At 43.4% G+C, this 576,716-nt stretch overlaps 1 protein-coding gene across 3 annotated transcripts; it reads left to right on the plus strand.

Annotated features, from left to right (window-relative positions):
* Positions 1–192,813: 192,813 nt before the first annotated feature.
* LOC144934341 (receptor tyrosine-protein kinase erbB-4-like) lies at positions 192,814–432,818 on the plus strand. Of its 3 annotated transcripts, XM_078860026.1 has the most exons (29): positions 192,814–193,220; positions 299,321–299,472; positions 314,616–314,808; positions 344,722–344,847; positions 346,724–346,789; positions 348,586–348,704; positions 349,151–349,292; positions 351,359–351,472; positions 353,002–353,128; positions 353,717–353,790; positions 354,042–354,132; positions 366,632–366,831; positions 369,071–369,203; positions 372,278–372,368; positions 373,123–373,280; positions 377,923–377,973; positions 385,577–385,715; positions 389,262–389,384; positions 391,327–391,425; positions 395,170–395,355; positions 406,092–406,247; positions 408,620–408,695; positions 409,713–409,859; positions 412,507–412,604; positions 417,319–417,483; positions 420,106–420,162; positions 427,904–427,951; positions 428,325–428,706; positions 430,638–432,818. In XM_078860026.1, exons 1-29 carry the CDS (start codon positions 193,151–193,153, stop codon positions 432,392–432,394), a joined length of 5,340 nt encoding a protein of 1,779 aa, XP_078716152.1. In that variant the 5' UTR covers positions 192,814–193,150; the 3' UTR covers positions 432,395–432,818. The 3 variants fall into 3 exon arrangements, with proteins under 3 accessions (XP_078716152.1, XP_078716158.1, XP_078716166.1); XM_078860032.1 differs by lacking the exon at positions 427,904–427,951; XM_078860040.1 differs by lacking the exon at positions 430,638–432,818 and having other exon boundaries at positions 428,325–428,854.
* The last annotated feature ends 143,898 nt before the right edge of the window (positions 432,819–576,716 follow it).

Genomic DNA, 576,716 nt, shown 5'->3' on the forward strand with positions numbered 1-576,716 from the left:
ACGTGGGAATGCTTGTGTCAATACATCAATACCATTACACAAGATGCAAATAATGAATGTGGATTGAATTTTAGAGTGTTAATGTCGTTAAGTTTAGGTAATTATCTATACACATGGGGTTATCATGATCATGTAATTATCACCTATCAATCTGCAGGAGTGGAACTTTCCAAAATTGGTAAAACACTATTTTTCAAATATCACACTTTTATACCTTTTCACAGCCTCATTGTTGTTTTAGTAAGATTTATAAACTACGTGAATAAAACAGTGTTTTGTATTTCTAAATTGGTATTTAAAATTCTGAAAGATAAATTTAAGATTTAAGGGAGCATTAATTACAACACTGTCTGCCGCATTCACATATTGAAAATGTTTGAGTGTGGCTTGTGGCATTTTGGAGTGTGGCTGTTGTGGCTGGTGGAAAGTGATCTGTTTTTGTTGTTGAAGATCACTGGACTGCCCTCTGGGAACGGCTTGTAGTCTGTCCCCACAAGGTGCGTGCTTAAGAAGGCATCCAATACTTGGATTTAAAATCTTTACCTAGGGAAGCCTCAATGGATGTCGGAAATTGTTTGGGGCCTTCTGCTTGGCAAGAATTGGCAATTTTTTATACTTCCAATGCAGCAAAGCCTATTGACTCTCATCATCGTCATTAATGTCCAAGTTTTTATCCATATACTACAGCAGGAAATATGCATTCATGTTAATAAAATCAAAACTTCCCAGGATAAACAGAAGTATGTAATAATACTAATTCAGGATTGTTCATCTTTTTTTGACATCTTATATGATAGTTTTAATTTTCAGTATGGGAAGAAACCAGATGTCCTTAAACAAAAAAACTCCTGACATGAGTTTAAGAACATTTCAAATATGCAGATTGGTCATCAACCTACTTTCTGTAGTAGCCCCTAGGAGTATTTAATTACCCAACATTACCTCCGGTATACCCAGACCACTGGACCTGTCTCGTACAACACGCATTGTATTGTGGAGAATTTTGGAAATGAAAAATGCGCCTAGAAGAGCTGTACATTCATCAATGTACCGCGCACTGTAATGCATTGACCTTAATAAGTACAGATCACATTTTATCCATTCTCTAACTCACCATGATACAATAAAGCCACCTCACGGTTGAAACTGCAGCTTGCACATTTTTTAAGTGTGATATTGCAAATCGTGAAAATTTCACATTTGTATTTGTTACACATAAAAACACGTGTATACTACTGTAGTGAGTTCAACTGAGTCGCAGATGCACTTCTTGTAGGCAACACATTTATTAATATCAACACATGGGGTAACTGCCCCTTAACAAGATAACAACCTACGGTGGTAACCACTAGGCTAACTACACTAATTACACCGTAACTAGCTACAACGGACCGGGCCACAGCTTTGGTCCAGGTCCACGTGTTGGTCACTCTGTAGGACGTAGAACGTAGATTTTTTCAGGATGAACAACAGCAGCCGGTCCCTCTCGGGGACCCGGCTTATATACTCTGTCGTGAGGCTGGCTCCGCCCTTAGCCACGACCACCTTCTAGAATCCTCGAGCAGGATCTCGACCCTGACACGTGACCACCCCTAGCCCCCACTTGGGGACCCTGTGTAGACTTAACAGGTCACGTGTCCTCTGAGGTCAACCAGAGTGCCATAGCCTATAGTAACCCCATTCCCGTGGCTGCCGACACTCTCACCCCCTATTATGTAGGGGCCGGCATTGCACGCAGAGCGTGGTGCCATCCAGCGCTGTCAGTCAGCACTCACCGAGCCCGTCTAGGGCTGGTACTGCACTCACATATAGGTGGTGTCCGCGATGTCAATATATCGCACGACGTGCCTCTCTAGGGCCGGCATTACACAGTGACATCCGCGATGTCACGACACTACCATTGTAAATGTGCGCAGTATCAGTCACCAACATTGCAATTGTATGCATTACAACGTGCCAAAAATCGTTGTTGTTGCAGTTAATCGCTGCAGAGGACGATGCTCTAAGGCAAATATTGAGCCTGGAGAATAATCACCCACAGAATGTAAATGTGTTTGGCACAAAAGTGATATCACATACGTATGTGGCTTGTTTTCCCATCCCTCAGTGTATCGATCTGGTGATGAGAGTCGAGGCAGTTTTGAGTGTCTGTGTTTCTAGGTAATAAGCAGGGGAAGCCAACTGCATTCTGCCTTCCCAGAGGAATCGTACCACAACCTCTGTTTAACCCATTACTTGCCAGATTTCTGGCCAACAATAAACGATGTTCAGCATCTGATATAAATAATCCATACTCTCTAAGCGTATTTTTTATTTAGTTGTTCATGTAATTAACACACGTTTGCTTGAATCATGTGCTTCCACTGTTTTTGTATGTAACGTTGAACACATAAAATGTAAAGAATGCTTTGGTCCACAAGAAGATATAGCACGACATGTATTGGGTGCATGAGCTGCTTGCCAAAGCGAATGGATTTGGGCTCATTGAGCTATAAAGGATTAATGTCCGTTATGGCTGAGGCTATTGTGGAGCATGACCTCGGGCTGTTGTCGATTAAAAAGGGGGAATTCTGAAATTTGTAGAGTCACAGGAAATGTCAAGTGTGAAAGAACACTGAGGTCAGGGCTGTTGTTTATAGGGCAAGAAAGTGCAGACCCACAGCAGTGCCGTGTCAAGCAAGTTCAATAGCTTCCTCGGCGACTTGTTTATATAAAACTAATTTTCTTTCACTTCTGAAATGCTGCACTTGAATATTCACCGGACCATTTAAATCCTATATTACATTATTTAAAGTTTAAAAATATCTATACTAATATAATTGCATAAACTTCTCAATTAATGACAAAATCACAAGCAGTTCCATATTTGCAATGTACTCCTGTACAGTTCACTGCATATCTAATAAATATTAACATTAATTCAATCGGCCATGTTTTTGTAATGAATAAAAAAACTGAAAAAATGTCCAACTCAAGCCTTAATATTATCCATAATTTATGTTCAAAGTATCAATGATCATCTGCAGGTGGAGTGGTGGTGCAGTAGTTTGCGCTCTTGGCTATGTCTAATTCTCAACCATGGTCAACATCAGCTTTAATACGTAAACTGGTTGTGGGCTCTCCCTTCATCAACTGACACTGACCCGCATGGTGACGTCTGGTAAAACAACCTTATGACCGAGAAGGTGTGGGGAGACCTTCATCCAGCTATGGATTTACAAAATGATTGTAGGTAAGTGATATAGTTATATATTGGATGACAGTGCGCACATTAAACATGACATATTAATGTTATCTGTAATAAACTTGAATACATATTTTATACACATTGTATTCATATATCGTGCATATGTGTGCAGTGGTTTCATGTTTGTCTTCGTGTTTTTTGTATGTAGAGTGGATATTCATACCTGTTTACCCTAGCAGCCCTTACAGACTGCCTTACAGACTGCGAGGGCAATGTTGTTTCAGAGTGCCTGCATAATCCATCACAGCGCATGATGGAGCTGTGCTGCCAGCAGGATGCATAGCTATTCTTTACCGTATTGATAATGACTCCCTTTAAAAGGTACTCACTTTACCCCTGCCAAGTTCCAAATACCGATAACAAATGGTGTGCAGCAGAACCACTTTTCCACTTCCCATATTTCTAGTGTTTATATAGAAAAACAGTATTTAATTTAAACTGTTTGCATAACATATATGATCTGGCTTGAGGTGTAAAGCAAACTACAATTTTTAACGCGAAAAAATGTTCGTCAAAATGCAACACAACAGAATAACAAAAAATGCATTCTAGAAAAGTGCAATAATAAATAAATAAAATCACAAGGTTGTTATTACAGCAGTGTGACCGTTGTATCCTGCCTGTGACTTTCAGCAGCACTGGAGCACGGCCATCTATCTTTGTCTGGAATGCCTTTCCCTCCGGACAAAACACTGGAAAAGCCATGACACCAGAAAATGTGGGCTAAACTCGCATCTCTGTTGGGGATTTGCATGTGAGATATATCCACACTGAAGGGAGTACTGGTGACTCTTAAAGCATCTAACTTCTTCCTACGTAATGTCTTCACCTGCCTGTGGCTATAATAATAATAAAACAATGCATAATACATACACTGTTCTTTTCAAATCCACTGATGAATGGAGGCCTCTTTCATAGGCGTTGTCTGACCATGATGGTCAGGATGGGTTGTAGGAAGGTGAAGACAATGACTGGTCCACATATCATTCACCACTGGTGGTAACTGGCAAGGAATCAAAATCAGGTCGTCGGGTCCGAATAACACAGTATGTGGCCCACTACCTCACTGCCTCACCTCTCACCTCTAGTCTCACTTTGTGTTCTCTAATCTGCTGGTTATATAACATGTACCATTACGTGTGCATTTCGATACATATGTAGTGTTTGCGGTGCTTGTCTATTTGTAACATGGCCTGCCCCTAAAAGTGTAAATATATGTATATTTGTTCTAAATGTGTCAGGGTAATGTACATTATTGTCTTCATTTTGTTCTGAAACCAACAGAGCAGAATGGCCGACAATGCCCTGGCCTCACTAGCCTGTTGTTTTCCTTTAAAAAGATGGTGCCATTCATGAGAACGCATTCAATGTTTTGTTTAATTGTTTTTAAATTTGCAACGTTTTGTTATTCGCATGCTCAAACCATTTTACAACATCATGTCAGTTAAGACTATACAAAAACAAATAAAATGCATGATTGCATCAGTAACTGTTCCAGTACAATGAGTGAATCAGTGTACGTAAGTCCTGAATCAAAACATTTTTTTTATTTTGTGTAGCATTTATATTCTATATTTATTCCGCATTGTGAATGCAGATTGTATCTTCTGAAAGCTGGCTACTGCATACAATTGGGGCTCACTTCTTAGCGACCATAATGATCGGAAGGACCATTTACTCTACCTATTTTTATCGTGCATTCATAGTAATTTCTTCAGTCAGAGAAATGTATAAATATTGCTCTGCTATTGTCTCCCATATCTCCATAGTCATTGACTTAATAGACACCAGCTCTTTACTCTTGTACACGTCTATGCAGTATTATCTTCGATTGATTTTAATTTTCTTCTGTTAAACAATACCAAAACTGAAGTCTTCTGCATCAGAAAATAATCTACACTAAACAAATATTCCAACTCGAGCATGTTGTTTGATCATCAAGCTGGCAATCAGTGTCCAAAACATTCAAGTCGCCATCAATCCTAAGGCATTGTCCTCCTAACTTATCTCTCAACTTAGCAGAACTTCCTCTCATCCCCTTGCAACATCTCCCAAATCCGCCACCCGCTTGCCACGATTCCTCAATTCCAATGTCAATTGATCCAAAATGCCACCGTTAGAATTAGCTCATGCACCCACAATCAAGACTGCATCAGTCTATCCTCGGATCCGTTTACTCCATCTAATCTAACACTGGATCATCCATCTCATTTGCCTTCATTATGTTTAAGATCCTCTGCAGATCATCCATGTCAATCAATCTCTGTTCATCTCTATCTACTTCTATTCATATGCTCTCCACTCCTACAATAAAATCATTCTGTCCCAACCTCCAATCAATATCCACTTAATGGGAGGTTGATCCTTCTCTGCTGTTCCCCTATTCTCCAGAACTCATTTTCATTGACTATCCTCCACATTGCTGACTTCCTTCCACTGTTTTTACGTCCAGGTTTAAGAATGTACACCATTCCATGACGATCTCCCCTTTCTCAATTTACTGTGCTATCTTTCACTCCTTACTTTCTTCCCTCCAAAAAACATTCTAATCAATACCCCTTCTTCAAATAATTTCAATGCACATATCCACCTCTTTGTGGATCACATCTTGACATGTTGTCACGAGTAGACACTGTACAAATCCAAATTGTATGTTATTGTATCTGGTCTTACGCACAAGGGGTTTGTCTTCATAGCCATCTCCTTCAAGGGAACTTCTGTGCACTTTGTTGTGTAACAATAAAACATTTCCTTTACCTGGCATGATGAATGAAAAGTGTATAACCTTAATTAAAGGCCACATTTAGTACAATATGTACAATATTGTACAAAATGTGGCCTTTCTTCACAGAAATGTCACTGAGTGCCTGAAGCAAGTCAGTGTTGACTTTTCTCTGGTGGAAGGGTTGGCCTCAGAACATTAATTAATCAGCATGCCATCTGCTCTAACTGTTGCGACATGCTCTGGTGTTCGACTGACCACAACGTTCTCATAGCTCTGGTGTGTCTATGAAACTCTTTGTTCATGGCTTATGGGGCACATTACATAGGGCACTGTACAAATATATAGGTGTACCACGGTGGCGAGATGTTAACTACCTCGCTTGGTATAGAGGAAGATCGTGGGTTCGATCCCGAGTCTGCCGCCTATATATTTGGAGTTTGCCTGTTCTCCCCGTGGTCGCGTCGATTTTTAACCGAGTCTTCCGGGTTTTCCCTCCACGTTTAGAATCAACATGCGTGTTTTAGTATTTGGCTTCTAAAAAGGTATACGTGATAAGATACTTTGTTGAGGTATCATTTGTTGACAGGTCGAATTTGAAAAATAGCTATATAGCTCAGTGGGCCTTACCTGGTAAAATAAAACAGTCTCGTTTATTGTGGAAAACAAGTAGAATTGTACAGCTTTATACAGAAATCACAGAAAGAGTTTTAAGACAAAAATAAGTTTAAATATATTTTCCCACGATAGTTTTTCTTTAAGGTTGCAGGATAAGTCATGCAGAAACTTGGAATGATTCTCCATGTATCTGCTGAAGGGCAGATGAAAATGAAATTCTGCTTTAGTCGTGCTTTACGCGAGTCAATTAAAGGATACACAATCCATCTTAAACCCTCTCTAAGATACCTGAGTGATATCCAAACCAGCTAGACGCCCCTATTCACCAACTCACACTGGTCAGCGTGGTGAGGTATGTCTAAACAACCACCCATGACAAACATGGCGTGGGGAGGTTTTCATCCAGCAGTGGGCTAAAATGCAATTTATTAAACTCATTAACTCACGAAAATATATACACCGAATAACTATAATACACTGATTTTTTTAAAATAGCGTTGTCATGTCTATGATAGTTTTGCATTGTTTTATGCCAGACCTTTTGTCAAACAGATAATATGTACCAGTGGCTTTCATTTTTAAATAAATAAAATATTAGGTGAAGTTCAATTTAGATATTTCTAAATTGCTTAACATACCCTGGACTATGTGTTATTTTAATCCAATAAACAAACTAAATAGTTTTTTTTTAAGGAAATGAAAATCGTGACAAATGGGAGTTGCAAAGCTTTTCATGCGACCGCGGACAGCCGTGTAGCCATGTTTAAGCTTTAAAGTCACATCAGTCTCAAACATGCGGCAAAGCTTTCAGTAAATAGAGCTAATACATTATGGAAGGGCTATGTGAGCAAACGGGATGGTTCAGTTTGTTCTTCAACCCTGTCAAAAATGATTCACATTATTATAAAAAAGCTAAAATTGTTTTTTCCGAGGTGGTACAATATACCAAATGTTTTACGTGTGTACAATAAAAATTGTGTGTACCAAAACAAATATTGCATTTGTATGTTTTTATTTAATTTCCCTTTAGATAGGAATTTGTAACAGCATTGATGGCAGGCTGGAGGTTTGAGATGTGAGGGTGCTTAAAGTGATTTGTGGCATCAACATGAAGAAGCACTGGCCAGAAAAGATAACTAATGGGAACATTAAGAACCAGTGGGGTGTAGGTGGTTGGGGACATGGATGCGAAAAGGGGAGATGGGGCCAGGATGGAAGCTATTACTGTCACAGGCTAAATTAAGAGGATGTTGGGTATCCGGGTTACTCATGAGGCCAGACTCCTGTGTCAGAGTTCTGAATCTCCCCCTCAGAGACCTGGTTTAGTTTCCAGCCGAGAAGGAAATTATTGGAACTCAATTCACTGAAATGAATCTTGACACATCTCATGAGCAATGTGGTTGACATTCCAAATCAGTTTGCCATAGTGACACTATCCACTATGGGCTTGCATTTCACATAGACTAATTATAGGTTATTGAATGTGCAGGACAATAGCATTTATTCTTCAGGTTGCATATATACTGATTCATATTAATGTGTCCGTAGTGGCTGTTACGTGATTTCAAATTGTATACATTTGGTTTGAAAAACGTTTAAAAATGTTCACCAAACTTTCAGGAAATCTTCAAATTGATTTAAGATCCATCCTCTGTACCAGGATGGAAATGTAAAGCAATTTTGATAATTAAAAGCACCATTTGCGATATAATAATTCTCAGAATAATTGTGTTTGCTGTTTCGTCAGCCATTACAAAATATCCGCTATCCTTCACGGTGGGAAATTCCTCCTGATGTTGACTCGTGGTGTCTGCAAGTGCATTGGCGTCGATGAGAGTGCTTGGCTTGTGTGCACAGTGTGGTGCAGTGTGAATCATGTGTTACCGTCAACATCATTAAGATGAATGGACGTCCCTGACCCCCATAATGAGTTTATCATCAACTGTGAAGGTAATATGAAAACGGCGTGAGGTCGCCATTACATTTAGTTCCCTGCTGACACATTCCAACTACTGCCTCCGCTTAATTCCTATTAGATTACAGCTATTTCTATCCCTTTATATCCCACCATATGATTCATCACAAGCGTAGCCAATCAATGTCTGGGAAAACGATTTAAACACTGCCGTGATGCGCAATTGTACGGCATATGAGCCAGTAAGGGGAATACTGTACTCTGTGTGGGAATGCCTTGACTGGAATGGTAATGGGACTGACTTCAAAGGCAATAGAATGTTTGAAAGCAATGGAATGAGTGAGTACAGGCCTCCTTTGAGAGCTTTCCGCATATAATGTGTTTCCTTTGTGTGACAACACATCGACAATATAGTAGCTCGTGATGTTATTGAATTTAAAATGACACAAATATGCCAGACTTTGTATGCATGGCCTTGTAGGTGAAGGTGTCCCTCCGTGGCTTAAAAAGGGAGCTTAGGATTGTTAATTTCTGAATGCATTGGAGTGTTTTGTTCGAGAAAAAAGGGTGTTTTGCATATTGTATGCTTCAGCTGCTCATTGTTTGGCTGAGTATGTATTGTTTATCATCTTAATATACCGTATTGTAATCCATAAATATGCTATACATGTGCTATACAGTGACAATTTTAACACAGATTTTTTCTGGGTGTCTCTTCCAAGAGAAATGTTGAAATTATCCTTGTGGATACTTACTGCTTTACAAACACAAATTCCATACATCTCAGTACAATTTTGAAGTTCTGCATTAAAAATTATGAACAATAACGATTGAATTCAAAGTATGGTTAAGTTAGAAAAAAGATAAAACATTTTTTACAATTAATAAGCACACTTAATTAAATGCACATGCAGCTCACAACTCCGCATACCCTAATACTTCATCATAATGGAAAATTTCAATGATGAATTCTGACTTAATTTACCTGATTGAGATTACTGGTGCACAGGGACATATGGTGAGGAGGGGGGGGGGTGAAGCCATGATGAGCCATGTATTTGAGACGGTACAATTGGATGCATTTTTCGATATTTTCATTGGCCCAACTCGCGAACATCTTTGCAGGGCAGTGGAACACATAAAAGGACAAACTTAGGTGGCCTCTTCAATCATGGTGTGTTGAGCGCTGCGATTTAGCAGGTGCTGCTCATTACTAATTAACCGCCCACCTGTCTCACTGTTCAAAGTCACTTAGGCTATCTTTCTTTGAATAATTACGGGGCTCTTTAAATTTTACAGCAATGACTGGCAATTGGGGCTGATTTGATGTTAAATTGTTACACACGGTAAATAAGCAGCACGTTTCCAACAGTGCATTATTATAGATTTTTAACCCCCCCCCCCGTTATATTACTTAAGTGTTAGGTCTTAAAACAGAAGGTGAATTTACATGACAACACTTTTTAAAGGTTATAATTTCAAAACTTCAGTTGACACTTTGTGGAAACGTCTTCACCAATCCAAAAATGCAATAACGTTGTCTTACTGCATGTGAATTTAAGGATGCTGATTGTATGTTTATAGTTATTGCATTTTCTGTTTATTATGCAGTTTATAAGGATCAGAGATTAGAAAACAAAACCCGAAACGTGGTAAATAATGAACAATTGGCAACCAAAGCTATAAGAAACGCATTTTAAATGGTTCTCTTTGTACAGAGGTCCGGTTTTATTGCACATACAGAGTGAATATATATATCAATAATACATCCTTTTCTATATGCTTACTGCAGTGCCTATGGAAACGTCTCATGGAGTATTTAAAAATGCCACTTTGTTTGACTTATGAGGAGCATTTAAATGTGTTGCACATTGTTCACGGAGATTAGATTAATTGAATAGTTTCATTTTGGCAATAAATTTCAAGCTTGTAAAAATATGACACTTTATTGTTAAAAATATTCAGACAATAAATGATGTCAAATTAACTATACCTCATGTCCTGTCTTCATGTATTTTCAATGCTCCAACAGCCATGTGAAATAACAAAAAACATTGCCTGAAGAAAATGTGGTGACATCTTTGTCTCAATCATGTAAAAGGCCCTAATGACATCTTCCATCACGACTTTGCGGTCACAGGAATTCACAACCAATATGTGCAGCAGTTTAATGACCCGTAAAATCATTGTGCATTGCATTTTAACCCCTTTAAAAGAGGGAGTAAGTCAATGTGTTATCACACCTTTGCAATACAATATTGTAACATGCATTATGCATTGTGAGTCCGAGGCACACAGAGATGGAAATGTATTATTGTAGTACAGTTCTTAGGATGTAGAGGACACCTGTGAGGTTTAGATAATGCAATTCAAGCTGAAAATGAATAATAGGTTTAAAATTTAATGAGAAAGGAGCTAAATTATTTGGATGTACGCTACATGTTAATATGTATTTTAAAAAAATTCCAGCATAAGACCAGAGGGATTATGTTGTGCAATTTAAACATTTGGGGCATTTACAGTTCTGTGTTAAGAACACTCTAAGTCACAGCCATTTTTGCTTGTGACCTATGACTACAGTTAAATACAAATGATGCCAAAATAATAAAATGTCAATTTTAGCAAAATCTCACCATTACAATGTACCACATTTAGTCCAGGCCGCGTAGAAGTCATTTTGAAAAAGAAAATCATATAACAAATGAGTAAGGAAATGTTTCTGTCAAGCCAAGTTTTTCCCTGCATTTGCATTAAATCCAGCTTGTGCATGCATGTCCCTAGTGGCCATTACTGCAGTGATATATTGGGTAATAATGATTTGTTAATTTAAAATTATTCTCCAGTGAATCATTTGGATTTATTCACAACTGAAAATGAATGGATAATAATAAAGGTTTTTGGGTTAGATTGCGTTATTTATAAATGTGTCGCAACCCTCCACCACCCGACATGGCCAATCAGTAAAAATGTGTCACGTTGACAAAAGAAAAATAGCTCACTACTTTAGCCCTCCGGTGTGTTGAAGAGTGAATCCACAACATAAAAAAAACTTTGAGTACGACGTTTCGCTGGTAATTACATCCAGCATCATCGGGCAATTTGTCAGAATAGTGAAGCCCTCCACAGGTGCAGAAATCAGATGTGGCGGAGGGGGGGGTATTGTTATTATATACTACGTTAGTAATCAGGCAATTAGTATGTGTTTCTCCTATAAGGAATTGTAATATGTATTATTTAATAATACGCTTCGAATGAATACATCACTTAATAATTCCAGCTGGTAAAGCTGTACACGAATTGTGGTTGACTTGCAAACTAGTCACAACATATTTTTTATTCATATATTTGTAGTGACATCGCGGGATGTCATTGTGTAATTCCGGCCCTAGAGAGGCACGGCGTGCGGTGTATTGACATCGCAGACACCACTAGGATGTGGGTGCAGTACCAGCCCTAGAGAGGCTCGGTGAGCGCCGATTGACAGTGCTGGATGGCACCACGTTCTGCGTGCAGTGCCGGCCCCTATAGGATAGGGTGTGAGAGTGCCGGCCACAAAAATGGGGTTACTAAGGGCCGTGGCACTCTGCTTGACCCCAGACGACACTTGACCGGTTAAGTCTACACAGGGGCCCTATGTGGGGGCTAGGGGTGGTCACTTGTCAGGGTCGAGATCCTGCTCGAGGATTCTAGAAGGTGGTCATGGCCAAGGGCCGAGCTAGCCACACCGCAGAGGATATAAGCCGGGTCCCCAAGAGAGACCGGCTGCTGTTGTTCATCCTGAAGAAACCTTCGTCTATGTTCTACGTCCTAAAGAGTCTCCAACACGTGGACCTGAACCCAAGTTGTGGTCCCGTCCATTGTAGCTAGTTACGGTGTAATTAGTGTAGTTAGCCTGGTGGTCACCACCATAGGTTGTTATCTTATTAAGGGGAAGTTACCCCATGTGTTGGTATTAATACATGTGTTGCCTCCAACGAGTACGTCTGCGACTCAGTTGAACCTACTACATATGTAACATCATAGAAATATATTATTCTATAAATGAAAGTATTTGCATCATCTTTAATATACCACATGTGTAATTACATAAGCCATGCTGTAAGAGCTTGTTGTTGCTATCATCAATATCCAAACTGAATATACAACTGGATAAAGGCCTCTCCAAGCCATCACTCCCTCTTTCTCCCTCTCGCGATTCTTCAATGCTAAATTAAATTAGCAGCTGCGCACGAATCAATTTCGTTGCTCCATCTTAGCGTTGAAGGCCCACTTGGTGCGTTTCCTCCCTGAGCTGCCATTCTAGTGTTAGTCCTGACCACCGGCCATCATCCCTTCTCGCGACCTGCTCTGTCTAACCCGTCATTTCTTAGGAGTTGAGAAATGTCTTTAACGTGTGTATGTTCTATATTACATCTGTTCCTCTTTCTGTCGATTAAATTTGAATCATGCATCTCTGCATGCTTTTCTGTATACTTTTTTGTTCCATTTTCACTAACAATGTCCATGTTTCTGACCCGTATGTCGTAGCAGGTAATATGCAGTACTTAAACACGTTCTTCTTTAGGCACATTGATATGCTTTAGAGTTCATTAGTATGCTTTAAGAGCACATTGTTAAGTGTTAGCACATGTTTTAGGGAACAAATTAAAACCCAAAAGTCCATTGATGGAAAGGACAACCAACCACATGAGCAAAGAATGTTCTACATTTGACCACAAACACGCACACTATCAGTCCGATTGTGGGAAGACAATTTAATTTCAAATGCTAGTGTGACTCCCTTTTGTCGACTATGAAAAGTATTCAACATTTTGGAAATTGATGCAGTCACCCAAGCTTTGTCACACCAATGCCTAAATGAAAAAAAATGGCGGTTTGATGCTTTGTCCCTTTGGTTGTGGTCGGCAACGGTGGTAAAATATATACTTACTAGCGGGAAGTACCCGGCGTTGCCCGGGCCAAAAAGACACACACACACATGGACCTACAGACACACACATAGACTCACTCACACACACACATCGACATACATGCACACACACATGGACTTACACACACACATGGACCCACGCACACACATCGACTTACACGCACATCGACTCACACACGCACATAGAGCCACACACACACATAGAGCCACACACACATCCACTTACATGCAGGCATATTGACGTACACACACACAGCGACTCACACACACATAGACTGACATACACATGGGCTTACACACACATGGACTTACACAAACCCTCTCCCCGTGAACTCCTTCAGCCACAAAAGCTCAATCATTGGAAGGACGTGATAAACCACGTCAAGTTTTAACTGCTGTGATTTTCACTCACCCACCCGTGCTGTTTTCGTTTACTAATTCAAGCTCATTGACATGCTAATTTCTCCAGCCCCCACCCATCCCTGCACACCACAAACCCTCCCCCTCTCTCCCCGTGAACTCCTGCCGACACGACTCTACAAAACCCCTCCACCCCCTCCCGTGCCTATTTAAAGCCACAACAGCAGATAATTCTTTCTCACCTGATGACAGACGCTTGTGTTGCGACGGAAACGTCATGTTCTTTAATTATTTTTTTCTATTCACGTGACTTTATCAAAATAACCAGAGAGTATAGACTCAATAAGTTTGTAAATAGTAGTTTTCTATGTAGGTAACTTTAGCGAAAGAAGCAAAGGAGAGGGGAAATGCACGCGTGTATAATAAGTAATTAGGAGCGACTGCGAGGGTGTTCCGCCATTTTGGTGCAAACATTTGCCGCGAGCAAGAGCGGCAAATTAATGAACGAATACAAAATGAACCTAAACTACCTGTAATAATGAGCAGATGCGCACCAATTAAGCGTTATTGACATAATGTTACTGCTCAACCCCCCTACTGAGGGGGCAAGTGTAAATATTATAATGAGTCCAACTGAGTCGCAGACATTATCTTGGGAGCAACACCTTTATTACATTAACACCAACACAACATAATGTAAATACACTCGGGTGTTGAATGCCCATCTAACCACGCTACGGCAGAACTAGACACGGTCCCGCTATCCCGGTCCGGACCACGAGCTGGGTCCCGGACCGCGTGGCTAGAGGCTTCTTCAACCCAACATGGATCTTCTCTCACCAACAGAAGAAGAACCCCGGGCCCCTGTTATATCGGCCCGGGCTGGGGCTGGCTCCGCCTCTCGCTCCGCCCACCTTCTAGATCTCTCGAGCTCTTTCCCGAAGGCTCCCGAGATCTCCTCTATACCACGTGACCACCCAGCGGCCCCTGTCCACCGGTGGTCCCCCTCCAATATCATCCGGTCACGTGTCGGCAGGTCAACTAGAGTATCATTCCCTAACGTAACCCTGGCTGGCTGACACTCGCTCTCGCTCCCTCACCGGGGCCCGCACCGCACACTGTACATGGTGGCCTCGTGCTAACCAGCGTTCACCCAAGACCCGCTAGGGCTGGTACTACGCCTAGTAACCCGGCTACACATACGACAACATAATACCCGCCGTGGCCTCGCAGGCCCGGCACCACACAGTGACATTCACAGTCACTACAATATGATAAAATGAAGACGTAATTGAGTATATTTATTGGTTTGCCCCTGTGCATTAAGTGATATTGTGTGGCTGCTTATGCCTCAAGAGTACAGAAAAAGGCTTTTCTTTCCCTAAACATATTTTATTTAGAGCAGGACAGTGATATTTAGAAATGTGCCTATTTTCAAAGAGAAAACGTGTGCATAAGTGTCATGGCCTCACATAAAGACGTGGTCGCTAGAGCAAAGATAGTGGTAGTCGGGTAAAAAAATCGTGTTACTTAGGGTAAAACATTGCCTAATCCCTGTCATTAAATGTAATCTATAAAAGCAATTTGTAATGAGTAAACAGTCATTTAAATAAATGTTTGATGGGAGCTGTAAATCTATGTGTGTTACCTTGCGGTGTCCACACGAAAGAGAATTCCCCCCTCATCCCCACCGAACGCGTGTGACTTGGTAGGGGCCCTCCCCCCCACCAAACGAACGCGTGTGAGTTGATAGGGTCGAGCACGTGCTAGCTAATAAATAATAACCAAAAACAGCACTAAATCTCTAATTGAACTACTTTAAAGGTGACGGACGCGAAATTGGAATAGCGCTGATTCAGCATGGGGATTATGGCATGGTACCTGGCTACTTTTTTTTTACATAAACCCCACGGTTTGTGAGTCAAATCCTTTGCAAGTTTCGACCACACACAGATACACAGACAAACAATGACATTTATAGGTATGATATAGAAAAAACATTCACAAAAATGGAACAGCTACACTGAGATTACATGTGTAGTGGAGTAACGCGCACGGGGGTTTGAAAACAGTGTGCACGCATGTGTGAGCTGCAGACAGTGAGGTCACGCCAGGGCGAACAGGTGCAGAGAGGACAGCAACCAGAAAGGGGCGACCAATTAAGATGCATAGCAGTGATTGGCTGACTGCAAATGCAGACGCGGAGTAGGCGCCATGGAGGCAAGTGATAGTGGCGATAAGGGGGGGAACATGTGCGGGAGGCGTCGGGATGATGCCGGTTTAATGAGGGCCATCTGAGGGCAATTAATGAGCGAGAGGATATAAGCAGATGTGCGGGGAAACGGGAGCAGAGTTGGTTGGGGTGAAGACAAGGGAGAAGTCAAGAGAAGTCTGGGACCCTGCTCTCCACACCTCGTCCTCTCCAGCTGTGTTGGCTGATCCCCCGCTGGATGCAAGGGCAAGATTGGAGGAGTGATGATAGATAGGCTAGCAGTAGAGAGGCTAGCGGAATCCTAAGTGTGAGTGTGAGTGTGAGACAGGATAGCAGTAGAGAGGCAAGTGGAATCCTAAGTGTGAGAAGGCTAGCAGTAGAGAAGCTAGCAGAGTGTATAGTAAGAGGCTAGCGGTAGAGAAGCTAGCAGAGTGTTTAGTAAGAGGCTAGCAGTGGAGGAGCTAGCAGAGTGCAACATAGCAGGCTAGTGGACCAATAGAGAGTGAGCGGAGCATGGCGGACGAGCAGGAAAAGAGGAAGAGTTGCGTGGTGTTGAACGCAAAGAGTTCTGTACAAATAAAGTGACACAGAAGAAAAAGAAGAAGTTGTCCATGTGAAATAACACCACTACACATGTAAAAAGTACCGAAATACATATTTAAAGCGGAGTTAGACAAGGTGACACACCAACGTTATTATTCACAGCGACATGAGACATTTTTTTCTTCTGAAAAATGGATTGGAGAAACAGAGGTGTAAATATAAATCGGAGAAGACCTTAACCATCTCTGGTTTACCGACAACATTGTTATTATAATAACAGACATGTTATAATAATTCATAGTAAAGTTTTTTGGGTTAGATTACGTGAGTATAAATGTGTAATGTAGCTCTCAGAGACACCATCTTGCTCTTTGATATATTTATTATGAATAAAGTCCACTGACAACTTAACAAGTAACCAAGAGTGACGATATACACTTGGGTAATTTAGATAACTCTATTCTGAGACAACGTATCTCCAGCCCTTCAAGACTACACGATGCCTATTCCAGGATAATGAGAATGATCCGTTCCAAGGGGACGACGGCGACGATGATTCCCCACAGCAACAGCCCCCAGATCCGGTACGAACCGGCTCTTATACCTCTCACGACCCGGCCACGCCCCTATTCCAGAACTCTCGCTCACCGCAACTGGCCCTGTCTCACTCTGCCCTTATTACCATTTACGCCCGTTGGGTCCCGTGCTTCCCCTCACGTGACCCTGTCAACGCTTGTCCCATCAATCAATATTAGCAACCACTTAGGCCCCACATTACCCTAACATGACCCTGTCTGTTCCCTTTACGATAATTAGTAACCATGGCCGTACTGTCCCTACATCACTCCGTATTCTCCTTACAAATGTGTCGTAACCCTCCACCACCCGGCACAGCCAGTAAGATTTGTCACGTAAGCAATGCGTCAATTAGTTACATTTACAATTTGAACACGACGTTTCACTGGTAATTGCATCCAGCATCATTGAGCGATTTGCCAGAATAATGAAGCAATTCACCTGCTTCCGGTCTTAAATAGAGCGAGATGACGTCATCACTATGAACCAAACCCTACTGGATGTGTCGGGTGGTGGAGGGTTACGACACATTTATATTTACGCGATATAACCCAAAAACCTTTCCTATTAATAATATTGGTCACGAAAGCCTACATGTTAAATGTTAAGATAACTTCAGAAAAAAGGTTGCAAAGTTGGGGCCAAGATGAAAATGGAAAAGTAACGTACAAGTTCACCAATCATCTGGATATATCTGTCAGAGAAACACACCTAGAAAACACAGCAGAATATGTGCACCTTCTTGGTTCTTTCGGTAAAGTCACGTAGAAGGGAAGTAATAAAATAATAAAAATAAAACATAATAAAATAATTCTCACGACGTTTCGGCCACAACACAAGCAGCCGTCCTCAGGTGAAGAACATGTCTGTCGATAAGACAGAGTCTGAATGACACGTCCTAGGCTTGTAGCGTCTATTTAAGCTGGGAGGGAGGAGGAAGAGCGCCTTGATGAAATAATTTGCATATGAAGAGGAATTTAGCATATTTATGGAAAATGCAGGAATGCGACTAGTGCTACTTGTGAAATGCGTAGGAGGTGGGCGGGGGGTTTTCAAAGTCATATTATGCCCATGCATTATGCAAGATTAGCAGCATCAAAGGGAGGGGATAGGGGTAGCATTAATAAAGGGAAGGAATGTTAATAGTATGTAGCTGCAGTAACTAAACAACCACGTAAAAAGCTAAAGTATAAACTACATAGTATCATCAGTATGTGCACATGCAGGTGTATAAAGTAGTTGAGAGTGCTTTGAAAATCTGTACTTGATCATTTAAATATACATGTGTATTGTTACATACGGATATGCAAATAATATATGTATGTATATTATGCTACTTAATGATACATCTTCTTCTTCTTTAATGCTGTCTAACGGCGTGTGCGACTTCACGATGATATTGGTCCCGGTCTAGCACGGCGTGTAGAGTTTGTGCTGTTGTTAATTGTTGCCATGTTTTGATGTTACTGAGCCATGTCGTTTTTGGCCGTCCTTGCAGAGTCAAGGTGCCTATATTATGAAGCTTATCCGTATCAAAGATGCACCATATTTTTTGTACATAGACAATTCCTCACGCATCTATTACTCCCAATTTGAAATTGGGTCAATGTTGTCCATTTGGTTGTCAAATTCCTCATCCGAAATATGATATGGATGTACACCTTTTATTGAAAAAAATTATGTCCAATCATGCCGATACAGTATGTGACAGAGCTGACTGAATGAAGGGATCTCCTATTGTACAGTACCTAGAAATACTATCATAACAAAGGACGAACGTCGTTTCAACTGTAGCCACTGACGATTATGAAGGTCCTGGTCTCATACTCAAACGAGGTCAGTGCATCAAACTCTTGGAGCCTCTAGCCACCGTCGAGGAAGTTTTTTTAAATTTATTTTTTAGTTTCCGTATTATGATACAGAAACACAGTTGTCGAAAAAGTAGACTTTATGGTTTGCTTAAATCATCTTTTATACTATTGACAGCATAATTCTCTAGTGGGTTTTTTCACAGTTGCAGATTGATAACATCCACATAAATGTATCTCAACAATCTATGTCAATTCTACAGAAGTTCCCATTTGGTATTTCAGATAATGAGCACACATGCCAAAAATAATTTAGATTTCTTACATTCTACTCAATATTGTGAAAAATATATAACCCTATAGTGTTCTTCCATGCGCTTGCTAAAATTACATGTAGTCAATTTGCAAAGCTGCTTTTACTCGGAATTTCTCCAGAGACATTGATAATGTTCCGCCAGACTGTAATAAACTTGCTGTGCAAATAAATAATTACGCGATTGTTCAATTCAAATGGTGCAAATAGACTGCAATATTACTGCTATACAACCACAATCTGGTTTGGATTAATTGACTCCAATACACTTTTATGAGCTATAAACATGCATACTCTTAACGGAAAAACCTGAATGCAGATTTTGTATACCTAAATAGAATGTTAAGGACACTGTAAAGGTTGTGTGAAAGCTACAATTAAGTAATGGGAAAGGAAAACGCAGACCAAGTGACTGTTGTTTACGAAAATCAATTAATTGTACATATATAATAGTCACTTGTACATGTAGAGTGGTAATAACTACTGTAATTATCTGATCTCGCTTCTGGACTGCATATAAAAACAAAATATCTGGCAAACTCCGATTGCAACCCAACCCAATGGTACACCCCTAGTATTCACTTTAGTTATGTTAGACATTTTTTGTTATAATATTTTAAAGTGCTTTATTTGCTTAAAAAAATATTTGATCAATAGACCACGCAAGCACATTTCATTGTCTAGATCCCCATTGGTTCAATAGAAATTTTGGGCTCGGATTTCCTGGAAAGAGGGGAGGGTAGATGAGTGAATTCGTCTTTGAAGACATAGACTGTGATTGATTTTAGTGGCTCAATAAAGTGTAACAAAGTTGGTGTGCATACATAAGATGCTTTACAACTTGTGAAGAACGCAGGGTAAGATACCCATTGCCTCAAGCGGACTTTTGTGTCAGGACGTTCTGGCATTCAGTCATTGAAAAATCATGCACAATATCACAGTTAAGCCTCATGCATGGAATTAAACCAATTTGACTCCTCTCTTTCGCACTATTGAAAAAGTCATGTAAGTCAATGGGTCAGTGGCTTATAATATTTGCAGTTAAAATGAAATGCATCATCTGTAATGGCGTTATATCTGTGCCCTTAAATGATGTAGTGATTGACCGTTAGAAGAGTCTATTAAAAATAAAATAAAGGTCAGTATTATATCTAGTGAAGGCGAGTGCACAACTTCCATAGCAATGCACTGCAGCAGTGCAGGGTGATCATTGACCTGAAAACAATGTGCGTGGTTCATAGCACACAGCTACGTAAACCTGCGAGCACTGCGTCGAACGCACGTGTTAATTTGCATTCGGATAATGTTTTAGGCATTTGGCCAAGTCGCGTAGGAAATAGGGAAAGTGGACCATTATTTTTTCCATACATTTTCACGAAAAATATATATATCGTTAGTCAAAGCCAAATTACACATTATAATAAATGAAAACCGATTATTGTTTTAGATTTTTATTATTTTATTGTTTCCCTTCTATGTGACTTTACCGAAAGAACCAAGAATATGATTTTACATTGCATAATATTCCAATTATTAATAGTATACAATTCATAATGAGTGATCCTATTATACGAATCACCTGGCTACATGTCAGCTCAACGCTAATCTCCAGAGTGCCTCGGCTGCGCAGTCTAAGATACGCCACATGGGGCTCTGTGTGCAACCACCCCAGAGGAATGACCCGAATCATGTGTCCATTGGATGGGTTACAAATTCGGACACTTGAGATGTTGACAGCGCTTTTGGTAGCCTTATCAACTTACTCGTAATTAAAAACATGCTTCTTTTTTACACACTTGTATTGTTTCATAATGAAAACAACAAATTAACAACTTGATTAGCTAAAGGTAAACTTGTGCTGAGGATAAGATTCTTTATGTTTTCATCTGGGTTTGCAGCTGCCAAACGAGTCGTAAAGTTGTTTTAATAGAAAAACTATACATATTAAGTGTCTCTAGTCTAATCAAGAATATTGCTTTTGTTTGAAAAAAATGCAATATTTTTGAACAAGCCAACATTTTGCATTGATAAATTACTTATGAGAAATTACCGAGCAATCATTAATGATTAGATAACATTGAGAGTCTATAACATAAAATACCATTGATTATTCTCTTCATGGTTTATTTATTTACAGTTCAAGATAAAGGTCTTGCCCTGCATTTATTTGTTCATGGCACCTCCGATTAGCACGGTTGGCTACGTACGGTGCGAAATATGTTCAACATACGTACATACATGCTGGCAGAAAAATCCCTACTCGACGAGCCCAAGAGAGCCTCTAGATTGCATGTGGCATACTCTTCTTCACTGTCCAGATATGTTGGTAGAGGTATCCCTACCCACACTTTTCCCCATCACACGCGATTTTGCCGATTGACTCACTGTGGTGTACCCGTTTACACTGCCGGGTGTGGACAGAGGTGGGCTGATTTGAGAAACTAGCACCCATTATTTCAACTGCAAATCCAGTGTGTCAACCATTACACCATGGAAGCCTGACAGCACACGCATGTGATTTTGATGCCACGTGCCGATCTGTGCACGGTTACCACCCCACTCTCTCCAAGCCCCGTTTTCACTCCCCCAGCGTACCAATCACAGATACACGACTGGTTTGGCATTCCTTCATTCAGGCAATGGCAGAATATTTTGTAGTATAATGAAGCAACGAGAGAGATTATATGAAGCACATGGGAATAACAGGTTAGGCATTAATGTGAATTCCCAATATAATGTAGGTGTTAATTACTACCTTTATCGGCATTCCTTAACTCTGCTACCCACATATGGTGAAACGATTTCTCGATGGGCTGAGGGCTAGGCATTCCCACTGCGTCACCGCAATTGGGGATATATTTAAAGCAGAGATCTCATTAAGGGCTTGGATTCGAAAATAATCTGGGATATGGGTCCAGTCAACCTTTTCGCACCTGAGCTGCCGTCCCTCCCCCTCCCCCCCAAAAAAATGTTGACGAATTCAACAGCTAGGGCGATTATATAGGAGCATACCACAAGTATTCAGTGACATGTAGAATGATCTACAATATATTGTTCGCATATTCGGGTCATCCATCTGACGAGAAGGTTACTCGTACACACCGTTCGTTCATTTCATGTAAATGTATCAGGTGGGCTTTGCTTTCTGCATTGGATCAGTTATGTGAAATGCATGATGGTAGCGCATATGCTATGTACTTAATATTAATTCTGAAAGCTCAATCCAACTGTGAATGTATTTGTTACTCAATTAAAACCGTAGCAAATAAATACCAATTAAATCATGAATTAATTTTAAATTATCTCCAGAATTTAATTAATTTATCATATTCGTTTTAACAACTTCGTCAAATATCAGAAAATGTTAATGCAAACTGAAGTTAATGAATTTTATAAAATCATGTTTATTTTTATAACGATTACAATAAAAAAATATATACAGTTCTTTACAGCGCATGACTGTGTAGAGTTTTTTTTTTATTTCGTCATTAAGTGAACCACAGTTGTTTAGCTTTTTTGTCTTGGATCAGTCCAATTTACTGGAGTATTTATGGATGAAAACACAAATTGGGATCGTAATATATGCCTCTACAACCAGCCAGGGGGCTCACCTGTAAAGCGAACAAGTTAAAATCCTGGTTGGAAGTTGACTCAGCCCATCATCATAATGGGGTTAATAAAATAAGTACAATTTAGTGGAGAGATCAACAGTGATTGTCCTTTGGATAGACTTGCTCCCACCATAGAAACACAGAGTTTCTGCCACGGGCCCAGGGCCGTGAACAGGAAATGAGCACCGTCTCATTGCTCAGCAAAAAAATCGCCGCACATTTTAAAATGAAGGGCGTGTACATTTTCGAAAATAAAGTATTCACATTAGGACGTGCACGCATTGCTGTGCAGTATTTACATATTTTCAATGCTTTCCAACTGAGGTTGACAGCGTTTCTGCATTGCCCCTGTACCGTTCACGTTCCATTGCACCAATGCCTACTTTACTGAGGGCGATATTAGCACGTAAAATAACGGTTGATTGAGAGTGTCTGTCTCTTTGCAATTTGGTTACTCATGTAAAGATGATCCAATATGAATGGAACTTTTGTATTAAGTTGTGTCGCTATTATTAACTTAACTGGTTAAAAAGTTTCCCTAAACTTGGAAACAAAGGAGTGTTAAAAGGACCCACCTCGACGTCCCATTTCTGCTGGCCGAGGCATATACAGTCCAGCAGAGACACTCTCTGAGCCTCGTTTTCTCATCTCGGTCTATGGACAATAACTATCATTTCATTTAGAGAACACAAGCAATACTTCAGTATGAAACGGTGTTGCTCTTAGGCATTTACCATGCAGAAAATCGGTAATCCAATGAGTTACTCAAAACTCGGAGACGAAAAATAACAGAGTTTTAGCGGTGTTTTAAACTTGAAGGCATTAGGAAAATTAACCATTCATTATTTGACTTTACTATATTCACCAACTTGCATTGACCAGCATGGATATATATACTTAGACAATAATCATTTATAGTTTATTGTAACTGTACTACATATTAATCTTGATTAGAAGCTTTCGTGACTGCAGGATTTCATACTCTTAGGTTCTTTCTTGTCACAGAGGCATGTTTCTCTCTTTCACCTGAGGACGATCACTTGTTGTTGCGATCGAAACGTCGTGATCAATTATTTATGTATTTCCCTATCTACGTGACTTTACCGAAAGAACCAAAGAGTATCTACTACACATTAATGACTAGTTTTTAGAATTTAAACATTATATTTCAGTTAATATTTTATCAATTCTTTAATACATAGAAAAACTCCCTCTCTCATTGAGGGTATAATCAGCTACTGTGCTAAGTATGTTCTGTATGTCAAAAGTTAGAATTATCACTATTTTATGCCATTAATAGTAATCCTTTTTTCATGAAATGTTTACAATGGCCAATGTCACCTTCCTTGAACATTGGAACAATGGTAGTGCCAGAAATGAAACAGATGGTACCATTTCCATTTCAAAAGTGTGTTCAATTAAATTAATCAATGAAAACTCCCATATAATTTAAGCTGTCAGCTGTAGCACTATTTTTCTATATTTTTCCTGGTCTTGTTCTGTACAATAAAATATACTTTAACATAGCTGTACTTCAATGGTAAAACAGATTAATTGCACGGAAATTAATGGGCACATTAGCTAAACCAGTGAGTGGCATACTCTGAATAACTCATTAGTAACACCACTCCAGTGCAATATAATGGCAGTGAAATGTTCTCTTTGTACCGGACATAAACACAATTCACTTGTTGGCAGAATGTTAATTTCTCAGGCTGGCCATTTAAACATATATTCAAAAGCAAGCCCTGCACCATTGCAATACATGCATAGTGTATAGCGGTCTCAAATCCTACGTTACTTATTGATAACAGCATGTGTTGTTGCACGTGAAACGGCGGGGAGCTAGAATTGGATCGTAGTGACTAGGGTTAGTGCAAACAGGGTAATTCATCTTGACACAGTAACTACTCAGTTGGGGCATTGCTCATTGCCGTCATGTATCATTTGGGTTCTGGTTAATTGAATTTTCATCGGCCGGGTATCCGTTGCTGCCAAAACCGATTTTCTAAATAGCGTAAAAATCTTTATCGTCTCTTGGCTCAATGCATAGTGGCACAAGAGAGTAGGCAATGGACAAGAGGTAATATGCTATCTGAGCCTCTTGTCATTTAAATACTGTACACACACGGTTAATTTTTTTATCATCCTAGAAAAAAAATGTCACTGTACATGATGTTAAAACCAATGGTTTGTAACACTGGAAACACTTCTTGAGGTCTGATGGCAGTTTAATATTCACTGTCACATATCAAGCACGAGATAAGGGACCGTCCATAAATGACATCACGCACCTAGATGGGGGGGGGGTCAGACATTTGTGACGATGTGTGACGAGGGAAGGGGGTTTGAGAAATGTGACGTTACATCAAAATGCGCAACTTTAAATAAATATAGACAACACGTTCTACTTAATTAAATATACTTTTAAAATAAATGTTTTCTCTTACAACATCAGAGTGCAGCGCCATATTAAATGCGCACTACAATGATAATAGTTTAAAGGGATTTGAAATATGTTTTATATATTTTTTTTTTGGTGGGGGCAGAACTTTGTGACGTCATTTGAGTAGGGGTCTGATTTTTTGTGACGCCGTGTGACGAAGGGGGGGGGGGTAAAAAATCGTCCAAAATCGCGTGACGTCATTTATGGATTTAGTCCCGTGTGTAACGGTGTAGCGTTGTGTTAATACAAGTTATTGCCTCCAACTAGTGTGTCTGCAAATGATAACACTACACTATTAATGTCAATGTTCCCACTCCCCTAAAGGCAGCCTGGGGTGATTCTGCCTGAGAAGATTCAAACAAGCACACCACACGGAACACTTGTTTCTGTGCTTCTTCGCACTTGCTGTTTCAGACTAATAAGCATTTCTTTTTGAAATTTCACAGTGTTTCGTGCTGCTTTTAAGGGAAAATTAACCACCTGCTTGAAGTTACGCACTGTACATTAGCCATTTGCGAGTACAACTGCTACTACGGCACTGCTCGGTCCTCCAGCACCAGTATTACATAATCAGCCTAGCTTTCAGTCAAGTTTCGACTGTTGACTAAAGTAGCAAATGCATTACACGTATTTATGGATCTCAGGAAATGCACACCAGTATGGATGCAAGCATGTGCTAATAACTGCTCTCCAGCTGTTCCCTATTTGCGTAAATATAAGCGTATCATGATAACGACCCACTTTTTTTCTGCTGGTTATTCATTTACATTTTTTTATCTGCAAATCCATTATTGCATATCCATATTTTTATTATGTAGTTTGTAAGAGTTCACAAGACAGCTCTCAACGCCAAGCTGAACACGTATTAATACTGGACAAGGACTTGCTTAAAAATGAATGAGAAAGTTAGCGTGTCTAATAATGGAACGGTTTAAGTCTTAATTGAATCTACATATGTATTCAAAACGCATTTTAAATTAAATAATATCTGAAAAAGATAGTATGTATGTATGTTGAATATCCTTTGCAGCTTATATCGCCAACCCTGCAGAAAGGTTTGAAAATTGAGAAAGTGCTTCATTTGAAAATGTTTTACAGTGCCTGCAGGTCAATAACTAGTGAGGGAAAAAGTATTTGATCCCCTGCTGATTTTGTACGTTTGCCCACAGACAAAGAAATGATCAGTCTATAATTTTAATGGTAGGTTTATTTGAACAGTGAGAGACAAAATAACAACAAAATCCAGAAAAACGCATGTCAAAAATGTTATAAATTGATTTGCATTTTAATGAGGGAAATAAGTATTTGACCCCCTCTCAATCAGAAATATTTCTGGCTCCCAGGTGTCTTTTATACAGGTAACGAGCTGAGATTAGTAGCACACTCTTAAAGGGAGTGCTCCTAATCTCAGCTTGTTACCTGTATAAAAGACACCTGTTCACAGAAGCAATCAATCAATAAGATTCCAAACTCTCCACCATGGCCAAGACCAAAGAGCTCTCCAAGGATGTCAGGGACAAGATTGTAGACCTACACAAGGCTGGAATGGGCTACAAGACCATCGCCAAGCAGCTTGGTGAGAAGGTGACAACAGTTGGTGCGATTATTCGCAAATGTAAGAAACACAAAAGAACTGTCAATCTCCCTCGGCCTGGGGCTCCATGCAAGATCTCACCTCATGGAGTAGCAATGATCATGAGAACGGTGAGGAATCAGCCCATAACTACACGGGAGGATCTTGTCAATGATCTCAAGGCAGCTGGGAGCATAGTCACCAAGAAAACAGTTGGTAACACACTACGCCGTGAAGGACTGAAATCCTGCAGCGCCCACAAGGTCCCCCTGCTCAAGAAAGCACATATACATGCCCGTCTGAAGTTTGCCAATGAACATCTGAATGATTCAGAGGAAAACTGGGTGAAAGTGTTGTGGTCAGATGAGACCAAAATGGAGCTCTTTGGTATCAACTCAACTCGCCATGTTTGGAGGAGGAGGAATGATGCCTATGACCCCAAGAACACCATCCCCACCGTCAAACATGGAGGTGGAAACATTATGCTTTGGCGGTGTTTTTCTGCTAAGGGGACAGGACAACTTCACCGCATCAAAGGGACGATGGATGGGGAAATGTACCATCAAATCTTGGGTGAGAACCTCCTTCCCTCAGCCAGGGCATTGAAAATGGGTCGTGGATGGGTATTCCAGCATGACAATGACCCAAAACACACGGCCAAGGCAACAAAGGAGTGGCTCAAGAAGAAGCACATTAAGGTCATGGAGTGGCCTAGCCAGTCTCCAGACCTTAATCCCATAGAAAATATGTGGAGGGAGCTGAAGGTTCGAGTTGCCAAACGTCAGCCTCGAAACCTTAATGACTTGGAGAAGATCTGCAAAGAGGAGTGGGACAACATCCCTCCTGAGATGTGTGCAAACCTGGTGGCCAACTACAAGAAACGTCTGACCTCTGTGATTGCCAACAAGCGTTTTGCCACCAAGTACTAAGTGATGTTTTGCAGAGGGGTCAAATACTTATTTCCCTCATTAAAATGCAAATCAATTCATAACATTTTTGACATGCGTTTTTCTGGATTTTGTTGTTATTTTGTCTCTCACTGTTCAAATAAAGCTACCATTAAAATTATAGACTGATCATTTCTTTGTCAGTGGGTAAACGTACAAAATCAGCAGGGGATAAAATACTTTTTTCCCTCACTGTAGCCAACGTGCTAATCGGAGGAGTGGCATCATCAGGTCATGCAGATACAGGATTATATTATATTATTACGTAGAATGAATATGGTTGGTAGAGTAAAAGTATTTTTTGCAAATGTATTATATATTTTGATGTTTTGCAACTTATGTTAAATGCGTGAATGCGTGTTGGTATAAGTTGTTTTAGACTCCTTGAAAGGTTTTTAAATGTCCATTCAATTGCTAAGGAAGGCACATTTTAAATCTACCGTTGTCCACTGCCTGTGCAAGGTGTATTTGCATTGCAGGACTCTCTAGCTGGGACTCCCTAAAGTATATTTAAACCTTCCTTAATCCACTCCGATGCTGCATGTATGATCATCTATATTTTGTGTAATATAATTTCAGAATTGAATCGTGAATAACCAAACCTAATCCATAATACAGTTTTTTTGGGTTATATCGCGTAAATATATAAATGTGTCGTTAAACCCACCACCACCCGACACGCGAAAGCCTACGGGTTAAACTAACCAAACCTAAGTTTGCATCTCACGTATTTTATTTTGCTAATTAGGGAATACATGATAATGTTAATCTTATCCCAATGAATCTCAATTAGATTGACCGATTTGATCCTAATTGGATCCACGGAATCATGGTTGGAATGTAGATTTGATACAATTTGATGGTGTGATCAGGTTTTATTCGACCATAACCATGCGTCCCTCAAGTTATTTTATTTTTACTCAAACTACTTGCTGTAGAGTCATCATGAACATCGTCATCCGCTCTCAGTGAACATCGATGATGTCATCCAAGCTCCTACAAACCAAGGCCTGAATAAAACTGGTCTATCTTCCTTGCCAAATGGAATGTTTATGGATCAAGCTCCATCCTGTCCCATATTGAGCTCTCTTCATTTCAATGCATGGTGCCCTTGTATTTAAACTGTCAAACATATTTTCCTACTTTTGCGTCTCACCCATTTTATACCAATATCTTTCCTTCATGAACTTCCTTCCCCCCGCAACATGTTTTGCATTTTCTAGATAAATTAACAAAGATGGAACTGCAATTTAGTAGTTAGCAGTAAAATATATATTCTTTGAGTCTTTCGGTAAAGTCACGTAGATAGGTTCAAAGAATGTTAAGACCCAAAGAATATGAATTCCTGCAGTCACGAAAGCTTTAAGTCAAGTAAAATAGAACTACATTTAATAACTTTATATAACTATATATTATATTTCGTTGAACCAATGTGTGAATTTTATTACGTGCAGAAGACGCATTTTTGAAACATCAACTGAATGGTATGGAACATCGAACAGCAGGTATTCCAATTGTTGGCGGATGCTAAAAAAGTAAGTACAGACCATGCTGTGTTGAAAAAATATAGCAGACCAATTAAATCTGTAAGCAAAACTGTGAGCGCGTTCTTGACAAGATAATTACCAGGTATAAATGTAATTGCAAACAGTATTCTAATGAAACACCTCTTCACGTGTGTAATACACCGTCTGTATCGTGTGCATAATCCAAGATGAGCGTATGCCCTCACCCTGGTGTAATGGGCTTTGCTTATACATCGTTTCACTGTTTTTTAGACTGATATATTGTATGGAATGCACTGCACAGTAATAAAGAAAAAACCGAGTTGATATTATAGGATGTAATAATTATTACTTTGATACAAAATGATAGTCTGCATAATGTGCAGCATTTAAAACAAAAATTTGTGTTGAAATTAAAAGATCACACGTTTGCCCCAAACCACAGTGAGTAAAGTCTAACATGAATTCCAATGGCGGAATGCAAAAGTTAATTAACAACCTAAATTTATAAAGTGGATGAACATTTTCTTGGTTCTTTCGGTAAAGTCACGTAGAAGGGAAGTAATAAAATAATAAAAATAAAACATAAAACAATAATTCTCACGACGTTTCGGCCACAACGCAAGCAGCCGTCCTCAGGTGAAACCAGCGTCTGTCGAGGCGACAGACGCTGGTTGCGTTGTGGCCGAAACGTCGTGAGAATTATTTTATTATGTTTTATTTTTATTATTTTATTACTTCCCTTCTACGTGACTTTACCGAAAGAACCAAGAAGATGAATCCCTGCAGTCACGAAAGCCTTAAATCGAAAAATGGATGAACATTAACATTAATGCTAATCTAGAACAGACCAGCCTCTGCTGAGGTGAACAAATATAATTACCTCAGACTTTTTATCTCACAAAGTTCAACAATTAGTAAGGTTAAACACCCACCTAAAAATGATAAATACTAATCCATTACAATATATACCGGTAACTCAGCAACTCAGCTCCATATATCCATGGTTGCACTTTGATCTGTCCACTGGGTCGTGGGTATTATGATTGACAAGAGACCTTTTTCATAAACCTGTACAACCATGAAACAAAATATAAAACTCATAACTCAAATTGTCTTCTGGACAAAGGATATACTTATATGGTAATATCTATGATTATTTCTAAATATTACAAAATCTGCAAAAAGATGTGTTATCCTTTAAACTTGAATAAAAAAACAAATTATTGCACAATGATATTACTGTACTCTGTTCCCTTTTGTATGAGCCTCAACTACAACATATCTATGTCTTTGACTTGTCTCTTCCATCTACATCGAGTTCCAATTTCATATTATACCCTACCACTAATGCTCCAGAAAACCCTACCTTCTTTGTAATCTTCCCACAAATCTCTGCAATTTGGTTACTTCTCCACAGATTTCATTGTGCATTTCACTCACGAATGGCACAATTCATGCACCGCAGAGACAGTGTGGTGCTTTGCGTAGACAGGGGCTGCATGGTGTCTGCAGGGTACAGCATAGTAAATAGGTTGCTCAGCTATGCATACATTGTTTTTAGTGTACGTCTTCTTAAGCCTTCTCTGTCCACTGATTTCCTTCCACGTAGAAAATACATTTTCTTGGTTCTTTCGGTAAAGTCACGTAGAAGGGAAGTAATAAAATAATAAAAATAAAACATAATAAAACAATTCTCACGACGTTTCGGCTACAACGCAAGCAGCCGTCTTCAGGTGAAGAATGAGACACTGCCAAGCTAGGAGCTTATATATAAGCTGAGTTGGAGGTGGAAGAAGAAGAGAGCCTTAACAAAAGAATGTGCATATCAAGAGGAATTTAGCATATTCATGGGAAATGCGTAGGAGGTGGGTGGGGGGGTTTCAAAGTCATATTATGCCCATGCATTATGCAGGATCAGCAGCACCAAAGGGAGGGGGGGGTAGCATTAACAAAGGGAGGGCATGTTAATAGTATGTAGAAGCAATGAAACATGTGAATGGGAAAACGGTGGCAGGAGATCCGCAGCGGAGCAAATAATGCATTCCCTGTGGAGAATACAAGCTTTAAATCGAAAAAGAAAATACATTATATGTAAGTACTATCCTGAAAAATTATGAATTATAGATTTGAGCCACTCAAACGTGCTCTTGTCCACCTCATTCGTTTTATTTTGGTCTGCTGTAAATAGCTGTCCTATGTACACACAAACTCAGCTGTGTTTTCCAGTTGTGTTCCTCTGACAGATATTTTCAATTGTTTAGGGGTAACAAGTAGTTACTGGTTGGCGTCGAATATTTTACGCGACGGCCTATGGCTTGGCCCCTCGCCAACCAGTCGACAGCAGCCGTCACCGAGGCCTTTGTCCAGGGCTATGTTCTCGACAAGGGTGCTCCTGAACAGCTGCTGACTGACCAGGGGAAGAACTTCTCTAGTTCATTCTACACGAGGTGTGAGCTCCTTGGTACAAAAAATAATTCGTACCTCCCCAAATCACCCACAAACTGATGGGATGGTGGAACGTCTTCATAAGACTATCACGTCCATGTTGTGTCACCAAGTGTCTGAATCCCAGACCGATTGGGACCTTCAGATTCCGGGGGTTTTAGCGGCTTAGAGGATGGCTCCTCATGCGGCAACCGGATTCTCGTCCTTTTTGATGTATGGCCGCGAGGTTGATCCATCTGTTGCGACCCAGCTGCGGGTCTCCAAGTCACACGCTAAATCTAAAATGGCCGACCACGTCAAATTTAATATCTTAAAATTGACCGAGGCACGGGAGGCGGCCGTCCAAAACTCAGATTTCCACCAAAAAGCGAACGAAAGGTTGAAATTGCGCCAGTCGCATACGCATGCATGGAACCCAGGCGACAGAGCTTGGTTACACTGTCCCCAGATGCCGTTGGAAACCTCATCCAAACTATTGCGGCCATGGAGGGGCCCCGTGGAAATTGTGCAAGTCATGTGGCCACAATGTGTTCGTATGAAATGGGGGAAACGTTGTTGGTACGTGCACCCCTCACGTCTGTAGCAGTTCGTTGCACGTGTTCCTTCTCCACATAACAATGGCCGAGCATGTGATGTGTCCGCCGACTCCTGGATGGCGACTTCGCCGGCTGCCCCTGATCTGCCACTGTTACGTCTTCAGGTATCTCGAGAATGACGCCCTCTCAACCGCCCGCTCCACCCGGAGAGGACGGCGGTTGCTCTTCCAGGAAGCCGGATGATCATGCGCCCGAACTGACTGCACCCACCACCGGCCTGACCGGTTTTGCCCCCTATGATGGACCCGCCACACGGACATGCGCCAAAACGCACCGGTTTTTGTAATGTTGCCCCTTTTGTGCTTGTTCCATTACCGCTGTATCCACTTACCTGTTGTGCGTTGTCTTGCTGCGGCCGGCGGCCATTGCCGTACTGACGGGTAAATCCGGTTGAAAGGGTGGGGGGGAGTGTATATTGTGTGCATAGTGTATATTTGTATAGGGGGTTTGGTTATTTATTGGGAGATATCGGTTGTTGTTGTTTTTATGGGGCACACACGGTTTTGGGTTTTGTTACATCTTTATTGTTAAATATTGTTGCAGCCGGGACGGCTGCGGGCTGTACAGGGGGGGGGGGGGGTGATGTCGGTGTACACAGGGGTGTCCACATCCACGTCCGCAAACGGTTACCACCCTGGGGGGCTGTGGGGGGAGGCTGTGATCTCACATAGCCCCACCCCTCGGTGGCAAATTTATATAAAAGGCGGGGAGCGAGAGGGCTTGGGTAGCAGTGTTGGGGAGCTAAGGAGTGAAGAACCAGTGAAGACTGAAGACCGGGCAGATAGGCCTAGGAACTCCTCTGACCCGCTGTCCTTCTCAGGACCGGGCAGAGCAAGCCAGTGGCACAGCCCCAGAGCCTCAGAGCCTCAGAGCCGATGTTCTTCTAAGAGCCGGGTCTGTCTGGCTGGGTGTCGTGACCTGTGCCTTGACCAGGGCCGGTTCAGATAGCCTCCCCTAGTACCCTTAGCGGAGGACCTGGGAGCAGAACAGTTAGGCAGATAGCCTAGGGGTGTATCCCAGTTCAGTACGGGTGAAGGGGCCGTTACCCATTCCATTGTAACCCTGTAAAGTTATAATAAATAGTGTGCCTCGACTACACCGTCTCTGTCGCTTGTGAACCCACTACACATGTGAGACTTTAGAGCCAGTTAACACCAACATATAAGTGTTATAGAGAACCAAAATGTATTTCACGCTTCCCTGCACGCTTATGAAAATTAAATCAGACTTGTCATAATACACCTGCTGCATCTCATGAGGTGTGTAAAATTACGTTGCAGAGTAGTCTTAAGATGCTTTGTCTCTCAATAAATCGCCTGCTATTATATAGCTCCATAACCCTTGCCATGTTTGTAACAATGTGTATCTCATTTTATTTGTATTCACTCATGTAAAACAAAGCATAATAAATACATTCGCTTAAAAACTCGATTCCTGTGCTCAGAATACAATAGTTCTATTTTTTGCAATACAAGTATCAGATTGAATTGTCTTATATTCTTGTATGTATGTCTAACTGTTTTTGCACAGTACGTAACCAACCGTGCTAATCACACGTGAAGTAAAGAAACATGCATATTCGTGTACGTTGATATTGTCGACCTAATAATACTCTATATCAAAGTAGCCATACATTTATATAAATTAATCTAGAAAGCTTTAGATAAAGGCAAAGTATTAACGAGAAATATTGCACATATTGTGACATTGGAGAATGAAATAGTAATTGAATGAAAGTGTCTAATTAGGTTGATAACATCAATGTATATATGTTTATCGAATTTTTAATGCAATCTTGTGGAAAAAAGAAAGACACTCACGGATGGATTATTGCTCATCCCTTGATGCATGCCCCACCAATTTTGTGAAGTCTTTTGGTGTAAATGTTGAAGATATGAACAAAAGGGTGTTGGCATGGTTTGGATAATGAATGGGATATTGGGGTACAGCATGTGCGAGGCTTATATCAATGTGGAATAACATTTTGACTGCACAGAAAGAATGTGCGACTGCCTGAGGTTTTGTATGCCCGTACAGTTTAATTCCACACGCTTTATAAAGCGGTCTCAACAGGGCCTGTCATTAAGTTGTTTGACTTTGACAGTTGCTGAAAATGACGTTTTCTTACTCATGGAAGAGGTGAAGAGGTGACAAAAAATGCAAGCTCCTTAACCTTCAATACGTTTTGCTTATCGTTATGCTGCTCAACATTGTTTGAAGAGAAGAAACGCACCACATCACACTAGAAAACCACCACGGCTATTTGTGCATATTTTGTTGGGCCAAGCATACATATTTAAATAGAGTACACAATTTAATTAAGGTACTGTATAACATGGACATTTAATTTATCACAGCATAGCGTACGTAAAAGTGACTAATACAATTATTTCAGTATCATCCGATGGGTTCGTTCATATTTAGCACCTCAAAAGCAAACTTTGAGTATATGAATGCATATGTAGATGTTCCACATTGTATGACACTTTTCACTATCACATTTAATCTTATGTAATAAAAGACTCCGTCAGGCACTGCTGGTCTCCGCTTGTCTTTTATTCAGGTTCTTCTCCACACCCCACTGGTCTCCTCAACGGACCAGCGTCGTCTCACACGTGCCCCGCGCACGCTCCCTCACGCGTGCCACGCACGCTCCTCCGTTAGCTCCTCTACTCCCGCACTCCGCACACTGCTGGCCGACGGCGTGCTAAGGTCCTTCGGCCACGTGGCCGATGGCGCGGATCTCTCTCTCACCACCCAACGTGGCTCAGACTCTTAACTTCCCCGACTGCCCCGATCTCTTCCGGGCTTCCACTTATATCCATTCCCCCCACGTGACCCTGACTCCTCCCCTTCCGGATCGTCAGATCCGGCCTTCCCATACTACCCCGCTGACTCCACCCCCATTCACCTCATCTCCCATTGGAGCCGAGGTGAACGGTGGCCCCTCCCACACGCCCCGAAGACCAGGCTCCGCCCCCCAATACCCCAGGCCGTGTGATTGGACCAGAGCCCAGCAGCAACCCCATTTACGCTCGCATTACACTTATAAAAGCCCGGGGTTCTGTGTGTCCGCTTGTCCATCAACTAAATAATTAGAGCCTTTCAGAAGGCCTGCATCAAACAGTTATAGAAAGTGGACCCCCCCCCCCAAAAGAAATGGATTTTGTAGGCATATATGACTACACACCTGACATACAATCGAGTGAGTAGTATCTACACACATTTGTGGGGGGGGGGGGGAATAGAGGACATCAGTGGGGGCGACAGACGAGACGCAAAACATTAAGAAGTCCTCCATAGGAACTAGAATAAGGCGGTCACAGGCCGCCGAAATTTTAGTTTGTACAAAAAACTGCCCCATGCTGCTGTAACTCACCTCTTAATTTCATCCTTAAATATTTACCTTAGATATACATTCCATACTGTTTTTATATTCCAGTTGTGTCCCTCCACACATTATTTCCTTTTTTTCAGTGAACATATTGTACGTGACTTATTTGTTTTCCTTATTTACATTGTGCTTCAATGTGTGTGGAGTAATGTGCCTAAAGACGAAATATTTCAATAGTTGCATATAATTACCTGCTATGATATATATATACACACATGTGTACTGACGTTAAGGGTGTCACATGGTGGTAGCGCCAGGCACTGTCATAAGAGTGCTACTGTGTGTCTGGAACCTCTCTCTGGGGCCAGAGTACTGTATGCAAACGGGCCCTAGGGGGCATATTCCTGGTGGCGGCCTGAGAGAGGGCAAGTCAGAACATGGTAGTCTGGGTGAACCCGAGAGGGCACGTGACCGGGACAAGGTAGTGTGGGGGGCCCGAGGGGGGCTTGAGGGACACGTGATGCTCCGTCGAGATCCTTCGGGAAAGGTCTCGAAGGGGGCGTGGCTGAAGGCGTAGTGAGGCCACGCACAGGAGCATAAAGGGGCAGTTCGGAGGGCGTTCGTGGCTTGTCTGTGGAATCATCCTGGGATCCCATGTCTCGTCGTCGTCTTCGAGTCTCCGGTCTTCGCTCGGCATCGTGGGTCAGGCAGCATGTACGCTGACTGAGGGGCCGTCCATAAATGACATCACGCGATTTTGGACGATTTTTGACCCCCCCCCCCCCCAAAAGAAATATAAAACATCCTTAAAATCGCTTTAAACTATTGTCATTGTAGTGCGTATTTAATGTAGCGCTGCACTCTGATGTTGTATGAGAAAACATTTATTAAAAAGTCTATTTAATTAAGTAGAACGTGTTGTCTATTTTTATTTTAAGTTGCGCATTTTGATGTGACGTCACATTTCCCAAACCCCCCCCCCCCCCATCGTCACACATCGTCACAAATGTCTGACCCCCCCCACCCTAGGTGCGTGACGTCATTTATGGACGGCCCCTTACCCGTTCGTGTTGTTAATCCGCTGCTCACATAGTTAACCATATAGTTATCACTTAGACGTTGAACCAATGTACGTTATGTAGTTAGCCCTGTTGGGATGTTGGAATAAACGTGTCGCCTCCAACTCCAGTGTGTGCCTCCGTACAACACACTACACATGGATCAGGGTCACTGACTCACGTTTCTATTAATACATGAACAAAAAGAACACGTAACAAATGATTAAACGTGTGCAGGAAGCATGCTGGGAACAGGAAGAGGAACACATGCACCGAAGAACACATGCGAATGAGAGACGTTGTAGGCACTTCGCAAAAGTAAGTTGGTTTGGGCAGAACACATCACAAGAGGATATGATTGATAAGACCGGTGATAGAATGGCTGCAGAGATGGAGCAATGAGACCAGCTCTTGCGCAGCAGCGGCATGGATTGATGGAATAGCAGGATGATGATGGAGAGCTACAACCAGCAGTGGATAAAACACGGTTGTTGATGAAGTTATGTTTCGACTCGGCCTGAAATAAGCACTCTTCAATGTGATTATAGGCATTAGAGTAGTGCCACATGGCACTAGACTTCTAAGCACTTGTGTGCTGGAGCATTATTATAGTGCTCACTAAGGACATATGTCCCTGTAGATCAATAATGACTCTGAACCCTTTTCAGCCCCACCCAAATTAGTCAGATGTTTCAGCTCTGGCATATGTAGATGTCCCATATCAGCTGTCAGGAATAGATTGAATGTAATTTGGATAGAAACCATTAATTATTCAATTGTACAGAGACAATTGGTAGAATGTGACTCATGCAGTCATGGAAGAATACGGAAAGGCTCAGTTTGTGCTTTGAAGTGTTAAACCCTTTAAGAGGGTTCTAGATCACATTGAAAAAAATAAATGGAGGTTTGGTTAAAAGGGATTACATTAGCAAAGAACATGATATAGGACCGAGGGCACTATGCAACATTACCATAAAAGATAACTATAATATGCTTTGTATTATAAAAAAAAAACTGCCGTGGGATGCATATTTTATAGAGCTATATGACTGTATTGTAGTTTGTAGGGATTGTCACCCATGCAATTGCATTCACATCTGGTTAAAAAGTAGCTGAAGACAGAGAACATTTTTGTTCATGTTTCTGGAAGGTAATTAAGCCTCCTGGCTCTGAATTCAAAAAATAACCAAAGACTCAGCAAAATACTGTATTTTATGAAACTACATGGCAAATCAAGTGTGATTAATTATGAACATTATTCTGTCAGAGATTGATTTTGTCATCTTGCTGTTTATCTTTACTAATACATCTGCAGCTGAGCCTGAATGTTTGATGCAATTAAAAATGAATTAGCTTTAGAACTTGTCACTACTAATGCGAAGTTAATATTTGCCATTCCTGGAACAATCAACGGCTGTTGAAACTCAAAACAATGCAGTTCAGAATATTGAAATGGACATCAATGTGGTGTAAACGTGAAATATGATTTATTTAATTAAAATCTAGTATACAGTAGTTGAAATAATCCACAAAAATACTCAAACATGTCAATGTTTAGCATCAAGCTCACCTAATAACATCCATCAATATCATGTATTTATTCCTAAAACTGCTGCAGTGTCATCTCCTCTTTTCACTGCATATTCATCCATTTAAATAATGGTTATAAATGTATAAAACTGCACATACTGTATTATATCATCGTGGCATGGTCATAGCATACCTATTTTCTCTGCATTACTCATGAGCAAATCTAATAGTTGCAGCTGTGCCTTCGTGGGTAAGCATCTGCAACAAGCAGTTTTACCTTGCAGTGAATACAAAAGAATAAATACATAATTTCTTAACAATATATAATTGTAAAGACCACTTAAAGGAGGATATTGGTAAATCCATAATTCTCCACAATGTTCAGCTAATTATATAAGTTAATTTCTTCGATAGCTTTATTCGAGGCTATGTGCTATTGGAAATATTGCCTGCTTCCTCACCTACAAATAAATATTTTTTTGTTATTTCAGAAACAACAATCATCCAAGCAGAGTGCATTTTCTACATAATCTCGAACACTAAAAATTATTTGATGCTTATGAGCTCGATTTTGTACAAATATAAAAAAAAGCTAATTCCCACCACAATCCTCACGCAGTCTTGCATACGTTTAGAATTCTTCAGGTCAAGCAGAAATATCTGAAGTCACTGTGTTATAATTATTGTTGAAAATCGAAATAGTGCCGAAAACCGTGAGTTTAAAATGCATTTTTCTTTAGATCTTGTTTTCATGCATTTATTAAAATTCACAGAGTAAAGCAATGGAGAGTTTATAAATATAATTATACTAATTGTTTTGACCATTTAAAACTCTTCACGCATTTCTTAAGAATGTGAATTAATACATATAAATACAAATAAAAACTTGCTGAGAGCTCAAGTGCACATGGCCCATATTCAAGACCTCTAGCTGGTGGAGGGCCTCAAGTTAAAGTTATTTGTTTTAACAGGTGAGAACTCAAGAGACCAGGATGAGATTCATTTTCAAGAGTGACTTGAGTCACCACCATGACAAAGACAATGCAATAAAGCGATGAAGCAAAGATAAATCAACGCAAAAACAACAGTGTAATATGAGAAATCGAAAATATTGCACAAACATATCAATGATCTGCAACAATAACCATGCTCACGCTGAATTATTGTGTTTGTTCAGCTGGAGTTCATTATGATCGCTTCCTTTTTCCCTGGTACATCCAGTCCCTACGGAGTATGAGAATAGGTGTTCCCCTTTTTTCTGGCAAAAAAAAAAACGTGGCAAGATCTGAAATTGCACCATCCTTAAAAATGCTAAGAAACCCATTTGTAACATCAGCAAAGACGAGCGCTCTGAACTCGCCAAATTGAAAAAGAGAGATGACATAGTCATCCTCTAGCGTCTAGCCGACAAGGGCAATGCAACTGCCATCAGGGATAAAACCACATACAACAACAAAATCCAGGAACTGCTTAATGATGGCAGTTACACTAAAATCAACAAAGATCCTACCAACCGCCTGTCTACAAAAACCAACAATAATATTACCAGTTCGACTTCTCAAATCGAACCATGCAAACGGCTCTCCCTAAAACCTTCTGCTACTAGACCACCCAGATTCTATGGTCGTCCAAAAATCCATAAAGAAGGCACTCCACTTCGACCCATCGTTTCCACTATCAACTCACCTACCTACAAACTGGCCCAATTTCTGTCTGATACATTGCTTCCATTCACGGGCAAGACTACCTCAGCAGTACGTAACTCAGCTCACTTGGTCTCTCTAATCAAGGGTATTTCACTGTCCCCAGATGATTTGCTCGTCAGCTTTGATGTAGTTTCTCTGTTCACCAAGGTTCCTGTACCTGACACCTGAGCAATAATTGAAGATTTAGTCCAACATGGGCTGAATCCTGATGTACCTACTCTGGTTTGGCACTGCCTTACCAACACCTGGAATGGTACTTTCTACAAAGAAAATGAAGGTACCCCCATGGGTTCCCCCTTATCACCAGTGATAGCGAATGTTTTCATAGAGAGATTTCAAAAAGATGCCATCCAGACATCCACTCTACGTCCTTCCTTGTGGAAAATATATGTAGATGACACTTTCGTCATTTCTCCACATGGCCTGCCAGCATTGAACCAATTTCTCAACCATATCAATTCCATACACCCATCCATCAAATTCACCATGGAAGTGGAGAAGGATGGTAAGCTACCATTCCTGGATGTTTTGTTTGAGAAGAGACCTGACAGCTCGTTGGGACGCTGTCTACAGGAAAGTCACCCACACAGATTCCTATCTGAAACCTGATTCCCACCACCATCCTGCACAGAAAAATTCCCTCATCAAAACACTACACCATAGGGCCCACTGAATTTCCGACCAACACCACCTAGCCAGTGAACTGGAACACGTACACCAGGCCCTCAAGATGAATAGGTACTCGGACTGCATTATTCGCAAAGCTGTTTCTCCAACCATGGAGAAACAACCCCCTGAGAAGCCGATCAAAACCATCACGTTACCATACATAGCAGGTGTTACCAAAAATATTTCCAAAATCTTAAACAAACACAAGATCCAGGTCCGATTCAATACAGTACACAAAATTCGTGATCTAATCCCATCTCTGCAGGATGTCATTCCTGACATGCAATACCCTGGAGTCTACAAACTAAGTTGTACCTGCGGTAGCAGTTGCATTGGGGAAACGAAACGACATGTCTTGGACTGTGTTCGCGAACACAAGGCACATCTGAAACACGGCAGAACCAATACCTCTGCCCGGGCTGACCATTGTTATAACGCTGTGGGCTCGCATGATATTGTTTTTTTCGAGACGAAGGTACTCTGCAAACCTTTGGGCTACTATCAAAGGTGTGTTCATGAAGCCATCCAGATATATAAACAGACATAATTTCAACCGAGAAGATGGATACAAATTGAGCAATCATTGGAAGGATGTTATTAACCAGGTAAACCCTTAACTGTTTATGGTTATTCCATTATATCTGCCGGGTACTAGTCTGTTTTTCCGAGTTAATTTCCCCCCCCCCCCGCATCCCCAGCGTTTGGTATTGATTCTGCATTGGCATTGTTGCTGTATTGGCACTCGTGCACCGCCCGTGCTTCTGCTGTAGTTGTTGATGCACTTGCGCTACACCCATCCCCAAACCCTTATAAACAGTTTGCCTTTAGAGGCTGACTCCTTTACTGGATGACGACCATTTGTGTTGCGATCGAAACGTCGTGATTTATTTTATTTTATTTCTCACTATGTGACTTTACCGAAAGAACCAAAGAGTACAAAACACGTGTTAAGATATTCTTGGTTCTTTCGGTAAAGTCACGTAGAATAGAAATAATAAAATAATACAAATACAACTATAAAAATTATCACGATGTTTCGACTGCAACACATGCAATCATCAGCAGGTGTGAAATCCACAGCAAGAAATTTTGAAAAAAGTGGCGGTTTGTCCTAACGTCAGCACCACAGACAGCGATTTGGCAGTTGGCCAGATGGACTCGTCCAGGACGACCCACACTTTTTTCTAATTTTCTTGCTGTGGATTTCACACCTGATGATGATTGCTTGTGTTGCAGTCGAAACGTCGTGAGAATTTTAATTGTTTTATTTGTATTATTTTATTATTTCTCTTCTACGTGAATTTCCTGAAAGAACCAATAATATGAATCCCTGCAGTCACGAAAGCTTTAAATCAAAATGTAGGTGTTAAGATGTTAAAACACCAAACTGAAACCTTTTACAAGGTATCATGTCTGCATTAACCACAATAGTGTGGTTAGAATGCAAACAAAAAACGTACCCTGATAATATATGCATTGTCTTTGGTGTGGACCAATCAGTTTCAGAGACAGCTTTCTTTTGAGCCTAGTCTCAAAACGGTTTTAGACCAAAAGGCACGCCCCTGCTCATAACACAGTTGCAGGCGTAGCTTGTCCTTGCAGAGGCGCTGTGGTCCATTCTAAAAAAAAAATAACCTCCATGTTTGGTGCTTCCATTACACAAGTTTTTTTTTTACATCTGCATGGACACATTTTTTTTGCTGCTGTAAACTAAGAAGCTGCAGCTGCTTAAATTACATGGGAAACAAAGGTCAAAAATCGCTCTAAATAGTAATCAGGGGTAATTAAATGGCATATACGGTTGTCCCAATTAATCGTATACAAATATAGTAAAGTAAAACAAATGGAAAAGAAAAAAGATATAAATTAACGTTCAACTTAGGTGTATGTAATTAAACACAAACGGTAAAAGTGCAGCCCTGCAATTCCTTCTTCGCACAACTACTGGCCAAACGGCCTTCACTATCTGGTATTTGGAACACTGGTCAGGTATCTTTAGAAGAGGTGGGAGCACCCACACACAACCCCACCACTCGTGACCTACCAATATACTTGGGGATGGACAGAGACAGGCAGAATTAATTACCTTGCTAATTGTTTCAAATACCGTGCCAGGATATTGAATAATAAACCTCTGTATTGCAAGTCCAGTGTGATAACCATCACACCACAACAGAAACCATGCTAATTAGCAGAGGTGTGGACTCGAGTCATGTGACTTGGACTCGAGTCAGACTCGAGTCATGAATTTGATGACTTGTGACTCGACTTGGACTTGCATAACAATGACTTTGTCCCACCTATGAGATGTGGACTCGAGTCATGTGACTTGGACTCGAGTCAGACTCGAGTCATGAATTTGATGACTTGCGACTCGACTTGGACTTGCATAACAATGACTTTGTCCCACCTCTGCTAATTAGTGACCTGAAAAAAAGCTATAGAGTACAGCACATACATATTAAGATCTATTGCAGTAGATAAAAGAGTATATTGTATTAACTGTTGAGTGATATAGTTACATATCTTTATTAGTATCATGTACGTCATAAAAAGCAGTGCTATCTACAGTATCTTCCACTTGCAAATTCATACTATAGGCATAAATGCACTGCGTAGAGGCTTACCATTATACTTCTCATGCACAGCATGTACACATAACTCAATCAACATCATGATTCTAATCTAAATTCACATCAAAAACAATTGGCAACACATAATAATCACACTTTAACGTGGAGCTGTGTTTGAGAATGAGAGCCCAAGTATGCATTACGCTATCTTATGTGGTATGCACGCATGTATATCAGTTGAGAGCTCATCTCCCAAAGCTACAAAATGTCTGGGAGGCTTAACCAGGACACATTTGCGAGTTGGCATCGTCTCTCCATCAGACCTGAACAGGTTTACATAGCCACACTCATTTTATGAATAGCCTCACTCACACAGTGAATGGCCTCACTCTTTCTGACGTTGAGCCTCCCTCCTGCTCATATTCGCTGCCCACCTCTCTGCCAACCTCACCTACGACTCAGGTTGCCCTGCGCTTTGATCGTATCACAAGTCGAGCGTGAGGCGAGGACTTTTGAACATGACCATTCTATTACGTGCATGTGCCTAAATATGAATATATAAAACGGCACGAGTGGCATTGGGATTTAACACCTACTATGATAATGTTCGGTACTATAAATTGCGTATTACTCAAGCAGGACATTTAAGGTCATTATCACGAAATCATAACATATCATCTTCCCAAGCCACGTGGATGACCCCCGATGTCTCCGACATCGCTGCGGTGAGCACGTGATGTGTCCCAGAGGGATGCACACAGCTTGGACCCAGGAGCCTACTTAACCTTTATATCCTCATCACTGTGCGAGAGACTTGATTATATTGCGGGGCAATGGCAAATCCCTGGACATAAGGCCACCGCTACACTGCCTATCAACCAGCTATCTCTATTAGTCATTTCGCTACTTCAACATGCGTGCTGCATTGTGTTGCGTTGTATGCAAGCCATTCTAGCATTCCTAGCCAGGTTTTCATTTTCAAATTTCATTCTTGAGATGAGAGCAAAGTAAAATAATAAATTCCTGTCTTGAAATATACAAACCTGCACATATTGCTTTGTAAGGTTTTAATTAATGTCGCTATTTAGGAAAACAATAACTAATATTTATTGGGGGGTTTTGTTGCTGTTGAATACAGTACAGTAATGGCATATTATGGTTTTACTGCAATGTCCAAAATTGTAGTGTCACTGAATAAACAGGTTGCACGGAAACGCCAGTTTAAACGCTGGTAAGCATCGTCCCTAGAATATTTGGTTGTAATGTAAAGAATTGAATTAAAATAGCCACAATGAAAGCTTTCAGATTTTACGTCTCACTGAAAAGAATTACAATCTCGTACGTTTCAAAAATGCACAGACAGTATACCAGGACGTGGTGGCTTTAGGAAACTGAGGAATACTGTATCCTTCCGTGGAGTTGCATTTCGGCCCTGTATGCTCCAAGGGAAGAAGCTGCCATCTCCAGATCAAAATTGATTCGCGTAGCTTGGCTCCGCCCTAGCCGCGCCTCCTTTCTTGAACCAACCAGAGGGTTCCAGGGGCCTCCCTATAAGGTCTACTGTAACCCTTGCCCCAGTTCCTCCGCCCTGCAGCCACATGCTCAACGGCGTGTGCGCTAAGTGTCCACTAAAGTTGCTGCTGGTGTACAGTAATTGGCGCTGTGTCACTACACCTATAATAATGTACCAATGCAATTGTGTGAAAAGTAATTTACAGTGTAATATTTAATATTTACTGTTGGACTATACGGTGTACTATTACTTTTACAAGTCCATTTAACCAGTAAGTATTACTGGATAAGTACTCTGGCACAGTGGCGTCACTAGGGTTGGTGTCACCCTGTGAGGTAACTCATGGTGTCACCTCTCATGGACCTCCACCCATACCATACCATACAGAATCCTTAGTAATGTTTGTTGTACTGTTACTCGTAAATCGTAATTCTCGTATATCACTGAATGTAATGGAAATAGTAGTGACATAAACAGCTAAAAAAATAAAAATTACACCTTTAAATTACAATATTTCCATTAATTACTACTTCAGCCTCAAAAAAGTTATTGATATAGGTTCACAAATACTAATTACCACAATACTGTAGCTAAAACACCCGAAAATTTGACAAAACCAGCGACTATAGAAACACCAGCAGCAACGAAAACAACAGCGCGTGCTTGTAGCGCGTGCAGACGAAACCACGTGATTCGAAGCGTCATTGTAATTGGGTAATAATGACAGCTCTGACCGGAGCGCATTAGAAGGTTCAAAAACTAAATTCGCATTGCGTTTTAGCCTTGTAGGTATATTGATACAGTACATGTAAGCTGGGCTTAAGAAAAATGTTTTTGTTATAACTAACTACAAGGATATTTTTATTTAAAAAAAAAATACATTTCTGCTGAAACACTTTACAAAAATTGTATAGACAGTCATTTTGGTGTCACCCCCTCTGATGGTGTCACCCGGTGCGGTCCGAACCCCCCGCATCTCCCTCGTGACGCCACTGTGTGGAGTGTCACATTAATTTTAGGATTATAATTCAGACGTGTATTCGTTATCTGGAGAGTCATATATTTTTAATAGCTGAATTGAATGTAAGTTTAGTGGATGCGTCATGTTATTCATGTTAAAGCGAGAATCGTAGACATAGTTACATGTTTTTGCAAAGATCAAAGAAAGTACTGTAATAGGATCCTCAAGCTGCCTATGGTACATGCGTTGCTTTAGTGTAACGAATGAAAGACCATTCGCAGCGTACAAAAGGCAGCAGTTGACACCAAAAATCATATCAATGTATAATTCACTGTCACTGATCAGCAGAGGTGTCACACATTTAAGAGACAGCGTTTCAAAATAACTGGATAATGTTTGAAGGATACAGATTTCTATATATGAATCAATACAATTCCACAGCCTCCCAGAGTGACTTACAAACACTCAGGAGGTAAGGGAAGAGATCACGGTAAGCAAGAGAACAAAGACACAAAATATAAACTGCAGAGGGATATGTCTGATGCAGGAACACAACATGGATTTAATTTAAACTGGACGTCATGTTAAATAGAGATGAAAAGCACACAGCATTGCGAGTGGTTAACACAAACTCAAGGCCAAAAGGAAAAACGAATCTTATCTCACAGATTATATTTTATCAGTAATAATTGAGGATTAGGGATACCTTTGATACCATGACAAGTGTTTGCAACTTTTATGAACTCGGATTTTTTTCAATCTCTGCAAAGCTTAGGTGTGATGTCTCCCAATATCAATACCGTCTAGTGTAGCGTTGTGTATTTACATTTTCATGCCTGTTACTTTTAAGTCTGAAAATATTTACAGTGATTTAAATATTCCATATTGATTACAAACAGTAGTCTGGAGGGGCAGAGCTGTGGCTGAAGAGCTTGAGTCACAATGCAGAGGCTGCGAGTTCAAATCTTGGTCAATTGCTGGCTCAGTTAATATTGCTTGTCTTGTGGTACAGATGATGTGAAACCTTCACCACTACCTCGCTGGGTGCTGCTGAATGCCTCTGAATTTCTCATTTGAGCCGCGAGACATTTTACTTGAATTACAGTTCAATTTGGTAACCCTATTTGATGACAATAATTACTTGAAATGCCTACAAATAATAGTAATTATTATTATAATGATTAAATAACATGATTATTATCTAACCTATATAATTCATTTTTTGTCTGTCCGTCTGTCTGTCCATCTGCGTACGCTCGCTTCCAGGGGATTTGGCTCTCGGACCGTGGGGTTCGCCGAGATAAAATTTTGCCAGTGGGCACACCCCCGGCCCCGCGGTGATCTTAAGCATTTCCGATTTTTCGTCTCTAAACTTTAAATCGGACCGATTATCGATTTAGTGCGATTTCTCTTTATTTATTTATTTTTGCCGACCGGCACGTGGCGAAGCACGCCGTTGCACATGCGCGAAGGCGGTTGCCCCTGGCAACGGGCGGTTGGCCCGTGGCAACGGGTGGTTGGCCCCTGGCAACGGGCAGCAACGCCGTCGCTGCGGGGTGGACGCCATTTTTAATTCCCGTTAAAAATATGCGCACGCATTAACACGCGATGCTGAGGTAAATTCATCAAAGTTTCACGTCCTCTTCACTCCCCCCCCACCCCAATGTGTGCAATTACTATCATAGGGTCGGTAGATAATAAAATTATAGCGATTAGACAGTATTATTGTAGCGCGGGGGGGGGGGGGGGGGGGGTAACGGCCACAGCACCCAGCCTCGGCCGGGTGGGCAATCTAGGCGAGGCCGGAGGTTCTGCACGGTACTAGGCCTCGACACCCCACACGTCTCAGGCGACGACTTGGTGGTATGAACTCGATATACCCAGCGTTGCCCGGGGGGAACATACATTTAAAATCTTCTGAAAACTTTAAAACATAACATACCAATGAAAATACAACTGTGTAATTAAAATTCTAAACCCGACCGCGCCAAGAATCGATTCTCTGAATCGTGAAAAGGAATCGAAGGTTGTAGATTCATTTAGAATCGCCCTGTTCCCGGTTAATATAAGTTTGTTATAGAGTAGATATAAACTGCTACGAATGGGAAATATCTGGCGTTGACCGGGGCAAAAATATAATTAAAAACTCCTGAAAACTTTAAAACAACATACCAATGAAAATAAAACTCTGTAATTAAAAATGGAAACCTCCTACGCGCCAGGAATCGATTCTTTGAATCGCGCAAAGGAATCATCGAAGGTTGTAGATTCCTTTAGAATCGCCCTATTCCCGTTTAATATACTTACGTGTCGCCACGTTTGCTTAACATTTCCGACACACACATTCACACATTTAGCCCTTACATTTAACATACAAAACGTCAGCATGTACTGCTGTCATCATAGGCAAAAATATATACATCCTCACCACTCTCCCTCACCACTCTCACTCAACCTCACCAATCACTATCACCTCACCACTCACTATCACTCACCACTCACTATCACTCACCACTCACACTCACCCTCACCACTCACTCACCCTCACTATTCACCCTCACCACCACTACTCACCCTGACCACCACCACCACTCACCCTCACCTCTCACTCACCCTCACCACTCACCTCTCACCACTCACCACTGACCCTCACCACTCACCCCCACCCCTCACACTCACCACAGACACCTCACCACTCACACCACAGACCCCTCACCACTCACACTCACCCTCACCACTCACTCTTACTCTCACCCTCACCACTCACCCTCACAACCTCACCATTCACTCACCACAGACCCCTCACCACTCACACTCACCCTCACCACTCACCCTCACCACTCACGCTCACCCCTCTCCCTCACCACTCACCCTCATCATTCCTCCTCACCACTCACCCTCACCACTCGCCACTCACCCTCACCTTCACCACTCACCCTTACCACCACCAAAGAGTGGTGAGGGTGAGTGGTGAAGGAGAGTGGTGAGGGTTAGTGGTGAGGGTGAGTGGTGAGGGTGAGTGGTGAGGGTAAGTGGTGAGGGTGAATGGTGAGGCTGAGTGGTGAGGGTGAGTGGTGAGGGTGAGTGGTGAGGGGGAGTGGCGGTTGTGAATGGTGATTAGTGAGGGGTTAGTGGTGAGGGTGAGCGTGAATGGTGAGCGTGAGTGGTGAGGGTGTGATTGGTGAGGATGAGTGGTGAGTAGTGAGGGTGAGTGGTGAGGGTGAGTGGCGGTTGTGAGTGGCGGTTGTGAGTGGTGATTAGTGAGTGGTCAGGGTGAGTGGTGAGGGTGAGTGGTGAGCGTGAATGGTGAGTGGTGAGGGTGAGTGGTGAGGGTGAGTGGTGGTTATGAGTGGTGATTAGTGAGGGGTGAGTGGTGAGGGTGAGCGTGAGTGGTGAGCGGTGTGGGTGAGCAGTGTGGGTGAATAGAGATTGATGAGGGTGTGATTGGTGAGGATGAGTGGCGAGTGGTGAGGGTGCGTGGTAAGGGTGAGTGGTGAGCAGTGAGGGTGAGTGGTTGTTGTGAGGGTGAGTGGTGAGGGTGAGTGGTGAGAGTGAGTGGTGAGAATGAGTGGTGAGGGTGAGTGGCGATTAGTGAGTGGTGAGGGTGAGTGGCGAGGGTGACTGGTGAGGGAGAGTGGTGAGTGTGGTGAGTGGTGAGGGTGAGTGGTTGTTGTGAGGGTGAGTGGTGAGGGTGAATGGTAAGGTTGAGTGGTGATGTTGAGTGGTGAGGGTTAGTGGAGAGTGGCGAGGGTGAGTGGTGAGTAGTGCGGGTGAGTGGTGAGGGTGAGTGGTGAGGGGTGAGAGATTGGTTAGTGGTGAGGGTGAGTGGTAAGGTTGAGTGGTGATGTTGAGTGGTGAGGGTTAGTGGAGAGTGGTGAGGGTGAGTGGTGAGTAGTGCGGGTGAGTGGTGATTGTGATGGTGAGTGGTGAGTGGTGAGGGTGAGTGGTGAGGCTGAATGGTGAGTTGAATGGTGAGAGGGAGTGGTGAGGGAGAGTGGGGAGGGTGAGTGGGGAGGGTGAGTGGTGAGGGTGAGTGGTGAATAGTGAGTGGTGAGGATAAGTGGTGATGGTGAGTAGTGAGGGTGAGTGGTTAGGGGTGAGTGGTGGGGATGAGTGGTGAGGGTGAGTGGTGAGCAGTGAGGGTGAGTGGCGATTGGTTAGGGTGTGATTGATGAGGATGAGTGGTGAGTGGTGAGGGTGAGTGGTTGTTGTGAGGGTGAGTGGTGAGGGGTGATTAGTGAGTGGTGAGGGTGAGTGGTGAACGTGAATGGTGAGTGGTGAGGGTGAGCGGTGAGGGTGACTGGTGAGTGGTGAGGGTGAGTGGCGAGGGTGAGTGGTGAGGTAGAGTGGTGAGGGTCAGTGGTGAGTGTGGGTGGTGAGGGTGAGTGGTGAGTGGTGAGGGTGAGTGGTAATGGTGAGTGGTGAGCGTGAGTGGTGAGGGTGAGTGGTGAGCGTGACTGGTGAGTGGTGAGGGTGAGTGGCGAGGGTGAGTGGTGAGGTAGAGTGGTGAGGGTCAGTGGTGAGTGTGGTGAGTGGTGAGGGTGAGTAGTGAGTGGTGAGCGTGAGTGGTGAGTGGTGAGGGTGAGTGGTGATTGGTGAGGATGAGTGGTGATTAGTGGGGGTGAGTGGTGAGTGGTGAGCGTGAGTGGTGAGGGTGAGTGGTGAAGGTGAGTGGCGGTTGTGAGTGGTGATTAGTGAGTGGTGATGGTGAGTGGTGAGCGTGAGTAGTGATTGGTGAGGGTGTGATTGGTGAGGATGAGTGGTGAGTAGTGAGGGTGAGTGGTGAGGGTGAGTGGTGTTGTGAGTGGTGATTAGTGAGTGGTGAGCGGTGAGGGTGAGCGGTGATTGGTGAGGGTGTGATTGGTTAGGATGAGTGGTAAGTAGTGAGGGTGAGTGGTGAAGGTGAGTGGTGAGGGCGAGTGGCGGTTGTGAGTGGTGAAGGTGAATGGTAATGGTGAGTGGTGAGTGGTGAGCGTGAGTGGTGAGTGGTGAGCGTGAGTGGTGAGGGTGAGTGGTGAGTGGTGAGGGTGAGTGCTGAGCGGTGAGGGTGAGCAGTGAGGGTGAGCAGTGAGGGTGAGTGGTGATTGGTGAGGGTGTGATTGGTGAGGGTGAGTGGTGAGCGGTGAGGGTGAGTGGTTGTTGTGAGGGTGAGTGGTGAGAGTGAGTGGTTAGGGTGAGTGGTTAGGGCAAGTGGTGAGGGTGAGTGGCTTTTGTGAGTGGTGATTAGTGAGTGGTGAGGGTGAGTTGTGAGCGTGAGTGGTAAGTGGTGAGGGTGAGTGGTGAGCGTGAGTGGTGAGGGTGTGTGGTGAGGTTGAGTTGTGAGTGTTGAGTGATGGGTGTTGAGGGTGAGGGGTGAGATCGTGGTTAGTGGTGAGGGTGAGTGGTGAGGGTGAGTGGTGAGGGTTAGTGGAGAGAGGTGAGGGTGAGTGGTGAGTGGTGATTGGTCAGTGGTGATTGGTGAGGATGAGTGGTGAGTAGTGAGGGTGAGTGGTGAGAGTGAGTGGTGGTTGTGACGGTGAGTGGTGAGTGGTGAGGGTGAGTAGTGAGGGTGAGTGGTGAGGGTGAGTGGTGAGGCTGAATGGTGAGTTGAATGGTGAGAGTGAGTGGTGAGGGAGAGTGGGGAGTGGTGAGGGTGAGTGGTGATGGTGAGTGGTGAGGGAGATTGGTGAGGGTGAGTGGTGAGGGTTAGTGGTGAGGGGTGATTGGTGGTGGTGAGGGTGAGTGGTGAGGGTGAGTGGTGAGGGTGAGTGGTGAGGGGTGAGCGGTGAGGGTGAGTGGTTGTTGTGAGGGTGAGTGGTGAGCGTGAGTGGTGAGGGTGTGTGGTGAGGCTGAATGGCGAGTTGAATGGTGAGAGTGAGTGGTGAGGGAGAGTGGTGAGCGTGAGTGGTGAGTGGTGAGCGGTGATTGGTGAGGGTGTGATTGGTGAGGATGAGTGGTGAGTAGTGAGGGTGAGTGGTGAAGGTGAGTGGTGAGGGTGAGTGGCGGTTGTGAGTGGTGATTAGTGAGTGGTGAGGGTGAGTGGCGAGGGTGAGTGGTGAGGTAGAGTGGTGAGGGTCAGTGGTGAGTGTGGTGAGTGGTGAGGGTGAGTAGTGAGTGGTGAGCGTGAGTGGTGAGTGGTGAGGGTGAGTGGTGATTGGTGAGGATGAGTGGTGATTAGTGGGGGTGAGTGGTGAGTGGTGAGCGTGAGTGGTGAGGGTGAGTGGTGAAGGTGAGTGGCGGTTGTGAGTGGTGATTAGTGAGTGGTGATGGTGAGTGGTGAGCGTGAGTAGTGATTGGTGAGGGTGTGATTGGTGAGGATGAGTGGTGAGTAGTGAGGGTGAGTGGTGAGGGTGAGTGGTGTTGTGAGTGGTGATTAGTGAGTGGTGAGCGTGAGTGGTGAGGGTGAGCGGTGATTGGTGAGGGTGTGATTGGTTAGGATGAGTGGTAAGTAGTGAGGGTGAGTGGTGAAGGTGAGTGGTGAGGGCGAGTGGCGGTTGTGAGTGGTGAAGGTGAATGGTAATGGTGAGTGGTGAGTGGTGAGCGTGAGTGGTGAGTGGTGAGCGTGAGTGGTGAGGGTGAGTGGTGAGTGGTGAGGGTGAGTGCTGAGCGGTGAGGGTGAGCAGTGAGGGTGAGCAGTGAGGGTGAGTGGTGATTGGTGAGGGTGTGATTGGTGAGGGTGAGTGGTGAGCGGTGAGGGTGAGTGGTTGTTGTGAGGGTGAGTGGTGAGAGTGAGTGGTTAGGGTGAGTGGTTAGGGCAAGTGGTGAGGGTGAGTGGCTTTTGTGAGTGGTGATTAGTGAGTGGTGAGGGTGAGTTGTGAGCGTGAGTGGTAAGTGGTGAGGGTGAGTGGTGAGCGTGAGTGGTGAGGGTGTGTGGTGAGGTTGAGTTGTGAGTGTTGAGTGATGGGTGTTGAGGGTGAGGGGTGAGATCGTGGTTAGTGGTGAGGGTGAGTGGTGAGGGTGAGTGGTGAGGGTTAGTGGAGAGAGGTGAGGGTGAGTGGTGAGTGGTGATTGGTCAGTGGTGATTGGTGAGGATGAGTGGTGAGTAGTGAGGGTGAGTGGTGAGAGTGAGTGGTGGTTGTGACGGTGAGTGGTGAGTGGTGAGGGTGAGTAGTGAGGGTGAGTGGTGAGGGTGAGTGGTGAGGCTGAATGGTGAGTTGAATGGTGAGAGTGAGTGGTGAGGGAGAGTGGGGAGTGGTGAGGGTGAGTGGTGATGGTGAGTGGTGAGGGAGATTGGTGAGGGTGAGTGGTGAGGGTTAGTGGTGAGGGGTGATTGGTGGTGGTGAGGGTGAGTGGTGAGGGTGAGTGGTGAGGGTGAGTGGTGAGGGGTGAGCGGTGAGGGTGAGTGGTTGTTGTGAGGGTGAGTGGTGAGCGTGAGTGGTGAGGGTGTGTGGTGAGGCTGAATGGCGAGTTGAATGGTGAGAGTGAGTGGTGAGGGAGAGTGGTGAGCGTGAGTGGTGAGTGGTGAGCGGTGATTGGTGAGGGTGTGATTGGTGAGGATGAGTGGTGAGTAGTGAGGGTGAGTGGTGAAGGTGAGTGGTGAGGGTGAGTGGCGGTTGTGAGTGGTGATTAGTGAGTGGTGAGGGTGAATGGTAATGGTGAGTGGTGAGTGGTGAGCGTGAGTGGTGAGTGGTGAGCGTGAGTGGTGAGGGTGAGTGCTGAGCGGTGAGGGTGAGCAGTGAGGGTGAGCAGTGAGGGTGAGTGGTGATTGGTGAGGGTGTGATTGGTGAGAATGAGTGGTGAGGGTGAGTGGTGAGGGTGAGTGGTGAGCGGTAAGGGTGAGTGGTTGTTGTGAGGGTGAGGGTGAGTGGTGAGAGTGAGTGGTTAGGGTGAGTGGTTAGGGCGAGTGGTGAGGGTGAGTGGCTTTTGTGAGTGGTGATTAGTGAGTGGTGAGGGTGAGGGTGAGTTGTGAGCGTGAGTGGTGAGTGGTGAGGGTGAGTGGTGAGGGTGTGTGGTGAGGTTGAGTTGTGAGTGTTGAGTGATGAGTGGTGAGGGTGAGGGGTGAGAGCGTGGTTAGTGGTGAGGGTGCGTGGTGAGGGTGAGGGTTAGTGGAGAGAGGTGAGGGTGAGTGGTGAGGGTGAGTGGTGATTGGTGAGGATGAGTGGTGAGTAGTGAGGGTGAGTGGTGAGAGTGAGTGGTGGTTGTGACGGTTAGTGGTGAGTGGTGAGGGTGAGTGGTGAGGGTGAGTGGTGAGGCTGAATGGTGAGTTGAATGGTGAGAGTGAGTGGTGAGGGAGAGTGGGGAGTGGTGAGGGTGAGTGGTGATGGTGAGTGGTGAGGGAGATTGGTGAGGGTGAGTGGTGAGGGTTAGTGGTGAGGGGTGATTGGTGGTGGCGAGGGTGAGTGGTGAGGGGTGAGGGGTGAGCGGTGAGGGTGAGTGGTTGTTGTGAGGGTGAGTGGTGAGCGTGAGTGGTGAGGGTGTGTGGTGAGGTTGAGTTGTGAGTGTTGAGTGATGAGTGGTGAGGGTGAGGGGTGAGAGCGTGGTTAGTGGTGAGGGTGAGTGGTGAGGGTGAGTGGTGAGGGTTAGTGGAGAGAGGTGAGGGTGAGTGGTGATTGGTCAGTGGTGATTGGTGAGGATGAGTGGTGAGTAGTGAGGGTGAGTGGTGAGAGTGAGTGGTGGTTGTGACGGTGAGTGGTGAGTGGTGAGGGTGAGTGGTGAGGCTGAATGTTGAGTTGAATGGTGAGAGTGAGTGGTGAGGGAGATTGGGGAGTGGTGAGGGTGAGTGGTGATGGTGAGTGGTGAGGGAGATTGGTGAGGGTGAGCAGTGAGGGTGAGTGGTGATTGGTGAGGGTGTGATTGGTGAGGATGAGTGGTGAGGGTGAGTGGTGAGGGTGAGTGGTGAGAGGTGAGGGTGAGTGGTTGTTGTGAGGGTTAGTGGAGAGAGGTCAAAGCCCGATGGGCTTTGACAATACTCACCACTTTTTCACCTGGGCAACGCCGGGTACTTCTGCTAGTAACATTATAAACTAACAGTAAACAAGCAATCAATAGGAATTGTGGGAAAATAATTTACAACACAATTAATTATATTTTCAACAATATACAAGTAGCAAACAGGGGGTAGTCCTTGTGCACTGTGCTCGGAGTGTGACTCCTGGCCATGGCAAACACGAGTTGTGAACGATATGTAGTGTTGTAAAGGACGGACTTCTAAACTTCTTTATGGCCACACTGTTTATTATCTTAACACACAGTCTCCTGACCCTGCACAGCTCACACTCACTCTTCGCTCTTATTCTACGAAGGTACAGCCTTCGGACTTGCTGTCTATCTAATCTTCCCGCTAGCCTAGCGTCCTCTGGCTGGGACCTAGGGGAGGCACACTGACCCGCCGCTGGCCCGGCGGGTCCCCGACCTCTGGTCGCTCAGGACCTTTGCCCTCACAAGGGTGGGAAGGCTAGGAGCCAGGGTCCTATCCAGGACCTATCTCCCCTGACCACTGGTTACACTGAGCCCCAGCCCTGACAAGGGCTGGAAGGCTTGGTCCAGGGTCCTAGCTGTCTTCAGCCGACTTGGGTCTTCGTGTGGCAGAACTCACCAAGAGCTCTCAGCCCTCTGGCTTTTATACCTGTTCGTGGCCGGGTTGTCCAATCCCCGGCCACCTTGTGGAACCCTCCGATTGGTCCTTCCCAATCTGGCGTTTGGATCCTACCTCACCCCATTTGACCCTGACCGTTTGATTGAGCGGGAAAACCTTAAATTTCGATTTAAAGCTTTCGTGACTGCAGGGATTCATCTTCTTGGTTCTTTCGGTAAAGTCACGTAGAAGGGAAGTAATAAAATAATAAAAATAAAACATAATAAAATAAAATAATTCTCACGACGTTTCGGCTACAACGCATTATTATGTTTTATTTTTATTATTTTATTACTTCCCTTCTACGTGACTTTACCGAAAGAACCAAGAAGACGGGAAAACCTTGTTTACGATCCGCTCTCTCAGTTTGCGAACAGCGAGTAGTTAACACCACTACAGATATTTTAATTAATTCTGCCACCCCTCCTCCACCCTCTCCCACCCTTAATCAACCCACACGTATGTGGCGAAGCATGGCAAAAACATGCAGCAGTGGCTTGTCAAAGGACTGCCAAGTAAAACATTGTAATTACCGCAGCATGCACGCACCATGTACCAAGAATGAAGAGGAAAATGCCCATAAAAGCAAGAACAAAAAACATGGTTTCTGAAATATTTTCAAAGCGATACATTCCATCCGGAATTAATTTAGATTTCAACACCAGACTGGATTAAGGGCTTAATAGCAATATCCATAAATATGTAATGCAATGTTGTCACTGAAAATATCAAACTGTCCTTTTGTTATATTTTGCCTATGTAGTAATTCAATAGATGTATAACACGTAGGCTTTCGTGACCAATATCCATAATATCGTTTTTTTGTTCTGATTACGTGACAAACCTTACCAATTGGCTGCTGGGTAGTGGCGGGTTTAACACCACATTAATATTTACGCGATCTAACCCAAAAAAACTATATAATGGATACATAAATGTAACTGAATTTCTCCATTGAATGTGTTATTTTTTTAAATTTTAATATTGACTATAATTATATGTTGATTATTATAATATTATAAAGCAACAGAATAACAAGCAATCAATAGGAATTGTGGGGAAAATATTTACGACACAATAATTATATTTTCAACCATGAACAAGTAACAAACATGAGTTGTGAATGATATTTGAATTCATTCTGCCACTTATTATAATTAACCCCCCCCCCCCTACAGTTTAAGTACAGTACTGTACAATTGGCACGAAACAAATGTGCGTGTATGTGTGGTGACATCGCGGATGTCACTGTATGGTGCCAGTCCTAGAGGGGCATGGCGTGCGATGTACTCACATTGCGGACATCACGTATGTAGCAGCATCGTGCATGTCACCGAGTAATTCCGGCTCTAGCGAGGCACGGCATACGATGCACCGTCATCGTGGACACCCCATAAGTGGGTGTAGTACCAGCCCTAGTGAGGGCTTGGTGAGCACTGGGAAAGCGCAATGGCACCACACATGGCGTGCAGTGCTATCTCCTACCGGAGGGAGTGGGAGAGTGTCAGCCCAGGGACAGGGTTACCCTGGCCCATGGCACTCTGGTTGACCCCGAGGGCACGTGACCGGTAAAATCTACAGGGGGGCCCCCAGGTGGGGGCTAAGGGGTGGTCACGTGTCCGGGGAATGTTGTCTCAAGAAGAGTCGAGAGAGCTAGAGCTCTCTCGAAGGTGGGCGGGGCCAAGGGCGGAGCCGACCCCAACCCGGGAGCATATAAGTCGGGTTCACGCAGGGACCGGGGTTCGTTGTTGCTACCGTCATCTGAAGATCTACGTTCTATGTCCAGAAGAGTCTCCAACACATGGTCCGGAACCCGAGCCGGGAGCTGGGCCATTGTAGCTTACTCCCAGTGTGTTAGTGTAGTTAGCCGAGTTCTCCACCACCCTAGGCTGCCCTCTGGTAAAGGGGTAGCTACACCTTTCTGTATTCGTGTTGGTGTAATAAATGTGTTGCCTCTGAGAAGTACGTCTGTGACTGAGTTGGTCCGACTCCCTATTTGAAATGTATCTTAATCCTTTTCCATGCAATCTCAGTGGAGCTGTTCCATCCCGCTAAAAATATAATCATAGAGAATTCAATATCATTGGGAACAATTGAATACAACTTTGAGGCCAACTAACCACATGTGCAAGCCAGGATTGTGAATTGTTTCCTGACCATACTATCTATAGGTTTTGAAAAATATAAATGAATATCAATTACCATCATCCCCTAACGTTTATTGGGATGATTTTATTTCCTCGTTGAGTCAAGAATACAACAACCAAGCTTGCTTTAATATTGTCAAAACCTCCTGAATGTGTGTGCCTTTAGAACACGATCAGTCATGTTCTTTAGTGGTTTAAATGCTTTACATGTTAAGAAGTGAGTGATCTAACTCGGGCAACTCACTGTAAGCATGAGCTTTTGACCCATTTTCACTTTTTAAGATATAATTGATAGGAGTTACCGTGACCAATACGCTACTATGGGTGGATTTCATCAGCTGCAAAGCGAGCTTCTGCAGCCTCTCTGATGCCGTTGAAACCACGACGTGTGTTCTCCTTCCTCATCATTCGTTCACCCTCTACAAAATTGGGGCTCATTTGATCATACATCACCACCGATGTTAGCCGTGGCCTGGAATCAAGCTCAGGTTGTCAGGTTCATAGTGCAGTGAGTCACCATTTTACTGCACCAGGCTACACTTTCCTTATAATGAGATTAATCTTGAACTCACTTTATGCCAAGTTTGAGGATTATTTATGCACTTTTACTGATCTATAACATTAATATAACGTGCCTTCTCACATATATTATTCCAAAATAAAATACAGTACCACGTTATAAAAGTAATATGTAATCTAAAATCAAATTTAGCTTTAGAGGAAGACCAAAGACAAAAAGCAAATTAGTTTGTTGTATTGTCACAACAGTGCTATAATGACATGCCTGACCTCATAAATGATGCTCAAAATGCATGGCCGTCAGCACAGCACCGTATAGCCTGTGACAGATGTGTAGGTTGAGAGGTTTTTGCTTTTTTGGGTTCCACCTCCCTTTAAGTTATTCATTGCTATAGTGTTACCCATTCACATGAAGATTGTTTCTGGCTTGAACAGTGGATGCTGATTATAATGATATCAGGTAACAATAGACCTTTCAGTTTCCATTGGTTGTCCTACATTATATTTTAAAGTTCTCCACTTGCAACGATCTCATTTTAGCGAATAGGCCACAATAGTCAGTATCATAAAATATACCTAATAACATATATACTGCCATCATACCAATATCTTCAATAGTTCCTGACATAGTCAATTCTATGTTTGGGTGTAAGCTTGAAATGTAGGAGTCAGTTGTTTTGGCAACAATTTCAATCACCAAGTTACTTATATCACAAGTCCATAAAGTACACATTATCAGCCTTTTCATGGCAATGTGGCAGCCTTCTCCATCATAACTATACCATTGTGTGAAAACTATATCTGTATGTTAGCCAAATCAATATTTTTCACTTTGAACATGGCTGTGGCCAATGACCTTGACTTAAATGTATCTAAAAACAATACATATACTTAGTTTAATCATATCCATACGTTTTACAGTTCACAAGATATTCAATTGTATGTTTTTTGAGCTACAGGGAAATTTGCCCACCCTGATCGTACTAAAGGCTCAGTGTTGGGGGTCTGGCTCATGGTCTACTATGCACATGCCTTTAAAGTGTTGATTTTGGACGCAATTTACATATGTAAATTATCTGGATGTGACGACCTTTTTATATTACTGGACTGTATAATATATGTTTTAACTATTTTATTTGTTCATAACACAGAGTCCCACCGAGGTTAACAGGTTAATCATTGATTCATAACAGATTTTTGGGTTCGGTCACATGGTGATCTGACCAATTATGTATTGTTAAGCTCCTCCACCACCAGACATAGCCAAAAAAAGTGAAATTGTCAAGTGTACAACCGTTTAACACACCATTATTGTGTGAGCTCACTGGCAAGTTGCAGAAACATTCTCACAACCAAATTGAGCAATTATGTACAACGTTTCATTTAAAATTGCATCAATGCAAACATAATCAAGAAAAGCTCTATGAAGGTACACTGATTCTGAAGTCAGAATGTTTCTGGCGTCCTGCATTTTTATTCTCCATTCTCTAATCTAGACATAGTTATGCTTGATGTAGTATTCATTGTGAGAATATTGGCTGTGAAAACCCAAGTGTCATGTTCATATTTGACATTGATATATGCTTTAGAGAAGGGTTGTGAATAATATAAACTTTGATATTTATTGTCATCATCAGCATCATGCTTGAGAAATAGAATTCAATATGTTCATAATGGTGTTTATGAGGTACAGGTTGTAGGTTATGGCAGGAGTATGTTTCTAAGCTTTATTGCAAATGAATCAATTTTCTCTGCACCTAGTGCTACTGATCAAACACTATATTGTGTTTTATTGCATTCCATGCAGCACTTGAACAAAATACCAAATGTATTGCCTATGAACCACAATACACCGGTATGTTCCTTTGCTTGTGTAGTAGAGTTAACTACTCGATGTTCACAAACTGGGAGAGCAAATCGTTAACAAGGTTTTCCCGCTCAAACTAACGGTCAGGGTCTCACAAGCTGTGAGAGCTGACCGTAAACAAGGTTTTCCCGCGCGACAAAACGGTCAGGGTCAGATAGGGTGGATTGGGATCCAAAAGCAGATTGGGAACGACCAATCACAGGGTTCCACAAGGTGGCCGGGGATTGGACAACCCGGCCACGAACAAGTATAAAGCCAGAGCGCTCAGAGCTCTGGGAGAGTTCGACTACACGAAGACCCAAGACGGCGGAAGAAGCCTAGGACCCTGGACCAAGCCCTCCAGCCCTTATAAGGGCTAGGGTTCAGTGTAACCAGTGGTCGGGGAGACATCCCCCTAGGTCCAGTCAGAGGACATTGGAAGAGCGGGATATTAAGTAGCCTGTAGGGTGCGGAGGCTTGTACGTTCTGAGTGTAACGGGTGAGGGGACCGTATACCCCTCAGTGCATCGGGACTGTGTTCATAAGACGAATAAAAGTGTGTGCTACAAAAGACGTTGAAGAGTCCGTCTGTACAACACTACACTTGCAACATCTACGATATAAAGTAGAATCTTGACTTAAAGCTTTCATGACTGCAGGAATTTATATTCTATGGGTCTTTCGGTAAAGCCACGTAGATAGAAAAAAAATATCACGACGCTTCGATCGCAACACAAGCAATCGTCATCAGGTGAAAAAATAGCGGGAGAGCGGCTGAGGCAGGATGTTATAAAGCAGTGGTTCTTAACCTTGTTGGAGGTACTGAACCCCACCAGTTTCATATGTGCATTCACCGAACCCTTCTTAATTGGAAAAATAAAATATGATTTTTTCACATTCAAAACATAGGTATGTGTTTTACTGGTGCACAAAATGAACCGTGCATCAACATCACTGTGTTCAAAGAACAAAACCAGCAAAACATGATTTTCACACAAAAACAAAAACGTATCAGTGTGACTTCTGCTGTTGCCTTTCAGAGACCAGTTCAGAAATGCGCGGCTTCACCTTGGCAAGTGCCACTCTCATGTAATTTTCGCAACAAAGTCTGTTCCTTTTCTTCGTTTTTATGTCCAGCATCCTCGAAAAGGATTGCTCGCAAAGATATGTTGTAACAAACGGTATGACAATCTCCAGGGCTTTCTTAGCAATAACAGGGTACGTTACCATTTGTTGACACCAAAACGTTGAGAGCTTGTTCTTCTGAAGAGTTGCTGTTGAACCTGGCTCTGCTGAATTTCAATGATTTCATCGAGGTATTCATCATTGACATCTGCCGTCTCAACACTAAACGTGAACGGCTGTCTCACCCATGCTGGATATGACTCTCTTGTAGGGAAGTATCCGTCGAGAGACTTTGCAAGCTCATCTAAGTGCGTGGCAATTGCTTGCTTCAGTTCCGCGGGTACAGAAATGTCTCCGATTCCAGATACATCTTCGATCTTACTTACATAGTCGTCCAGCAGGGGAAAGTTTGCAAAGTTATCGTTCTCTGTTCGTCGTTTCCATAACGGTAGATTTTTTTGAAAAGCCTTCAGGTTTTCTTCCGCTTCAATGATGTTGACTCCACCGCCCTGCATCTGCTGATTGAGATGATTGAGAGCTGCGAAGATATCAGCCATGTACGCTAAAATGAGAATGAACTCAGAATTTTTGAAGCAATCTGCATGACAATGTTGGTGCTCTTGCAAAAACAGGGCTAATTCCACACGCATGGCAAAAACACGATTCAGCACCTGTCCCCGGGATAACCACCGAACGTTAGAATGGTACAGAAGTACCTCGAATTCAGAGCCCATTTCTTTACACAGCTCACTGAAGATGCGGTGCCTCAGAGCACTATTTCGCATATATTTCACGCATTCCACTACAATTATTAATACTTCTGTCAGTTTTGGAGGCAAGGTTTTTGTTGCCAACGCATGCCTGTGCAGAATACAATGCGTAACAATGATGTGTGGTGCATCGGCTTTCACTAGCACACCAAAACCAGACTTTCTTCCCAGCATGACTGGAGCTCCGTCCGAACAAACTGCAGAAACCATATCCCACGAAAGATTGTTGTCTTTGAAGAAGTCATCCACAAGTTTCTTCACATCGGCTGCCTTAGTTGTTGTTGTAAGAGGCTTACAAAATAAAAAAAATCTTCCTTCATCACGTCGTCTTTCACATAGCGCACGAATACAGCAAGCTGGCTTAGATTGGAAACGTCTGTGGTCTCGTCGAGTTGCAGGCTGAATTTTGCCGGGCTTGAAATCAGATCTGCAACTACATGAGCCAAGATGTCTTTCCTCATGTCCTCTATTTTGTTGCTGATGGTGTCATTTGAAAGAGGAATTTGGAATAACTTAACTTCAGCCGCTTTTCCCAGCATGATATTCGCAATCTTCAACACAGCTGGTGTTATGAGTGTTTCACCAATGGTGTGTGGTTTGCCCTGCTTTGCGATCAGGTAAGCAACTTTGTACGATGCTGTGAGGATCGGTTTGTTGATGGGTACAATGCCGAGAACAGGCAGAGTAGCCTTTTCATCGAGTCTGGCTCCCTTCACCTTGAATTCAGCGAGCGTTGTGTTCTTGTATTCCCCATCTCCATGCAGCTTAAGGAAGTGTTCCTTCAGTTTTGCCGGTGCTAGACTATAATTGCTCAACTCGGCATTGCAAATCATGCAGTTAGGACGCTGACTCCCATCACGTTCCATTATACATGTGAATCCATATTGTACATATTCGTCCGACCACTTTCTTTTTTTGCTCGACATAGTTAGTATGAAGGGATTAAAATATTAAGAAACAAATCACACGACGTACCATCACGACAGTCACAAGTCGACTACCGAGCGCACCAAATTCCCTGCAGCACAGATAGGCCAAGCGATGTAGCGTGATCATTTGCAGCCAATGATGGCCAAGCCGGACGTGTCATCACGAATCATACGAGTCGGGTGTGTGTCTTAACCTCCGCCGAACCCCTGAGACTGACTCACCGAACCCCTGGGGTTCGATCGAACCCAGGTTAAGAACCACTGTTATAAAGGTTTGAGATGGGTGTAGCCCAAGGGTCATAAGCGAAGTGGGCGGGGCTAGTGATGGAATTTGCATGTAAATGTAAGATCGGGTAAATCGGAGAGCCACATCCACAACAACGAAGCTGCGGAAGTGGCCATTGTATTGTGAGAGATTAGCATGAGGTGGAAAAGGATGGCAAGTAACCATTCTTGGAATGGTTTAATCGAAAGAGACCAGATGGCTCAATGGCACACTGTCTACAGGAAAGCCACCCATACGGATACCTATCTAAAACCTGACTCCCACCACCATCCATCCCAGAAGAATTCCCTCGTAAAAACACTACACCATCGAGCTCGATGTATTTCCGACCATCACCACCTAGCCAGTGAACTGGAACACGTACACGAAGCCCTCAAGATGAATGGATATTCAGACTACACAATCCATAAAGATATCATCCCAACCGTTGGGAAAGAACCATCTGAGGACCAAATCAAAACCATCACCTTGCCATACATAGCAGGTGTCACTAAAAAGATTTCCAAAATCATGAGCAAACACAAGATCCAGGTTCGATTCAACAATGTACATAAAATTTGTGATCTGATCCCATCTGTGAAGGATGTGATCCCTGACATGCAATACCTCGGCGTCTACAAACTAAGCTGTGTCTGCGGCAGTAGTTACATTGGGGAAACTAAGCGACATGTCTTGGACCGTGTTCATGAACATAAGGCAGATCTGAAACACGGGAGGACCAATACCTCAGCCGTGGCTGATCATTGTTTAAATTCTGTGGGCACACACGAAATAGATTTTTCCCAGACGAAGGTGATCTGCAAACCCACTGGCTATCAGCAAAGATGTGTTCATGAAGCCATCCAGATATATAAACACGGACACAATTTCAACTGAGAAGATGGGTACAAACTGAGCAATCATTGGAAGGACGTTATTAACCAGTTTAAGTCATAACTGGCTGTGATGTTATCATCCTACCTGCCGATGTTAGTAGTTATTTTAGACTCTGGTGTTAGATTAACAGGTTAAATGTCTTTACATTAACAGGTTAAATGTCTCACTAACATAGCCACCGTTGCTCGTTTTCCTCGATGTGGCGGTGGCTCTTCGATCTTACATTAACATGCTAATCTCTATACAATACAATGGCCACCTCCACAGCTTCGTCGTCGTGGAGGTGGCTCTCTGATTTACCCAATCTTACATTTACATGCAAATTTCATCACTAGTCCCGCCCACTTCGCTTATCACCCTTGGGCTACACCCATCTCAAACCTTTATAACGTCCTGCCTCAGCAGCTCTCTCGCTATTTTTCACCTGATAACGGTTGCTTGTGTTGCGATCGAAACGTCGTGATATTTATCTAATTTTTTCTATCTACATGGCTTTACCAAAAGACCAAAAAAAGTGTATCAAGTAGTACTCTTTTGTTCTTTTGGTAAAGTCACATAGGTATAAAATAAAATAAATCACGACGTTTCGGGCGCAACACAAGCGTCCGTCATCAGGTGCAGTCACAAAAGCTTCAAATCAAGATTGGTATCAAGTAGCTTACATAAACAAATATACTGTTTCCTTTTTCTGTATTGAGTCGAGCTAGTTTTTTTTATATGTAATTGTATATTATTAATACACATCACTGTGTATCGATTTACACTGGGCCAATCCCATTGCAAATAATAATGTCATAATTTCATTAGATGCTAGCAAATTAGCTCATCACCACACATGTGGCTTGTGGCAGAAAACAGATGGGGTTTAAATATTTAGTAAAATTGCCAAAATTCCAAAATACAATTTTTCTAAGTCCAAAACCGCTATGAAAAAAATAGGCAACCAACATAAATATAATTATTAATTGAAACTATTCAACAACTCTAAAAATGCCACCTGCATTTCCTTAAACTTTTCCCAGAAAAGTGAATCAAGCACAGCTGTTGACAGAGGTTAGCTCTTGTAGCCTCTGTTTACACGACACAATAGAATGGTAACATCACTTCAATGATTCGTACAACTTTTTTGACCTTCGGTAAAAATAATATTTCAAAGGGAGTGAATCAGGATAATAGCCATAGGTTGGGTTGGCCTACGAAGAGGATCTGACACCTGCATGAATATGGAGTAGGGCTTCAAATAGAATGACAGAGGGAGTGTGACAGGTACTGACAGCATGACCTATGTCATAGTGGTGCCAATCAGTTGCCACATAAATGAAAATGCAGATGCTAATGCACATGCCAACACTTATAACAGTTTAGGAATATACGGACAGAAATATTAATTTTGTTTCAGTGCTGTTAGCATTATTGTGAAACTATACTGTCAGACCGAGTCTTCCTTGCTTTGATATTGACAGTGCCACTGCAAGGACATCACAACAACACACACGTGACACAGAACTAAATGCATATGGAAAGCAAAAAAAAAGTGATGGAAAATAAGTTGTCATTTTATATTACTATTCTAATTTTATGACCAGTCTTACATTTTTAATGACAGGGTGCCACCTGTCGACCTGAAGGGGTAATCGCGGTTATGGGTATGGGTACATTATGTAATGCCTAATTATGAGGAGAACGTATCTGGGGTAAATGTGGAAGGCGGAGTCAGCCGAGAAGCTCCGGGAACCTGCTCGAGGGTTCTAGAAGTGGGCGTGGCCAGAGGCGGGGCTTGGCCATGCTGTTGCGGGTCCTATGTCCTGGCTGCGTCGCTGCTCGCCGTCATCTCTCTACATCGTCCGACCACGTGGCCGATCTCCTGCAAGGGTCTCACCGTCGTCTTCACTGCACTCGTCGCGCAGCTGCATAGTTGGACGCCGATGATGGGGTTGTGTGTTAGGGTCGGCTATGTGTAGCTGTGTTACATAAATGTATCGCCCAGTGTGCTCTCAATAAATAAGAAGCCTTCTACACGTCGTGTCTCAGAAGTCGCTCTCTACACATTGAAGAGTAAAATTGTATTCTGGATATGAAAGCTGTTGATCAGTGCACATTGCCAAAAATAGCCGAGAAAATAATTTAAAGTATTAACTGCAAACATGTTGCCAATGATATCTAAATGACCTAGAAATGCCTGAGTATAATATACTAGCTTGTTTGCCCGTCCAAGGACGGGTGGATATTGCCGTAAATCTGAAATATTCAATAGAGAAATTGTTCAGCTCATGATTATTAATGAGGGGGGGGGGGGCTCATGTGGAGTGGTGTCACGCGCGGGACACACACATTCTTGGCTTATTATATTAGTAATTAAAGACGACAAGATAATCCCATGTGTTAGAAATCAAACATTATTATTACTATATTTTGTTATGAAGTAAACTAATTAATTGTGGCAGGATGTGCTTAATAATTACAACCATGGAGAAATAAGACAGGTGAATATATTATTTGTGGATCAGAAATCTTTAAAAAATATATTTAGTTTGCACAAGGTCGTAACTCACAATAACTTTGTCCTACTTACAAGTTATATTTGAAGACAGGCAGAAAAGTCAAGTGCTACAGTGCACGATGGGTCTCCCCACCAATACTAGTTTTACACTATAGCTGATGGATCTTTTGACACTGCCACTGTCACATAACATGCCAGTGATACATATGTAATGCGGGTGTAAATGGGCGGGCCGGATGTGACGATCCGAGAGGGAGGAGTCAGGGTCACGTCGGGGGAGATGGTATAGCGGGGAGACAGGAAGACATCTGGGTCAGTCGGGGGAGCGAAGAGTGGAGAACACGTTGGGTGGTCGCCGTGCATCAGCCTGGTGGCTGAGGGGCTCATGACGGCGCCAGCCAGCGGGGTGGAAGAGAGAGTTGGGGATAGAGACAGAGAGTGGCGAGATCGCCACAGAGGCCACGCAGGGCAGAGGTTGGAGAGTGGCGAGATCGCCACAGAGGCCACGCAGGGCTGAGGTTGGGGAGTGGCGAGATCGCCACACACGGTAAGACTTGGCACCGTCGGCCAGCGGTGACCAAGCACGGAGGAACGACGGGCAGCGGTGGAGCTGCAGTGAGTGCAGCCGGAGGACTGTACAGGAGTCTGCAGCGGAGCTGCAGAGGTGTGGAGGCTACGGGAGCGAGGGCAGCTATGGAGCTGCCAAGGGGAGAGCTCTGAGCGAGGGCCGTGTGGGAAAAGTGTAAGAACCCGAATAAAGGACAACGGAGACAGACCCAGGATCGAGTCCTTTATTACACTGGTATCAGAAGTAAAACGGCATGTCAAGACAGCTCAGAAGAAAGAATATTCCTGCGCCATCATCTGCTACATCACCCGACTTACGATTGAGACAGATGGTGGCGCAGCTGGAGACCTTGAAAATCGTGCTGGCGCAACTGTGTGAGCTCACCACGCCGAGGACGGCGGTGGGGAGAGCCGATGTTGGTCTGCAGGCCGCCGCCTTGCCTGCGCTGCCAGCGCCATCTGCCACGCGGCACGAAGACGCCATCTTGGGCGTGGCAGGGGAGAAACGGCGGGAAGCCGCCATCTTGTCTTCACCGCGGCGGGGAGACGCCGCCATCTTCAACATCGCGGCGGAGAGGCGGCCTTGCGCTGCCATCTGGAGGTGCCGCGGGGTGAGCAGCCTGCTGTGAGCTGCTGTTTTGCGAGGAGAGGACGACGACGCTGCAGCTGCTGGGGCGGGAGCTCTCCCGTCCTGGCTCGGGTGCGAGACAACGGAGCAGTCAAGTCATCGTTCGAGTTCTGCGAGGCATCTCAAGTTACCACCCTGCTGTCCTCTGCTTGCTGCAGCCCCGGGCAAGTCGTAACGATATGCACCTGGCCTTAACACACACCTCACCCATCTTTCGAGGGCCGGGGGGCGATTTTTCTCATGTCTCGAGTGTGCGGAGCGCGGTTCGGGCTGTGTGTATGTGTGTGTGTTGACGATGAACGCGCTATCTGCTTGTTGCTCGGTGTCAATTAGTGTGTGTGTGTGTTGAGGATGGACGGAGAGTCTGCTGTGCTTGCTGTGTGTCAAATAGTGTGTGTGCGCTGCGGTGTGGAGTTGCTATCTTGATGGCGAAGTTAATTATTAACTCGGGAGCGTCGGGTATCCTGCGCTGTACCATCTCGTGGGTTACCGTGTGCGATGGGCTTAATTGAAAAATATATATTTTTTTGGTGTATTGTGCTGCGAGGTGCTATGTGCGATGTGGTTGTTTGCAAGAGAGAGAATATTTGTGTTGTTGCTGCAATGTTACGACTGGATTAATGGTGTGTTGGTTGCCTGCAGATCTGCTTGCTATTGTGCTTAAATGTACGCGTGTGATCGCGATATGCTGACTGCATGTGCTGTTTACACCGTTCTGTACGGTTACGGGGTGCAATGCATTGGTTGACTATTGGGTTTGGGAGTGTTATTAATTGTGCGTACCTGTTGGAAAGTTGTAACAAATTCGAGGGGGACCCAAAAATTTGGTTGTATGGGTGTTTATGCACACGAGATTGCGTGTATATTAGAGGTAATTGCGCTTTTTGAGAGAGAGAGCGCGCGATGAGGGTGCGCGATGACGCCGTTGTGGGTGGCTCAGATGTCAGTGGTGATGGGGCCGTAAATTGGCGCCAAGTGGCGTCGCTCATTCGGTTGATTGCATGCAGCCAGGAGTTGCTTTGCGAGTTGGTCTGTGTAACCAATGTGTTTTGGTAAAATATTGGTTAAAATTTCACCGATACGACTGCTGTGCGCAGCAAGCTGGGGCTGTGCGTCTATCGTTGGTGGGGTGCACGCACAGGGAAAACTGGCCACGTGTTCGCACGTTGGGCCGCCATTTTGCGCGCACGTGGGGTATGGCGACCATGCGCTTTGCGCTAGGAGCCGCCATTTTGAGTGCGCGCGAGATATTGCGAGAACGCGCTTGGCGAAGGGGGCCGCCATTTTGAGCGCGTGGGAAAAACCTCGGTGGGGCAAATATTCCATCTGTTATGCCTGCCATTGTTGATTGGGTGATGCACGAGTTGTGGTCACATCGGCCTATGGCTGATGGCGGACCTGACAGCCCGGAGGCGAAACCTCTGTGGTATGTCTCAAACTAATGGGCCGTGTGCTCATATGGCTCGGGGAGTCATGGTTCAGTTGTGCGGTGGCACACTGAACCTGGTGTGCCGGGGGCTCACGGGATTTGGGTTAGGGCGTTATTGTCTCTATAAGAGAACATTACCCCGTGGGGGGGGTCGTTGGTGTCTGGCCTTGTCGAGGGATTGATCTTCCCTTGGCTATAAAGCGTTAGACTATAAGAGGCTGGTGTGTGTCCATCGCTGATGGGATAGTAAGGGAGGAGCAAGGCCGAGTGCTGCTCATCCCCGAAATTGCACTAGCCGAGAGTATGATCAGTGGATGTTGCTGTGGTTTGACGACCACGGTAAGGGTTAGGACGAGTTAAACGTTACCGCTGGGGAGCGTGGCTCTCTCCACGCGAGGGTGTGCGACTGGGGGTTTTGTTGAGAGTGACCGTGGGTACATGCTGTGTACGTGTGATGTCTGTGCTGGTCCTCAAGGGAGGACTGCTGGTGGGCAAGAGCAGAAATTTTTGTTGTTGTTGTTGTTGTTGTCACGTGTAAATAATATTGTTGTTAAAATGTAAATACTGGGGCATCCATCACGTTTATTTTGGGTAATTATTGGGGTTTTCTTAAACGGGCCGGAATTACATCATCTCCACTACCCTGGGGCCGGGTGGCTGTCGTGTACGACATGCGGATGTGCGTTGTTGTGCTGTGCCTCAGGGATTGGATTCTCCTTCTCGTCACAGATCTTCGGCGCCTGCCACACACTGGGTGTTACCTGGTGTGCTTACTGGATGATTACTTAGAGCAATTGAGCGCCCGTTCTTCATTCTGCTCTACCACTTGCTCTTTGATGTTGGACTTGAGCCGAGCGGATGGAACAACAACATGGACACGCTCTAAGACACCACATTTCTGGGTTGTGCGCGTGTGCCATTCTTGCGTGTCGGTTGCCGTTGTTGTGCTTTGTGCTATTATTATTCTTGTTGTTCTGTTCCTGTTCCTGATCCCTCCCCTTTCGTTACTTGTGTTGTTATAATCTCCGTTGTGTCTGGGGGACTCCTGTTTGTGATGCCTTCGCCCGCATTATTTTGTTCTGTTTCAGCCGAGGACGGCTGGAATTTTCTCTACGGGGGAGGGTGGTGTAATGCAGGCGTAAATGGGCGGGCCAGATGTGACGATCCGAGAGGGAGGAGTCAGGGTCACGTGGGGGGAGATGGTATAGCGGGGAGACAGGAAGACATCTGGGTCAGTCGGGGGAGCGAAGAGTGGAGAACACGTTGGGTGGTCGCCGTGCCTCAGCCTGGTGGCTGAGGGGCTCATGACGGCGCCAGCCAGCGGGGTGGAAGAGAGAGTTGGGGATAGAGACAGAGAGTGGCGAGATCGCCACAGAGGCCAGGCAGGGCAGAGGTTGGAGAGTGGCGAGATCGCCACAGAGGCCACGCAGGGCTGAGGTTGGGGAGTGGCGAGATCGCCACACACGGAAAGACTTGGCACCGTCGGCCAGCGGTGACCAAGCACGGAGGAACGACGGGCAGCAGTGGAGCTGCAGTGAGGGCAGCGGTGGAGCTGCAGTGAGTGCAGCCGGAGGACTGTACAGGAGTCTGCAGCGGAGCTGCAGAGGTGTGGAGGCTACGGGAGCGAGGGCAGCTATGGAGCTGCCAAGGGGAGAGCTCTGAGCGAGGGCCGTGTGGGAAAAGTGTAAGAACCCGAATAAAGGACAACGGAGACAGACCCAGGATCGAGTCCTTTATTACACATAGGCCAACAATTTTATTACAGAGTAACACAAATTCACCCTCCTAATTGTCGCGAATTATGTCATTTATGATGCCCTGCGGACTGTGGCAACTTAGAAATTCTGCGGAGTTGAAAAATTCCACATTTTTAAAATGTTCAAATGCGTGGATAAAACTCCTAAATCTCACAATACACAGTGAGGGCGCTAACAGCGTGCCATCGTAGGGATGCCTTTCATTTTTTCTTTGTTTTAGCCGCCCTGTTATGAGCTTGGATCGTTGCCAGTTCAGAGACGTTACCATGTCTCTTTTGATGCTAAACTTACTGTGGTCCGTATTTTTGTTGCAGCGCCTAACTAGTTACAGATAAATACTAGAAATATATTTAGACAACTATTGTATATACAGTATTGTCTTCTGGTAGGAGAAGCAAAAAAGGTATGTATATTATCTGTGTGAATTGCAATAATTACAGAAATAACCGGCAATTGTGTCGTTGTCTTTTTAACTTCTCTATATGAGTAACGTTGATTGTACATTGCAGTTGGCATCAAGCCTCAAGGAAAATGTGAAATGTTATGCCACTAAAGAACAGTCAAAGTGAGCATTCTACTCACTATGCCTCCACCCAGATAATATTTTATTTTGCCAACAATTGTGTTTCAAACGCATTATTGATTTACGTTTGTGTTAGAAGTATTGGAAAAATGGAACATGTTTAAGGTGCAACACATTTGAGAAGCCCAGTCAGTGATACCAGATCCAAATTCCTTACGTGTACAATATTTTCTTTACAAATGAAAAACCCAGTTGTAATGGCAAACAGCCAACATGTCACACGTGTTGAGTTTTTTTTTATAGTCAGTCACTTTATCACTAAAGGAACACTTTAATTACTGCAGTTTTACATGAATCTCAGCAAAGCTATTATGTCATAACCGAAACACGTGTAAAAACAATACAACTATCAAGTTACCCATTAATCAGACAGTCTGGAGAATTCAGCTGTGAGTTATATCCTGTTAATGATTTCATTTCCTGGCTTCAACATGGCCCTTTAAAAGATGCTTGCAAACAGCCATGGATAACACTTTTTTGTAATAGTAAAACAGATAAGCAATAATATAGAATAAGGATTGATGCATGACTGTGTTGCACAGTATTAATCGGCTCGTCTGATTAATTGTTATATGAAGGGGGTTACACATTTGAATATGTAATTATGGCACAATGTGTGCATGGGCACATATTCAATATATGAGCAGGGCTTCATGAGAAACTCATGTCAGAAAGAGTGGGAAGCGGTGGATCAGTATCTCAGCGGTTAGTGCATAGCTTGATGAACCCAGTCACCTGAGTTTGATTCCTGTTCAAAGCAAACACCAGTGGCGAGTGATATCTGAAATGGTCCCGGGAAGCCTTCCCCTTCGCCAGCATGCACTGGCCAGCGTGGTGGAGAATGGTAAATATCCCCTTGGATGACATGATGAGGGGGGGGGGCTTCCCCTTGCAATTGCTTTCGATGCAGCAATCCATGAGCTTCTTTCATCGCTCTATCTCCATGGTGTATGTATATTGAACTTATTTCACATCGTACGTAGCCAACCATGCTAATCGGAGATGCGGATGGTGAAAATTCTCTCAGGCATATTTCCTCCTCCTCTTAACTGCCTGCAATCATTGGCTAAGAAGCCTTCACGAAACTACTTAGAAATCATGCTTCAGATCATTTTGGCTAGCGCCTAAGACTGGAGCATTATTTTACACAAAACGTATTAAATGGCACACGAGAAATGTAAAGCTACAAAATCATTGCGAGCAATATGGCTGACATCAATGTACGTCATGCAGCTCTTACAATAATAACGTTGCAGACTGTAGTGAATAATGTTTCACACAAAAAAGTAGACAAACACTGTAATGCAGTGATAATGCACTGACACAATGGAAATTGCCAAAAGCTGGCAAGAAACGCCTTGAAAATGTAAAGAATAAAACAGGTGAACGAAAATTAACAACAGGGTTCTTTTATGTTACTTTTTCAGTGGACTGACGTTTGGCAAATATTTAGGTGTACAGAGGAAATGTTTTAAAATCTAAACACTTATACTGGAGAGGATGAGCAGGGGGTGGGTGGATAGTTGGGTGGCCAGTGAAGATTCGTGTACTTGTAAAACATTATTATTAACACGTTTATCAAGTGGTGAATATTACTTTCTTGTTCCTATTTACAATATTGTTTTCTTCTAAAATCTACAATGCAGTACCATGTTGCATATCCAACTCGCCGGAGACTGAAGAAAAAGTGGATATGTGAATAGTTTGCAAATGTGACAGAAAATGACAGTTAGACCATTCACATATAGGTGATCGGACAAACATGAAGCACAAACTGTATTAGACATTGGAAAATGGTTCACTTCACTTTGGAATTAAGCGAATGTATGCGAGATTAAGAATACGTTACTGTGTGTACAATGATTGGATTTGTGAATATGTATGGAACATGACAGTTACACCATGCACAAACGCAACGATGGGTGTGAAGCGGTTCATTGGTCAGGGCGCATACGTGAACATTTGATATGCGACATTGTACTAAAAAGATATCCATCGGGATTTTTGGTAGCAGCTTGGAGTCTGAAAATTTTAACATTAAGGGGCTAGATTCACATACAAAATAATAATCCCAAACAAACCACCGTGGTAATTATTCCCAGTGTTGGTAATGGAAACATCAGTAGTAACATTTCCTCCAATTTTTTTTTTAATGAGCATTCACAACATGTAAATTTGACTCTAGGTAATTTATAAACGCCAAACACATATGCTTGTACAATCACGGTCACACGTTCAATTGTCATCAAGAACATGCTTTTAAAAAATATATCTGGTATATTTATGCCATAAATGAAAAAAAAATACTGCTCTATAAATAAAATGACAAGTTGTGAATTGGTAATGATTTATGTAAATTGTAAAATGAATCTAGAACATAATGTGTTATCAAAACATACATTTACTCCGTGGTACAAACACATGATTTGTAATTATTATTCCACGCTATGTATGTGTTAACCATTCATGTTGGATACAATATCATTGCTAAATCCATTGAGAAGTTGGGAGAACATACAAGATTTGTCAGATGAAATTAAAATATTGCTTGGTGTGAAATAAGGACACATTATACCTCTTGTGTTGTGAATCGTTGCAGCCATGGCAAGCAATAACCATAACATTATCACTGAAGGAAACATTATCAATGTTGCAAGAATAGAAACATCTTATAGAGTAATACATATCCAGTATATAAATACTGTAGTACAGTAAACATGTGAAATATCCTTTAGATATACTATACAGGTGTAATGGGTATTCTATGGTTCTTTCGGTAATGTCACAGACAGAAAAAATAATAACAATTTAAAAAATATCACAACGTTTCGATCGCAACACAAGCAGTCGTCATCAGGAACAGGGAGAGGTGTAATGGGTTCAACTGAGTCACAGATGTAGACTTGGAGACAACACATTTATTTAACTCCTACACACGGGGTAACTTCCCCTTAACAGAATAACAACCTATGGTGGTGACCACCAGGCTAACTACACTGGTTACAGCATAACTGCTACTACAGACCGGTACCAACAGCTTGGATCTGGGTCCACGTGTTGAAGACTCGTTGAACGGAGAACGTAGATGAAGGTTTCTTCCAGGATGAACAACATCCTTGGTTCCTCTCGGGACCCGGCTTATAGGATCTGGGTTCCAATCACGTGACCACGCCTAGCCCCCTCTGGGGGCTCCTTTGTAGACTTAACTATTCACGTGTCCTCCTGGGTTAACCAGAGTGCCATGGCCTTGAGTAACCTCATCCTTCGGCCAGCACTCACACACTCTGTCCTGTAGGGTTGGCACTGCATGCTAAGCGTGGTGTCATCGAACTCTATCAATCAGTGCTTACCTGTCTCCTCTAGGGCCGGTACTACACCCACACCATTGTGGTATCCGCGATGTCGTGACACCGCACGCCGTGCCTCTCTAGGGCTGGCACTGCACGTTGACATCCCGCGATGTCATTACATCACCCCCCCCCCCCCTTTGTAGAACTCAGCTGTCCCGGCTGTCAACTTTCCCTCAACAAAACAAATAAAACACCTTCATGTGCCTCAACAAATAAATACCCCATCCCATATATATAATATATACAGAGACGAACGGGGGAAGGGGACAGAGGAACAACAATAGGCAAACACAAAGGAAGAGAGAGAGAGAGATTAGGAGAGAGAAAAAAACACGCAGTAACACACAAAACCTCAGGACCCCCTCCAGCACCAGTATCTCCCACCCTCACCGTGTAACAACACCCGAAAACACAATAAAGGCCAGGTTCAGCCAATGACCAATACGACATGCCCAGTGCGGTGTGGGAGTGTGTGTGTATGGGGATCACGAAAACTGAAGAGTCGTTGATCGAATCCTTGTGTGTAGCCTGGCCCTCTCCATCGTCATCAAGCACGTCGGGCAGCGCTCTCAGCACCTCCGCCTCCGTCCACCCCGCCAAGTCGCAGTTCGCATGGAACCGGTGCTTGAAGGCCACCCGGCTGAAAATAATTTAACAAAAGGTAGACATCGCCTGAGGGATGGAATCTCTACAGACGAACGCGGCACGGTCTCAGATTTAGCAGGCTCTCCAACCCGCTCCGCAAACAAAATGCCGGCCGCGTGTGCGGGTTGCGCTATGGAGCTTTCCCGCTGGCGGGAAACAGTGAAGGGATGCTCGACCCCACGCAGCTCTGGTGCTCTCTCCTCCACTGCTGGCTCTATGCGGTCGAGCTCCGCGACCATCGCAGTAACCACCTCCTCGAGGAGTTCCGCGTGGCGGGTGCGGAATGTGCGCTCTTTCCCTGACGGCGGTGAACTGTCGCTGAGATGGTCATCACGATGTTCCGCTGGCGGCGCCTCACTCCCTTTCTCCGGGGTCGCCATCCCCGGGGCTGTCTGAAGAATAACGCCTTCGTCGTCTTCGTCATCCGACAACGTTCTGGTATGGAGTCTGCGTCGTGTAAGCATAACCTGACTCGGCCTATCTTACTGACAAAAGAACGATTGGCCACTTCCGACACCAGTTGTAATGGGTTCAACCGAGTGGCAGACGTAGACTTGCAGGCAACACATTTATTTCACTCCAACACACGGGGTAACTTCCCCTATGGTGGTGACCACCAGGCTAACTACACTAGTTACAACGTAACTGCTACTACAACTTGGGTCCGGGTTCTCGTGTTGAAGACTGGTTGAACAGAGAACGTAGACTAAGGTTTCTTCCAGGATGAACAATAACCCTGGTTCCTCTTGGGACCCGGCTTATATTCTCTGCGGCGTGGTCGGCTCTGCCCTTGGTCACGACCACCTTCTAGAATCCTTGGGAAAGATCTGGGATCCAATCACGTGACCACCTCTAGCCCCCTCTGGGGGCCCCTTTGTAGATTTAACTGGCCACATGTCCTCCCGGGTCAACCAGAGTGCCATGGCCATGAGTAACCTCAATCTTTGGCCGATACTCACACACCCTGTCCTGTAGGGTTGGCACTGCATGCAAAGCGTGGTGCCATCTTTCGCTATCAATCAGCGCTCACCGGGCCCCTCTAGGGCCGGTACTACACCTACACCCTTGTGGTATCCGCGATGTCATTACACTGCACATCGTGCCTCTCTACATTGACATCTCGCGATGTCACTACACAGGTAATAATATAAAAAAATATATATATATATTTGGCATACACATATAGAATGATTCCCCAGCCTTGTTTGGCATGAGGGTTGCTTGACCATACCTCGCCAAGCTGGTGAGTCAGGGTTAGTGTAAGATGGGGAGGATGCCGGGACTGTTTGAGATATCACTCGGCAATTATATTATCCATGGCCAAGAATTCAACTCAAGTCACCGGGTGCACAGTGCTCCAACCAGTGCAACTGTGGGGGCTGACGCCCACCTCCCCGTTCCCCGTGAGCGGGCGGGGCGGGGCGTGACGTCCACCCCCTCCACTCCCCCCTCCTCCTCAGCCACTTCTCGCCGGGCCCCCGCCGATCGAGTGATCGCCCCCCCCCGCACCCTCTCTGAGGGACATGGCTAAGTGGCTGTCTCACCACCGCCCGGGGTTATCCCACACACTCCCCACGTACACCACAACTAATGCGGAGGTGGCTATGTGCACGTTGCCCATGATGGCTAGCACTAAAAATAGCCGTATGAATATGCACGTGCCCCTCCCTCCTCCTCGTGGCTAAGCCCTAATCTGCCTGCTGTGCAAACAGATACTACACGAAAAGAAGAAGATGACCTGCTGCACGTTTCACCGTTAAGGCTATTTCTACTGTGTAAACGCGCTGCATAAAGCATGCTGCGCAAACACGCACGCAAGCGGTCGTGGTCGTAGAGATGGTAATCTACGCGCAAACGGCAGGGAGTGGATTTAGCGCAACCCGACCCCCACCTTAATCACTCACGCAGCACAGCAGGTGCGCATTTTCTACACTCGAACGAAAACCCGCGTAAACAATGACGGTCGTATAGATAGTAATAGATTCGCACCTCACACACCTCACACACCAACCCCACGCTGACACCCTGCAGTCCCGCGCTCGCTCTCACGCACCCTGCCGCGCACGCAGTCGCTCCACTCAAAAATCAGACACCACGCCGAAGTTCACCCACACATACAGAAATCCCACTACACCGATCTTCTGAACTGAAGTTTATTAATGGCGCGTCTATAGAAACCCTGTGCGGCCCGGAGTAAATATTCTGCGAGCAGCGCCGAGCCTATCCCTATTCAATCCCTGGGTGTACCCTCACTCTACTTCTCACCTCCCAGATGCACTCACGGTGTCGCATGGACGCGGTGGGAGTCCGAGAGACGAAGATCCGAGAGGTGTCTGCCTGGGGTCGAGTCGTAGCAGCACTCGCCAGTGTCTCTTGGACGCTGCGAGACGCTGGGAGTCGGACCGGGCAGCTGAACGGCTGGAGGAGAACTCCTTAACGTTTTTCTGCTCCCTCCTTTTATGCCCTCAGAATCCAAAGATCCAGGGTCACGTGGTGTTATCTTGCGCGGCCAATCGGGCGCCTACCTTTTGATTTTAAACCAATGCCCTGCCCCTACCTGGAGCGTTGCTTTCCCATTACGCCTCGATCCATTGTCTACGCACCCGTCCTCCCCACCCCAGACTCAACCGGTTTGATCAGGGTGGCCGTCCCGTGGAATACACATCTGCAGTGGGTCCAGGAATTTCCCTCCCACCTCCTCATCTGCGCTGCCCGCATTATATTCCCCCCCCCTGGCCCCTTCCTCGTGCTGTGAGTGTCTCATTGCGGTTAGCCGGGTGAGCTTTGTCATGCCCATACAATTTTAAGCCAATTTACGGGGGCCGCAATGCAATTTGGCTTTGGGGGGATCGGCCAATCTCCTGGCACTGGGAAACCGTGGGACATCCCTGCTAGGTGCCCCTCGGGTAAAATCCCATGGTACCAGGTGACCCCCCCACGAGACCCTACGTCGGTGCGTGTGTGTTTAGTGGGGGTGTGCGTGCGTTCGTGTGGAGGGGTGCAAGGGGATGGCAGCACCGGTGGAGTTGCTCCGTTGCTGTGGCACCACACAACCACGAGATGTTATCTTCCTCGCCTGGTATACAGGAGACCATGGGTTAGACTTCGACCCTGACGCCTATATGTTTAGATTTTGCAATTTCTACCCGTGATCGCGTGGATTTTTGTCTGGGCCCTCCGGTTTTTCTCTCCACATTTAGAAACATGTGTTAGAGTACTTGGCTGCTATATATTTCCACGTGATAAACTACTTGGTTGAGCTATTTGTGGCCAGTTTGCTTCTGAAAAAAAGCTACATAGCTCAGTGGGCCTTACCTTGTAAAATAACATAAAAGTTTAGTTTTAAAAGTTTAGTATACAGGGTGATCTCTCCCCACATTACTTATTGTAATTAATTGAAGAAAACATGAATATCGTCTTTAATATACTCATTGATTGACGAGTTTATATATTTCGTTTCGTAAAAATAACATAAAAAATACCTTTGCTTTGTTATCCTTACGTGTAGAAGTATAGGTACTGCAATTTGGTTGGGAAGCAGTCGTACTGCGTGCCAAGTGTTTAAAATAATTGTTTGAACAAAACAGCTATTGTACAAGGTGATTAAGAGTTGGTGCTGGAGGGGCTTGGGGCACCCTGGAGTGAGACCCCCTCCACATCTCACAATTCTGAGTGGGGGAAAATGAAAGCTCCTAGTGGGGGGGGGGGGCGGTCTACTCAACATTAACTACAAACACATTAAAACGAGCACAGCTGTTGAAATTGAATGACACTTTTTTTTCTCACTTTTCAATGGAGATGTTCCGTTGATTGATTGTGACCCTTCTGATCCTGTGTATGTGTACACAGCACACAATCATTATTATCGTTCTTGTGGAGAATATAAGTCGCAAAAATAAATAAGCAGACAATCCTTAAAGTGTATGCGTGTCTATAGGCGGATTATACGTTATTTTCACGTGCTCTAATTGACTGCATATACGTGTCCTCATTTCATGTGTGTGTACTTTTGAAAGTGGGTAGCCATACGGTTAGAGCACTGCGCTCCAAACCTGGCAGCCCGAATTGAGTGGTGATCATCTGAACTAGTTCTGGGCCTTCCAAAGGTCGACTCAGTACCTGATGCATTGTGTAAAAATCAGCACTGGGAATACAAAGGCGGCAGAGTGTGGTGCTTGCCACACCAACCCCTCGTGTGCCATTCCGGCCTCAATGAGTGATCACTAACAGCACGTGCCCCAACAACCTGTGTAGGCTACATGGTGGAGAGCACACAAGTATAAAGATATGATGCAGGAGCATACTTCATTCGCCTCTAGTCCTTGCTTTAGATATTTATGCTTAAATAAAATGCACATACGAGTGCACGTAATTGTCTGCAATGAGCAAAAGTTGCAAGTCTCCTATTCAAATCTATGAGCATAAAGACATTTTTACATGCAATGTTGGGTTTGTTAGGAAATATGTTATGACTGTGATTCCCCACTCTGCTATATATAATCTGCAGATATGGATTCTCACATCTGCATTCAGCAATTGTGGGTTTGGAACTTCTCGCATGCAAATAATTTGTCGTGCAGCAGCTTTAACACCTGCTTGGATAAAAAAAAAATTCGGACTGTTTTATGAGTTTAAATCGCGATGGACTGTAATACATATGCATATATATGCCCCCATTTTTTCGCCGTTTTTGTTGTTAAACTATTGCCACAGATATTGTGTTGCATATCCAAAACAAAATAGTTGTTAGTTGATGGTATTTTTCACTTGAGTTGGTGGGTAAGAGGACGCTCACTGACAGCGTTTTCCCTAAGGGGATCTTTTTGTGTGTGCATGGGTGCATGTGCTTGCATGTGTGCATTAAAAAAAAACTTTAATTCTTCTCTCTCGGGTAAAACTTTGCCATGTAGGAATGTAAGCGTCAATATCAACAGTGTAGTGAATGGATGTGTCAAGTTGGCAGATACAGATTAATTATAAAAAGTGCAACTAATTTTTATGAATGCAATAATGAGGGTCTGATTGTTTGCACCTTGAAACGCATGCTGTTCCGCATCGACTACTCTATAACAAGTAAATTTACAACCTACAGCCTGGGAGGGTGAAAACACAACAACACACATGAGAAGTCTAATTTGTAATGAGAACACGTTTCTCTAATGACCTTATTGTACTTTGAGTTATTATTATGATTACTATTATTTTCCATGCAGTGAACCTTTATTGCCATTAGGTGTTCCAGTTCATATTTCTGACATTCGCAGCTGGGTATTTTATAGGCCAACGGTGCGAATTTATTTTGCATCAATCTCTTGGACAATTTTAAAAGGAAGTATTTCTCTGGTCAACACAGGAACATGTGCTGCATATCAAGAGAAGGATTTGCGCCCACATTATGTATCTCCAGACTCTATACTTTGTAATCCTAGGAGAGCTCTGTGACAACAAATTCATTCTGCAAGGGATACCTGGATGAAGTACAGTACAGAGTATTACAGTAAAATATATTAGCAAAACAAGGATGTCAACAGGGCAATTTCAGAATGGTATTTATTGTATTTAATATGAGCTTCAAAATTAGTTGCACAATGCTTTTAAAATAACGGATTATACATAGCAATCATCGCCTCCTATTGGCAGGTTAATGCCCAAGGTCAATATAGCAAACGTGACTATCCTAGTCTCTTGAGTTCTCACTAGCCATACAGTAAATGAAGTGCATTATTGAAAGTAATTGATCCAAAAACAAAGTTGTAAGTACATGCAGTAACGTGCACTAAAGACGAATTACCTAAATTATCAACAGAAGGTGTATATCGGATTAATTGTGTATGTGGCAGATGCTATATTGGACAGACAGGGCGTAACGTTAGTGTAAGACTAAAAGAACACCATAGAAATATTAAACTATCGCAAACACAACTGTCGGCAGTGGCAGAACATGCTTGCCAACAGGGACACTCAATTGATTTTGACAACGTTGAAGTGTTGTGTAAAACTAGTTACTACTGGCAAAGACTAATTAGAGAATCCATTGAGATTGAGAGAAACAGAAATAACTTTAATCGCTCAGACAGCTACAGGCTTAGTGCGGCCTGGAAGCGTATTATTAAATAAGATGCATTACAATTCCTTATAAGGGAAACAAGCACTAACTGATGATTAATGTAGCATAATCACAATAGAACACATTCCAAATGATTACTAATCTACAACTCGCATCGTAACAATAGCCTTATGACTGATCAAGTATATAATTACAATAACCCCCCCCCCCTCAAATCTTTGCACCTGATGAGTTAATGAGTTAATGATGACGTCACCCTGCTGCTGCTCTATATAAGAACGGGAGACACAGCAGAGCCTCACCATTCTGGCGAATTGCCCGATGATGCTGGATGCAATTACCAGCGAAACGTCGTACTCAAATTGTAAATGTTGTGGTTTCACGCTTCAACACACCGGTGGGCTAAAGCAGTGAACTATTTGTCTTTTGTCAACGTGACACTTTTTTTTATTGATTGGCCGTGTCGGGTGGTGGAGGGTTACGACACATTTATAAATAACGCGATCTAAACCCAAAAATCGTTGATTATGAACAATATTGGTCGCGAAAGCCTACGTGTTAAACTGACATGCAGTGAGGGAAAAAAGTATTTGATCCCCTGCTGATTTTGTACATTTGCCCACTGACAAAGAAATGATCATTCATAATATAGGTTTTTGGGTCAGATCGCGTTATTTATAAATGTGTCGTAACCCTCCACCACCCGACACGGCCAAACAGTAAAAAATGTGTCACGTTTTCAAAGGACAAAATAATTCACTTCTTTAGCCCACCGGTGTGCTGAAGAGAGGATCAACAGCATTTTAAATTTGAGTACGACGTTTCGCTGATAATTACAATCAGCTTCATCGGGCAAGAATGGTGAAGCTCTCCTGTTGCTTCCGTTCTTAAATAGAATAGCCTCAGGGTGACGTCATCATTTAATTCAATTGAATAACAATTGAATGATTACCAATCTATATAATTACAATACCCCCCCTCTCCTTGCCTCGAATCACTGCACCAGGGCATTGAAAATGGGTCGTGGATGGGTATTCCAGCATGACAATGACCCAAAACACACAGCCAAGGCAACAAAGGAGTGGCTCAAGAAGAAGCACATTAAGGTCCTGGAGTGGCCTAGCTAGTCTCCAGACCTTAATCCCATAGAAAATCTGTGGAGGGAGCTGAAGGTTCGAGTTGCCAAACGTCAGCCTCGAAACCTTAATGTCTTGGAGAAGATATGCAAAGAGGAGTGGGACAAAATCCCTCCTGAGATGTGTGCAAACCTGGTAGCCAACTACAAGAAACGTCTGACCTCTGTGATTGCCAACAAGGGTTTTGCCACCAAGTTCTAAGTCATATTTTGCAGAGGGGTCAAATACTTATTTCCCTCATTAAAATTAAAATCATTTTATAACATTTTTGACATGCGTTTTTCTGGATTTTTTGGTTGTTATTCTGTCTCTCACTGTTCAAATAAACCTACCATTAAAATTATAGACTGATCATTTCTTTGTCAGTGGGCAAACGTACAAAATCAGAAGGGGATCAAATACTTTTTTCCCTCACTGTATATGGGAAACCCAATACCAAAACATATTTAGAAAAACAAAAAACTTGACTGTAATATTACACACAATATCTTATATGCAGTGACAGTTTGATTCAAATATACTTGATGATATTCTTCCAAATTTTTATTTTTACCAGCATCGTTCATGATTAAATAAAAAAAAATTCCTCCACTATCGGGGGAGCAGTTGAAGCTTCAGCACAAGTATTATAATTAGTGAAAGTAAAAACCAGTTCGTGTCCACGTCAAACTGTTGTGTGATTTTTCCAGGCCCATTGCCCACGTGCGGTGACACGAAGTCAGGGCTGTCCTGTTTGGACACATCAAGTACACAGGTTAACTGCTGCGTGTTTGAACCTTGCTAAGGACGGATGTGTCATCTGGCTGCTGTGTAGTGTCTACACAGATCATCGATAATCCAGTGGGGAAGGGACTTGCCGGCCAAACACGAGCGCTCGGAAATTAGCGTCATGCTGGCAACATTCGGCTCGCAGCTCTTGCAAAATGCTAATGTGCTGTTCCTGTTGGGCACATTATACACGCAATTTGCATATGCTAAAGAAACAGTGTGAAGTAAAGTGGCTTCATCTGCTTTTGTTTTAACTTCTGCGGCCTTTTGTTTGAGCAGAACAATTGCTGAACAATGCATAATCTACATGATTTTCATTACCAAAATCAATTAGTCATTTCACAAAGTTTGACAAAAATGTAGGTCATAAAATGTTAGCTTTCATTTTTGTTACCTGCTGTGCTTGTACTAACATCGTGCTCATTAATTTACCATGTTACAAACGATTGTCTGTTTAACTGCAAAGCTCTCAATCTTTGATTCTACAAACTTGTATACTTGTCTCTCCCGCCATCTGCGTGATTTCGGCTGTCCTGGTATTCATCCTCTATATCAGAAATATAATCAAAATCTTTATTTATCCTGGAGAAATCCGATGAGCTATGAAGCTTTTTCTCCACAGATGTCCAGCTGTGTATGTATGTCCCTGTGCGTTGCCTCTTCAATCCTCATCATATATATCTGTGGAACTTACGGGCAATTAAACTAATAATTGATACATCCCGCGACAATCTTACTGTTTCGTCAGAATTGAGTCACAATTGTTCGTCCTATCTTGTCCACACTCTTCGTCATTAACTCCCCGCTTTTTGGGAAAAAAATCACCCTGCGCGGCAGGCTTCGTGGTACTATATTTTGGCTCGTTGTATTATACTTACATATAACAACGTGTGACAGTAACGCATTGTTACTGTCACACGCTTCTATTAAAATAATGAAAATGAGCACAGGGTTAGAATAGCTGTCATGAAGACTGCAGTGTTATAGGGTTTATAAAAAATACTTGTGGAAACTGATGATGGATAGAGTCCAGTGCATATGAAAGTGATTCTGTTTCACGCAGCAAGAAAAACCACTCCTACCTTTCTAATATAAATGACTCCCCTTTGCTAGCGTGGGGAGGCACCAAAAAACGTTAAAGCCAGATAAATCACGATGATGGAAATGCAACAATGCAATATTCACACTCCACGGGGAGTCCTCTTTTCATACAGAGCCTGCCTGTGTGGCCAGTGCAGTTGATAAAACTCCTCTATGCATTATACTTTCAGTTCATTACAAAGAAAAATTGTTCAGATCTTTTTTTTACAATAAACTTCAAATAGATTCTTGATCATTCTGATGAATGCTAATTTTTTTAAACTATGGACATTAAAGTACAATTTGAATTCCAAGTTTGGAGTACTGTATTGTATATCTAACTCACGCCGCTGCCTGTAATTGTTCCTCTTAAAGTTACAAAGTGTATTATTAAGTTCTGCTGTAATGGTAATAATACAAATTTCACCAGAAGATCCAGCTGTAAACTATTTTCCTGTGACTTTGAAAAAAAGGGAATAACATTTAAACAATAGCATCATCAGCTCTTCCATTATAATGTTAAGTGGTGTAGACACTGTCCTTGCTTATGATATACTAGCGGAAAGTACCCGGCGTTGCCCGGGTGAAAAAGACAAACACACACATCGACTTACACACACTTACAGACATCGATCCACACACACAAACACAGCGACTTACACACACACATATGGACTCACACACACAGACATCGATTTTAGCTACACATACATGGAGTTACACACACGTATCGACGTACACGCTTACAGCGACTCACACACACACATATATAGACAACCACACACATCGACCTAAACACACATATGGACTTACACACACACATATCCACTAAGACACGCACACATGGACTTACACGCGCACATGGAGCCATGCACACACATCGACTTAAACACACACAGACTCACACACACCTACACAGACTGACACAGACAATGCCCTACACACAAAGACACATCGACTCGCACACACACATCGACTTACAAACACATAAACATCGACTGAGATGCACACATGGACTCACATACACAAACACATCGACTCTGACACTCACACACATGAACTCACAAACACACATCGACTGACAGACACATCAACTGACATACACATTGACTCGCACACACACATGGACTAACGCACACACTTGGACTTAAACATACACATCGACACACAAACATCGACGCACACACAGACGCATCGACTCGCGCACACACAAACTCAAAGCGACCGTCGCTGGCACGCAGATGGATTCACATGGACACAAGGACATAGGCACACACGTAAAAAATGCAAGTAAAGTGTTGAAAAATTAGTTGTCTGCGCACAAACATAATTATTCGTATAAATGCAAGGTGATTATAAAAAAAAAAGTTTGAATGTATGTAAGTTTAGCGAAAGAAGAAAATGAAAGAATATTTTTATGCACACAAACAATATTATGTTAATATTTCCAAGGTTATGTAAATTATAGGTTTTTATGTACGTGCGTTTAGCAAAAGAAGCAAGAAAATGAAATAATATTTGTCTGCATGCAAAAAAGTAATGTATTATTTACAAGGTGATTAATTAAATAAAAGGTTTCCATCTACATGAGGTTAGCGAAAGAAGCAATAAAAAAAGTTGTCTGCACACAAACAAAATGATTATTATATTTACAAACCAATTGTTTTAATAGCATTTTTCTACGTACGTGAGTTTAGCTAAAGAAGCAATACAATTGTGCTTAACATTACCGTGGTGAGGCCTAGTCCCGTGCAGAACACGCAGCCTCGCCTAGATTGTGCAGCTGGCCGAGGTGACTCCCTGGCAGGCTGTGGGCTGGGCCAATCCCCCGCCCGCGCTGCAATAATTACTATCGAAGTGCTGTATAATATTAATGGAGGAACTCTATAGCAGTAACTGCACGCATTGGGGTGGGGGTACCTACGTGACTTTACCAAAAGAACCAAAGAGTATGGGTACATGACAAATAGAAGAATGTCAGCGTTTTGTGTGAAAATGCCCCCCTTACCCCGATCGACTTGGTAAAAGCCGTCCCCCCCCCCACCGAACGCGTGTGACTTGGAACGGTCGATCGCACGCCATTTAATAAATAAATAAGCACTAACTGCACAAAATCGCTAATTAAAGTTATTGAAAGTTGACGGATGTGAAAAAGGAATAGCGCTTGCTGACCGAGGGGCTTACGGCGTGGTGCCTGGCTATTTTTTTTTTATGTAGATGTAGTGGTGGTGTTGACGCGCGCCGACTGTGACAGTGATGGATCACGGGGCGGCACGGGGTGCGGGGTTGGGCACGCGTTGTGGGCGTGGTATGGACGCGCACGCCGGGAGTGACGGATGACGGGGCGGCGCGGCGTGGGTGGTGAGGCACGCTGAGATGTGGGAAAACAGGATCGTAGCCAGCGCCCAGTGATTGGTCAAATAGGATGGGTGCTCTCAGCGACGTCCGCAGGTGGGGTATAAAGGGGGACGCGCGAGAGCACTCGGGGTGGTTAACCAGTTGAAGATCGAAGACGGAGTTGAAGACATAGTGCCCCGAGACCCCTAGTCCTTGTAGGGACCGGGGCCCTGTGTGGCCCGGAGGCGAGACTGTGGGACCCGTGGTCCGACGCCCACGTGGGTCGGGGCTGGGGGACCCACAGTCGAGACGGACACCCTGGCAGAGTGTGTCTCGAGTAGCTCAGTGGGCGTTAGTCGCCAGAGAAGCTAAGTGGGTGTTGGTCACCCGAGTAGCTCAGTGGGCGTTAGTCGCCAGAGTAGCTAAGTGGGTGTTGGTCACCCGAGTAGCTCAGTGGGCGTTAGTCGCCAGAGTAGCTAAGTGGGTGTTGGTCACCCGAGTAGCTCAGTGGGCGTTAGTCGCCAGGGTAGCTAAGTGGGTGTTGGTCACCCGAGTAGCTCAGTGGGTGTTAGTCACCCGAGTAACCAAGTGGGTGTTAGTCACCCGAGTAACCAAGTGGGTGTTAGTCACCCGAGTAACCAGGTAGGTGTTAGTCACCCGAGATACTACAGTGGGTGTTAGTCGCCTGTGAACCGAAGTTGGTGAAATAAAGAGTGTGCTACCCGTGAAGTCGTCTCCCGCCGAGTTACTACATTACAACTGGCGTCAGAAGTAAACCTGTCTTCAAGAAGAATGGATACTAGGAAGACTACCCGTACCCACGAGCGAGATTGGGAAGACGACGGCGTACCGGAGACACCAACCTCGGGAGGAGAGGACGAGGAGTTGCCGCCAATGCAGCACTTCGCGGCGATGGCCGACGCTCAGCTCGCCTCCGACACCAGCCTACAGGACGCGCACTCCCGCCTGGCGGAGTTGCTGCTCGCCGCCGCTGCAGTTTTGGCGGAGATCTCCGTTCCAGCGGGCGGAGGGACGGCTGCGGGGTTGGAGGAGGCGGCGCAGCTGGAGGGTTCCCGCCAGAAGGCGCTTCGCGCCAAAAGTTTTGAGGTTGGCGCCGTTTTTGAGGGACCGCCATTGTTTGGCGGGAAGCGGGGACACCACGTGGCCGGAGATCTCCACTCAGCGCGGCCCGCGTCATCGGCGCGCGCCGGAGCTCTCCAGGGTGCGACTGCTGACAGAGCCGACATTTTGTACAACCACAGTGGCGCGGGCGTAAATCGTTCCGACGACGACGACGACCGAGTCCTCCAGCAACGATTGCCCGCGCTGTCGGCGTTCAAGGCAGACGGAGGCGACTGGGGAGCCTTCCACCGAAGGTTCCTCGCACATCAAGAAATGTCGGGGTGGTCCGACACCACTGCCCTGCGCGCTCTGCCAGCGATGCTCGACGACGACGCGCTTGCAGCCTTCACATCGGCCCCAAGGTCGTCTCGCTCAACGCTCCAGGCCGCGCTACACCTGATGGCTAAGGTGTTCGGCCCGCCCTCGACCTGCCGCCACCAATTCTACGATCGGCGGAAGGTGGTTGGGGAAACAACGCTCGCCTATCGAACGGCGCTGCTCGCCTTTGCGGACGCAGCTTTTCCCCGCATGGACAAGGAGGGGAAGGACGCCATGGTGACGGAGCAGCTGCTGGCGTTGGCCCACGAGTTGGGAGTCCCCATCAATGTGGCGGACGAAATGGATATCTGCTCCCTGGCGATCGCCACGAGTATTCACGCGTACGAGGTCCTCAAGCGAAAGCCGACGGTCGTCTGCAAATTGGCGGGGAACGCGGCATTGGCCGCCACGATCGCCGAGCCTCAGCCAGCTGCAGATCGGGAGCAGGCCTTCGCTGTATCGCGTCCGGGGGAGTGGAGAACGGGAGGTCGTTCACCCACACGTTCATCCCGCAAGCTGGAGCAACCGAAACCTACGACGTCCCTCGTCGTCTGCTACAACTGCGGCCTTCGGGGTCACGTTGCAGCCGGGTGCCGGGCCCCGCGTCAGCATGCCACGGGACCACGTCGGGACGACGACCAGGCCCACAAGTCATCCCAACTAAACCCGGCAAGTCGCGGCACCTCACACGCCCGGTCCACATACGCGGCACGTTCGGGTCGCCGCTTGGCGGTGGGGGGTCCGCGGCTGGGTGCCGGGGGTTCACTTCGGCGGGGGGGGTCCGTACACGGCCCGCAAGCAGTCGAATGGTCCGAATTGGCCCACAGGATAGTGGCTGCGTCGGCCGGGTCGTCCGTGGTAACGGGGTTTATTGACGGGGTTGAGGTCCGGGTGCTTGTGGACACGGGTGCGTCAGCCACTATCATTTCGGACCTTATTTATAACATTCTTCCCGTCCAAAGTCGACCCCTTCTGCCTGTGGACGTGCCATTTTATGCGGCGAATGGGGGATCCCTGGGGATCATCGGCCAGATTCGGGCGACTATTTGCATTGGTGACATCAAATTGGCGGGCCCTATTTTTGTATCATCATCGCTGGCCGTTCCTTGTTTGCTAGGTACGGACTTTTTGTCCAAAATGCCCATCAAAATTCTCATAGATCAGGCCTGCATTGAGCTTCCGTCGGGACGGCGGGTTGCGTTCTTGACAAGCCCTACCAAAATACGCACGGTTTGTGCGACGGTGCAGGCGCTGGCAACTCAGACTGTACGGGTGCCCCCGGGATCGCAAATGTTGGTACCCCTTCGGTTGAGGAAACCACTCGGGGTGGGTGCGGGGGCACAGGGAGTACTGTTGGGGCCGTCTAACAGGGCCAAAAGGGGCCTCGACTTGGCGGTAGCTCAAACCATGGTGAGAGGGGACAGTGAGCCGTTCGTAATGGTCCTGAATACGGGGTCGCGGCCGGCCATAATTGCGCAGGGAACGGTGCTGGCTCACGCCGCGTCGCTACCCGTTGAGGAACAGCTCGTTGCTCACGCCGATTTCAGTGTCGAGTCGCATCCTCCAAGTGATGAGGGGACAGAGTGGTTGGACTCGTTGTGTGCCGGGTCTGCTAACTTGTCCAAGGTGCAATTGGGAGCATTGAGGGGTTTGCTACTCGAGTTTGCTGACGTGTTCAGCAGACATAAGTACGATATCGGCTGCACAGACCTGTTGCGCCACCACATAGCTACGGGGGACGCGGCCCCTATTCGACAGAATCCCTTCCGGCTCAGTCCAGCCGAGAAGGAGCATGTGCAGTCGGCGGTTAATGATATGTTGGCGGCCGATATCATTTCGCCCTCTTCTAGTCCGTGGGGTGCTCCTATTGTCCTAGTTAAAAAACAGGACGGGTCTTTGCGGTTCTGTGTCGATTTCCGCCGCTTAAACAAAATCTCGATGGCGGATGCGTATCCGCTCCCCAGAATGGATGAGTCGCTGGATGCCTTGGCGGGAGCACAGTTTTTTTCCACACTCGATCTGCTTTCCGGATTTTGGCAATTGCCCCTCGATAACGAATCTAAACCTAAAACCGCTTTCCGGACACCTGGTGGCCTATTTGAATTCAACCGTTTGCCCATGGGCTTACATTCCGCTCCCGCCACGTTCCAGAGGCTCATGGAATTGGTTTTGTCGGGCCTCCAATGGGACACCTGTTTGATTTATCTCGACGATATCATCGTTTTCAGCCGGACTTTTAAGGAGCACCTCCAGCGACTGAGAGCGGTGTTCCTCAGGATGCGTTCCGCTAAGCTTAAATTTAAACCGGCTAAATGTTTTCTGCTTCGGGAATCGGTCAGGTATTTGGGCCATATCGTGAGTCGTTCAGGGATCTCGACAGACCCTGCTAAGATGCACTGCGTCAGCTCATGGCCAACGCCAACCTCGGTCACGGAGGTTCGCAGCTTTATTGGATTCGCCTCCTATTACCGTCGTTTTGTCAAGCAGTTTGCCACCATAGCCAGGCCCCTGCACGCTTTGACGGCTAAGGGTGTGCGGTTTCACTGGGGGGCGGAAGAGGAGGCTGCGTTCTGCTCCCTTCGTGACGCCTTGGTGCAGGCTCCCCCCTTGTGTTACCCCGATTTCACACAACCGTTTTTGCTTGACACGGATGCCAGCAACACGGGTATCGGGGGAGTGCTCTCACAGGTGGTCGGGGGGGTTGAACGGGTGGTCGCCTACGGTAGTAGAGTTCTGTCCCCCGCCGAACAACGCTATTACGTGACTCGCCGTGAATTGTTAGCGATTGTGTTTTTTACACAGCAATTCAGGCCGTATCTTTACGGCCGTCATTTTACGGTTTGTACGGACCATGCGGCTCTCCAATACGCTATGCGGGTGGCACAGCCATCGGGCCAATTGTCCCGATGGTTGGAGGTCCTTCAGGACTACCAATTCACGACGATTTACCGAAAGGGATTACGACACTCAAATGCGGACGCCTTGTCGCGGTTGCCACCGCGCACGGACTGCGCATGTTTGCTGGGATCGGCGCGGTGTAAACCCCCGGTCGCCGACCCCGCGGGAGTTGCGCTCGCCGCCACTGACACCGCGGGTGTCGACGCTCCCACGGGGAGGGACTCGCTGTTATCATTGCCCCTCATTGAGTGGGGCCGTCTCCAAATGTCCGACAGCTCCCTACTTACGCTACGTCGAAAAGTTGACGCTCCCGAGGGAGGGGATGCGCGGGTCGGTTCCTGGGTGTGCAGACAGGGCCTCTTGATGAAGTGGGACAACATGTCCCGGCGTCACGTGCTCGTTGTGCCTTTTGCTATGCGGGGTAGGGTCGTTCTGGCTGCTCATGAACGACTCATGCATCTGGGTTTTCACAAAACGCTCGCCCTAATCCAGCGAGACTATTATTGGCCGGGGATGGGTAACGACGTGGCGAACATTCTTAAGGGATGCGTAGGGTGCGCCCAAAGAAAACCGCCACCATTGGCGGCTAATCCACCGCTGCAATCCATTCAAGTTTCGCGCACAAACGAATTGGTTGCGCTAGACATCTTGGGGCCCTTTCCTGCTACACCGAGGGGAAATAGGTTCCTGCTGGTTGGCGTTGAGTACTTCACCCGATGGCCCATGGCATGGCCACTCGCCAATCAGTCGGCTGCAGCGGTGGCGGACGCCTTCGTCCAGGGTTATGTTTTGGACAAGGGCGCCCCCGAACGCTTGCTGACGGATCAAGGAAAGAATTTTTCGAGCGTTTTGTTGCGCGAGGTGTGCGACCTGTTGGGTACAAAGAAAGTGCGGACTTCCCCGTACCACCCGCAGACTGACGGGATGGTTGAGCGTCTGAACAGGACGATTACGTCTATGCTGTGCCAACAGGTCTGCGACGATCAGGTTGATTGGGACTTACAGGTGCCGGGGGTACTCGCGGCCTATCGAATGGCCCCTCATGCGGCGACGGGGTTTTCCCCATTTTTTCTTATGTATGGGCGGGAGGCCGATCCGGCCATGGACGTCCAACTGGGGATTTCCCAGCCACGTGCAAAATCAAAATTGGCAGACCACATCAAATTTAATATCGCCAAATTGGCTGAAGCGCGGGAGGCGGCGAGATTGAATTCGCGGTCTCGGCAAATCGCGAACGAGAGATTGCATGGACGGAGGGTGCATACGCACGATTGGAAACCAGGTGATAAGGCCTGGCTGCATTGTCCACATGCACCGTTGGCTACGTCCCCCAAATTGTTGAGACCTTGGAGGGGACCGGTGGAAATTGTGCGGGTTGCACGACCCCAGAGTATACAGATTAAATGGGGAAAACGCCGTTGGTACGTGCACCCCTCCCGACTGAAGCCCTATGCGGCACCGTGTGACCCCGTTCTGTGCCGTAACGACCGGGCATGTGATGTGACCGTCGACTCGGGGAGGGATGTGTCGCAGGCTGATCCTCACGTGTCTCCACCTGACCCTCCCCCAGGTGTCTCGGGCCTGACGGCTGCTGACCGTCGGGAACCGGAACCCCGCGGCACGCGCGGGTCCCCGATGCCTGGCCCGTGCCTTCCTGAACTGCCGGCACCACCGGACGGTCAACCGCGTCTGGTGCCGTACGACGGACCGGCAAGGCGGACTCGGGCTAGGGCACAACACTTTTCATGAAGACATTTTTCAACACCGAGCTCGCCCGGTGTTCCCCCTCTGCCGGGGTAATGTCCCGTTCTAGGGACGCTCGGAAAGAATGGGACGCTGCACGAGTCGGAAGAGAAGAAAAAAAAATGAATTTTTTTTTTTTTTTTCTGCATACACATTTGGTATTGTCACTCGCCGGATTATATATATTGTTCTGTTGTTGTAGTGGCATTGGTTGATGGTTGCGGATGGCAGTGTTCGCGTTGTGTTGTGTTGTTACGTTGGTTGTTGTTCTTGTTGTTGTGTTACGGGGCACACAGGGGGGAGGGGGTGTTGTATATTTTTATAGCAGCCGGGTCGGCTGCGAGCTATGTGGTAGGGGGTGATGTAGTGGTGGTGTTGACGCGCGTCGACTGTGACAGTGATGGATCACGGGGCGGCACGGGGTGCGGGGTTGGGCACGCGTTGTGGGCGTGGTATGGACGCGCGCGCCGGGAGTGACGGATGACGGGGCGGCGCGGCGTGGGTGGTGAGGCACGCTGAGATGTGGGAAAACAGGATCGTAGCCAGCGCCCAGTGATTGGTCAAATAGGATGGGTGCTCTCAGCGACGTCCGCAGGTGGGGTATAAAGGGGGACGCGCGAGAGCACTCGGGGTGGTTAACCAGTTGAAGATCGAAGACGGAGTTGAAGACATAGTGCCCCGAGACTCCTAGTCCTTGTAGGGACAGGGGCCCTGTGTGGCCCGGAGGCGAGACTGTGGGACCCGTGGTCCGACGCCCACGTGGGTCGGGGCTGGGGGACCCACAGTCGAGACGGACACCCTGGCAGAGTGTGTCTCGAGTAGCTCAGTGGGCGTTAGTCGCCAGAGTAGCTAAGTGGGTGTTGGTCACCCGAGTAGCTCAGTGGGCGTTAGTCGCCAGAGTAGCTAAGTGGGTGTTGGTCACCCGAGTAGCTCAGTGGGCGTTAGTCGCCAGAGTAGCTAAGTGGGTGTTGGTCACCCGAGTAGCTCAGTGGGCGTTAGTCGCCAGGGTAGCTAAGTGGGTGTTGGTCACCCGAGTAGCTCAGTGGGTGTTAGTCACCCGAGTAACCAAGTCGGTGTTAGTCACCCGAGTAACCAAGTGGGTGGTAGTCACCAGAGTAACCAGGTGGGTGTTAGTCACCCGAGATACTACAGTGGGTGTTAGTCGCCTGTGAACCGAAGTTGGTGAAATAAAGAGTGTGCTACCCGTGAAGTCGTCTCCCGCCGAGTTACTACATTACATAAACCAAAATTTTACACTGTTTAGGAAAAACAAATTAAATATTTAATTACCAATTGCTTAATACTGGCAGACAATCATCTGACCCATAGGTGGCAGCCATCTCAAGCCAGAGGACGAGAGGACTCTGGCCACCACGCATATAAAGGATTTATAGTGAAAAACTTAGTTTTTACTGGTTATACTTATTATAGCATTTTTAACGTGAAAGAAAATGTCCCTCTCACTCTCACCGAAGGTATGCGACTTGGCATGGGCCGTCCTCCCCACCAAAGGCGCGTGAGTTGGTATGGTCGTGCACGCGTCATAAATAAATGGTGAAGCGCACAAAATTCTCACTAAATCGCTAATTAAACTAATTTAAAGTGTGAGAAAGGAGTAGCGCTTGCTCACCGCGGGGCTTACGACATGGAACCTGGCTATTTTTTTTACGTCCACCCCACCATTGGAGAGCCAAGCACGCGACCACACAAACCCACACAGAAACCCACGCAAATTTTTTGACTTTTATAGAGATAGATAGAAGATATCACGATCGCTTGTGTTGTAATCGAAAAGTCGTCGTTTTTTGTTTATTTTATTTTTATTCATTTGAACCTATCTACGTGACTTTACCGAAAGACCCAAATAATATGAATTCCAGCAGTCACGAAAGCTTAAAGTTAATATTATTATGCTTGTTTACCCAGAAATGCCTCTAAATCTCTTGACTATTTTTCAAGAGAGTTCTGCCAAGTTGTTGTCGTAGGGGGCGTTTTTTCTACCTGTAATCAAAATTGAGTAATGTTAACATTATTTTCGTATTATGGATGTTTGGCCAATAATAATTGTGTGTGTTTGTATTTAGCTCTGGTAGAAAACCCCATTCAAAACAGAGGGAGAACATACAAAGTCCACGCAGATAGGTGCCCGAGTCAGGAATCAAACCCAAGTACTTATTGCTCCATGGCACGGGGGTTACCACTGCACTTCCCTACCACCCATCCAAACCGGTATTGTACTGCGCCCCTTCACCAACCTGCACTTCACCAAATCGCACTGATTAGTGTGATAAAGTGTTGTCAAACAACTTCCATCACCAAAGGCATAGCCAGATCTTAATCCCAAATTAAATTCACTGCACTACAGAAAGTACATGTTTTTTTATTGTGCCCATGATATGCTTACCTGAAATGGAAATTGATTGGGTGGAGGTAGGAAGAGTTGTCCTTTAAGAATATTCATATTCTTGTTTTTTTCAGTAAAGTCACATAGATAGAAAAAATTTAAGTCAATAAAATACAAATAAAATAAAAACTAAGATGTTTCAATCACAACACAAGTGATCGTCATCAGGAGGACAAAATAAGGGGTGTAATGCGGGCGTAAACGGCTTCGCGGATATGACGTCATGGGGGGGAGGAGTTAGGTCACGTGTGAGAGAGGGGTGAGGTCTTAAGGGAGAGATACCGGAAGAGACGGGAGAGTGTGGGAGATAGAGTAACAGTGAGGCCACACAGGGCGGAGGTCGAGGAGTGGCGAGATCGCCACACACACGGAGAGTAAGACTTGGCACCATCGGCCAGCGGTGACCAAGCACGGAGGAACGACGGGCAGCGGTGGAGCTGCAGTGAGGGCAGCGGTGGAGTTGCAGTGAGGGCAGCCGGAGGACTGCACAGGGGATCTGCAGCGGAGCTGCAGAGGTGTGGAGGCTACGGGAGCGAGGCAGCTATGGAGCTGCCAAGGGGAGAGCTCTGAGCGAGGGCCGTGTGGGAAAAGTGTAAGAACCCGAATAAAGAACAACGGAGACAGACCCAGGATCGAGTCCTTTATTACACTGCTGTCAGAAGTGAAACGACATGTCAAAACAGCTCAGAAGAAAGAATATTCCTGCGCCATCATCTGCTACGTCATCCGACGACGATGACCTTAATCGGGCGGTCGACCTGCCTGCGATGGAGGAGGAGATCCGCGCGAGAACAAGTGCGGGTCCGGGAGTCGCCGCGTCGGTGGACCCGTCTGCACCAGAGGACGCGGATTGGCGATGGACGCAGATGGCGGCGCAGCTGGAGACACTGAAAATCGTGCTCGCGCAATTGTGCGAGCTCGTCACGCCGAGGACGGCGTTGGGGAGAGCCGATGGAGGTCCGCAGGTCGCTGCCTTGCCTCCGCTGTCGGCGCCATTGGCCACGCGGCAAGAAGACGCCATCTTGGGTGTGGCAGGAGAAGAACGGCGGGAAGCCGCCATCTTGCGCTCTCCGCGGCGAGAGGCCGCCATCTTGAACACATTGCGATGCGACGCCATTTTGAATATGCCGCCTGGTGACTCATCGGCTGAGGATGGTGCAACAAGGAGTCGCAGTCGTCATCTCATGACCGTCAAAGAATTCTCCATCTGGGGCGATTGGAGTGCTTTCGCCTGCAGATTTCTGGTGGCGGTACGCTCAGCAAGATGGACGGACGCTGAGGCATTGGAGGTTTTACCGACTCTTTTCGATGACGAGTCGGTGAGATTCTTCCGCTCTATAAAGGCCGAGAAGAAGAAAACATTGAGAGGAGTTTTCGACGAGATGGCAGATGCATATGAGCCACCGGATGATGCTCATCGCCGGTTTGTTCAACGTCAGCGAGCACCCGAGGAGTCGCCGGTGGCATACAGGGGTGCAGTATTGGAGTTGGCCATGGCTGCATACCCGGAGACGGAGCCTGACCTGCTCGAACCTCTCATCTTGGGTAAGATGCTCGAGCTGTCCCGGGATTTGGGAATTCCTATGCCGGTGTGTGGTCATGAAAAGCTCACATCCCGGGCGGCCGCTAAATGTCTTGATGCCCAGTTCAACCTGCGCCGTTGGAAGCAAGTCACGGCGTGGACGGGGGGGCCAATCGTCGAAGGAGGTGCCGCGGGTTGGGATCCCAAGAAGGCGGTGTACGTTCCTGACGGGGGGGGCCCGCAGGAGCTGACAGCCGCCTCTGCTCAGTGGTCGGCCCGCAGTACGCCGGGGCCGCGATCTGCGCCGCCGCCACGGGAGCGTCGGGACGGGGTGCCTGCGGCGCGGCGCAACAACATCGACTGCTTCCGCTGCAGCCGTAAAGGCCATAACGCTAAGGACTGCTGAGCCCGAGTCCCGGGTCCGCCCCAGCAGGAGGCCTCGTCAGCGGACGTGCCACGGAAGGATCCTCCAGGACAGGCAAGTCGGTGCGCACCAGACACCCGGCAAGGCTTGACACCTCACTCATCACCGTTGTCGTGCGATCCGGCTGTTGTTAATAACGGGGGGAGGCCATCGACTGGGCCACGTCGCTCGGTAACGCAGTGGCGTAAATTGGCACGGCGGGTCGTCGCGGCCGCTACTGGTTCGTCCACTGTACCTGGTTCTATACAAGGGGTGGACGTACGTGTGTTAGTGGATTCAGGGGCGTCCGCGACCATTATATCGGATGTCATTTTCCATCTGTTGAACATCCCACCTGAGGCCGTGCGTCCGGTTTACGATTCCTGCGTCGCTGCCAACGGGGGTAGCATGGGCATTGTGGGCCAGGTGGATGCTACAATATCTATCGGGGGAGTGTTGGATTCGGGAATTGTTTTAATTTCGAGGTCCCTCGCGGTTCCTTGTGTGTTGGGAACTGACGTCCTGGCCAAGATGCCCATTCTAATTCGAATTAATCAAAACTGCATTGAATTACCGGGTGGGCGAAAAATTACATTTCTACCGTCGCCCTGGGGGCGACCTGCTCCGGTCGCTCAGGTGCAGGCGCTGTCCGAGGTATCTGTTGATATTCCACCTGGCTCACAGATGCTTATCCCCTTGCGATATCGGAAGCCTGTACCTGGTCGTCAGGGTGCAATTGGGATTTTGTTGTCGCCGTCCGCCACTATAACGGGTGGAGCGGCGCTCGTTGGGGCGCAAACTATTGTCCGGCATGACCAGCAGCCGTTTCTGCAGGTGCTTAATGCAAGTTCCGAAAATGTGTGTGTGCCGGCTGGTATGGTTGTGGCACATGCCACTACGGCGTTTACGGCACAAGATCATCTGGGCAGCCAGGTCGTGGTTGGTGGTGTTTCAGGTCCTGGTGCCGCTGATAATCGCTGGATCGCCGAATTGTGTGGGGAAAATTCTTCCCTTTCCGGTGAACAACGTTGTGCGCTTCGTAAATTATTATTGAGTTAATCTGACGTGTTTAGCTCCGACGATTTGGACTTGGGACGCACCTCATTGCTTTACCATCATATTTACACAGGGGACGCTGCCCCTATTCGGTTGAACTCGCATCGGATGAGTCCGGCGGAGCGAGATCAGGTTCGAGGGGCAGTGGATGACATGTTGGCAGCGGACATAATATCTCCATCTAACAGCCCATGGGGCGCGCCTGTTGTTTTGGTTAAAAAGAAGGATGGCAAATTGCGATTTTGTGTCGACTTTCCAAAATTGAATAAAGTGTCTGTGGCAGATGCGTACCCCCTGCCGCGTATGGACGACTCCCTCGATGCCTTGTCGGGGGCGAAGTTCTTTTCAACGCTAGATCTCTCTTCGGGATTCTGGCAGCTTCCCCTTGACGAGCCCTCGCGGGAGAAGACTGCTTTCCGTACGCCGCAGGGGTTATTCCAATTTAATTGTCTTCCAATGGGGCTGAATGCTGCCCCTGCCACATTTCAAAGGTTGATGGAGTTGGTGTTAACGGGGTTGCAGTGGGAGACATGTCTGATATATTTAGATGATATTATCGTCTTCAGCCGCACATTTGATGAGCATTTACTACGGTTGGAGGCGGTGTTCGCCAGGATGCGTTCCGCTAATTTGAAATTTAAGCCTAAGAAATGTCACCTACTGCAACGGTCCGTGCGCTATTTGGGGCATATCGTAAGTGCGGACGGGGTGGCCACGGATCCGGACAAGACAGCATGCGTCCATGACTGGCCAACCCCGGCCACGGTGGGGGATGTACGTCGCTTTTTGGGGTTTGCCTCATACTATCGGAGGTTTGTTCCGGATTTCGCGACGATCGCGAGGCCCTTGCACCTCCTTACGGGTAAAGGAAGGAAATTTACTTGGGGACCGCCGGAAGAGGCGGCGTTTCAGGGCCTGCGCGATCGACTGGCTACGGCACCGACGTTAGATTATCCTAATTTCGATCACCCCTTCATTCTGGATACGGATGCGAGTGACACGGGCATTGGGGCCGTGTTGTCTCAATCAAAAGGTGGTGTGGAACGCGTGGTGGCGTATGGTAGCCGGGTTTTGTCTCCGGCAGAAACTCGCTACTGCGTCACACGCAGGGAACTTTTGGCTATTGTTTTCTTTCTCCGCCAATTTCGACCGTATCTCTACGGTCGTTCGTTTATTGTTCGCACGGATCATGCGACCTTGCAGTATGCTCTTAAGATGGACCAGCCATCTGGCCAGTTGGCGCGGTGGTTGGACACGCTGCAAGAATTTTCCTTCCAAATTCACCATCGGAAGGGGGTGCGTCACGCGAATGCGGACGCGCTTTCTAGGTTGCCACAGCGATCCCCTTGCACGTGCGCATCGGGGACGCATAGATGTGCGCCGATTCAGCAACCCCCTCAGCCTGTTGCATTGGCGGTCGACGTGCCGGAAGCTCCAAAGGAGCCGGGACCGGCTGATGGGATTCTGAATCTTCCAAGGGCTGTGTGGATTCGGGAACAAATGTTGGATGGTTCATTGGTCTCGTTACGGAATCGGACTGCGAAGAAGAGTGGGGGACTGGGTACGGGGGGTATTCCAGAAACCGCTCTCCGCGATGGTCTGCTGATTTGGAGGGAAGGGTTACAGGAACGCTGGCGTCTGGTTGTACCGGCATCCTTGCGGTACGAGTTGATTAGGACTCTGCATGGGGACACGCTTTTACATCTGGGGGTGCGAAAACCACCTAAACAACCATATGTGCCGCCCATACAGTCTATTCAGGTGTCTAGAGTTAATGAATTGGTGGCGTTGGACATTTTGGGACCCTTCCCGCCATCCGCTAAGGGAAATAAATACTTGCTAGTTGGGGTAGAGTACCTCTCCCGCTGGCCGATGGCCTGGCCTTTGCCTGACCAGTCAGCGGCGTCTATCACAGACGCCTTTCTATTCGGGTACGTTATGGACAAGGGGGCGCCGGAGAGGCTCCTCACAGACCAAGGCCATAATTGTTCTTCTAAATTGTTGGGGGAGGTGTGCGCAGCTCTTGGAACTAAAAAGATACGGACATCTCCCTACCATCCACAAACGGATGGTATGGTCGAACGGCTAAATCGGACATTGTCCGCCATGTTGTGTCACACCGTGAGTGAAAAACAATCGGATTGGGATTTGCATATCCCTGGGGTACTTTCGGCATACCGAATGACGCCGCATGCGGCTACAGGATATTCGCCGTTTTTCCTTATGTACGGTCGCGAGAACGTGCCGCCAATGGATGTGCAGTTGGGAACTGGAGTGAGGGGACCTGCTAAGCCTCTTCCTGATTACATTTGGGATACCGTTCGCTGGGTTACTGAGGCACGGGAGGGGGCCCGCATGGCTACTGCCAAAGCCCAGGCCCGGAACGAGCGGTGTGCTCGACGCTCGAAGGGGGAGTGCCCCTGGAAGGTGGGGGGCATGGCCTGGCTCCATTGCCCGCAGGTGCAGCCAGGTACCTCTCCTAAATTACACAAACCATGGCAAGGGCCGGTCCGCCTCATCGAGGTTCCCAACCCACAGTCTGCACGTGTTCGGTTTGGATCTCGGCGTTGGTTCGTTCACACGTCGCGCTTGAAACCATATGTGTTCCCCTCGAGACGATGCGTCATCTCCCGATGTTGCCTTGCCGGGGTCTGTGGCTGCCGACTCATCCTTGCCTGTGCCTGTTGACCTTGCAAGAGCGTCTGCCGTGCCTTTTACAGACAAGCCGGCCGTGACATTGCTGGAGACAGGAGACTCTGCTCGGGGTGTGCCTACCACGGCTGCGGGGACTCCGAGCCCCGCCGCCCTTCCGACCCCGTCGCAGACACGATCGCGACGCACCCCCGACGCTGGGCCTTCAGGGACACGGGACCGGGACGTTGACGGGCCTCCCATAGCGACAGGAGGACTTCATCCTGTCGCTCCTAAAACCCCGTCACGTTCCCGGTCTGCAGGAGGGCCGCCGCCCGTCCGGGACGGACCGGCGACCCGAACGCGCTCAAAGTCCCTTACATTTCGTTAAATTTTACTCTTGTGTTTTGTTGTTGTTGTTGTTGTTGTTATATTTATTGTATGCTTCGTTGTCCTTGAATGTGTGATGGTGGTGTTCGCTCGCATTACTTGTCTCGTTATTGTTCAGCTGAGGTCGGCTGGATTTTCTCTACGGGGGAGGGTGGTGTAATGCGGGCGTAAACGGCTTCGCGGATATGACGTCATGGGGGGGAGGAGTTAGGTTATGTGTGAGAGAGGGGTGAGGTCTTAAGGGAGAGATACCGGAAGAGACGGGAGAGTGTGGGAGATAGAGTAACAGTGAGGCCACGCAGGGCGGAGGTCGAGGAGTGGCGAGATCGCCACACACACGGAGAGTAAGACTTGGCACCGTCGGCCAGCGGTGACCAAGCACGGAGGAACGACGGGCAGCGGTGGAGCTGCAGTGAGGGCAGCTGGAGGACTGCACAGGGGATCTGCAGCGGAGCTGCAGAGGTGTGGAGGCTACGGGAGCGAGGCAGCTATGGAGCTGCCAAGGGGAGAGCTCTGAGCGAGGGCCGTGTGGGAAAAGTGTAAGAACCCGAATAAAGGACAACGGAGACAGACCCAGGATCGAGTCCTTTATTACACTGGTTAAAGAACGAAGTGGGCTGGGCATATGTGCCTTGGGGTCATAAACCACCAAGGTGAAGCACAGAAGGTGACAAGAAAGGGATGGAAGCCTACAAGGAGGAAACATCACAACCAGTTATGACTTAAAGTGGTTGATGACGTCCTTCCTATGATTGCTGAGTTTGGACCCATCATCTCGGTTGAAATTGTGTCTGTGTCTGTATATATGTGGAGTTACATTGAATGAGTCACTGTAGCGCGTGGCGCTGGGAGATTGGTAGACAATGAAATTAGGAGTAGCAGTCTGTTCTACCAGTTGGACCCGTCGGCCAAGCCCGGAGCCTTCTGGGGGATCCAGAAGGGTGGGTGGCCGAGGGCGGAACCTGGCCATGCTGGGGAGAATAAAAAGCGAGCTCCAACTCACAGTCGGGGGCCGCTGCCATTGGGAATGGAACTCGTCATGCTGCTGTCGTCATGGTCTTCGCCTCTTCAAGCTGTGGGTCTGGAATAATGTTGGCTGTCCCAACCCGGTATAGAGTTATCCCCTATGCCTGTAAGAGCAGAAATAAACAAGAGAGATAACGCCTCCTACTAGTGTCTCTGAATTAGTACACTACATATGGATAGCTTCATGAACGAATCTTTGTTGATAGCCAGTGGGCTTGCAAAGTACCATTGTCTTACAAAAATCTATTTCGCGTGAGCCAACCGCATTAAAATAATGATCAGCCACGACAGAAGTGTTGGTCCTACCGTATTTTAAATCTGCCTTATGCTCACGAACCTGGTGATGACGATCGCTTGTGTTGTGATCGAAACGTCGTAGTTTTAATTTTATTTTTATTTTATTTACTTAAATTTTTTCTATCTATGTGACTTTACCGAAAGAAACAAGAATATGAATTCCTGCAGTCACGAAAGTTTTAAGTCAAAATGTGTCCTTTAAGAATGTCCTATGTGTAATTGTTTTTAACTATTATGAATCTATTTTTAACCAGGTAAGGCCCACTGAGCTATATAGCTATTTTTTAATAAGTGACCTGGCCATAAATGATAGCTCAACGAAGTGACTTGTCACGTGGAAATGTATTGCAGCCAAATACTTTGTTTATAAATGAGGAAGGAAAAACCGGAGGACCCGAAGAAAAATCCACGCGACCATGGGGAGAACATGCATATATACAGGCGTCAGGTTCGGGATCGAACCCACGACCTCCTGCATACTAGGGGAAGTAGTTAAAATTGACTTCATACTCATCATGTATAAAATGTATATGTTAATATAAAACCGGGACATATCATAGTAATACAAATCTTTCATAAAATCAGAAGATGTAGAGAACTACGCATACATGCATAATTTTGTGTGGTGTATTACACGCAACATACAAAAAAACAGGACAATTGGTGTCCCAGGAAGACTTCAAGCTTTCCTAGAATATCTGCCTCAAGACAGGTCGTGCCCCTACGAAAGAACCTGGGGTAGCAGACTTAATCCAAAATTGCAAACCCTACCGATGTAAGCGAGAGGCTGCTGATATAGAACCATTTTACCGCGTATTGATTTTCAAAGCGAATCATACTGCTGAAATATGTATGAATATTTGATGCAGCTTTTGCTTTGAACATCGGTATGTGGTAAAGGGTTTTGAAATCCGAAGCCTACCACTTAAATCTATAAGGTTGCCAAGCACGCTAATCGACAGCACACCTGTGGTACCATGAACTGAAGTCCCATGCAGTCAGGCAATGCTGGACTGTATACGTACAAAACTGAAAACCCACTTATTTGATAGTGGTAGATAAAGATACAATCACCACACAGGTCAAGTGAAGAAGAGACAAATAATGGACTTTGCCAAGGAGTAGGGCAAGCAAGAGCACAACATTTTCTGTACCTGACCTGTTTTCCTGTCTGAATATGTGTAAGCTAACACTTATATTGACATTTCAACTAATTTGAAATATTTTTTTCGTCTTTTATTTGTTTCTTATTTTTACTTAACCACACAGGTCAGTGTGGGTTGGCAGAGAGGGTAACCCACTGATGTTAGCCATGGTCACAAATGAACCCTGGGCTCAGGGCTCATTGTATAGCGCTCTACCACTTCGCCACCACTCAAGGTTTTGCATTCATAGCAGTCATCCAAGTCTGGCAATATTCAAGAAGACACAGGTGAGAGGAAGGGCATTTTTGTATCTAAGGTAGTCATGCATTTAATTCGGTTGATTTGCAAATTGCTGAGTTGGTTTTTTTGGTGTTTTATGAGTATCTCTATGACAAAGTTAATGATTCGTTATATCTTCCACAAATGACCGGTATTAGAGCTAGAAGCATGGTGAGGGCTTGAATGTTACTATTGACCAAACGTGCTGTTTAAAGTTAAGCTAATACAAACTGGTATGCTGTATGTAAGTCATCAGCTAAGGCTTTATAGCCGGGATGGTGAGACATTTTTTTTCCTTTGTTATTAAATGTATTTTTTCCCGCATGTGACGGATGAGCTAATATTGGCTGGTATTGACCATTGCAACAGTTTGTTCGCAGCAATATAAGTGTGTCTTTAATGAAACATCATAAGTGTGGGTGTTACATCTGAAAATGGATGATCCGAGTTAACAACGTACTCTCGTTTTTTCTGTGGCCTATCGACATTTCTACAGATTACATTTTCTAAAGGAATAAAATACAATATCAGTGCTCTAAGACTTGTTAAACATCTGTTTCTTTTATAGAAGCCTTTCAAAGGACTGTACGCATTTTTTTAGGTTGATTGTAATATTGAACTTTGTAATCTACTCATGAGCAAAATATTTGGGAAAATAGTTGATTCAAAACGATCGGAAACAACTGTAATTTGACACGAAGCATGTTTTTTCTGTCACCTAAGATGTTTCATTTGCGAATTTGGTTTTCAAAATGTCCGCTTAACATGAAGAACACGTCTGCTCGATCTTAGCATTCTATCTTCGTGTTATGACACATTCCCCCTTGAGTTTTTCAAACCGCACTTAATGCATTATATAACACACCATATGTAAATTTGGTGGTGCACTTTTTTCACCAATGAAACCTGTATCGCGATTACACTTGTAGAGTCATTGCCCACGTGTAATGTGATAGAAGCTCAAGTCCTCAAAATTGATTGCTTCTCCTTGAAAGCAAGCTTCATTGCAGTCTAATATCAAGGGTATTAGTCACACTTCAGACGTGTGCATTACTGAAACCTAATGGAGGCATCAGCACAGACTATTTCACATGCAGCGCAGTGCTCCGAATGTACTTTATTGCGGGCTCTAAAGTAACTGATTTGGAACAAATAAGATGCATGCCCAGCTGCCAGAAGCAACCCAGAAATTGATGTTGACAAGATGCCACACTACAATCCCTGACTACCCCATCCCTTATCAGTTTTAAGCATGCGTATGCTTGACTCAGCATATGCATTGGAGTGCACACTATAAAATACCGGTGTTTAGTTTGTAAAATCCTGTCATTTTACCATTTATTTCCACGTGTCAATTCCTTTTGATTTAAACATTTATAAAATGTGGGTCATATAAGTATTTGTTACATTTACAGCACGAATTATCAATTGTAGAATATACAAAACATCACAGTGTGTTGTATTATGGGATCCATTTCCCAGTGTTTGGAGGGTCGTTTTACGTATTCCGTATTATATAAATACTAGCTTTACTACCTGGCTTCGCCCGGGACTTGGATTCACCACGCCTGGTCGCTTTTATCTCCCTAGTGGCGATGTCCAAAATTCTAAACAAACATAAGATCCAAGTCCGATTCAGTACAGTGCATAAAATCCGTGATCTGATTCCATCTGTGAAGGATGTCGTTCCTGACTTACAGTATCCTGGAGTCTACAAGCTGAGTTGCAGTTGTGGTGATTGCTACATTGGAGAAACGAAACGTCATGTCTCTGATCGTGTCCGCGAGCACAAGTCAGATCTGAAACACGGCATAACTGATTCTTCGGCCGTTGCCGATCATTGCTACAACTCTGTGGGCTCTCATGAAATTGTCCTTTCCGAGACCAAGGTACTCTGCAAACCTCCTGGCTACCATCAAAGGTTTGTACACGAAGCCATACAAATATACAAACACAGACATAATTTCAACCGTGATGGTGGGTACAAACTGAGTAATCATTGGAAATATGTGATTAACCATGCAAAAAAGATTTAACTGCACATATTTGGACCATCTTATTTGACAGACAACTATTCTTGAGTTACTGTCACCTTACCATAATAAAGGCTCAGTCCTTTATGATGTAGACTAGTCGTAGTGTCAATCTGCACCTTACCATAATAAAGGCTCAGTCCTTTGTTATGTCGACTAGCCGTAGTGTCAAGCCGCACCTTACCATAATAAAGACTGAGTCCTTTGTTATGTAGACTAGCCGTAGTCTCAAGCCGCACCTTACCATAATAATAAAAGTGGGCCGGTCCTGGCCCATCCCCCTCCCCTAAACCAGTATATATACGGGGTAGTATCCCTTGGAATCTCTCATTTACTTGATTACAGCAAGCGTGCTGTGACGGTTCCACCTGAAGACGGAAGCTTGTGTTGCCTCCGAAACGTCGTGATTTTTATTTTATTTTATTAATTTAGATTTTTTTTTTACCTACGTGACTTTACCGAAAAAAACCTAAGAATATGAATACTTGCAGTCACGAAAGCTTCAAATCTAGAATATATGTAGATGTTCGTCATCAGCTTAATCAGCCATTCTCAATACATTCCTGATTGCAGAGCTTCTCATGACACAACTTATAGTGTGTTTCCGAAGTCCATATGATTTCCAAATGGGTATTTTTTTGATTTAATCATCTTACTTTTTTTTATTGTGACCAGTGTCAGGCCAAACAAGCTGCCAGTTTTGATGTTGGCGGAATAAATATTGGGTCACTGAGTACTTTCAAGCCAAGTGTGACTGGTGAGCCATCTGTTAAGTATATTTTAGTTTTATTGTTGTCAGCATGAAAACTGTTGAATAACGTTATATTATATTTCTATTTTAAAAGTAAGGCCAGATGTTTTTAAATATGCATAGAAATTAAATACTGAAAAACATGTTATATTAATATTTCATATTGAGTTCTGTTGTCCAAATAATACTCCATACTATGTGACACGAATGTGTTTACAATAGTTACATATTTGAAAAAGGTGGACAAACTTCGTTGTATGCCACTGCAATGATAAACCATTTTAGGAAGCCTAGCAGAAAAAATCTAGCTGAGAATTACAGACATTAACTGCTTTAAATTGCTTCCCATGAGAAATGTAATTTGCTTTTGGGAATTCATTGGTGTCCGTGCTCATAATTTGCCTTTGTATTCAAGCAGGGTGTGGCTTTGTGCTGTGCCTAATTGTAAGTTACGGTGCTTCTTGCCTCGGGGTTGCAGTGTCAGGCCATTGTTGGCTCTTTCCCAGGAAAGCACTGAAATATAGTGACTGCTGCTTTTACAGAGAGCGCATATCTAACGATAATGCCAGCAATTTCTCAATTTTTATGAAATTTGTTACGGTGACATTTTTTTTTTATCTCACAAATTTGAACTTGTTTCGGATAATGGTTAAGTTAAATAAAGTAATATGTTTTTACCCTTTCGACTGGTACAAAAACTGACACCTTTATACAAGGTATCATGTTTGCAATAACCACAACACAAGCAGTCAAAATGCAAACAAAAGGAAACAACTCTGATAATGATATGCACTGTCCTTGAAGTTGATTGGTCCACACCCGAGACAGCTTTTCTTAGAGCCTAGTCTCCATTGGTGTTGGACCAGATGACGCCAAAAGGTGTCAGTTTTTGTACCAGTCGAAAGGGTAAAAACCTATTACTATATTTTGCCACTGGTAAAGGAGATGTCTCATAGTAGTAAGTTAAATAATTTAATGTACAATTACTTTACAGGAAATAGGTTAAGTTTATTTTTAAAGATACAATATTCACTAAATTGTCTCTTTGTATTTTGCAGTATGCATGCAATAATTTTGATCCATTTACAGTTCATAATACTTATTTCCCTCATTAAAATGCAAATCAATTTATAACATTTTTGACATGCGTTTTTCTGGATTTTGTTGTTGTTATTCTGTCTCTCACTGTTCAAATAAACCTACCATTAAAATTATAGACTGATCATTTCGTTATCAGTGGGCAAACGTACAAAATCAGCAGGGGATAAAATACTTTTTTCCCTCACTATCTTGGTGGAGCTGTGAGGGATGAAGGCAAAATAACTAATCAGCCCACATTGTGACCGTTTGCATCTCCTTCGACATTTATGGCGTTCCAGAGATGAGCATACTATTCACACACAGGCGGTTATGATTCAGTTGAATGTAAAGAAGGCGCTCACTCTCAATGTTGGCATACTCATCGACAACATACTGCTGAAAGAGGTTGGCGCACCATAATATGTGGTTTCCTCCTCTGTCCATGATCATGAAGGAATAGAAGTGTTTTTTTGAGGAGACAGTTTTGTGAGGATGTCTTTGTCCTGCAGCTTTGTAATTGGAGGAATCTTTATGTGGTACCCATCTTGGCATTGCGACAGGAAAATGTGTTTATTGTAGGGCATCGTATGCTCTTTTAGTGTCAGGAAATCGTGCGATGGTGTTTTCTTGGTATGGAAGAACAATGTCTCTCTCACAATGTTCCTCATCCACCGTAAGAAAGCAAGGTCAACAATATTTGGGGCATTGAACCTCCCTGCGTGGTGGAAAGTAAAGGTGCGGTACGGCAAAATTTAAATGGGTGATGTTCCCACGAATGTAACAAAACGATAGACGAAATGCAATGGGCTGTAGCTAAGTAAGTCCAAGGTATTTAGCAGTATAACTTATTAATCAGCATCGCAGTACTACGTATCAGTAAATAGCGTGACGTGAACAATCGAAACAATAGATATGCATTGAAGAAATAAGCTGAAATAAGTGTACATTAAAGAGCAGCAATACACACAAGTAAGTTGAGAAGCAGGCTACAGTCTAGATTATAGACTGCCAATATGCCGACTCAATAACATAAGCATTGCTACAGTCGACATAAAAAGCTGGCAATACAGTCAGCAGCTGAAAAAGCAGGATACAGTCGATATGAAAGGCTGGCAGTACAATGAGTGAGGTAAAGAATCAGGCAACAGATTATAGACTGGCATACACTCATAATGGCCAGAAGCTAAATAAGCAGTGTAGATAATAGTGCCAGTGCACTGACGGTAATTAATCAGCAGGCAGCAAGCCACAACATAGCAGTACACCGTCGCAGCATCATAAAAACACACCTAAAAAAGTAAATATTTAGCAACCTAATATGAAAATTAGTTTTCTGCACACAAACATTATTCTTGTAATATTTGCCAACTTATTTGTTTCATAATAGTAAACAATGAACCTGAGTTCGTATCTGCATACAAACATTATTATTGTAATAATTGTCAACTTATTTGTTTCATAATAGTAAACAATGAACCTGAGTTCTTAGCGAAAGATTCAATAAAATTGTACTTTACATTGCTGTGGTGAGGCCTAGTCCCGTGCAGAGCCCGCGGCCTCGCCTAGATTGCCCAGCTGGAGGTGACACATTGCCAGGCTGGCGGTTGGGCCGCTACCCCCGCACCCCCCACCATCCCTCCGTCCGAGCTAGAATAATACTATCTACGCGCTATAATATTAGTATCTACTGACCCTATAGAAGTAAGTGCACACATTGGGGTGGGGGTGAGAGAAGAGGACATGACACTTTGATGAATTCACCTCAGCATTGTGTGTATTTTTTTTATTTTGAACGCGAAGGGGAAATCCCCCCCCCACCCTCAACCGATGACGCGTTGCTAGGGGCAACCCCCAGGTAGCTTTAGCGTCGCGATGAAATAATTAAATGATAATAATAAATTTCACTAAATTGTTCATTTAACTACTTTACAGTTGACGGACAGGAAAACGGAATAGCGCTGGCTCACCACGGGGCTTACGGCGTGGTACCCAGCAACTTTTTTTAAACATAAACCCCACGGTTCGGGATCCAAATCCTCTGCAAGTGTGCGTCCACACAGAAACGGACAGACGGACACACAGACAAAAAAAATGCCTTTTATAGGTAAGACTAGCGGAAGTACCCGGCGTTGCCCGGGTGAAAAATATATTTCTTAAAAACCTTACATATATATACACATATACTAAGGTATTGTGAAAGCCCGGTGGGCCGTTTATACATTTCTATACCAACAAATATATGAGAGGCTTGCACAAGTCCAAAAAGTTGTAGAAAGTGTGGGGTAAATAGTTGATGTAAAAGGTTTCCGAAAATTGTGGACCCCCCCCCTCAAAAAATATATTTACCACTCGTAGGTATATATACCTACACACCTTGCATACAACACAGTAAGTAGTATTTATTGACTCTAGTAGTATCTACTGACTGTACCGTAGTATCTACTGAGCCAGTAGTAGCTACTGACTGTGTCGTAGTATTTAGTGACTGTAGTAACTACTGACCATAGTAGTATTTACTGGGCCTACAGAAGTATTTACCGACTATATAATCGTAACGACTAACTGTATAGTATCTGCTGACTTTATACTTGTATCCACTGACTATAGTAGTAACTACTAAATCTATAGCAGTATCTACTCACTCTATAATAGTATCTACTGACTCTAGTAGCTACTCACCGTAGCAGTATGTACTGACTGTATAGTAGTATATACTGACTGTAGCAGTATTGACTGACTGTAGTGGTATATACTGACTGTTTTAGTATCTACTAACTCTATATAGCAGTATCTACCAACTCGATAGCAGTATCTACTATCACTACAGCAGTGTATACCGACTGAGGTGGTACCTGCTATCACTACAGCAGTGCATACTGACCGGTGGTACCTGCTATGATTATAGCAGTGCATAGTGACTGGTGGTACCTGCTATGATTACAGTAGTGCATATTGTGGTGGTACCTGCTATGATTACAGCAGTGCATATTGTGGTGGTACCTGCTATGATTACAACAGTGAATATTGTGGTGGTGCCTGCTATGATTACAGTAGTGCATATTGTGGTGGTACCTGCTATGATTACAGTAGTGCATATTGTGGTGGTACCTGCTACGATTACAGCAGTGCATATTGTGGTGGTACCTGCTATGATTACAGCAGTGCATATTGTGGTGGTACCTGATATGATTACAGCTGTGCATACTGACTGGTAGTACCTGCTATGATTACAGCAGTGCATACTGACTGGTGGTACCTGCTATGATTACAGCAGTGCATATTGTGGTGGAACCTGCTATGATTACAGCAGTGCATATTGTGGTGGAACCTGCTATGATTACAGCAGTGAATATTGTGGTGGTACCTGCTATGATTACAGCAGTGCTTATTGTGGTGGTACCTGCTATGATTACAGCAGTGCATATTGTGGTGGAACCTGCTATGATTACAGCAGTGCATATTGTGGTGGAACCTGCTATGATTACAGCAGTGCATATTGTGGTGGTACCTGCTATGATTACAGCAGTGCATACTGACTGTGGTGGTACCTGCTATGATTACAGCAGTGCATACTGACTGTGGTGGTATATACTATGATTGCAGCAGTGCATACTGCTGTGGTGGTATATACTATGATTACAGCATTGCATACTGCTGTGGTGGTACCTGCTATGATTACAGCAGTGCATATTGTGGTGGTATCTGCTATGATGAGAGGAGTACATATTGTGGTGGTGGAACCTGCTATGATGAGAGCAGTACGTACTGTGGTGGTGGTACCTGCTATGGTTACAGCAGTGCATATTGACTGTGCTCACCACTCACCCTCACCATTCACCACTCACAGCTCACCCTCACCACTCATCCTCACCACTCGCACTCACCACTCACTACTCACCACTCACCCTCACAACTCACCACTCACCAATCTCCCTCACCACTCACCCTCACCACTCACTCTCACCATTCAACTCGCCATTCAGCCTCAGGACTCACCCGCACCACTCACCCTCACCACTCACCACTCACCATCACAACCACCACTCACCCTCACCACTCACCCTCACTACTCACCACTCATCCTCACCAATCACCACTGACCAATCACCACTCACCCTCACCACTCTCCACTAACCCTCACCACTCAACCTCACCACTCAACCTCACCACTCACCCTCACCACTAACCACTCTCTCATCACTCACCACTCACCCTCAACACTCACCACTCACCCTCACCACTCACGCTCACCACTCACCTTCACCACTCACCCTCACCACTCACTAATAACCACTCACAACCGCCACTCACCCTCACCCTAACCACTCACCCTCACCACTCACTCTAACCACTCACCCTCACCCTCACAACAACCACTCACGCTCACCACTCACCCTCACCACTCACCTTCACCATTCATCCTCACCAATCACCACTCACCCTCACCGCTCACCCTCACTGCTCACCCTTACCGCTCAGCACTCACCCTTACCACTCACTAATCACCACTCACAACCGCCACTCACCCTCACCACTCACTCTCACCGCTCACCCTCACAACAACCACTTACCCTCACAACATCCACTCACCCTCACAGCTAAACCACTCACTCTTACCACTCACCCTCACCACTCACCACCCATCCTCACCAATCACACCCTCACCAATCACCACTCACCCTCACTGCTCACCCTCACCACTCACCCTCACCATTCACGCTCACCCTCACCATTCACCCCTCACTAATCACCATTCACAACCGCCACTCACCCTCACCACTCACCCACACTACTCACCACTGATCCTCACCAAATACACCCTCACCACTCACGCTCACCGCTCACCCTCACCACTCACGCTCACCACTTACCCTCACCATTCACCCTCACTACTCACCACTCATCCTCACCAATCACACCCTCACCAATCACCACTCACCCTCACCAATCACCACTCACCCTCACCACTCACGCTCACCACTCACCACCCATCCTCACCAATCACACCCTCACCAATCACCACTCACCCTCACTGCTCACCCTCACCACTCACCCTCACCAATCACCACTCACCCTCACTGCTCACGCTCACCACTCACCCTCACCACTCATGCTCACCCTCACCACTCACCCCTCATTAATCATCACTCACAACCGCCACTCACCCTCACCACTCACCACACTCAAAACTTACCCTCAACACTCTCCCTCACCACTCACCCTCACCACTCACCCTCACCACTCACCAGTCACGCTCAACACTCACCACTCACGCTCACCACTCACCCTCACTACTCACCCTCACTAATCACCACTCACAACCACCACTCACCCTCACTACTCACCCTCACCACTCACCCTCACTACTCACCACTCATCCTCACCAATCACACCCTCACCAATCACCACTCACCCTCACCACTCACGCTCACCGCTCACCCTCACCACTCACCACTCACGCTCACCACTCACCCTCACCACTCACAACCACCACTCACCCTCACCACTCACCCTCACCACTCACCCTCACCACTCACCCTCACTACTCACCACTCATCCTCACCAATCAAACCCTCACCAATCACCACTCACCCTCACCACTCACCCTCACCACTCACCCTCACCACTCACCCTCACCACTCACCCTCACTACTCACCACTCATCCTCACCAATCACACCCTCACCAATCACCACTCACCCTCACCACTCACGCTCACCACTCACCCTCACCACTCACGCTCACCACTCACCATTACCACTCACCCTCACCACTCACTAATCACCACTCACAACCGCCACTCACCCTCACCACTCACCCTCACCACTCACCCTCACCACTAACCCTCACCACTCACCCTTACCACTCACCCTCACCACTAACCCTCACCACTCACCCTTACTACTCACCACTCAACCTCACCACTCTTCGTCACCACTCACCCTGACCACTCACCCCTCTCCATCACCACTCACCCTCACCACTCACCACTCACCATCACCACTCACCTTCACTACTCACCATCACCCTCACCACTCACCCTCACCATTCACCACTCACGCTCACCACTCACCCTCACCACTAACCCTCACCACTCACCCTCACCACCACCAATCACCCCTCACCACTAACCCTCACCACTCACCCTCACCACTCACCTTTACCACTAACCTGCTATGATTACAGCAGTGCATACTGTGGTGGTAGATTCTATGATTACAGCAGTGCATACTGACTGTGGTGGTACCTGCTATGATTACAGCAGTGCAAACTGCTGTGGTGGTACATATGTAATAAAGGACTCGTTCACTGGGTCAGTCTCCGTTGTCCTTTATTCGGGTTCTTTACACTTGTCCCACACTGCCCTCGCTCAAAGCCTCCCCTGCTTGGCAGTTCGACCTCTGCCTTCGCTCCCGAAGCCTTTCTCGCTCCGGTGCAGCTCCGCTGCAGGTTCTCCTTGTGCAGTCCTCCGGCTGCTCTCACAGCAGCTCCACCGTTGCTCCCCGTTCCTCCGTGCTCAGTCACCGCTAGCCGATGGTGCCGAGTCTTACTGTGTGTGGCGATCTCGCCACTCTCCAACCTCCGCCCTGCGTGGCCTCTCCCTGTCTCTAGTCCCCAACTCTCCCCGTCTCTTCCGGTATCTCTCCCTTAAGACCTCACCCCTCTCTCCCACGTGACCTAACCCCGCCCCCCGTGACGTCATATCCGCGAGGCCGTTTACGCCCGCATTATACCACCCTCCCCCGTAGAGAAAATTCCAGCAGACCTCGGCTGAACAATAACAACTACAAGTAATGCGAGCGAACACAACCATCACACATGCAAGGACAACGAAGCATATGTAAAGTAGTAACTTGGCGGGAGACGACTTTACGGGTAGCACACTTTTATTAACACCGAACTTAGTTACACGTATGGCCACTGTAGCCTAAGTTGCGCGGGTTCCCCGGCTACATGGCTACGGGCTCTTCCGCCCCGTAGCTTCTCGGGAAACCACCCCAACGGGGGTATCAGTCTCGACCCCTGGGTCCCACAGTCTTGCCCCACATGGACGTCAAGACCGCGGGTCCCACAGTCTCGCCTCTGAGCCGCACAGGGCCCCGGCCCTTACAAGGACAGCGGGACTAGGGGTCCCAGGGCCCTATCTCTCCAACTCCGTCTTCGATCTTCACTGGTTAACAACTCCTCGAGTGCTCCCGCGCTACCCCCTTTATAGTCCTCCGCTCCCGGGGGAGGCGGAGCCCATGCGGACGTCGCTGAGAGCACCCACCCCAGTTGCCCAATCACCACGCGCTGTCCCATGATCCTGTTTCCCATCTTGTGTCAGCGCACACAACCCCGCACCACGCGCTGCCCCGTGATCCATCACTGTCAGCGCGCGTCACCGCTATACCATGCGATGTGACCACACCCGGCGCGCTCACACACGCGCCCCAGTTGTCAGCGCGTACCGCCACTACATCACCCCCTACCACATAGCAATAACAACAAGAACACAACAGTAAAATTCAACTAAATGTAAGGGACTTCGACCGCGTGCGGGTCGCCAGTCCGTCCTGGACGTGCGGCGGCCCTCCTGCAGACCGGGAACGTGACGGGGTTTTAGGAGCGACAGGATGAAGTCCTCCTGTCGCTATTGGAGGCCCGCCAACGTCCCGGTCCCGTATCCCTGAAGGCCCAGCGTCGGGGGTGTCCCGCAATCGTGTCTGTGGCGGGGTCGGAAGGGTGGCGGGGCTCAGAGTCCCCGTAGCCGTGGTAGGCACACCCCGAGCAGAGTCCCCTGTCTCCTGCAGTGTCACGGCCGGCTTGTCTGTAAAAGGCACGACAGGCGCTCTTGCAAGGGCAACAGGCACAGACAAGGGTGAGTCGGCAGCAACAGACCCCGGCAAGGCAACTTCAGGAGATGACGCATCAGTTCGAGGGGCCACATATGGTTTCAAGCGAGACGTGTGAACGAACCAACGCCGAGATCCAAACCGAACACGCGCAGACTGTGGGTTGGGAACCTCGATGAGGCGGACCGGCCCTTGCCATGGTTTATGTAATTTAGGAGAGGTACCTGGCCGCACCTGTGGACAGTGGAGCCAGGCCATGTCCCCCACCTTACAGGGGCAGTCCCCCTTAGAGCGTCGAGCACACCGCTCGTTCCGGGCCTGGGCTTTGGCCGTAGACACATGGGCCCCTTCCCGCGCCTCAGTAACACGGCGAACGGTGTCCTGAATGTAATCAGGAAGAGGCTTAGCAGGTCCCCTCACTCCAGTTCCCAACTGCACATCCATAGGCGGCACGTTTTCGCGACCGTACATAAGGAAAAACGGCGAATATCCTGTAGCCGCATGCGGCGTCATCCGGTATGCCGAAAGTACCCCAGGGATATGCAAATCCCAATCTGATTGTTTTTCACTCACTATGTGACACAACATGGCAGACAAAGTACGATTTAGCCGTTCGACCATACCATCCGTTTGTGGGTGGTAGGGAGATGTCCGTATCTTTTTAGTTCCAAGAGCCGCACACACTTCCCCCAACAATTTAGAAGAAAAATTCCGGCCTTGGTCTGTGAGGAGCCTCTCCGGTGCCCCCTTGTCCATAACATACCCAAATAGGAAGGCGTCTGTAATGGACGCCGCTGACTGATCGGGCAAGGGCCAGGCCATCGGCCAGCGGGAGAGGTACTCCACCCCAACCAGCAAGTATTTATTACCTTTAGCGAATGGCGGGAAGGGTCCCAAAATATCCAACGCCACCAATTAATTAACTCGAGACACCTGAATAGACTGTGGCGGCACATATGGGTGTTTAGGCGGCTTTCGCCGGGCACAATCAGGACACGCGCGAACGTGACCGACGACATCTGTTGTCATGCCGTGCCAAAAGTAATGACGCTGCAACGTCAATAGGGTCTTCTGCACCCCCAGATGTAAAAGCATGTCGCAATGCAGAGTCCTAATCAATTCGTACTGCAAGGATGCCGGTACAACCAGACGCCATCGTTCCTGTACCCCTTCTCTCCACATCAGCAGACCATCACGGAGAGCGGTTTCCGGCATACTCCCCATACCCGGTCCTCCACTCCCCTTCGCAGGCCGATCCCGTAAGGTCGCCAATGCAACAGGCTGAGGGGGATGCTGGATCGGCGCACATCTATGCGTCCCAGACGCGCACGCGCAAGGGGATCGCTGCGGCAACCTAGAAAGCGCGTCCGCATTCGCGTGACGCACCCCCTTCCGATGGTGAATTTGAAAGGAAAATTCTTGCAGCGTGTCCAACCACCGCGCCAACTGGCCGGATGGTTGGTCCATCTTGAGAGCATACTGCAAGGTCGCATGATCCGTGCGTACAATAAACGAACGACCGTAAAGATACAGTCGAAATTGGCGGAGAAAGAAAACAATAGTCAAGTTCCCTGCGAGTGACGCAGTAGCTGGTTTCTGCGGGAGAAAAAACCCGGCTACCGTACGCCACCACATGTTCCACACCACCTTTGGACTGAGACAACACGGCCCCAATGCCCGTGTCACTCGCGTCCGTATCCAGAATGAAGGGTTGATCAAAATATGGGTAATCCAATGTCGGCGCCGTAGCCAACAGATCGCGCAGGCCCTGAAACGCCGCCTCTTCTGGCGGTCCCCAAGCAAATTTACGTCCTTTACCCGTAAGGAGGTGCAAGGGCCTCGCGATCGTCGCAAAATTCGGAACAAATCTTCGATAATATTAGGCAAAACCCAAAAACCGACGCACATCCCCCACCATGGCCGGGGTTGGCCAGTCCCGGACGCACGCTGTCTTGTCCGGATCCATGGCCACCCTGTCCACACTAACGATATGCCCCAAATAGCACACGGACCGTTGCAGTAGGTGACATTTCTTAGGCTTAAATTTCAAATTAGCGGAACGCATCCTGCCTAACACAGCCTCCAACCTCAGTAAATGCTCGTCAAATGTGCGGCTGAAGACGATAATATTGTCTAAATATATCAGACATGTCTCCCACTGCAACCCCGTTAACACCAGCTCCATCAACCTTTGAAATGTGGCAGGGGCAGCATTCAACCCCATCCGAAGACAATTAAATTGAAATAACCCCTGCGGCGTACGGAAAGCGGTCTTCTCCCGCGAGGGCTCGTCAAGGGGATGCTGCCAGAATCCCGAAGAGAGATCTAGCGTTGAAAAAAACTTCGCCCCCGACAAGGCATCGAGGGAGTCGTCCATACGCGGCAGGGGGTACGCATCTGCCACAGATACTTTATTTAATTTCCGAAAATCTACACAAAATCGCAATTTGCCGTCTTTCTTTTTAACCAAAACAACAGGCGCGCCCCATGGGCTGTTAGATGGAGATATTATGTCCGCAGCCAACATGTCATCCACTGCCCCTCGAACCTGCTCTCGCTCCACCGGACTCATCCGATGCGAGTTTAACCGAATAGGGGCAGCGTCCCCTGTGTTAATATGATGGTAAAGCAACGAGGTGCGTCCCAAGTCCAAATCGTCGGAGCTAAACACGTCAGAATAACTCAATAGTAATTTACGAAGCGTGCAACGTTGTTCCCCGGATAGGGAAGGATTTTCCCCACACAATTCGGCGATCCAGCGATTATCTGCGGCCCCAGGGCCCGAAACACCACCAACCATGACCTGGCTGCCCAAATAATCCTGTGCCGTAAACGCCGTAGTGGCATGTGCCACAACCGTACCAGCCGGCACACACACATTTTCGGTACTTGCATTAAGCACCGGCAGAAATAGCTGCTGGTCCGGCCGGACAATAGTTTGCGCCCCGACGACCGCCGATCCGCCCGTTATGGTGGCGGACGGCGACAACAAAACCCCAATTGCACCTTGACGACCAGGCACAGGCTTCCGATATCGCAAGGGGATAAGCATTTGTGAGCCAGGTGGAATGTCAACAGATACCTCGGACAGCGCCTGCACCTGGGCGACCGGAGCAGGTCGCCCCGCGACGGCAGAAATGTAATTTTACGACCACCCGGTAATTCAATGCAGTTTTCATTAATTCTAATTAGAATGGGCATCTTGGCCAGAAAATCAGTTCCCAACAAACAAGGAACTGCAATGGACCTCGAAATTAACACAATTCCCGAGGCCGACACTCCCCCGATAGATATATTAGCGTCCACCTGGCCCACAATGCCCATGCTACCCCCGTTCGCAGCGACGCAGGAATCATAAACGGGACGCACGGCCTCTGGTGGGATGCCCAACAAATGGAAAATTACATCCGATATAATTGTCGCGGACGCTCCGGAATCCACTAAAATATGCACGTCCACCCCTTGTATAGAACCAGGTACAGTGGACGAACCAGTAGCGGCCGCGACGACCCGCCGTGCCAATTTACGCCACTGCATTACCAAGCGACGTGGCCCAGTCGATGGCCTCCCGTTATTAACAACACCCGGATCGCACGACAACGGTGATGAGTGAGGTGTCAAGCCTTGCCGGGTGTCTGGTGCGCACCGACTTGCCTGTCCTGGAGGATCCTTCCGCGGCGCGTCCGCTGTCGATGCCTCCTGCTGGGGCGGACCTGGGACACGGGCCCAGCAGTCCCTGGCATAATGGCCCTTACGATCGCAGCGGAAGCAGTCGATGTCGTTGCGCCGCGCCGCAGGCCCCCCGTCCCGACGCTCCCGTGTAGGCGGCGCAGATCGCGGCCCCGGCCTACTGCGGGCCGACCACTGAGCAAAGGCTCCTGCGGGCCCCCCCGTCAGGAACGTACACCGCCTTCTTGGGCTCCCAACCCACGGCACCTCCTTCCACGATGGGCCCCCCCGTCCACGCCGTGACTTGCTTCCAAAGGCGCAGGTTGAACTGGGCATCCAGACATTTAGCGGCCGCCCGGGATGTCAGCTTTTCGTGGCCACACACCAGCATAGGGATCCTCAAATGCCGGGACAGCTCGAGCATCTTACCCAAAATGAGAGGTTCGAGCATGTCAGGCTCCGTCTCCGGGTATGCGGCCATGGCCAACTCCACTACAGCACCCCTGTATGCCACCGGCGACTCCTCGGGTGCTCGCTAACGTTGAACAAACCGGCGATGAGCATCATCCGATGGCTCGTATGCATCTGCCATCTCGTCGAAAACTCCTCTCAATGTTTTCTTCTTTTCGGCCTTTATAGAACGGAAGAATCTCACCGACTCGTCGTCGAGAAGAGTCGGTAGAACCTCCAATGCCTCAGCGTCAGTTCACCTTGCAGAGCGTACCGCCGCCAAAAATCTGCAGGCGAAAGCACTCCAATCGCCACCGATGGAGAATTCTTTAACGGTTGTGAGATGACGAATGCGACTCCTTGTTGCGCCGTCCTCAGCCGATGACTCATCACGCGGCATATTCAAAATGGCGTCGCATCGCAACGTGTTCAAGATGGCGGCCTCCTGCCGCGGAGAGCACAAGATGGCGGCCTCCCGTTGTTCTTCCCCTGCCACGACCAAGATGGCGTCTTCGTGCAGCGTGGCAGATGGCACCGACAGCGCAGCCAAGGCGGCGGCCTGCAGACCACCATCGGCTCTCCCCAACCCCGTCCTCGGCGTGATGAGCTCGCACAATTGCACCAGCACGATTTTCAGTGTCTCCAGCTGCGCCGCCATCTGTCTCCATCGTAAGTCCGCGTCCTCCGGCGCAGACGGGTCCACCGACGCGGCAACATCTTGGACTCCCGGACCCGTACTCATTCCCGCACGGATCTCCTCCTCCATCGCAGGCAGATCTACCACCTGAGGAAGGTCGTCGTCGTCGGATGTAGCAGATGATGGCGCAGGAATATTCTTTCTTCTGAGCTGTTTTGACATGCCGTTTCACTTCTGACACCAGTGTAATAAAGGACTCGTTCACTGGGTCTGTCTCCGTTGTCCTTTATTTGGGTTCTTTACACTTGTCCCACACTGCCCTCGCTCAGAGCCTCCCCCGCTTGGCAGCTCGACCTCTGCCTCTGCCTTCGCTCCCGAAGCCTTTCTCGCTCCGGTGCAGCTCCGCTGCAGGTTCTCCTTGTGCAGTCCTCCGGCTGCTCTCACAGCAGCTCCACCGCTGCTCCCCGTTCCTCCGTGCTCGGTCACCGCTGGCCGACGGTGCCGAGTCTTACTGTGTGTGGCGATCTCGCCACTCTCCAACCTCCGCCCTGCGTGGCCTCTCCCTGTCTCTAGTCCCCAACTCTCCCCATCTCTTCCGGTATCTCTCCCTTAAGACCTCACCCCTCTCTCCCCCGTGACCTAATCCCGCCCCCCGTGACGTCATATCCACGAGGCCGTTTACGCCTGCATTACACATACTATGATTACAGCAGTGTTTACTGCTGTGGTGGTACCTATGATTACAGCAGTGAATACTGCTGTGGTGGTACCTGCTATGATTACAGCAGTGCATATTGTGGTGGTATCTGCTATGATGAGAGGAGTACATATTGTGGTGGTGGAACCTGCTATGATGACAGCAGTACATACCGAGTGTGGTGGTACCTGCGATGATGACATCAGTACATACTGTGGTGGTGGTGGTACCTGCTCTGATGAGAGCAGTACATACTGTGGTGGTGGTACCTGCTATGATTACAGCAGTGCATATTGACTGTACTCACCACTCACCCTCACCATTCACCACTCACAGCTCACCCTTACCACTCATCCTCACCACTCACCACTCACTACTCACCACTTACCCTCACCATTAACCCTCAAAACTCACCACTCACCAATCTCCCTCACCACTCACTCTCACCACTCACCCTCACCATTCACCCTCACCACTCACCACTCACCCTCACCACTCACCCTCACCACTAACCCTCACCACTCTCCAACACCACTCACTCTCACCATTCAACTCACCATTTAGCCTCACCACTCAACCTCACCACTCACACTCACCACTCACCGTCACAACCACCACTCATCCTCACCAACCACCACTGATCAATCATCACTCACCCTCACCACTCACTCTCACCATTCAACTCACCATTCAGCCTCACCACTCAACTTCACCACTCACCCTCACCACTCACTGTAACAACCACCACTCACCCTCACCACTCACCCTCACTACTCACCACTCATCCTAACAACTCATCCTAACCAATCACCACTGACCAATCACCACTCACCCTCACCACTCTCCACTAACCCTCACCACTAAACCTCACCACTCACCCTCACCACTCACCACTCACCCTCACCACTCACCCTCACCACTCACGCTCACCACTCACACTCACCACTCACCCTCACCCTCACTACTCACTAATCACCACTCACAACCGCAACTCACCCTCACCACTCACCCTAACCACTCACCCTCACCACTCACCCTAACCACTCACCCTCACCACTCATTCTCACCATTAACCCTCACCACTCACCCTCACAACAACCACTCACCCTCACCACTAACCCTCACCACTCACCCTCACCACTCATTCTCACCATTCACCCTCACCACTCACCCTCACAACAACCACTCACCCTCACCGCTCACAACTCTCCCTCACCACTCACTCTCACCATTCAACTGACCATTCAGCCTCACCACTCACCCTCACCACTCACCCTCACCACTCACCACTCACAGTCACAACCACCACTCACACTCACCACTCACCCTCACTACTCACCACTCATCCTCACCAATAACCACAGACCAATCACCACTCACCACTCACCCTCACCTCTCTCCACTAACCCTCACCACTCACCCTCACCACTCACACTCACCACTAACCACTCTCTCACCCCTCACCACTCATCACTCAACACTCACAACTCACCCTCACCACACACCCTCACCCCTCACCACAAACCCTCACCACTCACCCTTACCACTCACCCTCACCACTAACCCTCACCACTCACCCTCACCACTCATTCTCACCATTCACCCTCACCACTCACCCTCACAACAACCACTCACCCTCACCGCTCACAACTCACCCTCACCACTCACTCTCACCATTCAACTGACCATTCAGCCTCACCACTCACCCTCACCACTCACCCTCACCACTCACCCTCACCACTCACCATCACAACCACCACTCACACTCACCACTCACCCTCACTACTCACCACTCATCCTCACCAATCACCACAGACCAATCACCACTCACCACTCACCCTCACCTCTCTCCACTAACCCTCACCACTCACCCTCACCACTCACACTCACCACTAACCACTCTCTCACCCCTCACCACTCATCACTCAACACTCACAACTCACCCTCACCACACACCCTCACCACTCACGCTCACCACTCACCCTCTCTGTCTCCACTCACCCTCACCCTAACCACTCACCCTCACTACTCACTAATCACCCTCACCAATCACCACTCATCCTCACTACTCACTAATCACCCTCACCACTCACCACTCATCCTCACAACTCACTACTCACCTTCACCACTCACCCTCACCACTGACCCTCACCACTCACCCTCACCACTCATCCCCACCACTCACCCCTAACCACTCACCCTCACTACTCACCATCCCCACTTACCCTCACCACTCACTATTCACCACTCACCCTCACCACTCACCCTCACCACTCACCATCACCACAAACCATCACCACTCACCCTTACCACTCACCCTCACCACTAACCCTCACCACTCACCCTTACTACTCACCACTCAACCTCACCACTCTTCGTCACCACTCACCCTCACCACTCAACCCTCACCATCACCACTCACCCTCACCACTCACCACTCACCATCACCACTCACCCTCACTACTCATCATCACCCTCACCACTCACCCTCACCATTCACCACTCACGCTCACCACTCACCCTCACCACTCACCCTCACCACTCACCACCACCAATCACCCCTCACCACTAACCCTCACCACTCACCCTCACCACTAACCTGCTATGATTACAGCAGTGCCTACTGACTGTGGTGGTAGATACTATGATTACAGCAGTGCAAACTGACTATGGTGGTACCTGCTATGATTACAGCAGTGCATACTGCTGTGGTGGTACATACTATGATTACAGCAGTGTTTACTGCTGTGGTGGTACCTATGATTACAGCAGTGCATACTGCTGTGGTGGTACCTGCTATGATTACAGCAGTGCATATTGTGGTGGTATATGCTATTATGAGAGGAGTACATATTGTGGTGGTGGAACCTGCTATGATGACAGCAGTACATACCGAGTGTGGTGGTACCTGCTTTGATGAGAGCAGTACATACTGTGGTGGTGGTACCTGCTATGATTACAGCAGTGCATATTGACTGTACTCACAACTCACCACTCACCAATCTCCCTCACCACTCACTCTCACCACTCACCCTCACCACTCACCCTCACCACTCACCAATCACCACTCACCCTCACCACTAACCCTCACCACTCTCCCTCACCACTCACTCTCACCATTCAACTCACCATTCAGCCTCACCACTCAACCTCACAACTCACCCTCGCCACTCACCGTCACAACCACCACTAATCCTCACCAATCACCACTGACCAATCATCACTCACCCTCACCACTCACTCTCACCATTCAACTCACCATTCAGCCTCACCACTCAACCTCACCACTCACCCTCACCACTCACCGTAACAACCACCACTCACCCTCACCACTCACCCTCACTTCTCACCACTCATCCTAACCACTCATCACTGACCAATCACCACTCACCACTCACCCTCACCACTCTCCACTAACCCTCACCACTCAACCTCACCACTCACCCTCACCACTCATCACTCACCACTCACCCTCACCACTCACCCTCACCACTCACCACTCACCCTCACCACTCACCCTCACCCGCACCACTCACTAATCAACACTCACAACCGCAACTCACCATCATCACTCACCCTAACCACTCACCCTCACCACTCACGCTAACCACTCACCCTAACCACTCACCATCACCACTCATTCTCACCATTCACCCTCACCACTCACCCTCACAACAACCACTCACCCTCACCGCTCACCACTCACCCTCACCACTCACCCTCTCAACTCACCCTCAGCACTCACCATTCACCCTCACTACTCACCCTCACCACTAACCCTCACCAATCTCCCTCACCACTCACCCTCACCACTCACCCTCACCACTCCCCACTCTCCCTCACCACTCACTGTCACCATTCAACTGACCATTCAGCCTCACCACTCACCCTCACCACTCACCATCACAAACACCACTCACTCTCACCACTCACCCTCACTACTCACCACTCATCCTCACCAATCACCACAGTCCAATCACCACTCACCACTCACCCTCACCTCTCTCCACTAACCCTCACCACTCACCCTCACCACTCACCCTCACCACTAACCACTCTCTCACCCCTCACACTTAACACTCAACACTCACAACTCACCCTCACCACACACCCTCACCACTCACGCTCACCACTCACCCTCACCACTCACCACTCACGCTCATCACTCACCCTCACCACTCACTCTCACCATTCAATTCACCATTCAACCTCACCACTCACCCTCACCACTCACCGTAACAACCAGCACTCACCCTCACCACTCACCCTCACTACTCACCACTCATCCTAACCACTCATCCTAACCAATCACCACTGACCAATCACCACTCACCATTCCCCACTCACCCACACCACTCTCCACTAACCCTCACCACTCAACCTCACCACTCACCCTCACCACTAATCACTCACCACTCACCCTCACCACTCACCCTCACCACTCATGCTCACCACTCACCCTCACCACTCACCACTCACGCTCACCACTCACGCTCACCACTCACCCTCACCACACACCCTCACCCTCACCACTCACTAATCACCACTCACAACCGCAACTCACCCTAACCACTCACCCTCACCACTCACCCTAACCACTCACCCTCACCACTCATTCTCACCATTCACCCTCACCACTCACCCTCACAACAACCACTCACCCTCAGCACTCACCATTCACCCTCACCACTCACCCTCACCACTAACCCTCACCACTCACCCTCACCACTCACCCTCACCATTCACCCTCACCACTCACTCTCACCATTCAACTGACCATTCAGCCTCACCACTCACCCTCACCACTCACCCTCACCACTCATGCTCACCACTCAACCTCACCACTCACCCTCACCACTAATCACTCACCACTCACCCTCACCACTCACCCTCACCACTCATGCTCACCACTCACCCTCACCACTCACCACTCACGCTCACCACTCACGCTCACCACTCACCCTCACCACACACCCTCACACTCTCACCACTCACTAATCACCACTCACAACCGCAACTCACCCTAACCACTCACCCTCACCACTCACCCTAACCACTCACCCTCACCACTCATTCTCACCATTCACCCTCACCACTCACCCTCACAACAACCACTCACCCTCAGCAATCACCATTCACCCTCACCACTCACCCTCACCACTAACCCTCACCACTCACCCTCACCACTCACCCTCACCACTCACCCTCACCACTCACTCTCACCATTCAACTGACCATTCAGCCTCACCACTCACCCTCACCACTCACCCTCACCACTAACCACTCTCTCACCCCTCACCCTCACCACTCACCCTCAACACTCACTAATCACCACTCACAAAAGCCACTCACCCTCACCACTCACCCTCACCACTCATCCTCACCAATCACACCCTCACCAATTACCACTCACCCTCACTGCTCACCCTCACTGCTCACCCTCACCGCTCAGCACTCACCCTCACCACTCACCACTCACCCTCACCACTTATGCTCACCACTCACGCTCACCACTCACCATTACCATTCACCCTCACCACTCACTAATCACCACTCACAACCGCCACTCACCCTCACCACTCACCCTCACCACTCACTCTCACCCCTCACCACTCACCACTCACCCTCACAACAACCACTCACCCTCACCGCTCACCACTCACCCTTACCACTCACCCTCACCACTCACCACTCATCCTCACCAATCACACCCTCACCAATCACCACTCACCCTCACTGCTCACCCTCACTGCCCATCATCACTGCTCACCCTCAGCACTCAACCTCAGCACTCACCACTCACGTTCACCCTCACCACTCACCCCTCACTAATTACCACTCACAACCACCACTCACCCTCACCACTCACCCTCACTACTCACCACTCATCCTCACCAATCACCACAGACCAATCACCACTCATCACTCACCCTCACCTCTCTCCACTAACCCTCACCACTCACCCTCACCACTCACCCTCACCACTAACCACTCTCTCACCCCTCACCCTCACCACTCATCACTCAACACTCACAATTCACCCTCACCACACACCCTCACCACTCACGCTCACCACTCACCCTCTCTGTCTCCACTCACCCTCACCCTAACCACTCACCCTCACTACTCACTAATCACCCTCACCACTCACCACTCATCCTCACTACTCACTAATCACCCTCACCACTCACCACTCATCCTCACAACTCACTACTCACCTTCACCACTCACCTTCGCCACTGACCCTCACCACTCACCCTCACCAATCATCCCCACCACTCACCCCTAACCACTCACCCTCACTACTCATCATCCCCACTTACCCTCACCACTCACTGTTCACCACTCACCCTCACCACTCACCCTCACCCCTCACCATCACCACTCACCACTCACCATCACCACTCACCCTCACTACTCATCATCACCCTCACCACTCACCCTCACCATTCACCACTCACGCTCACCACTCACCCTCACCATTCACCCTCACCACTCACCCTCACCACCACCAATCACCCCTCACCACTAACCCTCACCACTTACCCTCACCACTCACCCTCACCACTAACCTGCTATGATTACAGCAGTGCATACTGACTGTGGTGGTAGATACTATGATTACAGCAGTGCATACTGACTGTGGTGGTACCTGCTATGATTACAGCAGTTCATACTGCTGTGGTGGTACATACTATGATTACAGCAGTGTTTACTGCTGTGGTGGTACCTATGATTACAGCAGTGCATACTGCTGTGGTGGTTCCTGCTATGATTACAGCAGTGCATATTGTGGTGGTATCTGCTATGATGAGAGGAGTACATATTGTATTGATGGAACCTGCTATGATGATAGCAGTACATACCGAGTGTGGTGGTACCTGCGATGATGACATCAGTACATACTGTGGTGGTGGTGGTACCTGCTCTGATGAGAGCAGTACATACTGTGGTGGTGGTACCTGCTATGATTACAGCAGTGCATATTGACTGTACTCACCACTCACCCTCACCACTCATCCTCACCACTCACACTCACCACTCACTACTCACCACTTACCCTCACCATTCACCCTCACAACTCACCACTCACCAATCTCCCTCACCACTCACTCTCACCACTCACCCTCACCACTCACCCTCACCACTCACCAATCACCACTCACCCTCACCACTAACCCTCACCACTCTCCCTCACCACTCACTCTCACCATTCAACTCACCATTCAGCCTCACCACTCAACCTCACCACTCACCCTCACCACTCACTGTCACAACCACCACTCATCCACACCAATCACCACTGACCAATCATCACTCACCCTCACCACTCACTCTCACCATTCAACTCACCATTCAGCCTCACCACTCAACCTCACCACTCACCCTCACCACTCACCGTAACAACCACCACTCACCCTCACCACTCACCCTCACCACTAACGACTCTCTCACCCCTCACCCTCACCAATCATCACTCAACACTCACAACTCACCCTCACCACACACCCTCACCACTCATGCTCACCACTCACCCTCTCTGTCTCCACTCACCCTCACCCTAGCCACTCACCCTCACTACTCACTAATCACCCTCAACACTCACCACTCATCCTCACTACTCACTAATTACCCTCACCACTCACCACTCATCCACACAACTCACTAATCACCTTCACCACTCACCTTCACCACTGACCCTCACCACTCACCCTCACCACTCATCCCCACCACTCACCCCTAACCACTCACCCTCACTACTCACCATCCCCACTTACCCTCACCACTCACAATTCACCACTCACCCTCTCCACTCACCCTCACCACTCACCATCACCACAAACCCTCACCACTCACCCTCACCACTAACCCTCACCACTCACCCTTACCACTCACCCTCACCACTAACCCTCACCACTCACCCTTACTACTCACCACTCAACCTCACCACTCTTCGTCACCACTCACCCTCACCACTCACCCCTCACCATCACCACTCACCCTCACCACTCACCACTCACCATCACCACTCACCCTCACTACTCACCACTCACCCTCACCATTCACCACTCATGCTCACCACTCACCCTCACCACTCACCCTCACCACTCACCCTCACCACCACCAATCACCCCTCACCACTAACCCTCACCACTCACCCTCACCACTCACCCTCACCACTAACCTGCTATGATTACAGCAGTGCATACTGACTGTGGTGGTAGATACTATGATTACAGCAGTGCATACTGACTGTCGTGGTACTTGCTATGATTACAGCAGTGCATACTGCTGTTGTGGTATATACTATGATTACAGCAGTGTTTACTGCTGTGGTGGTACCTATGATTACAGCAGTGCATACTCCTGTGGTGGTACCTGCTATGATTACAGCAGTGCATATTGTGGTGGTATCTGCTATGATGAGAGGAGTACATATTGTTGTGGTGGAACCTGCTATGATGATAGCAGTACATAGAGAGTGTGGTGGTACCTGCGATGATGACATCAGTACATACTGTGGTGGTGGTGGTACCTGCTCTGATGAGAGCAGTACATACTGTGGTGGTGGTACCTGCTATGATTACAGCAGTGCATATTGACTGTACTCACCACTCACCCTCACCACTCATCCTCACCACTCACACTCACCACTCACTACTCACCACTTACCCTCACCATTCACCCTCACAACTCACCACTCACCAATCTCCCTAACCACTCACTCTCACCACTCACCCTCACCACTCACCCTCACCACTCACCAATCACCACTCAACCTCACCACTAACCCTCATCACTCACCCTCACCACTCACTCTCACCATTCAACTCACCATTCAGCCTCACCACTCAACCTCACCACTCACCCTCACCACTCACTGTAACAACCACAACTCACCCTCACCACTCACCCTCACTACTCACCACTCATCCTAACCACTCATCACTGACCAATCACCACTCACCACTCACCCTCACCAATCTCCACTAACCCTCACCACTCAACCTCACCACTCACCCTCACCACTCATCACTCACCACTCACCCTCACCACTCACGCTCACCACTCACCCTCACCACTCACCACTCACCCTCACCACTCACCCTCACCACTCACTAATCACCACTCACAACCGCAACTCACCCTCACCACTCACCCTAACCACTCACCCTCACCACTCACCCTAACCACTCACCCTCACCACTCATTCTCACCATTCACCCTCACCACTCACCCTCACAACAACCACTCACCCTCACCGCTCACCACTCACCCTCACCACTCACCCTCTCCACTCACCCTCAGCACTCACCATTCACCCTCACCACTCACCCTCACCACTAACCCTCACCAATCTCCCTCACCACTCACCCTCACCACTCACCCTCACCACTCCCCACTCTCCCTCACCACTCACTCTCACCATTCAACTGACCATTCAGCCTCACCACTCACCACTCACCGCTCACCGTCACAAACACCACTGACTCTCACCACTCACCCTCACTACTCACCACTCTTCCTCACCAATCACCACAGACCAATCACCACTCACCACTCACCCTCACCTCTATCCACTAACCCTCACCACTCACCCTCACCACTCACCCTCACCACTAACCACTCTCTCACCCCTCACCCTCACCACTCAACACTCAACACTCACAACTCACCCTCACCACACACCCTCACCACTCACGCTCACCACTCACCCTCACCACTCACCACTCACGCTCATCACTCACCCTCACCACTCACTCTCACCATTCAATTCACCATTCAGCCTCACCACTCAACCTCACCACTCACCCTCACCACTCACCATAACAACCACCACTCACCCTCACGACTCACCCTCACTACTCACCACTCATCCTAACCACTCATCCTAACCACTCATCACTGACCAATCACCACTCACCACTCACCCTCACCAATCTCCACTAACCCTCACCACTCAACCTCACCACTCACCCTCACCACTCATCACTCACCACTCACGCTCACCACTCACCCTCACCACTCACCCTCACCACTCACCCTCACCCTCACCACTCACTAATCACCACTCACAACCGCAACTCACCCTCACCACTCACCCTAACCACTCACCCTCACCACTCACCCTAACCACTCACCCTCACCACTCATTCTCACCATTCACCCTCACCACTCACCCTCACAACAACCACTCACCCTCACCGCTCACCACTCACCCTCACCACTCACCCTCTCCACTCACCATTCACCCTCACCACTCACCCTCACCACTAACCCTCACCAATCTCCCTCACCACTCACCCTCACCACTCACCTTCACCACTCCCCACTCTCCCTCACCACTCACTCTCACCATTCAACTGACCATTCAGCCTCACCACTCACCCTCACCACTCACCGCTCACCGTCACAAACACCACTGACTCTCACCACTCACCCTCACTACTCACCACTCTTCCTCACCAATCACCACAGACCAATCACCACTCACCACTCACCCTCACCTCTATCCACTAACCCTCACCACTCACCCTCACCACTCACCCTCACCACTAACCACTCTCTCACCCCTCACCACTCAACACTCAACACTCACAACTCACCCTCACCACACACCCTCACCACTCACGCTCACCACTCACCTTCACCACTCACCACTCACGCTCATCACTCACCCTCACCACTCACTCTCACCATTCAATTCACCATTCAGCCTCACCACTCAACCTCACCACTCACCCTCACCACTCACCATAACAACCACCACTCACCCTCACGACTCACCCTCACTACTCACCACTCATCCTAACCACTCATCCTAACCAATCACCACTGACCAATCACCACTCACCACTCACTACTCACCCTCACCACTCTCCACTAACCCTCACCACTCAACCTCACCACTCACCCTCACCACTCATAACTCACCACTCACCCTCACCACTCATGCTCACCACTCACCCTCACCACTCACCACTCACGCTCACCACTCACCCTCACCACACACCCTCACCACTCACTAATCACCACTCACAACCACAACTCACCCTCACCACTCACCCTAACCACTCACCCTCACCACTCATAAGTCACCACTCACCCTCACCACTCACCCTCACCACTCATGCTCACCACTCACGTTCACCACTCACCCTCACCACACACCCTCACCCTCACCACTCACTAATCACCACTCACAACCGCAACTCACCCTCACCACTCACCCTAACCACTCACCCTCACCACTCACCCTCACCACTCACCCTCACCACTCACCTTCACCACTCCTCACTCTCCCTCACCACTCACTCTCACCATTCAACTGACCATTCAGCCTCACCACTCACCCTCACCACTCACCGCTCACCGTCACGAACACCACTCACTCTCACCACTCACCCTCACTACTCACCACTCATCCTCACCAATCACCACAGACCAATCACCACTCACCACTCACCCTCACCTCTCTCCACTAACCCTCACCACTCACCCTCACCACTAACCACTCTCTCACCCCTCACCCTCACCACTCAACACTCACAACTCACCCTCACCACACACCCTCACCACTCACGCTCACCACTCACCCTCACCACTCACCACTCACGCTCATCACTCACCCTCACCACTCACTCTCACCATTCAATTCACCATTCAGCCTCACCACTCAACCTCACCACTCACCCTCACCACTCACCCGCACTACTCACCACTCACCCTCACCACTCTCCACTAACCCTCACCACTCAACATCACCACTCAACCTCACCACTCACCCTCACCACTCACCCTCACCACTACCCAATCTCTCACCCCTCACCCTCACCCTCACCACTCACCCTCACAACAACCACTCACCCTCACCGCTCACCACTCACCCTTACCACTCACCCTCACCACTCACCACTCATCCTCACCAATCACACCCTCACCAATCACCACTCACCCTCACTGCTCACCCTCACCACTCACCCTCACCACTCACCACTCACGCTCACCCTCACCACTCAACCTCACTAATCACCACTCACAACCGCCACTCACCCTCACCACATACCCTCACTATTCACCACTCATCCTCACCAATCACACCCTCACCAATCACCACTCACCCTCACCACTCACGCTCACCGCTCACCACTCACTAATCACCACTTACAACCGCCACTCATAACCGCCACTCACCCTCACCACTCACCCTCACTACTCATCCTCACCAATCACACCCTCACCAATCACCACTCACCCTCAGCACTCACGCTCACCACCCACCCTCACTACTCACGCTCACCACTCACCATTACCACTCACCCTCACCACTCACTAATCACCACTCACAACCGCCACTCACCCTCACCACTTACTCTCACCACTCACCACTCATCCTCATCAACCACACCCTGACCAATCACCACTCACCCTCACTGCTCACCCTCACTGCTCACCACTCACCCTCACCACTCACCCTCACCACTCACCCCTCACTAACCACCACTCACAACCGCCACTCACCCTCACCACTCACCCTCACCACTCACCCTCACTACTCACCACTCACCCTCACTACTCACCACTCATCCTCACCAATCACACCCTCACCAATCACTACTCACCCTGACCACTCACCCTCACCACTCACGCTCACTACTCACCCTCACCACTCTCCACACCCACCCTCATCACTCTCCCTCACCACTCAACCTCACCACTCACCAGTCACGCTCACCACTCACCACTCACCCTCACCACTCACCCTCACCACTCACCCCTCACTAACCACCACTCACAACCGCCACTCACCCTCACCACTCACCCTCACCACTCACCCTCACTACTCACCACTCACCCTCACTACTCACCACTCATCCTCACCAATCACACCCTCACCAATCACTACTCACCCTGACCACTCACCCTCACCACTCACGCTCACTACTCACCCTCACCACTCTCCACACCCACCCTCATCACTCTCCCTCACCACTCAACCTCACCACTCACCAGTCACGCTCACCACTCACCACTCACCCTCACCACTCACCCTCACTACTCACCCTAACCACTCACTCACCCTCAACACCGTTTTAAAAAAAAACTTGCTTACGTGTCGCCAAGTATGCTTAACATTTCTTACAGTCACACACATTCACTCATTTAGCTTTTGACATTACACATGGAAAACGTCAGCTTGTACTACTGTCATGATAGCAGGTACCACCACCACCACCACAGTAATGGTGATTGGTGAGGGTGAGTGGTGAAGGTGAGTGGTGAGGATGAGTGGTGAGGGGTAAGTGGTGAGGGTGAATGGTGAGGGTGAGTGGTGAGGGTGAGTGGTGAGAGTGAGTGGTGAGTGGTGAGGGTGAGTGCTGAGGGTGAGTGGAGAGGGTGAGTGGAGAGGGTGAGTGGTGAGAGTGAGTGGTTAAGGTGAGGGTGAGTGATGAGGGAGAGTGGTGGTGGTGAGGGTGAGGATGGTTGGTGAGGGTGAGTAGTGGTGGTGAGGGTGAGTAGTGAGTGGTGAGGGTGAGTGGTGAGCGTGAGTGATGAGGAGTGAGGAAGAGTGGTGAGGGTGAGTGGTGAGCGTTAGTGGTGAGGGAGAGGGGTGAGGAAGAGTGGTGAGGGTGAGTGGTGAGCGTGAGTGGTGAGGGAGAGGGGTGAGTGGTGAGGGTGAGTAGAAAGGGTGAGTGGTGAGGGTTAGTGGTGAGAGTGAGTGGTGAAGGTGAGTGGTGAGTGGTGAGGGGTGAGTGGTGAGGGTGAATGGTGAGGGTGAGTGGTGAGGGTGAGTGGTGAGAGTGAGTGGTGAGTGGTGAGGGTGAGTGGTGAGTGCTGAGGGTGAGTGGAGAGGGTGAGTGGTGAGAGTGAGTGGTTAAGGTGAGGGTGAGTGGTGAGGGAGAGTGGTGGTGGTGAGGGTGAGGATGGTTGGTGAGGGTGAGTAGTGGTGGTGAGGGTGAGTAGTGAGTGGTGAGGGTGATTAGTGAGTGGTGAGGGTGAGTGGTGAGCGTGAGTGGTGAGGAGTGAGGAAGAGTGGTGAGGAAGAGTGGTGAGGGTGAGTGGTGAGCGTTAGTGGTGAGGGAGAGGGGTGAGTGGTGAAGGTGAGTGGTGAGGGAGAGGGTTGAGTGGTGAGGGTGAGTGGTGAGGGTGAATGGTGAGGGTGAGTGGTGAGGAGTGAGGAAGAGTGGTGAGGGTGAGTGGTGAGGGAGTGTGGTGGTGGTGAGGGTGAGGATGGTTGGTGAGGGTGAGTAGTGGTGGTGAGGGTGAGTAGTGAGTGGTGAGGGTGAGTGGTGAGGGTGAGTGGTGAGGAGTGAGAAAGAGTGGTGAGGAAGAGTGGTGAGGAAGAGTGGTGAGGGTGAGTGGGGAGCGTGAGTGGTGAGGGAGAGGGGTGAGTGGTGAGGGTGAGTAAAACGGGTGAGTGGTGAGGGTGAGTGGTGAAAGTGAGTGGTGAAGGTGAGTGGTGAGTGGTGAGGATGAGTGGTGAGGGTGAGTGGTAAGAGTGAGTGGTGAGTGGTGAGGGTGAGTGGTGAGTGCTGAGGGTGAGTGGAGAGGGTGAGTGGTGAGAGTGAGTGGTTAAGGTGAGGGTGAGTGGTGAGGGAGAGTGGTGGTGGTGAGGGTGAGGATGGTTGGTGAGGGTGAGTAGTGGTGGTGAGGGTGAGTAGTGAGTGGTGAGGGTGATTAGTGAGTGGTGAGGGTGAGTGGTGAGCGTGAGTGTTGAGGAGTGAGGAAGAGTGGTGAGGAAGAGTGGTGAGGGTGAGTGGTGAGCGTGAGTGGTGAGGGAGAGGGGTGAGGGTGAGTGGTGCGGGAGAGGGGTCGAGTGGTGAGGGTGATTGGTGAGGGTGAGTGGTGAGAGTGAGTGGTGAGGATGAGGGTGAGTGGTGAGTAGTGAGGATGATTGGTGAGGAAGAGGGTTTAGTGGTGAGGGTGAGTGTGAGTGGTGAGTGTAATTTGTGAGGGTGAGTGGTGAGCGGTGAGAGTGAGTGCTGAGGGTGAGTGGTGAGGGTGAGTGGTGGAACGGGTGAGCGGTGGTGGTGAGGGCGATGATGATTGGTGAGGGTGAGTGGTGAGGGTGAGGGAGAGTGGTGAGGGTGAGTAGTGGTGGTGAGGGTGAGTAGTGAGTGAGGGTGAGTGGTTAGGGTGAGTGTGAGTGATGGTGAATGGTGAGTGTGAGTGGTGAGTGATAGTGAGTGATAGTGAGTGGTGAGGGAGAGTGGTGATGAGGGAGGGAGAGTGGTGATGAGTGAGGGAGAGTGGTGAGGGAGAGTGTTGAGGGTGTATAAATGTTTTGCCTATGATGACAGTAGTACATCCTGACGTTTTTTATGTTAAATGTAAAAGCTAAATGTGTGAATGTGTGTGTCGGAAAAGGTAAGCAAACGTGGCGACACGTAAGTATATTAAACGGGAATAGGGCGATTCTAAAGGAATCTACAACCTTCGATGATTCCTTTGCGCGATTCAAAGAATCGATTCCTGGCGCATAGGAGGTTTACATTTTTAATTACAGAGTTTTATTTTCATTGATATGTTATGTTTTCAAGTTTTCAGGAGTTTTTAATTATATTTTGCCCCGGTCAACGCCGGATATTTCCCATTCGTAGCAGTTTATATCAACTCTATAACCAACTTATATTAAACGGGAACAGGGCGATTCTAAATGAATCTACAACCTTCGATTCATTTGCGCGATTCAGAGAATCGATTCTTGGCGCGGTCGGTTTTACATTTTAAATTACACAGTTGTATTTTCATTGGTATGTTATGTTTTAAAGTTTTCAGAAGATTTTAAATGTATTTCCCCCCCGGGCAATGCTGGGTATATCGAGTTTTTAGCACAAAGTCGTCGCCTGACAAGTGTGGGGTGTCGAGGCCTAGTATCGTACAGAGCCTCCGGCCTCGCCTAGATTGCCCACCCAGCTGAGGCTGGGTGCTTGGGCCGCTACCCGCCCCCCCCCCCCCCCCCGCGCTACAATAATACTGTCTAATCGCTATAATTTTATTATCTACCGACCCTATAATAGTAATTGCACACATTGGGGTGGTGGGAGAATGAAGAGGCCGTGAAACTTTGATGAATTTACCTCAGCGTCGCGTGTTAATGCGTGCGCATATTTTTAACGGGAATTAAAAATGGCGTCCACCCCGCAGCAACGGCGTTGCTGCCCGTTGCCAGGGGCCAACCGCCCGTTGCTAGGGGCCAACCGCCCATTGCCAGGGGCCAACCGCCCGTTGCCAGGGGCCAACCGCCCGTTGCCAGGGGCAACCGCCTTCGCGCATGCGCAACGGCGTGCTTCGCCAAGTGCCGGTCGGCAATAGTAAATAAATAAATAAAGAGAAATCGCACCAAATCGATAATCGGTCCGATTTAAAGTTTAGAGACGAAAAATCGGAAATGCCTAAGTTCACCGCGGGGCCGGGGGCGTGCCCACTGGCACAATTTTATCTCGGCGAACCCCGCGGTCCGAGAGCCAAATCCCCCGGAAGCGAGCGTATGCAGATGGACAGACGGACAGACAGACAGACAGACAAAAAATGAATTATATAGGTTAGATAAAGTGCAGGTAAACGGATGTTAAAATTGTCAATACAATCACAAAGGTAATTTGTTCATTTATGTAGTACCTGCTAAAAATGCGCATCTCCATAATGCGATTAGTCTAAGTGTGGGTAGAATGCCTATCAGAGTTTATATAACTGAAAGCTTACTGTCCTTCACGTCAACCATTCCCCAGTGGTCATATCCTTAGCTTGAGAAACTCCATTTCATGTCTCCTAAAACGTATGATCCACTGGGGAAGGGCATTCACCATTCACGACATATGTGATGGATATGGTTATGCACTATGTTTTTATTTCTGGGAAGGGATGGCGTACGCTGTAATCCAGTAACTGTGGAGGCGAGGGCTGGTGGATCACACAAATGTCGTGAAACTCCTTTCCCGTGGGCATTAAGGTACTATACCCTGGCTTGCCAGAAGGCAGCAATGCAAATGTAGACCCCCACCTCTTCTATTTGTATGGGATAGAGTGTTGCCCCTTCCTTCACATGTGCGGGGTTTCACCGGGTGCTCCAGTTTCCTCCCACATGCAGACACTCATTAATGTATAGAAGACCGCAGAGCTTGGCGTGACTGCCTTTCCAATCCGAGTTGTTATCTCTCTTTCAGAATGAACGAATACAGTACTGTGCATTAGAAGTTTAAATTATTATGATTGACCACATTAAAACAATTTAGTTCTACATGCCATTATTTTCAAGAAATACTTAGCTTAAGTATTATTTATTTATTTCATTTTCTGAGATTAAAAAAATATAACTGCATTTTCTAGGGGCAGTTGTATATTGCTATCTGATTTGAGTGCTTGCTTCACAATCAGAAGGTTGTAAATACAATTTTCGATTAAGTGTTGACTTCGCCATTCATTCCTATGGGGATGATAAAATGAGTACCACTTTGTACGAAGTCAGTAGTGTTCATCCTATGATAGACTGGTCCGCTCATGCCAATATGTAATTTACAGCTTTGGCTCGGGGCTGACATTGACAGTGAGTGCCATTCCATTGCTCATTTAAGTAGAAAGACACTTTGACTTTGACCAACTCTTGTTATTATCATTCCCTTAATGGACTGAGCTTTGAAATGTGTTTTTCCCACCATCACGCATGTACCAGAGCAATGAAGAATGATTAAATATTACTATATATAAGGCAAGATTTTTTTTGGCAGAAAACCCCCTTGATTTGTAAGGAATTAAGCATACAAAAACATTGTATGAAGCTGTGAGATATGTCTGTATTTCCCCATACATTATAAATCTGTAATCAATACTTTTATATGAAGTGCATATGAGAATATAGCCAAAGTAATTGGAAATTGTATGAACACATACATATGTTATACAAATCATAAATGTAATACTAACAATCGATCATCTTTTTATATATGATGTTATAATAATCGTGTATTAGTATTTTATAATTATATCATATGCAACCATTTATCAATCCACTGCTGGATAAATGCCTATCGCTATGCCATTGAATTTGGGGGGTTTCTGTGCCCTTGGTGAAGAGGAAGAGGCAAGACCGGTTCAGATGCCAATTGCCACAGATTTTAGCCCTTGGCTGCGAGTTGGACTTAGATTACTGGGACCATAGTGCATTGCGTGACCCGGTGTGCCGTTGCTCTTCCCCCAATATAACGTATCAAACAGTTACTTAAATTCTTAGGTTTTTTTCGGTAAAGTCACGTAGGTAAAACATCAAAATTAATGAAAATAAAATAAAACAAAAATCACGACGTTTCGGAGGCAACACAAGTCTCCGTCATCAGGTGGGACCGTCACAGCCGAATTAGCTGCATCAAGTGAGGCAATGATTCAAGATGTAATCCCTTATAAGCAAGTTGAAGGGGGGAGGAGAGGGGGGGGGAGCTCATCAGAATGTTAGTACAACGCATCGGGAGGGGGAGGGGGGGGGCGGGGCCAAAAAAATTGAACGACGGCTTGGACGCGATTGCTGCTGCACACGCCAACACAATGGACAGAGAGAGGGAGGGGAGGTCTGATACACATGATAGACAAAAGAACGAAAATGCCCATGTTTATACCAATGCTGGCTGAACAATGAAGAGAGTACTGTTAAAAAACAACTGGGGATGTTAACACTCGGTAAAGTAAAGTAAAATACTGCCTGTCAGATAAGATGGTCCAAAAAAGTGTAATTAAGTCTTTTTTTGGAACATCTTATCTGACAGGCACTATTTTACTTTACTTTACCGAGTGTTAACATCCCCAGTTGTTTTTTAACAGTACCCTCTTCATTGTTCAGCCAGCATTGGTATAAACATGGGCATTTTCGTTCTTTTGTCTATCATGTGTATCAGACCTCCCCTCCCACTCTCTGTCCATTGTGTTGGCGTGTGCAGCAGCAACCGCGTCCAAGCCGTCGTTCAATTTTTTTGGCCCCGCCCCCCCCCCTCCCGATGCGTTGTACTAACATTCTGATGAGCCCCCCCCTCTCCTCCCCCCTTCAACTTGCTTATAAGGGATTACATCTTGAATCATTGCCTCACTTGATGCAGCTAATTCGGCTGTGACGGTCCCACCTGATGACGGAGACTTGTGTTGCCTCCGAAAAACGTCGTGATTTTTGTTTTATTTTATTTTATTTTCATTAATTTTGATGTTTTACCTACGTGACTTTACCGAAAAAACCTAAGAATATGATCCCTTGCAGTCACGAAAGCTTCAAATCTAGAGTTACTTAAATATTTTAGTTTTTTTATTATTATGAATCGAATATAACCATTCCGCCGTTAACTTTTGGTGGCCTTCATTTTCCTTTTATGCTTCAACTTTGTTAGCATTTATGGCCATACATGTAGCCGCTTGAGATAAACTGGTTCTGATACTTGTAGTGTTCTCCTTAGGCTGACAGCAAATGAAAGCTGACAAAAGACCTTTTTTGTGCAGCTGCGTAGATAAGAAGCAAGGCAGCCACTACGCAGACCTTCTCCGACAGCCCCGCTTGTGACCACGGAAAGTGTAACGATAAACTATTAATCACTGGGGTCTTTCCTGTTCATCTGTCTGTCTCAGCTGTCACGTCTCGGCAGGTCATACCCCATCAGTTCAACATTGCTTATTCTGCAATAGTGTAACCATTTGCAACCTTTCCACAAGCACAGCCCTTCATAACAATGGTGTGGGTCTCCAAGGTCCAGCAGTCAGAGTCAACACAAGTCAAACTGATTCGAAAATTGCACTTGGGATTGTGTCAAAGGCTATTTGGCATGCCTCTGTGGGCTGATAACCAGCCATAATGTAGCATTGTAAGGTGAAGTGAATTCTACAGATTTTAGGCAGTGATTGAGCAGCGTATACTTGCATTTTATAGCACATGCGAGCTATTAGTACAGCTCTTGCTGGGAGTTTAAATGTATCTGAATCTTGTTTTGAACGCATCCAAAGTTTTCCTGGAAGAATATGTTTGAAACTGAAGCTGCAGCTCTATTGTCGGGCGTTATTCTACTCTTTGAATTGCCAAAAGAAAATGCGGCCCCTCAGCAAAACAAGTATTTGTGACATACTCTTTGGTTCTTTCGGTAAAGTCACGTAGGTATAAAATAAATTAAATCACAACGTTTCGATTGCAACACAAGCAATCATCATCAGGTGGAAAAAACACAGCAAAAATTTTCTTTTCAGCAAAAATAAATTACCGAAAGAACCAAAGAGTATGGATCCCTGCAGTCACGAAAACTTCAAATCGAGAAAGTATTTGTGAGTACAGCCATGATTATGTTTTTAAGGTATGTTTCAAACAACGGTGCTGGTTACAAAATGAAGAGTGTTATCCAAGATTACTATTTATACTCCACTGGCAAAATGCAGCCATCATGGCATCAAGGATTCTCCACTAAACTCTCCATCCGACATCTGTTACAGTGTCTCCCGTAGATTGCGATGAGCTAAAGTATTGATTATCCTCCAGCTCTTCAAACGTATCTGTGTCCAGAATATGGCAAATAGCAGATGTTTTTTGTGTAAGTAAAGGACTTCCCTATTACAAACATCATAAAGGAAAATACTTTTATTGTTTTATAAAATAAAAGTACAACATTCACTTATCTCTTGGAAACGTTGACTTTTGTTACGAAACAATGTGTAGATAAGTAATTAAATTAATATAATTGTGAACGCCTTTTGCTATGAATTCCATCACAGGAGTGAGGATATGTCTTTTTTATGTCACGGCCATGAAACGCTACTGTGGAAAACACCCTCGATGGAACTGCCTTACAGAGCCGTAGAAGTTGATTTTTGTGGATTTGAGTTGCCATTCCTCTTGTGTTCGTTTTTGAATATATATAACTACATACTTTTAATACCAGGAAATTATGTGTATGAAACAACATGTTAATTCCATCAGCAAAAGTACTGTGCAGTACTTTAATAAGCAAACTATTAACATGTTTTAGCTCCTTCACTCTCCTGTACCCACCAGCATAACCTTTTCCAAATATAATTTATGTGATAGGCAATGCAGTAACTGCATCTGTTGGATTATGAAATCACAGAGAAACAGATGAATTTAAATCTCATTGGCTTGTTATATTCTTCGATAAGAGCCAGTAGAACGTTTGAATATTGTAACCTAGGCAACCAGAGTAAAGTCAAATAGCGAAATTATTGATGCTACACTCGCACTGCAGTTAAATTAATGCACTAAGCAGGATGTCATATCTCTTACGACGAGACACAAGTTCAATTAATGTTCATTCTGATTAAATATGTTCAAATACCTACTATAATCACCCAGGAATGTCTGTCCTTAACGCTCGTGACGTCACTCCACATCGACCAGCCCCCCTCATTAATATTCATGAGCAGGTGACGTCCTCCAAATGGAGCCCCCCCCACCCCTCTTCATTTATAATCATAAGCGGGTGACGTCAATCAATATGGAGTACTCCCCCCCCCCCTCCATTAATAATCATGAACAGGTTACGTCCTCCACATGGACCTCTCCCTTATTAATCATGAGCATGTGACGTCCTCCAAATGAACACCCCCTCCATTATTATTACCTACTATAATGAGCCAACAATATCTGTGTGCAATGCTCGTGACGTCACTCCATGTCGACCAGCCCCCCTCATTGATAATTATGAACAGGTTACGTCCTCCACATGGACTCCCAGTCATTAATAATCATGAACACGTGATGTCACTCCACATCAAACAGCCGCCCTCATTAATAATCATTAACAGGTGACGTCCTCCAAATAGCGGCTGACGTCACTCCACATGGGGGGCCGAGCCGCCTCCTCCCCCCTCCTCGGCGTCAACTTACAACCCTCACAACAAAGGTGTTACGCGATCTCCGTAACGCTTTTGAGACATCAAAGTAAAAAGGACGCCATGATGAACAAGGGATTATAACCTTAAAATGAAATAGGTCTGTGTCACCGCGCCCTTACAAATTGCACACGCCGTGGTCTGCTTTTCGCATGCAAGTTTAAGATTTACAGCAATACACCCGTCCTTGGACGGGCAATAGGCTAGTATAATATATTTGTTCAATTATTGTTAAAATACCCTGTATGGAAGGTCATTGATTATTTCTGTAAGGATAGTTTAAAGCTATCCAGAAAGTGGATAACATTTCATTTAAACAGACAGAAGTATAGTTACGTAACCTTGCCTTCAATAACTTGCCATCGGTGACATTTTTTAATTGTTTAAATTGTGTGGTTCGATTCCCCCATAGTATCACCAACATAGGGAATAAAATCTCTGCAGGCAAAACAGCAGGCTATCGATCGTGAGATTGAGTTTACAATCAGGTCAGGCGTCTACTCACGCCTGGACCTCGAGGTGTGCTAGACACATTATCAACAAGTGTGCACTTTGTAATGGGAAGTCAACAGTGGTTGTCCTGTGGAGATATTTGGCCCTGTCAGAGAAATGTGGAATTAACACCACTTGCTTGAATGACAAATAAAGATGAGGATTATTCAATGCTCATTTGAGTGTTGTGGACATGGCATACATGTGTCCATTGTCAAATTAGCCCACATTTGACATTTTCTGCATTTAAAATAGACTATAGCAAATATATCACGCATGTGGATGATCAATAATGGTTACAAATTTCGATTTCAAAATTGTTTAATAATTATTTGACAAAGTGCTTATTGGTAAGCCAGCATTGCTGCCAATAATATGGAAATATAGCAATTGCCTCTCTTTACAAGATTAATTACAAAAACAACTTAATGTCCATCAACAGTGTCTGTCCTTGTGTACATTTTAACAACTTTTGGAAAATTACCAGTGAACATTAGTAATACTGGGCGGTTAACAAATCGATTGCTTCCTAAAATCACGTGAACCATTTTGCCACGTACTTTTTAAAACCAGCCAAATTGAACAGTGGCTGCAGTAATGTTCCCATTGCCATCAGTGGAGAAAAATGTTGAGGGGAAAAAAATTAACCCGTAAAAACAAAGTTTTTCACTATAAATCCTTTATATGCGTGGCATCGGTTTTATTTTATTATTCATTTCTGTTTTTCTTGAGTAAGAGTTCCATTTTTATCACATTGGTATTTTAAATTAAATATGAAATTTTTTTCCCCTAAAAAGTGGAAAATTTTGAAACATTTTTTTCACGAAAATAAATTGTCACGCACAACGAGTCTGTGTGCAAAATGTCAGCTCGATTGGATCACGGGAAGTGGGTTAAAAAACGATCGAAAGATGTGCACGGTCGTAAGCGCGCAAGCAACAAGTGAACTTAATATAAAGGATTTTAAAAGTCACCACAGCAAGTTACAGTGGCTGCAGTGCCTAGTTTGAGGAACAAGTGTTTCTTTGTCCAGTAACGATGAATGTGAATTGTACATGAATAACATTCATTCAAGACCTCTTCAGGAAAGTGACAGCCTTACTTTGACGACTCAACGGACTTTGTCACGGATATTGTTATCTTCAAAATAAAATGTTAAGAACAGTTTTTACACATTTGCTTTTGCGTGAAATCATATTGTACTTTATTCATATCGTGTGGTATTGATTCATATTGTGGTAAAAGGAAGTTACAGTATGTCGTTGGTGTTTAACATGCAAATACATTTCATTCCAAACATGTGTTTTATTGTTGGGTTTACTTTCTAACAGAAACCATAATAAACAAAGTAACCTCCATGGGTACAATTTAGACCATTCATTGATGTACAATTTTACTTATTTATTTGAAATACATTTTAATGTGTCATTGTATGTATGTATGTTGCACTTCTTTCGCACTGCAAGTCGCCAACCGAGCTAATCGGAGGTGCGGTTGAAGGACAACAAACTAAACATAACAAACAGTTCTAGAGGAATGAGTTTTTAAATATAGATTTAAAAGTGCATAGCTCCAGTGGTTTCCTAATACAGTATAGCAATATATTGTATTCAATGCATGAATACAATGTTACAGTATATTACTGTGAATCAAACATACAAAACGGAATATTTTACCTAGGCATGTAAAAAAGTCAAATTTGTAAATGTTGACATTTTAAAAGCCACATTTATCTGAGTGGTAACCCTACTCCAGACAAGGAACATGTTCCTTACCAAGCTGGAAAGTCAAAGCTCTATCAAAACACTTTAAATAGCACCCATCAAGATGAGCTTTAAAATGAAAAAATATATAATGAATACATGTTGTGAACGGCTGTGCTTTACAGTGGTAATTTTTAGCAGATTTTTCTTTTGCAAAGGGTATCTTTCGAATCTCAGAATATGTTGATTATAATGTACAGATTATCAAGGAGAAAATGTTCACTTTATTTCCATGTAAAATGTGGTAAAAATCTAATTGAATGACATTTTCCTTTGATTAATATTGTAAGGGTGCTGCATTGTATGCTTAGAGGTCGGCCTATGTGAATGATGTACATGCATTTACCCTGTTTTCTCATTTAACGTCACTGCTATATTCTACCAGGTTATAATTACTTGGATATTAGATAGCCACGTGGAATTTGATGCTAATTGGTATTTGACTGCATGTTCAGGGTATATCGAACCTCAGTATATTGCAGTCATTGGACATTTTGCATGGATTATTTTGTGTACATAGAGCAATCGGGTTTCTTGAAGGTACACGAATAAATTAATTTGAATAATTACATTTTCCAGGCACTGTTATAACAGTCACTGTTTTGTAGGATAGGAAATATATACCCCTGGCTTAGGGCCACAGTCGCAAACTTTCCCCTGCTCATTTGTACAGAGGGCCATAGCATTGCTTTAACAAGAAACACGTTTTGGCATTTTTATGATGCATATAGTCATATTTGAAATTTGCATTTGATAATTTATAAATGTTATATTTTTCATGAAGACTTCACACTTTGAGAGTTGAGAATGATAACCAGATGGTTGAGAGAATAAACACAAATCAGAGACATTATGGTGACTGTAGACAAGTAAATATGAAACAATTTTAACGATTTTTTTTATTTTACCAGCGAAGGCCCATTGAGATATTTTTCAGAAGCTCAACGAAGTGGCTAATCATGAGGAAATGCATAGCAGCCAAATACTCTGAATTCATGTTGATTCTTAATGTGCAGGGAAACACTGGAGGACTCGGAAAAAAATCCATAACCTACTGCATACCAGGCGAGGTAGTTAACATCTCGCCACCGTGGCGCCCCCAAGTGGGGTTTGGCAGGACACATCACGAGAAGGGTTGATTCCAAATTGACGAGACTGGCAATGGAGTGGAAGCTGGAGGAGGAATTGTGCCGAGAACATGGCCACCGTGGAGATGAAATTATGAGATCAGCTCATAATGAGTTGGATTGAAACATCACGGCACTTTAGGGAGTGGCTATGACATTGAAGCTTTAACCCAACAGGAGACAGAACATGGATGATTATGATACGATTTTGTTGTACTATATATGTGTTAAACTGAAATCTGTGTACGTTTTAAATCAAACAAGTGATAGCATTTCATGATTTTTACACAATATTCCAATTGAACAATATTTTGACTGTGCCGTACAGGTTTCACTTGGAATGGGCTTACAAAATATCCCTCATATGAAAAGGCAATAGAGTACCGTACAGTAATACCTCGCCACTTCGCGGTTCAAGTTTCGCGGCCTCAGTGCATCGCGGATTTTTCGAACTGATTTAAAGGCCTCATTATACCTGTGCAGTAACACCATCATCATCATCATTCATCATCACATTCATCGAACTGCACAGGTCTGTCATCGTCGTCATTGTCATCGTCATTGTCATCGTCGTCGTCGTCATTACTGGAGTCAAGTCTCAAGATACTACTGTCATTGGTGAGTGTAGAACACCATAATATGTATCGTATGAGAGAGAGAGTGAATGTATAATATTAAGGTTTTATAATTAAATAGATTTAAGTAAAATATATATATAAAGTATAAACATACATATTTTAAACATTCTTGTACCCACACACACATATACGGAAATTCCTAGGGGGCCAATCCTACTTCGCGGATTTTCACCTATCGCGAGGGGTTCCGGTCCCCATTAACCGCGATAAACGAGGGATCACTGTAGTTGATTTTTAATTAGTATTGATCTCAGGTCATCTCTATTCTCTTTTACACTGAAAATTGTTATTATGCATTTGTTGCTGCTATGATCTATACTGCTTGTGGTATTGTATGTATGTTGAAATTTTTTCGCACCTCACGTAGCCAACTGTGCAAATAGAAGGTGCATTAATAATATGTGTAAATGAATCCTATTCATGCATCAAATTGCAATGTGCATGGAATATCTCATCACATGTTTATTTTGTCAAAACCTTCAATCAATACCAGATTTAAGATGTGCATGTTGCTAAATGATGATGGTTTCACAACGAAAAATGGGGAATCGCTGCATAATAACTTCTGGTTGTCACCATTTCACCCTCAGGAATGCCTTCCCACCCAGTTCAGCCATAGCATCTTTTGTCACCGATGCCATTCATCGCAGGTGACACTGGATTCTTATTAGATTTGCACTCAATAATTGCTCACTCAAGTGAATTACTGTCAAATATTAACCCCTCTCTTGGTTTCGAAGTGAAATCTACCGTTGGTTGATGTAGCATTTAGGGAGTAAAGTAAATTAAGAGAACCTAGGTATTTAAATCTCACTGTCGTTAAAAACATAGTATTCGACGGTACCATTCTGAATTCACCACATGGAGCAGCAATGACATTATTACCAATACACAAGGAGTGTCAAGGTCAGGGGGAGAGGGCAACAGGGTGCTATAAAATGAAAACATAGAAATTAAGTTGCAACTTAAGGAGAGGCAGTGTGGATAGCCATGTATAGGAAGTAATAAGAAATGTGTTTGTTCAATATTCAATCCCCTTAAACCTGTTATTTGTTATTTAGACGTTTAAGAAAGTATGCTCTATATACTATACAGTGATTGCACATGGGCAATACAAGCAAGGTAAATGTGAATGTATAAAAGTGCAGCCCTCCAATTTCTTTCTTACACCATGGTTAGCAGAATGACTATAACTAGAGGGAGCTCTGGAGAGCCTCTTTAGATGCGACTCTGCCAGGCTGGTCACACACGACCTGCTGATCAACTAATTAAATTGCTCATCTGGGATTAAACATAGTACCACCTCCTCCTACTGTAACAATTGGCAGAAGCCTGAAAAAACAGCCATGTGACTCAATGAGGCTTTCGTGCATAAATAAGTGTCATAATAAGTATAAATAATAGCTGTAATGTATCCATTTATACTACTGGTTGGACAAAGGCAGGTGAATTTATATAAACTTGCCCATTCTTTTAACTGCTGTGCTACAGAATTGACCTGGCGATCTCTGTGTCATGGCGTAACGTGCGCAGGGTTTGCAAACAGCATTATGTACGGGGTTGCAGACAGTGGGGTCAGCTAAGGATAAGCAGATGCAGGCGGGTGGCCTTGGTGACAGCAGATAGAGAGATGCCAGCAATTAGGGAAAGAGGCAGTGATTGGCTGGCTGCAAATGCAAACGTGCAGTAGGTGCCATGGAGGTGAGAGATAGTGGCGATAAGGAGGAGAACACGTGCGTGAGGCGTGGGGAGGACGCCAGCTTAATGAGGGCCATCTGGGGGCACTTAATGAGGACGAGGATAAAAGGGGAACGTGTGAGGCAGAGGGGTTGAGTTGGTTGGAGTGAAGACAAGGGAGAATTGAAGAGAAGACCGGGACCCTGCTCTCCACACCTCGTCCTCTGCAGCGGTATTGGCTGATCCCCAACAATGAGAACAACAAGGAGGTTGTTCCCGCCATGGCTTCCGAGAATGTTGCTCAGCTGGCGGAACCAGAGGACCGGCTACCTTCGGTGCAAGTGAGTGAGCACGAAGAAACTCCGGCTAGCGCAACCAGACGGAGCTGGCGGGATGTTGCTGCACAATTGGAGACCACGCTGGCAGCAGTTACGTACTTGTTCATCATGCTGATAGCAGCAGGCCAGACGACATCTACGGAGGTGGCGACGGATGCGACTACTCTTCACATCGCGTCAACAACGCTGACCGAACAAGTGGGCACGGGACCCGCCGTTGCAGCGGCCGCATTGGACTCGACATCTACTTCGCCGACGGTGCGTACAGCTCCGTTACGCCGATTGCCACAGGGCCGCACATTCTCCGTGACCGAGGGCGACTGGACGGCAATTCATCGCCACTTTGAAGCACCATATCGCTCCGTTGACTAGTCGGAGCGCGAGGCGTTGCGTGTCCTGCCGAAGGCCCTCGATGACGACTCGTTGGCCACCTTCTACTCTATCCCCGAGGCCGATCGATCATTGCTCGCCAGCGCCTGCAATGCGATGGCGGCTATCTTTGAACCACCATCGACCATCCGGTGGAAGTTCCAGCTCAGAAAATGGGGAGACACGGAGTCACCCTTGGCGTTCTGCAGCGCTCTGTTAGCCCTTAGACGGGTGGCCTACCCCTCCATGGATCGGGCAGCTCTCGACTCGCTCGCCTTGGAGCGTCTCTTGACGGTGACAAAAGATTTAGGGGTCATCCTCTCCATCGCTGACGATGACGACCTCTTGTCCATCCAAGCTGCGAAGAACATTCAAGAGCATCTGGGCCTCAAGGACGAGTCAGCTGCGATGGCATGCATGACAGTGAAAGGGGACACGACGGCCAGCAACGGCGGCACGGGATACGCAGCCCGGTCCCCAAGTCCACAACATGCAGAGATGAACGGTGGTCGGTCGCCGGTTGGGTGGCCACCACATCGCGGACCGCCGAGGGGATACGCTTCATGCGGGTGCTACAACTGCGGACGGATGGGCCACATCACCAGGAACTGCTAGCTGCGCGTTGGCGGTCCGCCTGGAGCTCCGGCGACCTACAATGTTAACTTCTCCTCATTCCGAGGACCTCAAGCGAGTCGCGACGCATCATACACATGGCCATTCCATTCCCATCACCCATCCGCACCGCGTTGCCCTGTATCCGTTCATCCCGACGGGTTGTATGACAATGGTAAATGGTGTGCGTTGGCATATCGGGCGTTTGGTGCCGCGCTGGGTTCGTCGGACGTTATTGCGCTTATCCAGGGGGTAAAGGTCCAAGTGATAATCGACACGGGTGCTTCGGCTACCCTCATTTCGCTGTCGACTTTTCGATCATTGCCGGCCTCACCCCGGCCACTAGAGCAGGTGGACGGGCCATGAATTGTGGCAAATGGTGCTAGTCTTGGGATTGTGGGTCGCATGAGTGTTACAATACAAATAGGGGATGTAAGTATGGATGGTCCTGTGTTGGCTTCCACGACTTTGGCCATGCCGTGCTTATTGGGCATTAATTTATTGTGCAAGATGCCCCTTAACATCCGGCTGGATTAGGGCTGTATTGAGATGCCATCAGCGATCAATGCTGTTGTGCAGGCTATGGTTAGCCGTACGGTATACGTTCCACCAGCCACGCAGATGCTTGTGCGATTATGGCTGCATAAAAACTTGCCCTTGATGAACCCGGCGGAGTGAGTCTTGTTGACCCTCTCAAATGCGGTGTCGCGAATAGCCTCTTTGGTGGCGGCACTAACTGTGATGTCGGCAAATAGTGATCCCTTCATTTAAGTCATTAATGCGGGGCATACACCGATTGTCATTCAGAAAAGCACCGTGTTGGCACACGCAATGGCGTCCGCGGGTAAGGAACAGATGGCGTGCATGTCAGGGGAGTCAGCACAGATGTTGCCGGTATGCGATGATGAACCCGAGTGGCTGCGGCAGTTGTGTGAGGAAAATTGGGAATTAACATCTGAGCAACGGGCGCGACTTCGCCGGCTTTTGCATGAGTTTAAAGACATTTTTAGTAATGGCAAATATAATATAGGCCGGACAACCCTATTACAGCATCATATTGATACAGGGAACGCACCTCCGATTCGATTGAATTCCCACAGGATGAGTCGGCAGACGGTGGAGGAGATGTTGGCGCAAGACATTGTCTCTCCCTCCACCAGCCCTTGGGGGGTGCCCATTGTATTAGTCAAAAAGCATGGTGGCTTGTTGAGATTTTGCGTGGATTTCAGGAAACTTAATAAGGTTTCTGTTGCGGATGCATACCCGCTTCTGCGCATGAATGATTCTTTTGACACCTTGTCTGGTGCGCGATTCTTCTCAATTGCCTTTGGATGATGAGTCGAAAGCAGACGGCTTTTCGCACACCACAGGGGTTGTATCACTTCAATGTCCTTCAGATGGGACTCCACTCCACACCGGCCACCTTTCAGCGCCTTATGGAATTGGTTTTGTCTGGGTTGCAATGTGTATTGTGCCTTATTTATTTGGATGACGTCATTGTTTTCAGGCGAAATTTAGATGAGCACTTGCAGCGGCTGCGCTCTGTTTTTTCCCGGGTGCGGGATGCTAAATTGAAATTCAAACCACAAAAGTGTCACTTGCTTCAGACGTCAGTTAAGTATTTGGGTCGTGTGGTTAGCGCGTCGGGGGTCGCTACTGATCTGGAGAACAAGAGCTGCGTGTGCACGTGGCCAACCCTCAAATCAGTGTGGAGGTCCGCAGCTTTGTGTGGTTTGCCTCGTACTACTGCAGGTTCATTAAGAATTTCGCAATGATCGAGAAACCACTCCATGCATTAACAGCTAAAGGACACAAGTTCCATTGGAGCAAAGCACAGCAGGATTCTTTTGAAACGTTTCGTTACGCGCTCGCCGATGCGCCGTCACTCGTTTACCCACATTTCTCTAAGACGTTCATCCTCGACACTGACACTAGTGATACGGGCATAGGCGCTGTCTTGTCACAGGTGGTCGACGGAGTGAAGAGAGTGGTGGCGTATGGCAGCCGTGTTTTGTCCCCTGCTGAGCAGAGATATTGTGTTACACGCAGGGAGCTGCTTGCCATGGTCCACTTTAGACAGTTGTACCATCCGTATCTGTACGGCAGGAATTTCCTTGTCCGATCCGACCATGCTGCGCTTCAGTACTCTGCGTGTAGACCAACCCTCCGGCCAAATGGCCAGTTGGATGAACATTTTGCAAGGGTACCCCTTCACTGTGCGGTATACGAAGGGGACACACCACGTTAACGTGGATGCGCTGTTGCACCTGCCGCCGCCCGACTCGTGGAGGTGCGTGGCGGGCTCGTCGCGGTGCGGGCCACCCCTGCAGACGGTCCCTGATATGGTCACTGCAGCTGTTTCGAGCCCAGCAGGCGGGGTGCATGCGCCGAACGATCGCATTCTGGGGCTTGACCGAGTGAGCACTGTGGGAGCGGCATGGAACGAGAGTGCACAGTGTTGAGAGTTAGATGCTGCCCAATTCTACGTGCTATATAACATGTGTGGCTGATGTGGCAATGCTTTGGTTTGGCTGTACCGTGCCGAGGAAATTTGTTTGACGCAATTGTTGCAAAATGCATGCTAGTGCAACTACACTGATCCAAACAGAAAAAATAGGTCACTGTTAAAACTTTTACGTATGCTCCATGCTATGTCTCCACAATAATTGCATACACATTTTATGTCGGTTCACTACTGCATAAAAAACGCATATTAAATAGCCATAATTGCTTCACGAAGAATACCAAAGCTTGGAACAATTACATTGTTTAACACCAACATTTGTTCATGTTTTTCGTGGAAATTATTTTATAATGCAAGTAAATTTAGTTTGAGTAACATTTCCAGATATTTTTTATTTGCATTTGTGATGTAATGGTGAGCGTATTTTATTATGCTACCATTGCAACCCGAAGCGTCGTTGGCTGGATCAGCATGCGATGCCACTGTGCACTCTTTGAGTGGCTTTTGTGGAGGAAATTTGGAGTGCTGCCAAACTCATGCTGTCCAAAATAGTGTCACGACAGAGGGGCAACTAAGCTGTTGCAAACGCATAATTGCCTTTTACTCGATATAAAATGTATATTGCTCATTATTGCCACTGAAAATTGCTCAGGGCAGCAATCACATTTGCATGAAAGCCACTTGTCATAAAATTGCTCAGGTCAGACACGCACTTTCATAATGAAGCCATCAGAGTGAATATAAACACGCAAGGCACTGTTCTGTTTGATCACATAATGCAGAAATCGCAGTATAATTATAACAATATCGCATGCAAGCAGAAGTGTTCAGGACATCCAAATGCTGATCTTTAGAAACTATTGACAATACATTTCATGCAGGTCAATGGTATGTGTCGGATGAAGACCCAATCATGAAAGATCTGATCAGACCCTGATTTTATCTGAGTTTCTAAGATCTGCTGATTATATTGTATAACAAATTTGTATACATTGTTTTGTTCTTGGGTAGTAAGTGTTATTTCCTAATTGCTTATGCCTAAAAAGTACTGAAAATGGCTATTATTCCCCACAAACTTTGCTTTTGTGACCAGGACAGTGATATTTAGAAATTTACCTATTTTCCAGAACATTCCTGATAGATTCAGTGCTGAGTAAACTTGGAGTAACTTCTAGAACATTCAAGAACTTTCCAGTAATATAAATGCCTTAGGCCCACCAGTTCAGTTTAGTTCCAGCTGCCTACATGGATAAATATCTGCATTTTTCTGAGATGGCATCAAGAGGCTGCAAGGATCCGGCAGACGCATTATGCTATGTCTGCGGCCAATTTATCAAGACAAGAGCGAAAAAGTACCCTGTGGAAGCATCTGCTAAGATGTCTGAGGCCTACAAGGCATATTTCGGCATGCCTGTCAGGGATCAAGACAAACCCTGGGCACCTCATTTCACCTGCGAGCAATGGAAAAAAAACTCTGGAAGTTAAGATGGACAATTATTGCTCGAAATTTTATGTAAGAAAATGTATTCAAATGTATTTAATTGTAAAAGTTTCAAATGTTAAAATATTTTACAATTTTCAATGTTATTGAAAAAATATATCGTATATGAAAAATGTTGCGAGAATCTCATGGGTGAAATAAATGTCTTTTTGTAGGATAGAACAGAGGGGAACAGAGAGCCATGAAGTTCGCTATCCCAAGAGTTTGGTGGGAACCCACTGACCACTCAAGGAACTGCTACTTCTGCATGGTGGACCATTCCAAACGTCAGACTGGCAAGAATGCACCTGCTATCACGTATCCGGACCTTCCTTCATCCATCGCCCCGGTGCCACATTACCATGAGCTCTCCGTACCCACTCCTCCAGAGAGAAAGCAGCTGTCTTTAGAAGAGAGCAGCAAGTGAGAGAGCGAGGAAGACGTAGATCCAGATGACAATTTCGGAGGTGGAGCTGAGGAGAGAAACCCATACTACACCAAACAAAAAGACCTCAACGACTTGATCAGAGATCTTGGTCTAACCAAGTCCAATGCCGAACTTTTGACGTCTAGGCTCAAGTAGTGGAACTTGTTGGATGAAAGTGTTCAAGTCGCAGATCAGAGAAAGCGTCACCAACCTTTTTGCAGCTGCTTCACCCGTCAAGATGGGCTCTGCTTCTGCCACAATATAACCAGTCTGTTCGTCGCAATCGGAATCGCCTATAACCAGAATGAGTGGCTCCTCTTAATTGACAGCTCATCCAAGGAGCCTCAAAGCCGTGCTGCTCCATAATGGTAACAAGTACCCGTATTTTCCCCTAGCTCACTCAGTGCACCTCAAAGAGGATTACAACAGAATCCTTTCCAAGAAGAAGCCAGATCTATACGTTAAAAAGTTAGATGGTGACAAGATTGTTATCAATCAGAGCAACAGCCCAATTTACGATAGCCTAAAATCGGTTCTAGCTAAATGGTTGAATTCCACAGTCACCCCTAAACACATCCCAGTTGATGATATCATTGCCCAGGTCGACGCAGCCCTTAAGAGTTTAGGACACATTCCTGCAGACGTGGCAAGATCGGAAATCGCTGTAATCCTCAAAAACGCTAAGACACTTATTAGCAACATCCATAAAGATGAGCGCCTTGAGCTTTCTCAACTAAAAAAGAGAGATGACATAGTCATCCTCTCAGCTGACAAGGGCAATGCCACTGTCATCATGGATAAAACCACATACAATAACAAACTTCAGAACCTACTTAATGATGGCAGCTATACCAAAATCAATAGAGATCCTACCAACCGCCTGGTAACGAAAACCAACAACATCACTGATTCGACATATTTAATCAAACCAATCAAGCGGCTTTCCTTAAAACCCTCTGCTGCTAGACCACTCAGATTTTATGGCTTACCAAAAATCCATGAAGAAGGTACACCACTCCATCCTATCGTCTCCACGATTAGCTCAGCCACCTACAAACTGGCCAGACTTCTGTCTGAGACATTGCAACCATTCACTGGTAAGACCACCTCAGCTGTACTTAACTCAGCTCACTTGATATCTTCAATTAAGGAAATCTCACTATCTCCAGGTGATTTGCTTGTCAGTTTCGATGTGGTATCTTTGTTTACCAAAGTTCCTGTGCCTGACACCATTGCAATCATTGAAGATTTGGTCCAACAAGGACTGAATGCTGATTAGACACGCTGATTAGACACTGATTAGACTACACAATCTGTAAAGCTATCACCAATACTTACCTCACCTGGAATGGAACATTCTACAAACAAGTTGAAGGTATCCCAATGGGTTCTCCGTTATCTCCAATTGAAGCCAATGTTTTCATGGAGAAATTTAAGACAGATGCCATCCAGGTGAAGTATTGGAAATGACGGCAGGAAACTCCTTGACGGGTAACACACTTCTTTTATTAAATCTTCACTTATCTCGATACAACGTGTAGTCTCTATTCTTCCGCGTACGGTCACCAGACACCGGTACAACTCGTAACCTCTTCTCTTCTTATAACACACCGTACTGAACTCGTATAGACTCCAAGCCTCCAGCTACACACGCCTCACTCGTCTCGTGTAGACTCTTCTCGTGTAGACCCTATGCCTCTGGCTACACACACATCACTCGTCTCGTGTAGACTCTTCTCGTGTAGACTCTATGCCTCTGGCTACACACACATCACTCGTCTCGGGTAGACTCTTCTTGTGTAGACTCGTCTCGTGTAGACCCTACGCCTCTGGCTACACCCATATCACTCGTCTCGTGTAGACTCCAGGCCCCGGCTACACACTCGGCATGCTGACACTGCATGCTCACACTACCCCCGCCTCTGGGTTACACAGAGTCCCGGTCCTCGCAGGACAGCGGGACTAGGTACCGCAGGGCCCTGGCTCTTCTTCCCGTCTTCAGTCTTCGCTGGTTACACTCTCCCCGTGCGCCTGTGCGCATCCCCTTATATAGTCGTTCCTCCCGGGAGACGGAGCGGATGCGGACCTCGATGCGAGCATCGCTTGTTAGTGAACCAATCACAACGCGTTATCTGTACGATCCTTTTTCCCCAACGCGTGTTTCCACTCACCAACCAATCACGCCGTGCTGCCACTCGATCAAACCACACCAGCACGTCACCGGCACCCAGCCAATCAACACCACACAACCCACGATCCCGCGCTGACCCCTGATCCCTCACCGTCAGCGCGTGTCACCACCCACACATCCAATCACAACGCGCTGGCACCTGATCGCTACCCCAGCGCGTATCACCACTACATCACCCCCCCCCCCCCCCCCCACATAGCTTGCAGCCGTCCCGGCTGCTAACCAACAACCTCCCACATCGTTAACACAACAAAAACCCCCCCCAGTGTGCCCCGTAACACAACAGCAACCTATGTACAATTTGACAATAACCGCAAGAAAAGTTAACAATACCACACACAACACCTTATATATAAAAAACTATATACAGCCCGACGAACAACATAATACAAGCGATTTCTAGAAAACGAACGCGCTCCGCGTCTCTGCAACTAACGAAGTGACGAGGCGCTCCCACTGCCTCGACTCCTCACGTGGCAGGTCAAACAAAGTAGCGCGACCTGGCGCGAGTCCGTCTGGCTGGTCCGTCATACGGGACGGGACACTGACGACCGTCAGGCGGCTCCGGCTGCTCTAGACGGCGTGGAACGGGCCTGAAAGGCCCGGCCCCGCCGCGAAGATCCGGCCGCCGGTGGTCGGCAGCTGTCAGTTCCGAGACACCTGGGAGCAGATCAGGCGGAGACATGCGAGGATCAGGCAGAGACATTTCCCCCTTTGGGTCGTCGGTCACGTCACATGCTCGGCCCTCACGACACAATGGGAGGCCATATGGAGGCGAGAACGATTTCAGTCGGGAGGGGTGGACGTACCACCGTCGTTTTCCCCATTTTATCTGAACGCACTGGGGCTGTGCAACGCGCACGATCTCCACGGGCCCCCGCCATGGCCTCAACAATTTAGGCGACGTAGCCAAGGGCGCCTGAGGGCAATGCAGCCAGGCCCTGTCACCCGGTTTCCATTCGTGCACGGACATCTTCCGTGCCCGCAGTCGTTCGTTAGCAATTTGGCGAGCCCGCGAATTAAGCCGTGCGGCCTCCCTTGCCTCTGTTAGCTTGTGAATATTGAATTTAATATGTTCCGCCAATTTAGAATTGGTTCGTGGAGCGGACAGGCCAAGCTGCGTTTCCATGGGCGGATCGGCTTCCCGACCGTACATCAAATAGAATGGGGAAAACCCTGTCGCTGCATGGGGGGCCATTCTGTACGCGGCAAGGACCCCCGGGACCTGCAGGTCCCAATCTACATGTGCCTCACACACCTGCTGGCACAGCATAGAAGTCAAAGTCTTGTGAAGTCTTTCCACCATCCCGTCTGTCTGCGGGTGGTACGGGGAGGTACGCACCTTTTTAGTACCCAATAAATCGCACACCTCTTGCAACAATTTACTCGAAAATTTTTTACCTTGGTCGGTCAGCAAGCGTTCGGGAGCCCCCTTGTCCAGGACATAGCCCTGGACAAAGGCGTCCGTCACAGCCGCTGCCGACTGGTTGGCGAGAGGCCACGCCATAGGCCACCGGGTGAAATATTCGACCCCCACCAACAGGTATTTATTCCCTCTAGGCGTGACTGGAAAAGGCCCCAAAATATCGAGTGCAACGAGCTCGTTAGTGCGCGAGACCTGAATCGATTGCAGCGGTGGATTAGCTAGCACGGGCGGTGGTTTCCGTCTGGCGCACTCAACGCACCCCTTCAGAATATTTACCACGTCACTCCCCATTCCCGGCCAATAATAGTCACGCTGAAGCAGGGCAAGAGTTTTGTTTACTCCCAAATGCAAGAGGCGTTCGTGTGCGGCCAAAACAACTTTCCCCCTTACAGCAGAAGGCACCACCAGCGCGTGCCGCCGGGACAAACTGTCCCATCTCATCAACATGCCCTGTTTAAGTACATAGGAGCCAGTTCGCTCCTGGTCCTCTTTAGGACCACCCACCCTGCGGCGCAATGCTAGCAGGGAGCTGTCCGCCATTTGGAGGCGGCCCCACTCGCCCAGCGACAATGAGAGCAGCGAGTCCCGATCCTGACAAGTAGCGGGGACCTCCCCGATTGGCGCGCCCGCAGTCGCAGCCAATGTCCCCTTATCTTCCACAACCGGCGGTTTACAGCGCGCCGATCCCGATAGACACGCACATTTCTGACACGGCAACAATCGCGACAGGGCATCGGCATTTGTGTGTCGCAACCCCTTACGGTTTGTGGTCGTGAACTGATAGTCTTGGAGGACTTCCAACCACCGTGACAATTGGCCCGAGGGTTGGGCGACCCTCAATGAATACTGTAGCCCCGCGTGGTCCGTCCGGACCGTAAAGTGACGCCCATAGAGATACGGTCTGAACTGTTGTACAAAAAAAACAATGGCGAGCAGTTCACGACGGGTGACGCAGTAGCGCTGCTCAGCCGGAGACAACACCCTGCTACCATAAGCGACCACCCTTTCGACTCCCCCAACGACCTGGGACAGTACCGCCCCAATGCCCATGTTGCTAGCATCCGTGTCTAGCAAGAAGGGACTCGCAAAATCCGGATAACGCAAGGGTGGGGCGCCCACCAAGGCGTCCCGGAGGGCGCAGAACGCGGCCTCCTCTTCCGGTCCCCATTTGAACTTCACACCCTTCGCCGTGAGAGCGTGCAAGGGTTTTGCAATAGTGGCGAAGTGCTCAACAAATCGGCGATAATACGAAGCAAACCCAATGAAACTGCGCACGTCTGCAACCGACGTGGGTGTCGGCCATGAACTGACACACTCCGTCTTTGCGGGATCGGTAGAGATCCCCGAAGAGTCGACAATGTGACCCAAGTATCTAACGGACTTACGAAAAAGGTGGCATTTGGCCGGTTTAAATTTCAATTTAGCCGATCGCATTCGCAAGAACACCCCTCTCAATCGCTGGAGGTGTTCCTCAAATGTTTTACTGAAAACAATGACATCGTCAAGGTAAATCAAGCACGTCTCCCATTGCAAGCCTGACAAAAACAACTCCATAAGGCGCTGAAACGTCGCTGGAGAGGAGTGAAGTCCCATGGGCAACCGGTTAAACTGGAACAGGCCCCCTGGAGTCCGAAATGCTGTCTTAGGTTTAGACTCTTCGTCGAGCGGCAACTGCCAGAATCCCGATAACAAATCAAGAGTCGAAAAATATCGCGCACCAGACAATGCATCGAGGGACTCGTCCATCCTGGGGAGCGGATACGCGTCAGCCACAGAGATCTTATTCAGGCGACGGAAATCTACGCAAAATCGCAAGGAGCCGTCTTGCTTCTTAACCAGCACAATAGGTGCTCCCCACGGACTGGAGGAAGGCGAAATAATGTCGGCTTCAAGCATATCATTAACGGCCGACTGAACATGTTCCTTTTCGGCAGGACTCAGCCGGAAGGGATTTAACCTGACCGGTGCCGCATCGCCCATGTCAATGTGGTGGCGTGACAAATCCGTACACCCAATGTCATATTTATGCTTGCTGAACACATCAGAAAATTCCATTAGTAACTCGCGCAGCGCACCCAACTGCACCCCTGACAAATCGTCCGAGCCCGCGCACAGCGAATGGACCCATTCAAGGTCCTCCCTCGGTTCAATATTCTGCGTGGGGCTCGGATCAACATGCGCAACCAGCCGTTCCTCCGCAGGAACCCGCGCCGCGTGAGCCAGCACGGTACCCTGCTGAATGACGGCTGGCCGCGATCCAGCGTTTAAAACCATCACAAACGGATCCTTGTCCGCCCGAACCAAAGTGTGAGCCACCGACAAATCGACCCCTCCTACAGCCCTGTTAGAAGGACCCAAAAGCATGCCTTGTTCCGAAGTCCCCTCTACCCATGGTTTCCTTAACCGGAGGGGAATTAACATCTGTGAACCCGGGGGCACGTGCACGGTCTGCGTCGCCAATGCTTGTATCGTGGCGCACGCCGTCCGAATCTCAGTAGGGCTCGTCAAAAATGAAATGCGGCAACCCGAAGGTAGTTCAATGCAACGCTGATCGATTAGAATTTTAATGGGCATCTTAGCCAAAAAATCAGTGCCCAATAGACAAGGAACCGCCAAAGAAGACGAAACAAAAACGGGTCCCGACAATTTGATATCTCCAATGCAAATGGACGCCCTAATCTGACCGATAATGCCCAACGATCCCCCATTTGCGGCGAAAAACGGCACATCCACTGGGAGCAGTGGACGGCACTGGACGGGGAGAATGTTATAAATGAGGTCAGATATAATCGTCGCCGACGCCCCCGTGTCCACCAATACCCTGACCTCTACCCCATCAATAGAACCCGCAACGACGGATGAACCCGCTGAAGCAGCCACAATTCTATGTCCCAACTCCGACCACTCAATGTTTCTCTGGTCCCGGCCGAAACCCCCTCGCCGTACCGAATCCCCGAACCCTAACCGGCCCTCTTCCGTCGCTCCGCGACGGCCCATGCGTGTCGAGTGCGTGGGCCGAGCATGTGAGGTGCCGCGTCTTGCCGGGGTTTGTAGGGATGCCTTGGGGCCTTGGTCGTCGTCCAGCCGAGATCCCATGGCGCGCTGACGGGGCGCGCGGCAACCGGACGCCACGTGGCCCCGGAGGCCGCAGTTGTAGCACGTGATGAGGGTCGTCGGTGATCTCGGTTGCTCCAGCTTGCGGGTCGATCGCAGAGGCGACCGACCCCCCGACCTCCAGTCCCCCGGTCGTCCCGCGGTGAACGCCTCCTCTCGCGGACTGACGACTTGTAGTTCGGTGATCACCGAACCCGGAGTTGAGGCCACAGCAGCGTTGCAGACGACCCCCTGTTTGCGTTGAAGGGCCTCGTGCGCTTGTATACTCGTAGCGACCCGTAAGGAAGAAATGTCGATCTCGTCGGCCGTGTTGATGGGGACCCCCAGGTCCTGCGCCAACTTAAGCAGCTGCTCCAAAACCATCGCATCCTGGCCCTCCTCGTCCATCCGAGGGAATGCAGCATCGGCGAGAGCCAGCAACGCCGTGCGATAGGCGAGCGCGGTCTCCGTGTCCGCCTTCCGCCTCGCATAAAAATGATGGCGGCACGCCGAGGGAGGTCCGTAGACCCTGGCCATGAGACCCAGCGCTGCCTTAAGCGTGGCTCGGTCCGACCTCCGAGCTGACATGAAGGCCGCGAGCGCGTTGTCGTCCAACATGGCAGGCAATGCCCGCAGCGCCGTAGCATCGGACCAGGCCGACATCTCCTGATGCGCCAAAAATCTGCGCTGAAACTGGCCCCAGTCCCCGCCTTCCGCCTTGAAGGCTGACAATGCGGGGAGGCGCTGTTGAAAAATGAAGTCGTCCTCCGCGTCGTGGTTCCTTCCCGCCGCGCCGTCGGTGTGTAAGATGGCGGCTCCAATGGCGGACGCCTGATGGCGGTCCGCAGCGCGCGTCGATGACGTAAGATGGCGCGCTTGGAGACCCGCACCCACGTGGCGGTCGCCGTTCCCGCCAAAAGTCGCCGCCGATGAAATGGCGGGAATTGCCAAGTCATTTTGGCGGGAATCTGCAGGGCGACCCTGTAGAATGTCCGCTGCCGTCTCCGCTCCTGCCGACGAGCTGATCTCCGCCAGGATGGACGCGGCGGCGAGCAGCAGCTCCGCCAGACGAGAGTGCGCCTCCCGGAGCACGGCCTCGGTCCCCCGCCGCTCCTCCGGCGCCGCCGGCGGATCCTGCAGCGTGGGCCATTCTTCGTCCTCACCCCCCGACGGCAGCTGGCCCGGGTCGTCAAGGTTGTCCTCGCGGTCACTCCCGTGGGTCCGAACGGTCTTCCTCGTATCCATGCTTGGAAGACAGTTTCACTTCTGACGCCAGTTGAAGTATTGGAAATGACGGCAGGAAACTCCTTGACGGGTAACACACTTCTTTTATTAAATCTTCACTTATCTCGATACAACGTGTAGTCTCTATTCTTCCGCGTACGGTCACCAGACACCGGTACAACTCGTAACCTCTTCTCTTCTTATAACACACCGTACTGAACTCGTGTAGACTCCAAGCCTCCAGCTACACACGCCTCACTCGTCTCATGTAGACTCGCCTCGTGTAGACCCTATGCCTCTGGCTACACACACATCACTCGTCTCGTGTAGACTCTTCTCGTGTAGACCCTATGCCTCTGGCTACACACACATCACTCGTCTCGTGTAGACTCTTCTCGTGTAGACTCTATGCCTCTGGCTACACACACATCACTCGTCTCGGGTAGACTCTTCTTGTGTAGACTCGTCTCGTGTAGACCCTACGCCTCTGGCTACACCCATATCACTCGTCTCGTGTAGACTCCAGGCCCCGGCTACACACTCGGCATGCTGACACTGCATGCTCACACTACCCCCGCCTCTGGGTTACACAGAGTCCCGGTCCTCGCAGGACAGCGGGACTAGGTACCGCAGGGCCCTGGCTCTTCTTCCCGTCTTCAGTCTTCGCTGGTTACACTCTCCCCGTGCGCCTGTGCGCATCCCCTTATATAGTCGTTCCTCCCGGGAGACGGAGCGGATGCGGACCTCGATGCGAGCATCGCTTGTTAGTGAACCAATCACAACGCGTTATCTGTATGATCCTTTTTCCCCAACGCGTGTTTCCACTCACCAACCAATCACGCCGTGCTGCCACTCGATCACTCCCACACCAGCACGTCACCGGCACCCAGCCAATCAACACCACACAACCCACGATCCCGCGCTGACCCCTGATCCCTCACCGTCAGCGCGCGTCACCACCCACACATCCAATCACAACGCGCTGGCACCTGATCGCTACCCCAGCGCGTATCACCACTACACAGGCATCCACCCTACATCCTTCCGTGTGGAAGATATACGTAGATGATACGTTCGTCATCTGGCCACACGGCCTACCAGCTCTGGACCAATTCTTCAACCAGATCAATTACATACACCGAGCCATAAAATTCACCATGGTGGTGGAAAAGGATGGCAAGTTAGCATTCTTGGATGTTTTAATTGAAAAGAGACCTGATGGCTCAATGGGACACTGTCTACAGGAAAGCCACCCATATGGATGCCTACCTAAAACCTCACTCCCATCACCATCCATCCCAGAAGAATTCCCTCATCAAAACTTAGAGCTCGTTGTATTTCCGACCATCACCACCTAGCCAGTGAACTGGAGCACATACACCAAGCCCTCAAAAAGAATGGATATTCAGACTACACAATCCGTAAAGCTATCATCCCAACCGTTGGGAAAGAACCATCTGAGGACCAAATCAAAACCATCACCTTGCCATACATAGCAGGTGTCACTAAAAAGATTTCCAAAATCATGAGCAAACACAAGATCCAGGTACGATTCAACACGGTACGTAAATTCGTGATTTTATCCCATCTGTGAAGGATGTGAACCCTGACATGCAATACCCCGGTGTCTACAAACTAAGCTGTGTCTGCGGCAGCAGTTACATTGGGGAAACTAAGTGACATGTCACGGACCGGGTTCGTGAAACACGGTTGGACCAATACATCAGCCGTGGCTGATCATTAAGTTAATGCTGTGCGCACACAAAATAGATTTTGCCAAGACGAAGGTACTCTGCAAACCCACTGGCTATCAGAATAGATTCGTTCATGAAGCCATCCAGATATATAAACACAGACACAATTTCGACCGAGGAGATGGGTACAAACTGAGCAATCATTGGAAGGATGTTATTAACCAATTTAGATCATAACTGGATGTGATGTTCCTATCTTACATAGCAGTTATTTTCGACTCTCTGAGTTACATTCACTTACCGAGCCACCATTAGCTGTGTTAGTAAATGGCGGCTTGCCATTATTTTTCACCTCCATGTAGCTACTGCGCTGTCTTACATTGATATGCTAATCTTTCACAATACAATGGCCACCCCCACAGCTCCGTAGTACCTCCCCCATGTTGGCATTAGCTGCCCCGCCCATCTCTAAACCATTTGTAAACAACCTGCCTCGGCAGATTTCCCCCTCTCGTTTCACCTGAAGACGACCCAAAGAATATAAATTCCTGCACTCATGAAAGCTTTAAGTCAAGATTTAATAGGTTTTCCCCTTTTTTCTGGCAACAAAACAGGTGTTAAGATGTTAAAAGACCAAACTGAAACCTTTCACAAGGAATCATGTCTGCATAAACCACAATACTTGTGGTCAGAATGCAAATAAAAAACATACTCTGATAATATATGCATTGTCTTTGAAACTGATTGGTCCACACCAGACAGCTTTCTTTAGAGCCTATGGCATTAGACCAGAGGATGCCTTTTGGTGTTAGACCAGAGGACGCCTTTTGGCGTGGTAGTCAAATCGCGTTTTTACCAACCTGAGGGATGATTCCTCACCGCGCTGCGAGCGCCACATACTGTATAGACGTTTCCTTCAGCTATGTTTCTGAAAAAAACGTGAGATTGGTTTAAAATTCTGGATATAAAGTTGGCAGTAGATGAAAGCGAATGTAATTATTATGACATTTGTCAATTTGTTCTCTCAAGGCAACGTTTTTAATTAACGTAACCCTCAAATAAAAGTGAACTTTTCAAATGCCCACGGTTTAGAGTTTCATTTATCTATATATATATTTAAACGATCATAGCATATAGTTAAAAGGATGACATTTTTTAATTAAGGCAAAGGCGTTTCTGATCTTTGTCACCATACAGCATTCAACTTTTTATGCTCAAGTTGAAGGGGTAATTTGTAAAGTTGAAGGACAGAGTGAGCTGCCATTATTGGCCTCCAGCAGACACATCCAAATTTGTACAAGGAGTTTGTTTTTATTTTTTCCATTAACACATCAGTTGGTTCAATGGCAACTATAAACCTGCCAGCACCCTACCGCGTGTCTATATAGCCCCCCCCCCCCCCCCGGCAAGCCATGTGTGGTCATAAAATATCCAGATCCTAGTATGATGCAGGTTTTTTTTTTACAAACAGTGTGTCTGTTTTTTACATATGGTCAAGAGTGTATACACAAAATGTTTGTGTTTCTGTGTGGCATGGTTCACCTGTATCCCAATAAGACTGATTGCTCATACCTTAATTCGTTTTAATGTGTCTATGTATAATTCAACCGGCAAGGTGGCTCAGTGGTCACGTAAACAGCTCCCAATCGCAAAGTTGCAAGTTTAACTCCTGCTTGTAATTTGACTCAGCCTATCATCTCTCTGGAATCGATCAAAGTAGTACCACTTTGCAGGCAAGCCAACAGTGGTTTTCCTATGGAGAGACTCGCCCACCGTCATAGGAATGAGTATTCTCCATCACTGGCTCAGGTAAAGCCTATTTCAGAGTGCTGAGCCTCAGATTCAGGAAGAACAATGCAGATTCTGTCATGGTCGTGGAACAATGGACCAGCTCTTTTCCCACTCACAGATATTGGAGGGGCAATGGGAGTATACCTCTCCAGTCTACCTCTGCTTTGTAAACTTGTAAAAGACATATTAACATGTTCCCCGCAATGTCTTGTGGGAGGTGCTGTGGGAGTATAATGTACCAGTTCCGCGTGTGTGTGCTATCCGGCCCCTTCTATTCCCGGAGTAAGAGCTGTGCTTGTATTCTTGGTGTTAAATAAAAGTCGTTCATTGTGGGTGTTGGACTCTCCCAAGGGTGCGTCTTGTCGCCACTTCTGTTTGTTATTGTCATGGACAGGATATCAGGCCGCAGCCGAGTTATGGAGAATATCTAGTACGGGGGTATGGAGGTGGCATTGCTGCTTTTTAAATCCTTTATATTAAGTTCGCTTGCTTGCTTGCGTGCTTGCGTGCTTGCTTGCTTACGACCGTGCAAATCTTTCGGTCGTTTTTTAACCCACTTCCTGTGATCCAATCGAGCTGACATTTTGCACACAGACTCGTTGTGCGAGACAATTAATGTTCGTGAAATTTTTTTTTACACTTTTTAGGCAAAAAAAAATTATTTTACATTTATTCAAATAGAACTCATTCATGGCTTTGGCTGAACGTCACAGTGTAGAAGCCCAGAGCGTAACCCCTCCACAGGCCGTGGCGGAGTAGCGCAGTTGGTAGCGCCCTCGCTTCCCATGTCAAAGGTCGCGGGATCGATCCCCGCGTCCTCCACAGGCGAATATATTTTTAAATCCTTAAGTTCGCTTGCTTGCTTAGGACCGTGCAAATCTTTCGCTCGTTTTTAACCCACTTCCCGTGATCCAATCGAGCTGACATTTTCCACACAGACTCGTTGTGTGTGACAATTAATTTTCGTGAAAAATAATTTCCTAAATTTTACACTGTTTAGGGAAAACAAATTAAATATTTAATTACCAATTGCTTAATACTGGCAGACAATCATCTGACCCATAGGTGGCAGCCATCTCAAGCCAGAGGACGAGAGGACTCTAGCCGCCACGCATATAAAGGATTTAGAGTGAAAAACTATGTTTTTACGGGTTTACTTGTTACAAATCACGTTGTCCCCTTTGCCTCGTCAGTGCGTGAACTCCAGCGTGCACTCGAATGGTTTGATGTGAAGTGGCTGGGATGAAGATCAGTACCTCCAAATCTGAGGTCATGGTTCACTCCCGGCAGATGGTGGATTGTGCTCTCCAGGTGAGGAGGGTACAGCTGCCCTTTGTGGAGGCGTTTAAGTACCTCGGGATCTCTTTCACGAGTCATAGTAAGTGGGAGCGAGATATCGGCCGGCAGATCGGCGTGGCGTCTTCAGTGTTGTGGGAACTGTCAATTCCCCAGGAAGAGCTAGAGTCTGTCTCAAGGGAATGGGAGGTCTAGACCGCCACTACTCAAAATGTTGCCGCCTCGACCCTCTCCAGGACAAGAGGATTGAGAAACGAATGAATGAACGTTTTTTTTACATAACAACTCGAGTTATATAACTGTGTTCTTTGTTGGGTCATGTAACAAATATATTGATATCATTTCAAACTTTTACTTTAATTTTGAGTGCTTAGAAATTACATGTTTCTTTTAAATAAATAATAATTCTTAAGTTAAATCCCATTTAATATTCTATTAACTTCTCATGACACAGATTTATTCCTCAGCTAATTGAATTTGAAAGTTTAGATATTGTAAGTTATGGGAAAGTAGAACAATAATTGCTCTATCATGGTTTATTTCAGCAACTTGCAGCAATTATATTCTTAGGTTTTTTCGGTAAAGTCACGTAGGTAAAACATTAAAATTAATCAATGTGTCGACGATAAACTCTCCTACGTACAAACTAGCCCGTTTTCTATCAGATACTCAGCTTCCCTTCACAGGCAAGACCTCTTCGGCAGTACTCAACTCAACCTAATTAGTCTCTGGTTAAGGACATAGTACTCTCTCCTGATGACATCCTCGTCAGTTTTGATGTAGTATCTTTGTTTACCAAAGTCCCAGTACCAGACACCCTAACAATAATTGAGGACTTAGTCCAACATGGATTGAATTCTGATGCACCTGCGCTGGTTAGGCATTGCCTCACCAACACCTATTTTACCTCGAATGGCACCTTCTACAAACAGAATAAGGGTACCCCTATGGGCTCCCCCTTGTCACCAGTTATAGCCAACATGTTCATGAAAAAGTTTGAATCAGACGCCATCCAGACATCCACCCTGCGTCCTTCCCTGTGGAAGAGGTATGTGGATGACACTTTCGTCATCTGGCCACATGGCCTCCCAGCATTGAACTACTTCTTGGACCACATCAATTCTAGACACCCATCCATCAGATTCACCATGGAAGTGGAGAAAGATGGTAAACTACCATTCTTGGATATTCTGTTTGAGAGGAGGCCTGACGGATCCTTGGGACATTCTGTCTACAGGAAAGCCACCCACACAGATTCCTACTTGAAACCGGATTCCCACAACCACCCATCTCAAAAGAATTCTCTCATCAAAACGCTATACCACAGAGCCCATGGCATTTCTGACCAACACCACCTGGCCGGTGAATTAAGACTTGTACATCAGGCCCTCAGGATGAACGGATACTCTGACCGGACTATCCGCCAAGCTGTTTCTCCCACCACACAGAAACAGCCACATGAAACTCCGACCAAAACTATCACGTTACCATACATAGCAGGCGTGACCAAAAAGATCTCCAAAATTCTAAACAAACATAAGATCCAAGTCCGATTCAGTACGGGTGCATAAAATCCGTGATCTGATTCCATCTGTGAAGGATGTCGTTCCTGACTTACAGTATCCTGGAGTCTACAAGTTGAATTGCAGTTGTGGTGATTGCTACATTGGAGAAACGAAACGTCATGTTTCTGATCGTGTCCGCGAGCACAAGTCAGATCTGAAACACGGCAGAACTGATTCTTCGGCCGTTGCCGATCATTGCTACAACTCTGTGGACTCTCATGAAATTGTCTTTTCCGAGACCAAGGTGCTCTGCAAACCTCCTGGCTACCATCAAAGGTTTGTACACAAAGTCATACAAATATACAAACACAGACATAATTTCAACCGTGATGATGGTTACAAACTGAGTAATCATTGGAAAGATGTGATTAACCATCGCAAAAAAGATTTAACTACACTTATTTGGACCATCTTATTTGACAGACAACTATTACAGGTTATTGATAGACAGCCAGGCTTGTTTTACCATGTTTAGTTGTTTCCTTTTTTCACACTATTGTTATGTAGGCCAGGCTTAGTCACAAACCGTACCTCTCCATAACAAAGGCTCAGCCTTTTGTTATTCAGTCTATTCTTAGTCTTAAGCCTCACCTTACCATATTAATAAAAAGTGTACCATACTTGGCCCTTCCCCTCTCCAACCATTATATATACGGAGTGGTAGCTCTTGTAATCTCTCATTTACTTGATACAGCTGTCGTGGCTGTGACGGTTCCACCTGAAGACGGAAGCTTGTGTTGCCTCCGAAACGTCGTGATTTTTATTTTATTTTTATTTATTTTAATGTTTTACCTACGTGACTTTACCGAAAAAACCTAAGAATATGAATCCTTGCAGTCACGAAAGCTTCAAATCTAGAATTGCAGCAATTATGCTAGTTGCTGCAAAGGGCAGCCAAATATTAATACAAGGCACCGCAGTGCTGTCAAATGAAGGCCAAAACATTTACTTTCCTTTGTAAAAACACTTGGCATGCGCAGTGCTAGGCTGGCTATCAGTGTTGTATTGCAGTTGCTGAGAGGTCCTTTAAGTCTACCATGCCTCAGAGACTTGAAATGTGTCTGGCACCATAATCAGTCTTTTTACAAGTCACTCATGATTTGAGGTCCGATAGAGATTCAGTATAATTATTTTGACTCACAAACCTAGGCAAACAAATGCACGCATATATACATCCAGTAAATTAGGTAAAATGTGAGGTTTTTAGGTAAAAATGCACATATATATATAAATTGCAGTCGAAACGTCGTGAGAATTTTTTTTCTTTCTTATTTTATTATTTCCCTTCTACATGACTTTACCGAAAGAACCAAGAATAAGGATGTATATAATTACCTTTTTTAAACGTTGTATTTAAATATTAAAAATCGATCACAGGTGGACACTACATTGATTCACTATTTAATGCACATATCACATTGATTTACAGGTTAAACAAATATGCACTTTAATGTGATTTTTTTTTGTTATACAGCAGTAAGTTTTACGATTAAATCATAACTCATCCAGCCATTATTAGTATGTATGTGTGGAATGTACCATAGTGCCACCTGCTCGGAACAGAGAGCAGTAGTAGCATAATAATGGTCTGATGCTGTCCCTGCAATCAGGGTTTTGGTCTTATTCCCCATTAGAAACAATTTACTTCTAATTGGTTTCTTTATCCAGTGGGATATTTGGTGTGCATTTGTTAGCACTGTTGAATAAAACAAAGTCACATACCAATGAAATAAGGGCTTTCTGTCTTTAATTCCCTATGGTTATTCCATTCTTAGGAGACTCAGCCTTTACAAAGGTTATATCAGTGTAAGCTAGAACATGGGCTTTGTTTTACTCAGTGACTTGTCAAAGCAGGATATGGTTTATGTATTAGCTGCTATAATAAATGGTTTAGAAACATAGTCATTAACAAAAAAACGTTACAAAAACTCAAGCGTGTGCAACGAAATGTGTACAGATGCATACATGTGTAGTGTTGTAAAGGACGGACTTCTAAACTTATTTATGGCACACACTGTTTATTATCTTAATACACAGTCCCTATCACACAAAGGGGTATATGGTCCCCTCACCCGTTACCCTGAGGAGACACAGCCTCCGGACTTTGCAGGCTATCTAATCTCCCTGCTATCCCAGCGTCCTCTGGCTGGACCTAGGGGATATCTCCCCGACCACTGGTTACACTGAGCCCTAGCCCTGATAATAGCTGGAGGGCTTGGTCCAGGGTCCTAGATGTCTTCGGCCGACTTGGGTCTTCATGTAGCAGAACTGGCCAAGAGCTCTCAGTGCTCTGGCTTTTATACCTGTTCGTGGCCGGGTTGTCCAATCCCCGGCCACCTTGCGGAACCCTCCGATTGGTCCTTCCCAATCTGGCGTTTGGATCCTACCTCACCCCATTTGACCCTGACCGTTTGATTGAGCGGGAGAACCTTGTTTACGATCCGCTCTCACAGTTTGCGAACAGCGAGTAGTTAACACCACTACACATGTAAATACATTTAAATACAGAAAGAGGAACACGTGGAGAAGGGAACATACACAGGTTAAAGGCATCATTCAATTTGTTAATAAAAATAGGTGGACTTAGTGAGGACACATAGCTAATACGTAATATTAAAAATACTTTTTTTTTTAAACACGCTTTAATCAAATGTACCGTACAATTAAGGGAAGAACTCCACGACTCCAGGAAGTGACCCCGACGCTTGCCATAACGTAAGGGACCGTGGCGAATTACAGCCAACGTCAGTTGACCGTGGCAAATTACACCCAAGCCAAAACATAACATATAAAAAAAAATATGTTTAGATTGTTATTTATGATAGAATATAGTATTGTCATCAGTTAGACATAAGTATACCAAGTTTGCAGTCCATACCACATTGGGAAGTGGGTAAAAATTGAGTTACAAGATTTGAGGATACAACAGAGTGAGTTAATAAAAAGCATGTAAAAAAAGGAATGATCGCCGATGGTCAAGAAAAGCGATGGAGTGGCATATAAAGAATGGAACGTCCTCGAGATCATCAACTGAGGAGATGTAGTGATGGAATCAGCTGATATCCAGGTTTGAGGTGGGTTTCTCACATCGCAGAATCATGAAAGATGATGATGGCTGTAGGGAGGCCTTCATCCAATTGATCATGGCTGAAAATAATTTTTATACATTTTACTTTAATTAAAAAAAGACTGAGAGATATGGAATTCGCAAACAACGAGGCATTGTTTAAACTCATTCTTTTCATTAAAACGCTCCCAAGCATTAGTGGCCTCTGTGGTTGTCAAATCGCGTGTTTACCAACCTGAGGGATGATTTCCTCACTTCAGCTAAACGGTGTCTGAGGTTCTAAATTTGAAGCTTTTGTGACTGCAAGGATTCATACTCTTAGGTGTTTTCGGTAGTCACGTAGGTAAAAATAAATAAAAATAATAATAAATAAAAATAATATAAATAATACTTATTTTATTTCTATTATTATTTCTATCATTTTTATTTATTTTTATTATTTATTTTTTCCTACGTGAGTTTACCGAAAAAACCTAAGAGTATGGTGTCTGAGGTTGTATTTTGGAGAGCATGAGATGTAAAATCTGCACGTGAATCCCCATAGCAGGCAAATCCTGAGCACACGTACATTTCCCAGCAGCGTTTGAAGCTGTATGTTTATTCTTGTTGAAAGAAAAAGGCACAGTAAAAGTGCACCATCATTTTCACCGTGTGGTGGAGCTCACCATGTGTGTTGGCAGCCATCAGAGTGGAAATAATTTCATTGTATTTCTCCCCGGGCTATTTCCCATCTAAAGTAGCTCATTGATATAATAGTTTATCCAACCCTTGTCAAAATAGCTAATTAATTTTGTTTATAATTCCTCGTTCTATACTTTAGGAAATGTGTTATTCTTATTATTTACAGGATGTTCCACTCAGCTGATTAGTGACATACACGCACATATTTGGAAAGATGTACAATCCGTCTGCACATAATCAGATCCAAATGCATAGTTATGCAATACGTTTTTTAAACAAACACATTTAGCTTGCCCTATGACACAAGCTGCATTGCTCAGTGCCAACCTTTAAGCTGAACTCAGCCACCATGAAACTAGAGTACAGTCGGAGCCAAAATGCATTACACTTCAAATTGTCATGCCAATAGTTTTTTGAAACTTTGGAAAGTTATTTTGTGTGGAATAATGTGTTTTGATTTTAAGTAGAGTTCTAATAGTACATATACTGTACCCAAGACATGTTTTGTCAGAAGACTTACTGAAGAATGAAAAATCCACAAGTATATTTTGTGACGGTGATACATGAATTTTGATGAAAGTTTATTATATTTCTTCTGTTTGTAAGATAATTTCCATAGACTCATTTGCACTTATTTCAGAAGAAAGTTGTAATCATGGCTATACCTACTATGACACATGTATAATAAGCATGGACGCTGACAAAGACGATGAAAAAAAACAAAATTACAGTCGCATGGATTTAGTATTACATTGGGAGACAGAAAGAGGAACACATTTGTTTAAAGAACATTTTCAAGGGAAAGACTTCACTCTAACTGTTAATAAAAGTAAGTTATCTTGGGCATGTCGCTAGAAAGGATGTTGGCTGATGGTCAAGAACAATGCCAGTGTCAGCCAAGGGGTGAAAATGCATTGAATAGGAGAGACACCAAGGAGATGGAGTGATTCAATCAGATCTTTTGCAGGTGGAAGGTGGATTGTTACATCCCAGGAGTGTGAGAAATAGAAATGTCTTGGGGAGGCCTTCATCTAGCAGTGGATTGATCATGGTTAATGATGATGAATGCCTATTATACCATAATGGTAATCACAATTGAAAAGCTATATCATCTAGATCAGGGGCCGCACAGCAGCAGGAGGTGACAGCGGTGAGTCCGCACGTGGCCTGCCCATTGTTTTATTATTCATCACTTCCGTCCGCGCCTCTTTCCCGCACTTGTCACAGTTTTGGTAAGCCCACAAGCTAACCCCTATCCAAAATGAGTAAAAAAATTAGTAATATTCAAAATACTTTTTTAAAGAATACGCTTTAATGAAATGTACCGTACGAGTGATGGCAGAACTCCACGACTCCAGGAAGTGGCCCCGAAGCTTGTGCCATAACGTAAGGGGCCGTGGTGATTTACAGCCAACGTCAGTTGAGCGTGGACAATTAGAGCCAAGCCGAAACATAACATATCAACAAGATGGTTTAAAAATATTGTTTTAATGATAGAATATAGTATTGTCATCAGTATGAGTTAAGTATACCGAGTTTGCAGTCGATAGCACATTGGGAAGTGGGTTAAAATTGAGTTACAAGATTTGAGGATACGACAACAACAACAGACAGAGTTAGTTAATAGAAAGCGTGTAACAAACGTAGCTGGAGAGCTTCTTTGAAAAGGGGGAAAGACCCAATGATGACCCCCCCCCACGATCCGTGAAAAAAATTGTCTTCCACGAAACCGGTACCTGATGCCAAAAAGGTTGAGGACCGCTGATCTAGATAGTTACAACTTCTGCAAAGTTATTTGCAAAAGAAACCTAACAATCAAAAACAAATATAGAAAAATATATTTCATCAATTTTTCCCACACACTACTGGATGAAGGCCTCCTCACACTGTGTCAGTCATAACGGTTGTTTGACCATACTTCACCACACTGGTCAGTGCAAGTTGGCGAAGGGGGGACCGAGGACCAATTGATACATCCCTCTGATTTGATGTTAGCTGGAACTGCTCATGAAAATCTGCTTTCCAGGTTCATAGAGCAGTGTGTTAACCACTGGCCACCGCTCAACCATAGTAGAAATAACTATGCAATTTTTTTTAAATGAGCAAACAGCGTTTGCATTTATTTTCGTTGTCAGTAAAACATTTTAATTTATTTTCATATATTGAAGTGAATACCAATGCAGTGTTGGAGCAAGTGCCCGAGGCAATGGCTGTACCTACTGTACAGCCCCGCTGGAATGAATAAAAATGGCAACTTTGAAAATCCAAGGCTGATGCTCAGTCTGCTGAGAGGAGTGTATCTCCCGGTGGGCCCCCTTGGTTTCAGATTGAGCATGTTCTCTTTGGAGCAAAAGCATAAATAGGGTAATGTTTTGAAGATTGGACCTTGAAAACAATACGTGTCTGGGATTTAAATGCATATGAATACGGACTCAAATGCAACAACATTGTCATTCACCTGATCAATTTCAAGGAAATTAAATACAGATAAGTGAATCTGTATATGTCCTATCAAATGTAAAACGAATAATTAAATATGATAACATGTTAGAAAATGATAAATATCATTTGTAAAGGAAATCTGCGTAAACACAGGGCCTCTTTAATGATAACAGCCCGAGAGATAGGGTTGGTGGATTGTGCTGAGGTCATCTGCATGAGATACCCAGTGATGAATTTGTATGAATATGAACAGCAAGTAGATTAAGGGCAACCTCTGTGGTTATTGATTTTGCTTTCCTTGTGTATATAATATTCACGTGAATTAAGCATGCATAAACAGTCCAAATCATACTGGGGGTTTTGTAACAAACAAACAATTTGACACATTCATCAATAATCAGCAAAGTTTTGGGCAATGATCCTTCATATATGATTATTACAGGGCTCAGATAAATATATTTAAATGGCTTAAATTAATTTCCAACAAATAAAATATATACTATTTCCGCTTCATCTTACCTGTGGCCAAGATTATAATGCCATGGCACTTGCGTCTAAAATGGTTACCACAACATCCCAGGGTTGTGCCAATGCTCCAGCAAAAAAAAACACTCCTGGAGAACAGGGATTGGCTATTGGGCACATTGAATTTGTAATAGCTATGGCAGTGGTAGTGACATCTTCGGAACAAACGTGGGGACTCAGAATACTGAAATATCGACATGTAAAAAACACAACATAGTCTCATTGCAAGGTAATAGTGAACTTGTGAATACCCAGAAATATGTATTTATTTATTTTCCATGACAACATGTTTTTTTTAACCTAAATGGCAAGGAAAATATATTTTTTTATTCGAATTTTTAATAATCTACATGGTATGTTTTATCTGATGTCATGGAAAATTACTCGGAAATATGTGTGTAATTGATCTGTACTTTTGGTATATTATGTGATAAATATGTGAAGACAAAATTTTTATGGTACTCATCACTCCTGTCTGTCCACTGTTGCAGTAGTTAAAAAGAAAATCTTATTTTTTGCGTAATTGAATATATACAATGAATACATGTATGCGTTTTTTCACATTGTCATGTGACTGGGATGTTGGTTTTTCCAGCTGTTTAAATACAACCACATTGTGCTCCCTTTATCGGCAAACATTCACGCTTTGAATAGAGTGGTGAGAGCGTGTAACAAAAGGCTGATGTAATCACAGTAGACGGTCTCGATTCTCAGCTGAGTGTGATGTTGGCCATGTAAGACAGACAATGTGAGAGGCTCTGCTACGCTTTATATGTGGGTGTTGTGACTGCTTGTATGGTCAGATTTGAAAGGAAGGCTATGTTAACTGGATTTCTTTTCACTGGACAATTCAGATTGGCACAACTTTTGAAAAGATTTGCTCAATTTTTTTACAACCGTTGTCGAATTTAACAACACATGTTTTGATGTTTTTTTTACAATGGCAATGTGATTTATGGCAACAGTGCAGAGATTAAAATAAAGACTTGTATTCACACAGATGCTGTTTTAATACGATATCGTTTAAGTAAAACAAAGCACAGGCTAATTTTTGCTCATAAAACCTTAGGTGGACAGTTCTCTGTAAATAAGAAACACAAACATTGTATGATCAAACTCTTGTTTTCATTGCATTTTTCTGCGTTTCATTGTTTTGCTATTTAATAAATTAGCAGATCCTGTCAGATTGCTCATAATGGAAACATTAAGCTGCATGTTTAATTTAGATACATAGTAAGATATGACAGCAAGTGACATGTTGATGCCAAGCAGAATGCACTAAGGGATTTATGCAATAATTGCCTTGGAATTTCCAAAATTAAAGCCATTTATTTTTCTATTCTGATTCTAATCTGCTTAACATCAAACCCGTTTGACAACATGAACTATCCTGAATTGAACAATATGTACCTCCAGTGTACTTACAGGGTAGTGATGGAGGCCTGTTCTAATAATTCAGGTGAGAAGGATGTTTTATATACGTAGAGAGATTATATAAATGGATAACGAGAACAGTGCCAGGCTACGTACCCAGTGATTCCTTGAGGCAATTACCAAAGTCTACCGTTTATATGTGTAGTGACATCGCTGAATGTCAATATGCTGGGTGCAGTGCCGGCCCGAGAGGGGCACGGCGTGCGGTGTTGCGACATCGCGGATACCACAATGGTGTGGGTGTAGTACCGGCCCTAGAGGGGCCCGTTGAGCGCTGAATATATGTTTTCACTCAATGATAATCACTTGACTTTCCTAATAGTAAAAATTACTACATTTATGTATGTGCCTGATGCTGCAATTACATTAATTCCATTTATTTTAAATATATGTACCCATTTTTTAATAGAAATGTTAAGATAAAATTGCAACATTTGCAGAAGGGTGAATATGGAGCAAAAAAACGACTTGCTATGTTACGTTTTTTTATATCATCAAAAGCTGTGTTTTTTAGTTGAAATATATTTTATTAGTATTCTAAATATATCTATACAGGACATTAACAAACATTTAAATACTGGGAAAAAGTTTCCACTGACATTAAATTGCATATTAAAAATAGGAGAACTGAAATCACACAATGTCATGCAACATTGCATGCAGCAAGTGCTACCCACAATTAATATCTGCTTTGAAATGTATTGTATCACAGCAGGCAACTTCATAGCACTATAGCAGGTTTGTGTGGCTTGAAAATGGCATTCAACATGGATATATGGCTGCAAGAAGTGTTCACCCCTGGCAGGCTGAATGCACCTGGGATGTCTGGAGGGGCCATCCTCCCTCTCCTGCCATCAAGTGATTGCAGGGCTCATTAGCTGTGAGAGTCTGAGCTCATTAGTGAGGAAAAAAAGAAGCCACACTCGTGTTGCTGCATCCTGTCATAAATACAAACAAATTAGGAGGTTGGTTAAACAATAAACAATTTCATTAACCATTCGAGAGTAATAAAACAAATGCACCATTAGCATCACACTATTAAATATGATCACTTTCCTTAGATGTATAATGGAGAATCGTGAGAGCTGGGGACAACGTGTGGGGGGGAATTAATTGATCATTGCTGATGATTATCACAATGAACGAGATGCATACTTATGTTTAAATCAAGCAAGCCACATTTATATTGTAACCTCAGCTCTTGAGTGCAGAAACAATTTTCCTTTCACATTTTATGCTTTTAGCATGTGGAACCTTCACCCACTCCCCATTACAATCCTAGCACATGAACGCTCTATGGCTGCTGCCCCATTAGAACAGTATTTACACAAGTGATGTTGTAGTTATAACACCTAAACATTGGTATATATCATGTTGAAATCCTAGTTTGGATTTAACTGATCCTATTGTCCCCCTCAGGTCAATTGACTATGATAAATTGAAAATGTAATTTCTGCCACTGGCTCAGAGCCACCAATAGAGATCAGCACTGCCCATTCGCTTGTTTGATCAGTGAAACACTGATTTTTTTGTTATCATTTGAGAGTGCTCTAAAAATGGAAATACTAATCACATTGATGCACGTTTATTTTGGTGGTTATATTTACATTTAATTTTTGTGAAAATGTAATGTGCTCGCTCGAATGCGCGACAAACATAATCTGCTGGGTACATTCTACCTCAAAAGCACACAGATTGCCACTTGCCCCTCCTGTATGCTCATCAGTGTTTTCATGTTACCCTGGAACCTTCCCATGCCAGAAATGAACCACAATACCTTGCTGATCTCGTCAAGGAGCATAAACCATCACGCGAACTCCGGTCATCCTCACAGCAACTTTTGGCTGGCCATTGAACAAAGACAGTCACTGCATCGTGCGCAGAGGTGGGACAAAGTCATTGTTATGCAAGTCCAAGTCGAGTCGCAAGTCATCAAATTCATGACTCGAGTCTGACTCGAGTCCAAGTCACATGACTCGAGTCCACATCTCATAGGTGGGACAAAGTCATTGTTATGCAAGTCCAAGTCGAGTCGCAAGTCATCAAATTCATGACTCGAGTCTGACTCGAGTCCAAGTCACATGACTCGAGTCCACACCTCTGATCGTGCGCTTTCAGATGCGCTTCTACGGCCTTCTGGAACACTCTTTCTTTCGATATTAGGAAGCCAATGGAGCTGTGCACTTTTAGATCTAGATTAAAAACTAAATTCTTACAACTGCTTTTTGTGTTTAGTTTCTTGTCCTCCCCCACACACATCCGATTAGCACGGTTGGCTATGTCCGGTGCGAAATAAGTTCAACATACATACATACATTTCATAATACATACATTTCACAATTAACATGTCGCAAATATTTTTTTAAAAAAATGTTCGTATGGTTTTTGATGTAAGGTTTCTAAAAAAACACAGGAAACATTAGGGAGTACGTTCGAGAGCAGGATAAAGCAGTATAACGTTAAATTTGGCCAACAATGTAATTAACATTCATGAATGCACTCAGCAGCCATGCCGAGGGGCAGAACACTGTGATGTCACAATCTAAGTCTTGTGAGGCCACAGTAATATAAGGAGACACTTCTCGTGCCACTCTACCACCTTTGTTATTGCTAGGAGTCGGTTCACTTGGTTGAGTCTGTAGTTATGATTTGTTGGAGTCCCTGTTCTGCCATTGAAACATGTTGCAAAGAATTTCAAGGTGACATATCACTGTCAAGTATTCTGGAAGAGCAGGTGCTTGGAACAAATTTCAAGAGTCAAGGAAATATAGTAATAGCTCATTTAAGAAACCAAACACATGGGGATATCAAATGCCTCTTAATATTTTGCTGAGAAAATTATCAAAATTTTTGAATTTTTTTCCCAATTTATCCATATTTTAGTTTAATACTTTCCTGGGATTAAGATAATATATATGCAATAAGTACACAACACACTAAAAATGTATTGCTGAAGGAATTGTTGTGTACTGCATACCTATTATTCATGAAGAGATAGATGTAGTTGAGTGAAGGCTCATGCATTCATATTGTAGCTCAGAGCAGAGCGACTCATATGTTGTGTTGCTATATCGGAGTGTGGGCAGTGTTGTGATAGAATGTTCCACCATTGACTCCTTAACCCTGCATTATCCAGCTTCCACGGTCAACCCAAAGGTTTATATGAGATGGAGGCTGTTACTCTTCATGTTACTTTCAAATACGTCCAACCATCTAAAACGAAATTTTAATTTATTTATTTTACCACGGAAAGAGAGACATGCAAACTCCAAACTATACAGGCATCGGGGTTGGGATCGAACCCATGGCCTCCTGCATACCAGGTGAGGTAATTCTGAGCAACCGATTCTCACTTATTCTCTATGATGGTACTATCATTTATGAATGTGGGAACGGGAATCACGGATACGGGCACGGTTAAAGTAACAACCAATCAGAGAAGGAGAGTTATCTGGGGCAAAGGTAACAGGTAGGTTAGCCGAGATACTCCGGGAACCTGCTCTTAGGTTCCACGAGAGGGCGTTGCCAGAGGCGGGGCCTAGGCACGCCTGGGGGGGATATAAGGGGGAGTGGACCCGGGGCTCGGGTTTCGTGTGTGGGTTCTTGGGTCCTGGCTGCGTCGCTGCTCGCCGAAATCTCTCTCTGTCATCCTGCCATGTGGAAGATCTCCTGCGGGGTTTCCATCGCCATCATCATCACGCCACCAGCCAGCAGCGTAGACGAGTGTGGGCGGTGGGACCACGCCGAGTGATCGGCTGTGTGTAGCGAGTAGAGATATTCATATCTAAGTGTTGTACTCAGAGTGAGAAGAATAAGTGTTGGCCTATGTTGTGCCCAGTGTGAGAAATAAAAGAAGCACCCTCTCCATGATGTGTCATGGAAGTCGCTCATTACATTGGAGTTAGAAGTGGTTGAAAACATAACTTGTGTTCGACAGCGAAGAAAGCAGGATGTTAAAACCTCAGAAAAAACGGAACCCACCTGTGGCGTCTTTTGACGACTATGAAAATGCGACCTAAGACCTCCTACTGGCCCCGGGAACCGTGGTCCCGGTTATTGAAGCCAGAACAGGGGAGTTGGCTGCGCCAGAGATGGTGGATCCGGGAGCAGCAACTCCGCGCCAGCAGCCCGAAGATGGCTGGTGGAAGGTGTCGGAGCAGCTGGACCTGTTACGGGCGGTTGTCGTGCAGTTGGTGACACTCGTCACGGAGACTACAGTGGCTGGGCACTCTGCATTGACATCGCCAGGAAGGAACGACCAGGAGTCCGGAGTTGATGTCCTGGCGGGAACATCCGCAAGCGCGATGGCCGCCATTAGACGTGGCGAGGAGGACGCGCAGCTGGACGCCGCCATTACGGTCGGCCCGGGGGAGGCGCAGACGGAGCCCGCCATTTTACGAACCAAGCGTGATACGCAAGATCCGGCACCCACTGCTAGAAACGAGGAGAGAGGAACCGAACGTACACGCAGATTACCTCAGATTAAATCATTAATCGTGGCAGGAGGCAATTAGAGCGCCTTCACTTGGCGATTTGAAGCGGCTTTCCAATCAGTACATTGGACAGAAGATGAGGCACTAATTGCTCTGCCGACTGTTTTGGACGATGACGCTCTTGCTATCTTCAGGGCTATTCCCGCTGCCGAGAAGGCTTCACTTCAAGGTGCATATGCTGAGATGCCAGATGTGTACGAGTGTCTTCCGACACGTGCAGGAAGTTTCTTCAGCATAGTCGAGGGGAGGCTGAGATGCTTCTCGCCTACCGCAGCGCGCTGTTGGCGCTGGCGGGAGCAGCTTACCCCAGAGTGGATCCGAAAGCCCTCGACTCGCTCGTCATGGAAAGGATGTTGGGACTGGTGCGAGAAATAGGAGTTGTCTTACCTGTGTGTGATGAAGAAGTACAGACCTCCTGATGGGCCGCCAGGTGTCTTCAGGCCCACGAGAATCTGCAGCGATGGGCTCAAATGGTGGCGTGGACAGGGGACCCCAGCCAAGATGGGGACCCGAAGGGGTGGTCGCCACAGAAAGTCGTGGTGCTTCCGCCTGATGATGCGACTTCGGAGGAGGATGTCACTGCTGCGCTCCCGGTGTAGATTCAGAGGAGAGGAGATGCTGCGCGACGTCAGTGGAGCTGGAGACTATGTCAGCAGGAAGATTGGATGGCGCAGAGGCCCTCACTTACCTGCTTTCGCTGTGGCCAGCCGGGGCACTTCGCGCGAGGATGTCAGAACCGTCCTCGGACAGTGACCATGACTCCGGTGCCCACAGCTCCACCGACGGCTATCTTTCAACCCCAACAGGCGAGTCAAGACACATCAGACACCCGGCCCATATTGCAATTTCATACATCTAAGGATTCAGGGGTCATCTCCACCCAGCATGACACACACATTGACACCAGGCAGCGAAATCTTATTGTGCATGGGTGGCCTAGCTCAGGGACGCAGTGGAAGAAATTGGTGCGTCGAGTGGTCAAGGCGGCTGCGGGCTCCTCGGTAGTATCTAGCTCTATTCAGGGTGTTGAGGTTCGTGTCTTGATGGACACGGGAGCCTCGGCCACCATTATTTCCGATGTTATTTTTCAATTGTTGCCGATGTCTGCACGACAAGTGCGACCTGTCGTAAATGCTTGTGTTGTGGCGAACGGTGGGAGCATGGGTATCATTGGACAAGTGGAGGCCCGCATCGAAATTGGCGAGGTCGCTGTGGTTGGGCCCATACTAATCTCAAAAACGCTGGCAGTGCCCTGCCTTTTGGGTACCAATTTTCTATTTTAAAAATGCCTGTTAAGATCGTGGTCGATCAAGGTTGTGTGGAAATGCCACCGAGTCGCAAATAGTTTTTTTTTACATCTGCTCATGTGAGTACGGCAGCGTGTGTCATGGTCCAAGCCCTTAGGGACTCGGTGGAGATCCCACTGGGCTCAATGATGCTTGTACCATTACGCTATCGCAAACAGTTGGGAAAGGTTGATCCGAAGGCGGGCGTGCTTCTGACTTCATCGAATACGGCAACCCGTGGATTCGTGCTAGTAGGCACACAGACGGTCCTTCGCCCTGAGCAAGAGCCATTCTTACAAGTGCTTAATGTGGGTCAGGGAATGGTTGCGGTCCAGGCGGGTACAGAATTGGCTCACACGACCGCATTTCGTGAGAATAATGCCAATGCGTCGGGTGGTGTGATTGGTGCAGGAAAACAGATGGGATTTCTGAACGGGATTTGGGCAAAAGCGCTATATCAGGAGAATTTGCAGTTGTCGTCGGTTCAGCGAGGGGAATTGCGATCGTTCCTGTGTGAATTCTCTGACGTGTTTAGCAAAATTTGATTTGATATTAGCCGTACCTCCTTATTGCAACATCGTATTGACACGGGGGAGGCCAGCCCTATTTGTCAGAACTCGTATCGATTGAGTCCACGAGAAAAGGAACGTGTACAACAGGCGGTCAACAACATGTTGGCCGCCGATATTATTTCTCCATCTAAAAGCCCTTGGGGAGCGCCCGTCGTGCTTTTTAAGAAAAAGGACAGAAGTCTTAGGTTTTGCGTTGACTTCTGTAAGTTGAACAAGGTTTCTGTAGTGGATGCATACCCGCTCCCTCGCATGGATGACTCTCTGGATGCTTTGTCCGGTGTGCGTTTTTTTTATACGCTCGACTTGTCATCGGGATTTTTGCAGCTTCCCCTTGACGAGTCGTCGAAGCCTAAAACCGCGTTCCGCACACCGCAGGGACTCTTCCGATTTAATTGTCTTCCAATGGGCTTGAATTCGGCTCTGGCCATCTTTCAGAGGCTTATGGAACTCGTTTTTACTGGCCTGCAGTGGGACTCGTGTCTCATTTATTTGGATGATATCATTGTGTTCAGCCGCACTTTTGACGAACATCTCCAGTAGCTGCAATCTGTTTTTGTTAGAATGCAATCAGCTAATTTGAAATTTAAACCAGTGAAATGTCATTTGCTGCAGCATTCTGTGCATTATCTGGGTCACGTTATCCTCAGAAAACGGCTTGTGTGCATGATTGGCCGACCCCCAAGTCCATGGGAGATGTGCGCAGCTTCATCAGGTTTGCGTCGTATTACCGCAGGTTCGTGCCGCAATTTGCCACAGTTACTAAGCCCTTGCATGCCTTGACAACTAAAAACCAGAGGTTCCAGTGTCGAGTACTCAACCCTGATTTCTCCCTGCCATTTATTCTTTACACAGATGCTAGCGATACGGGCATCGGCGCCGTCCTGTCCCAAGTTAAGAACGGTGTGGAAAAAGTAGTCGCGTATGGTAGCCGCGTCCTGTCTCCCGCTGAATGGCGTTGTTGTGTTACTCGCAGAGAACTATTGGCCATGGTTTATTTCGTACAACAGTACAGGTTTACCTCTAAGGCAGATAATTCATTGTCTGCACGGATCACGCGGCCCTTCAGTACTCCTTGAAGGCTGAACAACCTTCTGGCCAACTTTCGTGTTGGCTTGAAATTCTGTAGTAATACTCGTTCCGCGTGATATATGGAAAAGGGGTTCGGCATTGCAACGCTAACGTGTTGTCCCAGTTGCCTCAATCGTCTAGCTGTCCATGTTCGTCCGGTGCGGGCTGTTGTAAATCCCCGACGGCGTGTTCGGCTACCACCATGGCAGCATTCAAGGACGCGGAGCCCGCCGAAGTGGTTGCACCTGCGGATAGCGTTTTGCACCTTACTGAATGGGTTCGAGAGCAGTTGGGAGATAATTCCCTGACGGTCTTGCGGCGTCGAGCGGAATTGGAACAAAACGTTTTGCACCTTACTGAATGGGTTCGAGAGCAGTTGGGAGATAATTCCCTGACGGTCTTGCGGCGTCGAGCAGAATTGGAACAAAAAACTCCTGCGCCTGCTGATGGGCTGCGAATGCCCCTTCATGATGACCTGTTGATGTTGAGGGAAGATATGTTAGACCGTTGTTGAGGTAAATTGATTCAAGTGGTGCACGAGGATAAATTGTTGCATCTCGGAGTCCGGAAGACCTTGCTAACACTGCAGCATGATTATTATTGGCCGGGTACGTCCAGTGATGTGTAGCACTTGGTCCAAGGGTGTACAGAATGTGCGCGTAGGAAACTGCCGTAGAGTAAGTCCCAGCCTCCGCTGCAATCAATTTGGTTTCACGGATTAACGAATTGGTGGTGCTCGATATCCTTGGGCCCTTTCCGGCCAGTCAAAGAGGGAATACATTTCTCTTGGTGGGGGTTGAGTATTTCTCACAATGGCCTATGGCTTGGCCGATGCCTGACCAGTCGGCGGCTTCCATTGCGGAGGCGTTTTTGTACGGGTACGTAATGGACAAAGGGGCCCCGAGCAGCTGCTCACTGACCTGGGGCGCAATTTGTCGTCGAAGCTGCTACGCGAGCTTTGCGATGCTTTGGGCACTAAGAAAATTAGAACGTCGCCTTGTTAAGTGCTTCTTGATTGTTCCGGCGAATTGTTCCGCCTTTATTTAGAAAACCGGAGTGATTGCTTGGTTAACTCTTTTATTGCTGTACTTTAACTTTGTACAGGGGTGTTCCCTACCTAGAATTTCGTTAGTATTAGCCGGGACGGCTCTCTTTTTAATGAAGCAGGGTGATGTAATGACAGGGTGACACCTGCTGGCTGGGAAAGGGAATCACGGGTATGGGCACAGTTAAAGTAACAACCAATCAGAGAAGGAGAGGTATCTGGGGCAAAGTTAACAGGTGGGGTTAGCTGAGATACTCTGGGAACCTGCTCGAAGGTTCCACGAGAGGGCGTGGCCGGAAGCGGGGCCGAGCCACCACACCTGGGGGGACAAAAGGGGGAGCGGACCCGGGGCTCGGGGTTCGTGTGTGGGTTCTTGGGTCCTGGCTGCATTGCTGCTCGCCGACATCTCTCTCCATCGTGCTGCCACGTGGCAGATCTCCTGCGGGGTTTCCATCGCTATCATCGTCACGCCGCCAGTCAGCGGCGTAGCCGAGTGAGGGCGGTGGGATCACGCCGAGTGATCAGCTGTGTGTAGCCAGTAGATACGTTAATATCTAAGTGTTGTACTCAGAGTGAGTAAATAAGTGTTGGCCTGTGTTGTTCCCAGTGTGAGAAATAAAATAAGAAGTACCTTTTTACACGATGTGTCGCGGAAGTCGCTCATTACAATGTATAGCTGAACAACAAACAGGTAGTCTCATACTGGTTTGTGTATGATCAGTTCACAAGTTACTGTTTGTTTAATATATCATTCATAGCATGAATTATCTCTCATGAACTGTAGAGTGTTTATAGTTACTGCTTGTGTCTATGTGGTGCTGAAAAGAAACTCATAGCTAAAATATCATCCACAACAGCGAAGGGCTAAATATATTGATGAAAAGGTGAAATAGGTTTGGTGATACAATTTAAGGTCCATTTGGTAATAAGTTGGAGAACCTCTGGATATCATAAAGCACTCTTTGGTTGACGAAGTGCTTTGCAGAATATCTGTTCTGTTAGAAGAGAAATGTTAAAAGGCCTTAGCTTTCGCCTGAATAGCCTTCACAAGTTACATATGTTTGACAAAATAAGAATACCTGTATATTTAGTGGAACATAACATTCTTAATTAACAATCATGTCAACCGCACTACTTATGGATATCATATTGTCACATTTTATTTTACCCTTTCACAAGAGTGACTTGAAGTGCATTACAGTTTATGGCTTGATGGTTGGTATACACACACAACAATGTGGACACAAGATAACTTGGATATGCTCCTGAAAATCGCTATTTAGGGAAAACGTGCACATCAACTGTGCAGTGCTCATATATTATATGTACTTAATTATCGACAATAGATGGTGTTATTTGTAGTTGCATGTTGCAGCTGTTTTCCAGTTATGTATTTTGTCTACGTTTATTATGTCACTTTTACAAACGTTATGAAACAAATAGCATTTATCAAAATATAATCTACGTAGGTTTCATTGCATTAATTTGATGCAATGCATACATTATACATGCTGTACATCTATCATGATCAATATCAGCTCATAAAAAAGATAGTTTAAAAACAAGCATGATTCCCAACAGATATAATATGGACCCAAAAATGGTGAACATACAGGGACATTTTAATTTCAATATGAATTAATACATGATGTGAATGCTAGATTGTGGAGAATAATACGCTGTAACTGAATAAATATGAGGAGTCACTGTCAGGGTTTTGCAAAGCAGGAAATATTGTCACTGTCTTTTCCCATGTTTGAAAGAAGTCAATCCTTTGGCTGCCATCTCAGACAGGCCACATTTCATGGAAATCCAGGCACGTGTTGTTGTGTGAAACAGAAAGTATCACTCATGACAGCTATGTTTATAGTTTGCTATGCATTTGTCACGGAAACATTTGAGGGGTGTTATAGATGCATTTAGTTGAAAAAAGGTGGTTTCGATAAATTCATCTTTTTTCAGTATTTGTAAATTGGTGTTTTTTTTATTGTAAGAACATTATGGCATTTTTCCTAAATCCGCATAAACCACCACGGATGTGCAATCGGGAATTTAGCATGTTGAGTCCGATTCATGAGGCTCGTCTATGAGCAATTGAGAGATGGGTTATATGCAACCTGATGCACTGCTAATGTAAACACAGATGGACACCAATGGACACGTTGAGTCACGCAAGAAAATCCACACGTGGATATTTGCTAGATATTGTCAATGCATGACGTTAAAAGCAGGTCATATATTGAAATATCCGATGTGTGATAAAACAAACACACTGTTATACGCATTATATAAATGCATTTCAGTATGTTGTTTTTCCATTGTTGATCAATATTTCAGTGAACATGTTATGTCTACACTTCTGCTACATTGGACTCTCGTATTAAGTTGGCATATGTCCTTTTGAGTGCATGTTTTGCAACCCTGTGTGATGTTTGTTTAAAAATATATATTTTTAAGCACAGAAATGTCAGAGTTTGATTGGGTGTGCAGCATTAAAACATCATGTAAAATACATGGCATACATGAACTAGTAGCCAGGCACAAGTAAAGCAGCTTGAATAGAGAAGCCTCTAGGCATTTTGTAAAATAAGCTGGATTAAATTTTTTAAATTAAATGTGATCATCTGTTTGTCCACAAAATACCTCTATTTTAATTAATTCGGTTGACCTGCGTTCTATTAAGGATTAACACAATCAAATTACATTTTATATTTTATTCCGGTCTATTTCATGCCAACCAGTTTACTACAGTACACTTTCTAAGCAGCCCTCATTTTTGCATCTCCATATACAACTAAAATACGTTTCAGTCCATCAGCTATTGGCTTTCCAAATCGATATTAACCACCAGCATTTGTTTCAACAAAATCACCAATCTTGCCTTCTCCCATCTAAACAATGAGGCAATGTTCATCGCAAAGAAAATCGCGAAAGCAAATTTGACGTTGTTTTTTTCTGAAATTTAACATGTATTTTTTGGTATTTTGGAGAAGTAATTCTTTATATAATCAACAACTATACCAACAAACACACACTTCAAGAATAGCGTTTAAACAGGAGTGAAAGGAACATTCGTGTGTGACCTCACTTCCTGTGCCTATTATCACACATTCTCACTGACTGAGAGCCTCGAAACCACAACTCATTGCACTCTTTTGTGATGCCTCCTTGAGCCGATCTTAAAGGAATGTGGTGAGTAGTGACTTTGCAACCTTTTGCATTTAAATGAGCAGCAATGGATTGTTCACACCAGCGTTTCAACTGAATGCAGGCACTCTTTGAATGGCTATGCAACTTGTTTCGGTATAATTACATTTTAATGTGCAACTGGTCACTTCACGTGTTTGTTGACATATGCAGTGCTTTGTATGTGTAGCAATGTATTTTTAAAATATTTGTTTTTGTCACTTTTAACATGTAAGAGTGTGCTTCCCTTTATGGATGCGTATTGATAATTTGCTGGATCCAAAGAGTGACCAACGTAGAAGTAAGAAAAAGGTTTTGCACAGAAGAACACCTGCTGATGCAGGCAGTGATGAAAAGGAAACTGGCAATGTTTGGACACACATGTAGGAGGCACAACAAGAGGAAAGAACCGGAAAAAGAGAAAGATCTAACGACGACATAAGAGATTGGTGCCAGAAAGATGTGGCCACTACTTGAGCGTATTGTCGCAAGACAAGAGAAAACTGGAAACAAATGACGAAATTTGCAGTGGACACTATCTGTCCATGGATGATAATGATCATGATGATTGCTAAATGAATGCTGTGGATGATGGTGTAAGTCTGTCATGGGCATCTCGTGGAATATTGTTCACGAAGATGATTTGCTGCCGATTACCGTGCGTTGACAATTGTCAGTATAAGGTCACTGCATTTCTGTTCGCCACGCTCATGCAGCTGTTGATGTAGCGTCACGTTATCAAGGTACCTATAAACGCGTGTTATTCATGTCCAGGGCCGTGTCTAGCACGTAAAAGGATTCACAACCAACTGAGATAGGCCAACATTCTGCATTTGATTATGCAGTCATTTCAAGGTTTAGCCTTGCCCTGGTTGCATCATTTATTTTAACATCTGATATATTGTAATCACGGCACTTCTGAAAGTCACGGCACAAACAGCATTTGCAGCATGCGCATTTTATTCGGGCTGTCTGCGTGTGCGACGCCAGCAGGGTGCAGCACTTACAGCCGTATAGCGCTTTCCCGCGTCTCTGGCAGCTTTGTGGGGAGAATCGACATACTTGCAATAAACAGAATCAAATAAGATGGCAGTCAGAGGTCTTCTGAGTGGATAAATAAACCTCGCAAACACTATCAATTCCCAAAAATGAGGGGAGTGCATGATTAAATTAAGTTATACCAATTCCCATATCACGAAAAACTAAAAAAATATGCTATTGCTAATATTTTGGGCGCCACGGTGGCGAGATGTTAGTCTCCCTTGCCTGGTATGCAGGAGGTCGTGAGTTCGATCTCGACTCTGACGCCTGCATATTTTGAGTTTGCATGTTCTTTCCCCGTGGTCGCGTGGATTTTTCTCCGAGTCCTCCAGTTTTTCCCTTCACATTTAGAAACATGCGTTTAGAGCCTTTGCCTGCTATAAATGTCCACACGATAAGCCACTTGGTTCAGCTATCATTTGTGGCCAGGTCGCTTCTGAAAAAAGCGATATAGCTCAGTGGGCCTTACCTGGTAATATAAAACATAGTTTTTTATTAATATATTGTAAGAATTGTTCTTATACACATTCTTGCTTTCTTACGGGCACTAATCCCAAAACAGTGTACGATTTTGTGATGCCTATCAATATACATTATTAAACATAACACACATTCATTTACATGTGTTATTTGTATGAAAGAAAAGCTGTTTGTAATCGTTTTATTTTGGATACCTGTAATTGTATAGAGTAAAACATATGTTTGAGTATACGTATGTGGAAACCCTAAGCTTTATATGATATGGAAGGAAGTAAAATAAAATACTTGCTTTTAATTAATATATTATTAAAGACAATCGTAATGGAACTACGAAAATCAGGCAAACTGCATAACCCCTTTGATCCTATTTATTATACCACTCTCACACACTATATCAAAAGGTCGTGTCTAGTAGTTAAACAAGACTGATATACTCTTCGGTAAAGTCACGTAGGTAGAAAAAATAATAGATCACGACGTTTCGATCGGAACACAAGCAATCGTCATCAGGTGGGACAACCATAGCAAGAAAAAACTGCGATCGAAACGTCGTGATCTATTATTTTTTCTACCTACGTGACTTTACGGAAAGAACCAAAGCGTATGGATTGCTGCAGTCACGAAAGCTTCAAATCGAGACTGATATAGCAGGTCCAATTATATTCAGTAACGAAAGAACCGCTACACAGCAACGTGACCGACAGACAATGCGACTTAAAGTGAGACTTTAAAATTGAATGTGCAAAATCTGTATTTAGCCACCAACCACACTGTTTGCTCCAAAAAGTGAACAGCAATTTGCGGGTTTTATGCGAAACGCGTTTGGAAAATGAGACCCAAGCGGGCGAAGATTGTGACGCATTTGCGGTGGCAGCAGGGCACACACCAAAGACAAAGATCCCCCGTGTAGCCTTTAACAGACTGTTGGGGCAAGTGCTGTTAGCGAGCAGCACCTAGAAAGGCCGGCACTGTGGCACACGAGGGGGTGGGTGGCCAGCATCGCGCCAGGCCGCCTTTGTCTCCCCAGTGGCGATGTTTGCACACCGCACCCAGGTACTCATTTGAGGCTGAGTCAACCTCGCGGCAGGGCCCACAACACACACGCGCGTGCGCGCGGTGTGACAAGACACCAGCAGCAGCACGGAGTCGGGTGGCGTGCGAAACTGGGTCCGGGTCCAGGCGGGGGTATGAGTTGGAATGGCACCCAGAGAGGGGATGACAGCTCGACCGCGAGTTGGGTGGCTCTGCGAAAACTGCGGGGTGGAGTATTCTCGTTGAATTGGAGGTGGAGTTCCACCCCCAACGTTGATGGGAGGTTGGGGGGTAGATGGCGGGGTGGGTGGAATAAGTTAGGGCTGTCTCTTTTATTGTGTTGATAGCGTGTGAACCGTGCACAGGGCAATATCGGGGGTGTTTGGAGTGAGTTGTTCCTGAGTCACCGTTAGAGGCTACTGGATGTTGAGGCCTTTCTATGACGTGTCGGTCCGTGGGGGTTGTTTAACCGTACTTCACCGACTCAGCATTAAATGAGTAGCTGATGCGGTGTGTAAATATTAGCACTGGGGGGGTGAAGGCGGCCCAGTGTGGTGCTCGCCACTCACTTCCTAGCGTGCCGTGCCGGTCTTCATACACTTGCCCCTGCAGTCTGATCAAGGCTATAGGGGAAGGTATGTCTGGAGCTACTTAGCAGATGATATTAGTTGTGTTTCAGAGGACGTGTTACTATGTTTAAAATAGTTGACATTAAACACCTGCATTATTCTGTGTGGAAATGTGTATAGTTGAGTTGATCAAATTTAAAGTGTTATCAAAAGACTAGCCTTTTGCCTGTCCAAGGACGGTGTATTGTAGTAAATCTGAAACTTGCAAGTGAAAAGCAGACCGCGACGTGATATTAATTGCATCCATTCGTGTGCAATTTGTAAGGGCGCGGTGACACGGACCTATTTCATTTCAAGGTTATAATCCCTTGTTCATCATGACGTCTTTTTACTTCGATGTCTCAACAGCGTTACGAAGACGTGAGGGTTCTGCCTTTGTAGTGAGGGTTGTAAGTTGACGCCGAGGAGGGGGGAGGAGGTGCTTCGGCCCCCATGTGGAGTGACGTCAGCCGCTAATTATTATGAATGGCAGGGGGGTTAATTTGGAGGACGTCACCTTAGATTGATTATTAATGAGGGGGGCTGGTCGCCGCGGAGTGACGTCACGCGCGTTACACACTGACATTCGTGGGTAAATATAGTAGTAATAGCGTGTCTTATCACACGGAACACTCTTTAACCAGACAGACCTACGCTAGATTATTTCTGCTACTGAAATGTTCTAAAAATCTAAGTTTGTAGCGATTTCATTTCACAGCAGGATTTAAGCGTTCCCATTAAACACATCGAAACCTATCTTTTCATGATAAAGTTAGTGCAACAGTAATTAAATGCTTAACGATGTAATTAAAAGGAGCGTATATGCTAAGTACTCCATTTAATAATTAAAATTATATTTTAATAAGGTTAAAGTGAAAAAGTTAATAGTAAGACTACATAAAACAATGCTGCACAGTTTCACCTTAACCCTCAGACCGAACAGCATTCGCCTGTAAAGTTACACAAATACAAATATCCCCGTATAGCCTTAACGGACTGTTGGGGGCCAAGTGCCATTAGTGAGCAAGTTACACACACGCGTACATTAATATACTCACACACACTTTTTTCATTGCCTTAAAACTCCATCTCCTCCCTCTCTCTGATCCCAACCCAACCCTGGTGAGACTCTACCCTTCAGAGTTAGACTCCACACCTCCTTACTCACCCCCTCCCTCCCATACCAAACTCAACATTCCCCATCGTTATTCAAACCCCAACCTCCGCCCCCACATCAGCACACTCCCATCCCCATAGTCTGGGCCGACCCTCGTCTTCTCCAGGCGGTGCACCATAGGAGAGGAGGAGGAGGACTGGGGCTGTGAGCGCGCGGGCGGGCGCGCCCGTGATGCGAAACGGGCGTGCGCGTGTGTGTGCTGCGTGAGACGCGACACGTGCGTGCGATACCACAGTGTGCGCTGCTGCCTCTGCCTCTGTGCATCGAGCGTTCTGCGCTCCCAACACTGGTGGGGGTACCCGAGGCTCGACGTTGCCCTACCTACCGTGGAAGTTACCAACACACCTGAGAAGGACAGCTTTCAACATCCGTTTATTTATTTGATCGTATTTTTTATCCCCACCACCACCGCCCTCCTCCACCCCCCCCCCAAACTGAAGCACTTGGCAGCTGTGAGATGCACTGAGATAACAGAAGCTCTGAAGATGGGAAGTTCAGGTGGATGGAGTTTGCTGATAATTTGGTTGCTTCTAAACGGAGCCGCGTCTCAAGAAGGTGAGCAAGCCTCTCGTTTACCCGGGGTCACCTTAACGATCGGTGGACACGAGATCAGTGTGTTGTGGTGTGTCACAGCAGGCATAGAGGAACCAGTAATAAAAGACGAAACTGTGGGTGGGTGCCTGTGTGCGAGCTGAATGCTCGGTGTGTGTGTCTTGTCTTTTTTTAGTTTTCACATCAGCCCCCGATGCGGCATCTCGTGACAGTGTGGCATTCTTGAGTTCGTAAAAATCACGGGGTAGTGTGGGTTTGACACGTACTTTCCTGGCCACTCTCCAGAGACTAAACTGGTCCGACTTATGGATAATGTCTACTTTATTAAGACGTGTATATGTTTATATTAAAATAAGAAAAACACATTACTTACATGAACGTGTTTTGAAACCTGTTTGTTGACATACGGCTGGAGGTGTAAAATTGAATGCGCCCATTATATTGCACTGTGCCAGTATTTACAAAAGTACCTAACCTGTGCTTGACAGACCAAGTGCCCTGTGTTTGACATAATTTCCTTGAACAGTTGCCTTGAACTTTCAGCGTGAGGTTTTACTTGTTATGCCGTCATACATGCAGAAGGAAATTATGGGTAATATGAGACGTTTTAACTGTCGTGTGCTTTTAATTACACGAATTGTTGTACTTATATTGACCATAGAGTGCGAAATAGTGATATGATATAGAATTATAAAGTAGATATGTTTTAATGTTTACAATATTACAAACGAAAGTGCATCCTTAAATAAAGGTCTGAGAGTTGATGCTTTTTCTCACTTTTATCCGTTGAAAATGTTCCTAAACATCTGCATAGAGGCAGAAGTAATGTGCTCTTATTGGACGCAGTTTGTTGAGTGTTTAAAATAGATCTGTTTCAAGACAAAAAAAAATCTGCTTTCTTTTAAGGCATTGGTAATGTAGTTTTTATTGGTAATCTATAATATATACACAGCTCTCTTTTTGTTGACCTTTTTGAAGGTAGGAGCGTGATTAATCTGTGGCTAGTGGTTGTGAAGGGACGTTAAATCCCCGTAATTTTATAGGCGCATTTTCAGTCGAAAGTAATAACACGCTCGAGTGAAGATGGGGACCATTAAGACGGGGCGCCACAATTATTTATACAAAATACGCATAATATACTTTATCCGTGGGAAGGGCAGAAAAGCTACTGCTGTGAGGGAATAGGTAAAATGTAAATGTGTTCACAGAGCCCAAACGCTGACCTTCGATCTGTCCACGCGCATGCATCCAAGACGTTTCATCTATTAAACATTTAAAGACTTCCACTGCGCAGGATTCTCATAAACGAGTGCTTCATCATCTGTGAGCCATAAGCACAGCCGCTCACCATCTATGTCTACGTTGAATACAGCCCCCCATCGGCTCCAGTATAAGCAAAGTGGAACTAACAAAATAATACAATAATCACAAAGGAGATGTAAGTCATTCCTGACGATGTTTTGGTTATTGTAGCGGTGTGATTCTGTGCTGACGGGTGTGACGGATTAGCAGCGGTGGGAATTTGTGGCGCCTGGGTCTTGCTTTGTGGGGGGGACGGCGTCGGCGATGGGGGTGGGGGCAATGAGGATGGAGACCGAGGACCATCTATAAAACTGGGGGAAGTGAGCAAGATTTCGGCGCAGCCCTGCGGGCTGCTAAAAAACCGCAGCGCTCTTACCAACATACGTAGAGTTTGGCATTGTATACTTGCAGCTTCAGAGGCTTTCCGCAATTATGCAGTTTGCAGTAATAACCGATATCTTATCACGTGCCGCGAGAGCCTGCCTGCACACGCGAAGGATTGATGTTTTAGAATGGGATTTGGCGCGAGGTTGATTGAGCAAGGTAAACTGCAACCTGTAAATGATGCAATCTTAAACGTTGAAACATGACGAATCAACGCATTTCCAAGGCACTTTTTTTTGGTTGGATGTCTGTTGCCCGTATCGACACAGTAGTGGCAAGTGATGGAACAAGAAATACATAAAGCATACTGATACAATTAAAGTAATATTATGTTGCCTCTCGATAAGAAATATACCAAGACGCTGAAACTGTTTCGTTCCTTGGCACGGACGCAATTGAGCCACATTGGTAGAAATGTTTAATCATAGAGCCCTCTGCATATGTTACAGTTAATCCCAATTCACCAATTTATTTGATCCTGTCTTTCAAGCCGGTGACAAAGCTATTGAATCAGTCAAACATTCTGTCAATTAAAATGAAATTGTTTACTGTAATGTCTTGCTTTAAAACATTTATGTTCTTGTAAAATGTCCGGTTTTGTTGTGCACCATGACGAACGCAGTTCCTTGTTTGAGTCTTAACTTTCAACAGTTTCGTAACATACGGCTGTTGGTCCGCTCTATCTTGACTAAAGACTAAGACATGAAGGTGTGTTGTTATTGTTAAGGGATGCAATATAGAACTCCCTATTCTGTGTTCTTATTCATGATCAGAAACAATGCCTGACATGACAGTATGCATCAATTGCTGTTGAGCTCCATTAAATGGCAGTTTTCTTTTATTTCCTTGTCAAGATTAATGCAAATAAATTTAGCATAATTGAAGCATAAATAAAATCTGTGTTTAAGCGGTCCTGGCCTACATCTGAAGTGGCAATAACAAAAAACATTTTAAATAATCCTGCACGCATATGCACCAGACACTGAGAGCATTCCACGTTCAAATCCTGGTGGTCGGTTGACTCATTTCATAATTCCTTCACGGTGGATAAACTTATTATCACTTAAAAAAATTGACAGCAGTAGTCTAATCATGTGGAATTGTCATCGATCATCATGTGGAAGTTTCATTGATGGTATAATAATTACCAACCGATATGGTCCCCACTACGTTGCACACTTGAGCATGCAGACAGTCCCTCTTTTGAGAATAACATTTTTTTTTATATAAGAGCTACTTCGTTACTCAGTCAACTGAGCCGGTGGCGAACCCGACCCATCGCGCGTGTTTTCCTTGCACCACGCTGCTAATGGACACGGGACAGGGCCGCAGTCTCGCAGACTAATTAGCCCGAGCACCTGCGTGAGAACTGGCACAGGGGCTCAACAGCTTTTACCATCCCCACCAGAGGTGTAAACACCTAATACAGTAAACGCATCGTTGGCTCTGTACATGAATGGATGTGCATTAATTCTCATAATTGACCTGTGCTCATCGGTTTTCAAATGGTTATTTTTCCCCCAGCTGATATGTGAGCACCCGCACAACTTTACATCGTACGTGCAGTATTTATGCGCGAGAGCGTGCCTTTTGAGACGAGACGCATAAGGAATGGGAACATCTGGAGCCTTGAACTAGAAAATGCGTTTTGATGTAGCAGAGCAACATCTCGCTGCTGACCTAAATAGATGCATTCAATGTATAGAATAGGAAATTCTAGGAAAGACTTCCACTCACATCTGAGTGTATTATAGTGAAACGAGTGGTATACATTCATTTAGTTACATCTTTTATGATAAATATGCGTAATTATCCTACATGATCCATGTTGTTGATTGATAATTACAGAAACAATAAGGTCTAGTTTATTACAGAAACAATAAGGTCTAGTTTATTGCAGCTGCTCATGTTAATTGACCAATAAACATAACGACAATATAAGCCAACTCAGTAACTCTATTTCAATTGCAATTTCATAACACGTGCTCTGTTAATGTTTTTAGCTTTCTACAAACTCATCCATATACCTCGTAGCGTCTGTAGGCTCAGCCACGCTTCTAAATTCTCTCAATAAAATAACAAAATGTCGGTACAATATATACAGAGTGGGTTTAAACAAGAGCAAAATGCACGATAGACCGATGCAGTCCGTATCGTTACTCATTTTGTTGAGCGTTTCGCATTTGTTTAACACGTAGGTTTTTCACGACCAATATCATCCATAATAGAGGTTTTTTTGGGTTAGATCGTGTAAATATATAAATGTGTCGTTAAAACCCGCCACCACGTGACACAGACAATTAGTTAGGTTTGTCAAGTAAACATAATATGCCAATTCGTTACTTGTACAGCACATCGATGTTTTGGAGAGCAAAGCCACAACATTTACAATCTGAGTAAGAAGGAGATCTTAAAAGCTCCTCTGGAATATATGTTGGCTTACTCTTTGGCTTACTCTCCCACGTTGTCCTTCCCCCCCACCTTCCATTAACATTGTTAGTGACGTACGGTGCGAAAGAAGTTCAACATACATACATGGTCAGACATCCTAAAAGAGATGGTAGCAACCACGCTTCCCCCACCACATGCAACACAAATCTGGCTGCCACCTCATGAAGCTAGTTGTAATTACTGGCAAAACGTCATATTCAGATTGTAGATGTTGTGGCTTGGCTCTCCAACACACTTGTGTGCTGTACTAGTGACGAATTGGCATGTTCTGTTTACGTGACAACCCTTACTTGTTGGCTGTGTCGGGTGGTGGCGGGTTTTAACGACACATTTATATATTTACGCGATCTAAACAAAAACCTCTTATGGCGTTTCATATTTATTTCCAGATAGTTTAACATTGACCGTGCTGTGCCCCACGCCCTCCCGCTCCTGAGTTGTTGGATCCCGCCCTATAAATAAGGGCACGCGGGAGGGTTTATTTCATTGCAGACTAAATGTTTTAATTAGACCTTTCTTTGCTTTTTCTTTACATTTAATATTCACGCGTTTGGTGACCTTGCCCCTGTAACGGAAAAAACCCTCCCATCATTCAACGTTAATGTGAGTAGTTTTATATGTCGTCGAGTGTGTAGAGAAGAGCAAACTGTCTTAAGTCACCGACTTCCACCATGGCCCAAAGTAGTGCAGTTTACACGATCACGACAGATTTTTGTGACATTTACAACACTGGTGGAAGCGTCGCGGGAATATATATCCGGTGAATGACAGTGGCTGTGAGAACCTATGGATTTACCACCAAAATTATTATTTTCAGCAAAATATTACTTTTAGTTAGTCACTACACGGTTGTATACTACATAGCTCAGCGACCAGTGACCTATCATATATATTGCATATATTTTGCAGTATTTTATGACCTCATTGGCCTTGAATTCCTTGATTTGATTGTTTACACATTCTGCTTGTGAAACCCCTGCGATCGCATCTTAAGTGTATGTGTTACATGTTTTAGTATTAATATTGAATTAAAGTGGTTGTGTGACTCAATAGGTTTAACCCCCCAAATAAGAATTACTGGAGGCAACTGTGGGGCCCTGAGTTTGATTGTGGCCCTTTCTCGGAAAGGAATGTTTGGAACCCAATATCCTTTGACAGCTGCTGACAGATGTCACATCTGACATTCACAGTCCATCGAAGACACCAGGAAAATGAACAAAACTTGTCCCTAAATTGTGTTTTGACACTTAAATTAATTTCACTGCTTTAGATCCAGTAAAAAAGTATAATAAACTATATGGTTCACAATTGTAGCTTACATAAAAGTACCCTGCAGCAATTGCCATTTAATTCATCACTATCAGAAAGGGTCCATTGGTCTTCAATGTTCCATGGTATTTAACCGGTTAAAGCAAGGCACAGAATAACAGTAATGGTATTGGAAGAAAATGTGTTAATTAGCAGAGATAATGTTTTTTTTATTTAAAGCTAGAGAAATGCTTTGTCCAAGAAACATGATGAGCTGATTACTACTATGCAATATACGATAATGAAATGTACCGTTTATTACGCCCAGATAATGGTAATCTGTTTGTTTTTTGCATTGTTATTCATCAGTGAACTCCAATCAGGGCTTTTCCATCCAATTAAATATGGTGATTACCTTGAATACGTTGTGTTTGATCATTGCTCTATTAGTACATTCCTATCGACCCGCAATTCAAATACATATCTGCTGTTTATAACATACATGTTAAATACAAAATGTATTCCGAACATTAATACACTCTCTTTTATGACTAGTAAGGTACTGCCTTGGTGCAATGGTTCACTTATAATAATAGGGGTTTTCCCCTTTGGTTCACTTGTTCAACTTTCAATCCAGATGTCGCTGGTTCAATCTCACGGCGCAGAAATTGAAAGAATGGGACGAGTTTATTGAAACCTCCCACCTATGTAAACCCAGCAGTATCTATGGATCGCGAATTCGAATGTGGTGGGTGAAGCGTGGTAGCTACCATCTCTTCTAGGATGTCTGGCCATGTATGTTTAACGTCTTTCGCACCGTATGTCACCAACAATGCTAATGGAAGGTGGGGAGGGAAGGACAACGTGGAAGAGTAAGCCAACATATATTCCAGAGGAGCTTTTAAAAGTTCCTTCTCGTGAAGGCCCTTCTGCCAAGTAATTGCATTCTTGGTGTTATGTTTTAAGGTTGTATTTCTGGCTGTCGCCTGATGAAGCTAGTTGTAATTACTGGCGGAACGTCGTACTCAGATTGTACATGTTGTGGCTTTGCTCTCCAAACATCGATGTGCTGTACTAGTAACGAATTGGCATGTTCTGTTTACTTGCCAAACCTTACTAATTGGCTGTGTCTGGTGATGGCAAGTTGAATGACACGTTTATATATTTACATGATCTAACCTCCAAAAATATTATGGTTGTATTTATCTTGAACCAGGAAACTTCCGAATGTGGACTCATCCCGAGTGTATGCTGGACCCTTCTCGTGAGGGCAAGGGTTGATTCTGTGGACAGCCTGTCCTTAAACGTCTCAAATTGAGGTCACCACTGTGAAGACAAGATATTTCTTTACAAACGTATGCTTGACTGAAGTAGTTATATGCAAGATGCAGCCAGTAGGTTGTTTTTTTTTCAATACTACTGTGTATGTATCTGAAGTGTTTCAAATATAATAATATAATAGAATATGTTTACACAATCCACTTTGAATGACATTCAATTGCCGCTACTATTTCCACAGAAGTCACGGGTAAATAAGAATCTGAATCCCGTTAAATCTCTCGCTTTACCCTTTTAGAAGGACGCCACGGTGTTCAAACGAAGCTGGCTCGAGCAAAACTGATCTTTATTGCTCTCAGCCAGGAGCTTCAGTAGGTTTCCAATTTTGCAATGATGTTGTTTTAGCATTGCTGATATCTGTATTGAGCTTATATTAATCCAAATCTTTAATAATCCTGCAACAGAAAAAAGCTAGATTTTGTTCGTTTTGTCTTTTCTATATTCGGAGCGTCGTAATCATGCATACTCAACGTATAAATTAAATATCAAATTTAGTATAACATATCATGAAGATGTTTCCAGATTATGTTTACTTTTATTCATATTTGGTGCATGCATAATTTATTTTGAGTATAGATTATACCAGTTTATCTTCTCTGTCCTTAAACGAAAAGTCTATACTTAAATGCAAATAAAATAGAATACAGTCTCACATGTGTTGATGTGCCTACTGCAAGTTTTAGAATACCAGATTCCTGCTCAAATGAGAGTTTGGGATGGCTCTTGTAATGGCATACTCAGGCTCAAGCATTCGCAATAGCACAGATCACCACTTTGCCTAACGCTATTCGACATTTCAGTGGAGGATGTTGACTATCGATTCCTTTTAGGGACACATTCCGTACTGTCGTGCAATGAACGTTATTTTTATCACCGTATATTTAATTCTCAAATTTGTTTATAAAAAATACCTCATCCATCCAACTTCTGATATGCTGGGTATTGCTGTATCTAAAGGTGCGCTCTCGGATTTAGAAAAACTAAACAGTTTGAAGTAAAAGACATACAATCATGACCATTACATACTAGAGCGAAAAATTAACTAGGGTGGCTATTCAAGCAGCACTTTAATCGTGTAATGGAAACCAAAGGAGCTTGCTTGGAGATTGTTTGCAAATTCTGGTTCAAGTGGACACAAGGGACAGTTAAGGAAGCGTTTTTTCTTGGCAAAATACCAGTTACTTGTTCGCTACTAGTTGTACAGCTACTTAAGTAACAGCTTAAGAGTGGACCCTAGTTCATGAAATAACAGTCAGTCCTGACACGTTCGATGTTATTGAGCTGCAGGTAACAAACAAGATCTGCATACAGTGACGTGTGCTTAATTAAGTCCCACTTTTGCGCAGTCAGTGGATTTGGAGTAGTTTCAGATGTCCTGGTGTGAAATAGAAATTTAGCAGTCTTTGCATGTGTTTTTTTTATTGCCATCTTGGCAGTCTCGCCAGTATAACATTACGAAATAAGAAGGTCCCTGTTCCTTCCTAACCCGCTTCCCGGCCAGTCCACTTCATGCAACGGATTTTCAATTAAATTCCACTCTATTTTAAAATCGCCATGCCCTTGCTGGGCCCACCCTTCCTTACATGTTGTGCAATGTTTAAAATGAAAAGTCTAAGACATTTTGGTGGAATCTGTGTGTTTGTGGATACAACATAATTTACAGTACTTTATACCGTGTCAAAGATCAAGGTTGCATATCTGCAATTTCGGGCTCATGCCACTGCTGGCGGAATAGCCTCCAACTACAGGGAGCGCTGGAGAGCCCCTCGAGAGGGAATGATGACCTGCTCTTCCACTCGGCAGATACCCAACTCATGCGACGTGTCGATCGATGAACTGTGTTGTGCCCATTTCCACTTCGTGGTACGAATAAAATAACATAACTTTTTTTGTTAAATATACTTTGGGATGTTAAGCCATGGTCCTGGAAAGTTTATTTGTATGTTAACGTATTTTTTTGTTTACGTATTATGATAATCATTTGACATTTAATTAAAATATATTCTTCAAAAATAACAATTTGCACATTGTCATAGGCAGGCAAAGCAGCCAGTTGCTCAAGGTCCCTGACCATGGCCCACGTGCCATGCCTTCTGGATTTTTTCAAAAGATTAAACGGAGTGTGCCAATACATTCTAGATTTGAAGCTTTCGTGACTGCAAGGAATCATATTCTTAGGTTTTTTCGGTAAAGTCACGTAGGTAAAACATCAAAATTAATGAAAATAAAATAAAACAAAAATCACGACGTTTCGGAGGCAACACAAGTCTCCGTCATCAGGTGGGACCGTCACAGCCGAATTAGCTGCATCAAGAGCAGCTAATACTTGATGCAGCTAATTCGGCTGTGACGGTCCCACCTGATGACGGAGACTTGTGTTGCCTCCGAAACGTCGTGATTTTTGTTTTATTTTATTTTCATTAATTTTGATGTTTTACCTACGTGACTTTACCGAAAAAACCTAAGAATATGTGCCAATACATGTGGACGTTGCGTGTGGTGTGTGTGGTGGCATGGCTATTAGCGCGTGAATGAACCTCCAGGACCCACAGCTGTCTTCCTAGAACTTCCTGCACATTCCTGGTGATGCATAAATGTGCACAGAATGCTCGAAACCTCTGGGGGTATTTGTGTGTGTGTGTGTTTAAAGTGTGGAGATGACAGGGATCAAGTTTGAGCTTCATCAAAAAGCATGCTTATTTTTGTGTCAAAGTAGTTGTTTTTTAGGTTTTTGTGATGATCATGCTCAACTCTTGCTGGAGTTATGCCACTTGATGGCACATTCCTGTTTATCATGTTGAAGCCCTCATAATTAAACATTATTTCTGTGGCATAGCTGCAGGGAGCGGTGGTAAAGTGATTAGCGCATTGCGTGACGAACCCAGAGGCCGGGTTCCATTCCCACTCATGGTCGACACCAATGATAATTACAGGAACCGATCCTGGACCTCCCCGAGGTCGACTCAGCCTCAAATGAGTGCTTTTTGTGGTGTGTAAAACATCAGCACTAGGGAGACAAAGGCAGCCGGGCGTGGTGCTCGCCACCCACCCCTTCATGTGGAATACCGGCCTTCATAGTTGCTAGCTAACAGCACTTGCTCCTGCAGTCTGTTCAGGCTCGACAGGGACTCTTTGTCTTTGGTATACACGTGACACAATTTTATGATATACGTATAATGAAAGTTGGCCAAAGTAGAACATGAACAAGTATTATTTGTAATCACTGCAAATTGCCATCAGCCAAATCAGTCAAATAAATGTTCATGCACTTACTAGGATCAGTGCGCTCACATTAAAATGGCAAAAGCTAAAATTACGTGGAAGAGCTCTGTATGCTTGTCACGAGGCAAGCTGTTATGCTTACCAAAGCATGGAAGAGGTATGTATATTGAACTTATTTCGCACTGTACGTAGCCATCGGAGGTGCGGGGGAAGGAAAACACAAAACACCGTTCTAAATAAATACGTTTTCAATCTAGATGATTTTAAAGTGCATAGCATGTACTCTCCAACACACCAGTGGGCTGAAGTAGTAACTAATTGGCGCGTTGTTTACGTGACAAACCTTACCGGCTGTTTTGGGTGGTGAAGGGTTACGACACATTTATGCTTACGTGATCTAACCCAAAAACCTTTATTATGAATAATATTGGTCGCGAAAGCCTACGTGTGAAACAGAGAGGAAGTGTTTTGATACACTTTTTTCATCTTACGTTTATTATGAATTATGGCAATTAATATTAAGCACATCTGTAACCCACCATTACACTAGGTTTTATGGAATTGCATGAGCTATAACCAATGTGTGGATTTTTTTAATTCTCGGATTATGTTTTGTTGTGTCTTGTCATCCATATTCTTATACAAAAGCAATGTTAGTTTACACAACAATGAATCCAATGCAATACGTAGATTGCATTTTCTATATTGAAACACAACAAACGTGGAATAAACAATCTTCAAATAAAGTGTAGTCAGATGAAAGTTGATTAAGCCTAGATTCCATGTTGATGAAATACAGCCATACGCTGTGCCAAAGTTGTGTTTTTTATTGGAAGAAATTTTATATTTAAAAAACCCAACATATTAATAGTTCAATTTGTCATTGAATTGCTCGCATTTATGTACTATATCCTGCTTCATTTTGTACTCGATAAAGAATCACATTTCCAGCCAAAATTAGTGAAATGCAATTTCAATTTAACTAAAACTAAATACGGAATAATGTAAAACACAATCCACTTTGTATACTCAACATTACCATCATCGTGTTTTTTCCATTTGATTGATGTCTCTACTGTGGGTAATGTTATATTAATAGTCCATTTGGTGTAACCACATGTGTATATGCTATGAGCACACAGTTCAATGCCTGTTTTACCTCTTTGCGGAAAAAAAGACGACATCATTTATATATAACTAGCGGAAGTACCCGGCTTTGCCTGGGTGAAAAATATATTTCTTAAAAACCTTACATATATACACACAGATACTAAGGTATTGTCAAAGCCCGGTGGGCTGTTTGTACATTTCTCCACCAACAAATATATAAGAGGCTTTCACAAGTCCAAAAAGTTGTAGAAAGTGTAGGGTAAATAGTTGATGTCAAAATGTTTCCGAAAATTGTGGTCTCCCCCCCCCCCCTCAAAAAATATCTTTACCCCTCGTAGGTATATATACTAACAACACCTTACATACAACAGAGGAAGTGGTATCTATTGACTCTGTAGTAGTATCTACTGACTGTACCGTAGTATCTACTGAGCCAGTAGTAGCTACTGACTGTGTAGTAGTATTTAGTGACTGTAATAACTACTGACCATAGTAGTATTTACTGGGCCTACAGTAGTATCTACCGACTATATACTCGTAACGACTAACTGTATAGTATCTGCTGACTCTATAGTAGTATCCACTGACTATAGTAGTAACTACAAAATCTATAGCAGTATCCACTCTATAATAGTATCTACTGACTCTAGTAGCTACTCACCGTGGTAGTATGTACTGACTGTATAGTAGTATATACTGACTGTAGCAGTATTGACTGACTGTAGTGGTATATACTGTTTTAGTATTTACTATAGCGGTATCTACCAACTCGATAGCAGTATCTACTATCACTACAGCAGTGTATACCGACTGAGGTTGTACCTGCTATCACTACAGCAGTGCATACTGCTGTGTTGGTACCTGCTATGATTACAGCAGTGCATACTGCTGTGTTGGTAACTGCTATGATTACAGCAGTGCATACTGCTGTGGTGGTATCTGCTATGATGAGAGGAGTACATATTGTGGTGGTGGTACCTGGTATGATAACAGCAGTGCATATTGACTGTACTCATCATTCACCCTCACCACTCACAACTCACCCTTACCACTCATCCTCACCACTCACCACTCCCACTCACTATTCACCATTCACCCTCACAACTCACCACTCACCAACCTCCCTCACCAATCTCCCTCACCACTCACCCTCACCACTCACCCTCACCACTCACCGATCACCACTCACTCTCACCACTCACTCTCACCACTAACCCTCACCACTAACCCTCACCACTCTCACTCACCACTCTCCCTCACCACTCACCACTCACTCTCACCATTCACCCTCACCATTCAGCCTCACCACTCACCGTCACAACCACCACTCACCCTCACCACTCAACTTCACCATCACTACTCACCATTCATCCTCACCAATTACCACTGACCAATCACCACTCACCACTCTCCACTAACCCTCACCACTCAACCTCACCACTCACCCTAAAAACTAACCACTCTCTCACCACTCACCCTCACAACTCAGCACTCACCCTAACCACTCACCCTCACCACTCACCCCTCACCGCTCACCACTCACCCATCACCACTCACAACCGCCACTCACCCTCACCACTCATCCTCACCACTCACCCTCACAACAACCACTCACCCTCACCACTCACCCTGACTACTCACCACTCATCCTCACCAATCACACCCTCACCAATCACCACTCACCCGCACTGCTCACCCTCACCACTCACGCTCACCCTCACCACTCAACCCTCACTAATCACCACTCATAACCGCCACTCACACTCACCACTCACCCTCAACACTCACCCTCACAACTCACCGTCACCACTCCCCCTCACTACTCACCACTCATCCTCACCAATCACACCCTCAACAATCACCACTCACCCTCACCACTCACCCTTACCACTCACTCTCACCACTCACCCTCACAACAACCACTCACCCTCACCGCTCAGCACTCACCCTCACTACTCACCCTCACCACTCACCACTAATCCTCACCAATCACACCCTCACCAATCACCACTCACCCTCACCACTTGCCACTCACCCTCACCACTCACCATTCACCCTCACCACTCTCCCTCACCACTCTCCCTCACCAGTCACGCTCACCACTCACCCTCACTACTCACCACTCACCTTCACCACTCACCCTCACCACTCACCCTGACCACTCACCACTCATCCTCACCAATCACACCCTCAACAATCACCACTCACCCTCACCACTCACGCTCAACACTCACCCTCACCACTCATGCTCACCACTAACCCTCACCACTCACCCTCACCACTCACTAATCACCTCTCACAACCGTCACTCACCCTCACCACTCACTCTTACCACTCACCCTCATCACTCACCCTCACCACTCACCCTCACAACAACCACTCACCCTCACTACTCATCCTCACCAATCGCACCCTCACCAATCACCACTCACCCTCACTGCTCACCCTCACCGCTCACCACTCAACCTCACCCTCACGCTCACCCTCACCACTCACCTCTCACTAATCACCACTCACAACTGCCACTCACCCTCCCCACTCACCCTCACCAATCACCACTCACCCTCACCATTCACCCTCACCACTCACCCTCACCATTCACCCTCACCACTTTCCCTCACCACTCTCCCTCACCACTCACCCTCACCACTCACCAGTCACGCTCACCACTCACCCTCACTACTCACCACTCACCCTCAACACTCACCCTCACCACTCACCCTCAACACTCACCCTCACCGCTCACCACTCACCCTGACCTCTCACCACTCATCCTCACCAATCACATCCTCACCAATCACCACTCACCCTCACTGCTCACCCTCACTGCTCACCCTCACCACTCACCCTCACCACTCACGCTCACCCTCACCACTCACCCCTCACTAATCACCACTCACAACCGCCACTCACCCTCACCACTAACCCTCACCCTCACCACTCACTAATCACCTCTCACAACCGTCACTCACCCTCACCACTAAATCTTACCACTCACCCTCACCACGCACCCTCACAACAACCACTCACCCTCACAACAACCACTCACCCTCACTACTCACCCTCACCACTCATCCTCACCAATCACACCCTCACCAATCACCACTCACCCTCACTGCTCACCACTCAACCTCACCACTCACGCTCACCCTCACCACTCACCCCTCACTAATCACCACTAACAACCGCCACTCACCCTCCCCACTCACCCTCACCACTCACCCTCACCAATCACCACTCACCCTCACCACTCACTACTCACCCTCACCACTCTCCCTCACCACTCTCCCCCTCACCACTCTCCCCCTCACCACTCTCCCCCTCACCACTCTCCCCCTCACCACTCTCCCCCTCACCACTCTCCCCCTCACCACTCTCCCCCTCACCACTCTCCCCCTCACCACTCTCTCCCTCACCACATCTTAAGGGCGATCCTAAAGGAATCTACAACCTTCGATGATTCATTTGCGCGATTCAAAGAATCGATTCCTGGCGCCTAGGAGGTTTCCATTTTTAATTACAGAGTTTTATTTTCATTCGTATGTTATGTTTTAAAGTTTTCAGGAGTTTTTAATTATATTTTAGCCCCGGTCAACGCCGGATATTTCCCATTCGTAGCAGTTTATATCAACTCTATAACCAACTAATATTAAACGGAAATAAGGCGATTCTAAATTAATCTACAACCTTCGATTCCTTTTCGCGATTCAGGGAATCGATTCTTGGCGCGGTCGGGTTTAGAATTTTAATTACACAGTTGTATTTTCATTGGTATGTTATGTTTTAAAGTTTTCAGAAGATGTTAAATGTATTTTTCCCCCGGGCAACGCTGGGTATATCGAGTTTATACCACAAAGTCGTCGCCTGACAGAGTTGCGTGTCGAGGCCTAGTACCGTGCAGAGCCTCCGGCCTCGCCTAGATTGCCCACTCGGCTGAGGCTGGGTGCTGGGGCCATTAACCCCCCCCCCCCCGCGCTACAATAATACTGTCTAATCGCTATAATTTTATTATCTACCGACCCTATAATAGTAACTGCACACATTGGGGTGGGGGGGGAGTGAAGAGGACGTGAAACTTTGATGAATTTACCTCAGAGTCGCGTGTTAATGCGTGCGCATATTTATAATGGGAATTAAAAATGGCGTCCACCCCGCAGCGAATGCGTCGCTACCCGTTGCCAGGGGCAACCGCCGTGGTCCGCGCCGGTCGGCAATAGTAAATAAATAAATAAAGCATTAAATAAATAAATAATGAGAAATCACACTAAATCGATAATCGGTCCGATTTAAAGTTTAGAGACGAAAAATCGGAAATGCCTAAGTTTACCGCGGGGCCGGGGGCGTGCCCACCTGCAAAATTTAATCTCGCGAACCCCACGGTCCGAGAGTTACATCCCCCGCAAGGGAGCGTACGCAGACGGACGGACAGACAGACAGATAGACAGAAAATGAATTATATAGGTTAGAAGGGTGGTAGAGGCACAAAATATGATGTGACAAGCAACCACCATGGAAATGAAAAACATACAAAAACCCAAGCAGGATTGTATACTGTTGTATGTCATATACATTTGCAACATGTGTTTCTTTTCAAATTGAAATTTTATCAAACATGAACATATTTAATATTTATTCTCTTCCAATATGGAGTACCGCGGTGGTGATATGTTAAGGGGCGCCACAGTGGCAGGATGTTAACTCCCTAGCCTGGTATGCAGGAGCTCGTGGGTTCAATTCCGACTGACGCCTGTATATTTAGAGTTTGCTTGTTCTCTCTGTGATCAAGTGGATTTTCTGGGTTTTCCCTCCACATTTATAAACATGCATTTAGAATATTTGGCTGCGTTAAATTTAAACTTGATACGGCAGTTCGTTGAGCTATCATTTGTGGCCCAGGTTGCTTCTGAAAACTACTATATAGGTCAGTGGGCCTGATCTGGTAAAAAATATATAGTTTAATTTTCGATTTAAAGCTTTCGTGACTGCAGGGATTCATCTTCTTGGTTCTTTCGGTAAAGTCACGTAGAAGGGAAGTAATAAAATAATATGTTATATTTTTATTATTTTATTACTTCCCTTCTACGTGACTTTACCGAAAGAACCAAGAAGATGAATATATAGTTTAGTTTAATATGACCTTAATCATAGTTCACATGGGGTGGAACGGTGCACTAGGAAAATAGTTAGCACCTTGCTCTATTAACCTGATGACCTAAGATTGATTCCTGACCACAGTTAACATTAGTAGTGAGTGATATCTGGACTGGTCATGGGCCATAGTTGTTCATATCTAAACCACTAACATAATTATCATAAAAATTGTCGATCTGTGATGTCCGTGATGGTTATAACCCACACCACTCCTTTTTATCTCTCAAAATAGCATTATCCAAAGTATCAAGAGGCACTTTATATGCACATTATATAATGTGGGATAATGCCTTGGTGCACTGATTTGCACACGAGACTTGCATTGCAGAGTTTGCGGGTTTTAATCAATCTCCTGCTACGTTCGATGAAACAATGGGCAAGTTGCTTCAACCCCTCCAGTTAGTCGATTGGAGTGGAAACCATTTTGCAGGCAGGAGCGCGAGCAAGCAATTGCAAGGGTTGCGCCTCACAATTTTGTTCCACAACATAAAACAACATTACAAAATGAATTCGCATTGCGCAGCATATTATTTTACAACGGCTATTTTTTTCTTATTTGCCTTTTCCAATTCTCTTGGCACTGAGCATGCACAGAAGCACAAGGAATCTTACTTCTTTTGGTAGTTCCCAGTAGTAAGAAGCCTGAATACGTGACAATAAATACTCTCTTGGGGAGAGGGGTTGTGCTATTGCTCGCTGTGGAAGAAGAAAAAAAATCGTTCCACTCTTAGGGCAGAGCTTGGGTTTCTCCCCCCTTGTCTCCGTCCGTCGTGGCAGCGCGTGTACACGCGGCATTTTTGAAACGAGCTCTTGGCAAGCGGTGGCCGTTTGCACTGCAGTCTGGGGGGGGGGGGGCGCAGCTGACGGGTAGATTAGCGACCCGGCGGCAGCTCTGTGTCGAGACTGGCAGCCCCAGCTGTGTGCGGAACGCACTCCCGGCGCCCACGGACTACCCCCCCCCCCACATTCCTCATGCCGCCTCCACTGCGGTCCTTTATGATACATTCAAAAGGTTAAATCGAGTGCCCTCTTATACGCAGATTAGGGAAAAAATCATTTTAATATTACATATTAGGTTGGCAAACTAGATATTAATGTCTTTATTTTCAAATGGGTGTGTGCTAATGATTCAGAAATTAGCTTAAATTTAAAAAAATGGTCTGTTGACTCATTGACTTTCAGATCACACTTTTTAAGTGCACGTTTTGTATATTGTTGCATGCTGCCTCTGCATGTGGACATCCTTTTGTGAAACTACCCTCCATTGTATGCAAAGGGCACATTACTATGTGAAGTCGTGTTTAAAGACCAGTTTGATTAAATATATAAGTTTTTAAAACTGGTCTCGTTAATACTGGTAAAGCTGGCAGTACCACATCCACCAATTTGTAAAAATACATCTCTTCTAAGTATATCAGACATTTAAATTATGTATACTGGTTCAGTTGATTTAAAGTATACACTAATTGATTTTTTTCCCTCTGAACATGTATCACAGTCTGCCAGGTCAAATTTATGTAAGAATATTAACATGCATAATTCTAATTGGAATACAACATACCCATCCAGTGGTGTATATGGACTCTAAATGCTCTTAACGCCCTGCCAGGAGCAATCGCTTTATAATCATTCAAGAGGTAATTGTGGCTGGCATTTAGGAATCACGAAACATAGATTACCTATATAGCTACCCACACTACACAATAGTACCACGTGCATTCGTGACCACGGTAAACTCAATTTGGATAAGTATGAACTTAATTCCCTTGCTCGTCATGTTAAGTGTATAAATTAACGCTCAGGTCCAATCCTTTTTTTTCTTAATCAAAGACAGTTTCTTCATGAATTGATATCCATTGTGAGTGACGATTGTTGGTATCTTCGTTTGAGTCCAGTATCTATATGCCAAATAGATGCCAAGGTGTCAATCCATGCGGCCAAATAATTTGTGTACACCAATTGTAAATTACCATCCATTAAAATCCTGAGAGTTACATTGCAATCTGTGCACTCCACTGAAGTGGTCGTTTAGAGGCAGCCTGAACAAGTGTGTTGTGATAAACACAATGCAACTATTGTTTATCACGTTTTATTTTGAGCTTGTTTGATTCCATTTTAAACTCATTTGGACAGCAAGACAATTTACTTATTCGCTGTGGTACATAGATATCCCACTACACATTTCGTGGAGGAACATGTAGTTTTCACTCCGAAGAGCTTATTAAATGTGATTCGTTACTTATGGGTATATAAAGATAACTCTTGTTAAAGCTGTGTGGTTTGTGAAGTCTGTCCCCCCATGTTTAGTCGCAAGTATATCTACATGATTTGGATAGTCGTGAAAGATCTCACTTGCCACACAGATTGTAGGTTCAGCATAGCGTCATGAACACAAATTATACCCCACGTTTACAAGTGTCCATTATGAGAGGGCTGGGCATCCATTTTCGTGTCTTCCCATTTGAATCATCAGTCAGAATGGTTCTTCGCTTGTCTGTGTACAAAAAAAGCAATACATATAAGAATTAACTTTTTTTTTACACATCTAGAGTGCATAATTTCAGGGGCACGAGTTCAACAAGCAAAGTGCACGCAATGCAAATGCGTTATGCAACTTGTGTGGGAGGCGTATTGTCGAAGTGAAGCAAGGATCAGTTCAAGATGCCGTTTACGACTGATGTTACCCATGACCGTGAATTTAACCCAGGTCACCCGGATTGTAATACTGCAGCACACGCAACATCTAAGAGACACATCACCTGTGCAACCTTTAACAGATTGTTGGACCAGTGCTGTTCGTGAGCACCTACGTAGGTTGCCACGGCACACCGGGGGTGGGGGTAGCCAGCGCCATGCCTGGCCATCTTTCTCTCCCCAGTGTTGATATTTACACAACACACCAGGTCGTCATTTAAGTTGACCTAGGGGAGGCGCAGGACCGGTCTAAAATATTGGCCGTGTGCAAGAATTGCACTCGGGTAACCGGGTTCGTAGCTCAGTGTGTTAACCAATACACTACCACTTCTCTACCACACGTACAGCCGTAGTTTACGGGTTCAATGCTTGCACGTGGACATCATGTGATCCAAAGTCCAGCCACAATGTTTGTTCTTGCAACAAGTGGCCAGCAGCATGCCCTTGGTTTTTTGCGAAGAGAAATGTAATGATGGGTCGTCGGTGCCCTGGGCTTGCGCTCTGTTCATTTTAAGAATGATTTGACAGCTTTGCCCTGGAGAGCTTGTAAAAATTCCGGTGTAGCAGAGTGCATTTGCACTGTCTGTTAAATGCTTGAATAGTCTTTTGTTGTAATAATAAATAAATATTAAGCAGAGTATACGAAAAAAGTGTCGTCAGCAGAACATACATATTATACGCAGTAGATAACTTTTTATTGGTGTTTAGGTTCTCATGTGTACAACAGCAATATCTATCGTAGTGACATGTACTATGTGCGCTGCACATTTATTAAGAGGGCCCATCAATTTTATGTTCACTGGGTGTGAGTTATTCATTGTTATTGCAGTATAATGTTCACAGGCTGAGGGGGGACCTCCCCCCCCCCTAAATAATACGGCTATATGCATGACTGTAGCAAGCAGCTCAATTCTTTCTCGGCCCATAGTTTGGGTACTGCAGAATAGAAACTTTTTAGACAGACATAATCGAGAGATGGAATTACAATAGCAAGCCTGGCCATGACAAGAATACTGTGTAAGGTACTCGATAGTCAATGTAGCTTCATGGCTAGGAAAACCAATAGTGTTGTCGATAAATTAAAATAATTCACAGACACATATGGTTTTCAAATTATAATTTGTAGTATCGGTCGACTCAAACTCGTCCTGCCTCCTTGGTCAAATGATCGTTTGGGAGGCAATGATCTCAGTTTTGGTCAATAGTCAGTGGTGGAAATTACACATTCACGTGGTTGGGGCCAATCTATATATACACTAGTTCTTACATAATTTTAATAGTGTTCATAAATTAGGTTACCATGAGCCCAACATTAATTTGCTATGAAGGTTTTTCTTTTTGGTAAATTCAAAATGAAAACAATAACATGTGTCTTTTAAGAAAACATAATGAAACAATTCATTTACCATTCACGCGTAGTGCAATTTACAGTTAAAGCATATAACTAAACATTGAGAAGAAATAAACACCTGCAGACATTGATTGGATTTTGATGATTGATGCTGCTTCTAAGCCCATACGAAAACCAAGGGAAATCCTTCACGCAGAGTATTGAGATATATGGTGGCAGTGAAGGATGGGCGTGATGGGCTAAGCCATCGATTGCTGTCACCTCTGATAAATAAAGACATTCTGCGATGAAGAAAGGTGCTCAAGACACCACGGACAGCGCCAGGTGATTCAGTGCTAATGAGCAGGACAGAAGAGATGGGGATAGTTTCCGCCCATGGAACAAAGTGCCAATACTGCTCTGCTCTGATTTATACAGAGGCGCAAATTTCTTCCGACCATGACCAAGGGCAGGAAATAGACTGCTGCTTTCTTTCCCAAGGCCAATCCTCGGCCAAGTCTCACATCTACAACTTGTGACTGCCTCTGAAAATGTATTTATAGTAAACATCGAATTTCATATGCTTGAACAAAAACAACAAAATCAAACCATACTGCTTGTTTAATCAGTTTACAAAAGTTAGAGTCATGTGTAGCATTTCGAGTGTAAATCTAAGACTCTAATGCCTAGTTTCAGTATTTTTGTTACAGTTTTTGGTACTCCTGCATCATCAAATTGTTGTTTTGTATTTGAATTTTTACTTAAACAGTTTTGATCATGATGACTGCTGCTGGTGATCCCATTGACCTCGATGCTTGTATTATTTTGGTCTCTGAGAATAAACATCTTCTGTATCTTACAACCTGGTAAGCACTGTTGAAGACACATTACTTGTGCTGCATGAGTGTGGTATACTATGTATGGTAGTGGAGTCAATCAAGCTGGAAGAGTTATGGTTTGTTGCAGTGATAAGTGCAAGGTGTCCTCATTGCACTGGTCTGGGCCATAGATTATTGCTGGAGGCTGGCTATGTTGGATTCGTAGCGACATCTGTGAGAAGACATACAAAAAAAACGTAATCCCACTGTATTTTATTTTGTTTGCCATTGTATGTAACATTTAATAAATTAAATGGCTATCCGTCATTGACAATGTCATATATGCTTGGTGTGCCGGTGGGAAACTAGCCCAATTCAGTGATGAAACCCTCTTCCACAGACATCACAAGTCATAGTGGGAAAGCGATCTTTGTGAGTAGGCTCCGCATGACGTCACTCCCCGTGGATCCGGTATTCATCTACCCTAACCTCCTTGATTTGCTCTGCTCCTTGGCGGATTGGATTTCTCCACTGTGAGTGATCACAAGCTGGGTCCTGCCATTTGTCCACAGGAATGCCGGTAGCTTTCAAGATGTTGCTTGAGCATGTCCTTAAGACGTAGACACTGTCCCCCTCGATAGCATTTCCCTTGAGACAGCTCTCTGTAGAATACTACTTTTAGCATTGATGCATCATCCATATGGACAACGTCCAGCCCGATTCAGTGAGGGGCACCAAGGATGGCTTCAGCACTTGGCATGTTTGCACGACTTAATACCTCCACGTTTGCCCCTCGATCTTCTCATGAAATTTGGAGGATTTTCTGGAGATGGTGAAGCTTTATGTCTTGGATGCATTATATGACGTGTTTACTCTATGCCTTTGCCATGCCCCTTGTCTTAACTAACCCTTTATTGAGCTTCCATAACAGTGCCTCTTCAAAAACATAGTTGAATGTATGCTTATTTACAACACTATCCAGTTGCAGTCGTGTAATAGCAGATCATTGACATGTTGATTACATTTTTTTCAGAATTATCAAAGCGATTTAGCTATTTGCATTACATTTTCTAACCAACCCAAACAGGTTGTATTTGTATTATCCTCAAGCTTAAATGTGCATACGTGTTAGAATTGACAACCAATTAGCTCAGGGGCATGTTTTTAAGAGTATGCCGTTTAAAGTATTTGGCTGCTATAAATTTATACATGATAAGCCACTTCATTCAGATATTATTAATGGCAAGGTCGCTTCTAAAAAAAGAGCTATATAGCTCAGTGAGCCTTACCTGGTGAAATAAAATGTGTAGTTTCGTATATGTTGGAAAATCTGTCTGGTTATTTACAATCAACGGTTAATTTTAGCACATGGTAAATCATAGATCTTTCATTAATCTATAAAACATGGCTTGATATGGAGATACGCATGACTTGAATATTACTATATACAAATATTTCCACAATTGGCAAAGTTGTCAAATAGGCGAAGTTTTCTTACTTGCATGATCGGCGGTACAGGTTTGACTGGCTGTGAATGTTATGATACTTGAATTACCTTTATAGAATGGAATCTGCCCAAGGCTTGTGAAAACCGTCAGACTGATGAGTCGAAAACACTTGATCATGTCCCTTTTGATCAAACATCCTCCATAATAATTGTCATGTTTTTCAAGGTGATTCACCATCTATTTCTCTAGACGTAATCTTTAGTATTTCCATGAAATCGGTGTTATCGATGTCAAGGGTAATAGAATTGTCACTAATATTTTCTGAAATAAACTCCAACTTACATTATCCAGTAAGGTGTTAAATAAGGCATCAATTGTTTGGTTAGTGTCACTGACTTAGGCTGTTTCAATGTAAAAAAATAATACGATCAGGCAGCATGTGTTGGGGAGAAAACTAGAAAGACAGTAACACAAATAAATTACGAGTTCTTTTTTTTTCATCTCACCAGTCATAATTGTCTATAGAACGTTAGTGTGTCGAATGAATAACTGCCGGCGGGGTGCTCATAAAAGTATCCACTGTCTTGCAAAATTAATCATGCTCATGTTTAAATGTGATGCTGGTCCGTCTACCATTTTTTGAGCGCCAAATTAACTTATAATACCTATCTCATTATCCACTGTGAAGAAAAATAAACCGCCTTTCTCCCGTGACTTTTCGTGCTTTGTACATTAGATAAATTCCTAATTTACATTTCTACATATATATTCTGTTATCATTGATGTGTTCATTCAGGCTTCTTTTGGAGAACACAACTAAGTAATAGCAGTGATTAGCTTGATCCACTTGGAATCCAGTGACCTGAGTTTAATAGCCAGCCATGACTAACATCAGGAGAGTATAAATGTGAGATCAGAAGCCTTATGCATTGAATTGAGAATTGCTGGATTTATATATATTATACTTGAGTAAAACTAAAGTATATTTGTAAATACAGCCCACCAGCAAATGGAATTTATACAATAAATATTTAATAATAATTACCTTTCAAGAAATGTACTTTGGTCATAACAAACTGAAGGTCCTATATTAGCCAGCTGGAGTTAATAACGAAGTAAAACGTTTTAAAATTAAAATATTGTCTGTTTTACTTTAAAATACTTTTTCAACAGTGTTCAAAGCTACAGGTTGCATATTTACATTATTTCAACATTTTTTGTTGAATTATTAATATGGTCAATCTATTATCAGTAAAAAAAAACATCATGATAAAAATAACTAACGTGCAGAAAGGAGATGTTTGATTATTTTTTCAAAGCAAAATAATGAAATATTCATTTTGTTGAAACAGTTTGTGTGTGTATGTGTGACAACTATGTACAACATTCTTTCAAAAGCTATCTTGCAAAGATCAGTCTTTTGGGATAGCCGAAAGGCAACACTTAACATTCCAATGATTAAATTAAATGGTGTTTTGGTATGGGTTTATTGCATGGGCTTGGCCAGATAGACATGTCATTGTTATATGAAAACCTATGATTATTGTTTTTTCATCAAAGGATACCTTTAATCCATTGACTTGTCTGTTCAAAAATCATTACAGAGGATTACGATGTTAACGTCAACACAGTATTTGAGGAAGCTCTAGCTGATAAGTTTCATTGAACAAAGTACTGTATGTAAAATTATGCATTAAATGGCCGAACTGCCAATAAATGTAGAGCATATAATGTTATTGCATGAATTTTAATTGGAGCAGACTCTACACAATAATGAGCAATAATTATGAAAAGCATATTTACAGCTCTTTTATTCTTCTACTGCTGAATGAAGGCCTGTCTCATCTCATGCTAGTCATGGGGTTTCTTGACCAAACATCATCATGCTGGTCACTCAGGGAGGAGAGGGCTGCCGGAACAATTTCGATATCACTGTAATTATATTGTCCATAGAACATTATCAAACTGAGGTCACCAGATTCATAGCTCAGTGCTTTAACCAGTGCAGTGACACTGGTTAGCTATAATTATATTTTACTTAACATGCAATGTATTTCAAAATATTGAAAGTTAAAAAAATCATAATTCTTTTACGCTTTTCTTAATTGAAGGGTTCTTAATTATTATTTCAGTTTGCTCAATATAGTCCGTGTCTTTTGTCTAATTGTAAACTCATGAATATATAATTGGAGAGGAAAACATCATAGTTAATACATACGCCATTAACTCATTGAATGAAGATTGGGAAGTACAATGATTGGATTTTCAGATCCACTACTGAATTCAATTAATAAATTATTTCATGTCCCCAGAGCTAAAGACTGCTTCATGTCACATATGGGGCAATTGACTGCAGTTAACAGCACATAACCATCATTAAATATAAATTGTGTATCCAATCAAATCTCAAAATTACATGAAAACTCCATTATAACATAATAATAGTACAGGCTGTAAAAGTATACAATTCAAACAACATGCAAAAGTCTGCAAACAACACATGGGCCTTTGTGCATATGCAGTAAACTATCAGCATTTCCTGAAGGAGTGCATTGTGGTCCTCTTGAGCAAATGTGACCTACTGACATTGATGCAGTGACAGACAGCTTTGGATGAGTTTTGCTTTCATTGAGACTCATCAGCGTAGCGTAGTCACCAAAGCTCACTGCTGAAAAGTTTGCCTCTGGCAATTGACTGCAGTCGCAGCACATACACATTCAATTTACTGAGGTATATATATAATTCAGAAAGTGTATCCGTATTTATTGTATCAAAAGGTTTGTAATTATGTAATCAACACACTAATTGAGGGCATACTTGCATGCACTAATATGCTTCACTAAAAAACAGCACACTTTAAACGGATAAATACATGACAGTATTTTTACTGCACCAAATTTTAAATAACATTTTTCTTTTATATGTTTACGTAATGAAATGCTGGCTTTTTGAAATACTTAATATAATGAGTAGATTAGTAATTGTTAATTATTTTCCTACTATGTGGTTGTTTCAAAATCAGAAGTCCATTTTGTTATTGTAATTTATTTGCTTAAATCCATGACGCATTTGACTCATTAACCCTATTCTTAGAATTCAACTTACACGGAATGGATGTGGAATATTTAATTAAAATCGAGTTATTTTACTAATTTAACCATTGCAATTTTATCAAATAAGATTGCAGTGTTTAAGTCTTTATATTTTCAAATATTTTGGCTAAACTCAAGACTGGAATTAATCATTATTAATGTTGGGCCATACTACGCTACTGGCCTGTGATCTTAGTATCTTATATAACTACAGACAGTCCCTGGCTTGCGAACGGGTTCCATTCCTGAAAGCCGTCCATAAGTCAAACGGTTTGTAAGTCGGAACAATAATATACTATATTTAAATGCACATATGGTCAGTGTTATAAAATGTGTTATGGTTCATCAAAAAAGCAAGGCATTGTTAAACTCTTAAATAGGAAGAAATAATGCCTGTTTACCGAACCTAATGGTTCCGCAGTTCGGTTCGCAAGTGTCAGTTCACGTTCGCAAGTTGGATGGTTAAAACATAAATATTTTATGGAAGCTCGTTCGCAACTGCGGATGTTCGTAAGTCAAGGACTGTATGTTATTCAAATTCAAGTGCACTTTGCCGCTTTCTAATCCGTTTGAGTATGCAGTTGATTGAGGTGACATGCAGATTGTGGTTCTTAGTCATCATTGAAGAAGAATGTACATTTGTATCCTTCCTGTAATTAGATACTCTATCTGTGGATACAATTACTGAGACGTGTTGTTTATTTAAATATCATATTTAAAAATCATAAAAATCAGTGTTTGAATTTATGATACGTGATTATGTATATAGGAGCTGTAATTAACAGTGATACTCGGCCCGACAATAGAAACATAGAACTTTCACAACTCTCTAAAAACCACTGATGGAAATGAATCCCTTCCTGAATTAAAAAAACACACAAAAACGACGAGAAATAAGCTGTATTTTAAATGTTACTGTGAAGGAAACTAACACGAGTGAAGTCTCTACTGATCCCAAACACTCGTTCTTCCATATTTCTCTAAACTGTGTAGGACCTCTGACTTTTTTATGTGCAACAATTCCCACATATGCCACTTCTTCACCAAATTCACTGCTGATACTCTCATTAATGCCTTCATTGTCTCTCATGCTCAGTATTGCAAGCTCTCTTTTTAATGACCTCCCATAACCCATTGCTTCCATAATCAAATGACACAATACCTTGCTGACCTCATCAAGCAGCATAAACCATCACACAAACTCCGGTCATCCTCGCAGAAGAGGCTTTTGGCTAGCAATCGAAGAAAAATGGTCACTGCATCATTCGCTGGCAGATGCGCTTATGCAGCCGTCTTGAATGCACTTCCTTCCAATATTAAGAAGCCACTGGAGCTATGCACTTTAAAATCTAGATTGAAAACTAAATACTTTAAAACAGCTTTACGTGTTTAGTTTGTTGTCCTTCCCCGTACTTCCGATTAGCATGGTTGGCTTCGTACTGTGAGAAATAAGTTCAACACACATACAACTGTGCCTGTAATTGAGACCACATCACTACGAGCCTATGATTTCTTCACTGGCTCCCAATGAAATTTCAAGTTACCTACACAATTCCATCACCATTTTCAAGATTCTCCCCATGGATTTACCCCTGCCTACCGCTCAATTTACCCCGACCTCACACATGCTCTCTGCTCTAACAACCGAGGCCTGCTATCAGATGCCTCTCCTCTGCTGTCAACCGCTAGAGTCTGGAATTCTCTTGCCCCAGCCAGCTGTGCTGCTCACTCACTGCCCTTCTTTAAGCATTGGTTGATGGTGTGCCTGTCCCTGGTCCCACTAATATAAATATAGTATACATAAATATATCCATGTGTTTGAGCAACTCTCTGTGATGTGCATGCCCAACGTTGCATGGGCAACTGCTGCACTATATATTCTTATCATTATTATCATCAGTCAGAGTCAACCCACGACTGGATAAAGGCCTCCCTAAGCCTCCTCCATCTCTCACAAACCTGCGATGAATCAATTCACCCAGGACCTGTACACGAGCTGAATTCATTACTCCATCTCATCCACAGACAAACTCTTTGCTGTGCTACATTCCTTGTCTGCCACTCATTCAACATTCTTGATCATTGACCATCATCTCATCCAGTGATGTGTCCAGCCCAAGCCTGCTTACTTTTATTAACGGTTTGAATAAAGTCATTAACCTATTTAAGTTATCTTATCGATGTGTTTCTATTTTTGTTTGTCAATGTACCGTGTCTCCCCATCCTTCTTTGTGAATTTTTCAGTTTTTGTAAAAAAAAAGTTAATGACCATGTTTAAGAACCATATGTCGTCGCAAATAGAACACACTGATTTTAAATGTTCTTCATTCGAGACAATGGGATGTTACTTTTCAGATCAAGTTGAGTTTTCCAAAAAGGCCTCCAACCTGCTCCGTCTGTCTTTTTTTTATTGTTTAGATTTCAGTTTGCCTTTAATAGCTGTGCTGAATACGCAGGTTCCAATTTGCAGATATTCATATGTGTGGACATAGGTGTCTTGGCAAAGATGACAAAATTGTAAAAGCACGATAGGAAATCTCCATTGAGTTGCATTTGGTATGTTTTTTTTATTAAGTGCTGATTGGGTTATTTTGTAAATCATACACGAGAGGACAACACTTAAATATTTGCAGATGTCAGAAACCTACTTTCCATACTGTCATATTTTGACCACATCCCAGCCCAGTAGATTAGGATTGCCACAGCACATAAGTGATTGATCTGTGTGTGGTTCATTGCCTCTAGAATTCATCATTACAGGAGAACCCCTCTTAACGACCACTCCTGTTAATGACTAATCGCTTAACGACCCGCCTCCATAAAGCCCAATGTATAGTGTATGATGTAGTGTATAGTAGTGTAGTGTATAGTAGTGTAGAGTAGAACCCCTCTTAACGACCACCCCTGTTAAGGACTAATCGCTTAACGACAGGCATCCATAGAACCCAATGCGTTCACTTACCGACCATTCTCCTGTTAACGACGGGCTGTTGTAGGAACAGTAAATATGAATTAATGCATTGATTAACCGTGTTTCTTTTAATGTTTGTGTTTATAATGTTGTTAGTATATTTGATGTATTACTTTCCATTGTTTAAATATTATAATATAGTTTTTTTTCGTATGAAAAGTTGAACTATAAATTCTATCGGAACAAATTAAGCCTTCAATATGTATTTCCTATACTCCTTCAACGACCAAATCACTTAACGACCGGTTTCGTGGAACCAATTACCGTCGTTATAAGGGATTCTACTGTATAGGAGTGTGCGCCACTAATCCCAACAATTAATGAATATTCAGTGTGTAATGGTTTGGCAAGCACGGCCAGGCGCATCTACTCCGAGCCCCTCTCAACGTAATCAGCTAATGACAACCTAACTGTGCGACATTGACGAGGAGGTCAAAATGCCAAGTAGGTAACTTGAAAATGAATTTGTGCACAGCATATCACCAACACTTATGTGGGTCTTACAAAGTGCATTCATGCGTGTCCTGGAAACATAATTGTGCACAATAATATATCTTAATAAAAAAAACTCAAACAAAGTCGTCGATAACACTGCTACTGTTTGTTATTTGCGCTTGTGCGCTACTGCTGATGCCATATCACAAAATAATTGTATCTCCCAGGTTATTTAGGACATCATCGTAATGCAACAATGTATTGTTTGTGTCTGTGTTGTTGTTGTGCTTGTCTTTTTATTGCTCTGTTAATTATTTGGATTAAATTGTATATTCATATGCTTTTACATTTCATATTATACATAATAAGAATCATGTCACCAATATCTTTCACGAAATATTTGTAGATATTTCCTTTCGTCTCATTAATTAATTATTTTCTACGGATTCATACATACGTTATCAATAGCAAATATAATGAATTACAGTAATGGAATAGTGCATGCAACGTAAATTACCATTATATACATATTTAAGTAATTTAACTCCGAATTTTTGTTAAATATTTGCTACAAAATGCATCAAATCCATTATCATGAGCTGAAATTCTGCATTGTAGATAATGCACAAACTGTTAGAAACAGTCTGTAACCATACATATATTTTCCAGGATAGAACAGTGTTCCTTAAATATGTATGTGAGTCGTAAATATTTTCTTAAAAACACAAGAGCAAAGTTGCACATAGAGGCAGTAGCAGTGCATTAGTAATGAATATAAATATTTGTCAGCATTGCAAGTTCCAGGATTACTAAAGGCTCTTTCCTCTTTATTCTCCTCCAATAAACAAGTGAGCCATTCCCAAGGACAGTAAAGAATCTGGGCTTGTATATGAACCTGGTGGTATGGGTAATGCTTCTGTCACCATTCTCTGTGTACCTATAGACAAAGTTGGTCAAGCTGAATATGTGCCTGCATTGACACATATACAGCTGCATGAGCCTGCATAACATTCCCCTTGGCAGCATCATTGAACCCAATTGTCATGCTCGTACCTTTTGCCGAACTTGCAGAAAATGTGACAAATGACATTGACCCACAAGCTGATAATACAAGTCCATGCTGGTGAGCTAATCAAAATATATAAATTAAGGCTCAATGATTAATATAGAACCCTTTACCTGTTCGCAATGGAGCTGCTGACGCTGACTTTTTAAGAGATGAGTTTTGAGAACACGATGCTACTGAGACAAACTCTTAATGAGGTTATGAGAGTGTGTTATGTAAATTCGTATTTACATTGGAAATAGTTATATATTCAGTTGTATAATTTTACAAAAATATTTAACTTGAATTAAACTAATAGTAAAGTCGGAGATATCCTACATCTTCTATATATATAAAAGGGAAATTTGTGAATATGTGTGTCTGTTCTAAATGTTTAGCATACTTCCCCGACATGCAACAATCTTGAGATTTGGCATGTACACAATGCAAAAAGTGTATTTTTTTTTTGGGGGGGGGGGGGCGCAAAAATGGATATATTTTGCACGCAAGTGAGCGGTGACGTCACATCTGTGCGGAAGCGTTACACAGTGTGCCTGCTGACGTCACGCATCCCCCCCCCCAAACCGTCCGCGTCGGCCGTGTATCCCGCACAAATGCACGGCTTGGGGGGGGGGGGGGAAATAATGGATATAATATACTAGGCCACAAACTTTAAATTTGCTATGTGGCTAGCTTCCATACTGTACACAATGTAAAACGTATAAAAATCTACTTTTTAATTTTGGGGGGAAATAATGGATATAATATATTGCACAAGTGAGCGGTGATGTCACATCTGTGATGTCACATCTGTGATGTCACATCTGTGATGTCACATCTGTGATGTCACATCTGTGATGTCACATCTGTGATGTCACATCTGTGATGTCACATCTGTGATGTCACATCTGTGATGTCACATCTGTGATGTCACATCTGTGATGTCACATCTGTGATGTCACATCTGTGATGTCACATCTGTGATGTCACATCTGTGATGTCACATCTGTGATGTCACATCTGTGATGTCACATCTGTGATGTCACATCTGTGATGTCACATCTGTGATGTCACATCTGTGATGTCACATCTGTGATGTCACCCGCATGCGGCAGCGTTACGCACGTCACGCATCCCCTCCCACACTCCGCGTAGGCCGTGTATTAATCCAAGACAAGAATCCAAGTCCCGGGTGAAGCCGGGGAGTAAAGCTAGTTGTGAATAAGAGTGAAACGTGTATCTGCAATATGACAGAACATGTAGATTACCGTACGCTATTCTTATTCAAACAACTGTCAAAGCATCAACATATTAAAAAATAATTTCAGGAATACGTAAAAAAACAACATTTCCCTTGTAGTATACACACAAAACAGATACGCATAAAATGTTAATTTTAAAAGATAAACAATGCATAAACATAAACACGTGTAATGAAGAACAATACTAACATCTAGCATTGATGCTTCAAACCTACACAGCCTACCATGTAACACAAGGTGTTCAAACGGACTCTCAAATCAATTATAGGACATGTGCAAAACACACACAGGGCATGCACAGGAGGACACAAGGGCACAATTATTAAATGAGAATATTTAATTAATAACGGTATCGGCCTCCTGGTTTGAAAAATCATCAAGCATCCCCTATGGAAGTCTAATGACGTGGAGGGTGAATGCAGTGATCATTTCCTTTTACCAAGGACACATGGCATCTCTCTCCATCACTTCTCTGCAGAAACACGATGACACAATTCATCGTGGTGTTCTAGCGTTGGCTTAGGTTGATAGTAAAAGTTACAATTTCACTAAAATCAACGTAAATGATTAACCATGCATGGTATATATACTCTATACTCCATTTGTCTTCAGATACCTACTGTAAAGGAATTTAAGCCAGTTGTAAATGTGAGAACTGTTGGATCATACCCTTTCCTCTCCATGTGGTGGAATATGATTATTTCATTGCCAACGAAATCAGACAAGTTCAGACCTTGATCTTGAGATCTCACAGCATTCAGTGAAGAATAAATGTTAATTTGCAAAGCCAGGTGACCACATGGAATTGCTCGTAAATATGTTATGCTGTCTAGTTAAAATTTTTAAGAAGAGAAAGAATACACACAACGGTATATGATGCGTACACGTAGACATGTGAGATGTGCATTTAATATGGCAAGATATCAGCATGCTAATGTAGTAGAAGGCTTCTAGGGGAAGTGGCAAACACTGACAGCAGTAAAGGATATCTCATATCTCAGCATAGACAAAGATATGATAATAATAATATGCTGGATCATCGTGATAGTGCAGGTACCTCAATGCATTTTCAACTAAAGTCCATAGTGAGAAGCAGACGTCTCGATTTTGTTTTCCGTATAATAAAAAAACATTTGAAAAGGAAAGTGTGTCCGAGCTTTGGAAAGGTGACTGTGTAACCTAAACTGCCGTGCGAGGCTACTATGTTTGGTTTGTTTGCGTGTGTTGTATCATCAAGGAGCATAAACCATCACGCAAACTCTGATCATCCTAACAGCGACGGCTTTTGGCTGACTATCGATCACAGACGGGCACGGCATTGCGCGCTTTCGGATGCGCTTCTGCGGCCATCTGGAACACTCTTCCTTCTGATATTAGCAAGCCACTGGCGCTATGCATTTTTACATCTAAATTGAAAACTAATTCCTTTAGAACTACTTTTTGTGTTTGTCCATCCCCCGTACCTCCAATGTGCACGGTTGGCTACGTACAGTGCGAAATAAGTTCATATCAGTGAAGAAAAAGACTCATTCCATCATCCCTCCGGGTTGACAACAGTGGCAATACTATGGAGAGAGAAAGAGACCCCTGACATTAATGATATATGAATAATAATGTTCATCCCTTTGTCAATCCACTGCTGAATGAAGGGCATCTACATACCATGTCAGCCACGGGGTTGACATGAGCTTGAGATTTCAAGGCTTTATCCTGCACATAGAGGCTACATCTGGTTTGCAGTTGAAAATTATTTCCGGTATTGTTATTTGAAATGTGCCCATCTTAGAGTCTCATGATATAATGATAGCAATAGGTACAAACACATTAGAGAAAGATGACAAAACTAGAATGATTTTTTAAAATATATCAGTATTAATTACCTGTAAAAAAATATATATATATTTGATAGCATGTGTATTCTGAATTGATAGTGTAATATACAGTTTACAGTAAATCTGAATTTCTGGCTCATTCCATTTCATTTAAATGCACACCAAACCATTACAACTTTCTGGCAGAAGGGCTGTATTGTCCGTGCGTTATCACTGGTTACTTGGTTCATGGAGTGCAGAGCAGGAGAATGGTATCAAGGTTGATGGGGTGAATGAGAGTATAATGCAGTCGCGTCGGAACTGAATGTGTGTCATTAGTCTCTGCACATGATGTGGCCTACAACGTGCCCTTAAATGAATGGGAAATAAAAGGCCTACAGCATCTTATAGTATGGGATAAATTGCCTATTTCGCCTTCGTTCACTTATAAAGGATTCCAGTGATTACATCCGGATTAGACTTGTTTTTTTCAAATTGCTCACATTTTATAACCAAGGGTCTTTTGGGGTTTCTATAGTTTCTAGTGCGAAACATGTACTCGTGTGGAATGTATTTTCTACTATTTCATACATTTACAGAATGAGTCCTGCCTAAAACATACACATTGCGTATATTTTGTACCAATTAATTCACGCGCACTTGTGCAAATGAACACTCAGACGGTGTGTGCATTTGGGCCATACTTTTTCATGCATTGCTGTGTGCATAGCTGTTTGTGAACAAAAGTGGAGATAGGTACATACACATTCATTCGTATGTGAGAGAATGTGTGTTCTGCAGGGACCTGTCTTATCCTAGAAAGAAATATCTTTTTTTGTAACATGTGTAGTGAGTCATTTCAGATACACTAGGCAACGTTTATTCTACACTTATGCAACACCGTTATACACGGGACTAATACACCTATCTCTCATTCTTGTTACACACGGGACTACAATACACCTATCTCTCTCGCATATGGGATAACTATAATCGGGTCAGAGCAGCCAACGTGCTGTCTGACCCACGAAGTCGAAGACGTAGCACTTGAGTTCCGCTTTACCTTCAGACAGCCCCGATATACGATCAGAGTTTCCCTTTTATCCCTTTCGGCGCGGCCTGGCTCCACCCCCGGCCGTGCATACCTCTGGAATATCCCCAAAGGTTCCAGGCAACATTCCACCTGTTCCCTCTCTGACTCCACCCTTTACCACGCCCCTTCGGGAACTCTCCAAACGTTTCTCAGCTACTCGTCCCGTGTCCCCTCGTTCACCTTTGGCCCACATTCCATTTGTCTTGTAAAACATTTATTACATCTCAGTAATAACAGCAGTCTAATACAGCAATGCATTCAGACAGTGCTCTGTGTACACGTGTGATGGATACAATTCACTAGCTTTTGTTGTTTGGTTATATTTATTTGTATTTTAAGAAGAAGAAACCCAGTGGAACCTTTAGCGATGGTTATGATATTGGATGTCCGTGTTTATGAGGTACACAGTTTGATTCTCAAATCGGAAATGTGTTGACATTAGTTTTCTTGAACAGTAAAACCAACAGAATTTACATTTTGGAATTAATATACACGATGAATAAATGTAACACAATAAAATTGCTATACATTTTTTCATTAATAAACTGTATCTCAAAATGCTATACAGAAACGAGGGGTTTATTTTTTTTAGAGAAGGCAAAAATACGGTCTTGACCATCAATTTTAACAAGGGTACCGAGTTGACAGCACAGAGGGCCTTGGGAAGGAAGTGCCAGCCTTGGGAGCAGACGATGAGCAACTTCATACTGAGTATAGGTTGACTGGGGGGCTTTGACTAAAGACCTTGGTTTCTGGAGCAGATAGTGTGGAGTAGAGTGAGATGATAGTGGAGAGGTAAGCAGGGGCGAGTCCATTTGAATATGGCGAGTGTGTTGTTGAAATTGATCTGGCATTTGGATTGGGAGCCCGAGGAGGGATCGGAGCATTAGGGTTACGTGGTTTCATTATTGAGGTGCAGTGGTATTTTGCGTCATTCGGAGTTGGGAGGTTAGTGATTCGGACAGGGTTGCAATCGTGGAGTCTGGTTGTGATGAAGGTATGGATGAGGTTCCCAGAGGCAACTGGGGTGAGGAAACGGTGACACGTGGAGGGATATGCTGTGTAGATGGAGGTTTGAGGTTATGCAGAGTTGAGATATGTGGGACGAGAATGCGTTTGGGATCATGAGACCTCCAAGGTTTCACACACGCTACCCATTTCATGTCGGAGTTTAGTTTCATATAATTTACATTATACAGAAGGTTGTTTTTTATACTGTTGTAACAGTGAGGGGACCTGCAATCCAAACGCAGGTACCTGTCACCCGACACCGCAGCAACACTGCCTTACAGGGGCTAGCCAATCCAATTCAGGTACAGTAGATATTTTTCTCTCATCCAAATTTTTAACACACACACTTCCTGAACGTTTCAGTAGAAGATATGAAAGGCTGTCACTTTACAGAGGTTTTGTGACTGCTCCCCAATGAAGCGTGGCTGAATAAGAGTGCTGACATTGCGCAAGCCATATGCAGTATATAATGTGTATACTACTTGTATAAAGTGTACACCATTGTGTGTTTGTATCAAAAATGTAAACACAAAAGCCAATATCGCAAAACTGTACTCAATTTCATGTTTTAAAGTACAACAGAGTGTAAATGAAAAGTACAACTAAAACTCTTGGACTGTGGACAATGAGCACACGTGTTCCTCACCACAGAAAACCTCATTTCAAGTCACGTGCAATACACTTAAAACAAACACGTAATCTCTCTAAAGACTGGTTGTAATGTGAAAAGCTGTACATTATTGCAGTGGTCGTAACAATTAACTTGTTAAACTTCATTAAATGGTTATTGGTTTGAAACGGCAGAAAACTGCTAATGTTGTTTAGGGATGTTTACGTATGTGCATATATTGCCTATAAATGTAATCACCAAATGTTAATTTGAATGTTTTAACATAATCATGCTCTACTTGGTTAATATAAAAAGTATTGCTTCCATCATGTCAATCCTTTCAGTAATATTTTTTGTTTTGTTGAAAACTGATGGATCCTTTTTGTAATGGGCTTTTTTGAGCCGAATTTAAATGATCTTTATATAAGTAGTACTGGTGTGCCACTACTAAAGTGAATGGCTGTAACTACCTTCTGAATGCTACAGCTATAATTACCATAGACTGATCTTTTATGAAGCCAACAGTCATGTTTATTTAAGTAATTGACTTGTTGGTTTGTTTACTATGATGCATGCAAGAAATATGTGACTAGATTTTTTAGATTGCTTATACGTTTAATTTAAAGAAATATATTGCAATTATGATGTCGCCAATAGATTAATAATAGCATTTTGGAAATTTAAAGACAATCCACCGTGCAAATGTGGCCATGCAACCCAAACTATGGACCATCGAGTAAAGCACTGTAATCTGAGCTCATTCAATGGAGAAGGAACAGCAAAACTACATAAACTCTCTCATGAAGCCCTCTCGTTGTGACTACCTGTTTTCGACATTGACATCTAGTTCCTGAACGTATTTCTGTATTCAATAGGTACATAGTATTTTACAGCCCTTTGTTAAATATACCACTGGATGAAGGCCTCTTCATGCTGGATCATCTTGGGGTTTGTTTGAGCATACTTGACAATCCTGAATTGAGTGTGGGTTGGTAAAGAGTGGTCCAGAGTGAGTTCAGATATCACTCGCCACTGATGTTTGCCGTGACCGCAAATCAAACTCAGAAAATGTATTCAGGCTAGAGGAATCCGATGAGTTATACATATTATTTTTCAACAGATGTCCAGCAGAACTCTGGTCGCCGGGTTCATAACCACTGAGTTATAGCAGCACCACCTCCCCCTGCCACTTACCCCCACAAATGCATAATGCAACTCATAATAACAATGCCATTTATCCAATGAAACAGTTTTGCCGCCAAACATATTTTTGCAAAGAAAACATGAAAAGAATAAGTCACTCATCATACTTTAATCACAAAAATCATCTAAATTCTTAGTGCCTGAATATAAATCAGGACGCTAAAGCATCATTATATTCGAACATTGTACATTCAAATCACGCATCAAATGCATGGTGGAGGAATATAGTGAAAGAGACATACATTTCATGTGAAGAGCATGGCACAAATTACATATTGCATTGGAGTTAAAAAAGAGTCGTATTGGAACTAAATACACTATGCTTGAGATAAATAAATGCTGAATGCATAAACAATGTAAACATGTTAATTTTCCAGGCGAGAAACAGTTTATTGATGACAACACCTTGTTGCAAACACATTTTGAATGCAGATTCACCACTTACTGAGATTATATGATTTGGTTGCTAAAATTTCAAAGTAATTTGCTGTAGGCCCAATGGCAAATTGCCTTTAATAGGATCTTGTGAGAAGTCAATGTTATGCAACCAGCCTTGCTCATTCCTTCTTACCTTTGTAGCACATTATTCCCAGCACCCTATCTATTGGAAGTCGCGTTCTGTAAGGGCCAGACATTAGATAATTCTCATATTATATGCCATCTGCAGCAAGAGGAAAAGTGGCTTCAGGCTCTAATGGAACAAACATATTGAGCCAAAGAAATTTTTATTCCGTAACAATCTAAAACTCTCTCTGTATCTCCTCTTTGCTCCTTTTGTCACAGCCAGAGGGGTTAGTGTGCATAATGATGCGAGTTGGGCATTAAACTGCGTGTTTAATACCTGTACTTCCAACTTTTGTGAACATATGCCCAATTCTCTGCGTAAAAAAATATTTTAGATTGGTGTTTTTTTTAAATACAGAACTTAACGTAGTTTCTCGTAAAAATAAGCAGACTGTAAACAGATTGGATGTTTTGTAAGCATTATCCACGTAAATTGCATCACATGTCGAACAAAAATATAGAATTGTAATATGTAGATAAATTAATGCTGATTGTTTCACAATGTTATGTATTTGGATAAAGTAATAACATTAAAATATCCAGTGCAATTCCTTAGACTTGGTAATAACATACTCATGTAAAGTGAATGTCTTAGGGAAATTTAATTGAATCTTATCATGCATGCAGAATCACTGCTGTGCTGTTTTGGCAACATGTGAAAATAGCGAGGGGCCATGGGATTTTGTACGCGTGCTTTTAATGTAACTCATTTGACTATCATTTAACTCTTATATACACAAGACAGCTTAAAAAAATCGAATCTATTAATCCACAGTCTTCTTCTTTCATATGACCGATGTAGATGCAGAGCAACGACTACAATTTTACATTTAGGTGGTCAAGCCAGACAACCGTATCAGGAGCAGCGGAGTGTATCGCTGTGATGTCTCCTTTGTATCTCTGGATCGGGGCATTGTGTCGTTATACGTTGTACGGTCTGTTCTGGATGACCACAGTCACACACTATTTGAGAGTTTCAAATTTTCTCTTTGTGTATCAGATATCGGCGTCTGCCGTGGTTTGTGCGAATGCAGTTTAGCGTGGAGCATGAGCTTCGTGGAAGATCAAACCCAGAGATCGCAGATCCTGCAGTCCGTGATACACTGTGATATTACGCCCAAAATTTCAGAAGAAAATAACGTGGATTTTTTTTCACTATGTGACTCCAATACTCTACGAAAAAAATATGGATTATAAGAGTTTTAGGGCATGTGATTAAACAAGCCAAGAATCTGTAAAAAAAACACGTATTATAGGAGTTTGCCAGTTTTGGAGGGAAATACAAATGTATACACATTTTCCCTTTGAACCTAAATGCAGGAACTTTTGTATATTTTTTCCTTAAAATCCAATGGGGATTACGTCTTCTAGTGAAGAGATAGCCTGTTCAACTGAAAAAGAAACAATTGTTTTTATTTATATCTCTTTGTCTATCCGCATCTCACTTTATCTTCTGGCATCTGTCCTTTCGTCTCGATGCTTCTCTATCTCTCTGTATCACGAAGCACTGTGATGGGATTTATTATTTTTGAAGCAAGCCAAGCTATAATCCACCCTCACAGATGCACACGTTTTAAAAAATGATTTAAATAAATATATCTTTTCAGAAACAAAGTGAAGGCTAAATACAATTAACATGTGCAATATATAATTAATTTGTCATGCGTGCATCATATTTCTAATAATGTAATCAAATGGATTTACTTCACTCCAAGTTTTCCTAATTATATTCTTTGGCCACGAGCAAATTATGCCATCCTTTCCTCATGCCTCTCACCACTTGCTCAAGTGTAGTCAAAACTAAAACCGTGTTGTGTCTGACACCACCGTATTAGTCTTACTGGCTGAAAAGATACTTGGACAGCCAGCCAGACCAACTTGACATGGGCAAGAATGATTAATAAAAATGGCTGTGAGGTTCAAAGAAACACGTTCAAGATTGAAATATCACTGCTTCTTTGAAAAAAGAATTACCCATACATAGGATGTCCTATGGTCATTTGGAGTAACCGTGCCTTTGTGATTAATTGCATGCGTACAGTTTTCATTCTTTATAAGGTGACATTTTTACTAAAGGCTTTTAAATAGAAAAAAAGTATAACTTTGAGATATGTGATGTATTATTTAACTCTTTGACCACATGCTGTTTTTGTTATATACAAACTGCTTTTCAAGTGAATGTTACACATTTACATGTATGTATGTTGAAATTCTTTCGCACCGTACATAGCCAACCGTGCGAATTGGAGGTGTGTATGTGCACTCTTATACAAGCACCACATGGGCATACATGTCCAAATTCATGGGTGCACCCCCAACGTGCTTTTGAATGTCCTTCTGAAAGTAATCACAGTTTTGGCCCCTGACCCTGAACGACGCTGGATGAGTATTCATTGCCTCTCACATAAACTAAACATAACACAATCCTCTCTCTCGCGAGAAAAAAACTATTCTTAAGAATATGTAATTTAGAGCTGAAAGTATTGTGGAAGTTTAGTTGGTTGTAAATCTCTTAATTCTTACCTGCCATCAGCATCGGTTTTTTGTACAAATTGGAGCCATATCAGTTGAGCACGAATTTACCCAAATTAACACAAACTGCCGTTTTTAATGAATATGTAAAATGTTGCACTGTGATTCAAGTTCTTGGAACACAATGATACGGTTGTGAGTTTAACTGTGGGTCAATTCGGATTATCATTTATCTGGGCTTGGTCATGTTGAGTACAACTTAATGAGGAGTCAAAAGTAGTTGTATTATGGAGAAATACATACACCCAATGCCAATTGAATGTGGAATTCCCGAGATTGACCCAGTACTGACTAGGCTTTACTACCCGGCTTCGCCCGGGACGTGGATTCTTGTCTTGGATTAATACACGGCCGACGCGGAGGGTTGGGGGGGGGGTCAGCAGGCACACTGCGTGACGCTGCCGCATGCAGGTGACATCACAGATGTGACATCACCGCTGACTTGCCGTGCAATTTTTTTCCATTATTGCGCCCCCCCCCCCTCCAAAATACAAAAGTCTATTTTTATACTTTTTGCATTGTGTACAGTCTGCAAGCTACCCATATGCCAAATTTCTAATTGCATGTCGGGAAGTATGCTAAACATTTCGAACAGACACACATATTCCCAAATTTCCCTTTTATACATATAGATACTCTTTGGTTATTTCGGTAAAGTCACGTAGATATAAAATTAAATAAATCACGACGTTTCGGGCGCAACAAAAGCATCCATCATCAGGTGGGAAAGCATGGTCTGCTGCTGAGGCAAACTGTTTTAAAAGGTTTGAAACGGGTGTAGCTCAAGGGTCATAAAGAAGTGGCTGGGGCTGGTGATATAAATGTGAGAAATTAGCATGTAACTGTAAGATAGGAGAGCGGCCTCCTCGACGAGGGCACGGAAGTGGCTATGTTAATGTGAGGGATTAGCATGATGTTAATGTGAGAAATTAACATGTAAAAGTAAGATAGGAGAGCAGAGCCTCCTAGACGAGGGCACGGAAGTGGCTATGTTAATGTGAGGGATTAGCATGATGTTAATGTGAGAAGTTAGCATGTAAAAGTAAGATAGGAGAGCAGCCTCCTAGACGAGTGGCTATGTTAATGTGAGGGATTAGCATGATGTTAATGTGAGAAATTAGCATGTAAAAGTAAGATAGGAGAGCAGCCTCCTAGACGAGGGCACGGAAGTGGCTATGTTAATGTGAGGGATTAGCATGATGTTAATGTGAGAAGTTAGCATGTAAAAGTAAGATAGGAGAGCAGCCTCCTAGATGAGTGGCTATGTTAATGTGAGGGATTAGCATGATGTTAATGTGAGGGATTAGCATGATGTTAATGTGAGGGATTAGCATGATGTTAATGTGAGAAATTAGCATGTAACTGTAGAAAAGAAGGAGAAGAAGAGCAGCCTCTTCAACGAGGGAGTGCAACCGAACGGGTGCGATCCAAAGGGTCTGTGAGTATGAGAGTGCAATCCAAAAGACATGTGAGCATGAGAGTGCAATCCAAATGCATGAGAGTGCAATGCAACGGACATGTGAGAATGAGAGATCTAAGAGAAAGGCATAGAGAGAGAGACACAGAGAGTCGAAATAACAGCTGACATATGCAGGTTGGATGGAAACATCACAGTCAGTTAAGACTTTACCTGGTTAATAACGTCCTTCCAATGATTGCTCAGTTTGTACCCATCCTCTCGGTTGAAGTTGTGTCTGTGTTGAGAAATCTGTATGGTTTCATGAACAAATCTCTGAAGGTAGCCGGTAGGTTTGCAGAGTACCTCCGTCTTGGAAAAATCAATTTCGTGTGAGCCCACAGCGTTAAAACAATGATCGGCAACGGCAGAGGTATTGGTCCTACCATTTTTCAGATCTGCCTTGTGTTCACGGACACGGTCCGAGACATGTCGTTTAATTTCCCCAATGTAACTGCTGCCGCAACCACAGCTCAGTTTGTAAACACCAGAGTATTGCATGTCAGGAATCACATCTTTTACAGATGGGATTAAATCACGGATTTTGTGTACTGTATTGAAACGAACCTGGATCTTGTGTTTGTTTAAGATTTTAGAAATCTTTTTGGTAACCCCTGCAATGTAAGGTAAAGTGATGGTTTTGGTTGGATCCTCAGAACGTTGTCTCCGCATGGCTGGGGAGACAGCTTTGCGGATTGTACGGTCCGAGTATCCGTTCATCCTGAGGGCTTGGTGTACATGCTCCAACTCACTGGCTAGGTGGTGCTGGTCAGAGATGCAACGGGCCCCCCTATGGTGTAGTGTTTTGATGAGGGAATTCTCTGGGCTGGATGGTGGTGGGAGTCAGGCTTTAGATAGGCATCCGTGTGGGTGGCTTTCCTGTAGACCGAATGTTCCAACGAGCTATCAGGTCTCTTCTCGATCAAAACATACAGGAATGGTAGCTTGCCATCCTTTTCCACTTCCATGGTGAATTTGATAGATGGGTGTATGGAATTGATGTGGTTGAGAAATTGGTTAAGTGCTGGCAGGCCATGTGGCCAGAAGATAAACGTGTCATCTACGTATCTCTTCCACAAGGAAGGACGTAGGGTGGATGTCTGGATGGCATCTGTCTCATTTTTCGATGAAAACATTCACTACGACTGGCGATAAGGGAGAACCCATTGGGGTACCCTCATTTTGTCTGTAGAATTTACCATTCCAGGTGAAGTACGTGTTGGTAAGACAGTGCCTTACCAAAGTTGGTACATCTAGATTCAGTCCGTGTTGGACCAAGTCTTCAATGATTGCAATGGTGTCAAGTACAGATACATTGGTGAACAGAGAGACTACATCGAAACTGACAAGCAAATCATCCGGAGACAGTGAGATGTCCTTGATTAGAGAAACCAAGTGAGCGGAGTTAAGTACAGCTGAGGTGGACTTTGCCAGTGAAAGGAAGCAGAGTCTCAGACAGAAATCTGGCCAGTTTGTAGGTGGGTGAGTTAATCGTGGAGACGATAGGATGGAGCGGGGTACCTACTTTGTGGATTTTTGGAAGGCCATACAATCTGGGCGCTTTCCTAGCTTACTTTTACATGCTAAGTTCTCACATTAACATTATGCTAATCCCTCACATTAACATAGCCACTTCCGTGCCTTCGTCGAGGAGGCCGCTCTCCTATCTTACAGTTACATGCTAATTTCTCACATTAACATCACCAGCCCCGGCCACTTCTTTATGACCCTTGAGCTACACCCATTTCAAACCTTTTAAAACAGTCTGCCTCAGCGGCAGACCATGCTTTTACCCCTGATGATGGACACTTGTGTTGTGCCCGAACCGTTGTGATTTATTTTATTTGAAACCTACGTGACTTTACCAAAAGAACCAAAGAGTATGGATTCCTGCAGTCACGAAAGCTTCAAATCATATATATAAATAACATAACCCCATTCAGATTCAGTAATGTTTAGGATTTAAAATATGAATTCGCTTTCCCAGTGAGGCACTCAGTCTGATAATTACAAAATATAACGTTGGAAGAACATCCCGTTCTCATTTTAACAATCAGTAAAACAACATAGTAATAATATTTTCTTTCTATTCAAAACATATATATTTTTGTAACTGCCCCATGTATATACAGGGTGCTTGAAAAAATGTTAACACTTATATGGGACTATCGTTTTTTACACGCTTTTATTGAACTCGCTGTCTGTTGTATCCTCAACTCTCTCTGTTGTATCCTCAACTCTGTCTGTTGTTGTATCCTCAAATTTTGTAACAAAATTTTAACCCACTTCACAATGTTGTATCGACTGCAAACTTGGTATACGTATGTCATACTGATGACAATACTATATTCTATCATTAAAAATAAAAAATCATTTTTTTAAACAATCTTTTTATATTGTTTCAGCTTGGGTCTAATTGTCCACGCTCAACTCACGTTGTGTATAAATCACCACGGTCCCTTACGTTATGGCAAGCTTCGGGGCCACTTTCTGAAGTCGTGGAGTTCCGCCATTACTCGTACAGTACATTTCATTAAAGCGTGTTTAAAAAAAGTTTTTTAAAATATTACTTATTAATGGAAAAAGAAGGGATAATACACTGTAACATGATCATGAATGTATGTTAATAGCTTCAAAAAGTCAAAGAGTCTCCACTTGTTCGCCATCATTGTCAACGCATGCCTGGAGTCTTCTCGAGGTGGTCTCCAGAGCACGGAGGCACATTTGTTGTGGTATTGTTGCGAATTCTCAGAAGTGTTAACATTTTTTGAAGCACCATGTGTGTGTATATATGAATAATAACAACAGTATGCCCTTATCAGCAACTGAACTTACTGCGTTGGAAGGTAGCCACACTTGCCCTTCTGAATATGCTCACACAAGTGCCAGTTTCTGGCATTCTGCATGCGGCCACTTTCCCCACGCTGCTTGTCCCCACACCCCGTCCACACGTGCCCATGCCTGTCCTCGATGAGGGTCCATCTGTGGCCGGCGTTATGGATAGGTATCCACTGACCTGTGAATTGCAGTAGTGACTGCGCAGTTTTTGCACGCTCAACATAAACCAAAATGTCACTAAACAAAACGGCGTAATATTTCATTACCGTTTCGACCATTAGCCATCGGAGCTGAACTCCTTACTGGGATGCCTTCTGAATGACTGCATTTTAGCAATCTAATTCTAATTATTAAACACTAAGACAGTTTGTAGACATTCTGTGCCAAGGATAGAGTGTAACCCATCCAAACTATTGTCTCGTGCTGTGTTTTACAAATTATCAGGAAACAAAAAATGGCAATAAAAATGTCAGCATTAATTTTTGGACTTTCATTAGTTAGCTGGAGACAGCTAATAATTGCGTGTAAAAGGCAGGATGTATTCTGGATTTATCTGACGCTATTTTATTTACATACTTTGTTTTTCAGGCTCTTATCTGCTCCCCATTATCTGTAAATAGTTTGGACACCAACCAAGTTGGAGGAATTTTTCACAGCTGTTGGATTGGGTGACATGAAATGGCAGACTTTGACATGTCTGTTCTAATTAGATCTGCATATAGATCCGTAGGTTGTTTCCCTTGCAGCTTGGCATAGTTTCAAAAAGTTTTAACAAATGGTTACTCCGCAGCAACTGGGGTTTGCTTCATCAAAGTAGTCAGCCCCTTTGCCATCACACATATTGATCATATTTCACTGGTGCTCAGTGGAGCTCAGACTTTGGTATACATTTCTAGAAAAAATAAATCTGAGATTTACCATAATTATTTTAAAGCTGTTTGAGCAGCTACCACGCAGTGACACTAAAGTGAGTTTCGATTTAAAGCTTTCGTGAATGCAGGGATTCATCTTCTTGGTTATTTCGGTAAAGTCACGTAGAAGGGAAGTAATAAAATAATAAAAATAAAACATAATAAAATAAAATTCTCACGACGTTTCGGCCACAACACAAGCAGCCGTCCTCAGGTGAAGACCAGGTCTGTCGGGGAGACAGCGTCTGAATGAAACACCATCACGCTTGGATCTTATATTTAAGCTGGGTTGGAAGGGGGAGAGTGCCTTGACAAAAGAATTTGCATATCAAGAGGAATTTAGCATATTTATGGGAAATGCAGATATGTGATTAGTACTACTTGTGGAATGCGTAGGAGGCGGGCGGGTGGTTACTAAACCTTACACACGTTAATTTGCGCATGAGTTTTAAGCAATCAAAATTCACTAATTTAGTGAGCTTGTGCGTGAAATGTGGGTTTAAGTTTACGATGCAACTTTTGTAGCACGTTAATTGCAGTTTTATAGAATTGTCAGAATCATTCACATTATTCGGTAACTCATTTTAGATTAGTATTAATGTGAAGTCAGTTGCAGGGTGTGTCTTCAGGGTAAGTGTTTTTTTTAGGTATGGTATCGAACGTCACAACTTTTTTTTATAATCTAGAAACGGGATTTATTCCAAACTCTTTCTTCTAAACTTAATTGCCAGATCATACATTCTGTAATGTTTTTTCGATTTTATACAAGCAACTACAATTACCAAATGGATCTTTCTAAATTCAAAACAACACAAACCTTTTGTGTATCATATGACATTCTCAATGAATGTATGATAAGGAAGCAGGTGCATTTTTTGTTATGCTAAAGTCATATACTGGGTTTAACACGTAGGCTATTGCGACCAATATTATTAATAATTAAGGTATTTGGGTTAGATCGCGTAAGTATAATGTGTCGTAACCCTCCACCACCCGACACAGCCAGTAAGATGTGTCACGTATTATTAAGCAATACATCTTACAACTGCATTCCTTATAGAGGAAACACATGCTAATTAACTGATTACTAATTTAAGTCATATAGTGTATTGCATTCTAGAAACACACCATTATACATAATCGTGATTTGAAGCTTTCGTGACTGCAAGGATCCATACTCTTTGGCTCTTTCGGTAAAGTCACGTAGGTATAAAATAAAATAAATCACGACGTTTCGGGTGCAACACAAGTGGCCATTATCAGGTGGCTTTACCGAAATAACCAAAGAGTATTATACATAATGTTTCAATCAATAATGTTTCAATCAAACATATTTGTGCATATGAGCAGATCCATAATTGTATAGATTTCGTCACGGAAGATGTTTCATATTTATAACAACATAGTGTTGTTATTAATAGCATCCACATTCAGTATCTGGATGCTATTGACCGTCATAAAAACTTGATGACGGGCCAGTTATACAAATGCTATACAAGTGCTATAAATGCTGGTGTGATTATGTATTGTGATGCAGCAGCAGTGTGGTGCCTGTGAGCAGTTCTAATGTTATCTGTCTGGATTATTCCCCACAGAGCCTTGTAATAGAAACCACTGCTGTGCATCCACTTGAGCTGCAGCTACAATCCATCATTATGGCACTTGTTTTCTTTTAAATTTTCTCATCCTTTTTCTAAAGAGTAATGCAGAATTATTTTACGATTTCCGTAACAATTGTTTATGTTTTTAAGTGAAATATATAGAGGAGTAAATCTTACATTTTTAACATTGGTGAAAATACTTGCTTGGGAATGTTTGCACTGTTTAAACGGTATTTTTCACCTGGTGTCATTTCATAAACACATGAACACTGCTGGCTGCAATATCACTTTGAACCATTGTACCACGACACTTCAGAAGCTAAACATGATTATTCCCGCTCACTATTAGTTGGAAGAGCAGTGAGCGTAATAAGTGATCAGTTAGCTATACAAAGCCAACTGTGCTAATTGGAGGTGTACAAATGATGTCGGTGGCCCACGAAGGGTATTTCTCCCCCAACAATTTGGATCTCAATTAAACTTATAGACCCATGTCCACCCACTGACGACAATCAAATTGGATAATTACCTATCCCTTCAAATAATGTCCTAAACTGGCTCACGTGATTATTTGGAAATTATAAAATAGTCAATTTTTTGTTCATAGACTTGAGCAATACCACGGCTTAAATTTGTTTAAGCTCATTGTTGTGAATGGAATTATGATTCAGGCTCTTACATTTGTCCCTAAAAATGTCACCCTCCATTGGATTTTTTTGTGAAGATTTATGCTGTGAATCTTGACATGCCGCTTATATAAACATGCATCTCAGTGGTGCAATTTTGTAGAAAATAAATATTTAATAATTGCAATGTATAACCTTTGTGCGTTCCACAAGTAAATGTGTTTTATTAGAAAAGGGAAGAAAAATTGCATTTCAGATTTAGTTGCGAGCTGTAACCTCCACAGTTTACTTACATTTGTATGCATAAGTGAGGGTGTGTAATAAAATCCCGTTTAACATTAATTTATCATTTATGAAGAAGCAATGTTTCATTGATAAATCTAGTCCACTCCCAGTTATACTGAATGCTAGCGAATAAGTTCCCATTGCACAGGGATTTTTCCAAATCTAATGCGAGATAACTTTTCGAGACGCGTCTTTGGTGCCCCCGCACAACCACAGTCTGCGGCGGCCCCGAACAACCACAGCCTACAGCGCCCCCCAAAAACCACAGCCTGCAGCAGCCCCCAACAGACTGGTCAAGTAAATCCTTACGATCCACTCGCACAGCGTGCGGTGGGCATTCATCCAGCAGTGGATTTAAGCACAAAAAAACTGCAGTACTAATGTAATGGACAGAGCACGGCTCTGCCTCTGGGCAGCAGTGGAGAGAGCACGTCTGGCTCCCTCACGGCAGCGGTGGAGACAGCGCGGATCTCCCTCAAGCCAGCAGTGGAGAGCAGGGGGGTCCCTCAGGGCAGCAGTGGACGGAGCATGGCTCTGCCTCACTGTCACTCACCCGTGTCCTCACTCTCACACACCCGTCTGTTGCTCGCGGTCACGTGACGCACTTCAACCAATCGGGGGCGTACATGTTTGGGAGGGGCTCACCTCTGCTTGGTTGGTTGCTCGCGGTCACGTGATGTACTTCAACCAATCCGTGCCACGTTAATCACAGGCACAGAATGAAATAAATAATAACAGATCTGGGCTATTATATATTAGGATGTATTTCAATGGGCAACTTGTAACTGTGCATGTGAATCATGTTATTTACGAGTAGCAGATAATTTGGAATTCAACATTAAAAAATTTGCTCACTCAAATTATTAATCCAAAGATTGTCATGTACTCCGAGCCTGTTTGCTTCAAACTGAACTTTAAACTGTTCATGTCTCTATTCCCATAAGTGATGCAGCGCTTAAAGTAATGTTACACTTGAGTGCATTTATTGTCAAGAGCTGCTGTGCTCCTTTCACCTTTATGAACTTAAAATAGTACTCTCTACCTAAGGGATGCTCCTTGGTTAGACCCCAGATATGAGTATGAGTTGATTTCATATTTGGCCACACATGCTGTGGAGATTTAAATTTCTCCCAAGTGTAAGCAATTCTGCGATGGCAAGAATCTATTGAGGAAGCGAGGCATATCAGTTTCATTGCCACAAATATTACCGACATCTGCAATGAACATTCAGTATTATTTATACTTCTGGTTCTATGTACAAGCAGGAATACTTCGTAAATATTCCTTGGTGTTCATTGATTTGCTGATATGTTAAAGTAATGATACAACAGTGGCCGAACGAGGAGGTGACATGCCGTATGTATAAAAGATTAGACTGCTGCTGACGAGCAGTTAAAAAAAAGAGACGTGCCTGCTAGCAGTTTCAAAATGGTGCGTTTTATTCGAATAGCAGACAGCCAAACATTTATGAAATAACTGGTTTCATGTCATAGTCCTCCAGGGCAGTTACTTAACACTTTTTGCCAAGGTCAAATTATAAAGCATGCCGAATGGTGTCTTGTAAATCCAAATTGCATGCGTCTGTCGGCCTTTCTGTAGGAGCATCTGGATGTACCTAAAAGGCTCAGCAATGTTTAATTGTAAGCATATGCGATTTCATTGAATATGCGATAAAATAGAAATGTAATTCAGGGGACTAAAATTCATAGCACATATATTTTATGTAGATGTGTGTAAAAAAAGTATCATTATTTTTAGGAAATTTCACTGAGCCTGGTTTTTCGGCATCTTCAAAGCAGCCACTCAAGGCATATCCAGTTTCATGATAATACCTCCTCGCAGGGCTGTGTAAGTGATATCCATTAATCATGCATGTGTTTGGCTATAATAGAACAAACATGTATAGCTCTTGAAATAATATATTGTTTTCTAGTCAGTGTTCATATTATAATCATAAAACGCATCTTCAAAATTGTAATTTATTTGTACCCGCCATGTCGCCTAAATGCCAGTTTGATAAGATGACTGTTGTCATTTGTTTATAACAAGTAAAGTTAAACAGAGCATGTTCCTGACCATAAGTATATATTGATAGGTTCCTTACAGCATTCCTGCAGTAATGTTAACTTTAGTAGTGAGTGTACAATAACTCTGAATTTTATCTTTTATTTGTAGGTATTACCGAGTCCTGAACAACAATGTTCTCCATAATACGTGTTAAACTGACCAATGTTATCGTTGTAACAATCCTAGTAAATGGAATATCAATTATTTTTATGTGACGTTTCAGCAAGAGTACGATTTAGCCTTATTTTAATCGGTGTTATGTTTACCAGAATATATTATGACGGTGAAGACAAGAATTAAAACCTGCAGTGCATCACACTAATTTACCAACAACACCTCTGTAGGATTAAGTGATAAAGAAGGAGTAGAAACTAATAATATCAAGGTCGACTTGTAACGCGTTGCCGCACTATACCCGCACGCTCTCAATCAGAGAGAACAACTCCACATGCGCAAGGAACCACACACGAGCGCGAAGGCAGCCACGCTGCAATGGCTTCGTTGTTGCTTTGTGAACGCTTCACGTTTGCAGTCGTTATATATGAGAATAATTGATATTAGAAGTGTTTTAACCCAATATATGTGATTTTGCCACGCAAGTGCCGGTTACTTATTGAGGAAACCTCAGTGAATATGAAAACGCTTTATCAGCAGGATCATATATGAGGATGTTTGGACAATTCTGTTCAAGAGTGTTTGGCATGTGGAAAGAAATCGGAGTACCCAAAGAAAACACACGCATGCGAAGGGATCATAATCCTTTATTTAACTAGGAGATGAAATACAAGGCCATTGAGATACATGAAACATTGTCTAATTTGCAAAGGCAACCTGTGCAGTTCTGTGCACAGATACATTTGATCCGTACACTCAGTCCAGTGAGTTTATCATCTTTACAGTATATGTGACCTACAGCCATTGCTGTTCTGCCATCCACATGCACCTCACAGTCCTCATAGAAATCCTCATAGAACACCTGCTATTCACAAGTGGTCACTATCCAAGTGCTAACCATGCTCCTTAGCTTTCCAAGATGCAATTAAATCAGGCACATTCTGCGTGACTTGGTTGTGGACAATATGAACCTTATGGCGGTACCCCGGGGTACCATAGTTCCCCGGCTCTCGCATAATGTCCGTGATGCAGTCATCTTTAGTCAGTTGATGGTCGGCGATGCGGCACTCGACTCATCTCGACGAGCTGTACACGATGCGCTATTAAGAGTAGAATTTTTCGATAACGGATTTTTTATGCTAATGTTTAGCGTTTCAACATCGCGGAGTGGCACTGATTTCGGATTGATTGGTACCCCAGTCGCGGAGTTAAGTACACCCCTGGAAAAAATAGTGTCCCAGAAATGAAATATTTAATTGCCTCGGCCATTTTGTATTATTTGGTACACCGGGGTACCGCCCTAAGGATAATTTGTTAGATTAGTGTTTCTCAACTCCAGCTGTCCGTAACCCCACACACCCCACACTTTCGTGATTACAAATAGTTTCTATTCACATGCAATTAAAGCCAATCCACACTGCATGCACCTGATGATTGGTGGTCATGTAAGGCTGGACTGCGGGTTATTACGAGGAATTAATTTGAGAAACGTGTTAAGCGACAGAGGGCAATTTGAATTGGAATTAGAACGCATTCCTGCGGAGGGAGCTGGTAGGATTGTTGGGTTGCTCGGTCAATGGCCAGGGTCAACGGCGGCGTGGTGTATTCCGCAAATATGCCCGACTGTGAGGGCGGGCACAAGCCGGCGTGATTAGGTTAAACGTTGAGTTGTATAAGGGCACCACGGGGTGACCAGCCCCTCCCCACCTAGCCCCACCCCACCCAGCCCCACCCAGCGTAACACTCCCCACCCTCCCCAACCAGCCCCTCCCCACCATCCCCAACCAGCCCCTCCCCACCCTCCCCTCCCAGCCCTACCCTCCCCACCCAGCCACTCCCCACCCTCCCCAACCAGCCCCTCCCCACCCTCCCCTCCCCACCCAGCCCTACCCTCCCCACCCAGCCACTCCCCACCCTCCCCTCCCCACCCAGCCCCTCCCTCCTCACTCAGCCCCTCCCTGCACGACGGACGGACGGACACAATTATCCCCTGTGGGCTGGTGTAACCAGAGGTTACTACCAGTATAACGTTAAAGTTAGCATTCTAATTTTTGATTCACGGAGTCGAATCTAAGGTATTTTAATGAAATATCATTATTTTGCATTTATCACGATTCTAAATTCAAGATATCAAACCTACAAACATAAGTGACTTTATATACAGTATACTGTATATCACTAATCGCAAGTCAGTGAAGTTATAAAGTTAAATTTAATACATTACTCACAGTTGTTTTTGAAGTTTTTTAGTTATATCATAAAATACTTGGTGATGACTTCTTCGAATTTGGCATAGAGCTAGTGTTATAATTTCATCTCATTCGCATATTTAAGCTTGCCTTTCTGACCTTTAGACATTTACACACAATCCCAAGAATAAATCATTGGCTTAGACCTAATTGAGCTTGTGTAAGGCTTCTGCCATTAAAAGACACCATCCTTGGTATAATAATTGCCAATGAGAATATTAAGTCAATCGAAGCAAGCCAGCAGTAAAAATAAAATTTTTCACAAAAGGTTTACAGGCATATTTCCAGACAGCTGTGGCCCACTACTTTTAATTGCCTTCGTTCCAAATAGTATCCTATTTCTTTTCTTCTTCTCCTCAAATTGCAATCGGATCCACCAAAAGCTTCAGCGGTCCTGTAACAGCTGCCACGCCGAAAGGTTTTCTAAGGTTTCGTAAACAATACATTTCACCATAGTCACATATTCATGAAACGACCAAAACACATCTTCCCGGAAATGCATCTCATTCTTAGAAATGGAGGCATCAGCATATTTTCGACAAAAAAAGTTCAATGAAAAAGAATTACTGCAACGTGTTCGACATCTCGCGGTTAATTTTGACTGGGACATTACTGCAGAAAAACACAATTCTTCAAATGTATGAACTCGACGGGGCTCTTTGACAGAACCACAGCACAATCCCCTTTGCAGGACAAGGGGCTCGCAGCATTTGCATGGCACTAATGGCTGCAGCTCTGACCACAATCATCGTACAATTATATTTCAGTTATAATTGCATGCTCACTGTAATGATGACAATTATGAATATCACACTTGAATACTACTGTCAATCAACACACTTAAAATTACATGTTTATACCCTTCAATTGTTATTGCCAAATCCACTGTGAAATCCTTCCTCCCCTTCAATGTGTTTCAGTGTGACAGTAGCTGCTGGTATTACTTCGACTACAATGCCATGGATGACCCCTGGTGATTCGAGGCCCCTCTTTCACCATGTTAAACCATGGTGCGGTTGCAGGCAGCTATGCAATGGAATGCCATAGTCCTATGTCAGGAATGTGCATTCGTCGATATGATATTTTACGGGGTAGGCTCCTGTTAAAACCTTTTGAACCATTTGGAAGAAATATACACTTAGACCCTCCAAATGTAATGATTGATGGAATCAATAGATGTTTTTCGATACCATTATTTTGTGTTTTCTTTTGGATGGGTTACCCAGCACCATTACCAGATGTTATTTCAATCCCAGAATTGGCAAGCAACAAACCAGGTGTTTGTTTTAATCGGCATTGACCTAGGGGAGGTCTCTCTCAGGCAACACTAAGCCAATTATAAACCAATTAAAATAGTTTCAAGTTCAAGTATTCAAGAATGGGATATAAACCCAGATGAATAGGGCTGGAATGTTGTTTTTCATCTCAGTAACTTCCTAGGTAACAATATTCGAGTAGATTTCCTGAAATTTATGTCTCTTAAATGTGTACTTTAAAAAGAGTCAAAATATAGGGCAGATATTTTCTTAGAGCGCCATTTTGCTTTGTACATGAGAGCGTTCCTCACAAGCCATTTCCATGAATGCGTGCTGAACAAGGTCGACAAGGTTGGCACCATGCCTGATTCACAATACTGTACTTGTCACTCACATCGCTTACGGGGAGTAAACACGCATCAGCGACAGTACACCTGGCTGAACTTACTCCTCGTATAAGACCAGTTTTTTTTGTGCTTGTATGGCAATCATCTGATTTGCACAGCAGAAATACCATTGCCAAAGGCGTCTGTCCTTCCACTTGAGCGAATGGCTAAACTTATTTTTTTTGGACTTGTCAGTTAGCCCCTTTGGATGTTGAGACGGGCCTTTGCATTTGGGCAGTTTATATTTATGGGTTGAGGACATTGTTTGTATATATAGTTTAATTTTACTTGACAAGAGCCCGGCGAAAGGCACGGACCGTAACACGGCAGGAGGGGTACAGAAATTCTGCAGACCGATGTCCGAACTCAGTGCTCCTGGGTTCTAGGATGGGAAGAAGACTGGACTCATTGAGGACCAAATTTCAATAACCTGCCACATTACTGTTCATGCTGCTGCTGCATGAACAGTAGCCTGCTCGTGATGTCATTAGGAACGTCCTGACATTTCTGTAAACGTATTTTTTTCCTGCTAGATCTATGGGCTCACTCGTCTATATTGACATTTAATATTTTCTGAATCAAAACAAATTGTCTGCATAATCGTGCTTATGCTCACACAGCGTATTGCTATACTAATGAATGTGTGCAAAAAATTAGCTAAATTGCTCAGATATACTGTACAGTATACCATTGTAAACAGGGCCCATAAAATGGTGCGCGTTCTTGTCATATATATCGAAACATTTGTATCGTAATAGATTTACAGTACTTTTAATCGTGTGCTGATGATTACATTATTAGAATGATTTCACCGGGTAATTTTCCAGTGCCATCAACATCACTGTACAACAGACTTTACATCTTCGTTATAGACATATCTTATTACCTGGTGTGTGAACACGTATTGCACAGAGATACTTTTTTGGTATATGTTGAGTCAATTACATTTAATGACAGTATGAGGATATAGTAATGCATGGGATAGAGCACATATAAAATGTCTGAGATTTGAAAGTTACTAAAAAGAAAAATAAGAAAAAAGGACAACCTATCAGCACATTTAAGGACAAGAGATTAGCCACGAGATGAAATTTGCTGAAAGGGACAGCCGAAGACAGAATAAAGAAATTGAGTCAAAGCAAATACGAGTTTCAGCTGCTGTGTCAGCATGCGTAAGTTGCCATCCAGCAGCAGAATGGGAATTAACGAGTTCACATAAAAAGCACTGGTGTGCAATGGGCCAGTGCATTTTCAGAATCTTACAAAAATTGGTTTACTTCAAAAGAATACTACCTATGAAAATGTTAGAATTTTGGGAAATATTTATGTTGCATGCGGTGGAATATAATGAATGCATGTACTCACAATTCAGGTGTGACCATTGCATTGTTCATATGGTTCCCTCAATGGTCTGTGTATTGACATATATTTAATATTGCCTGTGTTCCATTCTAGAAATAAAGAAAGGGTTATTTTTCTTTGTAAGAGAATGGCAGGGATGTTATGAAGCAATGTCATTGTCTAACAGAGGCTACGCTACAATTGTATGTTGTAAAACAGACAGATGCTAAATTGATTTGATGAAACATAGAGTATTTGTGAATCATGATTCAAATTACAAGTGCCACTGTATATACATTTAGCTTTTGAAAAATAAAAGGCAAATATTATTTTTCGATTTAAAGCTTTCGTGACTGCAGGGATTCATCTTCTTGGTTCTTTCTGTAAAGTCACGTAGAAGGGAAGTAATACAATAATACAAATAAAACATAATAAAATAATTCTTACGACGTGACTTTACCGAAAGAACCAAGAAGATAAATATTATTTTGTTATTGTAATTTGAAGTAAAATTTACATTTGAGTTTGTTTTAAATAAAGGTGTACCCTGTAATAAAAAGTCGACTAATTATCGACATGAATATGTAAAATAAATCGATTCTATAACTTGTTTAGATTCTTATTACAAGCATAAAATGTCCATCAAACAAGTTTATAAATTTCAAAAGATTGCACCAATACCTCAGCAGTAAAAGACAGGCTTTAAATAAATACATGCATTCTTGCAAATGTCAATTAATGCCATGCCAATACACTTTTAAAATGTGAAATAAGAAGCTTCGAAGGCAATGTTGATGAAAAGTAATATTTGTATAATTACCATAACTCAGTTTCAATTGACATTTTATATCCTTTACCAAGCATAATCTTGAGAAAAAGTGAAAATGTACAGCAATTACTCGCACAATTTTGCTTCATCAAGTGGTCAGTTTTAGGTCATTGAAACATCCAATTTATCTGTAATTTAACAAATCTATCTATGATGCAAAACTAATTGGCTTTTCCTTGTACAATTACTAGATGCATTGAATTAACACCATCAATAATGCTCGTACCTCCATGAGGATCAATATTAATTTAATTGGTATTGGACACTATTGTGTGAAATCATCAAAGGATTTTGAGGACTTTTCCGCGCATTTTTGATCATGCCGCAGTCAATTACAATGATCAGGTCACATATGCGGCCATGAAAATGTCTTGATGAGGATTATTCCCAATTACTGCATTTCACTCAAAACCTGACCAGTATGGTGAAGTATCGTCAAATAATCCCCATGACTGACATGAAAGTGGGACGGCCTTCATCCAGTATTGTATTGACAAAAGGAATATTATTATTTTTGGTAAACATGTCAACATGCACGTTTTCATTGGTAAAACATTATACCTGTACCACCAAATAATTCATGCATGTGAGAATTGATTGCAATTCATGCAGATAATATACAAACTATATGCTCATTTTACATATAGGGCTAATGGTAGACACGAAACTATGCAAATGATACTAACATGTTTTAGCCAAGTAATGCCAATGAGATAGAAAAACTAAACAGAAAAAATACGTTATTTAATCAAGTCACATATCACATAAAAGTTATTAAATATCTTGGAGGGTGTTTTTTACTTACCTAAAATATATAGCGCTTCAGAATAAGCTTAGCAACAATGATATAATTTGGTTTTTACTATATATTGTATTTGCTTAATTATAAATCCAACTCGATGATATATCTACAATTAAAATCTGGCTAATGTGTAACCCCCAGCTAAATGGTATATATGTAGAGACAGATAACTTGTGCACAAACTGCATTTGTGTGGCTTTTATTTGGCTGTAATGAAAACACGACAATTACAACACGATACGCCTTCACTACATTTTCATGGAGTGCACATGTTGTGCGTCACAGTCGTGATATTGTAGTACGTATGCACATATATTGAGAATTACAATTTTCAACGAAACAATATGCCTTGCTGTTAAGATAACAAGATGCTTTATTTACTATGAAACTACATTCTTATATGTTTATTTGTTTTGTCCAAGTGCAGCAGTAAACTGTTTTAAATAGGGCAGTCTGTTGTCGTTATCACAGTTATTGTTTCCAAGGCAATCCTGTGGGGTGCCATGAGATGTTAACTACCTTGCATAGCATACAGGAGGTCGTGGGTTTGATCCCGACCCTGACGCCTGTGTATTTGGAGTTTGCATGTTTTCCCCATTGTTGCGTGAAATTTTCTCCAGGTCCTCTAGTTTTCCCCTCCACTTTTAAGAACATGCGTTTAGAGTATGTGGCTGCTATAAATGTCCACATAATATGCCACTCCGTTGAGCAATCATGTGTGGCCAGGTCGCTTCTGAAAAAGAGCTATATAACTCAGTGGGCTTTACCTGATAAAATATATATTTATATATAACAGAAGATTATGCCACCAAGCATACTGCAGAGAGACAACGTGACGAGTCATTCGCAACGCGTAAGTGTAGTCCGATTATTCTCACTGAAAATCAAGAATTCAAAGACACTGTGGAGTGATGTGTGGCTTGGATAAAGACATGTATAGGGTTAGCCTTCTCTGAACATTTAGGAAGTACTGGCCAGAAATATGAAGTTCTGTGCTATTTGCCAAATTTGAGCCAACTGCTTGAGAATATGTCAGAAGGACTGGGAGTGTTTGAAAATAACATGTCTTTATTGTCTTGAGATTACGGCTGTTGATATTCAGAACGCTAGAATATGTTTTCAAATATGTTCAAATACTTATTGCATCATATATGGAATGTATAGGTACATTGGAAACAACTTCTGTGGTTTCCGAGATTGTAACTGAGGATTATTATTATTGTCGTCTGGATCTTGGGCTCCTTGACTGTGTTTTTTATACAATATAATGTGTTATTTTAAAAGCATTTATGCATGCAAATTACATCTCACAATGCTGTGTGATTTGTAATGTGTCAGAGTTTTTGAACGGAGGTGGGGAAACCCACGGAAAAGGTGGAAGGCATCCAGAAGTGGTGCCAATAATTTCCCAACCTCTGTGGTTTTCCAGTAGGAGGCAATTCGTGCTAAGTGTAATCCAATTTAGTAATTTGTGAGTAATTTCTCGGCAAGTTTGGACCATGACAACGGCACACAGTAGATTACCGTACTCTTTCGAAGGGCGTACATTACAGGATCTTTAACTTCCAATTTGAAGCAAACGGCACGTATTGTTATTATTAGAGTAAATACACCTGCAGTATTAATCAGGCTGCACCTCCGATTAGCACGGTTGGCTAAGTACATACAGCTGGATTCGAACAATGAACCTGTGCAGCAAGTGGTGAATGCACTACCACTGAGCCATGCCACCACATTTGTTGTTGTTGAAAATGCAAATAAAATAACCGTACGTATGCATACATATATTTGTCAAAAACATCTTCTAGAGTTGAGAATATTGCAAAAGACCCGCCAACTGAAACAATGTTCTCTGCTACTTTTATCGTACTATCACCCCCCCCTACCTCAATGGCTTGTATACATTGTCCCAGACATCACCAAAACTAATAAAAGTCTGATTAAAGAATTGCCATGGAGGTAAATGGTGGGTTAGGGCAGGTTACTGAAACAATCATTTGAGTGCGTACCAGAAACTCTAAACCAAGGAGAAATCCTTAAGCAAAGAAGGCCGCATATTGTCAGAGCAACAAACCTTAAAGGTTGGGCCTCAACTGTAAAGGTTATATTTTTTCGTATTACAACAACATGTTAAAGGAGCTGAATTCCAATGTCGAGGTTTGCTAGCCGTGAGAGAATTTCAGGAGATAGTGTAATTTTGCAAGTCCTCCACTAAGAAGGGTAGACTGCAGTGGCTTTGGTCCGTACATTGGGTTACATGGCCAAAATTGCATTGTTGGCTTTTAATTTTCCACTCATGAAGGAGATGCACGCTTGAGCCAGTTGCATACCTGTAACCCAGGTCCATACAGCGTACAGCCGTTTCAATATGGGCAAAATGTTTTTGTCCATTTGTTTGTGTTTCTCCCTTGTGATGGGACTTTGTACGATGAACGTTGATATTTATGAGGGCACGGAGTGACCAATAAGGTCTGAATTTGTCTGTAATAAGGTAGGCACTGATAAGGGGTTGACAGGTATGCAGTTGGTGATCTGATGTGGGATAAAGTGTCGTGAAGACTTGCGATGGCTTCAGGGACAGCAGTGGCAGTGATGACACGCTTCGCCTTAAGTTGATTCACGTTATTATTAACTGAGTGAGAATTACTCATTCCCATCTTTTTAAAAATAGATATTGGACTGTTTTCAGCAATTGTGTTACTCAAGCTGTCGTCTCCGTAGAGAAATAAATACAATTATTAAGTGAGGCACCTGACCAGCAGCAATTGGCGGCAAAAAGCCATTGAGGTCTTTAAATAAACCCATAATAATGATGCGGGGATAGGGGCGGTAAGGGCGGTAAGGGGGAGAGGGGATGTGGTTGGTTTTCACCTCCAATAACAACCCGTGCATGACTATTGGCGTCACATATGCTGTTGTCAGAGGAATGTGCATGGTCCCTGCAGTCATACAGTAGCCTAAACGGCAGCAGGTGTTACATGTCAAAACTATCCCTCCACAGAGCCTGCTGGTAAAGTGCCGCTAAAGACAAAAACAACCGGCATATATAAGCCACAACTCCCACAATGTACACACGAGTAAATATTAACAACAATATGTTCACTTTTTTATTATCGTTTTAATAATGAGATGACAGAGTAAAGCAACACTGTGGTCATGTGACCGTTTAAACATTCATAGGTTAGAAATTACATTCTACACATAAACCAACAATTAATGATTTGTGTGTAGATATTTCATCAATATGCGTTTAAAAAAATACGTTGATTTAATCAGTCACTACCCTTATTCCTTTCCCTTCGAATACGATTCACACGTGTAGCTTCACAAGACCTTAAAAGAGCTGTTAGTGGCATTATGTTCGGTGTCTTGGCGCTAAAGTTTCTGCTACTTGAGTGTTTCTGACCTTGGGACCATATGGCCGCATGCCATCAACACCCCACACCCTTAGCTCAGCTCAACCCTCCATCACCATAATCATAAGTAATGCCTTTGCTACCCCAGCTAATCAGAGAATCACACGGTGAGGGGCCATTGAACAGCTGCACTTGGTGAAGGGAATAGACAGTGACCTTGTGGAGGGTGTGATATGAAAGTCTATACGGCATAAATCTGCCAGATGCTTTGAGGATTCCGTAAGCTGTGAAGAATAGAACTTAATTGGTTCGCTCTACATATGACTAACCTCGCTGCGATCATTTTGTCATTACAGCTTGATGTACTATGGTTACTAATTCCAATCAGTTGTGACTTATAATGCAGTGGATTTGACACGTAACGTGTCTATACTATGGCTGGGACACCTAGCACTTTGCACAAGTTTGTTCAGGGTTACACAGTGAAAATGTAGCCAACATCCATTTATGTTGTGGGACATGTAAACGCATATGTAAATACCAATTTATATAATTATCAAGAGTAACCAAATGTGTTCTAGAACTAAATTAATAAATCCCCCAAAAACGAGATCAAAGTTAAGCAACAAAACTTTGTTTCTCATATAGTTGTCCAGATGCTGCCATGGAGTAATGGTCAGCACACTGGACTTGCAATCCAGAGGTCACCAGTTCAATCTCCCAGAGTGGTCTGTGTCCACCCGGATGTATCAATGGATACACAGCAGTTAGTTGATCAGCGGGTCTCGTGTGGTGGGGTTGAATGCGGGTAGTTCCACCTTTTTCCAGACATCTGGCCTGTGTGGAAGAGTAGGCCAAATACTATCGGGAGGGACTCACTTGAGCTTTTTCTAGTGGATGACCTTACACTTGCAGTGGCATGGACAAGTCCGATTTCGGCAAGAAATAATGCTCATCTGCACATGATCCAACTTGTTACGTAGTCATCTCCTGGGCCATCTTTGCAACCCAGCGGGATTGAGAGTTTAACAGATCCGTGTGATTCACCAATCCCTGCTGCAAAAATCAGTAAATCACAGGCGTGCACTCCAATGCCTCATCCTACCTTATATTAATGAACCATATCCGTGGTTCATCGTTACTATCATCAACCACGATCCATTCCTGTATGAAGTCCTCCCCAAGCATTATCCATCTTTCATGGTGTTGCAACGCAACAATAAATCTCGCACCTGCACACGTGCAGATTTCATTGGTCCATCTCCATGCATGTTGTCCTTTTGGGCATGTTCTCTCCTTTGGCTGCCACTGTCGTTAGCCTCAACCACTGGCCACCATTCCTTCTAGTGACATGTCATACCCAATCTCACTTACCTTTTTTCACAATCAATATGTTGTTTCTTAAACCATGTGTTTTTCTTGCTGACTCACTTTTCAGTTTTTTGTTCTATTTTCTTTGATAATGTGCCCATGTGTTTTGTTAATATGTCATTGCAGTTAATATGCACTTAAACATGTATATCTATTTATTTACAGTAAGAATAAGGGGTTGCTTCTTTCGGGAAACATTTTCTGAATTATATTTCTCTGGTTTTTATCCCATCGTTTATTAATATCCATTTTTAAAAATGCAATTGTTGATACGGTATGAACATTTAATTTGTATTTACTAACATAAACTCCTGTGACATGCAAATACAAAGAATGTTCAGTTATTGTGCTCATCTCAAAATGGGATGCTCTATTGTGTACACTTCTGACATGTCTATTTTTAAGCAGTTCATAAGATGCTGGTCAGCGCAAATTGCGACATCTTATTTTTTGCTGCACGTTTTTTTGCAACAGTGGGGTTTTGTACTTTAAAAACAACTTCCCATGCCATATGCTCACTGTCTTTTCTCGGTGTCTGGAAGAGGGCGAGACTGCATTGTACACATATTTTCTGGTTTTGAAAAGCCCAAGGCAGTAGCCGTGCTCATAATTTGAGGCTTAATACGTTGAGTCTGAAGCAACATACTGGAAGTTAAACGCTAATCCTGACACACCACGTTAAATATTAAAGCTGCATGTTGGCAGCATTTTTATAAATAAGTCACTCCATCTCATGATAAAAATAAACTTGTCATGAAATCAGTCTGGCTTACACTAATCTATTGACAAACTAAAGCTCAAGATATCCTCACCATCCCACAGTGCTTTCTGGTTATGTTTGAATGCCGTTCTCCAATTTAATTGCAAAGATTTTTGATGATTTCGATGTCAATTATATTAGTGTGAATTTGCATTACGGTATATACAACCTACTACTGTTGCTACAGATGTGACTACCACAAATTACAGATAAAGAGATATATAGGGCTGATGCTAATGTCTTGAGTACTGACCCTGTGTTATTGAGATGCTCAGTTTCAATTTAAGCAGTAACATAGGATTAATTCAGCTTTTAAAGTGCAGTGAGGTTGATAGTCTCTCTTCAGTAGGCATGTAATAATCTACCAACATAATAGAATATTGCACTCATTGTACGCATGCAAGTGCGTGTAATAGTTATTTTCAATCGATGCAAAACATATGCAAATCATTAGCAAATATTACATTTGGGCAAATGGAGCCTATGAGGCAAGAAAAAAAGAAACAATACCAACAAGAATTGATTCTAGGACAGAAATGGGGGTGAGGTGTGAACAGGATGATTTTAGCATATAGTTTTCCATAGCCATTCCTTGATGTACGGTGATACTCGGCAAATCATAATAATCCATGCATCGACTTCATTCGCACAGTCGTGGTCTCATTGGTGGTACGTTTCTTTCTATTTAACACTATAGATATGTAAGTGTCCTATTATTAAACTCAGTACAATGAACAAAAACATCACGGGACCTCCTTTGCTAGTACCAAAATATGAGAATAGGTTTTCCCCTTTTTTCTGGCAACAAAACAGGTGTTAAGATGTTAAAACACCAAACTAAAACCTTTTACAAGGAATCATGTCTGCATTAACCACAATACTTGTGGTCAGAATGCAAACAAAAAACATACTCTGATAAAATATGCATTGTCTTTGAAACTGATTGGTCCACACCAGAGACAGCTTTCTTTCGAGCCAAGTCTCAAAACGGTGTTAGACCAGAGGACGCCAAAAAACAGTTGCAAAGGTTTAGGTTTCCATATTATTTCCAGCACGTATACTTCAAAACAATGCCTCTCCGTTATAGTGAAGTGTATCTCACCTTGCTTGCTTTTGCCCTAGCGAACACTATAACACAAGATCATCAATCGTAGCCTTTTTTCTGCACATAATCGCTTTGTAGCTCTTATGGTCGGTTAAGGAGGGTGGCATGAACAGCCACTCGTGTAGCATCCACAAAGATTAAACAAGAACCCAGATGAATCTGCTGTTTTGTGAAAGTAATTATTCTTCTTGCTTGAAAGGAAGAAAAATTCCTCTATAATAAATAGACCGTGGCGTATTATGACAAGCAGTGTTATTGGCTTGAAAATTATATTTCCTGGTCATTCCAAGGGCCTACCTCCCAAGATTGAAATGAAATTAAGATTACATAAATGACTCCCTTTGTATGACATTACTAAGCTATATCAATTATCATCTTGCGAGATTTTGTTTAAATGTATGTAGAATCGTTTTAACGTGAAGAATGATCCAATGTATGTAGTCTATGCATATTGCAGGTTCTTTTTTAATTTAACCATTTATAAAATGCAAGGAATGGTATTTTACACAGGTAAAGCTAATTTCAAATGTTAATAACAGACATTTGGGTTATCAGTCGACAAATTATAATACATTTCCAGCAGACATTTCCTTCTGCCAAGTGGAGAAATGGCAGGAGGCACCATTGAAAGTGAGTGGGGGCGGGGGAAATGTTGACTCCCGCTGTGCGCTGCTGGCTGGTCACCAAAGCTACGAAGGCTTGATTGGCAATCCTTTGTTGAATTAACACAACGTACAAAGGTAGTCCAACATTGCCTTCACTGTCGTAGTCCGCCCGTGGTAGTTCAATCTGCTAAAATGAGGATTTTTAAAATGATATACTCTTTTTTCTTCTTGGTTCTTTCGGTAAAGTCACGTAGAAGGGAAGTAATAAAATAATAAAAATAAAACATAATAAAACAATTCTCACGACGTTTCGGCCACAACGCAAGCAGCCATCCTCAGGCGAAGAATGAAACACCCCAAGCTTGGAGCGTATATTTAAGCTGGGTTAGAGGGGCATTAACAAAGGAAAGGAATGTTAATAGTATGTAGCTGTAGTTACTAAACAACCACGTAAAAAACTAAAGTATAAACTACATAGCATCATCAGTAATGATGATGCTATGTAGTTTATACTTTAGTTTGTCATGCAGTTTATACTGTAGTTTTTTACGTGGTTGTTTAGTAACTACAGCTACATACTATTAACATTCCTTTCCTTTGTTAATGCTCCCCCCCTTTCCCCCCCCCCCTTTGATGCTGCTAATCCTGCATAATGCACGGGCATAGTATTGATTTGGAACCCCCCCCGCCCACCTCCTACGCATTTTCCATATGCTGAATTCCTCTTGATATGCAAATTATTTTGTTTAGGCGCTCTTCTTCCCACCTCCCCCCCCTCTAACCCAGCTTAAATATACGCTCCAAGCTTGGGGTGTTTCATTCTTCGCCTGAGGATGGCTGCTTGCGTTGTGGCCGAAACGTCGTGAGAATTGTTTTATTATGTTTTATTTTTATTATTTTATTACTTCCCTTCTACGTGACTTTACCGAAAGAACCAAGAAGATGAATCCCTGCAGTCACGAAAGCTTTAAATCGAAAGATATACTCTTTATTATAATGTAAGACAATATATGCCAGCCTCGTGTTAGAGGTGATAGCACGTGCCTGCTATTTGAGTTGGTGAACACTTGCAATCAATACCCTATTGAAAGTGTTCAAGTATTTCGTAGAGACTGTTATGAAACGTGAATTGTATATTTCAATTTCATGACACGTACATTCTTGTACCCATGTTTTCCTTTGTGGTCAGTAAATAATGCTTAAGTTTCCAAAAGGAGCCTTTGTTATATATTTTTGACAGATAAAATATTCACAAATGCAACAACAAAAAAGGGACTGAATTGCTATCCTTTTAAACAATTTTGTATATATCGGTAATACAAATTTTCTATTGAAAGTACCAATATATATTTTGAAACCAACTCCAACTTTTACAATCTTTTCTAGACAGTAAGAAAAGATTGTTTCTGGAAAATATCATACAAAAATACCCCAATAACATTTCTCAGTTTTATTGTATGGACTTATATGTTTTAGATGTCCAAGGGAGAAATGAGCTGTGCTAATTGTTTTGGTAGAGTTATGCATTATGTGTGTAGCTCTTCATAGTTGCACATACCTAATTTGCTATCAAAATGCATAGTTTGCACATTAGTTGAAAAATGTAATGGAAGCATAGCCACTGGCTAAATTTAAGAGAAAGTGTAAAAACACAAAAATGCAACAACTAATAGTAATTTTTTAACGTTTCAATGTAAGAAAAAAGTACACTTGACCAGAATGTATCACTCGAAGACAAACATGGACAAAATTAGTGATGGAATGAATACTCACAAAGGGCTGACTTAAGAGGTATTGGAGTGATAAAAAAAATTGCATGTGTAAAAAACATGAATTACACATCACAGCACTGTGTTTGCATGCTGGGACTTTCATCCAGTTGAAATCTTCAAGGAGCTGATGATAATGATGATTTGATATGTAGCTAAAGCTACATATGAATACAAATGCAACTCCTAAAACCTGCCTCTCCAAAATTCCCGACATACGATATGCTCTTTGGTCTGTATTCTGTATGTCAAAAAATGTAGCATTTTGCTTTTCGTCCACTTTAAATATTATGAAAGGAATTGTTCTACAGAAAATTTTGCATTCAAAGTATAGCTGCATTGCAACACATACAAATCAAGAACATTGTAATATTTTCAAATAATTTATTGATAAAAAACAATAAACAAAGATGTTAAGTTAAAATTAGAATTTAAACTGGACGTTCAAAATTACTCTGTAGGTACAGTAAATGTACCCTTTTTAATGACATGTAATGTTGCGATCTATTATTCAAAGATAATTCGATACTGTTGTCAAGTCTTTTAATTGTATATAGGCATCGCTGATCTCAACACAGCATGCATTTAGCATGGCTATAATGGGAGCTAATTAGATTCTGATCACTATACTGATCACCGTTTGATCACAGCAGGTAATTAGTAGGTGCCATGTGCGAACTCCTTTGTAGGCCGGATGGTTGATGCATCCCATTCGAGGCTAATTGAGGGTCAAGCATCACAATGTGTTGATCTTTAGTTATATCTTCTCACATGAGAATACAATGTGACAGTGACCCTCCCTTATCACGGATTCGTTGTTGTTTGGCATTAGCAACATTCGAATTGTACCTCTTTTGCACCGTACGCAGCCAACCGTGCTATGACAATGATACCGCACAAATAGCCAATGAAAATTTGAAGCAGTGTTTCTAAACGTTATACAATAATGTTAATCACATTCAAACTTTAAACCACTATTTTAATTAGCACCATGGAACATATATATTCGTGTATCATTGGCGGAAGACCCGGTAATATATTTAGAGAGAGTTGGTACAGCCCTGCAATTCCTTATTTTTACCCCTGCTTGGAAAAAGGGCCAATATATGCCCAAAAATACAAGGGAATTATATTCTTTAGTTGAAATTACTTAAACCCAAGAAATATACAATCCTAGAATTTACAAATATACAACCGAAATCCAGGGCATACATTCTGACAAAGAGCGAAACGTAATGAAATATAATCTCTTTCTCCGAAATCATGTTCAACTGCAGTTCAGTAAAACGTCATTATCAGCAACAATATTTGACGAATATTATTCTCTATATCTGCCAGTTATCTACAGGAATACAGAGATAATAGGATTATTTCCAACCACTTCTCTCATCCATGAACATCTGTGGATAATAGGATAGATCTATATGCAGCCGGTATGATTTGTCAGGGATCGACTAGGGCATGGATCGACGGGGAATTAGGGTCACGTATAAAAGGAATATTATTATTATTTTGACAACGATTTCATAAAGGCATTGAATGGTCCATGATTTATATGTCTGTAGTTGTATGAATTTACATCTGCATGCAAGCTGAGTGTGGTGCAGTGGTGAGCAAATTGTGCTATGAACTAGGTAACCTAGGTTTAAATCCCAGTCATGGGTAACATCAGTGGCAAGTGATATGCAAAACAGTCCTAGCCCCCTTCCATTATCAACATGCATTCACCAGTATATGAAATATGGGCAAACAACACTTATAATAGACACTGGGGGTAGGATGGGGGGGGGGGGGGCTTTATTCTGTAGTGGACCCACAAAAGGTTGTATACTACTGCCGTGTCATATATTTGCTACCGATGTAATGCAAATTAGTGATAGCATGTTGGCAGTGAGATCATACTGTAAATGTAGTGTTTCATCCCAACCTTGCTTTCTGGTTCAAGGATTTTATTTTTTTATGCGAATAATGCATAGATTGAATATACATGTAATGGTTTGACTAGGAGCGTTCATTTAAATTGCATTTGCTGCATTATTTTAACATTAGTTCATTGCGTTCTCGACAGTAAAGTGAGTGTTTTTGGCAAATAATGTGATTCATTTTCAAGTTACATCTATCTCTCTTGATCCCGCAATATCAGCTTTTAGTCAGCCACCTTAAAATATAACGTTAACTAGCATATCTGTGACATATTTTACAATTTAAAGGCATTATATACTGTTTTTATAGGATTGACAAGATGGTTCTTATGAAATGTTGGAGGTCGCATATCACTGTGTAACAGCTTTAGGATCTGGCAGAGGGTATAAAGCGCTGGTGAGGTGTGGCATCGATAGGTTTTACCATTGACATCTTGACCTTGTAAATTTTTGCCCATTAATTCACAATAAGTGCATTTGAGTATATTTTTTCCATGTCAAAGGAGTGCAGTTTTATTATAATCATTTCGGTTTTAGCCTTGTCTAAATATTGCCAACAATTAACCGACTGTCAATCCATCACTGAATGAATGCTTCCCCATGCCATTGCAATGCTGGCCATTGTGGGTTTGTGAATGGGGCATCCCAGAAATGGTTCAGATATCAGTTGTTACTGATGTTACCTGTGAACCATTGTGCCACTGTCCAACTCCAGGAAAGGTTTGTAATTAACAAAAGTGAAACCCACTTTTTAAATCTTAAGTCCTGCATGTTGTAAAATGAACGTGAAGTTACCTTAAGTTTATGTTAGAATTAGTAGTAATAATAATAGTGAATGTACTGGTGGATTAAGGCCTGCCCATGCTGTATTAATCGTGGGGGTTGTTTGACCATACTTCACCACGCTGTTTTTCTTTTTTTTCTTTTTTTCTTGGTTCTTTCGGTAAAGTCACGTAGAAGGGAAGTAATAAAATAATAAAAATAAAACATAATAAAATAATTCTCACGACGTTTCGGCCACAACGCAAGCAGCCGTCCTCAGGTGAAGACCAGGTCTGTCGGGGAGACAGCGTCTGAATGTTAATGCTGTCTCCCCGACAGACCTGGTCTTCACCTGAGGATGGCTGCTTGCGTTGTGGCCGAAACGTCGTGAGAATTATTTTATTATGTTTTATTTTTATTATTTTATTACTTCCCTTCTACGTGACTTTACCGAAAGAACCAAGAAGATGAATCCCTGCAGTCACGAAAGCTTTAAATCGAAAAAATGTTTTACCACGCTGGTCAATGCTTTTAGAGGACAATTTCAGATATCGCTCGATACTGGTGTTAGCCATGGCTGTGAATCAGATGGAGATCACTCGGCTCACAGCGTAGTGTGGTCATGATTGCACCACCACTCTTGTAAAAAAACATGCAGGAGTGCAGGGAAGAATCAAACAAAATGCATGGGCTATTTCTTGTGTGTTCAGAGAACTGCACATTTTTTTTGTTTAAAGTAATTCATTGAAGTTTTCAGGCTTATATAAAGTATGCTGACAAAGGTTAATCGAACATTGCCAAGAATCTACTTTATAATATACTAGCTTTACTGGCCGGCTTCGCCCGTGATGTGGATTCACCACGCCCGGCCGCCTTTGTCTTTCCAATGGCGATGTTCACACACCACACCAGTTACTCTTTTGAGGCTGAGTCGACCTAGGGGAGGCCTAGGACCGGTTCAAGTAATCGTCACCGGTGGTGGCCATGAGCGGGAATCGAACTCGGGTCGCCGGGTTCGTAGCGCAGCGCGCTAACCGCTACACTACAATGCGTTACGCTTCCACATGCGCGGGTCCAATGACAGATTTGACGTCACAGCTCAATTGCCGTGCAAAAAATATATGCATTATTGAGCTCCCCCCCCCCCCCAAAAAAAAAAGCACAAAAATGTATTCTAATAATTTTTGCATGGAGTACAGTCTGGAAAGTACCCACATGGCAAATTTTAAGTTTGTTGCATGTCGCGAAGTACACTAAACATTTTGGACAGACACACATAATCACAACTTTGCCTTTTATATATATGTGGAGATTATGCACAAATCCAAGAACTTTGAAATGTTCACATTACACCTTAAGTCGGATTTTTTTTTCAGAAAAAGTGAAGATAATTCCCTGTAAAATAAAATAAAAAAAATAACACCAAAACATAGTTGTAAATCCATGTTTAATTGAAAAAGCTGCCTGCTGTGCTATGGAAATTGTTATGGTTACTGATGTGCTAAAAATTACAAAGGCTTAAAGCTGTAGCGTAATAAATGTTTTGCAGGACATTTATTTAATTATTGTGTTGCATATTTTTCATTTTTATTTCGCTTCACATACACACATCAACTGCTGTTAGCCACAAAGTGGCAGTGATCTCACCATGGCGATTGTGCCAGGCTTGGTGCACCTTGAGGCCACGTGAAGTGTTGAAAGCTCGCTGGCAGGACATCATGGGACAGACCCAGGTGCAATGGGTTGACTGACTGAGGTGACTGGCAGATGCACCACATGTGCTCCCCACTGTGCACATCTTACTACGTCATAGCCGACCGGCACACTGCTCGTTGTTCTGAGCGTCTCTCCTTTGCCCTACATTGTTGTTGGTGGATGACTGCCTCCAACTGCCCAGGAGTGTCCTTCACGAGCATCCTCCACATAGGCCGCTCTTGACACTGCTGGTACCAGTCATCAGCTAGTAAAATCAGCTCTACATCCTTCTTCACCACCAGGGGCGGTTTCTTCATTAGGGCGATTGGGCGACGCACCACCAATGTCATTCAACCACAGAGTCACGCTAGCCGTCACTGTGCCTCTGGATATAGTCCAATCAGCGTCATGCTACGTTCTGTGGAGTACCGCCTCTTTTTGGGCGATTTCCCTCCAGCTGAGAATCGCCCCGAGTGGTCCCATAGACTTACATTCAAAGATGTTTTTTTTCGAACGGGGGCGCTACAATGCATTCTCTATGGCTTCCGGGAGGGCTCGCCCTAACGTGCTTACGTCATCATACGTGCTTACGTCATCATACGTAAGCACGTTTCATCCAACAATATAATTTGTCGCCACCTAGTGGAATCTTTAATAAAATAAACTTGAGTGGTTTGTTTTAATAGTGAGTATAGAAACAAACAAGATGTATTGTAAGAGTCACTTTATTTTTCATTAATATTAAAGAAGTGAAGTTGCCTTTACATGCTTAAGCTGTTAATTTATCCATTGCATGGGTGGACCTTATCCTTATCAATCATCCAGACATTTGCCCCCCCCTGAGAGATTTTGCAGGAGCCGCCACTGTTCACCACATCAGTCCATCTCTTCTCGAGCCCATGTCGCACACGTTTAGCCCCCCCATCCGGCCAGACAGAACCTGCTTGGGCATGTGGTGCCTGGGCTTGCATTTCCCAACCAATCCAGCCTTTCTGCCAGTGGAGGTCATTGGTTGGACTGTATCCATATCTTTCACACAATCCAGTCAGGTTAAACCCAGAATAGATTGTAGGCATGCCAGCCTAAATGTTTCAAACTGGCTCGGAGTACATACACACAGGGATACAAACAGTAACACTCATTTGTGATGCCTATTGTGTTGTCAATTTAAATTACAAACTGGTTCGGTGTGATTTTGCTCGTACAATATGATTCTGTAAAATGTCATACACGGTGATATGCATTTTCACAATTATATTTCAGAATACATAAGCCCAGACATATGAACGAAGCAGTTTAATTTTTCATGCATTAACTTTCATTATCAATAAAATGCCTATTCTATGTGTGGGTTAATGTAAACTTGTTTCTAATTTTGGTCTAACACTTAATTTGGAGCTTTCGTGACTGCAGGAATTATTATTTGGTTCTTTCGGTAAAGTCACGTATAAAGATAAAATAATAAATTAAATTAAATACTAGCATACGACGTTTCGATTGCAACACAAGCAATCATCATCAGGTATAAATTAAATAAAAACACAAATCTAGTATACTTAGAAATGTAATGTAATACTTTACCGAAAGAACCAAAGAATAATTTTGGTCTGTCCGCCTACAATGCGGAGACTTGATGACTCTTGTTGCAATAACAACAACATTTGTATAAGGTTGGCTTGCTATTCAGACTCGGACTTTATTTAAGCTGGTAAGGCTCATTGCGCTAAACAAATGGCAAAGCATTAGAAAATATGCATACTTTTTCTTACTTTTTATGTTTACTATATTTAACACAAGCATATTCTCTTCCTGACCTTTGATATCGGAAGTACAACGTTGCTCCACAATATTCATGAATATAGATCAATCCACACATTCTGCTGCCTGGTGCAGAGGTTCCCAGTTCGAATTCAGCAGCTGCCCTGATTATTACTTTGGTGTAGAATAACCATGATAATACTACGCCCCCTCTGCTTCACAATGGACGTTAATAAAGATCCCCTGACATCAGTTGTAAGAGTAGGCTATTTAATGCCCACCTCAGGGTCAAGAATTGCCAAATTTGCAAACAACTAAATTAGGATTATACGTAACACCCCCCCACCTCTACTGGCAGACTAACGCCCCAGGTTATCTTTGCCAATGAGACTATGCTGATCTCTGGAGCTCTCATCTGGTTAAACAAAACTTGCACACATGATATTTCAGTACCTGCAGAGTGCTGGAATTTATTTAAAATCTATATTCTGTGATACGCATTATTGTTTAAGGCAATTAACGTGTTCTGCTTATTTAAAAACGTACTTCCTTTGATATTTACCCAACCACGAGCACCAATAGAGCTCTTTCTTCAACCCGTCGTCATGACCAAGCAAAACACATGGAATGTTGGACTATCAGTGATCCTACATTCGGACATTGCTACTCATACGGCATTAAAATTTGTCAAAGTTTTCCCCTCTTTGCTTGGTATGTTGTTTCATGTAATCATTCAGGGTTGTTGGTGTATCTTTTTATTGTTATATTGCTCTCTGAGCAATTTAGGTCGTGAAACCGCTCGACCCCTATTGACCCCGTCCACCTCAACCCCCACCACTACCCAGAGCAGCCCAACCCCTCCATCGGAATAATGGGCGAAGCCTAAAAAAGAAAGGCGCACACAGAGCCGAAAGAGGAATAGGCGGGGGCCTCATCAGGAAGAGGTGGGGGGGGGGCTTCAGGAGTAGTGGGACAGGGGGGCATAAAGAGGGTGGAGGTGGGGTCTACAGAAGTGTGACCTTCCCTGTTGATTTCTGGTAAAAAAAAAAGTGTGCAAGTGTAGTGACATCGGGGATGTCACTGTATGGTGCCGGCCCGAAAGGGCCGTGGCGTGCGATGCATTGTCAACGCGTACGCCCTGTGGTGGGTGTAGTAACAGCCCTAGCCAGGGCTTGGTGAGCGCTGGGATAGCGCAGGCACGACCCATAGCATGCAGTGCAGTCTCTCACCAGGGGGAACGGGAGAGTATCAGCCCAAGGACAGGGTTGCCTCGGGCCATGGCACTCTGGGCGACCCTGCAGACATGTGATCTAGAGTGTCCACAGAGAGGCCCCCAGGTGGGGGGACTAGGAGGTGATCACGTGTCCGGGGAGAGCTCTCGAGAGGGATCGAGGGGGAGCTAGAAGGTGGGCGGGGCTAGGGGTGGAGCGGCCTCAACCCATGGGGGGATATAAGGCGGGTCCCTGGGAGGGACCGGGGTCACTGCATTCTACCAGCTGAAGCTCTCAATCTGGAATCTTACGGGGCAAACACGTGGTCTCGGACCCGAGTGAGGCCCGACCCTTCGTAGCAGTAACTCCTCTGTATAGAGTAGTTAGCTGGGTGGTCACCACCCTAGGCTGTATCTGGTGAAGGGGTAGTTACCCCTTTGTGTTACAAATAAATGTGTTGCCTCTAAAAAGGAACAACGTCTGCGACTCAGTTGGACTCACTACACAAGCAGACAGCAGCTGAGCTTTAGTGCTGAATATGTGGCCACAGGATAACTCGTTAAAAAGTTGATGTTATTCAGTTAGTGGATAATACATGCAATACAAATACATTGCTTTTAACTCGTTTGCTACATCACCTGTGTATTAGTTTGTGTATACTCTACAAAAAGCTAGGAATAACGTAGTTTTATATTGTTTCACAGTAGTTATTCATCTGTATATTTTACAGCAAAGGCACGCAGTGGATTTTTTTGTACAGAATAACATCACTATCTTTGAAATATATCCAAGTGTCGTGAATTCAACTCAGTCGCAGATGTATACTTGGAGCCAACACATTTATTTAACACCAACACACAGGGTAACGTCCCCTTAACAGAATAACAACCTATGGTGGTGACCACCAGGCTAACTACACTAATTACACCGTAACTAGCTACCACGGACCGGGACCGCAGCTCGGGTCTAGGTCCACGTGTTGGAGACTCGGAGAACGTAGAACTTTGACGAAGGTTTCTTTCAGGATGAACAACAATGCCGGTTCCTCTGGGAGACCCGGCTTATATTTTCGCCGGCGTTGCTGGCTCCGCCCTTGGCCACGACCACCTTCCATAATCCTCGGGAAGGATCTGGATGCTCACCACATGACCACCCCTAACCCCCACTTTGGCCCCTTTGTAGACTTAACTGGTCATATGTCCTCTCGGGTCAACCAGAGTGCCATGGCCTTTAGTAACCTCATTCCTATGGCCGGCACTCACACACCCTGTCCTTTAGGACTGGCACTGCACGCCAAGCGTGGTGCCATCTATCGCTACCAATCAGCGCTCACCGGGCCCCTCTAGGGCCGGTACTACATCCACACCACTGTGGTGTCCTCAATGTCGTTACATCGCACGCCGTGCCTCTCTAGGGCCGGGACTGCACAGTAACGTCCCGCGATGTCACTACACAAGTAGCAGATGGCACATTTGGTCATTATTCAAATACATTTTTCAGAAGTAAAATAAGTTTGTGTCATGTATCATATGTGTGTCCCCTGATATCCCCTCCTACATTGTATCAAAATAGTTTCGTTCGGGCTTTCAACATCGTTGTGAATGCTATTGTAAAATGAAACATAAAAAGGAATATAAACTTAAGGTATACTGCTGATGATGCAGAAAGTTACCAGTCGTTTGGGGTCTGTGATTGGTCCATAATGCATTTGTTTTGTTGTTTGTCAATGGCATTATTGTTTTTGGATTAATAATTAGCTTAATCCACCAAGCATGACAGCTTAAGGAATTATCTTATGTGACACAGATATCCAAACAGATTAATCACATGTGTAAAAGCATGTGCAGGCCCCAGTGATTAATGGCTTTAATTATGCTTCAGCAAGCCTTCTGGTGAAAAGGTACACGCTTCAATGCAATGGCGATTGTTTTATTTGCAGTGACTTTAAATTAAATTCTTTTCATCACAGGCTGCCGGTGCCTAGAAACCAAAATCGTATTGTGCCCGCGCAATAAGTCATACGGCATATATTTTATTCGTTGTGCACAAGTCAGTGTAAGCATACACAAATACAAAGATCCTCCATATAGTATTTAACCGACTGTTGGGGCAAGTTCTGGTCGTGCACATCTATTTGGGCTGGCATGGGACATAGAGGAGTGGATGGCCAACGCTACGCCTGTCCGCCTTTATCTTCTCAGTGCTTATGAATAATTTTTTAAGGCTGAGTAGAACGAGGGAGCACAGGGCCAGTTTATTTTTTTGTTACTGATGTTAGGCGTGAGCAGAAATCGAACTCGGGTTACCAGGTTCGTAGCACAGTGCCCTCACCAGTGAACCATCGCTCTCCACACTGTAAGCAACGATCCCCCATATAGCCTTTAACAGACTTTTGGAGCAAGTGCTGCTTGCAAGCACCTATGAAGGACCGCACGGCACACGAGGGGATGGTGTGGCCAGAACCACGCCCGACTGCCTTTGTCTCTCCAATGGTGATGTTTTTTACACACCGCACCAGGCAATCATTTGATGTTGAGTCGACCTAGGGGAGGCCCAGAACCGGTTCAAATATTCACTGCCGATGTCATTGGTCGTGAGCGGGAATCAACCTCGGGTTGTCGTGTTCGTAGCGCAGTGCGTTAACCCACTTACATGACCACTCCCCACTGTAAGCAACAACAACAACCACCATTCGCCACTAAGTGGCGTTGACGTCACCACGACGCTTGTGCCAGGCTATGTGCATCTTGAGGCCACGTGAAGTGTCGAACGCCCGCTGTCACAGGGCAGACCCAGGTGCCACGGGTCGACTGACTTAGATGGCTGGCTGATGCACCACCTGTGCCCCCTACCGTGCCAACTTGCTGTGCTTTAGCCACCTCTGCTTGTTGTTGTGAGCGTCGCTCCTCCGCCCTCCGTTGTTGTTGGAGGGCGACTACCTCCAACTGCCCAGTAGCGTCCTTCACGAGCCTCCTCCACAGAGTCCGATCTTGATACCACTGGTGCCAGTCATCAGCAAGTCCACTCAGCTCCACATCCTCCTGTACCACATCACTCCATCTCTTTTTTAGTGCGTGCCGCGCCCGTTTAGCCCCCTCGACCCGGCCGAACAAAAGCTGTTTAGGCATGCGGTGACTGGGCATACGGGCTACATGACCCAGCCAACGCAGATTTGCCTGCTGGAGGAGCTCACCGATGGGACTTTGTCCAGGTCTTTCAAGGATTTGTGAGCTCCTCACACAATCCAGCCTGGTTAAACCCAGGATGTAAGCAGGCCAGCCTAAATGTTTCTAACCGGTGAAGATGTTCCATTGGGGGGGTCCACGTTTCGCAAGCATAGAGAAGGGAGGGAATGACTGTGGCCGAGAAGACCTGAAGCTTCGTGCGGAGCGACAGACCAGGTCGCTTCCACACAGCGTTACGCAACCGTTGAAAAGATAATGCCGCTCGACTGATTCGGAGTGAGACCTCTGCTGTTAAACCGGAGCCGTCATAAGCACACTGACCAGATATGGGAAACTCTCCACTCTCTCCACAACTGCCCCATCACCAATTGGAAGTTGTGGGGGTGGAGTGTCCAATGATTCAAAATACACTTGCAGGTGCTTAGTTTTGGTGGGGCTGATGGTAAGGCCCCACCTCTTAGTGGCAAGTTCCATGTCTAGCAGCAGCGCCACCAACTCCTCTGAGTGAGCAGCGATTACCAGAGCATCGGCATACATAACATGGTTGAGCAATAGGGAGCCATCCCTTGACCGCACCCAGGCATCGATCAGCATCCCATTGTATCTGTACAGATGGAAATTCCTCCGGTACAGCTATTGAAGGCCTCACGAACTACGTGGTCAAAACAGATGTTAAATAATGTTGGAGCCAGAGGACATCCCTGTCGCACCCCAATGTGTACAGCGAATGGCTCCGACTCCCGGCCACGTGGTTTTACCCAGGCCCGCTCACCATCATGAAGGTCCTTAATGATCGTGAGCAGAGGGTCAGGGACTCCGAAAGCACGAAAAATAACCCAGAGCCCAGGCCTACTGATGGTATCATAGGCCTTGACCAGGCCAATAAAACAGAGATGTAGGTCTTGTTGGAATTCCCTACATCTCTGCTGTAGCAGATGGAAAGGAAATATGGCATCCGTGCAGGACCGCCCTTTCCTGAAACCGCATTGGGGCTCCGCAAGCCTCTCCTCAGCGTGCCTAGCAAGGTGATGTTGAATAATCCTTGCCAGGACTTTTCCTGGCACACTGAGGAGTGAGATACCCCTGTAGTTGTTACAGTCTGTGCGATCCCCCTTCTTAAATAGGAAGACCACCAGGGCATCCTTCCAGTCCTGCGGAACCCGTCCAGTGGTCCAGACTGTTGTTATGATGTCATGTAGGGCAGTCTGTGCACAAACGCCACCCTCCCTCAACATTTCGCCTGGGAGATCATCTGTGCTCGGTGCTTTTCCTGGTCTCAGACTCTGGATCGCCTTCAGTACTTCCTCAACAGATGGCACCTCAGCCAGCTACTCACAGGGGGTAACTTCTTCCAATATTTGATGCACTGCAGCCTGGGCAGGGTCATCCCCATTTTGTCCCACGATGTAATCCAGGCTGAGGGATATTCCCTCCCCCAGGACCTCACAGAAATGCTCAGCAAATCTGCAAACCTGTTCCTGGGGGTCGGAGATTGGATCACCGTTCCTTCCCCTAATGATGGTAATAGGTGTGGTGCTGCAGGTTACTTTTTTGATGGAATTAAAGAATGATTTGTGATCGCGGGCCACTGAGGCAGACTCCATCTCTTCAGCAACTCGCGACCACCACCCATCCTTGCAGCACCTCACGGCTCTCCGAACCTCCGAGTGAAGGATGCAGTAAGCCTCCTCATTCTCCGACGTGTGATGCTGTAGCCGATGAGATTGGGCCTGTCGCTTTTTCTCAGCCAGCTTGAACACTTCCTGTCAGCCAGGGTCTTTGGGGAGGTCTGGACCGTGTACCCAAAGCAGCCATTGCAGCTGCATAACCCACAGTCCTAAACCTCTCCCATTTCCCCTCGACATCAGGAGGAGCGGTGGACGATACCAACCCCAACCGCAAGCGATGACAAAATTCTCGCTTGCAACTTTCAACAGCTACCTGAGACCATGCCACTTAAGGTTTGAATGGGGTCCTCGGTGTACACCCACTACTGGAGTGGAAGAATGGCAGGCGCATCTTACAGATGACAAGTCGATGGTCAGTGGACAGATCAGCTCCACGGTAGGTCCTGGTGTCAAGGACATGGGCCCTCATCCGCTGTTCCGTCACTATGTAGTCCAGCAGATGTTCTTTCTTGGACCCGGCATGCATCCATGATGTTGTATGGATGCGCCGATGCCGGAACAGTGTGTTGGTATCGATTTAAAGCTTTCGTGACTGCAGGGATTCATCTTCTTGGTTCTTTCGGTAAAGTCACGTAGAAGGGAAATAATAAAATAATACAAATAAAACATCTGAATCAGCGTCTGAATCATTCAGATGCTGTCTTTCCGACAGACCTGTTCTTCATCTGAGGACGGCTGCTTGCGTTGTGGCCGAAACGTCGTGAGAATTATTTTATTGTTTTATTTTTATTATTTTATTATTTCCATTCTACGTGACTTTACCGAAAGAACCAAGAAGAGTGTGTTGGTAATTACAAGCCCATGGGCTGCACAAAAATCTAGCAGCCTCCTGCCATTGTTATTGAGCTGATCTGGCCCATGCCTTCCAATCACTCCTGACCAGTTGCCAGCGTCATGACCAACTCGGGCATTGAAGTCACCCAACAAGATGGCTCTGTCCCGAGGGGCCAATTTAGCTAGCACCTGTGACAGGAGGTCATAGAAGGCATCTGACTCATCGGCCTTGCCTGCATCCCTCTACGGATGTTCGTCTCCAGTGGGGGCATAAGTAACCACGACCACCACTCCTCGCCTCTGGTTGATAGGAAGGCGAGCCCAAAGTAGCCTGGGGCTTACAGCTTCCCACATTTCACCGCCACGCTCCCACGCCCCCTTCATTCTTTTGTTCAGAAGAAGAGCCACTCCCTGTTGTTTGGCAGTCACCTGCCCCAAGAAGAGGACTGTCCACCCCTTATGGTGGCAGGAGCCAGAGCCGGTCCACCGGACCTTCTGAATACCACAGAGATCCAGGCGGTACCGGTCCAGCTCCCGACAGAGGGAGTGGCAGCCTCTCCTCCGCAGTAAGCGTTCGAACATTCCACATGGCCACACGTAGCGGTTTTTTGTTGTTTCTGGAGGAACCACGAGGGTAAGGATTCAGTCTCCTGGCTCCGCCAAATGGGGTTTGGCCACGAGACGTCATAGACGCCTGTCCCCCCGGGGCCTCCGGCACAAGCTTATTAATTAAATTTTGTCGTCGTGGTTTAACGGTAAGTTAATTGAAGGTGGAGGGGTTACCAGCCCCTCGCACCCGTCCAGAGCCCCCATTTAGCCGCTGTGGTAGTCACAAGCGTCATGAGGAGAAAGGCCAATTTGAATTGGCCCTCCCCCCACAGCACTGATCAGGACAGCGTTGCCCGTCCGGCACCATGAGGATGTAGGGGGTTGTTTTGCATACACACACCCACACACATTTGATCACATCCACAGTCTGAATATGTATGCACATGAACATGAAGGCCTATGAACAAGTGCAAGGGCCAAAGCATGTGCATTGGTGCACACGTGTGCTGGTGAACGTACACAAAAACACCTGAGCACCGGGCAGAGATGAAGTGAGTCATTGCCTTTCATAATTAGTTGTGATTTTTGGAGCGAGGGTATACAATGGAAAACATATTTATATATACCAACAACAATTGCTGTCTCATAAGGCAATTATTTTGCTTTTAATAATAATTGAAATTGCACGCTGGAGGCTACAGGGCTGTCGTCCCAAATGCAAGCCCAGACCTGCGAGTGAGATACGGAGTGATGTTGGGAGAAAGCTTGACTCTCGTCTTTTCAGCTAGAATCGCTTGGAGATTATTTAATACTTCGCAATTAAAAACGACTTAATCAACTGGTGATCATTCATATTGTTTGTGTACCCAAAAGGAAAACAAATCTACGTAGAATATTAATTGGTTGCCAAATTATATGTTTACATTTTTTATCGATTTAATTGAACTACTTTTTTGTCCATTAAGCATAGCGGTATTCTGCAATGATTGCCTACGTACCACGTGTTCTTTGAGATCTTGTTGTAAATTTGGGTTATGTTACTCGTTTTTCTGGTCAGAATCTGCAAAAAAATAACAGTTGTAAAATGACTGATATGCACTATTTTGTGAATTATTAGAATGCATGTATGTTGAACTTCTTTCGCACTGTACGTAGCCAAACGTGCTAATCGGAGGTGAATAAGAAGCGCCCTGGCCACAAATGATAGCTCAACGAAGTGACTTTTGTGGAAATTTAAAGCAGTCAACTAATCTAAACGCATGTTTCTAAATGTGGAAGGATAAACCGGAATCAAATGTAGTTGTACATTTACATTGTATTGGTTCGTTTTTATAACAATATATTTCATTCAAGTGTTGTTTTAGTCACTCTTGCATGTACTTATACTTTCATGAAATGCATAACTAACAATTTTTTTGGTAAACCTAAACCATAAACATTGTAGATGTAACATGTAGGCTTTCGCGACCAATATTATTCATAATAATGGTTTACCGGATAGATCGTGTAAATATAAATGTGTCCTTAGCTCACCACCACCACCCGACAGAGACAATTTGTCAGATTTTTCACGTGAAGAAAACAGCACACTGGTGTGTTGGAGAGTGCATCCACAACAGTACCGTAAATGTTGTGGTTTACTCTCCAACACATTGGTGTGCTGAAGTCGTAACGAATTGACACGTTTTGTTCACGTGACAAACCTTATTAATTTGCTCCGTCGAGTGGTGATGGTTTAACGACACATTTAAATTTACGAGATCTAGCCCAAAACACCTTTATTATGAATAAAAACTGTATATCTATATTTAAAATCTCTCAATTTAACCATGGGGAACCCAAGCATGTATTGTTATTTGTTTACCTCCACATAATGGAACTGTGATCGATCCACCAGTTGAATTTTAGATTAAGATGTTATTTATTTCAACATGAAGAGGGTTGTTGGTCTTTATTTGGACCAGGTCAATTAGCTAGATGAAGGAGGAGTTGTTTTCAAGTAGTCGGTGCAAATGACCAAAAACAACTGGATATTTGTCAACGAGAATATTTCCACTTGCTTTACTTTTAAAACTAGTGTGTAAATATGGTTAAATAATGGACATTCAAAAAAAGTTATTGGCAAATTCTTCCTGAAATGAATTGTTTTGCTGGATACCAGAAATGTGTTCACTAGTAAACAAATATTTTTTTTCTACAGCTAAAGAGGTTATATCTTGACTTAATGCTTTCCTGACTGCAGGAATTCATATTATTTGGGTATTTCGCTTGTGTTGCGATCGAAATGTCGTTTTTTGTAAAAAAAAAAGTTAACCTCTCTACGTGACTTTACCGAAAGAGCCAAAGATTAGAACTTATATTTGCAATGCTTTTGTTATCTGAGTTGGTCCACTACTCTTTTTTACTTAAATCACAACTTCCCTCCTTATTTAAATCAATATATCAACATAAATAGCCAATGCCACATGTAGCAGTGGATTATTTATTGGACTACAGTACTTTAGCAATCTCATTGATTCATTAATAATCTGTGGTTCGAATACGACTTGTAAAATATTTTAAATTGTTTTAAATGTGTGTACTGCATATACAATTTGAAAATGTTGTACTTTTCATTTGTAGTTCAGTTTGCTGTTGGCAATGCAGTATTTTGCATTTGCTCAATTCAAATAGTACACTATTGTAGTGAGTCCAACTGAGTCGCAGACGTTATCTTGGGAGCAACACTATTTATTCACATAACCATACGTAACATAACACAACCTATGCTCGGGTCTCGAATGCCCATTTAAACCACACTACGGCAGAACTAGACACGGTTCGCTATCCCGGTCCGGACCACAAGCTGGGTCCCGGACCGCGTGGCTAGAGGCTTCTTCTCCCCGACGTGGATCTTCGAACACCGACACTTGAAGAAAGTTCCTCACGCAGCTCTCGTTATATGCCCCCGGGCTGGGGCTGGCTCCGCCCTTAGCCCCGCCCATCTTCCAGGCTTCTTGAGCTCCCTCTCGAATGTTCCCGAGAGCTGTTCGGGACCAGGTGACCGCCCCTCGGCCCCCGTCCACCGGTGGCCCCCCTCCAGTATCGTCCGGTCACGTGACAACAGATCAGGGTAACCTCACACTGCTCTCGGTGCCTCTGCGCTAACCAGCGCTCACCCAACCACCGCTAGTGTTGGTACTGCAGCCCGCAACCTGGGCTGCCCGCAATGACAACAATACGCAAGTCCCGTCACCACACAGTGACAAGCACAGTCACTACACTATTATTAAGCATTATAATAATAAAAGTACGATATATGTGGAGTACCGCATTTATTTTTCAGGTAAAGCTCAAACCATGTTTACTTATGATTCAAATAAATACAAAGGTACATGTCATATCTGATTTCATATTGCGACAACTTTTGGCCTGATAAACACATTAATAAAATTTCACAAAGTGCAGAGTTGTGAAATGTTATTCCATGGTAATCAGTAGTCTATTACAATTACCCCATATGTTTATTTTTACTTGCTTCTTCAAGCTTATGTATGAAAGTCCCACGTTCCAGTCGGGGAATTGAGTTCTTTAACAATATCTTTGTTTCGATTTAAAGCTTTCGTGACTGCAGGGATTCATCTTCTTGGTTCTTTCGGTAAAGTCACGTAGAATGGAAAAAAAAAACATAATAAAATAATTCTCACGACGTTTCGGCCAAAACGCAAGCAGCCGTCCTCAGGTGGAGAACAGGTCTGTCTTCTCGACAGACCGTCCTCAGGTGGAGAAAAAGGTCTGTCTTCTCTGTCTTCTCAGACAGACCTTTTTCTCCACCTGAGGACGGTCTGTCGAGAAGACAGACCTGTTCTCCACCTGAGGACGGCTGCTTGCGTTTTGGCCGAAACGTCGTGAGAATTATTTTATTATGTTTTTTTTTTCCATTCTACGTGACAGGTCTGTCTTCTCGACAGACCGTCCTCAGGTGGAGAAAAAGGTCTGTCTTCTCTGTCTTCTCAGACAGACCTTTTTCTCCACCTGAGGACGGTCTGTCGAGAAGACAGACCTGTTCTCCACCTGAGGACGGCTGCTTGCGTTGTGGCCGAAACGTCGTGAGAATTATTTTATTATGTTTTATTTTTATTAATTTATTATTTCCATTCTACGTGACTTTACCGAAAGAACCAAGAAGAGAAATATCTTTGTTAATTTAACACGTGCCTTTTTTCTCATCGGCCAATGTGATCACAGAATGGCAATAATTTTTTTTAGCAAAATCGTTTTAAAATAACGTGCCCCTTGTTTGTGTTTACATAACCATTTGACAATCCGATCGACAGGTGCTCAGCCACTTGACCCTGAAAAGGCTTCCCTGCTCTTGGTTTGCTTTGCAGGGAGCCACTTTTGTTTGTCAGCGCCATTTGGCCTCCGGGCTGCAATGGGGGGTTGCTGCCATAAATATTCCAGTGCTTGCCAGCAAACAAAAAACATTGCCTATTTCTAAAGGGAGAAAGGACACCCAGAGATGGATGCTGAAAGGACTCTTCGAGGTAAATTGTGTTGCACTGACCTGTGAGCAACGCTTTACTGGTCTGGTGATGTATAAATGTGCCACATTATTAAAATGTGACTTCATTACCTGCCACTTTAGCACACTGGCTAAATAATTTAAAAGATGCACTTACCATACTTTGTTAAATCCCAATACATTAAATTGTTTTATGTGCAAATTTATATAATTACATATGAAAAAAACCTTAATGTATATTACATTTGCAGTGGTGGTGAGTGTCAATTATGTTCCTACACTCAAGGTAAGTAAAAATAAGGTAATGCTCTTAATAATTTCCATATGAAGAATAATACATTTTGAAAAGTTAAACACTAATGAATATATACTGTATTTTAAAATGAAAGGGTACCCTTTATTCAGAAAATGTATTAAATGCAAGTCTTCATATCCAACATACACAGCAAATTTTCGGCAAGACTTTCAGTATTCGCATCAGATTTTAATAATACAAGAAGAAAAAATAGCCAGCGATAAGATACTGTGTCTAATAAATCAGGATGGTAAAAAAATTATCCAGCCATAAAGGGTCATGGAGTTGTCTTTCAAAGTAGCTTTTCATTCCACGTCTGGTATTCATTTTTTAAATCAAACATTACAAGAATTGTGTTATGAAAATACTTGTTTCAGACCAACAAGCATTGTTTTTGTTTTAGTATACTGCTGGCACATGTGTGTATACAGTATTATCATGGAAGATGATGCATTCAGTTAAAGCTTTATGATTCATTCTCCTTGATGGGAAATGCGTTGATTGATCTCCTAGTGATAGATGTGAGCTTACACCAGCATGTGCAGAGTACTGTAACGCCCCACTGTTGAGAGGCACAGAGTGAGCCCCACACAACAAGATTGATATGATAATGAATTGCTCTTAACACTGAAATAACTTAACTTTCTATGTTTTCAGTAATCAACAGCTCTGAGGGAAGCCTCTTTGATAGTGGTATACATGCTGAATTAATCAATACTGCGACACTGCCATTGTTATTATCAAAGGTACCAGTGCTTTTTAAAACTTTGCTTAGTGACATTAGACAAAGCGCAAGGACATGTATGAGGCATGGGATTGGAGCGTGATAGATGGCTAAGGCAACTTATTGTGTATGAGACCAGAAAGTATTATAATTAGCCATGGGAGCAGGATTGAAAACAGCCATTCGACTCCACCCCACCATATTATGTCACTTTTACCCACCAAAGTGCCGATGGGATTCATACAAACTCCATAATTTGTAATATAGTATTATTTTACCTATATAACATCTTGCCACGGCAGCTCTCCCGCCTACCTCAGCATTTTTTTGCTGTGGGTGTTCCACCTGATGAGGATTGCTTGTGTTGCGATCAAATCATCGTGATTTGTTTTATTTTATTTCTACCTACGTGACTTTACCGAAAGAACCAAACAGTATGTATTCCTGCAGTCACGAAAGCTTCAAATCAAGATTAGTATGCTGTATGATTAATTGTCAGTATCATAGCATTCACAGTCTATGTAATATACAAAACCAGTAAAGTAATTTGCATGCATTTTTTTCCCTTGTCAGGAGCAACCCACAGAGATAATGTGATTGCACTGATGTGCTTGCCAGTTAGGGCAATTATTACATGTGTAGTGACTAACTCGGAGACGATAAGACTTGGAGGCATTTCTTTATTAACGAGCATCATCGGGATTAACACACTTAATATTTAGCCTGTCTATTATCGGCAACGCTACTCAGCCAGGACAGTTGGTAGGCTGTCTGACTGGTGATGCCCCGAGATGGTGTAGATGGAGACGACGACGAGAAGAATGGTGACGATGGACTTCAGCAGCACAACAGGGATCCCACTCCAACAACAGGCCCGAGGTCCCCCACAGGGGCCCCTATTACACTGTCAGCGTGGCCTCGCTCTGCCCTAGCCACGCCCCCTTTCTTGAACTTACTAGGGGGTTCCTGGTGTGCCCCTTCTGTGACCTTTCCCCTAGATCCCCCTCTCGTGTATATCCTGGCCTGCTGACATCAGGACTGCCGTATGCCGCAAATCCCCTTTTCTGCCAGCGCTATGCTACTACAGATGTGTAGTATCAACAATTCAGAGAGAGTTTCTAGGAGGCACTTTCTTCATTAACAACTTTCACGGTCTCGTCCGCACACTCCACAGCAGCTCAGCCTCGCCTGTACATAACACAAGCCGTCTAACACTGACGGCGCTAACGGAGATAGCCAACTACTCTCCTTCATAACGCAATTTCAAGTGGAGACGTTTAGCGACGATGGCGATGAGACGACAACAACGATGAGACGAGTCCATTCCCAGAATCGGCAGTCTCGAGCTCCTGCTCTCGGCTCCTTTTATGCTCCCAGCACGGCCTGGCTCCGCCCTGACCCCCCCTCCCTTCTCGAACCTGCTAGCAGGTTCCAGGGGCCTCCAGATGGGGAGCCTCCGTGACCCTTGCCCTAGTTCCTCATCTCTGCCAACACACACAGTGCTCAAGCGGGCGTGTGTAGTCTATCCACCACAGTTGCTGCTGCTGTCCACCAGCCGGCGCTATTACACTACACATGCATTGTGAGAACTTTACATATACATTAACAAGTCATACTGATTTAGTAGAATTTTTGGTCAGTATGTAAACAAATAAAATTATGGTTTCTCGCAAATGTTTTAAAGTTATGATAAAAAAAATAGTACAATACATTTGCATGAAGGCCTTATACATACATACATTTATTGTAAAGAGCAGTCCAAAAACCTTCACATCACCCCACGCTGGTGAGATCAGATTATCTTCAAGAAACCAAGTGCATCTTGAGAAAATTGAATATAATTTTAGAGACATAAGTGATTAAGAATATTCATAAGCACATAACATGTGAAGGACAATGTGGTATTTAGGGTTTTATTTGTTTGAGCTGATGATAGCGCTTTGCTTTCAATTCATACTCAAGTTAGTGCATGTGAATGGTCTATTACATGGATTTTTTTTAGATAACCATCTAGAGCATAAGCCTAATATATTAAGCAGGAAGAAATATGCTTCATCGGACGTGTTGTACCTTGTACACAATTCACTCTACAACACTGTAAATAAAAACATCCAAAGCACTTATTTCTAACACTTTATATAAATGCAACTTGCTTTCACACAACTGGCACCAGAAGTTTGGAGCAGATGTCTTTTTAAAGTGTCTTCTTCAAATAGTGTGCATTTCAAAAGAAGCAATTCTACAAGTCATATTAACCAATAATGTGTGTTCAAGCTATGGAGTTTGCTCGTGAAAGATAGACAGATCACCCCAGTGAAAGTGAGCTTGAGTAAGTAGACAAAGGGATGTTTCACCTATCACTGGTGTTGGCCAAGGTCTCATTCCTACATTCCTGCACTGTAACTTGCTGCACCATGCTACTGCTACTGCATGGTGCAGCAAGAGCACACACATATCCTTAATGGAGGCAATTTATTGCGAGACCATACGTCGAAATAGATCAATTATGTTTTCAAATTGGTTCAGTGGTAATGGAGTGCACATGAAGTTTGAAAGTCACTCTATGTAATGGGAAATTATCTGGTCCTATCATAGAATTTGTGCATAGGCTCGGCAAATTAGAATTAAACAGAACAATACTTAGAACTTTTTTTTATCAGCAGTGAAGTGAAAGTAAAATAGTTAAACTACTTAAGTATTCCAAATTAATACTGAATTGAAACTTTGCTTTACGGCTACTTTACATGTACTGTATGGTACTTTGCCCTTCATAGTAGTTATACATTATTTTCATCACGGGAACATATGTAATGACTAATGATTCTAACCACAAGCTCCCACCAGAGATAAAACCAAGTTACCATAAGGAACAGAGTTGATGGAAACAGCCTTTTCCCCAATTGTTACGCAAAAATGTTATCTCTTTTAAATCAAGTGGCTCGGGGGATATAGTAGGAGCATTGAGCAGGCGCCAGCTATCCTGGGTTCGAATATGGGTAGCCACTCATGAATAAACAACATTGTCAAGGGTAAAATAAGCTAAAACAATAATCGTCTTCATCCAGTCACCAATACAAAAAAAACACAAAATGTTAAGTTATACAATTTGCCTTTTCACTTAACGAAGTGAAAGTCAACTCGGAGGAATTCTTCAGAAGACATAAGTCATGAACCACTCGCTGATGTGAATACCGAAGGAGAGCGTAGTCCAATGATGGCCTTGTTGTCAAATTCCTTTAAGACGGGGGTCTGATTTTAAAAAAAGGTTTTACCTATAAAATGGCAATAGTAGACGAGGGATGTGATTGCAACAAAAACATCTTCTCCACAATTTTTTTTAAAGGAAATCCTTTCATAGCTCAATAGTCTACATATCCATATGGCATTAGTGGTGTAACACATGTGGGCATGCATCTGTAGAGGATGGAAATAGTTGGACCCAAATCCATATTTGATGGCTGCCAAAAAACTACAAATGAGGGCCAGTATCACAAGTGACTGAGAGGCTTTAAATCATACTTTTAAGTTTTGAAATGTACAGTATACATTGATACCTTTGACTCTTAAAGATTGTAACGTACAAAAAAGTGAGCGTCTTTTTTCTTGACCATGGAAAAAAGATGATTGGGTATAAAGAGGCATCCTGTTATTCTCTGATTGTGTTCCATAGCTCTGCAATTCAATGACTACTTGTGTCTTGGAGCACGGGGAACAAAGCAGTTCCGCTCTTCAATTGTCACTTCTTGATTGGCATCACTTGAACAAAAAAGAGAGTGTGGAAAACTTTAAAGCACAAGACTCTTCGAATAACAGTACCAACTTGGCATTGTCGTACCTTGTCTGTCAACAAAAGCATTTCAACTAATTGCTGACTGAGCGTGTAACGGAATGAAGGAATGGAGTTTTCCTGCTGTGTTCATCAGGCATTCTATTTATCCGTCTGTGACAGCTGGCAGGATATGGTTAAGAGAATAACATTTGTTGAAGCCAGACAGTTTCTGTCATTGCTGTGATGAGCACTCCACGTTCTGCTGCGGAGGTTGTTTGATGTTGGTGAGCAACACAGAAAAAGGAGAAATATACATTAAGCAGATATTACTTTTTAATTACAAAATCTGTTCTCTGCTCTTGCTTGTTACACTTGAGTTTTTTGTTTGTTTGTTTGAGGCGGTGCCCTTAACAGTATTTCCCGCTTTAATGAGACTTTTAAAAAATATTTTTTTCCCATTTCACCCTGAGAGTGAAGAACCTGAGTGTGCTGTGCTCCCACCTATCATAAGATGGCAATTTAGACATGCAATCAGCATTTGCATGTACAGTATTCTGTTGGAGTGGGTGCTTTACATCACAAAAAAAATCTTATTTTGCACATCAATGTCTACACCTATTGATGCTTTTTTATAATCCAGTACAATATTGCAAATATCAATGAATTAATAAGTTTTCATTGTTACAAACACTTCAGGGCCATCTAAGCCACTGAACCACTCATGCAACATTGTTATATTTTATATATATAAAGGATTTAGCTTGAATGGGAAACTTTGGATTAAATGTTGAATTGTCAAAGGCAGAAAGGATGCCTATTTATTAACACCCGGCTGAGAATGGCCTGGGGGTTGAGGGCTAGCCTAAGTTATTGACCTCTGTACCTCCTGAACCCAAGGCACACGTTAAAAATATATTATACAAAATTTTTGTTGGTAACCTGATGAAACTGTTTGGGTATAAACATCGGCTTCATTATAAATACCTCGTGCACATTTTTAAAATGCTCTCAAATTCCTAACATCTAAATTAATCATTTTTGACCTCTGCAGCATTGCAACGTATGGGTTAATTGAGTAACCCCCAAGCAAAAAGGCAAAATAATAACCTACAGTCCCACCGCAAGACTTATGCATTAAATAAATAACCACGTTTGTTTTTCTATGCTCAAGATATATGATTCGTCTAGCTGTTTAGGCCATTATTATGCCACTCTTTTGTTGAAATGATGGCCAAATCCACATTAAATTAGACACATTTGCCAATTCATTTGTCAGTCAATTCTGTACAAAATTTGAAACATTCTGCCACCACTCATCATATTTACCCAAATTGGACGGAGTTTAGGACCAAGCCAACACTTGCAGAACGTTTTCGGAAATAGCCAGACAGTCGAGACAGAAAATGGGGGTATAGAAAGATAGGGAGACTAAAAAAAGCAACATAGAGAAACTAGACAGAGAGAAGAAGACAAAGACAGGTGGAGTCAGAGATGACGAGAAACACAGACACACAAAGAGAGAGAGATGGAGAGAAAGAGAGTCGAGACGAGACAGATGACACGCGTGCGTAGAGATATACAGAGAGAGCCAAAATCACAGGAGGAATACAGAGGGAAAAGAGAGACAGAAGAATAGACAGAGCCAAAGAGCTGGCGAGACAGACACATGGAGACGGAGACAGAAGGAGTCAGACGAAGACAAACAGAGTGACATCGAACCTTGTCAGTTTAGTTAAAATATACATTTAAATAAAACTATTTGACTTCAAGTTTGGATTCACAATACCTAAATATAGTATTCAGCATTTGGCCGAAGAGCAAAATGCGCAAATTGGTGAACCCCGAGGCTTTATAATACACATCTAAAGGGTTCAGGCTGAGAATGAGACGATACTATGTGACTTTTAGAGTCTGAAATGTTGTATTTATTTGGTATGTTTCCATGATATGCAAGAGTTCACTGGCAAAGGGAGTATATGATGAGGTGCCGAACTGAGAGGGTTAGGGTGGAGGTGCAATTAGGCATGTGTGAGTACGTGGTGGATACTGTGCGTGCGGAGGGCAATCTGACTGGCAATGCCAAATGTCACTGTGTGTGCCAAACTACCCATGACATGCAATGGACTCCAGCCTGCCATCAGCTGCTGGTGGCTATAATCAGCATCTGCCTTGGAAAGCCCTCTGCCTCGTGGAACTGATATGCTACATCGTTGGCCACTTTGCACGACACTGTTAAATTTAGCCGTGTTACTAGGTTGTCTCCCTGCAGAGATTTGACTCAAAGCAGCAACTCCCTGCAATGTGCCAGCAATTGGGAGAGATTAATAAACAGAAGTTCAGAAAAGTATATTTACATTGAATGGCTGACACTTGCTACTTTGTTTCATTTTAATGTTTTAAAAGTATGGTGTGGATTAAAATTAGTTTTTTTTTAAATAAATAACTTGTCACAGATTACTTTATTATTTCATATCTGTAAGTGAGAAAGCAAAATATCATGCCAACAATTTACGTGTTATATTATCAGCGTGTAATATTTGATCATTAAAGTTATTAAAATTGTTGATAAATCTTAACACCTATTCACCAACACCTTGAAGGTATGAAATTATTTAGTTCAAGTTCTTGGTTGTTCTCGCATAAAAGTGTTTCGACTGTGTGTGGGTATGTGTCTTTCCTTAATCCGTGCAAAACAATAGCAGTATACTTAATATAAATAAATAATAATTACATCTCATGTTTGCATAATCTTATACAAGATGTGTTTAGGTGCAGTGGGATGCATAATCTGAACCTAATTACAATTTCATGTTTATATTTCCAGTTTTGCAAATTGCATAGACATTTATTATTTAGTTAAACATTTAATGTGTGTGCCTGTACTAAATATGGTTTAAAAGTATTTATCGGCAATTAAAAACATGTGTACATTTGTATATATTTGTGGGTAGTGGGATTAGGTGAAGTGAGGTGTCAGGGGTGGACACATAGCCCCCGCCTCACCACTCTGCACTACATTCCATGCCAGGACGTAAATCGCTAAGAGTCAAACATAACTACCGTTGAATGGCGACATTGATTATGAAACATATCAATACGGATTTATCAAATATTGAAATGATCTGTGATGATGATATTTGGGTCAGACAGCTTGCCATTTATTACCTGTATTTACACGCCACGCCACCATCCTTAGAGCCGAACATGAACCAGACAGCAGTTATTAAAAACTCACAATGGCGATGTTCCTTAAGCTTACCTCACCCCACAGAGTAAATAATAGTACCTGTTATGTCGTATGCATGAATGTACGTTGAACTTCTTTCGAACCCTATGTAGCCAACCGTGCTAATCGGAAGTGCAGGGTAAGGACAACACATTAAACACAAAAAGCAGTTCTAAAGAAATGAGTTTTAAAATCTAGATTAAAAAGTGCATAGCTCTAGTGGCTTCCTAATATCGGAAGGAAGAGCATTTCAGACAGCCGCAGAAGCGCATTGGAAAGTGCGCGATGTGGTGACCGTCTTGGTTTTATGGTTAGCCAAAAGCCGCTGCGAGGATGACCGGAGTTCGCGTGATCGTTTATGCTCCATGAGCCCTGTCTGTGCACAAGAGGTACAGTATTACGTGTACAATGTTTCAACAACCACACTTCCTACACGTCTTTTGGCTTTATCATGAGCAGCGGGGAGAGAGAAAAGTGGATTACTTTTGTAGGGTACACTGGATACTTGAATCAAGACTGATTCCATAAACTGTTTGTAGATTTAGAAAATAAATTTAGATAAAAAAGTATGTCAGTTTAATATTTTGTAGCAGTTCTAGGGGAATGGGGCCTGTCAAAATTGGGTACAATTATGACCCGATTCGAAGCTGATTGGGTCAATCAATGATTCCTCAAATCCTTTTACTCAGCAGTAAAAATGTATCGCGATAAGGCTTAATTTATTGAGTTTTAAAATGGAATGGTATTTTGTCAGCTTTTTGTTTACTCTTACAAAGTAAACATTTAATGATAAATATGTTTGTCGGGACACTATTTATCCTCCAGTGTCCGATGCCACCTATTCAATAATAAAAGACAAAGGTTCATATTTTCAAAATGACAGGAGAGAGCATTAATTCTAGATTTGAAGCTTTCGTGACTGCAAGGAATCATCTTCTTAGGTTTTTTCGGTAAAGTCACGTAGGTCAAAATTAATGAAAATAAAAGAAAATAAAAAACAAAAATCACGACGTTTCGGAGGCAACACAAGTCTCCGTCATCAGGTGGGACCGTCCCACCGTCCCACCTGATGACGGAGACTTGTGTTGCCTCCGAAACGTCGTGATTTTTGTTTTTTATTTTCTTTTATTTTCATTAATTTTGACCTACGTGACTTTACCGAAAAAACCTAAGAAGATGACAGGAGAGACACAACATAATAAAGTGATCTAATTATTGAATACTTTGTGACATTCATTCAATCATTTTGCTCATCTAGGCATTTGCATTTTTTGCTTAGAGTTAGTCTGAAATATCTTGACCTAGATTTCACGATTTAGTATATCCTTCTTTCGGTAAAGTCACATAGGTAGAAAATAATAGATCACGACGTTTCGATCGCAACACAATCGACCGTCATCAGGTGGGAAAATCACAGCAGGGAAACTGCTGAAACAGGCAGTTTCTCTGCTGAAGCAGGCAGTTTCTCTGCTGAAACAGGCAGTGTCTCTGCTGTGATTGTCCCACCTGATGACGGTCGCTTGTGTTGCGATCGAAACTTCGTGATCTATTATTTTCTACCTACGTGACTTTACCGAAAGAACCAAATAGTATGGATTCCTGCAGTCACGAAAGCTTCAAATCCAGATTGATTTATTATCTCCTGAGCTATATTTTTAAATTGTTTTTATTATCTACTGACCTATATATTTTTTGTGAACTATATTGTTTTCATACTCTTTGGTTCTTTTGGTAAAGTTACGTAGGTATAAATAAAATGAAATAAAACATATCACGACGTTTCGATCGCAACACAAGCAATCTTCATCAGGTGGAACAACCACAGAAAGAAAAAATGATGAAGTAGGAGAGAGAGCTGCCGTGGCAAGAGGTTATATAGGTTGTTTTTGCCTGTAATTCGCTTTAGCTTTACCATACAAACATATTTTGTAGAGCAAACATATAACATACAATAACGGAGTTGCAAAATAAAATATATAATACAGAAAAGTCTGTAAAAAGTATGAGAATAATATTGAGAAATGTAATCAGAGAACATAACACAAGATTCAAGGCATGATGGGGCTAATAAAGCAGCAAAAAAGAGGTTGACGATTGGTAATTCACAAATAGTATCCCTTAGGGACAGAGATGGAACCAAAATGCAAGATGGAGATGTAATATTAACGTTAGTGGAAGGATTTTATGCAGAAATCTATAGAAGCAGATGCATACATCTCAGGGATCAACCAGTTTTTTTTTAGACGAAGAGGAAGAAGTGTTAAGATTTCACACTTATAGAAGTAAACTCTCACCTTCAAATTAGCACTTGGTGCTAATTGCATACCTATTTACTAAATGTTTACAGATAAATTACGTCTCAATAATTAAATTCAAAAGTGACAAACTGACTTGAAAAATACAGACCCATTAGGCTTTTTATCGCATGTGTTCAAGTCTCTCACGATCATTATGAGCAGAATAATGGAAATGAAAGATAGTGGCAACTTCAGAAGGCCTTTACCCAGAAGTAGATGGCTGATGATAATAAATCTGGACATTAATGTTTTAATTTGTTAAACAATATACATATGATACTGTATATGTCATGCCTCAGATGCAGATATGTAACTTATGTGCCTCAACAGGGATTGTATAATCCTTGATGCTACACATTGCTGGCAATCAAGCGTTTATGTAACACACGTGCTTTATATATACTGAGAAACAATGATTTTCAGATTTCAATTCTGAATTGCTTTTTTTTTAATGCTTCGAATCGAATTGGATGATCAGATGCCATCATCTGAGGTTACTTTACATGCCATGCAAGGTCGGTCTGATCATTTGATCTGCTTCCGATCTGAGCCAATGCTGCACATCTAGGTATTTGGCATAACATGAGCACCACAAATATTTGTGTAGACTAATTTGGGAGCGTGTGGTTTTAGAATTCTAACAACAGCTACTGTCATTGCTATGCCCCTTTAGCAACCCTAATGGTCACCCTTGATGTTTTACTCTACTGCAGACCTTCCCTTTAATGTCATCATTCTTATTTCAGTAAACAAATGTGAGCAATGGATCTTGTTGCTACACAAGAGAGTGAGAGATTCCAATGAAGTGAATAGGGCATGCCCTAAATAGCTACACAGCTTCAGGAATACATTCCAGTGAAGTGAATAGAGCAATCCTTGAATACCCTCAGCATTTCATGGAAACTTCATTCTGCTGCCAGTGTAAATGTCACCTGTTGTTAAGAACGTGCCGTTTTACATGCGGGAATGTCATTGGCCTATCTCAAGTCAGTACATAGTCACACGATAGTGGTTATTGTTGTGGTTACTGTTTGATAAGCGTTAAGATGCAAGTGTCTTTCCATTAAGCAGTGATAGTTTGATAATGGTATATTATTTGGTGTGTTGTTTGTCATTGGACCAGAAAACACTTATAGTGGTAGACAGCGAAGTGGTGTGCAATTGCTCAAACCAGATCCCAGCTGCTTGATCCTTGGCATGTGAGGAGGCTTGCCAGACATGAATCCACAAGCATAATGCATGAAAAGTCCAAGGCGCTATAAATAGAAAGATGTTGGCACAAGGCAGAGCCAGAAATTCAGCTGGAGGTGTGATGATGACATCATGGGCAGTGCAAAACTGAAAGCGAAGACCAGTAAACTACAATATATTAATACGTCAATTTAAGAATAATGTGAATGGAAAGCCCTTTAACAATCTCCGCTGAGTTATATAAGAGTTACATATAATAGTTAACTTAATAAATGATCACGTTCATCAGATATTTTCCAGTATTTGGAAAATTCCTTATTATCATGTATTTGTTTCCTCCTGTAAAAATTGCTTTAATCAACTTTGCATCAAACTGAAGATAGATCTGCAATGCTATTAAAAAAAATAGAATTCGTGCAAAAATGCTCCACAGTACTGTGGTAGGTGCATACTGGTTTAAATACAGTTGCAGCTTCGCTAATATCGCTTCTAATCCGACAAAGCTCAACATGTTTAAATATGTTAATGAGATCATCATTATGCACCTTGTTTTCTGCTGCCATATTCAATTAAGACCAGACCTTGCAGGATAGGGGGCCTGGGGGCATTATACCCAGAGCTGGAGGTGAGATATTCCTGCTGCTCAGCTGCGAGCATCTCTTCTCCTGCCACACAGCTGTGTGCAGCCGTCCCATGACAGCACATGTAGCCACTTGCAAAGCAAAATATGCATAATCTCCACTAATTTATGGTACATCGCGATTAAGATTGCTAATTAATTATAATTGACATGTAAATTTCATATGCATTATAATCATGCATGTTTGCATTCGTATATTGTAACAATTAGTCGGCTTCATATTCTACTTGATACACTATTGTTAAGAGGTGTGCTGCCAAGTGGTGTCAGATAGGGAGCCAGCTGGTTAGATACACTGCGTTGCATTTCAGTCTTCATCTGTATATTTTGTGAAATTTAGCTTTCCAGGACAAATGTTCAGATTCAGAATCCTTTTATACTGGAGAAATCTGATTAGATATAAACTCTTTTTCACTGATGTCCTGTAGGGGTGGGTCGGTAAAGTTGCATCAACAAAATGCAATAAGATAGAGAAAAGTTAAGCAAGCCACTTGAAGTTGGGCAAAGCATAGTGCCAGCATACATAATTCCATTCTAAAATTGCTACAGAAAGCCACCAATGACATCCACTGAGTTCTTCTCACGATTGCTATTAACTACACAATTTATTTTTTTATTTTTCCAGGTTAGGTTGATTGAAGCGACCTCGCCACAACTGATAGCCTAAGAAGTGGCTTATAATCAGTTTAACACGTAGGCTTTCACGACCAATATTATCCATAATAGAGGTTTTTGGGTTAGATCGCGTAAATATGTGTCGTTAAAACCTGACACAGCCAACTAGTAAGGGTTGTCACGTAAACAGAACATGCCAATTCGTCACTAGAACAGCACGCCTCTATATAAGGAACGACACATTAAGACTTCTCCACAAATCTGGATGTCGCCTGATGAAGCTAGTTGTAATTACTGGCGAAACGTCGTACTCAGATTGTAAATGTTGTGGCTTGGCTCTCCAACACACCGGCGTGCTGTACTAGTGACAAATTGGAATGTTCTGTTTACGTGACAACCCTTACTAGTTGGCTGTGTCGGGTGGTGGTGGGGTTTAACGACACATTTATACTGTATATTTACACGATCTAACCCAAAAACCTCTGCTATGGCTTATCATCAAGTGGAATTTTATATCAGGCAAATATTCTAAGCATATGCTTCTAAAGGTGGAGGGAAAAACTGGAGGATCCGAAGAAAAATCTATGCGACCACGGGGAGCACATGGAAACTCCAAATGTACAGCAGGCGTCAGGATCGGGATCAAATCGAGCCTCCTGTATACCAGGCGAGAGAGTTAACATCTCACCACCGTGGCGCCGCCGGTTGCGAGATGAAGTGTTACGTACTATGAAGTACTACCACCTGTGCCAATGTGATCGTTCCTCTAGCAGGGGTGGATGAATTGATGTCATTTCTACGTCCGATTTAAAATGAATTACCATACATTTCCCAAATTTCAGATTGTTTTAGCATCTTTAATTCTTTACACCTCCAACCTCGCATTATCTGCTGTCTGCTGTCAGCGAAAACCAATAACTCCTACACCCCTACCACCCCCATCTATGTCATTGTCGCCATAACCATGAACAATTATCTTCAAACATTATTTTTTTTACTTACTTGCAAAATGGACGCATTGAAACGTGGTCTTACAGCCTATGAAAGACATAACGTCAAACACCATCTGGTCAGCAGAATGTAAAACTGTGCGCATGTGTAAATCGAATATCGTAATTTCACGAATGTCATATCATTTCGTTTATTGACATGAAGAAAGTAAAAAACACTATCTCCATAATTCACGTTGGGAAACGTATTTGAATTACATGGCTCCAATGTGCTCATGCTAATGTTTGACGGCAGGTCTGCCTAATGGGGAGTAAAAAAGCATTTGTTGCGGATGTGGCAGCTGGCTCTAGTCCTATGATCGCCCCCTGGTGGGCCCTGCGGGGGCTCGGAGCTGCCAGTCTTCTGCGTGTACATCAACAACCAAGAGCGCGCTCCCTCCACTCTACGACACTCGTGCATATGGCCCATTGCTGGACTTGCTTCTCTGCCTTTTTTCTCCTTAGGGATTCATACATTCTCATGAGAGACATTGATCCAGGCTTCAGCTAAAACACGGAATAATTAAAGCGCTTTAAACAAAGTGTTTTCTATCCTACGAGCTTTTTAATGTTCAATCATCATTCTGCCTGTGCCACTGTTAAACACACTGCAGTGGAGCACTTAGTTTATACTCGCATATGCATAGATTGTGTACATATAATGCAAAATAATGCCCTTATTTCGTATACAATATCTGTTATATTTTCCAAGGATGCCAGCAAACCATTATGTATCGTTTAATGTAACTACGTTTAATACATATTTTAACGGGGTGATATAAATAGGATATTTACATTTTTTTTCACTATTATTGTTTTCGTCTCGCATTTTTTCCAACAGTGCAAATTTTAACTCTGCCGTTGATTTATGAGCATATGCATGTCTTCCAAGCTGTGTCATGGCCCATCAATGGAGCACACCATTTAATTTGGGATTGGCAAGCTGCATGCTTATATCCTGCTGGGATCAACTCTTTACCCAGCTGGCTGTTTATCCAGATGCCTAAAATAATTAGCCACCAAATGGCCCTGTGTTGCTTTCCCAGAGCACACTGTGGCAGTTCTTGCATGGCCTGCAGCTGGCCACCTGCTCAACACAACCAGCTAGACTTCATTTAGATAGCTCTACACAATGTACAGCCCAAGTGTAATAATTATTGTTAGAACATAAATTATAATGATGATGAGCTCTTGCTGGGCACGATTTGGCCTGAAGCCACGTGTTCATTGTGCGATGATAATGCCCCTTTCTCTAATGACATGTACAGAAAAATATAGTGAGAGTCTTGGTACTATTTTTCATTAAGTTGCACAGTCACAATGCTGTTCACTTCGCTATAAGAACACACGCCACCTTATATAGCAGTCACCAAGCTGCATATCTTGCCATCATGAATTGTGAGTTGTACGACCAGTGTTATCTATTAGGTGAAAAAAGACTAAATTGGAGTGCTGTAGTATAAATATATACATTTTTCATCAATAAATTAACCATGGTGTTATTATTTTATAAACTGTCTTCTATCCAGAATATACATTTTCAAAGCATTATCTGTCCAAATCCAATGCAAATGCATGCTATGTTTGTTAATGTAAGAGTCACTATGTATTGTATATGCTTATATTATTTTGATAATGACCTTATGAGCCACCAGGATGTTGTTCATCAATCTCATGGTTGCCTTGCACTTTTTATTAATATGTAGCTGTGTAACTCTTTGCAATATGTGGAAATTAACAGTTTCTATAACTATATTTAATTAGTTTAACACATTTTTACTATAATTGATTATTGTCATTTCAGAAAGTTAGGTGGCTGTGAGGAAAATAGACAATACTAAACAACCATAATCAAATATTATTGGAGCAGACATTCTTATTAGCGACCTAGTTTTACAGAACACTATGTATATTGCTGGGCTGTGATAACTTGGAATATAACATTAAATTAATGTAAATGTAACGTCACATGACTGATCACAATTACAGTACAAGTAACCTATATCTTTTACATTCCATATTTCCATCAACGTCTGTGTCAGGGATGCTATGTTTTCTTTAGTTTTCACATGCATGCAGCATATACGCACACATATACCTAACATATGCCTATATTTAAAGTTACTGCATAAAGTAACCAACTTTTACATTTTTCATGGTAATACTGTAATCATTTATGTGGCACCTACCGAACTTTGGAGGCAAAATGGGTTTCTTTTTATAGCTAGGTATTTCAAAATATCTGGGGTAAAGATGCTTATTTTAAGACCTGAGTCTAGGTTTTAAAGATCTATGGCAAATACCGTTTCCTATTATGGGAGTTTTTTAAACAAACCTTGGAGGCTTGTAGTCCTTTGTTTTTATGTCACGTTCAATGTGTTTCTTTCTCTTCTGGATTTAGACAAATTAAGTGGAAATAACATCGTATTTGTGCAGTCATTGGTGAATAGGTTGAGGTCATGCAACTCGCTATGAATGAGAGTGCTTTACTTTGGTTGCAAACTCAGAGCTGAAATCAGATATTTTAGCAGTGCTGGCACGGTGCTCTGACCTGGGCATCGTTTCGTGAGAAATAAGGCCACCTGTGATCTCTGGATCAAGCAATAACCAATGTAGAGTATTACAAAACATCGCCTAGATCACAGTTCTTGGTGAAAGTACTTCAAAGGTGTGCAGTACGTGCAGCAACCCGTCGAGTTCCTGGCGAGAAACACAGTGCTATCCTGGATAAAATTAAGAGATGTCCCGGTGCATTTGTTTGAGGCTTGTAGCGCACAATTTCAATTGAGAAAGACGATGAGCCACACATGATACCTTCGCATCAAACAGCGCCATTAAAAAAAGCTAGAGACAGTTGGTCATTAATCCAGCTGATGTAACTATCAGTCTCTCGCAAACCTGTCCTATTTTTGCATCAATACATTTTTGTATTTATAGAATAATAGTTATTATATAATAAAATTATTCTCACGACGTTTCGGCCACAACGCAACTAGCCGTCCTCAGGTGAAACCAGGTCTGTCGAGGCGACAGCGTCTGAATGGCCATTCATTATTTTATTACTTCCCTTCTACGTGACTTTACCGAAAGAACCAAGAAGATGAATCCCTGCAGTCACGAAAACTTTAAATCGAAATTTAATAGTTATTATAGCTATAAAATGATTTTTGTATGTGCTATTCCACCTCTTCAATTACCCCTATTTGTGTAAGTTTACCCTCATTAGAGTGTTTTCCTGTTTTTATCTTTAAAATACTGAATAAAAATAAATATTTATGTTTAATACCGTATAAGTATTCAACAATGATGTATTTACTTATGCATGAAATATTTAATTTCAACACATGTAGAGGGTATAATAAAAAAAAATATGCCAATGAAAGAAAAATACATATACTTTCCCAAATGCTAAGAATAATAGTTATAAAATGATCATGAAAACAAATATCAAACAATGCAATAATAAAAACCTGACTTAATGAGGTAGCTAATTTCTTATCTGTATGATTAAAAGGATTCCTGGCTTTGGAGCAACATTCATTTTACAAATTGCATTTCAAAATAAAATTTTGCAGTTCCAGTGCAAGTAGGGTTGTTGTGAGTGAGAGTGCCGCGTGGTTGTATGAGCCATACACATGATATTTTGGCACAAAGCAGCTTGAGTTTCTAGTGAAAGCACAATTTTGACTTGCCTAAAACGCTCCAAAAGTGTGCGATGATGTAACGTTTTGGAAAGAGGCCCAGCTCTACGACTATTCTGGCCAAACAGATGACTGTAGTATCAATTACCAACATTTAACTTACCAATGAATCTGGATTGACCGGACAGGCCATTGGAGTATGATATGATTGCAATTATTATTTAACATTCGTTTAAGCAGATATAATTACAATCCAAGCATAATAGATAATTAAGTGGCAGTTTATACAGTGTGGGTCTTGTGGTGCAGTTGTTAGCCCATTGCGCGATGAACCTGGTGACCAACGTTTGATCAGGCTGAACATCAGTGGCAAATTGTATCTGAACTGATCCTGCATGTCCCTTTTGCCCCTTCACCAACCCATACAGAGGAACGTGGTTAAGTATGGTCAAACAATCCCATGTGAGGTCAACTGAGCTATGTAGCTCTTTTTCAGAAACCACCTGGCCACGAATGATAGCTCACCGAAGTGGCTTATCATGTGGAAATTTATAGCAGCAGCATACTCTAAACACCATGGCTGGGTCTATATTAAGCAGTACATGCACAAGTGAAGTTTACTTTTGCTCGTTATTCTAAAATGCAAAACAATAAGTGCACACCATTTATGTTCGTTGCATGGCTTAAGCAAATCAGTGCCAATGCTGGAAACCGTTGTCGAAATGTAACAAACATACTGACAGCAGTTGGTGCGTTGTCTAGACTCATGGAAAAATATTTTTTGGTGGGGTTTTCAGGCAGATTGAACTTTTACATAGCATTTCTCCTGTAACGAAGCTTTCATGAAAAACGCGCTGCACGTTTCGTTTAAGAATGCAGACACCGTCTTGAAATCCCCCCCTCTCTCTTTCCCAAAATGCCTCGGGTGATTGGATGCTGGAAGCACGGTACAGCTAGCTGCGCAGGTGCAATAATGTACAGGTGTCTTTATTAGCGGTACAAGACAGTTTGTACTGCTGTGTTAAATAAGTCTCAGAATCAATAACAGATTTACTTATAATGCCGTGGAGGCAGCTGAGCCCCCATAAAGGTGTCTGAAGTGTTTTACTGCCTCCATTATGCTCGTCCATGTGCAAACCCCGTCGAGTTTTACTGCCACCTAATCCCGCTGCAGAGACCCCTTACCCTCAGCACCCCGGCAAGCACTGGATATTATTTGCTATTATTTTAATTATGCAGCTCGTCTACATACATAATTTACTGCTAATTAGAGCAGTTTACTTATATTCATTGCAGTATAATGCTTCTCTATAATTACATTCTCATTTTTACTGCATTTGTTTCGGGAATGCATTTTGATTCGCTATTGGTTTTATTTGTGCTATTCATAACTATCCAGAAGCTGGACTATGCAATATTTTAACAAACACTCGTAGTTCATTATTTAAAAACCCTAAATGTTTTTTTTTTACAATGTGAATGCTTCAATCTTAATTTTCTATTATTTAATTTATTATTTTATCTTTATACGTGACTTTACCGAAAGAACCAAAGAATAATGTGAATGCTGAGGTCAGTGTTTCGCACGCTTTATAACAAGATCTAATCGAATCAAAATATGTAATTATACTATTATCCATATTTACATTAATTTATTTCAGGACATGTCAATGGAAGTAAATACAGTATGTTCCAGATGTGTGGGTTAAGGCTGCCATTCTAATTCTGTCATACACACAGTTACCTCAATGTGATTCACGCGGTCTCCAGAGAGATCACAAAGCAGCTCCAGTGATACATGCATTTGAAACCGTATCTTGCTCTGCCCGTGCTATTATTATATCACTTGTGTACCAAGAGCATTGCTGCCAATATTAGATGCCGTTTTACGGTCACAGGCTCACTTATGCACACTGTTTAAAAACTTTCACTTGACATGTTTTAAATGACTCATCTGTGACTTCATATCTCAAAATGCATAAAGTATGTGCATCGTAGGCTTGGTCTGGTCAAGGTACATGCACCAAATTACACTACACGTATGTGTATACAAGTATGAATGTGTATCAGACATTGGTGCAGCCATAGTAATCTCTTGGCTTATCATGAAACCACATGTTTTTGGTCTTTTACAAACTTTGCAGATGTGGAGGTACCATTTTTGTTAAGATTTTTTTTAAATGAAGCAAGTATGCTATTATTTGTCATAAACATGACAGTAAGCTGTTTTTTCCCTTCCTATTCAACCCATGCTAACTCGAAACAGCGTCATACTAAATAAATTATTGTTCTGCCAATCTTCTCAACAGCCGACGCAATAAGTTTTTCCAGATGTCACCAGAAACCTTGAGGTGAGGTCAAATAATTAATGTGCCCATACTGAGGTCGTCTGCCTCCATTAAGCCAACCTTGGAGACAATTTAGCAGTTTACTTAAAAAGGGGGTGAGGCAGAAAAAATCCTGACAATGAGCTATCAGCACATGGGGGGGGGGGGGGTGAAAGCTACCACAAATCTTCTTCCACATTCACATGATAAAAAAAGCCTAGCTTGTGCGTTACGTGACAGTGCATTTGCAGCGATGACTTATCAGTTAGCATAATCTTTCATGCCGAGTCCAAGCTAAAGGGGGGCCAGTCATTTTTATTGAAGCTGTTTGAGCAGTTTTTCATGTTAGTTGGAAATGAAATGACTTTGCGATATAGAGCTGTGTCTAAGCTGTCGCTATACATCAGCCAGACTGGGCAGTCAGTCCCATGGTGGTCTGGGCTATTTTTTTTCTTCTCCTTTTTTGTGCCGTGCCCTTGGATACAATGCAATTCATGTAGCTTGCATTTCACAGTTTTTTAGGACGGCACATGCTTGCGTCTATGTTGGTTATATTCACAATGACGAATGCGGCTTAACAGGAAGAATTCCCTGCAAAATTACTCACGCAGTGGATTTACAGGAGAGCATTCAATATGGCGCTAGAGAATGCAGGCTTTGGAGATGACGCACAGTCGGTACTGCTATTGCAGTGAATGTCCACTTATTGGAGTGAACATTAAACACTCACTTTACCATGAGCAATATGAGAATTGGCGCTCTAGCATTTATACCGGTTAACAAAAAAATATAAACCTGAAGTCGTAACATTTATAATAATGACCCCATTTTGTGCTGTCCGAAAGGCGTGTAAGTTGGGAAATGGCTTTTCAGCCGTGCAATTGAGTAATATTTCTTTCAGAATAACACAACCTGATACCAAAAGTTATCTGTCCTTCCAACAAAATAATAATTGATTCCTACAGATACATACGATTACTCGAGTTATTACACGGCGTGGGGAAAAATAAAATAAAAGGAATGTGCGCAAGGACGTGACCAAAATACCCCCACCCATAGAGGTATTATTTCCAAAACATTGTTGCTGGCATCACTTTTCACTCTGTATTTATTGGCGTCAAGGTTACCCTGCTTCACGAGATAGGACGGCTTGCCAAGGGGGTGTCATATAGTGTTGCACATCCAAGTAGTTTGCAGGCATGCTCCGTTTGCAGTTGTGACAGCTGGTGTTTGTGTTTGGTGACTTCCCTATGGCACAGGGGATTTAAGAAATTGAGTCGACTTGTTGGAGAGTATACATTAAATATGACATTTGCATAAAGTCATGGTAGTGTATGTAACTCTAGGCAGCGTGCAAATGTGTTTTTATGTTTTAATGCTAATTTCTGCAGTTTATTTTGTTTAATGATATATGAATACAAACACATCTTCCCTTAGGTCTAGATCTGCTTGAGACCCTTTCCAAGTGTTTAAAAGCCAACATGCTGTGGCCATAATAACTTTGAGAGTTCTACTTGTAATGGGGATTTTATCTTGCTAAATCACTGTCGTTAATAAATCATATTAACCATAACATGCTTCAGCCTGAAGGCAGAATATGTTCCTTTCTTTTCACACTTATTCAGATCTAATTTCATACGTAGTTTTCACTAAGCATGCAGAATACTGAATTATTTTATAATTTTATCTTTAACACGTAGGCTTTCACAACCAATAGAATCCATAAGAGTTTTTTTTGGGTTAGATCACGATCTATTATGTATCTTATCTTTCTTTACTTTTTTTTTTACAAAATCATAATGCTCAAATCGCGGTGCAGAACCATGGTATAAAACACTATCTAAAATGTAATGCAAATAAAAAACATAATTCATGTTATTGTTGTATATAATTAATAGCAATGTATTCTATGCAGATATAAAACATCTAAAACGTCGTGAGAATTGTTTTATTATGTTTTATTTTTATTATTTTATTACTTCCCTTCTACGTGACTTTACCGAAAGAACCAAGAAGATCTAAAACGTATATTTCTGCTTGGAGGGCATAAAGAGCAACTCAATGTTGTGGTGAAATTTAGAACCCATGGGTGGTACATGGATGGTAGACAACAAAAGTAGGCTTGCTATGAACTATTCACAAAGCCCCGATAGCTCGCAGTGGGATTTTTATAGTTAATTTTGTTTCAGAATTCGGGGCGATAGCAGTTTAAATTAAATTATTAGAAATGTGCTTTTGTGGTGATGACACACAAGCAAATGTGATGATAAAAATGCCAATTTAACATGAAACTTTTTGAGCAGATCAAGGGCAGAACATTATGTTTTGTCAAACGTGTATTGGGCATAATATGTCACTTGTAATTTGTTTTCACCTACATTTTTTTTTTACAATATGTCAAGAGAATATTAAAAATATACCACTTTGTGTAAGTACGCAGGTTCACAGGTCATGTGCTCATGGCATCGCTTGCTATCGTTTACCGGCAGTGTGCAGCGGAACGGAGAACAAGCTCAGTGCAAGTGCCACGCGTGAGCTTCAGTACCAGACACTGCGCAAGATCTACGAGCACTGTGAGGTCGTGCTGGGAAACCTCGAGATCACCAACATTGGGCCCGACAAAGACCTCAGCTTCCTGCGGGTGAGAGAGACCTTGGGGCAGGATGGCCTTCCAGGTTTCGCCTCGATGCCGAGATGACCTTCGTCACAGAATCTTGGTCTGAGCTCGGGTTCCTTTGCACAAACAAGGCTCTGATTTGGTTGACGTCAGGAATGCCTGTATTTGTGAACCATGCAGGATTAGGTCAATCCAGTGAGGTTCCTGCACTGGTGCCTCTACATTTGGGCAGAAAAGCACTGCACATTAATATTTGCGGTCGGGTTCGTAGTGTCTTTTTCATGAAATCTTCTTTTTATGAATGCAGATGTGGAAAGAAATTAGGCCAATATTAAAAAGATGAATGCATGCATGAATAGTTAATGTAGCAGTGTAATATACATTATGTTGAATGCTGTGATTTTTTTTAAAGTTAACTGACTACATTATTTTTAATGGTGAAAATTCTTAACACTCTTATATATATGGATCATAAAACTATTTAATATATATTACATATTAAATGTGCTGCTATAAATGACACAATTCATAATTAGTACACCAGTTGTACAACACATGTTTGCATGTTTTTTCTTTACATTTTAACACGTTAAACCAGTGCTGCATGTTATTTATGGGTTTGGTATGCATGAAATATTCATAATTGTTTACTCTAACCACAGTGCAGCACAATTCTACTGAAATGCCAATATGAAATGAAGTATTTCACCATGAATTTATTTCCAATGCAAAATTACTATATTTTTTATGATAGAATGACAAGACATATGCGTGTATAGAGGGTGTGAAAACAGCTTTACATATGCCTGACAATAGAGTATTTATCTCAGCTTTCCAAGGATTTTATCAACACTGCAGCTTCAGCTGGAAGACAAGTGTCATGTTAATGCTATTAAGCTTCAGAAATGTTTTGTTTCTCATTTATTAAATTAAGAATTATAGGCTTTTGTCAATCCATTGCTGAATATTTCACACTCTTTATCCAAAAGTGAATAAATAATGGCTGGTGGGGTTTTTCCCCAACATAAATTCCTTTAGTTTATGTACTATCTGCACCCTGCCACAAAGACATCATCATACATCATTTCGAGTTCTACTCTAGCTGTAAATAAAGTACTTAATTATATTTTTGTTACGTATAAATATTCACACACGTTGATTAATTTGACCAAAGTGTATCAAACGTGTGCAAGTTAACAAGCAACATAATAAATAAATAAACTTGCCCATAGATGAACTGGAGTAAAAGCTTGATAACTGTATTTTGATTACGTTAACTACATTAGCATATTATTATGAGAAAAGCAAAAGTCACGTACGATGAGTTTGCTAAACAAAATAAACAGTGGCCGCAGACAAGTGGGAAACACAGCAAATATGTACAGTATATCGAGGAAAATTAGTGATGGCAGGACAGAGGGCATTTGGATTGCTGGATTGATAATGAAAAATTAAAAAGTTGTCGATCATTGCATATAAACCATGACGGATCAGAAACGTAGATAATGACAAAAACCTGAAGAGTCCACAAGGAAGCCTGCTTAGAATTTAAATTTAGGGTCAGTGGAGGAATGAAACACACGTGATGAACGTCATATTAACCTGTAAGGAATGTAAGTTAGCTTGAGCAGGACACAATCCTGGTTATGGAATGTGAGTCAGTCAAAGCAGAGAGCATGCTTAGATGGATCACCGTGGCGATGGCGTGATGAGATCAGCTCGTGTAAGAGCGAGATGGATTGTGGCATCGCAAAATGAGAAATGGTGATGACGTGGGGACGACTTCGTCTCAGCAGTGGCTAGAACATGGCTGATGTTTCTTACAGTCATCATCATCATCATATTAAAAGCATATACATGCATGTTTACCTTTAGAGCTTATTGAAACGTTTAAGTTTCAAAATTGTATCATATCCATGAGCTAGTGTTCATTGTGCCACGAAAATTCTATTAAAAAAAGTTGCATTTCATGCACATTAAATAGTACAAAGGTTGGTGCTCATTCCCTTACCAGCTGGCATTGTGTGCCTTGCCGTGACCTTGGGTTGATCCACCTGATAAATGAGCCATGCGTGAGCATTCTATAACACCAGTTTCTGAGAAGTTAAAAAAATTGCATTCGACACAGACACACATGGTGAAGGGCTCAGACCACATATGCCTATGACTGTGGTTAATGCGATTTTGCAGAGCTCTGGTGTAGAGTTACACAATGCCTTTGACATCTTTAAACTATACATGGAAGTCTACTTTGGAATGTGTTGGATACAAATCCTGTACTACCACAGTACTAGAAAAATATGAATGAAGGTTATTACTGTTAAACTATTGTTCTGTAGCTATGGAGATATCGTATTCCAAATCAGAGCGACCTTGTACTAATTCTAGAATTGAAGCTTTCGTGACTGCAAGGATTCAAAATCCTAGGTTTTTTCGTAGGTAAAAAATTAAAATTAATAAAAGTAAAATAAAAATCACGACGTTTCGATTGCAACACAAGCAATCATCATCAGGTATAAATGAAATAGCAACAAAAAATTCTAACCAGAAAAACTATAGACAGACATATAAGCAGACAGATATCACCAAGATACATAGAGAGAGAGTAACACAGGTACAGAGAGGGAGATCGTCTCTGTTGAGTGGCCTTAAATAGGCAGAGGGGGCGGGGGCAGAGAGATGGAGGGGGTTAGATAAAAAATGTACATGTCAATGAGTGCGGAAAACGCGTAAAAAAATAACATGTCAATGAGTGCGGAAAACGCGTAGTAAAGTAAGACAAGTTTGAACATTAGGAGAGAGGGAGAAAGAACACACTAAATTAAATAACCTAGCGAAATATCGAAATGTTATGTAATACAACAGAGAGTCGGTCAACACACAATTAACGCATAGCCTGGTCGATTACGTATTTCAAAGATTGCTAAGTTAGAATTTAAGTGTGAAAATTCCAAAGAAAGACAAAACATAAAACAAAAGGAACGGAGACACACAGACAGAGCAGAACATAAGAACGACAAAAAACGAGTGTAGACAGAAAAAAGTACACTAAATACACAGGCAGATAGAGAAAACAAAAACCCAGAGAGAGAAAAAGATAAACTTGGAACTTCCCCGTAGAAGTGGTTCAATTCTAGATTTGAAGCTTTCGTGACTGCAAGGATTCTGGTTAGAAAAAATTATCTAACCCCCTCCATCTCTCTGCCCCCGCCCCCTCTGCCTATTTAAGGCCACTCAACAGAGACGATCTCCCTCTCTGTACCTGTGTTACTCTCTCTCTATGTATCTTGGTGATATCTGTCAGCTTATATGTCTGTCTATAGTTTTTCTGGTTAGAATTTTTTGTTGCTATTTCATTTATACCTGATGATGATTGCTTGTGTTGCATTCGAAACGTCGTGATTTTTATTTTTATTTTACTTTTATTAATTTTAATTTTTTACCTACGTGACTTTACCGAAAAAACCTAAGAATACTACCTTGTACTGTTATTTTTTTTGCAATTCTCCTGCCTGATAGACTTCATCAACAGCAAAAACAGACAGAGTTTTGAGTTTATTTGGCCAGACCAACACCAATGAGTTCGGTTTCGTATTGCAGCAGACACATTACTCAATGTTATGGGTTGCATTTCCATGTGTGAGCCAACATGTTACACAATATTTGAAAACGCACTATGGAATCCATTATTTGTGCCTCGATGTTATTTTATTGTCACCTTTTAATGTTTGGTTTTTTGAAACAAAGGACAATTGTTTCCACACTTTTGCCCTTTAGCCTTAATTTACTTGCAGCTATGCTAAGTTCCCCATTCTTAGCACTTCCCTCAAAATTTTAGACCACTTTTATCATAAAAAATCAGTCATATATGTAAAGTGTAACTTTTTTTTTATCAACATTTATCTACCGAAATCAAATTTAACGTTGAAATTGCTCGGATTTTTTGGTTTGAACGATGTGACGTTGTAGTCATCTGATAATCTATTACCAAGGTTATAGGTTTAAATAATAACAATTGCTCTTATCTTTTGCAATTAAAAATAAAGATAGGAATGTTGCATTACAAATATGCCATCTCAGCGACTTATTGTTTCAGTGGTAAAGGTCTAAAGCGCTACAAGAATAATCATGCAGACATTTGGTTGCCATATGTACAGTATAAACATTGTGTGATATAAACCTCATGACACACTACATTGCCAAAAAGTTGCCTCTTTTTCAGCATTAGTTATCTTCATTACTTGGCTTTAAAGTAGATGGATGAAACACATGAAATATGTCTATAGTTACAGTGAGGGAAAAAAAGTATTTGATCCCCTGCTGATTTTGTACGTTTGCCCACTGACAAAGAAATGATCAGTCAATCATTTTAATGGTAGGTTTATTTGAACAGTGAGAGACAGAATAACAACAACAACATCTAGAAAAACGCCTGTCAAAAATGTTATAAATTGATTTGCATTTTTATGATGGAAATAAGTATTTGACCCCCTCTCAATCAGAAAGATTTATGGATCCCAGGTGTCTTTTATACAGGTAACGAGCTGAGATGAGGAGCACACTCTTATAGGGAATGCTCCTAATCTCAGCTTGTTGCCCGTATAAAAGACACCTGTTCACAGAAGCAATCAATCAATCAGATTCCAAACTCTCCACCATGGCCAAGACCAAAAGATGTCAGAGACAAGATTGTAGACCTACACAAGGCTGGAATGGGCTACAAGACCATCGCCAAGCAGCTTGGCGATAAGGTGACAACAGTTGGTGCGATTATTTGCAAATGGAATAAACACAAAAGAACTGTCAATCTCCCTCGGCCTGGGCTCCATGCAAGATCTCACCTCGTGGAGTTGCAGTGATCATGAGAACGGTGAGGAATCAGCCCAGAACAACACGGGAGGATCTTGTCAATGATCTCAAGGAAGCTGGGACCATAGTCACCAAGAAAACAGTTGGTAACACACTACGCCGTGAAGGACTGAAATCCTGCAGCACCCGCAAGGTCCCCCTGTTCAAGAAAGCACATATACATGCCCGTCTGAAGTTTGCCAATGAACATCTGAATGATTCAGAGGAAAACTGGGTGAAAGTGTTGTGGTCAGATGAGACCAAAATGGAGCTCTTTGGCATCAACTCAACTCGCCGTGTTTGGAGGAGGAGGAATGCTGCCTATGACCCCAAGAACACCATCCCCACCGTCAAACATGGAGGTGGAAACATTATGCTTTGGGGGTGTTTTTCTGCTAAGGGGACAGGACAACTTCACCGCATCAAAGGGACGATGGACGGGGCCATGTACCTTCAAATCTTGGGTGAGAACCTCCTTCCCTCAGCCAGGGTATTGAAAATGGGTCGTGGATGGGTATTCCAACATAACAATGACCCAAAACACACAGCCAAGGCAACAAAGGAGTGGCTCAAGAAGAAGCACATTAAGGTACTGGAGTGGCCTAGCCAGTCTCCAGACCTTAATCCCATAGAAAATCTGTGGAGGGAGCTGAATGTTCGAGTTGCCAAACGTCAGCCTCGACACCTTAATGACTTGGAGAAGATCTGCAAAGAGGAGTGGGACAAAATCCCTCCTGAGATGTGTGCAAACCTGTTGGCAAACTACAAGAAACGTCTGACCTCTGTGATTGCCAACAAGAGTTTTGCCACCAAGTACAAAGTCAAGTTTGCAGAGGGGTCATACTTATTTCCCTCATAAAAATGCAAATCGATTTATAACATTTTTGACATGCGATTTTCTGGATTTTGTTGTTGTTATTCTGTCTCTCACTGTTCAAATAAACCTACCATTAAAATTATAGACTGATCATTTCTTTGTCAGTGGGCAAACGTACAAAATCAGCAGGGGATCAAATACTTTTTTCCCTCACTGCACTGTTGGGTATGGGCTATAAAATTAATAATTGGTTGTCATTATCACTGCATTCATTTGATCAATCATACTGATTCACCAATTGTCAATAAAAAATACGTACTTATTAAAATAAAAATTAAGAAACACATAGTTTAACATGGATGTCAGAAAATAATGTATTGACCAGACCTCATCTATGCATTATGTTGCCATTTGTTTATAATCATTCATAGGTTTAGTATAGATTGCATGGGTGCATATGTTATAGAGACGGCATATTTTGACAGGAACAACACCATAGGTATCATGTTACATTCGTTTATCGCTTGCTTTCAATTCAGCATGCCATTTTCTTTATCTGTGTAGTGACATCGTGGGATGTCAACGTGCAGTTCTGGCTCCAGAGCGGCACAGCGTGCGGTGTAACAACATCGCGGTTACCACAAGGGTGTGGGTGTAGTACTGGCCCTAGAGGGGCCCAGTGAGTGCTGATTGATAGCGCTAGATGGCACCACGCTTGGTGTGCAATGCAAACCCTGCAGGACAGGGTGTGTGAGTGCCGGCCGTAGGATGAGGTTACTAAAAGCCATGGCACTCTGGTTGACCCGGGAGGACACGTGACCAGTTAAGTCTACAAAGGGGCCCCAAGTGGGGGCTAGGGGTGGTCATGTGGTTGGGATCCAATTCCTTCTCGAGGATTTTGGAAGGTGGTCGTAGCCAAGGGCGGAGCCAGCCATGCCGCATAGAATATAAGCCGGGTCCGAAAAGGGACCAAGGTTGTTGTTCATCCTGGAAGAAACCTTCATCTACATTCTCCGTTCAACGTGTCTCCAACACGTAGACCTGGACCCAAGCTGTGGTCCCGGTCTGTAGTAGCAGTTACGTTGTAATTAGTGTAGTTAGCCTGATGGTCACCACTATAGGTTGTTAATCTGTTAAGGGGAAAGTTACCCCTGTGTTGGAGTTGAATAAATGTGTTGTCTCCAAGTTTACATCTGCGACTCAGTTGAATTCACTACACAAGCAAAGAAAGCAAAAAGTAAAAATGCCTAAGCTAGAAGCAAGTATTTCATCAGCTGACTTTAAAAACCAAACAGTTTAAACTACATACTCTCTGACGAATGCCACAAAGACAACAAAAATAACTCACTGTAACATTGTGACAAGCAATTACATTGGTTACAGAATACATTATATTGGGTATGAGATTTGCATGCAAGAATGCATAAAACTGAATTGTGAGATATTTGTTTTTTGTCAAGAAATGTTTAAGCTAATAGTCAGAGATTATAACATAATCCATTGTTATTGTTATATAATTACAATAACTCCCCCCTCCCTCTACTCTCTGCACCCTGCACCTGATTAGCTCACCGTTATGACGTCATTTTGCTCTATTATAAGACCAGAAGCAGGTAGCACACATCACAATTCTGGCAAAATAGTTTGATTCTGGTCATAATCACCAGCAAAACGTTGTACTCAAATTGTAAATGTTGTAAATTTACTATCCAGTGCATCGGTGGGCTGAAGTAGTAACTAATTGACACATTTTGTTTACATGACAAACCTAACTAATTAACTGTGGCGGGTTAACGACACATTTGTACTTATGTAGTGTGTTAACTTAGGTGCACGCTTGTACTTGGAGTCAACACGTTTATTTAACACAACGGGTAACTCTAACAGGATACCAGCATAAGGTGGTGAACACCACGACTAACTAAACTGACACTCGGAGAGACACTTCTATAGTTGGACCAGAACAGCTAACTGGCTGCCTGGTCCATGCATGAAGACCGGAGACAGAGGACCGAGGATCGAGGATGGCGACTTCATTTCCAGAGTTGAACGCCCTGATCCCCCTCGGGACCCCGCTTATAACTCCCCTGGCATCACATGATCCTCTCACCCCCGACTGGGGGCCCCTCGTCCAGTCACGTGCCCTTCCCGTGTTCACCTCGCTGTCACATCCTGACGCGACCCCCTTCTCAACGACACCCGGGCTCCGCCCTTACAGTACCACCCCTCACACGGCACTGTCTCTACACCGCGGTGACCCCCTTGAGGCCACCACACTTACGTGCTCTAACCCAAAACAACTCTTTATTATCGACAAATATATCTGTGTCTCCCTTCTGTTGATTGCTTTTATCCAGCTATTAAGCCTGTTGAACTCTGAAAATTTGTTTTGTAGTTTTGCAACATGGCTAAATGGTTATTCAGATACTTTGAATAATACAGCAGCATGTGTTGTTGTTAATGAATAACATATTGAAATGTGTTCTGTTGTTACCATGCTTCCCTTGTCCATTGACTGGGATATTTACTTGAAATGCATTGCAATGTAATGTAAATAGTCTATTAAGAAACGCAAAATCATGCTAAAGCATCTCTAATGCGTGTTACTGTCTCGTCACACTATGTTCATTCAATTAATTTTAAGGCATCTTGAAGTGGATGGAACTCAAGGTTTTTGTTCTTTAGTTTGTCGGTTTGAGAATTCCATGAGACAGAACTCTCCCGTCTTCTGAAAAGCTCAGTCACCAAACGTCAATTCCATTTCGATTTAAAGCTTTCGTGACTGCAGGGATTCATCTTCTTGGTTCTTTCGGTAAAGTCACGTAGAAGGGAAGTAATAAAATAATAAAAATAAAACATAATAAAATAATTCTCACGACGTTTCGGCCACAACGCAAGCAGCCGTCTTCAGGTGGAAAACAGGTCTGTCAAGTAGACAGTCTGAATGGCACGCTCCAGGCTTGGAGCGATTATTTATGCTGGGATGGAGGCGAAGAGCGTCTTGACAAAATAATTTGCATATCAAGAGGAATTTAGCATATTTATGGGAAATGCAGATATGCGATTAGTACTACTTGTGAAATGCGTAGGAGGTTTGGCGAGGGGTTTAAAGTCATTATGCCCATGCATTATGCAGGATTAGCAGTATCAAAGGGAGGGAGTAAGGTTAGAATTAATAAAGGGAAGGAATGTTAATAATATGGCGCCGCAGCAACTAATATGCTTATTGACTATACCTTGTCATATTACACTGTTTTATTCTACCCAATCAACTGTATAGCACACTGCTATATATTCACTATAAAATTACGATACTATATATTACCTTATACATTGTATTAAACATTACACTTTAATACTATTTATTATTATATAATATGCTATACACCATACCATAAACCGTCGCGTGAAAGGTACTAAGAGGAAGCAACGAAATATGTCAATGGGAGAATTGTGATAGGAAGCTTGCAGCGGAGCAAAGAATCCATTCCCTGCGGAGTGCATATCAAGAGGAATTTATCATTTTTATGGGAAATGCAGATATGCGATTAGTACTACTTGTGAGATATGTAGGAGGATTGGCGAGGGGTTTAACGTCATTATGCCCATGCATTATGCAGGATTAGCAGTATCAAAGGGAGGGAGTAAGGTTTATTAATTCTAACCTCATCGGCTGACAACATGGTAACGACTGGACCGGAAACGACTACGAGTAATGAGAGCACAGCACAAGAGAACACCACAGCAACTGTCACAAGTTCCGCTGCAACAGCGGGCCACAAACAGATGCAGGTATGTGTCTGTGGTTGGAGGAAAGTTACATCACACCATGGGTTGAGGATCCACCAGGGGAAGAAGGGGTGTTTGGGTAAAGAGAGACAGAGGCCTCGCATTGATTACTTTCTGCGAAAGCGATCAAATCAGTCGAATGAAGCACAGCAACTGGACGCAAACCATAGTTTGCAGTGCATCAGTACCACTGTCATGGAGGACGTAAACTCAAGCACCGAAGTAACAACTGAGGTGGAACCAACAACAGGAGTGGAACTCACCCAGCCTCCCAGACCTGCAGTCGAGAGGAGACTACCAGGGCACAGACCGTATGTGAAGTGGCCTGGCGCCAGTGACAAGAAGTTGTGGGAAACAGTGAATACTGACCTTACCTTGACCCTCGAGAAACTTCGAGGCACAGTGGAGAAGAAGTTGGAGAGGATGGGGGACATCATCTATGAGTACGGGGCAGAAAGCTTTGGAGTGCAAGAGGCAAAAGGCGGGAGAAAGGTTCCAACCCCACCAGTTTCCAGGAGGCAACAAGAAATCAAGCGCCTCGTTCAAGAAAGGAGACAGCTTAAGAAACAGTGGAAGAAGGCCTCAGAAGTGTTTTATTTTTATTATTTTATTACTTCCCTTTTACGTGACTACCGAAAGAACCAAGAAGGTCAATTCCATTTTTTTGCATTTTTTTTACAAATGTGCACGCAGATGCAAACGAATTAAAAACTCCGCATCATTTATTTTTAAAAAAAACCTTGTTAAATGTATTCTATGAATCTTCTTGGTTCTTTCGGTAAAGTCACGTAGAAGGGAAATAAAAAATACAATTCTCACGACGTTTCGGCCACAACGCAAGCAGCTGTCCTCAGGTGAAGAACAGGTCTGTCGGAAAGACAGCGTCTGAATGAACACCACCACGCTTGGCAGCGTATATTTAAGCTGGGTTAGGGGAGGAAGGGCGCCTTGACAAAGGAATTTCCATATCAATAGAGGAATTTAGCATATTTATGGAAATTGCAGATATGGGATTAGTCACTACTTGTGGAATGCATAGGAGGTGGGAGGGGGTCTCAAAGTCATATTATGCCCATGCATTATGTAGGATTAGCAGCAACAAAGGGAGGAGGTAGGGTTAGCAGTAATAAAGGGAAGGGATTTTAATAGTAAGGAGCTACAGCAGCCAAACCACCACATAAAAATCTAAAATATCTTTTTCGATTTAAAGCTTTCGTGACTGCAGGGATTCATCTTCTTGGTTCTTTCGTGACTTTACCGAAAGAACCAAGAAGATACATCAATATCATTAATATACTAAATATACTCTCCAATAAGCTGAGCTACTAACAGTAAGTCATACATTACAATTCTACGTCGCAAAAAATATATGCCTCCAGCTAAACTTTTTCCTTACATCACACGGATCTACCCCGTACTATATACTGCCATAGACAAACCCAAAATTAAATTATATACTGAATTACTATATACCACCCTATACTTTAAACCAGGGGTCCTCAAACTACGGCCCGCGGGCCACATGCGGCCCACCGAGGGCATTTATCCCGCCCATGGTCACTAATTGGGCTGCGCTTGTGAGCACTAATTGGGCTGCGCTGGTGAGCACTAATTGGGCTGCGCTGGTGAGCACTCATTGGGCTGCGGTGGTGGGCACTGATTGAGCTGCGGCGGTGGGCACTCATTGGGCTGCGCTGGTGAATGGTTCAATGGGCCAATTGACTGGACTTTCCCCCCAGGCCTAAGGCTGCCAGCCCTCCCCTGGCTGCGCTTGACTGGCTCTCCCTCCTTCAGCTCCCTCACTTGCCCCTCGGCTCCACTCCCAGTGATATTCCTGTGTGCTGAGTAAATGATAGAGGGGTAATAACAGAGTGATCTCTGATCTCTGGAGGGGCTGCCTGCTGTTTTCCCGTGATGGTCAGTGACAGATGGCCGAGGAGTAGGAAACCCAATTTAAATGACAGTAAGTGCATTTATATTCTGATTGCTATTCAATTATATGAGGTTATATGTTGTATGTTGTGTAAGCCCCGGTTCATACTGTTGCGATCTCTGAGCAGTGCGAGTTCAGCCATATGCTTGTATGGCTGAACTTGCATTAGATTCGGAAGAAAACAGGCACATGTGCCTTCTTTTTTCCTGCAGTGGAATCGGATCGCATGGGTCTTCTCCCCCATGCGATCCGATTCCTATGCGAGTTCGCAGATCGCACTGCGATCTGTGAACAAAACTTCAGGTGTAATTAACTTTTTAATGGCACCCGCACCAGTGTGAGCCTGGGGTAAAAGCGTAGTTCCCCCAATCAGACTGCATTGATGGGCAGTGCAGTCTGTATGTCTCTGTGTGGGCAAAGTTATTGCTGGTATATTGTTTTTGTAGCGCTGTATATATATTGGTATTTTACTAATAGCAATTTTGACTCCCTAGGAAACAATGATGTCAAGAAAAAGAAAAATTGACTCGAGTGTAGGATATTCAAAAAACAGTGGACTTATGATTACTTTTTCATGCAGTACAAGGAAAGAGCTGTGTGTCTGATATGCCAGAATATAGTGTCTGTGTTCAAAGAATATAATTTACGTCGACACTATGAAACTCAACATAAAGATAAATATGATTGTTTGGTCGGAGAAGTGAGAAAAGATAAAATATTAAAACTGAAAAATACATTAACAACTCAGCAAAATACTTTTGTGAAGCAGAAGCAGCTAAATATTTCATCACTGCGAGCAAGTTTTCAAGTTGCTAAGCTAATAGTGTGCACTGGCAGACCATCCGTTGAGGGAGAATTTGTTAAAGAATGCCTTCTTTCTGTTGCCAAAGAGATGTGTCCAGAGAAGGCCGATTTATTTAGTACAGTGAGTCTTTCAGGACCTACAATTACACGGAGGATTGAAGAAATGGGAGACAATTTGTATCAGCATTTGCAAAACTCCACAAAAAAACTTTCCTATTTTTCCTTGGCACTCGACGAAAGCAATGATGTTCGTGATTCTGCACAACTTCTAATTTTTATTCGTGGGACGAATGACTATTTCGAAGTCACAGAAGAGCTTGCTGCACTGCAAAGCATCAAAGGAACAACTACAGGAGAGGATATCTATGAAAAGGTTTGCCAAACTGTGAATGGTTTGGAGCTGAACTGGGCTAAACTAGCCAGTGTGACAACTGATGGTGCTCCTAGCATGGTGGGGTCTAAGAAAGGAGTAATTGCTCGCATTAACCAAGAGATGGACAAACATAACCATTCTCATCCAATAGCCATACACTGCCTCATGCACCAACAAGCGCTGTGTAGTAAATCACTGAAATGGGACTCTGTTAACTTCATTAGAGCTCATGCACTAAACCACAGACAATTTCAGGAATTTCTGTCTGAGCTAAATGTTGACTATGAAGATGTTCTGTACCGTACAGAAGTCCGTTGGCTGAGTCGAGGGAGAGTTTTGAAACGTTTCTATGACTTCCACAGATTACAGCTTTTCTGTTTTCAAAAAACAAAGAAGTACCAGAGCTCAATGATGCAGAATGGAAATGGCACCTTGCCTTTCTGACAGATGTAACAGAGCTACTCAACAGTTTCAATGTGCAACTTCAAGGAAAGGGGAAGCTCATCTGTGATATGCAATCACATGTCAAAGCATTTGAAGTAAAATTAGGCCTCCTCATCAAACAAGTGAAGGAGGAAAACTTCTGCCATCTCCCCACAACTCAAAATCTGTTAGCGGAAAAACCATTGGTTGCATTCCCAAACAAAACATGTGTGGATTCACTGGACAAATTGCAAAAGGAGTTCCAATTTAGATTTAAAGAGCTTCATCTCCATGAACAGGACATACAGCTTTTCCGTAACCCATTTTCTATTGACATTGAAAATGTGGATACAATTTACCAAATGGAACTGGCTGAACTGCAGAATTGTGACTCTCTGAAAGACGCATTCAAGTCAAAGCAGCCTTCATAATTTCTATGCATTTCTCCCCTCTGAGACATATCCTCATCTCAGGAACCATGCACTCAAAATGGCAACCATCTTTGGCAGCGCTTATGTCTGTGAACAAACTTTTTCCAGAATGAAACATTTGAAATCTCTAACCAGATCTAGACTAACGGATGCACACTTGCATCACTTGTTACGACTAGCAGTGACAAATATGGAACCGGACATTGAACATCTCACTAGCCAAAAGCAGGCCCATAGTTCTCATTGAAATACTGGCAAGTTTGTTGATTTAACTTTACTTGTTCTTCATTTTAAATATTGTATTTGTTCCCATTTTGTTTCTTCACTTCAAAATAAGATATATGCAGTGTGCATAGGAATTTGTTCATAGTTTTTTTTAACTATAGTCCGGCTCTCCAACGGTCTGAGGGACAGTGAACTGGCCCCCTGTTTAAAAAGTTTGAGGACCCCTGCTTTAGACTATACATTGTAATATTGCACTATGTATTCTTCTACCCACCCTACTGTATACCACACTGCTGTGTATTCACTATACAATTACGATACTATATATTACCTTATACATTATATTAAACATTACACTTTTATACTATTTATTATTATACAATCTGCTAAACACTATACCATTGACCGTCGCGTGAAAGGTACTAAAAGGAAGCAACGAAATATGTCAATGTGTAATGCGAGCAAGGATTGAGGGGGGGCGGAGTCTGGGTCACGTGAGGAGAGGGAGGAGTTAGGGTCACGTGGGGGAGAGTATTTAGGGAGAGAACCGGAAGGGGAACGGGGAGTTGAGACGGAGTGAAACGGGAGGAGGCCATGCTGGGCAGTACGGGGAGAGTGGCGCGGTCGCCACGCGGTGGGAGACGTCGGCACCGTCAGCCATCGGTGTCAGGACGCAGAGGGCTAGCGGGCGGGGGAAGGCTAGCTGCAGAGCGGCGCAGCAGTGAAGCTGCAGAGCGGAGCAGCGGTGTGGCTGCAGGGCAGAGCAGCAGTGAGGCTGCAGAACGAGCAGCAGAGTGGCTGTGGAGTGATCGTCGCGAGAGACGCGGGCCTGAGCGAGGACGCCGTGTGAACGAGATTCTACGAACCCAAATAAAGGACAACGGAGATCGACATTGAGAAAGAGTCCTTTATTACAAATGGGAGAGTGGTGGCAGGGGACTTGCAGCAGAGCAAAGACTCCATATTCCATGAATGTTTCTTATTCGTAGCCCAAAAAATCATTGAGAGATTTCCCTTTATGCTGCGCGAATAGCATATGCGTTCCAAGAAAAGTGCACCCAATGCAAAACCGTACGAGGAGACAACTGCCTGCCGACTAGCGCACACAGTACGCACAGTACACACGCAGTACACACAGTAAGCACACATTACACACAGTACACACACAGTTTTGTCACATGTCCGACCGCATAGCCGCATGTAGAGTGGATTCAAACCGCATACAGTGAATGTTGGGTGGAAATAGGTTATCTGCATATACACGAAATCGCACACTGTACCTCCGCAAAGCGAGGAAAACCTGTATGTTGCACCAAAACATTGACCTTTATGTGTAGATTATAAAGATAATTTGCTGTGAACTAGACATGGGAACAGATGTGTACAATCATTATATTTTTACTTCCTCGTTGGACTTGCCCTTTGATTTATCTACCGTGTGATTGCTGCACATCCACACGCATTGACAACATTAATATTAACGTAAGCTCCTGTTTTTTCTGGGGTTTTCTGTGCTCGCTGCAGACTATTCACGAGGTGTCGGGCTATGTGCTCATCGCCATTAATGAGTTTGAACACCTGCCACTGGAGAACCTGCGAATCATCCGAGGCACCAAACTCTATGAAGACAAGTATGCGCTGAGTGTCTTCCTCAACTATCGCAAGCACAGTACCAACCGTAACGGGCTCAAGGAGCTGCGTCTGCACAACCTAACAGGTGAGTGCTTAAACAACTGCTGCGCAGCTGCAGGGAATGGTGGGTGCCACATTGTCTACTTTATTGCTTGTCTCCAGGAGCTTTATAGGCTAAGGCATCCATGGTGGCAGGGCCACACAAATGTTTAGACTTGGTACTGCATTCATTAAGTGGCCCTTGCCAATATTCTGTTTGGGAACTAAAGGGAGAATGATGTCTGACACTTCACGATGTATTGGTCCTGCCTGGGTTGTTATTCAACACACGGGTTTAATAACCACGGTGATGGAGTTCAGGGTTAAACAATGGCAGTGCTTCAAGCTTGGATGCAGTCCATCTTTCCACATTTGCTAACCTTTATTCACATGCCAAATGGATAACAAACTAAATTACACACCCACGATGATTTGATCATGTGAAAAGATTTTCAGTCTATTCCTTGAGGTCTTGTGTTAGTCATATGATGTAAGAATTCAATAATAATATTTGTATATAATGCTTTGCCTCTGGTGATCTTTACGTTGTTTAACTCTGTACGTAAAATGTAGACTGCTCACATACATTAAATTATTTGGAACTCTGTACTCAAATAAAGAATAAATATTTATGTGGAAAGTGTTTAAAGCGTAGTCTTTCGTGACCAATATCCATAATACAGGTATTTGGGTTAGATTGCATGAATATAAATCTGTCGTTAAACCCGCCACCACCCTACACAGCCAATTAGTAAGGTTTGTCACAACGTTTACAATCTGAGTATGACCTTTCGCCAGTAATCGCCAGTAATCTGCATCATCAGGCTGGCGAAACATCATACTCACATTGTGGATTTTCTCTCCAACACACCGGTGTGCTGTACTAGTAACGAATTGGCATGTTTTGTTTACGTTACAAACCTTATAATTAGCTGTGTTGGGTGGTGGCAGGTTTAACGACACATTGTATTATTGGTGGAAAGTGTTGTCTCATAAATTTAGCATTGCTAATTGTGTTCAGTGTATCACATCTAAAAATTGCCTCACATTGTAAATATCTCGAGCATTTCAGAGGTTACTGATCTGGGTAGCCATCCGATAATTTCCTGTAAATTACGTTGTGCCCATTGATGACAATGGTCAGAATGTATTTTCAAAGCTGTGTTACTTGTTTATATGTTTGCTACAACAATTCCACCAGGAGTCTAGTTTTTCATTACATTTAGTATAATCCCACAGGGTCAGAGAACATGGTGCAAGTAGGCTTTTGTTGTCTACCCATGGCACATCATTTACCCCACCATATACCCAGAATTCCTCACTTTCTTCCCTGCACAGTGGATTGGTACAGCATGGGCTAAACCACCTTAGCCTAAAAATAGGACAAAATGTGGCCACAGCACATTTTGTACGAGAGAAGAGGGGGCAACAAGTGTTGATTTATTTTCTTTCTATACAAATATTTTATTAGGCTTGTCAAAGTGAACTATCGTAAAACAATACAATTATGCAAAAATTGTGTCCGCAATAAAAGAACGCGCATCACTGTGGGAATTGGCATTAATTAATTTAGTGTTTGGTTTCCTTTATATCTGAACTGAGAATGGATATATGTCATGAATTAATGATAAAATTTGTGGCAATGGAAATATATGATCACTTTAGTTTATAAACTCTTGTTAATGTAACCGAAAGTGATTAACTTTGAAGCATAAATATATAAATATAAATACCCTTTGCAATGCTGAGGCAATCAGAAAGACTGCAACTCAGTCATACATTTTTATGTTATTATATTCATACATGTTTTGTTTGAATTTCCATTATACCACCATCAAAATGTTGTAATACTCCAGAGAGATCTTCCCACAATCTAAATTATGTATAATTACTAATTAAAGCCATTGTCAGTTATGATCAATCCACTGCTTGCTGAAGGCCTCAATCTGTCACCACCTCTTATGGTCATGTGATGTAAAAAACCAACCTGCACTGACCAGCATTATGAAGCAGTCACATATCTATCCTCCCAAATGGTAGTGGAAAAAAATGTGTCTATCATAGTTCTGAATGAACCACAATTATTTAGTCGAATTAATTGGAAATCACTGGCAAAGAAATATGATGTCAGAACAATATACTGTGCCTCAAATACAATTGTGATGTAATAATCTATTGTGTGAAACATAAATAGGTTGTCCTGTTTTAAACAGCTGTCAGTAAACAAGCATTGGAAATCAATGCAGCTTCAGCATATTTCAAATGTATATGATGCTTATGCTCGTGTAGTGAGTCACTTCGGAGACACTAATAGCAGGAGGCATACACGTTTATTCCACACTTTTCACAGTATAGGGGATAACTATATATGGATCAGGAAAGGCAGCACACTGCCTGACCCAACACCGACGAGGAGGACGAAGACTTCGTAGACAACAGGCTCCATTCCCAAACCGCAGCAGCCCGACCAAGCGTCGGGGCCTCCCTTTTATTCTCCCCAGCATGGCCTGGCTCCGCCCTCGGCCACGCCCCCTTCTGGAACCTATTAGAAGGTTCTGGGCTCTGCCCCACGTATCCCCTCTGTCACCTTTACCCTACATCCATTACCCCGGCCTATCATGTGCCCTACTCGCTGACCGGCTGCTGTATCTTCAAATGCCCCTTCTCTGCCAGCAACCGGCGCTACGTGCGCCAGTGGTACTCTACACCTTGCCCTGCTGGTAGACCAGGCTATTACACCCACGATCCCGCTCTCTACCAGTAACCAGTGCTATGCACCGTAGTGACCCTTTCTATGTCACTACACTCGTAATTGAAAGTTTTAAGGATCATGGAACATGGTACAGAGTAGGCTTTTTTTGGCTTTTGGCAGAAATAACACTTACGAAGCTCTTGAGCCTGTAAACTCTGCCTCATTGAAGGTCGATCCTGCATATGACACAGAACACTATACAATCTGTGTACAAAATGTGATAGGTGTATCTTAGTGTCGATCTTTATGTTTCCACATTAACTCATATGTCTGTTAGGAGTATGTATTATTGCATGAATTTAAAGAGTATTTCCAGACCAATGCGCAACACCTCTGATTAGCATGGTTGGCTACGTATGGTGTAAAAGAAGTTCAACATACAGTAAACCTTAGTTAATTCCACACGTATGGGGCTCTGGCCTTGTCGAATTATCCAATATTCCGAATTATGTACAATGGCACTCCTCAGTGCCTCCTGCCCCAAAAAAGAAAAAAACCCGAATTTGTTTTCCAAAAAATTTTTTCCAAGAAAATGACACTTACCATCAGTGACCAGGACTGCAGGCGAAGAGGATTTGCAGGTTCCATGTGGTAAGTGACAGAGGTTGTAGAGGGGGACTTAGTATGCACTTACTGGACTGTATGTTCACTTTATCACCAAATTACGTGAACTTAAACTTCACATGTTTCACTTAACAATTAATGTTTAAATTTCGATGTAAAGCTTTCATGACTGCAGTGATTCATATTCTTGGTTCTATCGGTAAAGTCACGTAGAAGGGAAATAATAAAATAATAAAAATACAACAATAAAATTCTCAAGACGTTTCGATTGCAATACAAGAATGAACCAAGAATATAATTAATGTTTACTTAAAGACTACATTATTTTACACTTTTACACCACATTACTCGCTGTCAAAGGATATCAGCTGTTGTGGCACTTGACTGCTGAAAGAGGTGTCTGTGGAAGAATATCCTTGGTCCTCTTAAATAACTTTTTGGAGCTGCTAGGATCCTCCAAGGCCAAGGTATACTTCCTATTCTTCTCCCGGCCTTTATTGATGTCGTAAAAGGCGCTTGATTTTATGTCAAACTCTTCACACACTGTACGCATTGACACACCTGCATCAATTCTATCCATAACTTTGGATTTGTCTTGCAGACTAAGGGGTTTTATACTTAAGTCCTTTCTATTATTTCTTGATGTTGGTGTAGACGACATTTTTGAGAGGGTTGGTTTGCACAGAGTGCATCAACAAGGTAAAGTGCAAAGCAACAGATCTGCGCTCACGCTCACCACGCGCTTTGCCACTAGACTGAGTCATTGTTTTGGCGTCGCTCCACACGTGCATGCCGAAATTGGACCATTCGCTATGGCGATTCGGCTCATGGTGAATTACTAATTCTGCATATATGCCGAAAGCACACAAAGTATCAAATACCAAAATAATGAGGTTTCCCTGTACATACGTATGTAGAGGAGTAGTACGGGGACAATACAGTCACGCGCACCTTCCGGTGCGATGACGTCACGGGATGTGACGTCATGCGCGTTAGGCAGGGCGATGACATCATGTTTCCTCTGGGTACTTAAGGGGGACCCGTGACGAAAGCGTGGTCACTGTGGGAGCCGGAGCCCGGGACAGCGTACGGTTGAAGAGACAGCCAGGGGTAGGGTTCACGGAGTCTGGAGAGAAGCCGGCGATAGTGGTAGAGGTGGCTGCTCTCCCCGGTCGGTCGATGTTGGCTGATCCCCCGGTCCGACTCGGTGGAGAGAGCCTGGGAGCTAGCCAAGCTAGGGACAGACAGTGTGGGGTCGTGTGGAATTGTATTGTAACCCCTAATAAACTTTCGGCGCAAGCCCCTAATACAGACCTGCCTCAGCATCGTCAGTTGCACCTCAACACATACATCACATTGTAGTTTATTTAGAGGATTTGTTTTAGTTTTTGTCTTCTTCATATATTCATCAATGCAAACATATGTAGTGAGTCCATAACCCTCCACCACCCGACACGGCCAATCAGTAAAAAATGTGTCACGTTGACAAAAGACAAATAGTTCATTACTTTAGCCCACCGGTGTGTCAAAGAGTGAATCCACAACATTTACAATTTCTGAGTACGACATTTCGCTGGTTATTGCATCCAGCATCATCGGGCAATTTACCAGAATAGTGAAGCCCTCCACCTGCTCCCGTCTTAGATAGAGCAGCAGGGTGACGTCATCATTTAACCCAATCATGTGCAGAGATCAGAGGCGGAGGGGGGGGTATTGTAATGAAAAATAGATGAATAATCGGTTAATTGTAATGATTAGTAATGAGTTGTAGATTAGTTATGAGTTGTAATGTGTATTATTTAATAACTGAACCTAATCACTATATCCAAAAAAGTGCAGACATCAGAGGTGGCGGAGGGGGGGAGGGGGTTATTGTAATTATATACTACGTTAGTAGTCAGTTAATTAGTATGTGTTTCCCCTATAAGGAATTGTAATTGTAATATGTATTATTTAATAATACACTTCCAGGCCGCACTAAGCCTGTAGCTGTCAGAGTGATTAAAGTTATTTGTATTTCTCTCAATTTCAATGGATTCTCTCATTAGTCTTGGCCAGTAATAATTAGTTTTACATAACACTTCTACGTTATCAAAATCAATTGAGTGGCCTTGTTGGCAATCATGTTCTGCCACTGCTGACAGTTGTGTTTGAGATAATTTAATATTTATTTGGTGTTCTATTAGTCTTATGCTGATGTTATGTCCCGTCTGTCCAATATAGCATCTGCCACATAAGCAATTAATCCGATATACACCTTGTGTTGATAATTTAGGTAATTCGTCGTTAGTACAAGATACTAGTTTTTGAATTTTGTGGACTGTGCCAAATCTTACTTTAATGTTTTTCTTTTGCAAAACACGGGCTAATTCTTCAGTTACTCCTGAGATATATGGTATACTAGCGGGAAGTACCCGGCGTTGCCCAGGCGAAAAAGACACACACACACATCGACTTAGACACAGACATCGACCCACACACACAAACACATCGACTTACACACACACACATATGGACTCACACAGACATCCACTTTAGATGCAAACACATGGAGTTACAAACACAAATCGACCAACACACACACATACGTAGACTCTCACACACACATCGACCTAAGCACACATATGGACTTACACACATATCGACTAAGAGACACACACATGGACTTACACACACATCGACTTACACACAACAACCACCATTCGCCACTAAGTGGCGGTGACGTCACCACGACGCTTGTGCCAGGCCATGTGCACCTTGAGGCCACGTGAAGTGTCGAACGCTGGAGCTCACGGGGCAGACCCAGGTGCTACGGGTCGACTGACTGAGATGATCGAGATGACTGGCTGATGCACCACCTGTACCCCCAACAGTACCAACTTACTGTGCTTTAGCCACCCGGCGCTCTGCTCGTTGTTGTGAGCGTTGCTTCTCCACCCTCGTTGTTGTTGGAGGGCGACTGCCTCCAACTGCCCAGTAGCGTCCTTCACGAGCCTCCTCCACTGTGGCCGATCTTGACACCGCTGGTACCAGTCATCGGCAAGTCCACTCAGCTCCAAGTCCTCCTGTACCACATCACTCCATCTCTTCTCTAGCCCGTGCCGCGCCCGTTTAGCCCCCTCGATCCGGCCGAATTAAAGCTGTTTAGGCATGCCGTGGCTGGGCATGCAGGCTACATGACCCAGCCAACGCAGAATTGCTTGCCGGAGGAGCTCACCAATGGGACTTTGCCCAGATCTTTCAAGGATTTGTGAGCTCCTCACACAATCCAGCCTGGTTAAACCCAGGATGGATCGTAGGCAGGCCAGCCTAAATGTTTCTAACTGGCAAAGATGCTCCATTAGGGGGTCCACATTTCGCAAGTGTAGAGAAGGGAGGGAATGACTGTGGCCGAGAAGACCTGAAGCTTCATGCGGAGCGACAGACCAGTCAGCTTCCACACAGCGTTACGCAACCGATTAAAAGATATTGCCGCTCGACTGATTCGGAGTGAGACCTCCGCTGCCAAACTGTAGCCAGTCATGAGCGCACTGCCCAGGTATGGGAAACTCTCCACTCTCTCCACAACTGCCCCATAACCGATTGGGAGTTGCGGGGGTGGAGTGTCCGATGGTACAAAATACCCAGGCAGGTGCTTAGTTTTGGTGGGGCTGATGGTAAGGCCCCATCTCTTACTGGCACACTCCAGTTTCAGCAGAAGCGTCTCTAACTCCTCCTGTGAATGAGCGGCAATTACCAAATCATAGGCATAGAACGTGGTTGACCAATAGGGAGCCATGCCTCGACCGCACCCGGGCATCGATCAGCCTCCCATTATATCTGTACCAAATGGAAATTCCCCCGGTACAGCTATTAAAGGCTTCACAAACTACGTGGTCAAAATAGATGTTAAATAATGTGGGAGCCAGAGGACATCCCTATCGCACCCCAAGGTGTACAGGGAATGGCTCTGACTCTCGGCCACGTAGTTTTACCCGGGCACGCTCACCATCATGAAGGTCCTTAATGATCGTAAGCAGAGGGTCAGGGACAACCCAGAGCCCAGGCCCGGGTAACAACCCAGAGGCCAGGCCTACTGATGGTATCATAGGCCTTGACCAGGTCAATAAAGCAGAGATGTAGGTCTTGTTGGAATTCCCTACACCTCTGCTGTAGCAGACGGACAGAAAATATGGCATCTGTGCAAGACCGCCCTTTCCTGAAACCGCATTGGGGCTCCGCAAGCCTCTCCTCAGCGTGCTTAGCAAGGCGATGTTGAATAATCCTTGCCAGGACCTTTTCCGGCACACTGAGGAGTGAGATGCCCCTGTAGTTGGCACAGTCTGTGCGGTTCCCCTTTTTAAAGAGGGGGACCACCAGGTCATTCCTTCCAATCCTGCGGAACCCGTCCAGTGGTCCAGACTGTTGTTATGATGTCATGTAGGGCAGTCTGTGCACAAACGCCACCGTCCCTCAGCATTTCGCTTGGGATATCATCTCTGCCCGGTGCCTTTCCTGGTCTCAGACTGTGGATTGCCTTCAGTACTTCCTCAACAGATGGCACCTCAACCAGCCACTCACAGGGGGTGACTTCTTCAAATATTTGAGGCACCGCAGCCTCAGCAGGGTCATCCCCACTTTGTGCCACGATGTTTTCCTGGCTGAGGGATTTCAACCCCCCAGGACATCACAGAAATGCTCAGCAAATCTGCAAACCTGTTCCTGGGGGTCGGAGATTGGATCACCGTTTTTCCCCCTAATGATGGTAATAGGTGTGGCGCTGCAGGTTACTTTTTTGATGGAGTTAAATAGGGATATGTAATCGTGTGACACTGAGGCAGACTCCATCTCCTCAGCAACCCGCGACCACCACCCATCCTTGCAGCGCCTCACGGCTCTCCGAACCTCTGAGCGAAGGCTGCGGTAAGCCTCATTCTCTGACATTGGGATGCTGTAGACGATTAGAGTGGGCCTGTAGCTTTTTCTCAACCATCCTGAACACCTCCTCTGTCAGCCAGGGTCTCTGGGGAGGTCTGGACCGTGTACCCAAAGCAGCCATTGCAGCTGCATGAGTTACAGTCCTAAACCTCGGCAATTTACCCTCGACATCAGGAGGAGTGGGGGACCATGCCAACCCCAGCCGCAAGCGATGATGAAATTCTCGCTTGCAACTCTCATCAGCTAACTGAGACCAGGCCACCTTAGGTTGGAATGGGGTATTGGGTGTACACCCACCACCGGAGTAGAAGAATGGCAGGCACATCTTACGGATGACTAGTCGATGGTCAGATTAACTCCATGGTAGGTCCTGGTGTCAAGGACATGGGCTCGCATCCGCTGATCCGTCACTATGTAGTCCAGCAGATGTTCTTGCTTGGACCCGGCATGCATTCATGATGTTGTGTGGATGCGCCGATGCCGGAACAGCATGTTGGTAATTACAATTACACACATATGGACTAACACACATACATATGGACTCACACACACATACACATCGACGTACACACACACATCGACTGACACACATAGACACAGACACACAGTGACTTACACGTTCACATGGAGCCATGCACACACATCGACGTACACACACATCTGGTGTTGCCCGGGCAAAAAATACAGAGACACATATCAACTTACACACACACATGGACCTAAACACACACACATGTGGATTCAAACACACACACACACATCGACTCTCACACACACATCGACTTACACAGCATTCCCTGATGATGCCACAGCTAGAGCAATGTTCTCTCTCTGGCGAGCCTTAGCGAGGAGCAGTTTGAAAACACAGGTCTTCCCAGTGCTGGCAGGTGCATCAAGGAAAAAAAGACTCGATTTGTAGTCACAATATCTTCCAAGATTTTCGTGTAGGCTTATTTTTCTGCATCCATCAGCTTTAGTTAATTTTCCTAAATCAATTTAAGAAGCTGTAAAGCATAATAGCATATTTAACGTAGGGTCTCTTGAGTAAGGGCATGCAGGATGTCCCTGTAGGGTGTTGGTAGTCCCATAGACGTGAGGTATTTTCCACCAATAAAGTGCAGTTTGTCCTGAAGGAGGATGAGGGCCTGTTTGAAGATGACATCAGAAAAGTTGACGTTGAGGTTTATATTTTCTCATTGAGCTCCATGGAGGATGTCCTCACTCATGCCCTCTTTGTATTTTTGCCAGAGTCCCATGGGTTTAGATGGGCTGCAAACTTGAAGATTTATGCAGATGAGCAACGTCAGTTGGAAAGGGGACTTACCAACAGAAGCTTCTGTCATAGCTTTATGAAGATGGTGATCATGCGCAAGAATTTCACGAAGATTGCAAACTTCCCTGTATGTTTGACAGACAACTCCTTCCACTGTTTAGAGGTCTTGGAAATATTTGTGCCACTTGGCAACATGGAGAAGCATTGGGAGAAAGTAGCACTGCTGATTGTTGGGATGAACTGTGTAGACTCGTCCTAAGGCATCCGATTCACCGTCAGCAGCACGTCGCTTCCGTTTTTTTTAGCTGTCCATGTATAGTAGGAGGCAACTTAATGGTAGAGCAGGTTGGCAGCAAATGGGTAACATGGGCACAAAACAAACAACACCATAAGGCTGGCATATTGTGGAGCCAGAGCCTGTTGTTGGATATTTCCTTTGGTGATGTAGATGCGTTGACCATGTTGGAGGTGAAGTGCCAAATGGACGACTGTGGGGGAACGGTCATGGATAGGGAAGCCAATAATTCAGCAAATGGCCTCATTGTTGGTGATGTATGTTGCTTGGAAAAAAAAGTTTGAGCTTATGCACACTTTGCCCCCTCTGTTTGGGAAGGCAAAGACAGCTATGTCAGAGCCTTTGTCGATGTATTGGCAAACATATTTGATGCTTTTTTTAGAATAGCAGAATTTAACATTAAAGTAGGCCTGGAAGATCTTGCACAGAAGAGGGCAGTAGGGAACGATCCACCGGTTGTGAACCTTAATTAGCGAGTTAGTGGCAGGTTTGAGCGTTGTTTGAAATCCACCATGCTCAGTATTTCTGTGACAATATAGAGGATAGCCATCATGGGCCGACTGAGTGTCTTTCAAGTAATTCTGTGGATACCTTTTGGTACACCTGTGGTCTTGCATACATGGCGCATTTGGATAGAACTGGCCACATGGGCCATGGACCATTTGGTTGCAGACCACATAGAAAAAGGGCAGGGTCTTGATGGGGGTGAGATAGCTCAGCACTGATAAATGTATAAATGTAACTTGCATGAATTGTTGCCCTCATCCATAGTGAAATGTGAGCATGAGGAAGACGACGTTTTTGCCACCCAATGGTGTGCAAGTTACTGCTTCTTTATACAAAGACGCCGCCTTCTTTGGTCATAATAAGTATCATGAGGTCATCAGTTTTAAAACCCTCGCTAAGATGTCATGTCTGTTTGGTGGCTTTTGGTTTGGATAAAGGTAAACCTGGATCTCCTTTCATTTGGGATTGCAAGTGAAGGTGATGAAGAGATGGGGCGTGCCATATTGGCTGATGTACGTCATGGCATTCTGAGTCTTCTCATGCATGTATCTTGGTGGACCTGTGAAGGATAAAGGCAAAATAACTAATCAGCCCACATTGTGACCGTTTGCATCTCCTTCAGCATTTATGGCGTCCCAGAGATGAGCATCCTGTTCACACGCAGCCGGTTTTGATTCAGTTGAATGTAAAGAAGGCGCTCACTCTCAATGTTGGCATACTCATTGACAACATACTGGTGAAAGAGGTTGGCACACCATAATATGTGGTTTCCTCCTCTGTCCATGATCACCAAGGAATATAAGTTTTTTTAGAGGCGACACTTTCGTAAGGATGTCTTTGTCCTGCAGCTTTGTAATTGGAGGAATCTTGACATGGTACCCATCTTGGCTTTGCGACAGGAAAATGTGTTATTGTAGGGCATCGTATTCTCTGTTAGTGTCAGGAAATCGTGCGATAGTGTTTTCTTGGTATGGAAGAACAATGTCTCTCTCACAATGTTCCTCACACACCGTAAGAAAGCAAGGTCAACAATATTTGGGGCATTGAACCTCCCTGCGTGCTCCCTGCTTCAGTGGAAAGTAAAGGTGCGGTACAGCAAAATTTAAGTGGGTGATGTTTCCACGAATGTAACAAAATGATAGAAGAAATGCAATGGGCTGTAGTTAAGAAATTTCAACGTATTTAGCAGTATAACATATTAATCAGCATCGCAGTACTACTTATTAGTAAATAGCGTGATGTGAGCAATCGAAACAATAAAAATGCATTGAAGACATAAGCTGAAATAAGTGTACATTAAAGAGCAGCAGTACGCACAGGTAAGTTGAGAAGCAGGCTACAGTATAGATTATAGACAGCCAGTATGCCGACTCAATGGCATAAGCATTGCTACAGTCGACATAAAAAGCTGGCAATATGGTCAGCAGCTGGAAAAGCAGGATACAGTCGACATGAAAGGCTGGCAGTACACTGAGTGAGGTAAAGAAGCAGGCAACAAATTATAGACTGGCATACACTCATAATGGGAAAAAGCTAAATTAGCAGTGTAGATAATAGAGTGCCAGTGCACTGATGTTAATTAATCAGCAGGCAGCAGGCCACAGCACAGACTGGCAGTACACCGTCGCAGCGTCATAAAAAGACACCTAAAAAATAAAATAATTAGCAACCTAATTATGAAATATTAGTTTTCTGCACACAAACATTATTTTTGTAATATTTTCCAACTTATTAGTTTCATAATAGTAAACAATGAACCTGAGTTGTTAGCAAAAGATTAAATAAAATAGTACTTTACATTGCCGTGGTGAGGCCTAGTCCCATACAGAGCCCGCGGCCTCGCCTAGATTGCCCAGCCGGAGGAGGTGACACATTGCCAGGCTGGGGGCTGGGCCGCTCTCCGCACCCGCGCTGCAATAATGCTATGTAAGCGCTATAATATTAATATCTACAGATTTATATCAGTAACTGTACGCATTGGGGTGAGGGTGGGAGGACATAAGACTGTGAATAATGAATCCCAGCATTGTGTGTATATTTTTTAAGCATTGTTAATGCGAATGAATTTTTTTAGCGATCGTGTGTGCGTTGCTAGGGGCAACTCCTGTCAGCGTTTCGCGCATGCGCAATTGCGTGCTTTGTCCCGAGGTGGGCGGTAAAACTGTATAAATAAATAAATAGAAATCGCACAAAACGCTATTTTAACTAATTTAAAGGTGATGGACGGGAAAAGGAAATACCGCTTGCCCATCACGGGGCTTATGGCGTGGTATCTAGCTAATTTTTTTTTTACGTATACTCCACCGCTTGAGAGCCAAATCCCTCGCTAGTGCGCGTGCGCAGACAGACGGACAGACAGACGGGCAGACAAAAAAGTAATTATATAGGTTAGAATGATGTAAATTCAGGTTCACATTATCAACCAGCTTAGAAATCTTCTCATCAAGACGCTCATACATTTGGCTAAAACAGTGTCAGATGGTGAAAGTCTAGGGAGCGAAGATTAAACATGTTAAAGAAGCACTACGAAAGAATGGCTACAATAATGCTCAAATTAACAGAGCACTGAATGCCAAATCATGATCGCAAAGCAACACTGCTGAAAGTGATCAGAGCTTTAAATCGAAAAGTGATCAGATTATTAAAACAATTAACATACCATATATCGCAGGAGTAACTGACAAATTAGCCCGTGTTTTGCAAAAGGAAAACATTAAAGTAAGATTTGGTACAGTACACAATATTCAAAAGCTAGTAATTAGAGAATCCATTGAAATTGAGAAACACAAATAACTTTAATCGCTCTGACAGCTACAGGCTTAGTGCGGCCTGGAAGCGTATTATTAAATAATACATATTACAATTATAATTCCTTATAGGAGAAAAACACATACTAATTAACTGATTACTAACGTAGCATATAATTACAATAACCCCCCCTCCGCCACCTCTGATTTCTGCACGTTATTGGGTATAGTGATTGGGTTCAGTTATTAAATATTACACATTACAACGAATTTCTAATCTACAACTGATTACTTATCATAACAATTAAAGCTCCAACTCTCGCATTGACATGCTAATTTATCTACCCCCCCTCTCTCCCTGCCCCCCTCTCTCTCTATTGAAGGCCTCGATACAGGCGTTGTTTCTCTGTGTGCCTATGTGTGTGTGTCTCTCTCTGTGTCTCTGTGTTATCTCACTCTGCTTATGTGTTTGTCTATGTGTGTCCGTGTTTTGTCTCTCAACTTTAGCAATCTTTAGAAGAACGTAATCAACCAGGTAGGGTGTTGACTGTTATGTTAGCCGAATCTCTGTGTTGTATTGCATTATATTTCTAAGTTTACTAGGTTTGTTTTCTCTTTCATTTGTACTTGATGATGATTGCTTGTGTTGCAATCGAAACGTCGTATGTGTTGCACACTCGAGATGAAGGAACGTGGGCAGGTGCTCCAAATCGAGGGCAAGCACATTTATTTATTGTGGTTCATATGAATCTTGGGAAGAACAGCACCGTCACTCTGTAAAACGCAACAGCGCGTGTTACACGCAGCAATCCTTCCGAGACGCCATTAACCATGTGGCAGGTCTACACGTGCCGTTAGTCATTAACCCTTTCTCTTAAACCTAATTCTACTCCTGATAAACCATCCTTATCTTTGACAATCACATTTGCACATCACTATTCGAGTATTACTTTAATCCTAAGCTGTATGTCTATCTATACCATCCACTTCTATCGGTATCTTACACCCATTATATGTACTGTATGCGTACAGTATACGTACTGTATATCACCATTGTACAGCTTACTACTTTACATGTGTTCTATGCTCAATAGCATTGCAAGTAGTCATACCCTGGGTACATGGGCCTGGTTATAGACTAAACAGTATTAGAGTTAGAGAATTACAATGACAGTAACTAATTACAGTGCGTCATCCCTTTACAATGCACAGTGCTAAAACGCCTCTAATTGCATATATCACAAACGAACAATTCAAAGCCAAGCTTAAAGTCTAAAACAAGTCTAAAACAAATCTAGAACATTTATATAACGATCAAAAACAACCTTTGGGTCCTTTACCTGTAAAATGCAACAGCGCGTGTTACACGCAGCAATCCTTCCGAGACGCCATTAACCATGTGGCTGGTCTACACGTGCGGTTATTCATTAACCCTGCCAGCCACCTACAGGCCCGACTCAGACATTACATGCTGCTGTACACACATGCATTGATGCATTGCACAGCACATCAGGACTTTCACAGAACCACCCTTTACTCCCTTGCTGTACAAGGACACACTTAAAAGAGTGATCCATTCTTAATGTGCCACATATGCTATAATTTAATTCATTTTTTCTTTCTACGTGATTTTACCGAAAGAACCAAAGAGTAATTCCTGCAGTCACGAAAGCTCCAAATCAAGTTTGAACCACCTCTACGGCGAGGTTTTAAGTTTGTTTTCTCTCTCTCTGTGTCTCTGTGTTGTCTCTCTCTGCTTTTGTGTCTGTCTTTCTGTCTCCATGTTTGTGTCTTATCTATCTCTCAAATTTCACACTTAACTTCTAATTCAGCAATCTTTGGAAGAACGTAATCAACTAGGCAGTGCGTTAATTGTGTGTTGACCGACTGTGCTGCATTGTATTACATTTCCAAATTTTACCAAGTTTGTGTTTATTAAGTGTGCTTTCTCTCTGTGTGTGTCTCTGTGTTGTCTCTCTAGTATTTCCTGCAGTTACGAAAGCTCCAGATCTCTCATTGACATGCTAATTTCTCTACCCCCCCCTCTCTCTCTGCCCCCCTCTGTCTCTATTTAAGGCCTCGACGCAGAGGCGTTGTTTCTTTGTGTGCCTATGTGTGTGTCTCTCTCTGTGTGTCTCTGTGTTATCTCTCTCTGCTTGTGTGTCTGTCTATGTGTCTCCGTGTCTGTGTTTGGTCTCTCTCTCAAATTTAGCAATCTTTGGAAGAACGTAATCAAACAGGTAGTGTGACTATTATGTTAGCCGACTCTCTGTGTTGTATTGCATTATATTTCTAAGTTTACTAGGTTTGTTTTCTCTTTCATTTTTACCTGATGATGATTGCTTGTGTTGCAATCGAAACGTCGTATGCTATTTTTTTTCTACGTGACTTTACCGAAATAATCAAAGAGTAATTCCTGCAGTCACGAAAGCTCCAAATCAAGTTAAGTGGAGCTGGTTGAGACTGGTGAGTTCATATCCTTGAAGCTCTTCTTGATAAATTCAAGGAGAACATGGGAGCGTACTCGGAGGAGCAAGGCGAGCGCTTCCACCAGGATATACTGGACTTTGAATGCCGCTACCAAGGACAGTATAATGATACCATGATGGGAGACTACATTTGTGGGCTGATTCGTGAAAGTGCTTTACGGTATAATCGTAAATCTCGAAAAACTACTCACTTCTAAATCTTTTGTAGTCATTTTTGTTTTACTTTAGTATAAATACATGTACAATTGTATTCATATGTTGTTGTATTCTGACTTTACGTGAAGGAAAAGACACAAATTCGCCCATTTTCTCATTTAAAATAGGTAAATTTCAAAATATCACTGTCCTGGTCACAAAAGCAAAGTTTGTGGGGAATAATAGCCATTTTTTAAATACTTTTTAGACATAAGCAATTTCGAAATAACACTTACTACCCAGGAACAAAAAATGTTACATAGTGTCATCATGCATTCACTTGTTTGCTTTGGTTATGAAGCTGTTGAATATAATGTCAATGTTTGCCTGGATGGGACTCATAACTAACGACAACACAACTGCACAGTTCACATGCAGTGGAATATATGTAAATTTTTTGATATTGACAAAGCTTAACACACTTGTAAGACTCACTATTCATATGCAAATAACACGTAACTCTGTTTTACCATATTTCTTTGATAACATTCCAATAACTATATTTGGGATGCTTCAGAGTAATACTTTTATCTATAACACATTCTCCATATGTGAATGATATGTGGCAAATAACGTGTTTGTTACTTGTGTAGTGCGTTAAAATGAATCGCAGAAGTAGACTTGGAGGCAACACATTTATTTAACTCCAACACACGGGGTAGCTTCCCCTTAACAGAATAACAACCTATTGTGGTGACCACCAGGCTAACTGCAACTACGGACCGGGACCAACAGCTTGGGTCCAGGTCCATGCGTTGGAGATTCGGAGAACATAGAACGTTGAATATAGACGAAGGGTTTCTTCCAGGATGAACAACAACAACCTGGTCCCTCTCGGGACCCAGTTTATATTCTCTGCGGCGTGGCTGGCTCCGCCCTTGGCCACGACCACCTTCCAGAATCCTCGGGAAGGATCTGGATGTTAACCACATGACCACACCTAGCCCCCACTTGGGCCCCTTTGTAGACTTAACTGGTCACGTGTCCTCCCTGGTCAACCAGAGTGCCATGGCCTTTAATAACCTCATTCTCCGGCTGGCACTCCCACACCCTGTCCTGTAGGGTTGGCACTGCACGCCAAGCGTGGTGCCATCTAGCGCTATCAATCAGTGCTCACCGGTCCCCTCTAGGGCCGGTACAACACCCACACCCTTGTGGTATCCCCGATGTCGTTACACCGCACGCCATGCCTCTCTAGTGCCAGCACTGAACAGTGACATCCCGCGATGTCACGACACCTGCAATCAACCTTTTCTCAGTACAGTAGAATAAAAATGTACTGCCACATCACTGTCGGTGGTTTGTTGGTGGGAGATATAAATATGTATTAGTTAATGCGTATACAACGTGCCAGAAAAACGATATTTTATAAATAATACATAACTGGAAAAAAGTGATATTGATGCTTGCATTAATGATATCTAAGAAGCTTTTACGGGATCATTAAAGATGATGTTGTTCCTCAAAAAGGCCGAGCTTAAATTATCACTAATTTTATGCTGTGAATTTCTTGTTTCACAACACTTGAGTACCTGCATGGGTAAAAATAGGTCCTAAGCTTTGTAATCAATCTGTAATAAATGTTTGGAATTTGAGGTATAATTGTGGTCAAATGTTAATTAAAATAAATCTAAATAATTTTAACTTAAAGCTTTCGTGACTTGCCATCCTTTTCCACCTCCATGTGGCGATAGCTTTTTCTGAGCTCTCTCCGAGCTTGCATTTACATGCAAATCTCTTACATTGACATGCTAATCTCTCGCAATACAATGGCCACCCCCACAGCTTCGTTTGTCAAGATTTACCCGATCTTCCATTTACATGCAAATTTCATTGCTAGCCCCTCCCACTGACCCTTGGGCTACACCCATTCCAAACCTTTATAACTCCTTACCTGAGCAGCGCTCCCACCATATATTCTCAGCAGCTCTTCTGCGATATTTATCACCTGATGACGATTGCTTGTGTTGCGATCGAAACGTGGTGATATTGTTATTAATATGGGGGCGAGTAGGAGAGAGACATTTGCTTGTAAATGTACAAACACAGAGACAATTTCAACCTAGAAGATTGATTCTGGCTTAGCAATCATTGGAAGGACGTAATAAACCATTTCGGATCTTAACTGATTGTGTTCACGTTTACGGTGACTTTTAGACCGCGTTCCACTCACTGGCATTGTATTCTTTGCAGGGAATGGATTCTTTGCTCCGCTGCAAGTTTGCTACCTATACTCTCCCATTGACATATTTCGTTGCTTCCTCTTAGTATCTTTCACACGACGGTCAATGGTACAGTGTATAATAACAAATAGTATAACATTTATATGCTTAATACAATGTACAAAGTAATATATAGTATCGTAATTGTATAGTGAATATACAGCAGTGTGATATACATTAGGGTGGGTAGAATAATACATAGTGTAATATTACAATGTATAAGGTTTAGGGTGGTTTATAGCAATACAGTATATAATTTAATGTTGGCTTTGTCTATGGCAGTATATAGTACGGTGTAGACTCGTGTGATGTAAGAGAATAAAGTTTAGATGGAAGCATATATTTTTTACGACGTAGAATTGTAATGTATTACTTACTCTTAGTAACTCAGCTTATTGTAGAGTATATTTAGTATACTGATGATACTATGTAGTTTATACTTTAGTTGTTTACGTGGTGGTTTTAGTTACTGCAGCTACATACTATTAACACTCCTTCCCTTTATTAATGCTACCCCTATCCCCTCCCTTTGATGCTAATCCTGCATAATGCACGGGCATAAGTAGTACTAATCACATACCTGCATTTCCCATATCCCCTCCCTTTGATGCTGCTAATCCTGCATAATGCATGGGCATAAGTAGTACTAATCACATACCTGCATTTGCCATATCCCCTCCCTTTGATGCTGCTAATCCTGCATAATGCACGGGCATAAGTAGTACTAATCACATACCTGCATTTGCCATAAATATGATAAATTCCTCTTGATATGCAAATTTCTTTGTCAAGGCGCTCTTCCCCCTCCAACCCAGCTTAAATATACGCTGCCAAGCCTGGTGGTGTTCGTTCAGACGCTGTCTTTCTGACAGACCTGTTCTTCACCTGAGGACGGCTGCTTGCGTTGTGGCCGAAACGTCGTGAGAATAGTTTTATTATGTTTTATTTTTATTATTTTATTACTTCCCTTCTACGTGACTTTACCGAAAGAACCAAGAAGATATTGTCATTGTTTGTATTATTATTAATTGATCTATCTAAGTGGCTTTACCAAAGGACCCAATAATATCTAAATAATTTGTCATATAATGGAATACATTTCAAGTATTGCACAACCATTACATATAGGTGGCTTTTTTTTAAAGATAAAATATGCCATATTCTTTCAATGGCTTTAATGTCTCCTGTGAACAATTAAATATATTTTATGTTTTGTTTCGCTCTGGGGTATTCATACAGCATTATGTTAGAAATAAAGTACCAGTTGAACACTTTTTAATTTAATTTGACATTTCGAGAATAAATTGAGCAGAATATACTAATGCCTTTTTGAATAAAAACACTCTTTTATGCATTCCGATTCACTTCTAGTCCTTGGGGTATAAAAAATGGATTAATGTGTTTTTTTGTTTACCACCAAAAAGCTGAAGAAAGATTTTCATGCACGGAATTAGTAAAGTGGCATGCTAACCTTGCTTTGAAAATTAGTTCATAATAGATGTATTATTCACTTAACATTCCTCATCAGAACCAACGCATTTTAATTGAGGTTTGTAAATTAAGTAAAAACGTGATATGAATCATATCATTATCTGGCATGCATTCAATTAGACTGCATTGGAAAAAATGATTCATAACATTAAATGTGTTTATTTTCTTGCTGCTATTGATCTATTTTTTGCTGGTGTAATCACCACACTGTTTTGTTGCCTCTGGCTGCCCTTTGTTGCAGTGATCATGTGCTGCTGGGATATTCTTGTACCAAACCCACATTAAACTTTGCTTTATATTTTCTGTTTACTTAATTCCAAACTGACATTTAAAATTACAATAAAAGCCATTATATTGGCTTATGCAATTACAGGTTTAATTTATGAAGCATCTAAATGGATACACAACAAAACACCTCAAGATAGTTTACAACAGCATGGCCATTGTTGTGGAAAGCAAAGTGTTAAACATGATTGGTATGGTTTGTGACAAAAGGTAACATTATTGTTAACTATTTATGCAGATTGGAAGTTAACAATATTCTGAATGACATAGAGGGTATTTCTAATGGTAATAATTTTCTGATATGCAGATCAGAAAATGGGGGTGTTTTGGAGGTCTTGGTTACTGGAATGTGAGGAGAAAATTAGAGTGCCATGGTGGTGATATGTTAACTACCTCGCCTGGTATACAGGAGGTGGTGGGTTTGATCCAGATCCCGATCCCGACCCTGATACCTGTATATGTGGAGTTTGCATGTTGTATTTCTCTGGATCCTCCTGTTTTTCCCTCCAGATTTCAAATCAACATGCATTGCATTCAGAGTAATTGGTTGCTATAAATGCCAACATGATAAGTCACTTTGTTGAGCTATTATTTGTGACCAGATCACTTCTGAAATATATACATATATCTCAGTGAGCCTTAATTGGTTAAAAAAATGGTTTCGTTTTTCTGTTAGTTTAATTTGAATGTGGGGGCGGGGTAGCTAGTGGAGGGCGGCGGGACGAGGGGGGACGGGGGACAGCAAGTTCATGATTTTTGAGACAAGTGGTATTAGGCACCCTCTACATTCCTAAAAAAACCTGCATAGAAGCAAGCACAGTTTTTCCGATGTTGAAACAGGTAACCATTTGAACATTGGACAATTGTTGTCAACAGGTTTAAAAAAAAATAGTGATTTAAAGACCGGTGTTAGAAATGTTCACGTGTTAATTTCTCAGCTAAAAAACACAAGGTGGCACAGAAATGCAATTAAACTGAACAAACAGAGGAAAAGGGGTTGCAGATGCTCAGCGAATTTAAGCAGCATTCGTCCGATCACCAGCACGGCTGTCTGGGGGATGCCTGGCGAGCTGCCTATGACCACTACACTTACTACACATTAACTACACACAAATGAGGAAATCTTTACGAACAATTAGTTTTCTCTCTTTAAGCCCACCTCATCCAGAGCTCCATTCAAAGTGCCTATGACTTTTAGTTTTGGCATGAAATGAAGTGTATTCAGCTCATTTGGTATGAATATTTTCAGGTCCGAATAAGGAAGCCACTGACCCCGTTTGGTCTTAAAACCATCTGGCAAAATGTTATCTAATTACCCTTTCCACAACCACTTGCATATCATCCTTAAAAAACACCTTGTTGAGAGTATATAAATCATCTTCTAGGTAAGGGTCAATGGAGTACCCTTTCAAACCTGTAATTTTCAGTTGTATTGGTGTCAAACAATATTGTGTTCATGGGCCCATTGCAATTGTTTGTTTTGAAATACACTAATATTGCATTTTTTTGTATTGCTCTGTCCACCAGCTGTATATGTGAGCATAATTGGAAAAATACCATGAGGTGTCACTGCAGTGAGCGCCACATTACTGTCACAGCTGGGCTTTGCTATTAAATGGGCATCAACCGATGCCCATGTTAACAGGATTTGCTTTCAGTGTTAAATGGATGTATGGAAGTAGCTGACATAAGAAAACATTGATTTGCCCTTATGCCAAAATGACTCATGACATAGCTTTTTGCAGGTGCAAGACAATGCAGCATATTCAAACCAGATTAATTTACAACCCAATGTATTGATTTACTTGTATAATGACAGGGTGACACCTGTCGGCCGGGAGTAGTATTTACAGTCATATCTGCATTACATAATCCCTTATTATACGGGGGGCGTATCTAGGTTAAAGGTGAAAGGTGGAGTCAGTCAGGAAGCTTCGGGAACCAGCTCGAAGGTTCTAGAAAGGGGGCGTGGCCAGAGGTGGAGCTTGGCCGTGCTGGGACAGATATAAGGGGAATGAAACCAGAGGTTCGGGGCTGTTGCAGGTCCTGGGTCCTGGCTGTGTTGCTGCTCGTCGTCATCTCTTTGTCTCCGACCACGTGGCTGATCTTCTGAAGACTCACTATCTGTCGCCATCGTTGCGCTGGCCGAACAGCTTGCATAGCGAAGCCGGAGATTGGGCTATGTGTTAGGATCGCCTATGTGTAGCTGTGTTACACAATGTATCGCCCAGTGTGCTCTTAATAAATAAGAAGCCTTCTACTCGACGTGTCTCAGAAGTCGCTCACTACACTTGTATAAGACGCAATGCCTGCAACTTGCTCACGCATCTTTAGTATTGTTTTTTTTAAACATAGATGCTATCACAGTACTTAAAAATGTATGTACTATTCTTTCAGCAGAACAAGACGGCATATCTCATGACTTTGGCAGTGTGTTTTAAACACAAAGTGTTTCACTTTATTAACCTTGGGATATCAACAATATTTTTTATTCTCGTGACAGTCAAAATCTAATTATGAGATAAGACTTGCCTAAAGCAGCTTAGAGGGATCAGTCATTTTGTATGGAGATGATTGGATATATTTTTTTGAGTAATTACATCTTTGCTTCATGAATATATCATGCTAAGTACACCATGGCATTGAGTGCCATCATGTCAAATGGAACTGTCCCCTCATGGCAGCATTTTATGGTGAATATAGGAAATGAGCAACAATCAGTTAAGGTTCAGGAACAACATATCTCTGTGTTTCTTAATATCTGCTTGGCTCACATAGTTCACAATATAGCACGAGCATCTGTAAGTCCAAGGTTTATTGGCTAAACTCCCAGTACCATAAGTGATGGCACAGTCTCAAAATCTACGCTGTCCTTCACAGTGGCATTGAGCCTGCAGTTCTATCTGCTTGCTCGAATACCTTAAATTTTCTTTGACACTCTCTGCATGTTGATTAGTTCATTGTATCGATGCCATGGCCAAATATTCTCCCCATACATTACACAAGCACTATTTTCTAAAAATAAATATGGGAACATGTCTTCTTCTAAACCAAATTCAGTATAATACAATTTTGTTGGAGCTGTTTCAGATTATATTCATATGAAACTTCATGAAATGGACCCGATTTATTGTGGATGACTATCATCATGAAATGAGTGATAAAATGGTCGATCCTATAATATTTTTTACCATTTTAAATATATAGCTGTGTCATGATTTGCTTTTTCATTAAATAAAGGTTGAATTCACAATGTATGACACGTGACTCACATGTAATGAAAGGTGCTTAAGTGTGTATTCATTTAGCGAGGGGGTGTTGGTATGGGCCAGATCTAGCAGAGTTGGGGTACTCATCTAGCAGGGAAGGGAATTCCTGCTCACAGCCAACACCTATGACGATTGTCTGAACCAGTCCTGGGCCTTCACTATGTCGACTCAACCTAAAATGAGTATCTGGTGCGATTGTAAAAAAAACACACTGGGAAGACAAAGGCGGTGGGGCATGGTGCTGGCCACCCATTCCCTTGAGTGCCATGCCGACCCTTCATAGGTCCTCACTAACAGCACTTGCCCCAAGAGTTTGTTAACGCTATACTGGAGATCTTTGTCTTTGTTTGGCATTGTCCATATCTAGCAGAGTGGGGGGGGGTCCTCATCGAGCAGGGAAGGGCATTCGTGAGTTCCCCCACTAATTTCTTCCCATTTCCGGCACTGATTTAGATTGAATTTACTTCAGCAGGAAGGGCTCAATGAGCTGTTGGGCTTCATCTCATGGGTGTCCTGCGACGGTACAGATGATGTACAGTACAAAAATGGTTTCATAGGTCGTGACACAAACAGCAAGTATCGGTTGGTGTATGTGCTACATGTGTTACTGGCTACGCTTGTTCCACCATGAAATAGGATGCCTTTCCACATTCTTCTTCACAAATGAAATTAGATCATTTGCCATCGCCATCTTTTGAAATAAAATGTGCAAGACTGTTAATGTGACAATCACGTGCTTCGTGTGTTTAACATCAGGCAGAATGGCAGGGCAGACAGATTGACAGCCTGCCAGATTTGGTGCACATTGATATATCAACAGCAATACACTTAACATGTTTAGCGTTTTAACTGAGACATGGAGGAAGCTGCCATGATCTCATGGTTAGCACACTTGACTTGCAATGTAGAAGGTGCTGATTTATATTGATGTATGTTGAACCTCTTTCGCACCGTAAGTGGCCAACCGTGCTAATCGGGAGGTTGCTGATTTGATTCATCTCCCGACAAGGGAGTAGTAACAATGGCCCAGTTTCCTAATCCCTACCCCCACCACTTCTGTCCAACCAACAGTATAATAATGTCTGCTTCACATATCGTCATGATGTGAGGTGGAGTAAAGTCTGGTCCGTGTGGAGAACCAAAGACCCTCCAGAGGTCCCTCCAGTTGGGGAGGCACTTCCTGTGCCAGTGGCATGGGCGAGCAATTGCAGGGCTGCACTTTTACCCTTTCATCTTAACTGACAGACAGCCGCAGCATCCATAATATATATATTTTGGGTCAGATCGCGTAAAACCCGCCACCACCTGACAGCCAACTAGTAAGGGTTGTCACGTAATCAGAACATGCCAATTCGTCACTAGTACAGCACATCGGTGTGTTGGAGAGGCAAGCCACAACATTTACAATCTGAGTATAAAGTTTCGCCTGTAATTACAACTAGCTTCATCAGGCGCAGCATGTAGGGACTCAATGAGCCTACTGTAGACGTGAGTGCTGTGAGATGTCTGCTGCTGGCCAATCAGAATCGCGCACGCCACGCCGCTCTTTGCATAATACATGGGAAACGGTTCCCGGTTGCTGACATTTGGAAAAGGTCGTAGATGATGCGAACTGTTACAAGTTCACTGGCTGTTGTATAACAACCATACGAGACCGTGCATAGGTATTTTAAATAAAGTTTTCACCTCAAACAATTGGGTGGAACATAACTCTATTATTGGCCATGAGTTACGTTTATCTCTCTTTCTCCCCATCCTGGCCCTTTACACAAGCTGCTGGGTCCACGATTCCAACAGCAGTCCGCCACTGTTGGTTATCATCATCATATCTCATCTGTTGCTGATATTCCTTTCTAAATCATTCTTCTCTAATTTCTAGTCTCTCCAATCGATCAGTACGGATTTTGTTGAATTGCCCTCCACCTCTATTTTCTTCCACTAGCGTTTCCCGCACCTCTGATAATTATAATTATCAGGATTGGCTACGTATGTGTATGTATGTATGTTGAATTTCTTTCGCACCATACATAGCCAACCATGCTAATTGGAGATACGGTGTGGTAAAAGTTAAACATACATGCGTACAGCACTGCCATTCTTTTTGCTGGATTCCTGTTTAGTGGCATTTCTCTGGCGCATACATTCCTCAATCATTAATATTCTTGTTCGTTCCATATAATGGTGGAGACTATTCTCCCAATAGGACAGCCTCTGTTGACTTCCCACAAAGTTATACTCATTTGACTCTGGTAAGATGACCCAGGAGAGATAACTGGCTGAGTTAAGCTCAGGCTATGAGTTTAACTCGCATACTTCAAGTGTTCTTACCACAGTGCCAGCCATATATAAACAATAATATATTTTTTTTTTATCTACGTGGCTTTATCGAAAGACCCAAAGAATAACAATAACAACGTTTAGCTGGTTCCCATCGCTGCCTCCTAATGTCCCACAACACCATAGTCTCAGAATATTGATAGCGTGGATCATCCCTGAAGGTATCCCATTGAATAAGTCATTTGGAACGGCGGCATCATACTGACAATGACATTTCATTTTGTAGCACGTGCTGTAAGCAATTAAAATATTTTAACGCATCAATGTCTACACGTTTGATGTGATTATGCGTCTTAATTCATCTGAAGCTAAGTCATCTATTATACATGGATGTGTTAAAATGTTTGAAATAACAATTAGAGCAATCACGTTTTGTGAATAATTAGATTTGAATCAAGCTGCTATGCTGCCTTCCTCCTCAAATCAATATTCTTGGCAGAGAAAAACAAAAAATTCGTGCTTTTGTGACTGCATCGACAAAGCAAGTTGCCATTCTCAGAAAAAAATTATATTGTTATTAATATCACAGAAAATCCAGAATACTGACATTTAAACAGATAAAAGATTCAATATTCCACTCTATGTTTTCATAGCCCAAGTACTTGAACATTGATGTAAGCGATGCACATGCTGCCTATGAAGTTTGCGATTAAGTGGAGTGAGTAATTAGACCACTCTATAAAGAAATTTATATTTATTTGCTAATTAGCTGCATTAATGTGTTTTTTTTGTCTTTTCATTTATTTTTGTAGTGACATTGAGCCGCAGTAGTAAAAAAGAAGTGCCCATGATGTTCGGCTCTAAAGCGTGCAGGCTTAAAGGGGTCAGTTCTAATTAACTTCTTGCTTTCAGTCCTCATTTTAAAAGCATTTTAAAGCCTGTTAAACTATGGTAAACTGAATGGCTAATGGCCAAAAGTATACCATAAATTGTGACATGGCACTGCCATTAGATGCTATTACAATTATGCCCGAAGTGAGTCACAATAATCGTTCCGAAAGAATAATTGTGGAATGCATTATGGAATACAAAATAGCACAACAAATTCGTTTGAGACTAATATGAAATAGACGCAATATGTAAATTAATATCTTAGAAGCTTTTATTTCATCCATTCTATTTTTTTTATATCCTCTTGTTTTGTGGTGGTTTGAAATCACGTATATTTAGAGAACGCCATTGTGTTCAAGAATGGATAGAGTAAACTACTTGAACAAGTATGGAACAATACACAACTTTAAAAGTGTTGTAGATGTCATTTGAAAGAGAAGGTTCCACTGACTAGGGCAGGGGTCGGCAACCTACGGCTCCGGAGCCGCATGCGGCTCTTTACGGGCTGCTTCTTGACAATATGTACGTATGTACTCAGATGCATTGCGGCTCTTGAAATACTGAATTTTGTACCGAATTGGAAAGAAATGGCTCTTCTTGTTATTTTGGTTGCCGACCCCTGGACTAGGGCATGTGCTAGATGGATTAGAGCAGGTTAGTGATGGAGACATTGGGGGACAGCCAGAGGTTTACGATTCATAGGGAAGAGTTCAGCCAGATGGTGGGATATACCATGAGAGCAGATCTTGATGTCAGGTATTGCATTTTTGACATCTCAATTGTTGAGCAGATGTGAGAAAGCAATGGCAGGGTACAGTGGTATCAACAGCATTAATTGTTATGAGCGCATCAGCATTGATTATTATAATCAATGCTGATGCGCTCGTTGTTAAACCACTCAACAATATCAACCTATGCACTGCGTTATTTCACACGTACGTTTTGAAGCAGTTATTTTGTTTGTCTTTAAACATTGAGGTAGATGTCTAATACATGAAAAGCAGGTGGTCCACACAAAAGGGTAGATTGCCCAATAAAGCAATGGAATTCTCTGCAGCGGAATACGTGTACACTCTTATGGGGGTGGCTTTGCCATGCACATATGTGGCAATTTCCAATTTTCTGCATTTATTGCAGTGTTCACTGAGTGTGGTGACTCCACACGTTGCACCCTTGTGTCTAGTGTCTGCTTGCGAGAATCAGGAATCATAACTCTTATTGCCAAACATTTTTACTAAAAAGGGAAATGCTTCGGTTTCCTGCTCAGCTGCTTTATTTTTGGATATTGGATTCGTTCCCTGATATTGAAGGAATGAAGTGTGTTCAATTCAAGCAAGATGTTTGTCACGTGGCTTTCCGTGCTTTTAAATTGCAGCATGTACGGTACAGTGTCCGTGCAGCAGTTCGTGTGTGTGCTTGGTTGTCTGTATCAGATATTTAAATGACGTGAAAAACGTTCATGTTAGCAATATGCTTGTAAAGATAAAGAGGGCTGTTTTCTGTTAAAAATTGTACTTAAAAGTTATTTTTCTTTCTCTCTCAGATGCCATGTTTAAACATACTTTCAAATGAAATGTTGGAGGTTTGTTCATAATATCCACTGTACAGCATGAAAAATTGTGTGATATTATATTAAGTAATATAATATCTACGAGTAAATTATATAACTGCACAATATATAGTAACTAGAGGGCGGTACATGCTGTGCGTGGGGTGAAGCTTCCCACCAAATCGAGTTTATTTGTTTAACAAGGTGGGAATCCAAGAGACCAGGATGAGTCTCATTTGTGTGAGTGTATCCTGGGTCACGAAATTGACAAAAGCAAAACAAATCAGGTGGACCAACGAAGGATATGGAAATCAGTGCAACACAACAGTGTCACATGGGAAATGTAAGAAAGTGATAAACATAAATTAGTGTTAAAAAATTAAATCCTGTCATGTAAGTTCCCTCAGGCAGAACTTTTTTAGACTCATCATCATAGAAATAATTTACAAAAAACATTAAACAAATATCGGGTGACTATTGTACTCCTATAAACAGACAAGGATATAAATGGCGGCTTGCCATCCTTTTCCACCTCCATGTGGCGATGGCTCTTTCCGAGCTCTCTCCGAGCTTACATTTACAAGCAAATTTCTTACATTGACATACTAATTTTTCATAATACAATGGGTACCCCCACAGCTTCATTTCTGAGTTACATTCACTAACAGCCACCGTTAACTGTGTTAGTAAATGGCGGCTTGCCATCCTTTTCCACCTCCATATGGCGATGGCTCTTTACTAGCTCTCTCCGAGCTTACATTTACAAGCATTTCTAAACCTTTGGAAACAGTTCTTTGATTGGGGTAGACCTACTGCCTGTTATGGAGACCTCTCCAACATTAACATTAGCTGCCCCGCCCATCTCTAAACTTTTATAAACAGCTCTTTGATTGGTGTAGACCTACTGCAGGTTACGGAGACCTCTCCTACATTAACATTAGCTGCCCCGCCCATCTCTAAACCTTTATAAACAGCCTGTCTCAGCAGTTTTCCCCTTCTTTTTTCACCTAATGACGATGGCTTGTGTTGCGATCGAAACGTCGTGATATTGTAATTATAAATTTTTTCTATCTACGTGGCTTTACCGAAAGACCCAAATAATATGAATTCCTGCATCACGAAAGCTTTAAGTCAAGAGACAATGATATATGTCATCAGCCCCCTCCCCCCGCCTCTCCCTCATGAGCTTACTCTCTCTCCTGTTGGACCTGCCCTTGCCCAATTGACTCAATTCGCTTGCTCATCAGCTATGCCCTTCCATAAATTGACCACTCATACGTCAGCACTCACCAGACACCTACCATGTGTGTCATTTGTGTGCAAAATACTCAGGAAAGTAATATTTCAAACAACCACATATCTTGCATAAGTGTTCTTAGCATGTCAATAAAAAAAATTCCTGCATAAATCTTTTGCCATATTCCAATGGGTGACGTTCTTCTAGAAGATTTTTCTGAAGAAGAGTTGGTAGAGTGGTAGCATCTCTATGACAGTGTGTCACTTTCATAAGTATGGAGTTCTCCCCTTTCCATCTCATTAGTACTATCTCCCAGTTTATTTACTCCAATTCAACACATTTAATTATTCAGATAAAGTGCAAGCTTTGTATGTAGCAATGGCCAAGACAAGAAGGCCTTCTTACCCAGCGATTCCCACAATGTATTACACCGTTGCTACCCCCTAAAGTCTGCAACTCTTTTCCCCCAGCCATCTGTGCTGTCGAAACTCTGCTTGTCTTTTGAGTCCAAGCTCACACACTTCTTTTTTCCAATAATAATAGTTGATTGCTACTGTCTATAACATAACTACGCCCAGTTTCTGTAAAGTATCTTCAGATCCGATCACATTTAGAATCTATATTATACCAAATTGAATGTATAACTATTATATATTTTGACTTAAAATTTTCGTGAATGCAGGAATTCATATTCTATGGTTCTTTCGGTAAAGTCACAGATTTATTTGTTCTATCTACGTGACTTTACCGAAATAACTATAGAATAACTATTATGTAAGTGTCCCTGGGTTGCACAGCTGGCCAGATGTTACTTTTCAGTGTAAGAATCCTTTGGGGTTTTGGTTATGGTAAAAAATATCTCAGCGCTCGAGCTAAAAAGTGGTTTCCTCAAACGTGTTCAAAAATCTTCATTTGCAGTATTGCTACATGTTTTCACTTGTTGCCATTGTTGCTGACTATATGTAAGCGCCTTGTTAAATGCCTATTTTAAACTTTCAGAAATCTTACATGGAGGGGTGTACATAAAGGAGAACAAGCACCTCTGCTACCACAACACTGTGGACTGGTGGGACATTGTGAAAGAAGGCAGCATTGTCAACATCGACATGGACAACAGCACCACATGTAAGAATTGTGCACTGCTTGTTTACTCACAAGTGTACAAGGCATCAGAATCTTATCAGAATCTGTATTTATCCTGGAGAAATCCAATGAGCTATGAAGCTCTTGTTTATAGATGTCCAGTAGGGGCTGGTCAGAAAGTTACAACAACAAAGAATACAACAAAACAATAGGACTGCAAAGTGAGGGAAAGGTAAGCAAATCACTAGAAATAAATAAAGAGCATACATACATAAAGTATATACGTTCAAATTGTATAAACACAATTGTCTTTTCTGACATTTCCCCAAAAGTTTTATTTTCACAACCATTGCAACTGTTTCTTACATTTCTTATTTAATAACTTTTATATAAAATGTAAAAACTAAACTAAAACTAAGAGTGTGTATAAATGCCCCTGAGATGGTTTTGTGAGGATTCGATGGCCCTAATTTCACAAGAGCGAGGCATGCCAAACCAGGGCAAGCAGTTAATTTTATTAATTAAAGATCTTCTGATATCATAAAAGGAAGGTTATTATGCTGTTAAACCAGTACAAATATCTCTCACCACTAATGTTAGCTGTAGCAGGGAATCAAACTTACATCACCTGAAGCAATGGTCTAACCACCGTACCAACGTTCCTCTATTCAGTATAGCACGTTTGAAGTGATATATGCAGCACACATATAAAGTAGCATTTCTGTAGAGGATTTCACATCTGGCATTTGAAGACATTTCTAATGCTTATCCTAAAATGAAATAAGTCAACCAGATAAGGAAATATATAGCAATGTACAAGTGTCGTCGCATATTATCTACAATGTTTTATAATGCAATGTCATTCCATACTATAACTACTGTTAGGCAAAGTATATTCATCAACAGTTTAACAAATAAGCCAAAATAAGATTGTATAAATGTCTTCCTCTGTTTTGTACGTGTGTACAATACCAACTTTTTAACTTGTTTTGAAAAATCTAAACGCTACATTTTATACGGAATTGGTCATTTTTATGTGGCAGAAAAAGCATCTCAATTAATCATTATGTACCTATGGAAATTAGGAAGTTGCCTTGCCATTGTCTTACTGCCAGTCACGTATGGATATGGTCACTTTAAACATTCGTGCCAAGGGATGCCATACTAAAGTATCACCTTCATCAATCAATCATTCTTTATTTTACGTGCCAATATTGCCCTCAATAAAGTAGGCATCAGTCTACATTACAGCAGAACAGGAACGATACACGGGTACAGAGCAACAGGGATGGAAAAAAACCCGTTACGACCTCAACATCACGGAAGGAATGTCAGGATGCTGCATGATCAGTCAGCGATTGCAGCACAATTCATTTGTAACATCCTAAACTTGAATTCACGTTGAGATATCGAGTTGGGAAATAAGCACAATTATACTGGAAGTGCAACGATTAAACACTCCCTGGTGATCATACTTAGTTGCTAACAATCAGGTGTAAAAAAGTTAGTGATAGGTGATGTGGTTTAACGTTTACAATTGCAAGTCTATCACATCCATTTCCTAACAACTCTGAAAAATCCATCAGGAATAGAGCAATCGATTTCCATAATATCAGCTTAATGTCAGAAATTAAAAGTAAGTTTTGTAATTTTAATGTTTTATTATTATTAAGCGTAGATCATCTATTTTTGTATACAAATTTCTGAAATATTAATTTTTACATGTCCTCATATAGCAAATGGTATTTAAAATTCATGGCACTGTTCTTTGATATAAATTAACCTCATGATTAGTTTCAGTACTTTTTTTTTATATTAAACATCGTAAACTATGATAGTTGAAATGTAATATCATGACAGCAACAGGTATTTGTTTAATGCCCCTTATTAACATAAAACTTGTATTACCCTTTTTCAGGTGCTTCCTGCCATAAAGGCTGCCATAAGCACTGCTGGGGAAATGGGATGAAATACTGCCAAAAATGTGAGTACAGTAAACATCACAGCACACACCCGCTCTGTCGCAACCCTCTACAGACCAATCAAGCATTAAATGCTTTTGACATTTTATATTTTTTTGTTGTAGTTGTTGTCATTTGATCAATGATAGCTGTAAAAACTCTTTGGTTCTTTCGGTAAAGTCACGTAGGTATAAAATAAAATAAATCACGACGTTTTCGGGCGCAACACAAGCGTCCGTCATCAGGTTGCACCTGAAACGTCGTGATTTATTTAATTTTATACCTACGTGACTTTACCGAAAGAACCAAAGAGTGAATTCCTGCAGTCACGAAAGCTTCAAATCAAGAGAGAGCTGTAAATGTTTCATACATGCAAGAGTTATTTAATGAAACAAATTATTACTGCTGTCAGTTACAAATGTAGATATTTTTAGAATGTAGCCTATGGAGAAGATTTCAAATTGCATGGTTTAAAGTATTTGCAGACAGGTACCAATTTTTTTTTCATAAGGCCATTGTTTCAAGTGATTTGTGAAACTTGCATATGCTGGTTGTTATATTGTTTATGGGCTGGTCGGCTGGATTGCATCATTGTTCAATATAAATGCTTATTCTGCTATGCGATTAAACGTTGAGTCCATGAGCATCGGAAAGAATATGTATTTTTGGCACCGAATATATGAATTGAATTGGATTTCTATCCCCTTTTTAGCATCTGGTAAGAGTTATTTAGCTATATAAAGTGTATCCCAGACACATGAGTTGGTGCCTTGTTCAGGTGACCACAACAGTGCTTGTACAGCGGTAGTTTTGAGAACACGCTGGTGTTAGACAAGCTTCCATTTTCACTTTTAGACTTGGTTTAATCATAAAATAGTTCGACATTAAAAGCACATCACAAACATTTAAATGAGAAAAAATGGCTAACATACCTGAAGGAAATTTGAATATCCTCTTGTTACATCTAAATGTTTTTTTTTTCCCAACAGACAATGTAAACACATTTTGTATGCGTTTTTATATACCCTGTAACATTTCAGGTTCATTAACCACCGCATAATTGCATTAATACTGCGCAGTACGATAACTATTTCGTGAATAAATTCACGTGCAGAAATTCTGATTTTAACAAAAATAATGCAAATCACTCTGCAATGATTTCTGTACTGTGTTACAGAAACCGTTTTTGTACAAAATTTTAGTCAAAAAATCTCCAATTGTGTATAAAAAATGGTTACCTGCTCATTCTATTTTAACGTAGCCATTTTTTTCATCTAAAGCGCCTTGAGAGTTTATGAAAAGCGCTATATAAGCTTGCATTCTTATTATTATCGTCCTCTTCTCAATATTCTAGAAAACTGCATTTTTTGCAAACTAAGAAATACGATTTTTGTTTATGTTTTGTTTCAACACTAACTTGGTATTCCAGGGATTTTTATCTGTAAACCAATTTAGCCACATGCTAAGAGGGATAATGCCGATGATCAAGAATAGTGATGGACTTGCAGCCAAGGAATATAATGCAGCCTCCAGTATGTCCAATGTGCAGGTGCTAGGTAGATTTTTAGATCGCAGAACTGTGAGAGATGGCGATGCATTGGGGAGGCCTTCATCCAGCAGTGCCTTGACCATGATAATCACGGACAACTTCTCAGCCACCATGGCACGTCCATTAAAAGGATGATGAATCATTATCATTGTGACTGATGATGACGACGACGATGTTGTTGCTGCGTTAAGCAGCAACACGTGGGTAATTGGGAAGCAGCAGTGTGAGATTGCGTTCTGCTGACATCTGCGTGGACTTGTGCCGTGGCAGTCACCAAGCTGACGTGCGCACGGCAGTGCGATGGCCGTTGCCATGGCCCTACTCCCAGTGAATGCTGCCACTCCCAGTGTGCGGCTGGGTGTGATGGTCCACGGGACACACACTGCTTTGTGAGTACACACCTCTGCCACACAGAACAACAGCAATGTTATGTTGAAGGGCACTGCGGTGTGGCGAGATGTTAACTCCCTCGCCTGGTATACAGGTGGTTGTGGGTTAGATCCCGACTCTGAAGCCTGTATATTTGGAGTCTGCATGTTCTACCCGTGGTGCCATGGATGGATTTTTCTCTGGGTTCTCCTGTTTTTCCCTCCACATTTCAAATCAACATCCGTTTAGAATATTTGGCTGCTGTACATTTCACTTCTTCGTTGAACAATCATTTGTGGCTAGACCGCTTCTGAAAAAGAGCTTTAGCTCAGTGTTTCTTACCTGTTAAAATTAAAATAGTTTAGTTTCATAAATAGTTTAAATAGTTTAAAATGCCCTATAATATGGCAATGTTTCTCGCCCCCCACCACCATTCAACACTTTGCCTCTATTTTCCTATGACCAGGCATGCAAAAACTTCAATGACAGTGGTTCCTGTGTGAGCCACTGCCCTCCACCTACCATCTACAACCCCGTCACCTTTGCACAGGGCGACAACCCAGACGTCAAATACAGCTACGGTGCCATCTGTGTCAAGGAGTGTCCACGTAAGGAGCACACATGCTGTGTTTTTGTCATGAAATTGCTCGACCGCTATGCTTGAGCCTTCCTCAATCTTCACTCTCCCTCCATTTGTCTACCCTTTTCTCCTTTTCTCCAAGCCATGCATCCCCTCCCTTCCCACCCCCTTCTATCATTCTGTGCTTTCAAAAAAAATCTATGAATTTCTGATTTGTGGAGGCATCATCATTTGTTACAATTGTCCCACACACCAGGGGATGGGTATTCATAAAGCTGCCTCTTGTTAGTGTGCACCACTGCTGCAGGACAGAGATCGACACTCGTTCAAAGAAAATATCCCACTTCTTTCCTTTGTCCTTTTATTACTGTTTGGGAACATTTCATGAAATTACTTGGCCTCTGATGGGCACCCAAAGAAACGCCATTTTTGCAATCACAAAGTCACGTAAAAGAAAAATGCTTTTCACAATTATGTCATCATTGTTGTTATTCTTTCATAATGTTGACGATAATAATGACATATGAGAGGTTGGAACTTTGCATAGACACGTCAAAAAAAGAAAGGACAATCAGTGCTGCATGATGAAGCGACATTAACCATTTTGGTGGCCTGGTTTTAAGCCACTACACGGCACAGTAGATCCACCTCATCAGTTCGGAAATCATATTTTTTATTATATTTTAACTTACCTAAAGCCATAATAAATAAACTTTAGCAATAGCCTGGAATGTTTCAAACGTAATTTGAAACCGTGTTTATTTATTTATAGCTAACTAAGTGGCTCAGCGGTCGAGTGAGCGGTCGAGCGAGGGAGCGAACGAGCGGCTCGCAACTGGAACATTGCGAGTTCAAATCCTGGTGGGGGGTTGACTCAGCACATCATGCCTCCTGGAGTTCGTAGAGTGACTCCCGATTTGTGCGGAAGTCAACATCAATTGGTTCTCCGAATGGAAAGACTTGCCCCCGGCCATTGGAATGTAGATTTCCACCGTTGGCTTAGGGCTCTAAACGGGAGATGAGCACTGCCTCACTATTCATTTTAGTAGCAAATCGCCATGACTTCTGTTTTTACTCTTTAATCCTTTTAAAATCTGGAAACTTCATAGAATATGGTAGGGGTAAGCAACCAGAAAAACAAGAAGAGCCGCGATGCATGTAAATACGAGACGGTGGACCATAATAAGTAACGTCACGAAACAGTTCCTTAAAGCGCCGCATGTGGCTCCGGAGCCACATGTTGCCGACCCCTGGGGGTAGGGAAATACAAATTGTGGCATTATTAATCAGCATGTGTTTCTTTTAAGTCCCAAAATGGGAAGGTAAACTCACCTTTATGGTTTCTTGGAATTACGTTTCAGACAACTAATGCAAAAATTTTCTTAATTTTGCCAATATTCCAAAAATAACCGTTTCTTAGACCATTAGCATGGGATGCTTCATCTCCACAAATACAACAAAAACATGTATGTAATCATTTTTATTCAGGAAATATCACAGGCCTTCCAATGCAAACCAAAAATAAGCGAATTGAGAATAAATATATATCATCACAATGAGTTCCCAATTGGTATAAATATACACCTGGGTTACAAAAATAGCTCTGTTATTTACACCAAAAAAAATCGCTTTTTTAAATATTAACACGTGGTGCGATTATTTCTTAATCACCACATAATTAACAAAGGAGTTTAGAGACATTTCTACTTCGGTTATTTTCTTTAGATAACATGAATACTGCCGTGTGCTTACCCATCAGTGCATATCCATTTAATGTGCTTTATAATTGATATTGAATTGCCATTTATACATGCCCCCATTTATTTATAATCCTGCTATTGAGGTGAGCACCTTACATAACGACTGCCAGGTTAGCGACAATGTGTAAGGTTGTAAAATTTTAATCTTGATCGACTTGCAAGCAATCTCTTTGATGAAAGTGTCCTATTTATTTTGCATAGATTTTTGTTTGTTTGGGGAGTTGGGGGTGGGCCAGGGGGATCATTCAGGCTTGGCTTATTTGAGGCAATGTAACATGAGACGTGAACTACTGTACATTGATGCTGGACTCGTCCCACGCGCGGCATCCCGCAGATAATTTCGTGGTGGACTATAACTCATGCGTACGAGCGTGCCCAGCCGGGAAGCATGAAGTGGAAAAATTCGGCAAGAAGAAATGTGAGACCTGTACCGACGTCTGCCCTAAAGGTGCCTCCTGCATGTCTGGGTGTCACCAGAGTGCTTTTCTTTTTACATACACACACAGAATCAGAATATTTATTTAACCTGGAGGAACTCAATGAGCGATAATGCTCCTTTTTCAAAGATGTTATAGTAGATGTGTCCAATCCAATATCCAAAACCTGACATTCGCCACCAATTGACAGTGACGTCACTACAGCGCATGTGCCAAACGTGTCCACACTTACACACACATAGGAAAAACGATACTAATCGTGTGTAATCTACAGAGTCTTACTTATTGTCAGCTATGCCGGAAAATGTTTTACATAGTTTGACCATCACCAGTTAATGTAACCAGCTGTTAGCATACTTTTAAGGTGTATGTTTATTTATGAGGGACGGTCAAAACTTTTTTGAATATGTAACGAAATGTACACAAAATCTCAGCTATATCAGATAGTCTCTTATCATAGTAACCCCTAATGGCCATGCACTTATTTGATGTTGTGATTAATACATAAACATTTTTCAGCAATAGCCTAGTGTTAAATCAGTGTGCGATATGCTTTGCATATTTTATATAAAATATTTCGACCACTACTTGTATTAATGTAGATTTCTGAAAGCTATTTCACACACATGTCATATCAATTTAAGCCAGATGATTTAGGGAGAAGAGGAAACAGGGAATTATTGAGTTAGAGGCAGTGTTAGAATGGGCCTCTTGGCAACCAGTCATTTGCCGAGTGAGCCGCTCCTGGAGTTGAGCCACAGCATTATTTTGTGATGCTTAAATCTCAACTTCAATCCTATTTTAACTATGTTTTTTTACCAGATAAGACGCATTGAACTGTATAGCTCTTTTCAGAAGCAACCTGGCCACGAATTAGCTGAATTAAGTGGTGATCATGTGGAAATGTATAACAGCCAAATATTCTAAATGCATGTTTGTAAATGTGGAGGGAAAAACCGGAGGACCAAGAAAATAATCCACGCGATCACGGGGAGAACGTGCAAAATCAAAATATACAGGCGTAAGGTTTGGGTTCGAACCCATGATATTATGTATACAAGGCGAGATTGTGAACATCTTGCCACCTTGGCGCCCATTCCACCAGTACGTGTGTAAAGTTGAACTGGGCATACAGTGGCCCCTACTCTAGGACCTGCTTATCAGGTAAATGCTCAGAGGCGTTTTTGTATGGTATAAAGCTTGCTAAATGTGTCTGCGTTTGTTGAGTGGTTATATGTGTGTGTGCGTGCAGCACTGCGCTACAAACCCGGCGAGCCGAGTTTGATTTCCGCTCATGGCCAACAGCAGTAACTATTATCTGAAACAGTCCTGGGCCTCTCCAAGGTCGACTCAACCTCAAATGAGTAACTGGTGCTGTGTGTAAACGTAGCCATTCGGGAGACAAAGGCGGTTCGGTGTGGTGCTGACCACCCACCCCCTTCGTGTGCCGTGCCAGCCTTCATAGATGCTCGCTGACAGCACTTGGTCCTACAGTCTGTTAAGGCTATTTGGAGGATCTTTGTCTTTTATGTCTTTGCAGCATGCGACGGGATAGGAACAGGAAACCTAAGCCGATCACAGACGGTGGATGCAACCAACATAGATACATTTGAGAACTGCACAAAAATCAATGGAAACATTGCATTCCTCACCACAGGCATCAAAGGGTAACCATCAAATTAAATCTTTACATTTTGTCATATGTTGATTGTTTCCGCTTCGGTGCTCTTTGGGTTTATACGTCTGAAAGAACGTTGTTGAAAAATTGTCCGCATACTACTCGTTGTGCTGAAGATTTTCTTTTTTTGACAATAGAATGTGAACAATGCTTTTATTTTGGAACACAATTTGTCGATACGTATTCGTCTTCCATTGTATTTAACATTGGGGTTTACATGCTCCGGTACACATATCCATCTAGTCTTCTTCTTGCTCACATTCCATGTACTGCATGCACTTGTATTACACATAACTGTATTAAACATAACATGGTATAAAAGTTGTGTTGTTAAAACCTAATTCCATTAAAATGACGAAGTAAATATTCATCAGCACTATTAAGAAAAAGCAACCCGGAATTGTATAATATTTAATTTTGAACTAATTGTAGCCATACTATGTTTTAAACTTAATACTTATTTTAAGAGCAATTTTAGGTTGATGTTCTGGTCATTACGTAGTTGTATTCAGTATTTAACTTCACTGCCGCTACTCCTGTGATTAATGTGCCATATATTTCTCCCTTTTTTTCCAAGGGATGATTACATGAAAATCCCGCCTCTTGATCCTGATAAGCTAAACGTTTTTCGCAGCATTAAAGAGATAACAGGTACTGTTGATATATATTTTTTAAATACAGTTTAAAAATAACAATACCCACTTTCTAAATACATTGAAGGGAGAATAAAACTACGCATGTTTAGCAATTTCGTCCAACAAAGTTCATTGCTGATATTTGCACTTTTTGTAATGGGATGCATCACCATTGTTGCCATAGTTTTATATATATAATTTGTAGTTATTATATGATACTAAATGTTATATATTGCTTTGTGTTTTGTGTTTGTGTGTTCGATTAAGGTCATCTTATGATCCAAGCTTGGCCAGAAAATATGACAGACTTTGCTGTTTTTGAAAACCTCACGACAATCAGAGGCAGAGTGTTACAGAGGTACGGTTTAAATGATGACCTGTTCATGCATATTCAGGTTACTCTACTCAGCACAATCTGCGTCTGAATTCCACTTTGTTCACAAAAAACACAAGAGAGCCAAATGGCTGTGATGCATGATGCATGTGAGCAGAGGCAGTTAGATTGGCGAGTTGGCATGTGCACCTTCCTTAAAGTTCAGAGTGAAACTTTATGAACGTACACCAACGAACTGTAAAACCACTGAAATAAACGATAAATTCAACATTGTCACGAAATCTCGAGTGGACAACGTTTCTGACTAAACAATGCTGCAGTCAAAGTGACTGCTGTTAAATTGCTAAAGGGACCGTAGCGGACACCAATTGCCATTCAGCCTCGTGTGTGCCTCACAGTCTTTAGTGATGCTTCATATTTTTGAAGGAAAGTTTTGTATATACCCGGCGTTTTGCGGGCCAAAAAATATTTCAAAACTACTCTTAAAAACCTAACAGCAGTGCGTACTGACTGTAGTGGTACCTGCTACGATTACAGCAGTGCATACCGACTGTGGTGGTACCTGCTATCACTACAGTAGTACATGCTGACTCTATAGTAGTATTTATCGACTCTATAGCACAAAGTACTCGCCTGACAGTGGCATGGTGAGGCCTAGTCCCGTGCAGAGCCTCCGGCCTCGCTTAGATTGTCCAGCCGGCCGAGGTGGCACCTTGGCAGGCTGGGACTGGGCTGCTACCCCTGAACCTCCCCCCCAGCCATGATCTCCCCGGCTGCTCTGCAGTAATATCTACGGCCTATAGTGGTAGCATCTACCGACTGTATAGTAGTAACTGCACGCATCGGGGTGGGGGGGACATCACACAGTGAAGAATTTACCTGAGTGTTTAGTGTATTTTTATAGGCTTTTTAACGTGAAGGCGTGCGACTTGGCATGGGCCACCCCCCCCCCCCCCAGCAAAGGCGCAAGAGTTGGTATGGTCGTGCAAGCGTCATAAATAAATAAATAAAAGGGGAGCGCACAAAAAAAACGGACAAAATCGCTAATTAAACTCATTAAAAGTTGACGGATGTGAAAAAGGAACAGCGCTTGCTCACAGCAGGGCTTATGGTATGGTACCTGGATTTTTTATTTTTCGTAAACCCCACCGTTGGAGAGCCAAGCACGTGAACACACACGAACCCACACACAAACCCACAAACAAACCCCGCCACAAACCCACGCACAATGTTTTACTTTTATATATATAGATAGATTACATCCTGCAAAATTGTGTTTGTTGAATATCTCCCATTATTGTTTATGACGATCACATATATATGTGTGGTGACTAACTGGAGACAGTAAGACTTGGAGGCACTGCTTTATTTAGCAAGCACCATCGGGATAACATACTATTTATTAAACCCATCTATTGTCGGCGGCACTACTTAGTTAGAACAGTTGGACTGCTGACGTCAATGCAGCAAAACACCGCAGATCTCCTTTTTCGCCAGCAGCCAGCACTATGCCACTATATATGTATACATTATGCCTTGTCCAAAAGTCTAGTAAAACACAATATTAGCTAGATCATTGTTGTATAACCAATTTTTTTTTACTAAGAATCATACTATTGGATGTGAAAATATGCTATTCTGAGGTGAAACATTGTGATGAATGATCAATAGCATGCTGATTTATCCAATAATTTTCATATGTGCATTTGGGTTGGTATTTTAAAGGATACGTCTCCTATCACCTCCATCCATACCCTGCCACTACCTACCGATTTGATCTAAGTGAGAAGATTGATTAAGGTTTTTTATGTTTCATGCAACCTTATCTTTGTAAAGCTTTCAAGTCAGGCGAGAAGAAGCACTAAAAGCCCCTGTGTGCATGTGAAACATTTATTAATTTCTGGACTAATGAAGCATTATTATCCACCTCATATCAAAGCCTGCTAATGTGACAATCTCACAAAACTAAATAAAATATTAATGCACCAGTGTATTCATCAAATCGACAATCTTCAACAATATGACCGCTAAGCTTCCACTGAGGCTATTATAAAAGGTGTAATGAGTGATATATTTGAGTACTATATATTATCCATGCCCCTGGAATAAATGTATTGTATTGTTTTCTGTCACACGTGTGTGTTTTGGTTTGTGTGCATAATTCATTTCAGTGCTAATGGGTGAATGTAAAAATGAAAATGGGCCTAAAATGTCTTTTTTTTTTATGCCCCTGTGAATTTGATGTTTTTTCATGCCATTGCATGCAGATGTGTATATGGCGAACTATAATGGAATACATTCTATTCTATTCTTGTGTATGGCAAGTTGTTTACATGTGAAATGTCCAGGTATGCTGGCCACGAGAGGGTCTCAGGAGAGAGTTTGTGTAGTTTTGCTATTCCGCTATTGAAGGAGAACAGACGACAGTGATTTATCAAGGGACATTTTTTGCCTGTATCAAAATACAAGAATCGGGTTTACCCTTTCTGGCAATATAACGGCTGTAAAAATGTTAAAACACCAAACAGAAAACTTTAGTCCATAATAGAGAGTTTTTTGGGGGGTTAGATTGCGTAAATATGTAATGGGCTCAAAATAGGCACACACAACTTCTTGGGAGGCAACACTATTTATTAACTCAATGTACACTTAACATAGGGTGGTGACCATCGACCTATTCTAACTAACACACACCATCACTCACTAAAACGGACTCTTGGATACAACTAGCGTGACCCAGCCAGGAGGGCTACTGGCTGGTCCGCTGACTTGAGGCTTGACTCTTCTTCACGAGGCGTCTTCTTTCTTGACACTAGCAGCCCCGAACCCGGTGAAGAGTCCGCTTATATGCGCCTCGGCGTGTCAAGCCACAACATTTACAATCTGAGTACGACGTTTCACCAGTAATTACAACTAGCTTCATCAGGCAACAGGCAGATTTGTGGAGAAGTCCACCTGTTTCGTTCCTTATATAGAGGCATAGATGTGGTGACCAGACTTCTGCGCTCTTGCGCAAAGTGGGGGGGGGGGGGGGGTGGAATTAATTAGCCAACGTACATTATGCATCTGCATTATGCGAGCCCTCTGATCTTGTCCTTCCTGTCCATTGTGTGTATTAAAACCTTTTGCAAGGGATCATGTCTGCATTAACCACACATACTTGTGGAGAACATGCAAACAAAAACATGCTCTGGTAATATTTGCATTGACTTTGAAACTGATCCCACACCAGAGACAGCTTTCTTTAGAGCCTAGTCTCAAATAGTGTTAGACCAGAGGACGCCAAAAGCAAAGAGCACAAAGACCATGCACTATTAGGACATTAAGAGCTCGGGGTGAGCAGCTAACATCATAACACCTGTTTTATTGCCAGAAAAGGTAAAACCAATTCTTATATTTTGATACTGGCAAGAAAGGTCCCATGATGTAGCTGCTCACCCCGAGCTATACATGCCCTGATAGTGCATTGTCTTTGTGCTGTTCACCTTTTGGCGTTCTCTTGTCTAAAACTGTTTGAGACATCTTTACACCTGTTTTATTTCCGGAAAGAGTAAAACCAATTCTTACACACTGATTTACTGTATGGTCCATAGTTTGGGTTGCTTGGCCAGTCTCACAGGCTTTTATTTAATTTTCCATTCATGAAAGACATGTGTGCATATTGGCCTGTTGATAATCTGATGCATTTATAATACACTAGTGTTATTGAGGAGTTTCAAAGCCAGGAGGTGCGATGTTTTGGTCAAAAAATAATTGTTATTTTATTCTGGACATCCACATTGCTCCATTCTGTTCACCATAACGCTTCTGGAGCCAGGTGAGATTCTAGAATGGTGACAGCATAATTTGAAAATGGAGATTGGGACTTGAGTTAGCGGCAAGGTGCATTGTTGAGGTCTTGGTTAACGTATAGTTTTATCGTTGACAAGAAAATGTGTAAACTCCTTTGCAGTTTGCATGTCTCTTCAGATATTTGGTGGCACAATGTTCACCAGAACACTATTCTTTAATAAGTAGGCTTTTGCGACCAATATCATCGAATAACATACGTTTTTTTTTCTGGGTTAGATCGCGTAAATATAAATGTGTCGTTAAACCCACCACCACCCGACAGCCAATTAGTAAGGGTTGTCACGTCAACAGAACATGCCAATTCGTTACTAGTGTAATAAGGGACTCGATCCTGGTTCTGTCTCCGTCGTCCTTTATTTGGGTTCTTACACTTTTCCCGCACGGCCCTCGCTCAGAGCTCTCCCCTTGGCAGCTCCATAGCTGCTCTCGCTCCCGTAGCCTCCACACCTCTGCAGCTCCGCTGCAGATCCCCTGTGCAGTCCTCCGGCTGCCCTCACTGCAGCTCCACCGCTGCCCTCACTGCAGCTCCACCGCTGCCCGTCGCTCCTCCGTGCTTGGTCACCGCTGGCCGACGGTGCCAAGTCTTATCCTCCGTGTATGTGGCGATCTCGCCACTCCTCGACCTCCGCCCTGCGTGGCCTCACTCTAACTCTGTCTCCCACCCTCTCCCGTCTCTTCCGGTATCTCTCCCTTAAGACCTCACCCATCTCTCCCACGTGACCTAACTCCTCCCCCCATGACGTCATATCCGCGAAGCCGTTTACGCCCGCATTACACCACCCTCCCCCGTAGAGAAAATCCAGCCGACCTCGGCTGAACAATAACGAGACAAGTAATGCGAGCGAACACAACCATCATACATTCAAGGACAACGAAGCATACAATAAATATAACAACAACAACACAACAGTAAAATTTAACGAAATGTAAGGGACTTTAAGCGCGTTCGGGTCGCCGGTCCGTCCCGGACGGGCGGCGGCCCTCCTGCAGACCGGGAACGTGACGGGGTTTTAGGAGCGACAGGATGAAGTCCTCCTGTCGCTATTGGAGGCCCGTCAACGTCCCGGTCCCGTGTCCCTGAAGGCCCAGCGTCGGGGGTGCGTTGCGATCGTGTCTGCGACGGGGTCGGAAGGGCGGCGGGGCTCGGAGTCCCTGCAGCCGTGGTAGGCACACCCCGAGCAGAGTCTCCTGTCTCCAACAATGTCACGGCCGGCTTGTCTGTAAAAGGTACGACAGGCGCTCTTGCAAGGTCAACAGGCACAGGCAAGGATGAGTCGGCAGCCACAGACCCCGGCAAAGCAACATCGGGAGATGACGCATCGTCTCGAGGGGCAACATATGGTTTCAAGCGCGACGTGTGAACGAACCAACGCCGAGATCCAAACCGAACACGCGCAGACTGTGGGTTGGGAACCTCGATGAGGTGGACCGGCCCTTGCCATGGTTTGTGTAATTTAGGAGAGGTACCTGGCCGCACCTGCGGGCAATGGAGCCAGGCCATGTCCCCCACCTTCCAGGGGCACTCCCCCTTCGAGCGTCGAGCACACCGCTCGTTCCGGGCCTGGGCTTTGGCAGTAGCCATGCGGGCCCCCTCCCGTGCCTCAGTAACCCGGCGAACGGTATCCCGAATGTAATCAGGAAGAGGCTTAGCAGGTCCCCTCACTCCAGTTCCCCACTGCACATCCATTGGCGGCACGTTCTCGCGACCATACATAAGGAAAAACGGCGAATATCCTGTAGCCGCATGCGGCGTCATTCTGTATGCCGAAAGTACCCCAGGGATATGCAAATCCCAATCCGATTGTTTTTCACTCACGGTGTGACACAACATGGCGGACAATGTCCGATTTAGCCGTTCGACCATACCATCCGTTTGTGGATGGTAGGGAGATGTCCGTATCTTTTTAGTTCCAAGAGCCGTGCACACCTTCCCCAACAATTTAGAAGAAAAATTACGGCCTTGGTCTGTGAGGAGCCTCTCCGGCGCCCCCTTGTCCATAACGTACCCGAATAGAAAGGCGTCTGTGATAGACGCCGCTGACTGGTCAGGCAAAGGCCAGGCCATCGGCCAGCGGGAGAGGTACTCTACCCCAACTAACAAGTATTTATTTCCCTTAGCGGATGGCGGGAAGGGTCCCAAAATGTCCAACGCCACCAATTCGTTAACTCTAGACACCTGAATAGACTGTATAGGCGGCACATATGGTTGTTTAGGTGGTTTTTGCCGGGCACAATCGGGACACGCGCGAATGTGACCGACGACATCCGTTGTCATGCCGTGCCAAAAATAGGCTCGCTGCAGCGTCAATAGGGTCTTCTGCACCCCCAGATGTAAAAGCGTGTCCCCATGCAGAGTCCTAATCAACTCGTACCGCAAGGATGCCGGTACAACCAGACGCCAGCGTTCCTGTAACCCTTTTCTCCACATCAGCAGACCATCGCGGAGAGCGGTTTCCGGCATACCACCCGTACCCAGTCCCCCACTCTTCTTCGCAGTCCGAATCCGTAACGAGACCAATGAACCATCCAAAATTTGTTCCCAAATCCACACAGCCCTTGGAAGATTCAGAATCCCATCAGCCGGTCCCGGCTCCTTTGGAGCTTCAGGCACGTTGACCGCCAACGCAACAGGCTGAGGGGGTTGCTGAATCGGCGCACATCTATGCGTCCCCGATGCGCACGCGCAAGGGGATCGCTGCGGCAACCTAGAAAGCGCGTCCGCATTCGCGTGACGCACCCCCTTCCGAAGGTGAATTTGGAAGGAAAAGTCTTGCAGCGTGTCCAGCCACCGCGCCAACTGGCCGGATGGTTGGTCCATCTTAAGAGCATACTGCAAGGCCGCATGATCCGTGCAAACAATAAACGAACGACCGTAGAAATACGGTCGAAATTGGCGGAGAAAGAAAACAATAGCCAAAAGTTCCCTGCGTGTGACGCAGTAGCGAGTTTCTGCCGGAGACAAAACCCGGCTACCATACGCCACCACGCGTTCCACACCACCTTTTGATTGAGACAACACGGCCCCAATGCCCGTGTCACTCGCATCCGTATCCAGAATGAAGGAGTGATCGAAATCAGGATAATCTAACCTCGGTGCCGTAGCCAGTCGATCGCGTAGGCTCTGAAACGCCGCCTCTTCCGGCGGTCCCCAAGCAAATTTCCTTCCTTTACCCGTAAGGAAGTGCAAGGGCCTCGCGATCGTCGCGAAATCCGGAACAAACCTCCGATAATATGAGGCAAAGCCCAAAAAGCGACGTACATCCCCCACCGTGGCCGGGGTCGGCCAGTCACGGACGCATGCTGTCTTGTCCGGATCCGTGGCCACCCCGTCCGCACTTACAATATGCCCCAAATAGCGCACGGACCGTTGCAGTAGGTGACATTTCTTAGGCTTAAATTTCAAATTTGCGGAACGCATCCTGGCGAACACCGCCTCCAACCGCAGTAAATGCTCATCAAATGTGCGGCTGAAGACGATAATATCATCTAAATATATCAGACACGTCTCCCACTGCAACCCCGTTAACACCAACTCCATCAACCTTTGAAATGTGGCTGGGGCAGCATTCAGCCCCATCGGAAGACAGTTAAATTGGAATAACCCCTGCGGCGTACGGAAAGCAGTCTTCTCCCGCGAGGGTTCATCAAGGGGAAGCTGCCAGAATCCCGAAGAGAGATCTAGCGTTGAAAAGAACTTCGCCCCCGACAAGGCATCGAGGGAGTCGTCCATACGCGGCAGGGGGTACGCATCTGCCACAGACACTTTATTCAACTTACGAAAGTCGACACAAAAGCGCAATTTGCCATCCTTCTTTTTAACCAAAACAACAGGCGCGCCCCATGGGCTGTTAGATGGAGATTATGTCCGCAGCCAACATTTCATTCACTGCCCCTCGAACCTGATCTCGCTCCGCCGGACTCATCCGATGCGAGTTCAACCGAATAGGGGCAGCGTCCCCTGTGTCAATGTGATGGTAAAGCAACGAGGTGCGTCCCAAGTCCAAATCGTCGGAGCTAAACACATCAGAATAACTCAATAATAATTTACGAAGCGCGCAACGTTGTTCACCGGAAAGGGAAGAATTTTCCCCACACAATTCGGCGATCCAGCGATTATCAGCGGCACCAGGACCTGAAACACCACCAACCACGATCTGGCTGCCCAGATGATCTTGTGCCGTAAACGCCGTAGTGGCATGTGCCACAACTGTACCAGCCGGCACACACACATTCTCGGAACTTGCATTAAGCACCTGCAGAAACGGCTGCTGGTCATGCCGGACAATAGTTTGCGCCCCAACGAGCGCCGCTCCGCCCGTTATAGTGGCGGACGGCGATAACAAAATCCCAATTGCACCTTGACGACCAGGCACAGGCTTCCGATATCGCAAGGGGATAAGCATCTGTGAGCCAGGTGGAATATCAACAGATACCTCGGACAGCGCCTGCACCTGAGTGACTGGAGCAGGTCGCCTCCAGGGCGACGGTAGAAATGTAATTTTTCGGCCACCCGGTAATTCAATACAGTTTTGATTAATTCGAATTAGAATGGGCATCTTGGCCAGGAAGTCAGTTCCCAACAAGCAAGGAACCGCGAGGGACCTCGAAATTAACACAATTCCCGAGGCCGACACTCCCCCGATAGATATTGTAGTGTCCACCTGGACCACAATGCCCATGCTACCCCCGTTGGCAGCGACGCAAGAATCGTAAACCGGACGCACGGCCTCAGGTGGGATGTTCAACAGATGGAAAATGACATCCGATATAATGGTCGCGGACGCCCCGGAATCCACTAACACACGTACGTCCACCCCTTGTATAGAACCAGGTACGGTGGACGAACCAGTAGCGGCCGCGACGACCCGCCGTGCCAATTTACGCCACTGCGTTACCGAGCGACGTGGCCCAGTCGATGGCTTCCCCCCGTTATTAACAACACCCGGATCGCACGACAACGGTGATGAGTGAGGTGTCAAGCCTTGCCGGGTGTCTGGTGCGCACTGACTTGCCTGTCCTGGAGGATCCTTCCGTGGCACGTCCGCTGACGAGGCCTCCTGCTGGGGCGGACCCGGGACGCGGGCCCAGCAGTCCCTGGCGTAATGGCCTTTATGGCCGCAGCGGAAGCAGTCGATGTTGTTACGCCGCGCCGCAGGCACCCCGTCCCGACGCTCCCATGGCGGTGGCGCAGATCGCGGCCCCGGCGTACTGCGGGCCGACCACTGAGCAGAGGCGGCTGTCAGCTCCTGCGGGCCCCCCCCGTCAGGAACGTACACCGCCTTCTTGGGATCCCAACCCACGGCACCTCCCTCGACGATGGGCCCCCCCGTCCACGCCGTGACTTGCTTCCAACGGCGCAGGTTGAACTGGGCATCAAGACATTTAGCGGCCGCCCGGGACGTAAGCTTTTCGTGGCCACACACTGGCATAGGAATCCCCAAATCCCGGGACAGCTCGAGCATCTTACCCAAGATGAGAGGTTCGAGCAGGTCAGGCTCCATCTCCGGGTATGCAGCCATGGCCAACTCCAATACCGCACCCCTGTATGCCACCGGCGACTCCTCGGGTGCTCGCTGACGTTGAACAAACCGGCGATGAGCATCATCCGGTGGCTCATATGCATCTGCCATCTCGTCGAAAACTCCTCTCAATGTTTTCTTCTTCTCCGCCTTGATGGAGCGGAAGAATCTCACCGACTCGTCATCGAGAAGAGTCGGTAAAACCTCCAATGCCTCAGCGTCCGTCCACCTTGCTGAGCGTACCGCCGCCAGAAATCTGCAGGCGAAAGCACTCCAATCGCCCCCGATGGAGAATTCTTTGACGGTCGTGAGATGACGACTGTGACTCCTTGTTGCACCATCCTCAGCCGATGACTCACCAGGCGGCATATTCAAAATGGCGTCGCATCGCCGCGTGTTCAAGATGGCGGCCTCTCGCCGCGGAGAGCGCAAGATGGCGGCTTCCCGCCGTTCTTCTCCAGCCACGCCCAAGATGGCGTCTTCTTGCCGCGTGGTCAATGGCGCCGACAGCGGAGGCAAGGCAGCGACCTGCGGACCTCCATCGGCTCCCCCCAACGCCGTCCTCGGCGTGACGAGCTCGCACAATTGCGCGAGCACGATTTTCAGCGTCTCCAGCTGCGCCGCCATCTGCCTCCATCGCCAATCCGCGTCCACAGGTGCAGATGGGTCCACCGACGCGGCGACCTCTTGGACTCCCGGACCCGCACTTGTTCCCGCACGGATCTCCTCCTCCATCGCAGGTAGGTCGACTGCCCGAGGAAGGTCGTCGTCGTCGGATGTTGTAGCAGACGATGGCGCAGGAATATTCTTTCTTCTGAGCTGTTTTGACATGCCGTTTCACTTCTGACACCAGTGTAATAAGGGACTCGATCCTGGTTTTGTCCCCGTCGTCCTTTATTCGGGTTTTTACACTTTTCCCGCACGGCCCTCGCTCAGAGCTCTCCCCTTGGCAGCTCCATAGCTGCTCTTGCTCCCGTAGCCTCCACACCTCTGCAGCTCCGCTGCAGATCCCCTGTGCAGTCCTCCGGCTGCCCTCACTGCAGCTCCACTGCTGCCCTCACTGCAGCTCCACCGCTGCCCGTCGCTCCTCCGTGCTTGGTCACCGCTGGCCGACGGTGCCAAGTCTTATCCTCCGTGTATGTGGCGATCTCGCCACTCCTCGACCTCCGCCCTGCGTGGCCTCACTCTAACTCTGTCTCCCACCCTCTCCCGTCTCTTCCGGTATCTCTCCCTTAAGACCTCACCCATCTCTCCCACGTGACCTAACTCCTCCCCCCATGACGTCATATCCGCGAAGCCGTTTACGCCCGCATTACACTAGTACAGCACGCTGGTGTGTTGGAGAAAAAAATCTACAAATATGGCTGTCGCCCGATGAAGCTAGTTGTAATTATTGGCGAAACGTCGTACTCAGTTTGTAAATGTTGTGGATTGGCTCTCCAACACGCCGGTGTGCTATACTAGTAATGAATTGCCATTTTCTGTTTACATGACACACCTTACTAATTGGCTGTGTCGGGTGGTAGCGGGTTTAAAAAACGATATGGCAGAACACTATTGTTTCCAGTGTTCTGGTTATGATACTCATTGCACATTGCGTGATATATTTTTGTATCTAGCAGTTTTGTCGACGACCTTCCAGACCAGGTTAGAGCACAGTGACTGCCACTCAGTAGATCAGTGAGATGGTGGTAGTTCACAGCACATAAGCCTAGGCACTGCAGATCGTTCCTGAAAGTTTTTGCAGCAGGGCGAGTCTTGATTAGTTTTTTTCACAGATCTTTTTTATGTGAGGCTTGAAGGTCAGGCTTCTGTCCATAATCAACCCTAGATATATTGGAGTAGAGTCACAGCGCATTGGGCTAACACAGAAGGATACATCAATGGTGGCATCTGCTGCATGATTGTCCAAGTGGAAAGTGCTTGTGGTGATTTTGGAAAGATTTGGTCAGAGTCTCCTGCAATGGAAATATGCCTTCAATAAGATTCGATCAGGTGTTAGAGTATTGGCAATGTTCTAGAGATATGTGCCCTGTGCAGCAAGTACAATGTGATTGGCATTTATAAACTTGCAAGATGATGTACATGGCATGCCACTTATATATGTTAGATAGTGATGGTACATATATAGTTATATATATTAACAGAGATATGAACAAGCATAGTCCAACAGATGCATGTGCAGGAAGGATTGATTAATCCGTATTACTCAAACATAATAATAGAGTTTATTTCAAGATTACAATTGTCTTTTGGGAACAGAAGACACTTCCCATTAGGGAGCCGTGTAAAGGAATTAGAGTACAATATCCCTCGGTAATACAGATTTCTTTTGGGTAAGATCGCGTAAATATATAGATGTGTCGCTAAACCCGCCACCACCCAACACAGCCAATTTTAACGACATATTTATATATTTATGCGATCTAACCCAAAAAAAAAACCTGTGTTATGTATGATATTGGTCGCAAAAGCCTACGTGTTACAATATCCCTGTTTCTCCCCATGTTTGCACGTGTGAGAAGACTTGTGGGCACATCTGTGTTTTATTCAACACGAAACAATCATTAAACATCATTGTGGAATAACTTACTTAAATTTTTGTAGTATGTACAACACATGCGTTAACCGATAAATAGCAGGCAGTTCAACAGGCCTGCCACTGTTGATGACACACTAAATGTTGAAACTGGTCCAGAGTTTGCTTGTGTTGACCCAAGCTGCTGATAAATCTCACTCCCACAAGGTTGTGACAGACGGAATATGTAAAAATATTATTTTAATGTGGAGGGATAGATATGGGAAGACGACATGGTTGCAGATTTCAATTGTTGGCACAAATGTACACTTTTCTGCACATGGTTATGCAAATATACATTTCCAGCTGTTTTTGTCACCACCTAACTAACTGGGAATCGTAATGTTTGGTAGTTTTATCGAAGGGGAGCCACATTTACTCCACATTTGCTTTTATTGCATACCTTGCATAACCATGGTTCATGCACTGCTCTATCTTTTTGAAATTTCGCAATTAAAGAAACACAAGTTAACGCAAAGCCTACGATCTACATTTCAACTATTTGACCGTATCCATTGCTTTACTTTTCTCGTGTAGTATATTATATGACGTTGGCTTTTTGCGGTGTGGGCAGGACCTTTTCTCTTCTTGTGGCTCGCATCCCCAACATCACGGCACTGGGGCTAGCCTCCCTGCAGGAAGTGAGTGCCGGCAATGTCTACCTCAAGAATAACGAACGTCTGTGCTACTACAATACAATCAAATGGCCTGCGGTGTTTGTGAGCGAACAACAGACGTCATATGTTCACGACAACAAGCCAGAAGCCGACTGCAGTAAGAGTCTCCCAGCGCTCTCCACTTATCGTTCGGATATCGATAAGTTGTGTACATTTATGTCACAATAATTGTGTTATCTTTTGAATGCAGTCGATTCATATTCACATGTTTGAGGGGGTTTTATTTATTAGATAAGGCCTGTGGAGGAGGTAACAATGCCGAGACATCATTAGACCGTTGAGCGTTTGTATTCATCTAAAGTGCTGAAGTTGAAAAGCGTATTTGGTTCAAATGTGGTTTTAATCTGTTCTGCTGGAATGTCACACGCATTATGAATTTAAATGTTACTGTTCTAGAATATATTGTGCCATGGTGGTAGGCCTATTGATAGTTTGCAATGGATATACACAATTACACAAAGGGTTTACCAATATTTTACTTTAAAAATTAAATATTGTATGTAAATATATATTACATTTTCGTGTACTTGACAGGATTAGAGATGTAGAAATCACAGCATAATGAAACCCAGAAAAACAGTGCTTTCAGTGCTTCCATGGGTTCATTACGAGTTGGAATTCCTCATGCAAGCATGCCCTAAATGTAATCTTACTCAGTTTTTTTCATTTTTAAAACTAAACTTTATTATAGATTACATATGACAAAACAAAGACATAGATCCCCCATTTAGCCTCAACAGACTGTTGGGGCAAGTGCTGTTGGCGAGCACCTATGAAGGCCGACATGGTACACGAGGGGGTGGGGGAACAGCACCACACCCGGCCGCCTTTGTCTCCCCAGTGGCAATGTTTACACACCAAACCGGGTACTCATTTGCGGCTGAGTCGACTTAGGGGAGGCCCAGGACCAGTTAAGAATATCACTGGTGTTGGCCATGAGCGGGAATATAACTCGGGTCGCCGCTTACCACAAATGACAGTATACATGCACACCCACGTTATAAAATGTTAATCTGGTATATATTTGCTGTATGGAAACGTTATAAAGATTGTGGTTCTTCTCTTACGTTTTTCATTACATACCTTTTCTGTCAAAATGTATACAAATGGAGTCATAAACTTAGTTAATTGTGAAATGTTTGGTGTGAATGCACAATGGAGCATGAATTATGCTCCTCTGATATCAATGCAATGTCTTCAAACATACCCCTGCTCCTTTTTAGAAATTGCCATGACTAGTTGTGACTAATCATGTGAAATCCATTTAGAATTTCTAACTTATACTGAAAACATTTTTAGAGGATGCTACATGAGCTTCCAATTACACTTCGCATGAATTGAGCACAATTAAGTCTGTATCCATATAGCTATAAACAAACATTTGTATGTATGTTAAACTTCTTTCTCATCGTACGTTGTCAACCACATTATTCGGAGGTGTGATCTTTGCAGCTAGAGATTGGTTCAGAAATATAGTTGGTTGCATTATTTTTTTTTGTATAAACTCCATTAGGTGGACCTCATGGCTGCTTGTTTCTCTTGCATTATTAATGGAAATTATTATATGATACATTTTGGTTGTCATTCATTCTGCCATGAAAATGTATGCCATGTCCCAAAAAAACTCTTATGGATGATATTGGTCGCGAAAGCCTACGTGTTAAACTTCCAATGACCATTGGCAACTATGCTGGCTGGCTCAGTTCTCAACCTAGGAGGGAACCAGAAACCCACTTTAGTCCAGGCCAATGGGAGCTTCTGGCACAGGTTCCCAGGCATCCTTTTGTAATTTTGCTGCTTGCTTTTACCTGGGGTAACCCCAGACGCGATTTCAAATGTCACAGAGTCAACTCAGAATCGAGCCACACAGGCCACAATATTCTTCGCGTAGTTAAACTTGTCAGCCATGTTTGCGTTTAAGACGCAGAGTTAATAGCACTTGTATGCCTCGTTTCCATGACCACTGGGAACCAGGCTCTGCCAGGCCACTTCTCTCCCAAGCCAGGTCCAGCATCAGCACCAGAACCAGGTCGCACACTCTTGATGCTCTGTGGGCTCAGCCCTTCCAACTCCATTCCCTCACAACCCCTCTCCGTCGCTAGTATCCACAGCCACGGGAGCAATCTTCATTTAAAGTTTTAACAAATAATTGTACAGTCTTGGCAGACATTTTTGTTCAAGATTGCTGAGTACATTCGAATGTATGCATGCACAACAGCGCTTACATTATGCAGGGACTTTATTCAAAATGGCACAATTGGTGATTGTATTTCTGTGTTTTTATTTGTGTAGCTTGCGAATGTTTGCAGAAGTGTCGATGTGTATGTCCATTGCAGATGCGGATGGTGCTGTGTGTGACTTGCTATGCTCGGAGCATGGTTGCTGGGGGCCTGGCCCTGACCAGTGTATCTCCTGTCGGTTCTTCCGCCGTGCCCGCTCCTGTGTGGAATCCTGTTACATCACTGAGGGGTCAGCCGCACACAGTACCCATCATTCACTTGTGCATGTGTAGTGGTTCAACGCGCTCATATTCAATAATGGCTGCATGTCCGCGCTCGGCAGCCAGAAGAGGCGGTTGGTGGTATCAACCCGCTGAGACAGCGAGACACGGGCCCCGTACAGATCAGGAGTAGGACGCTAAAGGCGTGAGCATAGTCCCTACGTCGGCACGCTTAACGAGAGGGGTGAGAAAAGGAGAGTAGAGAATAGGATAGGGACGCGGCGAGTGAGGGAGCGAACGAGCGATGGACGGCAGATCCTCGGCATAACTAAAACAAATGTTATAAAAACAGACTGTAATAAAGTGGCCTGGGAAGAAGACATGAAGTCGTCCGCATTTATTTACAACACTACATCACTGAGGGGTCAGGCGTGAGCAACAAGTTCGCTGAACAACGAACGCAACTGGGACGCACAGCAGAATTATGTATAGCAAGAGGAGTTATTGAAGATAGATGGGGATGAAATTGTACACTGACAAAACTAAAATGAAACAAAAGCTGAAAATAATTATGGAGAGATACATGCTTGGGCATTATACCAAGACAAATTGACAAACATCGATCAGGGAGCAAATGCAAATAATATTTCATGCATCATGTTGACGTTTAAGAATAATAAGTAGTCTTAAGTACAACGCATTGCTGAAGCTGATGGCCTTTGGAAAAAACTGGTAATTAGAATTATTTGCAAGGGAGACCTGGAATGCGATAAGTACAGTACAAAATAATATCTTGATGCAGAAAAACAATGCAACTATTAAATCTACGTAAATCTAAAATTCTTCATCAGTTATATGTGCAAAAACAATCATAAAACAAACTTCTGCTCGACATTTAAAACAAATAATTCGGACAATTTTCACAACACTGGCCACCTGAGTCACCTACAGCAGAAAGTCAGTGATGATTACATATCGTAAAGTTGCTATAATTTCATGCATTATAAATTGCAGTTCTCTCCCTCATAAGTGGTGCTTTGAAATAATAAATTGTATTGTTTTATGTGAAGAAGTTGATAGACTAAAAACAAATGTTGAGTTTGGAGAAATACATTATTACATTTTGAAGTAATTCAAGGCATTCCATTGTCATGCTAATTCAAGACATTATCAATATAAAGCATGGAGACATGTACCCCATGCTTAAAAAAAAAGGAATTGACACACTTTATCGTGTTTCCTGCTTCTTGAGTGTTCTATAATTCATGGTTCCATTTGAATTCTTCACAAGCTCCTGATGTTCCTGCAGAGCACGCATCACATGGCAGGCTGGCATAGGCTCAAAATAGTTTTGCTCCACGTTTGGCTGTGAGGAATGTTCTGTGAAATGGTGTGCGAAATGTGGGAAAAACCATATCCACTGTCAGTCAGAATGTATCATTGTCATATATATCCAGATTGCAACTTTAACTTGGGTTTGCAACTTTTTATAAATTGTAATCAAAATGTTTTGTTTCAAGATGTAAAGATTTCAGTCTGTGACAGTGTTTCACGTTGTGATTCATTGTACATAAATCAAAGGAATGCTTATAACGTTCCCATGTTAGTGTATATTAATTCTAGTTGGCACATTTTCAATAAACATTTAAAAGTGCGTATTTACAACATTATTAAACTTTAGTTATTAATGTCCTTCAGTATCGTTTAACAACTTGCATTTAACTTCCATTGGTATTTATCACATATAAAACACATCTCATTGAAAACGATGTATCTATGTTATCATTTATTGCATGTGTACTGAATCGATATATGAAGGACACAATGTTTGCTTGTTTATTTTGTTACCTTTTTTATAAGTCGCTGGTTAATTAAAAATTAATTCGCTCTGAAAATGTATGGTACACTGGGAATGAACTAAAACATATGCAAACTGCAGAGCATGACTAATAATTTCAGTAAATTATTATTTACATGTAACTATTAAAGCGCTAACTACCATAATACCTTTTTATTTTTTGTATTTGTAACAGTCCATTATCTGTGATATGAACCTTTGTCGCAAATGTACACGCAGACATTGAGCCATGGAACGTCATCTACCCCCATCGGTGCACTTGAGATACAAACAAGAAATATTTTCAATTATATTCAAGCATAAGTACTTATCGACTGTACCATAGTATGTTCTACTCGTTGCATATGGATATATTGTCATCATTGAAATTGTGTTAAGAAATTCCTCTGCAGGAATACCACAAACCAGCAACACTTGTGCATTCAAGATGTATTGGAAATTAACAAAATGCAGACACTTTGATGTGCTCATGGTCACATTTATACGACTGCCAAACTGGTCCCACCAAGCAAAAATAGAGCTGTAGCCTGTAAATATAATACACTAGGGTTAATATAACAGTGAAAGTAGCACTAGGATTATGCGAATATTGTTTTTCTGGATGAGAGTTAACATGTTTTTTTTGCTAAATAAAAATCCAACAAGGATGCCATTATTTAAACGTGATTTTTTTTAGAGCACATCTATACCTGTTCTGCATAAAATAATCTGACCATTGAATGTAGCCAAGATGGCTGGCCTTTAAAACCAATATCGTAAACTGTTTTGCAGCTTCATGATTTTATACCTACGTGACTTTACCGAAAGAACCCAAGAGTACAGCTTCATGATTTGTTTAAAATCAGCAATGCATTTATTAAAGGTGCAGAGCAGTGAAAAATCTGTGATCAATTCATAAATAAGAGTTCTAGGGTGTCTGTAAACAAACAAATGGTATATTTGTTATAATGGTCCATAAATATATGCTAAGATCGTGTCTTGTAACCTTTTTAATTAACCAAACTCTGATATTGCACTGTATCTTTTCAAAATCTAGTGTTACATTAACCCCAGTTGGTGATGCTCATCATAGCAGCAGTGCCATACCTCTTTTTGCTGATAATTCCACGCATGCCTGTATGCTATTTAAGAGTCAGTCTACGTTACTCAACGTGCACCGCATCGCAATTCCACTGCGGTTTGATCGCCGTACAATTTCTGGTTCATTTTGCTGACGGTTTTTTTCGCATGCCTCTGCGAGCGCAGGCCATACCGCGAGCACATGCAGGACGCTGTGTGTGCACCTTGCGACCCCGAATGCCTCCCTGTGAACGACTCGGTCACCTGCTTTGGCCCGGTACATACACATCCCCTCCCCGCTCCTCCCCAACAGCTTATTCCATGTATTCACAACTTGGCTAATCTATTATTAAGACCTTTGTTTATTTTATTTTCTATTTTATTGTACCAGCTAACACCTCCGCGGCCACAACTGCCACTTCGAAAATATTGCTTACATGTTTTACATAATTTATTGCTGCTGCGGGCAGACATATGCTGCAGCCACAATTCATTTATGCAAAAGCACAATGCTAAGCAGAGAATCTCATGCATGTTTTAGCAGATCTTTAACCCATGTGCCTCCAGTTTCCATTAGTTTTGCATATAAATTGGTACAAAAATATCACTGCATGAGTTACATAAAGAATGGTAATTTCTATTAAAAAAATATTTCATTGCTAATTGTCCCTACACCTTTGAAATAACAAAGCCTCTCAAAATATTGATGCAATGCTTGTTTAATGTTATATTCATCTAGATTTGCTTTATTTGAGAACTAAACAATTTCCATTTCAATACATTTCAAATTGGCAATTAATGGTTTACACGAGTATATCAAGACAAAGACTAATCAGGATGGGCAGAAGCAAAGGAAGGGAAGTTTTTTTTTTAAGAAATATACTATTTAAACAGAGTTGTTTGATTTCGTGGAGAGATCGTAATGTACACAGACAGGAGATGGGAGTAAGCAATAATTGGAGAGAATCAGCACAAGAGATGATGCTGAAAGGGGAGACTAACAGAAGTTCCGTTCTGATGCCTTTTCACAGGGCTCCAACAGCTGCGTGCGTTGTGCGCACTACAAGGACGGCCCCCACTGTGTGAGTGCGTGTCCCGTCGGGGCACAGGGTGAGAATGACGAGATCATCTCAAAGTACCCCGACAACAACAATACTTGCCAGCCCTGCCACCCCAATTGCTCCCATGGGTGAGCGCACACAAGCACGGCATCCACAAGCGCACACTCGCAGGCACAAGCTCCGGGACCAAACGTGAGCAAGAGTGAGCGATCTGTCCCTTTAATGTGCTCAGCATCACAAAAACCATTGTAAAGGTCAACAGATGTATAGATTGGAGAACCCCCTAGGTGTTGGAAATGGGAGCCACACACACGCTCATGGAAATTCTAATCCGAGAATAGGAATTGGCACGCACACGCGTACACATGCACATCACGGCTCCTTCGTGAACTCGCTTTTTTTCTCTCGTAATTAGACCGACATTGTAGATAGAATTATTCAAAGAATGAATAAAACAATGAAACTTTTCAACATATTCATGTCATTCATGGCTGGTTGGAAGTTTTTTTTATTTAAAAAATAAACTGCAGATTTGTTCTGTTGTTGCTCCTTTATTGGATTCCGAGTGAACATTTGCACCATCAGTGCAGTCACAGTCACGCACACTGATTCACATATTATCCTGGGAGGATCGTCATTTTCAATCACAGAGAGCTCTTCTTAATAAGCTGCCCATTGCTATGCTAAGTGTACAGTTGAGGCCATGCATTTTTCATAGTAAAGAAGGTGGATGGCCCTGAAAAAATTGTTGCGCTTGACTTAAAAAAGACTACCAACATCATCTTGTTTGGTGCACAAAATAATGACCTCACAATGTATTTTCACTTGTAGGGTACCACGGTGGTGAGATGCTAATTACCTTGCCTGGTATACAGGAGGTCATGGGTTCAATCCTGACCCTGACGTCTGTATATTTGGAGTTTGCATGTTTTTTCTGTGGTCGTGTGGATTTTTCTCCGGTTCCTCTGGTTTTTGCCTCCACATTTAGAAACATGTGTTTAGAGTATTCAGGTGCTATAAATGTTCATACGATAATCCACTTCATTGCGCTATCATTTGTGCTGAAAAAGAGCTATATAGCTCAGTGGGACTTACCTGATAAAAAAGTGTATAGTTTCGTTTTGTAGAGAACCCATTGCTCTACAATGGAAATTAAGAGATTATTTTCATTTGCATACTGTTCTGAAAAAATCTTGTACTCAGAGCACGAAAAGTAATCTGCTATTTAAAGTAATAAAATGGCAATAATATTTATTGTGAGTTTTTTTTATATTTTCTAAAATTTTAAGAATATTAAAAGTCTTAATTTTAGAACTTTCGTGACTGCAGGAATTATTATTTGGTTCTTTCGGTTAAGTCACGTCTAAAGATAAAATGATAAATTAAATTAAATAATAGAATACGACGTTTCGATTGCAACACAAGCAATCATCATCAGGTATAATGTAAAAATATAAAAGTGAAATATTTACATGAATAGGAGCACAAATTGAAGATAGCAATTTTTAATTATACTCTTAGTTCTTTCGGTAAAGTCACGTAGGTAAAAAATGAAATGAAAATTAATAAAAATAAAGCAATAAAATCACGACGTTTCGGAGGCAACACAAGTCTCCGTCATCAGGTGGGACCGTCACAGCCAGATTTACCTACGTGACTTTACCGAAAGAACTAAGAGTATGAATCCTTGCAGTCACGAAAGCTTCAAATCTAGAATTTTAAATTAACCATGTCAATCTTCTGTATTCGATCCTCCCATCTTTTGATGACATATCTCTTGCTATGTTTAGTTTTGTTTGATTTAATCAACGTATTTCATATATCCTCAATTAGCATAAACATATTATGTAACTTTTAAAAAATATCCTCAGTTATCGTCAGTATACTCTTAGCGTCTTTTGGTAAAGTCACGTAGATAGGAAAATATATAAATAATATATCACGATGTTTCGATCGCAACGACAAGCGATCGTGCTATATAATGCCTCGTCACAGAGGCATGTTTCTCCCTTTCACCTGAGCACGATCGCTTGTTGTTGCGATCGAAACGTCGTGAGCTATTATTTATTTATTTACGTAGCTACGTGACTTTACCGAAATAACCTAAGAGTATGAAATCCTGCAGTCACAAAAACTTCTAATCAAGATTACCAACAGTATATTCAATCATTTTCTGTAATAAAAAATATTGCACCTGTTGTACATATGAAAATAACTTATACATGTTTTGTATGATTCTTGGCAATATAATGTGATTGCTATGTTTGATTTTTGACAATATGAAATTAATAAAATGTTTGATTATTGGAAATATTAAATAATGTATGTTGAACATTTGAGGATAAATCAACTGAAGAGGTATTATTCATGTTCAATTATCAAACGTATATACTGCGTTTAAATATGTTGTGGATTTTCCACTGCTTGTGCTGACTGAATTGACAATGTATTAACTACACAGCCCTTCTTCTTGGTTCTTTCGGTAAAGTCACGTAGAATGGAAATAATAAAATAATAAAATAAAACATAATTAAATAATTCTCACGACGTTTCGGCCACAAGAACAGACCTGTTCTTCACCTGAGGACGGCTGATTGCGTTGTGGCCGAAACGTCGTGAGAATTATTTTATTATGTTTATTTTATTATTTTATTATTTCCATTCTACGTGACTTTACCGAAAGAACCAAGAAGATGAATCCCTGCAGTCACGAAAGCTTTAAATCGAAATGTACACAGCCCTTTTAAATATGTTCAGGTCTGGTTGAATAGTATGTGGGATACATTGCTTTGGTCTTGCGGCCACAGGCCACGTGCAGTTAGCCATCCCCAGAGTCAGAGGGGGAGGCAGGAAACTGCGGTAGGCCGAGCAGGCCACTCCAATCCTGGGTAAGCATTCAGGAAAAGAGGCTGTAGAGGTGGGCTTAAATTACTTCCACCAGAATTAAATAATGAAGCAATCGAAAGAAAATAATTGTTCTCATATTGATGGGACCTTTTCGTCAGTATCAAAATGATGAAAGAATAAGAATAGGCTTTAACCTTTCTGGCAATAAAACTGTTCGCCTTTTGGCATTCTCTGGTCTAACACTTTTGAGACATGGCCATAAGGAAGGCTGTCTCTGGTGTGGGCCAATTAGTTTCAAAGACAATGCATACATTACACAGAGTTTTTGTTCCTGGGTAGTAAGTCTTATTTCAAAATTGCTTATGCCTAAAAAGTATAGAAATTGGCTATTATTCCCCACAAACTTTGATTTTGTGACCAGGACAGTGATATTTTGAAATTTTCCTATTTTCAATGAGAAAACGGGCGAATGTGTTTCTTTTCGTTCACATAAAGTCAGAAAAAAACAAGATATGAATCAAAATGAACATGTATTTATACTAAAGTAAAACAAAAATTACTACAAAAGATTTAGAAGTGAGTAGTTTTTCGAGATTTACGATTATACTGTAAATCACTTTCACGAATCAGCCACAAAATGTTCTCCTTATACTGTCCTTGTTAGCGGCATTCAAAGTCCAGTGTATCCTGGTGGAAGCACTGGCCTTGCTGCTCCGAGTACGCTGGGGTAGAGAAAAATGAGAGAGTTGTGTGGAATTGTTGCATTGGCATTGCTGCTACATTGGCATTGTTGCTGCATTGGCACTCGTGCACCTCCCATGCTCTTGGTGCTGTTGATACACTTGGGCTACGCCCATCCCCAGACCTTTATAAACAGTTTTCCTTTAGAGGCTGACTTCTTTGCTTGATGACAACCGCTTGTGTTGCGATCGAAACGTAGTGATTTGTTTTATTTTATTTCTAACTACGTGACTTTACCGAAAGAACCAAATAGTACTATTATTATTTAATTTATTTTCTTTCTACGTGACTTTACCAAAAGAACCAAAGAGTAATTCCTGCAGTCACGAAAGCTTCGAATCTAATGTTCTAGAAGTTACTCCAAGTTTACTCAGCACTGAATCTATCTCGGATGTTCTGGAAAATAGGTAAATTTCAAAATATCACTGTCCTGGTCACAAAAGCAAAGTTTGTGGGGAATAATAGCCATGTTTTGTACTTTTGAGGCATAAGCAATGAGGAAACAACACTTACTACCCAGGAACAAAAAATAGAATTTGTTACCCAGTGTTATCAGAGCATGTTTGTTTGCATGTTTTGCTTCAAGCATATGTGGTTAATGCAGACTTGATGCCTTACCATCGGTATCTAATTGGCTTTTGAACATATTAATACCTGCTGTGTTGCCAGAAAGGGTAAAGCCATATCCTTGACATAGATTATATTTAAAAGAGTATGTTTATTAAAACATACATGTTTATTAAAACATACTAACTTATACTTGTAGATGCTTTCAACCAAGAGGTGTAGCTGTAATTTAAATTAAGCATATTTGGTTATTTTGAAAACACCTTTACTTTCCAAATGTTCCCATTTGGAAAGTTAATACCATTTGAGAGATGCATGTTTTTAAGTTATTGTTATATTTACAGAAACTTTCACTTGATAAAATAGCAAGCAGTTTTACTAAAGTTAGATATTAGCAGTGAAGAATTAAGATTTGCCATTGTTTCACTTAAAATGGTAATTTCTATGAATAGATGGTTTCGCTTTATGTAGATATTTGACCGTGGTATCCTTGGCCCAAACGGCAAATGTGCAATGGAATAGTGGTATTTTGGGGGGGGGGAGGCTGATGAATTTCAACAATACTGAGCATGACGGATTTTTGTTTATTGCCCTATCATTTGCTGTAATGTGCAGGTGCAAGGGAGGAGGCCTGTTGGACTGCCATCTAATTGGCCCTCTCTTTAGGTAGGCTTCGCGACGTGGGATGACTTTGTGTGTGTGTGTGATGTCCTGTGCGCACAACATGACTGAACAATTGCAATCAAATGCAGGTGCATTGGCTTCACAGAGCAGGACTGCACTCAGCCGTGGGTGGAACCGGCCCTTCACTATGGGAATAGGTAACGCCAAGCAAACCCGTCTGTGCTTCTCTCTGCGGCACCGCAGCTCCTCGGGTGTCTTAACTAACCTCCCGGAAACGTTATCCCCCTTGCTCCAGTTCCTCAAATCATCTAATTACAGCGTCGTTTGGGATTTCCCTCTTACCATTCTGCCTCGATCTGTTTACTAACATAACCGAGATTTAATTCTAAAAACTTTACTCCATGCATGTCATCTGTAGCCAACATTTAGAATTCATGGAAAATGATGTTGTATTCCTGATGCGAGCACTCATTTCTCTTCACCTAATTTAATAATATTGCATGCGTACAGAAATTAGCAACTCATGTGACCCTTTCAGCTTTTGACTAATATTATTTGCCAAACAGAAGACCATTTCTACACAAATCTATTGTCATGCAATATAGTGTCAAAATGAGAGTACGTATTTATATTGTTATTTGTTACATCGCTAATAATTTTACATAAAATATATTCGCAGTTGTCATCAGTTACGAGGAACAACATTCCTAAATTGAGGCTGCATCTATTTCAAACAAGATACATGAACATGTTAATTGTAGCACATAGTGTAAAATCCTTTACACTAGTGTGAACAGGAAACTTTAAACAAGTGGTCTGTATATTAAGCCCCTAAACAGGAGATGAAAATGCGTTACAAATATTGTATATGTGTTATAGCGATGCTATTTCTGGCATCTAAAACATTCTAATATACATTGTTCATGAATGGTGTTTTAAGAGTTGGTTTACTAATTGACTAAAACTGGTAAGAACAAACATTTCTAATAATAGTGAGTCACCACTGGCTCAGGACCACTGGCTCAGGATCACTTATGCCTCAATAACCATTTAAGCAAAGAGACATTAGACTTATTATTTTGTATCTGATACTCATAGATTATAGTTTCTCACTGCGTGGCTCGTGTAAATTGTAATAATGTTCTTGAAGGGTTAGATGTTAAAAGGACGCATCAGTTTAAAATCTTAAATTGCTTTAAATATCATAACAAGGGAGGGAGGATAGGGAACGTGCTCTCAGACCTGTCCTATGGAGACACTGGGTTTTGTGCAGGAGGATTTTGGATCATAAGACTGCACCAGGCAGGGTCTAGTACATCTGTGCATGTGTATACAAATATATGTTATATTTTATGGACACAATTTGATTAAATAATATTCACGATTGTGATAGTTTCACAGATATACACCTGTGTTTTATTGTTTCCTTCCACACACGCCAAACTTGTGTATACACGTTGTTTTCTAGAAATAGCTTGCATTAAGATCAGTTTGAGAAGTGCTTGCCCTGCAACTAATGCTGCAGTCCTATTCACTCAATGTTATTGTGTTGTGCAATATAGCGAGAGTTCATGGAGTTACTGTATAATTGTTGTCAGACTCCCTAGTAGATCTGGTGGAGGGAAAGGTTCCGTGTCCAGTGCCACATTGATGTCCTGGTCACAGGTCCTTCCAAGCAGTGCAACATTGAACTGTGCAAATTATTTTTTTCTTTGTAATTTTCTGCCATTTCCCATCAAAACACATGGCTTGATCACTGAGGTATCAAGTCTTATGTCATTACTCAGTTGAAACTGGCAGGAAGAGCTTGCATGTCACGGCATTGATATTAAAAGTGTTGGAGACGTGCACAGTCATGTGTGCAGGTGCTAATCTTATTGCAATATGTTAGTTTAAATTTGTCGCATGCATTTGTTTTCATCAATTCTCCAAGTGAAAGCCTCTTCTTGGAAATGTTTGTTATTACAGTGAACTGCTCATAGCCCAACTAATCACTCAGTACAATGATTTTGTTAAATATATATTTACATTTCGATTTAATGCTTTCGAGACTGCAGGGATTCATCTTCTTGGTTCTTTCGGTAAAGTCACGTAGAAGGGAAGTAATAAAATAATAAAAATAAAACATAATAAAACAATTCTCACGACGTTTCGGCCACAACGCAAGCAGCCGTCCTCAGGTGAAAACCAGGTCTGTCGAGGCGACAGCGTCTAAATGAAACAGCACACGTGCTTGGAGCATATATATAGGCTGTGTTGGAAGGGGGGAAAAGAGCGCCTTGACAAAAGAATATGTATATCAAGAGGCATTTAGCATATTTATGGGAAATGCAGGTATGTGATTAGTACTACTCATGCCTGTGCATTATGCAGGATTAGCAGCATCAAAGGGAAGGGATATGGGAAATGCAGGTATGTGATTAGTATTACTTATGCCCGTGTATTATGCAGGATTAGCAACATCAAAGGGAGGGAATATGGGAAATGCAGGTATGTGAATAGCACTACTTATGCCCGTGCATTATGCAGGATTAGCAGCATCAAAGGGAGGGGATAGGGGTAGCATTAATAAAGGGAAGGAGTGTTAATAGTATGTAGCTGCAGTAACTAAAACCACCACGTAAACAATTAAAGTATAAACTACATAGTATCATCAGTATACTAAATATACTCTACAATAAGCTGAGTTACTAACAGTAAGTAATACATTACAATTCTACGTCGTAAAAAAATATATAATATGCTTCCATCTAAACTTTATTCTCTTACATCACACGAGTCTACACCGTACTATATACAGCCGACAAAGGCAATGCCACTGTCATCATGGACAAAATAGAATACAACAACAAAATTCAAGAACTACTCAACGATGGCAGCTATACAAAAATAAAAAGAGACCCCACCAACAACCTCGTCTCTAAAACCAACAAAATAATTTCTGCTTCAACAGCATTCATTGATCAGACCAAACAGTTCTCGTTGAAACCTTCTGCAGCCAGGCCACCAAGACTATACGGCTTGCCAAAGATACATAAAGAAGATACACCTCTTCGTCCCATTGTCTCTACCATCAACTCCCCCACTTACAAACTGGCTCGTTTTTTGTCTGAAATCCTACGGCCTTTCACTGGAAAAACCACCTCTGCGGTACTAAACTCTACTGACCTGGTATCGACAATCAAGGGGATTTCCCTGTCCCCAGACGACCTGCTTGTCAGTTTTGATATGGTTTCCTTATTCACCAAAGTTCCTGTACCTGACACCATCGCAATCATTGAAGACTTGGTTCATCAAGGACTGAACGCTGGGGTACCCCCCCTGGTGAGACACTGCTTAACCAATACATACTTCACCTGGTATGGAACTTTCTACAAGCAAACTGAGGGCACCCCAATGGGCTCCCCCCTATCTCTTGTTGTAGCCAACGTGTTTATGGAGAAATTTGAGACTGACGCCATCCAGACTGCCACTCTACGCCCGACCTTATGGAAGAGGTACGTAGATGACACTTTTGTCATCTGGCCACATGGCCGGCCTACTCTAGACCAATTTCTCGACCACATCAATTCTATACACCCAGCCATCAGATTCACCATGGAAGTCGAAAAAGATGGCAAGCTACCCTTTTTGGATGTCCTAATTAAAAGGAGACCTGATGGTTCAATGAGCCACTCTGTCTACAGAAAAGCCACCCATACGGATGCTTACCTAAAACCGGATTCCCACCACCATCCATCCCAGAAGAATTCCCTCATCAAGACTCTATACCATAGAGCCCAATGCATATCCGACCAGGAACACATTGCCAGTGAACTCAAACACGTACGCCAAGCTCTTAAGGCTAATGATTACTCCGACGACACAATCCGCAAAGCCATCACTCCAACCATCAAGAAGGATCCTGTTGAGGAGCCTTTCAAGACCATCACCTTACCCTACATTGCTGGGGTCACAAAAAAGATCTCCAAAATCCTGGTAAACCACAAGATCCAGGTCCGATTCAACACAGTACATAAAATCCGTGTAAAATATGTGTTTCCAGACATACAGTACCCTGGCGTCTACAAACTAAGTTGCCTCTGTGGTAGCAGTTACATTGGAGAAACCAAACGACATGTCTCGGACCGCATCCGTGAACATAAAGCAGACTTGAAACACGGTAGGACAAACACCTCAGCCGTGCCAGATCACTGTTACAACTCAGTGGGCTCACATGATATTGACTTCTCCAAGACAGAGGTTCTCTGCAAGCCATCTGGCTACCATGAGAGATTCGTTCATGAGGCGATCCACATATACAAACACAGAGACAATTTCAACCGAGAAGATGGATTCTGGCTTAGCAATCATTGGAAGGACGTAATAAACCATTTCGGATCTTAACTGATTGTGTTCACGTTTACGGTGACTTTCAGACCGCGTTCCACTCACTGGCATTGTATTCTCTGCAGGGAATGGATTCTTTGCTCCGCTACAAGTTTCCTTCCACTACTCACCCATTGACATATTTCCTTGCTTCCTCTTAGTATCTTTCACACGACGGTCAATGGTACAGTGTATAATAACAAATAGTATAACATTTACATGCTTAATACAATGTACAACGTAATATATAGTATCGTAATTGTATAGTCAATATACAGCAGTGTGATATACATTAGGGTGGGTAGAATAATACATAGTGCAATATTACAATGTATAAGGTATAGGTTGGTGGATATTAATACAGTATATAATTTAATGTTGGGTTTGTCTATGGCAGTATATAGTACGGTGTAGTCTCGTGTGATGTAAGAGCATAAAGTTTTGATGGAAGCATATATATTTTTTACGACGTAGAATTGTAATGTATTACTTACTGTTAGTAACTCAGCTTATTGTAGAGTATATTTAGTATACTGATGATACTATGTAGTTTATACTTTAGTTGTTTACGTGGTGGTTTTAGTTACTGCAGCTACATACTATTAACACTCCTTCCCTTTATTAATGCTACCCCTATCCCCTCCCTTTGATGCTGCTAATCCTGCATAATGCACGGGCATAAGTAGTACTATTCACATACCTGCATTTCCCATATCCCCTCCCTTTGATGTTGCTAATCCTGCATAATGCACGGGCATAACTAGTACTAATCACATACCTGCATTTCCCATATCCCTTCCCTTTGATGCTGCCAATCCTGCATAATGCACGGGCATGAGTAGTACTAATCACATACCTGCATTTCCCATAAATATGCTAAATGCCTCTTGATATGCATATTCTTTTGTCAAGGCGCTCTTTTCCCCCCCTTCCAACCCAGCCTATATATATATGCTGCAAGCATGATGCTGTTTCATTTAGACGCTGTCGCCTCGACAGACCTGGTTTTCACCTGAGGACGGCTGCTTGCGTTGTGGCCGAAACGTCATGAGAATTGTTTTATTATGTTTTATTTTTATTATTTTATTACTTCCCTTCTACGTGACTTTATCGAAAGAACCAAGAAGATATATTTACATGTAAATAACATATGATAAATACAAATTCTAATTAACTAAATGTTTAATACTTAAAATTTAGTAATACTTGAAATACACGACAGTTTTATCTTAGTCACTTGCCATCACCATGAAGCAGAGGTGGAAAGTCAAGGTTCACCGAATGTGGAAGACTGAATAGGTTTGCTGGTGGGCTTGAAGAATTAATTTTGTTTAATTGTGAAATATATAGAAGAAGAAAAACAATAGAGTGCATGAGCAAAGCATGTTAATTGGGTTAATGGTATTCGCTAACTAAGTATATGGCTTTTGAGTTCCTAGTGTACACCTGAATGTCGATTGTACTTATTATTAAGTAAGAATGTCATCTGTTATGGTGCAAACCTTTAATTATTGTGGAAAACTGTTTCCGTTGGAGTGTTTTTTGTTTAATTACATTTTATTAGTTTATTTAAGGTAGCCTTTCTGACTTTCTCCTAATTCTGGGTTACTAGAATCTGGCTTTGAGTGCAATGTCATATTTTGCAATATGGAACAAAATATTCGAGTGATGCGAAATGTCAAAACATGAAAGCAGTTGTGGTTCGAATTTGCATCACTTTCATTGTTATTTATTTAATTTGATATTTTACATCAGCGATTTGGACCAAAACTGGCACTTAAAGTTTGAAACTCAAGTGCAGGACTTTTCATCGTGTACACAAAGCCCTTTGCTATGCATACATCTTCAAGGGTTTTGTTTTACAAAAAAAAGCCCACCAAGTGTCCTGAAGAATTCCCTTTTTTAATTTACGTGAAAAATGCGAATCTAAGATATACATTTGGGGTTTTAAAAAATATCTTTAAAGCACTTTGAACAAAAGACTCCTCGAAGCTGCTCTTTTATCCTTGTTGAGGAGTGGTTGTATTCGAACTGAATTAAAAAGCCATCCACACTGTGAATTAAAATTTGAAGGTAATTACATGCAGCTCTGTGACGGAACCAGTGCCTTTCCTGACATTTACACGGGCTTGCCAATTTAAATGCCTCGAGTAAAGTGTGCCTCGTCCTTACTAAATTACCAGTGCTGCCCGCAAGGATTCCTGTCTCCCTGCTGACCTTTTCTGGTCGCCCTTCCAATTTCGCACACAGCTCTGGTGCTCAAACCCATTTTTAATGCCATAAGGTGCAAGCACAGAGGCTGTGTTTATACGTAGCATCCGTAGTTTTTCGACAACAATCTGTTGTTTAATGCTTACACAAGTTCTCCATATTCATCATATTGTTGATACAGATTTATATTGGCGCTTTCTCACTGCAGACGTTGAGTTGAATGTTCCAAAGCTATCAACCACATCAGCAGGGCATCCTAAGCTTGTTTTCATGCAGCGGTGTTGTTCGTCACCAGTTATTGACTATGTTTACCTGCTCTGCCTCATTTACAGCCAGACAGCCTTAATACTCCAGCATAATCGCCCGATACGTAAATATTTGTGCCCCACTTGAATTGACAAACATGCATCGCTTAGCAACAGGTCATCAAGTTCAATGGGCAGTGTATATAGCGCATCTGCTTGTAAGAGAGATGTTGTCCCCCTCTGAGTTACGGCGCCTAATGCGTTGTCTTGAGCTCTGCGTATTGCCATTACATTTTTAGACTTTGCTACGGACGAGAGGTATGCGATTCACGTGGACATGGTTGTTTGTTCAATGTTCGCCGAAGCTTCAGGTGCTGAATTGCATTTCACAGTATACAGCTCTCAACGTTGCTCTTTTATTACATTTGAAAATAATCTTATGGCACACACAAGCTGTTGGTGTTGGTGAGCTGTTTGTGAGCTGCTCCAACCAGATAAGATGTCAATATAAATGTATTAAAGCTCTAATATCCCGATACAAAATGCAATCAATTTCGGAGGCTAATTTTTTATGATGTGCCCATGCTTCAGTGCACATACGAAGTGCTTAACTCCTTTTTTTGTAAAATGTTCCAAAAATTGCTTCTGACACCATCACTTTATTCAGGAAAAGAATATAAAAAAGAAAGTAATATTGTTTGAAAAATGCAAGAGTTATACGTACCATTCTTTGGCTATGAACGGCAAAGCGGTGGGCAGAATATTGGTGGAGGACCGGGCCCAAAGGAGAGTCACTGTTTTGTGTTGTGTCATGTGGGCAGGACCGGCTCCCCAGTGCTGGCAGTCATGGCAGTGGGGGGGCTGTTTGCCTGCGTCATGCTGCTCCTGCTTGCTGTCGTATGCGTTCGTCGGCGCAACATCGCGCGCAAGCGCGCCATGCGGCGCTACATCGAAAAGGAGGTGAGGCTCGGCAGAGGCTACAAGGAAACTCACACACTTAACTCTCAACTAAAGTTTAGCCGATGATGAACAGAAAAATGCTCTGCGCAACTTGAAACAAACAAACAACGATCAATGTTCCCACTTTTATTTCAACCAGATTGCTGTTCAAATGCATTTTTCTGACGAGATTGCCGTGTACATGCATCATTATATTTCAGAAATCCTAATGTATGTATGTTGAACGCATGGATGGACTTTAGCCTACTCTTCCACACTGGACAAACATCTTAGCAGAGGTGCGAGTACCTCAAATGTTATCCTACAATTTGCGACCTGCCAATCGTTTGACTTTGTTGTACCTGTTGATACTTGTGTGTATATGTATTTATGTATGTTGAACTTCTTTCGCTCCATACGTATCCAACCGCATACCTTCTGATTCATCTTGGTTAAACTTTCTAAGTGCATTAAGTCCAACTCGCAATGCTACAAAACATTCGTGGTGCACAGATTCCACTGCCACGTGAACTTCAAAACGTGTGGTGTTCCTTTAAAAAGTCACGCATCAACGTGTCCCAGTACAAAAGCCAACATTGACAAATTGACAATTAAATTGAAGTTATGAAGAAAATACTATCAGTTGTTTATAAGTCTGCTTTGAAATATATATGTGTAGTATCTCAATAGATTTCCACCGACTTAAAGCTTTCGTGACTGCAGGAATTCATATTCTTTGGGTCTTTCGGTAAAGTCACGGAGATAGGTTCAAATTAATAAAAATAAAATATACAAAAAACTACGACGTTTGCGATCGCTTCTGTTGTGATCGAAACAACGTAGTTCTTTGTTTATTTTATTTGTATTAATTTGAACCTATCTACGTGACTTTACCAAAAGACCCATAGAATATAGGTTTCCACCGGTTTCTAAGTAACATAATCTATTTGTCAGTGGCTTCTTTGGTTGCTCATTCATTCAATTTATTACTGGGCTTGGTGACTCAGCCCAAACGATTACATTATAATTCCAGATGTGACTCATGTGTAGAGCAACAATGCACATTTCCACCACTTTATATAAAAATGTATGTATTGAAGAGTGGGTGTCTCTAGTTTAACAGGGGTAGAAGGATTCACAGTATTTGTGGAAAGGAGCCTATGTTTAATGTATACCTTTTTTCACTCAATTAGTTAATCACTTCATCGTAAGTTGTAGATAGACTGAGGCTTTAAATAGTTTTACTTTTAATAGGATATATCTCAGCATTTGAAAAATATCAAACGTATAAATGCTGCATCAGGGTAGCAACTCAGCTTGTTTATGCATGAAAATGTTCAGCTTATCACAGTGCTCAAGCACATGGAGTCAGTTTGATTTGATTTTCGCTGAATGGGACATGTTTGAGAACACATTTCTTCCGAGCATATGTTACATTTACAAAGTGAGGATTGATTTGAAAATGTTAATGATCAAATGACTTTATACAGTACATATTCAATTATAACAATAATTATATGGCCATGCGGTTTACAATATAATTCAATATATATTTGTACAATATTCTCTTAACTTTCACTGACCTTTTTGTTAAAATCTCTGAATATTACAGAAGTAAAAACGTATAAACTATTTGTTAATGTATTAGATTGCACAATCAGTTATTAGTCTAACATGTACTATTAAAGGTAACGTGTGAGTCGGCAGCTTACATGGCCCTGTTTACTGCCAGCTCCTATAATACCACCGGTTGTCCAGGTTCTCCAGGTGGTAGTATGTGATTGTGTGCATGTTTGTTGAACTTCTTTCGCACCGTATGTGGCCAACAATGATAATCGGAGGAACAGGGAAGGACAACAAAAGCAGTTCTAAATAAATTAGTTTTTACAATCTAGATAATTTAAACGTGCATAGCTCCAGTAGCTTTCAAATATCAGAAGGAAGATCATTCAAGACAACCGCAGAAGCGCATCTGATGCGGTGGCCGTCTTTGTTCGATGGCTAGCCAAAAGCCGCTGCAAGGATGGCCTGAGTTTGCTTGATGGTTTATGCTCCTTGACAAGAAAATAATTGTCCTGATCACAGCAACACTGGGGATATGCAAGTGAAGCTTAAGATAGACATGTATGGTATTAGGCTAACATCCTGCTAGATTCGCTTTCCAACCTCATTCCAAGCGATTCCTCTTGTAACTCGGAAACTGCACACCTCCATGTAACATGGTTCCCATTTATCGTTTAGCATGCAATAACGTTCCCAACACCCTACAAAAAAACCACTGGTTCACCCAAGGATGGAGAACTGCTTCCACATCTCAGCTGTTCGTTCAACACATAGGCTTAGCCGTTGTTGTGCAGGTGTTGTTGTGTCAAAGTCAAAAACTTTTGATGGACTCTGATCAAATCTTTTTGACGACCCAGGCCCCACTCATCTCTTGCCTCGTCTATCTCATCATTGCTCTGTTGCCTGTCCACCCGTGCTACTGGTACTTCTGTAGTATACTAATTCAGAGACACGAGTAGGAGACGTTATCCCTCATGTTTATTCTGGCTCTCACAGCCATAGGGGATAACTCCATACCGGGTCGAGACAGCCAACATGCTTCCAGACCCACAGCTTGAAGAGGCGAAGACCACAACGACAGCAGCATGACGAGTTCTATTCCCAATGGCAGCAGCCCCGACTGTGAGTCGGAGCTCGCCATTTATTCTCCATAGTGTGGCCAGGCTCTCTGCCCTCGGCCCCGCACCCTTCTGGATCCCCCAGAAGGCTCCGGGCTTGGCCCACGGGTCCAACTGGTAGAACAGGCTGCTACTCCTAATTTCATTGTCTACCAATCTCCCAGCGCCACGCGCTACAGTGACTTATTCAATGTCACTACACTTCCATAGTCAGTGCATTTCTGAAGTCTCTCACATTACTGCATGTCTGTTGACCTACTTATGTTACTCGCTTGCCTTCATCTCTCCATGTAAATTGTCTCCTTGTTGATCTACCACTCAAAGTCTTGTGTCTCTCAACTCTTCACATTGTGTTTGATGTGATTAGTATCGATTTTGTACAATTGAACAATTTCTACTCCTTTTGGCAGTATGACTTGTGCACAGGAGCAACTAAAACATGCAGTTCTTTGAAAGAAAAAAAATCACGTACGCTGTATGCCAAACTCACGATCTATACATTTTAAGCCAGATTAATACTTTACATGGAATATTTACTAAACAAAGGTAAACTAATGTTGTCCTCATACTTTTAAACCAAATTATGCACAATTCTAATCAGAATTTTCATATCCACATTATGAACCATGATGTGCTATGAAAAAAAAAGGTAATTGTCCAAAGCATCCCCAATCACATATTTTCCTTTTAGGCAGTGTCATTGATGTTCCTTTCTTTGTTACATGTGCTTGCGCACCACTGCCAATGCAGTGTCACCAAATAAACGTGTTTTTTTGGACTGTACAGTATACTCCTTGTAAAGATAACACAAGTTATCCTCAACAGCCGCAACTCATCAATGCCAGCGGTGGTGTTCTGCCTGCCCTCCCCCCCTGTTCTCCTACAGCTCGTGGAACCCCTGACTCCTAGCGGGGCAGCACCCAACCAGGCCCAGCTGCGTATCCTCAAAGAGACGGAACTCAGGAAGGGCAAGATGCTTGGCTCAGGGGCCTTCGGCACTGTGCACAAGGTGTGTGTAGCAAAGCAGGTGATGGCAAATCCTAAGTGAAGCTCTATAGAAAAGATTTGGAGCCAGAACGCTGCTTTAAAATATGCGTCCTTTTATCAATAACTGTATTCAGAAGCCTGCAAGTTTAATTCTCAGTCAATAGTCAAATCAGCTCATCGGTACTTTTTGGTGTCACTGAAATGAGCACTATTTGCGGGAGTCAACAGTAGTTTTGCTGTCAAGAGACTAGCTCCGGCAATATGCAGAGAGAGATGGGACACTTTAACGACGTTCTGGGATATATCAATGTATGTTTAATGTTTTTTGGCACCGGACATAGCCAACCGTGCTAATCGGATGTGTGGAGAAAGGACAACAAACTAAATACAAAAAGCAGGGATTCAGAAAATCTGCCCTTGTGCACTCCATGTGGTCTGAAGTGATCAACATTTTTGATTGTTTTTATGTTTTTTTACACCATGGTCACATCATCAAGTCACCTGGCCATTATGTTCGCTATAATCAATGGGGGGGAAATGTACATCTCCACCACTGGATAATCATGCTTGTATCGTTATTGCCAATTGCCAGGTGAAATGTTCCTTATACTGTTATCTTCATGCTATCGTGAGTGTGGGTTGGTGAAGGCGAGGCCCAGGATCAGTGTCGTTGTCATTCACCATCACCAGTGATTTAAGCTGTGGCTGGGAATGGAACTCGGGTCACAGGGTTCACATGCAGCATGCTAACTACTTGCATTACTGCTCCACCTTCACAAGTGGTTAATGTCAAGTGTAAAATAAAATATCTATGTATCAATCGTTGGTGTCAGCAGTAATATGGTATTTATTCTAATGGGGATATTTGTAATTAGTACAACAGCATGTACGTATAATTACGTAGATTCAAAACTTGTATCAGTACGTCCAGAAAACTTACACACTATAAACTCAAAGATCCTGATTATCCATGTCGGTGCAATGACTTTGAGTCAATGTATATTTATTTTTCAAGAATAACTTTCCACACTTGTGACTGCTTCTAAAAAGCCTGTCCACAATCTTTCATAGACTAACAATGCACAATTTTCTGCTAGGTGTCCCAAAAGCCCTGAGTCATTATCTTTTGAAATATGGACCAGACTTGATGGATGTCCATGCTGTAAAAGCTTATAAATAACTTTAGAACATTTACATTGAGTACATTGTGCACATTTTAACGTCAGTGGCTTTTCTTAGGATGCAGAATCCCTACCAAGTGACAGTCATTTATAACCCTCAGTGAATGACTGTTTTAAGTCATGTTTGTGTCTGCAGCGTGGACCATGGCAGAGCGTAAAGAGAAAACACACTCCCATCTAAGCTTCGTTGAGCACCACTTATTATGAACAACAGACACAGGGCATGGTTTAGGCTTGGCAGGTTACCTTTGGTAGAGTCAACTTCTTGGTCTGGTGATTCTCACACAAAAGATACTGGCTGCTTTATTGTGTCCTGGAGTTCAATTGCTTGGCCATCACATGCTAAATCAGCTATTCTGGTTTCTTGTGTAATACATTTTCTTGATTATTGTTGTTCATATAATAACTGCATAAATTGCAACAAGCTATACAATTAAAATTTTTCAAAAACAATGTTGAATTTTCAAAAGCAATACATCTTCATGTTTCTGCTCATTATATAATGGTTCAGTGGGATGTTTAGGTTCAATTATCTACTCAATGAGTCAGGGAGGAATTGACTGTAAAGCCATACCAAAGCCAGATTTTGCCAAAGTATAATTTTCTTTTGTCAATAATTTTGTTTAAAAAGTAAAAGTTGGCCCTATATATATCTTGTGTGGACGTAAATGTGTTCACACCTTTAAATCAAACAATAACAGAGAAAACTTGGCCAGTTTGATGAATATAAATGCACTATATATGTGTGTCACTCCTGTCAATGATCGTGCTGTGTTTCTTTAGGGAATCTGGACTCCAGAGGGTGAGGACGTAAAGATCCCTGTGGCCATCAAGGTGCTGAGAGAGGCCACATCCCCAAAAGCCAACAAGGAGATTTTGGATGTAAGGCGGTAGCCAACCATGGGTTCTGCTTTGTTTGAGAATGTTTTCAGCAGCCTGTCAAGTTAAAAAAGTTCACGTGAAGAAAAGGTTCATGTACCGATTATTTCATTTGTAAATTAGTTCTTTATGTTAAACTTTTTTCGCACCGTGCTTAGCCAACCATGCTAATCGGAGTTATGAAGTATGGAGCTTCATTTGTACTCGTGATAGCATATATAAAGAGAATGCCAAAATGCACAGGTCAATGAAATGTGTGTTCATTTACAGCCAACAGAACATGGAAAAAAACATTGCCTTCATACAAATGTTTGAGCTAAGGCAGATACTAGATGCCAATTGTGAAGATTCCCCAATAAAACATTTCTATACCGTTTGGCTCTTCAGCATGTGTTTACAAAAAAACACCCAATATTATTGTTTCCTATTACAATGTTAATATATTGTATTGGAAACTAATTCCACCTTGAGTGAGTACAGGGAGGGATTGCAACTTATATTGCACAAAATGTAACAAACTGCAGTGATTTAACTGAAAGCTTTCGTTTATTATATAAGAAAACCATGTAAATAAATGCTTTTGCAAAACATAAGTAATATTACTTCCCATTTTAAAAAAGTGGCATGTTGTTTCTTTTCTTATATTTACTTCTCTTTACTTTTTCATTTATGTTTATAACTTTGACTATTTATCACAAAGATTTGTTTTTTTTATTAAATTGTTCATGACTATAATTATGCAATAATTATTGCATAATTAAAATATAATATATACAAAATATTATTTTTAACATAACTTCATTGGGGAAGATACCGATATTTGTAACGGCGATGAAATAATTTCATGCACCATGATTTACAGAGTGTTCAAAACAGATGGACTCAATTTCAAAGCAGTTTATTTCACGATGGCAACATGTTACAATTACACAAAAAGTTACAAACGGTTTAATGAGTTATGAAGTATTACTAACCATTTTATAAATGCTCTATGTGCCCTCCACCTGCTGTACGGACAACATCGAGACGATAGTTGAATTCGTCCCAAACACCTCTCAAAGTGTCTTCTTCCACTGAAGTCACTGCTGTCGTGATTCTGTTTTTGAAGTCTTCCAGATTAGTCACTAATGGTGGCACAAAATCACGGTCTTTGACGTATCCCCACAATAAAAAGTCGCAGGGTATGATGAAACGCACGCTGCACCGCAATTACGGATTCAGTCTTGCTGAACTACAGAACTTAAAACGCTTTGTGTTGCGGGGTCGCCATCTTGCGAATGACTGAGGCTAGGGGCTTTTTGTTCGCTGGGAGAGGCATCGAGCGGTAATCATTTGAAACGCTATGCCCCGCCCTTTCAAGTGGTAAGAGTTTCATTCATGGGCGGTTCGTGGTTGCAGAGTTATAGCAATTTAAAATCGGGTCCATCTACTTGAAACACCCTGTACAATTAAAAATCTTCTTACAGGTCTTTATACATTTAAATGAACAGTAAAATATTTCTCAATTTAAAAAATCTAAGCATTTGGAATGGAAAACCATTCGAACATAGGTTTCTATCTTTTAAACATATTTTAAGCCATGAGGCATCAAGTGATAGCATTTACTATATTGCACTTCCTGATCAGTCCATAACACACCGCAATGTCAGATGTACAGTCATTGTCACTTGCCACTGACATTGACTGCCACAGAGATGCACCAGGTCGTGCAATTCTGCCACAAAATGTCAAATATTCTCCATCAACTAGTTTTCTTGTCGCATTTCAGAATAAAGTACCTATCAACATTATAAATGTATTAATATTTTACTGAAAATAAAAAAGAGGGTGAATGCCTGAACATGTTGTCCCAAACTTGAATCTTGTCTGCCACTGTCCTGTCATTTTAGCTTATGAGGGTGCTTTAGATTTTATTTTTAGGTCAGGGACAGACATAGTGATGTTCTCAAAAGTAAGTAAAAAAGGACACGAAACATTTGTCAACACTATGACATCAGATTTTTATATACATATATAATATAATGTCCAATTTGAGTCTTATAGACTATAAACAGCATGCTTAATACATGGATTCTGAAATCGCTATTATACATTGAATACACTTAAAATAGGTGTACATGGCGAGAAAGTAATATTGGAATGGTGGTGCCTCTATTAGCAAGTTACAAAAATTGTATTCTTTTCAAGGCCAACACATGCTTTAATACGAGGTACATGCATTATCAGGCAACAGGCCTCTGTGCAAGGACTTTACGGTGCGAAGTGCTGCGCTCGTGTTTAATTGGTTTCTAAGAAAGGTTTTGCAAGAGTTCATTAAGCATGTTTGGCTTACATATAAAGTAGAAAATGCAATTAAACGACTAAAGATATGAAGGTTGTTACGTGGCCAGTGTTCACGCATGCCAAACGAGGATTGTATTTGCAAGCACATTGCTTAATATCGGTACTCTTAACATCCTTTATATATCTCTCTAAAATGTCATACTTTGGCTTATTAATGTCTGCATATACCAGTGAAAGATGTAAATATCAATTCAGGGACCATCAGCATCAAGTCTTGGTGTCACACTTTTGGACAATTATGAATAAAAATATCAAAGGATGCTAACTTGGGTGCATGAAAATATCTCATGGCGACATTGTACACAAGAGAAATTGTATTGCGAATGGGTGCCATGGCTACATTTGAGAACTGCACAGAATTACTCAAAAGCACTTGTTTGGAGAAACTTTGGGGAGTTTAGCATGTTTAATGAGTTTCTCTAAAAGTGTTACTTTTATTTGGTCTCAATTAATGTTCATGTTGGTGGCATCCAACTAACATTTGAATGAATTTTCTTTTGTTGTCAACTATCCTTATTGGTATCAAAGCTGTGTTTGTATACTGTATATATATATCTGCGTTGTATTGGATCCACTGTTACAATTGATTTTAAAGTGCAGTTTTGTGAACTTAATCAAGACATCAATTGCATACGTATATTATTATCGTCATCATAATGTAAGCATCTTCAACTTTAAGATTGTCTATTATATTCATTTCTTATTTACATCATTGTCATCACCATTATAGGTGCTTTCAACTTCATCATTGCCAATACATGTGTAGTGCTGAACTTTGCGCGGACAACTTTTTCTTTTCGTCATCACCTTTTATGACAAAACTCTTTACATTCCACAACCGTGACTTCAGCGCGTTCTCTGCTCGCTCGCCGCGCTCCGCTGGCCTCGCTCGCTCCGTTCCCTCTCTCTCTCAGTCTCTCTCTCCCCGACTCTCCTCTCTGCTTCGCCTGTCTCTGCTTCAACTGTCTCGCTCTCGGTGTCTCCGTCTCACTCCGTCCGTCGCTCTCTCTCGGCTTCTTTGTCTCACTCCGATTGTCTCTCTCCCTCTCGCTAATCGCATTGTTTCAAATTGCGAATTCGATTTGAAATCGATTAATCGTTCAGCCCTAGTAGAGAGCCATATTGGCCTAATCTTCCATCCTGGCCTGACATTTTGGAAGAGGTTGGAGTTGCGCATGCTTTATCCCACCACATGCAGCCTCCTATTTGACTCTGGTCTACTCATTTACACTGCTGAGTGGACAGAGGCAGGCGGGATTTCAGAAATTCTCTCTTTATTTCAACCGCCATTTGAACCGGGGATCGGGACTGGTGTGCGAACCATTGAACCAACGGCAGCATCACACATCTTCGCCAACGTGTATTAAAAGTTGCTGCTCTTCCGTGCGTGTGTTTGGACGGCAGGAGGCCTACATCATGGCGAGTGTGAGCCACCCACATCTCGTGCGGCTGCTGGGCATCTGCCTGACTCCGAGCGTGCAGCTCGTGACCCAGTTAATGCCGCTCGGTTGCCTGCTGGAGTACACACGGGAGCACAAGGAGCACATTGGCTCCCAGCTGCTGCTCAACTGGGCCGTACAGATTGCCAAGGTACTCGTGGGCCATTGGCCAGATGTTTTTTGGCATCGATGCAATTGTTGATTTGAAACTCGCTGCATGCTCAACTCCCACGGTTTGATGTGCGCTCGTGTACGTCAGTTGTTTGTTTGGATGTGACAAGGTCGGTTACAGCCCTCGGAGACAGGTCCAATGCAATAAAACTTGTTATCACTGGCTGTGGACCCAATGAAGAAGTTATATAAGATGCATATATAGGGAATTAAGTCACAAGATAAAAAAATGTTTGGAGTTTTTTATATATAGTGTTGAGTTTGTGATATTGTCTCAAACATTGTAGTTTACATTTCCCATCCACTGCTAAATCACATGCTGCCTTATTGACCAATAAATGTAATCACATGAGATGATGATGACTTCACATACCAAGAGGTTTTCACTATTTGAAGCTGCTTATCTGCGTGATAGTCAAGCTTCACAAAGGTTAGATATAAAGTCTATTACTAATTTTGTAAAAAAAAATGCATTTGGTGTCACAATTGTGCGTGATCTTAACCATCCAATTGCAACAAATATTCATCCACCATTATAATAATAGTACAACTTCATTTAAATTTAAAATGTACATTAGTGTTCATGACATTTTCACATGGAAGGACCATATTTATTTGAATTACTCTCAATCTCAAGGATTTTTTTTCCAAACAATTCACAACTTATGCTGGCTGTATGCAAGCATAGTATATATTAGCACTATTAGAGTTTAATACCATACTAATCAGATTGTTATTTATTATACACATTGAGACAACTGCCTTCGATGTAAGGTACATTTATTTCTTAATAATTGCTAAATATATATTGTAAGCATGTATTTATTTCTATCACATTTGTTTAAACTGTACCACTGAATCCAATTTTGTGTTATTTTATTTTTAACATTGCTGTTCAGTACTGTGATATTGATACGTTAAATTACACATTTCGACCAGTTCTTAATAACAAAGCGTTTACACAGAAGAGGGAGCTTGCTCTTGGTAACTTTTTTTCAGCCTAGGATCATACACTGCTTTATAAATATAGCACGATGCTCGGGTTAGATTTTGGGGTTAGTGATTTGATTGGGAGCTGTGCATGTACAGCACTCACCTCTCTGCCCACTATTTGGCCTTGTGTATCTAAGCTAGATGCAGCTTGTCATTTCAGAGGACTTTCAACCTTTAATTTTCTGGACGTGACATTTGTATTTTCTTAACACCAGCTCGAGATGATTAGCATTTGGCTGTGTGTGTTGTCTATGTGACTTCAGCTCATCCGTCCTCCACCATAGCCCTTTAGTGGCTGTATTCACAAGGTAAAGCCCTTGAATAATTGAGAAAACAGTGATAAATGAGGCTTTTCACGTTATGAAAGGCATTCTGTGTTATTAAATATTAGTGTTTTTTGTAGTTAGTAACATTATGGGGATGTTTTTACATTTCACCATCAGGCTTGTGGATTGTGTAAAGTGCATTCTAAAACTATTATCCACTCTGGCTCACTGGCCTATTATCGGCTATAAAGAAATCTATTGCCTGAAGCATCATCTATTATTTATGTTTCCTTTTAAGGCAGTATTATTGACAAATGTCTTGAGTGTCCTTGTGCACCACTGCCAACGCAACATAATCAAGTAATTTGTTCCATGGTTTTTTCCTTAGGCATTTAACCGTATATTATACTGACGCATTCACCTGCAATCTAATATAATTATTTTAATCAAGCAGAACGGTGTTATCTTCTGCCGTAATAATAAGTCTGATTTATAACGTGCACGATATTTGTGCTGGCGAGGTGCTAGCACGAGTAAGAGGATTCATTCCATAGCGCATTTGAATAAAATGCATGTGGAATCTGCCGGCTCGTATTTCTGTTCATAAACAGGTGGATACGTCTTCAGTGTGTCTGTTGAATGGCTCCGGGCAAGCCCCTGGTGGAGTGTTGTTCTTCGTAACACCGTCGCCTCAGAAATGCAATGTTGTTGCAGACCGGTGTTCTTATTAATGATTCATGGATAAGTCAGTGCCAAAGACATTAAAGAGATGCATTTTGTGCTCGTGGTGGTTTCTTCTCAATGGGTTGAGTGCCTGGGCATATGCTGGCTTCGTAAGCTTGGCTGCAGAAAGCTTTGTGTTTAACATTAACCTTCACACTGATGGGGGTTTTGTTTTTCTACAATGCGTTGAACTAAATTGTCAAAATTATATAAAGGTAAAACGTGTGAATAGTTATAGGTTTTTACCCTTTCAACTGGTATAAAAACTGACACCGTTATACAAGGCATCATGTTTGCAATAACCACAACACAAGCAGTCAAAATGCAAACAAAAAGAAACAACTCTGATAACATAGGTGGGACAAAGTCATTGTTATGCAAGTCCAAGTCGAGTCGCAAGTCATCAAATTCATGACTCGAGTCTGACTCGAGTCCAAGTCACATGACTCGAGTCCACATCTCATAGGTGGGACAAAGTCATTGTTATGCAAGTCCAAGTCGAGTCGCAAGTCATCAAATTCATGACTCGAGTCTGACTCGAGTCCAAGTCACATGACTCGAGTCCACACCTCTGTCTGATAATGATATGCACTGTCCTTGAAGTTGATTGGTCCACACCCGAGACACTTTTCTTAGAGCCCAGTCTACATTGGTGTTGGACCAGATGACGCCAAAAGGCATATCTGGACCAGATGACGCCAAAAGGCGTATCTGGTCCAACACCAATGGAGACTAGGTTCTAAGAAAAACTGTCTCGGGTGTGGACCAATCAACTTCAAGGACAGTGCATATCATTATCAGAGTTATTTCTTTTTGTTTGCATTTGACTGCTTGTGTTGTGGTTATTGCAAACATGATGTCTTGTCACTTTTTGTACCAGTTGAAATGGTAAAAACATATTACTATATTTTGCCACTGGTAAAGGAGATGTCTCATAGTGTGAATAGTTGTTTAAAATAATGCACGTAAGATGTAAGATATGTTTTACATTACTTCTGGAGCATTTTATTTGACATATTTAAGATGGGAAAACATAAAGGGATATTAAATAACAGCGATACGAAAATGATATACCTATTGTGATTGTATTATAATTGTGTTTTCCATATTACAATGTGTTTCTATTATGGGTCATATAAGTCATCCAAGTTTGCAGATTCAGAGTTTTATTTACGCTTGAACGAATGCCATATTGTGGCTGTGTAGGCTGGTGCTCTGCTTATTTGCCAATGTGCCAAATGTCCCAGAGTAGATGGTTTGGGTTCTGCTGCAAGCCAGTAATTTATTATGGGGAATTTTCAAAGCACATTATCTATTATAAAGTGTATGTTGAAGACAATCACCATTATCTGCACCATCATCATTATTATAAGGAATTGTGTGCACCTATCAAAGCCTTAATTTGAAAATTGTACATTATTTACAGTTGGAATTGTGAAATAAGTAAACTGATAGTTTTTACGATTTTTCTTTAAAAAAATGTAATCTCAACATCCCGTCTCCTTAATTACATAAAATAATATGAAACAAATACTGAGCGAATTAAATTTCTCCACAGCAATGCAACTCATTAGAGTTTGGGGACACCGTTGTGTCTCAAAGGTGACATCACCAATTACAATAATTGATGCACATTTGGCGACAGACTCCCAACACCAATACAAGAGCTATCAGATTTAAAAGTACATATCTAGCAAATAGATGCAAGTGCATCAATCACAAACACCTGAAATTAGATTTGAAACTGGGTCTCACGGCCAATTCTTTAGACCGGCATTCATTGACATCAGCATGGCCTTTGAATATGCACAACACTTGCCCTCTCATTCTCACCCTGCACCTTTTCACTTCCTCCTTATATCTGCCTTGTTGTCCCCACTTTGTTTTAAATATCATATGAGCCAATATAAAATATAATTAACATACACTATCCTGTCATTTAACAAGATTCTAAATGCGACGAAAAAAATTCTTCCCTCAGAGCCTGCTATAGTTGTGATTATTTTTCAGTGTAAGGAGAGGGAAGAAAGTTGAACAAAATATGAGGATAGTGGGTAAATATATCAAGAACTGTAAGATATCTATCCCCATTTTCTATAATTGCATTGGGTTCCTTTGGCATTTTGGATGACAAATACATATTATGTTTTTAAAAGCCGCATCCTTCATACATATAATGAATGGAAATATATCTCTTCACAAAAGAGGATACGGCATATATTGTATAATCACACCTAAGATGCATCATTATGCAAGATAGAGATTAAAAAGATATGCATAGAAACATTTTAAACAATAGTTAAGTGTCGTATTTGAGTATTTTGGTTAGTAAATAAGTTGTGCATTATTTAATAAGTTTGCAAATAAGTGAATGCATTCATTTGAACTTTTACCACCCATTTTACACATGGTGACACTTTGGCGCACCGATATGGCAGCCTTAATTAGATTGTGGGGGATGAAACCTTCAGGAATTTTATTGGCCGAGCACTCAACAGAGAAATTGGGGCCATTTCAAGGAGTGACCCACCGTAAGTAAATCCGACAGCGAAAACCGCAATTAATATTACACAGAGCCTGCCTCTGATGATTTTTTACGTACCACCAACAAAAGTGGCATCTTTTGTTTAGCTGGCTCCATTAAAATTGCTCCATTTAGCTCGTCCTTGCATTAAAAAAGATTTATACAGAAAGAGTGTGCACACCCTATGGTGTTTCTAGTTTGGACTCACCTGCCACTGTAAAGTTATTGCAAGTTGTGAATCTGATTATCTGGAGCATTGAATTGTCGACCTTGTACCTTCCGTAAGTTTACCTTCCAACTGCACTTGGATGTCTGTGACATATGTACATATGTTGAACTTCTTTCGCACCATGCATAGCTAACCATGATAATCGGAGGTGTGGGTATCAGGTTGTAAATTACATTTATATCAGGATTAGTATTTAGACATTTTGCATTACTTTTTTAAATCCTTTATATTAAGTTCACTTGCTTGCTTGCTTGCACGCTTACGACCATGCAAATCTTTCGGTAGTTTTTTAACCCACTTCCCGTGATCCAATCGAGCTGACATTTTGCACACAGACTCGTTGTGCGTGACAATTTATTTTCGTGAAATTTTTTTTCCTAAATTTTACACTTTTTAGGGGAATTTTTTTTATATTTAATTATCAATTGCTTAATGGTGGCAGGCAATCATCTGACCCATAGGTGGCAGCCATCTCAATCCAGAGGACGAGAGGACTCTAGCCGCTATGCATATAAAGGATTTATAGTGAAAAACTTTGTTTTTACGGGTTAATTTTTGTCCCTTGAAGCTGAGTATTCAATATAATTTACATTTACAGTGGCAGAATGCCAGCCAAAGTAGCGATGTGAATTGGACTCTATGAGATTTATTTTCAAGGAAGAAGATTTCAGCGTCTAAAACAGTAAATATCAGTGTACAGTATAGAACAATAACGTTAAAAAAGTAATAAAATCCGTTTTAACTGATATATTTTCATCACGTCATGTATATTTGCAAATGTTGTGGATTCACTCTTCAACACACCGGTGGCTAAAGTAGTGAACTATTTGTCTTTTGTAAATGTGACTTTTTTTACTGATTGGCCGTGTCGGGTGGTGGAGGGTTACGACACATTTATAAATAACGTGATCTAACCCAAAAACGTTTATTATGAATAATATTGGTCGCGAAAGCCTACGTGTTAAACTGATTTGGTGCTGTGTTAGGACATAAAACGATTGCAACTACAAATGTGGTTACTTCCAGTTAACAGAGAATGAACAGAATTCAATTTTCTACAATTAACGATGACCATTGTCATTCTATCAATTGCTTCAATAATCTTGACTTAAAGCTTTCGTGACTGCAGGAATTCATATTTTTGGGTCTTTCAATAAAGCCACGTAGATAGAAAATAATAATAAAAATATCACGACCTTTCGATCGCAACCCAAGCAATCGCCATCAGGTGAAAAAATAGCGGGAGAGCTGCTGAGGCCAGATCCACACGTTAAAAAGTTAGACGGTGACAAGATTGTTATCAATCAGAGTAACATACCAATTTCCAACAGCCTAAAATCGGTTCTAGCTCAAGGTTTGACTTTCGCAGTCACCCCTAAACACATCCCAGTTGATGATATCATTGCCCAGGTCGACGCAGCCCTTAAGGGTTTGGGAAACATTCCTGCAGACGTGGCAAGATCAGAAATCGCAGCAATCCTCAAAAACGTTAAGACACCTATGAACAATCAATAAGGATGAGCGCTTTGAGCTTTCTCAACTAAAACAATAGAGATGACATAGTCGTCCTCTCAGCCGACAAGGGCACTGTCCTCATGGACAAAACTGCATACAATAACAAAATTCAGGACCTACTTAATTATGGTAGCTATACTAAAATCAATAGGGATCCCACCAACCGCCTGGTTACGAAAACCAACAATATCATCACTTTCTTGGTTCTTTCGGTAAAGTCACGTAGAAGGGAAGTAATAAAATAATATGTTTTATTTTTATTATTTTATTACTTCCCTTCTACGTGACTTTACCGAAAGAACCAAGAAGATGAATCCCTGCAGTCACGAAAGCTTTAAATCGAAATATTATCACTGTTTCAACATTTAATCGAACCAACCAAGCGGATTTCCTTAAAACCCTCTGCTGCTAGACCACCCAGATTTTATGGCTTACCAAAAATTCATAAAGAAGGTACACCATACTCTTAGGTTTTTTCGGTAAAGTCACGTAGGTAAAAAATACAATTTATATTAATAAAAGTAAAATAAAAATCACGACGTTTCGGAGGCAACACAAGCTTCCGTATTCAGGTGGAACCGTCACAGCACGCTTGCTGTAAAGAGTATTTACTTGATACAGCAATCGTGCTGTGACGGTTCCACCTGAAGACGGAAGCTTGTGTTGCCTCCAAAACGTCGTGATTTTTATTTTACTTTTATTAATTTAAATTTAATTTTTTACCTACGTGACTTTACCGAAAAAACCTAAGAGTATGAATCCTTGCAGTTACGAAAGCTTCAAATCTAGAAGGTACACCACTTCGTTCTATTGTCTCCACCATTGACTAACCCTCCTACAAACTGGCCCGATTTCTGTCTGAGACCTTACAACCATTCACTGGTAAGACCACCTCAGCTGTACTTAACTCAGCTCACTTGGTATCGTTAATTAAGGACTTTTCACGATCTCCAGGTGATTTGCTTGTCAATTTCGATGTAGTGTCTTTGTTTCCCAAAGTTCCTGTACCTGAAACCAGTTGTAAGTCATAACTGGCTGTGATATTTCCATCCTACCTGTCGCTTTTAGTAGTTATTTTCGACTCTCTTGTGTTATATTAACAGGTTTAATTTCTTTACATTAACAGGTTAAATGTCTCACTAACACAGCCACCGTTGCTCGTTTTCCTCGATGTGGCGGTGACTCTACGATCTTACATTGACATGCTAACCTCTCACAATACAATGGCCACCTCCACAGCTTCGTCGTTGTGGAGGTGACTCTCCGATTTTCCCGATCTTACGTTTACATGCAAATGTCATCACTAGCCCCGCCCACTTCGCTTATGACCCTTGGGCTACACCCATCTCAAACCTTTATAACATCCTGCCTCAGCAGCTCTCCCGCATTTTTTTTTATCTGATCACGATTGCTTGTGTTGCGATCAAAAGGTCATGATATTTTCATTATTTTTTCTATCTACGTGGCTTTACCGAAAGACCCAAAGAATATGCTTCAATAATAAATAAATAATGTTGCTTAATCTTATGATTTTGGAGAAAAACATTAAAGACTGCTCCTAGAAGAAGCACAATGTTTTCATTGAGCAATTTACAAGTTTAAATGTAGTTGTCACATGCAGATTTCGTGATATGTTGTCACTGTAGGTTGTGACAGGCAAGTGGAATTTGAATGCATTATACATTTGATTGCTTAATTTGCGCAGGTTTTTTTTATCATTGAGTGAGAATAATAACCAATTAAAATGTTGCCACTTTTAAAATGGCTGCTAAAATATTTAAACGTTTCGTGAATTTCAATATCAACTAAATGTTTTGGTTGTCACTCCGTTTTAATAAATAAAACAAATAAAAAAGTGTATGTTTCAATGCTCATTTAATGTGCACACTTCTAGCAAGACTTCTTCACGACTATTATTTGTGTATACTCATGTATTACATGCCTGGATTTCTTATCACCTTTGTTAAATTTAAATATGGATTTCATTTTCTACAACCGTTTAAACCTCCTAGCTGTGCCCTCCAGAATGTACATTTTACTAAAATTAATGCACCTATAGAATGCACTCCAAACGCAGTGTAAATGTAAGTGCCATTTGTACCTCATGTTTTTGACCTTAAAGCCCCTATATTTCTGTTCATATACACACATTTGTCATTGTTAAATAGCACATTGTATTACAGCTATTCTTGTGAATGCTGGCCATATTGCCTGTTATGTTTCCAATTATTTTATTCGCAGAAAACCATTCTTAGGTCAGTGGCGCAGTGACCTGTACACTGAGCTGAACTGCAGTGACATTACGATTTTTTCCTCAGGATATTTGGTTAAAGTCACGTTAAAGTCATTGTAACTCTATACGTACAGTGTCTCTAAATGTGCTATGTTTTTTTCTTCGACTGTATATTTGTATAACACTTATAAAGGACAGTGAAAGAGTGTAGTATACTGAATATGAAAAATGCTTTCGCTCGCATCGTTACTGTCTTTGTAATTTATGTATATCCGACTGCAAAGCATATACTTTAATTTTTGTTTTGCTAAAAAAACAAGTATCAAATTTGTATCGGAGTGTAATGATTACGTGATTTATCGTCGTCAAGAACGTTTTACCACCCCATGTGCATATGAATGTAAATCGCTATTCAATACACTGCTGATGTGTGGGGCGTTATGAGCTATCAGTGGACATACAAACACTACACATAGCACTGCCCCAACAGTCTGTTAAGGCTTTACGGAGGATCTTGTCTTCGTTGTGGGGAGCGGTAATGTAGCTGTTAGCGCGCTACACTACGAACCCAGCGACCCGAGTTCGATTCCCGCTGAGCCGGTCCTGGGCCTCCCCTAGGTTTAATGTAGTGTATTAACATCACCACGAGGGAGACAAATGCGGCCGGGCGTGGTGCTGGCCACCCACCCCCTCGTGCCTCGTGTCGGTCTTTATAGATGCTCGCAAAAAGCACTTGCCTCAACAGTCTGATCAGGCTATACGGGAGATCTTTGATCTTTGCTTGATGTGTGTGTGTTGTGTTATTTTAGGATGCAATCTGTTCTGACAGAATGACTGACACTACTCTGTCATGCAATAGCGTATTGCACACCTATGTGTGTTCGACTAAGCATGTCACATTGGGGTGATTACAAAAACGCTTTTCTGTGCCTTTCATATTTCATGTCTACTGTTGTAACAGGCAACTATGTAAAATTATGATTTTCATTTTTAAACTGTCAAAGCTATGGTGGATTTAGTATTAATTGTCTGCTTTGTCAATTTGCACAACTACTATATTGCACTGAGATTCATGGCAACAGCAAGCATAGTCAATAGGTGTCTTGTTATATGCATAATTCACAGACAAGGGTTGATATATCTTGTCTCAGATTAAAGAGCTTACATTTAAAATCTTAAAGGATCCAAAGGAAAACTAGGCAGCGAATTTTTCATGTAAGATTTTTTTCGAATACATCTCACAACACCATTATTTTCCTGAAAAATATGTCACAACTACGGTCAAATATTATCAATGGCAACCCGAAGAACATCCATTGGATCTTTGGAACATTAAATAAGGTCGTTTAAGGAATCCATCATGGTTTACATTCAATATATTTTACAGAAATCACCAAAGAAAAAATCGCAGCCAAATCTGTTGTTGACGTTATAGTCAAAATGTAGGGTGGTGATGGCAGCGTGTTTTTCGCTCGTTGCAGTGAGTTTGTGGTTCAAATCTAGCGGCCGCCCCGGTTAATACTGCAGGCGCATAAAAAATAAACATCATCTGCTTCACAGTAGACTTCACAGATCCCGTAGTGTTATTTGAGGAAGAACAGATGATGATATGTGCCAGCGTCACTGTCCAAAATTGGCAAGTTTTGAAAAATACCTATTTTAGTAAAACCACATAACAACATCATTCCCTACTTGCAGATTCGTGAATGAAATAGAACGTCTTCGTAATCGCCTAGTGCGAAAAGAATGCCACCCTGCCAAATGTACGAAATTTTCATTATTATAAATGATTTTTACGTGGCCGGGTCAGAGTACACATTGGATATGCTTTCCCTGATATGTGAGTATTACGTATATGTGTCTTTATTTTAGGACTTTTTAAAATCTGATCATATATCTTCAGATGCTTTATTCAGATATCTAAAGTAGTTGCCTTTTCAAACATTAATCAACTCTCACAATACTGCAAATACCTTTTGGTTATGTAAAATACAAGTAACTTAATGCTTTTTTAATATCTTATACAACGCCACTCTATCAACATTATCTGTGAATTACAACTTCCGTGTGACTGGTAAGCATTCTTGAGCAAACCATTAAACAAAAAAACATGTCTAACCACAAGGGCTTTCTCTACTTCTGAGTTAAACCACCTCCCTCTGTGTGTCTACTTAATCGATTACCTTTAAATCGCAAAGGTTGTCTTGTCTGATCTGTACCTGCTCCCTCTCAGGGCATGATGTACCTGGAGGAGCAGCGTTTGGTGCATCGGGACCTGGCAGCACGCAACGTGCTAGTGAGGACCCCTCAACACGTGAAGATCACAGACTTTGGCTTGGCACGGCTACTTGACATCAATGAGATTGAGTACCACGCAGATGGTGGCAAGGTATGTCCATGACTTGGTGTACACATAGAGTGCTTTGTCAGTGCAATAGTAGATTGTTCTACTCTGCCTTTGCTGAAAACAGCTCTAAAGCAACCTACAACACCTATTTGATGCATGGTGGTTGCCCATGCAAGCACTATCCAGGCTGAAGACGGATTAGCTTCTGAAGCGAATCCGTCCGGTATGGTCATATAAATCTGTATTTGTGACCCCCACTGGCATAGACCCAAACAATGCTCATAGTTAGTGTCTTGAGTGTTCCACAATACTACAGGGATTTAATTCACGTATGAATATTTATCCAAGACATAGCCTTACAAAAATGGTTTACTGCAGCTTTTGCTTCAGAATACTACTTTGAATAATGTTGTAACAGTATATATTCAACTTTATTTGACTTTTAATAATATATTGAAACATATTTCAAAATAGTACATGGATTTGAACCAGCTAAATTTGCATTGTAAAGAGAGTCTGTTCACTCAGCAGGTATACACGGCCAATGCACTCAACATGCCAGACACAAAAAATACAACAAAGCTACAAACTAGAAGCAACATAAGCATCAGTATTTTCCCCAATACTCTACATCTATTAAACTACACACAATGCATATTAGAAACTCAACAATCAATATGAAAAAATAACCAGAAACTCACCTTTTTCACCACACACACAAAATACTCATCTATTACTGTATTTCGTTTATTTTCAAGGCACTTTGGTTTTTAAAGGATATCCCATTAACAAAGTTACATACCTGGCATTACACTGATCATAAGCACACTGTGAAGATCACAAAATAAATAAGCACAACATGAAGAAGGCAAAACATTTTAGGAGTATTTAATCTTGATTTGAAGCTTTCGTGACTGCAGGAATCCATACTCTTTGGTTCTTTCGGTAAAGTCACGTAGATAGAACATTAATAGATTACGACGTTTCGATCGCAACACAAGCGACCGTCTTCAGGTGAGAGTATTTAATGTTCCTGTTTTAACCTTTTTTTTGTTCGTAGCTCCAATCTTTGCACACTTCTCAGAGTAGGTGTCTTGGTGTACGGAGGGTGTGGAACCTCAGCTCTCTGCACAAGTCCCCATTGTAGGAAACCATTTCAAGAACGGAAGCCTAGTGTTTCAGAGCTCCCGATGATGATTCCCTCAGAGTTCCCGAGCTGTGGTTGCGCAATGCATGAAAGGCAATGTATGCAAAATTTAATTGACGTAAAGAAAAAGCGCGCAGGACACGTAAAAATAAGCCACTGAAGTTAATGTTGCATATGGTGGCAATTGGAGATGGTCAAAGTGATTTAAATCACATGCCAAATCCACAAAGGCTGTAGGCTGACCTTTACCTTTTGCCTTTCTTTACCTGTCTGATTTATGCAGTGACCACAGACTGGAGTCACGAGGTGTCTCAGATACAATTATGTGGTCTGCCTGTGTTTTTTTTTATTCCCAAATTCTTAATTGGTCAGAGTACATTCGTGACATTTCTGCTTATACTCTTCCCATGCATTTTATTTTTGTATCTCAGACATATTTAGAGAGTCTTCTGGTGTTAAAATTCTGGTATTGAGATACCCTTCCTAACGTGCATCTCCAAACAGGCCTTATTTTTATTACTAGCTTGTGAGTAAGGGATCGCACACAATTCACCTGAGCATGTATATTCACCCATAGCATTGTGTCCTGGTCTAACCTCTTGTGAATTATTACCTGCCTTCTGGCGCAATTATTGACTTAACCCTTTAAATTCAGACGCAAGAACTGCTGTACACAGATGGGTAACCTCCACGGCATCTCAGTGTAACCTGATTTCACCTTGCAGTTCCTTAGTGTTAATTACTGTTTGAATGTGTAATGGTTATATGACATGGGGAAAATGGGAGAATAGTCATCATCTGGAATCACTTTAATTCCACTGTTGGTTTCAGTGGAGTCTTATGCAGCTAAATGGCCACCTGTGTTTACGTATTTTCTTCTACCATCAATAGTTACTGTAAGAGATGCTCTTGGGGATACTTAAGGATGGTTATTAAAACACTATAAATGAAACGTATATGTTACAAAACCTGCTCTTAACAACTTAGCCTACAATGACTTTAATAGAAAAAATGTGAGCAATAAGCACTCTTATTCGACATTGGCATTGTTATGTAGCATTTACAGCAGATTCATATTTTGAATTTTGACAATGAGTTTGAAAGATTGGGGATTGTAAATGTTAGGTTATTTTACGTAATATCAGAGCCTTTACACCAATAGACTCACTAAATCTATGCGTGATATCATATTCTGGAGTATGTATCGATAAGCGGATGTTTAATATATTTAATGTTACATGTTATTGACAAATTCTGCTGTCTTCAGATGCCCATCAAGTGGCTGGCCCTGGAGTCCATTCAATACCGCACCTTTACCCACCAAAGTGATGTGTGGAGCTATGGTACACATTTTTACTTTTCCTATGTTGTTTAAACTACGTATATATAATACATCTAAAATAATTTCACCTACATTAAAGTTTACAATTAGAGCACATTTATACATAGTTTGAACATTCCACGTGTTCAATAATTCTAGTTGTTGCCTTATTGAAAAGCCAGTAAAACATGTACATAATTGCATTGGAACACTCCTACAAGCTGAAGTTATATAACTTTTTTGCATTTCTTGCATTCTTATCTTTGAGATGTTTTGTTTATGTTTTTCTTTAGTGTTCCAATGTTGCAGCTAAACTTCGTATGGAACATTTTAAATACTTCTTTGTTAAAATACATGCACATCTATTTATTTTTTGGATAATAAAAAATAGAAATGAATTTCAATATGTGTAATCCACTTTTTCTCAGGTTTTTTCGGTAAAGTCACGTAGGTAAAACATTAAAAGTAATGAAAGTAAAATAAAACAAAACAAAAATAAAAATAAAATTCACGACGTTTCGGAGGCAACGTCGTGAATTTTATTTTTATTTTTGTTTTGTTTTATTTTACTTTCATTACTTTTAATGTTTTACCTACGTGACTTTACCGAAAAAACCTGAGAATATGAATCATTGCAGTCACGAAAGCTTCAAATCTAGAATTAATCCACTTTTGTAAATGGGTTAAAATTTCTCAATTATTGTCGCAAAGGCACTTTTGTTTCAAAATCTGTATAAGTACACATTGCCCTAGCTGAATCATCACTGCTTGCAGAGCAGCTTGATGGATTCTGTTGTTTTTAAAAAATATTTTAACAAATCTATTCAAGAAATGAAACCAACATTATTAAGATGACGGTTCCCAAATGTTGAATGTGTGCAATGTTACAACTCATCGGAGTAAATTCTGAGATACCTTCATATACAGTATAAATATTTATCAATCGATCTTCTTTCAGTCTGTTAACCCTGTTGTTATCAGTTTGTCTTATGAAAATGGAGTAGTAGCAGGCTTTTCAACGTAATTTTATTAATTCCAGGAGTGACCATTTGGGAGTTGATGACCTTTGGAGGGAAGCCTTACGAAGGTATTCCAGCCAGGGATATCCCTGAGCTCTTGGAGAAGGGAGAGCGGCTGCCCCAGCCGCCCATCTGCACCATCGACGTCTACATGATCATGGTGAAATGTGCGTTTCCACACGTGTGTGTGCGCACGCGTGTCTGCAAAACACAACCTGTGTGAGACACTTGTTACAGATACATGCCACATGCTTAAAGCTATAGCAATCACACACATACACTGCTGCATTTAAACACAACCACACTCGCATATACACCTGAGTTATTGAGATTGTATACACACACACACTGTGTTTATAAATAGTATTTTTTTTCTTTCAATATTGTATAATGATGATATGCCTTTGAGCTGCGATTGTGGTCCTTTAAATGTTTGTAAATGTAGCAATTGGTTTTGTTATACTGGCCGTTTGTGTAGTCATTTAATGTGTTTAAATAAGTCACTTTTAGCATCGATAGATTACACGAACTATGAAGCTGGACACACATGGCCTCGTAAAGAACTGTATGCAACCATTGCCCCCTTTAAACATCCAACAGCATCCCCCTTAAAGTTGAGCATGATTGAAATAACACTTGCAAGAGAATATCAATGCTATAACATACAAATCGATATCGTAGACACTCATCGTTCTTACCATAAGTATTCAGTTTCATCCTCATTGGTATATCATCCTCATTTGTATCCATACCATGTCGTTAACAACGACAACTTCCCATGTCGTTGACTGACACATACAGTAAGTGTGAAAGCACTTTAAGAACATACTTTTTAAAAAACAACACTGATGTGTAATTCATAAGAGGTGTTTTTTTGGGTTAGATCGTGTAAATATGTGTCATTAAACCCGCCACCACCCGACACAGCCAGCTAGTAAGGGTCGTCACATAAACAGAACATGCCCATTCGTTACTAGTACAGCACAATGTTGTGTTGGAGAGCCAAGCCACAACATTTTTTAATCTGAGTTCTCACATTTACAATCTGAGTACTCAGATATACTGATAGCACAATGGTTACGCACGTACAATCTGAGTACTCAGATTTGGCACGTTCTGTTTACGTGACAACCCTTACTAGTTGGCTGTGTCGGGTGGTGGTGGGTTTAACGACACATTTATATATTTACGCGATCTAACCCAAAAAACAAACCTCTATTATGGATGATATTGCTCGCAAAAGCCGACGTGTTAAACTGACTGATGTGTAATTGGTATTCAGTTAAGCATGCAGTATTTGTCACAGTTTAATATCGGAAATTACTTGTAAAATTAAGTCATTTTTTAAAGGGAAGTTAATGGGTTTAAACCCATTGTCTCTGGTTAACAACAATTGTACAAGTGCTTTATTTAGTCTGTGCTTCATTACCTAACTTTTAATTATTTTTTTCTAGAATTAATTGCTTAACAGCTCACTTTGTAATTATGTGGTGCATTATTTCCACCTGCTACAGTACATTTAATGTGCTTGCCTCTAAAAAGCATTTATTGGAGGATTTTAAAACATGTGATCCCTAGTTTGTAGCCATAGCTCCGAGGCCACATATAGAATAAATTATAAATGCACGCATTACCTTCTCAAACTCATTTTAGGCGGCATCTCAGCAAATGTTATCTGCAGTTCAATAAAGTTCACAGCAGGGCTTGTGAAAAAAAGAGCATTGTGTGATTCTAAGTTATTATGTGTGGAAACGCTATAGCAGCCCAAACACAAAGGGGGTGACTTTAAACCTCAGTGCATCGCTAAGACTTGTGTTTGCACTGCTGTTGCTTGGCAATAGAGCATTGCACCCTGTTCTTGTCCTTGACAAATCAGTTTTTTTTTATCATTGCACCTTGGTGGTGTTTAAATGTGCATTGTACTCTTCAGATATACTGATAGCACAATGGTTACACACGTAGATCTTGAACATTGGCTTGCACGTTGTGATTTTAGTAACTTCGGTATTGGTAGAATGTCCATTTCTTTGCAAGGCATGCCATATGGAAGCTTGCTTCACCCTAGCTATATGAAATTCTGCAAAGTGCATTGTCATAAATATTTACTGTCTTCTTTCACATCCAAAATTGTAAGTGCTAATCTTCATTTGTTTAGCAAGAGCAAATGTTTACAAGCCATTCGTTTTTTTTTGTTCGAATACTACAGAATAATTGTGGCTGTTTGTAAAGTTAAAGCTCTCCTGGACGTGTTCTAAAAACTACAATAAGAAATCATCTATGAACCATACAAAATAAGGGATATTTTTTAAAATCTGAATAATAACACTTATTCCAGCAGCTAAAATGCCTTTGTTTAAGGTGGTAGACCTTGAATGGATTTCAATTTTCTGAATGTCATCAGAAGGTTATTCTATGTTGAGCATATGTTTCTCGGTTGCCTGGTGTGGTCAGCAAAAGCCTGCATAGCAATGTGGCACCCATTCAGCACAACACTGCAAAATTGTGCAATAGTTATAAACTACACTTTTTTCATGAGAATTATTTATATTGCTTATAATTTTATCCACGTCCCATACCAGTAAAGTGTAACATTGGCATATTATTATTAACAAATATACATTAAACGACAAACCAGGATCTGAAGTCTTGACATTTAAAGTTATATCGAATACATTTTATTTCATACAGGCTTTAAACTTATTCAAAAGCCCTCGAAAAGGAACAATTGATTTGATGTTATTTTTAACGCACAGCACATTCATTTTACGGGTGCAATCTCGATTGTGCTTATGTTGACAACTTTTCTGCACTCAGGCTGGATGATTGATGCAGAGAGCCGTCCACGATTCAAGGAGCTGGCTGTGGAGTTCTCCAAAATGGCTCGAGATCCTCAGAGGTACCTGGTTATTCAGGTCAGTCGCTCCCCATCACAAACATGGACATTCGTATTGGCCACCATCATTTCCCATTTTCCTGTTAGCGTGGCCCAGCTGACGGACGCCATGGTGCTTTGTGGGGGGTGAACAGGGCTCCGAGGCAATCACACCCGCTCGTTGCCATCAACAGCGCCTAAGGCCAAGAATCGCTTTCCTTAGCACCACTTAATTCCAGCAGGGATAACAGTTTATTAAAGTGCCTTGTGCAGCTTTTAACTCTTTCATTTAGGTGTCTTCTGGGGCAATCTGAAATCTAATTAAAAACTGCTTGCATATCAATTTACAGCTGAATACATTGAAAAGGATTTGCATGTGGGATCCTATGCACAGCACAATTAATAAATAATAACTTTTTTCTAGTTTTTCAGTAATTTTTATTAAGCTGAAGGAGCCTCATTTAAACATTTTTATTTCCATTTTCTTTTTTCACACATGGATATACATTTATTTTTAATCGAGATGAGAATTAAGCACAGTTAAGATGTCCCTTCTTGTATGGTTTTATAAGGAAATCAGATTTCTGCCAATGAACCGCTTAGCATGAAATATCTTAAAAGGGCCAAACATGAACATTTCTGTGATGTATTGTATACATATTTAATGCATTGTAGAGTATAATGGTTAATATTTAAGGATGAAAATCAACTTCTTTGCATGAAAATACAATAAAATTGTCAGCAGCAGAATTCTCAGCGGCATTCATTATGCATAATGCAAGGCCGGAATTTGAAGCGGTAGAGAGTGCCAGTGAATACATTATTCAGAGCCATCTTCAGTCGGAGGCTGTAGCATCAAAGATGCATTTATACATGCCTCGGTACAGCACAATAAGGGCTAAATAGGCTAAATAGCAATATGAGGCTTGGGCTTTTGTATAGTCTACCAATTAGCATATATGCTTAGGCTTATATAATAAAATAAAAAATATTCGTTTTAAACAACATTAACTATTATTGTATTTTTTGGTGATTTACATGTGTTATTCAACGTGCCTTTTGTGAAATTTCCTCATTGAGTTAATGTACTTACGAACATAATTAGCAATATCTCTATTTATTTTGAAGATTTGTTTCCACATTTATGAAAACTGCGAGGGAAATGCAATAAAACATCGGAATGGGGGACTTTAATGAAGAAGTCGGTAAAAAGTGCAGGTATGACTAGATGATTGCTAGGTTTGACATTGGAGTGTGGAATGAAATGTTACTCGAGTTTGCAGTCAATAAAGACGTGAAAACAATGAACACCTTTAAAGAAAAATGAACGTGGAGTAGTTAAGATGGTGAAATTAGGAATGAGGTTGACCTATGTCTCATGGAATTGAGACTGTTGGAGACATCTTTACCTTCAACAAATTCAACATAAGAAGACCATCCAGGCAAGTTCCACTTCAACATAACCAAATAGAGAACAAAGCTAATTAAAGGTACAGTTAAAGATGATTAACGTCAAATATTTATGTTAGGATGTATCTGATTTTGGACTAACTCTAAGTAACACATTTAAATACCTAGATCAGAAAATTAATTAAATGGATTTCACCACTTAAAATAATGCAATCACAAGCAATGTAATTGATAGTGAATTGAAAGTGAAGGAAACAATTGGAAATAAAAAAATCATCTGAACCCACAAAATACATGTTGAGGGTAGATATCAAAAGATGCTCAATAAAATGATTAAATAGACAGAACTGTGTAAAATGATTAGCGTCGGTTTTCTCCAGGTATCCTGGTTTTATCACAAGTGTATAGAAACGTATTCATGGACTTGTCCAAAAATCCAAATACAGCACCACAGACAATGGTCAATTGTTGGCACCTGTCCTGGCTGCCTTGCCGCTTATCTGTAGTTTCCCATGCCTCCATGCGATGACTGTGTGTAACATTACAAATTGTAGAGCATTTTCTAGAGTGTGAGATGAAATACATAAATTATATATGTATATATACAAATTAAATATTACCATTATTATTATGACCAATAACATGATGGGACATAATAGCCACCATTCTGGCACCCTAACCAATGACCACCACCGATCCCCCTCTAACCACCATCCCCACGCCATTGCGCTAAAGCAGTGACCCCCCCCCCCCCCCCGCCAGAGACCCCCGACAATGCGACGCTGTGACAGCAGGGCCCAGCGAGATGCTCGGGCACCGTGATGAATAAGCGGCAAAGCCCCACGAGAGTGGCATGGCCAAGTGGTAGCCCCCATTGCCGCTTGTTGCAGGGGTGCACAGTTCCAGCCCAGCGGCCGCCCTGGTGTGCCGTCTGCTTCCCAGTTGACGGTGAATGTCCATGATGTTATCTTAGGCCATGCTCTCCAGCGTAAAGTTACAATTTTTTTATCTCCAAATTTGATCAACTACTTGCAAATTGTATGTATGTTGAACTTATTTCGCACCGTACATAAAAAAAAAAGTTTATTGGAAAAATAAACACATGCAGCATTGCCCACTTCTGGTAGACTAAAGCCCATTTATTAAAGCCATTGGCTGTCAACCTTGTTCTGTACATGGGACAACTGCAACTGTGGGTCCCCTTAGTCAGACTGCAAAAGGGCATTCGAATGGTTCAGATGATATGTGATGTCAGGTGCTCTGTGTCAGATTTATTATCATTATCAGGCATGGTCAATCCACTGTTGGATGAAGGCCTATACAAGCCACTGTCATCTTCCATGATCCACCTTGCACCTGCACGTGAACTGATTTCATCACTTCATCTCCCTAGTCTACGTCCTCTTGGACGCATTCCATCAGCTATTGTCCCGTTGAGCAACGTACTGTGCACAAGACAACTTACTTTTCTATTAAGCACTCTACAAATGCAACGGCATATCCACATCCATGCCATGGTGTAGAAACAAACAGCATAGTCCTGGGAAGAATCCTCACACACGATGCAGTCACAGCAAGGCCCAGCAGCAGTCCCCATTCCACAATGTCGTTTTTTGTACACTTGAGTCATTTTAAACACTGTGGCATTCTCTATGTAGCACATCAGGTGATGGTAATGTGAGTTTCAGTTTTTATATGGGGTAGTTTGTATCGAACTATCTAGCTGTTGCATGCTGTGCATGTAAATAGTTGGCTGAAAAGGTTCAGGAATTCATGCTCAGACTTGAAACATTTCAAATTTAATCAGGGCTGAATGTCTTTTTTATGACAAATCCAGTGTCCGTGACACAATTATATTAACTGTGCCAGTTGTTACGCATGTATCAGTTGTGTAATCATTGAGACAATGTAATTGTCCCATACGTAAAACATGCTTCACATTAAGATTGTTAAACTCGCAGTCTTATATCCAGCCATATAAGGCAAGGCTGGAAAGATATCTTGCATTATAAAATGTGGCACTGCCCAATTTTATGGTTTTAGGGTTGGCTGAATAACATTTGATTTCCCTTTTTCATGATAAAGATAGGCAGTGTCTACATTCGTCTAATTTGACTGCCTGTGACGATCCAATCACCAGGTGACTGTGTATTTTTATTGCAATTTTTATCATATCACAGGTGAATGCAAATTACGTTTAACCAGTGCCAGAATTTCTGATAATTCTCGTGGTAAGGAAATGGTACATTCATAAATAACCAATTACATAATATCAACATAATTACATGAAGTGATTGAAATACATCATAAGACCACAATTTAAATAATTCACAGATTCATATCGTTTTATTTTTCAATAGGGTTATACATAAATTTAATACATTTTGTTGCATGATTTATACTCAGAAGAGATTGTAAAAATAATCATAATCCTCTACTCTTGTCACTTTTATGGCATTTTATTGAAATGTTTTGACTTACTTTTACCTTTTGCAAAGTCCAAGCCTGGTCTTAATCTCGGTCATTTCAATCAGTTTGTTTGAAAACAGCTTCTGACCAGTGACTTATAAACTACAAGTCAAAGGATTGGAACATAACAAACTACCTGCCATATGTATGATCAATTAATCTAAATATTGTTCATTTTATATGTGTCTTGGTAATGTAAATGCCAAGTTTAATCCCACTGAAGTAAGTACCAGTTAAAGTAAATCAGTTATCTTGTATATGTTTAAGATACAAATGTAGACAAGTTGCATTACTTCTGGCATTCTTTTTTTCAAGACGCAATTATTGAAGTGTATTATGCGATTGGTACCACATGTTCTCGTTAAAGGGCGGCATTTTTACAAACTTACATCACAATATGTTATCTGCATATTCCAATTTAGTAGAGTATTTAGCCGTGATACATTTCCACATGATAAGTCACTTCGTTGAGCTATCATTTGTGGCCAGGTCGCTTCTGAAAAAGAGTTATTTCGCTCAGTGGGCCTAGCATGATGAAATAAAACATGTTTTAGTTTATTTTGTAGTTTATACCTCTTATAACATGTCTGTTCAACAAGGAAGAGTGGACCAAATTCCCTCTAGAATTCGCTCTTGTGGAATCCATTTCGCCAGTAGTGGATTGAGCTAGCAACCATAACCTTGTTACTTCGGTTTGCTGCCAAGTGCCAAACATTCAACAATGGAATTGGCCATACATTCACATTCAGGACCCACCTGAAAGAGAGACTGGAGACCCAGTGAAGCTTTGTTTGGGTAAATAAGTGGCAAATTGCAATTGTGCATGACCTTTACTGACTTGTGATTCCTGTGCTTCCATCCCCGGACCATCACAGGGTGATGACCGCATGACGCTCCCCAGCCCCTCGGACAGCCATTTTCTGCAGAGTCTTCTTGCCGAGGAGGACATGGGTGATGTGGTGGATGCAGAAGAGTACCTCATGCCTCAGCAGAACTTCTTTGGAGCCAGTGGGGAGAATCACAGTGGAGAATCTGACAAGGTACCTCTCCATCCAAATCAAGATTGTGTTCCGCTTGTTTCATTGCCCCTTCTCTCGTCTTGCAAAGACAAATGGAAGTAAAATAATAAATATGTTGAGAAATGCAAAAACCGTGCAAAATACTGTGACATTTTAGATATAAATTAATCTTACTAATCTTGCAGACCCACAGTATACATTTTACATTCATATATGTGTACATAGAAACTATAAAATAATTTAAACAAACGATCTTACGGTGCTTTATCAATCAATTACTCTAAAGCATTAATTCTAGATTTGAATCTTTCGTGACTGCAAGGAATCATCTTCTTAGGTTTTTTCGGTAAAGTCACGTAGAAAGTAAAATAAAATAAAAACAAAAATCACGACGTTTCGGAGGCAACACAAGTCTCCGTCATCAGGTGGGACCGTCACAGCCAGATTAGCTGTATCAAGTGAGGCAATGATTCAAGATGTAATCCCTTAAAAGCGAGTTGAGGGGGGAGGGAGAGGGAGGGGGGAGCTCATCAGACTATGGTAGCCAATGAAAGGAACGTATCGGGAGGGAGGGGGGGCGAGGCCAAAAGGGTGGGCGATGGACGTGGAAGCGCTTGTGCGCAAGCGGCCAATTACTGCACACGCCAACACAATGGAGCGATTGTGCGCAAGCGGCCAGCCACTGCACCCGCCAACACAATGGGCAGAGAGGAGGAGGGGAGGTCTAATACACATGATAGACAAAAGAACGAAAATGATGATGGGTACAAACTTAGGGGGAGCTCATCAGACTATGGTAGCCAATGAATGGAACGTATCGGGAGGGAGGGGGGGGCGGGGGGGGGGCGAGGCCAAAAGGGTGGGCGACGGACGTGGAAGCGCTTGTGCGCAAGCGGCCAATTACTGCACACGCCAACACAATGGAGAGAGAGGGGGAGGGGGGGTCTGATACACATGATAGACAAAAGAACGAAAATGCCCATGTTTATACCAATGCTGGCTGCTACTCTAAAGCATCCCCATGCTATGTCAATCATTGGGTTTTACTTTTAGACTATGCTTCACCATACTGTTAAGTGAGGCTTCTTAAAGGCTAGAAGCCTCAAAATTGGTTTAATTTCACTCACCACTGACGTTATTCGTGGCTGGGAATCGAACTTAGATTTCTGGGTTCAAAATGCAGTGTGCTAACCACTGTGCCACTACTGTGTTCATTTAACCAATATGAACTAAATAAATAAAGTGTGGAATTTTTTTGTGTATCATTTTTTCCTTATTCTGGAAGATAAACAGTTTCATATGACATTGTAATTAGTGTACAATGCCCTAAGTAAAATATATATTTACACTATGGAAAATCCTCAAAGTTATAACACAACCTCGTTTGGACACTGCCCTGCTTTAGATATATTGATGAATACATATTAATTTATCATTGTCTCATCTATAGGTGTTTTGTCTCCGTTCATCATTACTTCTCGTTGAGATAAGTTGTATATTACATTGTTCTAAAATGTTTTTTCACCAAGGTAACGTATTCATCCACGCTTAAAATGAGTGCAGTGGTGATGCAATAAAGAGGGGGGGCTACACCCTACCCCGTACAACCTCAACACCTGGCTCATTTGTGAGCAGTGAGGACTCTCAAGGAGTACGGAAACCGGCTCAAAATAATGGGGCCTGTCGATTAATGTGGAGGTTTGCTGTACATTTCGTGGCGAGGTTGGGTGAAGCGACTTTAAACGTTCAGAAAAGAACACGGAAATCAAGTGTTGTGCAGAAGATATATTCCGAAAAAAATTGTTGTGATAGCAAGGTGTACGTGCAGGATGGAGGAGGCATATTACCAAGGCAGGCATTGGAGTCGGTGCCCAAAATAAACCAATATGAAGACTGAATGCCAGATGATTTAGGATTGGAAGAGCAGACCTTGAAGGTCTTCTGTAACATGCACATGCTATGGAATCTGACAGAAAAGCAATAGGCTTAGGGTTGTGTGGTGGCATGAACGACACCGGCCGTGATGACCTCTGACTGGCTATCCTGCCCATGCTGAGGAGCTCCCTCCGAATGGGAAGTGTATTGGGGAGAGGTCTGGGCCCTGGAGTAGTCGAATTGCCACTGCTTTAGCATCTTGGCAATTTAGGGTTTTTATTCTTTGTATCTGTATAATCCTATTCCTAAGGCATGGCTACAACTACTGCCACAAAATATATCTTGAGTTCTCAGCTGGTTAAACAGAATAAAAAAACGAATGTTCTCTTTCTTGAGAGCAACCTTGGGATGAGTTCTGCAATTATTGTGTCAATCATTTTGGCCATCACAAAAATGTGCATATGATAAATGAACACAGCCATGTCCTGTAATATTACATTTTTTACATTTACCTGAAATAACTCATTAATCATGTCAGAAAACACTGCTTTAAAAACATTGTACATTACATTTGTTCCAAATTATTATCACGTGTATTTGTACATTAGAAAGACAATATCCCTTGAAATATACCAAAAATATCCTAAATTTAAAAAATGTAACTTTCTTGAGAATGTAATGACTCTTGTATGTTTTTCTCTTATTTCATATAACTCCTTACTCTGTGGATGCTGCTGCCGCTGCTTTTCGTGCTGAAATGTTATGAAGTCTATCATGAGCAACAGCTACAGTGTCCATGGCCCTGAGTCCATCTCAAATATTTGCGTAAGTTTTGCATGTCCTCTACGGTGTAATGCATTTTACGTGACTAAGACTTTTACACATTCATGTATCGCACAGGTGAGCATATGTTACTCCATGAATGCCATACTTTGTACAACTTAATTAACTTGGTAGCATATCAGCCGATTGCGTTTTTTGCATTGAAACAAATAAGAGTTTGGGAATACATGTAAACACATTCGTGTTCGATGAATTTATATTTACGTGTCTGTTCTATGCTCAAATGCTTTGGGAAATGCCTCCGCTTTCATCACCTTAGCATACAGAGTGCAGCGAGTGTCATTGCCAACAAACGTGTTTTGCTATTGTGCACGCTGCAGAGTCTATCGTGGAGGGGTATGCACCACTGCTGAGCATAAACCATCACGCGAACTCCGATCATCTTCACATTCGTTTTTGGCGGCTAACCCTCGAACAAACACGGTCACTGCATCGCGTGCTTTCAGATGTCCATCTGGAACGCTCTTCCTTCCGATATTAGATATTAGAACCACTTTTTTGTTTAGTTTATTGTCCTTCCCCCGCACCTCCGATTAGCATGGTTGGTTATATACGGTACGAAAGAAATTCAACATATCTAAATACAAAAGCAACATGCTGGTCGTGAAATGCAATAAAAACTCAAATTTAATGTAAAATTATGTACATTTTGACATGATCTCAGTTTCACCAAGTCTGGTATTTTTTTGCTGGCGGATTGGATATTGTATGCACAGCTGCAACCATAATTGTTGTTGTCACTTTATATTAGTGTTCAAACACTTCCATTGGCTACGTTCTTGAAACTGATCATTGAGGTTGCAGCTGTGCATGCAAACGTACATCAACAATATCAAATTAGATTGTTGAGCATAGCATAGCAAACTTATTAAGGTTGGATGTACCCACCTGAAAACACAGTCTCTATTTAAAGAAACATTTTAGGTTCAATATCGGTCCTGTTATACTGTGTATTGTAAAGATGTATATTCAATTTTTTTATAATCAATAATTATCTATTATGAAGTGTAAGTAATGAGAGTTTTATGTTTTTCCATATATTTGAGTTCGAATTGAAGACATTCATACGAGCTTAACTGTCGTAACGGTGTTTTGTCAATCAGGCTCAAGGGGGTAAATTATGCTGTTTCGTATTAAACCCTGTTTTCCCAATGATGTTGCATGCTCTAAACATATTGTAATTCTACATTTATATTTAAGATCAATACACATTTGTTTTTAAACATTTGCATATTTGGGGGCTCAGCATATTTTTAATAAGTGCTACGGTTATGAAATTAAATTGAGACTGTAACTTGCTTGGGCTGCACTTGAGAATGGAGTCCAAGACACTTTCGGGTATGATTTTGGAATCACTTAAGCAGATATTTTTTACACCTCTGGTTGCACTTCCTCAGCATTATTACATTGGCATTTGTGGTGCTCAATTGGTTTTAGGTGCTTCGTGTGCATATGATAAATATATAATTCCGTATTATGATTCATAGTTGATGTTTGGGCAAGGCCACGTAAAGATCAGACCAAAATGAATCAATAATCACTCCATTAAACGCTTGTATGCATGACAATTAGGGTTGTTTGGCTTTGTCGGGTGGTGGAGGGGTCTGTATAACAGAAATCTGGCTAGATTATTATATGGTGACATGTTTTTTTTTATAGTTTTTGTTCTCTCAGCAATGTAAATGTAGTGCTTATTATTTTGTTCTGATTATAAAAGGCATCTCTGGTCTTTTTGCAACCCCACATTTGGAATGCTTTTTGGATTTTTATGTTTCTATGCACCAATGCACTAGATTGTGAAATAACCTTCCGTGGATAATTGCTCTTATTTTAAGGAAATGTTAAGTGATCATCTACATTCGTAGGATCGAATGTACAGGACATATATTTCCATATTTATAATGTTCACGGATCAGAAGAGAGGTATGGGTAGCAAAAGGAGGCTGAAGGAAGATTGGGGACAAGATTATAGAAGGGGTAAAAGCAGTTAAACAAGGCTTGGAATGTGGGAGGAATAGCAGTCTGAATAGTGCAGGGATGATTATAAACAACATAAGGAAAAGAAGACCGAGGAACCACGTGGAAATTATTTGCTGGTTGAGCTAATATGTAGTGTCGACTTCAAATGTTACATTTTATTTTCGTTACAGCAATATGAGCAAATAGCATCAAGTTACATAACCACATACTTTTATAAACACAAGTCAAGCAGTAATCTCAGACGGGGTTTAAAAAATGGCTTGGTACATCATGTTTATTTGGCTGCTATACATTTTCACATGATAAGCCACTTCGTTGAGCTATCATTTGTGGCCAGGTGGCTTCTGAAAAATTGCTATTTAGCTGAGTTGGCCTTACCTGGTAAAATAAAAAAATAGTTTAGTTTTAGTTTCGTTTCTTTAAAGCCAGAGTCCAATAAATTATGTTCCTTTAAAGGTTATTCTGCTACTCAATCCCTTCCGCTCTAAGATACTTGTTCTGGGATGGTAGCAGCGTATTTCTCAGTTTTTTAAAAATATTGCTACACTTACGCTTTGGTTCTTTCGGTAAAGTCACATAGGTATAAAATAAAGTCAATCACGACGTTGCGGGCACAACACAAGCGTCCGTCATCAGGTGGGAAAGCATGATCTGCTGCTGAGGCAGACTGTTTTAAAAGGTTTCAAATGGGTGTAGCCAAGGGTCATAAAGAAGTTGCCGGGGCTAGTGATGTTAATGTGAGAAATTAGCATGTAACTGTGAGATAGGAGAGCGGCCTCCTCGATGAGGGCATGGGAATGGCTATGTTAATGTGAGAGATTAGCATGTTAATGTGAAATCGAAGAGTGGTGCAATCCAAAGCGAACTCCTAGACGAGGGCACGGAAGTGGCTATGTTAATGTGAGTATCTGTTCATCCTGAGGGCTTGGTGTACGTGCTCCAACTCACTGGCTCGGTGGTGCTGGTCGGAGATACAACGGGCCCTCCTATGGTGTAGTGTTTTGATGAGGGAATTATTCTGGGCTGGATGGTGGTGGGAGTCAGGCTTTAGATAGACATCCGTGTGGGTGGCTTTCCTGTAGACCAAATGTCCCACCGAGCCATCAAGTTCTCTTATATATCAAAACATCCAGGAATGGTAGCTTTCCATCCTTTTCCACTTCCATGGTGAATTTGATAGACGGGTGTATGGAATTTATGTGGTTGAGAAATGTGTTCAGTGCTGGCAGGCCATGTGGCCAGATGACGAACGTGTCATCCACGTATCTCTTCCCAAAGGAAGGACGTAGGGTGGATGTCTGGATGGCATCTGTCTCAAATTTCTCCATGAAAACATTCGCTACCACTGATGATAAGGGAGAACCCATTGGGGTACCCTCATTTTGTTTGTAGAATGTACCATTCCAGGTTAAGTATGTGTTGGTAAGGCAGTGCCTTACCAAAGTTGGTACATCTGGATTCAGTCCTTGTTGGACCAAGTCTTCAATGATTGCAATGGTGTCAGATACAGGTACTTCAGTGAACAGAGAGACTACATCGAAACTAACAAGCAAATCATCTGGAGACTGAGATGTCCTTGATTAGAGAAACCAAGTGAGCTGAGTTAAGTACAGCTGAGGTGGACTTGCCCGTGAAAGGAAGCAGGGTCTCAGAAAGAAATTGGGCCAGTTTGTAGGTGGGTGAGTTAATCTTGGAGACGATAGGATGGAGCAGGGTACCTACTTTGTGGATTTTTGGAAGGCCATACAATCTGGGTGGTCTAGCAGCCGAAATTTTTAGATAGCTCTGCTTGGAGTGATCGGTTAGAGAAGTCGATTTAGTGATGATATTGTTGTTTTTTGTAGCTAGGCAGTTTGGGGATCTCTGTCCATTTTGGTATAGCTGCCATCATTAAGAAGGTCCTGAATTTTGTTGTTGTAAGTGGTTTTATCCATGAAGACAGTGGCATTGCCCTTGTCGGCTGAGAGAGTTGAAAACGATCGTCCTTGCTAATGTTGCTAATGGGTTTCTTTTTTGAGGATAGCAGCGATTTCAGATCTAGCAACGTCTGCCGGGATATGTCCCAAGCCTTTGAGAGCTACGTCGACCTGGGCAATTATATCATCCACTGGGATGTGTTTAGGGGTGACAGCGAAATTCAACCCTTTGGCTAATACTGATTTTAGGCTGTCGGAAATTGGGATGTTACTATGATTGATAACAATCTTGTTAACATCTAACTTTTAACGTGTGGCTCTGGCTTCTCTTTTGACAGGAGGTTGAATTTAGCGATCAAGTTAGCAGAAGAAACTGTCATGTTATCTACATTGTCCCAATCAGAAGTGGATATCTTATCTGTAAATTTTAAGTGTGATTGTAAGAGAGTCTTGTCTAAATTATCAAGTTCAAATCGGAGCAATCTTATTCTCTCTGAGATTAGCGATAGGCTAGCTTTGAACAAGATCCGTTTAGTGACAGCAGCAGATGTGAGTGTAAATGCGACCGGTATTATCTTGTTACCGCGGCATCTCTTGAGAAAGGTTAGCGACTTGATCAGGTGAACCTTCTTGTCTCGCAGTCTGTTAAAAGCTCTAACAGATGGGTGGAAACCCTCCCCGTACAGGCGGTTCAATCTTGATTTGAAGCTTTCGTGACTGCAGGAATCCATACTTTTTGGTTCTTTCAATAAAGTCACGTAGGTATAAAATAAAATAAATCACGACGTTTCGGGCACAACCCAACTGTCCGTCATCAGGTGGGACAGCATGGTCTGCTGCTGAGACAGACTGTTTTAAAAGGTTTGAAATGGGTGTAGCCCAAAGGTCATAAAGAAGTGGCCGGGGCTAGTCATGTTAACGTGAGAAATTAGCATGTAACTGTAAGATAGGAGAGCGGCCTCCTCGGCGAGGGCACGGAAGTGGTTATGTTAATGTGAGAGATTAGAATGTCAATGTAAATAGAAGAGTGGTGCAATCCAAAGGCATGAGTGCAACCCAACGGGTGCAATCCAAAAGGCATGTGAGTATGAGAGTGCAATCCAAAGGACATGTGAGCATGAGAGTGCAATCCAAAGGCATGAGAGTGTAATGCAAAGGACATGTGAGCATGAGAGATCTAAGAGAGAGGCATAGAGAGAGAGACATAGAGAGTCGGAAATATCAGCTGACATAGGCAGGTAGGATGGAAACATCGCAGTCAGTTAAGACTTTACCTGGTTAATAACGTCCTTCCAATGATTGCTCAGTTTGTACCCATCCTCTCGGTTAAAGTTGTGCCTGTGTTTATATATCTGGATGGCTTCATGAACAAATCTCTGAAGGTAACCAGTAGGTTTGCAGAGTACCTCCATCTTGGTAAAATAAATTTCGTGTGAGCCCACAGCGTTAAAACAATGATCGGCAATGGCAGAGGTATTGGTCCTACCGTGTTTCAGATCTGCCTTGTGTTCACAAACGCGGTCCGAGACATGTCGTTGCATTTTTTTGTCAAAAGCCTCTCCTATGGGCGTCGAGGTGCCATAGCCTGGCTTGCCAGGAGTAGGTGCACAGATGTGGACTCCCTTCTGTTCCATCTGTATGTGATAGTGTTGCCCCCCTGCCCACCATGCGTGTCGATTTTCTCCTTGGGTTCCCACTTCTTCACACATGCAAATACTCATTAATAGGACAGCAGAGCCTGGACAATTGTTGTCTCTGGCTCACCACGTGATGTGTGTCTTCCTGCTCGTGTGTCTCCTTGAGTCGTTTTATGTATTCGAGAGTGAATGAATGCTGTGCACATTGAAACTTGAAATTATTACTATTGTAATGGGTTCAACTGAGTCGCCGATGTAGACTTGGAGGCAACACAACACATGGGGTAACTTCCCCTTAAATAGAATAACAACCTATGGTGGTGACCACCAGGCTAACTACACTAGTTACAACGTAACTGCAACTACGGCCTGGGACCAACAGCTTGGGACCGGGTCCACGTGTTGGAGACTCGTTAAACGGAGAACGTAGACGAAGGTTTCTTCCAGGATGAACAACCCCGGTCCCTCTCGGGACCCGGCTTATTTTCTAGAATCCTCAGGAAGGATCTGGGTCCCAATCACGTGACCACCCCTAGCCCCTCTGGGGGCCCCTTTGTAGACTTAACTGGTCACGTGTCCTCCCGGGTCAACCAGAGTGCCATGGCCTCGAGTAACCTCATCCTTCGGCCGGCACTCGCACACCCTGTCCTGTAAGGCCGGCACTGCATGCAAAGCGTGGTGCCATCTAGCACTATCATTCAGCACTCACCGGGCCCCTCTAGGGCCGGTACTACACCCACACCACTGTGGTCCCCGCGATGTCGCTACACCGCACGCCGTGCTCCTCTAGGGCCGGCACTGCACGCAACATGTTGACATCCAGCGATGTCACTACACTATTACTACCATGGCACACTGAGCACCAGCATTTTCATACCCAGTGCCAGTCCAGGAAACAGCACCCAAGGCCTAGGCTGCCAGTCCCCCATGCCCTGTAAAATGGGAAACTCCAGGGGCTCGGCCTTTCCCACTCCCATCTAACCAATCCTCTCCCACTGCCGCCCTCCAACATCGCTACCTTTTGCGAACTAGGAGTGTAAGTTGCAAAGCAGTATTCTTAAAAAAATATATATCATTTTACAAAGTTTTACACAGTCCATTGTTAGTGAGCATTGGTATATGAGTCCTGAAAATAACGAAACCAGTCAACAGTTATCTCTCTGTCTTATTGCTGCCTGTCAGTTGGGTCACATTTTGCTCAAAATGTTTCTTGGTGACCTAAGACAAGAGGTCCATAGTTCAATTATTTACCCTTAACTTGTGTTTAAAAATACCATGTCTGTGGAAAATGTCATTGGCTAGTGATATTTGAACCTGACCTGGCCTTCCCCATGTTGATTCACCCTTCAGTGAATATTCTTTCCAATGTTTACGTTTACACATAATAAGCACTGGGAGACTAAGGCAAGTAGGTGTGATGGTGGTCACAACATCCTCTTTGTGTGCGGTACTCACCTTAATAGGTGCTCACTAACATAAATTGTCCCAACATTCTATAAAAGGCTATACGGGGGATCATTTCCTTTCTGTTAATGTGCTTGCTATTGCATTTGTTACATTGTGTTACCTGCCTGTGTAGTGTGTAGAGATAGTCTTATAATTAGAACCTGTGTAAATCAAATTTATATTGTATTTATGTCACTATTCATGGACTAAAAAAATAACACAAGTCTGTTCTTTTAGAAATACAAAGCATCAGTGGGTTCAGAAAACATTCCAACAAGATAATGTATCTGTTCATTCAATAATAAATATAAGTTTTATTGTCTGAATAATGACCAAATACACCTCCAAGCCGTTCTGTACCAGTTCATTGTTGTAACTCTTCAGTCCTTTGCGAATGCAGCAGCAGCAAAATACTTAAAAATTATGGTGAGTTTGGCGATTTTGTTCTTTTCGATATTTTGATGGGAAAAAATAACTCCGTTTCGAGATATATATTTTTTGTGTTTAAAGCTTAGTGCCCGATTGTGGACAATGCTAGTAGTGATGCTGTCATTTTCTTAACTGATTATCAACCGGATTTCACCACATTATTTTATGCAGAAATTCCAAAATAAACACCAAAACCTTTTTTTGGAGTTATCATAAATACAAGCAAAGCAAAACTGAATTCTCCGTGAACAATAGTCCAGAAAGTTCCCTGGTCATTCCTTACAGTTTATGTCTTCATTTCATTCTTCCCACCAGAACCTATCAGGACCTTATGCCTCCACATCCTACCTTCCTATGAGAGGAGTAAGTGCTAACGGCTTTTACTGTTGTGCTGACTGCATACTAATAACTTATAATTGCTTTGTGACTGGAGGAGACATTCCTTTATGAATAAGGTTGACCTAATGTATTGCATGTTTATTTATTTTATGGTGAAGTATATCCTTATTATTGCTACGTTTGTCGAAATATTTCACAGGGAAAATGACCCTGTACAGCTCAAAGTTTACAAAAGTATCAACGATGTTAAATATAAATGTTGGCGAGTAGCTTGTCAGCTAAAGAGATGAAACCCATTTAAATGCCGCCTCAAGGAGTCCGCCAAGATATCAGAGGCGGAAAAGGTCACGCATTTTTCTTCCTTAATTAATATGTACTATTTTTTTATTCAACGCAGACCTCCCTCCTGCAAGACGACAATGCACAGGCTCAAAATGGGAACCTTGGACAAAACGGACATCTGGCTCGCCGGCTCTCGGACCAGTCGCGGCAGAGTGAAGCGTCAGTGTGCACGGCGGCCTGCGCTTCGTCGGCCTGCACAGCCGCCTGCGTGGCCGCCTGCACGCCAGAGTGCAGCGCCTTCGACGCTTCCTGTTGCAGCGGCGGTAGCCCGATCGGATGCGCTCAGCAGCAGGGTCACAGAGCCCGACAGGACAGCACCACGCAGCGCTACAGTGCCGACCCCACGCTCACGCTTTACGAGGCGGCCGCCCCCAAGGTCACAGTGCGCCTGGACGAGGAGGGATACGTCCTGCCCAACGCAAGCGGCTCCGTGCCTGGTCAGCACCGCTTTGCGCTGTACTCGCTTGCAGAGGACGTCACATTGTCGTCGGTCTAGATTCAGTGACTCGTGTGATCAGTTACCCCAGTTTTACTTTTTTTAAGTGACGTAATTTATACAATTCTGTTTTACGTAGCTTTGATCTGTGGATACATATTGAGAAGCCTCTGCTATCAATTTTAATACGTGAACATTTAAATACTCTAAATATTTCTTAATTTACTTAAAAAAACGCAAGTAATCAAATCGTGGTTTGATTTAGGCCTTCATTCTTTCATTGCATTTCTATTTTAAGAATTTTCGGCTGTACTGATTCATGGAAATAATATGTTCTGGTTAGGTGTGTGGGGATAGAGTCCAATTGGTAAATATGCCCGGCCTCTAGCCACATTCATTACGTTTCGCTGATCAGCTAAACATAATGAATCCAGTAAATTGTTGGTTGATCATTGGCTTCAGTCACATAAATTATACTGTGAGAATTTGATGGAGTTTGGGCATTTTTATGAATATATATTATATCCTCACGCACCATATTTTCAGTCAAATCAAACTATTCCTTTCGACAGTTAATTTCTATAAACAGGGAATGACTGGCCCCTTCAAGCCACAAATAGCTTTCTTGTGCACTATTTTTAGGCTAGAAATATGAATGACATTTTTGTTATCTATCTGGCCAATATGAAAGTGTACCATTTTTAAATGAGGAATGGCCCATCCTCATCTCTATTAGCCATCTTGACCTACTGGTGGAAATAACACATTATTACGGCAGGTTCTACCTCCTTCCTACCAGCCACAATTTAACTTACCACCAGATAATGCGACGTGGATTCTATAGCACCATCATTTGGCTGTGTGTTGAATAATTTGTATCGATTTGTACTGGGATCATAGTCTGATTGGCTCCTTCCTTGGCCATTAAAATTATATGTTGAGTAATTTATTGATGATTAATGTATTGATGATTATGCATTTTCTTGCATAGATGGTTTGGAAGTTTGCGTGTCACCGTGGAACTTAGAAAATGGTTGACATTTGCTTGTATTGAGAAATTATCAATCACTCATGACAACTAAAAAGTTATTTAAAAGCCCAGTTGATACAGCCGACACATATACATACGGAGCTTTGAGAAATACAAGGCCATTAAAATGTATCAATCCATAATAAATCCATTGTTATTTAAAAGCCCAGTGGATACAGACAATAAATATACATGCACAGCTTTGAGAAATACAAGGCAATAATGATTTATCAATCCATTCTTAAAAGTTATTCATCATTGTCACTGTAGCCGATTGATTAATTAGAGCTCTCTGCCACAAAGTATGAAAGGAAATGAGGCTTCGTCACCTTTCTGCAAGCACCCAAATTTTTTTATGGGAACATTTATTCCTTAGAAATTATGTTGGATGGTTCAGATACGTATTTCTTTTTCATCCAATGCATTTTGTACTTTAAGGTCTATGGGAAGTTGAGCATTTACAAAATCTGTTCAAATTAAATTAGTTTGAAACTGCAACAGTGTTAGATTTTTTCCTGACAATCTTAAATATCAAACATTATTTTGCTTGCGAAAAGGATTAAAATATAAATACTAAATTTCATAGATACAGTATTATCAATGTAGTAACGTATATATTTTGGAAACAATATATTTAGCATTTTATTTTTAGTGTTTTATTTAAAACATCGTTTTTTCTGGACTTATGGCTAACAAACATGTTTAAAAATGCGTATATTAAAAATTATGTATTTTATGAATAAAGTGACACTTTGCCAATAATGCCTGCATGAATGAGAAACTATTTTATGAAATGTTCTCTGTTTAGTAGTCAACACAAAATATATTATTGTGCAAATCAGTATAAGCAAGTAATAGACATTTGTAGGTTCTGATTTATATATCTTGTTTTCCATTTTCAGAATATCTGACACCAATAGAAGACAATCCGTTTGCAGCAGAGGTTTCCACAAATTCCACAGGTGTGGATAACAAGGAATATCACAACGTGACGTGGGATAGGCATGGCTCAGCCAATGAGTATCTTAATGAGCCATGGTACATTAACAGCAGCCGTGGACTTTTAGATAATCCTGAATACATGGCACGGAACACAATGGCAGCTACTTTACCACGAAACTACCTTTCCAAAGAGCAGAAGTCCGAAGTTCAAAGCACACCGAGTGAATCGAGACAAATCACGAGCGCACCAAATCGAGGAAGCTACAATACCAAGCCACAGAATATGGTTCATAATTTACTGAACCCTGCATACAATTCAAACAAAGTATCCATCCCCAACAAACATGAAAGTCAGAGAAAATTAACAACTCCTGAAAGCGCAACAACATCAACAGCATACCATGCAGTCCCAATATTTAACCCTATAACGGAGTGGAGGCAGCTGCTAATTCCAGCTGCCAGCATCAAAGGAAATACTGCTGTAAAAACACTTCATCAGCAGGGTCACGTGGTCAATACTATAAATAGTGAAAATCTGGGAGCGAACACAACAACACAGGGCGATCAGGGCAATGATCTGGCAACAGTCAATCCACTTGTTAGTGTAATAAGCCAGATAAATCCAACTGCTGCCATTGCAAATTATGGTAACCAGATGAAAAAGTCAGCGGGCAAAAGCCACCAAGCACTTGGCACACAGAGCCAAGAAGAACAAGCTAAACGACCTTCAATCACAGATGTTGCTACCCAAGTAAACATGGTCCGGTTTCAGTCAAACTCGAGCAGCCAAAAACAAAGACCAACATATCAAAGTAATGTAACAGTGGTCCCCACAAGTCAAGAAACACAGGAAACCAAATTACCACCATATTACAGCCAAATTGTTGGCAAATCAGTCGGTGGAAACCAGTTTGGAAATTCAATGGACTATGCAAACCGTTTGATTAAGCCGCCGAGCTATGGAAGCCAGCCCATTTACACATCGACTCAAGATTGTCAAACTGAAGGTCTCCGAAAGATGCCAGGTTGTGAAAGAAAAAAATCACTCTCCTTTGGCAAACCGCAGGGCAAGCCGATATTGCAAGGACACAAGAGCATAGATGTTTCTATTCAGGAGAAACAAATCAAAAGTGCGTGCATTGATGGGAACAAAACCCAAGATCAGGCTCTCCATGGAAAGGATAAAAACAAAGAATTAAATCATGGAAATATAGTCAAGAGCTTGGGGCAGGAAGATGGAACCAGAAAAAAATCCACAGGGAAAGACATTGACGAAACACAACCATCACATCATGAAAGCCAAATGTTTAGGCCCACAGCACTAGGAAACTCCATGGTCATGACACCCTCTAAAGTGGGTCAGCGCATCTACCCAGAAAGCCATGGCAGGCAATGGATAGGTTCACCAAAATGTGGTAAAAATCCCACAAACTCTGCACACCAGAACAACATGGAACCCAACCCATCAAGTAAAGCGAAGCAGATCGTTACTACGGCAACCACTGGGAACTATGTGGTTAATCCACCACACCATAGCGCAAAAGCACCTGGCATGGTCACGGTGGACAATGCAGTGTACTTACAGGGAAGCTTTTCAAACTGGACTCAAAACCAGAATGGACCAGTTGTGAACGGCATGTTGAACAAGAGGCACGATCAACAATTGCAACATGGTAAAGTGCTGCCTTGCTGTAGCACGAATGACACTTTGGTATGATATATGACTCGTCAAAACCTGTTTGGCTGGACCAAGGTGATGTATGTGTTATCGCAACAAGCAAGGAGATTATGTAAAATAATTGTATCTGCCAATTACCAAGGTTTATTTTTAAACATATGGTGTATATGCTTAGCTTAGTACTTAATATTGTACAGTACCACAGCCTGTTACTGCTCATAACAAATATTTTCGTATTATCGAAGATACAGTATGTATGTTGGTGTTTACTACGTTTTAGGATAACAATGACAATGAAGAGTGATAAGTATGTAATATTTGCAGAAGCGAAGGCCGACATATTAGACTGGCCACGATCTTTCCATAACTGCTGATTAGTTTTCAGAGTGATAATAATTCTAGATAAATCTTGACTAAGCTTTCGTGACTGCAGGGATTCCTATTCTTTGGGTCTTTCGGTAAAGTCACGTAGATCGGTTGGAAAATAAATAAATAAATTGCTTTTTTTTCCTTTTTTTTATCAACCTATCTACGTGACTTTACCGAAAGACCCAAAGAAAATTGTAGATAATTATATGTAAGTCAGAGAAAGCAGATGTAAAATTCAGTCCATTCACATCACTTTATTGTGTAAATTATACGAATGACTGAAACAGGATTGTATATTTTTTTCCATGTAATTAACCTTTATATTAAGAGTCTTAAGCTTTGTTAATATGAAGACGAGATAGCTAGTCTGAGCAGAAAGTGTATCAACCAATAGCAGGCAATGCAGCTAATACAATGACTTTTATTTAATAAACATAATTATACGAACAGGGTGTACAGAGTCAGCACACTATAGTAGCAGATGTAGGAAACACTTTTCATGATGGATTTATGATGCTTGTGTTATGTTAAATGTGAGTAAAAATACAATTGTTGGTGCAGAAACAAATCAACACGTGCAGATTGGAGTTTGAAGACAGTGACTCATTTATAATCCATGGGCATCTCAGAAGAAACACAAAGCCAATTATTACAATCAGTGTCCATAAAGTACTATATACTATTTTACAGTACAACGATAAGGCTTTGTAAAGTAAACCATAATGCTAAGTGTATGTGCACAGCACATTCTACTTCAGTAATTTTTGTATATTTGCGACATCTTAGTCACCGTGAAAATCAAAGAGCATATGTGGCACTTTTTATTTACCAAAAAAGTTACATTGTAATGTGTTGAATTTAAAATATTTGCAATATGGGAACAGAAATGTGTAACACCTGTTAAAACGTTGCTTTAATTGTGATTCACCTTGTGGATGTTTAATTCGCACACACACAAATGTTTTTGATAACATAAGGATTGTACAGATAATTTAGGAGAGTAAAAATGTTGTCGAGAGCCTGAAGCAGATTTCACTTGGGGTCCATCAACATTGTTTAATGGCTGGCCCTGAAACCATGATGCGTAATATTTGTAGGGCATTGATGAATGAGTTTGCATAACAATCAAAAACAGTTTTCACGCACAGTAATCTCAGAGTTATTTTAGGTCAGTCTCAATAAGAATATTAAAGCCAGCCTAATTAAATGGCCAAAAGTGGAAGAGCAATTCTGAGAAATGGACCAGGGTAAGTACTACATTTTGCAGTCGTTTATTAATCAGATGTGTCAAAATTTAAATAAAAAGCATGTATTTTAACGAAGTTGAATGCTAGCCAGATAAATGTTTCTCCTGATGTCCTGGTAACCTTCATATCCTTGTAATATAGGCACATTTGATAAGACTTTCAACAAATGAATACGTGGTTTAACTACAATACAAGAAACAATTTCAGGAATGTGAGATGTTCTTTTGAATCTCAGGCAGATTTTACGGACCATTGAAACGTTTACATTGACCAAATTATAAATGTACAATGTTTAGAATATCTTACAATGAAAGTGTAATATGTGTACATTATTGCACTTAACCATTGAGAGTTGTTAAAGTTAGGAGGAAAAAAGTCGAAATAAATCATCCTTTTAAAGTTACCAAGGCAGGCTAAACATCACAGAGCTACTCATTGTGTATAATGGAGCCAGATTTCTTATTTCAGCATCAGAGCATGTGTAGCATGACTTTTTTAAACTGTGTTTGCTATCAATAGATGCTTACATAAGCAATACCATACAATACAACAACCACAGAACCATTTTATGGAGGGTGGTATGGTGTGTACTGGTATATAAAGGTATTTGTTATGAAAATCGAAATACTGTAATGCAGATAACTATTAATTTTCCATACTTTACATATACCACACTGGACTCAAGGAACAGGCAGCAGTATTGCTTTAGTGTGTGTGCGTCACGCTTAGTGTACATACAAATGAACTATACTGTAAAACATTTACTACACAGTTTGTTCTTGACATGCTATATGTGTCACATCTCTGTGATACATTGCAATTTTCACAATTTGTTTTATATGTAAACGTTTATACTCTACAAAATCAACACAGTATGCATACAAATGCTGTCAGGCAGTTCCAAACTGTACTCGGTGTGCACTGCTTGTCACCGTCCGTGTGTACGCGTCACGTAACGTGACGGCTCTGATGACACTCGTACCCCCCTGCTAGCATCGCTGTCTGTGATGATGTGGGCATCTGTCATAAAGGTGGCAATATAATCATTTAGCACAAACCTGTTTTGAAGATGTGAAATATATATATGAACTATTCCTTTGTATTCTGTTTTCTTTCATTGAAATGGTGGCGAGACGTTAAATGCCTCGCCTGGTATGGAGGAGGTCGTGGGTTCGATGCCGACCCTGACGCCTGCTGTATATTTACTGATTGCATTATCTCCCTGTTGTCACGTGGATTTTTCTCCGGGTTCTCCTGTTTTCCCTCCACATTAAAAAACATGCGCTTAGAGTATTTGGCTGCTATACATTTCCACGTGATAAACCACTCAGTTGAGCTATATATGTGACCGTGCCGCTTCTGAAAAATAACTATATAGCTTAGTGGGCCTTACCTGGCAAAAAAAAAGTTCTTAGTTTGATATTCTATGGTGTAATAACCTCTTGAGCAGAGTGCGTAACACGAACATCTTGGACATGTGAAAAGCCATTTGATAAATTTTTATTTCATAAACTTGGTATATTCTCGTAGTAGTACTCTAGAGAAGGGTTTCCATGGACAAGCAATTTCGTGTATAAAACAACTTAAATACTTACCTTAATTATGTTATCACCTGACAGTGGTGTTTTGTGGTTGAAGAGGTAAATGCACAAATAATAAGTGCACATGCACACCAATTAATGTTGGCTACCTCTGAGGGACAACATAAAAACACAATTCTACTTGGTCATGAATGCACTCTAAAAATGTTGTAAATGCATACGTGGTTGCATTGAACAGTGCAGTAAAAACATTCTCAATTCCTCACAATGGTTTACCTGCATATCATTAATCATGAATTGACATTGTGGAAAATAGTACTAAATAAAACATATGGTGTTATAGCTCACATGTTGGTACTTTTGCCCATTTCCACTTGCACATGTATTCCAATCATTAAAAGTTATAACTGCAATGAGTTATGAATTGGGGCTATGCAAGGCTATACTATAAAAAAGGACACTGCTAGTGGTGGAGATGTTGTTCATGTGATGTCCTCTGAACCCAGTGACGCGACTTAAATTCCCAGCCATGGCTAACGTTGGTGACAATAACTCAACCAGTCCTGGGCCCCTTCACTGTCCCACGCTGGCCAGCTTGGTGAAGTATGGGCGTGCAAGCGCCGTGAGGGATATAGCATGAGGAGATATCCAGAAGATGATCAACAAATGGCTGTAAATTAGAAATCAATATTATTTTTGTATTACTCTACCCAAGTGAGTGACATTTTGTTCGTACTCAATGGGTAATTTACACTTGGATGAGCTTAATGCTTTTATTTGCTCCATTCCTTGAGAATATTGCATTAACTTTTGTGCTGGAAACAAACATTTACTCCAGAAGCAATGTTATCTGTAAATATTAAATCGTGTTTTGCGTTGATTTAAAAGTAGCCCAATGCTATTTATAAAACGTTAAACTCTTCACTTCAACGGAATTAACCTTAAGTTTTAAATTGCTATCAAGATTTAAGCAATCATTTAATTAAAACATGCATAGTGGTACGTATTAATTGGATGTATGCCTCTGTGGAAGCCCGATTCACGTGCGATGCAGACACGGTAATTGAGCTAATTTCCACAGCACTCCGTTCAAATTTCCTCTGTACCAATTTACCTTCAAAACAGTGGTATCAGATATCCTACAATTCACATATTGCTCGATACTAGATTCCAATTTAAAGCTGTTAATTGGAAGGGTGCCTAAAAAAGAGAATTCTACATTGCATTTTTACTCAGCAATTGAAGACAAGCAACATACGAGGGCAAACATATCATTAACATTCTACCAGCTCAAATTGCATGAAGGGCCTTCAGTTACAATATCAATGTTCTGAATAGCTATATATTGTGGTTAATATGCTTATATTTACGAATCAACATTATTAATATGTAAAACATGAATGTGTTGTGATTATACGCTTTGGGTGCATGGAAAGAAAAATGTATATCAAAATCCAAAAATACATGAAATTTCTCCAACTGCGGACACATCAATGGGTTCTCAGAAGTCTGGTGGGGGAAAACAAGGCAAGACGAAATGATTAATATGGTTAGCAGAGGAAAGGCTTTGAGTAAGAGAAATTTTGGAAGTAAGATGTAAGAGATGAGATTGGGGTGGAATGGATATATCAGAAGGACGCACAGAGACTAGTTTGCCAAGATGAACTTATGAAAGGAGAATCACAGGGAAGGGACCTCAACAAAGACCAGTGAAGAGATAGAAGTTGTGGAAGACATTTGGAGAAGAGTGGATATATCATGAATATTGGACAAAAGCTAGCCTGGGAATAATGTGGAAAATAACGATATTGTCGCCAAACTGACTGCCAGATGTAGGACAATGTGACAGATTAAGATGATCTAATTATCACAATGTGAGAAAGAGTTGATACGTTAATGTGCACACCTGGAAAATGTAGTGATGTTTGATATGAGACATCTTACAATGCATGGTTCCCTCACCTTTTTAGAATCGCAATACATGTAAATGCTGTCTTACAACTTGGAATCAAGGCGGCCCATAGAGTGTCATTTGGAAAACAATTGGCGCAGATGCATGTTACGAACAACATTTTCATGCCAGGCAGTCATAAAAAGACACCAATTATATGCATTATTTATTGTGAAATCAATCTACATTTTATGAAAAGCACTTGTATTAGAAATACAAATATTGCACTTGATATCTTGAAAATTACTCTAATATGATCATTGTTTTTGCAAACAGCATATACATCTAAGGATTGTGTTTTTTAACCACTGCTTGAACCGATGACTTTATAACATATACACTCTTAAGGCATGGATGCCAATCAATTGCTGAAGCTCCTCACCCTTACAGATATAATTTATTTGTGTCGTACATCCACAATTTTTTTTATAATAATGCACTGGTCTACACCAAAACATCCCGGCAGTTGTCACTGGTGGGCCTTCCTTCCTCACTTGATCTACCCTCATTTTACTTTTGTGGCAGTTAAATCCCGCATCATTTTCGTTCACACGTTGGTTACACAGCCCTAGAGTGCAGATGGTCACCTCAGTGTACAAAACCATTTGTTTAACCATTTGGCAAACCTGCACTGTCCACAAATGGCAGTGTTTACCATTCAAATTGGAAAGTAAAAATCCGGCAGGATTAAGGCACAGGATAGGGACAAGACATTGCATAGATTATTTGTCTTGCCTTTAAACTTATTGAAGCCCCTTCTTATGCATTGTGATAATTCAGACGTATGTCCCGTATTCCTGCCTAGTCTCAAGTTTCAAAAGACAAACATTTGCTGAAGAATTAACTTTTAAATCTAATTTTTGTGAAAATGTTTATAGGAAAGTGGTTTCTCAAAATGTTGAATAGGCACTTTGTGTAAAATGATTATTTGATTTATATTAATCCCAACTGTTTGTGAGCTACAAGTAATTGGCACGGTTGGCTACGTACGGGGCGAAAGAAGCTCAACATACATTCGTATAAATAATCGTTAGATTCAGGTCTGGGTTAGTGCTCGGACTGAATGGTATAATACAGCTTAACATTTATTTTTAAATATAGAATTACATTGTTCTATGTTTTCGTCAGATTAGTTTTAAATCTCTTTAGTCTAAATTCAAGGCACATATGATAACCCAGAACAAAAATCCCTTACTGTGTTGAAAAGTTGAACATTGCAAACATCAGAAAAACATTTCTTCGACATTTTCAAGAGCATTTAGAGGTCCAAGAGTTGGACTCTCTGGTCTTACATTGGTGAACTATACACGCATCTTATTGGATTGTCATTTGCTTTTGTCCATTCATTTTCAGTGCACTACCTGTTGATCAGTCAGCCTAACACATCGATGCTGAAAGGTTCTTTCATTACCAATGATCTACAAAAAACAGCCTCTGAATAACAATCACCAAAGCACTGAGTAAGCAGAAGAGAAGCAGTTGCTTGAGATTGCGTCTGATCAATATTGCAGCATAGGCCATACACATTTTAAGGAGCAGAAATTTAAGATAAATGCATACTCGACAATTTTGTTAATTTGTGAAGGAGAGGGTCACTTTTTTTAGAAAGTCCTATCATAATTATATGTTTTTTAAACATTGTTGTTGTGCTAGAAATATATTTAGTGCAACTACAGTATGCATATATTTTAGTAGTTCATATCATTATTACAAATTATATTACAGACTGTAAGAAAAAACCATGCCTACCATTGGCATTTGCACTCATATCTGAAATTAAGGGGATTGTTCAGTCTGCATTACATTCTCTCACATTTTATATTCCAATTAATGGATAAATCAATGGCGTTAATATTTTTTACATCCTCATGACATGTCGAAATTAATGATGACGTAGCAGCCAAAGGAATCAATATACTATAGAGTATGTCTACCAAGGAGACGGAGCAATGAAATCAGTTCATGTTTAGTAGCTAGATGGATTGTGGCATCGTGAGACTGTGAGAAATGGTGGCCTAAATTTGATGGCCTTTATGCAGAAGTGGAGAGATCATGGCTGATTAAAATGAAAGAAAGCAGGTTAATCATTATGCTGATGGGCTATTTTTGTATAGAGTGTTATATAGTAACCCGAATACCTTTATATCAATCAATTTAAATATGGTGCCCAGCTGGGTGGCACTGTTTAAAGTGCGCTACTCACAAACAAACGCTTGTGATTTAAACATTCTCATTTGCAGGTCAACTCAGCTCTTGAACTCTCAAGGGTTGACGGAAGGCCAACAGTAATTGTTTTATGAACGGTCTCACCCCTGCCACAATAATGGGGAATTCCCACGACTGGCTCAGAGATGTAAACCCACAATGAGCACTGCCCACGGGTCATTTTAGTATTAAACACTTTGCGTCTTTAAAAATAAGATATTAATAGATGATGGCCAAAATGTGTGCGTGCTCCTTAAATTCTTGCCTGCTCATCAAGACGACTAAGAGTATGTCATTTAAAATGAAAGTACAACTGTGACAGGTTTAATGCAATTCAATAATTTATTCATGAACATCATGTATTTAACATTTTAAAGTGACAATTTATTCATGGAAAGATGTCCTAATTTTTGTGCATTGTGAAAAGCTGACCGACCCTCCAAAGGCATTACTAGCCTTGTAGTATTTGCCTGTTTGGCATGTCAGCTGTGAAAAGCTTATATACCAAATACATTCAGCCTACGGAGTTTTTCATATATATGTAAATAAAACAACTTTAAATGTACTTAGTTTTTTCCTTTACACAACAACATTTTCATTTGAGTTTGTGATCTTTTTTTCTCGTTCCCTGCAGTTTTTACACGTGTTAAAGTATGTGAGAGAAATCCCCGTGTTTCAACCAGCTAAGCACAATCCCTGTGTGGTGAGCTTTACACTTGTGCATTCACGCATCGCCTGTCACGAACAGTGGAGGCAAAGATTTATGGCAAAATTAATCCGCTGCCAACCTTGATAATGGAATGAAGTTTTCATTTGGGAGCAAGTTATTTTTTAGCATATTAAGATGTATAAGCACGGACAGGGGGAGGGATCTAAGGCTAGAGTTGATAAATGAGTTTATGCGGAGGCATGGGAGCCTGTTCTTGCACTGTATAATGGATGCCTCGCTCTGGGCTCTCCTGACCTTCCTTGTGACAAGCCCGCAGTAGCGGCAAGAGGTTATTTTTTCATTTTCATAAAGGGAAACTGTCTCTCTTGGCAGCGACGGGATGACTCGCAACAGATGGCTGAGCCTTAGGGCAGCGCAAGCATCGACCGACACCTGACTGATATTCGCTGCCATGGCAGATACTGGCGAGTGGGTCAAAGTTTCCACTCGCGAGTTTGTCCACTCTTGCACAGCTCCATTCGTCTTCCGCGCAGGACTCCCACGACAATGACAAATGGGCGCAAATTGTTCAACGAGGTTGCTGCTGTAATCGCACGTGGAACGGATGGAATTGCTGTCATTCAATTTCAATTTTCAGGTGCAGGACGAGCTGGAGGCACACCGAAGAGAATGATGAACGTCAATGATACAATTCTAATATAACTGGCAAAAGAATATGACAGGGGAAGCCTGTAGCCCAGTGGCGTCACAAGGGTTGGTGTCACCCAGTGCGGTAACTCATGGTGTCACCCCTCATGGACCTCCGCCGTACCAGACCATACAGAATCCTTAGTAATGTTTTTGTACTCATGTTACTCGTAAATCGTAATTCCCGTATATCACTGAATGTAATGGCAATAGTAGTGACATAAACAACTAGCAAATTTAAAATGACACATTTAAATTACAATATTTATTGACTTAAAGCTTTCGTGACTGCAGGAATTCATATTCGTTGGGTCTTTCGGTAAAGCCACGTAGATAGAAAAAGAATACAAATAATAATATCACGATGTTTCGATTGCAACACAAGCAATCGTTATCAGGTGAAAAATATAGCGGGGGAGCTGTCTCGTCGTGATATTATTATTTTTATTATTTTTCAATCTACGTGGCTTTACCGAAAGAACCAAATAATATTACTATATTTCCTTTAAATACTAAATCATTCTCAAAAAGTTATTGATATAGGTTCACAAATACTAATTACCACAATTGTAGATAAAACACCAGAAAATTTGACAAATTCAGCGACTATAAAAACACGAGCAGAAAAACAACAGCGCGTGCTTGTATGTGTAGTGGTGATACGCGCTGGGGTAGGGATCGTGTGTCAGCGCGTAGTGATTGGCTGTGTGTGTTGGTGACGCGCGCTGACGGTGGGGGATCAGGGGTCAGCGCGGGGTCATGGGTTGTGTGGTGGTGATTGGCTGTGTGCCGGTGACGCGCTTGAGAGGGAGTGATCGTGTGGCAGCGCGGCGTGATTGGTTGTGTAGTGGTAACACGCGCTGGGGAAAACGGATCGTAGGAACAGCGCGGCGTGATTGGTCAACTAAGGAGCGATGCTCACGTCGAGGTCCGCATACACTCCGTCTCCCGTGAGCGGGGACTATATAAGGGGATGCGCACAGGCGCAAGGGAGAGAGAGTACCAGTGAAGACGGAAGACGGAGGAAGAGGCGGAACCCTGGGACCCGGAGCCGAACGTCCGTGAGAGAGCCGGCTCGTGGGACTCGGAGGTTGTGGCCCACGCCCAAGCCGGGGTGGGCCTGTAGGCTTCACGGACGTTACGGAGTCAAGAGCAGTGTGTGTAGCCGGAGGGATAGAAGCTACACGAGTCAAGTGCAGTGTGTGTAGCCGGAGGAATTGAAGCTACACGAGTCAAGTGCAGTGTGTGTAGCCGGAGGAATAGAAGCTACACGAGTCAAGTGCAGTGTGTGCAGCCGGAGGAATAGATGCTACACGAGTCAAGTGAAGTGTGTGTAGCCGGAGGAATAGATGCTACACGAGTCAAGTGAAGTGTATGTAGTCTGAGGAATAGAGACCACTCGTTGTATAGTGACAAGTCAAGATTTAATAAAAAGTGTGTTACCCGTCAAGGAGTTTCCTGCCGTCATTCAATACTTCAACTGGCGTCAGAAGTGAAACAGTCTTCCAAGCATGGATACAAGGAAGACCCGTCGGACTCACGAGATTGACCGCGAGGATAACCTTGATGACTCGGGCCAGCTGGCATCGGGGGGTGAGGAAGAAGAAATGCCGACGCCGCAGGATCCGCCGAGGGCGCCGGACGAGCGATTGGGGACCGAAGCCGTGCTCCGCGAGGCGCACTCCCGTTTGGCGGAGCTGCTGCTCGCCGCCGCGTCCATCCTGCGGAGATCAGCACGTCGGGAGGAGCGGGGACGTCGGTGGACTTTCAACAGGGTCGCCCCGGGGATTCCCGCCAAAATGACTGGGGGATTCCCGCCCTTTCTACTGCGCGGCCATCTTTTGGCGGGAACGGCGAGCACCACATGGCGGTGGCTCTCCAAGCGTGCCCGCTTACGTCATCGACGCGCGCTGCGGACCGCCATCAGACACCCGCCATTGGGGCCGCCATCTCGCACACCGACGGAGCGGCGGAGAGGAACCACGAGGCAGAGGACGCCTTCATCTTTCAACAGCGCCTTCCAACATTGTCAGCCTTCAAGGCGGATGGCGGGGACTGGGCCCAATTCCAGCGCAGATTTCTGGCGCATCAGGAGATGTCCGCCTGGTCGGACGCTACGGCGCTGCGGGCACTGCCTGCCATGTTGGACGACAACGCGCTCGCGGCCTTCACGTCAGCACGGAGGTCGGACCACTCCACGCTTAAGGCCGCGTTGGGTCTCATGGCCATGGTCTACGGACCTCCCTCGGCGTGTCGCCATCATTTCTACGCAAGGCGGAAGGCGGACACGGAGACCGTGCTCGCCTACCGGACGGCGTTGCTGGCTCTCGCCGACGCCGCGTTCCCTCGTATGGACGAGGAGGGCCAGGACGCGATGGTCTTGGAGCAACTGCTCAAGTTGGCGCAGGACCTGGGGATCCCCATCAACACGGCCGACGAGATCGATATTTCTTCCTTGCGGGTCGCAACAAGTATACAGGCGCACGAGGTCCTTCAACGTAAACAGGGGGTCGTCTGCAATGCTGCCGTGGCCTCAGCTCCGGGCCCGGTGGTCACCGAACCCCAAGTTGTCAGCCCACGAGAGGAGGCGTTCATCACGGGACGACTGGGGGACTGGAGGTCGGGGGGTCGTTCGCCTCTGCGATCGGCCCGCAAGCTGGAGCAACCGAGATCTCCGACGACCCTCATCACGTGTTATAACTGCGGCCTCCGGGGCCACGTGGCGTCCGGTTGCCGCGCTCCACGTCAGCGCGCCATGGGACCTCGGCTGGACGACGACCAAGGCCCCAAGTCGTCCCTACTAACCCCGGCAAGTCGCGACACCTCACATGCTCGGCCTACGTGCACGACACACATGGGCCGTCGCGTTGCGGCGGAGGAGAGCCGGTTAGGGTTCGGGAATTCGGTTCGGCGAGGGGGGTTCGGCCGGGACGGTGGGGACATTAAATGGTCGGAGTTGGGGCACAGAATAGTGGCTGCCTCGGCGGGATCATCCGTCGTTACAAGATTCATTGATGGGGTCGAGGTCAGGGTGTTAGTGGACACGGGGGCATCGGCGACTATTATATCGGACCTCATTTACAACATTTTCCCCGTCCAATGTCGACCGCTGCTCCCAGTGGACGTGCCATTTTACGCCGCTAATGGGGGATCGTTGGGCATTATCGGTCAGATTAGGGCGTCCATTTGCATTGGAGATATAAAATTGTCGGGACCCGTTTTTGTTTCTTCTTCCTTGGCGGTTCCTTGTCTATTGGGCACTGATTTTTTGGCTAAAATGCCCGTTAAAATTCTCATCGATCAGCGTTGCATTGAACTACCATCGGGTCGCCGTATTTCATTTTTGACGAACCCTACTGAAATTCAGACGGCGTGCGCTACGATACAAGCGTTAGCGACACAGACCGTGCACGTACCCCCGGGTTCACAGATGTTAATTCCCCTCCGGTTGCGGAAACCGTGGGTGGGGGAGACCTCGGAACAAGGCATGCTGTTGGGTCCTTCAAATAGGGCTGTCGGGGGTCTCGATTTGTCGGTGGCTCACACTTTGGTTCGGGCTGACAAGGACCCGTTTGTGATGGTTTTAAACGCTGGGTCGCGGCCGGCCGTTATTCAGCAGGGCACCGTGCTAGCTCACGCGGCACGGATCCCTGCGGAAGAGCGGCTGGTTGCGCAGGTTGATCCGAGCCCCACGGGGAACATTACAGCGAGGGATGACCTTGTATGGGTCGATTCGCTGTGCGCGGACTCGAACGATTTGTCAATGGTACAGTTGGGTGCGCTGCGGGCGTTGCTGATGGAGTTTTCTGATGTGTTTAGTAAGCATAAGTATGACATTGGGTGCACGAACCTGTTACGCCACCATATTGAAACGGGCGATGCGGCACCGGTCAGGCAAAATCCCTTCCGACTGAGTCCTACTGAGAAGGAACACGTTCAGTCGGCCGTCAACGATATGCTGGAAGCCGACATTATTTCGCCTTCTTCCAGTCCTTGGGGAGCACCTATTGTGCTGGTTAAAAAGCAGGACGGGTCCTTGCGATTTTGCGTAGATTTCCGTCGCCTGAATAAAATCTCTGTGGCTGACGCGTATCCGCTCCCCAGAATGGACGAGTCCCTCGATGCATTGTCTGGTGCGCGATATTTTTCGACTCTTGATTTATTATCGGGATTCTGGCAGTTGCCACTCGACGACGAGTCTAAACCTAAGACAGCGTTTCGGACTCCAGGGGGCCTGTTCCAGTTTAACCGGTTACCCATGGGACTTCATTCCGCTCCCGCGACGTTTCAGCGCCTTATGGAGTTGGTTTTGTCGGGCTTGCAATAGGATACGTGCTTGATTTACTTTGACGATGTTATTGTTTTTAGTAAGACGTTTGAGGAACACCTCCAGTGATTGAGAGGGGTGTTCTTGAGAATGCGATCGGCTAATTTAAAGTTTAAACCGGCCAAATGCCACCTTCTTCGTAAGTCCGTTAGATACTTGGGCCACATTGTCGACTCTTCGGGGATCTCTACCGATCCCGCGAAGACGGACTGTGTCAGTTCATGGCCGACGCCCACGTCAGTTTCTGACGTGCGCAGTTTCATCGGGTTTGCTTCTTATTACCGCCGATTCGTTGAGCATTTCGCCACCATTGCAAAACCCTTGCACGCTCTAACGGCAAAAGGAATCAAGTTCCGATGGGGACCGGAGGAGGAGGCTGCGTTCTGCTCCCTCCGGGACGCCTTGGTGGGTGCCCCACCCTTGTGTTATCCTGACTTTGCGAGTCCCTTCTTGCTAGACACGGATGCTAGCAACACGGGCATTGGGGGGGTGCTCTCGCAAGTCGTTGGAGGGGTCGAAAGGGTGGTCGCCTATGGTAGCAGGGTACTGTCACCGGCGGAGCAGCGCTACTGCGTCACCCGTCGCGAGCTGCTTGCTATTGTTTTTTTTGTACAACAGTTTAGACCGTATCTATATGGCCGTCACTTTACGGTCCGGACGGACCACGTGGCGCTTCAGTATTCATTGAGGGTCGCCCAACCCTCGGGCCAATTGTCACGGTGGTTGGAAGTCCTCCAGGACTATCAGTTCACGACTACATACCGTAAGGGGTTGCGCCACACAAACGCCGATGCCCTGTCGCGATTGTCGCCTTGTCAGAAATGTGCGTGCTTATCGGGATCGGCGCGCTGTAAACCGACAGTTGGGGAAGGTGTGGGGGCGTTGGCTGCGACCGCGGGTGCACCAATCGGGGATGTTCCCGCTACCCCTGAGGGAGAGGACTCGCTACTCTCATTGTCGCTGATTGAGTGGGGCCGTCTCCAAATGGAAGACAGCTCCCTGCTAGCATTGCGCCGCAGGGTGGGGGGTCCCGAGGAGGGCCGGGAGCGAACTGGCTCCTGGGTACTTAAGCAAGGCCTATTAATGAGATGGGATAGTTTGTCCCGGCGGCACGCACTTGTGGTGCCTTCCGCTGTGAGGGGGAAAGTTGTCCTGGCCGCACATGAACGCCTCTTGCATTTGGGAGTAAACAAAACGCTCGCTCTGCTTCAGCGTGACTATTATTGGCCGGGGATGGGGAGTGACGTGGTAAATATTCTAAAGGGATGTGTTGATTGTGCCAGACGGAAACCACCGCCCGTGGCATCTAATCCACCGCTGCAATCTATTCAGGTCTCGCGCACTAACGAGCTCATTGCGCTCGATATTTTGGGGCCTTTTCCAGTCACGCCTAGGGGTAATAGGTACCTGTTGGTGGGTGTCGAATATTTTACCCGGTGGCCTATGGCGTGGCCACTCGCCAACCAGTCGGCGGCGGCTGTGACGGACGCCTTTGTCCAGGGCTACGTCCTGGACAGGGGGGCTCCCGAACGCTTGCTGACCGACCAAGGGAAAATTTTTTCAAGTAAATTGCTGCAAGAGGTGTGCGACCTATTGGGTACTAAGAAGGTGCGTACCTCCCCGTACCACCCACAGACGGATGGGATGGTGGAGAGACTCCACAGGACTTTGACTTCTATGCTGTGCCAGCAGGTGTGTGAGGCACATGTTGATTGGGACCTGCAGGTCCCGGGGGTCCTCGCCGCGTATAGAATGGCCCCCCATTCAGCAACGGGATTTTCCCCATTCTATCTGATGTACGGTCGGGAAGCCGACCCGCCCATGGAAACGCAGCTGGGCCTGCCCGCACCACGAACAAATTCGAAATTGGCTGAACATATTAAATTTAATATCCATAAGCTGACAGAGGCAAGGGAGGCCGCACGGCTTAATTCGCGGGCTCGCCAAATTGCAAACGAGCGGTTGCGTGCACGGAAGGTGTCCGTGCACGACTGGAAACCTGGTGATAGGGCCTGGCTGCATTGCCCTCAGGCACCTTTGGCTACGTCGCCTAAATTGTTGAAGCCATGGCGGGGACCCGTGGAGGTCGTGCGGGTTGCACGCCCCCAGTGCGTTCAAATAAAATGGGGAAAGCGTCGTTGGTACGTCCACCCCTCCCGACTGAAACCGTTCTCGCCTCCATATGGCCTCCCTTTGTGTCGTGAGGGCCGAGCATGTGACGTGACCGACGACCCAAGGGGGGAAATGTCTCTGCCTGATCCTCACGTGTTTCCGTCTGATCCGCTCCCAGGTGTCTCGGAACTGACAGCTGCCGACCACCGGCGGCCGGATATTCACGGCGCGACCGGTCCTTCCAGGCCCGATCCGCGCCGTCCAGAGCTGCCGGAGCCACCGGACGGTCGTCAGCGTCCCGTTCCATACGACGGACCGGCCAGGCGGACTCGCGCTAGGTTGCGCTACTTGTTATGACCTACCGATTGAGGAGTCGAGGCGGCCGGAGCGCCTCGTCACTGCATGTGATCGCAGAGACACTGGACGCGTTCATTTTCTGGAATTCGCTTTTATTGTGTTGTTCGTCGGGCTGTACATAGCTTCTTATCTAGGTGTTGTTGTTGACTTTTATTGCATTGGTTGTCGATTTGTACATAAGTTGTTGTTGTTGTTATTGTTGTGTTGTTGTTGTTGCGTTACGGGGCACACTGGGGGGTGGGGTTTTCTTGTGTTGTTGTTTAGCAGCCGGGCCGGCTGCGAGCTATGTGGGAGGGGGTGATGTAGTGGTGATACGCGCTGGGGTAGGGATCGTGTGTCAGCGCGTAGTGATTGGCTGTGTGTGTTGGTGACGCGCGCTGACGGTGGGGGATCAGGGGTCAGCGCGGGGTCATGGGTTGTGTGGTGGTGATTGGCTGTGTGCCGGTGACGCGCTTGAGAGGGAGTGATCGTGTGGCAGCGCGGCGTGATTGGTTGTGTAGTGGTAACACGCGCTGGGGAAAACGGATCGTAGGAACAGCGCGGCGTGATTGGTCAACTAAGGAGCGATGCTCACGTCGAGGTCCGCATACACTCCGTCTCCCGTGAGCGGGGACTATATAAGAGGATGCGCACAGGCGCAAGGGAGAGAGAGTACCAGCGAAGACGGAAGACGGAGGAAGAGGCGGAACCCTGGGAACCGGAGCCGAACGTCCGTGAGAGAGCCGGCTCGTGGGACTCGGAAGTTGTGGCCCACGCCCAAGCCGGGGTGGGCCTGTAGGCTTCACGGACGTTACGGAGTCAAGAGCAGTGTGTGTAGCCGGAGGGATAGAAGCTACACGAGTCAAGTGCAGTGTGTGTAGCCGGAGGAATAGAAGCTACACGAGTCAAGTGCAGTGTGTGCAGCCGGAGGAATAGATGCTACACGAGTCAAGTGAAGTGTGTGTAGCCGGAGGAATAGATGCTACACGAGTCAAGTGAAGTGTGTGTAGTCTGAGGAATAGAGACCACTCGTTGTATAGTGACAAGTCAAGATTTAATAAAAAGTGTGTTACCCGTCAAGGAGTTTCCTGCCGTCATTCAATACTTCATATGCATTGGGACGAAACCACGTGATTTGAAGCGCCATTGTAATTGGGTAATAATGACAGCTCTGACCGGAGCGCATTAGAAGGTTCAAAAAGTAAATTAGCATAGCGTTTTAGCCTTGTAGGTATATTGATACAGTGCATGTTAGCTGGGCTTACAAAAATAAAATGTGTGTTTTAACTAACTACAGGGATATTTGTATGAAAAGAATGAATTTCTGCTGAAACACTGCACAAAAATTCGAGAAACAGTAATTTTGGTGTCACCCCTCTGATGGTGTCACCCGGTGCGGTCCGCCACTGCTGTAGCCTTCTTTACCCACGCTCTGGTTTACCCTTCCACTAGCGAGTGACTATTTTATTCAAACGAGGCCTTTTAGTTTGTAAACGTATGCGCTAAAGCACATTGGGATCTTGGAGGAAAATCCCACTTCTACTTCAGCCAGGGAATAACATATACCTAATAACCAGACAAAAGAATAACCAATTGAATATTAACATTGCATACATTAAATGTAGATATTGTTAGAAAATGTATTCATGAGGTGTCTTATTAATGTAAAGTCATGCATTGTAGTTTAGTAATTGAATGTTTATACCTCTTTTATAATAACCCCTAATTTCAAGCTTTATGAAGATTGGCCTAATTATATGTTTTAAGTTAAGATATCTCATGAGCAAAAGATAGCAACTAGCATTGTGCCAAAAATACGTTAAACAATGTCTTTCAGCCACTTACTGTATAGAATTTTTTTGTTCAATAGGTCCAGCAATGTGAAGTTGCCTGAACTTCCATTGTAAGCAAGCACATAATCAGATTACACTTAATTATGCCTTGCATATGCTGATAACATAATGCGGAAAATGTTGCTCATTGCAGTTGTATTATTAAAAAAACGACGTTGCACAATAATATCAACCCCGTGTCATACAATACGCGAATTTCTGCCAATACAAATTGCAATGCACTTTGTACGACGTGTATTCCTTTGATTATTGTCAATTATAGCTACCGACACAGAATACCAATTGCAAATAACTTTCGAGGACTCATAAATGCCTGAGTATGGGGGTGTCTCAAATTCATTTTCACAGGAACTGTACAGCATCCTTTAAAGTGTGATCCATCTAGTGTGAAAGAATTAGCAAGTGCTCCCTCCCTGTGCGGTATAAGTATATGCTGAGCACGATGGCATGGTGTCTGGGTATGTAATAGGCTGGAGATGGAGGTAGGGTGCGCTCGTGGGGATATGTGAGTGGGGGGTGGAAATGGATACTGGAATGAATACCTATGGGAGTTGGAATTGAGGGAAAGGTGTGTTATTTGGAGGACTGCAGCTCTCAGTAAGTGCAAACATTATCACGCGCTGATTTAATTTGTACAGGGGGATTTTCTTTGTGTGAGTTGAAATCTATTCAAAGAATGGTTTCTTTGTTAATCCATTAAACTTTGAGGTTTTTTTTGCTGCAAGCAATTTAAAATCAGTTAGTAACGGGACTTTTGAATGCAGTGTGAAAAATTGAATTTGTACTTTCTATTTGAAATAGATAAAGTTTGTTTTTTATTTAACATTAATTGCACAAACTCATACCAACCACCGAAGTTAATATTTCATCACTCTACATTCTAGCTGGCATACACACTTCATATTGGTCGCCTACTACATGACCACACACGTGGTCAATCATTATAGACAAGCTTTAGTGCTCAATATATGAAAGTGGCATAGTACATATAATGGAAAATTGATTTTACACAGGCAACGGGAATGCGCTTGGTTGCTGGCAAAGCAATAAAAGGAAATCCTGGCCAAGGGCCCAAAAAAGAGCAAGTTGAGAAAGGGTTAAATTATGATGCCCTCTTGTTTATCTGAAGTGGCCATGACAAAGCCTAAGGACACAGATAAATTGGCCCCAAATGCTTTAAAGCTGTCATGAGACTGGACAATAGCAATTACTTGTAATCAATGACATAGGTTACAACAGTAGCCACACATGGGGAAAATATACATTATTACATCAGATTGATTAGTGATATACTTTACTTTGGGGTAAAACATACCGGGGAGCACACTGTTTTTTTATTGAACGACACAGAACTATTACAGAAACATAGCTATAATATTTGTGTGTGGTTAAATGAAAGTAACCACTTCTGTGACTATTTTGGAATGCCAAGTGAGCCATAATGTGGATACTATGTGCCTATGTCCGTAAAAAATAACATACCATGTTAAAATTAAGACAAATACAATACAAATGATTAAACATAACAATTGACAGCTATTTGTTCATCCGCTGCTGGATGAAGGGCTCGCCATGCTGTGTTGGTTATGGGGGATTGTTTGACCATACTTCACCATGCCAGTCAGTGTGGGCTGGTGAAGAGGGACACCCTGGAACACAGATATCACTCACCATTGATGTTAACCGTGGCTGGAAATAAATATAGGTGGCCAGGGTTCGTAGTGCAGTATGCTAACCTCTGCTCCAACACCCCCCCCCCCCCCCTAAAAAATGTTTTAAATGCTATTACACTTAAATGTTTTTAAATGGAGTACTGGGTGGTCCAGATGTCTTGTGACTCCCAATGAATTGACCCTTAACATGTTTTTCCTTTGCATATTCATTTATGTTTAAAATAAACCTTACTTTTAAAAATATTAAGTTCAGATAATTAAAATCTACCCAATCTAAAATCTTTTGTTGTCAAAATTCTTGCATGTAATGTTTTAACATAAGCAATTTTGGGATCTGCGACTGTCGTGTCATGAGATTTAGCGCATTCTATTTTTCAGCATGAAACCAATGTAACCAGACATGACACCGGAAAGGATGTATGATTGTAAAGAAAATTGGAATACACAAGCTGACTTCAAGGATCAGCTGCAAAGGTTTGCTTTGGTTTTCAGAGAGGTGTTGTCATTTAAAAAAACACGATGCAGAGGAAGCGCAGGGAGTGAATTAGGCAGGATGCGACAGAATAAGGGAATGTAGTGAGGTTGATGATGCTGTGAAAGTGTAGTGAGTCCAACTGAGTCGCAGACGTTATCTTGGGAGCAACACGTTTTATTAAACTCTTAGCACAACATACTCCAACCTATTAACACAACATATTCTAGGCAATTAACACAACACATTCTCGGGTGGTGACCACCCAACTAACCATGCTACGGCGGAAATAGACACGGTTCCACTATCCCGGTCCGGACCATAAGCTGGGTCCCGGACCGCGTGGCTGGAGGCTTCTTCAAGCTTGACGTGGATCTCCTGCCTCTCCAACAGTAAGAACCTTGAGCCCCTCTCAGGGCCCCCCTTATATCGGGCCGGGTTGGGGCTGGCTCCGCCTCTCGCTCCACCCACCACCTCGATCTCTCTCGCCCTTGCCCGAAGGCTCTCGAGAGTTCTTCTTGGACCATGTGACCACCCATTGGCCCCCTTCGCCGGTGCCCTCCCCCTCCAGTATCATCCGGTCACTTGTCCCCAGGTCAGCCAGAGTATCATGACCCCAACATAACCCTAGCTGGCTGACACTCTCTCGTTCTCTCAACGGGAGCCCGCACCGCACGCTGTGCGTGGTGCTACCGCGCTTAACCAGCGCTCACCCAAGCCCCCACTAGGGCTGATACTACACCCCGTGTCCGGGGTGTACACACAACAGTATACATCCCGCCGTGGCCTTGCAAGCCTGGCACCACACAGTGACATTCCCAGTCACTACAAAGGTAAAGAAGAGGAGAAAAGGTGGCTAATGTTTACTTTATTTGACCAATTTTGAATGTTTAACGAGGATTCTTGTATTTTGCATTGGTTCCACCATTTGTCATATATCTTAAATTCGTGGTAAATATATTTACTTATAATGGGATGCAATCTTGTGAGATGTGATATCATGCTCTGAGATGCCCCAGCATATAAGGCACTATATAAAAAATAGATAATTATTATACGTAAATATGTTAACAAACATCTTAATTAAAAACCAATGCACTCTGATCCACAGTTCCATGATTAAATCTGGATGAGATCCACAAAAAAACATGGTCAACCCTTATACTAACCCAAATACGGCTTGATTCTCAATATATCTTCTTGAGCAATACACATTTTTATGCTTACAATACTTGAAATGCATCAAATAGTGTATTTAAGAAACGATCCTTTTCATTTCTACACACTATTATTGCACATTATTGCATATTATTGCCTATAACGTATGTTCTTTGAGCTTACAGTATCCTGTTTTTGTCCAGTTTGATGGGACAGTCAACACAGTATGGAGGGGCATGTCATTAGTTTATGAGTTACTCCTCAGCCGTCTCTCCTTGTTTTAAACCACTACTGATCAGTACTTCGAGAATACCAATGACCATGCAATCCTGCAGCACATGGCCAATGCTGACCCCACACAGCAATAGTAATGCACCCGAGAGAGCAACCCTATGCCATTGTCATATCATTGCAGCCACAGCAGTTGCGTTAAGTACAGATATGACCTGTACTTTGTTAAGGCCTATTGTGCATCTGCTGTTACTTTGCAGGTCATTTAATTTTGTAGTGATATCATTCTTGATAGACTTACTTTGCCTGAGTCTAACTTTCCTTTTTTTATTTAATCTCTTGAACCTGCTAAGTGCTAACTCATTTCCCCACCACAGTTAACCATTTTAATAGAATAGGGTGATGTTAAACATTGATTATTTTATGTAAGCACTCGAAAGTTGTATTACGTCAGAAGCAGAGAACATGCACTTCTGCACATTGCAAGCTTCTCACAGTATTTAAAATGTGAAACAAATGTGACGCATTTTAAATAGCGTACCGACAGTAATCACGGTTTATTGAAAGATTCTACTTTTATTTCTTAGAAAGACTCATAGTTTTGCGTGTGGAAAGAAACTGAACTACTTGGGGGAAAACCCATGAATACTTGCAGTTACATTCAAATATATAGATGCAAATATATTCGTTCCCTATTTGCTGCACATCACCGATAGCTCATATCCTTGCAGTTAAAATGTTTCATATGCACATGCTCAGATCCAACACTTTGGATGACAGATGGACTTCACGTGAATATTTTTTATTGGCACAAAGATAGATTGGCCTTGGAAATTGTCCTTGCTTCTTATTAACAAACTGAGAATACCTTTGGCATGAATTGCGCTTTTCAAAATGATTGTATTATACAATAGAATAAACATCTTAAGACTTAATAACTTAAGTCAATTTTTTTTATGAAAATCATCATGGAAAGCAAGACTCAGAATGTGCCCTTTTTACACGCTTTTATTTAACTCACTCTGTCTGTTGTTGTCGTTGTCGTATCCTCAAATATTGTAACTCAATTTTTACCCACTTCCCAATTTGGTATCGACTGCAAACTTGGTACACTTATGTCATACTGATGACAATACCATATTCTATCATTTAAAACATGTTTTAATTTAAAACGATCTTTTAACATGCTTTATATGATCTAACTCTGTTGTTGTTGTCGTATCCTAAAATCTTGTAACTCTATTTTAACCCACTTCCCAATGTGGTATCGATTGCAACTTGGTATACTTATCGTCCTTTAGCTAAAACGGATTTCAGACCATCAGAAATAGACTGTTACTGCGATTAATTACGACTTTGTTAATGTCTAGCTTTTCAGTGTGTGGGTCCGGTCTCTTGTTTGAGAGGCGGTTGAATTTGGAAATCAAGTTGTCCTTACATTTGGTCGACATAGCGGCAGCTGAAGAGGCAGTCATATTGTCTACATGTTCCCAATCCGATGTGGACATTGTTGCAGTCAAAGATAAGTGTGATTTGTAGAGTGTCTTGTCTAACTGATCTAGTTCGGTGCGCGTAAGTCTGATTTTCTCTGAGATAAGAGCTAAGCTAGTTCTAGACAGAATTCGTTTAGCATTAGAAAAAGTTACAGCAGCAGAGGTTAGTGTAAATGCGATTGGTATTACCTTAGAGTCGCGGCATCTCTTCATAAAGGTGAGAGACTCGATTAGCTGAGCCTTCTTATCACGGAGCTTGTTAAAGGCTTTTAAAGTTTTATGGAATCCCACCCCGTAGTGGAGGTTAAATTTCGATTTAAAGCTTTCGTGACTTCGATTTAAAGCTTTCGTGACTTGGTTCTTTCGGTAAAGTCACGTAGAAGGGAAGTAATAAAATAATAAAAATAAAACATAATAAAATAATTCTCACGACGTTTCGGCCACAACGCAAGCAGCCGTCCTCAGGTGAAGAAACAGGTCTGTCGAGAAGACAGCGTCTGAATGACACGCCCCAGCCTTGGAGTGTCTATTTAAGCTAGGTTGGAGCGGGAAGGTGCGCCTTAACAAAATAATTTGCATATCAATAGGAATTTAGCATATTTATGGGAAATGCAGATATGGGATTAGTACTACTTGTGAAGTGCGTAGGAGGTGGGAAGGGGGTTTAAAGTCATTATGCCCGTGCATTATGCAGGATTAGCAGAATCAAAGGGAGGGGGTAGGAGTAGCATTAATGAAGTGAAGCAAATGGGACTGAACCTTTGTTATGAAATGTCAACGGCGATCATTTCATCCACCACGCCGCGCACATGGTGCCTCTCCGCGGGACTCATGTGGTGTGGGTTCATCCGTATCAGGCTCGCCTCACCGGTGTCAATGTGGTGGGACAAGAGCGACATATGTCCCAAATCAAAATCGTTCCTGCTAAAAATGTCAGTGTAGTCAGACAGCAGCGCTCACAGCACGTCATGCTGCTGAGTGGTCAATGACGAATTCTCCCGGCACAATTCAGCGATCCACTGATCGTCAGAATTAGCGCCGTAGCCCACTCCCGCAGCCAATCCGTGTGGACGGCCCGCCTCGTAGCCCGTGAAGGCGGTAGGTAGTGGCGTGGGCCAAAACCGTACTGGCTGGGACCACAACGCCTTCCGGGCCCCCGTTCTAAACTTGCAAGAACGGGGCCCGACCGATTCGGACAATTGTCTGAGCAGCAACAAGAGAAAATCTCTAAGCCACGGTGTTAGACAGGGACAGCAGAACCCCTGCCACCACGTCAACTTCCCCTAAACGTTTCCAATAACGTAATGGGACAAGCATTTGTGTGCCAGGGGGAACCTCCACCGTGACATCGGCAAGCGCCTGCACGGCAAGGCACGGCGATGGACGACCCAACGGGGATGGCAAAAAAAACATTTTCCGCCCTTCCGGCAATTCCAAGCAGCCCTGATCAACAATAATTTTAATGGGCCCAACAGACAGGGCACCGCCGACCGTGAAATCAAAACCGTCCCCGACGCGGCTATGTTACCAATGGCGACATGGACCGCCACCTGCCCGATGGTACCCATACTCCCTCCATTAGCAGCAATACACGCGTCGAAAGCCGGCCGCACGCGCGAAACAGGAATAAACAGGAGGTGAAAGATGACGTCGAAAACAATAGTCGCCGACGACCCAGTGTCCACCAAAATCCGAACGTCCACCCCCTGTATAGTGCCCGGCACCATGGAGGACCCCGCCGAAGCTGCGACGACACAGCGCGCCAATTTCCTCCATTGAGTAATTGTACACGGCAAAGCCCCGGTGGTATAGTGTGAGTCGCAACCCAACGGAACATTACGCAAGTCAGAAGATGCATGAGGTGTCGATATATGCCGGGTGTCTGACGCGTGCCGACTTGCCTGGCTGGGGTTATGGTCCGTCCATAGAGGTGACGCAGAAGATGGAGTCACGGGCGGTGGAGGATGGGGACGACTCCGACAGTCGCGCACGAAGTGGCCCATCCGGCCACACTTGAAGCACGTCGTCCCAGCCCACCCGGGCAGCCCCATCGCCGTCCCCACGCGGCGTTGAGGCTCCGTCCCGACGCACCACCGGCCGCCGTCACGGCACAAAGCGAGGTGCGGCAGCGGCCAAGTCTTCGTCTCCCGCGTCATCCGAAATGTGGACAACGCGAGATGGCGCCCATCCAATCGGCTCACCATCCTTGCAGGGTCTCCCATCCAGGTGGCCATCTGCGCCCAATGGCGCAAGTTGTCCTTGGCGTCGAGGCACCTGACGGCCCACCGGGACGTCAGAGGCTCGTGGCCACACACCGGCAGCGAGATACCCATTTCATTAGATAACTCCAGCATCCTCGCCAAGTATGTCGGGCGTGGAGTCGGGGTAGGCGGCCAAAGCGAGCGCCAACAGCGCGCCGCGATAGGCAAGGGGAGACTCGTTAGCTCCACGGCAACGATGCATGAACTTCCTCTGGGCGTCAGACGTCGGTTCGTAAACTTCCGCCATCTCGGCGAACGCATCTTTCAACATCTTCTTCTTTTCCGTGGGGATGGAGTGGAACACCGCTAACGATACATCGTCAAGTAGGGTAGGCAAGGCGTCCAATGCCTCTTCCTCCGTCCACCGCACCGAACAAAAAGCGGATTCGAACTGCGTGCCACGCGGCTCTGCCAAAATGGCGGGCTCAGACCGCGCACCCGTAGCCGCACCCAATATGGCAGCTTCGCGCCACATGGCGGCCGTAATGGCGGACGGTCCGTCCGAGACCGCCATGGTGGCCGATTCTTGCATGAGGGGACCCTCTGAGACCCCCCGAAGGAAGCCCTGCTCGTCTCCGCTCGGCAGAAATTCCTGCGGCCGGCCCGGCGCCGCGGACGAGGCAACCAGCGTCACGAGGTTGAACAGAACCGCGAGGAGAGAATCAATCTGCTCCACCACCCGCCGCCAACGGTCATCCGTGGCTGGCGAAGACGGCTCCACTCCGACGTCCTTGCCCGGCGCCTTGGCCGAGACAGCAGCAGTTGCAGTGACCAGGTCCGTAGCACCCGGGGTCGGTAAGTCTTGGTTGAGTGAGTCGTCATCATCGTCCGAGGCCGGCGCAGGTGGGTTCTTTTTCTTGAGATGCTTGGACATCATCGCAGCGCCTGCTTCGTCCGATTTCAAGAGTCACTTCTAACACCACTTGTAATAAAGCACTTCGACAATGATCTGTATTTCGTGTCTTCTTTATTATTTATTTCTCGTCGGCTGGACAGCTCCGCGTTCTCTTCACACCGACACCGCTCACTCTCGTTCCGCGCGTTAGATGTTGTCGCTCCGCGCACAACTCGCTCACGCTCCCCCGCTCCCACACGTCACTGGCAGATGGCGCGAAGGAGACAGCCTCTGGCCCGCCACGTGGCCGCTGGCGTGCTGGAGCCGCGAGACGTGGTCTTGCCTCTAGACTCCACACACTGACCCCGAGCTGCTTCCTGCTTCCCCTTATAAACCCTTCCCCCACGCCACCAAGCCCCGCCTATAGCCATGCCCCCTCACGAACCTTCTGGATGGTTACCCACATGAACCCTTGAGCTCCGCCATTGAACTTGGCGCATCCATCTAATTGGCTGATGGCTGAACCGGCGGAGCCTATCCCACCGATCGGTGACCGCCAATGAACTCTCGTATTACAGAGGTAAAACTGACGGGAAAACAGAACACAAAAGACAGCATCCATTAAGACTTGCAATATAAATACAATGGATGAACACTGCAGCATCGTAACATTGTTTTAGATAACATGAATCTCAACAATAGGTCCTGGATGGACCAGGCACCTACATTAGCACTGAATAGCTATACAAGAGAATAAGCTCCTGTGTTAAATAAGGTCACTTTATGTAATCACCATACTGCAGCCTAAATTTACAGTGCTGCATATAACACTGAACTGTGTATGAGATATTTCTTTATCCTTGCTTTAAAAAAAACATTAAAGTTACATGGGAACAAGTGTGGCTTGACTTACCCAACTACAAATAACATTCACAATAATGCAAGTAGCAGGCTTATAACAATTTAACATATTCTTTGCTTCTTTCGGTAAAGTCACGTAGAGAGAAAAATAATAAGAAAAAAATGAAGTGAATAAAAATAATCAAAACAAAAAAAACCAGTAATGTAGACTAGCTTGTACTGGCAATCTATGTGGACTGTATCTTCTTGGTTCTTTCGGTAAGGTCACGTAGAAGGGAAATAATAAAATAATAAAAATAAATCATTAAATAAAATTCTCACTACGTTTCGGCCATAACGCAAGCAGCCGTCCTCAGGTGAAGAACAGGGCTGTCGTAAAGACAGCGTCCGAATATGTGGACTGTAGCCTGGTTATTTAGTTTGGTGAGTCTACTGGGCAGTCCATAATGTAGACTGTAGCAGTGGATATTAAGCGGGGTGAGTGTACTGGCAGTCTATAATGTAGATTAGCCTGGTTTATAAACTGGTGAGCATATTGGCAGTCTATAATGTAGACTAGCAATGGTTATTAAACTGAGTGAGCATACTGGCTTAAGTCTACATAAGTGGTTTTTGTTTGTTTTAATTTTCTTTTTCTTTTATTATTTTTACTTTTATTCACTTTATTTATACGTGACTTTACCGAAATAATCGAAGAATATGAATTCCTACTCTTTGGTTATTTCGGTAAAGTCACGTAGGTATACAATAAAATAAATCACGACGTTTTGGGCGCAAGACAAGTGTCCGTCATCAGGTGAATTCCTGCAGTCACGAAAAGTTTTAAGTCAAAACAATTTAAGAGCATTATAAAGGCATTTACAGCATTATATTAGCAATCCCAACGTTATAACAGCATTCCAAGTATTATAAGAACATAAACGAGCTTACAGATCATGTTTATTAAAGTCCTGCAATGAACAGATCCACCTGTCTTCACTGAGATGCAATTTGTGCCTCCATATTGTACTCTGTGTAATGGGTGACACCCCTACTGGCCTCGTGGCTTAAAGACCTTTAACCTGGAACTTCCTGGTCACTCTTTTTCAGAAGCAACCTGGCCACAAATGATAACTCAACAAAGTGTCATCATGTGGAAATATGTAGCAGCCAAATATTGCATTTTTCTAAATGTGGAGGGAAAAACCATAAGACCCAGAGAAAAATGCATACAACCTTGAGGAGAACATGCAAACTCCAAATATACAGGCGTCAGGGTCGGGATGGCACCCACGGCCTCTTGCATACCAGGCGATGTAATTAATATCTTACCACCCCTCAAATATTATCTAAACCAGGGGTTGTTCGGGGGCACCTGCAATGCCCCTCACAACCATTTACGGCCTTCGGCCAGGAAAGTCACGAAAAAAATTGCACATGAACGACGCATTCATGCAAGCACCTGATGCTCTGTTTTAAAATTTTAAAATGAAACATCTTTGAATTGCATTGTTTTGAATTTGATTATTTTATTTCTTCATTAAAATCGTATATCATTTTACATCTGGAAGACTTAATTGAAAACGACATTTCGTGTGAAATTTCTCTTGTCGTTAAGTAGATGGCGTTACTGGAGGTTCGGTTCGATGCGGACTTTCACCTGTTTGGGATTGCGGGATCGAGATAAGGTGACATAGAGCTGGCCCCTGCGAGAAGACCGCCATCTGCAGATCGATTCCAACGTAATCGAACGTCTCTCCCTGGGCCTCCGTAATTCATGCAGGGGGCGCGTAGGTTTGCAGCGCTCACTGCATAAAAACGACGAAAAGTGCAGCGTTCATCACAGATAGATAAAGTTGTGCGCTTATATAAGAGTATTCCGTTCTATATCAGGGTTGGGGATAACCCTTTGTTATGCTCTCGAATTTTCGCCAAAATTTGTACTGAGGGATGGGTACAGTTTAAGAGCTACTCAGCCACAGTAGCCTGTAAGGCACAGCCAGGAAACACCAATGCCATAAATTTCAGCTTATGTTAAAACTTGCATAATAGATGTAAACAACGGCAAATTATAGTAGTGTTGACATGTGCGTATTTACATATAGCTAGCCAGCTGCATATGCTACATTGTTTACCATGGAATCCTTTGGCACGTAAAGCAAATACACACTCATGATTGTCAATTAACTATACACATTATTACAAACGTTTAATTAAAATTACTTCATTAATAAATCTCGATTAAATAATAACATTGCATATATTTATGCTGTGTAGATGTGTGGCTCGTTTGTTAATCCACTGTGATGCGGTTTGTGGGAGTTATACAACCATACTTCACCATGCTGGTTGGCTATGTACGATGCGAAATAATGTCAACATACATACTGATATACTAGTCAGTGCGGGTTGGTGAAGCTCAGGGGCATGTATGTGGGGGCATAGATGTACAGTACAGCAATGGATTTCGCTGCACTGCCCTCAGCTGCCCACCACGCAGTTCCACAAGCCCGATGGCAACCTGTGTGTGCATGGTCATTACCCATCCAAGTGCTGTATAAGCTAAACCCCTGCTTAGCTTCTGTCAGATGTGCTCTATGCAAATATAAAGTACATTTTCTCGTAAAAGAAAGTTACAAATAAAGGGAACTTTTTGTTGCTAGAGATAAACATCTTTACAGGACAGTAAACCCAACGGAAATAAGCTAAGCTTGTAAGTGTACTTTTTTTGTACTAAATCTTTTTCTGGTTTCATTGCTGAATGTATCGTTTTTTTTTACGTGTAAAATTATTGGCAGGTTCTCCTGACCTAATAAACTGAAACCAAATGCGAACTCAAACACAAAAACCTCTCCCCATGCTACCACCAATATCATTTGCTGTTATTTCATAGTTACAAATATTGTTTTTGCAAGATGTTGCCAGTTGCTTCACGTTTACAACATTAGCAACTGAGTTATCCGACTGCGATATCCAAAATAGATTTTGTTAATAAATTACTGAAAACTTACTTTAAACATTTCAAACGATTCGATTTCCTTGAAAAAAGAAACACCTCTTCAATTCCCTTCAAATAAACAACCATACATTGCAGTTACCATTAGCTATGGTCAAGCCAATGCTGGATGGAGGAAAAGTATATAATAGGTGATGTTTCGGGCAATGGCCCTTCTGCGTGCCAGACACATCGCCTATTAAATTTCGATTTAAAGCTTTCGTGACTGCAGGGATTCATCTTCTTGGTTTTTTCGGTAAAGTCACGTAGAAGGGAAATAATAAAATAATACAAATAAAACATAATAAAATACAATTCTCACGACGTTTCGGCCACAACGCAAGCAGCCGTCCTCAGGTGAAGAACAGGTCTGTCGGAAAGACAGCGTCTGAATGAACACCACAAAGCTTGGCAGCGTGTATTTAACCTGGGTTAGGCGCCCTTCATCCCCTATTATTATTTTATTATTTCCCTTCTACGTGACTTTACCGAAAGAACCAAGAAGAAGACATCGCCTATTATCATTTTTTTTTCCTTTAAGGCCACTCCGTACCTCCAATTAGCACGGTTGGCTACGTATGGTGCGAAAGAAGTCCAACATACATACATGCATACGTACTGTTACTGATTAATGAGTCTTTTTTATTATTGGCGCTTGTGCAGGACTGCCAATGCAGAATCATAAAAAAAATTTGTTTCACGCTAAATGAAGGCATCCCAAAGCCACCGCTATCTCCTCCAGTCTAGTGATGTAACAATCCACCCAGTCCCTGCACACGAACTGAGATAGTTTTATGTACGACCTCTCGGATGCGTTCCACTCCTTGGTTGCTACTCCGTCAATCGGCCATCATCCTTTCAAGCGGCGTGTCTTATCCAAGTCCAATATTTTTTCCGAAGAATTTGAATTATGTCTTTCAGATGTAAATTTTCAGATGTAATCTAATCCATGTGCTCCTCTTTCTATCTTTCGATGTCATTCCAAATATCATAATTTGCTTTACCCTTTCTGGCAATAAAACAGGTAACTAAGATGTTAAAAAATAAAACAGAAACCTTTAGCAAGGAATCATGTCTGCATTAACCACACATACTTTTGGTGAACATGCAAACAAAAACATCCTCTGGCAATATTGACATTGACTTTGAAACCAAATCTTATACTTTGATACTGGCAAGAAATGTTCCATGTCATTCCAAGTATGAATCTATCCAGGCTCCTTTGCGCACTCTTCGTTGTTTGTTCCATATTTTTTGTCCCTGACCGTGTTTCTGCATCAAGTTGCGGTTAGTGCACACTGGATAAAAAACACGTTGCAATATTGTGTCCAAATGAACTTCAAAGATATAATACCGGACCATTGTTAAAATAACACACACGTAAACAAAGAAAAGTAAAAAATGCGATGCATGTTATTTGCTAAAATGGTAAATAATTTATATTTAATGCAAACGTAATTAACACATTGTGTACTTGTCACTGACCATACTGTGCTATGAAGCGGCACTTAATATATTTTGGTTGTGACTCCGTGAAGTCTTGTGCCAGTTATGTGTGCAAATGTTACAAGAGAAAAAAACGTCTCCTTAATTATCCTACACATGCTATCCCGTTTGAAATCACTTTGCTCACAATAAAATAACCTCGCAAATCTGAAAACTGATCTAAAAAAAGTTATTGTGTACTATAGATATTAAGAGCATGATTTTAATTTAAATCGGTGTACGATAATACAAATCCAATTATATTCATGTCACTGAGGCTCGTTCAAGTAATTTTAATCATATGGTCAAATGTTGTACTGTCATAACATTGGAAATGTAATTGTGTTGTAATTTAAAAATGGGAATTTACATTTTCCAAAACTGTTTTTTTTCATGAGTTTAAACCTTTCAAGTTCTTGCTTGTAACATTCACCACATACACAGTGAACACAATAAAAAATATATATTTTCATTATATATTATGGTTTAAACTTCACATAACTCGGAAAAATACGCCTTATAAATATAACGGGTGGTCAGTTAAAAGTCATATCCTGGTATTTTAGGTCCTCATTCTCACAGAATTCTACTGTTGGAAATTGCCATAGCAATTGCCTGTGTTTCGTAGATATATCCCACGGTGGCGAGATGTTAACTCCCTCGCCTGGTATGTAGGTCGTGGATTCGATCCCAACTCTGACACCTGATTATTTGTCGTTTGCATGTTCTCCCCATGGTGGCATGTATTTTTCTCCGGGTCTTGTTTTTTTCCCTCCACGTTTATAAACATGCGTTTACAGTATTTGGCTGCTATATATTTCCACATAATAAGACACTTTGTTGAGCTATCATTTGTGGCCAAGTCGCTTCTGAAAGAGAGTTAAATAGCTCAGTAGGCCTTACCTGGTAAACTTTTTTTAAAAATAGTTTAGTTTACAATCGCACTTCCTCTCTGCTGCTGCCCCGTAGTTTGGAACTCTCTCCTGCTGGCCATTCATACTCTTGACTTCTTACCCCATTCAAGTGCAGGTTCAAGTCATTCCTCTTCTTCTCAGCCTAGGACAATCTCATCTCTTTATACATAATTAATATTTTTACGTATACAGAACTCGTAGAGAACCCATTTCTCTGCAACACAAAATAAGAGACAGCTGTACTTTTCATACTCTTCTTACAATCCTGTACTCGTAACACTTAAATAATCAGCTTTTTCACTTAATAAAATGCCAAGATAATAAATATTGTGAGGGTGTCTATTGTATATGTTCTAGGATTTACAAAATGTCCTGGTGATAAAAATACATTAATAGACGCAACATTTTTTAAGTTAGAATTTGTTTTAATGTCTTTTGTATTCGTTATTGCCACCACTTCGGTGTCGCTATCTATTATTGTAGTCATTGTTAAATGTCTTCTGAACTTCTTCCGTCATTTCAATTCAGTGTTTATTTTTGTTATATGGAAAACAAATCCTATTTAGCCAGTTACCCAGCTAGTTTCTGTGGCAAGGGGCCATCCATAAATGACGTCACACACCTAGGGCGAGGGGGGTCAGGCATTTGTGACGATGTGTGACGAGGGGGGGAGGGGGGTTTGAGAAATGTGACGTCACATACAAATGCGCAACTTTAAATAAATATTGATTAAGTAAATTCTTATAACACTAATTTTGATTAATGTTTATTATTAACTATTTGATTATTTAAATTTACTAAGGTCACCTTTTATTTATTCCATGAAGGAGCATTTTGCTTCTCCATGGGAGAATGGAGAAGCATACATTTTGTAACATTTTTAAATGATTGTTATTAAACACTTTGATTCCAATGATTCTACCAGGGCTTTTCATTCTGTGAAATGAATATGTGATTGTTATAATTGTACTCTCCATTTTGCTTCGTTCTACCACAAAGTTTCACAGAGGCGTTGTTTCTCTGTGTGCCTATGTGTGCGTCTCTCTGTGTGTCTCTGTGTTGTCTCTCTCTGCCTGTGTGTCTGTGTGTCTCCTTGTCTGTGCTTTGTCTCTCTCTCAAATTTAGCACACTTTGGAAGAACGTAATCCACCAGGTTATGTTAGCCGACTCTCTGTGTTTTATTGCACTATATTTCTTAGTTTACTAGGTTTGTTTTTATCATTCATTCGTACCTGATGATGATTGCTTGTGTTGCAATCGAAACGTCGTATTCTATTATTTAATTTATTTTCTCTCTATGTGACTTTACCGAAAGAACCAAAAAGTAGTTTTTTTATAATTATTTTTAAAATGTTATAATTATAAGAGAATTTCAATATAATATTCTGAACAGCTGCAGTTTTAGTTAGACGTTTAATATTTTAAAGTGAATTTTATGCGAAATTTAAGCTTTCCAACGCCTCCATTTTTAATACGTTTTCTCCTACAACATGAGAGCGCCACATTAAATACGCACTACAATGACAATAGTTTTAGTTTAAAGTGATTTGAAGCATGTTTTATTTTCAAAATGGAAATATGGTTTGGGGGGAGGGCAGAGCTTCGTGACGTGATATTTGAGGGGGTCTGAGTTTTTGTGACGCCGTGTGACGAGGGGCGGAGGGGGATAAAAAAATCGGCACAATCGCGTGACGTCATTTATGGACGGCCCCCAAGGGCACCGCATCTACGAACAATATAATAACTATTGTAGAGAGGAACAGCAGCCAGCCATAAAACTCGAGGCATAGATTACGTTCTATTTCATACATTTTTATATAGATAAGCTATATGATGAACAAGCCCTACTATTTTGGAGATATTGCATAGAATCTTCAAATGGAGTTGCATTTAGATATGTACATCAAAATTGTACGGTACTGTCATTGAATGCAGCATTCTAATTTTTGACTGGCTTCCTGTGGGTTGTCACGAGGCATAGATTTGTAAGCCATGATTACAGAGCATTCGTAATGAAGCATATCAAATGTGCTTTCTTACACAATGTGATGATGTGCCCATGTCAGGCAGGTCTCGATGGTGTGTGTATTAAAAAGGTCAAATTATTTCGTATAATGCTCACTCACTGGTGAACATTCTTTAATATTAATAGTCAATAACGAATGTTTGACATTACTTATTCATCTGAACCTCCCTCTCTTCCTCACCTCTCCTCTCCTCTGACCTGAGTAATTCATACTTATAACTATAAACGACAAAATGAATGCGATATCAACATGTACATTTCTATATGTTGTTTCCAATGCAGCTTAAAACATTATTTTTGACCGTGTACTTTAGTGTGACAAACATTTCAAATACAAATTCATAATTATAGTTCCTGCAAGAACACATTATACCTGTTCTCCAATACATGTTTTTTTAATTCATTTTGTGCATAAATGCTATAAACCTCATTTGGATTTATCTTAATTTACATTACTGTTACAATACAAATTAAATGGTAAACATAAGACACACATTATTTATTCTTAAATTGAATGCACGTCCCTAAATTGTGACAATACATTTAATCACCAGGGTGTATCTTGCAATTCCTAATTGTCAAGAAACAGTTAAAAATCCAATCTAAGCCAGCCAAGCAGTTGTAACAAAGAAAAATCTGGATCGGACCCGATCACCTTTTGAAACTGATTTGGGTCTTAATTTAGACGCAACCTGATCGAGTCGCCTTACAGCCAAACTCTTGAATCCCCGGTTTATACTATTCATGGAGTGTGACTCATGACCTATACAGTTACAGTTTATGGACATTCAATAATTCACCCTCTGACTATGCTGTATAGCAGCATATAATTTCATATAAAGAAACATTTATCTGACAAAAGCAAATAGCTGTCGTTGCTCTATGGACCTAAACTATACCTCAGGAAGGCCAACATCAGTCGCATGCTTGATTAACGAGAGAGAGAGAAATATAACCATTACAAATCGCATTCAAGGGTGCTCCAGTGTCCACTATGGCTTCACACTTGCATTTTATAATACTGTACAATGCAATGGCATCACTAGACCACACACCTGACTAATTAACGAGGCATTAAGCTTCTGTTAGACAGTTCAGGATGCACTGCTTGGACACAACTTACAACATAGAATATTGGAAGTCCATCTGCCCACTTACAATAAAATACAATTTTATCCTTTCCCTTTATGAGAGTTTGCTTTGCATGTTCATTTGACTTCATTTGGCACACATTTATAAATAACTGAAAATGTAACTCTGTTCACAGAAGGGCATTAGCTAAGCAGGAGTTTTTCTCATTTATGTTGTTGTGAAAACAGTACTTCAATGTCAATGAGGAAAATCACTCAATAAAAAGGTAAACATGGTTTTGTTAAAAGTAGGTGATTCAGTAGGATGCATGCAGTTTCTACTCAATGTACTAACCAGACGAGGTGACTGGGTGATCAGAGTGCTGAACTGGCACCGCTGATACATTGTGTTTAAATCCAGACGGCTGCATGTGATTAATCCATCACGTTAAATTTGGTTCTCACTTGTTTTTACATTTCAGCCCTATATATATGTTTTCTTATATGTCCTGCAATGAAGATTACTGCGCTATCAGTGGCAGAGCTGGTGGGAAAATATTTCCCCTGCTGTGTGGAACAGATGTCAATTGAATGGATCTCAAAGGTAGCTCTCTAATATCTGCTTCAATAGGCCGTTCTCTAATACGATCGATCAGTTGCACTGCTCTGCAAAATATCTAAATGGATACTTCATATTATGACTTGATGCCAAGAGCACAATGTTGATAACATTGCGGCAAGATAATGTTTATGCACTCACCATACACAAATGTACCCTTTTTGAAGCGTCATACCTTCTCGGACTTGATAAGCACGAATGAGTTAACAGGTAAATATTTGTCTGTGCATTGTCAGCTAAGGATATAATTAGAACAAGTAAATACTTAGCTGTTGACACGCTGACGTTAATTAGGAATGTGATTGTCATTTTGATCCAAAAGTTAATGCAACCTAAGATTATTTATTTATTATTGTTTTCATGATGAATGTCTGATTAGTTGAAATTAACAAAACATGATAATGCAGTATACATTATATGCATATGCGTATGTAACACAATTCTCCTTGCAAGTACTGCATTGTTATTTATAGTAGTTTCTAAATGTTACAAAAACCTATAAATTTGCACTACCTTAAACAACTGTTAAAATACACCACAGCATTTTGTTGCAAAACATTAATAAAAAAATTCAGACGGTAGCAAAATACATCTATTTTACATGAGTGTCATGAAAACAATGTCCAATGACACATTCCAACACACGATGTTTCAGGACAATATAAAGCACACGAGGAATATAAATAACAGAATATTTTTCTTGAGCTATAACTGTGATTCTGCACAGGCTTTCAAAATTGTACAAAACCTGTTTTTCTCTGTCTTAACTCCGCAGCGGTACCCTCACTGCAGCTTTCAGTGACTGAATGCGTGACCCTTTTACTCTTGGCGGTGTTGCTGATCATTGTTCTCGCAGTCTTCTCTCGATGCAAAGTTTGCATTATTTCTGTCCACCGTTGGAGAGTATCACCTTTTTCGTGATTGGAGAGAGACAGCTAATAGGGCTTGTGCTGGGATGTCACTGCAGGGTACAAGCAGAGACCTATCACAGTCAACATGCAAATAAAGAGTGTTAACAAATAGATAGTGCAGGAATGTTTACATTTTGGCTCAAATTTAGCAAGATATAACAAATGGCATTAAATTTGCATGCGCATCCTCTGAGCAATGAAAATATAATCAGCGTGTTCTTTGGTATTTCAGTAAAGCCACGTAGATAGAAAAATAATCAAATGAATACAATGATAACAATATCACGACGTTTCGATCGCAACACAAGCAATCGTCATTAGGTGAAAAAATATAGCGAGAGAGCTGCTGAGGCAGGAAAAATATATGGCTATCTGCGTGGCTTTACCGAAAGACCCAAAGAATATGAATTCCTGCAGTCACGAAAGCTTTAAGTCAATATATAATCAGCGTGGTTATATAACTACAAACACTGATTTACCAATTGAAAAACATTTATTTGACAATTTCTATGTCGATTAGCCTCTTTTCATCAGTAGCCATGTTCTGTCCACTGCTGGATGAAGGTCTCTCCATGCCACAGTCATCCCACATGGTGCCGTGATGCCACAATCTATCACGCGCCTGCACACGAGCTGATATCATTGCTCCGTCTCCACGGTAGTCGATCCAGGACGATCATAGACTAATCATGGTCAATGTTGAGACCAGCCATCCAAGAGAGCAAAATTTTTCTTTTACAAAATGTTTTCTAACATACATACTGTCACTCAGAAAAAAAAGACAAATGGATATCAAATACCATGTCTAGCTTTTGTAGATCAGCTGTTGGGACCAAAATGAACAGAGTTATAAAAAAAAAATCCCAGTAATGAAATACCTCAATCCTAGATTCATTCATCATTCTTATTTCGTAAAAGAGTTTGTGAATATTATAATAGAAGGTACAATAACTCGCGACCCCCAATTGAGAATTCCACCTTAACCATAAAAGCAAACCACTGGGGTGGAGTTAACTTTAGAGTGAACGCAATTCAGACCTGTAGATATCAATCATGCGTAAAGCAACGCCACATTGACCTTTGCACATTTGTTGTGAAGTGATATTGATTTTCCCGTGAGCCATTGGCCTCTAGTGTTTGCGTGATCATTTTTGAACATCCTTGCACGCACACGCACGGCCTGGCGGTGATCAGGTCAAGTTGCATTTGCAACATGCTGAGAATTCCTTTACCATCCCTATAATTAAGAGTTCCTGGATATTCTGAAGCATATATCTTTCACACGTTAATTTCTCTTTGTAGATTTTGTTATGTCAAAGATTTAGTTCAGCAGTGCCTGCCTTGAAAATGGAATTTATGTGTAACAGTATCATTGATAGGCACGTTCTTTTCAGCTCCAGATTTGTTTCCCCCTGTGTTGTCTATTCTCACTCTACTTGCAATTCTAACATGTCATTATCAAATCATCAATAGTGATAAATTTAGATTGGATATCTTGTAAAAAAAATGTGGTTACTCAACATACTACACTTTTAAGTAATTAAACGTCAATGCATCTAGCTGGGCAATTTTCAAAACACCTACTACCCCGAGGCACTGCACTCAAACCGGCTTTTCAATTCGACAGATTTCCAATTCAAATTTTCATTAATGTGATGTGCTCCATCTGGGGTTTGAGCCAGGAAACACAGGGACGCGAATTGAAATGTTATATATATAGAGTGTGTTTGCACTGGGTTATGCTTGCGTGATGTTTGCAGATGAAATGCAAGGTAATTGTTTTGGGATGTGCGGTGCAGTGCATGTTTTATGGAATGGGTTAAACGGATTTTTTGTTCGTGCATAGTTGTGTAAGCGGTTACAGACAGGGTTTTGTGTTATAGGAATTAAGGATCAATAGGGGATAGTAGAGTGGTAGTTGAGAAGTTGTTTACAACTAATATATTTGTTTACTTAAGAGTGGCCAAATGTAAAAAAGATATGTTTACCTAAGTGGAGCCAACATACTTTAAACATAGAGGTCTAATCTAGATATAGGTCTACAGGTCTACTTTTAGATTTGTCAGCTAGGAAGTATGGAAAGTACAAAATGGAGCTGGGAGTGAGAGAAAGACAACTTTTCTGGGGGGGGGGCGGGGCGTGCTATTGTAAGCAGCAGTGCCAGATACTCCTGAACTTATGTTGAGAATGTTGGGTTGATATGGAAAAGGAAAAAAACATAACAGACAGATTAATTGTACCGTATATATTGCATATTGTTAATCAAGTCTGTGATTTATAGACAGCTTGTTTTTATTTTTATTTTCCAGGTGTCCTGGGCTATTTTACCTATAGGTTTATTTCATGGGAATAAGTGATGTTTGTTTTTACTTGGTTAAAATAAACATAGCTTTAACAATATACGAGGAAAATAACAAATGTATACATGCTTCCAAATCACTATACCACCTCGCAAATAGGATACAAATGCAATTCTGAACTACATTTTGCGTTGAATACAAATCCTGACTAAGCTACTTTTGATTGACTCCATACACAGTCATAAAGCAGTATGCTCCTCAAATCAATGCCCTTATCAAAGCACATTAAGCCAGTAGTGGCTGAGTGGCTGTTAAAGATCAAACAATTCAGTATTTGCAAAATGGTAAGTTGTTTGTTTTGGTAGCTAATTATATTGTTGTTATTATATTAGCATGTACTACTGTACATGAAAAAAAAAATCTGCATTTAAATTATTGATTTCAGAGGATACTCCAGTAATAACGACACTTCTGTTGTCTTGTCGAGAATTTTCCCTCAACCCCTCCCCGATTGATCTCGTTTTGTATAGAGTGTTGTTTTTTTTAACAGTGAAAGGCACTATATAAAAATTCATCATCATCATTGTTATGATGACGTATTACAGTGCTAAGGGTATTTTAATCGTAATCATCTGTAACACCGACAATTACCTCACCTGCGGGTTTTTTGGGTGCGTGCACTCGGAATTTAAAACGCGCTTCGCTGTTTCAGTAGCATCTTGCGCTTCACGGTTCTTTGTTTGGGATTTTTTGTTGTTGCTGTTGCTCTCGACAAAGATAACAATTAATATACCTGCTGTTCATGTTTGGACACTCAGTGTGATATAATGAGGTGAACTTATAGCTCACTTAAACGGGGCTGTAAAAGCACCGAGTAATGGTCTCGTCCGCTGGTGAAATCATCGGTGGCCTGGGAGTCTTGTCGCAAGCTTCCATTACAACTGCTGGGGCAGCCAGGCAGGTGACCCAGCGGCTGTGATATATTGATATCAGTACAGAAGAGCACAAACTGTCAGAGTAATGTAGTTTAAACGGAGATGCAGAGTTTCCTTTCAGCAGCTGTCAGGCGTGGAAGCCAACCTGCTCAAAGAGAGAATGGCGTGGATGGTGTGGTGTTTGGGAGCCACAGGCACAAGGGCATGATCAGAGACACAAACTGCTACAGACTCATCACGCTGAAACGAGAAATAATGGTGCTGACAACGCGATCTTTCTGGTGTCACGTGTAATTTATTTTTACTTCTGCTGCTTCAACTTTCTTGTGATGCCGTTCATTCATTTTTGCACATTTTAAGGCAGATCAAACCAATTAATCTGCAACAATTCTGTAAAGTTAGAGCCGTCGTTTAGAGAATGTAAATGCTCCTGTTTAATGTTTTCATGTCATGCCCTTGTGAGACTCACGGGGCATACTTTGCCAATTTGACTTTTCTGAGTTTTGCGCATGTTCTGCCATTGATCACTGTGGACCATTACATTTACCCTGAACGAAGTCAATCTGAAATAATTGTGTGTAATCACTGCAGTACTTTAATTACACACTTTGTGAGAAAGGACTGTTGCTTGAGAAAATTGTAATATTTTTGTAAGGGCCATTGAAAAGAAAAATGCAGTGTGCAAAAATTATAGGTTTTGAAAAGGCAATCAAATTGAGTGCACTGTAATTTCCTATGATAGCGTTAATAGGGGGTTGTGATTTGTAACAATTGTTCTTTTCAGACACCTATTCTTCATTCATCGGTCAGGTCTGGAGGGTGCCATCACATGGCTTAAAGACTGTTGTTTAGTTCTCAGAAAATGCCATTTTTCTATAATATAATACACGTATCCATCTCGCAGTTAAACATTGTATTGTAATTTTAAAGTTTTTGTCGGTTTATTACATTTGGAGTTTTAACAAAAGAAAACGTAGAAAATTAAGTCAACGAACAATTTTAAGATAAACATTTTAGCATACAAGCCTCACAATCCTGATAGCGGTTGTAACCTACTCAGGATATATCTGTTTGCCAGATTGTAGTCAATCTAGTCAATCTAGTCGGTAGTAAATCATATAATTGTTTCCTTACATGTTTAATTAACAGCTAAATGATGCCTCCGATTCAGTAAACTTCATCAAAATAAGACATTACATCTCAAGAAATATATATGCTTTGCAAAATGATATACCCATCAAGGTATATAATTTGACAATTTGTAACCAACACCTAAAGTGGTAAAAAAAATGAAATCATGTCTAAATTACCGTGCACAAATATGTCCTTTCAGAAAAAGCATGACTCAAATATTAATGAGCATTTTTTTCCAATGAAATTCAAGTGTTTATTTTAAGGCAAATGCTAGGACATTATACTCAATGCGTACAAAGTAAATTTTCTGGAGGCTGTTATTTTTGGGTTGTTTAATATGTACTTGATTTGGATACGAGAACTAAGAGATCTTATCAAAGCACGTGAGAGTGTGTGAATATCAAGCTGTCTAATTATATTCGGCCCTCTATGCTATGTTAGGTATGGGTTGGAAAAAAATTTGAAGGCAAGTAATTAAGTGGCTGAGCCAAGGAGGGTAAGTAATGTGAGACCCTGTCAGAAACAATTAGTGAGACTGCCCCTGGAGGGAGATAGTTTTATGGCAATGCCAGATCATAATTCCTAGAACGGATCAAGAGATACAAATTAGCGAAACTATCTCTCCTTTAGTAACATTTAATCGTGTATATTTAAGGTGTATTACTACTGTACAAATATCCATTTATTACGGTGGTTCTGAAAGTAACAAGATATGGTGACATTTTTTAAATCAGATATCTTTTTAGTAAACATATTAATGAATAAACCAACGTGTCAGAGGTAATTTGATGTGAACTTCTAAAAGAGTGTGATTTTTTTTGTTATTTCGAACTATGTAAAATAACATCAAGATATCGTTCCATCGAAACTGGAAGGCTTTTAAGTGGAATTAATTGAAGAGGCTCAGTCCAACCAATAGTCACGTCAGCTCACAACACACATGTATCTGGAATGTCTACCACTGTTGTGTGATGTTCTAATAATGAGTAATATTCCGGCCTATAACCAAATCTCATTGAATGCACTTGGTATTGTTAGATGACTGAAAGCTAATCATTAGGTGTGCTGTGTGTCACTCCGCTACAACGTTTAAGATGACCCAGTCACACTCATTCACCTGCTCAACCCAACTCGGTCACCATCAGGACGCCTCTTCGTGAGGAGGACAACTTTGTTTTGCGACACAAATCCTGCACTCACATCCCCACATAAAAGACAAAACTATGCTGCCGTGGTTAATGTTTAACTTGACCAGAGGGACCCAGGTTGATTTAAGGGGATCAGCCCTCAGCTGCAAACATTACAAGACGAATAATACTTTCAATTACACTTCACATACGTAGTTAAAATATAATGAATGTGTAGTCATTTACCAAAAAAATATCACAATTACAACAATAATAACTACGATTTCTAAGCCACAAATATTTCAAGAATCGGATGCAACGTTCGATCAAGTACTCAGAGGCACAGAGAGATGATTCATTCTGGACAGCCATGAGTTAATGTTTGAAAGTGTATGGTGGTTGATTGTGGAATGTTCAGTGGGAAATAATTCCAGTTGTTCGGTGCAGCCATGGAGAAACACCGTACATCAGCTCTACAACACTGGCCAGTGTGAAACAACTTACAGCGTAACAAACCCACAACGTAACAACCCACAACGTAACAGCCTGCAACGTAACCCCTCAACGTCTTAGGCAATAGATCCTTACAACTCGTTAGAAGTCATGACGTCTGACCATGGCGGGCAGTTTTCGTAACAACATGTTCCAATTTGAAGTTGCTACATGATTGCACTGGACAAACACCTCACCTTTGGAATCAAGCATCAGTTAGTTAATCTGACCATGCACTTACCACACCCGAAGTTCTACCAGTCCCTCCAGAAAAACGCGATTATGCGATCGCAAGATTTCACGCAAAATCAGCCAAAGTCCGCATATTTATGCGGGGGGCGCGTTTTTTCAAATACGCCGCACTTTCGCCGCATAAATTGCAGATTTCCGCGCGCAAAATATGCGGGCTTGCATGATTTCATAATCCCCGCATTTTCGTTGCAAAAAGTCACATATATCTTAGCAGAAAGTTGAAAAATGTTGCGTTTACTTCACACAAGCGCAGCCATTCCCCCTGTTGCCATGGGAACGTTATGAAGTGACGTCACTCATTACGCGACATCATTGAAAAGCTGCAAACCCCGCGATGCCAATGAAACCATGATGAAGCCCGCAAATCTTTCTCATTTGCCAACAAACATAAGCGCAAAAGACCGCGCAAAGCAGTTCCCCAGTGTGTTACATGACAGTGGGGGCAAATTATTTTGCATAGCTACCTCTGTAAAACAGGAAGCACACATTTTATTTTTTAATATTTTATTTATTCATTTTTACAGAAGTTGTAGCATATTCATTTTGTAAAGCTACAGAACTTGTTCGACTCAATGTTTTGTAAGTTTGAGCCATCTGTTTGTTAAGGTCTGAAATAAAACAAGATGAGAACTTAAATATTCCCAGCACTTTCTGTGATGTAGTATGCTTGCTTATCATAGGAAGTAATAAGAAATGACTCTTTACATTAAAGTAGTAGCCTAGTGAATAGGGTGTTGGGGGAATCACTTTTTTTTCTCTTTTTCATCAAACCGCAGTTTTTGCAAGTTCCCGCAATTTTTGCAAGTTCCCGCAATTTTTGCAAGTTCCCGCAATTTAATCGCATAAAATTGCATAAATATCCCGCATATTCCATCGCATTTTTTAAGAAAACGTGCCGCATAATCAACGATTTTTGCCCGCAACAATCACCAAAAAACTCCGCGTTTTTCTGGAGGGACTGTTCTACGTCACATCAGAAAGTGCGTATGTAGTGGCGCAACGCGCGCGTGTTTATAACGGTTGCATGGACGCGCCCGGCTGCCAGGGGAAGGCAGTTGGCGAGCGTTGCCACGGGACCGGGAGCGCGACGCGGCTGGGGAACGTTGGGAGCGGCCGGGTGCGGGAAGACCGTTGGTGTAATTAAAGTAGGGCATGGACCGGAATTGAAGAGACCTGTCAATCACATCGAGGAATCTTCCGGACAGAATGTTCTGGAAGGGTCGCAAGGGCTATATAAGACGAGCAAACGAACTCGGAGGGGCAGTGGGCTGAAGACAGAAGACAAGACAAGTTGAAGCCGGACCCGCACGGGCTAGCTAGAATCATCCCTGGGTGGGAGTAGTCCTGTGTGGGCTCGTATAGGCTAGGGATAGGGATGCTAGGAGCGTGAGCGCTGTCCATACATCGGCACGCTTAACCCCTGGGGCTGCCGTGGTATCGACCCGCTGAGACAGCGAGACACGGCAGCCAAAATGGGCAAGGAAAGGATTGTCGAGAGTGAGACCGGGAGGCGGCGAGTGAGAGAGCGATCGAGCGGCGCACGGTGGAATCCCGGCATGCTGCAACAAGTGATGTAAAATTTACATTGTGAATAAAGTGGCCCGGGAAGAAAAAGACAAGAAGTTGTCAGCCTCAAAACTACAACACTACACATATACCAATGGCAAATGCCATCGCATGTAATCAAGTTTACACATGCCTTGATTGTTTTAACTTTCTGCTATATGGAGTAAACAGTGGCCTTAATAGACGTTTCGAGCATCTCTGAAACAACCTCGTCACCAGAGTCGTTTGCTTGGCCCTACCTCTTATGAGTTTTCCAAAACTTTCGATGGAGCTGGACTGGTGCAGAAAAGAGTCCTAATTCAAGGTCGCAGTACTCGCTTTCGTAGCAAAGACAACCGGTCAATCAACTTGCCTGAGCAATGCCATCTATTCATTTGTAACATCACGAAATCAATGCTCAATGCTCATCTGCTATGGACCTGCTGCTGCTGTGTATGAAATCCACTCGGCTTAGGACAGCAGAACGTAGCTTTTCATATTCAGCCCCAGTCTGCCAAATGAAGTCTGCTCAGCCATGACAATCGGTGGTTTTAAGAACGGACTAAAAACATTTATTATCTCTTCTGTTCTTTACGTTTAGTTTCATTTTCTCCATGCCATCTGGCTACATTGAATATGGCACGTTACTGATCTTGGATTGACTGATTGGCAATTCATAGAATCCAGTGTGTAATTACACCTGTAGTATACATGAAAAAGGCAGCCTTTCTCACTTCTCCAGTATTAATAAAATAAGCACTACTTTGTAGGAAGATATCAGGGACTCTTCAATGGGTAAATGTGATGTGAACATTTTGTAATCGTCCCCCGTGGCTTTGGGCTATAAAAGGAGATGAGTGCTGGCCCACACTCAGTTGAGTGGGACACCGCTCTCACTATTTTTAGGCAATAGCCTTTGGCCGGAGACAATGATTGGCCAGAGTGAAAATCCGTCATACACATTTTGTCTTTCAACAAAAAATGGGGTGTAAGAATATAATTATTTGAGAGCCATTGCTCTTAATGTCCTTCATTTTAATCACACTGCATTAATAAAAAGTCTACATAACGGGTACATTGAAAGGCAAACCTCTGTGATTTTATAAAGAACAAAAAGATGACCTTGCTACACATATATGGGGTTCATGCTGCAAAGCAATTTAACTATTGTCATCTGCGGAATGACGAGGGAAGCAATGAATGCAAATTAAGACCTTGCGCAGTGATTTAACATAGATTAAAGTCACCCCCTGAGAGACTCGGCTAAGTGGGAATCGCAAACGCCTATATCGGCCATAACATTAACAGGTTAAATATTGTGAAATTATTTTGAGGCTCGTTAATGATTAATCCGTTCTTATGTGCATTTTTAAATGTTTGAATAAGGCAAACTTTGAATGCAATTGTCGTATCTTTTAAGCAGCAGCATAGACATTTCGTGACATTCAAAATCAGTTAATTGAATTTTAAACTCCTTTTAATAATGTCTGGGTTTATTATTTGTAAATGCTTATATTTAAAATGTAATAATACATTAACAGCCTTTTCCCAATCCAGTGCTGGGTGAAGGTTTCGCCCACGTCATTTCGGTCATGGGGGTTGTTTGACCATACTTGCCCACATATTGTACATCTGTGAATGTGGATTGCTAGGGGGCAACCTAGTGGGCGTTTTGCGCAAGTGCAACTGGCTGCGTTATCAGCCAGCACGCGGAGAAGGGAAAGAAATAAATAATAGCCAAACTAAATAAATAAATTATACAAATTAGCTAAAAAACGCTAATTTAACTAATTTAAAGGTGACGGATGTGAAAAGGGAATAGCCTATGCCAAGCACGGGGCTTAGGGCGTGCTGCCTGGCAATTTTTTTTCTACATAAACCCCACCGTTCGAGAGCCAAATCCCTCGCAAGCTCACATGAACAGAGACTTTTATATATAAGAAAAGAAAGATCGGATTGTGCACAAACGGAACATTGAAAAATGTCTACCAGTGTAAAATGGTCCATTACAATATCTTACATTGTATTCAAATTATCATGGATCGCACCAAACATTTATTATTTTTTGTCTGCAATTGTAGCTATGCTATATGGATGAGGGATGAGTGCACCACCCACGAATGTACCCTTTCTCCATAGAAAAGGCAAGTGCCCTGGCTCTGGACTCCATAACCGTTAACCAATGCAAGTGACAATGCTGTGTCTGGTGGGCATGCTACTATCAACCTCGATTTACTCGAAGCAGTAAGCAATGTCAGTGTGAGTGCCAACCTGGGCTTCAGATCATACCCGAAGGTAATTTTCTTCTGTTTTTTTAATCTTCAAACAACCAGCTTATGATGTGAAGTGCTGATAACACGTGGCTGTGCCAGGCTTGCACACGAGCTTTTCTTTCCCCAGCCATGCATCCACATGTAGGCTTCAAATACCCACTATCGCAAGCAGAACCACTGACGCCATTGCCTGGTACCCACAGTGAAATGTATTGATAGCTAACTATCACCATGTCACGTTTGCCTAGCTCTCTGTACACTACGTCACCATTGCTTTCACAGTAAGCGTTCATGTTAAGTTATATTAATCTCGTAGGGCCAAACTAAGTCACTATAATGGTTACAAATTGTTACAACACATTCAAACAAAAGACAGGTTATAGTTAGGTTTTGTTGACGTTTCCCTACAATGCATTATAACTTTGCAGTGCATAATTTCGATTTGTCTTATACTGCACAGTCATTTCTGCTTTAACGCCCGTTTTCATAAAACGAATTGGATAAAACGGGATGAATGTATTAGGGAACACATTTTTTTACAACGTAGATGCGAATTGGATATAACGCAATTGAGTGAACAGAACTATGTCGCGTGCATAGAGAATAAGCGGCTGTGCGGCTACCTCGGCGTAGCATCACACAAGGCGGGAATGCTGCTGGATGCTTCAAGATGCTATCCACAATGTGCCTCAGCCTTTGTTCAGCCTGCATATGCATCTCCCGTGTTATCGTGGACTGTAATTTAACCTATATTATTTGTCTCGCTTTGCATACAACTTTCTTGATTTTAATTACCATGAGTGGCTTAGCGACTAACACTGTAGCATGCAATTTTTCACTAATTTTCATGTTTTTATTTAATTTATTAATTATATTATCAGACTAAAACACAGTAATTATAAAAATCAACAATAAGAAACAAATTATTATGAAAAATGGCAGTCATATTGGTGTTTTCGAAACCTACTACCCCCTAACTCCATAATTCCCATTGAATCAATAGTTATTTTAATGCGATTTTACCATAATGCGGTGTTCTTCAGAAACACAACTACCGCGTTATAGAAGAACAGACTGTACTCATAAACAATAAATATTGCTGTTCTTGTCCATTACTTTTTGTATTTTGTGGAAATAATTAAGCATGCAACACCTGCACCAAACATTAAATACATTACTTAAATAAAATGCACCATTATGTACATATGTTGAACTTCTTTCGCACCGTACGTAGCCAACCGTGAAAATCGGAGGTGCATTGAAAACGTGCAGTTATATTCGAAATACGAACTGATTAGAACATTAGACCAACATTTAGCCCATTTAGTACCGTGTACTGAAGTCAAAGGAACTTGCGGCTCAAGCAATAAAACAGCGTTTGTCTCTCTTGATGACCTCATAACCAGTGATATACATTCCACATTTTCATGACAAAGGACAGTCTCTCTATGCAATGTATGTATGTTGGGCTTCTTTTGAACCGTATGTAGCCAACAGAGGTGTGGGATGATATTTGTTGGCCTCCAAGAAAGTAGCAGTCAATTTATTGACCTTAGAAGGCATATAACTGGAGGCAGCCCCTAACCCAGATTTAATCCCACTTTCTTCCAATTGTGTTGCGGTCTAACGACAACACCACCCAGTTGGATTACAACAAACCATTTGACCTATTTATAGTAATCCTTCAAATTCATACAATGTATACCATCCCACCTTGTAAGATGATTCTAAAATAACAATTATAACCCAATGTGATAACATTAACCATAAGGTATGTTTTGTGTTTTTCCATGATTTTATTCTGGTTGTTCTATCGTCTCAAATCAGTGATGAATAATTAATTTCAAATACTCGCAGTAAAATATTCAATACAACTTCAAATATGCATGTGATATTTCTCTTTAAAAGGCTAAACTGCCTCAGATTAAAACTAACATTATGATGTGACCAACCAACATGATGCAAACGCAATGAACAGTAGCAAATAGCATAACGTTTGAAGATGCCTGAGGTACTCACGAGTTCATAACTTATGTCAGTGGAACATGGGGCCCACTTTAACACCGAATGGCATTTCTAAAGAATGCACGATATGTTGCAGAGCTGATGTGAATTTCATTGCTGTATCATCACTCTGATATCGCTATGAGCAGCACCTGCCATTGGGAATTCAGAAAACTGAAGGGGAATTCCATGGAACCCACAAAGAAGAGTCTAGTCATGATAAAGGGCATTGAGCCCCTTTAATATCATGTTTATGTATGAGCAACAGACCAGCAGTCCCGCAAAGGGACTCTAGTATCTCTATAATCAGCAGACCCTATGTAATGTGAGTTTAAAATCAACTGTCGCTATGGCACTATGGCCATTAGTGACCATCCAAAATTAGACACAGGGAATTGCCTAATGTGGAAAGAAAATGTGGTTTGCCCAATGGAAGACATGTAGTAATTATATTTCAATGAACATAAAATAATAATGAAGTGAAATAATAAAGGCTGAAAAAATAACTTCTGCTTCCAAAACGAGGGCATCATCATTCGTTTGCAGATTTAAGGCTTCCTTGAAATCTTCTGATGCAAAGTTTTGACATATTTTCCACTTAGTTAAGATGCTTTAACCATTTAAATAAAGATTGTTAGATCCATCAATTCTGTGTTTTACACTTTTTAATCACATATTATACATCATTCACATTTGTGTGGCATACAGGACAAATTACAGCTTAAATAAAAAGGCTCAGCTTTGTGTAACTTTCAAAAATTTATTTCAAACTCTATTTGAACATTTGTGCTCTTAAGCCCTGTGGAATGATTGAAGTGATATTGGAATGACACCCACATTGTTTAAATACTCTCTCTCTCTGTATCTTGCACGTCAGTCTATACAAAACACAATGCACACAATTGCCATTATGTGCTGAAGTAGTGAGAAAATAGAATTCATCACCACTTTCCTTTTCCAATTAAAATGCACTTTACAGTGCAATTCAATTATCTGTTCCGTCCAGTTTTTACTTTATACTTTCTGAGCAAATGTATTGTCCTACAAACATTGATGCCACCACAGGATGTTGAATAAGTAAAACTCCACTTGCAGAACCACAATAAGGATGAACAACGTTCAGAATCTGACAGATCTTTTTGCAAATTTGATACATTTACGACGCAAAATGAAAACAACGTTATATTATTTATTCTCACTTATTTAAATTATAATCTACAGCATTATCCATTTAGTAACTCATATAGTAGTAGCCTTTTTAGTTTCACATGACAGGTCTTGATATTTACAGAAATGTTTCACAATCTGTTTTGGTGAACCTTGAACACGTCAATGGGGGTTTCAGTGGAGAGAAAGGACATTTCAGCGCAACCTACACTATCTTGATCATCCAACCATTGGGGCCATAATTAATTTAATTTAAATGTAAAGCAACTCTCAAATATTGCAATGGCCCTACACCACGTGATGGGAAGATGGGGCATTGTGAGACATTCTGGGCTTCGTGGCTATGCTCCTCTGGCCTGAAACTAAATGCCTGACTTCAGTAGGAATTCACTCTTTCCTTCGTTTCTCTACCCATACGCTGTTACAGTCAGTATCTCCAGCCTCTTAACAATAACATTGCATTCATGGTGCACATTGATAGAATGTGTTTAAAAAAACTTAAAACTTAAACACAGCTTCGGTATGGCTAAAAGTGACCATTTAATTACATTAATTATCACACAGTAAATGCATTCGTAAAGAAAATCTACAAATTAACTTTGGTTATCACAAACAAGCTTTAAAAGTAAAAACAAATGCTCAAAATACAATTTTATTATTGGCAACATTTTATTTTCCATTCGATGAAAAATAGCATGCCTCGATATTCATGTATTAACCATGAATAAAACTATCCGAATCTCTATTAAGACTGGAGGAATCCGATGGGCTATGAAGATATTTTTCACATATGTATGGCCATGGTGAAAGGTTGTTCTGTTTGGTGGAATGGTAGTATTACAAGTATGCTCCGTCTGGATAATGACAGGCCAGCAGAGAGGCCTTGCTGAAATGGAATTAGGTGAGGCTGTGGTGCACTCTCAAATGTCGAAAAGAGTGTATGCCTCAAAAATGTCAATAATAGGTGAAATCTGAAAAATCTGTTTAATTTCGTGACTCTTCGGGCACCTTCTAGATTGTCACGCTGTCTATCTGAATCTGTATGTGTACCTAAATTGATTGAGATGTATCATGCCTTTCACCTCAAGCTCTGAAATGTCTTGCTAATACCAGTTTCTATCTTTTTGAATGTCTTTAGTGCACCCCGTCAAAATAATAGGATATTATATGTGTTCTCAGATGAATACAGAAATTCAAGTAAGCACTTAGAAAATTAGGTAAATTGCTCGTGGAAAAATAACCAAATTGATAAACATATCACAGGATATAATAAAAAAAAACTGAAATGTCTTGCCCATACCACAGCTGGTAGAAAATGCCCCCACTAGAAAGAGGTACTGAGAGCCCCTCTAGAAGATATTTTTGGTCTATCTTCGACCGAGGTCAGAGGTCTTGGAATCGGTGGGAAACATCCACACTTTACCCCACCAACATTATCCGGCTGCTTTCAACATTAACTGGCTGATCTTCTTGGTTCTTTCGGTAAAGTCACGTAGAAGGGAAGTAATAAAATAATAAAAATAAAACATAATAAAATAATTCTCACGACGTTTCGGCCACAACGCAAGCAGCCGTCCTCAGGTGAAGAACAGGTCTGTCGAGAAGACAGAGTCTGAATGACAACCCCAGGCTTGGAGCGTCTTTTTAAGCTGGGTTGGAGGGGGGGAAGAGTGCCTTGACAAAATAATTTGCATATCAAGAGGAATTTAGCATATATATAAGCTGGGTTGGAGGTGGAAGAAGAGCACCTTGACAAAATAATTTGCATATCAAGATGAATTTAGCATATTTATGGGAAATGCGTAGGAGGTGGGCTGGGGGTTTCAAAGTCATATTATGCCCATGCATTATGCAGGATTAGCAGCATCAAAGGGAGGGGGTAGGGGTAGCATTAACAAAGGGAGGGAATGTTAATAGTATGTAGAAGCAGGAGACCCGCAGCGGAGCAAATAATGCAATCTTAGGTAAGCGGTGGTTCTCCATCCTGGCGATGTGCCCTGCCCAACGAAGCTGTGTCTTGAGGACCATGGCCTCGATGCTGATGACCTTCGCTGACTTGAGGACTTCAGTGTTGGCGACGAAGTCACTCCAGTGAATATTGAAGATTGTGCGGAGGCAGCGCTGATGGAAACGCTCGAGGAGACTCAGGTGACGACGGTACGTGACCCAGGACTCAGCGCCATACAGGAGAGTGGTCAGCACAACAGCTTTGTAGACGTTGACCTTTGTGGCTCTTTTAAGGTTTTTGTTGTTCCAGACACGTTTGTATAGTCTGCCAAATGCACTGTTTGCCTTGGCCAGCCTGTTGTCGACTTCGTTGTCGATCTTGGTGTCAGACGAGATCACGCACCCCAAGTAGCTGAACTGGTGGACAGCTTTCAGTTCTGTTTGTTGAATGAAGATGCTTGGTGGATGGTGCTCCTCATGGGGTGCGGACTGATGAAGAACTTCAGTCTTCCTCAGGCTGACTTCAAGGCCGAAGATCTGAGCTGTTTTCGCGAAACAGGACGTAATTCGCTGCATAGCTGCCTCTGTGTGAGCAAGGAGGGCGGCATCGTCAGCAAAAAGCAGCTCCCTGATCAGTTGCTCCATGGTCTTTGTGTGGGCCTGCAAACGCCTCAGGTTGAACACGCTCCCGTCGAGACGAAAACGGATGTATATGCCATCAGCGTCGTCGAGGTCCTCTGTGACCTGCTGGAGCATCATGCTGAACAAAATGGTGAACAGCGTGGGAGCAAGAACACAGCCCTGTTTCACGCCATTTGCAATAGGGAAGGGCTGCGAGAGATTGTTGCTATGTCTGACTTGTCCAAGCTGGTCTTCATGAAGCTGGACAATCATGGTGAGGAACTTCGGTGGGCAACCTAGCTTGTCCAGTATTTTCCAAAGTCCCTGCCTGCTGACGGTGTCAAACGCTTTTGTCAGGTCCACAAAGGTGACGTACAGCGCTTTGTTTTGCTCCCGGCACTTTTCCTGAATCTGCCTCAGGACAAACACCATGTCTGTGGTTCCCCGGTTGGCTCTAAAGCCACACTGGGTCTCTGGAAGGTGATCTTCAGCTATTGCGGGTACCAGTCTATTCAGCAGTACTCTTGCGAGGATTTTGCCGGCGACGGACAGAAGTGTTATGCCACGATAATTGGAACAGTCTGATTTCTCCCCTTTGTTCTTGTACAGGGTGATGATGACTGCATCTTTGAGATCTTGAGGGAGTTTACCCTGCTCCCAGCAACAGACGAAGAATTCATGGAGTTTGGTGTGCAGTGCTGGGCCTCCGTTTTTCCATACTTCAGGAGGGATGCCATCAACTCCTGCAGCTTTACCACTCTTCAGCTGTTGAACGGCTTCTTCAGTCTCTTGTAATGTTGGTGCCACATCCAGTTCGGTTTTCACTGGTTGTTGTGGGATGCGGTCAATCGCTGGTTCTTGGACTGAGCGGCTAGCATTGAAGAGCGTGTAGAAGTGTTCAGACCAGCGGTTCAGGATTGAGTCCTTTTCAGTGAGCAGTTCTTTCCCGTCTGCACTCCGCAGGGGGCTCGGGATTTGGTACGAGGGGCCATATACCACTTTTAGAGCTTCGTAGAATCCATTGTAGTCTCCAGTATCAGCGCAAACCTGAGTTTTTACTGCGAGGTTGGTCCACCACTCGTTATGAATTTCTCGAAGCTTGCGCTGGATGGTGCTGCATTCCAGGCGGAAGGCTGCTTTTTGTGTGCGGGCAGGATGGTCGGGCCCGGTGGGCCTGGTGTGCTGATCTCTTCTTTGACAGCAGCTCCTGGACTTCTAAATTGTTCTCATCGAACCAATCTCTGTTTTTCTTCGTTGAGAATCCGAGGGTATCTTCAGATGTTTGCAGAACAACAGTTTTGATGCGGTCCCACAGCACTTCAGGAACCGGAGGCGAGTCTCCTAGGCAGCTCGGTTCCTCTAGCCTAGATCGTAGGCTTTTCTGGAAAGCTGATTTGACCGCGGCAGACTGAAGGCTGCAGACTTTGAGCTTCTTCCTCGGGGCGCCACCGATCCTTGGTCTGGGTTTAAAGTGAAAGCTGAGTTTGCAGCGGACAAGACGGTGGTCTGTGTGACACTCGGCGCTGGGCATTACCCTGGTGTGAAAGAAATATTTTAGGTCACGCTGGCGCACAAGGATGTAGTCTATGAGATGCCAATGTTTTGACGAGGGTGCATCCAGGTTGTTTTCAGACTGTCTTTCTGCTGGAAGATGGTGTTGGTAATGGAAAGCTGCTGTTCCGCACAGAGTTCAAGTAACAAGCGTCCATTGTCGTTGCAGCTGCCCACGCCGTGCCTTCCAAGTACGCCTCTCCAGGTTTCCGAGTTTCTGCCCACTCTGGCGTTGAAGTCAGCAAGGATGACAATCTTGTCGTCAGCTGGGATATCCTGCAGAAGGCTGCGTAGTGTATAATGTACTGTATGTAATATTTAACACTGAAATGAAGCATAGCTACTTTTTTTTCACGCACATAGTGCCAATCGCCGGACTGTTGTTACAGCCTTTAGAGCAGGGTTTGCCGAATAATGTTGAAAGCAGCCAGTTAATGTTGGATGCAGCCGGTTTATGTTTGAAGCAGCCGCATAATGTTGGAAACAGACGGATAATGTTGGAAGCAGCAGACGGATAATGTTGGAAGCAGCAGACGGAATTATGTTGGAAGCAGCAGACGGATAATGTTGGAAGTAGCAGACGGATAATGTTGGAAGCAGCAGACGGATAATGTTGGAAGCAGCAGACGGATAATGTTGGAAGCAGCAGACGGATAATGTTGGAAGCAGCAGACGGATAATGTTGGAAGCAGCAGACGGATAATGTTGGAAGCAGCAGACAGATAATCTTGGAAGCAAACGGATAATGTTGGAAACAATGTTGAAAGCAGCCGGATAATGTTAAAAGCAGCAGCCGGTTAATGTTGGAAGCAGCAGACAGATAATATTGAAAGCAGCCGGATAATGTTGGAAGCAGCAGCCGGTTAATGTTGGAAGCAGCAGATGGATAATGTTGGAAGCAGATGGATAATGTTGGAAGCAGATGGATAATGTTGGAAGCAGCAGACGGATAATGTTGGAAGCAGATGTGTAATAAAGGACTCGGTCAAGCGATGTAGGTCTCCGTTCGTCCTTTATTTGGGTTCTTGTCTTGCACCCCGCTGGTCCTCGTCCGGACCCGCGCCGCCTCTGCTGTGCACTATGCGCACGCTCCCTGTGGCCCTCGCCCACACCACGGCCGCTCCTCTTCCTCCGTGTGCCCCTCCGCACACGCCGCCAGCCACACCGCTGGTCCGTGTGCCCCCGCACACCCTGCTAGCCACTCGCTAGCTACGTGTGCCCCGCACACTCTGCTAGCCCCTCCACACTCTGCTAGCCCCGGCACCCCACGCACACTGCTGGCCTACGGTGCACGTAGGTCTCCGACCACGTGGCAAATGGCGCCACTTCTCCGCCACTGCCCAGCGTGGCTCCCCCTCTATTCTCACTCTCTTCCAACCTCTCGATCTCATCCGGCTCTCTCCTTATATCCTCCCCCTCACGTGACCCTGACTCCTCCTTCCCGTACTGCCCCCGTCTCCGCCCCCGCTCACCCCGTCTCCCATTGGAGCCGAGGTGAGCAGTGGCTCCTCCCACACGCTCCGCCGACCAGGCTCCACCCCCCAATACTCCGGGCCGTGTGAGTGGCACGGAGGCCAGCAACCACCCTGTTGTTGCTCGCATTACATGACCCCCCCCCCTGATGAAAAAGCCAGCCATCCCCGGCTGCAATAAAACAACAATAATGCGAGCAACAACATGACAATCAGGAATCACAAGACAAACGGAGATTAGAATAACAACAATTAACGATAGGGAAGGGACTTAGAATGAGTGCGGGTCGCAGGCCCGTCCCACACGGGGGGTGGCCCCCGCACGGACCGTGATCTTGACAGGGTTTTAGGAGAGGCGGGACCGGAACCGCCCGCCGCTGTTGGAGGCCTGTCAATCCCAGCGTCCCATTCCCCAGAGAGGCCCGTCGTCGGGGCCACCTGCAACTGCGCCCGCGGCGGGGTTGGAAGGGCAGCGGGGCCAAGTGTCCCCATCGCCGTGGTAGGCCCACCCGGAGCAGCAATCACCTTGTCCGGCAGGATCACAGCCGGTCCGTCTACAGGAGGCACGACAGGCGTGCTTGCAGATTGAATAGGCAAAGTCAGTGGCGCGTCGGTCGCGACAGACACCGGCAAGGCAACATTAGGAGATGACGCATCCATCCGCGGGGCCACGTAGGGTTTCAATCGAGCCGTATGAACTTACCAGTGCCGCAATCAGAACCGAACACGCGCGGACTGCGGACTAGGAACCTCAATAAGCACAACCGGCCCCTGCCACGGTTTGTGCAACTTAGGGGAGGTCCCCACCGGTACCTGCGGGCAGTGCAGCCAGGCCATGTCCCCCACCTGCCAGGGGGACTCACCATGCGAGCGCCGTGCACAACGTTCGTTCCGGGCCTGGGTCTTGGCCGTAGCCAATCGGGCCCCCTCCCGCGCCTCTGCCACGCGACGAACGGTGTCCCGAATATAATCAGGGAGAGGCTTGACAGGACCCTTCGCCCCCGTGCTCAGTTGCACGTCCACCAGCGGCACATTCTCGCGGCCGTACATCAAAAAGAAAGGTGAGTACCCCGTCGACGCATGTGGCATCATCCGGTATGCGGAGAGCACCCCAGGGATATGCAATCCCAATCAGCCTGTTTTTCGCTAACCGTATGACAGAGCATGGTCGACAGGGTCCGATTGAGCCGTTCAACCATCCCATACATTTGCGGATGGTAGGGAGACGTCCGAACTTTCTTGGTCCCCAGTGCAGCGCATACCTCGGCCAACAGTTTTGAAGAAAAATTTCGCCCTTGGTCCGTGAGCAACCTTTCCGGTGCCCCTTTGTCCATTACGTATCCGAACAGGAACGCCTCCGTGATAGACGCCGCTGACTGATCGGCTAAGGGCCAGGCCATCGGCCAGCAGGAAAGATATTCCACCCCAACCAACAAAAATGTATACCCCCAAGCGGACGGCGGAAAGGGTCCCAAAATATCCAATGCCACCAACTCGTTAATCCGTGACACCTGTATGGACTGCACTGGTGGAACATATGGGTGTTTAGGCGGTTTCCGCCGGGCACAGTCGGAGCACGCCCGAATGTGCCCGACGACATCAGTCGTCGTGCCATGCCAAAATAATCCCGCTGTAACGTCAACAAGGTTTTCTGCACCCCGAGATGTAGCAACTTCTCAGAGTGCAGAGTCCGAATCAACTCATATCGCAACGACGACGGTACAACAAGACGCCAGCAAGCCATCCCGGAGAGCAGCTCCCGACGTCCCATCGGACGGTGGTCCACCTCTCTCCTTCGCAGCCCAACCCCGCAAGGCCCCCAGCGACTCATCGAGCAATTGCTCGCGAACCCATACCGAACGCGGCAGATTCAAAACCCCATCAGCCGGTTCTGGACACGCGGGAGCCTCAGGCACCTCCACTGCGGACATGACAGGCCGAGGTGGCAGTGGAACCAGCGTGCACCTATTCATGCACGAAGCGCAGGCGCAAGGGGGCCCCTGCGGCAATCTGGAGAGTGCGTCCGCGTTCGCGTGACGCGATCCATTACAATATTGAATCTCAAATGAAAATTCCTGCAGGGTTTCCAACCATCGTGCCAATTGGCCAGACGGTTGGTCAACCCTCAAGGAATATTGCAAAGCCGCATGATCCGTGCGCACAATAAACTTACGGCCGTATAAATACGGGCGATATTGACGAATAAAATGCACTATTGCCAAGAGTTCCCAACGAGTAACGCAGTAGCGGGTCTCCGCCGGAGATAGCACGCGGCTACCATAAGCCACGACGCGTTCAACGCCGCCCTTAGACTGGGACAGGACAGCCACAATCCCGGCGTCACTAGCGTCAGTATCCAGAATAAAAGGCCGAGTAAAATCAGGATAGTCCAGCGTCGGCGCCGACGCCAAACGATCGCGTAGGCTCTGAAACGCCGCCTCCTCCGTCGGTCCCCAGCTGAACCTCTGGCCCTTCGCCGTAAGGAGGTGCAACGGCCTAGCGATCGTGGCAAAATTTGGAACGAACCTGCGGTAATAGGAAGCGAACCCAACGAACCGACGCACATCCCCCACTGTGGCCGGAGTCGGCCAGTTTCGGACGCACGCTGTCTTCTCCGGGTCTGTGGCCACCCCGTCCGAACTGACTATGTGGCCCAAATAGCGCACGGATTGCTGCAACAGGTGACACTTTTTGGGCTTAAATTTCAAATTGGCGGAACGCATCCTAGCAAACACCGCGTCCAATCTCCGCAGATGTTCCTCAAACGTGCGGCTGAAGACGATAACATCATCTAAATATATCAAACACGTGTCCCACTGCAGACCGGCCAACACGAGCTCCATGAGCCACTGGAACGTCGCCGGGGCGGCATTCAAGCCCATGGGAAGACAATTAAACTGAAACAAGCCCTGCGGCGTACGGAAAGCCGTCTTTTCCCTCGAGGACTCGTCCAGGGGAAGTTGCCAGAATCCCGACGAGAGATCTAGCGTAGAAAAAAAAATTTCCCCAGACAAGGCATCGAGGGAATCATCCATAAGCGGCAGGGGGTACGCGTCCGCAACTGACACCTTATTTAACTTGCGAAAATCGACACAAAATCGCAATTTCCCATCCTTTTTCTTCACAAGGACCACCGGGGCGCCCCACGGACTGTTGGACGGGGAAATAATGTCAGCGGCCAGCATATCCTCCACCGCGCCGCGTACATGATCCCGCTCCGTCGGACTCAATCGATGAGGGTTCATCCGAATCGGAGCGGCATCCCCCGTATCAATATGGTGGGAGAGCAAGGAGGTGCGTCCCAAATCGAAATCGTCCGAACTAAAGACATCGGAATACTTTCCCAACAGCGCGTGAAGCGTGGACCATTGGTCTCCAGTCAAGGACGCATTATCCCGGCACAACTCGGCAACCCAGCGATCATCCTGTGCCGTGGAGGCCGAGACCCCCCCTATGAGGCCCCGGCGGCCCCGATCGTCATGGGCCGTAAAAGCAGTCGTAGCATGAGGCAAAACCGTTCCGGCGGCACAATAACATTATCCGCGCTCCCATTCAACACTTGTAAAAACGGAGGCTGACCCGGCCGAACAATCGTCTGTGCCCCGACCAGCGTCAAGCCACCCGTTATAGCATTTGACGGCGACAACAACACGCGTGCCGCACCCTCGATTCCCGGCACTGGTTTCCAATACCGCAGCGGAATAAGCATCTGCGAGTCAGGTGGAATATCAACCGATACCTCGGACAGCGCCTGCACCTGGCGGTCAGGAGCGGACTGGCCCCAGGGTGATGGCAAGAAATAAATTTTGCGGCCCCCCGGTAATTCGATACAATTCTGATCCACCCTTATCTGAATGGGCATTTTCGCCAGGAAATCGGTCCCCAACAAGCAGGGCACCGCGAGGGACCTGGAAATCAACACCGACCCTGTAGCTGAAACACCCCCAACCGATATGCTGGCGTCCACCTGACCCACAATGCCCATACTTCCCCCGTTCGCCGCTATGCAAGAGTCGTAAACCGGTCGTACCCGCCCCGGCGGAATGGCCAGAAGATGGAATATCACGTCGGAGATAATGGTCGCGGACGCACCCGAGTCCACCAAAATGCACACATCGACCCCTTGGATCGAACCCGGCACAGTCGATGACCCAGTAGCGGCCGCAACCACCCTCCGTGCCAATTTCCGCCATTGCGTCAGCGAGCGACGCGGATCTCTCAGCGCCCCCCCGTTAATAATGCCATTCGGACCGCGTAGCGATGTGATGCATGAGATGACAGGCCTTGCCGGGTGTCTGATGCGTACCGACTTGCCTGCCGTGGGTGATTTTGCCGTGTCGCGTCCTTGGCAGGGGCCTCCTGCTGAAGCGGCGGCCGAGAGCGAGCCCAACACTCTCTGGCGAAGTGCCCCCGCCGGCCGCAGCGGAAGCACAACAAGTCGGCTCGTCGACCGGCACCCCCTCTGTCTTGGCAATCCCGCAATGGTGGCCCCGAGCGCAACTCCACTCCCCCTCGAGGAGGCCATTGGGTTGATGCTGCCATCAGCGCCTCAGGCCCCTTCTCGTCCCGTACGTAGACAGCTTTGGACGGATCCCACCCTGTGGCACCGCCTTCGATGTTGGGGCTCCCCGTCCAGGCCGTCACCTACTTCCACCGGCGCAGGTTGAATTGCGCGTCCAGGCACTTAGCCACTATCCGAGAGGTCAGCTGTTCGTGGCCGCACACCGGCATGGGGATGCCCAAATCCCTGGACAACTCCAACATCTTGCCCAAAATTAAAGGCTCCAGCAAGCCAGGCTCTGTGTCCGGATATGCGGCCATAGCCAGCTCCAACACAGCGCCCCGGAAAGCCACTGGCGATTCTTCTGGTGCCTGTTGCCGCTGCACGAATCTGCGATGTGCGTCGTCCGGGGGCTCATAAGCCTCCGCCATTTCCTCGAACACACCTTTCAGCGTCGTCTTCCTAGCGGCCTTGATGGAGCGGAAGAACCTCACAGACTCGTCGTCCAGGAGCGTCGGTAGGACTTCCAAGGCTTCCGCATCCGTCCACTTGGCGGATCGGACCGCCGCCTCAAAACAGCAGGCAAATGCACTCCAATCCCCGCCGATGGAGAAATCCTTGACCGTCGTCAGACGATGGCTGCGGGTCCCCGAGTCGCCGTCTCCCGCTGCAGGTGTTCCACGCGGTGGCGACAAGATGGCGTCACCATGCGGCGGGGTCAAGATGGCGGCTTCCCGCGGTGGAGGCAACAAGATGGCGGCTTCCCATGGTTCGTCCCCGACCACGCCAAGATGGCGGCATCCTGCCGCGTGTCGGAGAGGGTGGGAAGCGTCACGCAGGCCCCAATGGTGGACGTCTCGGCCCCACTCGAAGGCTCCCCGCTTGGGCGATCCGGCCTCGTCGCTGTTGTCACCAGGGTGCATAATTGCATCAAAACGGATCAAAACGGCCCTCAGCGAATCCAGTTGGGCCGTCACGTGTCGCCAGCCCTCCTCGGCGCCAGTTGATGCAGACGGCCCGGCCGCCCCGACGACATCTTGCACCCGTGGCGCGTCACCCGTCCCCACTTCGCCTCCGCCTTCCATCGTCGGGAGCGCACCGCCGCTAGAAGATCGTCTTCGTCTTCAGAAGATGGTGCAGGTATGTTCTTTTTCTTGAGATGTTTAGACATCTCGAACCACTTCTGACACTAGTGTAATAAAGGACTCGGTCAGGCGATGTAGGTCTCCGTTCGTCCTTTATTTGGGTTCTTGTCTCGCACCCCGCTGGTCCTCGTCCGGACCCGCGCCGCCTCTGCCGTGCGCTACGCGCATGCTCCCTGTGGCCCTCGCCCACACCGCGGCCGCTCCTTTTCCTCCGTGTGCCCCTCCGCACACGCCGCCAGCCACACTGCTGGTCCGTGTGCCCCCGCACACCCTGCTAGCCACTCGCTAGCTATTTGTGCCCCGCACACTTTGCTAGTCCCTCCACACTCTGCTAGCCCCGGCACCCCATGCACACCGCTGGCCTAAGGTGCACGTAGGTCTCCAACCACGTGGCAAATGGCGCCACTTCTCCGCCACTGCCCAGCATGGCTTCCTCTCTATTCTCACTCTCTTCCAACCTCTCGATCTCTTCCGACTCTCTCCTTATATCCTCCCCCTCACGTGACACTGACTCCTCCTTCCCGTACTGCCGCCGTCTCCGCCCCCGCTCACCCCGTCTCCCATTAGAGCCGAGGTGAGCAGTGGCTCCTCCCACACGCTCCGCCGACCAGGCTCCGCCCCCCAATACTCCGGGCCGTGTGAGTGGCGCGGAGGCCAGCAACCACCCTGTTCTTGCTCGCATTACAGATAGATAATGTTGGAAGCAGCAGACGGATATTGTTGGAAGCAGATGGATAATGTTGGAAGCAGCAGACGCATAATGTTGGAAGCAGATGGATAATATTGGAAGCAGACGGATAATGTTGGAAGCAATGTTGGAAGCAGCAGACGGATAATGTTGGAAGCAGATGGATAATGTTGGAAGCAGATGGATAATGTTGAAAGCAGACGGATAATGTTGAAAGCAGATGGATAATGTTGAAAGCAGATGGATAATGTTGGAAGCAGACGGATAATGTTGAAAGCAGCAGCCTGATAATGTTGGAAGCAGATGGATAATGTTGGAAGCAGCAGACGAAAAATGTTGGAAGCAGCAGACAGTTAATGTTGGAAGCAGACAGATAATGTTGGAAGCAGCCAGATAATCGCGCACCGGATAACTGATGATCAACTTGATTGTGTACTCATACTGCTGGGTGGACAGAGGTAAAGGATTTAAAACAAAAAAAACTTGCTCATTTGATTCAACTACCACTCAAAGAGATCGAACTGGCGACTTATGGATTTCCACCCCAGTATGCTCACCACTACACCACGGCAGGTGTGTGGTGGTCCAAATATTCAAAGTGACACATTGTCCGCGTAAAAAGCTACGTTCATTCGCATGAAAAATCACCTTCCTTTCGTATGAGCTTTCAAATGCTGTTGTGAACCATCAGTGTGGTGTCCATGTGTAATAAAGGACTCTTCCACAGTGTCAATCTCCGTTGTCCTTTATTTGGGTTCGTGTAAATCTCGCACCCACGGCGTCCTCGCTCAGGCCCGCGTCTCCTCCGTCGAGCACTCCGCAGCCACACTGCTGCTCCGCCCTGCAGCCACCCTGCTGTTCTGCTCTGCAGCCACACTGCTGCTCCGCTCTGCAGCCACACTGCTGCTCCGCTCTGCAGCCACACTGCTGCTCCGCTCTGCAGCCACCCTGCTGCTCCGCTCTGCAGCCACCCTGCTGCTCCGCTCCTCCTCGCTCACGGCCAGCCTTCCACAGCCCGCTAGCCCCCCTGCGCCCGGACACTGATGGCCGACGGTGCCGAGGTCTCCCAACACGTGGCGATCGCGCCACCCTCCCAGTACTGCCCAGCGTGGCCTCCTCCCGTTTTCACTCCGTCTTCTCTCCCCGATCCCTTCCGGTTCTCTCCCTAAATCCTCTCCCCCACGTGACCCTAACTCATCCCTCTCCTCACGTGACCCAGACTCCGCCCCCCTCAATCCTTGCTCGCATTACACGACTCCCCCCCCCTGATGAAAAACCCAGCCGTCCCCGGCTGCAACAGAACAAAATAATGCGAGCAACTTTCAACCATCGGGCATCACCGGACAACGGAGATTATAATAAGACGATAACAAAGAACAACAAGAACAACAATCAACGAAAGGAAAGGGATTTGGAACGCGTGCGGGTCGCAGGCCCGTCCCGAACGGGCGGCGGCCCCCCCACAGACCGTGAACGCGACGGGGTTTTAAGAGCGACGGGATTAGAACCGCCCGCCGCTGTTGGAGGCCCGTCAACGCCAAGGTCTCGTTCCCCAGAGAGACCCAAGTCCTGGGTCTCCCGCCACCATGTCTGTGGTGGGGTTGGAGGGGCAGCGGGGTCAAGTGTCCCCGTCGCCGTGGTAGGCCCACCCAGAGCAGGATTCACAGCATCCGCCTGTGTCACGGCCGGTTCGTCTGTAGAAGGCACGACAGGCGCGCTTGCAGGGTCAACAGGCAAAGGCAGAGGTGCGTCGGATGCAACAGACACCGGCAAGACAACATCAGGAGATGACGCATCCGTCAGCGGGGCCACGTAGGGTTTCAACCGAGACGTATGGACGTACCAGCGCCGTGATCCGAACCGAACACGCGCGGACTGCGGGTTAGGAATCTCAATAAGCTTAACCGGCCCCTGCTATGGTTTGTGCAGCTTAGGGGAGGTCACCGCCCGCACCTGCGGGCAGTGCAGCCAGGCCATGTCCCCCACTCGCCAGGGGCATTTCCCATTCGAGCGCAACGTTCGTTCCGGGCCTGGGTCTTGGCAGTAGCCAATCGGGCCCCCTCCCGTGCCTCGGTGACGCGTCGAACAGTGTCTTGAATGTACTCGGGGAGAGGCTTAACAGGACCCTTCACCCCCGTACCCAGCTGTACATTAGAAAAAATGGAGAATACCTGTCGACGCATGAGGCATCATCCGATACGCGGAGAGTACCCCAGGGATATGCAAATCCCAATCAGCTTGTTTCTCGTTAACCGGGTGACATAGCATGGCCGACAGCATCCGATTAAGCCGTTCCACCATGCCATCCGTCTGCGGGTGGTAGGGAGACGTACAAACCTTCTTGGTTCCCAGAGCAGCGCACACTTCCGCCAACAATTTAGAAGAAAAAGTTCGCCCTTGATCCGTGAGCAGCCTTTCCGGCGCCCCTTTGTCCATTACATATCCAAACAGGAAGGCGTCCGTGATAGACACCGCCGACTGGTCGGGTAAGGGCCAAGCCATCGGCCAGCGGGAAAGATATTCCACCCCGACCAGCAAAAATGTATTGCCCCTAGCAGATGGCGGGAAGGGTCCCAAAATATCCAACGCCACCAACTCGTTAATCCGAGAAACCTGTATGGACTGCACTGGCGGCACATATGGGTGTTTAGGCGGCTTCCGCCGGGCACACTCGGGACACGCCCGAATGTGTCCGACGACATCCGTCGTCATGCCGTGCCAGAAGTAGTCTCGCTGCAACGTCAACAAGGTCTTCTGCACCCCGAGATGTAATAGAGTGTCGGAGTGAAGAGTCCGAACCAATTCGTACCGTAATGACGACGGTACAGCCAGACGCCAGCGATCGTGCAACCCCTCCCTCCACATCAGCAACCCATCCCGGAGAGCGGCTCCCGGCTTCCCACCGGACAGCAGTCCCCCTGTACCCTTCGCAGCCCAACTCCTCAAGGCCCCCAGCGAGTCATCAAGCAATTGCTCGCGAATCCATACCGAGCGCGGCAGGTTCAGAACCCCATCGGCTGGTCCTGGGCACATGGGAGCCTCGGGCCCCTCGACAGCTGACATGACAGGCCGAGGGGGTTGCAGAACCGGCGTACACCTATTCGTACCCGAAGCGCAAGCGCAAGGGAACCCCTGCGGCAATCTGGAGAGCGCGTCGGCGTTCGCGTGATGCGACCCCTTCCGATACTGAATTTTGAAGGAAAATTCCTGCAGGGTTTCCAACCATCGTGCCAGTTGGCCAGATGGTTGGTCAACTCTCAGGGCATATTGCAAAGTCGCATGGTCCGTGCGCACAATAAACGAACGGCCGTATGAATACGGCCGATATTGGCGGAGAAAGTAGACAATAGCCAGTAGTTCGCGGCGAGTAACGCAGTAGCGGGTCTCTGCCGGAGACAGCACGCGGCTACCATAGGCTACCACGCGTTCCACGCCGCCCTTGGACTGTGACAGAACGGCCCCGATCCCAGTGTCACTAGCGTCCATATCCAGAATAAAAGGGCGATCAAAATCCGGATAGTCCAATGTCGGCGCCGTCGCCAAACGATCTCGTAGGCCTTCAAACGCCGCTTCCTCCGGCGGGCCCCAACTGAACCTCCGGCCCTTCCCCGTAAGGAGGTGCAGGGGCCTAGCGATCGTAGCAAAGTTCGGAACGAACCTGCGATAATATGAAGCGAACCCAAGGAAGCGACGTACATCCCCTACTGAGGCCAGGGTTGGCCAGTTGCGAACGCACGCCGTCTTCTCTGGGTCCATGGCCACCCCGTCCGCACTGACTATGTGTCCCAAATAGCGCACGGATCGTTGCAGTAGGTGACACTTTTTGGGTTTAAATTTCAAATTGGTGGAGCGCATCCTAGCAAACACCGCTTCCAATCTCTGTAGATGTTCATCAAACGTGCGGCTAAAGACGATAACATCATCTAAATATATCAAACATGTCTCCCACTGCAGACCCGTTAACACCAGCTCCATCAACCACTGAAAGTGGCGGGGGCAGCATTCAAGCCCATAGGAAGACAATTAAACTAAAATAAGCCCTGCGGCGTACGGAAAGCCGTCTTTTCCCTCGAGGACTCATCCAGGGAAAGCTGCCAGAATCCCGAGGAGAGATCAAGCGTAGAAAAAAATTTCACCCCAGACAAGGCATCGAGGGAATCATCCATACGCGGCAGGGGGTACGCGTCTGCCACGGACACTTTGTTTAATTTTCGAAAATCGACACAAAACCGCAATTTCCCATCCTTTTTCTTCACAAGGACCACCGGCGCTCCCCACGGACTGTTAGACGGGGAAATTATGTCAGCAGCCAGCATGTCCTCCACTGTGCCGCGAACATGATCCCGCTCCGTTGGGCTCAACCGATGCGGGTTCATCTGAATCGGAGCGGCATCCCCCGTATCAATGTGGTGGGAAAGCAAGGAGGTGCGTCCCAAGTCAAAATCATCCGAGCTGAAAACGTCGGAATAGCTTAGCAACAGTGCGCGAAGCGCGGACCGTTGTTCCCCAGTCAGGGATGAATTTTCCCCGCACAACTCGGCAACCCAGCGATCATCCTGCCCCGTGGGGCCCGAAACCCCCCCTACCAGGTCCCGGCGGCCCCGGTCGTCATGGGCCGTGAAAGCAGTCGTGGCGTGAGCCAAAACCGTTCCGGCCGGTATGCTAACATTATCCGCACTCCCGTTCAGCACTTGTAAAAACGGAGTCTGACCCGGCCGGACAATCGTCTGTGCCCCGACCAGCGCCGAGCCGGCCGTTTTAGCCGTGGACGGCGATAACAAAACACCCGCCGCTCCCTCAACGCCAGGCACTGGTTTCCGATACCTCAACGGAATAAGCATCTGCGAACCAGGTGGAATATCAACAGATACCTCGGACAGCGCCTGCACCTGGCAGACAGGGGCAGACTGGCCCCAGGGCGACGGCAAGAACAACATTTTCCGACCCCCGGCAATTCAATGCAATTTTGATTCACCCTTATTTGAATGGGCATTTTTGCCAGGAAATTGGTCCCCAACAAACAGGGCACCGCGAGGGACCTGGAAATCAACACGGTCCCTGAAGCTGACACCCCCCCGAACGATATGTTGGCGTCCACCTGGCCCACAATGCCCATACTTCCCCCGTTCGCCGCTATTCAAGAGTCATAAACCAGTCGCACCCTTCCCGGCGGAATGCCTAAGAGATGAAAAATGACGTCTGAGATAATGGTCGCGAACGCACCTGAGTCCACCAAAATGCGCACCTTGACCCCCTGAATAGAACCAGGCACAGTGGACGATCCAGTAGCGGCCGCAACCACCCTCCGTGCCAATTTCCGCCACTGCGTCAGTGAGCGACACGGGTCAATCGGCGGCCCCCCGTTGTTAATGACACACGGACCCCGCGGCGATGGTGATGCATGAGGTGACAGGCCTTGCCGGGTGTCTGATGCGCACCGACTTGCCTGTCCTGGATGGTGCTTTCGCGTCACGTCCATGGCAGAGGCCTCCTGCTGGGGCGGCCCCGGGATGCGAGCCCAACAATCTCTGGCGAAGTGGCCCTTACGGCCGCAGCGGAAACACTCCAAGTCGTTTCGGCACGCAGAACCCCCTCTGTCCCGACGCTCCCGCGTCGGCGGCCCGGAGCGCACCCCCGCTCCCCCTCGAGCAGGCCACTGTCTGGACGCGGCCGTCAACTCCTGCGGACCCCTGTCGTCAGGAACGTAGACAGCCTTCTTGGGGTCCCACCCTGTAGCACCGCCTTCGACGATGGGGCCCCCCGTCCAAGCCGACACCTGTTTCTACCGTCGAAGGTTAAATTGGGCATCCAAGCACCTAGCCGCAACACGGGACGTCAACTTCTCATGGCCGCACACCGGCATGGGAATCCCCAAGTCCCTAGATAACTCCAGCATCTTGCCCAATATGAGGGGTTCCAACAAATCAGGCTCCGTTTCAGGATACGCAGCCATAGCTAGTTCCAGAACGGCGCCTCGGAATGCCACCGGCGATTCTTCCGGCGCCCGTTGCCGCTGTACGAATCTGCGATGAGCATCTTCCGGAGGCTCATACGCAGCCTTGATGGAGCGGAAGAACCTGACGGACTCGTCGTCGAGAAGTGTTGGCAGGACTTCCAGGTCCTCCGCGTCCGTCCATTTGGCGGATCGTACAGCCGCTTGAAAACGGCAGGCGAACACGCTCCAATCTCCGCCGATGGAGAACTCTTTAACAGTTGTTAGATGATGGCTGCGGGTCCTTGCTCCGCCGTCCTCCGTCGATGGTGACTCGTGCGGCAGCGACAAGATGGCGTCACTCCGCAACGTGTTCAAGATGGCGGCTCACCGCGGTGGAGGGTGTAAGATGGCGGCTTCCCGCCGTTCCTCCTCGGCCACGCCCAAGATGGCGGCTTCGTGCCGCGTGGTGGAGAGTGCTGACGGCGTCGGCAAGGCCCCGGCCAGCTGTTCCCCACTGGGCCTCTCCGAAGTCGTCGCCGGCGTCACGAGGTCGCACAACTGCGTCAACACCGCAGTCAGTGCCTCCAGTTGGGCCGCCACCTGTCGCCATCCTTTGTCGGCGTCCAATTGCGCGGATGGACCCACCGAAGCGGCAACGTCCTGCACCCCCGGACCGTCACTCATCCCTGCGTCGCTTCCCCCCTCCATCGTCGGTAGCGCCACCGCTGGAGGGAGGTCGTCTTCAGAAGATGGTTCAGGGACGTTCTTTCTTCTGAGCTGTTTTGACATGCCGTTTCACTTCTGACACCAGTGTAATAAAGGACTCTTCCACAGTGTCGATCTCCATTGTCCTTTATTTGGGTTCGTGTAAATCTCGCTCCCAAGCGTCCTCGCTCAGGCCCGCGTCTCCTCCGTCGAGCACTCCGCAGCCACACTGCTGCTCCGCCCTGCAGCCACCCTGCTGCTCCGCTCTGCAGCCACACTGCTGCTCCGCTCTGCAGCCACACTGCTGCTCCGCTCTGCAGCCACCCTGCTGCTCTGCTCCTCCTCGCTCACGGCCAGCCTTCCACAGCCCGCTAGCCCCACTGCGCCCGGACACCGATGGCCGACGGTGCCGAGGTCTCCCAACACGTGGCGATCGCGCCACCCTCCCAGTACTGCCAAGCGTGGCCTCCTCCCGTTTTCACTCCGTCTTCTCTCCCCGATCCCTTCCGGTTCTCTCCCTAAATCCTCTCCCCTACGTCACCCTAACTCCTCCCTCTCCTCACGTGACCCAGACTCCGCCCCCCTCAATCCTTGCTTGCATTACACATGTATTCAATGAGTCGCCACGTGTAACACCACAGAGTGCCCACAGGACGAATGTCGTTATAGAAGTTTTTATTTGACATTTAAGTTTGATATGTACGCAATACTTACATTTACGAGAATAATTACATGCTCTATTAATTGTTTGCCATGGTTATTCCACGACCAAGTAATTTGCGATATCAGGCCTATAAGTGATATTTTTACGACACTACCCTTTTATATGGGCAATAATCTAACGTTGTTCCGCGTATAAACAAAATCCTAATCACTTAATTTAGCTTTAATGGTAATTATATGTGCTTTAAGAAAATATTCGCATTAGTATGTTTAGATTAGCATTAAACGATAAGATGTGATTAAACAGAGCAAGCTGTATTCTACAATAGCCCATGCTAATCTATTTTTTGCAATAGCCCATGCTAATGCAGTGTCGTTGACTGAGTGAGAGCAGCAGCGTGGTGTCATATTTGAAGTGATAACTTCACGCACGGTGCTCGAACCCAATGTCATGCCCTCATTTCAGCTCAGGCTGTCCCTCTGATATCCCTCTATCCTCCATTGAGGCAATCTAGCCAATCAGTCAGTCATCCAAAGCCAAACCTGAGTGTATTGTGGGATTCCTAAAAGGAATGTGCAAATCCAGATGTTAGAATGGTGTGGATGTGTCGCCTGGCAAGATTCGTATGCAACAGAGTGTGATCGCACATCCAGCTGCAAGCTTCATGTCTTACTGTAATGTTTTGCAAAAGCAAAACATTACAGTAAGATTTGGTACAGTACACAAAATTCAACAACTAGTAACATGCACTAAAGGCGAATTACCTAAATTATCAACAGAAGGTGTATATCGGATTAATTGTGTATGTGGCAGATGCTATATTGGACAGACAGGGCGTAACGTTAGTGTAAGACTAAAAGAACACCAGAGAAATATTAAACTATCACAAACACAACTGTCGGCAGTGGCAGAACATGCATGCCAACAGGGACACTCAATTGATTTTGACAACGTGGAAGTGTTGTGTAAAACTAGTTACTACTGGCAAAGACTAATTAGAGAATCGATTGAAATTGAGAGAAACAGAAATAACTTTAATCGCTCAGACAGCTACAGGCTTAGTGGGGCCTGGAAGCGTATTATTAAATAAGATACATTACAATTCCTTATAAGGGAAACAAACACTAACTGATTACTAATGTAGCATAATCACAATAAAACACATTCCAAATGATTACTAATCTACAACTCGCATCGTAACAACAGCCTGATTACTAATCTAGTATATAATTACAATCACTCCCCCCTTGAATCTTTGCACCTGATGAGTTAATGAGTTAATGATGACGTCACCCTGCTGCTGCTCTATATAAGAACGGGAGACACAGCAGAGCCTCACCATTCTGGCGAATTGCTCGATGATGCTGGATGCAATTACCAGCGAAACGTCGTACTCAAATTGTAAATGTTGTGGCTTCAACACACCGGTGGGCTAAAGCAGTGAACTATTTGTCTTTTGTCAACGTGACACATTTTTACTGATTGGCCGTGTCGGGTGGTGGAGGGTTACGACACATTTATAAATAACGCGATCTAAACCCAAAAACGTTGATTATGAATTCATGTCCTAACCCCACAATGTACCGTGATCGTTTGTTTGATGCCATTCTGGACTACAGGTTTTATTTACATGTAGAGTATACGGTCTGGAAGGGTTGAGCAAATCATTTTGGAGCAGTTGAATTTTGTTTCATGACATTGCTCCATTCAGAAGATATGTATTTAATGGGAGTACTAGCCTTGAAGATCATGTTAATTAGTTAATTACATATTAAGGACCAGTGGGACGGTGCCACTCCTTATTGGTAGTCGATCTTATGACTTGAGAGCGGTTTGCAAACACGTTCCTAATTATAATACAGTAAAACAAAGTGGCAAACCTTAGACTACATTTTGAATGCTGTACATATTGTAAAACACAATAAATTACCCATTATAGTTCACCCTATATTATTGGTCACATTTCTATATAGGGTATCGAGGTATATGCTTCATACAAATAGTTGTTATCCGTTGTTATAGGTAATCTGAATAACCCTGAGGATAATAAGCATGGAATGAGGGTGGCTTCACTAATCTAATTTTGTTCACAAAACCCATTACTTATTTTCAGCCGATGGGCCCTGTGCCATTAATCAGCTTTCCCACAAAATCCCACGGTGTATGCACACACCCCAAGAGGTAATCTCTTTCCTAGTCTCATTTTTGCCCTTGCCATTTCCAACCCAATAACCATGATACTAATTACCACTAGCTCATATTATGAGTATTTTTTTTTTATATGGTACGTTGAGTAGATAAAGTAATGCTCAATTTGCAGAGGAACAACTTCAGTTGAAAAATTATATTTGTTTGCTCATATTGTGATTTATATTGTTTCACTGTACAATGTAAGCATTAATTGTCATTTATGAGTGGATTTCACAACTATTACTCCAATATGTTTATGTGTATAATATTTGATGATGCTTTGCTGTGATGAAGATGCTAAAATGTAAAAATCCCAAAGTGATACCAAAACCATGTACTCTAAGTCTGACACCAGTCATATATTTAATAAATGTTTGAATAACTTTTGTTATGAGATAACCAACAATTTAAATGGGGAAGATGTGGGGGAAGGAACTGTTATTTAGCATTTGGGGTGAAAATAATACCTCCTTGATGTCCAGTTATATGAAGAATAACTCATGAGATTGTATCAAATGATAACAAAATAGAAAATGGTATTTGCTCAATTTCCACAAGCCAAGGTTAAAACATCAAGCATACCACAGCATTCTAAAACATTGCCAATAATTTAGCAAATGCACACACTTATCATACAGAGGGTGTACGCATTGAAATATAGAAAAAATGCTGACATGAAACATCTCATTCAGCAGATAGGACATTTTCCAGTTTTGATAGTTTGTTTTAAACTTATTTCAACAACACACCTTTTATAACCATGATTCCGCTTATCAGAGTTATAGAATACTTCCACAAGTAGTGGTGATTATTATTGGTCTGCTTTGGAGGGACAGCAGTGCTGTGCTTCATGTTTTATTAAAACGAGCATGTGGCTGCTTCAATCTAAACATAAAACGGAGTTTTGAACTCTTTTAGTCATAGACTTTTTCTTTTTAAATCAATGTTGTCTCAGACAGTAGATTCTTACTGTGTATGGCCTTGAATCCACTGCACAGGAATACAGGCAATGAAGCCAGCATAGGGAGTCCTTCATCTCATAGCGGTTAAATAATGACAACGATCAGTGACATAATGCATAATATACTTACATGTGAGTGTGTATTGTTTAAGAATATTTAATAGTATTTATGTTTTACAAAATGTGAGATCATATTTATAGTATTGGGTCCAGTGTACTAAGAATACGCTGTGTTGTTTAATCGCCACAATAACTTACATCAGCGTTGGCATACTAATTGCATCCACAAAATACTTTGTATGCTGCAGAGTAATACAAAAAATATGACGGCTGAAATAAATGAACGTAAATTATTTTGTAATGTAATTTCCACTTGTAAACTTTTGATCTGTTCTAAAAACAATTAAATCAGTCAGAATACAAATACAATCATCATCATTTTTTATGATTACTTTAGATAAATATTGCATTGTTTTTATGAACATTGAGCTTGAGGCTGTAATCCATGATTAAAGTATATAGTGGTGGGCTCAGTTATCCTGGCACAAATAATAGCATGTATGTGTTGTGAAACTTGTAGCTTACATATGGCTGCACCAATAATATGTTGCCATACATCCGAGTCATTGTCATCACCATCAGTTGTAACTTTAATACACGAACATGTGATCAATTGTCACCGATGTCGTCCAACTTTAATTGGGTGACAGATGGAGCCGCAACACTTTCAAGGATAAAAAGACCCAATGCTTCTCACCAACAAAGCACCAAACCTACCTATGATTCATAGCACTTGGCACAACTTAAACCATAAATACAAGCTTGTAAATCAATGTTCAGACACCCTTTGCATGCAAAATATTGTAATTTATGCTGAATTGGGGCCGTTATTTAAATAATAAATACCATAATAATTTTCACCATATATTTCCTCTAATTTATTCATTATCTGTAGTTTTGAATAGCAAGAACAAAGTCAATAAAGTAATGAATTTAGGGAAAATATATGTTGTTTAATAAATTAACAGTTAATTAACCCTGTGAAATGTACTGTGGAACCAACTTTTACTACAGTGACACAGGATAATTTCCATATTGATTATTTTAAAGTTACTTTATGTACTCTTTGGTTCTTTCGGTAAAGTCACGTAGGTATAAAAATAAAATAAAATATGTCAAACCTAAAATATTTTGGTGCTGCATCAAACAGCTCAACTCACAATCTGAAGGTTGTGAATTAAACTAATCTTTCTGGTTCCCCTAAAATAAGTACCACTTTTTAGGAAGTCAGCAGTCATTATCCAATGTAGAGAACAGCCTCCATCATTTCAATGTGGAATTTCTACCTGTGCATCATCAACTGAGATAAGCATCACACTGTGTCCGTTTGCACAAATTGACGGATATTCCATATTCAGAGGAAATTCAGCTACAAAATGTAATTTTTTTAAGTGCTTCCAACCTACCTGCTTGGGCAACAATCAAACGTTACATGCTGGATGTATGAAATTAGGTCAAATAAAATGTATACTATAATTCATACTATGGAACAATGGTAACTAAGCTAAAAAACCAAACTCTTTTATTTTACCAGGTAAGGCCCACTGAGCGATATAGCTTATTTTCAGAAGCAACCTGGCCACAAATGATAGCTCAAAGAAGTGGCTTGTTATGTGGAAAATTATAGCAGCCAAATATTCTAAAAGCAAGTTTCTTCTGAACGTGGAGGGCAAAACCGGAGTACACTGAGAAAATCTACGCGACCACGGGGAGAACATGCAGACTCCAAATATACAGGTATCAGGGTCGGGATCAAACCCAAGACCTCCTGTGTACCAGGCCAGGGCGTCAACATCTCACCACTGTGATGCACCATGTCGTGACTTGCCAGTAGTGGTGGAGGTTGGGCGGGGGTGAGGATGGCACCTTGCCCCAGGCTACGACTCCCCTGCCTCCATGTGCATGTTAACTTAGACGGGCCATATGTGCCTCTTCCAATCCATCAGTCCATATTTTCTGAGTCATCCTCTGCCTTTTTTGCCTTCCACTAGTGTAAACCTCGTGTTGCCATTGATTTTAACTGGATTCTTGTTTGGTATTGAGGTAAAATTGTTAACAACGGAGATTATCCAATGCAATGTAAACCAAGGAAAATAATCAGATCTTAAAAAGATAGATAGATAAATATACAGTAATCCCTCGCCACTTCGCGGTTCAAGTTTCGCGGGCCTCAGTGCATCGCGGATTTTTCGAACTGATTTAAAGGCCTCATTATACCTGTGCAGTAACACCATCATCATCATCATTCATCATCACATTCATCGAACTGCACAGGTCTGCAGAGGTGTGGACTCGAGTCATGTGACTTGGACTCGAGTCAGACTCGAGTCATGAATTTGATGACTTGCGACTCGACTTGGACTTGCATAACAATGACTTTGTCCCACCTATGAGATGTGGACTCGAGTCATGTGACTTGGACTCGAGTCAGACTCGAGTCATGAATTTGATGACTTGCGACTCGACTTGGACTTGCATAACAATGACTTTGTCCCACCTCTGCAGGTCTGTCATCGTCGTCATTGTCATCGTCATTGTCATCGTCGTCATTACTGGAGTCAAGTCTCAAGATACTATTGTCATTGGTGAGTGTAGAACACCATAATACGTATCGTATGAGAGAGAGAGAGTGAATGTATAATATTAAGGTTTTATAATTAAATATATTTAAGTAAAATATATATATAAAGTATAAATATACATATTTTAAACATTCTGGTACCCACACACACATATACGGAAATTCCTAGGGGGCCAATCCTACTTCGCGGATTTTCACCTATGGCGAGGGGTTCCGGTCCCCATTAACCGCGATAAACGAGGGATCACTGTATAGACATTCAGAAGATCATTGCTAAAGGCTTTCATATAGAATCAACTGAACATGACCCTATGGACATCATATATCGAATATACTCTGCCCATTTATTCCAGGGAATTTGTTGGCACTGTATTTTTAGACCTAACAAAATAATTTGAGTTTAAGGCTTTCGCGACCAATATCCATAATGGAGGTTTTTGGGTTAGATCGCGTAAATATATTAATGTATCATTAAAACCTGCTACCACCCGACACAGCAAACTAGTGTAATGCGAGCGTAAATGGGGTTGCTGCTGGACTCTGGCCCAATCACACGACCCGGGGTATTGGGGGCGGAGCCCGGTATGGGGGGCGTGTGAGAGGGGCCGCCGTTCACCTCGGCTCCAATGGGAAGCGAGGTGAATGGAGGTGGAGCCAGCAGGGCAGTATGGGAAGGCCGGATCTAACGATCCAGAAGGGAGGAGTCGGGGTCACGTGGGAGAGAGGTTATAGAGGGGAGCCCGGAAGAGATCGAGGCCAGTTGATGGAGTGAAGAAGCAGGACCACGTTGGGTGGCAGCCGCGCCATCAGCCACGTGGCTGATGGGGCTTCGGCACACCGTCGGCCAGCGGTGTGCGGAGCGGGAGAAGGAGCTGACAAAGGAGCGTGCGGGGCACGCGAGAGGAGCGTGCGTGGCACGCGAGAGGAGCGTGCGTGGCACGCGAGAGGAGCATGCGGGGCACGCGAGAGGAGCGTGTGTGGCACGCGAGAGGAGACGCTGGTCCCTTGTCAGGACCAGCGGGGTGTGAGGATGAGTGAAGGAGCTGAGGAGGAAGCGCGTGCGCGTGGTGCGCGCGAGACGACGCTGGTCCGTGGAAGAGGCCAATGGGGTGCGGAGAAGAACCTGAATAAAAGACAGACGGAGACCAGCAGTGCCTGACGGAGTCTTTTATTACACTAGTAAAGGCTGTCACATACACCGAACATGCCAATTTGTCACAAGTACAGCACACCAGTGTGTTGGAGAGCCAAGCTACAACATTTACAAACTGAGTACGACATTTTGGCAGTAATTACAACTCGCTTCATCAGGCGACAGCCAGATTTGTGGAGAAGTCTTACTGTTTCGTTCCTTATATAGAGGCGTAGATGTGTTGTAAATAGCTTGTGTATGTCTGTGTGTCTCCGTGTCTGTGTTTTGTCTCTCTTTCAAATTTAGCAATCTTTGGAAGAATGTAATCAACCAGGTAGGGTGTTGACTGTTGTGTTAGCCGACTCTCTGTGTTGTATTGCATTATATGTCTAAGTTTACTATGTTTGTTTTCTCATTCATTATTACCTGATGACGGTTGCTTGTGTTGCAATCGAGACGTCATATTCTATTATGATTGAATTTATTTTCTTTCTACGTGACTTCACCGAAAGAACCAAAGAGTAATTACTGCAGTCACGAAAGCTTCGAATCTAGTTTATAAGCAAGTATGTTTATCCATGACTCAGAGATAGTGAAAAAGGGCCAAAACAACACAAACAACGAAAGCACACGTTTTAATGGTGAAGAGCTTAATATGCACGGTACTTGACAGGCTAGTCACATCAGGGCAGCTTGCAGAAAATCATATCTTCACATGCATTAACCTTGCAACCACCACTTCTGTTCGACGTCTGCAAAACGTGAAAATGCTTTATCTAAAATATGTCACGGAAAATTACATTAAATTAGATACTCAACTGTTTTGTTAGACGTGCATACGAACACGGGAAGCCCCCCGCTAAAACAGCATTATTAGTAAAGCAGTGTCGAAATAAATGTATCCTTTGTTTTTATATAAAATGTGTTTAACTTAGTAACATTTTGAAGCTGCTTTGCCTCCTTGCCAAATGAAATGTAAATGCTCATGTTGCATGTCTGCACTCAGGGACGTTTATGAGACTTAATGCTATTGTATCAAATATTTAGAAAATATTTTTATGCTAACTTAATACTGTAACTGGCTCAAGCTATTAATTAACATAATCTGTTTTGATGTCATGTTTCAGTTGCAAACAACCTAATAATGTATTCGCTGAACTACCGCCAATGACGTGAGGTAACTGTTGCTGCTTTAAACTTAATTAAAGCTTGATAAGGAGTTGGAGTGTGCAACCAATATTGAAATCAAATCTTCAAAGAACAACTTCATGGACTTGGTATAAATACGGACATATGTCACAGAAGCAGACTTTGAAACACAAAATAAGCACGTTTTTCAACAAGATTAGTTCATGAGCACATTAACATATTGCTCGCTAGCATGACCTTCCGCTCTTCTCAAATACCAAAATGAAGGTTCCCCCATTTCCTAATTGAACGTATCCCCTTGCTACTGTATTTTTACATGTGATTAAAATTTTTGCAAGACAAAATATATTGTGAAAATTGTTACATTGCGAAATCATTGTGGAAAGATGTATAATCACACGATGAATAATAAACAAGTGTGTATATAACTGGAAAACACCTCATAGTGTGTATACCTCGGGCAATTAATGAAGAGGGACCACTATGAAATTTGATTACAGAGCCAAGGAAGACCAGGTTTGGAGTACTATGGGAATATTGAACTTAATGAAAGCAACTTACCAATGTGCTTGAAGTAATGCCGTGACATGATTGAAAATGTGGATATTGAACAATCTAATAAGGAATATTGAACAATGGCATTCAGAGGTAGAAATATGAGCACATGGATAAGGAATTACATGTAAATTAGAGATATTATATTGAGTATCGTTAAAATAAGTGGGCAGCAATGTTGGAAAGTTCTTAATCGAAACTGAATATGCCCAGGCCATAGTGTCTTTATGCAAAATTATCGTAATCCTTATTGGTAATCAATAATCCATGTTACAGAAATCCAGCAAAGCAGCGAGTAAAGGAACTGTGCGATGTTACAAAAGTTAAATGCAAGCACAACAATGTACTCTCGATGCAAGTACAAACAATAATTGCACTAGGCCGTTGGGAATGCAGTGATTGCCAGTATTGTGTGCAAATTACTTTCCAGTCTTTTATCTTTGACATGAAATAAGTAATCACTTAAGCATCTTGAACATTCATAGCAGTGTCAACATTTCCCACATTGGTAATTGTGCACACTCTCCGTAATTATCCTTTAATGTTTTCAAATTAAGTTTTCAGAATGCCCTTTTGGTTTAATTTACACAGACTGCTTTCATTTGGCACAACCATTGATTCCTTAAGTCATCGTTATGGGGTTTTTTTAGTTACCATATGACGTATATGAATATGCTGACATTTTACTTCTACGGAGCATGACCCCGATCATCATTGAGTTTGTGCTTTCGTTTTTATTTCCTTCCCCCACCCTCCCTCATTCCCAATTACATTCAAAGTATCACGTCATAGAACAAGGAACATATGCACATGTATTCAGAACCATCCCAGTGGGCAGTGAATTCTTTCATATCAGAAAATTACCCCTGACAGGTAATGTCATTAAACTACTTCTGCAGTGACTTAAATAGGCCTCTTATCCACACTCCAGTGCACAGAAAAGAGTGATCGCCACATAGAAATCCCACATAATGGATTAGTTTCCAGACCTCGAATGTGCTAAATTAGGTAAAAAAGCAAATTTTCCATGTAGGCCAATGAACGAGGTTGGCGATGGAGTCGTGGCCAATAGATGTAACATGCCCGAGGGGATGACCGCCACTGAGATAGAGCAGCAATAAGAATAGCTTGAGTATGTAATGTACGTTGAACTTGTGTCACACCGTACGCAGCCAAACGTGCTAATCAGAGGTGTGGGCGAAGGACAACAAACTAAACACAAAAAGCAGTCCTAAAGAAATGCGTTTTCAATCTAGATTTTAAAGTGTGTAGTGGGCCCAACTGAGTCGCAGACGTACTTCTTAGAAGCAACACATTTATTACACCAACACGAATACACAAAGGGGTAGCTGCCCCTTTACCAGATAACAGCCTAAAGTGGTGGACCACCCGTCTAACTACACTAACACACTGGGAGTTAGCTACAATGGACCGGACCCTGGCTCGGGTTCCGGACCACGTGTTGGAGACTGTTCTTGACGTAGATCTTCAGATGACGGTAGTAACGCCGACCCCGGATTCTGTGGGGACCCGGCTTATATGCTCCCGGGTCGGGGCCGGCTCTGCCTTTGGCCCCGCCCACCTTCGAGAGAGCTCTGGCTCTCTCTCGACTCTTCTTGAGACAACTTTCCCCCAGACACGTGACCACCCCTTAGCCCCCACCTGTAGACTTTACCGGTCAAGTGCCTTCGGGGTCAACCAGAGTGCCATGGCCCAGGGTAACCCTGTCCCTGGGCTGATACACTCCGACTCCCTCCAGTAGGAGACAGCACTGTACGCCATGCGTGGTGCCACTGCTTTATCCCAGTGCTCACCAAGCCCTCACTAGGGCTGGAACTACACCCACCTATGGGGTGTCCGCGATGACGATGCATTGCACGCCGTGCCTTGCTAGAGCCGGCATTACTCGGTGACATGCACGATACTGCTACATACGTGACGTTCGCGATGTGAGTACATTGCACGCCATTTCCCTCTAGGGCCGGCACCATACAGTGACATCTGCCATGTCACTACAAGTGCATAGCTCCAGTGGCTTCCAAATTGGTTTAGTACGATTTTTCACACAAAAACTTGCTGTAAATCCCCAGTGCCTCTGAGTATTTTAAGTAACATTTTTAATCAATAAATATATAATAAACCACATTGTTATAGATTGTTTTACGAGTATGATGAATTCTCAGGATTTTGTGCAGAAAATAAAATCAGAACATGAGAAATGGCCTGGAAGCTCTCATAGGTCACGTACACCCTAGGACCTTCCAACATCCGTACAATGCTAAAGAAGTTCAATATACATACATACAAACTACGCAATATTTTACTCGCCGACTGTCACTTATATAACATTGCACATTGGCGCATTTAAGTAGTTTTGCAAGGATGAACAACTAAAAATGTAACATCCAATTCCTTGATGATTAAATGCAATTTTCGGATCCGTTGGAACAATTTAGATCAAACCTTTTAATTTGATAATTTGTAAGTTATTGTTAATGATTATTATTAATAGTTGGGAGGAAAGTTGTGAAATTATTTTCGATATTTGGAGGCAGCCTGTTTTAAAATGGCAGTTATATTAATTTGAAATAAAATTATATCCTTGAGTCTGCCAATGCATTATCATGGTGAGACAAAAATGGTGATGATTTGAAACGCTAGCAACATTAAAACTTAAAGGTCAAAATGTCAGTTTCACCTAAATTCAGTTTTATGGCCTACATTGCAACATTACGTTCACTTAGGCTGTGAAAAAAATGATAAAGAACACCCTATAATTGCTTGCACACATCACGACTAGTGTAAAGCCTTCACTACAAGGAGCTCTTGGAGAGGCGCTCTAAATGGTACTTTGGCCAATTCTTCCATGGTTGCCAGACTTATTGGAACAAGTGAAAGTACCCACACCTTACCCGACCGCATGGTGATGGTATACCCATTAACTAGCATTGACTTTTTATTAAGGATATTCCACATTCAGGTAAGTACAAACACTATAAATGTGGAAACATTGTTAGTATGATTACTGCAACAAGTATTATAAACCTAGTATATGGAGTAGCACATTAAAATATCACTTAAACAATATGTGATATATACAATATAAAAATCGCAAGATGCGGTTACCATAATTTGTTTACGACGATTAGTTACGTTCTTTATTAGGTCTGTTAACTTTCAGTCTTCTATGACATACGGATCATAAACATGGCCAAAGATGAAAATAAAATGGAACAAAGGCAGAAAAGTATACAAAAAGCATGAAAATATTACATGTGGGTGATTAGACGGAGGGACAGATTTATAAAGACAAAAGTGTGCCTGGACAGGACACATCCCTCGAAGGGATGATGCCCAATGGATGAGAGTGATGGTGAAATTTCAGCCAAAGGAGCCAACGTGCCCGAGAGGATAACCACCACAGAGATGGGGCAATCATATTAACTCACGTGCAGGAACGTGATTGATTGCGGCATTGAAGGGCTGCGGATAAAATCACGGTTCATATTGCAGACTTGCATTTATTCACTAATTTCACTGGGTAAAGTTTTCAAAATATGAAGAAGAAAAAACCTGACGTGCCGCAATGGGAGGGCATTTCTGTCTAATGCATTTCCTCTGATTAGTGATGACATTCATGCTTCATCAATGTTACCGCCAAATTGGAACTATAGTGTGAGCCTGTATTGTAAAGTATTTTCATTTATCGCACACGTACTGGCTATTCATGTGTATGGATTTACCCATTGTAAGCAACCCATTTTATGCTGGCTGTGAACGAGCAAAAAAGTGTAAAAGGTCAGAATAGACAATGACATGAAGTCATGCAGAAACATCGCCAGTTTTTGTCAAAATCATAGCATTTCATTGCAAATAATAATATTTAAGACTTGCTGTTTGTGAGATATCTAAAAATAAATGAATTAGAGATTACATTTTAAAAGTATATATTTCAGATCATTGCATAAGTAATATTTGTAAAATGGTATTCAAGGATGTTTACGCGTATATGGAATTACCACCACTATCATAGGGCTGTCAATGGAGACGACAACTCCCCAATACTAATTAAAGCAGGGGACACACCTTGTTTTGATGTCGTTGCAATGTCGTTGCAGCACTGATATTTTATACACGTGGGAAGATGTGTTGAGCAGGAGATGATAAGGCCGTGCCACTTGAGCACACACTGCAATCTCGAAATTCATATGTATTCTTCAGAGCAGATACATATTTGCTTCCAACATATTCGCCCACATCATGCTGCTGAGCATTGATGACGTAAGCAATATAGTAACAGTTAGCCTTTTGAAAACAAGATTAGTTTTTATAGAAAATGCGTTTTTTAAAACAGGACAATGCAAGCATGAAATGTAGTTATCTTCATTGTTTGAATAAATGTGTTGCAATAGACATCCTGGGTTTGCCACTGATGCACCTACTAACAACAACACGCAGATAAATATTGGTATTGTATGTCCTGAACATGTGCTGGACCTGGCAGTGCCATTTGTTCAAACATTGTTCTCAGATTAAATAGTGCCGTTTATGTAAGCATTATTCTCAGAGGAAGGAAACTTTATATTTTTTACGCTATCTAACCCAAAAAAAACTCTATTATGGATTATATTGGTCGCGAAAGCCTACGTGTTATATTGTGAATGTAGAGTTGATCCATATAATGGTCATTCACACACCTTGACAATAGTTCTGGGCACAATATAAGAAGGCTATTCATTTTGAGGGGTTTTTAAACCTTGTGGAATGTCCACCTATTATATTAAAACGTGTCTGTAAACTGAACAGGAGTAGCGGGGGGTTTCAAAGTCATATTATGCCCGTACATTGTGCAGGATTAGCAGCATCAAAGGGAGGGGATAGGGGTAGCATTAATAAAGGTGTTGCTAATCCTGAATAATGCACGGGCATAATATGACTTTGAAACCCCCCGCCAAACCTCCTACGCATTTCATAAGTAGTACTAATCACATACCTGCATTTCCCATAAATATGCTAAATTCCTCTTGATATGCAAATTATTTTGTCAAGGCGCCCTTCCCCCCTTCCAACCCAGCTTAAATATACGCTGCAAGCGTGGTGGTGTTTCATTCAGTCGCTGTCTTCCCGACAGACCTGGTCTTCACCTGAAGACGGCTGCTTGCGTTGTGGCCGAAACGTCGTGAGAATTATTTTATTATGTTTTGTTTTTATTATTGTATTACTTCCCTTCTACGTGACTTTACCGAAAGAACCAAGAAGATGAATCCCTGCAGTCACGAAAGCTTTAAATCGAAATTTAAATTGAACAGGAGTAGGTTTTCATGCAATTGGATTGTGGACAAATGAACCACCTATTTTTGCAGACCACTGAAAATGAAACAGCATGTGATCATTACAAATGGATATTATGACAGGCTTGATTTCTTTCATCATAATTTGCAATTTTAGTGAAAATTAAAGCTCTTTAGTAATAAGTCTAGGCTGATTTTGGATGGGGGTAATATGCTACGTAAATGTGCATAATTAATTGCATGCAAATGTTATTGTAAATTATTCAGCAAATTTAAATGCAAATGTAGCATTTAATTTGTGCTTGTATACATGCTTAACATTCATTTGAGTTTAAATGCATTGTGATGTTGAATACATTGCTTCCATAATTTTGAATTGTCGGAAATCTAAGGACACATCAATGGCCATTGCATTAAGTTGCGTGAAATTTCTGTAAATAATTACAGATAAGACTCACAAAGAGTTTGTTGGTTTGAGCAATGTTCCACTACAGTCATAATCAATCTCATGTCTCGAATCTGGCAGGACCTCTTTATTGGCATTGTTGTTTTTTCCTGCTGAATGGATGCAATCATTTATAGAGTACTGGCATTCTCGATGTGAGTATTAAGTATAATAATTTTGTATATGACGTACATGTGTGATATTTGTAATTGTCTCTCTCTGTTTCTCAGTGTAATTCGATACGTGCAATTCTCTATGATATTTATTTGTGTACTTTTCAGATGTATTTTCCATGATCTTTATAAAAGTCTATACTGATGCTCCATATTTCATGGCAGGTACTCTGCGCTGATTGAAAACTTTGTTTTTCAGGCATATCCAAGTATTGCTCTTCTTGATTAAAGTCTGATTTCCATAGGTACTGTAACCTGCTCTTGTTAAACCTCTTTTTTCATAGTTTTATTCTCAGACCACCTTCAGTACTTGTCCACAGTATTTTGTTTTGTTTTCCAGTTGTATCCCGAGAAGATATATTTTATTTTGTTGAGAAAATCTGACGTATGACATGTTTTTGGCTCAGCTTTATCTTCAACCAAACTTTGCAGCCCTCTTTGTTTTGCATTCGTAAATCATCTTGACAATACATCATAATTCAATTTATTATGGGCATTGGCTTCTTGAGTAAGAGTAAAATGCAGCCTTAGCGATGTTTCAATGTGTTTTTTACTGCCAAGCTACAAATCATTAATTGCCAGAGTAAGCAGTACATTTTGGGCTTCAGAAACCTTAAAATCATCACCCACTCATCACCCATTGCTGATTTTAAGGTCTAATTGTTAGTCCTCTGATTGCTTTGACACTAGTGTAGTGGCGTAACGCGCGCAGGGTTTGCAAACAGCAGTTGCATTCATGCACGGGGTTTCAAGTATTGAGGTCAGCTCATGATAAGCAGGTGCAGGCGGGTGGCCTGGGTGACAGCAAACAGAGAGATGCCACCAATTAGGGAAAGAGGTAAGTGATTGGCTGGCTGCAAATGCAAACGCGGGGTAGGCACCACGGAGGCAAGAGATAGAGGCGATAAGGGGGAGAACACGTGCAAACACACCAGAAAGACGCCGGCTTGATGAAGGCCATCTGAGGGCACTTAATGAGGAGAGGGATATAAGGGGAACGTGTGAGGCAGTTGGATGGAGTTGGTTGGAGATGAAGTAGTGAAGAGATTCAAGAGAAGTCCAGGACCTCGCCCTCCACACCTCGTCCACCCCAGTGGTGTTGGCTGAACCCCTGCTGGGGGAACGGGTGTGAGGTTGGAGGTGCGGGTGTAGGCAGGCTAGCAGTGGAGAGGCTAGCGCAGGGGTCGGCAACCTACGGCTCCGGAGCCGCATGCGGCTCTTTACGGGCTACTTCTTGACGATATGTACGTATGTACATAGATGCATTGCGGCTCTTGAAATACTGAATTTTGTACCGAATTGGAAAGAAATGGCTCTTCTTGTTATTTTGGTTGCCGACCCCTGGGCTAGCGGAATCTTTAGTCTGAGTGTGATAGGCTAGCGGGGTGAGAAGCTAGCAGAGTATACAGAGAGAGAGTCCGTGACAGGCTAGGAGAGTGGGGAGTAATAGGTTGGCGGAGCGAGAGAGAGTTAGCTCGAAGTAGCAGGCTAGCAAAGGAAGAGTTCGCGACAGGAGTACGTGATGTTGAACGGATTAAAATAGCCGTACCAACGGATTACCGTTGGTACGGCTATTTTAATACTGGTAGGAACCTCCTGGTTACACCAACCCACAGGGGATTATCCGTCCGTCGTGCAGTGAGAGGCTAGGTGGGGAGGGTGGGGCTAGGTAGGGAGGGGCTGGGTGGGGAGGGTGAGGAGGGGCTGGGTGGGGGGTGGGAGGGGTGGGGCTGGGTGGGGAGGGGCTGGTCACCCCGTGGTGCCCTTATAAAATTCAACGTTTAACCTACTCACGCCGGCTTGTGCTCGCCCTCACAGTCGGACATATTTTCGGAATACACCACGCCGCCGTTACCCTGGCCATTGACCGAGCAACCCAACGTTCCTACCAGCTCCTTCCGCAGGAATGTGTTAAACACAATAGACAGGAAGAACAAGTTCAAAGGGCTCGCATAATGCATAATGTACATTGCCTCAGTAACCCCCCCCACCCACGTGGCGCAAGAGCGCAGAAGCGTGGTCACCACATCTATGCATATATATAAGGAACGAAACAGTTAGACTTCTCCACAAATCTGGCTGTCGTCTGATGAAGCTAGTTGTAATTACTTGCGAAACGCCGTACTCAGATTGTAACTGTTGTGGCTTGGCTCTCCAACACACCGGTGTGCTGTACTAGTGACGAATTAGCCACGTTCTGTTCATGTGACAACCCTTACTAGTCGGCTGCGTCGGGTGGTAGCGGGTTTTAACGACACATTAATATATTTACGCTATCTAACCCAAGCAAGAACGATTTAGATGGGAGGGGCATGCAAGAGATGAGGAAGGGTGACTGCGATGGTGTGTGCGTAGGGAGAGGGGAGGGAAAAAGTGTAGGGGCAGGAGGAAGGAAGAGAATGGGCATTGATATTAATGTATCTGGCAAATCTTGTGAATATATTTTATACCTAGCAGATTGCTAACATTTAAACACTGCAATTTTCACTCAGATAAACGTTTTATTTTTTGCGTGCTACATACAAATCGGTCTCATATGTCCATGTTCATAATAGTTATAGTTTCAAGTGTTCGAAGAAGCGTTGAGGTGGATCTCATCTTCATTGCTAACCCTCAGCCAACAATGGGAATTTCACTTTCATATGGTGGAAAACAGTCTATCCATAGGAGAGGAGCTGTTGACTTGCTAGACGGTGGCAATCAAACATTCTGCAGCCAACATCACCACCCACATGAATGAATATATATGTAAAGGAAATTAACGTTATTTGATTCTCTACATCAGGGGTCCTCAAACTACGGCCCGCGGGCCACATGCGGCCCGCCGAGGACATTTATCCGGCCCATGGTCACTAATTGGGCTGCGCTTGTGAGCACTAATTGGGCTGCGTTGGTGAGCACTCATTGAGCTGCGGCGGCGAGCACTGATTTGGCTGCGCTGGTGAGCACTGATTGAGCTGCGGCGGCGGGCACTGATTGAGCTGCGGCGGTGGGCACTCATTGGGCTGCGCTGGTGAATGGTTCAATGGGCCAATTGACTGGACTTGCCCCCCAGGCCTAAGGCTGCCAGCCCTCCCCTGGCTGCTCTCCCTCCCTCAGCTCCCTCACTTGCCCCTCGGCTCCACTCCCAGTGATATTCCTGTGTGCTGGGGATGTACTGCGATCTGTGAACAAAACTGCAGGTGTAATTCACTTTTTAATGGCACCCACACCAGTGTGAGCCTGGGGTAAAAGCGGAGTTCCCCCAATCAGACTGCATTGATGGGCAGTGCAGTCTGTATGTTATTGCTGGTATATTGTTTTTGTAGCGCTGTATATATATTGGTATTTTACTAATAGCAATTTTGACTCCCTAGGAAACAATGATGTCAAGTAAGAGAAAAATTGACTCGGAGTGTAGGATATTCAAAGAACAGTGGACTTATGATTACTTTTTCATGCAGTACAAGGAAAGAGCTGCGTGTCTGATATGCCAGAATATAGTGTCTGTGTTCAAAGAATACAATTTACGTCGACACTATGAAACTCAACATAAAGATAAATATGATTGTTTGGTCGGAGAAGTGAGAAAAGATAAAATATTAAAACTGAAAAATACATTAACAACTCAGCAAAATACTTTTGTGAAGCAGAAGAAGCTAAATATTTCATCACTGCGAGCAAGTTTTCAAGTTGCCAAGCTAATAGCGTGCACTGGCAGACCATTCGTGGAGGGAGAATTTGTTAAAGAATGCCTTCTTTCTGTTGCCAAAGAGATGTGGCCAGAGAAGGCCGATTTATTTAGTACAGTGAGTCTTTCAGGACCTACAATTACACGGAGGATTGAAGAAATGGGAGACAATTTGCATCAGCATTTGCAAAACTCCACAAAAAACTTTCCTATTTTTCCTTGGCACTCGACGAAAGCAATGATGTTCGTGATTCTGCACAACTTCTAATTTTTATTCGTGGGACGAATGACTATTTTGAAGTCACAGAAGAGCTTGCTGCACTGCAAAGCATCAAAGGAACAACTACAGGAGAGGATATCTATGAAAAAGTTTGCCAAACTGTGAATGGTTTGGAGCTGAACTGGGCTAAACTAGCCAGTGTGACAACTGATGGTGCTCCTAGCATGGTGGGGTCTAAGAAAGGAGTAATTGCTCGCATTAACCAAGAGATAGACAAACATAACCATTCTCATCCAATAGCCATACACTGCCTCATCCACCAACAAGCGCTGTGTAGTAAATCACTGAAGTGGGACTCTGTTATGAAAATTGTGGAATCTTGTGTTAACTTCATTAGAGCTCATGCACTAAACCACAGACAATTTCAGGAATTTCTGTCTGAACTAAATGTTGACTATGAAGATGTTCTGTACCACACAGAAGTCCGTTGGCTGAGTCGAGGGAGAGTTTTGAAACGTTTCTATGACTTACTTCCACAGATTACAGCTTTTCTGCTTTCAAAAAACAAAGAAGTACCAGAGCTCAATGATGCAGAATGGAAATGGCACCTTGCCTTTCTGACAGACGTAACAGAGCTACTCAACAGTTTCAATGTGCAACTTCAAGGAAAGGGGAAGCTCATCTGTGATATGCAATCACATGTCAAAGCATTTGAAGTAAAATTAGGCCTCCTCATCAAACAAGTTAAGGAGGAAAACTTCTGCCATCTCCCCACAACTCAAAATCTGTTAGCGGAAAAACCATTGGTTGCAATTCCCAAACAAAACATGTGTGGATTCACTGGAAAAATTGCAAAAGGAGTTCCAATTTAGATTAAAAAAGCTTAATCTCCATGAACACGACATACAGCTTTTCCGTAACCCATTTTCTATTGACATTGAAAATGTGGATACAATTTACCAAATGGAACTGGCTGAATTGCAGAATTATGACTCTCTGAAAGACGCATTCAAGTCAAGCAGCCTTCATAATTTCTATGCATCTCTCCCCTCTGAGACATATCCTCATCTCAGGAACCATGCACTCAAAATGGCAACCATCTTTGGCAGCACTTATGTCTGTGAACAGACTTTTTCCAGAATGAAACATTTGAAATCTCCAACCAGATCTAGACTAACGGATGCACACTTGCATCACTTGTTACGACTAGCAGTGACAAATATGGAACCGGACATTGACCATCTCATTAGCCAAAAGCAGGCCCATAGTTCCCATTGAAATACTGGCAAGTTCGTTGATTTAACTTTACTTGTTCTTCATTTAAAATATTGTATTTGTTCCCGTTTTGTTTCTTCACTTCAAAATAAGATATATGCAGTGTGCATAGGAATTTGTTCATAGTTTTTTTTAACTATAGTCCGGCCCTCCAACGGTCTGAGGGACAGTGAACTGGCCCCCTGTTAAAAAAGTTTAAGGACCCCTGCTCTACATCATCAAAATTTCTTCTGAGCATAAGAATCCTCAAAGCCCTTTGTGTCACACAGTTTTCAAGGTGAATTGTTATATATTTCTGGTCATAAGCTTCGGTGTGCTCTTCATATCAGTGTCATGCCAGGGCTAATAACAGTGTTTTTGCTTTCATCAAGGCGTTTTATAACTGAAAGCACTAATTTAAACGTCAAAATCAACGCTTAGATATTCTTGGGTCCTTTGGTGAAGTCACGTAGATAGGGTCAAAGAAAACAAACTACGACGTTTCGATCGCAACACAAGCGGTCGTGTTGTTTTGCGATCGAAACGTCGTAGTTTTTGGTTATTTTATTTTATTTGAACCTATCTATGTGACTTTACCGAAAGACCCAAGAATATGAATTCCTGCAGTGGCTAAAGCTTTAAGTCAAGATTCAACACTTAGCTGTTTCATGCTGACAGATTGTGACTTTGCCAAAACAATTGTATTCCCTACAGCACGTCTATGGGTTGAATTAAGTAAAAAAAATTCCTATCGAGTCTGTATTTTTATTCAGGAGGAAGAAATGCTGACAGGGTCAAGTGCTTCGTAGGAAGCTACTATGCCCGCCTGGAAAGGCTATAAGGTTGGCTCATTACCATTTGACACCTATTAAATGAAAAGCTTCTCAACTCACATCCGTCGCCCGTGCTGCTTTCCCAAAGACTGCAATGGAACCCTCAGCTCTCAGAAGCAACTGCCACGGCAATACTGTACTTGCTCATTCTAACTCGAGGTCATGTCACCCATTCTTCTTGCAATCACTGTACGTTTCTTTCATGCTGGTTAACATCGCAATATTTCGTGTCATTTTGAACTCCCATCACAATACAATTAAAATAGTATTCTAAAGATGCCTCTGCTTCTCATGAGTGAGCGGTTCCCGTGACTCACTTCACAGAGATATTATGAGTGCACGGGGTGGTCACAGGCAGAAGATTTGATGCATTTATGTCATGAAGAAATATATTTGTATGTGGGAAACGTAGGTACCAGGAGGGCTGAGCATCAGAGTTCACATCCCAGTGACTCAACATTTGTCTCTAGAGCCCGGAAAAGCCCATGTTTCAATGCGGTAAACGTGGTATACCTACAGCGCGTTCATCATGTCATTTTAATATAAAAAGGTGAGATCTACATTTGCATGCAAAAACACATTCGCATTGAAATGCTTTGCTCTCTTCAGCTATTAGGTCCCACGTTAATATTGATATCTGCTAATGTACTTTTGATACCCCTTCAGTACTGAAGTGTCAGCTATTTATGTTTAGTCATGTTAGTTTAGTCCTATAACCGTTTTTCAGGACAATCCAGCCATGTTTTTGCATTTGGGGGGCCGTGGTTGCGATGTAAATTCCAAATGAGTAATTTATGGGTATTTTTGTTTTCAAATTTGGCCCATGACATACGCTTGTGAGTGACATTAAATTAAAATATTTATTCATTTTACCAATACTTTCCGCTAGTTGTGTAACTATGACATTACACACACATGTAAGATGTTTAGTTATGTGTTAAAGTATGCATTGCTATGCATCTCACTTATCAGGCAAATAACCACGTTTAAAATAGCTGGAGGGTTTTTAAATACTCGAAGAATAAAGATGGGTTCACGATGGCATACGCTTGTGAGTGACATCACAGGATCCTTAGCATCCACTGTGAAGCAAACAGCATGTGCAGTATGCCCTCGTTATTACTACTATAATAAGCCAAGAATGTCTGTTTGTGTGTAACGCACGTGACGTCACTCCACATGCCGCACCCCCCCCCCCCCCATCATTAATAATCATGAGCGGGTGGATGTTTACACTTACGCAGGTCGAGCGGAAATAAAAGTTTTTTCGCAAATTCGCTTTAAGTTTGAAGTTTCTTTATTGAAAGTTAATCTAATAAATAATTATACGCAGCAACAAAGTGGATTTTGTGTCTTTATTTATTTCTTCAGCACTTGAGACAAAAGGTAAGTCTAATTTATGCTTCTACATTATGGTAAATTAGAAAATTTTCAGTGATTTTCCAGATATTGTATAGAATTCCAATTTATTTCAACCCTAGCGACCAAAAGCAGAAGAGAATAAAGTATCAGAGCAGCGAATTTGAACAAATTGAAGGTCATTTATATATATAGTGCTAGTGACATGACGTTAGGTGTTTTATGACATAGTTTCGTGCAAGAATCACTGCCATTAATACAATGCTATAGTGAACTGCAGTGAAGTGTTTAATGACTTCGTTTTTTGCCATATTCACTGCCATTAATACAGTGATACAGTGAAATGCAGTGAAGTGTTTGATGACATACTTTTGTGCAAGATTATCTGCCGTTAAATTGACACAAAATACAATTATACTCTGCTCAATTATTTCTTAAATATTACAGCTTCCGTCCTAGGACGGGCAAACAAGCTAGTTCATTTATAAACGTTGAATTAATACTTTAAGTTTTATTTACTTTTTGTTTATTACAACCAATTTATATTGGTGTTATGATAATATTTAATAGCTTATGTATGCATTTATTTAAGGATTTCGTAGGCCAACATCATTATCCGCGAAATTTGCTATTCACGAGCATATCCGGAACGGATCCCTCACGAATAACGAGGGAACACTGCAATTTATATAGGTCATACAACCACTGCATTATGCTGGGCGGCCACTGGATTTGAACCCTGAACCTCTGAATCAAGCAGCGCTATTGCTTGACCATGGATATGCTGCCGTGTTGTAATGGTTCTCATACTGAACTTGTAATGTTAAAGTCACCCTTTCTATCCGAGTTCCTGTACCACAGGGGGAACTATGGGCAAGATTCTTAAATCCCCTTGTCGTATCTCGAGTATAAATCGGTGCAGTTGACTCGCAGGTCACGTGTGATGGGGTAAAGTGTACCGTAGATATTTCCACCCCTGCTGAGATATTGCCAGAATCGCAGAGTAGGCCAAATACCATTGAGGGCGACTCAGGAGATGGATCTCATGCAAGCCCTTCCTGTCAGCAGTGGCATGAGTGAGCAATTGCAGGGCTGCACCTTTACTATTACTTAAATACATAGATTATATAAAAACTAAAAATGTAAACTATTTTTTGTTTTACCAGGTAAGGCCCACTGAGCTGCGTAGCTATTTATCAGAAGCGACCTGGCCACAAATGATAGCTCAACGAAGTGGCTTATCACGTGGAAATTTATAGCAGCCAAATACTCTAAATGCAATGTTGATTCTAAATGTGGAGGGAAAAACCGGAGGATCCGAAGAAAAATCCACGTGACCACAGAGAGAACATGCACACTCCAAATATACAGGCGTCTGGGTCAGGATCGGGATCGGGATCGGGATCGAACCCACGACCTCCTGTATACGAGGCGAGGTAGTTAACATCTCGCCACCTTGGCTCCCAAAGTAAAGGCTACCTACAGGGGTTGTAGAGTTTATTGAAACAGTTGATTGAAACATGCGGTTTAGACAGATTTCCATTGCACTGTCATCCGTAATGTTTGTTGGCTGGTGTCCACCTCCTTTCATATGCTCTGTGTTGTGCACCTGGAATTGTTTTGTTTATAAAACACTTTTGGATTTTTTTTATCAAACAGAGAATACATGAACTGAGTGGACCCCCATCCCCCCAGCTTGGATTTTAACTCACAACCTTCATATTGTGAGTCGTGCACTCATATCACAGCCTCTTCTTTGAGTGTGCTAATTGTTTATCACCTATGGAAACGTGAACATCTCGTACAAAAAAAATATGTACGTTTTGGTTGCAAGGTTATTTTAATTTGTAACGGCACAACATTTTGATGATTTTTTTATACGTTGCGATTATTATTAACTCATATTGTGCAGTGTTGAAGAAGCGGGATGAGTTGCTTTGCTCATTAAAATATTTATTCATTTTACCAATACTTTCCGATAGTTGTGTAACTATGACATTACACAGACATGTAAGATTTTTAGTTATGTTTTAAAATATGCTTTGCTATGCATCTCACTTATCAGGCAAATAACCACGTTTGAAATAGCTGGAGGGTTTTAAAATACTCGAAGAATAAAGATGGTAATTGGTTCTTTACCCTTCTATCTGGCAACAAAACTGACACCTTTTTACAAGGAGTCATGTTTGCATAGACCGCAATACCTGCAGTCATAATACAAACAAAAGAACATAACTCTGATAATGTGCACTGTCCTTGAAGTTGATTGGTCCACACCCGAGACAGCTTTCCTTAGAGCCTAGTCTCATATGGGTTGGACCAGATGACGCCAAAAGGCGCACAACTCAAGGACAATGCACCATCAGAGTATGAGAGCTCGGGGCAAGCATCTACACTATGGGAACCTCATTTGCCAGTAAACATATGATAATTGGTTCTTTACCCTTCTATCTGGCAACAAAACTGACACCTTTTTACAAGGAGTCATGTTTGCATAGACCGCAATACCTGCAGTCATAATACAAACAAAAGAACATAACTCTGATAATGTGCACTGTCCTTGAAGTTGATTGGTCCACACCCGAGACAGCTTTCCTTAGAGCCTAGTCTCATATGGGTTGGACCAGATGACGCCAAAAGGCGCACAACTCAAGGACAATGCACCATCAGAGTATGAGAGCTCGGGGCAAGCATCTACACTATGGGAACCTCATTTGCCAGTAAAAATATGATAATTGGTTCTTTACCCTTCTATCTGGCAACAAAACTGACACCTTTTTACAAGGAGTCATGTTTGCATAGACCGCAATACCTGCAGTCATAATACAAACAAAAGAACATAACTCTGATAATGTGCACTGTCCTTGAAGTTGATTGGTCCACACCCGAGACAGCTTTCCTTAGAGCCTAGTCTCATATGGGTTGGACCAGATGACGCCAAAAGGCGCACAACTCAAGGACAATGCACCATCAGAGTATGAGAGCTCGGGGCAAGCATCTACACTATGGGAACCTCATTTGCCAGTAAAAATATGATAATTGGTTCTTTACCCTTCTATCTGGCAACAAAACTGACACCTTTTTACAAGGAGTCATGTTTGCATAGACCGCAATACCTGCAGTCATAATACAAACAAAAGAACATAACTCTGATAATGTGCACTGTCCTTGAAGTTGATTGGTCCACACCCGAGACAGCTTTCCTTAGAGCCTAGTCTCATATGGGTTGGACCAGATGACGCCAAAAGGCGCACAACTCAAGGACAATGCACTATCAGAGTATGAGAGCTCGGGGCAAGCATCTACACTATGGGAACCTCATTTGCCAGTAAAAATATGATAATTGGTTCTTTACCCTTCTATCTGGCAACAAAACTGACACCTTTTTACAAGGAGTCATGTTTGCATAGACCGCAATACCTGCAGTCATAATACAAACAAAAGAACATAACTCTGATAATGTGCACTGTCCTTGAAGTTGATTGGTCCACACCCGAGACAGCTTTCCTTAGAGCCTAGTCTCATATGGGTTGGACCAGATGACGCCAAAAGGCGCACATCTCAAGGACAATGCACCATCAGAGTATGAGAGCTCGGGGCAAGCATCTACACTATGGGAACCTCATTTGCCAGTAAAAATATGATAATTGGTTCTTTACCCTTCTATCTGGCAACAAAACGGACACCTTTTTACAAGGAGTCATGTTTGCATAGACCGCAATACCTGCAGTCATAATACAAACAAAAGAACATAACTCTGATAATGTGCACTGTCCTTGAAGTTGATTGGTCCACACCCGAGACAGCTTTCCTTAGAGCCTAGTCTCATATGGGTTGGACCAGATGACGCCAAAAGGCGCACAACTCAAGGACAATGCACCATCAGAGTATGAGAGCTCGGGGCAAGCATCTACACTATGGGAACCTCATTTGCCAGTAAAAATATGATAATTGGTTCTTTACCCTTCTATCTGGCAACAAAACTGACACCTTTTTACAAGGAGTCATGTTTGCATAGACCGCAATACCTGCAGTCATAATACAAACAAAAGAACATAACTCTGATAATGTGCACTGTCCTTGAAGTTGATTGGTCCACACCCGAGACAGCTTTCCTTAGAGCCTAGTCTCATATGGGTTGGACCAGATGACGCCAAAAGGCGCACAACTCAAGGACAATGCACCATCAGAGTATGAGAGCTCGGGGCAAGCATCTACACTACGGGAACCTCATTTGCCAGTAAAAATATGATAATTGGTTCTTTACCCTTCTATCTGGCAACAAAACTGACACCTTTTTACAAGGAGTCATGTTTGCATAGACCGCAATACCTGCAGTCATAATACAAACAAAAGAACATAACTCTGATAATGTGCACTGTCCTTGAAGTTGATTGGTCCACACCCGAGACAGCTTTCCTTAGAGCCTAGTCTCATATGGGTTGGACCAGATGACGCCAAAAGGCGCACAACTCAAGGACATGTTCTTTTGTTTGTATTATGACTGCAGGTATTGCGGTCTATGCAAACATGACTCCTTGTAAAAAGGTGTCAGTTTTGTTGCCAGATAGAAGGGTAAAGAACCAATTATCATATTTTTACTGGCAAATGAGGTTCCCATAGTGTAGATGCTTGCCCCGAGCTCTCATACTCTGATGGTGCATTGTCCTTGAGTTGTGCGCCTTTTGGCGTCATCTGGTCCAACCCATATGAGACTAGGCTCTAAGGAAAGCTGTCTCGGGTGTGGACCAATCAACTTCAAGGACAGTGCACATTATCAGAGTTATGTTCTTTTGTTTGTATTATGACTGCAGGTATTGCGGTCTATGCAAACATGACTCCTTGTAAAAAGGTGTCAGTTTTGTTGCCAGATAGAAGGGTAAAGAACCAATTATCATATTTTTACTGGCAAATGAGGTTCCCATAGTGTAGATGCTTGCCCCGAGCTCTCATACTCTGATGGTGCATTGTCCTTGAGTTGTGCGCCTTTTGGCGTCATCTGGTCCAACCCATATGAGACTAGGCTCTAAGGAAAACTGTCTCGGGTGTGGACCAATCAACTTCAAGGACAGTGCACATTATCAGAGTTATGTTCTTTTGTTTGTATTATGACTGCAGGTATTGCGGTCTATGCAAACATGACTCCTTGTAAAAAGGTGTCAGTTTTGTTGCCAGATAGAAGGGTAAAGAACCAATTATCATATTTTTACTGGCAAATGAGGTTCCCATAGTGTAGATGCTTGCCCCGAGCTCTCATACTCTGATGGTGCATTGTCCTTGAGTTGTGCGCCTTTTGGCGTCATCTGGTCCAACCCATATGAGACTAGGCTCTAAGGAAAGCTGTCTCGGGTGTGGACCAATCAACTTCAAGGACAGTGCACATTATCAGAGTTATGTTCTTTTGTTTGTATTATGACTGCAGGTATTGCGGTCTATGCAAACATGACTCCTTGTAAAAAGGTGTCAGTTTTGTTGCCAGATAGAAGGGTAAAGAACCAATTATCATATTTTTACTGGCAAATGAGGTTCCCATAGTGTAGATGCTTGCCCCGAGCTCTCATACTCTGATGGTGCATTGTCCTTGAGTTGTGCGCCTTTTGGCGTCATCTGGTCCAACCCATATGAGACTAGGCTCTAAGGAAAGCTGTCTCGGGTGTGGACCAATCAACTTCAAGGACAGTGCACATTATCAGAGTTATGTTCTTTTGTTTGTATTATGACTGCAGGTATTGCGGTCTATGCAAACATGACTCCTTGTAAAAAGGTGTCAGTTTTGTTGCCAGATAGAAGGGTAAAGAACCAATTATCATATTTTTACTGGCAAATGAGGTTCCCATAGTGTAGATGCTTGCCCCGAGCTCTCATACTCTGATGGTGCATTGTCCTTGAGTTGTGCGCCTTTTGGCGTCATCTGGTCCAACCCATATGAGACTAGGCTCTAAGGAAAGCTGTCTCGGGTGTGGACCAATCAACTTCAAGGACAGTGCACATTACCAGAGTTATGTTCTGTTGTTTGTATTATGACTGCAGGTATTGCGGTCTATGCAAACATGACTCCTTGTAAAAAGGTGTCAGTTTTGTTGCCAGATAGAAGGGTAAAGAACCAATTATCATATTTTTACTGGCAAATGAGGTTCCCATAGTGAATAAAGATGGGTTCAACTAATCATATCAACGGGAAAGCGAAGATAATTATGCCTTTCATTTGAATAGCACCAAGTGCCATACCAGCAAGTTTGTTGGATTAAAACGAGGCCTGCATTGCAATTACAGGCTTCTCTATCGCAAAAAAATGCCCACAGAAATCTAAAACAATTCAGATGATAATTATAGATCAAGTTGACAGCTACGTATAATTATACAACAGCTCACTTGCAAAACAGCACTAAAGCCAAAGGATAGCTGCATGTCTGGGCAAGGGAGGATGAAGTAGAAATGGAGAATATATGAAATAGAAAATCTCATTGTTGACCTTTGTTCCATTAGGTTGGTGGATTGGTAATGGGAGATGTGAACATTTCTATCCCAGGGCTTTTGTTGCATAAACATCAGTGATGATGTCACATCGACTAAATTAAAATTGTCTTTAAAATAACACACATGACATAGATGCATGCAGCTGCTCCAAGTATATTTGGTCACTTTTTCACTGAACTTGGCAGAAATTGCCTTCTGTCAAAAACATGAACAGCACACTTTGTTTTGCAAGCATGCCTTTTTTAATTGCAGTACAGTTTGGGTGACCGTGATGATAACTTACGTGATAAAACATTTTCATACATAGTTTACAAGCGTACGCTATAGATTTTGCAGGAATATGTCAGTGGCTGCTTACAGTGAGGGAAAAAAGTATTTGATCCCCTGCTGATTTTGTACGTTTGCCCACTGACAAAGAAATTATCAGTCTATAGTTTTAATGGTAGGTTACTTTGAACAGTGAGAGACAGAATAACAACAAAAAAATCCAGAAAAACGCATGTCAAAAATGTTTTAAATTGATTTGCATTTTAATGAGGGAAATAAGTATTTGACCCCTCTGCAAACATGACTTAGTACTTGGTGGCAAAACCCTTGTTGGCAATCACAGAGGTCAGACGTTTCTTGTAGTTGGCCACCAGGTTTGCACACATCTCAGGAGAGATTTTGTCCCACTCCTCTTTGCAGATTTTCTCCAAGTCATTAAGGTTTCGAGGCTGACGTTTTGCAACTCGAACCTTCAGCTCCCTCCACAGATTTTCTATGGGATTAAGGTCTGGAGACTGGCTAGGCCACTCCAGGACCTTAATGTGCTTCTTCTTGAGCCACTCCTTTGTTGGCTTGGCCGTGTGTTTTAGGTCATTGTCATGCTGGAATACCCATCCACGACCCATTTTCAATGCCCTGGCTGAGGGAAGGAGGTTCTCACCTAAGATTTGACGGTACATGGCACCGTCCATCGTCCTTTTGATGCGGTGAAGTTGTCCTGTCCCCTTAGCAGAAAAACACCCCCAAAGCATAATGTTTCCACCTCCATGTTTGACGGTGAGGATGGTGTTCTTGGGGTCATAGGCAGCATTCCTCCTCCTCCAAACACGGCGAGTTGAGTTGATGCCAAAGAGCTCCATTTTGGTCTCATCTGACCACAACACTTTCACCCAGTTGTCCTCTGAATCATTCAGATGTTCATTGGCAAACTTCAGACGGGCATGTATATGTGCTTTCTTGAGCAGGGGGACCTTGCGGGCGCTGCAGGATTTCAGTCCTTCACGGCGTAGTGTGTTACCAACTGTTTTCTTGGTGACTATGGTCCCAGCTGCCTTGAGATCATTGACAAGATCCTCCCGTGTAGTTCTGGGCTGATTCCTCACCGTTCTCATGATCATTGCAACTCCACGAGGTGAGATCTTGCATGGAGCCACAGGCCGAGGGAGATGGGCAGTTATTTTGTGTTTCTTCCATTTGCGAATAATCGCACCAACTGTTGTCACTTTCTCACCAAGCTGCTTGGCGATGGTCTTGTAGCCCATTCCAGCATTGTGTAGGTCTACAATCTTGTCCCTGACATCCTTGGAGAGCGCTTTGGTCTTGGCCATGGTGGAGAGTTTGGAATCTGATTGATTGATTGCTTCTGTGAACAGTTGTCTTTTATACAGGTAACAAGCTGAGATTAGGAGCACTCCCTTTAAGAGTGTGCTCTTAATCTCACCTGTATAAAAGACACCTGGGAGCCAAAAATCTTTCTGATCGAGAGGGGGTCAAATACTTATTTCCCTAATTAAAATGCAAATCAATTTATAATATTTTTGACATGCGTTTTTCTGGATTTTGTTGTTGTTATTCTGTCTCTCACTGTTCAAATAAACCTACCATTAAAGTTATAGACTGATCATTTATTTGTCAGTGGGCAAACGTACAAAATCAGCAGGGGATTAAATACTTTTTTCCCTCACTGTATATATTATGCATAGGCACACGTGTCATACAATATCCTGACACTATGCCAAACGGCTCCAAATATATGATTGTTAAAAAAGAACAAATTAATGCGTTACGTTAATGAACTATAACATATTAAATTATTTTATTCTTTTAATCCATAACATTAATTAAATTGTACGAATCAAATTGATATTTTCTCAAACCCTCCCAGTGGGGTGCGAGCATTTTGAGCGATTACGACTTCACGCGTTATCGTTGAGGTGGGGCTATGCACACTGCCGGGCTACCGCGTGCGACCTGAGAACAGCTGGGGCTTACAAAATGCCCCTCAACAAGGAGTTCCCTGCCTTCCAACTCATCGCACTTGCTGAAGATGACACCACCGACGACATCTTGCAGTTTCTTCAACAATGCCAACGTTAAGTTGCTGAGCCGTTAAATTACTTGCACATTTTTACGGAAATATTTGATGGCATTTCAAGTCGCAGCCTGCTTCAATACCAGCTGACAGCGATATTGTCATTAAATTTACTGCAATTTCCTATTTGTTCCTTCATAAAGCCTCAACATATGCCACAATGTACAGGTTGCCGGATGATGTGTGTACTGCATGAAGCTCGCCCTTCCTAATGGTGCAAAGTCCTTTAAACAGGAGCCCTAAATCTGGAGTGTTACTTTTTTATTACTTTTTTCTGATTGCAAACAAGACCTACATTTAAAATCATGTTGACCTGATGCCCATATATTCCTATTTTGCATATGCAGCATGTATTTTCCCATCAGCTATAAAGGGCCTTCAGTCCTGTTTCATAACATTGGCTGATGCAGACAAACTTTAAACCATTTTACCTGTTAGATCTTATCAAAATAATCTCATCAGATTCAGCAGTATTAGGTCTGTTATATGATGAAACTTATAAGGTCAAAACTGCTCTCCAGAGTGTGCCAATTTATAGTAAAAGTAATTATTTCACGCAGACAGACTTTCGTGTGATATTTATTTATTTCGGTATACGCCCACCCAAAATGATAGCGCAAATTTAGTGTTTATACAGTGACCATAATGGATTAATTTACGTATATAACATTTTAAGCTTCGAGTTGGGCTTTCCCATTACTTCAACAATATATTACTCTACATTTAATAATTTTGATTACTTGACTAATTGGATGGCACAAGATAGTTAAAATAAAAGGCTCACCTCACTTCACACGTGTGCCGCTGGACAGGAGGTTGTGGGGCGAATCGTGCTGTCATCCACAACATCAGCTGCATGACACTGGGTGTGCCAGATGATCGCTTTGTATTGACCAATACTAATACCCGCCATTCGCCCCGAAGTGATGGTGGCGTCACCACGGCGCCTGTGCCAGGCTAGGTGCGCTTTGAGGCCACGTGAATTGTCGAAGGCTTGCTGGCAGGAGGGGTCACAGCACAAACCCAGGTGACCACTTACCTAGCACAAGCGTACGTGCAAGCAGAAAGTCAACCAAGGCCTCCGATTGGTGCAGAGAGGCCTCAAGAGTGATTGGTCGGGAGGCGAAGTTCAAAAGGATTGGAGGAGAGATTCAAAACTTAAAAGGCGGGAAGCGAAGGTGGACTGCAGAGAGGACTGTTGACAACCGTTGGAGGAGGAGGTCGAGGATTGAATGAAGGAAGTGGGGTGAGCGAAGCTTCCAGAGAGGGTGCTCGGGAAGGTATTAAAGGGGACAGCACAAGGGGAAGAGACGTTCAACTAAATACGAGTTCCAAGCATCAAGAACGAAGCCCGAGCCGAGTGTTGGTGCTCTGTCAGATGAAGGCTCAGAGTAACAACGTGTATCGCTGTCACTACACCGTAATTGTAGATAGGGATTGGGATTTTAAAAAAGAATCCACATCTCTGCTGCCTTTGCAAAGACGTGATTTGAAGAGGAGACGAAGATTTTGGAAAAAATATCGTCCATTTAAGTAATTAATTGATCAAGGTCTGTGATTCATTGGGATAACATGTATGATAAGAGTGTACAATAATATCATGGAACATGTGCTAAATGTTAACCTTATAAAACTTGATGCGAAGATATTTTCACTGGTTTTGAAAGGTATGTTGAATAAATGGGGATGGTAAAAAATATATATGCAATTTTTTGGCCATAAAAATTTCAGGTTCCATATATGTACAGAGACCCTCTGAGTTGACCTTGAGGGTAGCCTTGTTGAAGACCCTACAAGCTCTGCCAGAGAAGGAGAGATTGTGGGTGTGAATGCGTATCGACGTCGCTGCTGTAAATTCCTGCTATAGGGCGGTGAGAAAGTGCTGTGGTGACAGTTGGACATACCTGGGCAGAGACCGTAATGGAAGTCTTCGCAAGCACTTCTTCAACAGCACGAAGTTGCACAACTTTGTCAATGTCAATAAAAATACAATATAGATTTGAAGTTTTCGGGCTACTATCAAAGGTTTGTTCATGAAGCCATTCATATATATATAAACATAGACATAACTTCAACCGAGAAGATGGATGCAAATTGAGAAATTATTGGAAAGATGTTATTAACCAGGTAAAACCTCAACTGCTTTATGGTGTTGCCTTCATATCCGCATCTCCAGCCTCCCACTCCCAGCCCCGCCCACTCCCCCCCCCCAAGCATTTTGTCTGCTCGTCCTCTAAACGCTCTAGCAGCGCTCCACTTCCTCTACCCCACACCCCCTCTCTATCTCTCCTCCCTTGCTCCTCTCCCCTCTCTTACCTATATAGCCTCTTGTCAGGGCAGCCCTTTTGCCCTCTTCAGCAATTGTTTCTTGCTGTGGTTGTCCCACCTGAAGACGGACGCTTGTGTTGCGCCCGAACCGTCGTATTTTATTTTATACCTACGTGACTTTACCGAAAGAACCAAAGAGTAATAAAAATACAGTTACATTTTCTCCACCGTTGGAGAAAAATCACTGTTTCGTGGATTTTGTTCAGACTTACGAAGCTGCATTGTAGTCAAGAATGGATTGTCCGTGCACTTTAACACAGCTTTGCCGTAATTTAAATATGTATTGAAACAAATGCTAATATTGAAAAATACACTAATGCTGTAGTTTAACAACAAAATAGCCCTTTAAAATGTACGTGCATTTGAAATGGTATGGCACTGTGTGTCGATTTGATAAGTCTTGAGGTAGGAACTACTGGAGGACATCGGGAATAAATGGATCGTTCACTATAGTACGTTCACCCTTGCCAATGATGCAAATTCCTAAAAACCGGATCCCTAAATCGCAAGTGTCCAATTAAAAAGTTACTTTTCATGATAATAGGGTCTACAATTTTACATTTCTTTAGATTGTATTCATGTCAACTGGTTTGACCAAAGCGGAGCAGCACATTGACAACATTAACAGTACGGTGAGTACTGACAATTCAAACTGCCAAAACACTAGAGGTTTGTTTAACTATGATCATACTTTATCATAGGACATGGTCAAGTTAGTGTCTGCATGCATTTAAGCAGATAATTACATATTTAAATGAATGCTGCATTTACGTGTCATCGCGATCCTACCAAACACAATCCCATTGTTACAATAAAGACCGTTAGACTGGTTGTGTTATTAAGCAAAAGAAAAATCCACGACATGCAACCACCGTGTGTGTGGATTATTTGTATTAAAAAGTGGCTTATATCGCAGCATCAAACTATAAATGATGGAAGCGCAATCGGGTGTTACAAAAAATCTGAGCCAAAATTAAATTACGGCTGAAGCAAGAGCCCTAGGGAGATGTCTTACACGAGGGTGGGATTTGGAGAGAGCACATGCAGGGCATCCAACGAGAATCCTCGTCAAGGCCTGCTTCCCTCAGGATGAGTGCAACTCCCGACCTGAGAGACGGCTATTACCTGGCACAGCGAGCGTGGGAAGTCAACAACGTGAAACATGCTGGCAGACCGCACATCGGATTTTGTCGTGAGGTTGCTTTGTCTACCTTGCTCAGTAATGTTAAGCAATGTAGTTGTTATGTTTTTTAGTATAGTTGTCCGTTGACTTCATGAGACATCCCGACGAATGTTTTTGTAGCATAACTTGCAGTACTAACAACACCCTAGGTTCATGTATACGTCTCAATTGCTGCACTATTTGATTGCTATCATGTATGTATTTTTATATTGCAATTCTTTTGTTTGATAGTACCATAATATTGTAATATTCCATAACATATCTGTGAACCCATATAAAAAAGGCAATTATGAAAAATAGAGTTGGGTTAAGTAAGTGACTGTGATTTGAGTGGCTGCGTTCAGACATGAATAAAATTGTTTAGTAGGCAGAAAACGTTACGCTTGAAAAGGAAAGGGCATAGAGCTGGCAGGCAGTGAGACCACACCAATGAAATAACCTCTCAATTCTGGTTTTGTCCATTGTAAACACTGCACCTGACCTACGCAATGTGTAAAGAACCGATGTGGTCTAATTGGATTGAACATATGAAAGGGTTGAGGGTAACTTTGATTTAACCTCTGCCCAATTCTGTGCATTTCACCACTTTTTCCCCCTGGCTATCATTGTGTTCCCAAAGACGAGAAAGTGAAGGAAGTAAATAATCTTGATCCCTGCAGCCTGTTGTGTGTTGGAATTGGGACGTTTGAAAGCCTGGTGTGTCAGCGGGAGTGTGTGGGGTTTTTAGGTGTAGGTGGATGAACGCAGTGACCAAGAGGGTAGCTGCCATTCTGCCAAGCACGGTGCTGTTCCGGTCACTGACTCCGGGAATGATTAATCCGGAGAGGTTGAGCGTGACAGGGATGGGATGAGGCATCACTCATGCAGCATGTGGGTTCTCAAGCGAGCACTCCAGTCAAGCATCGGTGCATATCCCCTTTGCTGCGCTGGCAATAGGGGTTGATTGTCTGAGGGCCCCAGAGGCCAGCGTGAGTGAGCATCCCCCATTGACATGGATGGACTCCTGCGGTCTGCAGTTCTTTTTGAAAACTTGTCACGCTAATTTGTAAAATCGGCTTCAATATCATGTAAATGCAAAGTAAAACAAAGCATATTAACAGTAAACATAATTTTAAAAATGTTTAATTGATATTGACTAAGTGTTCCTTTGGGTGTTAATAAAAACATTAGATTTGTTTATACAGTGCATTAAAATATTTGTATTCATGAGAATACATTTTAACCTTTGCATTATGTAAATAAATAAGCTTGCTTCCTATGAGTACATGAGTCATGACATCTTTAAGTTTATTTAATTTGCTAAAATAATCGTAAAATCTATTATATTTGTTTTAGTCATCAAAATCTAAGTGACCTCAAATATACTGGCGTCTACCATAGGAAATGGAATTTCCACAAATCCACCACTGACTCAACACTGCCTCTGTCATCGCCAGGTTCTTAGCGCAATGCGCTTACAACTGCACGATCACTCCGAACACACTCCTTTGTTTAAGAATATTGTGTTGATCATAATTGAGTGCCAGCTTAACTACCCGATGTCTTACCCTGGACACCGCATTGTTTTTTTCTTTATCTATAACGCAACCTATGTTATGATCGCATATGCCATTGTTTTTTATGGTGTTGTAGTGTAATTGCGCTGGCTGGTGGACAGCAGCGACAACTGTGGTGGACAAACAGCGCACACGCTGGTGAGGGTGTGCACGGGGTGTGGGCAGAGCGGAGGAACTAGGGCAAGGGGCACGGAGGACCCCATCTGGAGGCCCCTGGAACCTGCTTGCGGGTGGTTCGAGAAGGGAGGCGCAGTAAGGGCGGAGCCAAGCCGTGCTGGTAGCATAAAAATTAACCCGTAAAAACAAAGTTTTTCACTATAAATCCTTTATATGCGTGGCATCGGTTTTATTTTATTATTCATTTCTGTTTTTCTTGAGTAAGAGTTTCGTTTTGATCACATTGGTATTTGAAATAAAATATGAAAAAAAATTTTTCCTAAAAAGTGGAACATTTTGGAAAAAAATTTTCACGAAAATAAATTGTCACGCACAACGAGTCTGTGTGCAAAATGTCAGCTCGATTGGATCACGGGAAGTGGGTAAAAAACGACCGAAAGATTTGCACGGTCGTAAGCTCGCAAGCAAGTGAACTTAATATAAAGGCTTTAATAAGTATAACCCGTAAAAACAAAGTTTTTCACTATAAATCCTTTATATGCGTGGCAGCGAACTTAATATAAAGGATTTAAAAATATATTCGCCGGTGGAGGACGCGGGGATCGATCCCGCGACCTTTGGCATGGGAAGCGAGGGCGCTACCAACTGCGCTACTCCGCCACGGCCTGTGGAGGGGTTACGCTCTGGGCTCTTATACTGTGACGTTCAGCCAAAGCGATGAATGAGTTCTATTTGAATATATGTAAAATATTTTTTTTGCTTAAAAAGTGTGAAATTTTGGGAAATGTTTAAGTTAAATTAAATAACAGAGTGCATTTTGTATGTACTATAATCTGAGAGGGCAAATAGAGGATAATTGCAGATGCAATATGGAATTATTTTTCAAACAATCAAGCCTGTGGAAATGATGGTTGGATAAATTGAATTTAAAAAGTAAAAAAATATTTCACAACACTACTCCTATAGCCCACCCCAATATTCACATTCATAGTGTTTTTTCTCATTTAGTTATGGGATCTTTTGCCAGGCTCAAAGTATGAAAAATAATAATACGTTTTACCCTTTCTGGCAATAAAACAGGTGTTAAGATGTTCAAACACCAAATAGAAACCTTTTGCAAGGAATCAAGTGGGAACTTTTGCCTTCATAGCTGCTCACCTCGAGCTATAAATGATCTGTTACGTGCATTGCTTTGTACTGTTCGCCTTTTGGCATTCTCTGGTCTGACACTCGTGAGACTAGGCCATAAAGAAGGCTGTCTCTGGTATAGGCCAATCTGTTTAAAAGTTAATGCATATATTACCAGAGCATGTTTTGTTTGCATGTTCGCCATAAGTACGTGTGGTTAATGCAGCCATGATTCCTTACAAAAGGTTTCTATTTGCTGTTTGAACATCTTAACACCTGTATTATTGCCGGTAAGAGTAAAACTATTCTTATTTTTAATACTCAGTTTTAGCTATTGTTACACATTATAGCAATTCATTAAACCACAAGTTGAATTCTCAACAGCATGAAGTCATAATCCCTGCAGGATTCCTCTAATAACATTCTATTTAGATTTCAAAATGATACAATTTTGGGAAATCACAATGGGAAATAATAGCATAGCACTTGTGACATTTTTGCAACATATGCTTTGAAATCTCTTGCAAGTAATTAAATATATTTATCAATTCGTCCTTTCACCATTGAAAAATCCCCAAACCTGCCTCAATGAGATTTCAAACTTCAAATCTAGATTTTATACCACTAAGAACACATTGGAAGACATCTACGTGATCAAAAAAATTCCTTGCAGAGGAAATTTTCATCTATTTTATCCTGTCAGAATTATTAACACTGCGATTCCTTATGCTGTGACCATGAAACCAGATTCTCAATAACATAATATGCATGAGTGTGTTTATGTGCAAAGTAAAAATATGATTTATTACAACAAAACATGTTCATGTCCATTATTTAGATTATTGTATCTTTAACGTAAGTTTTCTAATTTATATGAGTGTGAAACATATCATAATGATGCATAATTATCAATGTTATGGTTACACTTCATAAATCTGGACACAAAACCCACATTTTTAAAATAAATTGTTCCTCATTCTTCCTTTGGCAAGTACAAGCTTCATATGCACCAGCAAAGAGTAGTACTTTTGGAAGTAAAAATTATTATCCGATTAATAATAATGATATACATTCACCTTGTTGGCATGGGACTAATTTCAGGAACATTTCTGTTCTGTTCGTCCCAGGAGGAGGACTGATTGATGCTGGGAGCTGTCCAGGGTACTGATTGTTAAAGCATGCAGGAATGCCCCATGCACATGGGTTTGTTCTGGTGTGAAGGTCAATTTTCATAACTGCCTCCTGCTCACTTCACTCGAAATAAATCTTCGTAAAATGCAGGTTTATTATTGATCAGTATAATTTAGGACATCGCTTGAATATTGTGTATATATTATATGTCATGCTTTGCCCGTAACTTAAGATCTGAAAACCAATTTTGTCGTCTGATTGGATTACTCTTTAATAATTATAATTTGCTTTTATCATAGTTCTTCATTTTCTTGGAATTTTAAAGTATTATTTGATATTTCATGGGACCTCCTTTTCCAGTACCAAAATATGATAATATTTCCTCCCTTTTTTCTGGCAAAAAAACAGGTGTTAAGATGATAAAACACCAAACTTAAACCTTTTACAACACCATTTGAGACGAGGCTCCACCGAAAGCTGTCTCTGGTGTGGACCAATCAGTTTCAAAGACAATGCATATATTATCAGAATATGTTTTTTGTTTGCATTCTGACCACAAGTATTGTGGTTAATGCAGACATGATTCCTTGTAAAAGGTTTGAGTTTGGTGTTTTAACATCATAACACAGCTGTTTTGTTGCAAAAAAGGGGGAAACCTATTCTCATTCATTGATATTGTTATTATCATCTTTCTATTTCGCTTAGAGTGTATCTATACTTGTGAGCGTCGTTTAACTTTTCTTTACAGTGCGATGTGATAGTTTAATATCAAAGCCGCTTTTTAAACAGGTTATTTTTTATGATGGAAAACTGGTTATTATTTTTATTATTATCTTGATTTTTATTTTTTAAGTGCAATTTCAAGGAAAACATACTCCAGTGAACTGCCTTCATGTTCAATGTTAAAAAGTGTTAGAGTATAGTTCGTGTGTGAGTGATATAGTTGTGTTAAGTTTTCCCTCAACATTATTTAAGCTCTAAAATGTATTAATGTTACTATCTCAGTCATTGTAAATTATAAAACACAGCTTCTGTAAGAATCAAAATACTCTTTTTTAGCATGATGTGCAGCTGCTTATTTCAGGCAAGGACTCGGAAATACAAATTCTGTTCACTTCAGTTTCAGATCTGACTACTGCAGCAGTCTTCCGTTATCTAGAAAGTTGAGTGTCATGCAATACTGATTGAAAGCAATAAATAATAAATAAAATATACACAACGTATTGTTAATCTGGTTAAAACACACAATTAACAAAAACAATCACATTTACTGTAATTAATATCATGAATTGGACAATATAAGGATGTGGACAAGTGAGACACTGCAACGTAGCGATTCTGTAAATTATATATCTTTATATTTAAAAACATGAGTTTACAATTGTCAATCATGTTCAATGTGTGCTACTGAGCATAATTACCTGAAGCCACAATGCTTTCCTAATGTTGTGAAGCCATACAAATGTCATGGAATGCAAACACGAAGTCAATTATAACAACAAACCATGACCCATATTTTATATTATGTTGGCCTGAATTTTAATGTAACCATATGAGTAGATCGTTAAGAATTGGTGCTGTTCCTTTTAAAATGTTTAACAATAAAACATTTAATATGAATACATTATTTCAGTGCATTCGATTTATATTATTTTCACATTGATCAGTGAATTAAGATTTTCTATGGTCAATAACAACAACAGACATAAATATAATAAATAAAATAAATTACTCCTTAAGGCATAACCCTGAAATCGTCAGGCCACAGATAAATGGCTCTCATTAACAGTTCATCCTGTGAAGGAAAATGAGCCGTGCCATTTCCCTATCCATTTCAATTATCGGCGGAGCTATGAACCACTGATCCATAGCAGAGAGCCTTGTGGGCTCCACTATCATTAGCCACAAACTCATCTGAAATCCCCAGCTCACAAGCAAAAATGCACATCCCAGCCCTGCCCGTACTTTGACCTCTATAGCCCTCTTGCATGCACACTCTTGATTAATTATCCTTTCTATACATAACTTCATACATTCCAAGAGTACGAGACAAACCTATGCACAATATTTTGTATTGGGCCTTGCTTCCGTATGTGTTATTGTTATCAACATTTTCAACAGAAGGCAAATAAAGTAGGTTATTTTATAACTCAGATGTAAACTTGGGTTTTTATTGTACGTTTACATTTTTAGATTTTACCCCAAACTGATTAAAATCGGACAACAAGCCACGGATGGTGATGTTACTTATCTATTTCTTGGATCTCTGCAAGTCTCCCTTTATCCATGCTAGGAGAGTGGCGCTTTCCCACATGCCCTGCTATAAAGACGTTTGTCCCAAGGCAGTCAAAACTCAATTTTCTTAATCTCAGTGGAATTCTCAGAGCTGGATTTTTGCCAAAGTAAGTGCACTTATACCAGGCAGTCACACAGGCTCTCCTAAACTAAGGCCTAAATTAAAACACAGAAAGCAGTTATGAAAACCGTTTATTAAAACATTTAACAGATCCACTCAGAATGTATTTGGAAAGCAACAACATTTAAATCAGATGAGTCAGTTTATCCTTTTCTCTATGTTGAACTGTTATCTTTGTTCTATTGTTTGCTGTTGTAACTTGCTGACCTGCCCATGCTGGACATCTGTAAAATAAGAGCTTGCTAGCTCATCGGATTCCTCCAGTCTAAATAAAGATTCTGATTCTAATTTTGACCATAAACATGGACATTGACAAATAATGGAACAACAGCTGAAACAAATGTGAGTAAACATGTAGAGGCATCTGCTTGAAATTAACTGAGATACAGTAAAAATAACACGTGGATTACAGAACAGACACTAATCAGATGCATCATATTGACTGTAAACAAAAGTAGCCTGGGGCAGGACACATCACGAGAAGGATTTTTGCCAATAGACCAACCTGGGGATAAAGTGGCAGTCAATAGAAGGATCATACGCAGGGCCATGAAGGATGCTAACAACTTCCTTCGTCAAGCAGCCGACGATGTAATTAGTGACGGAGTTGAGACCTTCAACTCGCAAAGCTTCAGAAGAACCCATTCGATTCATGAATTCACACACTGTCGTGCCAGGCCAGTGCTTTGACCCCTGAACCAATGCAGGAATCTGAGGCATAGTCTTTACAGTTATTTGGAAGAACAAGTTAGTATTTAAATATTAAAACAAGAATACGTGTCAATACATAATCACGTTTATTTGCCTCTTTTAAAACGCACATAATCTTAACATTGTCCTTGTTTGTAGTTTACTATTTGCATTTGAAATACATACAGTAAGTATATACTGGGACAGATGTTTTGTTCTGCTCTTAATGCTTCCCCATACCTTGGCTAAAAGCCATTTCTTTCCCCACTTGCATTGAAAATGGTTTCAGTTGGATTATTATAGTTTCCACACCAGGTGTAAGTCGCTCCCTGTTGGTTCAGCCTGGTTATCTGGCCTCGTGCTCACCTGTCTGGAAGAATAGGGGCCACCGTTTCACTCTCACAGCACACCCCAATCGAGTGCTATCATCAGCCAAAGAAAACATCTGCTAAGGCCCTGGACATAATCAAATTATAACAAACGCAAAAGTCACATTTAAGTAAAACTTTACGAAAAATGTAATGTAAGGATGGAAGATGCAATGTAGGTGCAGCCACACGGAACTCAAGGTGGTGGTACCAACAATAATAGACCTTTGTATCACAGTAGATAGAGAATGGTGGTGATGATGAAGTCTAACTGTTAAAGTTAATTTACTATGAATGTTCTATACTGATGTAGAATATTTCAATTGCTATTATATTTCAATTATACCGTTGTTGTATAATAGTCTCTAGATACAATATAACATAACTAAGTTATATCGCACAATTGTATCATTGCATTTCAATAAGCATTAATCGTATTTTTTAAAGGCAAAAATAATAATAATTATATGCAGGCAAAACAAATGTTTGTTTAATATTTGCTAATATTTGCGTATCATCACTCACATGTTTGCTCGTAACTACTCCTTCACTAACTAAGTCTTATTTTAATTACGACAAACACGTGTTTTTACAAATTGCCCATAATAATAAATAAACTATAAAGTCCTCAGACAGTACACAGACTGTGCTGTCATTAGTCAACGTAGTATTTTTATTACTTTTCAGGTCATTCACAAATATACAAGCGGCGATGTAACCAGCGCTCATCAGCGATGAATACACGATAAGACTCCGGTCCACACGCTAATGTTGCAGGTATTCATCAAATAAAAACTTTGTTCATGCAGTCTCTTTTTATAAGGCAACAGATGTGTTAACATCGTCTTGGACACAATGCACGAGAGGCCATGTTAATAAATGTACAAGCACACGTGAGCTTAGCGAGGAAATTAGCCAGCATCACTCAAGCGCCACGCTCCAGATCTCAAGCACACTATGTCTTGCTGCACATGCATAATTGGGATTTAGAGTCCAAGGAGGTCATTTCCATGGCCTCACAGTGCCTTGATAAAAACAATTGCCTTCCCTTAAGCTGTCAGCAATTCATCACTGAAACTGGTTGTAAGTGGAGCCTTGTGTGTGTTTGTGCTTTCTTGCTTTAGACATGCTTAAACAATGTTAAAAATCAAGGTGCACACGGAGTTCAAGATTTTTCCAACCTCATATAGGAATACATCTTGACACGCACACAATGGTTTTGCTGTACATGTGTTTAATATTCAGCCTGTTTACAGAAATCAGCCCTGGGGTTCATGTTCAGTGCCTGCAGAAAGCTCAGTGCAGGTGTTCCTCAAAGAGCCGGCAACACCATCTCATTTATCATTGGGATTTTGGCAGCATGCTGGCTGACAAGGAGTGGTTGTGGTGGATTTGGAAATGTCCTCCCTGTACATCCTGACTTTCTCTTTCCAATACATAAACTTAGTTAAACACAAGATCCAGGTGCGATTCAACACAGTACATAAAATCCGTGATCTGGTCCCGTCTGTAAAAGATGTGGTTCCAGACATATAGTACCCTGGCGTCTACAAACTAAGTTGCCTCTGTGGTAGCAGTTACATTGGGGAAACCAAACGACATGTCTCGGACCGCATCCGTGAACATAAAGCAGACCTGAAACACGGTAGGACAAACACCTCAGCCGTGGCAGATCACTGTTACAACTCAGTGGGCTCACATGACATTGACTTCTCCAAGACAGAGGTTCTCTGCAAGCCATCTGGCTATCATGAGAGATTCGTTCATGAGGCGATCCACATATACAAACACAGAGACAATTTCAACCGAGAAGATGGATTCTGGCTTAGCAATCATTGGAAGGACGTAATAAACCACTTCGGATCTTAACTGATTGTGTTCACGTTCACGGTGACTTTCAGACCGCGTTCCACTCACTGGCATTGTATTCTCCACAGGGAATGGATTCTTTGCTCCGCTGCAAGTTTTTCCCTCCACGACTCACCCATTGACACGACGGTCAATGGTACAGTGTATAATAACAAATATTATAACATTTATATGCTTAATACAATGTACAAAGTAATATATAGTATCGTAATTGTATAGTAAACATATAGCAGTGTGATACACATTGGGGTGGGTAGAATAATACATAGTGTTATGTTAAAATGTATAAGGTGGTTTATAGCAATACAGTATATAATTTAATGTTGGGTTTGTCTATGGCAGTATATAGTACGGTGTAGACTCGTGTGATGTAAGAGAATACAGTTTAGATGGAAGCATATTATATAATTTTTACGACGTAGAATTGTAATGTATTACTTACTGTTAGTAACTCAGTTTATTATAGAGTATAGTAAGTATACTGATGATGCTATGTAGTTTATACTTTAGTTGTTTAAGCAGTTTATACTTTAGTTTTCTACGTGGTTGTTTAGTAACTGCAGCTACATACTATTAACATTCCTTTCCTTTGTTAATGCTACCCCACTTCCCCCTCCCTTTGATGCTGCTAATCCTGCATAATTCACGGGCATAATATTCATTTGAAACCCCCCCGCCCACCTCCTACGCAGCTTCCATATGCTAAATTCCTCTGAATATGCAAATTATTTTGTCAAGGCGCTCTTCTTCACACCTCCCCCCCTCCAACCCAGCTTAAATATACGCTCCAAGCTTGGTGGTGTTTCATTCTTCACCTGAGGACGGCTGCTTGCGTTGTGGCCGAAACGTCGTGATAATTATTTTATTATGTTTTATTTTTATTATTTTATTACTTCCCTTCTACGTGACTTTACCGAAAGAACCAAGAAGATGATGCCTTGTATAAAGGTGTCAGTTTTGTACCAGTTTAAAGGGTAAAAACCTACTACTATATTTTGTCACTGGTAAAGGAGGTCTCATAGTGTAAATGTGTTCAGTTTTTTTATTTACATATTACACTGATTTACAGCTAAAATGCTTACGAAATAAATGTAGTCCAACTTTACTAATTCTGGGTCACTGATAATGAAAATGATGCTTAAAATTGTTGATTGGCTCTAGTTTTCAAGATATGCTAATAGGTCAGTATATACGACCCTTGACTTGGAAATGGCGGAGGATAAGTGAGTTATAAAGGGAAGGGATCTCAATTTAAACGAGAAATGACTCAAATACATATTTGGCCGGATCTATGAATAAATCTATGACTGGGTTTGGACAGTAATTGCTTTTTGAGCAAAACAATGAATGATGCAATCTGAACCTGGTATTGCATCCTACATGATATGAATCGCATCATGTTATTCCTGTAAGTCAAGGATGATGCAATCATAATTAAGCTTACATCCCTCTGCTGAACAAATTGCCCTATATCAGCTTGAGAAATCACGGAGTGTCGTGCTCTCTTATTTGTCAGTGTTTGATTTTGCAAAGGGACACATTTCTGTTTAGCCAAAGTGAGCCGAGATCCCTCGTACTTGTGTGCACAAAGCAGATAACGTCTGCTATGTTTGTGGTGAAGTGACTTTTGCATCACAAAAGTGCAGTATAACCACTGTGGTTTAGATAGCCTATCACCTTTCTTTTGGCTGCAAAATTGGCGATCAGGACAAGATGTGGGCCCGCACATATGCTGCAACACGCCAGTGGTTGAACAGGAAAATTAAATCTATACCTTTTGCAATGCCAATGATTTGGAGAGAGCCAACAGATCATATTAGCAATTGTTACTTCTTTATGGCGCCTCGAGTTGGGAAAGGTGTGTCAAAGAAGAAAAAGTGGACTGTGCATTATCCTAACATTCCATCAGCTATACGCCCAGTACCCCACGAAGAAGGACTGCTGGTTCCTGATGCACCAGAATCATTCTCACTTGAGTCAGACGAGGAAGAGGATGAAACTTATGGTCCTGAACCACCAAGGTCACATGACCTATATTTTCTCCCATCCTCCTCCTCTGAACCACACCTCATAACACAAGCTGAACTGAAAGACCTTGCCAGTGATTTGGAACTACCCAAGAGTAAGGCGGAGCTGTTGGGCTCCATACCGCAACAGTGGAATCTCCTGGCAGGTGATGCTTGGGTTACCATGTTCCGTGACCATCAAAAGAATCTCGTCCCATTTTTCTTCATGGAAGGTGATCTTGTAGAATGCAACAACATCAATGGTGTGATGGCAGCCATCAACATCGATCATGATTCAGATGAGTGGAGACTGTTCATTAATTCATCGACGATGAGTCTTAAAGCTGTTTTGCTGCATAATGGAAATGTTTTGCCATCAATTCCAGTTGGTCATGCAGACAATATGAAGGAAACCTATGACATGAAACAACTTTTGAGGTGCATAAACTATGGCCAACATCAGTGGAAGCTTTGTGGCGATTTGAAGGTTGTTGCTCTCTTGCTTGGTCTGCAGACTGGATACACAAAGTACTGCTGCTTTCTCGGCGAATGGGGTAGTCGCGAGAGATTCTCACTACATCAATAATAATTGGCCACTCCGACAGTCATTGCAGCCTGGGAATCAATAAAGATGTTGTTACCATCCTTACACATCAAGCTGGGTCTGATGAAGAACTTTGTCAAAGCCATGGACAAAACACACCAGCTTTCAAGTGCCTCCGTGGAAAAATTGCAAGGTTAAGTGAAGCTAAGATAAAGGAAGGCGTCTTTTGTGGGTCCTCAGATTCGTGAACTTCTTCGAGATGATGCATTTGACAGTGCACTAGGTGGCAAGGAAAAGACAGCATGGAAAGCCTTCCAGTTAGTGGGAACCCATTTTCTAGGAAACAACAAGGCAGACAACTACAGGGAGTTGATAGAAAACCTCAAGGCATACAAAAGTTGCAACATGTCACAAAAGATACATTTTTGCACTCTCATCTATATATTTTTCTCAAAGAACTGTGGAGCAGTGAGCGACGAGCATGGCGAGCGATTTCACCAGGACATTGCAACAATGGAGAAACGCTATCAGGGTAAATGGAGTCCATCGATGCTTGCAGACTCTTGCTGAACAGTGACAAGAGATTATCCATTTAATGGATACAAGAGACAAGCCAAGAAGCGCCGAGTAAACACTGAATAAGGACTAAACTATGTACTTATTTTACATAATAGTTTTTTGCCTTTTGTTTCATAATACATTTTATTTATATAACCTCTTTGCTGATTTTTACAGTGTTATATGAACAGTACAGGTGACATGTTATCATATAAGGCAACCATAAACATATGAAAATACCTAGGTTTACAAGTTATGAGTTAAACTCTATCTACACAATATACATAGACATAAAATGTATTAATTTAAATATCCTGGGAACAGTAGCCAATCATTCTTTGGTTTTTTCGGTAAAGTCACATAGAAAAAAAATATTTTTGTTTTCTACATAGAAAGAAAATATTTTTCTTTTCTACGTGACTTTACCGAAAGAACTAAAGAAAATATTTTTTTTTCTACGTGACTTTACCGAAAGAACCAAAGGATAATTCCTGCAGTCACGAAAGCTTCTAATCAAGTTAGTAGTCAATCAGTTATTTTGTCATATTTGAATTCAGCACATCAAAATCCATAATAAACAGCACATTTCATCTCTGAAGCAGACGACGACTAAAAAATTGTAGACTTATAATTATAAAGGTATTTTAGAAAACTCTCAGCACTTGTCACCCATGGAAGTCTTCAGGTCAGTGCTGTGCGTGGAATTTAATAAGGCAGGGATTTAAAGAAGGATGTCTTCAGGGTAAGACGTTGCAGAGGAGGCAGACAAAGGTTGTTACTGGTCTCATTCTCATTGACTTGTCACAGCCCATGCATATTCCAGGAAATAAGGGGAAGTGTCTTGTCAAAAGGGCACTTCCCTGGGTGTGAGGACACTTGTCAGGTGCGTAGCAAGAGCTCAGGCAAAGAAAGCCATCACCCCATTCTGCGCAGGAGTCGTACATACTTCTCCGTTCATGGATTTATAACGTTTATATTTTAAATATAGGGTTGTTTTTGTTGCCTTCTTGCAACTCTCACCTTTCTTAACATGTCTAGACAGTATGTATAAAATTCCTGTACATTCCTCACACTGATAGATAAACAGTACATTTACGTGCTGCACCGCTTATCTGGCTATGCACATTTTTAAGAAGTTTAACTTAGAAGTTACTCTGTAGAGAGTCCACCAAGCGAAGATTGAGATTCGACACTTTTCTTTATTCCACGTGAACTCATGCCGCACGCGTCCACCCCACTCCGATTCCCTCTCCGAAGCACTCCGATCGCCCCGCCTTTCCCGGTGATGTCACCTCTCTCTCCCATTCATTATGACTTCATCCTGACACTGTACCCTTAGATCACGTGAGTATTTCTACCCTCGGTTCACGTAATTATTAGTACTACATCATCCTCGAATAAACACAACCCGTGCGAATACAAGGGATTCAGAGTAACCCTTACGGTCGAAAAAAAACATTTTTGTCGGTCAATAATAAGCAATTTCGACTCAACCGGAGTCCTGAACTTTGTGTGTGGAGGTGTGGAATGCATGTATATACAGAACAGAAGGTGAGTGAAGGGGTGAAGGTGTAGGTGTTTGTGGTAACCCGGTTTTTGGTGAGTGTAGTGGATGTTCATCCTAGCGTAGTGGCGCATCCATGGTAGGCTTCGACTGGTCCGGCTCTAGATGGGCGGGGTACAGATACCATCGCCGGCATTCCAATCGGACCCATACACATTGGGGCCTGACAATTTACACCACATTTACAGGGCCCTGCTATGGATGATGCTGTTTGGGCGAGGTCCCTAAGGCGACCTGTGGGCAGTGCAGCTACGCACTATTTCCCACTTTGAAAGGCAGGGGCTTCACTCCTTTTTGCCTGGCCAGTTCATTTGCGGAACGACGAGCAGAAGTCTCCGCAGCTTGTACCACCTTCCTCACTGTCTCCCACTGCTGCATGACCCGTCGCACCGCAATTGGCTATTTTGCAGACCCAGCTGGGAGGTCAAAAAGCGTGCACTCGATGGGAGGGTCTGGCTCCCTACCATACATAAAATAAACCAGGGAGTGTCCCGTTGACACGTGTGGCTAACCGGTATTCTGCCAGGATCCTGCCTGTGTGTAAGTCCCAATCCATCAGTCTCATTGACCACCTGACATAGCATGGAAGTGATCAGCCAGGGGAGGCTCTGGATTGCCTTCCCGCATGTGCACAGGCGCTGTGAGGCACGCCGCGTCAGGTGAGAGTGGTCGACCTGGGCGAACCCTTTGCACATGTGCACATACCTGGCTCGGGCAGACGCGATAAAGCATCCGGCATTGGTGTGCCGCAACTCCTTCCTATGGACCACCTCATAGGAGAATTATTGCAGCCTCTCAATCCACCTGGCCATTGGACCAGAGAGTTGGTCGATACGTAATGAGTATTGCAGTAGGGTTGTTGGGCCAATGACAGTACCCGGCTGCCATATGCTATCACCACCTCCCTGCCCGACTGCACCTGGGATAGGATCCCCCAATTCCTACATCGCTACCATCTATATCTAGCGTGAAGGGAAATTAATAATCTAGGTTTGCCAATGCTGGCGCGTGGTAAGGAGTGTCCACAGAATTTTAAAAGCCCTGTTCTTCGGTACCCCATTGAAATTTCTGCCCCTTATCTGTAAATGCATGTACGGTTTTGCAACGGACGCAAAATCCTGTACGAATCTGCGGTAATTGTAAACAAAGCCTATAAATCTTCTAAAATCCGGTACAGATACAGGGGTGGGCCATTTTCTTAACATACCACGTCTTTTCAGAATCAGTAGCTACCCCTGTTGTGCTGACTATATGCCCTAAATATCTGACAGAGGGCTTTGCTAGGTGGCATTTGTAAGGCTTTTAAAATGTGCTTCCCTGATATGTCAGAAAACCATTCGCAACCAGTGTAAGTGATCCTGAAAGGATCGTCCAAACACAATTACGTCGTCCAAATATATTGGGCAAACGTCCCATTGGAAATCCGTCAGTACCAGCTCCATGAGCCGTTGGAATGTTGCTGGGGCCGTTTGTAACCCTATGGGTAGACAGTTAAAATTAAATAACTTCTGGGCTGTCCCAAAAGCGGTTTCCTGTTTTGAATCCTCATCCAGCAGTAGCTGACAAAATCCGATGATAGTTCCAATGTAGAAAAGTATTTGGCCCCTGCTAAGGCATCCAAGGTACCGTTAATCCACAGAAGTGGGTAAGCGTCCACCATTGTGACCTTATTCAGTCGATCGAAGTCGCCGTAAAACTGCAATGAACTGTGTGGCTTTTTCACAAGGACGATAGGGACCCCCCATTGGCTCATGGATGGTGAGATAATATTGACCCTTAACATCTCGTCGATTGCATTTTGTACTTGAGATTTCTCGACCGACCTCATGAGATATGAATTTTGGCAGATGGGTGGCGCATTTCTCGTCTCTATGTGGTGTGACATTAAATTAGTGTGCCCTAAATAATACAGAACCTTACAAAAAATTTCCTAAAATTTTTGCAACAATGCCCGAAGGGCCTGATGCTGTAGCTCAGACAAGTTATCATCCTGCGCTTGTCATGGCTTCCAACTTGGCCATAACCTCCTCACTCACATGTTCAGTTTCATCCGCCATTATTCCTGCCTGCAACTTCTCTGCCCCCTACTGGCATGGGCCGCACATGCACCAAAACTGTCCCCCCATGTATTGTGACCGGCGTGGTTGCCGTGTTTCAAACTTGAATATAATGTTTTGGTGGCGACATAGGATGGTGTTCGCTCCTGCTAAGGCGTATTGATCCATGATCACGATGGGTGTGTTTGGTCGAGCCATCACCAGAGGTGTGCGATATCAAAGGGGAATTAATATTTGTACTCCTAGGGGTGCCGTAAGCGTCTCTTTTGCGACTGCCTGCACCTGAGTTGATATCCGGGTAGTGTTGTCCAGACGTAAGAAATTGAGACATTCCATTATAGTGAAAAATCACGTACGTATGAGAGTGGCTGTGATTGTCAAGAAGTGGCTCAGCAATCATTGGAAGGATGTAATAAACCATTTCGGATCTTAACTGATTGTGTTCACGTTTACGGTGACTTTCAGACCACAGACCACTCCCTGCAGAGAATACAATATATATATTGACTATATATATTGTATTCTCTGCAGGGAATGGATTCTTTGCTCCTCTGCAAGTCTCCTATCACCACTCTCCCATTGACATATTTCGTTGCTTCCTCTTAGTACCTTTCATGCGACGGTCAATGGTATAGTGTATAGCAGATTGTATAATAATAAATAGTATAAAAGTGTAATGATTAATATGTTTAATATAATGTATCAGGTAATATATAGTATCGTAATTGTATAGTGAATATACAGCAGTGTGGTATACAGTAGGGTGGGTAGAATAATACATAGTGTAATATTACAATGTATAGTCTAAGGTATAGGGTGGTGTATAGTAATACAATATATAATTTAATGTTGGGTTTGTCTATGGCAGTATATAGTATGGGGTAGACCCGTGTGATGCAAGAAGAAAAAGTTTAGCTGGAGGCATATTATATTTTTTGCGACATAGAATTGTAATATATGACTTACTGTTAGTAGCTAAGCTTATTGGAGAGTATTTTTTGTATATTGATGATACTGATGTAGTTTATATTTTAGTTTCTTACGTGGTGGCTTAACTGCTGCAGCTCCATAATATTAACATTCCTTCCCTTTATTAATGCTAACCGTACTCCCTCCCTTTGATGCTGCTAATCCTGCATAATGCACGGGCATAATATGACTTTAAAAACCCCCCGCCCACCTCCTACGCATTTCACAAGTAGTGACTAATCCCATATCTGCATTTCCCATACATATGTAATAAAGGACTCTTTCACTGTGTATCTCTCCGTTGTCCTTTATTGGGTTCTTTACACTTGTCCCACACGGCCCTCACTCAGAGCCTCTCCGCTTGGCAGCTCGACAGCTGCCGTCGCTCCCGTAGCCTTTCCCCACTCCGCTGCAGCTCCGCTGCAGGCTTCCTTGTGCAGTCCTTCAGCTGCTCTCACCGCAGCTCCACCACTGCTCTCTGTTCCTCCTGTGCCCGGTCACCGCTGGCCGACGGTGCCGAGTCTCACCGCGTGGCGATCTCACCACTCTCCAACCTCTGCGTAGCCTCACCCTGTCTTTATTCCCACACTCTCTCCCGTCTCTTCCGGTTCTCTCCCTTAAGAGCTTACCCCTCTCCCCCACGTGACCTAACCCCTCCCCCCGTGACGTCATATCCGCTAAGCCGTTTACGCCCGCATTACACCACCCTCCCCCGTGGATAAAATTGCAGCCGTCCTCGGCTGAACAACAACAACAACAACAAGTAATGCGAGCGACCACAACCATCATACATGTTAGGACAACGAAGCATACAATAAATATAACAATAACAACAAGAACACAACAGTATAAATCAACGAAACGAAAGGGACTTAGACCGCGTGCGGGTCGCCGGCCCGTCCCGGACGGGCGGCGGCCCCCCTGCAGACCGGGAACGCGACGGGGTTTTAAGAGCGACAGGATTAAGTCTTCCTGTCGCTATTGGAGGCCTGCCAACGTCCCGGTCCCGTATTCCTGAAGGCCCAGAGTCCGGGGTGTCCCACAATCGTGTCTGTGGCGGGGTCGGAAGGGCGGCGGGGCTCGGCGTCCCCGCAGCCGTGGTAGGCACACCCCGAGCAGAGTCTCCTGTCTCCAGCAATGTCACGGCCGGCTTGTCTGTAAAAGGCACGACAGGCGCTCTTGCAGGGTCAACAGGCACAGGCAAGGGTGCGTCGGCAGCAACAGACCCCGGCAAGGCAACATCAGGAGATGACGCATCCGTTCGAGGGGCCACATATGGTTTCAAGCGAGACGTGTGAACGTACCAACGCCGAGATCCAAACCGAACGCGTGCAGACTGTGGGTTGGGAACTTCGATGAGGCGAACAGGCCCTTGCCATGGTTTATGTAATTTAGGGGAGGTCCCTGGCCGCACCTGTGGGCAATGCAGCCAGGCCATGTCCCCCACCTTCCAGGGGCACTTCCCCTTAGAGCGTCGAGCGCACCGTACGTTCCGGGCCTGGGCTTTGGCCGTAGCCATGCGGGCCCCTTCCCGCGCCTCAGTGACACGGCGAACGGTGTCCTGAATGTAATCAGGAAGAGGCTTAGTAGGTCCCCTCACTCCTGTTCCCAACTGCACATCCATCGGCGGCACGTTTTCGCGACCGTACATAAAGAAAAACGGCGAATATCCTGTAGACGCATGCGGCGTCATCCGGTATGCCGAGAGTACCCCAAGGATATGCAAATCCCAATCTGATTGTTTTTCACTCACCGTGTGACACAGCATGGCGGACAAAGTCCGATTTAGCCGTTCGACCATACCATCCGTCTGTGGGTGGTAGGGAGATGTCCGTATCTTTTTGGTTCCCAGAGCCGTGCACCCAAATAGAAAGGCATCTGTAATGGACGCCGCCGACTGGTCGGGCAAGGGCCAGGCCATCGGCCAGCGGGAGAGGTACTCCACCCCGACTAGCAAGTATTTATTACCTTTAGCAGATGGCGGGAAGGGTCCCAAAATATCTAACGTGACCAGTTCATTAACTCGAGACACTTGAATAGACTATATCGGTGGCACATATGGGTGTTTAGGCGTCTTCCGCCGGGCACAATCGGGACACACGCGAACGTGACCGACAACATCTATTGTCATGCCGTGCCAAAAGTAATCTCGCTGCAACGTCAATAGGGTCTTCTGCACCCCCAGATGTAAGAGCGTGTCGCAATGCAGAGTCCTAATCAATTCGTACCGCAAGGATGCCGGTACAACAAGACGCCAGCGTTCCTGTAACCCTTCCCTCCACATCAGCAGACCATCGCGGAGAGCGGTTTCCGGCGTACCCCCAGAACCCGGTCCCCCACTCTCTTTTGCAGCCCGACTCCGCAAGGTTGCCAATGAATCGTCTAGCATTTGTTCCCGAATCCACACAGCCCTTGGAAGATTCAAAACCCCATCAGCCGGTCCTAGCCCCATTGAAGCCTCAGGCACCGCAACTGCCAACGCAACAGGCTGAGGGGGGTGCTGGATCGGCGCACACCTATGCGTCCCGGACGCGCACGCTCAAGGGGATCGCTGCGGCAACCTAGAGAGCGCGTCCGCATTCGCGTGACGCACCCCCTTCCGATGATGAATTTGAAAGGAAAATTCTTGCAGCGTGTCCAACCACCGCGCCAGCTGGCCGGATGGTTGGTCCACCTTCAGCGCATACTGCAAGGCCGCATGATCCGTGCGCACAATAAACGAACGGCCGTAGAGATACGGTCGAAATTGGCGGAGAAAGTAAACAATAGCCAAAAGTTCTCAGCGAGTGACGCAGTAGCGGGTTTCTGCGGGAGACAAAACCCGGCTACCGTAAACCACCACGCGCTCCACACTGCCTTTGGACTGAGACAACATGGCTCCAATGCCCGTGTCACTCGTGTCCGTATCCAGAATGAAGGGGTGATCAAAATCCGGATAATCCAACGTCGGCACCGTAGCCAACCGATCACGCAGGCCTTGAAACGCCGCCTCTTCTGGCGGTCCCCAAGCAAATTTCCATCCCTTACCCGTAAGGAGGTGCAGAGGCCTCGCGATCGTTGCAAAATTTGGAACAAATCTACGATAATATGAGGCGAACCCCAAAAACTGACGCACATCCCCCACCGTGGCCGGGGTTGGCCAGTCACGGACGCACGCCGTCTTGTCTGGATCCGTGGAAACCCCCTCTGCACTAACGATGTGTCCCAAATAGCGCACGGACCGTTGCAGTAGGTGACATTTCTTAGGTTTAAATTTCAAGTTAGCGGAACGCATCCTGGCGAACACCGCCTCCAACCTCAGTAAATGTTCGTCAAATGTGCGGCTGAAGACGATAATATCGCCTAAATATATCAGACATGTCTCCCACTGCAACCTAGTTAACACCAGTTCCATCAACCTCTGAAATGTGGCGGGGGCAGCATTCAACCCCATCGGAAGACAATTAAATAAAAATAACCCCTGCGGCGTACGGAAAGCAGTCTTTTCCCGCTAGGACTCATCGAGGGGAAGCTGCCAGAATCCCGAAGAGAGATCCAGCGTCGAAAATAATTTTGCCCCCGACAAGGCATCGAGGGCATCGTCCATACGTGGCAGGGGGTACGCATCTGCCACGGATACTTTATTAAATTTCCGAAAATCAACACAAAATCGCAATTTCCCATCTTTCTTTTTTAACCAAGACAACAGGCGCGCCCCATGGGCTGTTAGATGGAGATATTATGTCCGCAGCCAACATGTCATCCACTGCCCCTCGAACATGATCTCTCTCTGCCGGACTCATCCGATGCGAGTTCAACCGAATAGGGGCAGCGTCCCCTGTGTCAATATGATGGGAAAGCAGAGAGGTGCGTCCCAAGTCCAATTCGTCGGAGCTAAACACGTCAGATTAACTCAGCAATAACTTACGAAGCGCGACACGTTGGTCCCCGGAAAGGGAATGATTTTCCCCACACAATTCGGCGATCCAGTGATTATCTGCGGCCCCAGGGCCCGAAACACCGGCAACCATGACCTGGCTGCCAAGATAATCCTGAGCCGTAAACGCCGTAGTGGCATGTGCCACATCCGTACCAGCTGGCACACACACGTTTTCCGTACTTCCATTAAGCACCTGCAAAAATGGCTGCTGGTCCGGCCGAACAATAGTTTGCACCCCGACGAGCGCTGATCCGCCCGTTATGGTGGCGGATGGCGACAACAAAACCCCAATTGCTCCTTCACGGCCAGGCACAAGTTTTTGATATCGCAAAGGGATAAGCATCTGTGAGCCAGGTGGAATGTCAACAGATACCTCGGACAGTGCCTGCACCTGGCCGACCGGAGCAGGTCGCCCCCAGGGCGACGCAGAAATGTGATTTTACGACCCCCCGGTAATTCGATACAGTTTTCATTAATTCTAATCAGAATGGGCATTTTGGCCAAAAAATCAGTTCCCAACAAACAAGGAACTGCAAGGGACCTCGAAATTAACACAATCCCCGAGGCCGAAACTCCCCCAATAGATATATTGGCGTCCACCTGGCCTAAAATGCCCATACTACCCCCGTTCGCCGCAACGCAGGAGTCGTAAACTGGACGCACGGCCTCCGGTGGGATGCCCAACAGATGGAAAATTACATCCGATATAATGGTCGCGGACGCCCCGGAGTCCACTAAAATACGCACGTCAACCCCTTGTATAGAACCAGGTACAGTGGACGAACCAGTAGCGGCCGCGACGACCCGCCGTGCCAATTTACGCCACTGCGTTACCGAGCAACATGGCCCAGTCGATGGCCTCCCGTTATTAACAACACCCGGATCGCGCGACAATGGTGATGAATGAGGTGTCAAGCCTTGCTGGGTGTCTGGTGCGCACCGACTTGCCTGTCCTGGAGGATCCTTCCGCGGCGCGTCTGCTGTCGAGGCCTCTTGCTGGGGCGGACCTGGGATACGGGCCCAGCAGTCCCTGGCGTAATGGCCCTTATGACCGCAGCGGAAGCAGTCGATGTCGTTACGCCGAGCCGCAGGCCCCCCGGCGCTGATCGCGGCCCCGGTCTACTGCGGGCCGACCACTGAGCAGAGGCGGTTGTCAGCTCCTGCGGGCCCCCCCCGTCAGGAACGTACACCGCCTTCTTGGGATCCCAACCCACGGCACCTCCCTCGATGATGGGCCCCCCCGTCCACGCCGTGACTTGCTTCCAGCGGCGTAGATTGAACTGGGCATCCAGACATTTTGCGGCCGCCCGGGATGTCAGTTTTTCGTGCCCACACACCGGCATAGGGATCCCCAAATCCCGGGACAGCTCGAGCATTTTTCCCAAAATGAGGGGTTCGAGTAGGTCCGGCTCCGTCTCCGGGTATGAGGCCATGGCTAACTCCAAGACAGCACCCCTGTATGCCACCGGCGACTCCTCGGGTGCTCGCTGGCATTGAACAAACCGACGATGGGCAGCATCCGGTGGCTCGTATGCATCAGCCATCTCGTCAAAAAACTCCTCTCAACGTTTTCTTCTTCTCGGCCTTTATAAAACGGAAGAATCGCACCGACTCGTCGTCGAGAAGAGTCGGTAGAACTTCCAATGCCTCAGCGTCAGTCCACCTGGCGGAGCGTACCGCCGCCATAAATCTGCAGGCGAAAGCACTCCAGTCGCCACCGATGGAGAATTCTTTAACGGTAGTCAGATGACGACTGCGACTCCTTGGTGCGCCATCCTCAGCAGATGACTCATCACGCGGCGTATTCAAAATGGCGTCGCATCGCAACGTGTCCAAGATGGCGGCTCCCCGCCGCGGAGAGTGCAAGATGGCGGCTTCCCGCCGTTCTTCCCCTGCCACGCCCAAGATGGCATCTTCGTGCCGCGTGGCAGATGGCGCTGACAGCGCAGGCAAGGCGGCGGCCTGTAGATCACCACCGGCCCTCCCCGACGCCGTCCTCGGCCTAACGAGCTCGCACAATTGCGCCAGCATGATTTTCAAGGTCTCCAGCTGCGCCGCCATCTGTCTCCATCGTAAGTCCGCGTCCTCTGGCGCGGACGGGTCCACCGACGCGGCGACATCTTGGACTCCCGGACCCGTACTCGTTCCCGCACGGATCTCCTCCTCCATCGCAGGCAGGTCCACCGCCTGAGGAAGGTCGTCGTCGTCGGATGATGTAGCAGATGATGGCGCCGGAATATTCTTTCTTCTGAGCTGTTATGACATGCCGTTTCACTTCTGACACCAGTGTAATAAAGGACTCTTTCACTGTGTCTGTCTGTATTGGATTCTTTACACTTGTCCCACACGGCCCTCGCTCAGAGCCTCTCCGCTTGGCAGCTCGACAGCTGCCGTCACTCCTGTAGCCTTTCCCCACTCCGCTGCAGCTCCGCTGCAGGCTTCCTTGTGCAGTCCTTCAGCTACGCTCACCGCAGCTCCACCGCTGCTCTCTGTTCCTCCTGTGCCCGGTCACCGCTGGCCGACGGTGCCGAGTCTCACCGCGTGGCGATCTCGCCACTCTCCACCCTCTGCCCTGCGTGGCCTCACCCTGTCTTTATTCCCACACTCTCTCCCGTCTCTTCCGGTTCTCTCCCTTAAGAGCTTACCCCTCTCCCCCACGTGACCTAACCCCTCCCCCCGTGACGTCATATCCGCTAAGCCGTTTACGCCCGCATTACACATATGCTAAATTCCTATTGATATGCAAATTCCTTTGTCAAGGCACTCTTCCCCCTCCAACCCAACTTAAATACGCTTTCAAGCCTGGTGGTGTTCATTGAGACACTGTCTTTCCGACAGACCTGTTCTTCACCTGAGGACGGCTGCTTGCGTTGTGGCCGAAACGTCGTGAGAATTATTTTATGATTTTTATTTTTATTATTTTATTATTTCCCTTCTACGTGACTTTACCGAAAGAACCAAGAAGATGAATCCCTGCAGTCACAAAAGCTTTAAATCGAAATATACCCCGTCATTTTCTTTTAGTTCGGGGAGCTGTTCTGACCCCGTCTGCAGACCGTGCTGTCTCCGGATCGCGACTGTCCGGGGCACTGGGAGTAGTGTGACAATTCTCCCCTTTTTCACTGGGATCTCTGTCGAGGTTCTTCTTGTTGCTATGTCGAGGCATATTTTTATCCTTCCGCTGCTACCAGTTGTAGAGAGTCCACCAGGCGAAGATTAAGAATAGACACTTTTCTTCATTCCGGGTGAACTCATGCCACACGCATCCACCCTACTCTAATTCCCTCTCTGAAGCACCCGGATCGCCCCGCCTCTCCCGGTGACATCACCTCTCTATTCCTTTCCTCGTGACGTCATCCTGACACTCTACCCTTGGATCATGTGAGTATTTTTACCCTCGGATCACGTAAGTATCGGCACTACAACTCCATCAATCATGCTTGTAGGCTGTTTTGATAGCCTACATAAGGTATCTCAATGGATATGACACTTGAGGTGTAGCCATGAAGGTTCCTTTCTGCCTACCTGGTGATTTCACCTCACCATAGTTTATGTTAACCGAATTAGTTCTGTTATGGGACATTTTTTCTCATCTTGGATGATGCTGAATAATAACTGTAACATCTTATTATAACTAAAAACACAGTTGTACAGGAACACGTGCAAGGCTTGCTCGAAATATCATGGGGATTTTTGATTTACATAATTGGCAACACTGAACCGCAATGCAAATAATTTTAACACAGCTCCCATGAGGGTTGCACGTAACAAGATTGTGATGTGCCACTATTTTGCAGGCTTCCTTTTAACCCAGCTCATGGACCGTCTGATTACAGCTGTCCAAATAAACTGATGTCTCTAAGAGCCTTACGGATGGAAAGAGTTAAAATACGCTCTGCCTGAACCTGACACAATAGAGCGTATCTTCAGAGTGACACTCATTACATTACTGTGAAGGGAAAGTATTTGACTTAGCATTGAGATGCCATGTCAAATCCTGGTCGGGAGGAGATTTCATTTATAATTGTTATTTTGGGGTCAATAGAATAATTCGTACCTTCTAGAATGTCAACCATGGTTGCCCTATGGATAGACTGGTCACCACTGTATCAAGGCTGTCAATGCATAGCAGAGCCGTTACATCCATTCACAGGGCGTGGGGACATGTCAGAGAGAGGAGCAGAGGCAAGGCAATGATTAGTTGAGAGGAGGGGCAGGGGAGATAATAGGGGGAGAGAGGGAGGACAAGATGGCGATCGAAACTGGGAGATCCACGTGTGAATAAAGGGAGACCTTCTCCCTATGTTGAGCCTCTATGTTCCTTCTTACACATAAAAGCACTCTCCACGTACAAAACCTGTATAAGAATGGAGACAGACTAAGTCTTCAATCAATTGACACATTCACAAATGTATGTATGAGGAGTTATAAAGACCCTTTAATAGTATCCAAGATGGAATGCTGATTTCTAAATACATTTTAAAAATGATCGATACAAATAACTTCAACCGTGATGATGGGTACAAACTGAGTAATCATTGGATAGATGTTATAACCATGTAAAAAAGATTTAACTACACATATTTGTACCATCTTATTTGACAGGTACTTTTCTACTTTACCGAGTGATGATATCCCCAACGTTTAACAGTATTGCTTTTTTGTATTTGGATTCTCAACAACACCGGTTTAGGTCGAGGTACACCGATTGTTTTCTTGCACATGACGACATTGGCCAATTTATCTTGTAGCCCCGTTTTCTTGCACATGACGACGTTGGCCAATTTCTCTTGTAGCCCCGCCCACCACCCCCACGTTCCATTCCCTGGTTACCACATTCAGATAAGCCCCTCCCCCCTTAACTTGTATTTAAGGGCTGGTCTTTTGGAATTTTTCCTCACTTGATGCAGTAATTTTAGCTGTGACGGTCCCACCTGATGCCTCCGAAACGTCGTGATTTATTATTTTATTTCTATTATTACTTCTATTATTTTTATTTTTTACCTACGTGACTTTACCGAAAAAGCCTACGAGTATGAATCCTTGCAGTGATGAAAGCTTCAAATCTAGAATTCATTGACTAACCATGTTTATTTCTTATGTGTTTACAATGTTCGTATCTTTATGTATTAATATCCATTGTTTACATTTCATAAAGTACGTTTTTTCAGTGAAAATTTACTTTCAATGCTGTTGGAACAAATTAAGCCTTTAATGTGCATTTCCTTTTCTCGCTTAACGACCAAATCACTTAACGGCCGGTTTCGTGGAACCAATTACTGTCGTTATGAGAGGTTCTACTGTATCCCAATGGCTCAATGTGTTCACGATCTCACAATCCTGCCTTCCAAAATGCGGAATTACAGATACAAACCACCACACCCAAACACCATGTATGTCAGTCGTGCATCAGTTCTTGTGCATAATCTAACACGACTGGGAATTAAAACGTAATCTTTTTAACAAAGGAGGTGATACATTTGTAATAAAATACTTCCTCGGCAATGCTTGTCTGGTGCTTATTTTATTTCACGATAGTACAGCACAGCTTCGCTTCCCCTCTCCGATGGTTTCCCTCTTCCAACCCAATGGACGAGGCACCTCTCTCTCTCTCCGCGCTCCCACGAGGCTCACTCCGCTCTCCTGGCCTCGCCGCTGGCTGACGGCGCGCTGGGAGCGGAGGTGAGCTCCGAGGGAGGACCCGCCACATGGCCCGTGGCGAGGATTAGATGTGCAGCGACGCGGCCCGGAACCCAGGCTCCCCACACCGACCTCGAGACTTGCCCCAATCTCCCTTATATCCTACTCGGCAGAGCTAAGCCCCGCCTCTGGCCACACCCCCTCGGGGAACCTTCTCGAGGATTCCCGAACCTCTGCCAGCAACCCCGCCCATCCTCTCTTGCCCGATAATATCACCCTTTAGGATTGGATGCCGATGACATCATGGTGCCCGTACCCATTACCCTCTAGTACCCCCTAGATGGCGCTTTCTCATTACACATTTATACAGTCTACGTAGTTAGCTTTGCAATTCAAATTAAATGCACACAAATTGGTATGTTATTTACAATTACACCATCTAAGTAACGTTCGATGTAATTTCATGGAATATAGTGACAAATGCAACATTATCCCAAGGAGGCAAACGAAGTGGACATACAAACACATACATGGCAGAAGGGAAACCTTGAGGCTGGGGCATTATACTCTTGGTCCAAGGTTCATAGTTTCAAGTCTCCTTTGGTTCTCAAACAATATACCGTAGGAAGACTGTCAAATATGCAGGCTGTCAGATAAGCTTTTGGAAGATTAGTGAACCTATGTAACAGGTCACCTGCTCTAGGTTAATTAAAGAGCACAACATGTAACTTTACAGATTCTGTAGAGTTATAAATTCCAGTGTAGAATTCAGTGACAATTCTTATGGGGAAACTTTCACGGGGTCTGCATTGCTTCCTGAGAAAATTATCATTAGAATAAGGATATAGAATAAACATCCATATATAAGTAATAGCGGTAAGTACCCGGCGTTGCCCGGGCAAAAAATGCAGACAGACGTAGTTATACAGAGTTACACACACAAATCGGCTCACACATACATACAAAGACTGAACAAAAATCGCCATTTGCCACTAAGTGGCGGTGACATCACCACAACGCTTGTGCCAGGCTATGTGCACCTTGATGCCACGTGAAGTGTCGAACGCCCACTGGCAGGAGGTGACAGGGCAAAGCCAGATGGCACAGGTGGACTGACTGAGACGACTGGCTGATGCACCACCTGTGACCCCTACTGTGTCAACTTGCTGTGCTTTAGCCACCCGGCGCTTCGCTCGTTGTTGTGAGCGTCGCTCCTCGGCCCTCCGTTGTTGTTGGAGGGCGACTGCCTCCAACTGCCCAGTAGCGTCCTTCAGGAGGCTCCTCCACAGAGGCCGATCCTGACACGGCTGGTACCAGTCATCGGCAAGTTGACTCAGCTCCACGTCCTCCTGTACCACATCACTCCATGTCTTCTGTAGCCCGTGCCAGGCCATTTAGCCCCCTCGATCCGGCCGAACAAAAGATGTTTAGGCATGCGGTGGCTGGGCATGCGGGCTACATGACTCAGGCAACGCAGCCTTACCTGGCAGAGGAGCTCAACGATGGGACGTTGTCCACATCTTTCAAGGATTTGTGAGCTCCTCACACAATGCAGCCTGGTTAAATCCAGGATGGATCGTAGGCAGGCCATCCTAAATGTTTCTAACCGGCGAAGATGTTCCATTAGGGGGGCGCAATCGTAGAGAAGGGAGGGAATGACCGTGGCCGAGAAGACCTGAAGCTTCGTGCGGAGTGATAGACCAGGTAGCTTCCACACAGTGTTACGCAACCAATGAAAAGATAATGTGGCTCGACTGATTCGGAGTGAGACCTCTGCTGTTAAACCGGAGCCGGTCATTAGCACACTGGCAAGGTATGGGAAACTCTCCACTGTCTCAACAACTGCCCCATCACCAATTGGGAGTTGTGGGGGTGGAGTGCCCGATGGTAGAAAATACCCAGGCAGGTGCTTAGTTTTGGTGGGGCTGATGGTAAGGCCCCCACCTCTTGGTGGCAAGCTCCAGGTTCAGCAGCAGCACCTCCAACTCCTCCTCCGAGTGAGCAGCAATTAGCAGATCATCGGCATACGTAATGTGGTTGAGCAATAGGGAGCCATCCCTTGACTGCACCCGGGTATCGATCAGCCTCCCATTGTATCTGTACCAGATGGAAATTATAGCGGTACAGCCATTGAAGGCTTCAGGAACTACGTGGTCCAAATATATGTAAAATAATGTGGGAGCCAGAGGACATCCCTGTTGCACCCCAAGGTGTACAGGGAATGGCTCTGACTCACGGCCACGTAGTTTGACGCGGGGCCGCTCACCATCATGAAGGTCATTAAGGATGGTGAGCAGTGGGTGAGGGACTCGGAAAGCACGAAGAACAACCCAGAGGCCAGGCCTACTGATGGTATCATAGGCCTTGAGTAGGTCAATAAAGCACACACATGGACTAAGACGCACACATGGGCCTACAGACACGCAAAGAAATGGACTTACACTGACTAACATGGAGGCATGCACACACAGCAACTAACATACACGCACATGGACTCAGACACACACACATATGGACTGACACACACACACATATGGACGTACACATATACAGCGACTCGCACACATACAGACATCCACACATGGAGTTACACACACATATATCGGCGTACACACATACAGCGACTCACACACAGACATACGTGGACTCACACACACATTGACGTAAACACACATGTACTTACTCACACACAGATAGACTGACACACACACAGCCCTACACACATACGCCACACAGACATCTGCTTGAGATACACAGACATGGATGAACACACATATGGACTCACACAAACGCATTGACTTACACACATCGAGTGACACACATGTATAGACTTACATACACATGTGGACTAACACACACACATGGATGTACATGGCCACATCACAGACTGGCAGACCGTCGCAGCGTCATAAAAGCGCAGCAAAAGGGAAAATTTAGCAACCTAAAAATAAAGAGTTTTGTGCACACAAACATTATTATTGTAATGTTTGTCAACTAATGTGTTTAATAATAGAAAACATTGGACTTGTAATACGTTTTTACCCTTTTAACTAGTACAAAATCTGACACCTTTATACAAGGCATCATGTTTGCAATAACCTCACACAAGTCAAAATGCAAACAAAAAGAAACAACTCTGATGATGATAATGACATGCGCTGTCCTTGAAGTTGATTGGTCCACACCCGAGACAGCTTTCTTTAGAGCCTAGTCTCCATTGGTGTTGGACCAGATGACGCCTAAAGGCGTACGCAATCAACTTCAAGGACAGTGCATATCATTATCATCATCAAAGTTGTTTCTTTTTGTTTGCATTTTGACTTCTTGTGTTGAGGTTATTGCCAACATGATGCCTTGTATAAAGGTGTCAGATGTTGTACCAGTTAAAAGGATAAAAACCTATTACTATATTTTGCCACTGGTAAAGGAGATCTCATAGTATAGCCATTGAACTTGATTTGTTAGCGTAAGAAGCTTGGAACTTTGTACTTACCATAGGCGTGTTGAGGCCTTGTGCCATGCGTAGCCCCCCTCCTGGCCTACATTGGCGAGGCGGTGGAGTTGGCACGTTGCCAGGCTAGGGGCTGGGCCGCTATCCCCCCCCCCAGCATCCCCCGCCCGTGAAAGAATAATTTTATGTAAGCAGTAAAATATTATTATCTAGGGAGTCTGTAGTATAAACTGGACATCGTGTTGGGGAGGAGGGGGGCGAAGAGGGCGTGACACTGTGAAGAAATATCCGCAGCATTATGTGTGTATGTGTTGGCTTTAAACACGTAAAAGGAAATGTCCCCGTGAGATGGAGCCAAGGCGCATCACTTGGCAGGGTCCGCCGACCCCACCCCCCCCACGTAATTGGCGTCAGTTGGTACGGTCGATGTCGCGCAATAAGTAAATAATTTATAATAGAAACGGCACAAATGTGTTAATTAAACTACTTTAAAGTTTAGGGATGGGAAAACGAAATAGCCTATTCCCACCGCGGGGCTTAGGGCGTGCCGCCTGGCAAATTCTTTTCTACAAATCCCCCGCAAGTGCGAGCGCACGGAGACTTTTATATATAAGATATATATATATAAGTATGTGCAGTATGAGAGCTCATTACATTCACGTTATGCACTTGTTTATGCATTTTTTTCATCCATATGTAATTAACGACTACCGCGACGACTCTTAACTGGTGTCTTTTATTAAAAAAAATTATCCACAGCACCGCGCTCTCTCTCTCTGGGTAGTTACCTCGCTTCCCCCGCTGCCTTGACGATCCATCTCCATCCACTGCCACGGCACACCTCTCTCTCTCTCCGTTCACGCTGCTGTCCGGCGGCATGCCCGGAGGAGATGCTGCTTTGCTGAAGGTACGCCACGTGGTCGTTGGCGAGGAAAGGTGGAGCGGTGATTCATTCCAGACCCGAGGCTTCCCACACCGACCCCAAGTCCTCTCCTGCCTCCGCTTATATGTCTCCTGGCGGAGCTAAGCTCCACCTACAGCCACGCCCCATCATGGAACCCTCTGGATGGTTCCCATATATTCTCTTTAGTTCCGCCCATTACCTTTTGCCTAGATCGAATCCCTACTCCAGATTGGATACCGGTTACCCAGCGGTGGCCATAGAGATGTCCCCTGCAACCCCCCAGGTGGCGCTCTCTCATTACACATATCAAAAGGATGGCTGGCATTCCAAGCGCTGGCATAGAGAGGTGAAAGTACCTGGCGCAGCATAACCACAGGAAAGTCCCGAAAAAGTTTGAGGATTGGTTTCGGTTGAGTGTGCCGCCACGTAGTATGTTATTGTACTTTTCACCAGCTGTCAGAAAATGCTGTAATGCTACGGAAAAACTCGTGACTGATGGTTGTAGTGGTGCCTACATTGAGCGATACCCAAAATGTGCTGAAAATAACACACGATGGAGAAAATATGTTCATGGCCTAGAAAACATGTTTTGAAGGTGCTCATGTTCCCCATCACCCAGCATTACATTGACCGAACAAGTAACTGGGGTTGAGGGCATACGTGTTTTTACGTGTACATATGAAATACCCTGGGAATTTCCGAGACACTTCAAAATATATGTCCCATGCTTATGTTAACCCATAAAGGCCACTGGAAAGACACAATTCACGTCGCAGAAGAAGCCATAACTCCACCAAAATTTTGGCAGAATGAAGGCCACGTTTGCAGAAATAAGGCAGCATAAACATTCTCCATTATTAATCAAAATTCTGCCACTTGTGGAATGCGAGTCGCCATGCCTGTATTCCGCATGGTGGAATAGGTGTGGTGATGCAGGTTTGTGTGATGGCTAACGATTGCACATAGTCCGAGCTTAAACGTGAATTTAGATTACTTAGACGATTCCAAAATGTTACGTACACTCTGAAAGTTGTTTAAAGGTTGTGTTATCATTCTGGTGAATGGGAAGACTGACAAGGAAATCATAGTCAATTATAATTAATTCAGAGTCAGAGGTTGATTAAAAGGACTGAATCATGAATTTGTCAACATTGGGTAAGAAAGGTGAGTGGGAGAATGCTACTGATATGAAGAATAACTTCGTGTTTTGGAGTACAGATATGTGAAGAGAACTGGTGGGTGGGGGGAGCATGTGGAGAGAGCTGATGTGAAGATGTGCTGTAGAGTGCTGTAAGAAGACTTGAGATGGATTTGGACACACCTCGATGGAGCATGTGATGGGAGTTATGGCAAGTACTTTATACCATCACAAAGTTGTACCACATTGTCAGTATTGAGAGTTTAAGTTTCTCCATTGCTATGGACATTCTTACTGGGTCTGCTGAGGACTGAACATTATATAATCCACAGAGTCAAAGGCCAGTCAGGAAGATTAATGTACGAATTGTTGTTGGAAACCATGGTCCACGTTTCCACTATACAAGTTAGAGAGCAGGCAGCAATGGGGGCATCAGGAACATGTAATGCGATGTCAAATTCTGTTCAAAGTGTTATCCTAAGTGCATGATGGTGAAAATGTACTTTGTAAAATCGGTTCACACTTCATGGAACCCATCCGCACTTTACATATTCCATAAAATGGTTATGTGCCCATGTGTGCGTGTCAGACATATCAGAGCATGATTGGCTGCACTCATATATGGGTGGATAATGCACCTGGGCATCAAAACATTCTGCTTACATTCCTAAGGCCTGCCACTGCCTTGAAATTGGCTGCCACCCAACAATTTTGCACAGCAAAACGAGGCATAAATATGGCCATGAATTGTAATACATTTGTTGTGTAATCCTCCCCTCGCTTAAACTGCTGCAATACACAGGAGTTTTACTCAAAGTCTGACCATCTCGCAACATTTTTCCCAAGCTAATATATATGTATGTGCATGGCGGTGAATGTGATAAATTGATTATGGAAGAATAAAGGAATGAACATGCGGAGTTATTGAAAATCCAAATTAGGCAAAAATTGCAGTGGCTACAATACACAACTCTTAATCTCTTTATATCAAACAGAGGCCAAATGATACGAGTTTTACTCCAGCAACTTTAACCTTAATGTTACATATCGCGACTGACTATATTAAGACAACCACCCAAATCATCAACGCTCTTGTAAATAACACAATGTGAAATTATATTTCAAAGATAATTGCACTGACACGCGTTTACTATATTTGAAGTCTTCAAACTATAGCTATTATTCAAGCGATATTGGCACCTTCCTCAATAACTCTAGAAGTTTATTTTATTTTACAGAGTATCCTGATTGAAATGTTTGGCAATTCCTTTTTTAGAGTATTTCTGTGTGTGTGAAATTACAGTGCCTGGAGAAGTCATGCACACGAGAGGAAACATGCTCAAAATGTCTGCACAATCTTCGCAGATGGCTGTGCTGTCATCTGGCCACTTCGTAGCTCTCTGAAGGTTGACAGTCGAACGCCGATGATGGTGTCTGCATAATTTGCCAACCCGGCTTCAATAGCACTGGTTTTTAGGCATGCATCACCACACATGGCACACAGACGTGCGGCATATCAAAGACAACAATGAGACTATCGTCTGTGTGTGTTTTGGGAGTCGAATGATTACCGTATATTAAACAAGCTGTGTCCCTAATAGACAGTTTTTGCACGTAGAAATGTCATGCACTTTTATGACGACTCTGTAACATGTACATTGTGTTTATGCTGTGAAACAAAACAAGTATCATCTTTGTATTTGCTTTTTAAATTTACAATTAATGTTTAGTTTTCCATCATATTTGTTTTAAAGACGTGAGACTAGTTTATTCAGTTATAGCTAATTGTAACAATTATTCGATCGTTTTGTGTAGCTTTGTTTACATGGCCAAAGCTAAAAGGTATATTTGTTGTGGGTCACTTGGTGACTTTATTTAAAGCTAAAAGGTATATTTGTTGTGGGTCAATTGGTGACTTTATTTAATAATCATAGCAATGCCAAATACGTAATTTTGGGGGGTAGGTTGCTTATTTCTTCTTGATTAAAAAAAATCACTGCTAAGGTTTTATGAAGCATTACCAACCTCAAATTACAATATTATTACGTAATGCATACCAGTTGGAAACTCACTAAATTACAATAATGAAACAGTGTAATATTTACAGTTTCATCTTAAAGTAGACTTACCTGTATCAGACACAATTTTGGAAGCTATGGTTGAAGTAGAAATAACAGCGTTGTATAAGGGTTTGTTTCTGCACAAAAAAAATGTTCTTGAAAGTTAGAGCCTGTCTTCTGTTCAATATTCAATCTCACACCTCCCACACAAAACGAATTGTTCCTTAACTACCATTCTCCTTTATGTCACCTCCTACAAAGCACGTATTGCTACCAGTCCAAGGATTATTATGTTTTACCATGGTAGCATACATCCTCAGACAGTTCCTTAACCTACAGTAACCTCATGCCACTTAGCAGCAAGATGACTGCCACGAATAGAAACCAATTGTCACAGTGACTTCATTTGTTTTGATAATTCTCGCCGCTTTGAAGAGAAGGCTAAATCCTCTTTGAGAGAGCGAGGCCGCAGCTCAGTGACACAACCACTGTGCCCTCCGAAACAGTTAGTAGCATATCTCGCAAAAAACACCATTTTGTTGTGAATTGCCATCTTAAAGATCTAAAGAAAACAGCAGTGAATCATACAAATATTCAACTGGGTACCTTTTCAACACGTATTTGGCACACGTGCTGCTCAAATAGTGTGGCAGCTTGGCATTATAGCTTTGTTATCTTGAGTATTCTGGAAGATGTTTGTCAGTTTATACAAATGTAATGTAGCACTCAGAGACGCTGTCTTTCTTAAGTTATATATATTATATATTACAGTCCATCCGACTCGATGACATGTTATCAGGGGGACGCAGGTTGACTATATACAACTCTATGTAGCTGCTAGACGACGTTCGCAAAATAGCTGACTAACTATATAAGAGCCGTCGATGTAGTAGCCACGGCGAAGATATATAACTTCTTCCACAGCCTTCCAAGACGATTAGGGCGATCCACCGTGATGACAGCGACGACGGTCCATTCCCCGAATCCCCACAGCAGCCCCGAGCCTCTCTCCGCGCTTCCTTTTATTTCCCCTCGGCTCTGCCATGCCCCTTTTCCCGAAGTCTCTCCTTTGCCTCACTATAACACCCCAGGGGTTCCATCTCTACCCCCGCGTTGACTCATCACCCAGTTACCTCACTTGATCCTGCCTGTCCTCATCACTGCAATCATTATTTACGGCCACTAGGCCCCGTACTGTCCTTACACAAATGTTAAGTCAAATCCCTAATGAGAATGCCGTCTTGCTCAAGTGGGTAAGGGATCGTGCTCACAGCTGGACTGACAGCCCTGAGGTAGATGTACTAGCTGTAGCAAAGGCCCAGGCTCTCCACAGGAAGATCTGAAAATTTCTTCACGTGGAGAAGTTAACACATTGCTTCAAGGCTGGAAAGAACATAAAATATCCCAGTATATGTACAGTATTTTCAGAATAAAACACTTATTTTCATATATTTACCAACAAAAAACATTGTTTTTATCATTTAAATACCAGTGTCCATAAATATGTTATAATTAACACATGTGTAGTGAGTCCAACTGAGTCGCAGACGTTATCTTGGGAGCAACACTATTTATTCCGCATTAACACGTAACACAACACAATCTACACTCGGGTCTCGAATGCCCATCTAACCACGCTACGGCAGAACTAGACATCTATCCTAGCTATCCCGGTCCGGACCACAAACGGATCCCGAACTGCATGACTCGAGGTTTCTTCTCCCCGACGTGGATCTTTGTAACACCAGCACACGAAGAATTCCCGAGCTTCTCACGGAGCCCTCGTTATATGCTCCCGGGCTGGGGCTCACTCTGCCCCTCGCCCCGCCCACCTTCCAGGCCTCTCGAGCTCCTTCTCAAAGGTTCCCAAGAGCTCCTCTGGACCACGTGACCACCCCACGGCCCCCATCCACGGGTGGCCCCCCTCCAATATCATCCGGTCATGTGACAGCAGATCAACCAGCGTATCATGCCCCAAGGTAACCCTGGCTGGCTAACGCTCCCTCTCGCTACCTCACCGGGAGCAGTGCCTCCGCGCTAACCAGCGCTCACCCAGACCCCACTAGGGTTGGTTCTGCATCCTGTAACCCGGGCTCCTCGACGTGGATCTTCGCAAGCCCCGGCACCATACAGTGACAAGTACAGTCACTACACATGAAACGAATACTACATCTGTAAGGGCTGTATGGGGCCTAGTGGCTGCAAATAATGATTGCAGTGATGAGGACAGGCAGGGTCAAGTGAGGTAACTGGGTGAGGAGTCACTGCGGGGCGAGGGGTGGAACCCACGAGATGTTAGTGAGGCAAAGTAAATCTCCCGACAGGAGAGAGTTCGGGAAAAGGGGCGTGGCAGAGGTGAGATAAAAGGCAGCACGGAGCGGGGCTGGAGGCTGCTGTGGGGGAGTCGGAGCCTGGACCATCATCGCTGTCATCGCTGTGGATCGCCCTCATCATTTTGGAAGACTAGTGAAGGGAGTTACATATTTACGCCGTAGCTACTGCATCGACGGCTCCTATAGTCAGCTATATAGTGAACGTCGTGTAGCAGTTACATAGAAGTCACCCAGTTGTAATTTAGTCAACCTGCGTCCATCTGTTAACCTGTCTTAAGCAGACAACGTCTCTGAGTGCTACATTACACATCTAAACATCACGTGAATATTCCATGTTCGTACCATACAGTAGTGCATACAGATACACTGATCCCCACTTAATAATAATGAAAATGTATAAAGCACCCTAAACAATCGTTCTCAGGGCACTATGCATAGTAAGGCAGGAATAGTTTAACATCAACCAAGGAAAGAAGAAGTGACAGAGACGTTTGAAAAATAATTAAACAGAGAAAGCCATTTTAAACGGATACGTTTTTAGTCGAGATTTTAAGATTTTTAGTGTCTCAGAAGTCCTGACCTCGAAGGGCAACGAGTTCCAAAGTTTAAGTGCCGCAATTGCAAAGGCATCGTTACACCCAAGTGTGAAGCCTAGACCGTGGGACAGTGAGCAATGCACAATCTGAGGATCTTAATGATCTTGATGGAATATATGGCTGAAGGAGGTCATGAATGTAGGGAGGAGCAGGTCCATTTAAGGCCTTGAATACCAGTGAAGTATTGGAAAATGACGGCAGGAAACTCCTTGACGGGAACACACTTCTTTTATTAAATCTTGGTTGCTCCGACTTTCGGCCCGATCGCAGAGGCGACCGGGCCCCCGGCCTCCAGTCCCCTGGTCGTCCCGTGGCGAACGCCTCCTCTCGTGGGCTGACGACTTGAGGTTCGGTGACCACCGAACCCGGGGCTGCGACGACAGCAGCGTTGCAACCAACGCCTTGTTTCCGTTGTAGGGCCTCGTGCGCTTGAATACTCGTGGCGACTCTCAAAGAAGAAATATCAATCTCGTCAGCTGTGTTGATAGGGACCCCCAGGTCCTGCGCCAACTTAAGCAGCTGCTCCAAAACCATCGCGTCTTGGCCCTCCTCGTCCATCCGAGGGAACGCAGCATCAGCAAGAGCCAGCAACGCCGTGCGATAGGCCAGCGCGGTCTCCGTGGCCGCTTTCCGTCTTGCGTAGAAATGATGGCGGCACGCCGAGGGAGGTCCGTAGACCCTGGCCAACAAACCCAGCGCATCCTTCAGCGTGGAGCGGTCCGACTTCCGTGCAGCCCTGAAGGCCGCGAGCGCGTCGTCGTCCAGCATGGCGGGCAACGCCCGCAGCGCCGTAGCATCGGACCACGCTGACATCTCTTGATGCGCCAAAAACCTTCGCTGAAATTGGCCCCAGTCTCCGCCTTCCGCCTTGAAGGCTGACAACGTGGGCAGACGCTGCTGAAAAATGAAGTCATCCGCCTCGTGGTTCCTCTCCGCCTCTCCGTCGGTGTGTAAGATGGCGGCTCCAGCAGCAGACGTAAAATGGCGGACCCCCTCGCGCGCTGATGACGTCGATGCGCGCGCTTGGGAACCCACCACCACGTGACGCTCGCCGTTCCCGCCAAAAGTAGGCCCAGGCGCAATGGCGGGAATCCCCCATTCGTTTTGGCGGGAATCTGCGGGGCGACCTTGTAAAATGTCCCCCACCGTCCCCGCTCCTCCCGACGAGCTGATCTCCGCCAAGATGGACGCGGCGGCGAGCAGCAGCTCCGCCAGTCGGGAGTGCGCCTCACGAAGCCCGGCGTCGGTCCCCGGTCGCTCGGCCGGCGCCGTCGACGGATCCTGTAGCGTGGGCAAGTCCTCCTCCTCACCCCCCGCCACCAGCGGCCCCGAGTCGTCCAGGTTTTCCTCGCGGTCAATCCCGTGGGTCCTACGGGTCTTCCTTGTCTCCATGCTTGGAAGCCCGTTTCACTTCTGACGCCAGATGAAGTATTGGAAAATGACGGCAGGAAACTCCTTGACGGGAACACACTTCTTTTATTAAATCTTGACTTGTAACGATACAACGCGTGGCCTCTCTTCTTCACAATACGGTCACCATACAACGGTACAACTCGTGACCTCTTCTCTCCGCCCTACGCTTCTCTTGACTCTCTTAGATTCTGTGCTGCTGGCTCTCTGTGCCTCGTGTAGACTCCGCGCCTCGGCTACACTCTTCTCTCGTCTCGTGTAGACTCTGCGCCTCTGCTACACTCTCCACTCGCCTCGTGTAGACTTTGCATCTCTCTCTGGCTACACCGTATGCATACTCGGCTCGTGTAGACCTTTCTCCCTCTCTGGCTACACCGTATGCATACTCGGCTCGTGTAGACCTTTCTCTCTCTCTGGCTACACACTATACATCGCTCAGCTCGTGTAGACCTTTCTCTCTCTCTGGCTACACACTATACATTACTCAGCTCGTGTAGACCGTTCTCTCTCTCTGGCTACACACTATACATTACTCAGCTCGTGTAGACCGTTCTCTCTCTCTGGCTACACACTATACATTACTCAGCTCGTGTAGACCGTTCTCTCTCTCCGGCTACACACCTATACCTTGCTCTCCTCTACTCTCCATTACTCTCCTCTCCGGGCTCTATCTCTGCACCTTCGTCTTCATTCTTAGATGGTTCCACTTCTGCCCCCTACTCCTCTGTGCATCACCTTATATATCTCTTCTTCCCGGGAGACGGAGCGGATGCGGACCTCAACGTCGGCACCGCTCCTCAGTTACCCAATCACCACGCGCTATCTCTACGATCCGTTTCCGCCCAGCGCGTGTTTCCACTCCCCGACCAATCACACCGCGCTGCCACCCGATCACTCCCTCTCAGCGCGTCACCGGCACACAGCCAATCAGCAGCACTACCCCCACCCGCGCACTGACGCCTGCTCCTCCCCGTCAGCGCGCGTCACCACACACACACCCGTACATACGCGCTGGCACACGACGTATACACCCAGCGCGTATCACCACTACACCAGCAAGATAATCTTAAAATCAATACAGGTACAGACAGGGAGTTAGTGAAGGGACATGAGTGCAGGTGTGATGTGATTCCTAAAGGGTATGCCAATGAGCACCTTGGCGGCCTCATTTTGAACATACTTCAGCCTGTTTAGGAGCTTGCTCGGGGTTCCAAAAAGCAAGGCATTACAGTAGTCAATGCAGAAGAAAACAAATTCATGGATAAGTCTTTCCGCGTCATCAGTGTTAAGGATGTGACAGAGCTGGGATTTGTTGCTTAGGTGGAAAAAATTGGTTTCCACGGTTCTGTTGACATGGGATTGAAAGTATAAAGTTTGGTCTAGAAGGACACCAAGGTTGTTGACCTCATGTGTTTGATACACGTTACAACCATCAATAACCAAGTTAAAAGTGATTGATTTGGATACGTGATGGGGCGTACCGATTAAAATAAACTGTATTTCATCATTCATTTTAAGGAATTTTCAGACATCCAGGCTTTGACATGAGAAATTGACTGTGCTAATAATAAAACTGTAGCTATACCATCCAATCCCAGCTGTAGGTAGAATTGAGCATCATTTGCGAAACAGTGATAGCTGCAAGTGCGGCCAAATAGAGAACAGGATGGGGCCTAATACTGATCCCTGAGGGACACCGTGAGGAACTAATTTAGTTGTGGATGTATAGGTACCCATCGTGCTAAATTGCGGTTTGAGAGATAGGAGTTGAACCATTTCAACGTGGTGCCTGAGATCCCCATCAAGACTTCTAATCGGTTGAGTAAGATATTGGGATAAATTGTTTCGAAAGCTACACTTAGTTCAATGAGGAGGAGAGCACTTGGATAACCTTTATAAGCAGCAATTAGGAGATAATAAATTGTCCTTACTAAGACTGTTTCAGTGCTATAACCAAATATAATACGAGACTGAAATGGATCGAGTAGATTTTTTTGGCGATGTCTCATGCCAGCTAGACCACATCTGGACTACCAAAAAATGTTGTTAGTCCTCCATAAATGTGATCGGGACCCACCCTGCAACTTGCAGACGTCTTGGAATGGGAAAGGGTTAAGGAAAGTGGGCTCAGCAGGACACATTGCTAGAAGGGATGGTGACTGATGGTCAATAACAAGTAAACCCGTAAAAACAAAGTTTTTCACTATAAATCCTTTATATGCGTGGCGGCTAGAGTCCTCTCGTCCTCTGGCTTGAGATGGCTGCCACCTATGAGTCAGATGATTGTCTGCCACCATTAAGCAATTGGTAATTAAATATTTAATTTGTTTTTCCTAAACAGTGTAAAATTTTGGAATTTTTTTTCACGAAAATTAATTGGCACACACAACGAGTCTGTGTGGAAAATGTCAGCTCGATTGGATCACGGGAAGTGGGTTAAAAAACGAGCGAAAGATTTGCACGGTCGTAAGCAAGCAAGCGAACTTAATATAAAGGATTTTAAAATATATTCGCCTGTGGAGGACGCGGGGATCGATCCCATGACCTTTGGCACGGGAAGCGAGGGCGCTACCAACTGCGCTACTCCGCCACGGCCTGTGGCGGGGTTACGCTCTGGGCTCTTACACTGTGACGTTCAGCCAAATCCATGAATGAGTTCTATTTGAATATATGTAAAATAAAAAAATTTTGCCTAAAAAGTGTAACATTTTGGGAATCTTTTTTTCACGAACATTAATTGTCTCGCACAACGAGTCTGTGTGGAAAATGCCAGCTCGATTGGATCACGGGAAGTGGGTTAAAAAACGATCGAAAGATTTGCACGGTCGTAAACAAGCAAGCACGCAAGCAAGCACGCAAGCAAGCAAGCAAGCGAACTTAATATAAAGGATTTAAAAATGGTGGAGTGGCAGCCAAAGGATGGAACGCATACGAGAGGACATTAACTGAAGAGATGCAGCGTGGAATTAACTTGTTCT

Source organism: Lampetra fluviatilis, chromosome 1 (genome assembly GCF_964198595.1).
Source record: "Lampetra fluviatilis chromosome 1, kcLamFluv1.1, whole genome shotgun sequence".
NCBI classification, from domain to species: domain Eukaryota; kingdom Metazoa; phylum Chordata; class Hyperoartia; order Petromyzontiformes; family Petromyzontidae; genus Lampetra; species Lampetra fluviatilis.

Excerpts from the sequence above, each read along its gene's own strand:
- LOC144934341 (XM_078860026.1), top strand. The coding sequence starts at position 193,151 with ATGGGAAGTTCAGGTGGATGGAGTTTGCTGATAATTTGGTTGCTTCTA. Across the intron at positions 351,473-353,001 it reads TACCGACGTCTGCCCTAAAG|CATGCGACGGGATAGGAACA; the intron begins GTGCCTCCTGCA and ends ATGTCTTTGCAG. Across the intron at positions 420,163-427,903 it reads AGTCCATCTCAAATATTTGC|AACCTATCAGGACCTTATGC; the intron begins GTAAGTTTTGCA and ends TCTTCCCACCAG.